The sequence below is a fragment of the Myotis nattereri genome (assembly GCF_964212035.1).
Source record: "Myotis nattereri genome assembly, chromosome: 7".
NCBI lineage: Eukaryota > Metazoa > Chordata > Mammalia > Chiroptera > Vespertilionidae > Myotis > Myotis nattereri.
This window is the reverse complement of record NC_138082.1, coordinates 49,348,691-49,925,406: the sequence shown is the minus strand read 5'-3', so window position 1 is coordinate 49,925,406 and position 576,716 is coordinate 49,348,691. Positions and strand designations below refer to the sequence as shown.

At 37.7% G+C, this 576,716-nt stretch overlaps 1 protein-coding gene and 1 pseudogene across 3 annotated transcripts; both read left to right on the top strand.

Annotated features, from left to right (window-relative positions):
• Positions 1-82,085: 82,085 nt before the first annotated feature.
• Positions 82,086-107,386, top strand: LOC308522008 (KATNB1-like protein 1; annotated as a pseudogene). Its single transcript has 3 exons — positions 82,086-82,860; positions 103,669-103,770; positions 107,288-107,386. The product of its transcript is annotated as a KATNB1-like protein 1 (transcript).
• A 128,296-nt stretch (positions 107,387-235,682) lies between these two features.
• On the top strand, positions 235,683-493,228 carry XIRP2 (xin actin binding repeat containing 2; the record flags this gene model as incomplete). 2 transcript variants are annotated; one of them, XM_081095194.1, is made up of 9 exons in its annotated part: positions 235,683-236,096; positions 391,325-391,478; positions 444,013-444,173; positions 449,098-449,235; positions 469,045-469,155; positions 469,539-469,611; positions 470,520-470,650; positions 483,277-483,410; positions 491,353-493,222. In XM_081095194.1, 9 exons carry the CDS (start codon positions 235,683-235,685, stop codon positions 492,842-492,844), a joined length of 2,808 nt encoding a protein of 935 aa, XP_080951320.1. In that variant the 3' UTR covers positions 492,845-493,222. The 2 variants fall into 2 exon arrangements, with proteins under 2 accessions (XP_080951320.1, XP_080951321.1); XM_081095195.1 differs by lacking the exon at positions 235,683-236,096 and adding an exon at positions 471,277-480,589 and having other exon boundaries at positions 391,343-391,478; positions 491,353-493,228.
• Positions 493,229-576,716: the final 83,488 nt, after the last annotated feature.

Genomic DNA, 576,716 nt, shown 5'->3' with positions numbered 1-576,716 from the left:
CTGTTTTATATAAAACCAAAAGAAAAAAACAAAAACTATGTGGTAATAGAGAAAACAATGTTAAAATAACATCTATTTATGTATATAAATATGAAGCATATAGTATATAAATGTATCCTGTACTTAATATATATTTAAATCCAGCAGTATTATCTAAACTAACTAAAAATCAACAAATGCTATAAAACAGAAACTAACTTAGCAAGAATTCACAATCTTTATTTTTAAAAGTTGTATGAAGTTTATTAAACAAATTTAAAGAAATAAAACGTTATATTACACTAATGGTGGCATTACATAACATAGTAAATGTGTCCAATATTATCCCTTTTATTTCAATTAGCTTATACATACAATGCATTTTCAAAAAAATTCTGCTATCTATTATATAGAAATAACTTAATCAAGGAAAAGACTAAAACTCCAATGGGGAAAAAATGGGTGAGTGAGTGAGACAAGCCACCATAGACCAGACTTCTTCACAGCTAATTAGTACACAGGGAAACTCTCAGACTCATTATCACACAAATGCAAATTAAAACAGTGAGAGACCACTTTACTTTTACCAGAAAGATATCATTAAGAAGGAGAAAAGCTTGAAGTGTTAGTGAATGTGTATAGAGTGCTAACTTTCACCGAAAAGTGATCTGGAAAGTATTTTTTCTAAATTAAATATTAATATGGTTATGATCTTATGGTCCTATATATAAATCATACAGAATTTTTCAGAAACATTGATACATAGATGAGGACAAGGATACTGACAGTGGCATTGATTGTTGTGACAGAGTTGGTGGAAACCTCAGTGTCCATCGCTAGTAGATGGATGTTTAAATGTGGTGGATGTTCACTAAGGTTCGTTATGAAATGTTAAGAATAAAAGAACAAGTTGCAGCAACATGAAAAACCTACAGTTAGAGGTTTGGATTAGAAAAGTAGCACACAGGATGAGGTTTACATCATATAGGTCAATTGGAAACATGCACAAAAGACCTTACACATTTTATGAAGTTATTTTTAAGGACATAGATCATGCACTTTAGCTATGGGATAAGGGGAATAGGAATAGTGATCATGAAAGAAAGGTAAAAATAAAATAGGACAGGTGACTGGCAGAGCTAGATGATAGCAATGTGCTTTTTAATTTAAAAGTGTGATTAACTCAGTTCTTTTAAACTGAGCTCCAATTAGGAAAAGTGGGGAGGGGAGAGAAAGGAATAAAAAACACCCTTAACATTGGCTGTTTGCTACTTGGAGTTTTGAATGTTTTATTTAATTCTTTATTTTAAAGAAACATATTGATCATTTTAGTTTATTGGGCCTTTAGGGAGAAGGGAGCACCTCCTGTTATATTTTTAAATGCAATATTCTTTTTTATTACTTAGTTTTATACTAATTATTTATTGTTACTGTTGTTTATGACTGCACTACTATCATTATGTCATCACAGTGCATTGATATCATGATTAATCCTTGTTTATACTGCTTGTTATTCTGTGTGTACTTTCCATCAAAAGATTCATGTCTTCCAATTGTACTTTAATATTCTCAGCCTTACCTCTTCAAAAAGTTTCTCCAATACTTCTTCACTTGTCTTTCTTCTGAATTCTTATCTTATATAATAAAAGCCTAATATGCTATGTGTCCAGTTGTCCGGCCAGCTGTTCAACCAATCAAAGCATAATGTGCTAAGGATATGCTAAGGCCACTCAACTTCTCGCTATGATGTGCACTGACCACCAGGGGGCAGATGCTCTGACCAGGAAGTTAGCTTGCTGCTGGGGTCTGGCCAATAGGGACTGAATGAGATGGGCCAGACACGCCCTGGAGCCCTCCCACAGTCCCTCCCCGGCCCCGATTGTGCACCAGTGGGTCCCTCGGCTTGGCCTGCACCCTCTCACAATCTGGGACCCCTTGGGGGATGTTGGAGAGCCAGTTTCAGCCTGATGGTGGAATGACTGGTCACTATGATGCTCACTGACCACCAGGGGGCAGACACTCAATGTAGGAGTTGTCCTCTGGTGGTCAGTGCACTCCCACGGGGGCATGCTGCTCAGCCAGAAGCTGCGCTCTTGGCTGGTAAGCATAGCTTGGTAGCGAGATCCTCTTCCACCCCCGCAGCAGTGCTAAGGATGTCCAACTGACGCCTTAGACTCACTCCCCATGGGCCTAAGCTGTCAGTCAGACATCTTCTGAGGGCTCCCAAACTGTGAGAGGGAGCAGGCCAGGCTGAAGGACACCGCCCCCCCCCCCCGCCCCCGCCCCCCAGTGCATGAATTTCGTGCATCAGGCCTCTAATTAGAGATAAATTAGAACATCTTAGTAAATGTGTCCCTTTACATATATCTCTGAACTTCCTTTTTTGGGTGATTTTACTATTTTACTAGCTTTTCTAAGTTTGGTGTGCATGTTTACAATAGTAAGCAAATAACTCTACTCCTTTCTTTGAATTTGCCCCTTTTCAACCTAAACAATCTCTTAATTTTTAAATTTTAATGATTACATTTTAATCCCTGATATTTCCAACTATTTGTTTTTTATATTGTCCTGCTTTGTGTTTCATGGTTTCCTTTCACCTATGTCTTTGAGAATCTGCAGCACACTTATTTTAATATTATCTTAGATTTATTATTTTGTACTATATCTGTAGTGATAATCTCTTGGATTTTGATTTTGTTAGTTGTTGTTCTCAGCATATTTTTTCTCATTTGCTATGGAATTTTGGGTTGCCTTTTACTCTCCTGGAAATGTTGGGGAAACCTAAGATGTAGTCATGGCCCAGCAAACAGCTTGGTACTTATCCTTAGTGGGAGCATTTTTCTATTTTTATTTATGTCCTTAGGTATGCCTCTTTATATACGTCATTTTTGGGGAAAAGTTAAAGATTTTCTTTGCCCCACTTCATAGGCTTGGGTACAAATAGCCTGAATTCAGTATCCACCTTTATGAGGCATTTTCAAATCTCTGCTGTTCCTTATCTGTCCTGCTTGCTGCCCAATAGAACTAAGTTTCAATGCCGCTTTCTGTTTTTCACATCCAATTCCATTTCTGGTGCCAGAGGTGTTTATGTTATTTTTGAGGACTGATATACTTTACATTTTTTTTTCTTTCCAGGTTTTCTCAATAATTGATATTTGTTTAAAGTGCATACAGAATGAACTGGTCTTTTGGTCTTCTATTTCATTAAAAACTAAACAAAAAAAATAAATAACTGTAAGATTTAAGAGATTCTCTTAAAGTCATTTAAAAGAAATAATTTTCTCAAAGTTTTCAAATGTATAACTATAGTCTAGTTTTCATATATCTTTCATCAAAGTGATGTTTCAAAAATTATTTTCCTACATTTATGTAAATTATTGTTAATCTGCTAGTTCCTAGTCAAGATTTTTAAAGTTTAAAGTGACATAATTATAGCTTTTAGGACTTGTCACCTTTTTTTAAATGAAATACTAGCAAAACATAATTGCAAATAATATTACTTGATAGATATTTTAGTAGTTTAGTCAAACTTATTTTTACGGCTTTATTTTATAAAAATATAACTTGGGGATTTAATGTACTTTATCTCTATTATTAATTTGGGTCAATCTCTTCATTGGAAAGTACAATTTTACACCACTTCTTGGCAAAATATAAATTCTGAAAATACATTAAAAAATGACATAATACTTATAACTTTGCATGAATATTTATATTACAGACATGAATCTGTTAGTAATAAGAAGAAAGAGCTACTCAAATGGGTAGTAGCTATTTGTAGTGTGTGTTTTTACAACAATGCTGTAGAAATACTCATTTCTGCGAATTATCTTTTCCAGATAATTGTCATAGAGGTACTTATTCATTTATTGTGTCTGACAGGTTTTGAGATTACTAAGTACATATTCATTTGTCAACAAAGAAGTTGCCAACTTTAACTTCATAAAAGATAATAATGTTGGAATTAAATACATTAAACATATATTATTTTACTCATTATAAGGCACAATTAAAATTAATTCCTATAATAAATTAAATTCCATGTGAACTATTTTTGTCCTCTTTTAGTCTTTAGCAATTAGCTATTTCTGACGTCATAGGTTCTTCAATTCTATATCCACTCATTATATTAACTGGACAAGTTTATAATTACAAATATTCTAAGCTACCCTCAGTAGTCTTTATCTTAGTGTTTTAATCTCCCATTATACTAGAAAAGAAGCTTAGTCACTAACTCAGTCCAGAAACAAACCTGACCAACTTTACATGAATTAAATATGAAAAGAACATGGAGTCTGGAGTTGGACAGACCTGAATTTGTATTCCAGCTTCACCACTTAATGCCTCTCTGACTTTAAGAAAGTTATTTAAGTCTCAGTTTCATCATCTGTGAAGTTCTGGAAATAGCACATAACTCCCAGGTTTGTTGGAGGATAAAATGAGATAATGTAAAACCATTGGCCCAATACCTATCCCATATTAAGGACTCTCTCTGTGATGATTCTGTCAGATACAACAGTGCTAAATTTGATTTACCTGATTCCTTGGAACCAAAGTAGCTAAAGCAAGCTAACATCTTTAAAATGTATATATTTTAATCAATCACTATTTTTTGAGTACTTACTCAGAGGCCTATATAGTCCTCGTTATTGGCTGTACAAACATGAATTTAAATTCTGCTCTAGGGAGGAAGAACATTTATAACTAGAACATTTACAGAATTTCCAGTAAAAGGGCAGATAGAATTTAGTCATGGAAATACGAACCAAGAACTATAAAATAATTAGATACTCTTATTCCTGCTTCTTGTTCTCTGTCTTTCTTCAGGGGTTCGTATTTTCACTCATCCCTGCTTCTTTTGTGGATCAGCCGCTTTCATCCTTTTTTGTGTGTGCATCAGATCTCCGTGGTTAAGTTGCTCATGGCGGCCCGGTGACAGCCATATAAAACTCTTTCGGCGCACAGACTGTGTCTTCTAAACTCTCTGGCTAATGACTCCACGTTTCTTGGAGACACATTACAATGGACCCAGTTTTGGTTGGTTGTCCACCTAATGCAATTGTCTGTGGCAGGTTGCAAGGTCATGGAGTTGTCTGCTTACTCAGAAGAAGCTGAGAGGATGTAAGGATCTAAAGATGTGGTCTGTGCAGGTCAGAATGGGTTAGTTTCTAACCACTAATAAATATTCTTAAAAAGGGAAAATATATTATTCAGAGAAAGGAACTTAAAAAAAAAAGCTAGCATAGGCTAATTGAAATAAGATCAACCATGTCATATCTGACTTCATCTACATTTTTCTATCTCAAAGTATCTTATTAAAATGTAGTTGACAAAAAAGGAAAAGTATTTATGGGACTTGATGAAACTGTTTCATGAAGCTTAGAATTCCCTGGCAAAGATTTTTGGTGTCTTGATAAAATGTTATTATTGTACAAAACCTTTTTTAGACACCTTTATAAACCACATTTATTTGTGAACTCATTTGTTTCAAACACCTTGCTGATGTGAACAAGACATGAACCATTTAGCTTTACTCTTTTCCAGTTGTACAAATTGTTCCCCAATCTGCAGCTAAATAGGATCTATTGGCCTGAAAAATGAACAGGTGTGACTCTTTATGTATGTATATTACAATATATGTTTACTCCATAATATAGGAGAAAGGATTTATGGTAGCTTGTTCAATACTGCATCAAAAACATTACTTTACTAGAAAAGTATTTCAAGCAGCATGTCCTACTAAAAGTGAATAAAGGGCATCACTCTACATTACACACACAAAAAAATCAATAGTATTATCTGGAATTTAGATCTAGGAATAAAGAAGTGGCATCCAAGGACAAAGAGTGAGTCAGACAGAAGTAGAAACATAATTTAGTTTCTTAACACCAACTAATTCTGTAAGGAGGACAGTGAAATTTAAAACAACTTAGAGAAAAGAGGTTATTTAAATTTAAAAATAAAACATTTCTCAGACTGTATGCCCATAAAGAGAATTAATAACATGATTTCCATGGCTGAAAATTACTTCTTTGTCTTGAACAAAATTACCTTTAGTTAAGTTTAGATCGACCAATACTGAATGCCCAGCATATACATGATTCCATACTAGGTTTTGAGGATAAAGAATTAACAAAAAGTTATGATGTCTTCCTTTATGGATTTAAAATGAGGATATTAGATGAGGACGATATGAATACACATAATTATTAACTCACTGTTACTTTCAGAAATACAGAAGCATGCATACAGCATAAAATATTATGAAGAAAGGTTGAAACTACCAATATGTAAGGCATGGTATGGTTCACCTATCTTATAGGTTCCAGCCTTATGAAGACTGAAGATTCACCATAAATCTTAATGTCACCTCGATGAGGTGAAAAGAATTGACAACAGATTTCTTTTCTATGAAGGGTCAAAACTTTAAACAAAATACTTGAGGTATTAAATATTAACGCAACGATCAGTTAAAGGATAAGGGAAGTTTTTTAAAATATAGGAAGAACTTCCCATGCATCTGAAATCAAACTTAGTAGACAATTACCTACTTCGTGCTTGTATTTGGAATGGGTTCCCTTTCCGCATAGCTCCACTTGGGACTCCTATTTGTGGCAGCTCCCGAACAGTTTTCCTGGCTTTCTTGTCTTTATTTTTCATTTTATAGCCCCAGTTTATTCATGCCTATGACCTTGTGTGGTCTTCTTCTTATGGCCTCCTGTTCTAGATATATTTGAAGGCTATCCCTCATTTGCCTACTCTAACTTGGCATCCATGATCTTTCCTTTGTTTTGTTCGGATGACCTAAAGTCTGCCTAAACTTTTTCCAGTAGATTAATGTCTGTCCACATTATTATGTATCGATTGCAACATATAATTTTTCATGCTTTGATTACCTGGCCCAGATTCTGTCCTGTTCTTGCAGCTTTCTCTAAAACATTGGAATTATATTAGGGATATATATATATATAATAGTTCTCCTGTATTACTTAAAATCTGATTTCTATTTGGTTATTATATCAGGGTTTTGCAAATTATTTTTAATGTCATTGTATCTGCAGATTCCATCAAGCCTACCGCCTTCTTTCTCCCAGTGCCACTGAAGCATCTTGGCTAAGTCCACTCCAAAAATACTCCCAACAGTCATGCAAGTGAATGGTTTAGTCATAGGGTGGATTTCTTAATACCAGGCTCATCCCATTGCAATGCTATTTTCAGTGTTTAGATATTTGACTTCAGCAAGCTCCATTAAGAATACTGGTATTATTTAGGAGAAAAATTCCTTAAGAATTATTTGACACAACCTCAACTATGATTATACATAATAGTAATATTTTATTGGAATTTCCATTGAGGGAAGATGTGGAATACAAGACAAAGACATGGAGAGATCGAGGCAGTGTTAGAGAAGTTTAAGAGAGAACTTTAATTATACCATATATACTAATTACTGGAACTGGCAATTAGGAAATCTCCATCCTAAATTTAAATATACCTGTTACTATAATTGGAAAACCATTGAATTACTATATTTTCAAAAATTTCTTCTGAAAATACGTGAAATTAAGTTTAATACTTGAAGGTGCAAAGTTTTGCATGGGTGTTAGAGCCTCATTCCATGCTTTAGATAAATTTTAATTGAAAATATAAATATTATGTTTTAAATTTATCTTTATTGCAAAGGTCCTCTTTTTTCCCCATTGACGCTTTCTAGCCTGAACCCCCCACCTTCCACCCCCGCTCCCCACCCCCAGGCCTTCACTACACTATTGTCTGTGTCCATGAGTTATGCATATATGTATATAAGTTATTTGGTTAATCTCTTCTCACCCATCCACCCACTCCTGCCTTCCCTCTGAGGTTCGACAGTCTATTCCATGTTTCTATGTCTCTGGATCTATTTTGTTGGTCAGTTTATTTTGTTCATTAGATTTCACACATATGAGTGAGATCATGTGATACTTGTCTTTCTCTGATTGGCTTATTTTGCTTAGCATAATACTCTCCAGGTCCCTTCATGCTGTCTCAAAGAGGAAGAGATCCTTCTTTTTTATTGCTGCATAGTATTCCATAGCATAAGTGTGCCACAGCTTTTTTATCCACTCATCTACTGATGGGCACTTGGGTTGGTTCCAAATCTTAGTTATTATACATCGTTCTGGTATTAACATAAGGGTGCATATATTCTTTTTGATTAGTGTTTCAGTTTCTTAGGCTATATTTCTAGAAGTGGAATCACTTGGTCAAATGGCAGTTTCATTTTTAATTTTTTGAGGAAACTCCATACTGTTTTCCAGAGTGGTTGCACCAGCAGTGTATTAAGGTTTCCTTTACTCCACATCCTCACTAGCACTTGTCATTTGTTGATTTGTTGATGGTAGCTATTCTGACAGGTGATATGTCATTATCATTTTAATTTGCATCTCTCAGATTATTAGTGACTTTGAGCATTTTTTAATATATCTCTTGGCCATCTGTATGTCTACTTTGCCCATTTGTCAATTGGATTGTGGGTCTTCCTTTGGTTAAATTGTATGAGTTCTTTATACATTTTGGAAATTAAACCATTATCATATGTATCATTGGCAAATATGTTCTCCCATTAAATGGGCTCCCTTTTCATTTTGTTGATGATTTCTTTTGCTGTGCAGAAGCTTTTTGTTTTGATGTGGTCCCATTTGTTTGTTTTCTCCTTAGTTTCCTTTGCCCTAGGAGACGTGTCAGCAAACATATTACTCTGAGAAATGTCTGAGATTTTTCTGCCTATGGTTCCTTTTCATATTTGTATGATTTCATGACTTGCATTTAAATCTTCTATCTATTTTAAGTTTATTCTTGTGTATGGTGAAGTTGGTGGTCTAGTTTCATTTTTTGTTTTTTGTTTTTTTGCATGTACCTGTCTAATCTTACCAACACCATTTTTTGAAGAGGCTGTCTTTATTCCATTACAGGACCATTTTATGTTTGTGTGATTTGAAAGTGGTATGAAAATCTGGGCCTGAAGAAATGGCCTTGCTGAAATGGTGTAAACACTATCCAGAAAGGCAGAAAGTGATGGAGTTTAACAGATCAACGGTTGCTGACCATTTTTAGTATCTTCATTGTAGATTTATTGGTCTTAGTTTCTGTGTTTTGGGAGACTTAATTTTATTGGTGTTTTTCTTTCTATTTCTAGTCTACTATTTATAAACAAGACCACAAGATAACAGTTTGCAAATAGGGTGTTAAAAAGCATAGAGAACTTAATTTGATTTGCCTTTGATGTTTATTACTTTGAAAAAAAGAGGCATAAGAGAGAATTTCAAGAACTTCATTGTACAACAAATTGAATAAGACTGAGAGTTGAGCTGTTCGAATACAAATTAATTGATTAATATGTAATTTTATAAAGAAACTTTATGATGCTAACCAAGTTCATCTCCCTTAAAATAGATCATTTCTGCTTGAGAAATATCTTACAAATTAAAAATATAGTAAAGGAATTATTCTATATTTTTATAATATGAATTCATTTTGTTCCTAATATTTAAAGGAATACTTCACTTATAAGGACTGGTCTGTGGGCCTCACAGGCAGTTGAATTAAATTATCACTGAGACAGAATTATTTTCCCATCCATTCCTAATTGTAACACTCAAATAATTATTCTATATAAAGTATGGACTTCAAACTCAGCTTTCTAGAAGACTGAATTGAATAAGATTTATGTTGGTTTATATATAACCTTGTATATTTCATTTAAAAATACATAAATTTGAAATTATCCAATACTCAAAACCTTAGGCGTAATTTGTAAGAATTACAACTTAAAATGATGCATGCAAAGAGCAATGCAAGTGAATTTTAAATTATTTTTTTAATTAGACTTAAACTAAAGCTCTCTGACCACACTTTAAGTGGTACTATATTATTATTTTAAAATAACCACTGGAATTTATTCTGTTTGAAAATATGAAGATTCTCTGCTAAAATGTGAAACCATTGAAAGTAACAAAGGCCACTCAGAAAAAAAAAAATTACTGCTGGATTGTTTTCTTACTTTAGGACTATTAATTTAAAATGGTTATGAAGCAGTATGAAAACTATTACATTTGAAAAATATCAAGCCTGATTTCTTTTTAAAAAGTCTCACAAGTTGCCTATTTTTGAGATATAAATATAAAAGATTCAACAGCTATTTTTGTATTTTTAAAGTGATTATTTGCTGTAAGTATGAGATGGTTTCCAACTAAAATATAAAATCACAGGGGACTATGTCTTCCAGCCCAGAAGGAATGGAATAGCAAGATTTACACTTTCATATGAAAACAAGTGTGTGTGTATGTGTGTGTGTGTGTGTGTGTGAGAGAGAGAGATTTTTTTCCAATTATGGAATATTAGGCAACACAGGACAGTGATCCCTAAGCTCCAAAAGGGGAAGGAAAATGAGGTGAATTCTGTAATTGCCTTACCTTACTGCCTATGACTTTCCAGGATGCAGCACATGAAGGGGGGACCCAGGGAGGATCCTAGTGACCTTCCTGAGTTGAGGAGATGGAGCTCAGAGCCAAGGGAGGCCAAGGTGTTCATATGACACAAAGTAGAGTTCTGGAGAGGCAGGAGGTACTCCAGAGAGATTACTCTGGAGATTTTGAGAGGGACTCATTTAAGTGTTCAGCTTAGTAGAAAAATGCCTGACATCAGGAAAATCACCATCTTAAACAGACAAAGGGAACAATCCAGAGAACTTGCACATGGTCTGGACAAGTTGGTCTTCTCATAATCCAAAAACCTTATATTTTTTTGGCCATTCATTGAGTATTGCCTCAGTAGTGCGGTATTGCTTCAATAGTAAGGAAAATTAACCCTAGATTAATTTGGTTCCAGATGATAAATTTTAAAAGCATGTTTTGAAAAGGTCGAAGTGTTTTTAAGAGTTTCCGGGGGGGGGGGGTGGAAAACCTCAAAAATACATAGGGGATAAGAGCACCCCAAAGGGTAAAAGTCACAATGTCTGACTTGTAGTAAAAAATTACCAGGCACACCAAAGAGCAAAAAAATATGACTCACAATGAAGACCCCCCCAAAAAGAGAGAGAGAAACATCCAGAACTGACTCCTGATATAATTTGTAACAAGCATATTAAAAAGGTTATTATAACTGTATTCCATATGGCTGAGAAGTTGAAAAATATAAAACTTGAACAAATTTAGAAGTGATATTGAATCTATAAAAAATGTTCCTATAAAAACCTCTAGAAATGAAAACTAAAAAAGTTCTTGGATAAAAAGTACAGTAGAAACGATCCAAAATGAAAACCAGAAAAAAATGACAAGAAATATGAATAAAGGAGCTAAGAACTAAGTGGCCTAATATATGTAACTGAATCTCAAAAGAGCAGAAGAGAATAGAAAAAAATATTTGAAGAGATAATAGTCAAAATTTTTCCAAGTTTGATGACAAGTTTAAACCAACAAATCCAAAAGCTCAATAAAATCCAAGCACAAGAATCTTAAGAAAACTACAGAAAGGCATATTATAATCTGTGTCCAATATTGATGAGATAGTTTAATGCCATCTAGGTCAAGGAAAAAGATAATTAGTTTAAAAATAATTCCTGCTTTAGTCCCTCATTTCAGTTCAGAAAGTTTTTTTAAAAAAGACTGTTGGATAGTGGCTAGTGCAAGAAAAAGGGTCAATGGAGGTACCACATTTTGGGACATGATGGGTGTTGAATCTTTTTCAAAGAACATTGTAGCCCTCTTAATAAAAATGACTCATTAATATCCTTTTTCTTTTCTTTTTTTAAATTAAATCTTTATTGTTCAGATTATTACAGTTGTTCCTCTTTTTCCCCCCATAACACCCCTCCTCCCAGTTCCCGCCCCACCATCCGCTCTCACTCCCCACCCACTGTCTTCATCCATAAGTGCATGATTTTTGTCCAGTCTCTTCCTGCATCCCCCACACCCCTTTACCGCCAAGAATAGTCAGTCCATTCCCTTTCTATGTCCCTGATTCTATTATAATCACCAGTTCATTCTGTTCATCAGATTATTTATTCACTTAATTCTTAGATTCACTTGTTGATAGATGTGTATTTGTTGTTCATAATTTGTATCTTTACCTTTTTATTCTTCCTCCTCTTAAAGGATACCTTTCAGCATTTCATATAATACTGGTTTGGTGGTGATGAACTCCTTTAGCTTTTCCTTATCTGTGAAGCTCTTTATCTGACCTTCAATTCTGAATGATAGCTTTGCTGGATAAAGTAATCTTGGTTGTAGGTTCTTGGTATTCATCACTTTGAATATTTCTTGCCACTCCCTTCTGGCCTGCAAAGTTTCTGTTGAGAAATCAGCTGACAGTCGTACGGGTACTCCCTTGTAGGTAACTGAGTTTCTTTCTCTTGCTGCTTTTAAGATTCTCTCTTTGTCTTTTGCTCTTGGCATTTTAATTATGATGTGTCTTGGTGTGGTCCTCTTTGGATTCCTTTTGTTTGGGGTTCTCTGCGCTTCCTGGACTTGTAAGTCTATTTCTTTCACCAGGTAGGGGAAGTTTTCTGTCATTATTTCTTCAAATAGGTTTTCAATATCTTGCTCTCTCTCATCTTCTGGCACCCCTATAATTCTGATGTTGGTACACTTGAAGCTGTCCCAGAGGCTCCTTATACTATCTTCATATTTTCAATTCTTTTTTCATTTTGCTTTTCCGGTTGGGTGTTTTTTGCCTCTTCGCATTTCAAATCTTTGACTTGATTCTTGCGCTCCTCTGGTCTGCTGTTGGGAGTCTGTATACTATTCTTTATTTCAGTCAGTGTATGCTTAATTTCTAGTTGGTTCTTTATCACAACATCGAGGGTCTCATTAGATTTCTTGAGGATCTCACTACATTTATCGGCAGTTTTTAGAAAATTATGGAAAGACCTTAAAAGTGTGGTTTTGAGGTCTATATCTTCCATTTCTGACATTTGTGTCCCGTTTCTTTGTCTCCGCATTTTTTCATCTTTTCTTGGTGCACCCCCTAGTGGTCTTTGTGCGCAGTCTTGTTGTAGTTAAGCCTTGATTGTTGTAGGTAATACTAGAGGGGATTTGACCTCCAGGCCAAGTGGCTGTGAGAATCAAGCCTTGATTGTTTTAGGTAATACTAGAGGGGATTTGACCTCCAGGCCAACTGGCTGTGAGAATCAGCTGTGTCTGCAGTAGGAGAACTTCTGTCTTCTAGGGAGATGCTAATCTAGCCTTTGCCTGAGGCTAACCAGCAAATGCCTCTGTGCAGGGCTTGGGCAGGGCGGGGCCCAGGGGATCAACAGGGTGGGCCATGGGAGCAGTTATGGCTGCTCTCAGTCCTGTCCCCAGAGGCTCTGCCTCTCAGTGTCTGAGCAACCGCTGCAAGTACCTTGGAGAGAAAGCTGCCCTCGAGTTCTGACTGATGCCAGACAGTCCCGCTTCTCCCGTTTGAGTCTGGGTCCCCAGAGACTCGCCTGGAACTGGAGCCCAGAGCCTGAGGTTCTCTCCCGATTGAAAAAGACAACCATGCCCTCAGCCGCCAGCCCGCTCCACATGCACCTCTGCACCTTTGTATTTTACTTCCGCACTGCGCCTCCTCTGAGTCTCGGTATGCTTTTCTCTTTCCTTCTAGTTGTAGAATTTCCACTCAGCCAGCCTTCCTGTGGTTCTGGGTGATGTCTGTTCCATCTTTTAGTTGTATTTTTGAAGTGGTTGTGCAAGGCAGCATTTTCCGGTGTTTACCTTTGCCGCCATCTTGGTTTTCCCCTAATTTCCTTTTTTAAGAACTCTCATCTACAAATTACTTTCCCATCCTAATCTCTTCTACCTTCCTCCAGCTCTGGACTTATTCTAAAATTTAAAACGGAAAAACTAATTCTGCAACACCTACTTCATCCGTCAGTCTTCCATAGCTGACAATCTATAAGACTATGAAAGAGCATAAGGGTAAGAAATTAATGGAGAAAAACATTAGACATTGAAGGTATGAATGTAACACCAGTGTTGGTAACCTTTTAGATATAATACACATTGGGCAATATACTGGAAGAATGAATATTGGTGAATATTGACATTGTTTTAAATAAAAAGAAAAAGTAGACTGAATTTAGGAATTTAATCCTTGTAAATATTACTAAGATGAATTAATTTAAGTTATTTAGAAAAAATCAACCTCTGGCTTTATTAAGAGCATTTCTCTGGAAGATATGTTTCCTTAAAATATTTTTTAGTTGGTTGTGACCACTGTAACAGTCAGTCAAAACATAATTTCTTGGTCTCCATTGCAGTAGACTATCCTTATCTAAATAAAAGTGTTTAAATAAAAATTTACTATGAGCCAAGATTTTAAATAAATGGAACGACAAATCAATGTTTCCCTCTTTCTCTCCTTCCCCCTCTTTCCACTCCTTTCTCTCTAAAAATATCAATTAAAAAAAAAGATGTAGTGTACAATGGAATATTACAATATTACTGGGCCACAAAAAAAAGGATGAAATCTTATCATTTGCAACAACATGCATGTACCTAGTGGGTATTATGCTAAGTGGAATAAGTCAGAGAGAGAAAGACAAATATCAAATGATTTCACTTATATGTGGAATCTAAAAAACAACAACAACCTCACACAGAATAAATAAACAAAACAGAACAAACTCATAGATACAGAGAACAAACTGATGAGTGCCATGTGGGAGGAAGGTTTGGGGGCTGGATGAAAAGGGTGAAGGGCTTAAGGAGTACAAATTGGGCCCTAGCAGGTTTGGCTCAGGGGATAGAGCATTGGCCTGTGGACTGAAGGGTCCCAGATTCCATTCCAATAGAGGGTGTATATCTTGGTTGCAGTCTCAATTCCTGTTATAAATTCTAAACGCATCCAGAGAAAAAAGTCATATTACAATAGGAAAACAAAGATTAATGTGGTGGCTGGCTTCTCATTATAAACAAGGCATGCCTGATATTATGGAATGATATCTTTAAAGTGGTTTAAAAAATGGAAACCATAAAAAAAAAGATTCCCAAAAAACAAAAGCAATAAGGGAACTATTTAAACTTAGATTTATATATACAGCATAAATATTCTTTCAAAGTAAAGGTTAAATAAAGACATATTCAGATAAACAGAAGTTATAGGACTTGAGGTCAACAGTTCTGTGCTATAAGAAATGCTTAAGGCAGACTTATAGTCTAAACAGGTTGGAAAGGTATACCAATAGGAATGGTTGAAGAACACTATAAATGGTAAATGAGTGTATCTATATATATAAAAGCCCAGCTCCCGGATAGGCAGAATGACCAGAATGACCAGTGGCTATGACACTCACTGTGGCAGCCAACCAGCCCCAATTGTCCCCAACACTCTGATCAGGGGCGGGGCTGGCCACCAACCATCCACAGACCCTCCCCTGCACAGGCCCAGCCCAATGGGCCTCCATTGGGTTAGGCCAGCGGACCTCACCTGTGCATGAATTCATGAACTGGGCCTCTAGTATAGAATAATTTTTCTAATTTCTTCAAAATATAATTGTCTGTTTGAAGCACAAACAATACCATTTTGTTATGAGTTTTTTAACATACTAATAAGTTGCACATACTAGCAAAAGGATAGCAAGGGAATAACAGGGACAATTGCTTTTCTAAGCATCTTATATTATACCTAAATTGGCTTAATATTAATTCAAGAAATGAAAAAAAAAGAATATACTCAAAACAAACAGGCAGAAAAAAAAAGGATCAAAAGAACAAAGAACAGAGGAGAAAATAGAAAAGATATCAATCAACATAACAAAATCAATCATATAATTGCATTAAATTTAACTAGATTAAACATGCCAATTTAAAAGTACAATTGACAGAATAGATTAAAACAAAATAAAAACAATTTTGATGTTCATATGAACTGCATATTATTTTTATATTTTATTTGCTTTTTTATTTAGAAATATTCTATAATATTCAGAATGTATGAGCATGATAATGACAATTCCCAAATATCCCTTGTCCAGATTCATTTATAGTTCACACTTTGCCACACAGCAATTCCATGAAGATATTTAAATCCTCTTAAGTGATCTAGGCTCTGAGAGATTTAAATTACTTTCCTAAGGCATTACAGCTAGTAAGCATTGGTGCTTTTTATTGCTAGTTATGTGTATAAATACAATTGGTAACTGCTGGTGTCAATATTCAAATGAAAGTCAGGCTGGCTTGATAATACCATTTCATATCTTAATGTAAAATAATTAGTTGTCTTAAATGGTTTGTCAAAAGTTCATTCTGAACTTTCATACTTTCTAGAGTACAGTAAGTAAGCTTATCACAGGGGTTGTTCAAGGTTACAGCTAAATGACAGTATTTCATAGAAATTACATAGAGAGATTCTGCCTTGGGTAAATGATCAAATTAAGTGGAAGAAAAGACCCTTTAGAATTCTAAGACTATTATATTATATGCTGTTTTATTGGAATACTCACAATTTCAGTTCCCTGATTTGCCCATTTCCTCAAGTCTAAAATGTATATTATATCTTTTAGAAGTCATCTTGATTTATCAATAGATTTTCATAATATTCATAATCACCTTAGGAATTAAGTTACTTTCCAGATATTAAGAAAAATCTTCATAATCTTAAATAGAAAGGGGATTTTATTAAAACTCAAACGTCATTAAAATTTTCAAGCTCCATTAAATTTAGGTAAGCCTCATTAAGTGAGGCTTAGTGTCTTTAGCCTTTTTAAACCAAGCTGAGAATATCTAAAATTTTAAAAATTCTTATGCTTTTAAGCTCAAAAGACTAGATAAGACTGGTTAAGCATCTAGTGTTAATTAACCTAGGATCATTTTACATCCTTTCTTCATGGTTGCAGAACACGTAGATTGTTAAATCTATTTGTGTTCCATTAAATAATTTTAAGTTTTATTAAAATTTGTTAAGCATCTCTAATCCAATTCATCACCATAAAGATAGTAAATACTTAACCTTTTGTTTAATTTTTAAGAAAAATTCTTGGACAAAAGTCATTAAATTCATGAGGAACACTAATAGCTCTTTTAAAATTATTAACTTAAGCTACCTCTATTTAGAGATGAAGAGACTGAAACAGTGAAATTTTAAGCATTTCCTTTATCAACCTACTAGAGGCCTGATGCATGAAATTTGTACAAGAGTAGGCCTTCCTTATCCCGGCTGCTAGCACCAGCTTCCCTCTGGCACCTGGACCCGGGCTTCCCTCTGGCTGCCGGCAGATACCCAGGACCCATGCAGCCCCGGCTTCGTCCGGAAGGTCGTCTGGAAGGATGTCCAGTCTAATTAGCATATTACACTTTTATTATTATAGATACATCCAGTGTTGTAGAAGCATTTAAAATCCACTGTTTATAATCCAGGCTCTCTATCTATCTATCTATATCTCAATAATGAATGAATGGAAAAATATGCCAGATATGGTAATTCTACATGCAACTACTTGTTGCTGAAAGAAAGAGAATGTATAGCAGAGGGTCCATGAAAGAAGCCAATTATTTTTTTTTTTTGATCACCATCTGCTATTTAGTGGACCCTTAGACTATTTCTTTCCTTTAGTACTATATGAATTAATACACTTTTCCTAAAATTAAGTGTTCTTAATGATTTCTTAATTGTTTCAAACATGACAGAAAGTAACTTTTATTCATTCTTTCAACATATATTTTCATTTAAGCTTGGGATGCTACTGCTCATATCAACTTTATCATTCAGGGATCAGATAATATCCAGGCCATGAAAAACAGTTAATGTGAATCCATCAATCATGCCCAGATCCGTCTCTACCAGGTTGCAGCAGCAATCTGAGAGCTGTGCAGCAGAAGGCCTGTCCTTAATCCAAAATCCTACCCTTTACTTCCCTATAGTTTGCAGATGCTTTATAGACCACCTTTTCTACTGATATTTCCATTTCTATACTTGTACTGTAGCCTGAGCTTTCTGTGGAGTCCTTTATTCAACAAATCCCATGCTAAACTGCCTGGTAAATGGGTGAGAAGCATAGTCCACAATGGTATGTGTTTTCTTCAGTTATCCTAAGAATCCAACGAAACATGTGCTTCTTTCTTCATAGGGCATGGTGTAAATTGCCTCTCACTTTAGAAGGAATATTCAAACATATCCCATTTTATTAGAAGCTGCACAGATGTATCAGGCTCCTTGACTTTTACAAGGCTCAACTCATATCCTCTTGCATTATGTGTCTTACTAAGTAAGGCAGCTAGTGAGTTTGTCATGTCCTGCTATCAGGCCAATCAGCATAACGTCATCATTATAATGAACCAGCTTGGTATTCTGAGGAATAACAAGATAGTCAAGGTCCCTCTCGATTACAGTACAACCAGGAGGAGAAGAATTGACATATCCTGATGTAAGAGTCAAGGTGTTCAGCTGTTTCTGAGCATGATTATCTTTGTTGACAGGAAGTCTAAAGAAAGCAACATAGATATGTCAAAGTATATTGGTTATATCCATAAATAATCCTATTTTTTCACCACAGCTGTGATTGGTTAATCTATCTGATTAAGCTTGCAATAATATCAAATCATTAAGCTTGCAATAATATCAAGGCCTGTCTGGCATTTTAGCCAAGAAGGGAAATTAATGGGCATGCAGTGGTAATCATCAGCACTAAATTTTCCAGATACTATTAGATAATAGCATTGATTTCTGCCAGTCTCCTGGAATAAAATATTGCTTGTAATTTAATACCTTGGTGCAGGTGTGATTTAATGGCTTCCTCTTGATACACTTATCATAATGACCCTCACTGCACAGGAACAAATGTATGTATCGTAGGACCAAGGAAAGAAGCACAACATGTGCCATGATTGCACTGGATGTCTTGTTAGATGGCTCAGACTACATCTTTATTTTTAAACTAACTCCCAATGCCACTTATTCTGACCAGCAAATCATAGTGGAGTTTGCATCTCCAGGAATTAGGTTTAGTTCAGAGACAACCTCCAATCATTCCTGTAAGGTTTGGGTATTTCCCTTTCCCCAGGCATGTTCACCTTGCTTATATTTACATTAACAAGTTTCTGCAGTCCTTTTGGGTGAATGCTATCTTTAGATCTCCATTTGGGCTATGATGGGATAAAGATCTCTTGGTATGGGCCTCCTGGCAATGAAAGGTGGTGAGGTTGGGTCTCTCTGAGAATCAGGCATCCTTGGGGCAAGTGCCTGAGGTGAACGATTGTATGGACAGTAATGTTGTTTTTCTCGGATATGGAGTGGCTGTTTCTATGAGGAGGGATTCAGATTTCTTGGTCTTACCTACTTTTACCAAAATCACCCTGTACCTTAGGTTCCAATGTCTTCCAGGCCATGTCTTAATGTCAGTGAAGAGACCTGCGGAAGTGCCACATTTAAATGACACCGCGACTTTGTAACCCTTACATCAGACTCAGTGTTATCTATGTTGTGGCTGTAGAAAACAAGGAACCTTTTAGAGATCTTATAGAGATTTTAAATTTGTCCCCCCTCCTCCCATGTTCTGACCCAGACACTCAAAAACTTGTAATTCTCATTTTCCCTGAGCCCCTTCTAGGGTTTTCAGAAGCAGCTGTTATGCTCAGATTTCAAGATCCCCCAAAGGATACCACCAGGGAGCGCTGAGTCCTATGCAAAAGCATAGAGTCTTTATTCAAGCTCGGGGCTTGGTCCCTCTGCCTCCCCTACCGACGCAGCGATAGGGTGCGAGAGAGCTCCAAGTCCCAAGAGAACAAAGAATTTATAGGGCTTGGGGTCGGGGGGTGGGGGCACACTCGGACCACTGATTTGGCCAATTCTGGTTGGTTGAGTGAGGGCCGGGGGCTAGTGATGCAAGGGCAGGGTGCAGCTAGGGTCTGGTTACACAAAGACAGGGGGGTGGCTAGCATACTTTTGGCTTTGGGCTAGTTTCCCCCGCTTTCCCATTGGCCGAGATAAGGGCAGGCTGAGTAACTGATACATTCTGCGGCTTTTGCTGGAAGAGGGGTTAGGGCAGGGGTGGGCAAACTTTTTGACTCGAGGGCCACAATGGGTTCTTAAACTGGACCGGAGGGCCGGAACAAAAGCATGGATGGAGTGTTTGTATGAACTAATATAAATTCAAAGTAAACATCATTACATAAAAGGGTACGGCCTTTTTTTCTTTTTTTAGTTTTATTCATTTCAAACTGGCCGGATACGGCCCGCAGGCCGTAGTTTGCCCACGGCTGGCTTAGGGACACAGCTATCAGTCCTGGTCTGTCCTTTCAGCAGCCATCCCATACCACAATCTTTGTAATATCTATATGACACAACCAAGGAACAGCCACTTGATATTAAAATATCAATATAAACACACCAAATAACATACCCCCCAACATATATAATAGTTCAATCTTTCAGGAGAACTGCTTTTATAAGTTAAAAGGATCATTTGGGGTCACAAAAACCTATGTTAAATCAAGTGTGGTCAACTAGCAATTATCTTTCTCTTTCTATGAGAGCTAACCCAAAGGTAAAACTCTCCTCACTAATTTTAAGCCTCAGTTTAAATGACAGCCTCATTTAATCAGAAGAGCTAAGTTTAAAGTACAGGTAACAGACATCAATGAACTTCTCGTTGTACAAGTCTGAGGAATTTGTGACATCATAAACATATAAAATGGATCTGGCATAATGGAGAGCATTATGCTAAGCGAAATAAGCCAGTCAGAGAAAGGTAAATATCACATGATCTCACTCTTTTGTGGGATATAATGAACAACATAAACTGAGGAATAAAAATACATCCAGAGACAGAGAAGCATCGAACAGGGAAGGCAGGGGAGGGTGGGGGGAGGGGGTAGAGATCAAGCAAAGGACTTGTATGCATGCATACAAGCATAACCAATGGACATAGACACAAGGTGGGTGGTGAGGGTATGTGCTGGGGGAGGGGCAATAGGGGAAAAAAGTAGACATATATAATACCTTAACCAATAAAGAATAAGAAAAAAGAAAAAAATGGATCGGACATAATCAGGCAAAGTGGACATTAAGATGACATGCTATCCATATCGATCTAGTATGCTGATGGTTGTCAGTATTTCTTCCAATTTCTTTGAAGTCTTTTAAGTCCCCTAAGGATCTTCAAGCTTGAAGCAGCTCATGCACAGGTGAGAGAGTAAGCAAGGGTGGGGTGAAATGGCAATCATGTGTTCAGTGGAACTTGTGTAAGCCTCAGGCCTGTGATCTGCTCTGCTTCTATGTGAAATGCCTGAACCACAAACTCAGCTTTCCTCCCAGCATTTTGGGGCATGAATTCTCTCCATTATTCTCAATAACCATCACTAGCTGTTTGACTCCTTGAGGACTCATGTCACAAAATTAGACTGTGTTAAAATTTCTGCTCTATAAATTTCTGTAATGGATTCAACCACATTTCCTTCATCTCCTAAGTCCTGCTGAGCAATGTTAGACACGCACATCTCCAGTACCCTATTTGTGCTAACAGAACCCAATCTGGTACAATTACCTGATTATTATCACATTAACAAATGAAGCTGTATTTTGTTCCACACTGTACAAGATAAATTCCTTGGTGTTCAGGTGTCATTTTCTACTCATTTATAGAAACCATCAACTTACTCAAATTTTGCTTTCTTTCTCAGAATGTGAAAAAATTATCAATCAGGAATAGCATCTAAAAAAGGAAGCGGTGTGTTGTAAGCTGTTTCATCTAAAATAGGAATAGGTTTATTTGACTAAGTTAAACTGTATTAAAAAGCTTTTCTTATATAGAAATGCCATTTTATGATACCATCTACCATACTATATTCAGCCTTGAACTAGACAGTTTCCTGTAGAAGTGGAACTTGGAAACTTAATTTAACTAACAGCTAAGAATGATTTATAATTAGCATATCAATTATTTATATGTAAATGTTTCCAGGCTACAAGGAATATGTATACAATTTGTCACATAAGCAGAGCAATTTCTTCAGAAGATAAATATGCTTAGCAAATTATTTTCTCATAAAGCAAAGGTGAAATTAAGCTGAACCCTTACTGAAATATCAAAAATATGAATTAGTCAGGCAGAAATTAGTTTTTCCTGTAGCCTTAAAAACAGCATCTAATAGCTTTACAATCATGTGATATTTAATATCCATATATTTGCATATAAATTACTCCTTAAGATATCTTTAATGTTTATATGGAAAGACTGCTGAAAATGTAGTGAATGCTAAAAGCAGCAATAAAATGCACCTATTGTTTGAAAAAGTGTTCCTCCTGAGCCTGCATCAATGATTTCCATATTAAATCTTCTTAGTTTATGTTTCGCAATAATATATTTTAAATGCTCTAACATCATAAGTATAGCAAGCCACCTACAAATCAAACTGTTTATTCTGCTTCTAGTCACTAACACTGAAACAAACATTTTGGAATTAGAAATTACCTGACAGATTTGCATATGATGATTGAGGCAGATTATTGCTCTTCTTTCAGTACAATACCGATCTAGCACACCTCTCTTAATTTTCCTTCAATAAGATTCTAATATTGACAGCAACAGCCATGCATGTCTACATTCAAACAAAAAGGATGTGAAAGAATAATCACTTTATAATATGAAAAGTGCAATTGATGGACAACTTAAACTGCATGCTTTCCAATGTTTGGGGCTGAACCTCTCTAACTATCTGGGAAGAACTTGAAGATTGCGGCACAGCACCTGTTATTGTGGGTTGAATTGTGTGCTCCCAAAAGATATGTTGAAATCCTAGCCCCTGGTATCTCTGACTGTGATCTTATTTGGGAATAGGATCATTGCAGATGTAAACAAGTTAAGAGAAGGTCGCATAGTGTTAGGGCGGACCTCCATCCTATGCGACTGGTGATCTTATAAGAAGAGGAGAAAAGACACAGGCAGAAAACACTCGGGGAGAATGCTTTGTGATGATGAAAGCAGAGCTTGGAACGATGCTTCAGTAAGCCGAGGAGGACAAAGAATGGCTGGCAACACCGGGAGCTAAGGAAAGGCCCTGAGAGAGCATGGTTCTCCTGGCATTGTCTAGCCTCCAGAGCTGAGGGAAATACACGTCTCTTCTAAGCCACCCAGTCAGTGGTCATTTCTTTCAGCAGCCCTAGGAAAGTAAAAAACCTGAATTTTTATGAGAGGCACTGCTTTTCATTAGACAAAGGAGGCCTTTATTAAAATGTGCTTTTTTTGAAAGGACAATGAATTAATGTATTAGCAAATTATTTACTCAGTAATATATTTTTTTAAATCAGTATCTGAAGAAATGAGAAAAAGTCAGACACATTTTTGATAAAGATTAGGAAAATTACAAAATATGGATTCTTTCCAAAATGGAGTGATGCTGCTGGGACCTGACAATTACATTCTCTACTTTCTCGCCAGGCACAGCTAGAGCCTATTAACTGGGGGGAAAAAGATGTGGATTGGGTGGTAGTTAGGGTGTTAGAAACCCACACCATTCTACATTTTCTACACTGTATTGAGGCCCCGGGCAAAAACATAAAAAAATGTCCCATGATGTTCACATTAAGACCAAGGATAAGAGGAAATTGGATGAAGATAAAGACATTCATTGCAGGGAATAGAAAGAGAGGTCTTTAAGCATTATAACAATATGCTTGAACTTTGTTCAATATTTGCTGGTGTTAGAATAAAATGTAGGCTAGAGAACATTAATGGAAGTAATTAATGTCCAATAAGTTGAACTAAATTATGACTTAAAATGTAATATAGTGATAATATCAATATAAATGATATGGTGATAAAGAAAGAATATTCATATGCTAAGAATTTGAAAACTATAATCATCTGGAATAATTTATTTTATTTTATTTTATCGAATTCTCACATAAAGCTTCATTGAGATTGTATGGTGGGTTTAGTCATTTAAGTAAAAGCCTTGAAGTTAGATTACTATATGAAAAAAGCTACTCTAGGAAAGATAGTTTATAATTTCAATTGCATAGAACTCATAACTATCATTTCATCCTACCTTGTGAAGGGATTTTTTTTAGCACAGTTACTTGTTTTGTTACTCAAATGATGACAGAGACAATGTGGGTAATTCAGACTAACTATTATGGCTTTCCAAAATACAAGCTTAACTGGCTTTAAAATCAATTTTTTGATGGTTTAACAAACTAAGTATATTATTTTTTTAAAAAAAATTGGTCTATTTCACTATTGTAGAGTTTTAATTATACTTTACCTCTTGGGGACATTTTTATTTTTATCTATAAGACCTTGGAATCCACAGTGTTAAGTAGGAGCTAAAGCTTTGTGAATGACAAACCAGAAGCAAATATAGACAGTTGAGGCTAATTGACTAAATGGAGGCTTGATAAAATATATAAGTGTATTATATATGGCTGTCAGAAAAATTACTTTACATTGAAATAGCCAAGAAAAATCATTCGTCTTTTTTCAGTTTAGTGCTGGTCTTGACTATTGACTAGGCAATTTTCAACTCTGAAGGGTTAAGAGGTTAGCTTGTGGATTTTTGTCTGGATGAGAAGCAAATCATGTCTGTCCAGAAGAATAAATAACACCAAAGATGATTATCTGTAGACCTGTTAGGTATAAGTAGTTTTACGTGTAATACAGAAATCTTATCCTAACATTTTAACCTTATATAGCTTTTTAAAGTATCTGTAACTCATAATTCCTTATTAGTTAATGATTTAAATAAAATTTTTGGCATGTATCCATTTTATATTGTATGAGAATCATGCCTCTTGAAATTTTGAAAATTATATCTCATTTGTTTTGGAGATCATCCACTGAGATGCCCAAGTGGACTCATGGGAGAGCCAAATAAATGGCCTTGAAGGAGATGTATATGACTTGGGCTGTTTCAATCCATGCATATTCTTTCTTGGTTCCTCAGGTGACTCTCCAGTGGCAATCAATTTTAACTATTCTGACCCTAGTTTTATTTCCTCCTTTGGTATTTGTTTTTGTTTCTGATTTGTGCATATTAATGTATTCCCCATTGGTGGTAACAATGGAGAGAAATTTGTTTTCGTGGCTTAACCATTTGGTAAGATCTCTGTTCTATGGATGATTATCTGGTTATCACAGAAAACTTGGCTGTTGGTCCTTTTTGTTAGTTTTGCTGTCTGCTTGTAAGTTCATACAATTAAAATTTCATTGCCCAAAAAGAAGGAGACCAACTCCTTGAATTTTTTACCAATGAGCTTGTGCTTCTCTTTTTACTTTTTTTAAAAAATATATATATATTTTTATTGATATCAGAGAGGAAGGGAGAGGGAGAGATAGAAACATCAATGATGAGAGAGAATCATTGATCGGCTGCCTCCTGCACGCCCCCTACTGGAGATCCAGGAGACCTGCTAGGGCCTCTGCTGCCTGACTTTGTCCCCAAGGCTGTTTGCCACCAGACCAGAAGCCTGCGGGTCTGATGGCGACAATGCTCTCTCCCCAGTGCTTACAGCGCTTGGGTCCCCGTTGGGGAGGTTGGGCATCTCTGACATGCATCGGTGAGAGTTGCACCACAGGGATGTGAAAACTTTCTCTGGTCTTGGGTTCAGAGGCCTGCTTTCCAGCTTGTGGTTTGTCTTTTCAGATTCTGCATTTTCCTCATTTTTGTTTTGGGCACAGGAAGAGCCAACTGTTGCCTGACTGGCTTCTGGCCCTGAGATCACACTTAGTATAACAGTCTCTACCCTGAGATAATGCATGCACTTATGAAAAGGGCTTTTTTTTTTTTTTTTCTTTACATCTCTTCTCTAATCTATCTGGGATTTCCCTTTCAAATAACAAAAATGCTATTTCGGATACAAACAAAAACATGTGAGCACATGCAAAAAGGCACTAATTGACAGATTCCGTTTACAGGGAACGTCTAGAACAGGTAAAGGAAACAAGACAGCAGATCGGGGGTTGCCAGGGGCAGGCGGAGGGGGCGTGAGGAATTTTGGTGCAGGGTTTCCTTTTGGGGATGATGGAATGTTCTGCAACCAGATAGTGGTGATGCTTGCACAACATCGTGAATGTACTTCATTCTTAGGAATGGTATAACTTAAAATACAAACAATAATTTTTATTTATTACTTAAAATGAATTACACAGTGAAAAAAATGAAGGCTAAAAAAGGAAAAAGAAAAGAAAAAAATCACGCCCCTCAACAAACCCAAATAATAAAAATAAAAAACTGAATTATGCCAGGGAGAAAAGAAAAACTTAACAAAGACAATAGAAGAAAAAGGTCAAGGAGGGAGTGTTAAACATATTCTTCTGATCGGAGAGGGCGAGCAGTCTCCATCCACCAGCAGCTCTAGAGCTGGGCTTGATGCATTCTTCAGAGGCAGCGCCTCTTCTGTGGCAGGAACCAGGGCAGGTTGGAGGGAGGGTTCTTCAGGCAGGAGAGGTGGGCCTCAGTTATGAGATGCCGTGCAGGCCAGCCCCAGCTCCCGAGCGGCAGTTGGAGCAGCTGCTGGAGGTGGCATGACCACTGGAGGTAGACACCCCTCTGGCGGTGCACCTGGCTCCTTGGGATGGACACAGGTGCTGGAGCAGGAGCTGCCCCTGCCTTCTGGAATGGTGCTGGAGTCGCAAGAGGAGAAAAGATCACCCATGTGCCTGCATTTCCATGTGTCCTCCAAAGACATAACACTAGCCAGAGCCTTCCAGAAAGCTGCATCCCAGGACCCACCACAGGACATTCTCCCTGCCAGTGGTCCAGCAGGTGGGTGGTCTGAGGCTGGTCTCCGCTCCTGGTCAGTCTCTAGGGTGCTCCCTGCGTGTGTGCACCAACCCCTCCCCATAAGCTGCATGCATCTCCACTCCCCACCCCACCCCCACTTTCCCCACCTTCTCACCCTTGGGCTCAGTCTCCTCGGGCTCCAGGTCCTCTGGCCAGGTTTGGGCACAGTGCTCCAGGTCAGAGTCAGAAATCGTGAGCTGCCTGTGGAGTCTGGGGGCCTGGGGGAGATTAGTCCTTCCAGCTGTCTATGGGCCCTGGTTGCCCAGACCCCCAGGGGGACACATTCACTTCAGCCCTGCTCTGGCCCTCTGTAGTATGACCCACCTGCCCTCACTGGTGGAGATGGTGCAGGGATCTTCTCAACCAGCTGCTGCTCCTCCATGTCCTGGTTTGAGCTCTGCAACGTCAGCTGGTCAGGAGGCCTCAAGCCCTTCCAGGTGCTAGCTGCTGCTGCTTCTGCCCACTGGACATTCTGCTCCTGGATCAGGCCCAGCCCTGTGCCTGCACAGACTCCACTCAGGGGAAATGAGATTCACCTCCGGGCTCAGGATAGACCTTGGGGAGAGGGCACCACCCACACTCCACATCCACCAGCCAGCCTCGACCTGAGGTGTGAACATGACAGGCCCACCAGGCTTCTGCCCCAACGCTTCCTTGGTCTGCTCAGGGCAGGTCCTCTCTATGTGCACGCCCTTACACACACAGGGGGATGGGACAAAGGACTGCTCAGGATGGATCAGAGTGGTGACCTGGCCCGGACAAAACCACCCTGGGTCTCCCTCTGTTAACTCTGGGCCCTGCCATGAAAAGGGCCACCGGTGTCTGGGCTGCATCCTAAACCAGTGGTGGCTGAAGCAGAATATACCCTCACTGCTGCCCTTTGTGAGGCCTTGGCCTCGGGACACAGCAGACAACAATCAAACATTCCATCCTTGTCAATGTCTATCGCCAAGTGAGCTGGGTAGGGGCTGTTTCAGCATGTGGCTGCCTGGTTACCAGGATTCCAAGTTCTGTTGGGCTCCATTGTCAGGGAGTGAGGTTACTGTTTGGCCCTGTACCCTGAGCATCTCCTCAGACAAAAGAAGTGACTTCACTTCCTGACAAGAGCAGTGACCTCACTTCTTGACTATGGGCAAAATTTAATGAAGCCCTTTTCTGTAATTATAAGGCAAAAATTATACCAACTAAAAATAATTTCAACATTTTCTATGTTTTTCTACACTTTTTCTGTACCTTAGACGTATTTGTATGTCAAAACTAGGACACTCCACTATTAAACATTCCAATGTGATATTAATTAAAATAAATATAATATATAGAAACATTTTTCTATTCAAAACTTAGATTCTAGCTGCTTCTGTACTGTTATCCAAAAAACAAATGAAAAATAAACTAAACGTGCACACACACACACACAAAGCCAGCTTTGTTTCTTATTTTATACTATTTGTTGTCCAAATTTTCTCCCCATCTTCACTAATTATCTCTTTTGTTGACAAGGTCTTTGTCGTATTCTCATCTCTTTATATGTGTCCCTTTGTATCAGCTTTATTATTCCCCAGTACATAGAAGAATATTTTACACTTAAATATTTCAATAAACAGATATTTTATTTTAAAATCCACACACAGATTTCTGTGGTGCATAGATTTGATATATGATGAAGCCAATAAAGGACTATCTCAGAAGGAACAATATATCAATAGCCTCATGACAGCAAGGTAGATTAATTCAAATTAATACCAAAATAGACCATGATATATTGGTTTTCCAATAGTACTTCATCTTCTCACAAATAGGAATTGCATTATGCAGTGTAGATAATATTTAGGACGCTTTGAGTTCTCAAATTCCAGTGACTTATACACATAAACTGTATGACAACACCTGGAAGAAAAAACAGAATATTACCATTTTTGTGACAAAAGGACCTGTTTAAGAGACATCACTGTAACTGATAAAAAGCTATTAGAAATTTTCTTAAGCTGAAGTGATAAAATTTCTACTTTCAAATTTTGAGATATGAAAGTCCAAAGTTCAATTTTCAGCAGAAATTAATTTTTCACATTCTGGCATCAAGAATACACAGAGTCTTGATATCTATCTGTGATAAGAGGAAAAGCTACAAGACCAAGGCAAGCTCTAGAATAATTTAAAAGACCCATTCTCTGATCTCTAAAATAGTGGAGAGAAAAAAAAAAAAAAAGAAAGAAAGAAATGCCATTTGGAAAACTCTGTTATTTTTAGAAAAATTACTTTCACTCTATCTTTTAGATGCCTTCAGGAACAATTAACATAAAACTCTTTACGTTATAAACTTGATATTAATTGTTGGCTGAGTAAACTCCGTCTTTCACTCTTTTCCTTAGTAAGTAACTCTTTGCCTCTGTCTCTTTACATTGTGTTGGTTTCATCATGAGATTGTTACTAAGACCACAGAATTAGTCCCAGACTTTAGATCAATTCATGGCAATAAAAGAGAATGGGCAAAAGTTGATTAAAGAATTATTTCCAGAAGATAAAGGAATTATTATGTCAGTCTCCCAGAAAATCTTTTCTCACATCCCATCGGTCTAAGCTGTGTCACATGTACATTCTTAAACCAATCATTGATGAGGAGGGTGGGCTGGGAGGGAGGGCCCAATTGAGCAGCTGGAAGTGAGGGCAGCTTCTCCCTACATACAGGGAATATATGAGGGAAAAACTGTTACCTATACAAAAAGAAAAGGAACTTTGCTAGAGATAAGATGAAATAGATACTAAACAAATGAATGATAATGTACACTATAACCATGTATATATATTCTTAACAATGTATAAAGAAAATATATCTTCACATTCTTGATGCAAATAAACAATGAAATCTAAGCTTTACTGATAAAGTATCAATTTACATCCAATACTGCATTGCTGTTATCAATACTTTTATTCCCATTACAGAATCAGATTGCTTTACAGGTCACAAAATTTCCTGTTATTCCAAACAAAAAGAAAAAAAAGGCTAAAAACAAAATTAAGTTAGCCTATAAAATAATTAATTGAAATCCTATTCTTTACTTATGTGTTCTTCATATATAATGAAGTTCAACCCAGCCACCCACCCCAATGATTAAATTTATGTCCATCCAGTTCTATTCCTAGCTAAGTTCTATTTTGCAATAAAGATTAAAGTCCTTTATCTGCAAATTATACTTTTTTTTCCTGTTCCAAGTCCATTAATAAATCACAAGCTCATATCTTCTAGCAAGTAAGATTTGGAATATTAAATGAATGTTTCATGTACAGTGTGTGCTGTATTTGGACTCACATGTGGTAGTGGTTGGAGACATATTTGGGCCCATAAACTCCAATTGCCCCCCAACTCCATCTCAGCACACCATACACTTTGTCTTTTGTTCTGAGGAGAACACAGGACTTCTGGCTGTGTGTTTTCAGTTAAGGTAAAAGATGGTGCTTTGTAATAAATACATGATATGGTGTGCCTTCTTTGCCCAGCTGACAATTAAGAATGTCGGTCAAACTGCAGACTATTGGTTAAAATGGAAAGATTTTAGAATAAGCCATCTGAGAGGGTGTGAAGGTTAAGTGCATATTTTTCCTCTTTTTAAAAAAATGTATGCTTTATGGAAATATCTAAAATTAGATTTTATAGAAATATCTAAAATTTTGTGGTTAAATTTCTTGAGAAATTACTTGGAAGAAATGGTGTATTCTGTGCTTTAGCTAATAAGGTAATGATGATAATTGATTAGTTGTTCAATCTGATTAGACTTAACTGCCTTTAGTAAAATCCATTAAGAAGTGCTCCTCTGATCTCAGCACAATACAGCAGTGTCCTTGAACATCAGCTAGTGTTGGGGTAGATATGGAAGTGGGAGTAGGGTGCAATCAGGTATTCTTATATCCATTACCCTTAATAGGTGAGGCTCCTATTTATTCTGCAGCATTTGAGTCTCCAGAGACCCTGAGGAAATTTCGCCCATGCAGCCGAGAAACTAAGGGGAAGAAACCTGATTGTCCACTCTTATGACTACACGTTTCGGGAGTATTTTCAGGAAGTGGAGTAAAACCTATTATATCTGATTTTACCCAAATGTGCCTTTCTCCTTTTATTTTCTCCTATTCAGATAGGAGGTTGGCCAGTCTGAATGGAAGTTGTCTTTTGTTCCATATAGCTATGTAAGTCACCTGATAAAACACTACACTTAAAAAATAACAGTTTTAGGATAAAACTATAACTAAAATTTTCTCTAACTTTAAACTTCTAATTCTTTTACTAATTTAGCAAATATCTTCACCTTTCTAAAAATATTGTTAGATGCTAAGAGGCTTTGTAACATTATGTAAGGTAAGTTCTATTTCAGAATAGAAAGAATATGTACACGGATTGAACAAATAAGTAAATGTAAGGTGGATGGTGACAGCCAACTTTCTCGCTCTTGGAAAAGGAAAGCTGTAGGCTAGAAGGAACAAATCTGTCCTACTAAAGATATTCCATGTTTTCCAAACTCCCCACCTAGCCAATGCATTTTCAGCTCAGTAACTCAGGCATTCATCCAGCAAATCTTTATTGAATGCTGGCCTTGTGATGAACAGTGGGAGTGACTAGGGATACTAAGATATGAGGAAGATGTGTATCAGCTTTTATGATATCTACTTGGTTGGAAAAGATACTAAATAAATGAGGATACATTTGTGTCAGTATAGTTGATAAATGGTGTAAATATAAAGAATGGCCATAAATGATGATAATCAATAAATAAAATAGTATTAACAAATACATTTACACATAAAATTCTGGATGGATTAAATAGCTCAAGAATGTAAATATATTGTTTTGAGAACAAACGATTTTCAAATATTTTGAAAAACAGACTACTTTTGAAACATAATGCAAACCAAGAGGCCATAAATTATCATTGTAAATTTGACTACAATTTTTTTTTAACTGAATGGCAAAACACCCTGAATGCAAAAGAAAACAACAGAGAAGACACATTGAGTAGAATTTGCAGGTCTGCTGACTGACCTTCCCCTCAGCACAGCCAACAGATATTTTGACCATCATTCTAGTTGGTGTGATGAATGAGAGTTGAGAGAAGTCCTATACACACAGCTGGTTTTACCCACAAAGTGTGGTGTGGGAGATTTTGAAGCTTCATGTAACAAGAACCTAAAAAGGTATGCTCAAAAACCCTGACATGCAGAACTGAACTGCTGTCTTTTAGGAATGAGGCAACAGAGACTTGCTAGGCTCTAAAATAAAAGATTGTGTTGGGGCGTATCAAAGGAATAAGGAAGAATTGGAAGTAGACTAAATCTAAAAATGCTCCCTGCTCCCCACCTAACTTAAACCCTAAGTGAACGGATGGAGTCAGCACTTCATTCTATTTGCCTGGCAAAGCCAAAAAGAGACCCTCCTGAGGGAAAAATAACGTCATCTACAACCTCCATAGCTTTTAAATGCACAATATTTAATATAAAATGTAAGCCACAAGTTATGCAATTTGGTAGAAAATATATGTTTAAAAATCTTGAGAAGAAATAGGCAGTAGAATTAGACCCACAGATAGCATATATCCATTGGACTTAGCAGGACAAAGACATTAAAACAACTGTAATAAATATGCTAATGAAACACAGTAAAATATGGAAGGTGGATTAAAAGAAGTTTAACTTAAGGAGAAAATTCAAATCTATACAAAAAAATAACATGGGCTTTCTGGACTTAAAAATATAATATTTGAATTGAATGATTCAACAAAGCAGAAGTCAGGGTTAATGCTCTGAAGACAAGTCAATAGAAAATGTGCCAATTAAATCTCAGAGAGGAAATTAAAGAATGGAAATAAGACCAATATAGAAATGGAAAGGTTCGGGGTGGGCCAGGGTAGCACACCTGTGACATAAAGCCATAATGTATCACAAGAGATTTTTATGCCAGGCACCTGGGTGCAGGTGGGCCGAGTCCGACGAAATGGAGTCAGTGAAAACAGAAGGGAGAAACAGGTTTTTATTAACTTCTGCTGGCTGCAAGCCGTTCTGCTGACGGAAGGGTCCTTCAGTCCTTGGTTCCTCCCAGTGTCAGGTGGCTAGTGGTTATCTGGGCTATAACGTGCTCAAAGTTGCAAGCTTTCTGCAAGATATCTGCTAAGCACAGTAAGTTTTTCTCTGCCCCGTTTTATTCTCTTTAATCCTTTCAGAAATGTGGGACATACTTGAATGGGAATGGAAAGCATTATATCATCTAGTGATTAAATATGAGGTGTTTTGTTTTGTTTTGTTTTGTTTTGTTTTGTTTTGTTTTGTGGTACTGAGTCCCTGTATTGTTATCTTCAAAAGCCTTTCTAAGACTATTTTCCTCTTCTGTTAATTAAATCAGGAAGGCTTAGAGGGGTATGAAGTTGTCTATATTGCCTTTCTCCCAGAACAGATAATTGCCTTTCTCCCAGAACAGATAAATCTCTGGTAGTTTTCCTTGATGAGTTTCTTGAAGGTAAAACCTATGTAAGTGTGTGTGTGTGTGTGTGTGTGTGTGTGTGTGTGTGTAGGGGGGATAGGGGGTGGCAGGGGGGGGCGGGGCGGGGAGGGAGGCTCATTTAAGACCAGGCCCCCAGGCCTTTTTAAATTCTCAAGTGAGTCCACATAGCCTCTAGGAATTAGTCAATTACCACTTAAATGTTCCCTTGAATTACTGGCTGCAGTTGGTTAACTGATCTCCGCTGTGATTCTTTATATTTACCTTGTTCTCCGGTTTTCAGGCAGCAGTTTGCTCTGTGACCTCAGCTCTCAGATGGATCTAGGAAGAGCTGGTGAAGTTAGACTGTTCGGCGATGACTTCCAAGCTCTTTACATGTCAACTGAAAGCGTAAGTCCTGAACCCTTCTCACTGGATGTTTTGCTCGGCAGTTTTCCTGACATTGTATATTCAAAATATAAATGTACTTGAACGAAGCCTATTCTCAGAAATTCCTGAGATTGTTTATTCACACTAAGTCCCAGATGAGAAACACAACCTTTTTTTGGGGGGGGGGAGGGGGGCAGCTGGGGGGGGGGCGGTGGCAGTGTCTCTCTTTTTTGGCTGTAACATATTTTCCAGTCTTTTGCTTCTCTTAGTGTGTTGCCTCTTTCAATCCTGTCTTATTCAGACTTCTCAATTCCAGTGTCTTATGTGTTCTGTGGCAAGGCCTCGTGCTTTATACTTATACTGTAAAAATGGCTGATTTCTGCCAAACCCTCCACTAGCAGCAGCTCGGAACCAATGTACCACGCCGGTTTCCTAACCAGTGCTTTACTCTTGGCCCTTCACATTGTTGCAAGTTCACATAATAACTTAAACATCGTTCCATTATTTTGAATTTGAAACATCCATGTATATTTCTGCACACGTTTCCACTTTCTTTTTGTTTGTTGACTTGTTTTCCATATCTAGTCTAAAAACTCTTTCCTTTATGGCTCACAACTGTATTGTGGGAAGTTCAGATCATACAGTAGGTGATCCTTGGAAGCAGTTATTCACCCTACAGGTACAGGCACGCATAGTGCAAGAATGAATGGGACATCATTTGATACATTCCATTTCCCCTAACACGTTTCTATCTAAAAAAAAGTGTTGGAGAGAAAAATTTTTTCTTCTCTTCTAGTTTTTTTTTTTTTTTTTTTGGGGGGGGGCTGGTTTAATAATTAAATTGACATACGGTTGATTAACAGGAAAAAAAAACAAAATTAATTTTGTATGTATGGGAGCCTCCATAAAAATATGAGATATAAAAACATGACTAAAGTGGGGAACTCTTATACCTTTTAGACAAAGACAGAATAAAATTGTAAAGCATTGACAAAACAGAGAGGTTGGGCTTGGGGTTGTAAATTAGTGAGGAAGTAACAAGGTTTATTTATACAGCCTTCTTGGCCCTAAGTTCCTTGTTTCTGGTGCTAAGAATACCTTCCACTCTCAGGGGGATACTTTTCACGTGGAATATTTATTTTCTACTTCCGGGGAGGGGGGACACAAGAGAGTCAGAATGTCCTTCTTGCACTGGCTGTTTCTCAAGTGATTTTAATACAAAAAGTCAAAATACAAAAATGGCATATCTTGCAATGGCATATTCTCCTCAAAAAAAAAAAAATGAATGCAGAAGGCAGTAACTGAGGGAAACTTGAAGAGGAAGTAGAAATTTTCTGGATCTAAAATAATATATAAGGTTTTCCAATAGTCAGAAATAACATATGCATAGGTAACAGGGGAAATAAATGAATTTCAGTGTGGCTAGCATGCTGTGTTTGGTGGAAGATTAGCGTATAGGAGCAACATATGAATCAGACCACATGATGGTTTTTATGTTAAAATAAAAGTCTGGATTGTATTTTGAAGATGAAATAGGAAAAGTTGAACCACTTTAAGCAGAGGAACAAAACCATGTTAATTTATGTGTAAAGCAGTGGTGTTTAAAACTCAGCATGTGTCAGAATCTCATAGAGAGCTTGTTGAAACAAAACCACTGGGTACGCCCTAACCGGTTTGCCTCAGTGGATAGAGCGTTGGCCTGCGGACTGAAAGGTCCCGGGTTCGATTCTGGTCAAGGGCATGTACCTTGGTTGCGGGCATATCCCCAGTGGGAGTGTGCAGGAGGCAGCTGATCGATGTTTCTCTCTCATCGATGTTTCTAACTCTCTATCTCTCTCCCTTCCTCTCTGTAAAAAATCAATAAAATATATTTAAAAAAAAACAAAAAAAAACAACCATTGGGTACAAAACCCTAAGATTGTTTGTTTCTGAGTCTGGGGTGGGGCCTGGGATTTGCATTTCTAACGTGTTCCTGGGTCATAGTGATACTGCTGGCCTGAGGATCGCACTTGGCAAATCACTGATGGTAGAGGACAGATCCAGTGGTCGGCAAACTCATTAGTCAACAGAGCCAAATATCAACAGTACAACGATTGAAATTTCTTTTGAGAGCCAAATTTTTTAAACTTAAACTACATAGGTAGGTACATTGTTATTAACTTAATTAGGGTCCTCCTAAGGCTTAGGAAGAGCCACACTCAAGGGGCCAAAGAGCCGCATGTGGCTCGCAAGCCACAGTTAGCTGACCACTGAGGAGACTAACCAAAGGGCAGATACTCTAACAAGGCAATTAGCTAACGTGAAAGCAATAAAGCCATCAATCAGGCTTAAACAAAATGAAACAAAAGCAGCAACAACAAGATAGACTCAATTTAGTTATATCTTAGTAAAGAGACAACTTTAAAATATCTTGCTATCACATATATTCCTAATTGATCACTGTGACCCCCTTTTCCTCTCTCCTTCCTCTCCTTTTCTTTTCCTTAATCCAGTCTCGTCCTCATTCCCTAACTAGTTTATCATGATCTGAAATTAAATACCTGGATAGAGGTCCAGGAAGAAGTATAGTTAAAACATACAAAAGAAATGGAACAAGAGCAATGGGATTGCTAAATAATTATTGGGTTTCAGTTTTAATGATTTTGTGTTTTATGGTACAATTGTTTTTACATTCTTGTGCGCCGCCATCATTTCAGTGCTAAGGCCTTTCAACATCTTCATCTGGCTTTGAGCAAATGATCTGAGAAAAGACAAAGAAAAAAAATAATCCAAGAACTTGGGAGGAGATAAAGCATACCAGGTCATGGAACATGAAAATGAAAAGGGCAAAAAATGAAAGCTGAAACAAACAAACAACAATTAGATACAATAATTTATCATTAGCTTAGAAAGTATGAATGACATTGAGGTTAAGGCATTTGATCTGAATAGGTTCCCTCCCAGTGAGTGGGGGGAGCTCTGCACCTGTAGTTAGGTTTTGACGTGTTTATAGGACTTGGGAAAGGCAAATGTACAAACTGAAAACTCCTTCTGGTATGTAAAGTCACTTTATTTTAGTTCAAGCAGAAGGCAAAACTAAAGCGGGCGGTGGGGGTGGGGTGTGGGGGAGTAGGGGAGGAGAGAGCCAACTGGTATTCCAGAGTCTGACTCCCAGGTCAGCAAGGGTATAGGTTTCTGTTAAAAGGATTTTTTAAAAATATTGCTCTTAAAAGGTGGTTGGGTCCTAAATCCTAGTCTTTTGGATACAAATGTTGTCCATTCTGTTTTTTTCTGAGGGTGAGACTGGGAAGTGTCCATTCTTTTCCATGAATGGATTCACTTGATTGTCATTTCGTGGCCTGCCTTTAGACTGGTGGGTGTGGGGTGGGTCTCCTTGGGGATTGCCACCCTGCATTTCAAGGGCACAATGTTATGAAATGTGGAGTCCAGTAGATAGCCCAACTTTTATGATTGTATGTGTGGCTCCCTGCGCTTTGTGGGATGAGGAATAAGGTACTACCTCTCTGTGAAACGTAACTTTTCCTTGGTTACTCAGAGCTCCTTCTTGAACTATCAGTTTGATTGCCTTTCACTTTGAAAATCTTGTCACTTTATCCTCCAGCCTTAAACTCTGTCTTGAACATTCTTAACTCCCCAGTTTTCCACAAAGATTTTCTTTCCTCACTCCACTCTATATAAAGTGCGTTACATAGTTACAGTACACTGCGGTGCTTTTTCCTTCCTGTTCCCACAGCGTCCTGAATATCTTATTGGTGAAGGGATTGTAAATTATTCCGAGGTTAAGAAATATTATTGTATACTTGTCTCTGTATCACTATTAATCTGAATATACTTATTTATGCAAAGTTTATTCCTCATCTCTTCTTTGACAAGGCTGTGTTTCTTCTAGTATGTCCTCTTTTACAACCCACTGAAAAACATGTGCTGCATATTCTAACACTGTCTTGGCACTGGTTTATAGAACTCTTGTCTGATCTGTAAATAATGTGTCCAAGATAAAATGGGCATCAAGAGAAGGTGATAGGATTGAAAGTAACTGCAAAAAAAATGCAATTGGTAAGATAGAAATCACAATTTATCATTATTAATACTAAAAAAAATGTAGAAATTATTTACCTCTTATTATATATAAAACTGTACAATAAATGAAAAAGCTCAATGTTCCATAATATTTGGCTAGACAAAAAATATTTCGAGAGGCATTTCTTAAACTTAATGCAATATTAGGATGTGACACACAAATGTATTTTATACCACTTATTCTATTTCCAAAATTCTCATTAAAATAAATTGACATCAGCTCCCCCTCCACACACACACACACCCTTCTGTCTACATTCTAAGTCACAAGAAATGATTAAAATTATTTTGCACACAATATAATCTGCTGTGCCTAACCTTTTCAGAACTTCACAGCTTGAGTGAGTGGCACATTCTCTTGTGCTCATCATTGGCTTGTTAGTCTAATAAAAATAATAATTGAACATGAAGTTTCTTAAAGATCTTTGTATCTACATCAAGGGTCTTAGCTTCTGGCTTGCACAGCTTGTCTCCTAGATTTATAATTCAATCTCCTATTTTTAGTGCTTGAATAATGTAAAAAGCAGGCGAGTTACTTTACAGAGTCTTGCAGTTTCCCCAGCAGCAGCTGCTGCTGCGACTGCTGGCATCATTGTTATTCATGTAGAAGAATATAGCTGAAAAGACCAATCCACGATCAAGCAAGAATAACTGTGAATCTCAAAGGTGTTATGGGGAAATTTAATCAGAAAATGTAAAAATAATTCTGTTTGAAAATCAGTGAAATCATTCTTTTCAACATTTATTCTAAAATGAGCATAACTGTACTGCATATTAAAGATACTGATTTTTACCTTGACATTTTCCCTTTCTTTGGCCATTACTTGTGATTTTGCTAAAATTAAATATGAGAACAAGGAAAATTGTATAGCTGATGAGTTGAAAATTCTGAGGCACTGAGAAAACTACAACCACATTCTCCTTGAAGCAGATAGCATAGCAGTGAGAGAACATTCCCCCATTAGCTGGATTCTCAATAATAGTACACCACAGACCTGCTGCTAGATGCTGGCAGATGTTTAACCTTTTGTGAAATGAAGCACGTTTGACAAATGCTATGTGGCTGAATTAAAATTCTGGGGTTACTTGGCCCATTTCCCAGGGTTTCTCCATTCTCTTAATGGAGAGATTCGTTTCAGTTAACTGGACTCGTCACAGAAGAAAGTAGCAAAACATTATGTGTGGTTCCCAAGCACAGGATCATGGCTACATAGAGGGAAAAACCTCTCTTGTGTTAAGCTTTTTATTTTTATCCCAAATTTAGGGGAGCATCATTGATACCTGGCACAGAATCTGTCTCATTTTTAGTCACCTGATGGTTTCACCTGGTGCTAGATCATTCCCAGTAGCAGTCACTTTCCACAGTGATTCAGAGGAGAACTTTACTGCTGAAGCTGTCAATTACATCTAATAAAAAGAAATCATAAGAAAATTAAGATATACTTTGTGAATAAATAATTTCAGTGTGTTTCAGAATAGAATGTTCTTGGATTTTTTTTTAAAATAAGTTTTGTAAGAAATATGTGTGGCCTTAAGCAGTAAAAATAAAGGAAAAAAACTGCAGCATTTTAGTAGGTAAATTTGACACATTGTGTAGTACACAATCTATATTTACTCCAGTCAAATTATCTGCAATTAAAACATAAAATAGCTAAAACTTTGAATATTTTCTGTAGTTATACTCACATGTTTTTACATGAAAGAAGGCATTTTAGATCTAATTTCATAAAATTCTATGTAGACTTTAAGATATTTTTAAGGGCATTTAAGTAGATACTTTGCTATTTCTTAGGAAGCATGGGAGAATGAGGCAATTAATAAACATAGTATCTGGTTAAGGTCTTTTAACCACTTAATTTTTTTAAAGAATATCACATATCATAAAAGTCTCCATTTACAGTGGGGCCTTGACTTACAAGTTTAATTCATTCCGAGACCGAGCTCGTTAAGGAGCTCGTTTACTCAAATTACACTATCAACTCAATGCAAAAAATCGGCGGAGAGACCGCTGGTATCTCAAAAAACTCATTAGTCGGGACACTCATAAGTCAGGGCCCCACTGTATTTTACTTACACTTCTGAATATATAGCTATATTCATATTTATAACTACTGACAATGTAAGATGGTGTATATTCACTCTTATATGCAATCTTAGAAGAATGGTGTTCCGAGTCCCAGAATTTGAGCATTGTTTATATCCTTAGAGTTCATGTTGTCCATCTTTCTCATTTTTCATATGAGATGGCAAAGCCGTATTTTAATGCAGAGTGTATACCTTGCTGCTGATAATAACAACAAGCCACCTTTTATTGAGCATGAATTATGTTTTAGTTACTTTACATTTAATTTTTTTATTTTTTTAGATGAGGAAACTGAAAAAAAAAATAAGGAAGTTCAGTAACTGCCCAAGTTCACGTAGCCATTTCAGGTCCGAGCTGGTATAGTTGAACCCAGGTGACTCAAATCAGCTCATTCAACCACACCGCAGTGACTTCTCATCTGGATGTCTTTACAGTGAAAACCAAAGAGTGGTCGGCCATCTTCCGCCCCAGGTGTTTTCTATTTTCCCACTTAGATAGCAGTGTTATCTAAAGGAGAATTTGAAAGTAAATAAAACTGAGAGGTAGGCATACGCCTACTTCCATATTTCTTATCTCTCCCTTTGTCAATGGCACATTTTCGGCACCTTTCTCCTCCTCTAGACATCCTGGGCCTGCCAGGGGCTCTGGGGACGCAGGCTCCTTGACTTCAGGGTACCATTATTGCGTCCTCTCTCGGCAATAATGCTGAGTGCTTCCCTTTTATCTCTCTCAAAGCCTGTTCTCTCTTCTGTGACGGAAGACAGGATTGCACTCTATTTTCAAAGGTGACAGTTGACAAATTGATCCTCATACCAGGGCTAATAACTGTTACCGATTAAGGGCTGTGTCCTTTCCACACGCATATGCATTTTGACAGGGTAATAGTAGTTATTTTTAAAATTATGTAACCCTTTAATGATGGGATATGTGAGAATAGCAAGGACTTAAGGGAGAGATTTTGGGTGAGAGGACACATTTGTCAGACATCTTAAATCTCACTGCACTTGCAAGTGAAGCTAACTCTAGTTTTTTGTGTCTCTTTGATGTTGTTAAAAAAGCTGATGGCCAATAAATCTAACATACAATATTTTTTCCAAAGCAAATGATGGGAAGAATCATTAAAATCACAGTACCTTAAAGAAAATAATAAACATAAGGTTAAACTTGCTGTTTCAATTTGTATTTGGAGTAGGAGTATGTTGAAAGATATAATCAATAAGAACATTAACCTGCAGGTGTACCTGACACATGAGCCAAAAGTTGAACATCAAAACAACACCATTTTCATTAGCATCAGTGAAGGAAGATAAGAAGTGATTGCATGGAAATAAGACTGTAGTTTAATTTTCAGAAAGTGGCTTCATGGAATGATAAGGGTGAAAATTCTTTTTCTTATAATTGATGTTTTTTTAATTGCATGAAGCAGTTTCATTATTGCTTTGTTTAACAATCTGTGGTTAGTGGCTCATACATAATTAATAAAAGAGATAAAAACAATGTCACTCTAAACCAATCGACTGGCATTATGCTGTAAATGTTAATATCCACCTAGAGGAAAAAAGTTCAGGAGTATTTTCCAGGAAAGTGATTCTCAGTCACAGGTGGTCTATTCAAGAAAAATTACCCCAAACTGGCCTGGCCAAGTGGCTCAGTTGGTTGGAGCATCATCCTGTACACCAAAAGGTTGTGGGTTGGATTCCCACATAGCTAGGTTGTGGGTATGTGGGAATCCCTATGTTGGGCACCTACCTAGGTTGTGGGTTCAATCCCTGGTCAGGTGGCATACAGGAGACAACTGATAGATGTATCTCTCTCTCACATCAATATCTCTCTCTCCCCTTCCCTCTCTCCCTCCTTCCTCTCTAAAAAAATCAGTAAAAACATACCCACAGGTAAGGATGAAAAAAAATTATATCAAACTCCCTGTGCATGGCTTCCTCCATACACCAATTTTTTTGAAGTCTCCCAAGTTGATTTTAATGTGATGTTAGAATTGACAAACTTCAGCCTAGGAGATATATATATATATATATTACAATAAGTTGAGAAGTAGAACTTACTAATTGTTTGGTAAATATTACTGGTGCTTGCCAGTATTTTTAGATTTCTTCATGTTTCAAATCATATAGTGCCTCAGCTTTCTTCTTTAATCAGGCTATTCACTCTATAGTCTATTTGCCTAGAGGCAATTACTCCAAAATTCATTTTTCCAGCTCATATCTCTCCATGGAACTTAATGCTTATTGAACTTTGACTATGTGACAGGCACTATTATAAGCACTGGGCACATGGAATTATGACTAGCCACAACACCTGGTACTTAGAGTATAGTGGAATAAACTCATTTGGGCTGTGACTGTTACATTTATGATGTGATTACTTGTGATATCCCTCATCCTTCACTTGAGTGTTAGTGCCTCAAAATCAGAGACAATATCTGATTTTCTCATCATATTTTCACTCCCAACACTGTGCCTAGTAGAAACTCAATAACTATTTGCTGAGTGAATGAATGAATGAGTGCATAAATACTTCATATCCATATTTTATGTGAGAGACTACTTTAGCTTCATTGTATCTATATATAAAAGCCAAGCGACCAGAATTCCAGAACGACCGGTTGCTATGACATGCACTGTGGCCGGCCAACGGACCCGACTGGGGGGGGGGGTCCCAATCAGGGGTGGGGCTGGCTAGCCAACTACCCATGGCCCCTCACCCCACTGGCCTCACTCCCAATCGGCTCCCATCGGGGTGGGTGGGCCGGACCCCACCTGTGCACGAATTTATGCACCAGGCCTGTAGTGTATATATATATATATATAAAGAGAGAGAGAGACATACACATAGACTCATTAGAAAAAGGACTCTTTCAATGAAATCTATTCACAACCTAAGTGATAAAATACTTATTTTAAATGAAATTTTCACTATGTTTGGTATTATTGGTTGACATGTGAATTTAAAAATGATTTCCAAAAAAACAAAATGGCCCTAGCCAGTTCGGCTCAGTGGATATAACATCAGACTGCCTGGGTTGTGGGATTGATCCCCAGTGGGGGGCATGAAGGAGGCAGTCGATCAATGATTCTTTCTCATCATTGATGTTTTTCTCTCTCTCTCCCTCTCCCTTCCTCTCTGAAATCAATAAAAATATATTTTAAAAACACAAATTGTTAAATTTATAGTTTTGTTTGCTTTGATCAAAATGTATTCTGAATATATTCCAACAATTGTGATGTCATCCAGGTTAATTTGCACTGAGGTAATAAATGTAGTCATTAGAAGGGCAATCAGAAAATGGGTGTTTCTAGAGAATTATGAGAAAAGAGGTGAAATTACAAGACACTGAGTACATTGTAAGCACTGATTTTGTCATGTCCACAAACTCTAATATGTAATGTTTATTGAATAGTTGTGGGCATTTTTGTGATACATTACCTGTATAAGTACTTTTAGAAATGTTCACACTATTTTCTTTTGCAATTCATTTATAAAATGTTGAACAGTTTAATTATAAAAATTGGAATTTTGCCTGACATATAAAATGGCAGTTTGGATTGCCTAGATATGCATTAAGAGCTCTATATTCTTAATGTACCAATTTTGTGAAAATTGACTTTTAAATAGTTTTTGTTCAGTCCTGAATGAAAGAGAACTTTTCAAGTACTGCATCAGCTATCACGGACAAACTTCACAGTAACTGAATGAGTTCTTAAATTATAAAACAACACGTGTGTAGTTCTAGCAGTGTATAAAAACAGCATACAGTGAATAATTCAGGACTATCAATAGCAAGATCTGATATATGAAGTGAAAGAAATAAAATAAGAGATATTGCCAGAGATAGAATTGTAAATGAGATGGAGAAGCTAAAAGTAGATGTGAAAAAGTCAAATTATTTCAGATGACAGAGGCTATAGAGAATAACAATCACATGAATTTATGAGAGGGCAGAGAAAAGACTGGTGTTATATAAACATTAGCTTAATTATAAACTCTTTAATGTATTAACCATACAGGCTGTTTATTAGCAATATTACTGCCTAGTTCTTGAAGGTGATGTTATCATTACTGAAAGAGCTATTAATATAGAAGAGGCTCACCATTGTTCTGCTTTTTATTGAAAGGGTCAAGCCTTTTCAAGAGGAACTCAAAGATATACTGAAATTCTAATGGTTTCGCCATATGTCTGAAACTTATATAAGCCAATATGTACACCTATCTACAGGTTAGCTGCCCCTTGACTAGAAAATACTAGTAATATCTGTCCATCAGTATAGTGAATGGTCATTATAAAGAATACTGAGGGAAAAGGCAGAATGTGCTTAATTATTACAACACGAAAGCAAGGAAGCCTGCTTTTGTCTGGGGGCCTTGAGTATAAGAAAACAAAGGATATATGTTAACTATATTTGTTTATGAATGATTGTGGAAAAAAAGATTATGAATATTTATCTTACCTTATGCATGATCCTACCATGCATACAAACTCACTTGTAGTTAGGACAATGGTAAACACTGCTGTCCAACATCCGGCAAAAGGCCGTAAAGTACTGCCTTGGTTTCTACCAGGGGAACCTTGTTCCTCAATGGCTTTTCCTTGCAGGAACTCACAGGAGGTCTTCACTTTATTTGATATGTTTCCTTGAATTTGCATTATGCTGCAGACCTCTCAAAATTGAACAGGCTTTTTATTTTTTTCTTTTAATCAACCAAGTGATCCATGGAATGTAAGATCATTGTGCAGGAGCTGAGTCAATGAGGATGCTGATGGGACAGCACCACTCACTTTTCATGGCTGTTTAAGCTAATTATGGTAATTAAGGTAACTGGTTTAACAGTTTATGCCTAAGCAATCTTCAGAGAATATCTACTTTGTTTCATCTTCTGGCTAAGACCGATGTGTTTGTATAGGCTCTTTACTATTAGAGGTAGAAGAGACCTTAGAGATCATTTAGATAAATCAATGCACAATTTGTAATAGGTAATACTTTTTAATAATTAATCGGGTATATGAATATGCAATAAATTAGTTTTATTAAATTTAATTATAGCTAATTCAAGGTTAATCTGGTGATGATGTAGTTCTCACTCATTTGCATATATTTGTTTGAATTATAGAGAACAGGGAGCAATTTATGGTTAACATTGGAAAGGTGAGTGGATATTATTCATAAGAAAATAAATAACACCTGTTGTGATGGGAAAACATTTGAGACCTGTAGATTTAGAACAACCTGTCCAGGGAAAATGCTCAATAAGAACATAACAGCAGAACTTCAAAATTCTGTTGATTTTTCTCCTACATCAATTTTTTTTCTCATATCTTTGGGATTCAGAAAATAAATGGTGGGGGACAGGAAGCATTTTAATAATTGTTCATTGTCGATCCCTCTGTTGGACATCTAAAGAAATGTATGGCAGCAGCAAAGCCAAGATGTGGCAGAAGATGAGCTGTTTCAAAGCTATTGCAAGCCCAGTGAACAGATGAACTAGCCTGTAATTTTACCATAAATAGTAGTGAGGAATAAAATAGTCCAACATGGTGTGCCATGCAAGGCTCAGAAATCTGTATATAAACAGAAATCTTGTTTCAGTTTACTGAAAATCAGATAGTTGCATCCAGAAAAAGAACCACAATTCAAAAACAACAGGATTGACAGAGAGACTATTCATTCGGAATGATATAAATTAAATCCCTGCCTCACACCATACACCAATACCAAATCAGGGAAAGAAAAAATGGATTAAAGATATAAATGTAAAAAATAGAACTATAAAAGAATTATAAGATATAGCTAATACTTTTTATTTTGCCTAGACTCCTGTATGACTGGATTACTTTCTAATAATAACTATCAGAAGTAATTAAAAACTCAATTTGAAAATAAGATAATGTGAATATAACAGCTAGTATCTAGATAAAGAATAGCATCTTACTTTCCAAGTGGGACACTGTGATATCTGTGGCAAGTATATAGTATTTGCTTTATGCATTTTAAAATCTTATATATAAACATATATATTTAAACCTTACCAAGAATCATAATTTCAAGTAATATACATTTAATTTAAATCACCATTTTATAAAGCTGCTTCAAACAAGATTGATCTATAATAATGCCAAGGATATAACCATTCAGAATAGAACAGAACCAAGATAACACTTAGAAGCATTTTCAAATAATGCAAAAGCAAAAGCTCTTGTTAACAGGGTGCTGTAATTACAAGATGACTTACAATGTAGATGAGGAGTAGACTAATTCTTTTAGGAGAGTAAGACTTAGCATGCGAATGACACCTGCATTCCCCTTAAATAACAATCTTATATAAATCAAGCAGTATTGTTGATATCAATGCTGCTGTTAAATGTTATCTTTTTTGTAGTTTTAAACTTGCAATATGGAGGTGTACATAAGATTAAATTTTGTAACATCAAGCATATCACAAAAGGGATTTTATAATTATATCAATTTAACCATTCCTAACTTAGAATAAAAGTAAATGCATTATCTCCAGTTCATTGTTAATGGAAAAGATCTGGCAAGAGAGGAAGTGGGAAGAAATTAAGAATTCTGTTTGAGTCATATTAAGATTGAGATATCTATTAGCTATCCAAGTGGTGATGTCTATTGGAAGTTATATACAAATGTGAAGCTCAGGGAAGTGTTCATCACTGAAAAACAATACTGGGGCTCATATAGGAATTAGGATACAGGAGAAGATACTATATAAATGTTTCTTAACTAAGTAGCTATTATTTCTGAAGGAAAGTAGATACATTCTATATTCTGTTGGGAAGTTGCTACTGCACATGTTTAAAAAGCTAATATTTTAAGTGCTTACTATGTGCCAGGCACGTTTTCATATATCTTATATTTGTTAAAATGATATTTAATTATATGAGTCTGATAATACTTATCAACATAGATCACAACATGGCTAAGGCTGGGTCACCCAAAGAGCCTAAGAAATTAAATTTGCCGGCAGTCTGAGAACAGTCTAAATGCTTCTGTCAAACTCCTGGGGAGTTCTCTGGCTCTGTCTTAAAGAGATGAGATCCTGAGGTTAGTGACCCCTTTTATTCACAGGTGGAGGGTCTGAGTTCCTCTTTCCCTGCTGGAGGCTGGTCACCCTCACAAAGGCGCCCGCAGGGCCAGGTACTACATGCATCTGGCTCCTGATGACTTTGCCTTATTTCCTGAGAGCACTGTCACGCACAGAGCTTTCCTGTTCATCCCCTTCTGTGTCTGAGAAGGATTTTAAAAAGCTTATTTTTTTAAAGGACATGAGCATTCATACTGATGAGTGGGTTTTTTCTTTTTATGATACCATTTGAGAAGACAACTCTTGTCCTGCTTTGGATTGTTCTGGTCATCAAAGGCCAAATGCTGGCCTTCATTGATCCCAGCTATGACCCAGCTTGGCAATGTTTAGGAAACCATGCCAATGTAAAGCAGATGAAACAGGTTTGCCTTGTTTCAAAATGACTTACATATAAATTAACCTAAGAGGCATTGGTTAGAGATTGGTTAAAAAATTTTTTTGCAGAAATTAAATTGACATATTAATACATTTACTTATGTTTTATTGTGAAAATATAAACAGCAATTTACCGTCAGACAGACAGAAAGACACACACACACACACACACACATACACAAACACACACATACATCCCAAGGTTTGCATTTGATACTACACATACACACACAGAATAAAAATTGTGTAGATATCTGGCTGATATTCTTTTTGTTGACAGTGTTGGCAATTTCCAAGCATAAATAACCCATAGAATATGAGATTCCTGAACTACACTGACAGAAGTGAATAATGATTGTGTAAAGTTTAAATATGACTTTCTGTGAAAGCCAGACCTGCTAGAAGGATGGGTAATTTTTAAAACCCATACTTTATGGGACATATTCTATTAGAAGTCATTATATTTGTAAAAAAAAAAATCATTTTTACAGAATGAGAAAAGATAGTGTTTTAGTTTATTTCTATTCATAAATGTTTCTCCAAACTGATTTCTGTTGTAGGCACCTAGGGATTCACTTTGAGCTCAGAAGTTGTACATGTTGTGTGTTGCATGCATGGAGTTACGGATATTTTCTTTTACGCCGTGTGAAATACAGAGCAAATGAGCAATTTGTAAGGAATTGCTTTAAAATGCTGTCAGGGGTAAGGCTATTTCCTGTGAGCCTGATTAGCTAAAAATGGGTTCTCTAATGAGGATATGATTACTAGCTTCAAGCTTCATAATTCTTTGCTGGAAATGTCATTGATTGTCTAAGAGCATTTTAAGAAATGGATTTGGAATGAAAGAACAAGCACTGCCCAGAAGCCATGTATATATAAAACTTCTATTCCTGGCTCACTCTTTTGTTTATTAAACTTTTAGCTTCAGCTTCCCTATGTGTAGACTAGGGATATGGTGGCTGTCCTCCCTGATGCAGTGTGATTGTGAGGATCAAGTGGCAAAATACATGGATAACATAGGAACACGAATATAGTATAGTTATACAATTTTATCTATAAATCACCTGGATTCACACAATCCAAATGAAATACTTTAATATTTAATAAAAAGCTAAGTGAATATTTAAAAAAGTGATAGATTTACAAGAAATACCTTTAACATTTATTTTTTAAAATTGTCCTATTTACAAAATATCGATAAGCGCTGGTTTCCCAGTAAGTTACATGTGCAAAGTCTTAATGCAGCCAAGTAATTCTCAGTAGAGAATATTTTAAAAACCAGATAATCTTCATAAGAAATAGAAAATATTTGTGAATTATTTCTGAGATTGTACATTTTAAAGCTCCTGGAGTATTTATTCAAATTTGCTCACATCTTCCCAGTTATTCTCAAGCACCATTATTCAACATGGTATGGAGAGTGTGGTTATCTTCAAGCAAAATGAAACCCAAACAAAGGCATATAATTCATTCATTCATTTGGTCAACAACATGAAATATTGGTTGAGCATTTACTATATGCCAGGGCAGTGGGGATAGAGCTATGATAAAAGCAGGCCACGTTTTTGTCTTAAGGGAGCTCACATTTTGTTGTTGAAGATAACCAATGAAGTAATGAATGAGCCATGTCAACATATGGAGTAAAGAGCTTTGTCAGCAGAGATAACAGCCATTGCAAAAACCTTAAAAGCATATTTGACATATTGGAAGAACAAAAGGAGGTCAGCATGGCTGGAGGAGAATGAGTTAGAGGAAGAGTGAGACAAATAAAGATGGAGCAGTAGGAAGGGCCAGATAATATGTAGGAATTGAGACCAAGAACATTGAATTTTATAGACTCGGTGCACATAAAACGGTTGGATTAACCACTTTTGGCCACTCATTTAACATATCAACTTTTCTCAAAACACTCTATTTAATAGATGGGACATGGAATGTTGCCGGGAGCCGGTCCATCCTTGCTGTTTCAAGGGACCTAGCATATATGGCATACGGTTCTTAATATGTTTGCTCACCTTCTTGGCGCTGTGTTTTAACCAAGGTCACCTCTCCGAGAAAGGTTGAATCCCCAGGTAGGGATTTTCCCCTGAAGTTAGGGAGGGAATAAAACCTCTTAACTAAGTGCCAGGCGGGTAATTAATCATTTTAACTACGAACAATCATGCTTAAGCTACATAATCTTTACTCCCTGGAATGGAGATAAGAAACGCCCTAACCTTTGGAATAGAGATTGATAGGATTGGAATCAACTGGTATAAATACAGATGCAACAAGACAGCAAGACACAGAACTTAGAACACAGAACTTAGAAGACAGAACTAAGAAGACAGAACCTACACACAGAACTTGGAAGACAGAACCTACACAGAACCTAGAGACAGAAGAACTTCGCTGGAGAGAACATGGCAAAAGATCCTGGACTGAACCTGACTACAGAAATTGGCAAGAGAACCTGACTAGAACCCGGTGACTGAACATGGCTGGAGAACCTAGCGAGGGAACATGGCTACAGAACCTGGCTGGAGAACCTGGAGAACCTGGCTGGAGAACCTAGTGAGAGAATTGAACCAGAACTTGGTTGGATATCCTAACCAGAACCTGGCTAGAGATCCTGGCTAGGCTGCTGATCAACTGAACGCTGCCTCTGTGTCGTTCCTTCTTCGCCGACTCCGTCCACACCTTTGGGGACCCCTGGACCCGCTGGGGTTGGACCCCAGCATCTGGCGCCAGAACAGGGACCCCTAGGTAAGCGCCCCACACTCGGGACGGATAGGACTCCACCGTAGGAAGAGGGTGGATAGTCTTCGCTGACTCCGTCCACACCTTTGGGAACTCCTGAAACAGGATTCCCCTAGGTAAGCCCCCCTCCCCATTGAGAACCCCACACTCGGGATGGATAGGACTCCACCAGGGTGCTACAGACCCCCCCACCCCCATAGAGGATAAGTAGGGTAAGAAGGTGGATAGTACAGAACTTAGATTGAGAAGATGTGCCATACTGAGTCCAAAGAAAGAAGACTCTGTATTGATTCTTAGATTGAGAAGATGTGCCATATTGAGTCCAAAGAAAGAAGATTCTGTATTGATCTTTAGATTAAAAAGATGTGCCATACTGAGTCTAAAGAAAAAAGACTCTGTATTGATCTTTTAACACATATGCTTGCTAGCAGAGGAATTAAGTTTACTCCCAGTCAGACAGAACGTTTTATACAAGAAGTATGTCCATGCTTTTCTGAGGAAGGAAAGGTAAATGTAAAGGCATGGGAGAAGGTAGGCCCAAGGAGCCTTATCCTTAACCCCACTGCAGCCTTTCCACCCTGGGAAAGTGCAGGATTGGCAAGCTCTCCCTGGGGTGATAGATCAGGACTCAGGTAATAGCGGAAAGCACCAATCCTACTCTTAAAATGGATACAAGAGAGCATTTCGGGTTTTTCTTTTTAATGCTTTTAAAAAATAAAAAAGGGGGAATTTGCCGGGAGCCGGTCCATCCTTGCTGTTTCAAGGGATCTGGCATATATGGCATACTGTTCTTAATATGTTTGCTCACCTTCTTGGCACTATGTGTTTTAACCAAGGTCTCTGAGAAAGGTTGTTTCCCCAGGTAGGGATTTTCCCCTGAAGTTAGGGAGGGAATAAAACCTCTTAACTAAGTGCCAGGCGGGTAATTAATCACTTTAACTACGAACAATCATGCTTAAGCTACATAATCTTTACTCCCTGGAATGGAGATAAGAAACGCCCTAACCTTTGGAATAGAGATTGATAGGATTGGAATCAACTAGTATAAATACAGATGTAACAACACAGAACTTAGAAGACAGAACTAAGAGAGACAGAACCTACACACAGAACTAAGAAGGCAGAACCTACACAGAACCTAGAGACAGAAGAACTTCGCTGGAGAGAACATGGCAAAAGATCCTGGACTGAACCTGACTACAGAAATTGGCAAGAGAACCTGACTAGAACCTGGTGACTGAACCTGGCTGGAGAACCTGGACAGAACCTGGCTGGAGAACCTAGTGAGGGAACATGGCTACAGAACCCGTCTGGAGAACCTAGCGACAGAACCTGATGACAGAACCTGACTGGAGATCCTAGATAGAACCAGGAGAGAGAACCCAACCATGCTGGTCAACTGAACGCTGTCCCTGTGTCATTCCTTCTTCGCCGACTCCGTCCACACCTTTGGGGACCCCTGGACCTGCTGGGATTGGACCCCAGCAGAATGTGATATTTTTATATCACAGTTTTGGTTGGATGCACTCACCAACTTATTTGGCACACGGGTTTTGTTCAGAGAATAACATAAAGAACAAATGTAAATTGTGCATCATTTTGGGATGGACCCACCCTGTGTGAATTTGTGTAACTACATGGAGCAAGAGGGATAGAAGGGAGCATCTTCTACAACTGTCTATTTGTTGAATGCACATGCTCTATTCATGTATTTGAAAGCACCTCCTTTGTTTAGCCTTAATTTGGCCCAAAAGTTGTTCTCTGTGTTATACCTTAATTTTTTAAAAAATATATTTTATTGATTTTTTTACAGAGAGGAAGGGAGAGAGATAGTTAGAAATATTGATGAGAGAGAAACATCAATCAGCTGCCTCCTGCACACCCCTTACTGGGGATGTGCCCACAACCAAGGTACATGCCCTTGACCGGAATCGAACTTGGGACCCTTGAGTCCACAGGCCGATGCTCTATCCACTGAGCTAAACCGGTCAGGGTTATACCTTAATTTTTAAGTAAAGCTTGAGTATAAAGTAACCACGAGTCCTTAAAAGTAAAAAAAAAAAAAAAAAGAAAAAGGTGAACAACATGGCACAGAAAGCATAATTCATCGACAAAAGATGTTTCCCTTTCAACCTCCTTTATCATCCACTATTAAGACTCTCTTCCTCCTTTGACAAGCACCTCACCAAAAACATATATATTGTATCACCTGACCTATGGGGCTCATTTGGTTGAGCATTATTACACGCACCACGAGGCTGCTGGTTCAAAACCTAGTCAGAGGCATGTAGAAGGCCTCTCTCTTCCCTCCACCCCCTCCCTCTCTTCCATTCTCTCTAAAAAACCAATGGAAAAAATATCCTTGGGTGAGGACTGACAACAACAACAACAAAATAAATAAACAAATAAATAAAATAAAAACATAAAAAAATATATTTTGTATTAAAATGTGCATATTTGTCTATTCACTTTCAGTTATTGTTTGTATTAATTTTTATCATTAAATATATTTTTTCTAACTGAATCTTATTTGGGTGTCTTGGTTTGAGATAGAATGCATCATAATAATTTCCATTAAAATTACTGAATTTTAAAAATGAATGTAAACACTTTTCACTTATTGCAGAGTGATGAGGGATAAATGAAACTCATTTGATGAGAGAAAGCTATGTTCTAAGATGGGAGGCCCTTGAAGAGCCCAATTAATGAAACACAGGTTGTCTATATCAAGTTGAATTGCTCTCTCTGGAACTCTAGAATGGCAACATTTAAATGGCTTTCTTTCTTTCTTTCTTTCTTTCTTTGTTTATATTTTTGCTAACAATAACCAGTGACAACAGCAAAAATAACAACAAAAGCTTGCCTTTAAGGACACAGCCTAATTTTTACTTAGCTAGACACAATTGCAAAAACACACACACAAAAAAATAGCAACCCCCCCCCCCCAAAAAAAAAAACCCCACTTAATTTTATATTTATCACATCCCAGAATAGAGATTGAATACCAAACATTTGAGAATTTGTTTTTGGTAAAAAAAAAAAAATATATATATATATAATTTTTAGAAATGGACTTTTCTTGTGAATCTTCATATAAATGCTCTTTTTCCTTTATATTACAACTAGAGGCCTAATGTATGAAATTCATGCATGGGGGGGAGGGGGTCCCCTCAGCCCAGCCTGTACCCTCTCCAATCTGGGAGATAAGGACTAAACTGGCAGTTGGACATCGCTCTCACAATCTGGGACTACTGCCTCCTAACTGCTCATCTGCGTACCTGCCTGATCACCCCTAACTGCCTCTGCCTGCCAGCCTGATCGCCCCTAACTGCCCTCCTTGCCAGCCTGGTTGCCCCCATCTTCCCCCCCCCCCGCTAGCCCAGTCGCACCCAACTGCCCCCCCTCCCCACCCGCCAGCCTGGTCACCCCATGCAGTCTGCTGTTCAGTCATTTGGTTGTCCCTCACTAACCCCCCTGCTGGCCTGGTCACCCCACACAGCCTGCTGTTCAGTCGTTTGGTCATCCCTCACTAACCCCCCTGCCGGCCTTGTCGCCCCCATGCAGTCTGTTGTTTGGTCATTACTGTTACTGTGACGGTGTCCCAGACAATTTGCATATTCCTCTATTATTAGTATAAATAATATTTTTATAGATTCTTAGTTTTCTACTTTCTGTTTCCTCATCTTTGAATGGTGCCTTGTGCATGGAATGTTCTTATTCGTTCTCACTGTTTTCCTTTCATATCTAAATTTGGAAAGCCACAATGTGGTTCCTAGCAGATATTTATGTAGAGCATATCTACTGGATGGAGCCAGGATTTTGTTGTCTTTTATTGTTCTGTCAGTGGTTGCCTGCATTTTTTCTTTAGAGAATGCAGCTCAGCCAGATACATGTTCCTCATGGAGAGGTAGAATGGCTTTGAGGGTTCAAGCAACTCTAGTGACGCAGTGGTCTTATTGACCCTTTAACGTTAGGGATCTTTTTCTAACACTACACTATACCAATAAAATTCTCCCTATCACTTATTTACCTTTTTCTGCCACAACAAAATAACACCCTTTCTCTTTTCCTCTCTGTTTCTACCCCATCTCTTATCTCTGTCTTCATCTCTTTATTTCAGTCTCTTATCTATACCTTTATCCCTTGCACTCCAAATCCCTAAGAGACTATCTTTCTGAGTTAGCCATAGACAGAGCTTTTCTACTGGTGACCCTGTGGATAATTTAGTTTATGTATGTTGTCCTTAATCTAATTCGTTGTACCAAGGGGACAGGATAAAAGCATTGCAACCTAGCCGAAACCAGTTTGGCTCAGTGGATAGAGCGTCGGCCTGCGGACTGAGAGGTCCCAGGTTCGATTCTGGTCAAGGGAATGTACCTGGGTTGCGGGCATATCCCCAGTGGGAGATGTGCAGGAGGCAGCTGATCGATGATTCTCTCTCATTGATGTTTCTAACTATCTCTCTCCCTTCCTCTCTGTAAAAAATCAATAAAATATATTTAAAAAAAAAAGCATTGCAACCTATATGTATAAAAATCAGACTCTTATTCAAAAGAAGACTGCTGCCATAGCAAGAACTTAAGGATTTTCTATCCAGAATAATTACACACACACATACACACACACACACTACCAGGATTGCACTGCTCATAGATAACTTATTTGTGCCATTTCTCAAAAAATAGCCAAATTGCTGAGGAAATCAATATAGCACTGTCCATCCCTATTTACTGTATGTTGGAGGCATATTCTCTGACTGGAAGTAGAAATCATTACATTGTTAGGATTGGGCATGACTCAGAAGATGATTCCCATGTAGTTGGGTTGTGGACATGTGATTTTAGATTTAAGTTGCTGTTGAATACCAAAGAAGGTTAAGATATTAAAATGATTCAAATATTTTTATTCATTGAAAAAAACAATGTTATTCTGGCTGCAAGGTAGATTATATACAATAATTAATCAATTACCAATAATGATGAAGGTAAATCCCTAAATGTTATATGAAATTTCTTCATTATTATTGTACATTGTATTTTTTAGCTAATTTTTTAATTTTGGAAATTTTTATAAGTGTGTAATTAATATACTAGTCATTATCCAAAAGTCCCCCAGCCTGTTTAGGCACCAAACAGGTAACATAAATGGATGGGAAAGGTAGGGAATAATATGATAGGGAATAGGAGGGATCATGGTCAAATCAAAATATGTGTCAGGTCTGAAATTGTCCAAGTACATTTTTCAAAACACAATTATGGCAAAATGAATACATCTGTGAGCACGTTGATATTATGGACTGCCAGATTGTAACATCTGCCGTTTGTTTGTTTGCTTGTTTTGTTTTTCCCAATAACTCACCTGGTAAGAGACGAAGAAATAACTAGATGTAGTCCAGGGTAAGAGAGAATTTCTTAATCTTTATTTAATGTAGAAAGGTCAGACTATGTTTATGGGGAGAAAATATTGTAAATTATGGGAGAGAAGAAGAAGAATGCATTGAACAGGTGCCAAACCTGGAGAATACCTGTAGAGATGGAGAATTCAACCTTATGTAAGATAAGTGAGTTCTCTTCTTTTGAGGCTGATGCCTCATTCTGAGATTCAGTGAACTGCTCATCTCAAGCTTTTGCTCAAAACTAATCTTAATGAGGCCTCCTGTGACCAGTACATTTAATATTGCAAGCACCCTGGCACTTCTAATCCCCTTAACCTGGCTCTACTTTTGCTTTTACTTATAACACTGACCCATAACACAAATATTATTAATGTTATTCCCATTTTTCTTACTAGGATGGAAGCTAGATGAGGGAAGACAACATTGCCATATTTATCCTCTGATGTATCCCAAGGTCCTAGAATAGAACTTGACATGTGGTAGGCTTTCAATAAATACTTGTTGAGGAATGGAAATCTGAGAGAACACATGTATGGATAATTACAGGTAGCAAAAAAAAAAAATACAGTTGAGTGATTTCATGTTCTTGTAAAATAGGAAGAAGGGTCATCTGCTTATAGATAAGGATTTGAAGGAGTAGCAGAGTCTTTGAGTAGAATGATAAAGTTAATAACTTAAGAACCTAAAGCCATGAGCAAAAAATCATCTGGCCTACTCAATTAAAACCCTATCTGAAACTGGATACTTTTTTAAAAAAATGTATTTTATTGATTTTTCACAGAGAGGAAGGGAGAGAGACAGAGAGCCAGAAACATCGATAAGAGAGAAACATCGATCAGCCGCCTCCTGCACACTCCCCACTGGGTATGTGCCCGCAACCAAGGCACAAGCCCTCGACCGGAATCGAACCCGGGACCCTTGAGTCTGCAGGCCGACGCTCCATCCACTGAGCCAAACCGGTCAGGTGAAACTGGACACTTTAATGTCACAATGGTAAGCTTGGTTCTGTGATTTTATCTAGCACGACTCTCACGCTTATAGCAAAGAAATCATGTGCCTAATAAAGTAGTGGATTGGAAGTGCCCAAAGATGGGGAACATTGGTAAAAATAAGATAATGATTAAAACCTTGATACAATATGGAGTTTGTAGAAAGAAGTAAAGCCATGATCAGGCTTTACCCTGGAGGAAAGTCAAGGATTATTAAGTATGCAGAGATATCAGAGAGGACAGTAAGAAGTACACTTGAAATAGGGAATAAGAACATTGTGGTTAGAGTAGCCCTTTGTTAAAGCAAGTCCCATTGCAGCATGGAGTTTGTCTGTCTGGATCAATGCTGTATACTCAGAAGTGCTTAGCATATAGTATCATTAATACATGTTTGGAGAGGTCCAAAGTGTGACTATGAGAGTAGGTTCCTATGGAGTGAGAGGTAAAGACTTTTGAGATGGGAGGGAGGAGAGTCCCTATGATTAAACGGCTGAATGACTATACCTTGCCTTAGAAGCTTCTGTGAAGACAGACAGAACAGGTGAAGGCCTGTTGTTAAAAACCTTAAATAACAAGGCCATGTGGCTAGGAGGTCTGCACATGGCAGGTTGGATAGAATGTAGAATGCCTGTCATGAACCTTGAAAAAAGAGGGCTTTTCTGTATCAAAGAGGAAGAATAATAGTCTTGAAGTGATAAATGGCTATTTGATCCAATGCCTGAAATACAGAAGAATGGCTGATAGAACAAAAGAAAGTTACAGCAGGAAAAAGCAAAATTTCATTTCAGGCAAAGGGGTATAAGTAGCATTCTGTGAGCACTTGGATGGATAGGAAGATTGATTTCCATTGGAAGGGTTTTACTAGAGGGGGCATGGGAAAGATCTAGAAAGAAGATTGGAGAGGGGACAAGGGGTAATTAAATGGGCAATGACAACTAATCAGTATTCCTGGAGAAGGATTGATAAACTATATCCTAGGGCAGTGGTCGGCAAACTGTGGCTCACGAGCCACACGCGGCTCTTTGGCCCATTGAGTGTGGCTCTTCCTAAGCCTTAGGAGTACCCTAATTAAGTTAATAACAATGTATCTACCTATATAGTTTAAGTTTAAAAAATTTAGCTCTCAAAAGAAATTTTAATCGTTGTACTGTTGATATTTGGCTCTGTTGACTAATGAGTTTGCCGACCACTGTCCTAGGGTAATTAATACCCAGTGTTTTCAGAGATTTCAAAATATATTTTACTGCATTTATTATTTATAAGTAAAACAAGGGTATTGTTATGCTCTGAGAGTGTCACTGTGATTATTTATTGAGCATTATGATAAGCATGCCATTGCATTCTCTTGTTTAATTCTTATCCTATTGAGGTAACTACTATCATTATCCATAACTGGGGCTCAGTGAGGAAGAGTAGTTTGCTGAAAGCTACACATAACAAGTGGAAGAGTTGAGAGCCCTCGTTCTTAACCACAAATAAATCTGCTATACATTAAATCCCAAACTCTTCTTATTTTAATATAAAATAGGTATCCCTTCTTAATTTACATTCCAGGTTTACAGTGCACTAGCATACACATTCCAAATGCACCTGACTCTACCAGCCTCACTCAGACACAGCTCCCTGCTATATAAACATGAACTGTAAGGTAACACTCAATTTTTAAGACATGTGTTGAGAGTACAAAATAAAGTGCTGTTTTTAAATACAAACTCTAAAACCTTTGAAGTTCTGGTGCCAATATTTATGGGAAAAAATTCACTGACACAGTAAACAAAATCTAATTTACTGGTTTCACTGGGAATTAGAAAAGGGAGCAAAAATAAGAAATGACCTTTCATTATCTGTACACCAAATATTTCAGACACATGATTTATATGCATAATGTGGTTAAATTCACTAACTGTGTGTGAGATATGTAAATAGATGAGAAAACTGAGTTTCATAAAGGTTAAGGTCATACAGCTATCAAGTTGCAGATCTGAGATTTTAAAAATCAAATGCAACATATTTCAAAACTTTGCATTTTCTTCCACTAGCTTATGCTTTCTGATGGAATTATGATCAAATTAGTATAATTTAGCTCTGTATACATGTTTTATGAAAAATTATATGTAAATGAAAGGGCATTTGATTAAATATTGGAGAGGCAGATTGTTTCAATACACATTGCAGACCAAAATTACTGAAATTGGCCTGCCTCCCCCCAAAATGAAAATATGCACCATATGAAAAATTTATTGATACAGTTCAACATATTCAATTTCACTTTATGTCATGGAGGTTTAATGAAAATATAAATTTTGATCTTAAATGAAAGCAACAATAATGAACATTAATTGAGCATTGAGAGTGTAGCCAAGCACTGTGCTAAGTACTTTCATATACATTAAATTAATCATCACAAGTCTACTGGGCCCTTCATATCCTGGGTTCTGCTGTGTCTTCAGCCTTGACAGCACTATTTATATCAGTGGCTTACTCAATGCTAATCCATAGGTTGGTGCTAGTCTGGCATCAAAGGATACACCTTAAATCTAAGAAAGTAAACATGCCAAGAGGAAAACCTAAAATATTCATCCTATCTAATAATAGACAAAGATGGTAATTGATTATACCTTCGCTATGCCTCTCATCGGCTAATCAGTGAGATATGCAAATTACCCACCAACAAAGATGGAGGCCAATTTGCTCCCAGACTGTGATGGGGGCAGGCTGGGTTGAGGGAACCCCACCCCTCAGAGCACAAATTTCGTGCACCGAGCCTCTAGTATTAAATAAGTGTTTATAATAAGTAAAAGCCTTTGATAACATGACAAAGTACATATTATTTTGTTTTAATATTCAGTTCACTTCATTAGTCGATAGATTACTCATGGGCTCTAATAATTAATCCCATACTAGTATATAACTCATAAGTTGGATCAAAATATTAAACATGTTTAATAAATCTGGTGTAGATTTTACTTTTCCAAAGTACTGATCTGATCATAGAAGTGAAGACTCTGTCCAGGGCATCCATCTTTCATAGAGTATGGACAGCTCTTTTTTCCTATAGGTGACAATATGCAAATCTGATTTATTTGATCAACTGAGGAGTTACCTTACTTAGTGAAATATAAGACACTCAGATCATTATATAGTGAATTATAGAAGAATCCCACTTCTCCAACAGAAGGATCCCATTCTAGGATCCCATTCTAGTATACACATTAGTGCTTCAGTAGTATGCAGGGTAGGCAGAAGTAGGTTTATAGTTGTGAGTACACAAAACAGTTTATTCTTATGGTAGTATTTATTAATATTTTCAATACAAACAATTGTATGGAAAATAATATAATAATGAATAAATAATATATATGTTTGTTTACTTATTCTCCTAAATATGCTTTATTTTCCAGAAAATATCTTTAAATAATTGCTTTATTTTCTCCTATATTACTTTGAATTCACTAAACTGTTTTGCAGAGTATAATAGTGAAGCGACTAGTATTTGTATGGAATGCATTAAAATGATTATTAGTTTTCCACTTAAACAAACAGTTGGTTTGTGTTCTCCATGGTGGGCGAAGCTACTGAAGAGCCCATACCTGGTGAAGGCTCCCAGTGAATGCCTGATTTGAACATTTTCATGTTCTATTATAGAATACTGTTATGCAGGATTAAAGAAGGAGTTGACTATAATTCTCTTATTATTTTCTGCATAGACTTTCCAAATGGCATTAAGTATTTTTTGTTTTCTAATAATATTTGGTGTTATCAATAGATACATGTTTTATGCATTGTTGAATGAGACCTACTATTCAGTAAACAAAGCATAATTAAAGTTTATATGTAGTTCCATATAAAGGGGAAGAGTTTATTGTACTATACTGTTGCAAGGAATATTTTATAGATAAAGAAGAAAGAGAAATATAGTAATTATATATTATGTGTCAGTCAAGGCAATGTTTTATTTTATATTCCTTTTGGTACTTATAAATAGTAATGTATACAATCATCATAAACTCTTGATCTAGTATCAGACTTGTTCATAGGTATTTTGTATTAAGGGAGGCACCATCTTAAAAAGGGATAAGTTAAGATTTTAATAGAATCTTCCTTTGCAGTTAGTTACTAATCTCATTTAAATGCTTCCTTTCTCCTTTTAAGAATGCCTTCATAAACTCTCATCGACCAAATGACTGTTCCTAGGCTGAGCAGAAAAAAAAAATGCTCATGCATCTATTCACTCTTTCATCTAGATTGTATTCATTGAATATCAGCTTTGTGCCAGATCGGAGAACACCACAATTAACAAGGCGTGTGTTTGCACTCAGAAGATCTCAGTCTGGTGCAAAGAGGCCAACAAGACAACAAAAATGACAATACAGAGTGATAAGCATAATAGAGACATGCACGATCTTGGCCTTCCTAATTGCCTTAAGAGATAGGATGGTAGATTTGGGACTGTGGTAAATATATTTCCAGAAAAGCTTTCAAGAGGCACTGAAGCATGGTAGTCCTGAAATATAAGTACAAGATGATCAGCAATATGCGGGATTAGTAAATTAAAACAAATGGTGCCACACACAGAAAAGCATAGTATATTCAGGGAACTGACATAATTGAGGATGGTTGAATTGAAATGGTTAGGGGAACATGGGTAGATACACAACTGAAGGCACGGTAGAGACCAGATCATGAAGAGGCCTATAGATTATGATGACTTTAAATATATAAAAAGCTACGAGGATCTGCTGAAAAATCTTGAGTGGAAAGGGTAGGAGGTGGATATTGGAAAACTTATTCTAGCATAAGAGAGGAGGGTGGAAAGGAGGACAGATTGGAGACAAAACTATTAGAAAGTTTTAAGAAATAGTGAGATTCTATTCTAGGGAAGGACAGTGGGCGTGCTGAAAAGGAGACAAAGTAGCTGAGATACTTAGGAGTTAAAATAAACAGGACCTTGCTACTAACTGATGTGGAGGCAAGCAGGGTGAGAATGTTTTGTAATTTCTGACCCTCTTTTTACTTTGGATTTTTTATTGGTAAGATAAAAATTGGCTGATTAAAGACCAAAGAGGATAGAGCTCATGTTGTACATATTGTCTCTGAGCTACCCTCAGGACATTCTGGCCAACAGTTACAACTATAGGAAGAGAGTCTAATGGGTACGCACACAAACTGAATTTTCTGGATCTGAGCCCTAGATCTACTGGTATTTACTAGCTAGGGGATATTTGAATATATATTTCACCCTGTATAGCCTCAACTTGTCTGTATATAAACAGTTGTTATAAACATTATATGAAATATTTCATAGAAAATGCATACCAGTGCATGGCAAAACAGGTGCTCAACAAAGTTTGCCGCTGTTCTTGTCATTATCAATATAAAAATAGGCAGTATGACTTATGAGTCTTATGTTCAAGAGAAAAGTGGCTTAGAGAGGTGGATTCAGAGCTATGGATTTGTATCATCAGCATATGGATGGTTCTTTCCTTTTTCACCCAGTTATCTACTGTCCCAGTTTTCTCTTGCTACAATAATCACTGCATAACAAACAAACCCTAAATTCTTGAGTGTTCAGATCAGCTGTGCACCACTTCTGGTTTTAGCTGGGCTCATTTATGTTTTTGTAGTTGCTGTGAAGTGCTGATTTGGTATGGGGTCTCTCATATGGCGGAAGGTTGGCTTGCTATTGACTGGTATATAAGGGCCTCGGTTATTTTTTATGCGACTGAAATTCCTCCAGTAGGGTTTAGTATGTGCTCAGGGAGAGGCAAGTATACAAAGCAGACAAGTACAACTGTGTATGAAAATAGGTACATATTCTTATCAAGCCTTTGGTTGAATGATGATTGATAACATCTCTTTGGCTATAGGAAGTCACATGGTTGATCTCAGAGTCAGACTGTGCGGAGATTACAATATTAGAGCACAAAAGGGTGTAGATACAGGGCAGAGGCATTAATTGAGACTATTAATACAGTCAATCAATTAATCTTTTGACCTAGAGCTATAAAATCATACTCTGATCATAAGACAAAATTATATTTCTTCTTCCTTTCATAAACTTGATTCTTTCTATTGCGTAATTTCTCCTCCCCTGATCTGTGTATGTGTCTGATCTCTGGGTCATTCTCCCTTGTGTGTGAGTATGGAAGGTTTTCTGTATCAGATTTCTAAATTAGAGCCACTTTAAGACTGTTTTTGTTAAAGGCAACATTCAAAATAGCATTTTGATAAATATTATTACAAGCCTTGAGTGGCTCATACCATCAATATTTATTGAACATTTTCAATCTTCTAGATCCTATTTTAGATGCTAGGAATAGTGGTGAACACAATAGGCATGTTGTTTTATCTCATAAATTTACATTCTAATAGGGGAGAGAATAAATAAGTAACCAAAATATACATAAGGTCTTTTTCTGAGCTTGATAGGGTGTATGAGAAAAATAAGGCAGGATGAGTTCATCAGGAATGATAGGGTAGTTAGGAAAGGCTTACTTACTTACTCAAATGGGTGTGTTTTGAGCTGAGACATCAAGGATGAAGTCTCAGTCATGGAGAGATTTGGAAAAAGAGGATTCTTAATGGAGGGAAAAGGCACTGAAGGCTTGAGGTGGAAAAAAGCTTAGTTCATCGGAATATCAGGAAGCGGATTAGATTGCTGAATGAGTATAAGATGAGAAGAGGTCAGACTTTTGGAGCCTTATATGCCATGGTAGCATTTAGAGTTTATTGAAAAAAAAAAAACCAAAACACTAATGCTCCAAAAAGTCTCTTTTCCCTTATAAAAATCCTCCCTATGTCCAAAATCTTTTTACTCATCTCCTCCTGCAGGTAGAAGAAGACAAAACATGTTTTGTTTTCTTTCCTGGTTTCATCATCTGCCTTTGTCTTACTCCAGGGAATATCTAAATCTAGTTCAACCATTCACATTATATGTTTTTTTTGTTTGTTTGTTTTTGTTTTTACTGAAATCTATACTAGGAATTGTCACAAAAAAGGAATGTAGATATCAACTTTTTGCTACAGACATACTTCATATGCTATACTACTGCATATGATTTTTAAATGATAGATTTTCATGCTGTGTAAATAGCTTATGGGGTGGTGACATGGGGTAGGGTGGAGGATAAGGCACATGTAGAAGCAAAGAAAGGGAGTAAGAGGCCATTATGGAAAATTGGATAAGAGAATAAATTAGACTAATCAAAATTATCTGATACTTTCTTCCATAGGGCATCTAATAGAGAGATAAGTTCATAATAGGCACAGAACATTTCTTCTTTGTTTACTTCTCACTTTTGAGGGAACATCTGACTCTTATCTAAGCTTTAGGAAAACCCTAAGAGCAAGGGACCTTATGCTGGAAAAAACTGCAGCATTTTAGAGGTATCTGGAGCATTAACTTTATTGCAGAGTTAGACAATCTAGTAAAAATATTAACAGGAAATGGTTTTCAGCAAATTGTTTCTCCACATGTCTTTGAAATTTCTGATTAGGCATTTATGGTTGTATTTTATTATCGGTTTAAGTAGGATATAAAGTCTAAGAGAAAAGTGAATCAATCTAAAATCTAAGATATAAATATATAAACAATCACTAGTTGGCAACTCTAAATGGAAGGACATCACAAACTTGAATACTCTGAAGAGTCTTTAAATTTTGATGGTATGTTCTTCAGAACAAACTATAGGGATATGTTCATTTAGGAATCTGAGTTGATTTTTCATTTTAAAAGAAAATATTTGAGTAAAAATGTATGGTCATAGTATTTCTATTTTAATAACCCCAAAAGATAGGTCATTTAAATCTAGGAGTCAGAGCCAGAGAATAATAAAATAGAAATGCTTTACCTTTATAAAATGGGTAGAAAATGTAATTATTATTTTTACTTGAACTGATGCATTATGTCAGTGCCCTAATACTTTTGGAATCAAATTCACCCAATAGTATTTGGTATCAAATTCATTTTTTGTGTTGTTACATGAGCAATGAATTTAAGGTCAAACCTCACTGCAATGAATATTGGTGTTCATGCAATTGCATACACATATACCCCTAACAGCCTAGGAAGGGCCTCTTAGGAACAGAGATTTATTGAACTTTTATGTGTATTTTCATACTATATATAATTCAATTTGACAAATTCTCTTCATTCTCCAATATCACTTTCTCTCTGTATCTTAGTATTTCCATATAATGTAAAAATACATCATAGTTTAGAATGGCACGGTTGCAGAGTAGAGCTGAATAGTCTGATGAATCATAGCTAGCTGAATTAAGAAGCTAGTATTCCAGAAATCTGCTTTGGTTAAAGTGGGGATGTGGATTTTAGTGCTTGATCCTCTTGTTCAGACTCTGTTGGGAGGCTGCCTGTCAAAGACTGTACATTTCCTGCAGGGCTCACCTGGTGAAGGAAGCGTAGAGGTGGCAATCGAGATTAATGTAGACTTGATGGATGAACATGTCTACATGCTTGTTGTACCTTAACCATGGTTAAAGTACTATTACACCCTCCCTCACATCAGCCTGCAATAAATACAGTCAAGAATTTAATATATATAGCTTAGAAAGACAATAAACCTGGTTGTTGTTCATATCAGTTGGTAGAAATAATACCTCTAGAACCTTTCAGTTTGAAGTGTCACCCATGGAAGGGCAGCATCAGTATTACCTGAGGGTATTTTATTAATTCAAAATCTCAGAAACTGTCTCGAACCTACAATCCAGTTTTAAAAATGGGGCAGAGGAACCAATAGACACTTCTCCAAAGAGGACATACAGATGGCCAATGGACATATGCTCAACATCACTAATCATCATGAAAAATGCAAATTAAAAAAACAATGAGATACCACCTCACATCTGTCAGAATGGCTATCATCAATAAATTAACAAACAACAAGTGTTGGCAAGGATGTAGAAAAAGGGAACCCTTGTGCACTATTGATGGGATTGTACAGCCACTATGGAAAGCATTATGGAGGTTCCTAAAAAAAAAGAGAAAACTACCATATAACCCAAAATATTCTACATTGTGGGTATAGTCCCCAAAGAATTGAAAGCAGGGTCTCAAAGAGGTATTAGTTAACTCGTGTTCATTGCAGCATTATTCATGATAGCTAAAATGTGGAAGAAACCAAGTGCCCATCAATGAATAAGTAAGCAAACTGTGGTACAGTGAGGCCTTGACTTACGAGTTTAATTCGTTCCGTGACGGAGCTCGTAACTGAAATTACTCATATGTCAAATCAAAAGTGAATGGGTGAGACACGTGATGCTGGGCTGATGTTGTGGCGTTCACTGTGACGTTCGCTGCGCCAACTAGCAATGGGGTATCTGAAGCTGGCTCGTAACCCGAATTTTAGCTCGCAACTCAAAGCAAAAAATCGGCCGAGAGACGGCTCATATCTCGAAAAACTTGTTAGTCAGGACACTCGTAAATCAAGGCCCCACTGTATTTATATATATAAAAGGCTAATAGGCTAGATGTCCCTCTGACTGGTCACTATGATGTGCACTGACTACCAGGGGGCAGATGCTCAATGCAGGAGCTGCTGTGATGCGCACTGACCTTTTACAAAGAAACAGCATCTTGGACCTGGCGCCCACAAAGCAACACTTGGCTTCCCCCAAGTGAGACACAGGTCCCGCCCCCACCCCAGAGCAACAGTCCACCAAATTGCAGCCAACACTGCTAAGACCTCCTGGCACAAAATGCAGCCCACAGCCCAGCCAGGCCCAGAAACGATGGCTGTGGGCACCGGGTAATGACATCACATAGAAATGCCCAGCTTCCTCTTCCTAGTGACTAGCCCTTTGCAGTTTTTTCAGTTCAGGAACATGACTTGCTTTATTGCCAGGTGCAAACATTTTACACTTTAACCATATGCCTGTGAAGCATTTTCATGTGCTTCATTTCATTTGATCCTCACAGAAGTCCTGGAGTAGGTAGATAGGAGACTTGGTAGAATCCTATTTTCTTTTCATTAGCCAGAAAATGGAGATTTAGAAAGTTTAGAAGCTTGACCCAACTGAAAAGAAGCAAAAAATGGTGGAACTTGAGAATGACTTCAGGTTTTGTCACTGCACAGAATATAGTCAAACACTGCTACAGTTAAATATTTTACCTTTTGTTCTCCCTGCGTGCTCTACAATAATAATCTGCTTCGTGTTGATATGTACTGCTGTTTTGCTGACAATTACCTGAAAGAGAATGTGGGGTGCTTCACTGGGCTGGAAAAAGTTTAGCTAAATCAGAAAGCAGGTCTAATTAAGCAAGTTTATTTATATACTAGGGGCCCGGTGCACGAAATTCCTGCACTGGGTGGGGGGGGGGGAGAGTGTCCCTCAGCCCAGCCTGCCCCCTCTCACATACTGGGAGCCCTCAGGCGTTGACCCCCATCACCCTCCAATCGCCTGATCGGCCCCTTGCCCAGGCCTGACGCCTCCGCCAGAGGTGTCAGGCTTGGACAGGGGACCCCCATCTCCCCCCGATCACTGGCTCTGGCCCCCGCCCAGGCCTGAGGCCTCTGGCCCAGGAATCATGCCTGGGCAGGGCACTCCCATCTCCCTCTGATCGCTTGTTCCACCCCCCGCCCAAGCCTGACGCCTCTGACCCAGGCTTCAGGCCTGGGCAAGGGGACCATCATAACCCCCCAATCCCCGGCTCCGCCCCCCACCCAGGCCTGATGCCTCAGCCAGAGGAGTTGACCCTCATCACCCTCCGATCACCAATCACCGGATCGGCCCCTTGACCAGGCCTGAGGCCTCTGGCAGAGGTGTCAGGCCTGGGCAGGGGACCCCCAGCTCCCCACGGTTGCAGGCTCCGCCCCTGCCCAGGCCTAACGCCTCTGGCCTAGGCGTCCGGCCCAGGCAGCGGGGATCTGCAGTGGCAGCGGGGGGGCGCCGCGATTGTGGGCTTCGCTTTGGGCCCAGGCAAGGGACCCCTAGCTCCTGGGACTGCCAGCTTCGACTGTGCCCAGCTCCCATCGCTGGCTCCACCCCTACTTCCTGCTATCACTGTCCAGGGCGGCAAAGGCGCCTGATTCTCCGATCATGGCTGGGGGATGATCCCCCAGCTCTTAGCTCCCCAGCTCTTAGCTCCCCAGCTCTTAGCTCCCCCCTGGGTTTCAGATCACTGTCAGTGGCAGGGGGCTTCTTCCTGCTTTCCCTTTCGCCTCCCTGCATTGTGCCTACATATGCAAATTAGCCACCATCTTGTTGGCAGTTAACTGCCAATCTTAGTTGGCAGTTAATTTGCATATAGCCCTGATTAGCCAATGAAAAAGGTATCGCCGTACGCCAATTACCATTTTTCTCTTTTATTAGTGTAGATATAAAGCTCTCGCTGGCACCAATCACACGTGTGTGTTTCCATCTGTCATTGTTGATTGTGAATTTGGTTGACACTTCTATTATAGAGAAAGGGCGAATAGCGATATTAAAATATTTATTCTAATTAATTTCCTTTTACTGTGCATGAATTTGTGCACCAGGCCTCTAGTATACATACAATAGTGTATTATTCAGTCTTATAAAGGAAGGCAATTCTAACATGGTATAGCATAGATAAACCTTGAGGACATAATACTAAACAAAATAATACAGTCACAAAAAGACAAATAATATATGTTTCCTTATATATGAGGTATTTAGGGTAGTCAACAATCATAGAGACAGAAAGTAGAATGCTGATATCCAAGGTCAGTGGAGTGGACAATGGGCAGTGATTATCCAATGTGTATAGAGTTTACTTTGCAAGATGATGAGTTACGGACTCGGATGGTGGTGATGGTGTCGCAATCTAATGAATGTATTTAATACCCATGAAGTGTAAAAGTAGTTAAGGTGGTAAATTTTATCTTACAGTATTATACAATTAAAAAATTAGAACAAAATTTTAAAATTATATTAGTCTTTGAATTAGTAACTAGCAACTGACTTTTTCCCCACTTAAACCAAATAAATGCTTTATTACATCATAATTTTTAGGTATACAGTGCTTTTCCTTCTCTTCACAAACAGAATGCCAAAGATGGTTAAAATAATTCCTAAAATGATTAAGATGTTGCCTGGCTGGTGTGGCTCAGTGGTTGAGCATTGACATAGGAACGAAGAGTTCAGGGTTTGATTATCAGTCAGGGCACATGCCCTGGTTGCAGGCTTGATCTCCAGTGTGGGGTGTGTAGGAGGCAGCCAATCAATGATTTTCTCTCATCATTGATGTTTCTATCTCTCTCTCCCTCTGTGGCCTCTCAAAAATCAATAAAAATCTATTTAAAAAATTCAGATGTTAAAGAATAAATTAAAAAAACCAAATTGAAAATTTCATAAGGGTATATAAAAGTTGCAAAAGACATATTTGGAAATATTGAATCAAAATTACTTGTTACTGAAAACCCATTTGACTAGAAATCTTTTATTTCTGGAGGAAAATTGTTCAATTTGATTTTGAATAAGCTTTTATACTTTATCCCTCACCAAGGAAGTAATTCTAAAGGTATACTTGGAACAAGGTAAAAATCACTAATTTCAGCTTCTAGATTTTGCTTAAATCAAGCCTATCTGCTTAAAAGAAAACGCATTGGAAACCACTTTAAATAAAAATGTTATTTTGATCCAAATCATCCTACTTCTCCCATGCCATTTAGAATGTGTAAAAAGAAGGTTAAAGGCTTGCGAAGTTTCTCATTGCTGGTACTTGCCATTACTTTCCATGATTCACAGATTGATTTTCCGGCTTTATAGCTGTGAGAGACAGTGGGCCTTTTTAATACTCTAATTTTTCATAAGCTGATGAGTACAGGGATGATGAATGAGTGTTCCTCCCAGAGTCACCTCCAAGTGGGTTCTTGAAAAGAATGTTGTTATTTTGAAGTTCTTTTATTTCATTTTGCTATCCACTGCTTTGCAGAGCCTCTGGAAATTACATTCCTTTTCTTATCAGTTAGTATTAAGACCTACAGATTTATTTGGTGCCTTTCAGGTATGGAGGTTATTTTTATCACATAGAGCTGGAGCATGAGACAGATGGGTACCTTGTGCTAGCCCACATCCACAGATAAGTCAGGCAGGTGGTATTAATATCAGGTTGTGGTTATAAATTATTGATTAGGAAGGTGGTTCTAAAAATATGGATGAATAGAAGCAGAAATGATATCCTCAGAAATAAAAGGCAGTAATACCTCAGCTTCCTTCTCTCTCTCCCCAGGATGCAGCTTCATGTAGGCACTTACGTTCCTTACAAAAAGCAAGTTTTCAGAGAGGGTTATAGTACAACCATGTGTGTCTTTTGTGTTTCTCCTCTCTATAGATTCCTCCCTTTTTTGATAGGAGAAAATGGAGACTAATAATTTACATTAATTTTCAAAATTAAACCAATAAGTACTGGACCTGGATTTAAATCTGAATCTCATACTCTGCCCTCTAAGTGGCCTTGCCTGCCCTCAAGGAATGGAGTAAATATGCAAGCAGGAAACTATTCTTACTACAGAGACTTAAAGTTTAAGCCTTACGCACAACAACAGCACTTCTTTGCTGTCTGTTATTTTGGGTTAAACAAGAGAGTTGAGTAGTTCAGGAAAAAGAGCAGTTAAGTCAAAGCTAGGAAATAAGAAATAGGTAGGTCTCAGGACATGAGAAGTAATGAAAATCTAGTCAAAGGGACTAATCTCTTCTAAGGAAAATCTGGGTTAGGCTTGCATTGGGTGGTTTGGGTTTATCTTGGATAGAGACAAACTCCACTTCTAAATGATAAAGCTGAAATGTGGGCTTCGGGGTGCGGATTCTTCCGTGGGTCCTTGTCCTACGAAGCTGAAGAATACATTTGCAGACTAAAAGATTTCTTTAATAAAAATGTGGTAGTTTATTGTAGCCGTATGCAAACTCTCCCTGGGGAGGGGGTCCCCAACTAGGAAAAACCTGTTCTCTCTCTCTTTTATGGGGAAAAAAAACCCTGTCTTGTGTCCTTTTGTCACTGGTTTATATAAGCTGCAGTTCTTTCTCTGAACATGACCCTTTCTAATTGGACCCTTCCTTAACTTAGGACCCCCACGCTTTCCTCACTGGTCACTCTTTTGCAGTGTATTAGTTTCAAAGTCCAGAACCCACGAGGCACCCCCCTACTTCTTTCTGCCTTATCTTGCAACATTCCTCTATCCTCTGTGAAAATAGGTTTCCCTCTTCCCAGTATCTTGTGGCTTTTCTCTGTCCTCTGTGAAAGCATTCTGGCTTCTTGGAGTTATTTCTGTCCTTCCCATATGCATCCCTCTCCCCAAAACCCTCTTTATTCACTGTTACTGCCTGTCCTGTCTTTAAAATCCCCCTCAAAGCTACTCTACAATCTCTTTTCCTTTTTTCCCTGCTCTTTGGTAAGATAACATTCAGATGAAAAGCAAACAGCAAAAACAATACAAAACTATACATTGTGCCTTTTGCCTTTCAGTCCTAAGCAAGAGACAGAATCAAAGGATTTAACTGAGAGCAAAATATTACCTGAAACTTTGATATTCCCATATCTTTAATATGGTTAAAATACCATTAGGATTCAAAATTGAATTTAAAAATTATGTTTCTCATTTATTTTGAGAATTAATCTAAGAACTTTTTTTCTGAATTACATCACCCCTTATTTATAGTCATTAAGAAAAAATTTTTTTTTTATTGCTATGTGCTGGATCTATGGTGTTATGTGAGTTTCTAGCCTCTTTCAAACCATGATATTATGTATTTGCCTTCCAAGTTCTAAAAATATATTCTTAATTAAAATGTCTTATTGTTAGAGTGAGTTACATATAATTTTGGCATCTTTCTTATAGTTTAGGGACATATTTGGAGGACATTTTCTGAACAAGTTCTCTAAATCTCCTTAGAGAAAAATATTATAATAATTTATAAAATATATTAGAGAAATTGTCACTATTCAATTTTTTTGCATGATAACTATTTTTTTCCCTATTTTGATGTTACCTTTCTTATTTTTCCTGTGCTTCCTTACATACAAGGGCATAGCAGATTCAGTGAACTGTGTTATTACAATGTTTCCAATGAAAATTTAAGTACATAAAAGGTAAAATACTCCTAGTTTTTTCTTTTATATATAACTATTTATGGTCCAAAGAAAATTGCAAGAGAATATGGAAGAAAAGAGGATGGTTCTGGTCTTAGACAATATGTTATTGTCTCCTTTTTATAGGTTAGTATTAACAATTTTTACTGCCAAGAGAGAAAATATAGATTTTCCAGTTCTTGCTTATTCCTTCATCCTACCTCTCTAAAAAAGATTTTTAAAAAATTTGTGTTAGGTTAGGTGGCTCAGGAGGCGGCGCAAGAAATAGAGTCCAGTGAATCAGAAAAGAAAGGAAAGGAAAAGGTTTATTCTGCGTCCCCGGGAGACCCACGTACCCCAAGGACAGGGCATGTGGATTCACGCCAACAGGGAGGGGGGCGCTTTTTTTATACTGCGGTTGGGTGAGGGGCGGGGACATGAGCTGAGGAATTCTCTGCTGCAGGGAATGGGCGGAATATTCAGGACGAAGTTCTTATCTGTGTGGGGGTATGTGAATTCAGGGAGAAGCTGGTATCTGTGTCTGGCACCTTGATCTGTGAGAAATTCCAGGGGAAGTCCATTATCTTGTCATGTCTGCATGTATCCGATCCTGGGCTCTCTCCGACCTAACAATTTGTACTTACTTTCAAAACATGAACAGTTAGTATAAATAACATTATTTGTGAAAATCACTGCCATTCCCAGTTTTTGTTTGTTTGTTTTGTTTTTTAGTTCTTTACACAGTAACCCCTCAGCCTCTTTGTCAGAATGTCTTCTTCCTTTGATATCTCTGAGTGGAATGATGGGTATTCAGATTATCTAATAATACCATATTACATTGACATAAAAATACTTTGTGTCTTAAAAAACTAAGAAAGTATTTTTCCTTAATTGTTTTATTTGCAAATTTGAATTCGTAATCATACAAATAAACAGTTATCTCTGATAGGCAAATCATTGAGAGTTCTGAAATTATCTTTTCTTAAGAGCTTTGTCAACAGGAGTTCTGAGTAATAACTGAGAATTTCTTCTTTTATTACTCAGAAAGAATTACCTGAAAAAGAATTCTGGTTTTTGCCTTGGGCTTCTGGAAGGTAATCTCTCACTAAGCCCTTAGAATGCCATGCCCGGTTGTCTGTTTGCCTTGGGTCACCGATGGCCACATCAGAAAGACCCACAAGACAAGTGCTTAATTTCTGTAAAAATTGAGTGCCGTGATGGCATCATTTTACTTACATAAACATGTGTGTGTGTGTGCATGTATGCACATAATGAGAAAAACTTACCTTTTAAATGAGTGTTTGATATCTATCTGCTGGTCCATGGAAATAGCTATTTAAAATGAAACGTGGAAAGTCAGATTACAGATAAAGTTACACAGTATACGGTGTGAGTCGATTCTGGAACAGACAACTGTGTGGGAGTGTGTATTTGGGTGTGTGTTCAGATGAGCAATGAGAACTTGTGAAAGTGCATATACCCAGATGCTAATAGGAGTTACCCGGCAAATAGGATTTTGTGGGTGGGTTGGGAAGAGATAAGGATCTCTTACACTACCTAATGCTGAGTTTTTTTTCATTTAAATTAATGTACACATTTCTTTTATAATTTGAAAAACATCAAGTTAGTTGTAGAGATATACATTGGTAGCATTTGTTAATATTTTCTTCTATGTATGAGGGACTGTACATTGATGAATCTGTGCTACTACATAATCTGTATTTAGCTTAATACTTAGTGTATCTTTATTTCATAAAACTTTGAAAATAATTTTCTTAAGCATTCAAGCCAGGTAGAATCTAATACATTAAATTTATTGAACTACTAAGGTTATAGTCCCATTGAGTATCTAAAACCTTTTAAACAGCAGGCATAACATACACAAATACAATAATTACCAAATATTAATGCATGTTAGTCTCCCCTTATCCACAGTGGATGCCTGAAACCAAAGATAGTACTGAACCCTATGTAATCTGTTTTTTCCTATACATACATACATACATACATAGCTTTTCACTTAAAGGAAGCACTTCATGGCTTCTCTTTGGCATATTCAAATTGCCAGTATCTGCATGTCTTTTAGTGTCTTCCTTCTAGAATGTACATTGTATATGATTGTCCAGCATTATATATCACATGGAATTATTGTATAATATTTGTCCACTCTCTTAGCATTATTATAAGATATTAGGATGCATTATTAGTGTCATTATAATTTGATAGTGATCTACATAATTAATGTCTTAGAAAATGAGGGAATAATTCTGAAAAGTTAACCTATCTCTTTAAAACATTTATCTAGTTCATATTTTAGAATCCAATACTGAGTGCTCTTTCTACCTGGTTACAATGAGAATCCATTGGTGATAACCGGTTCCTGTTTTTTCAGAATATCTTGCCTTACATGTAGTTTATTGTGTTAACTCTTATCTACTTATATACAGAGAAACAGTATACAACCTATACATTATTAAAAAAATACACTTAGTAGAAGGAAAATGCCTTTGTATTAATATTGATTAATGTTATCAATTAACATTATTAACTAAATCATGTTAACTATTATTGACTAATAATGTGTAGTAGCATTGACTGTTTATGAAGTGATTAAAATCTAAAACATCCTTTAATATACACCCATTTTTGCATTGTAAAAACCTCTTGTATGATTTATATTAGTTACTGTCTTTCAATATAATAATTAATGAATAGCATTTCACAAGCTCAATTTATTTCCATTATTCATAACTAGAGGCCCAGTGCATGACATTCGTGCACTTGGGGTGGGGGTGTGGGGGATCGCTCAGCCTGGCCTGTGCCCTCTCGCAGTCCGGGACCCCTTGGGGGATGTCCCTCTTTCAGAGGGATGTTTTCAGGGATGTTTTCTGTTTCTTTCTCACTATAAAAAAGAAAATGTATATTTATTTACACACACACAGAGATGAAAAGTAAAAAATACCACCAAAGAATCCCCAACTCTCCTCCGTGTCTGTAACCCCTTGATGTTCCTCACTCAGCTGCCTCGGTCTCTGCTGAGGTTTTGTTTCCTGAACCATTTGTACTCAGGCTCCCTGCTCTTCCTAGATCACTTGCAGTGTGTCTTCAGCTGCTTGGACAGCAGTGTGCAACCATCCTCTCCAGTTCTCTATTCCACCTGAGGGGGTTTCCTGCCGTTATTCTGTATTTGCCCACTTCCTGCAGAACAGCGTCTCAGGCAGTGATGAAGGGTTAGTTGCCTGTAGAGTTCAACATTTTATTATTCAGGTGAGACTTTGTCTTGATGAAGTAGTTCTATTTTCAAAATTTAAAGGAAGTTAAAGAAGATATTTGGCATAAATGCATCCATTAAATAATTAATGATACAAAATGTCCCCATTAATGTTTAAAGTTATTCTTGATCCCAGAATTCAAATGGCATCTTCTGTGTTTTAAAAGTAGTCGATGTGCCTCCTACATAGCAGTGTCTAAGAAATAGTTCTTATAAGACTAAATGTTTCCTTTCAGAAATACTAGTTTAAATAGATTTTGCAAAATAATGGATAATTATCTTTAGGAACTTTGAGTCACTAGGGATTTTACTTCCTTTTGTGTGTTCTCTTTAGTATTCTGATTCCAATAATACCAATACATATTTATAGTATATTTTTAATTGTCCATCATTACTGAAATGACTCCTTGGTTTAAAATTCTTTTTCTCTGCATATCCATAAAGCAAGTGGAGAGGCTGCGTCTGACAACATCCTGTGGAAAATAATCTGCAAAAATCAAAACAAAACAAACAAAACTAAAAAACCCCACAATGGCGGAGAATAAAATGAATGACTACAAGCCTGGCCCTGAGACACAAATGTTTTCATTTTATGTTTCATTTTCTGTTAGGTTGTAAACACAATGACTAAGTCTGTCAAGCAGGTTGCAATGTTAATTACATTTATCCGTGGATGATTGGCAGCAAACGCCTGATTAGGGTTGGCTTCATCTAAAACTGAACCCTTTGCAGAGGGCTTATTAATATGTGCTGTTTGCTGCTTGGAATGCATTCCGTTTGTCACCACCTGACGCCACAGAGGGCCCAGGGAGAACATTCTAATTAACCCTGGGTGAGTTGCAGTGGGGCAGGACGGTTTTGTGTTCTATTTTGTCTTTTTTTTTTTTCTCTTTCTTTTTAGTAAATGTAATAAAGCATATAACACGAATTTAAAAACCAAAGGCAGGGTTCCTCGGTAAGCTTTCATACCACAAGAGACTATTACTATGAGCAATTTACTAGCTTCAGACAATACAAATGCTATAATTTGTAATACAACTATCAGGATAGTTTGGGGGCTGGGCTGTCACATTTAAAGAAACGTGTATGGCTTTATGTCTCTGATGTGATGTTAGAAAAATATACATATGTATTTCAATAATTACTGGTTTAAGTGCAGTAAGCAACTTTTGAAAATATATACGGTGTCCCCCCCAGAATGTATCCATAATACATTTTTTATAGCTCAATTGATCTTTCTTCCTTTTCAGATTTAACCCTTTGGCATGAACAATTATTCAAAGTGTGTATACATTTTTGGGGGACACCTGCATTTTAGGAAGATGGCATTCTCTTCCTCAACTAGAAAAAAATGAAATATTCTTAAACTACTATAGAAGGAATTTAAAGGTTAGAAATGAATAACTTCTCTAAATGAGATTTGCTTATCATTTCTGAGATGTGTGTGTGTGTGTGTGTGTGTGTAGTAGTTAAAAGACATTTAAGCAAGTTAATGAAGTATAGGGTCGAATGTAGTATCTGCAACTTTAGCTCCCTTGTTTACAGGACTTCATGTAGTTTGATGCAATGCAGAGTCTGGATATCTGTCTGAAAGAAAGAAATGGTATTCCATCCCAATGTGGCTGCTGTCCCATTTGGGCATATCAAATTCACTTAGAGAGCTTTTTCAAAGCAGACTAGCTAGCGCTTCTTTATAATCCCCCCTGAAGATTCTGACAGGCTCTCTCCTCAGTGAATCTGATGGGAAAAGAAATACATCATGATTCTTCTCCAGAAAGCTAGCCTGAATCTTTTGATGACTTCTCTATTTTAAGTACCCTTTCTTTCTATGTCCCCACAATTCTTAGAACTCAGTTTGGAGCATGAGTGTGCCCAATTATTTTATGCCATAGTTAATTTTCTGTAAAGTGAGTGAATGATCCTCTCACACAAATATTTTTTAATGATGACTATTTAAATTTATCTTGGAGGAGAGAGTACAGGAAACTACACTTAAAGCTACTTTGCATAGCTACTTTGCTTTGTTTTGTTTCGTTCACATTTTTTTCTGGAACATTTGAGCAATTCACATTCTGACTTGGTCATCTTAATGAATATGTTTTGAGAGAACGTTCTAGGATAGGTGGGAAGGACGGTCTGGTTATTTGTATATTATAAATATGGAGGGTTTGGTGGTTGTGATGTTTAATTTTATGTGTCATCTTGACTGGGCTGAGGGATGCCCAGATAGAAACATTATTCCTGGATATGTTTGGGAGGGTGTCTCACGAAGAGATGGGCATTTGAATCGGTGGACTGAGTAAAGAAGATTGCTTTCATCAATGTGGGTGCCACCATCCTTTCTGCTGAGGGCTTGAGAGAACAGGAAGGTAAAGGGAGAACACATTTGCTCTCGGCTTGAGCTGAGACATTTCATCTCCTTTTGCCTTAGGTATGGGTATTCCGGCTCCTCTGGCCTTCTGACTGAACAATATTATTGAAATCCATATGTATATTTTCTAACATCACATCAGAGACATTGGCCCTCGATTTTTAGGCCTTTGAACTTGAACTCGTGCCCCAAGTTCTCAGGTCCTCAGTCTCAGACTGAGTTATAACCCTGGCCTTCCAGTTTGCAGTTGGCAATCTGGGACTTCTCCGTCTCTATAATCAGGTGTGCCAATTCCTTATATAAAGCTGCTCTTATCGACACCTATGTATCTATTTTATCTCTATTTACCATTGATTATGTTTCTCTGATAAATCCTTACTAATACAGTGGTAAATCAAAGATTGACTTAAACACATTACTATAAGACAAGTAGTGAAAAACTGCAATTATTGCTTGTTTTTCCTCTATAAAATGATTTCATCAATGTGAGCTATTCATGTCAAGCCTCAACCTAATCTATAAATGACAGAGTTGAAGAAAATGAACCTCTGTCTGTCTCAACTCTAAAAATCTGGGTTTTATTTACAAGCTTTGATTGTTAGGAATACTAAATACTTTCTGACCTCCTACATTGCTTCCAGTTGCCACATGTGTGTGTGTTTTATTCTCATCAAGTCTAACAATTGATTCTATTTTCTAAAATTCCTGTTAAGTAAGTAGGAGAGTGAGTAGTGGTTACGCAGATGAACTGCAAGTTTTCTGTTACTCATTTTTTTCTGTAGATCCAAACATCAGAGATGGAGTGTTTCTTCTCAAACTCTTGACTAAACTGCCTCAACATCTCTTATAATTGTAAAAAAGATGGTCGTGAGTTTTAATCTTTTCAGACTGTAGCAATTTCCAGATATTTATGAAAATTATTAGGAGACTATGGAACAGTTAAAACGGTTGTCAAATTTACTTACCTATTTGTTTGCCAGTATTTACTGAAAGTCTACTTGTGTCAAGTTTGCTAAATGATGGAAATGTCAACTTTTGTCTTAACCATTAATATTATATGGTAAGGGCCGATTTTGAATATATTTTTACCCACTATAATTTTAAAGTCTTGTGTCAACATTGAATTGTGTTTTTAATGATACATAAAGAATACTCAGTGTTTAGAAATGGTTTCTTAGGAAATAAAAAAATATCCTGTCATTTAAAAAATACTGAGTTATCAATGTTCTGTGTAGTTTGAAAAATCAACATTGAATAGCCCTGTGGGAGGGACCTATTGACATTCTAAAAGCTGGACTGCCTTTGGTTATGCTTTCTGATTGCTTCTCATTGATTATGGCATACCTGCCATGGTTAAAATTGTTAGATAAACACTTTTCTATCGATATAAACAGAGTATGGTGAATTTATTCTTTCAATTTAATGAATAAAAAATGTGTGTTTCTGGCACAAAGACATAAAAAGATCTATGTGCATTTGACGGTCTGTTTGTATGATGTAGACAATTTATACTATTGGATTATGACATGAAGAGGAAAGGATAATAGAATTTACCAATGTGCTCAGAGTCTGAAAAACCCACATTCCTGTCAGCTAGAACCTGTCTTTCAGAATCAAATTGCCTTGGCTAAATCTTGACTCCACTTCTTACTGACAATGTGATAATGGTCAGTTTACTTAAGTGGTTGAAATTGTTACATGACATGCATATCATTTCACTTAGATCTTAAACTGTTAGGTTATATACTGCTTTACTGATCCAGGAACCAGAGAGGAGTGTGCAGGAGCTAGAACCACATATGGTCTAAGCAGGAGGACTTGGTTTTCGTGTTTTCTTCTCTGTACTTGACACATACACTGTGAAGAAAGCCAGCTCTCCTGATGTAGGTTGATGTATGTAATAGTAATTTACCTATTCTTTCTCAGCTCCAATTCTACTCATCTATAATCTGGTCTGTGATGCTGGGGCTGAGATTTGCAAACTACATTTTTCACACTCCCTTGTTGACTGCTTTTCTGTTGGGTTAGGACACAGGAGAATTGGAGGGATATTGGAAGGAGAGAGGATGGAGGAACATACCTTCTTTTCAGTTGTACTGTCATTGCCCACATAGTTCCTGCTACCACGGTTGTCCTAGCCTCCAACTTCCTTCAGCCAGACCTGCAGGGTCCCATCAGAGGTACCAATCACAGCTCACAGGCTCTAGCTCTTGGTATCAGCTCTGTGGGCCTTCTTTTGATATCTTATAACTTCACCTTTCTTGTTTGTTCATCCTGGTTGTGACTGCTGCCTGGTGCTATTTTATCTGGCTTAACTCAGTTTAAACTTAGGAATAAAACCTTCCATAATAAGAAGCTTTAACAATGGAAAGGTCCACAATTAAAAAGCTTTTTGTTTATGGTGATGGAAGGAGACTTCACTTGGGGTGGTGAACATGCTACAATATACAGGTGATGTATTATAGAATTGTACACCTGAAACCTCTCTAATTTTATTAACCAATATCACTCCAATAACAGTAAATTCAATAAAAAATAATTGTAAAAAGCTTTCCTTTTGGAATGGCTGTACTTTCTTTGTGACTCTTTATGTAGCTGATTATGAAAGCTATGGTGGTAAAAATGCCTCGAAATAGAAAAACGGGTGTCCCTATGTTTCTCATGGCTTTTTCTTAACACTAAAATCTTACCTGTCCAAAGACAGTTACCTTGATTCTTTTGTACTGGAAGAACTACCTGTATTTATTTGCTCCTTCTTTCCATACTACCACATGAATAGCTCAATTGTAATATGACTGCTAATGTAATGACATCAATTACCTTACATAATTATAGTACAATGTTGTTGTCTTTATTCATTTACTGTGCAGTAAGTCTCTGGCTTATTTACTAGTCATTACAAGTTTGTACTCTTAAGTCCCATCACTCTTATCACACACACACCCTATCCTCTGCTAACATTTTACAGATCTCTGTTTTTATAGCTTTAACTTGTTTAGATTCCACATATAAGTGACATCATACAGTACTTGCTTTCTCTCTTATTTATCTCACATAACATAATGTGCTCAGGGTTCATCCATGTTGTGGCAAATGTGAGGATATCTTCCTTTGTCATGGCTAATTACTATTCCGTTCTGTGTATGTACCACATCTTCTTTACTCATTCCCCCATTGATAGGCATTTGGGTGATTTTCATATCTTGACTGTTGTAAATAATGCTGTGATAAACATGAGAGTTCATATATCTCGTCAAAATCCTGTTTTCATTTCCTTTGGGTGTCTACTCAGAAATTGAATTGCTGGATGGTATGATAAATCTTTTTACTTTTTTGAGGAAATTCCATATTGTTTCCCATAGTGGTCGGACCAATTTACATTCCCATTAACAGTGCATGAGTGTTTTCACCACATGCTCCCCATCATCTGGTTGTCTCTAGTCTTCCTGATGATAGTCATTTTAACAAGTGTGAGGTGCATCTCATTGTGGTTTTGATTCGAATTTCCCTGAGGATTCATGATGTTGAGCATCTTTTCATGTGTCTGTTGGACATTTTGATGTTCTCTTTGGAGAAATGTTGTATATGGCCTACAGAATAGGAAAAAAAAAATCTTTGCAAACGATATATTGGATCAGGGGTTAATATTAAAAATATATGAGGAACTCTGTCAACTCAGTAATAACAGCAACAGCAATAAAAATGTGGTTAAAATTGATAGGAAAGCTAAATAGAATTGAAACAGAGACAATGTTTGGGTGTGGGACTGATTTCTCATCTTAGAGAGAATTAGAAGATTAGATTCCCCGGAAAGGGATTTATGATGTGCCTTGTTTAAAATAATATTTCTGTGAGCTCCTGCAGGTCCCTACAGCTGGCTGCCCCAGGCCAGGCAGGGCAGACACTGGAGCCCACAGCTGGCCCCCATCTCTGCTGCTGCGCCCCTGCTACTGTGAAGGGCCACCTCCCCCCACAGCTCGCTGCCAGGGAGGCCTAGTTGAGGCCTGGGAGCATGCCTTTCGCCGCAGCCTCCATGTGCAGCTACCTGGACTTGCCTTCATTCGTCTCCACGGTTCAGGCTACAGGGCTCCCTCTCCACCTCCAGGCTGGGGGAGAGCCAGCAGCTGCCACTCTGAAGGGGCTCCAGCAGCACAACCCAGGTCTCCTCACAGGGCATCTCACAACCAGACAGATGGTCAGACAGGGTGCGGACCGAAGGCTCACACCCTCCTGGCCGTGGTTATGCACTGAGAGCAGCGGCCGTCTGGTGACTCTCCTAGCCAGGGTGATGGTGCAGAATCTTCACTGCGTTTCAGAAAGCATGTTCCAGGTCTCTCGTGCCTTGGCTTCCTGAGCCGGGGTTTGCAGGCGAGCAGAGCAAGGGTGGCCCTGTGTGTTTATGAAGCCCTGCTCCCACCGGGGACCTGAAGGGGAGGCTGGAAGCTCTCAGGGCTCCATGTGGTACCAGCCTCTGGGGACAGATGAGTCAGTCACTGCATCAAGCATCACACTTCAAGAGCAGGGTCAGGCCACAATGAAAAAGTCACCCATGCTCTTCAGATTTAAAGTCAGCCTCCCCTGTCTCCGCCCTGAAAGACACAGGGGTCACTGTAAATGTGCTTGGGAGAATAGGGAGCCTTATCTAGAGGAGAGAAAATAGTCACCAGGACCCAGCCATGGTTTCAAATGTTTATAAATTATTTTATCGGTGCATTTGCAAAGTTTCATAAAACACCCATAATATTTTGTCCTTAGATTCTAGTGTGACAGCTAATGCAATAATGATTTCAAATGCCAATGTTCAAAAGCTGATTTTGTACATTTTTCTTGTCAGCTGCATTGTAGTTAATGAAATTAAACACACCCATCACATTTGTCTTCAGGGGACAAGGAACTGAACACACCACTGGTTTATTTTTCTTTTACAATAAATTGAAGACAGTCACATCTGAATGATCCTGAGTGGGGTTCACCCAGGAGCCAAGGGACTCCCTGGGTACCAGGGTTGGGCTGAGGTGCCGGTATTCAAGAGATTATGACATCTGAAACCTACCTACAATGAAACTTTTGTAATAATATTGAGGGTCATTCCATTGTTCTTCCTAGAAAAAAGATCTTTAATTTCACTAATAAGAACATGGAGGATAAGAAATCTACAGAACAGTTGACTACTTACATGAATAGAACGGTTGGACACTGTGAAAAGCCCCAATAAACTATGCAAGGTGATCTACCACAGGAAGAGTTCATCATCCTTTTCCAAATCCTTGTTATAAAAAGAAATAGCCCCCCCTCCCCGAAGTTGGGGCTGTGACATAGCAAGTAAATAAACTGGCTTGTGCAGGCCACCTGCTGAGAAAGAACACCATGGTAATCACACATATTTGCTTAATTTCGATGATTTTGGCTCTTCACAGACAGAAAGCCAATCATCAAAATACAGTGGGGCTTTTTGTTTTGTTTTGTTGTTTTGCTTTCCTGAAGTTTCTCAGGACCATGAAACAATGGCACAAGTTTTGTTCAGCAGAATCTGAGGTTGAATGTAGCTTTAGCTTTCTGGAAAAAGAGAAGAAGTGAACTTGTAGCTCAGTAGGTGAGGACAGAAGACCTTGGAGTGGGGGCGGGTCGTCTTCTTGTACTCAGTAGTTTACAGGAGGAAAACTTGGCTGCTGTGTGGAATTGCTGTCCCTAGCAAAGTCACTACTTAAAAGTAAATTGGAAGAACATAAAATAGGTGGTTTAAACTGGCTTCAAGCATCATAACAAGGTGGTGGTCAGAACTATTATCTGAAATGGGAATTATATATATATTTTTTTATTTATTGCTTAAAGTATTACAAAGGGTATTACATATGTGTCCATTTTATCCCCCCGACCTAGACAGTCCCCTAGCCTCCCCTATCCCCCAATGTCTTATGTCCACTGGTTATGCTTATATGCATGGATACAAGTCCTTTAGTTGATCTCTTACCCCCCTACCTCCTGCCCCCCAACCCTCCCCGGCCTTCCCGCTGCAGTTTGACAATCTGTTTGAGGCAGCTCTGCCTCTGTATCTATTATTGTTCAAAAGTTTATAATGGTCTCTATTATCCATGAATGAGTGAGATCATGTGGTATTTTTCCTTCATTAACTGGCTTATTTCACTTAGCATAATGCTCTCCAGTTCCATCCATGACATTGCAAATGGTAAGAGTTCCTTCCTTTTTAGAGCAGCATAGTATTCCATCGTGTAGATGTACCACAGTTTTCTAATCCATTCATCTACTGATGGACACTTAGGCTGTTTCCAGATCTTAGCTATGGTGAATTGTGCTGCTATGAACATAGGGGTGCATATATCCTTTCTGATTGGTGTTTCTGGTTTCTTGGGATATATTCCTAGAAGTGGGATCACAGGGTCAAATGGGAGTTCCATTTTCAGTTTTTTAAGGAAACTCCATACTGTCTTCCATAGTGACTGCACCAGTCTGCATTCCCACCAGCAGTGCACAAGTGTTCCTTTTTCTCCACATCCTCTCCAGCACTTGTCATTTGTTGATTTGTTGATGATAGCCAGTCTGACAGGTGTGAGATGGTACCTCATTGTTGTTTTGATTTGCATCTCTCGGATGATTAGTGACTTTGAGCATGTTTTCATATGTCTCTTGGCTTTCTGAATGTCCTCTTTTGAAAGGTGTCTATTTAGGTCCTTTGCCCATTTTTTGATTGGATTGTTTATCTTCCTTTTGTTGAGTTGTATGAGTTCCCTATAAATTTTGGAGATTAGGCCCTTATCAGATATGACATTGGCAAATATGTTTTCCCACACAGTGGGTTTTCTCGTTGTTTTGTTGATGGTTTCTTTTGCTGTGCAGAAGCTTTTTATTTTGATGTAGTCCCATTTGTTCATTTTCTCTTTAGTTTCAAGTGCCCTAGGAGCTGTATCAGTGAAGAAATTGCTTCGGCATATGTCTGAGATTTTGTTGCCTTTGAATTCTTCTAGAATTTTTATGGTTTCCTGTCGTACATTTAAGTCCTTTATCCATTTTGAGTTTATTTTTGTGTATGGTGTAAGTTGGTGGTCTAGTTTCATTTTCTTGCATATATCTGTCCAATTTTCCCAACACCATTTATTGAAGAGACTATCTTGGCTCCATTGTATGTTCTTGCCTCCTTTGTCAAATATTAATTGAGCATATTGGTTCGGGTCGATTTCTGGGCTCTCTATTCTATTCCATTGATCTATATGCCTATTCTTGTGCCAGTACCAGGCAGTTTTGAGAACAGTGGCTTTGTAATACAACTTGATACCTGGTATTGAGATCCCACCTACTTTGGTCTTTTTCAGGATTGCTGTAGCTATTCGGGGTCTTTTTTTATGCCAGATGAATTTTTGGAGAGTTCGTTCTAGATCTCTGAAGTATGCCGTTGGTATTTTAATGGGAAGTGCGTTGAATTTATAGATTGCTTTGGGTAGTATGGACATTTTAATGATGTTGATTCTACCAATCCATGAACACGGTATGTTCTTCCATCTGTTTATGTCTTCCTCTATATCTTTTTTCAACGAGAAATGGGAATTATAAATAATGAAAATATTCACATAAAAAAACAATTAAGTGAATTAAGGGAACAAGAAAACCATCTTCACCTGGCCGGGGTGTGGCTCAGTGGTTGAGATTCGACCTATGAATCTGGAGGTAGCGGTTCCATTTCTGATCAGGGCACAAGCCTGGGTTGTGGGCTCAGTTCCCAGTGTGGGGCATGCAGGAGGCAGCCAATCAATGATGCTCTCTCTCATCATTGATGCTTCTATCTCTCTCTCCCTCTTCATTCCTCTCTGAAAGCATTAATATATATATTAATATTTATAATATATTAATTAATAATCATATATATATATATATATATATATATATATATACCATCTTTCTTTGGTTTCAGGATATATTGGTAATATAGCTATCCTTAGATGCTTATTATTACAGTTGCATTGAAAGACTTCATCTACTAAAGAACATTTGGTTGTTCAAAACATTCCAGAACTATTTGATTTCCAAAAACAATCTCACCAAACAACTGTGAACTGTGGAAGAAATAAAAATTGTTTTTTTAAAGCCCCATAATGAAAACACTGACAAAACCATAACAATCTGTTTTATATTGAAGTGGAAAAATATTCAAAAGGAGCAGCTCAACTTCAGTGAGGTGAAAGTGCACTGTGAAGACTGCTTATCTTCACTGCATTTGGTAATATTGTTTATAAACTACTGGATCTTAATGAAATCCTGCATAAGAATATACTTTATGCTATGTGAAAAAATAAGAAAACTTATCACTAGAAACCATAGAAACCACAAAGACCAATCATAATTACTTTTAAGATTTTATTTTATGAGAAAGCACTCAAAATGTTGCAGCTATTTTCTTATATTGAAAAGACTTTGAAAGTTTAAGACATCACAGCAAGTAATCAACACTAAAAGTTTTTGTCCACACTGAGATACTGTGTATACAAATAACTTAATTATTAAAAAGCCGATGTGAATGATACCAATTTTCAAATATTAAAACTGACCATGCTTTTGCCATGATAAAATTATGTCATTAAATCGGGTTTCTATTCATGTAGAATGTTGTTAACACTTATTCCAAACCATCTTTAAAATTTGAGATGATTTTTAATATCTCTGGCTTTATTTTGCCAGAATCATCATGTCAGGTATGTATAAAAGATATATGTATTTATATCCTTAGCTGGAAATATTCACATATGGTTGGATAATTTATATTCACTTTCTATTGCATATAGATTTCTAATATGTTCAGTTCTGCATCATTTGGCCTTCCTTCATTTGAATAAATTCACTAAATATTCCTAAAGAAAATAATATTCATGTGACAGTGACATGTTCTGGGCCCCTTCAAGTGTTATGAATTGAATTGTGTCCCCTACAGAAGATACGCTGAAATCCTAACTCTGCTGCTGGCGAATGTAACCTTATTGAGGAATATGGTCTTTTCAGTTGTGATGAAGTTAAGATCAGGAACACAATGAAGTTCAGGTCAAGATGGTGGTATAAGTAAATGCAGTATTCAAATCCTTCCACAACCACATCAAAATTACAACTAAACTACAGAACAACCATCATTCAGAACTGCCTGAAATCTAGCTGAACAGAAATCCTACACCTGAGGATATGGAGACTGGTAGAAAGGACACAGTAGGGAAACCGGCTGGTCCCACACTCAAAAGTGGTTGTTAAAAATCAGGAGGATATCTCAGCTGCAGAGGTCCCCCTGAGAAGTGAGGGTTCCCAGCACCGCACCAGGCCCCCAGCCCAGGGTTTCAGTGCTGGGGGGGGGGGGGGGGGGAAGAAGTTCCCATAAGTTCTGGCTATAGAAAACAGTGGGGATTGTGGCTGAGTGAGATGGAGAGCAGCTGGAATCCCAGGCAGTTCCTCTGGCCAGTGCATGGACTTACTCAGACTTTTTAAAACAACTACATAAAAATATAACTTCGAAACAAATGAAAGAAAAGCAACATGCACACACACACAAACAATCTAAACCGAACCCAGACCACTTCTATTGCTTGTAAATTGATTTACTCATCTTGAAAAGCAGGTTTGATGAGTCTCATAAACCAAGAAAAAGATTGAAATTTCTATAAGAAAAGTTCAAAAAAGAAAAGTTCAAGCAAAAGTTAGCCCAATCTAATGCTGTTTTGTGAGTAGTAAATTATTTTACATGATTCATGGGGAAAAAATGCTATTATTTATTCTTAAACAAATGATAAATACATTGTTCAAAATAGGGCAAGTGATAGATTATATATTTATCTCTGCATCTGATTATTACCACATATAAATCAATTCAAGATTCAATTGTTTAGAAGTGCCATAAACTAACAAGGTGGCACACTAAAATACTCGAGTGATATATTTTCCTACAAATACTTATTAAATTTTTCCTATGTGGAAGGCACTTTAGATATATAAATATGGGAAAGGTGTATTTTCGGGCAGCTTTCATCTAGAAGGCACAGGACCAAAAACAGCCTAAGTTAAGAGCTTAAACACACCAGTAGAAAAGCACAATAGGGTGTGTAGAGGAAATAAATATTGGCTCTGATGGGACGAAACAGAGAGATTATAAACAGGAAGAGTGAGCGACAAGGCTCGAAGGGTATGTTGGCGAAGGATCATGGGAGACTGTGAATAGCTATTAATAATACTAACATTAATTTAATATTTAACGTTTGTCCTATACTTGCTTTGTATGCATCAATTAATTAATCATTACAATAACACTCTGAAGTAGATACTAATATTATCACCACAATTATGTAGATCCAGGATATGGAGGCACAAGAGGTTAGGCAATTTACCCAAGGATAACAATTGGAATTCATAGGATTTGAATCTAGACAGTCTAGCTGCAAAGCTCTTAATTATTGTGCAATACAGGCATTAAAAAAGAACAGCTAAGTGGAGAGCAGAATAATTTGACACAGTTTTTGCAGGCAATGACATATAAAAATAGTTTATTATAATGGAATTCTTACTATGTGGTAGGCACTCCACTAAGCACTTTGCATTCATTGTCTAATTTTAGTCATCACATATTCCTGTGAGCTAGGGGACTGAAGATTTTAGAGGCAAAGTAATGAAATTTACCCAAAGATTAAAGTAATCTGGGGAAAGTTTCTGGAAAGTTGCATACTGGATCAATATGGAGATCTAAGAGGTGAGAAAGTCAGTTTTGAAAGTATTCAAATAACCCAGACAAGAGAAATAGAGGTTTAAAGTTAGAGTTTTCGAAGTGGGGGAAGAAAAACTAATATGAAATATTGTGGGAATAGAATAGATATAGTGTGGGCAACTAGTCATTATATAAGGAAAGAGTGAAAAATCACTTAAGAATCTCAGATTTGGAACCTGGGTATCGGAGAATTGTGGTGCAGTGAGAGCAGAGGGTCATAGTGAGAAAAGAAAGAAAGATGATGATGCCCTAGCATGGGGCCATTCAGTGGGCGTGGTTTCGGTCTTGAGAAATGTTGACAAGCAGATAATCTTAGGAATGATCTTCATAGAAAGCAAAGGTGTAAGATTAGAGAAAGCTAACCCAGAGAGAGAGAGACAGGGAGAGAGGGTCACTAAGGGATTGCTACAAGCTTCAGGATGATGAGGGAGTCTGGTCATTCCACTTCGTCCTCTTGTTCCTCTACCTCTTTGTTCCCTATCCCCTCCTCCTTCATTTCCCAGTACCTTGCTTGTAGTAGAAGCTCAGTATTGAATGAATAAATGATGGAACAAAGAAATGAATGAATGAGGGAAACTTAAGACTACCTATATTTGTCAAACCTAAGAAATAAAGTCAGAGAAAAAGAGAAATTAAAAATTGAGAAAGAATATAAAATACGATTATCTGGTCCATAAATTACTATGCTATATAGACCATAAATATAGATGTAAGTTTTCTTCTGAAAATCGTAAGTACATTTCTTATGAATTTAATCTTATAAATCAAATGTATTTGAAGACTTTTTAAACAGCAGGAATATTGTTATTATTCCTAGGCTAAATGGAAAAGTCATCTCATATTAATATCTTAAATAAATTTGGGTCCATCATATAGTAGTATTTACAGCGCAGTTTTATTTGTTTATAAATTAGCTTTCTTGCCCAGCCGGTGTGGCTCAGTGGTTGAGCATCGATCTATGAACCAGGAGGTCAGGGTTCAATTCCCGGTCAGGGCACATGCCTGGGTTGTGGGCTCGATCCCTAGTGTGGGGCGTGCAAGAGACAGCCGATCAATGATTATCTCTCATCATTGATGTTTCTATCTCTCTCTCCCTTTCCCTTCCTCTCTGAAATCAATAAAAATATGTTTAAAAAAGAAAAGAAATTAGCTTTCTTCCTAGGAGAAAGTTTCTTTTCTCTTGTAGCATATTTAACAGTCCTCAATATAAATACAAGGATAGAGAATTCAGTCTGTGAACTTATGTCTCTATTTTGGGGGGTTTTCTGATACATAGGAGAAAATTTTATTTTTCAGAATACATTAAAAAACTAAAAAATTTATGTTACATATTGAGTTATAGATTATATACAATTTATACTCATAGTCACACAAGCATAAATACATGTTTAATTATATTTTAGCTATAAATTCTGATATATATTTTTCATCTCATATATATCAATGTACATGACTATAAAATCCTATAAGCTATACATTATAAATATACAAATAACTTAATATATATCATATTATACATAATATACACATCTTTTCTTACATACATATTTTACTTTAATACAGTGGGGCCTTGACTTACGAGTTTAATTCGTTCCGTGACAGAGCACATAACTCAAAGTACTCGTATGTCAAATCAAAAAGTGAACGAGTGAGACAAGTGACGCTGGGCTGATGTTGTGGCGTTCACTGTGACGTTCGCTGCGCCAACTAGCGGTGGGGTATCTGAAGCTGGCTCATAACCCGAATTTTAGCTCGCAACTCAAAGCAAAAAATCGGCCGAGAGACGGCTCGTATCTCAAAAAACTCGTTAGTCAGGACACTCATAAGTCAAGGCCCAACTGTATATGATTTGCCCTATCATGTACCCATTTTGATACTACTTTCTGTATTTTTGTTCCTACAAACTAAAATCTCACACCTATGCATCTCTCAAAATCGAGTATTCTGAACACTGACTTGTGATTCTATTGTGCATTTCAGCATAATCATATTGTTGCCAAGGTCTTTTTCTATATTCAACATGTGAACCAGCATCGGTGGTTCATCACATGCCATGTGCAATGTTTTCTTTCTTCTCAGTCTGCGAGTGTCATCCCATGGGATGTAGGTGCTTGTCAGGGCTGCTTTTATGATGGGTACATTTGGAAATAAAATGATGTTTGATTTTGCTTTAAATACACATTGCCTTAATAAGTGGATTTTTTGAAAGCATCATAGGATTGATTAGGGTTATAGAATTTTTAGGATTACTTCATGAAGGGGAAAGTAAGTCTCAGAAAAGGCAAGTGACATATATTTTCCCAAATTTGCACAGCTGTTGGATGGCTAAAGTTGGAACTAGAATTGAATTTTCTTATTTCACTTTTGCTTTGTTGCCTCAGCGATATACATATTGAATGCTATTTTCCAATTACACCTAATCGCATGAGTTTCAGTCTAATGAGAAGCTTTTCTTTTTAACTTTGTATAGGAGCAATTCCTTACCTACCCATGGTTCCAGATGGCTCAGGCACATAAGCAGACATCAGCGATTTTCTCTGCAGCACCTTCCTTCCATCCGGTGTGCTCCATCTATTCATAGCTAAGCCCCGAGATTTCCATCATTCTTCTCACTCACAAGAGACTTGAAATTACTGTGAACATTTTATAAATGCCCATATTCTGTAAAAAAAGATCTGCAATCATATCATGGATGCCTAAGGCATTGGCGCTTAATTCTTTCATGGAATCCTGGAGAGACAGCTCAGATACCTCCCTAGAAAGACCAGAGTCCTGGTCATGCTTGGCTTGGTCTTTAGAAGGAGAGGGGTTGTTCAACTGCCCTAATTTTCTGTATGAAGAGAGACTCAAAGAGAGCCATGTGGATTAAAACAAGAGAGATTTGTGGATGCGAGAGTTCAATTTTTTTATATTTCACTAATAATTTAGTCTGATAAAGAAACAAAATTATTAAAGTGGAATCCTGCATACTTGTAACCTGGAGTGTGAACCTGCGGGGTCTATGCATCGATTACAAAATTACAACCATCAGATTCTGTCACGTTCTCTCCAAAACTTGGACTCTTTAGTTAAAATAATTTCCCTGAACACAAATTAGAATTTGCACCACACATTCTAGGGCCCATTTCAACAGCAGCAAGAATTTGGCCATTCTTTACCATCTTTGGAAGGCAGGACCATTCTACAATTCACTTCCCGACCGACCAAGTTGTCCAGCACCTGTGTTTAGGTGAATTGAAAATAACCACTGGATGACTGCTGACCTTTAGCAACACATTTGTCTGCTGAAGAGGTTTTGGCTTCCTATGCCCGGCAGAAGGTTGGAGCCTTTCTTGTAGGTCACCAGTACTCTCCTCAAGGATCCCTTGCTGGGCTTCCCTGTACACAGCTTGAGTGTGGACTTGTCTTCAGGTGGCCACAGCCCCTCAGTCTCCAGCTTCCTCGCTGCTCACTCTCAACACTCTCTCTTTTTGTTGGAATCTCCTCCCTGTCTTCTTGAGCCAGGAGTAAGCTCACTTCCGCTTGCTGTCCACATCTCTTCCGCGGACGCATTCGTGCACCCTTGATTCTGACAAATGCCTAGAGTTCACACTGAGCCCAGTGCAATGGCTTTTCTTCATATCGCAACTGTCTTTGTCTGGAAATACAGAGGCTCTCTGTGTAACCTCACTCAAGGCCCAGCCAACTAAGCTTAAGGCTACCCACCAGCTTCTCTGCTCCTCTTCTGAGGGTGAAGCTTGAGGGACTCCCATCACTGCCTTCTACAAAGAGATACTCCTCAGAAATGTTCTCTTTCTAGTCTTCTCTCTACTCGCAACGGAGACCTCTTCTGATAGTCCCCATCTCTGCAGAGTTCAAGAGCAGTAAGTCTGGTCTTGCACATTACTTTCTCTAATTTTCCATGTGAGAGATAGAGAAAAAGTCTTCACTGTGCAGCCACTGCAAATTGCCCTATTGTGAATGTGTATCATTGTTTGACAAAGGGAACTCACCCAAACAGATTCAGTTATGCCATGATCACAGAGTAAGCACTCTTTGTTATGCCAGCCATCGGAATAGATTAAATCACTTGTAATTGTTAGTTGTACTTATATTCAACTTAACATCAAAATGAGTAAGTTGAAAACATTGAAGAACTAATGTTAATGACTAATGAAATAAAATAGTCTTAATCTCACTAAGTAATTGGTATTCATTTATTTGCCCTTCTTCCTGAAAACCCCATATACGTTGTTATGTGGAATTATTGAACCAATAGCCCATATCTTCCACTATGAAATCCTTAGTGGGAGATCCTCCATCTCCCTCTTTTCTTTAAAACCAACATGCATATGATCTGTTTCAGTCAATCAGATGCTCCAATAAAAGACTTTGACACTTTAGGAAGTAATATGCAAGAGATGCAAGGCAAGGATCTTTAGAAACCATTTAAGTCTGAGTAGAAATGATAGGCTGTTTGAGGTCATAGCAAATGATTTATGCCACTTTTTAAAGTTGAAAGCTAATTAAGCAAATATGTTATTTTAAATCCAAAGTCAATAAATTCAGCCTACCTCCTTTACAATAGCAGTGAGCAGCGACCCAAACCTTCCTGATCATATCACTCTGTCCTCTTGGCTGGCATGGGGCCCACATTGAACCAATGGGGATTTCATGGGATTTTTAAACTTAAATCTCTCTGGTTACAAAGATGTAAGCTTTGGGGCCCAGAAGTTCTGAGGATCAACCCTACCTTATCAAAAAAATAGTCTCAGCAAGAGAAAGGAGATGACAGATGCTTAGAGGAAACTGGCCCTAGAGTTTACATTTCTGGTTGTCTTCTATGTCATTGCTGTCATTCCTTTGGCTTAGCTATACTTACCAATATATTTCCTTTTTCCTTAAGCCAGTTTGAAGTGGATTTCTATTGTTGGCTAACTAAATGACCTGAGCAGATTATGGTTCTTTACAGGTGAATTTACATCTATCACACTGTTGCTGCAGTTAGCTTTTAAAGTCAGATCGACAAATTAGAATATTTGAAATTTAAAACTGAATTATAGAAAATGTGGGATTTTATATTGAATGAAAGTGAACTACCGAAATCCTTCATTACACACACACACACACACACACACACACACACACACACCACACACACACACCACACACACACACACACACACACATATTCTAAATAAGACACTATTCCATCCCCTGAGAAAGCACAGCTACAGGGGAGAATTTATGATAATTGCAGAGGAATAGAGTGATTAAACTCCAGTTACCCAAATCAAACTCAAGACCTGGCATTGTCTGTTATTAGCCAGACAACTTAAAACACCTTACATAACTTTGTTCTTCGTAGTACAATCTTGTGAGTAATGTATCTGTGAATCTGTAGTGCTTAGCAAAGAACTTGTCTGAAAATATTGTAGTCATTGACTAAAAGTTAGGACTTATAAGGGTAGAGGTTATTTCTATTCAAGTCTTGTACGTTCTGAAGCAACACTTCCATTTTGTAGGTAAGAGTTACTGTCATCACTGTGTACCTTCCAAAAAGATACATTTCAGCCATCACTTTCTCCCTCAATGTGATTCATGACTTCAAAATGACATTTTTAAAAGTGATTAATAAGCAGAGGATAACCTTGATTAGCTGAAGATAATGGTGACATAGAAAAAATTTGCTTAATTACAGGCTGTGGGAAACTGGTAATAAGTTAGGTTAAACAGTGATGGAACAGATAGTAAAACACAATTTGTATGATGGATTGATTTAATCATAGTTGTATTGTTATTAAAAATAAATTACAATAAAACAGGATGGGAAAATGTTGCAGGTGAGGATGTGGCAGTGCTAAAAACAGTGACTTTCAATAGTCCACTGAAGCATTTATTCATGATGTGCTTTTCTTGACCCATTTTTTCCCCGTAGGATTGATTATCTCTGAAAGCTTTCCTGACATAAACTTTTGTACTCTGACACAAGGGAGGTGAAGCAAATTATGTTGATTAGTTACATTGTAGATCAATTTTTCTTAGAGCTCACCAGGGCAAAGCATGTACTTAGAGCAGCGATTTTCACACAGTGCATGCAATCCCCGACTATTTATTCAGTAGCACTGACCTCTGTTCCCTTAGATTGTCAAATAAAAACATGACAACAGCCACCACAACAATAGCTGTCCAGTCTGAAGGAATCAAAATGATACCTATTTTTTTTTGTTAGATCGGCAAAAAACTTATTTTTGGGTGGGCCGCAGAATTTTAGTGATTAATTTTTTGGTGTGCTCTGATCTGGGAAAGGCTGGAAATTGCTGACTTAGAGGATGCCTTCCAAGACAAGCTGAATGGAAAGCCCACTTTACTTTGCTTTTAATCATATGTTTAGATTTCATTTCTCACCAGAAGTTTTGGTGCCATCAAGTAACTTCCTTATCAATTGATTCTTTCCCTTGACATAGTTCACAAGGAACAGTGTTACTCTTTTTTTTTTCTCCCCCCAAAATCTCAGCGAACGTGGACTTTTACAGATTTGGGCTCCAGCCGATGCTTCTAATTATACTTTATGTGCTTGCTTATCATAAGAAAAATGCAAGAACTTATGTATATGATGTGGTTAAGTTTGTTTTGAATCCATACTTCAGGTTCCTGAAGTTTCTTCAAGACTGATTTCTGTTTACATAGAAGTAATAACCCCCAAAATGTGATGTTTAAGAATCAAAGATACTTGGAACTGAGTGGCTCAACTAAACAGAAGGATGGCTCTGGGTGCTCCTAAAGCAGCAAAAGGCTTCTCATAATTATTAGAGCTACTTGGTAAAGTGCCCAAGAATAATATAATTAAATTTAGTTATCAAACATGACCTTGTATGTGTTCACTCTTTAAGTTTTATATGCACTCATACACACACAAAGAAAAAAGGAGTATTTTTAAAGGTATTAATAATTAAACTTTTAAAATATATTTGATATTTTAAATATATAGAGCTATTACTTAATAAGAAAATCATGAACCTGGAGACAGTTTTGGGTTGGAAACTCTGCTTTGACTCTTGAGGTGTAGCCTATGGTATAACCTACATTTTCTTTCTTTCTTTTATTTTTTAACAATATTTATTGCTGAAAGTATTACATACATCCCCTTTTTTCTCCCAATTGAAACCTTATAGCCACCCTAACTCCCACCCCAGGTCTCCACCCCCTATTGTCTGTGTTAATGGGTTATGCTTGTATGCATACAAGTTCTTCAGTTGATCTCATCCCACCTACCCACCTACCCCCTACCTTCCCTCTGAGATTTCACAGTCTGTTCCATGCTTCTATGTCTCTGAATCTATTTTGTTCAACAGTTTATTTTATTTATTAGATTCCACATATGAGTGAAATCATGTGATATTTGTTTTTCTCTGACTGGCTTATTTCACTTAGCACAATATTCTCCAGGTCCCTCCACGCTGTCTCAAAGGGTAAGAGATCCTTCTTTTTTATTGCTGCATAGTACATTTTCTGAGCCATACATTTCTCATCTGTAAGGTAAAGATCATAATAACTACCTGATAGTGTTGTGAGAATTAAATGAAATTGTAAAAGTATAGCATTGAGTTCTCTATTTGATAATGTAGAATATGCTCAATAGATTGTGATTATATTGATGGTGGTGATAGTAATAATGATGTTCTCTTTCTATATCAGCCTCTTTAGCCTCTCTTAGTGAACGTGATCATGAACCTCACTCTTGCTTAGAATCATACTTCTGAGCTCATATACAGGACATACAAGCAACTGCTTCTGTGCATGTAGTATCTGTTACAACCTATTGGTCTTTTCTAAAAAATGGCTTTTACAGCCTGCACATGGTTAAAATAATGTTCTCTGGTTAGATAAATCAATCTGTTAGGATTTTATGACAATTTCTTATATCAAACAGTTTAGTATATTAAGGTGTGGGAGAGAAAAAAATTTACTTTTGTTTCTTTTGATTGGTCTAATACTTAAATCTATGTGAGAGAGATTAACCAGAGAAAACAGCCAAATTCAATTACTTATGTTCATATGGGAACCCTGTATACATAAGAGGTTCAGAGACAGAAAGCTAAAATGAGGTATACATGGCATCCTGAGCCAAGGAATGAGGTAAGGTTCCTTGAGGCTTCAGAGGGGAGGAGAGGATTTCACAGGACAATAGGAAGGCAGATGTTCAGTAGTTGGCCCTACCATATAGGTGTCTATTTCTGGCCATAACTCTTATTATGGGCAAGGCCCCCAATTTAGATTCTTTTAGGCACATCTTGGTGAGGCCTGTTCTAAACCCCTTCAAAGGTGACTTAAAAATCTACCTTTAAGAGACTACCAACTTTCTATCACTTCGTTTTCTTCATGTGAAAATGAGTAATTGTGATATATGTTCTAACTTAAGCACTTACGTAGCACAAAGTTTATGGAAATTCATCTAATGATATTTCATAATTGTGATTCTTAAACTTTAAGAAGAATGTTCTGGACAATAACAGAAGTATAGAATGAAAAATATTTTACCTTGTATATGTGAAAACTTGATATAAATGGAGACATTTTAAATAAGATCTAGGACACCAGAGGGTTTGCCTTGCACCTCTTACTTCAGAAAACATTTGGAATGTTTGAACTGGGAAAAATAACTTTTAGACTAGGCCAAACCAAGCTTGTATTTCAAACAACTATTTGCAAATCTAACAGGAAAGCAGATATCCTGACTATCAGGCTGAATAAAGGTATTCTTTAGAATTAGCACCATCATGTACAGCTAAAGAATTACTTAGCTTGTTTGCACCTATATGAAAGAGCAAGGGCTACGCCCTCCATCTTGCCCCGGATCCTCCATTTTTGGGCAGCAGCCATGCGCTCAGCAAGGAGCTTCTTTCTGGAAGCCCAAGCCTCTGCTAGCCACACCTAGGATTTCTTTAAACTAACCAATGATAATCAAGGGAAGTGCGAGCCATAGACACAACCACATCCTGTGTAACAAGATCCCGACTTGTGCCTGGCCAATCGGCAGGGCCCACAGTCCTCTCTCCTCCCCTTACTCCAACCCTCCTATAAAACCCCTCTCCCCACAGAGCTCTCTCTCTCTGCCCCCTGCCGCTGTGTTGGTGAGTGTGGTGGACGGAGAGCTCGAGCTAGCTTGAATAAAGACTCTTTCTGCTTTTGCATGGGACTTGGCTGGCTCCCTGGTGGTCTTTTGGGGATCCTGAAATCTGGGCATAACACTATAGAAATTCTTTCATTGACCTATTAACATTAACATAAATTTATTTCTTCTTTTCATGCAATTATTTCCCTTCCCTTTTTCATAAAATCCCAGTGACTTCCATGTCCTAATCAGAACTCTATTTGGGTTTGTGCCTGAATCAGTACTTCCCCAATAGCTATTCTTTTTTACTTAAATAAAAGCTTGATGCTGCTCACTTTGGCCTTTATGTTTTGGTTACCACATATATGTGGAATATCAAAACATTTTTGATTGCTTGCTTAAATTATATAGGGTTCCACAAGGATTCTAAACAACTTAATTGTAACAATTTTATTGCAGTGTTATGCTTAGAAATAAATGCACCATGCTCATCTATTTTTGAGATGTTAGAATGATAAAATATCTGTCCTGTCTTATGTTTCCAGAATTTAATAGTGTGAGGGGGTAAAAGTTTTTCATAAGTGGGAACAGAAAGGAATTTTTATATTTGCTCTAATATTTGAGAAACATGTTCATTGCCAACTGAATATTCATCTGTTAAAAAAGGCAGCAGGCTGTCCCTCTCTATTGCTATTGCAAACTACTGCACAGTATTTCAGGGAAATAAATTGTTATTAAATGCAGATTACAGAATTCCACTTACACTTACCGAAGAGTAAATTTTGTTTTGATTTTGTTTTATCCTTGTTTTAATAATTTGGGTTTTAATGTTTATTTTCAATATAGACTATGTGTAAACATTTTTCTTCCTTCGAACTGGAATCCAAGACCCAACAAGAGAATAACCATTTCATTTTTGTTTATAGAGTAGCTAGTTCCCAAGAGGCCAGCAGAGGGCAGCAAAGCCTAGACATTAACACTGATGCATGAAGGACAAGGATGGGAAAGGCAGGGAATCTGATTTGGCTTGAGTGAGATGTATGTAGCAGGTGACAGTTCTTTTTGCATTGGATGTTTAAGACTAAGTGGAGAGGGTCTTAGAACTTCAAGGCACCCTATAACTCCATTTACTCCACACAAATTGAAAGCTCCTGAGTTTATAAAGAATAAGGCCACTCAGGCTGTTCTTCCAGTGAACACCTAACCTATTCAGTAAATGATCAAAGATATAAATTGAGTAAATAGGTTAAGAAGGATCAGAAAGATAGAAACCCTGAGTGCAGTGAATGAGGCAATATGACCAGTGAGTAATCTTGACTTTTCCCTCTTTGCAAGATGTCTCTCCGCTTAATCAATGTCTTTTGCTGTCTGTCATCTGTCTCCCACTCACAGCAATATAATCTATTGCTTTTCATGTTGCCTTTTTTCTGTTGTTGTTAATTCTCACCTGAGGATATTTTATATTGATTTTTAGAAAGAGTGGAAAGGAGGGAGAGAGAGAGAGAAATATTGATGTGAGAGAGAAACATTGATTGGTTGCCTTCTGCAGTATCCTGACCAGGACTGGGGATCTAGCCTGCAACTCAGTTTCCTGCTCTTGACCAGGATTGAACCCAGGACCCTTCAGTCAGAGGGCCTACACTCTATCCACTGAACAATCATCCAGGGCTCATGTTGCCTTTTTAGCAAAGCTAAATTGGGAGAATCTCAAAACACTAGCGTTTTTCAGGGGAAAGTGTATACGTTTGCGCCACGTGAATGGGAGAGAATTGATCAGTAAACTATATTTGGCCAAGTTGGTATTGTTTTAATAGAAAAAAAAATCCATTTCCACATTGAATATTCTATACACTAAGTAGTGCACTCGCTATTCCTATGCCCCTAACTGGAAAAATGTTCATTATCTCAAGGAGGTTTATTTAACAGTTGAAATAAGAGCTGCAAATCTAATGGCCACACGAGATGGAACTATTTTTTTCTGCCATTGTTACCTATAGGGAGGGCCATGTGATTTTAGAGCCTAGAAGCAAATGAAAACTTATGCTGGGAGTGTTCTATCAGTCCATTCATCAAACCACTGGGGGGTAACAAAAAGTATGGTTATGTGATAATTGTTTTGCACATGGAGGCCTTCTTTTAAACTCCCCATCTAGTAGGAGGCCCTATGCCTGCTGGGAAATTGTGGAGATAAAGGATGACAGGATGTTTTTTCTCTCCAAAAACAGATTCTATTAGCCTCCTGGTGTTTGGCTCAGAGGGTTGTGATTATGATCCTGCTGCCATCAACTACCCATCTCAACTAAAGGAGCAATATTTTGGTGGCTCAAGCCCTGAGAGGATGAGTACTTGGAGTTTGCTGCCTGATCATGTAACTGTGTGAGAATTAAGTGTGAGGGAACATGTTGTGCTATCCTCCTAGCTGTCTAGTAGTGATATTACCCTATTACTCAACTCAACGAATACCGAAGGAGTTTCTACCGGGATCTTAGTGATGCCTTGGGTACTAGAGGGATACAGAGAAGTATTAGGCATGTCAGTTGCCCTTGGGGAGTTTACGGCTTTATTGTGGATATGAGGATTATATAAACACAAAAATGCCACATGACTTAACATGTTGGGTTGAAGGGATTTCTGTCAGAAAGAAAGTGTGATTTCGACATTAAATGAATCTGCTTGGTGTTTAAGGGAGGAAACAAAATTCCTCAGGCAAAGTTACATATTGGAAAGCAATATGTAACTTGCTGTCTGTTGTGATTTACATATTTCAAATTTAGTCATCACTCTATAAACATGCTGGCATTCTGATGAGTAAGCGCTTCTACTTTTCTCATTTTGTAAATAAGGCAATCAGGATGTTGGGAGATGAAGCAATTAGTCTAGGGCCAAAGTATTAGGAGCTAGGATTGTATTTGAATATATTTACCTTGAAGTTTTTGTCTCTTGCCCAACTTAGAGTTGCGAGAGCCATTAAGCAAACCTTTGATAGTAACTATAATAATGGATTTGTTAAATATCAACTAAAATATATTGGGGTTACTTAGGATAACTTAAAAAGTTTTCCTATTAAGTATGAATTGTTAAAGAAAATCCAGAGAATAACAAAAGCAGACTGGTTTCTTCAGGCATTGTGATCATGCTAAGCTGGAATGAAGTAACTATTCCATTTGAAACGGAGTGATTCTAAGCAGTGCCTCTCAGCAGTGAATATCCTTCACTGATGCTAAAACTATCTCAGTGCTGACAGGTCTCACCCTGTGGGTCTGCACACCTTTCTAGGACAGGGATAGTATCTTATAAAACCTGGAAGACCCTACATACTTTTATTGCCTGCCAGGAGGAAAGGGTTGACTTGTCCAACACGGATTATCTGCAGGCTGGCTTCCTGGAAAGCCCTGTGAAACTGGCAATGGCTGTGCTTAAGGCATTTAAGGTCAAGGACTAGACTTAACTTTACAGCAGTTTCTAGATGATGCCAAGAGGGAGGTGTTCCTTCACCACCTATGATTGGTGATGTGGCTAATTCTACTTCTACTTGCCACAGCATTAAACTGCAACCACAGAGTTTGGTCCTCAACCCCTTATTGCCTCAGAGCTGAGCTGGTAGAACTGAAGCCAAAGTTCTGTCTCATCATAGTGCTGTTTTATCAAAATCCTTAAGCACATCAGGAGAAGGGCCTTTACTTTTCCATACTTCCTGAAGTTGTTGGCAAATCTGAACAGCGCTTCTTACAAGTCCAAAGTCCATGTGCTCCACATTTCAAAGGGCCAATATTTAAAATGTCAGAGTTTGGGGTAAGGAAAGGTTTATTAATCAAGAAGGTGCCAGCTTCCCAGTTTATTAATCAAGGATAGTGTGGCTCAGTGGTTGAGTGTTAACCCATGAACCAGGAGGTCAGAGTCCGATCTTCCCGGAGGCGTGCAGGAGGCAGCCGATCGATGATTCTCTCTCATCATCGATGTTTCTATCTCTCTCTTCCTCTCCCTTCCTCTTCTTTGAAAATCAATGAAAACATTTAAAAGAAAAAAGGTACCAGCATGAGAAAATGGGGGCCTTCGAGGTTCCTCAAGTCCATCCTGAGAGAGTCCAGAATTGAGGCTTCTTTTATGAAAAGGAAGGAAGAATGTGCAGGGCAAGAGGTGATTGATGATTGTAGACACCTGGGCACCAACAGGAACCCAAGGAAGATTGGGAAATCTCTAAGTCTCTTTATCCCCAGGCGGTTGACTCTTGCTGACCTCAGTCTGGTCTTAAGACTCCTATAACTCTTTAATAAACAGTCAATATTTTTGTACATATTTTTCCACTTTCTCAGGAGAGACATCCTCTGGCAAGGGGACTCTTCTTAAAGAAAAAACAAACTCAAGCTGCAAGCAGAATTTTCTAATGATTATCAGGTCAATATTCAAGAACACAGCAGGCTTGACCAAGATAGGGTTAGAGAGGCCAAGTATTTCACTCTGTTCCACACCCTCTGCCAAGGACTGAGCAAAGACCAACCTGGAAACCATGGCTATTGATTAGATGGCTGTTTTAACCCCCTCACCGAAGGTTACACCCATTGTCTTGTATCCTGCTCATGATATAGCAGTTCCAAATCTAAACATTGTGTGTGGAGCATTTTATGCTGGCCATCTGCTGTGCACTCAACTGCCACAGAGTCATAGGTGTGCAATGTGTGGCAGTGATGGCTACAGATTAAAACCAGCAAACGTTGACGGTACATGAGGCGAAGTCCAAAAGAAATGAGGTGCAAGCTTCAGATATCTTCTTCCAGTTAAGTTACACAGGGACATGTTTAATCCTCTCAGCAACAATATGGTATGTGACAACACATTCAAAATGTTGCCACCAGGGAAGCTAAAGTCTTGGTGTTTAAGGTTTTTATTGGGAGTCAGTCATATGGGCTTGCCTCCCAGGAAAGGAGTCTGTCCCCTACTCAGAATCCAGCAGATAACACAACAGCCCAGAGCAAAAACAGGCATTTGCCAAAAAACATATTGTTAGGATAAACTTATCTGTTCACTGGTGCAGCATGGCCTCAAGGCCTCAGGCACAAATACAAAACCAGTTTTATCATGCAGAATATTCCCAGGAGCTGGCTGAGGGCCACCACTTGTCAGAGATGTATATATTGAATTCAGTGCAGTCCAGGTGACAGTTATCTCAGAAGAATTCTAGTGCAAGAAAATTTAGTATGCATTTCCTTCTTACCTCCCATCAACTTAGGTGTTGTTTGTTTTCTGGGCAGAAACACAGGCCTTGGTTTCTCAAATACTACAAAAAGAAGGGAAGGAAGGAAGGAAGGAAGGAAGGAAGGAAGGAAGGAAGGAAGGAGGGAGGGAGGGAAGGAAGGAAGGAGGGAAGGAAGGAAGGAGGGAGGGAAGGAAGGAAGGAAGGAAGGAAGGAAGGAAGGAAGGAAGGAAGGAAGGAAGGAAGAAAGAAAGAAAGGGCTGGGGCTGGGGCTGGGGCTTTAACAGCCAGGCAGTAGTTCATCATTCTTAAACTAGATTTACTAGATTTACTATTTTTTACTATTTTCTCCCTTGCCTATGATGGAAGCAAGTTTCAACCTCTTTAAATAATTATGGATGTTTGAAAAAGTGGTTAATAATACTTGGTTACTGGAGTCTTGGGACTGTTAATTGGTTTTTACATCATATTAGCAAAGCACTTAAGAGTGAATAGCATGAATAGGATAGTGAAAAGTATTGAACACATTGCTCCTAAAAATAAATGTTAGGAATCTATATTTCTTGCATTATCCTTTCAGACATTGTGCAAGCACACTAACTTGTCATTTTGTGTGTGTGTGCTCGCACGCGCATTTGTGTTCTTCAAAATCAGAAAGCAGAGTATAAAAACTCATGTGCCATAGTCAGTTTTCTAGGTAGTTGAAAAGTCTGAGAACTCACCTATGGTGTAAAGGACTTTGCTATATGATTTATGTGCTGGGTTACATTATTATGCACTGTTATGGAAAGACTATGAATATTATAGATCGGCAGCCATTTGCATTTGGGAGCCAAGTAGTTTGCATACTGATAGTGTGCTACTTTCTGAAAAGGGGGGGAGGGAGCCTCAGGACTCACTTGAGACAAAGGAGCAGGTTTGATATTCGGTGGTTTGGGGGATGAGACTTCAGGAACAGTTTTTATACAGTGTCATTTTTTGAGTCATACATCTGTTGCAAGAACTCACTCTATAAAACCTTATAAGCAATGAACTGTTTATTTCAAAATGAGGCTCTGGGGAATAATCCTATAAGAAACACATCTTGCGTTTGTAGAGAAACCCAAGGGGATAGTATTCATGAAGCATTATCCCAGTGCAGACAAAAAATGAAGACCATTGCAAACTCATCAAACATTTGAAAAGGAAATGCTTGATTACTGAATAATTTCTTGCTCCCCTGCCTCCTCTCCCAAGTGCAAAAATCCATCATTCTGTGTTATAGGCAGACTGATGGTTTTTTCTTTCTCATCCATTTCTTTCTCTGTTTCTATAAAATTGTTCTCTAGTTCCACCTACTACCCAACCAAAGCAAAAGCAAAATTTACTACAGACCTTGAAGGTTTTTTAAGTTATGAGTCAGGCCTCTTATGTCGTGCAATGTCTACCTCATGCTTTGTGAATAATAATTCTTGTTATAGGTTTAACTCGTAAGGTTATACTGTGGTATAGGAGCACATGGAAATTAGTTGTAAGGTGTCAGGTGTTCAAGTGTTTGAGAGATTAGCTGTCTTATAAATTATAGTGGAATCAGTGTTGTCCCTATAATAGTGTCATGTTCATGGTCTTGCTTTGTTTTTCAGAGTGAGGAAGAGCTGGAATTACAAGAAGGCGAAAGCATTGAGCTTAACTCCAAGCTTGTGCATGGCCTGGAGAGGATCATATATATGACCTTTACCCATGAGGTTGGTTAAAAAGGGGAAGCATTGTCTTGGAGAGCCTCATCTCTTGGTTTGATTGCCTAGAGGCTTACTTTCCTTAATCTAAGTCCAGGTTTCCTCCCTGCCTTCTCTAGATATCTTTTTAAATATATATTTCAGATCCCACTCTAAATGGGTAGCATAAAGATAGTAGAAGCATGGAGTTCTTTTTCTTTCTTGTTATTCTACTAACCAACCCAAGAGGCAGCTCAAGAAAGGCTTGACAGTAACCACAGTAGCCAGTGCAGGGTTAAGATTTCAAACAACTTTATGCAGAAGATAGTGAGGTTTGCAAAATAGTTTTGACAGAATTCAAATTGCAAGAGGTGCTTCTTACATGGAATGGTGTGTAAAGTAATGAAAACAATAATGAAAATGGTGAGCAGTAACTCTCAGAAAATAAATACATATTTCCTTTCACTGAAGAATGTAGACTTTCTTCAGTTTCAGAATAATGATAGAAAAGGTTAGAGGGACTATGGAAACATTGAAATAAAGCTACTGAATACCCAATATGATGTCATTGTATTGGTAACTCGGAAAGTTGGTCAGGTAGAGAAATGGTGATAGCCGTATTATATGTCCACAGAAGGCATTGCATTGCATCACAGAAGTATATTTTCGATGATATTTTTACTAAGATCATTTTTCTAGGCAATCTGAGAACTCAAATTTTTTAAGTAAATACACAGCAGGGCTTTGAGAGTTCTATTCCTCTGGCATCTTGTAAGTATTGAACCACTGCAGAAGTAGACAGTGGTGATCAAAAGAGTCATAAGAATTACAAATGAAAAGAGAATTCAAACAAATTATCAAAATGATTTACTGTGTTCAGAAGGCCCTCAGGAAAATCCTTTTATTGAATTCTATGATTGGGGGATTTCCTGTGGTATGTGAGATCTCCTATGTACATTCAATTTTTCCATGAAAAGGGGAAGAAAGAAAGAGCAATACTATATCTACTGCTTCTCAAATTTCCCCTATTGAATTGCCCTGAAGGGGTTTTATCTAGAAGCTGACCATGAAGCTGACCAAGGTCAAAGAAATTTGAATCTTTCATGTACCTGCATGTGTAGCACTACAGCAGAAAGACTGAGAGCCAAGTTAATTAGGAGTTTCTTATCATGAGCTAGAAATTGTGGTGCGTCTTCTGTTGATCTGTGCTACAGAAAATTGCATCCCCAAACCTGTCGGCTTCCATGATTAGAACTTTCCATTGCTCTCCTCTTTGTCTCCACTTTCCTTCACATCTCTTTTCTGCTGAGTTTCCATCTCAATGTAAAGACCTTTTTCTGACTCAACATGCTCATCATGTCCCACCTTTTTGAAGTGCTTTGTTTCAGAAGATGTGGGTTCTAGGCTTTCCCCCAAGAATTTAAAGGGAATGAAAGAGAATTGTTCTGTAAGAGTTTAACTTTAAAATCAGCGTTGAAAAGCAAAGCAATATTGTCACAGTATAAAGACCACAGGTCCTAGGATCTAAGATTTACTTGTACTCTGATTGAAGGTGTAATGTATGTTACTGAAGGATTGTAATAGACAGCAGAGAGGTGTGTCAGTCGTAAACTCAGAGAAAGGGGCAAACACTAGCTAAAGCCACCCATAGAGTAAGGGCACATCATCTGTCTGGTCCAGGTGGCAGCTAATGACTTTAGGACAGAGTGAAAAAGTATAAACTTTCTTTATATGGTTCAAAGGCTTAATGGCATTGGGTCACACAGTCCACCTATTCTGAACTCACACTAGGCAGTCTTCCAATCATAATTTAGCTTTCCATGAAGTTTGCTTACTGAGTGATAACATATTGACTGCAGAATTCCACCTGTCCAGTGCCTTTGGCAGGTATAGATTAAAGCTTTCATATTAAATTAACAAACTGATATCCAGATTTTAACTTGTTAGAACAGGTTAAAAAGAGGACCTAGGGGCTTTCATCTCGGCAAGAATAACTCTCCGAAACAAACAGTTGGTCTTCTGGATTTAAACTAAAATCTCTTGAGTTCAGTTAATGAGAGTCTGTTTCTAGAGATGGATTCAGGTCAGGAATAGATAGAATCAGGTTAGTTAGCCTTTGAGGCTAAGGTATCCCGACTTCAGACTACCAGTAACCTCATGTGACCTTGTCTACAGCTAATTTACCAAGCAATATGCTCTCTCTGGGATTACTCATATGCTGTTACTACTGTTACTCAGAAATACTGCTCAGAATTACTTAAAGTGAATCAATTTATTTCAATCATTCTAATTTTGTATTATTAAATTTTTTTATTACACCATATTCAATGATGCTATGAATAATGTTAATACTCAAGTTTTGCTTTCCAGTGAATCCATAAAAGGATTTTAAATTCCCAAAGCTCAATGAAAGGTACAGAGAAGTATTCTGTAATTCTAACATATTTGTTATCTGCAAGCTGCAAAGCAACCCTGTGAAAATATATAGATGATATTCTCAGCTAACTTTCAGAAACCTGAGGCTTACCCAAGTTAGATGATGCATCTGTGTGTTGAAGCTATGCCTTCTAATTTCAAGGCTTATGTTTATTTGTCTTTTGTTTGTTTGATTTATTTTAGGTCTAGATGGATTGATTCAGGAGTGTGTGTGTGTGTGTGTGTGTGTGTGTGTGTGTGTGTGTGTTTGATGGAGGTAGGTAAATTCAGGAGCAGAATAAAGCTAACGTTAACTAAACAAAACTTGTGATAATATAGTATCTATTGAGTGAATGGCTCAAGCATGTGATCTTAGTTAAGCACTCCTTCATTTTCTTCACGTTGTGGTAATGCTTATCTCAGAGCAACATAGTAAACATGCAACATACATGTTAGTGCTTAGTTTCCTATATAAAGTTCTATAGGGAAATGGGGGTGCACATTTAAACTGCAGATTTAATAGGTAATGTTTTTATTTAGCACAATGCTAGTAGTTGCCATATTTCAAAAACTACATATATTAACACTACAGACATCATTCTAAGGGGTCATAAACGTAGCATTAAGAAGACTCTATCTTCACCATTATAAAGTATTTGGATTGAAAATCCAATTGAATTGCAGAGATCAGAGAAGTGGTTATTTCTAAATTACTGCATTAGTTGAGTCTTAAATTACCTTAAGGTTGGTAGATTGTTTGGGTGTCTCACTGAAAGGAAAATAAGAGTTAGCTTTGGTATCATCTCTAAGAAAAGGGAGGTGAAGTTAAGTGCTACCTGGAGAGGTAGGGATTCACAAAACTGAAGTACAGGATTTGAAATAAATGTCTTCAAAGGTCAGTGAGCAACAATGAGCTGGAATAGGGTAACGGATAAAGTTAGGTAGGAGTGCTGATTATGGGATTCTTAAAAGCAAAATTTATATTCATATTAATTTGTTTATTATGTGTCTTTCCTTGGGTTCAATTTATCAGACAAGATCTGCTTGACACTTAACAAACCATCTCCATTAATAAACCCACAGACATGACTTCGACATTGTCATCTCTTCCTGTTTGCCTCTGTCATCTCAGGTAATTGATTTATCTGTATCTTGTCCTCCTTCAAAAGCAGAAAACTATCCTATTTCCATCATTCGAGTTGTGGGACCAATACACCAGCCTTTAGTCTAGGGCTCATTCCTCCACGAGGTCCTCATTCATCCACAAGAAATATACTTGGCTTTTTTATAAATTTAGATACAGTGCAGTCATCTTTACTAAGACATTTTGCATTAAATCATTTTGTGTATTAAAATATACTTTCGGAATTGATGATGGTAATAGATGAACATTTTTCTTTTTAATGAGTTTACTTGAAAAAATTAAAAGTACCATTCCATCTGGTACCATTTTATCACAATTTAAAAAAAATACTGGTTTGTAAATTCTAGGAATCTAGGGTTTTGTTTTGTTTTGTTTTGTTTTGGCCTTGAAACCTGAAAGTAAAGGAACCTTTTGAGAGAATATTTAGAATGTGGAGAGACAAGGGAGGAAAGCACAACCAGGCCAGCCCTTCCTCATCCACAGGCAGATCATCTGCAGTAATTTGACCAGGAATTGTGTTAAGGGGGTCCCCGTTATTTTTGGGTCTTAGGAATGTTTTCATTATTTCTCTTTCCTGACATGGAGCCTGATCTAGCTCTCAGACACCAACTGCCTTCTGTGTGGTTCCTCTCTGATAAGTATGCCTTTGCAGCCTTCCATCCTTAATTAGAAGTTAGAAAGCTCTCATTTCCCCCAATAAAGACAGGAGTTTTTACTAGAAAAGGATGTGCAGGTTGACAAGATTAAGTAGATTTATGAGCTGAGATTATATTTATTCACAAAATTAAAAGGATGCATTTTTATTCAAGAAGCACTTTTTAAATAGCAAAGCATTATCTTGCCTTTAGTGAAGCTTATGGTCCAAAAGTGAAATTAAACAGACATGAAAGTAGACTAAGCATTTTGATGCTGTGTGTGGAGATTTGTTCAGTTATTTAGTAGTGTTTGTTCAATTAATAGTTATTTAATTATTGTTTAATAATTCTCTGGTAACAGAATTATAAATAAGTACTACTTTATGTGTTACATTCTATTCTATTATTTATCAAAAATCCTGTTAATCAGAATATTTAACCAATGAGTATTTCATATTACATAGCCAGGCAAAACTCATCCATCCATTCATTCACTCGTTTATCTATCCATCAAACATTAATTAGGTACCAATTATGTGCTGCAGATGCAAAGATACATAGAACAAAGCGGGAGACAGACGCGAGAACATCTAATTACCACAATGTAGGATGTGATGAAGCGGCGGGAGGAGCATTTCATCAAGGGATCACAGGAGGGGTCTCTTGGGGTTATCAGGGAATGCTTCTGGAATAGGAATCATTCGGATTCTGTATTGAACAAAGAGTAAAGGCCCTTCATGATACGTAAGTGTGTGTCTGTGGGGATGCATTTACTGGCGAAGTGGGAAATGAGAGATAAGATAATCGAGGCAACAGAGAAGGGACAGCTAAAGATGAGAGGGAGAGAAAAAAAAGTGAAACATAAGAAAATGCAGAAAGGCATTTGTGCCTGGCATTCTTGGTGCATGTGGCAAGGTGGTGGCAGGAGAGGGAAGCTGGAAAGAAACCTGCTTGAACTTGACTGTCTAGGTCAGTGATGGCGAACCTATGACACGCGTGTCAGAGGTGACACGCGAACTCATTTTTCTGGTTGATTTTTCTTTGTTAAATGGCATTTAAACATGTAAAATAAATATCAAAAATATGTCTTTGTTTTACTATGGTTGCAAATATCAAAATATTTCTATATGTGACACGGCACCAGAGTTAAGTTAGGGTTTTTCAAAATGCTGACACGCCGAGCTCGAAAGGTTCGCCATCACTGGTCTAGGTAATGGCATACCATTAAGCTGAGAAATTAAATAATAGTTCCTGCTTTTAGAAATTTTGCTCTGGTTATGTTGTGGATGGGTTGAATGTAGGGAGCTAGAGAAAGTGGAACGATATTGAAGCACTCCTGTTGAGAAATAAGGGCACAGGCTCTGGCAATGGGGTGGAAGTTGAAACGAGAAGATTGGTTGAAAAGATTTCTAGGCATAATGCTCTCCAGATCCATCCATGCTGCAGTAGAATCAAGAGCATGAAGTTAATAATTGAAGATAAAAGGTGAGAGAGAGGAAAGTATAGAATTATTCTGAGTTTTTTAGCATGGTGGTACAGTGGGAAATGTGCTGATAACTAGAATAGGAGAAAATATGCAAAGTTTTGGAAAAGTCTGTGAATGATACAAATGTATGTTCTTAAGACTCATTTTGAAATGGTAACTGACACACATATAGTGTGTTCTGTGAACTAGTAATTCATTGACATGCACAATTTCTGCCACTTATGTTAGCCAGCTCTTGAAGGTAGAAACTGTGCAACAGGAAAATTGGATACACCCTTAAAGCAGAAAACACTCCCCATTAAGTTTTGAATATTAACTTTAAAAGCTTTCAGTTTGTAAGTATAGTCAGTCTTGAAGATGAATGACTGTATTTCAGCATTAACCAATTTCAAGCATTGGAGGGAAATAGATGTGTACATTCTTTGAAGATAACATTGGGAGAGCAGTTTAACCTAAACAGTTTCCACTCAGCACAGTGTGTTTGAGGCAAGGCCCAGCTGGGTGTTTCCTGTGGCTTTTTGTTCAGTTTATTTGGTGGTGTCAAGATGAGGCCATGAGCCACTGGCCAGAGTGGTGGACACTGCTGCAATTATAATCTCATGTTTACCTTTCTAAAATGCAAAGAGACTAGGAAATGCTTTGTTAAGTGAGTAATTGCCCAGGGATTACTGCTCACCTTCACCACTTATGTAGGGTGGGATTTCTTTCAGGCAAAGGAAGGAATGTCTGCAGGCCGATTGAGGCTGATGAAACAGGCCTTTGGTGATTGTCTGTTAACACCCCTCTCTACTCAGTGGAACACATGTGCCTTTTTATTTTTCCACTCTTCCATTAAGTTTTATTAGATCAGCTAAGACAAGCATGGAACACTTTTTGCCAAATTGCCTATATGGCATTTTCATACTAAAACCCACCCCTCAACTCCTCTTTAATCTCCCACCCCCAACCCCACTACAGCCAAGTATAGACATGCCAACAAGAGCATGGGATTTAAACTGAAGTGACAACAGCCATAGTAATTTTTGAAAGGATTGGCATTTTATCCTCATCCCCTTATTCTTTTGTATATTTCCTTCTCTCTTCTAAAGAGACATAGTCCTCTATCTTTAAATTGTGAACTGATTAATTGTATGGAAGTTCCCTTGTCTCACTCAATTGCACCTGGATGGGTCATTTTTTTTTTTTTATGTATGAAATCTTGTCAGGATTCATGACATTGAAATCTATACAATGCCCTTAAAGATGTGAAGACAGTCTTAAAGCTAATTAATATGCTTACAAAAATACAACAACAACAAAAAACAAACAAACAAACCCCTCCATAACTTAAAAACATGATTGGGAGGACCAAAGCAGAAGGGAACTTAAAGGTTAAACGTAAATCACAAATTTAAAATTGTCATTTGGTTGAGTAATGGTTTTTGTGACTGTTGAATAAATAGGAATAAAATTTTCAATTTTTGTAATTCTGTGGAAGAATGCCCAAAGCATAACATAGGATGAGAGCCTAAAACATTATGCATTTGTCATTAAGAGTAATGCATTTCCTGTTTCACCTGGTTAATAAGGACCTTAAAATCAATTTGCATCTCTTGGGATTAATGCATAACCTTAATTCTTGCTGAAGGTCTTGAGGTTGAGAAGTTGAGTTTTCTAATATCTTTTGCTGTTGAGTGAATATGAGTATTTGATAGGAGAAAGAGAAGCGAACATTCACTGCAACAACTAAGTTTAAAGAACATATGCAAATGAAATTTATTTTATTACACAATAAAAATGTAGTGCAAAAGCTAATGTACCTGACAAAATAGCTGAACCCAACTTGAAGCAAAGGGCTGAGTATAATAATAATTATTATACTGAATTTGTTTCTCTCCAGGCAGATATCTTGCAACTATTAGATTTTCTCACTTTGTGGAGTGAGAAACCCTTTTAGGCTGTTAGCCGCCATTTAATTTAATGGTTCTTTTGAACTAAAAGACAGTTGAAAACATTCACAAACATCACCAAAGTACTTTATGAGTTATTTTCTCCTACTTCACTACTTGGACTAATTGTCATAGTGGCTAATAAAACATTGCCTTATTGTAGTGCTCAAATTATTTGATGCAATAAAAGTCTTTTTTTAAGAACCACATTTATTATGCTTAAGAATTATGGGTTATTAGTGGGAGCTGTTTTCTAATCTCAGCTGTACTGAGTCTTTTCTAGTTAGAATCCTGCTCTGAAACACAGCTCCTGGTCTGTAAATGAGGGGTTCGCATTGTACAATTCATGCTTTGTTTTCCACTACAAATTATTTGAAACAGTTTTTCATTTAAAACTGTAGGTATTAAGGATAAAAATTTGCCCTATTTGCTTCTACAACAGATCTTGAACTATAAATATACATGTTGGAAACTAAGTGTTTGATATCCTCTGTCTTATGTGTGTAGCCCTTGATTTTGAGATAATGTCAAATGACATTTTGGAGCTTTGGATAGGACACTGGACATAATCAATTCTCCAAAGGATGTGGAGGTTGGAATAGATAAGAAAGGTAAAACAGTCGTTTTACAAAGGTTTGTGGAAAGATGGAGCACTCAACAGTGTGCATTAGGGTGCATACCAGATTATTACTGGAAGCTGATGGATGAGTAAATGTTGACATATTTCATAGAGAAATTGACCTGAAAATACAATATTTTTGAAGTATTTTGACATGTAAGGTCTTCTGTCCTTCTATAAAAATACTTAAAGGCCATAGTTGGTATATGTATGAATGTTTAAGAACTGTGATGGTGATCTTAATGTCCTGTCCCCTCCTCCTCCTCCTCCTCCTCCTCCTCCTCCTCCTCCTCCTCCTCCTCCTCCTCCTCCTCCTCCTTGCTTTTTCTACTATGAGCTAATATTACAAAACCCTGGAATCCAGTTTCCAACTTGTTTTGTACCTGTAAAGAATTTCAAAGAAAAGGAGATGCACATTTTCTAAGGTCTTTTCATTCCTCAAAGGAAAAGTTGTCTGAAAATGTTCCTCTCTCTCTTCTCACTTTTCCAGGTTAGCATTTTGTTTCACGAAAACCAGGACCCTAAGTAAACGTGGGAGAAGAGATAAATCTTCTTACAGAACAATTCCAGAAATGTATTTAATAATGTTCCTGTCCCTATTTAGATGTAAGCCACCCCCTGCCACCTTCAGTGTGGGCTGCAGTTGGTAGCTCACTTCTAAGAAACAGAGTACGGGAAGGAGGAGGACCATTACAGTGGAGAAACTGGCAAACACGATGTTAACAAAGTGGGCAGAGTTAACATGACCACTGATAACTCATGTTGATACCATGCACCACTGATGCGATGGGTTTAGAAGGGCGTTTTATCTCTATTATATTCTTGCTCAACACCCATAATGCCAATCTAATCGTGTGGAAACATCACACAACCCCAGACTGAGGGGCATTCTACAAAGTAATTGACTAGTGTTCCTTAAAACTGTCAATGTCATAAAAAAACAGAGGCCAAGAAACTGTCTCAAATGAGATGAGGCTAAGGTGACATGATGACTAAATAAAATGTAGTATTCCTGATGAGATCTTTGATATTAAATAGAATGTTAGAAAATAAAAGGGGACATTAGTTGAATTATTAGTGAAATCCAAATTATATTTGGAGTTTAGTAGAAAGTAAATTGCCTATACTGGTTTTTTGCTAATAGCAAATGTACTATGGTAATGTAAGATATTAACAATATTGAAAGTGGGTGAGGGGTATTTGGGAACTGTGGGCTATCTTTGCATTTTCATATAAATATAAAACAATTATAAAACTAAATGTTTAATTTAAAAATGAAAGCTCAATTTCTTAATTAATTTGATTAGTGTTACAAGTTTATACCTTATTTTATAATCAAATATCTTAAATAGCTTTCAATTTTTGCCATTAAAGAATCAATGGTTTGAAAGTTAGGAGGAACTATATAAAAAGAGATACTGGAATTAGAAATGATAAATTGTTATTTTTGACCCACAAAGAGTAAGGAGGAAAGGCTTTAAAAAATGTATTTATAGGAATAACCATTTGACAGTAAGGAAAAAAGTTTAAGAAGTAAAGTTTGTTTGTTTTTAAAAATATGTTTTTATTGATTTTTTTGTAGAGAGGAAGAGAGAGAGAAACACCTATCAGCTGCCTCCTGCAGGCTCCCTATTAGAGATGAAGCCCACAACCTGGGGATGTGCCCTGACCGGGAAGCAAATCAGCAACCTCTTGGTTTATGGGATGACCCTCAACCAACTGAACCACACAGGTCAGGGTAAGAAATAACATTCTGAGGGGAAATGTACAAGATCCTATTTGAATGACTTTTAAAAAAATCAGTTGATTCAACTCTTTCCAAAATGGGCTTTAATAAGATTTGAAATATGAAAGAGAATATTTTGTAGAAAGTCATACTCTGACATCATGAAGTCATGGTATTGAAGTCACTGAGTGTTGACTATGGTGCAATTTAATAGTATCAGCAGGTTAGAGAAGAGTTAAGAATTGAATATTCAGAAATGATAAGAAAAACTTTTAATGCAGAGCTTCTTTAAAAGTGGAGTTAGAGAACTACTTCCAAGCAAATTTTTTTTAGCTATTGCAAAATCTACTCAATAAATATACTGAATATTCCCCAGGTACTAGTATAAGGTATTGTGCTAATCTATATTTAAGAGTTATCATAACAAGCAGATCCGTTTTTAATTGAGTTTCAGATTATTTAGCTCAGCTTAAATGATATTGGAATTCTTCATCTGTAGCATATTTTATGTAAAACTTATTATCCCCACACCTTTTTTTTTTCTTATTGATTTATCTTGCTACTTAAGATATCACATTGAATCTCACTAGAGAACAGAGTATATTTTATGTCTTCCCAAATTCCAGGAATGTCTCCTTTGTATTGTTGCTGTACACTATTTAGCAAAGAGGTAATATTTACAGTTTTTATCACAGTTCAATACATTTATCTTATTGAAACACCGTTGTAAAACAATACTACCAAGAAATCAGATTATAAAATAAATTAACTTCCAAAAAAGCAAAATAATATAATTGCTATAATATACACATAAAATCAACTCTGAAACTTATTGTTCCCTACCCCAAAATGAAGACTTAGTATCTATATTATTTCCTAAGTCATAATTGGATGTAATGAAGAATTGAACAAATGTTAAAATTTCCCATGGAAGCTCAGGCTTATATAAAGATTTGAAAATAAACCTGAAATAGGACAAAGTCGTGAAATTTGGATTATGAAAGATATGACACAAAATTTATTTTGCATACTGATAAGTTATACTAAACACGGCAGAGATAAAACAGGAAGCCTTAGAAAAAAATGATTAAAAATAGAAACAATATCTAAAGCAAAGCAGCATGTTTAGATTTAATTTTTCATGAGACAATACATTTTGCTGGGCTTACAGGAAGAACCAAAATTCAAGAAAAATAGTTCCAGAAAAATAATATAATTCTAAAAGTATCTTATTGCAGTAAACTCTAATAGATGATATAGAAAGAGTACATGAGTTATTAGATGGCATTTGTTCATTATTGGAGTTAAAAATCAAACCCACTAGTCTTTGATTTTGGCCGGTTATAGTAAAGCTCTAAGAATGAGCAGCAGTAAATCATTCACGGTGCTTTGTTCGGGGTTTTCAAGGTGGCACGTTGTTCAATTTGTAAAAATATTATGTAGAGAGGCAAGATGAGACACATGATTCAGAGACCATTCCTAAAATGTGCTGAGGATTTATGGAAAGCAAATCAAGGTCATCTTTGTGTCTATGCAAAGCGGGAGGGGGATTTCTGCAAGGAGAAACAAAAAGCGAAAGTTTTAAATTATTCATAAAATTGAATCGCTTTACAAAATCTATTCCCAGAGAACAGTGCATGAGCATCTATTGTGTAACTAGAAATTGTGGGTCATGGCTCTCCAGAAAACATTTTCAAGCCATACCCCTCAATTCCAAAGCAATATCAAACGGAATTGTGTAAAGATGAATGCAAAAGCATAATTATTTAAGACCTTAATGAATAATATATTGGCTTGCCACCTGCCATCCTATATCACTGCAGTACATTCTGAAGATAACTTTATTTTGTCTAATGCTTTCAATCTCCGAGGCGGGGAGGATAAAGGAAATGGTGTGGTAAATGACAAGAACTGTATCCTAACTACCTTATTTTAAATATAAATTACAGTTAAATGATGCAAGATTCTGGTAATATATAATCTGCACAACTGAAATAGGATAATACTATATGGATTGTTTGTTCCTTAATTTTTCTGTGTTTTGGATATTAGCATTTTATAATTCATATAGAAATGAGACAAACACAATGTTAATAGCACTTATTTCAATCTTTCAGTGGTTTTCTCTTGTTCTAAAAGATAGGCCATGTATATTATGATTTTTTATTTTTTGCTAAAATGGAAGCATTCTGAATTTAGTAATATTGGCACTGGTTTATCAGGGTTCTGTTACTTCCCTTAATGCAGGGGTTCTCAACCTTCCTAATTCCGCGACCCTTTAATATAGTTCCTCATGTTGTGGTGACCCCCAATTTCATTGTTAGAAATTGAACATAATTAAAGCATAGTGATTAATCACAAAAACAATATGTAATTATATATGTGTTTTCCGATGGTCTTAGGCGACCCCTGTGAAAGGGTCGTTTGACCCCCAAAGGGGTTGCAACACACAGGTTGAGAACCGCTGCTTTAATGTATATTTATGTTTGTAGCTACTTTTACATTTTTCCTAGTTTGCCAGAAGGAAAGTGGGATACTTTGATATATTTAAAAGCAGAATAGATTAAAGCTGCTGGAGAATTGAAGAGAGGGAGGATTCATTGTGTAGTGGTTAAAAGGAGGGACTTTGGAGCTGAATTTCAAATCTGGCTCTTATGAGCTTTGTAAGCTGGCTTGAGGTAATACACATCACTAAGCTTCAGTTTTCTCTTTAAGATGAGACTTCTGACAATAATGTTAACAATAAAAGGACTCTCCTGACTTATAGGGTCATTGTAAGGAGTAAGGTAATGCAAAGAAATTGTTAGTAGGTCAGTGTCAAGGGTAGCAATGATTATTATGTGTGGATGGTAGGCTTAGAGAATCACAAAAAGTATGTATATTTGCACCTTGGTATATTGAACTTTACTATGGAGAAACAATAGTAATTGCATATTGCGTTATGTTAGTACACAAATTTATTTTCAGAATATACTAATGTGAAGGTAAAAAAATTTAAGGTATCCTAAGGGTAAATTATTCAATTATTTTTCCCTAAAAAATATTTTAAAATAGAATTTATAACCACAAATGATGAACATTAAATATATTACTATAGTATTGTCTAATATATGAAATAGATATAATATATGTAACCTAAGATTTACCATTGATTTATTTTTCTCCTTCTTAAATGAAGTTGGATTAAAACTTTTCTAATTTATTTCTGTGCTAAGATACTAGACCTATGCTATATGTTTCTTCAGAGAAGCCAGCACAATCATCACTTCGATGTCTACAACACTTGGTAGTTTATTACATCTCATTAGATTCTCACAACAACCTAATCAGGAAGCATCTGAATCCTGTTCTTCAAATTATAATGGAATAAAATAAAACACAAGAGCATCGAGGATCATAGCAAAAGACACGGGACTCATAACAAGCAGAGCAGGGATAGAAACTGGCCTCCTACCCGCAGCTTTTCCTTTAAGGTGTCGCTGCTTGTGAATCGGTGTATTTCTCTCAGTCCTATCTTTGAGGATCTAGAATAGGATCTTGAACGAAGTGGCTATTTAATCAATACTTGATTAATTGCTTAACCATAAAAAAAAAACAACACAAGCCAAGAACTAAGTAATTTCATTTTTCTAATGCAGTTTAATCTTAATTTCTGTTATGAGCTCTTCGTATTCCTCATAGCAGCAGAACACTTGAAACGTGCTTCCATGTGGTTTCTTTTGGGTAAATATTCAATCAAGTTCAAGTACTTTTGTGTACTCACCAATCACAATTCCTTTCTTGATTATATTTCTAATTTTATGCGTTGTTTCTTCCCCATGTCCTGGTCTCACTTCTTTTTTAGCAGGGTTCTCTTGCACTATTACTCAGAAATGACAAGGAAGGAATCGTTAAGAAGGTTAAATGTAAATTCAATTTACTTTCAGCATATAGATACATAGTTTATCCACTATTCATCACATTAAGCAGTTGGGCATGCTATATCAATTTTATTTCATTGGATTTTTAGATACATAAGTAACCAAGCTATAAGCAATAATAGAGACAAAAAATAAATGTATAGAAATTCAGACCTCGTTTCGCTATGAGCTATGCTACACTCTCCATGTCCCCTTCTTTTTGTCCATTTAGTATTTACCTTTCTATGGAGAAAAACTAGACTATGGAAAAAAAACCCGAGAGAGCTTTAGCTTTGCTTGCCCCTAGGTATTTGACGCTACCTAGAAAGTGGAGGTAAATTGTAAGCTAATATAATGCATTTCACTGATAGAGGTTTGGATTGTGCTAGCCATTCTAAATTGTGTGTGAGTGCCTATAAACAGTAATTATCCTGTATATAATGTACCTCATTGTATGCTCTACAAGGAGGTAGATAGCATACAGATGAATATAAGGAAAATGCTTTAAATTATCAAGTTATACTTGGGAGGAAAAAAGCCTTAACTATCCCTTCATCTTGTTGACATGGCAGAGAAATAAACCATATCCAATATCATCTTAAATAAGAAGTCAATATTTCCAGCCAATGATCCTTTGCAAAAATGCTGATTAAGAAATAAAGATAGCCTGGCTGGTGTGACCCAAGTGGTTGAGTGTCAAGCTATGAACCAGGAGTTCAGGGTTTGATTCCTGGTCAGGACACAAGCCCGGGTATTGGCTCCATCCCCAGTGGGGGGTGTACAGGAGGCAGCTGATCAATTATTCTCTTTCATCATTGATGTTTCTATCTCTCTTCCTCTCCCTTCTTCTCTGAAATCAATAAAAATGTTTTTAATTATAAAAAAGAAAGATAGTCTGTAGCTATATAATAACACTATCATATAAACTATGAAAACTATATTTTTATTTAATTATGGAATTGATAGGTATAACTATTTCTTTTAATGAGCAATAAACAGGGTACAATACAATTAATCCTTCCAGTACTATAAGCAATATGGCTGACATGTCTCCTAAAATGTTTAGTTGTGGGGATTTAAGTAACTAAATGGAACAAATGATTGTTAGTCATATTCTAGACCTGCTTGGAGAGATAATTTTCAATAAAAAGAAATATTATAGTGCTAGGGTGGTGCTCTCTATTTCTCTGTATTCTTCAGAACGTCTAATACAGTGCAAGCTGTTACTAGATGTTCACATCTGTTTCTTGACTTGTCAAAGCACTGGCTTGAGGGGCCTGCACAAAGTTATTCTGATTACATCTGAAAACGATTTTTCAGAGTAGTCCTTTAGAAGAAACTGTAGGATGTTGAATCATGAATAGAGATAACTTCAAAATGCTGCATTTTCTTTTTGAACTTTTTTCTTTTCTTTTTCTTTGGAAAAAGAGAAAACAGCAACCTTTAACACACATTTCACTGAATGCTTGTACATCTGCTGTTTTCATTAAAAGGTACCTGATACTCTGCTTTTAAAAAGACACTTTGTTATATTTTGTAAGAGAATATTTTAGCTCAATGAAAACAGTTCCCACTGAGGAAAGGTTAGAAGAGACGATGAAAAATGTTTGGGGCTGCACTGTACTCAGATGTAATTTATTATGCATGATTCGAGGGCGCCAAATCATCAGGTTTAGCACCAGGCCTCCTGGTTTCAGAGAACTTGGAAAGGACATGGTATCCTTCACATTTGTTTCTGCTGCTATTAAAATGAAACTAGTTGAGCTTCTCAAATTTCTTGCCAGAATGTGTTATGGATGAGGGTGAAACACATAGTGGCAAACAAGTTAGATAAATGGGTTCATATTCATAATCACCTAAGCATTTTATCATTTTGTCAAAGAATTTGAATTAACATTTTGTATTTGAAGTATGTTATTCTGTCTAAATGCAGGGGAAAAAAAACACACCTACAGACTTTACTTGCACCAGGTGACTTCCACCTCTCCTTGGTAGTAATCAAAATCCTAGTTAATACTCCCCCCCCCCCCCCCGAATAGCTATTTTATTAAAGATGCCAATTAATTTCAAGAACAAATATTATGTGTATAAACTAAATTGTTAAAATCTATTTTAAATCTCATCCACACAGCTATCTGTAATACAAAGTCTGAGCTACTAAAATGAAACATTGTTCCTACAGCTGCCAATAACACAACTTGCATTTGTAAGACTGGCATTGAACTAAAACATTAACAGTCTATTTTTGTTTGATGATTGAAGAGACCTGGTTATGTGTTAGCCCATTGTCAGAAATTGGTCAATAATTCCACTTATTTTTAAACTACATAATGTTAAAAAGAAAATAGTGAATGTTTTAATATAAGAAAGTCTCAGCATTCTACATTTGTCTTTTAATTTCAGGGTAGTCACTTATGGAACTAGATTGGTTATTGATTTTGAAAATTAGAAAGGGAATCATAAAAAATGCATTAAATTTGGGATACATATGTATTTTTGAAATATAAATGAAATAATTGGTTATACTATTGCATAATTGCTTATTTGTCTATTTGGAGAAACACTGCAGAAGTATTTTTAAGTTGATTTCATATGAAAAATGAACCTTCCCTATACTGGGGAAATGCATTATAATTTTAAGTCATAACATCAAAATCTAGAAAAAACTATGCAAAATGTCATAAACATAAGAAAGCACTCATGTCAAGATTATATTTTGATTTTTCTGTCTTTGAGTATATTTTGGTGTATTTTGAAAGCTAAATAATTCCAAAAAATAAGTAAATATAGCTGAGTTTTTACTGTTTACAAACTTCATTCCCTGGACCTCAAAGTAAGAGATTGATGCATTGTAAGTGATAATTCAGCACAGCTTTATTTTCCATAAATTAACATTTAAAAGGTAACTTTGAAGAACATAAGCATTTTAGACATTGCTGAGTATTTAAAGTCACATGGCCACAATTTCTAATATGGGGAGGGTTTATTAAGGTGAATGGGATATGGTAGAGGATTTATAGTCCTGGGCTCCATTGGTCTCCCTGGTCTCTAAACAAGCCTCACTGTGCCTTATTTACTGAATAAGTGAATAAATTAGAGCTTATCAGCAGATATAAAATACTGAGACCTTTGAACAGAAGTCAAATAGAAGGTTCCACAGGACAGAAAAGAATTATTATTTAGAGAAAATCTTATCTTTTTCACAGTGCCATTTATCTTTCCCTGCCTATCAATTGATAAGTAATAGAAAGAAGGGGAAATGTTGTTTTCAGCATACTGATGATTTAATTTTGTTGGAGTTAAATTTCTCCTGGCTGTTGGTCCTCTTAATCTTTTTTGATTTCCCTTCATCATCTTTCCCACCAAACAACCACAATGTAGGAAGCCACAGAGGACTACACTTACTATTTTAAAACTTTACAATATTGGTTATAGTAATAAATGTGTATGGGTGTGAATAAAAAGCCAGACCTATCTAGGAATTCCTCATAACAGTGAATCTGTAAAGACTATCAAGATTGTTCTTGCTCTGTAAATATGGCATTAACTATCTTTCTTTAAGAGATCACCTAACACATTTATGGGCCTTGGAAATGTGCAATTCCTATGCGCTCCACTACCACTCCCAGGAATCTGCTCTGGCATATATTTACCCATGTGCTGACACAGACAAATTCAAAGATGTTCATTTCAGACTGGTGAATGCCAGTGGAATATTAGAAACAAACAATACATATGCCCATTAATAGAAAAATAAATCAATAAAAATTATATGTACACAAATATTTTTAAGATTTACATATTCACAAAAATTATTTTAGAGATATACAAATCACTGTGAAAACATTTGAAACATTGTGGAGTGAAAAAAATGAAATTGTAGTAAAAGCATGTTATTCTTTATGTAAAATAAAGATACACAAAACCATACACTTATTCTGGATATATATGTACAGTTTTAAGAAAAGGAATAGAAGAATAAAATCATAAACACATCACAATTGAAAGTTTTAAACAGGGGTCAAGGAGATGGGAGTTGAAGTGAGCTTTACATTCTGTTGTCTGGTCACTTCTGTGGGCAATGTATTCATATAGTTCTTGCATAATTGTAATAGATACCATGTAGCGTTATATTCAACTGTGTGTGACATTTAAACACACACACAACAGAAATGATTGTGGTTTGTGGAAGGTAGAAGTTAATTTTTCTATCACATGAAAAAGGTAGGTTACCAGGGCTGGCATGGTGGCATCACGGTGTCACGAGGCACCCAGCCACCTAAATTCTTTGCCATTCTTAGAATTGTGCCAAATTATGATCCAAAGTGGTTGTTGGAGCTTTAGTTATAATTTTTGCATTATAAACTAGTACCAAGAGGTAGGATTTATGAAGGCATATATTCATCTATTTAGGGACACAGGCTTACCTTATTTCTATCTCATTAGCCAGATTTACTTGTGCAATACCCCTTGCATGCCAGGGATCACTGGGGCTTAGAGTAAGAAGCTGTCAGGGTGAATGCTGGCTACCAAGCAGTTATGGATGGCCACCAACAATGTATGCCACCAATGTCTTGAATTCCAAAAGATGCATCCAGATGAGTGTGTCCCTGTGGGTGTTTATTTGGTTTATACTCCTTTTGATGACAATGAGGTTAAGAAAGGTTACTGTTATTGGTGAGTAGATACTGGAAATTTAAGTTTTAATTAGAGTAGGTGTGATTTTACTCCAAATTAATCAACTCAAACTGGCTGAACAGCATATGGTAAAGGGAAAAACAAAAATTCCTAAATCTGTTATGCAAGTGTTTTTCACAGGGGAGCATTACCAAGGATGTTCTTTTGAGTGTTAGTGCTGGGGCACTGAGGTGGCAGAGCATCGCTGTGGATCTCAAAAGACATATGAAAAATATATTCTATATATTGTCCCCCATTTATACACAGGTGACTTCACCAATATGACACCCATGTCTGTAAGCATCTTTAAATTCAGAAGTTCAATTAAGAAATAAAAAAAAATGATTTAAAAATACACTTGTTTAAGCTATTCTAGGTTCTTTGGATTTTTATGTACGTTTTCAAATCAGCTTGGCAATTTGCACAAAATTGCCCAGTGGAATTTTGATTGGTATTGCAGTGAGTCTAAAGATCAATTTGGGGAGAGCTAATTTCTTAATAATATTGAATCTTCCAATCTATGAATGTGGTATAGCTATATATTTGTTTAAATTGTCCTTAATTTCTCTCTGTAATATTTCATGGTTTTTAGACTCAAGAGCTTGAATGTCTCTTATTAAATTTATTCCTAGAAATGTCATATTTTATGATGTTGTAAAGAGTATTATTTTAACATTTCAGTTTTCTAATATAAAGAAATGCAATTAATTATTGTCTATTGACTTTATGTCCTGGGATGATGCTAATTTTACTTATTAATTCTAGGATTGTGTTTTTTTGTAGAATCTTTAAGACTTTCTGTGTGAGCAAGCTTGTTCTCTGTGAAGAAGACAGATTTATTCCTTCTCTCCCAGTAGTATTGCTGTATTCACTGCCTAAAGCCCTTAGTACAGTATCTATAAGAATTGGAGTGGACAGCTTTGCATAGCTCCTGATTTTAGAGAATAATCAGTGTTTTACCAACAAGAATAGTATCAGCTGTAGGTTTTGTGTGGATGCCCTCTATCAAATTAAGAAACTTATTTTCTTGGTGTGCTGAGAACTTTTTGTAATACTGGTTGTTGAATTTTGTCAAGGTTTTTCACTGTATCTATTGAGCTGAAATGCGCTTTCCCCTTTATTCTGTTAATGTGTTGAATTACATTATTGATTTTCACTTATTGAACTAATTTTGCATTCCTGAACTAATTCCTAGTTGATCACAGTGCATTTTCCTTTTATACGGCTCTGTATCTGATTTTCTAATACTTTGCTAAGGATTTTTGTGTCTGTGTTTATGAGGGCCATTGGTCTGTCATTTTCTTGTAATGCCTTGATCAGATTTTGGAGTTAGGACTATGCTGGCATCATACAGTAAGCTGGGAAAGACCTTCTTGTCTGTTTTTCTAAAAGGGGTTTTATAAGATTGGAATATTTTCTTCCTTAAATGTCTGGCAAATTAACCAATGCAAGTCTCTGGAGCTGTTATTGCGGTTGGATTTTTAATTCTGAATTTGATGACTTTTATAGATAAAATGCTATTTTGACTCATTCTGAGTAGTTTTGATAACTTTTTTTCAAGAATTGTCCTTTTCATTTAACTTTTCAAGTGTTTTAGCATAATGCTATTTATAATATTCCCTTTTATTGACTGTAGGTTCTGTAGTGACATCACATTCTTCATTCCTGTTATTGGTATTTTGTGTTATTTATCTTATTTCTTAACATGCTTTGCTAGATGCTTATCAATTTTATTAATTTTCTCAGGGAACCAGATATTGACTTTGTTGGTTCTACTATTTGCTTTGCATTTCACTGATTTCTCCTACTTACTCTAGGTTTGTTTTCCTTAATCTTGCTTAGTTGTAAATTTTGATCATTTATTGTAAATATTTCTTTCCATTTAATATAGACATTGAAAGTTATAAATTTTTCTGTTTTAACTGCATCCCACACATTTTTCTATTTCTGTTTTTATTATTATTTTCTACAGAATATTTCCTGATTTCTTATGAATTTTTCATTGGCCAGCAGATTATTTTTCTTACTCCTTTAAGATCAATAATTTAGGTCAAGTATCAGCATGCCATTGGCAGAAATAACTCTTCTTGCTATATGAGAAAAGGTTGTTTGTTTGTATACAGGGTGTCCTCTAAAAATATATACATATTTAACATCTGATAGCTAAATTTTGAAAATGAAATGTATTTTAATAAACATTGCCTTTATTTAAAGTGTTTGTATACATTTTTTTGAGATACCCTATATTTTACCAAAATAGCTGAAAGAACTGATTAATAGGCATCAACAGGAATTGGGAAGTGCTAATCTAGTGTGCACTATTAAGAGTTGCAAAATCAAGGCTATATGAAAGAAAGTTTGTTGATACATGGAATTCTACCATGGCTCATGATTTAATAACCTAACAAAGATTCCTGTATCAAGTCCCAGTATGTTGCAGCTGAGAAGAAGCCCAGGTTTGGGGACCCATGCAGTGTGTCCATTCCTCCCCTTGATAATGCTCCGCTCATAGACCACTCACAGGCCCATCACAAACATCAGAGATGGAGGGCTGAGGGAGAGACTGGCTGCTCTCCAAGGGGCTTCTTTGTGATTGCCACATTTCCTTCCTCTGTGTTGGAAGGAGATGTCTCGGGTGGGCATGAAGGAGCAAAAAAGATTTGCACACTTTGTGCCCACCCTCATAAATCCCCCCAGATGCTTAGCTCCCATAACATTTTCTCTGGCTTTCCAATCTTACACTTCCCAGGCCCCTGACCAACTCACCAAGCTATTTAATTTTGCTCAGAATTTCAAGGCCATCCATATTTCCATCCTATCCTCCTGCTATACCGAGTCAACGGGTGTATAGCTCACTTATCTGACTAATGGGAGTACTGTTCTTAATTGTTTTATTTCAGGACTATTCCTGAATATAGCTGGAGTTCAACAGTATTTTTTATTCTCTCCAACATCAGAAGGCAACCCATCCTGAATAAGACCTGGGTAACTTTATTCTTTGGTCAGCTGGGTGTAAGGAATTCCCCAACAGGCCTTAGGTGTGGCCTGAAGGAGCTCTGTGGACACATGGTGCATAGACGTTTGTCACTTGGATTGCTTTTGCCACTTTGTTGCTGAGACTTACTTGTACGTTTTGTACCCTCTTGGGCCCAATCCCAAATAATTGCCATTATGTAATTTGAGTTTAAACCCATTGAAGAAACTCTGTGAGCCAGTGAAGGACACGTGTCTCAGAGATATACCATCCAGGGGATAGTCAAACTTATTTACAAACCAACCCCTGTCAGTCACTGTTTAGGGGCTGTTGCTACATGGCACTAATTGGCAGGTGCATCTGGGTTATCACACAGGCAGACAAAGCAGGCTGCAATATTCGGAGAAATTCTCAGGAAGTTCGAAGCTGGCATTTGGTCTGATGTGAATGAGAAACGGAGATGGTAAGTGATATTTTTGTGTCATTATATGATAGTGTTAGGCTTTCAATTAGATTGCAATTGGTCACAGAGTTTTAGAGTACTCTTTAATTTTAAAGTACTCTATTTTTTAAAGAGGAATAGATTATCACAGTTCAAATGACAAACAACACAAAAGGATTTGGAACTAAATATTTCCCAGTAGACATTCTACTCTCCTCTCTAGATATAATCATTATCAGTTTCTTAAGTGTTTTTTTCTGAGAGTTATTAATGATACTAGAGGCCTGGTGCACAAAAATTTGTACACTGGCGGGGAGGGGGGGGCGTGTCCCTCAGCCCGACCTGTGCTCTCTCACAGTCTGGGACCCCTCGGGAAATAACCACCTGCTGGCTTAGGCCCGCTCCCTGAGTTGCAGATGGCAGGCCCAGATGGAGGCTGTTGGTGGGGCGGGGCGGTGGATTGCGCTGTCCCACCCCGCCTGCAGTATGCAAATTTAACGGCCATCTTTGTTGGGTTAATTTGCATACTCTTCTGATTGGCTGATGGGTATAGCTAAGGTACAGTCCATTAGCATCTTTGTCTTTTATTAGTGTAGATATAGGCATAAATGCATACATGTGCATTTTATATTCAATTATTTTTTATTTGCCAATTTGAAAGGGAAAAATAGTATTCTAATTTTTATTTTCATTAATTTTTTTTGGATATTTTCAAGCTGATTTTATTTTATTTTTTTCGGGTTAGTCTCATGTCCTCCGTATTTTTCTTGGTCTGTTTTTTTTTTTATTGTTAGGAATATTTTCTATACTAAATAAATTAGTCTGTGGTTATATAATTACAAATACTTTCCTTTGTATGTGTGTTTTGCAATGTAGAAGGCTTGATTTATATTTTTTTGGATTTACTTATTTTTCATTTCTAGTCTTAGAAAAGATTTTTCATTTCATGGTTTAAAGAAGTTACTCCCATTTTTTAAAAATATATTTTATATTGATTTCAGAGAGGAAGGGAGAGGGAGAGAGAGACAAAAACATCAATGATGAGAGAGAATCGCAGCTCTTACTGGGGACCCTGTCAGCAATCCAGGCAAGTGCCTTGACCAGGAGTTGAACATGACCTCCTGGTTCATAGATCAGCCTCACCCACTGAGTCATGTCGGCCAGACTCCCATGTTTTCTTATGTTGTTTTTATATTTCTCCATATTTCTTATGTAATTTTTTCTTTTTTGTGTGTAAAATATGATGACTATTAAATTATCCTAATACCATTTATTAAAATTCATATTTGAGCCATGAGTTTAAAATATAATTTTTATTATATTATCAGTTTCTGAATATAGTTTTTGTTATTTTTGAATTTAAGAGTCTATTCCAATAGTCTGTCTATAAAATGCTATTTTTAACTTTAAAAAAGCTTAAATTTCCATTCATTATAGATCAAGTAACCTTAAGCATCTATGCACAAGTTTAAAGCCCATGTTAAAACAGCAATAACAACAACAACTTTATATTCATCTCATCATCTATAATTAAATTGGACTTTAAAATATCGGTGCAGACTTTTTAATAAAAGAAAAGCACTGGAGCACCAGGCCAGATAACGGGCTTCCTAGAAAGTAAAGATTTTTATTTTCTAAAAAGAAATTTGGTTATTAACATCTCATGTTTAAAGTCTGTAGTTTCTTTCATATAATTTATTTTGCGTTTTAATATATTTTTATCTAGAAATAAGTCAAGTTAACTCAGAAATTAAAGATAAAATGTATTGCCTAAGGCCCCGATTCATCTAATGGCATCTGGATTCACTTATTTTTTGCAGCTAATAATTTAATATGATAAAATAGAAAGTCATAATAAATTAGGATACTAACAGTTTCTTTGAATTTAAAATATGGAAGGTGAGGGAGACTTTCTATCATTGAGAACTTTGGTTGTAAGTATCATAGATTGTTCATTATATATCCAAAATCCTTTCCATTTATCTGCTAATACCTAATTTTTCTATAGATGGAGATACACTCCTATTTCTAGCCCTATGAGTCAAATCATGATCAATCTAAACATGTCAATGTCATCCCAGTGGCTTTCTTGGGCCTGGGGAGGACCATCCTATCTAATAATAGAGAAACATGGTAATTAGCCGTAACTTCGCTACCCTTCCCTGCCAGGAGCCGGTCCATCCTTGCTGTTTCAAGGGACCTGGCATATATGGCATACTCTTCTTGATATGTTTGCTCACCTTCTTTGCACTGTGTGTTTTAGCCAAGGTCTCCTCTCTGAGAAAGGTTGTTTCCCCAGGTAGGGGTTTTCCCATGAAGTTAGGGAGGGAATAAAACCCCTCAACTAAGTGCCAGGCGGGTAATTAATCACTTTAACTACGAACAATCATGCTTAAGCTACATAATCCTTACTCCCTGGAATGGAGATAAGAAACGCCCTAACTTTTGAAATAGAGATTGATAGGATTGGAATCAACTGGTATAAATACAGTTGAAACAAGACAACAGCAGACAGAACTTAGGAGACAGAGAGAGAGACAGAACCTAGGCACAGAACCTACACAGAACCTACAGACAGAAGAACTTCGCTGGAGAGAACATGGCAAAAGATCCTGGACTGAACCTGACTACAGAAATTGGCAAGAGAACCTGACTAGAACCTGGTGACTGAACCTGGCTGGAGAACCTGGACAGAACCTGGCTGGAGAACCTAGCAAGGGAACATGGCTACAGAACCTGGCTGGAGAACCTGGAGAACCTGGCTGGAGAACCTAGCAAGAGACCATGGACACAGAACCTGGCTGGAGATCCTAAACAGAACTTCGCTGGAGATCCAGACCAGAACTTGGCTGGAGATCCTGGCTAGGCTGCTGATCAACTGAACGCTGTCTCCGTGTCACTCCTTCTTAGCCGACTCCGTCCACACCTTTGGGGACCCCTGGACCTGCTGGGGTTGGACCCCGGCACTTCCCATTGGCTAATCAGTGAGATATGCAAATTAACTGCCAGCCAAGATGGCGGCCTGCAGCCAGGCAGCTGAAGCGAACATGAGGCTTGCTTGCTCCAGTGACGGAGGAAGCCAAGGTTCCCCGCCTGCCACTGCTGGGCTCTGAGCTCCGGATGCAACTATGTTGCAATTATAGAACCTAAACAAACCCCAGAAATCTGCTTTCAGCCAGTGCGGCCTCAGAGCTTAGAGCGGCCAGTGATGGCAACAGAGTTTCAATTATAGAATCTAAACAAACCCAGGTACCTGCTTTCAGCCAGCAACGGCCTCAGAGCTGGAGCCGGCTCTCAGCTCCAGTGACAGCTATAGAACATAAATAAATCCCAGAATAAAAAAAGAAAAAAGAAAAAAGGAGAGGCTGGGAGCTTTAGTCACCCACCAGCCTGAAAACAGCCCTCCGCCCCTCACCCAGACTGGCCAGGCACCCCAGTGGGGACCCCCACCCTGAAGGGGGTGAGACCAGCTGCAAACAGCCATCATCCCATCATCCAGGCTGGCCAGGCACCCCAGTGTGGACCCCCACCCTGAAGGGTGTGTGACCAGCTGCAAACAGCCATCATCCCATCATCCAGGCTGGCCAGGCACCCCAGTGTGGACCCCCACCCTGAAGGGGGTGTGACCAGCTGCAAACAGCCATCATCCCCTCATCCAAGCTTGCCAGGCACCCAAGCAGGACCCCCACCCTGATCCGGGACACCCTTCAGGGCAATCCAGCCGGCCCCCACCCATGCACCAGGCCTCTATCCTATATAGTAGACGAGTAATATGCAAACTGACCCTAACAGCAGAAGGACTGGGAATGACTGGTCACTATGACACTCAATGACAACCAGGAGGCAGACGCTCAATGCAGAAGCTGCCCTCTGGTGGTCAGGGTGCTCTCACATGGGAGGAGCTCTGCTCAGTCACAAGCCATGGTGATGGCTGCCAGTACAACGGTGGTGGTGGGAGCCTCTCCTTCCTCCTCAGCAGTGCTAAGGATGTCCGATTGCAGTTTACACCTGCTCCCCCTGGCAAGTGGACATCCCCCAAGGGCTGCCGGGCTGTCAGAGGGATGTCTGATTGCCAATCCCCCGGGGAGCGGGCCTAAGCCAGCAGGTGGTCATCCCCTGAGGGGTCCTAGACTGCGAGAGGGCACAGGCTGGGCTGAGGGCCCCCCCGCCTAAGTGCACAAATTTTTGTGCACCAGGCCTCTAGTCTTATATAATAAAAGGCTAATATGCAAATCAACTGATCAGCAGAACAACCGGTTGCTATGATGCACACTGACCACCAGGGGGCATACACTCAACACAGGAGCTGCCCCCTGGCAGTCAGTGTGCTCATACAGGGGGAGCACCACTCAGCCAGAAGCCCTGAGCTAAGCTCAAGGCTGGTGAGTGCAGCAGCAGTGGTGGGAGCCTCTCCCACCTCTGAGGCAGTGCTATGGATGTCCCACTGACTGCTCCCTGGGTAGCGGGCCTTAGCCATCAGTCAGACATCCCCTGAGGGCTCCTGAACTGCAAGAGAGTGCAGGCCAGGCTGAGTCTCCCCCCCACCCAACACCACCACACACACACAGAGTGCACCAATGTTGTGCACCGGGCCTCTAGGTATAATATTAATAGTTCCAGCTAGAGAACTTCTGAGATTTCCTGCTCTCAAGAATGAAGGTGCTTGCTAGTGCCATCTCTTCTTTCTTTCCACTTTGAACCAAAGTGTGATGCCTGGCAGTCAAATTGCACGCTAAATAAGAAGTCCTAAAGATCGCAAAATGGTCTTTATTATCACAGAGATAACATTACTGATTTACTGATTCAATCACTACATGTCTAGGAAACAATAGCTTTGGGGGGAAAATCATTATGGAACAGAAAATGACTTCTTCCTGATTTGATACATTACCTTATTTAAGCATGTAATACTGGCAGGCCTATTACAGAAATATTTCAAATAGTGGATTCCATGATCTTCAAAAATTTGATGCCAACCCTTTTTGTGAGATTCTATGGGAGCACAGAGCACAGACTACCCTGTTGTTTTCATTATTTAAGCATCTGTGGCAGCCCTCTATCATGGTCCCCAACGATCCCTGCCTTCTGATGTTTATGCCCATGTATAATTCCTTCCCCTTGAGTGTGGACTGGATTTAGTGACTTGCTTCTAAATAATGGAATGCGGTGGAGGTGATGGGCTATCATTTCTGAAATCAGGTGACAAAGACTGTGGCATGCGTCTTGGATTATCTCTGGCTCTTTTGCTCACTCCCTGTGCTATGCTGTGAGCTGCTATATAGGAGAAACACTCCCTGTGTGTTTCTTCTTAACGCTCATTCTACTACCTTATTTACACCATTTCTGACACCAGATTTGTTGGGGGAGGGGGCGTTTTTTGACACCAACAATTCTCTGTGACACCAGTTGGGTGTAAACAATTCAATTCAACTCTGACACTAACTGAAGTTAATGCAGACCCTACAGGTTAAGGACTCAGTTCCACAAGACTCCCCTCCTCACCCCCAACCACTCGCCAACTTCAGACACCAATCAAAAGTAATAGGGCCCGGGTAGACTTGGCTACAAATCAGAGGTTCCCATGACTCTCTATTTGGATTTGATCATTTGCTACAACAGTTCACAAAACTCAGGGAAACATTTACATTTAACAGATTGTTATATAACAAAGGTTAGGGTAAAGGATGCAGATGAACAGCCAGACCCAGAGATACATAGCACACACTCTGGAAGGGTCCCTAGTGCAGAACCTCTGCTCCTGTGGAGCTGTGGTCCATGAACTCCTAGTACCTGGATGGGTTCCCCAACCTGGAAGCTCCCTGAACCCCGTACTCTTGGAGCTTTTATGAGGCATTATCATGGAGGCATGACTAATCACTGACTCAGGTTTCTTATTATTTACAGCTGCCCTAAATAATGCCCGAGGAACCTGGAACTTGGGTTTCTGGCCAATAGCCACCAAGGAACTGAGCCCTCCCTAACACACGGCTAGGCTTGAAAAGAGATCCTACCAGCAGAGCCTTAGGATGACCGCACTGCAGACACCACCTTAACTGTAGTCAGGGAAAATCTGCTTCATGTACAAAACTAGGAAAATCATGAAAAATGTTACACAGCTGCCGCTCATTAGTGTCATCATTCACCACTTCATCTTCCCTACTCTTTCTCATTTGGTATGTAGTGGTTGTGCATTAGCACACATAGTCTCTAATTCCTTCTCATCTACGTTATCTGTTAAAATTTTGCTTGCACTAGACACAATTATAATGAAAGTAAAATATTTTCTTTCAGTGATAGACTTTAAATAGTGGTGATTATTATATTACATTCACTTAACTTTCAATATTTTTTTTCTTTCTTTATTTTTTTCCCACTGAGGGATGCACATTTAGAAATAACAAAAGCTAAAGGCAGTACAATAAAATTATGTGGGGGAGGATTTCAATTTCATAGTAAAATGGTAAATTTATTATGAAATGTTTACATATTTGTCCTCATTTTAAAACATAACTGTGTTGGTTATTAAGCTATTTTTTCTCAGCTACAAATTCACTCTCCATATTCAAAATTTTAAAAATATATTTTTATTGATGTTTAGAGAGTGAAGAAGGGAGAAGCACAGAGAGATAGAAACATCAATAAGAGAGAAACATAGTCAATTGGCTGCTCCTGTACACCTCCAACTGGGGGTCGAGCCCACAACTGGGCATGTGCTCTGGCCTGGAAGTGAAGCTATGACCTCTTGGTTCATGCGTCCATGCTCAACCACTGAGCAACACTGGCCGGGCCATACTCAGTTATTTTTTATGCCAGGGATGGTAGTCTGACAACCACATTTTTTCTTTGCCAACTGGCTCCTCATTAGGTTCTGCCAGTAGAGACATTAGAACAAGTGCCAAAGAAGGAGGGAGAGAAAGGGATCTCTCTTGCTGTTCTTATTGGCATTGCTCCAGCATTGGCCCTTCACCTTGGGCAGCAGCCATTGCATCTAGCTTCTAGCTTCGTCGCTACTCTCAGAAGCAGCCTTGGCAGCAATGCCAGCACCAACCAGCTGACATGCTCCATGACTGTCTAGGGCCTAGGCCCAGCTACCCAGGGATCCTCTTTCAGATTCCAAGATGTTAACATTAGCCCTACAGCGTCTACTCCTCAGAGTCCTTGGTTCTAGATCTGTAGGGTCCTTCCTCCAAACTGTGAGCTCTGATAACCTCAACTCTTGGTCCCCGAGTCTTAGGGGTATTAGTTACTTCTTATAATTATCTCTTTGTATCTCAATATTGCTGTTTGTTTGTTTTTTTTTTTCCTTGATTTTATAATATCAGCTTAACAAATTCCCTGTACATAATACTTTTAAAAATAATAACTTCTTTGGTTGCTATTTTCCCTGGAGGGGATTACAAATCCATAATAAAATATTACATCAGGCCAAAAGATAGGTTTGATTAACTTTTTTATAGGTTGTTTTGAAATGTGTTTTGATATTTACTGCTGCTCTTAGAACACAAATTTCCTTAATGGAATCCTCTTTTAAAGGAGACAAATAAATAAGATGGCAATGATCCATTCTTTACTGTCCTCCCAATTCAGAGAAGACTTCCAACCTTCAATCACCCCTTTCTCTGAATTTATATTTTCTTTACATACTCTGCTCCCCAATTTGATAGCTTATATACTGTATTATTTCTGATTTTTTACTTTTATCCTCCCAAATAAGATTAGAGGCTCCTTGTCGATAATTAATCATTTTCCTTCTCTCTTCTTTCACACTGTTCCTAACACCACTGTTTAAAAATATATATTATCCTATATAATAAAACCCTTGTATGCAAATCGACTGAACGGTGGAATGGCTGGTCACTGTGATGTGCACTGACCACCAGGGGGCAGATGCTCAGCGCAGAAGCTGCCCCCTGGTGGTCAGTGCGCTACCACAGCAGGAGCACCACTCAGCCAGAAGTTGGGCTCACAGCTGGCAAGTGCAGCAGCGGTGGCAGGAGCCTCTCCCACCTCCACGGCAGGCGGACATACCCTCAGGGGTCCTGGACTCCGAGAGGGTGCAGGCTGGGCTGAGGGACCCCCCATCCCAGTGCACAAATGTCATTCACTGGGCCCCTAGTTTATAAATAATTGTTGAACAAATTTTCCACAATGATCTACTTTTATATCAATAAAAATATTTATTTTAAAGAGGTCAGGGGAAAGAAATGTGGTAATGTCAGAGGAAAAAAAAAAAGGAGAGAAAAGGGTAATAAAGAATGATAGATTACAATTTGTTGCCCTGATTTAATAAAAACTATTTGCTGAATTTTGATTAAAATATATACGGCTAAATGTTTGAAAGTGACCAAATTTTATGTAAATATACTAAAAATGAATAGTTTTAATTTTCATATGATAAAATATGCTACTAGTCAACAGCAGAGCTGGAAAGTCAACTCATGAATTTTAAAATTTTCATGAATGGAATATCTACACCCAAATATCTGGAAAAAAATTAAAAGCTTATATCATAATTTTTACACTGAAAAAAGTTTAAGCCTTTAAAAATACATTTCTTACCTTCAGAAATTACTTAATTTCTTGGACATCATCCCATGCACCGAAAGGTTGCTGGTTTAAATCCTAGCCGGGCACATGCCCAGGGTTGCGGGCTCCATCTCCTCTAGGGGGCATGCAGGAGGCAGCTGGTTGATGTTCAGCTCTCACATTGATGTTTCTCTCTCTCTCCCCCTCTCCCTTCCTCTCTAAAAAATCAATGAAAAAAATCTTTTAAAAAAATTAAAATGAAATACTACAAAGTCAACAAAACAAATGCATGGAAATTATTGGATATATGCAGGACACTGATGCAAAGCACACTGCCAAAAACATAGTTGCCACTCAGAACTCTACACATTTTTGTTGAAGTGTATGTTTCCTTTTTTTAATTGAGGTATAATTGACATATAACATTATATTAGTTTCAGGAGTACAACATAATGAAACATAATGAATCTAAATACACACACACACACACACACACACAGTAGAGGCCTGGTGCATGAAATCCATGCACTGGTAGGGTTCCTAGGCCTGGCCAGTGATCAGGGCCTATCAGGGCTGTCTCGCCCAGTCCCGATTGGGGCTGGGCTTTCTGGGGTCTGGGCCTGGGCCTTGGCCTGAGGGCCTACCGGCTGCTGGCCAGAGCCGGCCAGCCAGGGCTTGCCAGCTGCCAGATGGAAGGAGGGACCGCGGGAGGTTTGCTGGCCAGGGGGAGGGACAGGGGGAGGTTGGCTGGCTGTAGGAGGTTGGCTATGGCAGTGCACTGACCACAAGGGGGCAGCTCCTGTGTTGAGTGCCTGCCCCCTGGTGGTCAGTGCATGTGATAGTGACTGGTCGACCGGTTGGTCTGGTCATTCAATTGTAATGGTCACTTAGGCTTTTATATATATATATATATATATATATATATATATATATATATATATATATATATATATACTAGAGGCCCGGTGCACAAAAATTTGTGCACTCGGGGGGGGAGGGAGGGTCCCTTAGCCCGGCCTGTGCCCTCTCGCAGTCTGGGACCCCTTGGGAGATAACAACCTGCTGGCTTAGGCCTGCTCCCAGGTGGCAGAGGGCAGGCCCAATCCCTAGGTGCAGCCCCTGGTCAGGCTCAGAGCAGAGCCAATTTGGGAGTAGGGGGCGCCGCCCCCTGTCATGCACAGAGCAGGGTGGATCGGGAGGTTGAGATGCCACCCTCAGTCACGCTCAGGGTAGGGCCAATTGGGGGGTTGGGGCACCGCCCCCTGTCACACTCAAGGCAGGGTTAATGGGGAGGTTTCGGCGCCACCCCCTGTCATGCACAGAGCAGGGCAGAGGCCAAGGTTGTGGTGCCACCTCTGTCACATACAGAGCAGGGACCATCAAGGGGGTTGGGGCTCTGTACCCTGTCACAAACAGAGCATGGCCGATCAGCGGGTTAGGGAGCTCCCCCGTGTCATGCACAGAGCAGGGCCAATGGGGGGGTTGGGGCGCTGCACCCTGTCACACACAGAGCAGGGCCGATCAGGGGGTTGGGGTGCTGCACCCTGTCACACACAAAGCCACAGGGCGATCATGGGGTTGGGGAGCTCCCCCCTATCAGGCACAGAGCAGGGCTGATCAGGGGGTTGGGGTCCCTTCCCCTGTCACGGACAGAGCAGGGCAGATAGGGAGGTTGTGGCCCCGCTCCCTGTCACACACAGAGCCGCAGGGCGATCAGAGTGTTTGGGCGCTGCTCCCTGTCATGCTGCTCCAGGGGCCAGGAGGCCTCGCTGCTCTGCTGATCCCGGTGCTGGGAGGCATATTACCCTTTTACTATATAGGATAGAGGCCTGGTGCACGGGTGTGGGCTGTCTGGTGTGACCTGAAGGCTGTCCTGGATCAGGGTGGGGGTCCCCACTGGCATGCCTGGCCAGCCTGGGTGTGGGGCTGAGGGCCGTTTTCAGGCTGGCGGGTGACTGAAGCTCCCAGCCTCTCCTTTTTTCTTTTTTTTTTTTTAATTCTTGGATTTATTTTCCTTCTATGGCTGTCACTGGAGCTGAGAGCCAGCTTTAGCTGTGAGACCTCGGCTGCTGAAAGCAGGTTTCTGGGCTTTGTTTACTTTCTGTATTTGAAACTTTGTTGCGACTCCAGCTTTGAGATCCCGGCCCGCTGAAAGTAGGTTTCTGGGGTTTTGTTTAGCTTCTATATTTGTAACAATGTTTCTTAGCAGCTCAGAGCCCAGCAGCAGCAGGCGGGGAAGGTTGGCTTCCTCTTCACTGAAGCAAGCAAGCCTCCTGTTCACTTCAAGCTGCCATGCTGCTGGCCACCATCTTGGTTGGCAGTTAATTTGCATATCGCCCTGATTAGCCAATGGGAAGGGTAGCGGAGGTACGGCTAATTACCATGTTTCTCTATTATTATATAGGACTAGTGGCCCGGTGCACGAAATTCGTGCATGGGGGAGGGTGTGTTCCTCAGCCCGGCCTGCACCCTCTCCAATTTGGGACCCCCTCAAAGGATGTCCTACTGCCAGTTTACAGGGATCAGGCCTAAACCAGCAGTCGAACATCCCTCTCACAATCCGGGATTCCTGGCTCCTAACCGCTCACCTGCCTGCCTGTCTGATTGCCTCTAACTGCTCTGACTGCCGGCCTGCTCGCCCCCAACTGCCCCCCCCCCCCCCAATGCCTGCCTGCTTGCCTCCAAATGCGCCCCCATCAGCCTGATCACCGCAAACTGCCCCCCCCCTGCTGGCCTGCTTGCCCCTACCTTCCCTCCCCACTGGCCTGCTCATCCCCAATTGTCCCCCTGCTGGCCTGCTTACTCCAAACTTCCCACTCCCCCCGTTGTCCTGATCACCTCCAACTGACCCCCACTGATGGCCTGCTTGCCCCCAACTGGCCCTCCTGCTGGTTTGCTTACCCCCAATGGCCCCACCCCCCACCAGCCTGATCACAACTGCCCTCCCCTCTTGGCCTCTAATCGCCTCTACCTCGGCCCGCCACCATGGCTTTATCCAGAAGAACATCTGGAAGGTCTCCTTGAAAGTCTCCCAGTCTAATTAGCATATTACTCTTTTATTAGTATAGATATATTTGTCTGTATATATGGTTATGATTGCAGATACGAGTAGGACCAGGTAAAATTTTATAGAATGGGCCTTTTATTACAGATGGTTTGCTGTGTATGCATTTTTTTCTAAAGAAGTAAAAATTACTTTAAAAAATGTTTCAGGAAGACTTTGAGAAATTTACAGTATCTGCTTTTCTTCCAAGAAAGTTGTCACTTTTATGCCAGGGTGAGAATTATTTATATGATTTGTATGTCAGCATTGGACCACTGTGACTGGGGGGCACTTAGCTTGACTTGAGAGTAATTATCTTGCTCACTGGCTGGGAAGGAGGGTGTGTGGCAAAGGAGATAAATACTGGGTTCTGGATTATTCATAGATTGCTGACTTTCTGGATTGATTGTGCAAGCCCCTCCTTTTACTGATGTCCACCTTCTGTTGACAGATATCTACCCTGGGGGAGAAATGAGATGAAACTCTTTTTGTTTTCATTGTAAAAAGCATTTGAATTCCTAAGGTGTGATAAGGCCCCCCAGCCATCCACAGTCAAGGTACACATTTTCATGGAGGATGTTCCCACTCTTGAATAAATTAAAACAATTTTTTTCTTTTAATTTAAACTTCTATAACTGTTTTTCTTGTTACTTAAAAGCTAGTTTTTTTGAAACTGCTTCCAAAGCTTTTCAAGCTGTATATGTCCTTGGAATGAATTTATAAATAAGAATTGAGCCTGGCCGGTGTGACTCAATGGCTTAGCATCGACCTATGAACCAGGAAGTCACAGTTTGATTCCAGGTCAGTCCACATGCCCGGATTGTGGGCTTGATCCCCAGTACAGGGCATGTAGGAGGCAGCCGATCAATGATTCTCTCTCATCATTGATGTTTCTATCTCTCTCCCTCTCCCTTCCTCTCTGAATCACTAAGATTATATTTTAGAGAACTAGAGAGAGAGAGAGAGAGAGAGAGAGAGAGAGAGAGAGAGAGAGAGAGGAGTATATATGTTTGTAAATAAGAAAACATGTATTTGATTCTCTTAGAAAGTCTTATTTTCTTTCATTAAAACTTGTGCAGTATAGGGAACTCCACAGATTCTCTTAATTTGAAGAAAGTTAGAGGGAAAGGTACTAATTCAGAGTTCCTTGGGAAAATGTGTCACTTATATATTTTTTTATGTTTATTTTTTTAAATCAAAAACTGAAATATTTTCTATTCAGAAAATATATTTGGATCTAAATATCTTCTATAATTTTAACCCCAGAATATCAATTTAAATATTTTAAAAATGGTTGGGATATTTGTTTGTTTTTAAATAAGTTAGGTTACTGGAGTTCTACATGTTACTGGATCACCTGGGATAATTTTCTGATTGGAAAATTAAGAATTATAATCAGAAGGGAGGACATGAGAATTTTTAAAGAACATATTCAATTTACTTTAGAAGCCGAACCTCTCTTATCATGTGACTTGTTTTGTATGTTTGTTAAACTATATTATCACATAAGCATTGCTGCTATTGGGACAAACAGTGACAGTTGATTCGGGTCATTTGAATGTCCACTGTCTTATTTTTTATTTTTTTAAAATATATTTTATTGATATTTTACAGAGAGGAAGGGAGAAGGATAGAGAGTCAAAAACATCGATGAGAGAAAAACATCGACCAGCTGCCTCCTGCACACTTCCTACTGGGGATGTGCCCGTAACCAAGGTACATGCCCTTGACCGGAATGGAACTTGGGACCCTTCAGTCCACAGGCTGATGCTCTATCCATTGAGCCAAACCGGTTTGGCCCACTGTCTGTTTTAATTTGTCTGTTCGTTTTGACTCTGTCATATGCTCAAACTTCAGTGGAAGTCATGAGAACCTATTATTTTTGCCTGCTCCCTCCTTTATTTTGGAAATATTCTTTTTTACTCAGAGGGACCTTAACTTTGATGTAAGAGATTGTTTCCGTTGCCAACTGTTTTCTTCCTTGCCAAGTAGGACAGTTGTTGTGAACTCTTCAGTGATGCCTTCCCCAGGATATTTGCAGATGTGGTTGGGAAAAGTCATTTAATCCCCGACCTTTGCATCTCAGGTGCTGAGGTGCCGGGGGTGCCATGGCGATCACGAGGAAGCAGGCCAGCTGGCACCCCCGGCCCCCCGGGGTGTTCCGGGGGTGCCGACTGGCCTGCACCCAGGCTCTCTCTCCCTTTGATCCACAATGCAATCACTGGCCGCAGGCAGCCCGCACCCCCGGCCTGGGGTTGTTGCCTCACCTGCCGCCAGACTTTCCAATGGTGATCACCTGCTGGGGGGTGGGCAAAGGTGGCCAGCAGGGCCGCCTTTGCCCTTTCCCATCCTTCCCCTTTCGCCTCCCATGATTGTGCCTATGTATGCAAATTAACTGCCATCTTTGTTGGCAGTTAATTTGCATATTACCCTGATTAGCCTATGGGAAGCGTCTCGGAGGTATGATTAATAATTGTCTTTTATTAGATTAGATAGATAGATAGATTGTGAAATGATCACCACAGTAAATCTAGTTAATATCTGTCACCATACATAGTCACAAACACTTTTTTCTTGTGATAAGGACATCTAAGATCAATCTTAGTAACTTTCAGATATGCAATACAGTGTCATTAACTATAGTTGTCATGCTGTACATTGCATTCCCATGACTTTAGCAAACACCTTTTATAAGACTAAGTTGCAGCCCATTATCTCTCTATTTAGAAGAAAACTCTTAAATCAGTTTAAGATAGAAATACATAAAAACTCTCTACTAGTCTAAATGCTTTGTAGAATCTTTTATCCTTTTGTCAGTTTTATTGCATATACACATAATTTTTATGATATGCAAAATGGTAGCCTTTGTTTGAAACAGCAGTTTTCTCATTAAACATTTTAGTGCAATCTTGAATCAAGGGAAAACTGAAAGTAGAGAATAATGTAGTGTAGATAAAAGGATTTGGATCGTCCTGACATGCTGGCAATAGAGTATTTGTGTGAGTGGGAGCGTGGGATGGTTTAGAGCACCAAAGTGATTGAAATCCTATATAGACATCTCTGCATTAACTAGAAAAAGATCTCTATCTTCACAGAGATTTTAAATCCTTGAAAAATATTTTACACGTCAATTGATGTAACAAAAAGTGGTGTACATAGAATAAAGGTGTATTTCTCTCTCATATAACAGTCTGCCTGGTCCTGGCCAACGGGGCAGCTCTGCTCCACAAGGTTGTTCAGGTAACCAAGCCCCTTCCATCTTAGTTGTTCTGATCTCTTCTAGATGCTTTCCTTGTCTGCAGCATGAAGGCTAGATGATGACTATCTGAAGTCTAGTTTACAGAACAAAAGAAAGCTAGCAACTTTAAGGCATAATTTAGACTTGTAACAAGTAATACAGAATTTGCACTCATCACTTACACTCCATTTGATTGGCAAGAAGTAAGTCACATAAATCAACAGGAGCTCCAAGAAAATTACATTTCATTTGGGTTACAGAATCTTTAACAATTTTCTTTTGAGAACTAGAAACTTAGAAAATTTTGTAAATGTTTGATGCTATACTCCACATGTTCTAAAATGTGTATATTATACTTTTTAGGACATAGGAATCTATAAATATATATAAGGGCATATATCACATACAGTCAATTCATGGTTGTTTGCATTTCTATTCATATTATGACAGTTTCTCAGTTTCCGATAAAAGTGTGTTATATTTGTCCACTATGAGAATAGTTTGTTTTTTTCTTTATTACTCCATCGTATAGGGTTTATCTCTTTCTAGGAAATTTATTAGTGCATATAAGTTCATAAATATTTTATCTTTTTCATGGCATGGCTTGGTTCTCTCTTTAGCTCTCCTAATATTTTGGCCAAAATAATACTGTTTTTTTTTTTTAATTAATATTACCCCTAACACTTTCTTTTAGTTGATGTTTACTTTCAGTATCTCTCTTTTAAACTGTAAATGTAGTCACAATATAAAGAGAGCAGAAATGGGAATCTCTTGCCTAAAAAGATGTGACTGCCTTTTCCTAGTTTTCATGGGTGATTTTGTTAGTATGGTTGTAGCTCATTCTTTGCATCTCCGTTGGTTGGTCTTTTCCAGCTAATATTAAGATCAAAGCTAGTTTCAAGAATGTTTTAGTGATTAATAGTAACATTTTATCCTTAAAGTTTGCTAAAGAATTTCATGAAAATAGAAGGATAGCTATAATTATATCTGGAATGGCAAATTCTACAGATTAAATGAATGTATGCAAATATTAAAGATAAGACTTTTCATATGCTGAGAATATTTTGAAAATCATTCACAAAGATAATGCCATCAGAGATAAACAATTGCCCTCTCCAGGATCTCCTATTTATCCTCATGATTTTAGCTATTATTCTCATCAGTTATTTTACAGATTTAATCTCTAGTCATAGCTTCTTTCCAAATTATGTATTCTTGAATTCCAACCAATGGCCCAACATTCCCACTGGCACTTGACACTCAACATCTGTTCCTTTCTTCCCTTTATTTTATTACTCATTAAGGTTAATTCTTCCCTAGAAATGTAAACTTTTAAAAGGCATGTGTACTCCAAATAAATATACTCTTTTTTATTATTAAAGGCTAAATATTAATTGCAGTTAAGTGTTTCTGAAAGGAAGATACTACGACTTTTTATTTTATGAAATAAAATACTGGCTTTGATCATAGTTTAATATGCATTTGACTCTTTGGCATGTAATACCTAGACTAAAGTCATTGAGAATAGTACTCAAATTATCCACTTCCTTTTGTTAATTTTCCTCTATTAAACTACAGCTGTTCCCAATGTGATCATTTATGATGTAACTATTAGAAGAGCAGAAGGTGACTGTGTCCTTAATGAGCTCGCTATTAGTTTCTTGAGAGAATATTTTTATCTACCTTTACAGCATCTGGTTGTAAATTTACAATTTATTTAGGATCACGGATATGTGTGTTGTGTCCCCTATTTAAAGGTGAGAACATATGCTTATGATTTTCACCCATTTGTTAGTGGTAGTTAACATATAAAAGCACCCTGCAATATTTGAGCAGTATTGCCTGGATGTCAAAAAGCTTTAAAAGTTGTTTAATATTTTTGAGGCAGCTCTTCTCACCTACTACATTTTCCCATACTGCCTATTAAATATACCAGCCATCTGGAATTCTATTGCTATTGAAGGATTCATTTAAATAAAACCCCACAACTTAGCTGGTTAATAATGCATTAAACATCATGATACTGAAAAAAATAATTTCACTGACTAACTTTTTAGAGAAGTAGGCCATATATAACAGTTATCTGTTGGCTATCTAGGCCCTAGATATATCAGAAAACAATTTAAGTGTCTGCACAAGTATGTAGATATATGCTTCTTATTAAAAGAGAGTCTACTCATAGACATAAAATGTGGCATGTCATAAGCACAGTTGAGAGAATCAGGAAAATAAAAAATTGTAAAAATTAGTGGTGTAAATCAAGTATTCAAAGAACTTTAGAATGTTCAGTAATTATTCTGCCAAGATATTTAAATGAATGAAAGTCATAAATTGTATACTTTAAAATAAAATGTATAAATCTTCTGTCTTGCAAATTGGGGTTTAGGAAATTTGTAAATTATTTTAGGAGTGGTAAAATATCCTTAGCTTTGAATATAAATCAAACGAAGATGGAATACATTAATAGAATTGGGTTGTAAGCTTAGCCAGGCAACTAAGAAGCTGCGTGATTTTCATGGGTCTTAGCTTCTTTCCTCATTCAGAAATAAGAGAGTTGGGTGAAGAAGAAGAGTTCACATAGTGGTCTCTGTCTTTCCACTATATAAATCCGAATGCCTCTCCATGCAGACACCACCACTCACTGCTTACCTTAGCTGATTACCCTGAAGATATTTGAGTTTGTCTCTTGTAAATAGCTCATTTCAATGGTCACTTTCTAAGCTAGAATTTTATCATTTTAAATGTCATACATACCTCAATGGGATTAAATAGAGCACACCAAGAAACATACAAGAAAGAAACAAGATTCTGGTTGCCTGAAACTTAACACTTGCCCTATCTGTATTACTAACGACCTACATCAGCCCCCTTCTTCCCCACCCAATCGTGGTCTTGAATGTAGTTTTTCCTGTAAATTTCTACATGATCATTCTTACGTAGGCTTTAGGCATTGCACAGGAAAAACTCTAGCTAATATAAATGTCCCTTTATCCTTGAATAAAGTAACTAATGGCAAGAAAATGTTAGTAGAACAGTGGAGGACTTTTGGCAGATAGCATACCACTTCCAAACATATGCTCTCTAGAATTTGGCAACCTGCAGATGTTTCAAGGGGAACCCATCAGCAGAGTTGTCTTTTTGATACACAGTAGTTCTAGGACATCCTGCATGTATTATCATATGACTTTAATCAAAGTCTGCAAATATTAGTAGGTGAAGAATAAACTTATGTATTATGCCTTTGGTGTCACTTTGATAAACATTGCTGGCTATGACAATCATTCTATCTTGGAGGACTAAATATAGGTGCTACAATTTAAGAATATCTTATTAATATCCATATTTTCAATCATTACAAGTCACCCATAACTGATTATGAGTCACTAAATTTATTTAAGATACCCATCAGAGTGTAAGCTTTGGAACAATTTTGATGAATTTACATTTTCTGAATCCTGAGTCACCTTTCTCATACCTACTTGATTTTATTCTATAATTATAATTTTCTAAAATATTCTTTTAATTTTTATATCAATAAAGTTGGAAAATATTTTCGTAGTTATTATAAAGATAGAATAAAACCTTTAGATCAAGTTTCCTGTTTGCAAGGGGTGGTGTCTCATTTTGCAAAGTGGTTTTTCTGAATTAATCCATCTCCTTTGATATTCACATCAGATCTAAGAAGTGACCTGAAATGTTATTTCGATTTTATAAATGAAGGTACCAGTGCTCAGAAGGAACAACAGCTCAGCCATCATCATCTCCTGACGGGCAGAGCAGCCTCTTCCTGATGTCCCGCCCTGCATTCTGTCACACAGCATTAACTCCTCCAGCAGAGCGTGTCAATAGACCCTCACACAAAACCAAGTACAGAGTGACTGGCTCTCAAATGTTAGAGTTCATTGAGATCACCTGGAGGGCTTATTAAAAATGTATCATATGTTCTCAGTCCCCATAGATAATGACTTGAATAGGAACTAGAATTGGCATTTTAAATCAACACTTCTGGGTATTCTGTTTCAAGTAGACAGAAAATCTTACTATGTGAAATTCTGATTTTTAAAAATCTACCCCAAATTTTTAGTGGCTTATAAAATATTAGACCTGAGTCTATGGTTTCTGAGTATAACAGAGACACATATTAGTAAATTTTATGCATATTCATCTAGTTTCTGTGTAAAACACAAGCTGATTTTGATAACGAAGAGTTCATGCTGATTGTATTACTTTATGCTCTAGGGTAGTAGAAGAAATATTCTTGTATGTAGCATATTCTTGAATGCATAAGAGTAGAAATAATTTATTTAAGCCATAATTTCTGTTCTCTCTCTCCCTTTTCTCCCCATTCTACCATGAATAAACAAGTGATATAAAGGAGATTTATGGTGGGATTAAAATGAAAAGCAATTAGAAGAGTAATTAAAAATGGGAACTGACATGTCTTGATATGCCTAATGTAAAAAAATATAAATATTTCAGGGAAATTTTATTTTGTTACTTAAAAAATTATGAAGCAAGGGGAAGCACAGTGTTGGTTCTCACTAGTTCCCTTAATCACCATTGCCTTATCAGCTGCGGCCCCAGCTAGAGCCAAGAAGGGGAATGCAAAGTGTATTTAGCTAGAGAAAGAACTGCTACTACAAGAAAATAACAACAAAAAATCTCCATTATATTGAAAATACTGAATCTTTAACTCCTTTGCTTGTGGTAAATGAAGAAATGACCTCCATAGTGTACTTTTTTTTTTTTTTTTGGCCTGAGTTAAACAGAGTTCATTGATAAATGGTAAAAATAAAGGGTATATAGTTTCACTACCAGCCTGACATTGAGGTGCTCCAAGGACTTGCTTCCAAATGAAACTGACCTAAAGAAAGAAGAAAAAGCGAAACTATTTAAAATCTCTGGAAATGACCTTAAGAGCACAAACCAATTGAGGATCTACTACAACACAGTAAGAATTGGGCGAGTCCATGGTATTTGAACCAAGCCTTCTCTCTCCCAGCATAGCTATCACTCCAGTTTTAACTGTATCATTGGTACAGTTAAAACATAGGACTCACTCTCCCACCAGCTTTCATTCAGAGGGCAATGTTCTCTCTCTTTCAAATACTCGGAGTTATCAAACACTATACGACAGGAGGTACAGAACATCAGTAGTTATCTTCCCAAGCTACCTGTTGCCGAGGCTAAGTTCCAGGTGAGTGCAGCTGGGAGATGGGGCTCCTTTTTGCTACACTAAAAAGACAGAGGGTGTACCTCAGACATGGCACCACTGAGAATACTGGGCCCCAATCACTGTGGCTCCAACTCATGGGGAGGATGTTCAATGCTGAGAGAAGCAAGCTGAGGAAGCCTGGGGTCCCCCCATCCACCAAGCATTCAGTTTCTAAAGGAGGCGGGCACTCAGAAGTATACCATTATTCCTTCCCCCAGCACAAAAGCCTTGGCTCAGAGATTTTGCTTGGGAAGAGAAGCACAGCATTGAATTAAGTACTCCAAATTCCTTCCCCAGGAAACTAACGGACTTCCTTTGCAGACAAGATCCGCAAGTGTGGACAAGGTCAAGCTCAAAGGCAGTCTCAAAAACATTAGAAACTGTGGTGGAAGGCTATTGATGTTGGAGCTATCAAATACTATAGGATAGGAAGTTTCCCAGAAAGAGAAAGAGAGACAGTTGAGAAGAACCCTTCAGGGGTCAGAACAAATCTCAGTCACTGATTTGGGGAACTATCCCATCAAAGGAGTATGAATTTGGTTGGATAAATCTGTAAAGCAATTTATGCCCTAGGGAATTTTTGAAAACAATAGAATAATCAACAATTAGTGGTGCTTAACAGTTGGGTGTGGTCAGGGAATTGAAACAGAGAGAGCTCTGCCATAGCTATTTTAATCCCAGGGTGACTGAATATACTGAAGGCTGCATTACCTGAGAAGTAACATTAGGGGCTTCACACTAGAGCCCACATCATGGGAGAAATAAACTATACTAAAGTAATCCAACTAGTCACTAAATAAATATACAAGTAAATTACAATAAATAATAAGTTTCAGAGTCAGGGGTGGGAAGGGGGGGTGACGGGCGGGGGGGGGGGGGACCAGGACCAGACTTGCAAAAAATGTGATTTACCATTCCAGTTTTCAACAAAATATTTAGAAAATATACAAATAAACAGGAGAGTATGACCCATACACTGAGGAAAAAGCAAGCAACAAAAACTTCCTATGAGAATAAATAGATGTTAAATCAATAGAAAAAGACTTAAAGACTTTAAAGAACTAAAGGAAACCATAATTAAGAAGTAAAGTATGATGACAATGCCATGTAAAGTAGAAAATATCAATAATAATATAGAAACTATTAAAAAAAAAACAAGAAATAAATGAAAATACTGACCTTAAAAAGTATAATAAGTTAAATGAAAAATTCACTAGAAGACCCCAATCATAGATTTGAATCAGCAGAAGAAAGATTTAGCAGACTTTGAAACTTGAGTCAGGCTGGTGTGGCTCAATTGGTTGATTGTCATCCCATTCATGAAGAGGTCAATGTTTTAATTCCTGATCAGGGCACATGCCAGGGGTTGCTTGCTTGTTCCCCAGTAGGGGGCCTGCAGGAAGCAGTTGATTGATGATTCTCTCTTATTAATGTTTCTCTCTCCTTCTCCCTTTTTCTCTAAAAAAAAGTCAATAAAAACATATTTATAAAAAAGAAAAAGAAAACTGAAAGAATGACAGAGCTGATGTATGGTGAAGAAAAGAAGAAAAAGAATGAAGATCAATGAAAATAGGCAGAGAGAAAGGTGAAACACTATTTGTATATATGTATATAATGCAAGTATCAGAAGGAGAGAGTGAAAGAACAGAAAAATATATTTGAAAAAATAAGGGCTGAAACCTTACCAAATATATTGAAAAACAATGATCTACATATTCAGGAAACTCAGTGACTCAAAGTACAATGAATTCAAAAAGATAAAAAAATAGACATATCATAGTCAAACTGCTGAAAGTCAAATTCAGGAAGAACTTGAAAGCAGCAAGAGAAAAACAACTCATCACTTAAAAGGGAGCTCTATACACTAGCAGCTGATGTCTACACAGAAACAATGGAAGCCAGAATGTAGTGGGCTAACACATTCAAAGATCTCAAAGGAAAAAACTAACAACAAAATACCCTAGTCCATCAAAGATATCCTTCAAATTGAAGGTAAACTAAAGATATTTTTAGATAAACAAAAGCTGAAATAATTGATTGGTTGGAGACTCACCATATAAAAATGAAGTTCTTCAGGCTAAAAGCAAGTGACCTCGGAGAGTAATTGGCATGGAGATGAAAATAAAAGAATACCGGTAATAGGCAGTCTAAATACATATATCTTCTCCTTTTCCTCCCTCTCCTGTTTTAAAAAGCAATATAAAACTATATATAGTTGGGCCTATAACATAGAAAAGTAATATAGTTGCCTATAAATAGCAAAAAGGAGGTGGCTGGGAGCAGTGCTGTCTTTGGCTCAGGAAATGACTCCAAAGTCCACAGCAACAAATGAAGAGCAATAGAATAATGCAGAACAAAGTTAGTATACTAGTCATCTTCTTTTAGCTTTTTAAAAGACACCAAACTTTAATTATCACACTGGATTTTTAGTTTTATAGCAGTTATAGATCTATATGTAATAATAACTCCAAAAATGGGGTAGGGAGGATAGAATAACATATATATCACTGAAATTAATAACATATATATCAATATGTTAAATAACATATATATCACTAATTAAGCTTAGTTCCTAATAAGTTAAGGTGTATATGGAAAGTCTTAGAATAAAAATTAAGGAAATAATTGAAAAAGATATAGTATAAAATCATTAAATAAATTAAAATGCTCCTATAGAAAAAATTGCAAAAGAAAAAATGGTGAAAAAAGGAATAGAGAAAAAAAAGACATGAGAAATATGGAAAAGAGAAAAAATGGTGCACAAATCCATCTATATCAATAATAACATTAAATATGAATGGATTTAATAAAGCTATCCCAGAGTAGAGATTGTCAAAATGGAGAAAATCAAGGTCTAACTATATGCTATCTACAGGAAACACACTTAGATTCAATGACACAGATTGAAAGCAAAATGATGGAAAAGATATGCAATCATTCTGTTCAATATCATACTAGAGGTTTTAGGCAATTAGGCAAGAAATAAAAATCATTCAGATTGGGAAGGATGAAGTAAAGCTATTTCTATTCATAATTGACATGATCTTGTAAATAAAAAATTCTATAGAATACACTAAAAGACTATTCAAATGAATACATTTATTCATCAAGGCTTCAGAGCACATGATCAAAATACAAAAGTTACTTGTATTTCAATACACAGGCAACAAATAATTTGAAAATGAAATTGTAAAATTTTTTATGATAGCATAAGAAAAAATATTTAGGAATAAGTTAACAAAATAAGTGTAAATCTTGTACTTTGAAAACTAAAAAAAAATGCTGAAACTAGAGAAGATCCACATAAAAAAAAAATTTATGTTCATGGACCAGAAGATTTACTATTGTTAAGATGGCAGTCTTCCCCAAAGTGATCTACAGGTTCAACATAATCTCTGTCAGACTCCTATGTAAAAATTGACAAGCTGAGCCTGAAAATCTTATGAAATAGTGGGGACCCAGAATAGTCAAAACAATCTGGAAAAAGGACTAACTTGGAGGACTCACCTTTGTCCACCTAAAAACTTCCTATATAATAAAAGGCTCATATGCAAATTGACCTAAGCCATCAGTCAGACACCCCCCAAGGGCTCCCGGACTGCAAGAAGGTGCAGGCCGGGCTGAGCAACACCCCTCCCCTGAGTGCACAAATTTTGTGCACCTGGCCTCTAGTATTATATAAAACAATAGTAATCAGAAAAGTGTAGTAGTAGCATAAGGATGCACATAAACAAATGAGATGTAATTGAGAGCTCAGCAGGGGAAAAAAAAACATGTGTCTATGGTCAACTGATTTTTGACAAATGTGCCAAGATCATTTAATGCGGGGTGTGGGGTTGCGGGGAAGGAGAGAGAGTCTTTTTAACAAACTTCTGGGGCAACTGAATACCACATGGAAAACAATGAAATTGGAACCATGACTTATAACATCTATAAAAATTCACTAGACATGGTCCAGAGATCTAAGTGTAAGTTATAAAACTGTAAAAATCCTGGAGAAAATCCTGGGTTAATCTATATCAATTCAGATGTAACAATCAATTCCTAGATATACTAACACCAAAAGCAGAAGCACCAAGAGAAAACATAAATTGGACTTCTTTGAAATAAAAACTGTTCCAAAGATACTATCAAGAAAATGAAAAGACAACTCACAAAATGAGAAAAATATTTGTAAATCATATTTCTGATAAGGAACTTCTCTATAGAATATGTGAAAAAGTTGTAATACTTAATAATAAAAGGACAGGTAACTCAACTATAAATGGACAAAGGCTTTGAATAGAAATTTCACCATAGAAGATATATAAATGGCCAATGAGCATGTGTAAAGATGTGCAGCAGCATCTTCACCAGGGGTAGACAAGTCAAAACCAGAATGTAATATTGCTTAACACACTCAGATGGCTAAAATTTAAAAAGTGGATGATTACAAGTGTTGATGAAGATAGTGAAAAATTAGAATACTCATATACTCCCAGTGTGAATTTAAAATGGTGCTGCCAACCTTGAAAAAAGTATTGAAATCCCTGAAATGTTTAAACATAGAATTTTCATATGACCCAGCAATTCCACTCCAAGGTATACACCCAAGAGACATACATCTATACACACAAAAAACTAGTGTACAAATGTTTATAACAGTTTGACTCATAATAGTCAAATGGAAGAAACTAGCCAAATGGAGAAAAAAACCCAAATGTCCATCAGCTAATGAATGAATGAATGAATGGTGATATATTCATGTAATGGAATATTATTGAGCCATACAAAGCAATGAAGTAGTGGTAAATGCTACAAAATTAGTGAACCTTGAAAACACTACTAAGTAAAAGAAGTCAGCCACAAAGGATCACATATTATGATTCCACTTACATGAAAGTCCAGGGAAGGCATATCAGAGACAGAAAGTGGAATAGTGATTGCTTAGGACGAGAGGGCGTGAGGGAGGGAGACTAAGGAAGTTATAGCTAAACTGTCCAGGATGAATATCTGGAGGTGAAGACCATCGGGGTCCATCTTAGAGATAGTTCATCACAAAGCATATCATTTTATAGTGGCTCCACTTCTATATAATTAGGAGAATCAAAGGAAAATTTATAAGCAGGCCTTTAAAAGTCATATCCACAGTTTGTGAGAACTGAGACCTTGCAGTTTCATCTAAGGTCCTTTGTGTGTTCATTTTCTTTGTTTACTTATTTTTTGGTTGTTTTTGTTTTCCCCCTTGATGCTTAAAAGAGCTAAAAAATAAGGAAGGTTCAATTTTTCGATCTTTATGTGGATATTTATCTTGACAATGTGCCAAAGAATTATCAGTAAAAAAAGAGCAGCCCTCATGGTAGCTATTATTTCCTTGGGATAAAAGCCAATGTAGTGATAGTCAGTTAATAATAATCTCATAGTACAAATAACAACAATAAAAAGCTTATAATTATCAGTGTCATGTACTGCTTTATGATACTATTAAATTGTAATCTGGCTTCTTATGTATGCTCTTCTTGTTTCCTTATCTAAGTTTATAGTATAATATCTAAAGTCTACTAGGCACTCTAATATTTATTAAATATTTTTCTGTGAATTAGTCCTATAAAATGCCCCATTTATTCCTCAGATTCCAAGCTGGGATCTTCATAAATCAGACTCCTAAAATACAGAAATATGTATATGAGAAGTATTGAAGCCATCCTTGAAAGTCAAGAGTATGGGTTTAAAACATGATTATGTTTCTCACTCAGAAACACAGTCTCTTGCTTTTGTCTGTTTTTTCATTTTAGCTTTTCCCTTGGGTTTGACCAAAGGAACTGAGTCCAGAGACCTCTTTCAGGGACACTCATGTGCCTCTTCCTCTTCCTCCCCTTGCTTCCAACAGGGGATTTAGTTTGTACTCTCCAAGTGATAATCCTTTCCCTACTTCCGTTTTGTTCTCTAAAATCTATTGCCTATGCTCTGAGTGCTTTTAACTTTAAGTTTTAGAATTTAAAATACAAAGTCTAATTCTTTAATTCTTTGTTTTTTCTCACATGCCTTCACAAAACAAGAAATATCCGGTTTTTCTGAATGAGATAACTGAAATATATATGTTTTTAAAAGCATGTATTCTAATATATAAGTATTAAAGAGTATATAAAAATTGACCATTTTTAAAAAAATATACTTTATTGATTTTTTACAGAGAGGAAGGGAGAGAGATAGAGAGTTAGAAACATCGATGAGAGAGAAACATCGATCAGCTGCCTCCTGCACATCTCCTACTGGGGATATGCCCGCAACCCAGGTACATGCCCTTGACCGGAATCGAACCTGGGATCTTTCAGCCTGCAGGCCGACGCTCTATCCACTGAGCCAAACCAATTTCGGCATAAATTGACCATTTTTAAAAAAACCATTCACAGGGAAGTTTTTACCTTTGCATTTTAAATTAAATGTTCCTGTGATCCTAGGTCAAATGATTCTCCATTGTTTATTTTCACATCTGTAAAATGTATGCACAGAACATAAATAGATGCCTGTTCTGAATAAAAGTAGTGAATTCATTTTTTAAATGGCCATCTGACCTTATTTCCCCCAGAACTTTTCTATTAAACTGAAAGCAGAGATGCATGGGAAGATAATCACAGCATGGGAGAATAAGCTCCTACCTCCAAACTGGGCTTGCCGAAGCCAGTCTTAGTGGTAGCATCAATGTTTTGACAGGGCAGGTTATCCTAAGTGGCCACCCAAGTGTTTCTTTGACAGATTTCAGGTCTGGGATGCTGAGTACCTTCTCTATTTAAATGTCTAGGGTACTCTCACAGGTTAGCGCCATGCACTACAAAGTGGTAAAATGGTATGGTAGAGATTACTAGATGTTTATTTATATTTACATATTAGTTGTATATTTATTTACACATGTATTTATCCAGTTATCCCTTCGATTTACACAACTCAGGACTGGGATGTAGGATGCCTTTTCTAAGTTATCCATGCAGATTAGTGTCATGTACCATGAAATAAAGACTAATAAATATTCACCAAAATTTGTTTTCTCTTCTCCTGAGCAAATAGTCAAGACTACATCCCCAAGCTTCTCTTTTAGTGAAGGGACTAAGTGCTAGAAAATGGGATGATATCAAAAGTAATGATTGTCATTTCTATCCCTGTCCCACAAAATTATCCTCCTACGTGTGCCTCGTGCTACCTTCCTCTTCCAGCCAATAGGGAGAGATGAACCCCTAAGGCAACTTTGGGAGGCATGCATTGAAGAGCCCCCAGAGTTGCAGGCAGCTTAAGTACCAGAATAATTTGTTAACCAGAGACCTCCCACTGTCAAGGTGTATCCCTGTTGCATGAGCCACAAGTGCACTTCTGTTGTATTTGTGCCTTTACATGTTTGAATCTTTTAAATCCAGCCATTGGCATTACCCTGACTCAGTGGTTCTCAACCTGTGGGTCGCGACCCTTTTGAGTGTCTAACGACCCTTTCACAGGGGTCGCCTAAGACCATCGGAAAACACATATATAATTACATATTGTTTTTGTGATTAATCACTGTGCTTTAATTATGTTCAATTTGTAACAATGAAATTGGGGGTCACCACAACATGAGGAACTGTATTAAAGGGTCGCGGCATTAGGAAGGTTGAGAACCACTGCCCTAACTAGTTTAATGCCGGGGTCCAACCCCAGCAGGTCCAGGGGTTCCCAAAGGCGTAGATGGAGTCAGCGAAGAAGGAAGGACAAGGAGACAGTGTTCAGTTGATCAGCAGCCTAGCCAGGATCTCCAGCCAGGATCTCTAGCCAAGTTCTGGTCTGGATCTCCAGCGAAGTTCTGGTTAGGATCTCCAGCCAGGTTCTGTGTCCATGTTCTCTTGCTAGGTTCTCCAGGTTCTCCAGCCAGGTTCTGTAGCCATGTTCCCTCGCTAGGTTCTCCAGCCAGGTTCTGTCCAGGTTCTCCAGCCAGGTTCAGTCACCAGGTTCTAGTCAGGTTCTCTTGCCAATTTCTGTAGTCAGGTTCAGTCCAGGATCTTTTGCCATGTTCTCTCCAGCGAAGTTCTTCTGTCTCTAGGTTCTGTGTAGGTTCTGTCTTCTAAGTTCTGTCTTCTAAGTTCTGTCTTGTTACATCTGTATTTATACTAGTTGATTCCAATCCTATCAATCTCTATTCCAAAGGTTAGGGCGCTTCTTATCTCCATTCCAGGGAGTAAAGATTATGTAGCTTAAGCATGATTGTTCATAGTTAAAGTGATTAATTACCCGCCTGGCACTTAGTTAAGAGGTTTTATTCCCTCCCTAACTTCAGGGGAAAGTCCCTACCTGGGGAAACAACCTTTCTCAGAGACCTTGGTTAAAACACATAGTGCCAAGAAGGTGAGCAAACATATTAAGAACAATATGCCATATATGCCAGGTCCCTTGAAACAGCAAGGATGGACCGGCTCCCGGCAGTTTAAGTGGAGAGAGTGATGGTGTAATGATTAGAAATTCTGTATGCTTAGCTAAGGTTTAACATCGACCACCTCTGAGTAACCATGGACAGGTCACATTACCACTTAGGATAGGAATTTCCTCATTATGCAATGAAGGTAATAGATCAGTTGACCTAGGCCAGTGATGGCGAACCTATGACACGCGTGTCAGAGGTGACACGCGAAATCATTTTTTTGGTTGATTTTTCTTTGTTAAATGGCATTTAAATATATAAAATAAATATAAAAAATGTAAGTCTTTGTTTTACTATGGTTGCAAATATCAAAAAATTTCTATATGTGACACGGCACCAGAATTAAGTTAGGGTTTTTCAAAATGCTGACACACCGAGCTCAAAAGGTTCGCCATCACTGACTAGGCCTTTCATTCCTGTTCCACATTATAGAATGGGATATTTTATTGCTTGTGTCAGCAATGTGTGTTTGTATTTTACTGCAAGGACACTACAGCTTTTACTGTTGGTATGCACCTACATGCCCATTTTTTATTTTTCAATCTGAAAGTATGTGTCCAATAACTTTCTAGGTTTGTCTGTTCATTGCTATTGGTTAAAATTGGTTAAAATTCCAAATTGAACTGCCTGGGATGCAAGTGTACTCATTTGAACTGGCTCCTTCTAAATGACTAATGTCTATCTATCTATAAAGTTTCTCTCAAAGCAGTAGGGAAGTAGTACTTGTTTATCCAAAAGATAGCATCAGGAAGTTATTACTACTACCGTTTCTACCCTGCACTATTAAAGAAAAATATTTTTGAGCAGAATCTTTCTATGCTGGGCATCTATGAAAAGGGTATTTTATTTGTTTTACAAGTTTAAGTAAAATTGACCACTTTTGAGTTATTTGAAGGTCCCGCAAATAAATTTTTTATCTAAAGGAGAAAATAAATTTGCTCAAATATATTTTAGCTTATGTCACAAGTAAAACCAGAAAGACATATGTTACTCTTTGAAGTGTGAGTTTTTTGCATGTAAGTAACAGCAATGCAGGCAAAAATGAATGTATGTCTAACAGCTGAATTGGCTCAACTTTCGACTTATTTCTTTTCTTTAAGAGGATATTCAAAACAGTTTGTTACTTTTGACACTCATGAACTGACACAGTTTCATATATTGTAATCCCCTCTACTTGGCTGATGGATAATTTTAAAGGATCAGCATTATCTAGAACACATTAATTATTTTTAAATGTTTAAGTATGTTCTTAAAAATAGTCCTTGATATAAGAAGAAAAAACTGACTCATATATGTTTTATAAATTATGATGCCTTTGATTTAAAAAACAACAACTACAAATCATAGAAGAACAGATGATTTTTATTGAAAGTACACATAGCTGATTGTTCAATGAGGTATCATTGCTGTTAAAGGAACTTTACTGATTACATTTGTCATTACTTTCCTTTTTCAGAATTAGTACATTTTTTTCTTCGAGTCAAACTTTGGGCATCTCAGTAATGACAACTGCCCATTTTTTATATAGACACCATTCAATCTTGTGGCATTTCAAAATGTTTTTAATCCTCTTCCCCTAACCCATCGCTGACAAAGGCAAAGCCTGACAAACAAGTGAAATCTGAAGATAAGAGTGATGCTGAATGTATGTAATAGAATAACTTACCCTGGTCCTCTATATAGTGTTAATTATTCCAACCAATAAGTAGAGGTAGGAGAATCACTTCCTTATATTTGCTCAACTCAGAATGACAGGATATGTATATAGCATATTTTTTTTTTTTATTTTGATCCCTTCTAATTAAGACAAGGAATTTAAATGTCTACAGGTCTGTCTTTATTTTGTAATGAAAACTGGGAAAAAATAATTCATACTTCTGAATAGTTTTTGCTGTTCTTGTATGTAAGGCCAACTGAAACTTATTATAAATAATTTGCATCATTCAGTTCAAATTTTACATTTTTAACTCTTCTCCTTGAGTTTGACATTAATGAAATAGGTCCCAATTTCTGGCTACTAATCAGTCCCATAAATGTATCACTTGCTCTGACCTCAGATATTCCCATTGCCCAATATGGCAGAGGAAGAAGATGAAAGGGATCCTTGAAAGCTCAGTAATAGTTATACGCTGAATATGCACCCAAATGCCTGTGCACGTTGTGTGGTCTCCAGATGACATATAGTATATAAATAGAATAGTCAGAGAGTTGAAGCCTTTTGTAGACTAGAATAGAAGAAATCAATGGACAATTTCTTGAATTCTCTGGCCAGTGGGGAAGACCTATCTTTAACTGTCAGACCTTTGTTACCGGTTGAAAGGTAGCAGTAAATTGCAGCATCATGTCGCTTTCTACTACTGTGCAAGTTATTAGAAAAGCTGCTTTAAAGAAATATAGACTGAATTTCTTTTAAAGGATGACAGCTTATTACTACTAATTCCTGTCAAACAGAGTATTTTCCCTTCCTTCTGCACTTTGAAACTCTCCATGAACTTCATAAACATTAAGAGAGAGCAAATAAGAATCATTCCTTTCTGCTGAAGTCTAGAAGTCGCATTTCCATCAGTCTCAGCCATGTGGCAAATGTTCCCAGAAATGGAGGAATTTAACAAGATGAGAAATACTCTCAACTAGATCATTTCAGAACTCTCACAACTAAGATCATTTTCAAATTGTACTGGAAATGAACCTAAAATGATTTCCACCAACACTTTAAATGTGCAACATGTGACCTTTAAAATCTGCATATTTTTGTTGTGCAAATGTTAGTTTCTAACTTTAAACTAAAAGTTTAATTATATTTCCTCAAAAAACTAAAAATGGAACTCCCATTTGACCCTGTGATCCCACTTCTAGGAATATATACCAAGAAACCAGAAACAACAATCAGAAAGGATATATGCACCCCTATGTTCATAGCAGCACAATTCACCATAGCTAGAATCTGGAAACAGCCTAAGTGCCCATCAGTAGATGAATGGATTAGAAAACTGTGGTACATCTACACAATGGAATACTATGCTGCTGTAAAAAAGAAGGAACTCTTACCATTTGCAACGGCATGGATGGAACTGGAGAGCATTATGCTAAGTGAAATAAGCCAGTCAATGAAGGAAAAATACCACATGATCTCACTCATTCATGGATAATAGAGACCATTATAAACTTTTGAACAATAATAGATACAGAGGCAGAGCAGCCTCAAACAGATTGTCAAACTGTAGCAGGAAGGCCGGGGAGGGTTGGGGGGGCAGGATGGAGGGGTGTAAGAGATCAACCAAAGGACTTGTATGCATGCATATAAGCATAACCAATGGACATAAGACACTGGGGGGTAGGGGAGGCCAGGGGATTGTCAAGGGCGGGGGAAAAAAGGGGACACATATGTAATACCCTTTGTAAGACTGTAAGCAATAAAATAAAATTAAAAAAAAATAAAAAAAATAAAAGTTTAATTATAAAAGCAATATATGAACATCCCAACAAAATAAAATAGCACAGAAGAGTATAGAATTGAAAACCTATCTGTCCCTGTGATTACTAGTTTCTCCAAAGATAATGGCTCTTTCAGAGTTTGGAATTTTCATTTTTTTTTGTATCTTTACTGAAATATGTTTATGTATATACAACATGTGTTTGTATAAAAAATTTAGATTGACACAGCCACACTATATGGACTCTACATTGCTTTTGTTAGTCATGCTCTAAGAACAACTTATGTCTGTGAGTATACTCAAATGAATTTCTCTCTTCTCTTTCATAGTCTGAAATGAACATCATGATATATTCAGACTTTTGTTAACTCAGTGTGCAATATTTTCCTACTAGAGGGATAATAACTTCAGAAAACATATTCATAGCAATGGTTTGTTAAATATTTCTAAGCACACTAGAAAGTTATAGTGAGAAGTTCACAGCATGCAGCTTTATAATGTTTTTCCTGAGAAAGCCTATGATTTGCATGTGCAGGATTTAAACAAAATTCTTCATACATTACTGTCTGGCCGGTGTTGAAGCTCAAAGCAAATGCCATCAGAACATCTTACACTATAGCATAGGCTTAAAAGATACTTCTCTTTCTCTTAAGTTCCCTCAATATAAGGCATTTCTTCTTTTAATGCTGAATAACGTTAATTGTCTAAGTAGTGTTTCTGTTTTTTCCTCTCTCCTAGCATCTGGTGGTTTTCTGGTAATCTTTGCAGTTTCTTCTTTTTTAAATTTATCTTTATTGTTGGAAGTATTACAGATGTCCCCTTCTTTATTCCCCATTGATACCTTTTACCCCTCGCCCCCACTCAGGCCTTCACTACACTATTGTCTGTGTCCATGGGTTACGCATATATGCATATAAGTTAATTAGTTAATCTCTCCCCACCCACCCATAATGAGAAATCAATACATTCCTCAGTAATAGTCATTCTTTTTAATATGATAGATGTGTCTGATTATGATATGTATGATAATTGTGCCTATAACTACCCATATCATAGGTTTATTAGGAAGATAAGATGAGTTAAATTTAAAATACTTTGAACAATAATTGGTAAAATCTCATTATGCAATGACAAGGGTGATTATGATGATGATGATGCTTTGAGATATAATTTTTAGTTGATTTGTAACATAGTTTGATTTTTTTCAAGATCAAATTCTACTCTATTAAAATGTGTAAGAAGCCAAAGTAATGGTCATTAGTTCATGATGTAAGAATATATTTAATCACTTTACATATCTAGTACAGCCCTACTGCTACTCTTCCCCAGTTTAGGGAATCTCTACTTGGTATAGGGTTGGCATGTTGTTATTTTCCACCAGAAGCTGTTCCCCATGTTCTGGAGGAGAACTATGACATGGTGGGAATTTCTAGGAATCTTGCTTCCTAGTCCAGAAAGCGTGATGTTTCTGAGGTCAGTGAGTTATTGCAGAGGCTCTGTTTTGGTGTGAAGATCAGGGTTCAAAGCAGATGTGTCATTGTGTTTTCTTTGTGTTTGTTTGTGGATCGGAGGCAAATGAAGCACATCTATAAAAGACATGTTATGTTTGGAAAGTAATGGCAACAGTAAAAATGGCACCACTTACAAGAAGTTCTGCCAGCAATTGATAGCTGCTTCCCTGCAAATAAGAACAATCCTGCCCCTCCGCTCACGTCCAAGTGCTTCTGGTGTTCAGTAGCAGTTTGGTATTCGGACCAGTAGGAACTGCACTACACATATAAGGGTCCTGTCTAGCTTTTTTCCCCATGTCTTTTTGAAACTTACAGCAGCTTAAACTTTAGAATGACACTATGTGACAGGAGGCTGACTCAAATTCATTAGGCTTTGAAAACATATCTTTTCTGATGATGTTTGATTCAGAAACAGCGAAGTGTAGGTCTGAAAATGTTCCATAAGTGTGAAGAGGGATATGAAGTTTAAAAAGTAGCTAAAAGAATATTACCTGCATGGAAAAGGGGTTTTGATTGACAAATGTCCTCTCCTAATAGAGATTGGTGTTATAATAACCTAGAAAATGCTTGGATGTAGAACAGGAAAACTTTAATTCACTTGAGCCTTAAAACTGAGGTTAAAAAAGTGAGAAAATTTCTATGTAGCTATTTTCCTAAGCAGAGTAATAGTTGATGATATTGTTGCTGCAGTTTTGATTGTTTTTGTTGTAATTGTTTATTAGTTTAATTTTTAATTTCTTTAAAGACAGGAACCAAGTGATCACTGGAAGCAGGGTTTCACAACCACCATGAACATCTGAATAGCAGATAAAACCGGTGCCCCTCAGTGGACTATTACTGTCCCACATAACTATAGAGAGTGACACTAAGCTTTTACAAATACTTATAGTGATTGAACATTGCCACAACATTTAAGTTTGTAATCAGTGGACGCATCATATTCTATTGCTAAATAACAAAATTACCACAAACTTGGCTGCTTTAAATGCCACATAAGTATATACTGTGGTTTTTATGGGTCAGGAGTCCTGGCATGACAGTGGGATCCTCTGCAGGGCTGAAATTAAGGTGCTGGCCGGGGCTGCGTTCTCATCTGGAGACTCAAATGGGGTCAGATCTGCTTCTAAGCTCTCTATAGTTGTTGATAGGTTTCATTTCCTTGAAGCCCTATAATTGTTTCTTCCAAGCTAGTAATGAAGAGAAAAACACTGATGAGACATATACAACACTGTTGTGCAGTCACACACATTTAATCACGTATACCCCTTTACCTTTCTGGATTCATTTGATTAGAAGCAAGTCACAGGTATTGCTCAGGCACACAGGGAGGGAATTACACCAAGTGTGGTCACAAGGAGTTGGGGACCCTTTAAAGTCTGTGTGTCACGAAAGGTATTGTTAAAAAAAAAGTTTGTTTGTCTTTGCTGTTGCTAATTTATTTTCAAATTAAACATTTTTATTATGAGATTAAAACTAGTTTCTTGTAAAAACAATTGTAGGGAGATTTTCTCAATTCTATTTCCTTCTCTTTAGGTCTCTGCAGTTGGATTATGTACCTCTGAATGAACCCAATTTCCTCTTTAGAGATGGCTCCCTTCTTCCACAAGAAAATACTGCTTGTGTTCCCGATGGGTATGACATATATTTCTTCCTGACTTAAGTCTTCAAAATGTTTTTTAATTTCTGTTAAACTTAGTCAGTTATCAAGTTGTTTGCTAAGCTGAACATTTAAAGCTGGTTGGCAGCTCCATGTGATTCGCATACATTTTCTTTTCACCTTAGTAGTTTTATTTTTCTCACATGTCTCTCATTGTTTCTAAAGATCTGGTAATAAGCTATCAGGCTCCTGTGTCTATCAAAAGGGAAAAATTTCAAATCTGCTCTGTCAGAGGTATACATTTTCCACATTTTGCACAACTAAACTTCTTCCATATCTGTAGAAAGAGTGTAAGTCCTCTTAAAACCTACTTTACTACCCCTTCAAAAATTAATTAGAATCATACCTATTCATTTATTTAGTAGAATGATAGATATTAGGGTAAAGAAAGGTCGAATGAATAATAGTTTTGGTTATTATATTAAGAAAAACAAATTCTTACTTCACTTTCTAGTAATATGCAGAAATTTTATTCAAACTGCTTGCATCTTTCCAATGGGCTTACTTTTTTATATTTATACTATAATTATGTGTATGTGTATATGCTGTAAATTTTTCCTTCTTCCCTAACTTATACTGGTTTCTCAAGCAATGGTGTGAATAGGATTTGTGGTTGTTATTACCAAGGTCATCATCAACACTGTAACCATAATTTTTAAAAGCAACTAGAAATTATTGCCAGTCCTACCCAAATTTCTAAAGTAAGTAAAATTTAAACATAAGACAATATAATATAGAAAGTAGAAAAATGATCAAACTTAAATGATTAAGTATGTTAATATTCTTTAATTTTATAAAAAGAAGGGAGAGATATTAATTTTAGACTGCATTAAGACAAGTGTGCATGGTAAAAATTTGAGGGTAATCAATAATAATTTCAACTATAGTTTAGTTTCTAAACAAGGAATGGGGAAAGGAAATAGAGAAAATTATTTTAAATCAATAAAATTTAGGCATGAAATATAGAAGAAAATATAAATTAAAAAGCAAAATGCCCTGGCAGGTGTGGCTCAGTTGGTTGGAGCATCCTCCCGTGCACTGAAGGATCACAGGTTTGATTCCCAGTCAGGGCATGTATCCAGGATTCACATTCCATCCCAGGTCAGAGCACATGCGGGAGGCAACCGATTGATGTTTCTCTCTTTCACACTGGTGTCTCGCTCTCTCTCCCTCTTTCTCTAAAATCAATAAAAACATATCCTTGTGAGAATTAAAAATAAATAAATAAATAACAAATTAAATTATAGAAATGTAGGCATATAGCTAAAATGAATATAATGTAAGTTGATTATTTTCATCCAATAAACTGGAGGCATTCTACAATTATCTATAAAAATAAAAGCATACTATGCTAATTAGACCGGATGTCCTTCTGGACTAGCTGGGGCTGCAGCCATGGGATCGAGGCAGCCGCCATGGCTGCGAGAGAGGGATCCAGGCAGTCCCCATGGCTGTGAGGGTGGGATCGAGGCAGCCGTTGTGGCTGCCAAGGCCTACTCTTGCATGAATTTTGTGCATCGGGCCTCTAGTATAAAATAAAACAAATCTACCTAAGTGTTATTTTCACTAGATATCCATCAAAGGTAAAACTTAAAAAATAGAAAATTAATGTTACCAATAAAATCCCATGCCTCTGTACCCTATCCACAAAAAAACCCAACTCAACTGGGATGAACAATTTTAATATCAAAATATTAATAAAATAGCATTTAAAGGCTCCTTGGTAATGGGGCAGGAAATATACAAGATGAACCTGGAGCATCATATAGTACTAGAAATTAAGGAAATGCTATAAACAAGGAAACAAAACAAAAACTTCCCCAAATAGCAAAATCGGCAAGGCAGTATTGAATTATTATCCACAGTATAAAATAAATATCCATGAGCACACACTAATATAAATAAATAATTGACAAATAGCTAAATGGGGGAGAAGAGACAAATATTCCATTTAGAAAATTCCAAAAATTTATGTAGATTCTCTCTCTACCTTGAAGGAGTGGGAGCGTAACTCCCATTCCTTACATGTGGACTGCACATTGTGACTTCTTTCCTAAGAGCACAGTGTGGAAAAGGGGGTAGAGAGTAATTTTACAGTGGAAGAATTGTAACAGACACTACCTTAGCCAAATGATCAAGGTCAATATCAGCAGTCCAATTTTATTGACAGTATGTGCCCTTGATATAATATCATGAGAATGGTACTTTGCTTCTGTGATTTTCATCTCTTAAACCCTAGTCTTATGAAAAGGAGTATATCTGACAAATTCCAGTATGGAAGCATTCTATTACATACCTGACCAGAACTCCTCAAAACTGTCAAGGTCAAAATTATGAAAAAATCTGAAAAATGTCACAACCAAAGGAGCCACTGTATTTCCAAGAATTGCTTGTAACTTTAATATGTCCTTAAAATTAGCACACCAATAGCATGGCCATCTATTTTGGTTAACCCAGTACCCTGTGTATTGGTCAGGGTTCTCCAGAGAAACAGAATCAGTAGAATTATATATAAAGGGAAAGAGATTTGTATATAAAGAGAAAGAGGATGACATGTCCCAAGATCTGCTATCAGCTCGCTGGAGATTCAGGAGTACTGATGGTGTAGTTCTCTAACCCAAAGGCCAGCAGGTTCGATACCCAGAAAGAGCCAACATTTCGCTTTGAGCGTGAAGGCAGAAAGGAACCATGTCCTAGCTTGAAGGCAGTCAGGCCTGAGGAAGTCTCTCTTATGTGGGGGAAGGTCAGCCTTTTTGTTCTATCTGGACTTTTTACTGATTGGATGGGGCCCACCCACATTAGGGAGAGCAATCTTCCTTTATTCAGTTTGTCAATTTAAATGCTAAACTAATAAAAAAAAAATACTCTCACAGAAACACCCAGAATAGTGCTTGACCAAATATCTGGGAATCCTGTGTCCCAGTCAAATGGACACATAAATTAAGCATCACACTGTGCTTTCTACAAAGCCTTCGTATATGCCACTAAGAGGGTACTGATTTTCAAGAAATTTAATACGTACCACCCTACTACTGGCACATTATAGGATAATTCACAATCATTAAGTTCTGTGGCATTGTACTCTAAATATCCAGAAATTCTACCTAAAGGAAAATCTATGTAAGTTTAGAACCCTATAACACATTTAAACTTTCTTTCATTATGACCTACTAGTATCTGGCTTACTCAGAACATGTTAACCTATGTTCTATTGACATCCACCTCCAACTAGACTAGCTATGATTTGGGACTAGCTTTAGCCAAGTGAGGTGTAAATATGAAGATCCTGAAAATGACCACTTGTCAGTGTGTGCTAGTGGTTGCTATTCTGTTACTGGTGCACTCCCTTGCAATTACTGTGCTTTCATTAATCTTAACCTCTTTCTTGAATATATACACCATTTTCACCACTTGCCTCTGTTAGTATTATCCTAGTTTACATCTATTATTCTGTCTCCTCTCTTTTCTTTCTAACTTATCTCAGTTAATTCTTGTTTACTCTCTAGTTTCTAAAACCTAATGATGAGAATAATTAGGAAATTAACCATAAGAGGAAAGCTAATAGGCCAGGAAAAACTAGAGCCTAATATATAATTGCCACTAGAAGACATTTTACAAGTCAGCCAAAAAATTTGAGTTTTTTGTTTCTTGTTCTTCCTCACCACCCCCAACCCCCAATAAGACAAAGAAACTTCCTTTGGAAGGCAATGCACTCTATATGTCTTGGATTATTACTTCTTTCTTATCAGTAAACTTCAAGTACACACCGAGTCCATGAAAGAATCATTTACAGTGCTTGGTATCTCAAAGGCAACATTCAAGATATGCAACTAGCAGAAGACACAGAAACACTTACGGTTGCGTTTCACATGGCTGGAATCATACCAACATCTGGCAGGATGAAGAAGATTGAAATTATATATCTGCCAGTTCTCATCAAACCCCTACACAATTATAGAAAGGAGAGACCCAATTCATTCACTTTGTCAAGACATTATCTAGTCTGTTCCACTAGTTTCTGGAGAGGCTGTGTCTAAGACATTCTAGATTGATAGTTTTCTATTTTTCAGCTGTGTCTTCTGACTGCTAGCAACTCATAAGTTCCAAATTGCTGACTCAATAAAAGGACTCCTTAGCTTCTACTGATAAAATGAATCATGTTGCTTATATATGTGGCCTTGAATTCAGTGTACTTTTCTTCGTAAGAGACCTATATATGTCTTCCTAGAAAGTGGGCATATGTGTTCTCTGTCAACTGTAGATATAGAGAAAAGTTGTCCGCATTGCTTTATATCATATGCCCTTAGGAATTTGAGTGAATTCTAATATTTCCCTGTCATTTGTTTATTTTGATTTAATCGTGTGTGTGTGTGGGGAAGAGGGGGTCTGATTTAATACTACAAAAATGTTGCTATAATATTTGCTATAAATTCTAAACCAGAAGGGACATGATATGTAAAAATAACCACCAAATATGGAATGAGTAATATAGGCCTATGAAATGTTAGAAGTGATCCTAGACATTTTCTAACGGTCCTTTGTCCATCATAGCACAAATGAATAAAGGGCGAAGTGGCTTACCCAAGGTCATAACACTAATTAGGAAGAAGTAGAATCCTGGCCTCTTGGTCCCTTTCACATACACTTTCTAGGACACTGTGCTGCCTCAAGCATTTATGCTTCAGGGGAAAAAAATGTTAGAAAAAGAGAGAAGCTTCTTAATAGATTTAGTATGAAGCAAATTTATTGAATGAGTTAGTGCTTTTTGTCAACGTCTTATTCCATTTCTTCAAATGAGCTAGAGATAATTAGTCTGATCATAGGATTACATTTTAATTAATAGCCAATAACAGAATTATCTGGATTGGCTGCCTATATGATGGCCACATTGCTTTGAGCTAAATAGACAAAACAATGTTGTTTGGTTTCCCTGACCCACTACAAAAACCCTTCCTCTCCACCTTGCCACCTGAGCCCAAGTTTGGCATAAGTTTCTCCCCTCCCCCCATGGGGTCTGCTATATTTAAAGTGTTATATTAGAAGTAACCCAATATCCAAAAATACTAAAAAGGGTGTCTGCACGGGAATGTATTCACAGTGGTCTGTGGGGCTATATTCAACTAAGTACACATAACATCTTTCCCTTTCCTGTAAATAGAATTAATTCATTTTGCCTTTTAAAAAAATTAGAATAGACGCAGAAACCGGTTTGGCTCAGTGGATGGAGCGTCGGCCTGCGGACTGAAGGGTCCCAGGTTCGATTCCAGTCGGGGGCATGTGCCTGGGTTGCGGGCATATCCCCGGTGGGAGATGTGCGGGAGGCAGCTGATCGATGTTTCTCTCTCATCGATGTTTCTGGCTCTCTGGCTCTCTCCCTTCCTCTCTGTGAAAAATCAATAAAATATATTTTAAAAAAAATTAGAATAGACACTTATTCTCTGACCTCCATTTGTCACCAAAACTCATTGGAGCTATAAATATATTTATTTTCCTTTCTTTGTAAGAGAACATTGATATCAGGTATATATAATCATATGTTGCTTTAGGAGAAGTTGATCAGTTATCACTGGGAAAAAAGAACATGTGAATGATGATAAGAGATGATATTAAATTATTTGTGATAATTTAATTAAAAAATATTTTGTGCAATGGTAACAATGAAGAATATTTTTCGTTTATATTTTAATTTTATTTTTTACTGTTCTCTTCCTGTGAATTTCCCCTATATATCCAAAATGGTTTTATGCTTCAATTTCTGATTGGTTCACCAGAGAATTTCAGAGCCTGGAAATCTTCCATTTTCCATCTTAAATTGAATCAGACTCTGTTGATTGACACTTAATTACATATTCATAGTTTCTTAACATAGACAATGTTCATGTTTTAGATATAAATTAATGTTTTAGTTATCGAATTGTTCACCACCAGCAGTGCAACATTAATCCTCTTTTCATGAGGGTGTCAGTAAATCATGGCAATTTTTTGAAACTTCTAAGGAAGACAACTTTTTCATTATTATACATCTAATATAGTGTAGGGATCAAATTTATAATCACATGGGACTCATAACTATGGGAATACTGTACTGTTAAATAATGTTATCCTCCTCATAAATTGCATATTTCCTAGCTGAATGCAACTCAGGAGAATTTGGTATTTATGATCTTCTAGGTTTGAAGTATAGATGGGCATTAAAGTTGTCAGGGAGCAAAAGAAATTAAGGTCTCCATGTAGTGTAGTTTCATGTTAACAAAATAATCACATGAAAAATAAATGGGTTCTAATTCAGTGTCAACAGAACAATAAGAAGTTGCACATAAGGAAGTAATTTATTCACTTCAATAGATATTCAAGAATAAAGGCCAACCCCCCAACCCTCACATTCAATAAAGAAATGTACAGATCGCTGGGAGAATTTGAACTTTTAATTCTGACATCCAGCGGAGAGAACTTTCTGCTTGCAACAAACAGCCAGCAGGCTACACAACACATTCGGTGACTTGGAAAAACAGAGTTCTAATTATGAATTCCTCTGGCATACATTATTTATATAACTTTGTTTATAGAATATAGACAAAATTCTAGAGGGAGTTTTATAGAGAGGTTTTCAGATAAATTCTAATAAAATTCATAATAGTCTATTTTGCTAAAATGATGACTTCCTTGAGGAAGTTCAAAGCATTTTGCCAATGTAGTTAAGAACATAACTACTACCAAATAAAATAGTAATAACATTAATGCAGCTTTGGATATCATATAGATATTAGTATGTCTTTTTTAATCTATCAAGAGCAGTAACATTGCAAAGCAATTTCTAACCAAGGAGGGTAAATAGAGTTATTTAATCATTTATTTATTTTGTGTGCATTCACTTACTCAACAAAAATGTATTGAGTGTTTACTCTGCTCCAAGAACCATAGTAGCTTTTCATGATTACAATCAAAACATGCTCAATGGTCTGTTCTACCCTGATCAGACACAAATCACTTCTTGGATTGTAATTGTGTCCACAGCCACAGAGGCTGGTATAGTCACACGCTGTCTCTTAGGTTCAAACATCTGCTTATAAGTTTTATTTCAGAAAAAGCACTTTGTTCTTATTTGCTGCTCAGTGGTACTTCAAAGTAAATGCAGGCCTATGTGAGAAGCAACATGAATAATAATTTAGAATTAATTTATTTTACATAACCTTCATTTTCCAAAACATGGCTTCCCCAAATGGTACACAATAAATAATTTACAGTTAAATAGAACATTGACTCTGCATAACATGATGATAAAGTTGGCTGTCTTGAGTAGATAGCTAAGAGATATCATGTGCTATCGATTGCTTCTAAAATATTAAAATAAATATTAAGGAACTCTATTGCCAGAATAAATGAATGGAACAAAGTGAGACAAAGGATACAGTCTTTTTTTTTTTCTGGCAAAGATGATAACTGTCTCCTAAGTAGTTGCATGTACTGTGGGAAAGACCTAAACCTTTCATGTGAATGGCATGATTTTTCAGTTGGTTCTTATTCTTGGGCATGTCTGCCCATCTGTGAAGAAAACTGCAATAGAAACAATGCATGAATGAAGAATGACATGGAAGAATTATTACTAAGGGACCATTTGTTTCTGTTCATTGATTATGTTGTCAGAATGAATAAAGTAAAAAAAATCAAACCTGATCATTGAATGCTAGTGCTGTAGGAAACATAAAATCACCTAGACCAATTCTCTGATAACAGGATTGAGTACACCAGAACTGAGGCTACTAAGATAAAATTACACTTACTTACTGACTAAGGACAACCAAGTAAATATTGACAAGGTCCGAACTGGGCTACATTATATTTCAAAATTCAATCAGGATTAGTAAAAACATAATATAATCTAGTCAATTGTATTTAGGGGTATGGTTTAAAAAAGAGTTCAATTTGGAATGCATGTTCATATATATCATCTGCTATATAAAAAGTGTAGTTTATTGATAGATGGTAAATGGATAGGTATATAGACAGACATATACATAGATATATACTTATCCACGTACATATATAGACAGAATTAAGTTAACACTAATGCCATGGATTTTATTTCTATTTAGGAATTAAATTCCTTGAAAATGAAATTAGTCTTCTGCTAGAATTAAGCAACTTACAACATTTAAAGTGGCATTTAGAAAATACCATCTGAAAATAAAATATTAATTATAAATTACTTAAAAATAAAACTTTATATTAGTGTCCTTCTGCCGGAAGCCGGTTGAACGCTGTCTCCGTGTCATTCCTTCTTCGCCGACTCCATCCACACCTTTGGGGACCCCTGGACCCGTTGGGGTTGGACCCCGGCATCCTTCTTATAAGTTTTTAGCTCAGAAGAAGAAAATTGACACATCTCTGTTGAAACTCTTTTTTTTTTTGTAGCTTATCCTGCTCATTTGATTTAAGCTTTAATGAACAGATTTAGCATGTAAAAGGGGCATAAAAGGCCAGGATCATATACTGAATTTATTATAAACATAAACATGAAGAAAGAATAACATTGACTACTATTCACCTTTTTATAGTAAAGTTGTAAATATTTGTTGCTCCAGTGTTGTGAAAGTCAGTGGTAAGTTCTCTTTAGAAATTGTTTTCATTATTTCTGTTCGCCAAGTAGGAAATCTCTTTGGAGAAAATCTATAATCTGTCACTACAGAGGAAACTTATGTAGCTCAAATCTGAGAACAGAAAGTTCTGCTGTTCTATTTTTGGCATAGATGACAATCCCTACTTCCTCTCCCCGCCCCCCTCCCCCCCCCCCCCCCCAACACACATACATACACACACTTAGATTGGGCTTAGTGAGCCATTTTTCTAGCCTCTCTCTCTTCTCCTAGAAAACTATTTCTCTTTCTTAAAATCTTTCTGAGGAGGGGCCACTTTACAAAATACAAAAATTCATTTTTCAGATAAAGATATTCTGTAATATCTAGAAGAAGAAATAAGATCTAAAAATTGGTGATTTGCTTCAGTTGAATAGAATGCCCAAGAGCCTGAGCTCAGGTAAAGGCTCTTTGACGTTTCCACACGTTGTATTTATGAACTCTCTGAGGCCTAGTAGTGAAGGGAGAGTTTGAGTGACTCAAGTCAACAAAGGTTTATTATCAAGACAAAGCAAGTAGAGTAAATCACTGGGGAATCACTATTGATTTTTTTTTTTTTGAAAGAGAGATAGGAAGGGAGGATGGGAGGGAGAGAGGGAGAGAGAGAGAGGGAGAGAGAGAGAGAGAGAGAGAGAGAGAGAGAGAGAGAGAGAGAGAGAGAGAGAGAGAAACATGAATGTAAGAGAGAAACATCTATTAGTTGCCTCCTGAACACACCTGGTCTGGGGTCAAACACACAACCTTTTAGTGTGTACTGCACGGCTCTCTGATCATCCCAGTCACTAGGCCAGGGTACAGCATTACTTTGATACATATAACACACAGCTTTCATACAAAATATGGTCGCAGGGTATCATCTCTCAACTCAGAAAATACAAGGGAAATTATTCCATTTGGATAAAATCACTAATGATTATTATTGATAATATACTTGTGCTGCTTTACAAATATCTTTGTGGCAGAACAAAATACACTAAACCCCTAATTTCAAGTAGGCTTCTAGCCTCAACGGGCCCCTGGATCTTGGTTTCTAATACCATGCTCCCAGAAAAGAAACCAGAGCTTCTTGGAGAACAGGCTGACTCAGGAATTGGGAAGGAAAATTATACGATGAACTTGTAGCATCTTACAAATCAACAAGAAGTGAGTATGTGCCAAAGAAAAAACAAAAACAAAACTCAATTCTCCAAGTATGTCAGAGAGCACAAGATCCACCTGAAAATGTTTTCAATGGCTACATCTGAATCAGTGTAAGCAACAAAATAATGTTGACATAATTCAAGGTATAGATTGAATATCCATGAGTTCATATGTAATAAATTATTGAATAAATTAACAAATGGAAGAGAAGAGACAAGTTACTCATGAAGAAGAATTTCAACAAATTTATGTAGAATTTGCCCTAAAAGAAGAGCATAACTCTCTACTTCTTAAGTTTGGGCTGGGCTTGTGACTTCCTTCCAAAAAGGATAGTAATTGAAAGGGGAGGGTAACTAATATCTTTACAAATGGAGAATAAGGATAAGCTCTACCTTAGCCAAGTAATAGGGTCAACACAAATAATCATAAATCATGCTGATAGCAAGTACTCGTGATAAAATGTGATGAAAATGTCATTTTACCTTTCTGATCGCTCACCTCCAAACCCATAACTCCAGTGGAATATTGGGAAAATCATCAGATGAATCCCAGTTGAGGGACATTCTGAAATACCTGACCAGTATGCCTAAAAAATGCCAAGGTCATTAAAAACAATATAGTGTGAGAAACTGCCACAGCCAATAAGAACCCAAGGAGACATGAATTTAATGTGGTGCCCTGAGTGGAACCCTGGACTAGAAAAAGGACATTGGTAAAAAACTAAGAAAATCTGAATAAAGTATGGACTTTTGTTAAAAATGTATCAATATTGGTTCATTAATTATAAGAAATGTAGCATAGTAATGTAACATGTCTAAAATAGGCAAACTAGGTGCCAGGGATCATCTCAATATTTTTTGCAAATGTAAAGCTGATCTTAAAAAAAAAAAAAAGTCTTATTTAAAAAAATAAGGCTTAGGGTTAGGGTTAGGGTTAGGGTAGTCTACAATAAAAAGAGATAAATGTGAGGCTAAGGATAAATAAAAAGAAAAAAAGCCACTTAGGCATTGCAGAAGATGCATGGAAGAAAAACGTTTATATTCAGAATAATACGTGTTGGGAAGATTTTATGTATTTATATTTACTCCTCACTTCTAATATACTTAAATGTAAATTATGAGGGAAAAACTGGCATTGGATTAAATCACGGTTTCAGTCCTGGACTAGCATAAACTTTTATAAGTTATTTAATTCATCTGCCCTCTATTTTATGAGAGAGTAGAATAGTTCACTTATGAAATAATCCAAAACTCTAATATTTTATATTCTAAACTAGAGGCCCGGTGCATGAATTCATGCACGGGTAGGGTCCCTCTTGGTGGCCTGCGGGGATCCTGCCGAAACCTGCAGTCCAAGGCTGCCTGCAGCTCCTACCCGCTGCTCCCACACATCCCGGCCTCCCTGTGCCTGCCGTGGGCTTGTACCCAATCAGTCCACATCAGGAGAGGTACATGCCTCCCTAGCAGTGTTCACCAGCAATGAGCCCTGTGTCTGGCGCCCTCCCGAGGGGAATGGCCTGTGGGATGGGGCCGAAACTGGCTCTTCGACATTCCCGGAGGGGTCCTGGATTGCGAGAGGGTGCAGACCAGGCCAAGGGACCCCACCAGTGCACAATCGGGGCCAGGGAGGGACTGTGGGTGGGCTTCAGGGCATGTATGGCCAGTCTTGCCCAGTCTCAATCGGGGCCGATTGGGGCCACTGGCTGGCAAGGGAAGGACAGTGGTAGGTTGGCCAGTCCTGATCCGCAGGACCCCAGCAGCAAGCTAACCTACTGGTTGGAGCATCTGCCCCCTGGTGGTCAGTTCACATTATAGCAAGCAGTTGAGTGGCCTTAGCATATCCTTAACATATTATGCTTTGCTTTGGTTGAACAGTAACTGGTCACTGGATGACTGGACACAGCATATTTGGCTTTTATTATTCAGGATTGCTTGATAGATGTTATTAATAGTCTGAGAAAAATTACCTTCTGATCTGAATCTGCTAATGTAATTTGGAAACATCATATATAAGCATGCCTTTTAATTCCTTTTCATGCTCTGGTGTTATTATAATTTTATAGGATACAATATTCCAACATAAAAATAAACAGTATAAAATATGATTCACAAAGTAGTAAAACTTCATGTGATGCTTTAGTAGAAAATAACTTTTTGTATAATGAAGAAATAAAGAAAACAATATACATTTTATAGGTATGTCAGTGAGAATTAAAAGTGACTGAATACAGAATCCATTTACATGTACTCAACCTCAAGTTATGGAAGCAAAAAGCAATGTTTGGTTAAATTTTTTCACTGAGATGAAACTCAAATCCAAAATATAACAGATCACCCATTATATTCACAAGGGATACATGCCATGGTCTTTGTGAATTCCCAAATCATTGACATTTTAACATACTTTTCCCATAATATTCAATAAAATATGCTTGACAATTTTAAGTGATGTTTTCTGCCTTCTATTTTTATGCATAGTAATAAATGCATTTATGAAGCTATTAAAATAATTTTTACTAAAATTTCACACTATATGACAATCATTTTTTCTTATTGACATTAACTCAGAGCTTAACTGAATCTGTCAAATTAAAGTGGTGATGATAACAAATGAAGCTACACTTTTTGGGTAATAAGATATACTCAATGTATGACAATGAGTGGTGTATGTATGAATACAGAACAATGAGGACATATTCTTTTCAGTAGGATGAGATCAATTTACAACAATTGGTAAAGTTCCTTCTACTATTTTTATGGACCCTCAGTAAAAACCTTACCAAATTCAGATGTTTAATAAGGGTACATTTGTCAATGACAGGCTCTTTCTTAAGCAACAGAATGAATTCAGTTCTTACAGGGTCATGTGTATTTCTGAATCTTTCTACTTAACCTTCTTTCCCTAACCTACTAGATGCTTATTCTGGATATAGATTTGCTTCTTATTCCCATAATGCTTCTACTAGCACCATGTTTATGGACTTCTTGAATGCCTGTCAATCATCATGTTGAATCATACCAACCCCAATATTGCTTGTGGTCAAGAACCACTTTTTTAAAATCAACTATATTGAGTTTCACTTTGTATACAATAAAATACACAGTTAAGTGCACAGTTGAATGCGTTTAGATAAATGCATATGACTTTGTAATCACAGTCAAAATTAACATATGCACCTCTCCATCACCCCCAAAACGCCCCTTTCCCATCCCTACCCTCTGCCCTGGCCTCAGGCAAACACGTCTCTACTTTCTGTGACTATATATGTTTTGCCTTTCTTAGAGTTTCATATAAATAGAATTACACACTAGTCTTTTGCTTCATGCTTTTTATATTTAGCATAATGGGTTTTTGGAGATTTATCCATGTTGTAAAATATCAGTAGTTCACTATTATTATTGTTATTATTATTATTTTGCTGAGTAGATATTCCTCCATGTGTTTAATTATTCTCCAACTGATGGATATTTTTGGTTGTTTTCAGTGTTTGGTTCTTCTGAGTAAAACTGCAATGAACATTTTTGTGCATTTTGTAGATATATGTTTTGATATATCTTGTGTTATAAATAGGCTTGGTATTGCTAAGTCAAAGATAAGAATACTTTTTTAAAAATTTGATTTCAGAAAGGAAGGGAGAGGGAGAAAGAGAAATAAAAACCTCATTGATGAGAGAGAATTATTGATTGGCTGCCTCCTGTACATCCCTCATGGGGACTGAGCCTGCAACCCAGGCATGTACCCTGACAGGAATTGAAACTTGATCTCCTGGTTCATAGGTCCATGCTCAACCACTGAACCATACCCACCTGGGTTGATAACCTTCTATTTTTAAATCTGGGCCCTGCCACATGGTTGTGCTTACACTAATAAAATTCATTGAGCTGCACAATTATATGTATATTTTATAGACACACATTATATTTCAATTTAAATTTTTAGTAACATTTTCTTCTCAAAAGATGTCGAATAGCTTCTGTTATTCTGGCTGATCCTGTCAGAGAGATAAATATAAATCAGTAATTGAGAGTTCTGTTATTGTTGCAAATCTCTTCAATTAACCTTTCCATATCAATTTAGCTATTTGCCACCTGTTGTCTATGAAACATAATAAGCTTCACTTTGTTTGCTGTGGAAATAAGTCATTTGAAGAAGATATGTACTTTCTCTTTCTTTAGTGCTCTTATGGAAGTATTTTCCATTTCTGACCCCCCCCCCTTATTCTCATATTTGTGTCATACAGACATCAAGGTTTTATGCTTTCCAGCATGAGATGACATCAGTGTTAAAGTCTATGTCCTGATTTTTCTGGTGGAGGTAAACATACAATCAATCTCATATACTATGAAGTTGTTTATAACACCATTACTAAAAAGATGAAAACTACAACAATATTTGAGGAAGGTATATAAAATAAATATTCAGATACATAAAAAGCAGACTTTATGCAAGGTCTAGGATGTTATTCATGATGATTCAAGTTTCTGGGAAAGAAGATATTTCTTCTTTTAAAGAAGTTCTTCAACTCCATAAAGTATAAACGTCCGGCCCGTGGGCTATATAAAGCCCACAGAATCATTTGATCTGGCCCTGTGAAGGCATTAGGGGTGAGTTAATTAAATGTTTGACCAAATATAGTAGGCTAATTTTTAAGTGGATAATTTTGTGTGGCCCTCGAATAATGTTATAAATATCCAAATGGCCTGTAGCAGAAAAAAGGTTCCCCACCCATGCAAGTTGAACCACGACTCAAACTTTGTACTGGATACTAACATATACCTCAGAGGCTCAGATTCTTGCTTCTTCCTGCTCTAGGGTTTATAAAATAGTAGAGCCAGCCTGGCTTAATCATTGACTGTAGAACAGTCTATCAGCTCCTGCTCACTAATCTTTCATATTGACTCCTCCTTGGGAAGTTATATTTATGAAGGCATTTTCTTCCATTATAAGACTGTTTTATCTGTCCTTTAGGAATCATCTAGCTCAGTGGTTCTCAACCTTTCTAATGCCGCGACCCTTTAATACAGTTCCTCATATTATGGTGACCCCCAACCATAAAATTATTTTCATTGCTACTTCATAACTATAATTTTGCTACTGTTATGAATCATAATGTAAATATCTGATATGCAGGATGTATTTTCATTGTTATAAATTGAACATAATTAAAGCATAGTGATTAATCACAAAAACTATATGTAATTATATATGTGTTTTCTGATGATCTTAGGCAACCCCTGTGAAAGGGTTGTTCGACCCCCAAAGAGGTCGTGACCCACAGGTTGAGAACCACTGATCTAGCTTATACATGCTCTCCTTCATATTCTTGTTTAGTTTAAGAGGAAAAGATTCTACAATAACATGGTCAGTAAAAGTGATTCAGTCTGTAACTTTATCTTATGAAAGAAAACTTGTTCTTAAAAATTTTCAGAGGAAACTTTACTTACCATAAAGGCAATCAGTTTTAAAACAACTGCCTTTTCTTGTGTTTCTTAGTGAAAATAAAAAAAAATGTGTGAAGCAATATTCAATTGAATCACTTTTTTTTTTTTTACAGTTCTTTATGAAAAAAGTTAATTGTCTTTCCCAATTTGACTAAACCTTTTGCTCTCCCCATTTGGAGCCATTGCTGAAATAGTTCTCTCTCTTACTTCTCCCATTTTTCCTAGAGAAAAGAGTTCATGGTAGAAGCCAGGCTACGAAGATCTATAGCCTGGCTCTGCCCTTTATTAGTTGTGTGATCTTGAGCAATTTGCTCAACACACTGCTCACTTTCTTCATCTGTAAAATGAATATGATGAAACACCTTACCTCAAGAAGTTGAAGAATGGTTAAATAAGTTAAAAATTTCAAGTTTTACAAAGTGTATGCCATGTAGTAAAAATTATATAGATGTTAGCTTGATAGAAGTAAGGAAATGCCCATACACATATAAACACACATCCTATATAATGAAAGGCTAATATGCAAATCGACCAAACGGTGGAACAACTGTTCGCTGTGACACGCACTGACAGTCAGGGTGCAGACCCTCAATGCAGGAGCTGCCCCCTGGTGGTCAGTGCGCTCCCATAGCGGGAGCACTGCTCAGCCAGAAGCCCTGAGCTGGGCTCAGCTGGCAAGCGCAGTGGTGGTGGCAGGAGCCTCTCTCGCCTCCGCAGCAGCACTAAAGGTGTCCAACTGACATTAGTCCCATGGGAGCAGGCCTAAGCCATCAGTCGGACAGTCCCTGAGGGCTCCTGGACTGGCAGAGGGCACAGGCCAGGCTGAGGGACCACCCCCCCTCCCCCACCCGAGTGCACAGATTTCGTGCACCGGGCCATATATATATATATATATATATATATATATATATATATATACACACACACATACACACACAAAAACATACATATATACATACAAAAATACATAACAGCTTAATCAAACAATTTATTGCTAGACTCTCTGCTCCCTGTGATGGCTTACTTGGCGTACACATCCATTTGGTCAGCATTCAATCTTTTATTTTAACAGTACCTGGCATGGAGTTACTGTTCAAGAAAAATTAAATAGATTGAATACATTTAAAGCCACAACTTTAGTATTATAATCTTAACTTCCTTCAAATTTTTATTTTCTGATTCAGAGCGAATACTACTTTAGGGCTCCTTACTTTCTCTTTATTTCCAACAGTAGCCCTACTAGCCAATTTCTCATAGGGACTATTTCTCTTGGGGAGACACAGACTTATTACTTCAAAAGAGTTCACAGGATATGCAACATCCAATATAAAGCAACAAAGGCCTGTTGAAATGGATATGCTATGAGGTCTGCTGGTGTCAGTTACCAGCTGAGACCTTCTTTTGCTCCCTGGCCTTAGTATATCCAATTCAAGTGCATGCTTCAAGCAATTGACCTGTTCATATATATCATCTTCAGAATCAGGCGTTAGTTGTTATAAACATAGTTAAAGTCATTTATTTTAAGTGTCTACTGTAATTCTAGATTTTAAAGCTAGTTTTGATTTTTCAACTTTCTGAAAGGAATATATTGCATGAAGATATTAATGTAGTTTTTAAAACAAAACAGAAAGCAACAAAAGGAAAAGTAAAAGATTGGAAATTCTTCCAAGAATTTTTTAAAAATATATTTTATTGATTTTTTACAGAGAGGAAGGAGAGAGAGATAGAGAGCTAGAAACATTGATGAGAGTGAAACATCGATCAGCTGCCTCCTGCACATACCCCACTGGGGATGTGCCCACAACCCAGGTACATGCCCTTGACCAGAATCGAACCTGGGACCCTTCAGTCTGCAGGCCAACGCTCTATCCACTGAGCCAAACCGGTTTCAGCCTTCCAAAATTTTTTTGGTAAATTATATTTTAATGTTATGTGTATATATTATATGCATTGTGTATAATAAGCAATATAAGGAAATAAGCAATATAAGGAATAAACAATATAAGGAAATAGGAAGAATGAACTTTTCATGAGATAATAGCTTCTTGAAAAAATACACAGACACCAAAGAAAGCTATAAAGGGTTATCTGGGAAAGCACCTAAAGAAAGAAATAATTTAATGAAATAGATGTAGAATACAATATAATATACAATTAAGAAAATATTTAGCATGGGTGGGATTATTGTCAACGAATCTATATTTCCACTTTCTCTTGATGTGCCAGGTATCTGGACAAGTGAGTCACCGTAATCCTCTATAACAGATGGTTCTCAGTATTCATTTAAAATATAACATTTCCTGCCTTGAAGTCAATTCAAAATAAAGGACTCAGTGATTTTTAAGCAAGATGGATGCTTTTTCTGGTTTTGTGGCTGACTCACTCAAATCTGGATTATATGGCCTATTCATGGTATTATGCGTGTCATTGATTTTAAAAACAAAAGCTCTCTTCAGCGGGGAATACCAATTCGCATTATGTTAAGAATGCATAGCCTACCTTCTGAACTCCACTTATTTGCTAGATTTAATTATTGCTAATTTTTGTCATGAAGACTGGATAAATTGTAGTTTTTCACATTTTGTTCTTATTCATGTTAGTGTTCTGTGTAGAAGTTCCAGTAGGCTATTTGGATATTCTGATTGAATCACTGAAGGGAGCTGTTTTAAATATGAGGGAGTAATCATTGCTTCAGAATGGCATAGCTGCCATACTTTTTAGAGGTGGAAAGCCTGGGTAGGATGCTTATTTATCTTTAAAAACGTCATGATATTACACACAAAAAAGTTCAAAAAATTTTTTAAAATATAGTTTTATTAATTTCAGAGAGAAAGGGAGAGGGAGAGAGAGAAAGAAACATGAATGATGAGAGAGAATCATTGATTGGCTGCCTCCTGCAGGCCTGACATAGGGGATTGAGCCAGCAACCCGGGCATGTGCCCAGATGGGGAATTGAACTGTGACCTTCTGATTCATAGGTTCACACTCAACCTCTAAGCCATGCTGGTTGGGCTAACATGTTTGTTGTTGTTGTTGTTGTTGTTTTACTTCTACATTATTAAGGCATACATAAAAGGATTGAAAGATATAAGGAATAGTTGGGGGGATAAAGACCTTGGTCTTAGTATCCTATCATATACTCAAAATATAACCTGGTGACAAAAGTTGGTATTGAGTAGGAATGTCTGGCTCTGGATCTTGGTTAGACAAAGGTAAAGGCAGTTGTGAAAAATTCAATAGGCCATGAACTTAAAAGGGTGGTTCATGTGACAGCCTTGTCTCAAATAGGTTTGAAAGTCCAAAGTAACAAGCTAAGAAGGGATGTCCTTTGGAACTGGGTTTAAGACACAAACCAAGGTGGGAGATTGGAAGTGATAGGTGCATGTTATTTAAAGATGAAAGTCACTCTTTTGGATGAGGACCAGACAGAATTGCCAAAAACAGAGCTTGATAAATAGCGCTAAAATAAACACTCTTTTTAGGTGCTAGAGAAGCATATCTATCTATTAATTTGCTCTCCATTTACTAATTTTGATAATATATACCATACCTTTCTGTGCACAGATCCCTAAAATACAAAGAGGGATAAAAACACGTATGCATTTACAGATAAACCATTAGAAATATGTAAATAATGATCTATTATTGTAATAGGAAAGAAAATAACTGTGTGGTCTGAGATACTTTAATACGGGGGAGGGAATTTCGATTAAGGTATCGGAGAGAAATTCTTTGAGGAAGTCTTGTGGAGATGGAATTATCCAGGCAATGAGTGGGGAGAAGCGCCTCCCAGGTAAAGAGAATAACAGGTTCAAAAGCCCCTGATTCAGGAAAAGGCTTGCAAGGTTGTCAGAAAGAAGGGAAATGCAGCAAGGCTTCAGTTCTGTGAAGAGAGAGTAATACAAGGTGAGGATGGTGCGGCAGGTCAGTCCTGAGGGCTTTCTAGATCACAGTAAAATGATGTTACATTTTGTCCTCCCTGAATGGAAAAACTATTAGATGTTTTGAGAGAGAAGGAATGTATGTTTCATTGATATCCTTCTGGTTGCTGTAAGGAAATGGATGGAAAAAATATTAAAAGGTCGAGAATAGAAATTCAATAGCATCTGTCTAAGCCAGTGGTAAAGATGAGGATAATGTCAATGAAAAATGTTGGCCAGTAGACAGATCCTGTGATTGATCATTATTCTAAAAGCATGAGGGAAGCCCTCGGACCTATGTGGCCAGGAATGACATGGGCCTGCGTGGCAGGCTGGACAGCTACAGCTTTTTGACGGTAAAAGAAGACATGTATAATTAATTTTAAATCCTGCTGAGATCTGAGAAATAATGGAAATTATTGCTAAATATACATGTGCCAAAAGAACAGCTGGGATCTGTCTAGGCCTTCAATTTATGAGTTCTAACCACAGTAAAGAGTTGAAATCATACAATTAGTAATCTAGTTAAGTCATTGAATCACTGGCAAATTATCATTCTCTAAGCCAATCTGGGAACCTAGCCACATTTATGAAGTTGCTTCTTAGTGGGAAAAATCATTATACATTAGAAGAAATAGGGAGCATGTAAAGTAGAAAGGTGTCAAGGAGAATCCATTCTATAGTTCCATAAATAGAAGGTCCAAATAGAGCTATTCTATCAAAGATAAGAAAGAATGACTTAGAGTTCTACAGTTCTACAAAAAAAAATTCTGTGTAAAATTTTTTTAAGATAATACATAGGATGTCCTTTTGATTTTCCAACAAAGAAATAAGAAATATTCTTGCAAAACTAGAACTAGATAGAAAACTCTGGTGTTTTTCTTTATTTTCTTTTAATCTCTCATGTCTAACCTTACTTATTTTAAAGCTGATTATGATCAAACTTGATATTATGAGAGACATTTTAAATGGAAAGATAAACAGATTAAAATTTAAAACTACAGTCTGGGATGGACAGAACTGCAGTGAAATTTGTTTACCCCATTCCTGACAGATGGTGGAGAATGTATGTAGTTAGTAACGTCATGAAAAGCACATCTCTCTTGAAAAGCAGTGGGGAGAGGAGATGACGGATACCCTGATGTCAATGTCAAAAAGGAGTGAGAAAAGAGGCTTGGAGAAGGAGCAAGTAGGAGCAGTAGAACAAGCAAGGAGCCAAGGAAAAGCAAGGTCTGCCTGACTCGGTCAGTGCAGCCTGAGCAGAGTAGAGGGAAGGGGAAGGTCAGGGAGGAGGAGAAGGCATAGAGGAGGGCATCGGGTAGCTCTTAAATTACCCTGGCTGCAGGGAGACCTGAACTCCAGCGGGAGAGCAGGTATATTTAAGGTAGTCCGGGCGCCATTAAAAAAAACCAAGAGTAATTGGATATCAGAAAACATTTTGTGATGATGTAATGAGATCTCTGTGTTGGTGGAATCATGCCCTAGGAATACAATGCAAGTCCTGTCATTTGAAACCTGTTGTATTAGAGAGGGAAACCTACTCGAATACTCTGTGAGGAATCGCTCTGATAACAGCACATCATTTATATTCGGGTTAAAAATGGCAGATTCGGTTTTGTGTTGTAACTCAGTAGCCCACTAAGTAGAGATATCGGAAGTTAATTCGTTAGGGGCATTATAATGTTTCTGTATGGAACTGCTGTTTGTTTTAAGACCTGATGACTCCACATTTCCTTTCCTATCTAAACCTAGCCAGCTGTGAACTCAGAATCCCTCAGATAACTGGGCCATCCAATCCGGGCAGCTTCGGAGCCCACATAAAGCACGTGGGTAATTGGCCCTTTACATTGGGCCACGTAAGGGAATGTAGTAGAAATAGGACATGGACACCCTTGGTTGCTTCTCATAGTCAGCTTGTCATTTTCGCAGTTCCCTGTGGGGCCGGCTGTTACTTTGTGTTAGCTGTCATACTAACTCAGGCAATGTTTGTCACTCACCACAGTGAAATATTTCCTCTTCCTCGGGATGCATATGTGTGCAGTTTTGCATTAACAAAATAAAACAGTGTTTGCAAATAGCCTAATATTTTTCAACCGAGTGACAGAAATAGAATAAAGCACCTAGGCAGCACTCAATTTCTCTTAGTGAACTGAAGCTACTGTTTTATTTTGATAAATGATGCTAACAAAGCTTGGGGACTTGTACAGTTGTGTAAGTCTTCTTTTCACTACACTTTTGTTTTCCATTATTTTCTGTTAAGGTACCTACATGCTTTTTAAAAAAATGTATTTTATTCGTTTTTTACAGAGAGGAAGGGAGAGGGATAGAGTCAGAAACATCGATGAGAGAGAAACATTGCTCAGCTGCCTCCTGCACACTCCCCACTGGGGATGTGCCCGCAACCGAGGTACATGCCCTTGACCGGAATCGAACCTGGGACCCTTCAGTCTACAGGCCGATGCTCTATCCACTGAGCCAAACCGGATAGAGTCCCACATGCTTTTAAACACAGTCTGTTAGACAACCAACTTTCCCAAAGCATTGTTTTGGGCATAATATATTTAGAAAATGAATAAACCATGATGAATCTACTCCGAATTTTCTTTCATCCCATAGTGCCTCTCACCCTCAATTTTTTTGTTGCAGATAGGTCACTGAAGCAGAAGCATTGTCCTTCCCCCAAATTACCCAAAGGACAATTGTGGACTCATTCCTTTTAGTATTAGAATCCACATTTGTGGGGTCAGATCAGGTTTACTGACTTACTGTAAAAAAAAAAAAAAGATTTGAAAAAATATACTATATCACAGGTAGGCATAGCCTACCAGTGCATTTTGGTTATGGAGAAGGCTACTTCTTGAAACTGTGGAGTTTACTACTTTGTAACGGAAACATTTCACGAGGTCCTACAATAAATCAATCTGTGGAGGTGGAATACACAGCGTCTGAGAGTATTGTCAACATGGTCTTGAAAGTTAGTTGCTATGTGGACTCGCAGCTTCCCTAAAATCTTTTCCTCTTAATCTTAAAGGGATGGAGAACATATATCAGAAAAGTCCAGCTTAAACAAGCACTCCATACTTAGCAATTGTTCTAAAAAGTAACCAAGAATATGAGGTGCGAGTAAAATAGGGGCCCCATCTTTTTTATTGCTTGCATCTCATAGACCCCAAGAATGAGTGTAAATGGTAAGGACTCCTCTTGGCTAACAGAGTTCAAATTTATAAACAAAGTATAGTTGTCATTTCTCAACAGGGGCCTCTTATACTCTCTTACTTCAGGGAAGTGCTGCACTGAGCTGCAAACCTCCTGCCTTGTGCTCCTGCTCTCTGAGCTGATCCTTATAAAAGAGTTCCTGGGATCATATTTGAACCAATAGGACTGAGACCTTCCCTGTTTAATTAGTGCAGCACAGCTATATGCTCATTTGCATAGTCACTGAGCAATCAGAGTTGATTGGTCAGGACAGTGCTTTTTGGACCAATCAAACTAGGCGGATTTGTAGTCCTTGTTTGCATGAGTTTGACCAATCAGGAACCAGGAGTGGAGAATCCTCTCTATATAAGCTAGTTTTACTTCTAAGTGGAGCACACTTTCTCTTTCCACCAATAACTATTTCCATGACAGGAGCTGAAACACCAAAGGTGTCCTGGTGGAGCGTGCAAAGAAGAGCCATCTGGGCAGAGCAGACTAGAGCAGAGCTACAACACCAGGCCAAGTTGCTTTGCCCAATAGCCACCTCACAGCCATGCTGTTTTAGTTTAATAATTGAGCTATAACACTATTCAGCTGTTCCACAGCTGTGCTGTTCCACAGTTGTGTTGTATCACAGTTGTGCTGTACTGGATCACAGTTGAGTTTTTTTGCAAAGAATAGTGTCTCCCCTTTTACTGTGCCCCAAATTGGGGATTCCTGTTGGCATTTAATTGATGCCAACAAACATCAGTTGATAATCTCTTGGTCAGATCAAGCATGTTTATTACAAATACTGATAAATTATGGCTACATATACGGGCCACAACTCACTTACTAAGTATGTATCTTTATGCTGTTTATGTGGAACTCTAGAAATATTACCTACTAATTTTTAAAATTCAAATAGTTAAAATATGTGAAAATCACCCATATCCTCTGTCTTACTCTCTATTCCCACAGGAAATTGTTTGGAATAGATCCTTTCAGAAATGTTTTAGGGTATACATAAACATTAAATTAGAAATAGCATCGTTGTGGCCATAGTTTAAGCCATATTTAGAGTAATAATGCTCTCAGCCTTTCCTTGACCTTCTAATAGATTTATGATTCTGTCAAGTTTTCTCATTCAAAATAGAAATAAGATGACCTTGTCAACCAATATGCAGCTCATGTTGGCAGCTGAACACTGAGTATCAAGTCTGTTATTTTTCAGTTACATTCTAGTTTAGCTTATATGCAATCTCAGGGCTGAGACTGAAAAAGTATGGTGATAGAATGTTGTCTCCATTATATTATCTCAACCAAGGCTTCTCTGGTTTATATGTACAAGTAAGAGGCAGTTTGAAATACTGAAGCTTCTCATTAGATCCTTTAGCATTTCACTAAATCATAGAACAAAAAGGAAGTGCAGCAATCACATAAAGCATCCTCCTACGAATGCAGGGACAGAACCGTCAGTAGACTTTCCTGCAGTTATACAGCTCACCAGTGGCGGGTGTAGCTCAAAACAGTCCCGTTTTATGTCCAATTATACATGATTTTCTGGATGAATTGATACTTTCAACTCTAAGATTCCAAGCTATAGTTTACCTGTATTACTTTTTAAAATCTGCATTTTATCTTTTTTCCATCCTAAAGGAAAACTCCATAAATTTACTCTGCTTCCACAGCAGCTCTCACAACTACTAGTATATGAAGTACCAAGTTCCTCCCACAGTAGATGTTTGATTGCTGATGGTAAAGGTTTTCTACAAATCCTATGAAATTGCATTTCTTCTGAGCTAATTCCCTGGTGGCAAACTGGCATTGGCTCATTCTAATCCTACACTTGTCTCCTTGTGCTATTATTCCAAGAACTCCCCTTTGTTTCGTTGCTAAAATGGTTTATAAATTTAGCCCACATTAGATAAAATTCATTTATTCACAAAGTAAAAGTATTTAACTTGCTTCAAAAGCTTTATTATCTAATATTTGCCAAGCTCCAAAACTGTTTTTATAGGAAATGTAACCCTACTTGGTATCAGTTTACTTAAGGTCTTCATGTGTTTCCAGCTCCAGACACTGGGTGGAATGGCTTTCTTTATATAAACAGTCTTCCATGCTTACATGGCAATGCTTGGTGTCTTCTGTTCAGGGGTCACAAGAAGGAAAACTTTCTAAGACCTCCTAAAAAGTTCCATAATACTTTAGAGGATTTAAAAATTATTAAAACTTTCCTCTCCAACAGTGGGACCTGGATGACATTATTGGGTAGAGGTCACTTTGAATCAACTATAAGAATGAACTTGGTAAACCATTGCTCTGTCAGGTACTATCCTAGCATTTTGTTTCTCAGAACGACTTTAAAGAGCCTGGATAGTAAGGCATCTATATTTTCTTATGGTCAAACAGAGACTTATTCTTCCATGCCCGGCTATATTTTTGCACTATGTGCTAACAAATGACCCAGGCCTAAAGAGAAATGAAGAATGAGAGATTGCAAATCCCTCTTTATCTTGTCTCTGGCTTTTGACTGTGAATGTTTTATTCACATATAATATCACAACTGACATACTCTTGGCAACTGTAGACACCAAACTATTTACAGGCAATTAGCCTAAATTCAGACTAACTTGATCCCAGTTGTTCTTGATCTTGTCCCTCCTGATTTTATTTTTCCACTTTGTATCCTGGTTCTCTGTAACTGCTTGCGATGCCTTTCATTTTGGCAGTTAGTTTGAATTCACCTTTTTGTTAATAAAAAGTATTCCCATTCAGCTCTCCTTTTTCATATACTTCTGATTTTGAACCTTAAAAACTTAGGAGAGAAATTTCCTTTTTAAGTAGCAAAATTGGTTGGTTTAGTGGCTCCTGGAGAAGGGGTTTGGTGATTTCCTCAGAAACTATTCCATCTCTGTCATCTCGGCTTCATCAGCACAGTTATCCCCAGCACATTCAAGCGGCTCACAATCAGGCCTAGAATGATCTGGATGAGGTTCACAAACCTCAACAATTTACTAAATAGCCTTCAAGTTACATTTTTTCTCATTTGTTGTACATTCAAGTAGTTCATACATTACTGGGACATAGTATGTTTAAGGGCGTCATTTACACAAAGATTATAATCATTTTGGAATCAAGTTTATGAACCCAATTTTACAACTTCCATTTCCTGGAAAGTTATCTATTTTAGCATAAAGCAACATCTGTAAACACTGCAGAAAAAGACATCTGGGGATTCATAAAAGTATAGAAGAGTTTATAGACAGTAGTGAAGTGCTCAGAAAGGTGAGGTCAGGTGAAAGGCGACGCCCAAGAGATCACGTGTACTTGAAATGAATATGGCTCCAGAAGAAGGGACACAAAGCCAGATAAGGAACCTGAGGGAGGAAAATACCCACGCTGTCACTGTTCTTCCCATGGGATTAATTTCTTCATAGGAATGGAAAGAACACAATATGAGAGGTCCAAGAAAGTTTCTGTCCATTCACATTATCCTTTAGTCTTTTCTTTCTGTGCTTCTTTTCTTCTTGAAATAGATTACAAGTTTGTTTTGAAGGTAATTTTCCCCCAAATCTGTTTGGAATAAGCATGAACATCGAAGCATATTAAAACTGGGGAGGGGTAGAAACTTATACTTAATGATTGGGAATGAAACCAGGAAATAAAAGGTAGGTGGGGGGAAAAATTAAAACCCTCACTTATTCATCCATTCAACAACTATTTTATTGAGGTCCCACTTGTGCTAGACTTTGCCTAGTGCCCTGAGCATCCCTAGGTAAGTAATACATTGTTCCTTGTTCCAGGGAATATGTAGACTAAAAGGAAAGAAGACTCATATAAGCAAGGTCTGTAATAGAGAGATGCACTGATTACAGTAATGGAAATGAGGAGAGAGGAACTTTTCTTAAGTGGATCAGGGAAATACAGTCTTATTAGAGGTCTCATGGTAGACATTATAGGGGTATGTGAAGGTAGAGAAAAAGGAAAAAAATTACAGAATGTCTCATTGCCGAAACACCTGCAAAAGGAACTAAGTCATGGACGGCTCATAACAATTTGAGTATTTTGGGTTTCTGGAGAATCAGAATAGGGTGTGAAGTGAGAAAAGAGTAAAGTATTGTCAGGGGCCAAGTAATAAAGGACCTCGTCAGTATACCAAAAATTGAGTAACAGGTTGAATTGATAATTTTAAACAAGCTGGACATCATTTTCTCAGAATACTCTCTGATTGTATTATGGAACACAGGTTGGCAGATATGAAATTAGATCTTATTGGTAGATAAAATATTAATCTTAAAATGATATAACAATTTCAAAGTGAAAGGAGATGGTGACTTTTAACTAGAGTAAAACTTTGAAGGTAGGGTATGGAACCAACACATAATTAGGAGTTAATATTGATAGGACTACTATTGGTTGGCCAAAAGTAGAAGGTTAAGGAAAGAGGCAATCAAATGTAATTGATAAGATTCTTGACTTGAAAGATTGGGTGGTTTGTGTTTTAATGACCTAAAATAGAAATAACAAGAGTAGGAGTAAGTTTGGTAGAGAAGATGTTGTGTTCAATTTTGGATCTGTGTTAAGGTCACGATAGGATAAATAAAGATGCCATATTTGCAGTTAATACTCAAAAGAGACGTCTAAGCTAGAGATTAAAAAAAAATTGGTAGTTATCAGCATATAGATAGCTCTGACGTACTAAGAGGAAAAGTGATTGTCGAGGAAGACAGTGTGGAATAAGAAAAGAACTGTGTACTTTAGATCAACTACAGGGAAGCAAGAGATGGGCCACTGGCAAATCTTCCTAGAGCTAATAATCATGTCAATCTGGAAGATGCCATTGCACATTATTTTATAGAGTTTTAATCTCCTTGCAGATAATTTTGAAAAGCCTTTTCATTTTTATCTACTCAATTAGAATGGATCTAGGACAGAAATAAGTACAAATTATAAGAAGACCTTGCACTTGAATATGATATTGGTATAGGATAAGTTATGCCTCTCTGAGCTTAAAGACTGCATTTGCTTACTTGTGAAACTTAGCCTGTAAATTGTTTTTGTCTTATTTTTTTTCTACCTTTCACTTAGAAAAAAATAACGTAGATTTTAGGAAAAATTAAAGATAATTTATGTAAGGAAAGCAGAGACTAAAAGGTTTACTCCTTTCTACTTGCTCTTCAAAACACTGATAAGAGCTGGTTATAAGAGTAGATTCAAAATCTTGAAAGAAAAAAGAAAAGCTCATAAGAAGAACAGTAGAATTTAAGTGTGTATTTGTATATGAGGGGCTCATCAGGAGTGCAAGTTGTACTCACACTAGGCGCCAGGTGTTTCTCTGGGGAGTATGAGGCCATCTAGGGCCTATTTCACATTGGAATGGAGAGGGTTGTGAGACAGAAATCCCAAGTGTAGAAGGAGTCAGACATACAGGCTTGGTGCAGTAATGGTGTCTCCATTTTGATACACAAAGCTTATCATTCTTGATCCTTCAATCCATCACCATGGAATTCTCTTTGTTTAATAGGGAAGAAGACTGTGAATAATAGAAGCCCCCCCCCAACCCCCCCCGCCTAAACTTTAGACTGCACAGATTTAGAATGCATAAAAAGAGCAACACAAACATAAATGGGAAATGCTACATGAAACTCTTATATTAAGAAACTAAAATAGTAAAACTCATAGAAGCAGAGAGTAGAATGGTAGTTGCCAGGGGCTGGGGAAGAGTGATATGGCAGGTATTAGTCAAAGGATACAGAGTTTTAGTTATACAAGATGAATAAGTCCTAGAGAGCTACTGTACAGCATAGTGCCTATAATTAATACTTACAAATCTGTATTGTATATTTTAAAATATTCTACATGTTCGTACTACAATATAATAATAATAATAATAATAATAATAATAATAACAATGACAGGAGGAAACTTTTGCAGGTAATGGATATGCTTATGGCATAGAGTGTTGATGGTTTCATATTGGTATACTTATCTCCAAGTTCATCAAATTGTATACATTACATATGTACAGCATTTTGTATGTCAATCAGACCTCAATAAAGTGTTTTTTAAAAAAGTAAAGAGACAGGAATTATCATTAACCAAGATAATAGTTCAAGGTTTCTGCAGAGAAGCGCTTTGTTGGGTAGCAACAGGCATCAGGATGGCAGGCACCATTCGTTACATCTATAGCCACCACCCCTCCCTGTAGTTGTCAGCAGCATGCCTGTGTATTTTTTATTGGAACTATGCCCAAGCTGGGATTGGCACACATCAGGATTGGCCTCAATCGATCATATTCTTTGTTAGCAAGTAGTCTAATGTGACTACGTGATCCAGTTCTAGTCCATGTGATGTAAAGAGAACTCTGCTTGGATTTATGCAAAAAAATTTCTCTTTAATAATATAAGGAGAAGTTCCTTTTTGTTTGAGTGCCTACTGCCTTTCCTTAGCACTTAGAATGTGGTTCTATGAAGTTTTCGGGCAGCCATTCGTAACCATGAGAAGCAATATTTTCAACACACTAAGTTGGGCAGAGCAGAAAAAATAAATAAAATGGAAGAGAGCTTTGAGCTAGTACACCAATTCTGCAATCACTGACTGCCAAATTTTTCATTATATCAGATATAACAATGCCTTTATTGTTACAGCCACTATGAAGCCACGTAGTCTACTACTTTCAATCCGAGTATTGCTAACTGGTACATGGTAGCAGAAATAAGCACCTTGAAGTGCCTTCATAGCCAGTCAGTAACCTAGACAACAGATGTTTCAAGAAGGTGTTTCAGGAAGCAAAGCTAGGGTACAGGGGGATATAAAATGATGGATGCTACATGGTAAAGTAGAGGACTCTATTTATAAAACCAATGAAGGCACCCCTCTCCTGATACTTTTGCTTTGGTGTAGGGATTTTCAAAAGAGAGATTTGGAAGTCTACCCAATAATCTGGCATAACAACAAAAGTCTATTGGCTGCTGCGATGTGATTTCTCTTACGACTGTTGAAACCTAGAGAAACAAAGATTATAAATTGAATGGATAAAAATCATAGCTAGATGTTAATGAAATTCAACTATAAGAAGAAAGTAACATGCTGATAGATCTAGTTAAATATCTGCCATATAGTAATAACCACTTCTTAAATGTCTGTTGAATCTAATTAAAGTTTAGGTTCTGTGTTTCTTGAAGCAGGTTCTCCTAATAAATGGATCTCATCAAGAAAAACAAAGGTAACCTATAATCATCTCCACATATTAGCAATACAATCATTTCTTCCTTGTTCACTATCTGACTTCTGTCCTGGGAACAGAATTGGAGACATGCATTTGAATGAACAATAAGCTAATTGGAGACATGCATTTGAGTGAAAACTAAACCAATTAGGAGGCAGGTCTGGAAGTGGCCCTGGGAAGGGAGGGCAGTCCATACAGTTACTCTATGGGGCCACCTGAGCTTAAGCTCATAGTGTGCTCTCTGAGCTTAAGTCCATGGGAAAATCCTGGGAAATATCCAAAACACTTGCCTCAAAATTATCCCTTCCAAGGAGCCAAGAAGTCATTGGTTGCAAAGTGTTAGGGAGTAGAGAGAGGAGTATTAATATTTGCAGTTTCGGGATGAAAAAACAACACTCTGGCACAAATTCAGATCCTTACAGTTGTCAATCAACTGGAAAGATCCGAGGGTTATGGGCAAGGCATGGTCAATCTTTGCTATCAATACCTTTTAATTATATCCTGCTCTATCAGCTCTTCATATTTTTCTTCTTTTTCTGGAAATATGTGATACATTTGGAAAGAGAAATTGTTGGGTGGAAAAGAGATGAGTCATAATGATCACATGCATTGGAAGATTGCTGACAAATGTTCCCATCTTACCTTCTTTTGTCTTCCTTCTTGGCAAACTCAAACTGAACCTAGTATGCGTCATTCACCTGGGACAGAATCTCTGCAGTCCCCTGGCAGATGCAGGGTGTGGTTTTACTGCTTTGTCATCTTCCTTTAGGTTTCTTCTTCTGCTGCTGGAGGCCTTGTTTACCTTTTTCCTGCATAGTTAACGTCTTTATACTGCTTTTTGGTTGCCATAAAGTCATTTCCGCCAACCTGAGATCTTAAACATTCCCAGTGTTCTAAAATTATGTTGTTTGATGCTTTCTTCCCTCTTCTCCATTCTCTTCTTCTATCGGTGTCCTCAGCTAAGAAACAATGAAACTGACAGTGGTACTAAAGTGCACATAAAGAAGCACCTTACTCTAAACATCTGCAAGTTAACTCCAAGCAATTCCCCTCTCAGATTGTATGAGCACAGTGTGATGAGCCAAGGGAGGAGATAATTAGAGGAACAGAAGCTGTTCCAGTATCTCTCACAACATCCTATGAAGCCATAACTCACTCAAATCTGATTCTATTTGGTCCCTTAGTCTAGTCTTTGAAAATTATCTAGGCTAGCATTTTAGAGAGGAAATAGCAAGCTGTGGAATAATTAGTTAAAGATCATTTTAGCTAATTTATGTTTTTGTAAAATATTAGTATATTTCAGTAGTACACTCTGGTGAAAATAGGCTTTTAAAATGTTGATTGTTCATTTAAAAATCTTTTCTGTGTCTCAGTTTGCCTGATAGTATAGCACTTAGAAGGAGTAACAAATTGTTTGCTTGAGTCTGGCCTACTCAGTATAGTGTGCATGATATGTTCAGTAATTTGACCCTTACTTTTGCATTCTCTTATGAAAAGGGAAAAAGAGACATAAATAGTTTTTTTTTCTTTTCAATTTGCACTTCTCTCAGTGAGGAAGGGCAACTGGAAGTACTTTGATTCAGTTTCTCTGACTTTTGTCATCTTCCTGTTTACCTTTTGTTTCTCCTCCAGAGACGATGTCATATCTTTTTATCTGGAATATTTCTCTATCAATTTTTCTTTTAAGAATTCATTAAAAAGAGATGAAAAGGTAGAGAATAGGGGATTTTTTATGGCAGTGAAAATATTATTGTAATGGTGGATGTGTGTTATTATACATTTGTCAAAACCTATAGAATGTACAATACAGGAAGTGACCACTAATGTAAACCATGGACATTAATTAACAATAATCCATTAATATTGACTCATCAACTGCAACACATGCACTACACTAACACCACATGCTAAAAATGGGGAAATTGGAGAAGCTGAATAATTAATCCACCACATTGCCGCTACATTTAGAGTTCTGTGGAGAAAAGAAATCAACCACGTAAGGGGAAGTTCAAAAAGAAGATACATTTTAAAACATAAGGAGCTTTTTTGTAGCACTATTTCTCAGTGTAATTCCTTATTGCATATCACTAAGATACCAGCAATACTGTCTGATCCTTTAGAAGTAAGACATAAAGTGTATAAGTTTTTCATTGAAATAATTCACATTACCTTGTAGAAAAAGACAGCATAAGCCCAGTCTCTTTCTGTACACTAAGGGAATAATTTTACTCTTCTTACTTTATTTTATTATTATTATTTTTCTCTTTTGAAGCAATCTATTTCTTTTAACATTACCCTTGAGAAATAATTTGCAGAATCTAACGCACTATGGAATTTTATGCTAGTTGGTAATGGTACAGTGTTAGCTAGGAGCCTTCCCTAGAGGCAGGCTGCCTGCATTGAAAGATCAGCCTGCCAGTCACCATCACTTTCATATCCTATGAAAGCTCTAGTGTCTTTATCTGAAAAATGAAGGAAATAATAGAACATATCATAAAAGCCTGGCATTTGCTGGATTAAGTGAGATCTGTTGAGCAAAGTTTCAGACACACCAGAGGCATAACATATATTTAGGTAATGTAATTATTACATTATCATAATGGCACATAACATTTGACTACTCATGCTTGAATTACCTAACAGAACTATTTCCTATGATAATGTGCTGATTAAAGGCATTCATCTCAGTTCTACAAATACTAAGCAGTAAATAACAACTGTCATCATTTCCCAAGAAGTTCAGATGAAATGTTAGTGACAACCAAACAGTGCAATCATAAACTGAGGGTTTATTGTGATCACACACATGCTTTTTTGCAAGGTCCAGTTTGTACAATTGTAACCTAGCATTATTTGGACTGTGAAAAGTATGATACATCGTAGGATATCTGCCCACTTATTAGAAACTTGCTGCATAATTATTCAATTTTTTTATTTAGCAAATATATTGAGGACTTACAGTACACCAAGCACTTTTCTACAAGCTGAAATACAGCAGCAGCAAGATGTATGCAGTTCTGCACTCATGAAATGTATAGTACAGCAAGAAAGGGAGACAATGGCAAGCAATTAATTACTACTCTGATGAGGCAATGGAGAAGTACAGAGTTATAAGAGGATAAATAATAAGGGCTTGCAACCTGGTCTGTGAGGGTGATGTGGTTAGGAAAAATTTGCCCCACAAAGTGTGTCTTGGAAACCTCATTAAATCATGTGTAAGATAACACTTCTTGAATTTGGCACTTATTAGCATTGTGATTTTCACTAAGTTACTTAAATACTCTAGACTTTAATTTCTTTTTTTTATTAGACAGAGATAACACTTATCTTAAAGGGATAATTTGGTGATTAGAAAAAAAAAGTAAAGTGTTGGCCAATACTAATTATTAAGTGTCTTGTTGTGCGTCAAAAGGGTAACTGTTGCCTACTCTTGGAATCAGAGAAATATTTAAATTTTAAAATATTGTAGGTTGTTATAATTTATCTACATTTTATATAAATAAATATTTATTAGATGGTTGTAATTTATACTTTTCAGAATGACTAGAGTAAGGTGCACCATTTGTGTGTGTGTGTGTGTGTGTGTGTGCATTCACATGGTTTCTGCGTCACTTAGTGTAGAAAAGAATTCTAAATGAGCCCTGGCCAGTGTTGCTCAGTGATTAGAGCACTGGCCCAAGGACTGAAGGATTATGGTTTTGATTCCTGGTCAAAGGCATGTTCCTGGGTTGCAGGTTCGATCCCAGTCCCCATCAGGGCATGTGTGGGAGGCAACCAATTGGTTTGTTTCTCTCACATCCATGTTTCTCTTTGTATCTCCCTCCCCTCTCCCCTGACTCCCTCTTTCGCTTCCACTCTCTCTAGAGATCAATGGAAAAATATCCTCTGACGAGGATTAACAAAAACAAAACAAAACAAAGAATTCTAAATGGAATCTTACAAAAGATACAAATTATATTTTAACTAAGAACATGATGCTGTTAGGGATTTTCTAGGAGGGCTGAATGAGTAACATCATTTGACTGTGTTGACATGTTATTTATAAATATTTTTTAAAAGCTTACTGTAAAATTATATACAGAAAAGACCACAATATTGTCAAACTTCAATTTGTTTAAATAGTGTACTTGAGGACCATTAGCCATTTCTTTGGAAGCTAGACACAATGAAATCACTAGATGAGCTTTAAATAGTCTCATCACAAGCCTGTCTAGACAGCTTATCTTGTAGTTATTTGAATCTACCACAATAACTTTATTTACTGCTTTATGTAATTAATTAGGACATTTGAGCACATACGAATGAGTCCAATTAAGATGGAATCAATTGCCATTTAAACATTTGCTAAATCTTAATTTAATTTCTAGCAGAAATTATTAGTATCAATATCTATCATAGCAACCATTTATAAATTACTTCACACTTGTTATTTTATTTAGTGATCCTAACAACTTGATGGGGTAATTCATTTTATCCCCATTGACCTGATGTGAAAATGGGCAATCATTCAGGTTAAAGGACTTTTCTAAGACAATGGGATGTTATCAAGTATCAGAGTCAAGATTCAAAATCGGGTCCAGCCAGCATGGCTCACTGGTTGAGCACAAACCTATGAACCAGGAGGTCATGGTTTGATTCCTGGTCAGGGCACACGCCTGGGTTGCAGGCTTGATTCCCAGTGGGGGGCGTGCAAGAGGCAGCCAGTCAGTTTCTCTCTTTCATCATTGATGTTTCTTTCTCTTTCTCCCTTTCCCTTCCTCTCTCTGAAATCAATTATATATATATATATATATATATATATATATATATATATATATTCTCAAATCTTCTGTTTCCATGGTTAGTGCTCCATCCAATACACCAGATCTGACTGGTGGATGAAGACAAGGTGATTTCTTGACAAATTCATAAAAGAAGAGGAGAAATGAGAAAATATTGGCTGCTATGGGGTTGAGAGAGTTGCCATGTCTTACATTTTAGACTAACAAGATATTTTTAAAAATTTTAGGTGGTTTTAACAAAAAGTCTATACAAAATATAAGTGTTTGAACATCTGCTGTAGAGAATGGTTGCATTAAACAGAGAATAATTATGCCGAAGGATGTGTGAAGTGTACTACAATTATCACCTGCAGAGCTATGAGCTGCCTTCACTTTGCTCCATTGGCAACCTCTACATCATAACCTTCCTTTCACCGGCATACATCTTTAAGATAGATTTTAAGATAGTGAAAGTAGCAGGTACTTCCTTGTGTCCCAGGATTTATGATTCACAGAAATCAGCACATGTGCCAAAGTGATGATAGAGTAGAATATATCAAAAAATGATTAAAGTGGTTGTAAAAAATGATCATTGAAACTGTTGAGAGGAAAGAAAAGTCTGGTTAAGAATATCACGAAAATTGAGATGCAGCTTCTTTGGTGGGGATATGGGAATGTGTGTGAAAATTGGAAATTATTCAATCAATGGACAATAACAAAAAAAAAATCTAGCATCTTTTTATTTCAGTTTAAAACCTTGAATACTTCATTGACATGGATCCTTCTTAGCTCCCTGCAGGGTTAGAGTATTTACATCCTTCTTCTCAGTGTCATTTGCCAACTAACCATTTCAAAATTACAGCTAAATTAGAGACACTGCCTGTTATTTGCTATGTACTGGAACTCAGAACTCCCCTTGGAGAGCTCTGAACTCATTCAATGAGGCATAGCACTTAATTTCATTTGCAGAGTTTCTGCTATCCAACTTTCCACAAATTAAATGAGAGCATGCATTGCTTCTCCCGTAGGCTAATGGAACTTATAATGTTTGTCCACATTTAATGTCCTAATATCTAGGTTTCATGGTTTAATGTTTAATAACAAATCAGTAATAGAATTGAATGTACTGTAAAAAAAATTCTTCAACTTAGTACTGTCCTATGGCTCTAAGGAACTTCAGACTTCTTCTAGGTCAGAATTGCAAACTTAGATGCCTACTGGTGCCAGGCAGGCTGTAAATGTGTGAACTAAACTTGGCGTAAGAGAACAGAGTATGTTAGGTCCTGTGATAACCTAAAGAAAACTATTTCCCTTTTTAAGCAGTGAATTCACATTGAGAACAAATAAACAAGGAACACAAACATATCAAGTGTCTGTGGATGGAATTTGCCCTAAACCTTCACCAGTTTTTCAACCCGAGATTGCCTATCTCTCCCATTTTAAAAATTAGAAAATAACCAATGGACAAAACAACTTAAATAAATAATTACCAAATCGATTCATGATTCCTAGTACAGTGCCTGAAAAACTATAGCAACAATCTCTGTACTTGAGAGGAATTGCCATATTCATAATTGTGATCTGAAAGAGGAAGAGAACATGCATGTTAGAGGAAGAAAAAAACTGGCATTGGATTAATATAAAGAAACAAATAGCAGGAATCAGAATGTGTAGTATATTAACAAACTAACTAAGCAGAAAGCAAATACGTTAATAAGGTTGAGAAGGATAGCAGTTGTGGTTTAGATGATTCAACTAATTAAAGTAGAAGCATCAACCATAGAAAGAGACCACACAAGCTACTAGGAACATTAGACGGACTAACAATTAGGATCCTTGTTTTTCTCTATCTTGGTTTTAAACCTAGTCTTAGGTTTAATAGTGGCATTTTCAAACCACCAAACTACAAATGAAACTGGCAAACAGTATATATCTATATTCTGCATGTGGTTTCAGTAATTAATAGCAGTATGTTTCTTTATGAATTTAAGATTTGGAAAAGAATCACAGGAAGCTCATATCAATTATTATAAATAGTGAAGATTACTTGGGGATACATTGGCAATCACATCATTTATATTTTCTATTTCCTAGGAAGAAAGAGAGGTTGCTAATCCAAGCATGCTAGCTCATGCAAGCAAGATTTGAAAAAAAAGAGCAGTGATCCTTGGAATCAATATATATTTATAGTCACACAGTTTTATACATGTTAGCTCTTCTGTTGTGAAGTTATATCAATTTCTGGTATTTTCTTTGCTGCTCTAGGAATAATTCACTCTTTTGGCCAGTGTAGTACTTCAGCAACTAAAAATGTGTCCAACATTTTGGACAGGTGACATTTGGCTGGAGTTTTCAAATTTGTGATTTTTAACTCTAGGAATTGTCCTGAATAATGTGTTTTTAGTTGTCCTATAAAAATAATTTTATTCACGAAAAAACAAAGTAAAAACTTTTAAATATGATGTTGTAAAAGGAAGATTTCTGGGGGAAGTTTCATTTTGCTTGAGTTTTCAAATTTGTGATTTTTAAATCTAGGAGATATTCTGAACAAATGTGTTTCTAGTTGCCCTGTAAAAATAACTTCATTGACTGAAAAAAGTAGGCAGGAAAAAGTCAATTCTAACATTACAAAAAAGAATCTTTCTGGAGGCAGACTATTTATGTATGAATGGAGAGATGTATTTAAAATTGGGAACTCTTGTTTTTTCAGTGTAAAATTGAAAAATATGGCCGGGACCGGTTTGGCTCAGTGGGTAGGGCGTCAGCCTGCAGACTGAAGGGTCCCAGGTTCGATTCCGGTCAAGGGCATGTACCAGGGTTGCTGGCACATCCCCAGTAGGAGATGTGCAGGAGGCAGCTGATCGATGTTTCTCTCTCATCGATGTTTCTAACTCTCTATCTCTCTCCCTTCCTCTCTGTAAAAAATCAATAAAATATATTTAAAAAAAAAGAAAAAGAAAAATATGAATGAAGTAGGTTTCTTTTGAAGCTGGATGAAGAGGATCAGAAGAGCAGGTGTAGTTTAATGATTCAATTAAAAAAGAAATGTTTCAGATAAAGAAAACACTTCAGGTTGAAGGAATTAGATGGAGCTGAGATTGTAAATTATATTGTCAGTATCTCCTTTAGAAGTTGTTCATAAGTGGGAAAGAGGCAAATAGATCTGGCTCAGAAGTAAACAGCCAGGGAGCTGACCTAAAGTGCAAAGATTTCAAGAGCATCCCAAGGCACTTGAAACTATGAATAATGGAGGGGGGAGGGGAGGGAAAGCAACTTTAATGTGTTCATTATCTATCCTTTAATATTTGAATATAATCAGAAAACGAACTATTTTTTAAATGACCTCAAGCAATGCAAAACTGGGAGAAAATTATGACTCTATAGAGAAATTCTGATGTGAGTTATGCCATTTGAAATCAGGCTTACGAGCGGTTTTGATTTCTGGTAAACTTGCCCGCCCAAGCGGATTTTCAAGGGCAACGCTTTGCTGTTAATATGATGAATCAGTTCCTTAATCTGATAATCCAAGTTCTCTCTCTTGCTCTTTAGTTGAACAAAATTACCTGATGGGGTAGCACACTGGAAAATGCCTGATCCAGTCTCACACACTCCCAAAGCACTTTCCTGAAGCAGGGGGTCCCTCAGGGGTGAGGACAACGGAGCCCCAATGCACTAGGGCGTCTGCATGCACAGCTCCGGAGACCAGGTTCGGTGATGCAGATCCCTTTTATTGTGGAACTGCAGGGGTATATATAACATGAGGGGACCAATCAGAGGGAGACATGTTGCTACAGGTGACCAATGGCTGAAAGGCTGGGGTACTGGTTCAGGCGGGCATTGCTACTTCCTGGTGTGCTGAGGAAGCATGTCATGGTGGAGTGTGCTCGCACCATTGCATCAGCCACAGCGCTGAGACATACTTCCCGAGCTCTACGTACACTTTCCCACACATCTTCTCTTTGCACATTTTTCACCTCTGAGAAATAATCACATTCTTTATTATGAAATTAGTTATCAGTGAATTTCAACTTTCTACAACGTATACTTTTAAATGTTATATTTAAGTCAATTGTCTTCTTAGTTATTAACATAAAAGCAAAAAAAGCCTCAAGAAAATGCATTTGTAAGGGAGAGTGGGCGTATTTGTTTGTTCTGACACACCATAGTTCATCAGAAAAATGCCAGACGAAATAGGGTTAGCAACTTGGCACAAGTAAGTAAAATACTCACAGATAGATTGTTTTGTATTTGTATTTTAAATTTATTATAAATCTATGTATAAATTTACAGTGAATCGTGAGCTCCTTGAAATCAGATTGTGTGCCTTATCTTTCATAGTAAACCCGTTTCTACACAGTACCTAGTAGCTTCCTAAATGAAATAATAATTATATTTTATAGGAAAAAATAAATTTTGGGTCAATTACATGTATGACTTTATAAATGACCAATTTCCAGATTCTATTATCTTAATTAGACATGAAAACGTATAGATTTGGCACATAAAGTAATTGACTGGCTTTTCTGGGGCATTTCCTAAAATTTCATTATAGTTCAAGTGACAGATACATCATACTTGGTAGAGAAAATCGCCTTAATTTTGTATAACCCCTGAGGAAAGGGTAAGATAAAAAATGAATATTCTTGGCCTCTTCAGTGCCCCTCATAATAATTTGAAATACCATATTTATAATTCAAGCACATACTTCCTTGAGTGATAACTGCTTAGAATGATGATGCTTGCTTTATGTTCTGAGAGACTTGGTTTCTTCCACATTTAATGGGACACTTTTTTTCTCTATGAAAGTAATCATAATAATTAAAATGCAACAAGTATTAATTGCAGCCCTATTCTAGGTGATCTGAGCCTACAGAAAAACCTTACGATTCTTTAGGATTCTGCAATATGATATACAACTAAGACATACCAATTTACATAGTTAATGGAAATACGTGGATATACAGGAAGTAATAAACAAAAGATCCATAAAAGAAGAAATCAGGTATAGCAAATATGACTCCTTAATTTAGGTAGCTTTTCTATTTTAAAGTTCAGGTAGAAACAACTCCCCCCATAATACTGGAATGGAATCTAAGATGTGTTCCTTGATTTTCAATAGACATCAATAGTCTTCAAAATATTTGAAGCAGGAAATATGGTTAGGAGGTAATAAAAACCTACTTAACTCAGCTCAAGATGAAGAGAGCTATTGTAAAAATGCATATTTTAAAAATTAGAAGGAAAACAGAAGAACTAAATTTCAGTAAAGCTGGAAAACATGAAGCTCCAGGGAAGTCAGCTGTAGGAGTTCATGGACCTTTACACTAATGATCTGCCATTACTTCAGCTAGCAAATTATTAGATTTCCACATATCTTAGTTCAAATTCTCAAAAGGGAATCTGAGTAATTCAGATTAGTTTATGGAGTTGTTCCTCTGGAGTTGGTACTCTTGGCTCAATCAGCCATATCAGGGGAATGACATTACTAATTAAAGATAAGCAAGAGGAAATGAGATCTTTCTGTAATAGAGATATTTGCAATGCCTATAAAATGTATTTATATGTAAATGCATAATAGAAAACAGACTATATGGATATTAATAAAATGCGAGTGTCTTACTTTAGAAAAGCATATTTATGGACAAATTATTGACAGTTCTTGTGCCTGTGTATTCAACATCAGTGAATGGCACACAAGCTGTACAATTGCTTAAGTTAAAACCCATGTGTCCTTCCTCACTGGCCCCCTTAATTTGCACCATACATTCAATCACCAGCTCGATCCTAGCTCTTCTATATCCTGAATAATGTATTATATTGAAATAATCGATCCATGAATGAACTTTCCCATTATATTTTATATTATATACTCAAATTTTATATTTCTATCTCTAGTAACTAGCAAAAGACTTGGTACCAGCAGCCCTGACTGATACATTTATTGTCACCTTGTGGGAACCAAGAGCAGTGGGCTCAGCTAACCTATGCCCACAGAAACTGGGAGATCATAAATGTGTGTTGTTTAAAATTGCTAAGTTTGTAGTTATATTGTTATGCAGCAATAGAGAATATATTCGGCTTTTTCTGCATTAAATTTTAAAAAGTAAGTAATGACAAACTCTCGTGTTAAATTCTGAATCTGTGGTTTTATTTTCTACAACAATAACAATTCAGTATTAACTTACCATGTAACTCAAAAATGGTGGGATGAATCAGCAAGATGAAGACCAGATGTGGGTAAAGTATTGATATTTAACTTTAGGTTCCTCCTTTTTGCCTCTCCTCCACTGTCTGGGAATGACATCTATAGGCCATGGCCCCAAAAGAGTTAAGTTCAAAAGGAGTTGTTTGAGTTAGGAATCATCACTGAATCTTTGCTTAGCTTCTCTGCCGTTCCTCTTTCCTATAAGATGCCCTGCAAATAGAAGGTGCCTTGTTTCGTCTCAAGTTTAGATCAATCTAACGTAAGTATTTCTCTGTTCCAAAAGCAAAAGGGGCATTCTACTCCTATTCAGAAAGTAGCAGATAGTTTGGTTCTCAGTCTGTAAAAGTTTTTAACCAAGATGGTTCCAAATTATCATTTCCTCTTGCTGGTTCCAAGGAACATGATATGCTAAGACATTTAAGAAATCCTGAGACCTGAGAGAAACCTATTCTAACCAGTTGGCTTAAGGGCATAGGTAGGGAAATAATTACCACTCAAAGACATTGCAAACTATATAACAGATGTTAAAATAAAATGAGAGGACTGGCACTTTATATTTGTGTAAGAAGCGTTCCTGATCCTTCATTACTGCTATATCTGAGTATGAGCTTCTAAAGTGATGTGTTGGCCTCTCCTCCTATCAGGAGACAATAATCTCCTAAATGGATGAGTTCCTCCTCTTTTTCTGTTTCTGGACTTACCAACTCCATATTTGTATCAGGTTTCTGCAAGCTTCTAGAATTCCTGCTTCTAAAAGTTTCAGGAACCCCTTAGATTGGCCTAGAATAAGACAAAACCATTGTGATATCATCTCCAAAGGCCTTGCGCTTTATGATAGACTGTCTCTAAAAATAAAGGACATAGAACACCAGGAGAATATTTAGCTGTTAATAACATATTTGAGTAATGGAAAATTGATAAAAATGAAATAATTATATGTTCAGAGTAAACCTAGACTGTACAAGAAGGCAGAGACATACTTTAAATTAGGAACCCTAGTCTAGCAAGAGATATTGAGTAAACACTAAAATTTCTATATGTGTACCTATAAACAATTCTGTTTTTACATGATAGAGAATTACTATATTCAGGATAAAAAATCTGTTCCCTTGAAAGGAGCTCTTGGTACCATGATTCATAAAAACCACACTATATAAGCTTATTGAATCTTGAAATGTCTTCAGATGTCTTAGCAACTCAAAAATGATTATTTGGGATGGGACTTGCAAACAAATAAAGCATAAAATACTTGATTGCAAGCACTGATTTTATTGTAAAGAGGTAAGAAAAAACTTTCCTTGAATAATTTACTTCAGTGTGTATTCCCAGCTACAACAGCAGAACAACTCTGAAAATATGTATATGTAACTACTAATACTGAGAATTACATACTTGCAAACCAATAATTATTTCTTTTTAGATAATGTCAAGTTCATAAAGGAAATAGCTTTTGTATTTATGATAGAACATGTATAAGAAACAAGAGTCTAAGTACCTAAGGCTAGATGTTGGAAAAAATATTTAGTAATTTTAATGTTTGTCAATTATTTTTTCTAAAAGTGTGGAGTTTTTTTTTAAAGATTTAAAGAGCAAAATTCAGAATTTTGAGCTGTGAGAGAATCTTAGATAATTTTTTTCACAACATTTTTGTATGTGTACTAACAACAATAATATAGCATTCCAGAATACCAGATATCTCCCTTAAAATGCCCCTCAGACAAGATAAAGAATCATATGGTTCTAAGTGATAATACTAACTGGGAATGGAATGTATGCAAGCCTTGATATGCTAGAGCATAGCAAAATATACTAAGGTTGAAAGGGGAACATTATTTTTATAAAAAGAAAGTGACCCTAAGCTTATTCAAGTGAGAAAGATAAATAATATATAAGAACAGGATTTTGTAAAGTTAAAGTTTAATTGAATATGAAACCATGTCGATTTTAATACTTTTTGAAACTGAGCATAGAAGACAGAATTGCTTTGCCCAACCTGTAGCCATGCATATGAATTTACACATATAACCATGCATTTAACCACGGAAGATAACCAGATGGTGGAAAATGAAAAAGTATATAGGGATTTGGAAATTAAATCGCTGAAAATTTCCCCCATATCTCATAAAGGGGACTGATAGTGGTGATTTCCACTGCTCTCTACCACTATCTAAATATCAACACCCACAAAAGACACTGTTGAAGAATGTAGAACTGTCGTCTGGTGGAATGATAGCATCTTGAATATGAAATAAACTGCAGCAAATCATATATCAAGTAGGTATTTCTGTAGCCATGCAGGGTGAGTTATGAATGGCTCTAAAACCAAGTAAATTGTATACATATGCCTATTAAAATTTACAGTGGAAGTAGAAAGATCTATATAGGAAACCTTGAACTTAAATCAGTAGTTTCATTTTTAATATTAACCTTTATTGTTATTTTTAATTTATATACAAAGAATACTTAAGTATATTTATTTGCTCAGAAATATTTTCACTATAATTAAAAATAACCAGGAGAATTATTGGATCACTTAAAGAAAATTAAATAGAAGCACCATAATGTTACAACTAAATGGAAAGATCAATATAAAGCACACATTTAAAGAAAAACAAGTGTTCATTTGGTACCTCTGTACATTGGAATGCTCTAGAAGTACTGTTACCCCAGTAGCATAAACCTAATATGCAACCAAAGCTCATGGATTATTATTTCCAAATAGAGATCCAATGCACGAAATTCTTGCAAGAGTAGGCCTTCCTTCCCCAGGCTGCCTGCACTGGCTTCCTCTGGAACCCTGGACCAGGGCTTCCCTCGCAGCCCCAGCTTAGTCCGGAAGGTCTTTTTGTCTAATTAGCATATTATGCTTTTATTATTATAGATATAGTTCTCAAATAAAAGAACACAGATGCTTTTGAGCAATGGAAACTTCATGGCTGGGTCAAGGAAAATACAAGATAGGTCTGGGATATCTTAGTGTGCCCAAAAGAAAGTAAGCTTTCATTGATTAGTAGAATGATTTCAAGAGGACGCAGGAGTCTTCTAAAGAGGTTCTTACTGGCCAATGTTTTAAAACTGTGGCTGACTGGAACATATTGAAGAAATGAAAATTAATCTATAAAGAAAGGATAAATATAATGAAATAAAATAACATGTATTTCTGTTTTCTTAAACAAACAAAAAACCTGTGGGAGCCTTGAGAAATAGGTTAAATCTGTATATTTTCTCTTTATGAATCTTTCTATTTTGGTTACAAATAAATTGGACTTTTTAATTTTAGTAACTCCATACGTGATGGTTTGGCATTTCCTTCTCTAAGCAAGGGTCTCTGGTGGGTTAGTCATTACTTTTGTTGCTAATAAACTTCAGGGCATGACTCACTCAAAAATGTTGTGGTTTCATGGTCCGAGTCTTATGTGTCTTGGGAGTTCAAAGGACTTAAGAATTTTGCCTGAAAACCTTTAGGTAGAGACTGCTATTAAGGTTAACTGTGTTGCTTCTCTCAATAGCTTTGTGTTTTGTTTTGGACCAGACTTAATTTTAGAATTCAGGCATTCCTATACAGGCTGTGAGGAAAGATTCAGTTTCCTTCATTTCCTCTTTCCGTTGTCTTCTTTTTTTTGTTTTCTGTCCTTTCTACTTAATGGAAGAAAAAAGTGCCAGACTCAACTTCGTCAGACACTCCAAGGTTGGCCAAATCAGATGGCTCCTGGTAAGGTTAATTTCACATCTAGAATCGACAGAAGATGGAGTGATGCTCTAGTGACCATCATCCCATCTATTGAAATAACAATTTCATCTTAATTGTGAAACTGCCAGTCTTGAGTAAGGTGCAAAATGAAACACCGTGTAGTTTAATGCATTTTTGCATTCTTTTGCTCAAGCAAAACCAGAACAACAGATGGTCATAAATTTAGGGAAGCTTAATGAATTGGCAAGTTATGACATACAGTTACTGGGAAGGGAGTAACTTAAATGAGTAGAAGCAAAGAAGGAAATATCTTCACATTATTTTGGAAAATAGAAATGTTGTAACTTAAGATTTCTGTTTTCTTTTAATTATTTCCTTGACATGATTAACTTAAAAATATCACATTCAGATGAGCATAACTCATTTTATTAAAAAAATTAAATGTGGTGACTTTTGGCAAAAATTGTTAGTGTTTGATTGTACCTGACCTAAAGATTACCCTTCAACTCTCCCATTTCACCTTCAAAAGGCACAGTGCCATGTGCTTTGGGCCAGACACCCTGAAAAGTTCAAAATTCTGTAATAAATTTAACACTGATGGGAGAGCCTCTGAGGCACAAAATTAATTCCTTAGGATAAGACTGAGTCATATATATTTCATATTGAAATTTGCTCTATATCCTAGACAGATTACAAAGCATGGTAATTTTATATGCAAATGCCAGGAACATAAGAAAGAAGATGAGTGAGCATTCTTGAAAGATGGGTGATTTGTGGGTAGTGGGTATTAATCTTTTATCATATATTTTATTAAAATTATATTTTCTCACATTCAGCATGTATTTATTGACAGACCATACCCAATGCATTGAGATAGTGGGAAAATATATGATTAAAAAATGAAAAATTTGTTCTGTAAAATATTTTAAGCAAAGCCTGTATCCTCCTCCACAGCCAATCAAAAGTAGACTTTTCACCACACTAAGATACCACCTCTCACAGGTCAGAATGGTTATCATCAAAAAATAAACAAACAACAAGTGTTAGCGAGGACATGGAGAAAAGGGAACCCTTCTGACTGTTGGTGGGAGTGCAGATTGGGGCAGCCTCTGGGGAAAGCAGTATGGAGTTACCTCAAAAAATTAAAAATGAGTCTGCCTTATGATCCAGTGATCCCACTTTTGGGTATATACCCAAAGAAAGCCAAGACAGTAATTAAAAAGAATATATGCACCCATGTTCAGTGTAGCATTATTTGCAATAGCCAAGATATGGAAGCAACCAAATTGTACATCAATAGACAAGTAGATAAAAAAAGCTGTGGTACATATATACAATGGACTACTCCTCAGCCATAAAAACTGAAACGTTACCTTTTTTTGACTGTATGGATAGACCTAGAGGGTATTACGCTAAGTGAAATGAGTTAGAGAAAGACAAATATCATGTGATTGACTTATGTGTGAAATCTAAAGAACAAAATAAACAAACAAAATAGAAACAGACTCATAGATAACAAAAAACTGATGTTTGCTAGGGGGGGAAGATTGAGGGGGCTATGTGAAAAATTGAAGGGATTAAGAAGCTCAAATTGGTAATTACAGAATAGTCCCAGGGATATAAAAATTACAGTACAGGGAATATAGTCAACAATACACACACACACACACACACACACACACACACACACACACACGTGTGTATATATATATATAAAGAGCCAAGGTCCGTAACATCCAAAATGACCAAATGGATGACTGAACGCCAGGCTGCGCTCACCACAGCAGGTTCTGGTGGGTGGGACTGGTGAGCTGGCTGAACTGCTGTCCTGGGTCCCAGCTGCCCATGGCGGAAGTCAGGACTAAGTCCTGGAGCAGTGGCGGGGTGAGGGCAATTTCACGGAGCATGGTGGGCAGGAGGAGCCTTGAGGAGCAGTGGCAAGGCTGGGGGAGCCTCTCAGTGCAGTCGAGGTGCCATGAGCATCGCGGAGCATCCCGGGGCAGGGAGCTTCACGTAGTGTTGGAGAGCCGCGGAGGCCATGCGATGTAGGCCAGGCTAGACCTAGGGACCCTAATCATGCACAATTTTGTGCGCTCTGGGCCTCTAGTATTGTAATAACTATGTATGGTATGAAACCAGGTGGATACTTGAAATATTCAGTGGGACCACTGTGTAAGGTATATGATTGTCTAACCACGATGCTGTACACCTAAAGCTAATAAAATTTAATGTAAACTGTAATTGAAAATTTTTTAAAAAGTTTTTTCAGAGTGAGGATTACAGTATGAATATAATAAAGAAGTAAATTTGAGCAAATTGCCAAAAATTTTCTGAAATGCTGATCTATCACAAAACAATGCCAATTAGATGTTAATCCTTCCAATGCAAAGATGTCACAAGGAAATCACTAATTACTATTCTGTTCTTCACATAAGGACTATATGTTATTGCTTCTATTTTAAGCATAGATACCTTGATTGCTTAGTAATTCATGTAAATAATTCAAATGCTTAGCAATATATGGGTCATTCTTCAGTATGATTTTCAAAATAAAAACAGCCCTGACCGGTTTGGCTCAGTGAATAGATAGAGTGTCGGCCTTCAGACTGAAGGGTCCCAGGTTCGATTCGGTCAAGGGCATGTACCTTGGTTGCAGGCACATCCCCAGTAAGGGGTGTGTAGGAGACAGCTGATTGATGTTTCTCTTTCATCGATGTTTCTAACTCTCTATCCCTCTCCCTTCCTCTCTGAAAAAAACTCAATAAAATATATTTTAAAAAAAACCCACAAAAAACAATTAGGTATTTTTTTCCTTTTCTAAATTAAATTTATTGGGGTGACATTGGTTAATAACATTATATGAGTTTTAAGAGTACAATGCTGTAATTCATCATCTGTATATTGCATTGTGTATTCACTACCCAAAGCTTAGTTTCCCTCCATCATTATATATTTGATCCCCTTTACGCTGTTTATCCTCCCCCTTAATTGCTTTTAGAAGACCTTAACTGGTAACCACCATACTGTTATCTCTGTCTGAGTCTGTTTCTTTGTTTTATTTGTGCTTTTATTGCTTTCTGTTTTATATCTCATATATGAGTGAAATCATGTGGTTCTTGTCCTTTTCCATCTGACTTATTTTGCTTAGCATGATACTCTCAAGATCCATCTATGTTGTCATAAGCTGCAGTATTTCTTATGACTAAGTAGTGTTTTTCTGTATATATAATATGCATTACATTTTCTTTATACAATCATCCATCCAAGGACACTTAGGTTGTTTCCATATCTTGGCTACTGTGAATTCTACTGCAATGAACATGGGGGTGGATACATTTTTATGAATAAACTAGAGGCCTGATGCACGAAATTTGTGCAAAAGTAGGATTCCTTCCCCCAGCTGCGGGCACCGGCTTCCCTCTGGCACTTGGGACCCAGGCTTCCCTAGTAGCCCCAGCTTCGTCTAGAAGGTCGTCTGCAAGGATGTCCGGCCTAATTAGCATATTATGCTTTTATTATAGACTAGAGGCCCGGTGCACAAAAATTTGTGCACTTGGGGGGTGGGGGGGGGTCCCTCAGCCCGGCCTGTGCCCTCTGGCAGTCTGAGACCGCTAGGGAGATAACAACCTGCTGGCTTAGGCCTGCTCCCGGGTGTCAGAGGGCAGGCCAATCCCTAGGTGCAGCCCTTGGTCGGGCTCAGAGCAGGGCCGATTGGGGAGTTGGGGCACCGCCCCTGGACATGCACAGAGCAGGACAGATTGGGAGGTTGTGATGCCACCCTCAGTCACGCTCAGGGTAGGGCCGATTGGGGTGTTGGGGCACCGCCCCCTGTCACACTCAAGGCAGGGTTGATGGGAGGTTGCAGCGCCACCCCCTGTCATGCACGGAGCAGGGCCAATCAGGGGGTTGGGCGCTGCCCCCTATCACGCACAGAGCAGGGTCAATCAGGGGTTGGAAGCTCCCCCCTGTCACTCACAGAGTAGGGCCGATAGGGGAGTTGGGGCACCGCCCCCTGTCACACTCAGGGCAGAGCAGATCAGGGGGTTGGGGCGCTGCCCTCTATCACCCACAGAGCAGGGCTGATCAGGGGGTTGGGGCGCCTTCCCCTGTCACGAACAGAGCAGGGTGGATAGGGAGGTTGTGGCCCCTCCCCCTGTCACACACAAAGCCCCAGGGCAGTCAGGGGGTTTGGGCGCTGCCCCCTGTCACGCTGATCCTGGTGCCAGGAGGCCTCATGGCTCTGCTGATCCTGGTGCTGGGAGGCATATTACCCTTTTACTATATAGGATAGAGGCCTGGTGCATGGGTGGGTGCAGGCTGGTTTGCCCTGAAGGGTGTCCTGGATCAGGGTGGGGGTCCCCATTGGGCTGCCTGGCCAGTCTGGGTGAGGGGCTGAGGGCTGTTTTCAAGCTGGCGGGTGACTGAAGCTTCCAACTGCTCCTTTTTTTCTTTTTTCTTTTTTTAATTCTGGGCCAGCTTTAGCTCTGACTTCAGCTCTGCAGCCTCTGCTGCTGAAAGCAGGTATCTGGTTTGTTTGGGTTCTATAATCAAAACACTGTTTCAACTCCAGCTCGAGATCCCGGCTGGCTGAAAGCATGTTTCTGGGGTTTTGTTTAGCTTCTATATTTGTAAGAATGTTTCAAACTGCAAGCTCAGAGGCCGGCAAGGCAGGCAGGCAACGTTGGTTTCCTCCATCACTGAAGCAAGCAAGCCTCATGTTAGCTTCCAGCTGCCTGGCTGCCGGTCACCATCTTGGCTGGCAGTTAATTTGCATATTGCCCTGATTAGCCAATGGGAAGGATAGCGGATGTATGCCAATTATCATGTTTCTCTTTTATTAGATAGAATTATTATAGATGATTTCAAAATTTTCAGGTCAATGCCCAGAATCCAGAACAGGGATTATTGGGTTATACAGTAACTCTATTCTTAATTTTTTGAAGAACCTCCATGCTGTTTTCCATAGTGTGTACCTGTTTACATTCTCACCAGCCGTGTATGAGGGTTTCTTTTTCTTCACATCCTAACACTTATTTCTTGTCTTATTAAGAATAGCCATTCTAACAGGTGCACGGTGGTATTTCATTGTAATTTTGATTTGCATTTTCCTTATAGCTAATGAAGTTGAGCATCTTCTCATATACCTGTTGTCCATTTGTATGTCTTCTTGGAAAAAGTATTTGTTAAGGTCCTCTAAAAGCTATAAGTTCTTAATAAAAAACACACACAAAAAAAAACCCAAAAAACAGTTCTCATAGTTCTAAGAGAAGCAAATAAATAGATTAAAACAAAGACTGTAAGCTTCAATATAGATACTGCAAAGCATCTATAGAATACTATAACATAAAGATTACTTTGAATTTGTGAGTTAATTTGGCAATATAGCAGGGCTAGAATCCAAATTATGGAGTGCTAAGGAGAAAATGGCAGTAAGTAATTGTAGTCAGTGTGCCACACTGCTTTTTCAATGAGCTTAACTAGAAATGTCAAGATAAGGAATATATGAAAATATATTTTTGGAATCAGACTGTAGCATATTTTTTGGCAGAATGAACATTAAAAGGAGGCAGATTACTAATAAAATAAGATCTCATTCTATATTATACTAGAGGCCCGGTACACGAAATTCGTGCACTGGGGGGTGGGGTTCCCTCAACCCAGCCTGCCCCTCAGTCTGGGAGCCCTCAGTGGATGTCCTACCGACAGCCATAGTCTGGCAGCAGAGGCTTGGAGCAGGTGTCGTGTGTGTGTGTGTCTGTGTGTATGTGTCTGCTGGGGCCGCCCTGAGCTGCACTACGTAGGCTCAGAGCAGTTGCCCCATATGTGTGTGTGTGTGTGTGTGTGTGTGTCCGCTGGGGGCCTGACCCCAGCCGCATCGGAGTCTTGGAGCAGGCACCCCATGTGTGTGTGTGTTGATCTCTCAGGCTCCTGGCCTCCACTGCATGTTGTTCTCTCCCTTGAGCTGTGGCCAGGATGGGGTGCTGCCTGCAGGCTGTGCTTTCCTGCTCATGGATCGCCACGGCGACCCGGGAGCAAGCCCTCCTGGGAGCTGCCTGCGGGTGCACTTTCCTGCTCCTGATCCCTGCAGCGGCCTGGAGCAGGCCCTGCTGGGTGCTGCCTGCTGGGGGCTGCCTGTGGGCCACACTTTCCTGCTCTTGGATCGCCATGGCACCCGGGGAGCAGGCCCTGCTGGGTGCTGCCTGCGGGCCGCATTTTCCTTCTCACGGATTGCCACAGCAACCGGGGAGCAGGCCCTGCTGGATGATGCCTGCAGCCACACTTTTCTGCTTGCAGATCACCATGGGGTCCCGACTGGCGGCAAGGCTTAGATGGCACACGGAGGCCCGGATGGCAGCTCGTGCTGGCCCGCCCTGCCTGCAGTATGCAAATCAGCCGCCATCTTTGTTGGTGGTTAATTTGCATATCACTCTTATTGGCTGATGGGCATAGCGAAGGTATGGTTAATTAGCATCTTTGTCTTCTATTAGATAGGATATGACTAAGATGCTGAGAAGACCATATTTGGCTATAATTTGGAAGAAATTTACCCCCTTCATACACAGACATTAGCAAAAGTAGTTTTATTGTTATAATACAAATAAATAATACAATAATTACAACATAAATAATAGAAGAATAAACTGTTTTTGCATACTCACACTGTAAACCTACTTTTGCCCACTTCTGTACAACTTTCATGTTTTTCTTGAGGCCTATCTTAACACTTATTTCAACAATGTTAGGTGTAATATCCTTGATAATTGTACAAAAAATATTTTATAAATAATGTAGCTACATTCAGAAGTGGATAGAAATGATATCCAAGCCTTTCACAAAATGTTCATGTTGGAATCTCAAAAATATATTTGTTCTCTCAAACAAGAGTTAACAATCAAAGTATCATATTAACTCCCAATATTCTTTCCCACACCATAATATGGAACTGCTTTATAGATCAAATTTAAGTGTCCAAACTTAAATTTTGTCAACACAATGAGATAGTTATTAGAAAATGGCATTGTTCAATATATTCATAGAGGGAAAAATCTCTAGTGGGTCTACAAAAACCAAAGGGAGTAATAAAGTGGAACTTGAGAGTTTCCAAAAATGTTTTAGCATCTTAATTAGAAAGTAGGTTCCTTCACTTTACTCAACCTGCAGGATCAGGTGGATTTAACAATGTGTTGTTGGGGTTTTTTAAGCCTTTTAACTTTTTCACAGTGCACAGGACAATGGAAAGTTATTTTTTGTCTATTTTTCTCTTTGGTGTTTGATTTAAAAAAATAAGGAAATACCAATAAAATTTAAGAAGGTGGGAATTGCTCAAACCCTTAGAGTATAGAAAGCTTAGAAAAACACACTAAGTAAATTTATTTTATTTAGGCAAAACTTTTTTTCCAAAGCATTTTAAATTTATAACATTCATTTAAAGATTAAGCTTACTATCCACTATAAAATATTTGGGTTCTCTAAGCTCTGAGTTCTCCTGTAATGCAACCTACTGTGTGCAGGTGTCCATTGAGGCTGATCCACATTGTTCTTGTGGGCAAAGAGAACGGATGTGGATGTGCTAATGCTCATGCTGTGCCATGGCTAGTAAAGTTCTTTGTGTCTGACCCCGGAGTCTTGTGCCTTGTGTCTTGTGATGCCATCCATGAAATTGTGACTGACTCATTTACTATCTCAAAAGGAAAATAAAATATCACGCCTTTTGCAGACAAAAATAAAGATGTAAAGTATTTCCTATTAATAAACCATCTGGAATATATTTTTAAAATATTCGTAGATCATTTAAAATAACGTAATGCATAATATAAAAATAGTTCTTTGACAAACTTTCTTTGTGACTTTATGCCAAAAGAAATGTGTACTATTTTTCTCTGTCATTTATTTGTATTATAATTCAAAATACCTAATTCTCTCTGAAACGCAAGGTTCTCATCTGCAAAATGGGGGGATCATGTTTCCTTCAAAGGATTACTGTGAGGATCCAATAAAAAAAGTGAGAGAAACTCATTTGCAAATTGTAATTGAAACATAAGATACTTATATGATGAGGGCACTTATTATCTCCCCCCCCCCCCCCCCCCCGCCAATAACAACTAATTTCTTGAAGCATTTACAAATTTGTGAAGCAGATTATTTATAAAATGCTGGTCCTAAGCACCAGATTTCCATGAAAGAAAATCATACTTATTGGAAGAGGTTAAAGCAAAAACATTGTCCTTTCAACAAGTGTTTATGAAATGCTAGCTCATGCTGAGGATAGAATGGTGAACAAGATAAAAATAACCCTTTCCTTTATCAAGCTTACAAGCTAAGCAGAATCTGTAAGACAGGGGTCATTTATGCATATTAAAATACATATATTAATTGCCCTACCTCAGCGTTATTGAATCATAATCTCTATTAGTAGAACTTGGAAATCTTCATTAAAAAACACCCTGAGAAATTCCTAGGTACACTAAAGTTTTACATCAATTCTCTACAATTTAAAAAGGAGTTTCCATGGAGTATAATTTGTATTATTAGTGGGCCATGAAAGTGGTGGCTTTCTTTCTTTCACCTGTTGTTTATGTGGTAACTCCAGTTACCAAGTGGAAAGAGTAAAGCATCATAGAAACTGATAAAAAATCTGAAGATATAGGTTCTGTCACAGAAATATTGTATTGGTAAATAATCAAGAAAAATTTGATTCAAGACTATTGCAGTAGTGGGAGGAGATTTGTCTAAACGCCACTGAAACAAAGGTAGAAGAGTTTTAGGCACTGGCATGAGCTAGTTGAAAACTTCTGGAAGACATTAGTGGAGAGGAAGGTCATGTGATTAGGCTACCTGTGTTTACTAATTGGTGATTATTGAATTTCCCTCCTATCCTCTATCTTTCTTAATGGTTACATTTCAAAGGCAGAGCTCCTGGTTCCTTGAGAAACATACATTCCTGCATTGTAACATTGGAACGAAGCTGAGAGAAGATTTACTTGTCAAAAGGTCAGAGGAAGAATTTACAATTTCAAGTTTTCCAAAGTAAATGCTCTAAAAAGGGAGCTCAGGGTCCTAGAGTCAGTAAGAAATCTGTCTAAAGTTTCGTCAAGCTGAGGGAAACGTTAAGGCTGTCCTTGGTCAGTTTCACAACTGTCTCTGTGACTGATTAGGTGAACTTGAACAGGACATCTCTCTTATGGCCAGGACAATAAAAGTGTTTGATTACAGGGCTTCTATTCAACATAATTTGAAAAGTCTGTGCTTCAAAGGCTGTTAGTTAGCCACTATGTACTGTTATTGCCTATTATTACTGATTTTTAAAAATATTGTAATAATATTGTAAACTTTTAAAATTATTTGTAAATAGCCTCTGGCCCTCAGGAACACTTCCAGGTCTTCCCAATATATAGTCAATGCTTCCAGAACCCTGCTTCAATACTATGGATGGTCATGTCCATCCAATGTTAATTGTCAAATCTTTCAATTTGACATTACAATCTACAGTTAGTCAGAAAATAACTCTAGTAAAAACCTGGCATTAGCAAAAAAAGAATCCCTAAGATTTCAATATGTCATGTTTCTCCAGTAACCTGTACGAGTCACTTTAATTGCAATATACTCTCAAAAAGTCTCTGATATTTGATAATATTTGTATGACAGACATTAAAAGAGTTTTTCCCTTTGTCTAGTAAAAAATCTATTGATTTTCATCCTTTGCAAAATGTGCAGGAGACCACAAATGGATTAAAATATTAACTTTATTATTCTACTATAGGGAGGATAAGTGACTTATCTATAAAGTGCTATGAGAATGCTTGATTAATTCAGATTGTAGGTGATGGATAGATTAGAGCTGAGATTTTTGAAGAAGTAAGACCATTTTTGGTAAGGTACATTTGAGGATGGTTTGCTTGCATTAGAAGGAGATGATAGAGGGGACCTATTAGAATTTTCTTCAAATATTTAAATGTTTTTCATGTGGGAGAAGAATTAGACTTGTTATGTATGGCCACAAGGCTTAGATAGGGATAGTTGAGGTTAATGCAAGAAATAATTCTTAAAATCAGAGCTAATGCAAATGTCCTGCTCTGTACGTCTCTAGCTCTGCTGCCAGAGCACTTACTTTCAACAGTGAATTAAGTCAGAGGTCAATTCATTGGAAACTCACACCAGACTGTAAGGTCCTGAACAAAGACAGTATGTTGGCTTTTTTCAACATGTATTTGATCTCAGTTAGTGTGTGTCAAGTGAATGAATTAATAAATAAAAATGAGTATTTAAAAAAAAAGTTCCAGCCCAGTCTGGAGGGCCCATGCCTGGATGTATTGTAGAAATCCGTGCATCAAATGACCCTTTAGATTAGATGAATTAGCACAACCAAACAGAAATAAACCTCCTTATAACACAATTCCCTGAAGGGTTTTGGGTGCTCATTCTACACCTGGACTTCAGCAACCAGGTAGCTTTACATAGCTCAGATATACGTAAGGACACCTAGGAAAAGGCTTTAATTAAAGTCCTAATGAAGACACCAGTGCCTAGTTGAGAATGAAAAAGTGGGTCTTTAAGAATGAATATATCCTCTGGGTTTACTGTACACAAATATAAGTACTTTAGTTAGGATCTAATATGAACTTGCTGTCTTTCTCTTTATGGAAAGAGGGGAAAGTCTTCCATTCCCACAACTGAATAGTCAGTGCACTTTTGGTTTACTTACTGAATATATCACACTTAAGAGTAAGCCTGGCTACTACAACTAGTCAGAGTACAAATATAAGATGAAAATTACTCAAGTCCTGGTCTAGGGAACATGTTTATTACACCAGTCTAGTGTGCGTTATTTCAAATTTTGCTGTGTTTATCTGTCTCCCACTCTTACAAGCTTAAAATCTCTAGGCTGGGATGATAATGTACTGAAATACAGTCTTCAACACCATTTCCAAATATCTGCTAATACAACTCCTCAAAATTCACTTTAGAATGGGTATTTATCCAAAATCATTCTATAATTAATAATTTTCTTTTGCCCAGTAGTGTAATATTTTAAAACAATCTCAGATTTCTGACTTTCTGCTTAGGAATTACTAATGTTTAACAAACATAGGACTCTTTCTCTGGTTTGAACATACTGTTTTCATTGTGTAATATGTCCTGTGTCATTGGAGATGAGAGGAACACATCAAACTCTTCTCATGGATAGAAGATATAAATGAAGGCAGGAGGGAGGGGCATGGTCCTTGCAATAGATATTATGACACCTATCTATCTATCTATCTATCTATCTATCTATCTATCTACCTATCTACTATCATCTATCTATTTATAGGTATGATGACACTTTAGAAAAAATCAGCAAAATGATGGTGATTCCTACTTGGTTTTAATTCTACCAATACTTTCTTTTTAAAAAAAAAAAAAAGAATGTTATTCAAATTGGTCCTGTCACAATTTGGTCTTGAACTTTATCACTTTAGATCTATCCAGTCTCCATACTTGTCCAGTATTCCAGTTGCCTGTCATTTTCAGATATATTAAGCAGTCATTAATAAGAGTTCTGAATAAAGATAAATGACAACCAAGCTGTATTTTTTCCTCTATATTATGAGGAACTGCCACTAAATCTTGAGCAAAGTCAGGATATACTATATTTTGTCTATCAAGTTCTCTGCTTCTATTGTTCTTGTCACAATGTCCTAGAAGGAAATTAAGTTGATTTGACAGGATTTGTTTTTCACAAGCAGATTTTACCCAGTACCCCATGATTTTCTAGTGCTTGCAAATTTATTTTTTTTGATAATATGTTTCAGTAAGTTTCCAACTAAGTAGTGATGATGACAGGTCTATAATTTTTACGGTTATCTTTTAATTTTTTTGTTAAATCTTACCAGGGCGGGAATAAGAAGCACACTGAGATAAGCATTGCATTTAGTCTTTCTATATAGCTGAATCACTAAGTCCCTTTTAAATCAAAAGATGTTGTGTTAATTGTTATCTATTGATTTTGGCAAGCTCCTATAAAAATGATATAAGTCACCAGAACTTGAAGATTAGAATGGAATTAGTTTATAAAATTAGTTTTACTATAGAATCTTTGTATCACACCTGTCTGTGCTTTTTCCAACTGTCATATTATAACTGTCCTACATTTTAAACTTTCAAATAAGACTTATGGAACTTATAATTTGAAGACTGATTAAACTCTGCAGCTCTTTGTATGACTTATAGTCCTTTTATGTAAGAAAATTCATTGGTTAAACATGTAAATTTAAGATAATATACTAAAATGTATTTCTACCATTGGACTCATTTATCCAAAAAAAAAAAGGCAACATTGTCCTGAATAATATACCACTGTAACAATTATATATGAAAACCTCCAGCCTGAAATACTATCTATTAGAAAGACCAGATAAAATCAGATGGTTAATTAGAATTTGTGATTGTAGTCTCTGAAGCTTTTAATAAACTCTATTGAAATAGTATATAGTTTAAAATACATAAAATAATCTCAAAAACTGGGTCTTGTATAGTTTTTACAAGATAACTAATATTTTAATGAGCTCATTGGGTTCTAATCACTTCCCTTAAATACTGCTAACAATTGTAGCCCTGGCTGGGTGGCTCAGTTTTTGTTGTTTTTTGTTTTGGTTTTTTTTTTGTGTGTGTGTGTGTGTGTGTGTGTGTTTGGAGTGTTGTCCCACAAACCGAAAGGTTTTGGGTTCGATTCCTGGTCAGGGCACATACCTAGGTTTTGGGTAGATCCCAAGTGTGGATGCTTATAAGAGGCAACCAATCATTTCTCTCTCTCTCTCTCTCTCTCTCTCTCTCTCTCTCTCTCTCTCTCAAAATCAATAAAAACATATCTTCAGGTGAGTATTTACAAAAATACGGCTAACAATTTTAATAATAGTTGATCTCCCAGACTCCATTGCAGATAGCACTGGCTACCTGGTGTAATTTTGGCCACTGAGCGGCAGTCAGGAGTTCCCGGGGCAGAAACGAACAGAAAACAGTCTCACCAAGAGAAAGCATGGGCCCCCTTCTTTTTTCTTAGAACATAAATGCCTTTTCAGGGGTGTGGCAGCTTTCTTGTAACTTTGAGGATGAAAGCCACATGCTCAGACTGATAAAGAGACTGATGGCATCACCTATCCTGACTGCTTCTGAATTCATGAATGCATGAGACTATCACGGTATGGTTTTCTGTTTAAGCCCTGGCAGGAATTTCTGTGATTTGTAGTCACATAAAATATTAATGGATTCCTAAATGTTAAGAAGTACATCGTTTTCCAAACATTATTTAATCATAATATGATTTCTTTAAATTACCTCATGTATATACACCTTAAGCAGAAAATGGTTAAAAGCATTGCTTCTAAGTTGAGGGTGGGGTTTTAAATGTGGGCTTTGGAAAAAAATATATGCACGAGAGATTCTTTTTTATTTTACCTCTGAATGCAGAGATACACTGTATTGTTGGAACCTGTCCAAACAGCAATGCCAAGGGATGGAGAAGGCAATGCAACATAAATCTAGTTACAGTACCTGAGTTATTTGTCATAAATGCCAAGGGTGTTATTGGGACTAATTGTAGTCTCTATAAGTCCCCAAAGAAGTTTCTCAAACAAACGTGGCTGGATTTTCTTATTTAGTAAAATAGGGCTTAGTTGTTTGCTAAGGTTTGGGTTGCAGGCCAGAAAGAGTGGCTGAAGACAACCACACTCCTAACATAACAAACTGTCTGCTTTTCTCTTATAAATAAAGATAATCCAAGAACCGCCCCCCCCCCCGCCCCCGCCCCCACCTCTGAAAATTGCCTGTGTTCCTCTTCAAACAACAAGTCTGGTAAAACTCATGTAGGAAGATGAGAGCTCAGGATACTTAGTACAAAAGGGGACTCTCTACCTTACAGTTCTAAGTTAGCAAACCTCAAAAGGGCTGAATGAGGTTCTAACAAAATATATTTGAAAAAGGTCTTTCTGTTTGTCCAGCCAAACATTAAGGGCTTATTTGCTAAAACTCCTTTCTTCTGGGCTAAGAGCTGTGTCTATAGAGAATTCAAGGTGAATTGTCTCATTTATATTTTTAAAAACTTTTAAAGAAAAACTGATACATTTCTAGATAGAGGGAGTCATTTTTGGGGAGAAAAACCAGTGTTTCCAAATCTCTGGGATAATTTTGCTGAAACCAGTCCTGACCCAGCACCAAAGGCTGGGTTTTGCCACAGGAAGTGGGTTTGCATGGGAATAAAGGTTTTCTGAGGACCCTGTTCTAATCAGAATAAGTCTGGGGAATGACTTTCCTCCAAACGTTGTCGTGAATGGACAAGAGCCTGGAGCCCTTGGACAGAGCAGAGGACTCTACTTGGACAGAGCAGAGGACTCTGTACTTGTCATTGAATTCTGGACAAAACCACGGTGGGCAGCTTTGCCCACAGGAACAGGTAGCATGCACTTTCCCAACAAGTGCATCTTGTCTGCGAGGACTCACCGCCTGACCCTGAGCAGCGTCAGGACTTCCCCCAGGCAAGCTGCCTGTGGACCCTCATCACCTGAATCAGTTCCCCTAAGTGGGACCTAGAGTGTTGGGACTCACCTCTCAGGCTGCGGGGTTCCTAATAATGTGAAAGTGAAGCCTTTAGAAATGTCTGCTATCACCATGGCATCCAGGAATGTGAACCCAAAACTATAAAGGACCACCTAACGTACATCAGTGCAAAGAGAGCAAGGCCCTGAGCAACCATGTGACTTGCCTGAATATCTTTAGGGGCACATTTCCCACTCTGCACAGGTGGCCCGCATCTCAGCATTTCTGGGAATTGTCTAAGAGCATAATTTAAGCATCTAATTCTATTTTAATCTTTTGACTTAGGTTGATTTTATTTTTGAAAATCAAATCCTCTTAGCAGATGATCTGTCTCACCAAAAATTCAAAATTAATTCAATTTTTGTAAATTCAAAATGAATTGATGATCTTTGGGGAAAGTTTTAAATATATTTTGATCGGTGTTAGTGTTATACTCAAAAGAAACGTTTCTGTTGAATGTTATTTCTGGGACCACATGAACAGACTCTTCTGATACTGTGAAACACTTTCAAGGTTTCATTCCCTCTAAGAAGGGACCTGTGCAGCTGTCTTAGGTCAGGGGCTTACAAATCCCATTTTATCCCTGAGGAAACTGAAGTTCAAGGCCATGTGGTGGCTGAATAAAAAAAATCCAGGGCAACAATCTCCATGAATGGAGTCCCGGTTCTGTGTTCCTCGTTACACTATAAGCAGCATGGCCATGTCTTTATCATCACATCCATCCTTACTGCACTGCGCTCACTCTTCACTGCATTCACCTACTGAATCCGAAGGTGAAAATCTGATGTTTTTGTTGTTCATTTGTCTCCTTACTTTCAGAATCTTAGCAATATCTGAATCTATCTTCAGGTTTAGGTGAGTTGATATCCATATTACATAATGGATTGCTGAGTTCCAATGTCCCCTTGATTTCGGTGTGCTTGGGTTGGGGGTGGGGGGGAGGGGAGATGCATAGAGGGTGGAAGCACTGGCGATTGGGTCTCTTTGCTTTCAATATCAGTATAAAAATTATCAACAGCAATACCATTTTAATTTATTTCATCACAATAATCATTTACCAGAGTACTTTCTACACTTCCTGATACCTGTTTGCAAGACTTTCCAATGACATGTTTCTCTGAATGTTTTTTTTCATTGTGGTGAAATATGCATGCAACTATTTTAACCGTTTTCAAGTGTATGGTTCAGTGGCATTAAGTACATTCACATTGGCGTGCAGTCGTCACCACCATCTATCACCAGAATGTTTCCTCATCCCAAACTTCCAAATGGAAACTCCGTACCCATTAAACTATATCTCTTCCTTTAGCGCCTAGAAACCACTATTCAATATTCTGTCTCTATACTTTTTTAAAATATATTTTATTGATTTTTTACAGAGAGAAAGGGAGAGGGATAGAGAGTTAGAAACATCAATGAGAGAGAAACATCCATCAGCTGCCTCCTGCACACCCTCCACTGGAGATGTGCCCACAACCAAGGTACATGCCCTTGACCGGAATCGAACCTGGGACCCTTCAATCTGCAGGTTGACACTCTATTCACTGAGCCAAACCGGTTAGGGCTGTCTCTATACTTTTTACTGTTATAGATACCTTGTTTAAGTGGAATAGTACAGTATTTGTCATTCTGTGACTGACTGCTTTAGTTTATCCCTGTAATAGCATGATCCTGAGTTGCCTTCATTTTTAAGACTAAATAATCCTTCGTTGTCTGTATATCCTACATTTTGTTTATCTATTTATTCATTGGTGAACATCTGGTTTATGTCCACCTTTTGACTATTGTGAATATGCTGCTCTGAACAAAGGTGGACACATATCTGTTTGAGTTCCTGCTTTCACTGCTTTCAGGTATATGCCCTGAAGTGGGGTTGCTGGGATCACATAGTTATTGTACATTTAATTTTTTGAGGAACCACCATACTGTCTTCCAGAGCAACTGCACCATTTTGCATAACCTTGAGCAGTGTACAAGGGTTTTGGTTTTTCTACACCCTCACTAACACTTGCTGTTTTCTGTTTTTATATGTTGTTTTATAAATGCTTTTATAAGTACTTAGCATAGTACCTTCCCCATAGTAAGTTATCACCCACATTTTTTGAATTAATGAATGCTATTGTATCTTCTTCAGTTCACTGATATTTCTGTTGATGTAGAAAAGTGATTTTTAAATTTAGGGTCCCTGGGATTCAAGCAGCAGGATGACTTGTGCTGGGTGCCTTGCATTAAAGCAGATTCCCAGCCCTGGCCAGGTAGCTCAGTTGGTTAGAGCATTGCCCCAACAGCCCAAGGTTGCAGGTTCAATCTCCCGTCGGGGTACATACAAGAATCAACCAATTACTACATAAACAAGTGGAACAAATTGATGTTTCTCTCCCCCCCCAACCCCCTTCCACTCTATAAAATCAATTCTTTTAAAAAGGCTACATTCCAAACATTGAATTTGGAGCTCTTTAATTGGGGTTTTAATATCTGCAGTGTTAACATCTCAGGTGATGTTGTTGCCTAAAGGTAAGCAGTGCATTTGACCAGACTGCAAACTCATGAAGGCAGGACTTATCATTTCCCATCCATGGCAGCTTCTCACAATAATTCTAAAACTTTGTGTGTGTGTTTTTTTTTTTTTTCAGTAACATTGATATTCATATTTTAAACCTTACAAGAACCCATGTTGGGTGGTTGTTTTCCTACAGATACATTCTGTATGAGAGAGTGGCAGAAGCTTTCTATGGGACAGAACATCAGCTTTGGGCTAAATAGCAGGTATTGTCTGGGACCCAGCCTGTGTGAAGTAATCCATAAAACATTTAATGAATATCTTCTTTTATTAAATACTAATTATCAACGTCCTGCAGACAGTTTCCTAGGATCCTTTGAGAATGAGTTTTTGTTCTATAGAATTTGGAAACAAAAGCTGCTTCAATCAGCCTTTACCTGGTAAACTTGTAAGCTGAGCACCCAGCACAAGTAGGGGTTATGGCCCAGAGTGCACCTCTCTCTTCCATGGCTTACTAAATAATGTAGCTCCCAGAGCTATGAGAGATTTGGTGTCTTGTGACCGCTATCTAGCGACGTGTGTCCATCATGCTTGATGTTCATTAGTTAGATGAGATCAGCGAGATAAAGAACTGTTAAATGTGTGTTTTCCTTTAATGGCGATGTAACTGTGGTAGCCGAGTCACGAGTCACAGAACAGGAACTTGACAGAAAAGGACATGGCGGTAAGATAAGCTTATTCCAAATATACAACTTCATAAAATTCTTTTAATATCTTGTCTTAGCAAGGTGCCTTGCAAGTTCACTTAATAAATGTGAATGAGGAGATATGAGAAAGAACAATAAATAAATGCATTACTCTTCTATTTTTCTTCATGTATATGAATTATGCATGCATCTTATTAGTGGCAAATTAAGTAATGTACTAATTTCAGGTAAATTTTCAGAAGGAAAACTAATTGAAAATCTGTTTTGATGAAGTTAGAATGGCAAGAAAAATTAATGGAATTGGTGGCATCTAATATTAAAAAGTGTCAGTTAGATTTTTTTTTTTAATATGGAAAATGCCATTTCTTTGAAACTCTTAACTCATTTCTTTCAACATTCTTCTCAGTAACTGTCAGCCAAAGCTAATTAAAATTTCCCTCCCCAAAAAGATCCATTAACTTTTTTGGACAAACATTTCTATTTATTGCCTTTAGGATTTTTTCCTCTGGCAGGGGGTTGGGAGCGGGGGAGGAGGGGAATGTTGAATGAGAATATTTTGAATCACAACAAAAATACTGATATTTAGTTTATAACCAAATTAGAAAAATAAAGTAAGTTGCACTAACTGTAATGTTATGAACCTAATAGTTTGGATTCTTACCTTTTTTGGAAGGTGCCAGTTGAACGTAGTTTCCTAACCTTAGCTCGCTTTCAACAGTTGCAAGGCTGAGGATTTCCTAGGCAGAGAACCTGGCTCCGTGACAACAGTAATTTGGCAGGTTCTTGGAAACCCTTTCGTTTTGTAGCTTGAAACTGCAGCTTGCTGATTCCGATATGCCTCACAATCTTCTTATGTTCTGTCATTTTGTTGGGATCATTAGCTACTGTTTTAAGGAGGCTAGCATTATACTGCAAACTTTTTCCCTTACAGGCATATAGTTATTGTTACTGATGATGAGACACCAAACCTAAAAAAAATGTCTATTCTATGATACATATTATTCCATGCTGATGTCTTTTTTTATTCTTTAATTAATAGAGTTTTCATTTGGATTAACAACAAAGTTTCCTAACATTAGTTGGTATGAAAATTGCTAAATTATATCTGAAAAAAAACAAGAGTATATTATAGTCCTGTTGAAAGGGCTTCAGGAAATGTTCTGATCTCTGAAATGCAATGATTCAGAGGAAAAGAGACAACATGTGGTAATCAGTAGAAATAATGAAAATGGAAGCAGGCATGTGGTGCCTTTCCCCCCAAAAGGTAAATGGACTTATTACTGAAATTATTGCACGAAGCAGCTTTGTCATGGAATCCGGGCCCGATGCTGCCTGCTGTGTTTTCTGAACTTCCAAAGAAAGGATTGAATAGGGGGAACCAGGAGTAAACAGCCCCCTGAAGAACTCCACCTGCCTGCATCTGGCAAAAGGCTCTCCAGGCAGGTCCCCACAGGAAATATTTTGCGGAGGCTCCTCGAGTTTCTGGAGCTGAGTTTGTGTTCTGTTCTGAAAGAACCTTTGGCTGGTTACTTGACAAAGACTGCCAGGACTTTCGAGCACGGGGAATGGCATCATTTGCAGTCCGGCCCAGGTGTCATTTCATAGAAGCAATGCAAATAGATATTTATATGAAACCACCAGAGGGAGGAAGGAGGGATCGCATGCGGATTCTGGGGAGGGTTTGGTAGTGCTGTAATTTAAAACAGAGATGACTGCAGTAAACTGACTCTTGGGTTTAAGTTACCTTCAGTGATAATTCTCTGCTTAGTGAAAACTGAGAATATTGGAATTTGATGCTATAAATATTAGAGTTAAGGGTAGGTGGGAAATTTTTAAAATAGTCCAGAAAAATTCATAATTGGTTTAAAAGGCTTTTTTTTCCTTCCATGTTAGGAGATAGACAGTTTAAACTAAGGCTATTAAAGATTAATGCTAAAAACTAATGCCGTTTTAGGGGGAAAAGCCAATTGCATCAACTCCCAATACCAGTTATTTTCATCTTTTTAAAATGCTTTCAGTTTTTGAGCATATATTTGTATTTTAAAATAATGAAATACATTCACTTCTGTGTATTTCTTTGCTTAATGTTATACTGTAAAGTTATTTCAATATTTCTATTTTTTTATATTTACCAGTTTCGATGACTACCTAATTTTATTTATGGCTAGCCTATAATTTATTAAAATATTCCTCTTGCTTTGAACTTTAGGATTTTTTTTAGATAACTCAAAATGCTGTCAGGAACATTTGCATATAAAGAATGATCTTCAATTAAATTTTTCTTTAGGATAAATTTTCCTCTGTGCAAATATAGGTTAAAAGCATCATCACTTTTGTCACTCTTGCCATGTATCAGGCTGCTTAAAACTTTTCACTTATGATCATCCTGTAATAATCATGTATTTCTTAGATTTGGAAATGTGTTTCAAGTTGATAAATAGTTCTGCTTTAAACTTGAAACACTTTTCTTAGAAAAGTATGCAAAATTCAAAGCGTGTCTTACAAGAAGTATGAGTTATGATTTACAAGAAGTCTTAGTAAATCAACCATATGAGACTATTTACAAAGCTTGTTTAAAATTTGACTTCAGGGAATTTCAGTGGAACGGGAAAGCATTTGGTAATTTTTCTTCTCACCAAGAGTTACTCAGACTTAATTTTTCTTTTAGCAGATTGGTGTGTTTGACAGGCAAAATCAACGTTCTTGTTGTTGAATGAAATGAGTCACAAACCTTATATTATTATTCTTGTTAGAAATAATTTTAATGTTATGATAATAGAGGCAGGAAACAATTCTTACAGTTATAGAGGCCACAATATATAAGGACACTTTTGTAAGAGTCCAGTTTTTAATACATTGAGAACTTAGTTTGAGATAAGACTTTTCTTGCTTCAAAGTCCTCCCTCCACACACCTGATACTCCTTCACATGAGATAGCAGATCATCTGGCAGCAGCATAAGCTACAAGTCTTCAGAGTGCTCGTGTGAATGTCAGCTTCTATGTGTATATTAGATCTTGGCAGATTATTAGTGTTTCTTAAGGTATGGACTTCAGTTCACATTCCTTAAAATCACTATGGAGGCTTATTAAATAACTAGAGGCCCGGTGCACAAAAATGTGTGCACTGGGGGCGGGTATGGGGGGGTCCCTCAGCCCGGCCTGTGCCCTCTCGCAGTCTGGGACCCCTCAGGGGATGACCACTTGCTGGCTTAGGCCCACTCCCCGGGGGATTGGACCTAAGATGGCAATCAGACATCCCTCTGGCAGCCCGGCAGCCCTTGGGGGATGTCCACTTGCCAGCGGGGAGCAGTCCTAAACTGCAGTCAGACATCCTTAGTGCTGCTGAGGAGGGAGGAGAGGCTCCCACCACCATCGCTATACTGGCAGCCATCAGCCTGGCTTGTGGCTGAACAGAGCTCCTCCCATGTGAGAGCACCCTGACCACCAGAGGGCAGCTTCTGCATTGAGCGTCTGCCCCCTGGTGGTCAGTGTGTGTCATAGTGATCAGTCATTCCCAGTCCTTCTGCTGTTAGGGTCAGTTTCCATATTACCCATTTACTATATAAGATAGAGACCTGGTGCATGGGTGGGGGCCGGCTGGATTGCCCTGAAGGGTGTCCCGGATCAGGGTGGGGGTCCCGCTTGGATGCCTGGCCAGCCTGGATGAGGGGATGATGGCTGTTTGCAGCTGGTCACACCCCCTTCAGGGTGGGGGTCCCCACTGGGGTGCCTGGACAGCCTGGATGATGGGATGATGGCTGTTTGCAGCTGGTCACACACCCTTCAGGGTGGGGGTCCTCACTGGGGTGCCTGGCCAGTCTGGGTGAGGGGCTGAGGGCTGTTTTCAGGCTGGTGGGCAACTAAAGCTCCCAGCCTCTCCTTTTTTCTTTTTTTTCTTTTTTTATTCTGGGATTAATTTACCTTCTATAGCTGTCACTGGAGCTGAGAGCCGGCTCCAGCTCTGAGGCCGTTGCCGGCTGAAAGCAGGTACCTGGGTTTGTTTAGATTCTATAATTGAAACTCTGTTGCCATCACTGGCCGCTCTAAACTCTGAGGCTGCGCTGGCTGAAAGCAGGTTTCTGGGGTTTGTTTAGGTTCTATAATTGCAACATTGTTTCATCCGGAGCTCAGAGCTGAGCTGCGGCAGGCGGGGAACATTGACTTCCTCCATCACTGGAGTAAGCAAGCCTCATGTTCATGTTCGCTTCAGCTGCCTGGCTGCCGGCCGCCATCTTGGCTGACAGTTAATTTGCATATCTCGATGATTAGCCAATGGGAAGGGTAGCGAAGTTATGGTTAATTACCATGTTTCTCTATTATTAGATAAGATGATCTATAATTTCTTTGATAAATCAGGAATGATTCTCTGAGGCATTCATGCCTGAAGTTGAGACTGGAAGCACAATTAAGAGATACCAGGGGAGCAGGAGAGGGAAGGGTACTGAAACAGAAGGAACAGCATTTGCAAAGGGCCTGTTGGAGGAGAGAAAACAGTTATACATGCAACAGTAAGGACAGAGATTAAATCCTAGAAAAGTGAGGAGGGTGGAGGGAAATCGAGGTTGAAAATCTCTTAAATGACCAAAATCATCCCCTAAACAAGGAAAAATGCAGAGTTCATTTACTTAGGTCAGACCCAATGTCATATACGACAGTGCAAAATAGCATGCATTTCTATGGAAATGCCATGATGAATTGTGTTATACACTGATACTTTTTTTTTTTTAGGTCATCTGTTAATCCTGTAGCTCCTATGGACATTTTTCTGAATGACTCAACGTAGTGATACTTAACTTAGTGAAGGCACACACTTGATAAAGAAACCAAAGTCCGAAATTCCTGAACCCAAGTTGTTCTTGAGCATTGCTCACCTGGGTGGCACATGAGATGGCAGGCAGGTCCCACCACACCCAGCAGCAGGCTTCTGGATATGAAAACAGAAGTAACACCTACTGGAATCTGTTTTTCTGAGTATGAAAAGAGGGATGCTCTAGCCATTTGTCAACCTTGCAGCATCGTCACAGGGAGAGCACCTTGGGTCTTCATTTCAGCTCAGATGGTTTTTCAATTAAATGACATTTGTCATTATAAAACATACAGTTACCTTCCTCAGTTCGTCCATATCCAGATTCTGACATTATGCAATTCCCTGAGTGCTGGGAAAGTCTTCTCATTTTATACACAAACGTTTCCGTTTCTTAAACACTGTCCAATGTCATGAGTGAGATGCATAATTAATTTATATTGCTATATATCGACTAAGATGGAATCTGAGGCTTGCATTTTATAATTAGTGATGCTTGCTTTGTGTCAATATTTACCGAAATGACTTTGATGGAAGACAACACCGGAGGATGTTATGAGAACGGTCTGATAAAAGAGTCTTCTCATTAAATAAGTTTTAGAGCAATGCTGAATTACCTGGGCTTTTTTATTGTCTAAAAGACTTTCCAACGCCTTCTAAATGGAAGTGCACATTATAGTTCTCTCAGAATGGGATGTGTCTTACCTTTCTTAAACTTGCTTAGATAATTCTTGCTATAGTGTTTACCGAAGAACACCTTAGAAGACTAGAGTTTAGTAGGGCTGTGACTGAACTCAGGGGCTTGCCGCTTGCAGTGCTCTATTCAAAAACCAGATGTGGTTGTTGCAGGTGGTTTTATTTACCTACAGCAAGTAAAGGAGACAGGGGCTTCGTATCCAAAGCTCTGTCTGCGGGAGGGAGCCTTAGCCATTGCTTATGTGCACTATTGGGTCAATTACATGTGCGTTTCTTGGCCGCATTTATCTGACTGACTTCCTGTCAGTTTATCCTGTTTAAGGCTGCCTCTGCAAAACACTGTGCAACATTTTAACATGAGGGAGAAGTAACATTTAGAACTGCCCAGACCTTGAGACCCATGTCCTCGCTAACAGGACATTCAAAGAAATGCTGTTCTCTGCCATGTGGGCTGTCATTCCCTGACGGGGGAGCGTAGAAGACTTGTTCCCAACCACATGCCACACCCAGGACAGTTGATAATAAGGGGAACAATGACATACATCCTCATGACTATACTGAAAATATGTGTCAGCGTGACTTACTGTTGGAATTAGCTAGTAAATATTTAAAAGTATTACCATAGTCTGGGTCCAATCAGGAAATAGAAACCACACAGTAAGTTAAACAGGAGAAGTTTAATATAAAGAATTAACAACAACAATAAAAGTGTAATCATAATGTATAAGGAAACACTGCCTGGTCTCCTGGGGCTGAGGGAGAGTCGCCAAGGAAGGACAAACCTGCAAAGGGTACAGGCCTCCTTGGAGGAGGTGTGCAGAGAAGCCTGCTGGTTTGGCCAGGCTGGAGCCAGTCTGGAGTTTCCAGGCAAGCGATAGGCCATCCTCTGGGGTGTAGGGTGAGAAGTGATGAGCAACTGGTGACAAAGCCATGCATTGAGACTCAGAGCCCCTGTCCCGGCAAGAGGCCTTTAGAGCACGTGGCTGTGCAGCGGCTGGCAGAGGGAGGGGCAGATCAGTGTTTGTCCCCTGGGCCACGGGCGGGTTGCATGCAGGCTGCTCAGAGGCCAGCCTGCAGAATTAATAACTGCTCCCTGCGTGACCCTCCAGGCCATAGGCAGCTATTGGATTTGTTTCCATGTTGAAAGGTCTGTGGAAAGATTATCCCCAGGCAAAGCTATGAGGTCATAGAGAGGTGGCATTCAGTGACTGTGGTGGGCAGGCTCCGCTGTGTGTCCTCACATCCATAACCCGGGGACACCCTGCCCACACAGGTCATTTCAGGAAGCCTCTCCCTCCTGCAGTGATCCTCCAGTGCCCCCTACTGAGAAAGCTAAACATCGTGCTCACTTTAAAGGAGACGTCTTAAAGGGATTCAGTTGTTTATCATGGACCATCTTTGAAGGATGCACTTGGAGTTGAGAGGCAGTAAACTGACAAAGTATGTCTCATATAATTTCTAATGTGGCCTATGTAGCAGTGTGCCTTATCACCTTATGTCACTACACAGTGTGAATGCTGGTCCTACTCTCTGTTTCTCACCCTCCCCTCCCTGTGCAATATCTGGAGGAGTCACTACCCAATCACTTATTTGTTTGGTTTTTAACATTTTATTTTGAAAGAATTGTAGATTTGGAGGAGGTTGCAAACATAGTGCAGAGAAATCTTGTGTACCCTTTATCTAGTTCCTTCAATAGTTACATATACATAATATATTTCATCATTAAAACCAGGAAATTGACATTGATATATAAATATGTATGTAGTCGTGTGCCATTTTATCACATGGACATTTTTACGGTTTTATGTAGTTATTTCTCCATAACAATAGAAATTGTGACACAGAACTTTTCCATCACTCATAGATCTCCCTTGTTCTACCCCTTTTTGGTCTTTATTCATTCAGCATTAAACCCTTTCATATTTATGTTAGGTAATGGTTTTTATCTGCTCTGAAATCTGTCTGTTCATTGTTTTCAGGTCATTTACATTTCATGTAATAATTGGTATTACAGTCATGCACTGCTTACTGACAGGATACATTCTGAGAAATATGTTGATAGGCAATGTTGTAGCAGTGTGAATATCATAGAGTGTACTCACACAAACCTAGATGGTATGGCCTGGCATGACCTAGGCTATATAGGATAGCATATTGCTCACAGGCTACATGCCTGTACAGCATGTTACCTCACAGAACAACACAAGATTCAATCAAGCAAAAGAGGAAATGATGCAATCAAGAGATGTATGAGGCTGCTGCTGGCGAAACAAAGCATACATTTTTATGGAAAATTTTTTTATAAATAGGAAGAATACCCTTCAAAATAATGATAAAAAGTATAGTACATAGTAAATACATAAACCAGTGACATAGTTATTATTATTATGTACTGTTCATAATTGTACGCGCTATATTTTTATGTGATTGGTAGCACAGTAGGTTTACATCAACATATCCACAAACATGTGAGTAATGTGTTGCACCACGACATTGCTATCATTAGGCAACAGGAATTTTTCAGCTCCGTTATGATCTACAGGACCACCATCAATGTGGTATCTGTCCTTGACCAAACTGTCATTATGCAGTACATTACTGTATAGGGCTTAGGCCTGTTATTTTGGTTTTATTTTTCCCCTCTATTTTTAGTTTCTCTCTTTCCTTTCCCATGCCTTCTGTGAGTTACTTGAATATTTATTAGAATCCATTTTGGTTTATCTGTAGTGTTTTTTTAACATATCTCATGTGAATTTTTTTAGTGGTTTCTCTAGGTATCACGTACATAATTTATCACAGCTTGTTGGTGTCAGCACATTTGAGTGAAGTGTAGAAACTACCTGCTTTATCCTTCTACCCTCCCTAGATTATAATATAACCATCTTAAGTAAGTCTTCTACATATATTGGGAACCATATATTAGACAATGTTACACTTTTTGCTTCAAACATCAACCATAATTTTAAAAATTCAGGAGGAGAAAGTCTAGTGCATTTATACATGATTTTGCTCTGTCTTTTGCTCTTCATTCCTGATGTTCTAAGATTTCTTTTTTGTAATTTCCTTTGTATTTCAAGGGCTCCCTCGTTCTTTTAGGGTAATTTTGATAGCCAAGAGTTTTCTTAGTTTTTCTTTGAGAATGTCATTATTTTTATTTCATTTCTGAAAGATAATTCTGGTAGAAATGACATTTGGGGTTTGGCTGTCATTTTCTTTTAGCACCTGAAAAATATTGTGTCACTTCCTCCTGGCCTCCATGGTTTCTGATGAGATATCTACTGTCATTCAAATTGTTTTTCCTCTACAGATAGTTTTCATTTCTTTCTAACTGCCTTCAAGAGTTTTTTTTAAAATTTTGTGTTCTGAAATTCTATTTTGATGTATCTTGAGAGTTATCTCAGCTTTTTTTTTTTTTTTTTTTTTTTACCAGATAGGTTTATGACTTTTGCCAAATTTGGGAAATATTCAGCCACAATTTCTTGGAATGCTTTTTCAGTACTAATATCTTTCTCCTCTTCCTCTGGGAGTCCAATGGCATAAATGTTAGATCTTTTGTTATCATTTCACTGGTTCCTGAGGTTCTCTTCCTTTATTTTTTTCTCTGCATATGCTCCATTGTTTATATTGGGCAATTTCTCTAATTTTATCTTCAAGTTTATTTGTCCTTTTCTTTTGTTCTTTTCATTCTGCTGATGCCATCCAGTGAGGTTTTTTGTTGCTGTTGTTATCTAAATTCTAAAAATGTCCTTTGGTTCTTCTTTTTATCTTCGGTTTGCTAAGCGTTTTCCATTTTAAAAAAAAATTGTAATCATGTCTGTAATTACACATTGAAGCAATTTTATGATGACTCCTTTAAAATTCTTGTCAGGTAATCCCAAATGTCTGAGTCATCTCAGGGTTGGTTTCTGTTCATTGCTTTTCTCTTTCAAGTTAGGTTTTCCTGGCTCTTGATGTGACTGATTTTCAATTGTGTTTGTGCAATTGCGTTATGAACTTTGGATCTTAAATCTGTTTCTGAAGGTAGAGTAAGTTGTCCTACTATTGCCTAATGGGGGTGCAAGTCTGCTTTCCCCAGTTAGCCTTCTTTCACTCCCTTGAGAGGTGCTTTTATTACTGTTTGGTGGAGATGGGAGTCAATGATAACCACCCTGGCTGCCTGTGAAGGGGAGAATCCCTCCCACCCCTCAGCTTTGCTCACCATGTGGCTTCCAGTGACACCACTGGTTCAAAGAGATGCCTCACCAACAGTGGATGACTGATGGTAACAGTTCTAGCTGCCAACTAGGTGTCCTGAGTGCAAGCGAGGAAGGGGAGAAATGTCTAAAACTTCTTGAGATCTCTGGAGTGATAAGAGAGTCTTTTGTTTGCTAGTGGTATGATTGGTGTCTGGGGGTCCTAGACAACTTCATCATGGGGGTTGATCACCAGAAAGACCAAAGCAGAATTAGAGGGTTTGGACTTTTAATCTACTCTCTGATCTCCTAGGAAGGGAGAGGGGCTGTAGATTGAGTTAATCACCCAATGTCAGTGATTTGATCAATAAAACCTATCTAATGGACCTTCTGTAAAACTCCCTAGAAGATGGGGTTTGGAGAGCTTCTGGTTTGGTGCCTACATCAAGGAGCTGAGAGGGTGGCACACCTGACGAGGGCATGGGAGCTCTGCTACCTCCCCTCCCTCACCCTTTGCCCTCTGCATCTCTTCCATTTGGCTGTCCTTAATTGCATCCTTTATAATAAACAGGTAATTGTAAATAACATGCCTTCCTCAGTACTGTGAGTCATTCCAGAAAAGTATCAAAACTGAGTAGGGGAATCATGGGAACCTCTAATTTATAGCCATTTGGCTAGAAGTATACCTCACAATTTAGGATTTGTGACTGTCTTTTGAAGGGGTGGGGGACAATCTTGTGGAACTGTGAAATCTATGCTAATGCCAAGTTGTTAGTGGCATAATTAAATTGAATTATGGGACAACTAGTTGGTCCAGAGAGTTGGAGAACTGGTTGATGTGGGGAAAAACCCACACATATCATGGGTATATTTTAATATTTGCCTGGGGAATGGCATTTATGGTCTAAGAACTTCTGTCTTGCTAAGCTGCCCCTTTCCCACTTCTTTAATTAAAGAAAGCAGGCTTTTCTTGGGGAATTTTCTTTGTTCCCATTGGAGTCTGTGAGTTATTGGCTCTTCCAACAAGTTCTGAATTTACTGCCATATTGTTACTCAAGTCCAAAGTCCATAAGCAGTCTGCTTTCCCTCTACCTTTTGAAGTCTCTCTCTCTCTCTCTCTCTCTCTCTCTCTCTCTCTCTATATATATATATATATATATATATATATATATAATAAAGAACGTTATGTTTATTCCACCTTTATCTAGAACCAGAAGTTCCAAATAAGCTTAAATATTAGGATCTCCTTCTCTATAGCAGAAAAATGATTTTCCTGTTCCACTTGCCAATTTTTCTCCCTCTTAGCTTTTCATTCCTAGCTATGCAAAGTTGAATCAGAAAAAAAATTTTCATTAAATAACCTTATTAGGTCATTATTACCAGCTGTGAAAATGTCTCAATCATTTCCTTGTTAATAAGATCTTTTCCAAAGTCCATTTACTCATGAGACACAGACATTTCCAGCATATGCTGGTTAAATTCTCAACATATGCTGATCAGTTTCCCAAACAGATATTTAGGAGTCGTTTGGTTTTACTGTATTATTGAGACACTCTATAGTAAGTGACTAATCCAAACTTATTAATTAGCAATGTTATTAAAGCCAAATATTTCAGTTTGTTCAGCCTGAATTTGTGGCTTAAAACAACCTCTTTCTTCTCCTAAGCACTCCTATATGAGACTCATGTGTAGCATAAATATTTGAGTGATTAAAATGATGTTGCTTTAGTCAGCAATGGGGCTGGGAGTGCAATTAACAGCTCTTAGGGGAGGTGAGCTCTAATACATATGAAGTTTTATATGCATTATCTAATGTATTTCTCAAAATAAAGCCATGATATATATATATGGCTTTTACCAATGAAGCTTTTACAAGGTCACACAGTTAGTAAAATCCAACCTGTGATTGAACTCCTGCTGTAAGTATAGAGTTAGCCAGCAGTTCATGAACCATTAGTAGACCATTAAATCAACTTAGTGGATAGCAAACACTTTTTTAAAAAACTAAAGCATATCAGAGTAGAAAATATCACCAGATATTTCACATAGTAAGGGAAAGTATTGTTTAAAAAACAACAACAGTTTGCTTCTTTTATATATATATATTAATGTTATATGTGCACTGACTCCCATGCAGAAATTGTTTGTCATAGCACACCCTGTGGTTTGCACAGAAGTCTGGAGATACTGTGTTAGGTGACCTTTGAGAAACTTCCAGGTCTTAATCTAAGTGGCATTATTTACTGTACTCACTGGGTGGATACTTTTCCAGGAAAATGCATCATCTCTCAAGAACAAAATTTATTTTTAAATCCCCAAATTTACTGTGTATAATTTCTGGGTTAGAACAGAAAGTAGCCCTTTCTGCAGCAAAATTTCATGCTAGTGTATGATTTGCTGTCAATGATATGTGTGTGTGTATGTATGTGTTTCTGTTCATAGTACATTTTGCCATTTGACTTTTTCCTACTAACCTCAAAATTCACAAAAGGTAAAATTCTAATCAGTTTTCACAATGAGAAGTGAATTGGACACTTAAAGTGCAAAAGGGACATTGTCCTCCAGCGGTTAAGTGAGCAGATTGTAGAGATACACAGAGGTTTTTTAAATCCAGGCTCTGTCATTCAGATCCCTGGGCAAATGACTTCTCAATCCCCTTACCTATAAAATAGTAATAATAGTAGCAACGAACTCATTGTGGTACTCTTGGAATTAAAATGAGAGATATACAGAAAGAGGCAGACCACTCCAGGTTGGTAGCTGGTGGTTTCAGTGAGCAAGAGAACCTACACACAAGACTTGTCTTGGGTGGCCACAAAACAAATATTTCTCGGCACCTGCTTGCCAGGTAGATGTATGTACAGAGCTCAGAGCTCATAATGGGATTCAGTCATGTATACAGTCCGAAAGGTCTCAACAACACATTACTCTCTTAAGGTCACTTCCTTGAAATGGCTCCCAGTGCACACGGTGAGCAGAACATACATTCCAAGCGCAGGGGCGGGAGTGAGCAGCCTCTGATGGCTCAGGTCCAGCTTGAAGGGCAACCAGTGGTCATGGTCTCTCACTGACCTCCTCCAACCCTATGGGAGTACAAAGCCGTCCTCCCAGTCGTCTCCTTCTGGACTGACCTAACGTTGTAGGGTCAAGTCAAGAGCCAGAAACGATTTAGCAAAGCTGCATTTCTACACGGAAGCACACATTCCAGGAGCTGGCCCTCCTACACGATGTTTTGAAAATGGCTCACACACCTGAGCGTATTACTGATGAAAGGACTTTTGGTGTTTCAGGACAACCTGGAGCCACCCATGTTTCCGATGCAGAAAGGCTCCCTGAACCTCCTGAGACAGAAATGGGAATCCAGCGACTACCAGAGAAGTGAGTGTTGTCCTGGGGGCAGTCGTTGCAAGCTCTTCCAGCCTCGAGAAAGCAACGTGCTTGAACCTGAGAGAGAGGTCGTGTCAGCACCTGGGCCTGCAGGTGCCCACGGTCTGCCGGGCAATGCAGAAGAGCTATTGAGCTCAGAGCCTGAAGAGAAGGGCCCTGAGGATGAGAGTGACAATGTCAGGGAATGCAGCCGGCCCCACGTGCTGAAGGAGGATTCCGTGGGTGGTCGGCGCAGGATAGAGCGTTTCTCCATCGCCCTTGACGAGCTGAGGAGTGTGTTCGAGGCTCCGAGGAGTGGAAACAGACCAGCCGGACCAGCTGAGCATGGCAGAAAGGTAAGGAGCCACGGATTAAGAGTCAAAGTTTACAGTTGACAAGCTAGACACCTTGTCTAGCCTGCCATTTATTTCTAAGTGTGTATTTTTCCCCCCTCACCTGTACTCTAGACAGATGTCCTGAAGCAACCGCATAATATGGTGTGAAATGTGGCAGCCTCTATTATTAATTTCCTCTGTGGTCTTTTCCAATGGGGACTCGACCTCCTTCACCCCCACAAAACAGCTCTGATAGGTCCTCATCTGCTGATGTTTCTTTGTGTATGTGCCTTGTTTGCACAACTAGGTTGTAAGTTCCTTAGAGGCAAGGACAGTTTCTTACCACTCTTTGTACTGCAAATAGCAAACAAATGGTGCTGCACGTAGCCAGAGCTCAGTGAGAATTTATCAGTAATGATGGTGAAATGGAACAAGTGAAGGCTTCAGAACCACAGTGACCTAGTTTTTAATCCTAAAACCTGCCATTTACTTCTCTAGCTGCATGACACTTAACCTTGTGAATACAAATGTCTTAATCTGCTACTTTACAGGGATCCTGTGAGGATTATTGATTATTTAAACCACTACACAGAGAGTCTGGAATCTTTTGCAGTACATGACGATCACGCCTCAGCGATTATGGTGGACTTTAATGTCTCGTATAAAATATGTCTATTAGCTAAAGGGGTGATTCAATGAAATGCAGAAAGCAGGATTAGCAGCATCGTTAGTGGAAGCCACATTTATACTTCTGTTGTCAATTAAGAGCAACCACTGTTTAAACTGAAACTGCTTGAATTTATCACCTTCATTAGACTCCCTCCATAAGAGATTATATTTGAATTTCATAAATAATTAATAAATGATCTCAGGTTTTCCACTGGGAAGCAAACTCCATGTTCTGTTAATGTTTTACCTGGTGACAGTTATTAGAAAGGTACAGTCCTACTCATACTAATGGATAATTAGCCTTCAGAGAAGGCTTCACAGAAATAGAAAATTGTTCCAAATAAATTATTTTGCTAATACTTGCTTTCAGTTTTCCTATTGGGACATATATTGTAGTTACAATGAGGCCATTTTTGTATATCAAATAACTTGATTTGGTTTAATGAGAAAATAGGATATGAAGTTATATTTATAGTTTTTATTGAAACTAAGGGATTTCTCAAAAATGCAACCACTTGCCAATCCTTAATTTGATAATTTTCCCCCTCCTTTTCATGCCATAGGTTCAGTTCTTTTTGTGTATAACTTTATAATATCTTTTAGCTGGATGCTAGGGGTTGGGGTACACTTAACATAGATATTTATAGTTTTATTTCTTTCTATCTGAACAAATTAAGTAAAGTCACAGAACAGTTTCCTTTCAATCTCTGCTGACTTAGTGTAACACGTTTGGATATTTACCAGTGATAATTGACAAAAGAAATAGTCAAAGGTAGAAAAATTCATCCTTATAAATTCTGTAACATAACCTATTCTCACCTGGAGCATGTGTAGCTGCTTAAATGTAATCGTAAGAAAATGAGACATTAATAAGTGTTTCTAGTTAAAAGGATAAATTACTACTATTGGTATTACATGTGATCTTGGGATCTGGTGCCCATTAAAGTAATTATGGAAAGAAGCAGATATATGAAAACCACCAGCTGGTTTACAAAAATGGAACTTACTATACTTGGTTCTAAGGTATAGTAAGTTGGCATTTCCCTACATAAATGAAACATGGGTTGTGAATTTAGAAATGTCTCGTGCACAGCAGGGACCCTTGATTTTTTAGAGCCATTTTACATAAATAGATATTAGGAAAGTTTGCACAACTCTCTTTATAAATTCCTTATGACTTCTAGAACAAGCAGAAAAAAAAGGAAAGAAAAAATAAGAAGCCTATGAAGACTTAAATTTCTTCCTTACAATTAATCATTTTTTTTGTATTATTAGGCATGTGAAAGGAATCCTAGCTCAACTTAATTCAAAATTATATATTTCACACCAAAGCATAGTAATTATAAATAACATGACCCTGTTTTTATAGATCCTTTTCTTCTTTCTGTTATCAAAACTTCATTATTATAGAGTAATGTGATAATGTTTACTTGCAAAAATCATACAACAATATTCAAACAGAACAAGACAGTGTGAATTTCTTCTTCTTTTAAGCTCCCAATTGCTATCTATAGAGCTTGAATAGTGAGGCCACTGCGACGTGCCCTCAAAGTATCCCTTCAGCCTTTACTATGATCCCAGTGTAAATGATGGGTTTCTTGGTTCAATTAATTAATTTTGCCTTTATTCTAGTCATGTCTCCAAATGGTAACTTATCTGATCTTCACAGTAGAATACTTAATGACTTCCAGTTATAATCTTTCCCTCACACCCCCACCACTTATGCGGTCAGGTTGAATTTACCTAATGCCCCAACAGAGATTGTTTCTATCATTACTCAGGCCATAGGTTGACAAAGACCATTCAAACATAAGCTGAACTTGATCAAATAAAGGCAGCTCGATATCACATCCTAGTCATGCTGCCTCAGAATGCATTGATTCCATCTCTTGTGTAATTGTTGACTTGAAGAGTATGCCTATACAGGGCTGGGGACTATGGAAATGTATGTGCATCAATGATGAAACAGCATATAAGTAATCAAATATGGTATAGTTTCCAGAATACATTATTTTCATTTCCTCCAATAATCAAAGCCTCTAGTTTTTTTATTTAGTGACCAAATTGTCATCGCCTACTTTTTAGTTCTGCATAAAATCAGGCCGTTAAAAGCACAGGTGAATCCTGGCTTGCAGTTTGGCTTCCTCAACAAAATCACTTCATTAGATGCTTGACATTATGTTTGCTCCTTAAAACCCAGGCATGTGGGGACTTGGGGATTAATTTATTTCTCATCTCAGAGCAGGAAGCACCACTTCTCTGTCACAGCATTCAGACTCCCCCATCTCCCACCCTCCTCTCAACAATGTTCCTGAGCTAATTTGTCCAGCGTGATTTATATTATAAAACCATTTGACAGGACAGAGGCGATTATAATCACCAAACTCTCAAAAATATAAATATTTTTTCCTATGTGAAGACTTTAAAAGATTTTTGACGAAATAAATTATTTTTTCTTTGCTTAAAAATAGGCAAGTAGTGATTTGTAGAGTTGAAGTTTACTGAGAAAGATCACCATATTTTTATGTGATAGGACATATTACATAGAATCATAATTTTCATTTTATAATAGCATAATATTTGATGACTAAGGGTCAATTGGAAACCTTGGGTCAGCTACTTCCTCATTGCATAAATTTGAATGAGTTATTTCACCTCATTAATCCTTAATTTTTATGTATATAAAATGAGGAAATTAATACAGCACAGGATTTTTTGTGCACATAAAAATTATATAACCCCTGACGGAGAAGTGGTATTTAAGAGGTAGCACTAAGTGAAACTTAAGAAATAGTACCAACATAGCACCAAATGAATATTTCTTCTATTCTGTCTTCTCTGATATCATTTCTGTAATTTAGTACATATCCTTGGGGAAATATTTAATCTCAATGGCCTTCTGTTTTCTTACCTATAAAGGCAGAGGCTTACAGGATGGTTTCTAAAAATGGAAAGGCATTTTCAGCAAATAAATTCTTATTTCACATCTAACAACACCTTAGTTCAGCGGTTCTCAACCTGTGGGTCGCGACCCCTTTGGGGGTCGAACAACCCTTTCACAGGGGTCACCTAAGACCATCCTGATGTCAGATATTTACATTACAATTCATAACAGTAGCAACATTACAGTTATGAAATAGCAACGAAAATAATTTTATGGTTGGGTCACAACATGAGGAACTGCATTTAAAGGGCCAGAAGGTTGAGAACCACTGCCTTAGTCTTTTGCAAATGCCCCACTTACGGGGAATCTTATTGACTATTCCGTGGAGCAAATGCTAATGAAACTTTCCAACAGAAAATAATTTGTTAAATTATACTTTTCAAAGCTTTATTAAAACCTAGAGCGAGAGATGCTTGCCACCTTCATTGTCCTTTCCAATTAATATAAAAAGTCACTGGCATTTGGGGACTGAAAATCTAAATTCAAAAGAGGTGTAAACAGGGTATAAAAGTGTTTATCGTATTTTTACACACACACACTGACAGAACAATTAAACTTAGACTCAAATACACCATAAGGATGGGCCATAATGTTTTGTTTCATTTTATGCAAGTTTTTCTCAGTGGAGTAATTTGTTGTTGTTTTTCAACTGTTAGTACTCTTCGGTTGTTCATTTCATTCGTTTGTATGTTTGTTATTTTACTGTCTCCTGTCCAGAGTTTTATGTTATTTGAGGGGGGTAGGGGTGGCAGTGGCGGGTGAGGGAGGAAATAGCTCTGTGATCTGATGCTAAAATTCCCAACTGCACACATTTGCATGGCTTTAGAGACTTTAAGAGGAAACTGCTATCTCGTCTCATTAGTGTCTCAGGGTGACATATGTACTCACAATATGACGTTGTTAAAAATGTAGTGCCAATAGCCACAGAGAGATGTTAAGCAATGCTGACTCAATCTTCAGCTGGGAAAACTGCTGTCAATTCATGTATTGGCATTCTTTAACAGTTTACTTGGAAGACGAGGGAGGGTTTCCATCACGGTGTTATAAGAATCCTGACCAGCTCTGCTGCCTCTGTTGTGAACCCGCTTTCTTTTAATCATTCCATAGATGTTTATCCAACATTTCTTCTTACTGACCAAATTCGTACAATGAGTTTCATACACCACTCTTTTTCCACTGATTTTCATACTCTACCAGGTTCTCTAGGAGAATCCTCTCACCACCCAGATCCGCTAAAGGGGATAATTTTTTAAAAATTGGTAAATTACATTGAAAAGGATGATTTTGAAGAACTTTGGTCTCTATTCAGGGCCTTTGACTAACCAAGGGCCATGGAGATGATGTTTCAATCACCAAAAGTTCCCCAGCAAACCAAAGGCCATCTTGAGAGAAGTCAACATAGGCATTCCTTCAATAACTCCCAAACAGATAAACTTCCATTTACTGTGGAGAAACCTGGAAGAAACCAGCTTAGCTAAATGATCAAAGTTAGTATCACTGATGTCACAGCAGCCTCAATCTCTGTAATACATTGCCAGCCCTCCAAAATGCTCACCCTCTTTTGGGTGGGATAAGATATATTGTCTTTGGATGGATTTCCCAATTGCTCCTACAGTTTTTCCTTCTGTTTTGAGGTAGGTCCTCTGCTTCTGTCTGGTCTTTCTCACTGCAGACCAAGCCCCATGGTTGATACAGTAAAACCTTTTCTAATGTAGTAGCTATTTAAATAAAAAATTCAAACAGTCCTTTATCCTAACTTAAAAGTCTAGCATCTTTTGTCAGGGTTGAAAATTTTAAAATATTCAGTATGGAGTGCTGTGCAGGCCCTGATAATTCAGAATGGGTGTGGCTATAACAGTAGGCGCAGCAGTCTTGGTACCCTCTTTCTGGACATGAACCAATGTTTTAGACACCAAACTGTATTCTTATTTTAGCATTTGTTTAGCACTCACTATATTTTGCATGGAAAACAAATAGTTAATACATTTTCTTACTTGGAAATATATTTCTTTGTCTGTTTAATGTGTAGTGCAGAATGAATGCAATGAGTTCCAAACACCTGAAACAAATTCAAGCTCCATTAATGTTTCATATCTATACCAACTACAAAATATGATGATTTATGATACTTAATAGTATACTAACTTGCTTTATGTCAGTGTAAGTCATTTACTGGATGCTGCGAGACAAATTGCTCTTAAGCATAGTAATGTATCATAATGCACACAGTTCTCTTTCCCACCCCCACGCATGGAAGCATGTCAGGAGTATACATTAAATTAATCAAAATGTTCGTATTTCAACCTTAAAATCATAATTTTATTAATAAAAATGATATAAAATATTTGAATGTCTGACTATAATGATTTAATATTTTAAAATCTAATCTCTTTCCCATTTAACTTTATTTTTATTTGTTAGGGGCAATTTTTTCTTTGTTTGAAATATGTTTGAAATTCTCATAGGACAGGAAATTCAAGCTATGAAACAACAACAATCAAAACCAGGAGTTCCACAGACAAATTTCTCTCTCTCTCTCTCTCTTTCTCTCTCTCTCTTTTTCTCTCCCTCTCTCCCACACACGCGTGCGTGCACGTACACACACACACACACTAATACATAGGCTTTTAAAAATATCTCATATATGAAATCTGAAGAAAAAAATAAACTGATGAACAAAATAGGTCCAGACACATAGAAACATAGAACAGACTAGGAATCTCAGAGGGAAGGCAGGGGTCAGGGGGTGGATACGGAGAGATTAACAAGAGAATTTATGAGCATACTAGAGGCTTGGTGCCCAAAAATTCATGCACTTGGGAGGGGGGGGAGTCCCTCAGCCCAGCCTGCGGGAATCAGGCCTAAGCTGGCAGTCAGATATCCCTCTGGCAGCATGGGAGCCCACGGGGAGCGGGCCTAAGCTGTCAGTTAGACATCCTTAGTGCTAAGGAGGAGGTGGGAGAGGCTCCTGCCACCACCGCTGTGCTCGCAGCCATCAGCCCAGTTTGTGGCTGAGCGGAGCTCCCCCTGTGGAAGCACACTGACCACCTGGGGGCAGCTCCTGCATTGAATGTCTACCCCCTGGTGGTCAATGTGCATCATAGTGACCGGTCATTCCTGGTTGTTCTGCCATTAGGGTCAATTTGCATATTACCCTTTTATTATATAGAATATGCATAACCCATACTGTGGTGAAGGCTTGGAGGTGGGCAGGTGTGGTGTGGAGAGGGTCAATGGGAAAAAAGGGACACATGTCATACTTTCAATAATAAAGATAAATTATATATATATATATATATATATATATATATATATATATATATATACAAACACACATACATATATATATGTATATGTGTGTATATATATATGTAAAATTCATATCTAAAAGTAAAATTGAGAAGTTGAGGCACATGTGTCAGTATCTCTAAGACTTACTCATCCAGAACCAGCAATTGTGTTTTCACTGAGACCTGGGGTTCTGGGGTGCTGTTTGGCTTACAGCTATGGCGCTGTGCTGCTGCAAAGGGCCTGCAAGTAGAAACTGCTGAGCACTGGTATTTGCCAGGCATTCTGAGGGCTTCATGGACATTGCTGCCACTGAGTACGGCCTCTTAAGAGTAAGAATTATCATGATTCCCATGTTACAGCTACAGGGCGCAGAAGCTAAACTTCTCCAAGGGCACACCATTGGTAAATAATAGAGCAGGGATTTATTCAGAGCCCACAGTATTAAAAATACTACTCTGATGCTCTCTGGACCCATGCTGTCCACTTTCATACACGATCTCACAGCTGTGTTTCTGGTATGAATGGATCCCAGTCAGTCATGGAAATCATCATAACTTTTACGTGTTCAGTGCCACAAATGTTGCCGAATATCCTTGAATCTGAGCTACATGTCTTTTAACGTGTGAACATCTTTGAAATTGGCATACTTCTTATAGTCAATGGTATTTCATAGTTTGTCAGGATTTTCCCCCTTCTTAGAGGTACATAAAATAATGATGTCATTTTACTTTTTTATATTCTAAATACATATAACCTAATTAAAAAGTCATTGAACATACTAGTGGCTCAGTGCATGGATTTGTGCACATTGTAAGGAAATGAATTAGAAGAAATATTTTAGTGTCGCTATTCACCCTTTCTCTATAATAGAAGTGTCAACCAAATTCACAATCGACAATGACAGATCGAAACACACATGTGCTATTGGCACCAGTGAGAGCTTTATATGTATTGCATATGCGTGAGTCAACTTAGCCTTTTATATATATACAATAAACTTGCTTAATTAGACCTGCTTTCTCATTCAGCTAAACTTTTTCCAGCCCAGTGAAGCACCCCACCTTCTCTTTCAGGTAATTGTCAGCAACACAGCAGTAAATATCAACACAAACCAGATTATTATTGTAGATCATGCAGGGAGAACAAAGGGTAAAATATTTAACTGCAGCAGTGTTTGACTATATTCTGCGCAGTGAGAAAACCTGAAGTCATTCTCAAGATCCACAATTTCTTACTTTTCAGTCGGGTCAAGTTTCTAAACTTTCTAAATCTCCATTTTCTGGCTAATGAAAAGAAAATAGGATTCCATCGAGTCTTCTATCTACCCACTCCAGGACTTCTGTGAGGATCAAATGAGATGAGGCACGGGAAAACGCTTCACAGGTATTTGGTTAAAGTATAAAATGTTTGAACCTGGCTATAAAGCAAGTCTTGTTTCTGGGCTGAAGAAACTCCAAGGAGGCTAGTCACTAGGGAGAGGAAACCGGGTGTTGCTACGTGACATCATTACCTGATGCCCACAGCGACCGTTTCTGGGTTGGGCTGTGCTATGGGCTGCATTTTGCGTCATGTGGTCTTGGCAGTCTTGGCTGTGATTTGGTGGGCTGTTGCTCAGGGGTCGTGGGGCCTGTGTCCCACTTCGGGGAAGCCGAGTGTTGCTTTGTCGGTGCCAGGTTTCCAGTGCCGAATGGCCAGTGCGCGTCACGTCCCCTCCTGGTGTTCAGTGCATGTCATAGCGACCGTTCGGATGGACACTTAGCATATTAGCCTTTATATAGATAGATATTGTGTGCCAAGATATACTAAGCACTTTACATATATTTTTTATCTGTGAAAGCATAGCTACCCTATGTGTTATATCCTACCTCTGTGAAGAAGTGGTTGAAAGAGTAGTCTATTCCATACAGCCTGAGTCCAGTGGTCTTATTTTTAAATGCTGAAGAAGCTAGTTTTTGTATTTACCTATCTGGCTAGTGGAGTTTAAAGTGAGCTGAAATTTCCCAGTCTAATACACAAGTAACTTTGTACAAAATAACTTTCAAGCACACAAGGAGCTTTATAAAGAGGTGAAAGCAATCAACAATGGCTTTTTGGTAGGAAGAATAAACATTATGTGCATTTCTATCTTCTTTCAGGGACTGGGAGTGGAAGCAGAAATAAATTTAGTGTAACCTGACCTGAAGAAAGATATTTAGAGATATTTAAAGGAAAAGAAAAAAGAGAGGTTTGGGTGGGAAAAAAGAAAATGAAGTTTAATACTTATTAAAAGGCAGGGTTAATTCTCTAATTGATAAAACCAAAACCTAGAGAAAACGTCTAATTTTAGGAAACCTAAGAGCTGCTGAAAAAGGCAACCAGAGACAAAGGAGAGAAATAGAATGTTAAGACCACAAATAATAGGTTAAAATTTAATAAATAGGAAAGTAGTCTGCTTTTTCTGTTCTGGGCGCATCTTTTTTTTTTTTTAAATATATTTTATTGATTTTTTACAGAGAGGAAGGGAGAGAGATAGAGAGTTAGAAACATCGATGAGAGAGAAACATCGATCAGCTGCCTCCTGCACATCTCCCACTGGGGATGTGCCTGCAACCCAGGTACATGCCTGTGACCGGAATCGAACCTGGGACCCTTCAGTCCGCAGGTCGACGCTCTATCCACTGAGCCAAACCGGTTTCGGCAAGGGCGCATCTTTTTAATTCTCTGAATTTCTTATTGTGGACAGTCAGTCATTCACATTCAGTCTTTTAAATTTCAATTTTGACTCTATGTAGACCATTCAAACCTATTTATCTCAAATTTTACCCCTTTACCTAAGTTGTGTCCCCAAATTTTCAACTAAAAACTTTTACCTAGATTTTTTAAAAACAAAACAAAAAAAAAAAAACTTCCACTGGGTTTTTGTCAGGTACCTCACAATGCCCAGATCTGAGCTCACCCTCCAAGTAAATCAACTTTTTGCACAAAGCCCATACATTTTTAGTAACAATACCCTGTGTGCCATGACTGAGTCCTCTCTGTAGTGATACAGCCACAGCTCATCTAGCTTCCGCAGCTGTGGACTTTGTGTACCATATCAGATACTTGCATATATATCAGGTGCATGCATTCTATTTTATAGTGCTGCATTGTCAATTATGGAGTAAGTAGCCACATATAGCTTAATTAAAATTAAATTAAAAATTTGTTTCCTTATTCACACTGGCCATATGTCAAACTCCCTGTGGCTAGTGGGTGCTATATTTGACAGCATGGATATAAAACATTTCCATCATCACAGAAAGTTTTATGGGGTATTGTGCTCTAGTGGGTTCCAGGTGATCTGCAGTTCTTCTGATTTATTCCAGTCTAAATCTCTGCCTTTTCACTTAATAATAACTCTTCAGGTGGATTTTCAATAACTTCCTCTTTTTTATTTTGCCTCTGAATGCAGAGATACACTGTATTGTTGGAACCTGTCCAAACAGCAATGCCAAGAGATGGAGAAGGCAATGCAACATGAATCTAGTTACAGTAACTTACTTATATGTCATAAATGCCAAGCATGTTATTGCGACTAATTGTAGCCTCTATAAAACTTTTAAAAAATCTACTTTCTTCTGGCCAGCATGGCTTAGTGGTTAAAGTGTCAGCCAGCACACCAGCGAGTTTCAGGGTTCAATTCCCGGTTAAGGGCACCTACCATTCCCCAACCCAGGAGGCAACCAATCGATGTGTCTCCCTCACATAGATGTTTCTCTCTTTTTCTCCCCCGCCTCCACCCTCCCTTTCTCTCCCTAAAAAATCAATAGGGAATAAACTACTTTCTTCCTTCCAGCTCTTTTTTTTTTAATATATTTTATTGATTTTTTACAGAGAGGAAGGGAGAGAGATAGAGAGTCAGAAACATCGATGAGAGAGAAACATCGATCAGCCGCCTCCTGCACATCCCCCACTGGGGATGTGCCCGCAACCCAGGTACATGCCCTTGACCGGAATCGAACCTGGGACCTTTCAGTTCACAGGCCGACGCTCTATCCACTGAGCCAAACCGGTTTCGGCTCCTTCCAGCTCTTGATTCCATGAATACACCTGTCCAGTGGTGCTGCCTTGGGACCCTTGAGGCCTGGAGGCAGGTTCTTTGGTTTCCTCCCACTATCATGCATGATAATATTTCAAAACTTGATATCCCCTTTCTAAAATTAATAGATTTCCTTATAGAGCAGTTCCAGATTTAGAAAAAATGTGATTGGAAAGTACATAGTTCTCATATGCCCTCTCCCTCTAACCCCCAGTGTCTCCTGTTATTAACATCTTGCATAGTGTGGTACATCTGTCAGAGTTGATGAGCCATTATTGACACATTATTTTTAATTATGGCTCATAGTCTACATTAGGGTTCACTCTTTGTGTTGTGTGTTCTATGGGTTTTAATAAATGTATAGTTACATGTATCCATCATTATAGTATCATACAGAATTGGTTCATTGCCCTAAAAATCCTCTATGTTCTGCCTATTCATCCCTCCTCCCTCTCCCTTGGGCCCCTGGCAACCACTGATATTTTGAGTTTTGCCTTTTCCAGAATGTCATATAGTTGGAATCATACAGCATATAGCCTTTTCAGATTGGCTTTTTTTCACTTAGTAATATACATGTCTTTTTGTTACTTGCTAGCTCATTTCTTTTTATTGCTGAATAATATTCCATAGTATGAATGCACCACAGTTTGCTTACCCATTTAGCTACTGAAGGACATCTTGGTTGTTTGCTTGTGTTGTTTTTTTTTCAGTTATGAACAAAGCTGCTGTAAACATTTGTGCATAGGATTTCATGTGGACATAAGTTTTCAATCCATTTGGGCATATATACTAAGAAGCATAATTGCTGGATTATATGGTAAAAAAAAAATATGTTTAGCTTTTTAAGACACTAGCAAACTGTCTTCCAAAGTGTTTGTTCCATTTTGCATTCCCACAAGCCATGAATGAGCGTTCTCGTGCCTCCACATACTCTTCAGCATTTGGAGTCCCTGGTGTTTTGAATTTTGGCCATTCTTATAAATGTACAGTGGTTTCATGTTTCCTTTCTATGGATTATGTCTAGCTGTGCCAGTTGGTGCTAAAGTGACTTGTTTAATTTTTCACTACTCTTGAGTTTTTCTAATTTAGGGGCATAAGCTTATTTGGACAATAGGCTCTTTTAGTCCTGTTTTATTTATTTATTTTTTGCTCTATTATTTCAGATATATAATTCCCCAGATGTTTTATTATTTAAGCACGGATTATGCATATCCGATTTATATGTCACCCATATGGCAATCACCCTGTTTTGTAGATATAGTCCTGCTTTACACGTGTTGCCCCAGAATAATTATTTTAATCCTTACCTGAGGGTATGTTTATTTTTGAAGAGAGAGAGGAAGGGAGAGAGAAACATCAATTTGAAAGAGAAACATCAAACTGTTGCCTCCCATATGCTCCATGACCAGAGATTGAATCCACAACCGAGGTATGTGTCCTGGAATCAAACTTGTCCTTTTTTTTGGTGTATGGGATATCGCTTCAACCAATTGAACCACCCAGCCAGGGCAAACCCAGAATGATTATTAATGGTATCCTTTCCACTCACAAAAGTGTCCTGGTTTGAATTAAAATTATTTCATTATTCTGCTTGAATATCACCTGGATTATAGGGCAGAAACACATCTTCTCTTTCTCTTTCCCTCCGTTGTCTTTGACAGGGTGCTAAGATGTGGGGAATGTGCTTTAAGTACCTTGGAAATGGGTGAATGGAAGGCCCTTGTTAAAATGAGCTGGATCTTCCGTGTCTGCTTTCTAGGTCATGTGTTTTAGCATTCCATCCTTAGGACTCAGCTTTAAGGTAACTTTGTAGCAATTCTTCAGGCTGCATTGCCTATAGTTGCACTACTTCTGCTCATTTGACAGCAGGTGTTTGATAACCTGATATAATTTGTCTCTTGCATATGGTCAAGCCAGTATAAGCAATCTTTTTGGTGGCTGTGTGCCAGCTTCTCTGGGTTACACACGCTGTCTTTCCACTCTGTATGCTTTATGATGACCCCGGTGAAATTGTGCAAAATAGACCTGAAGGAATTATTGCTCCTTTTGTTGCCTTTTTTATGTCTGAAGTCTAATGTTACTTTGACATCAAGCTCTGCCTACCAGCCTCCCAAAAGGATAGACTGCCTTCATGATTCATATGTATTCCAATTTCCCCAGTGCCTTATTCAACTATGGTCTGGTTATGCAGCCAATTTCAGAAAGAGCTTCCATCTGTGTGTTGCACAGACTGTCTTGGTAGAGTCTACCTCGTGAGTTGCCGACCTACAACCAACCCACCACGGCTGCCCTCAAGAAGTTCCTTAATAACATACTGAGATACTGTTTGGTCTGCTTTTCCTACTCTAGAAATTAAGTAATGATTATTACCTACTCTTTTTAAAATTATGAAACATGTAAGTCATAGAGAACTATATGAAAATGTATTCTATATCTCCTTCAAGCTCTGTATCAAAGATGCAGGGATGAGCATACAAGGCTCTCAGGGAGTGAGGTTTTCTTTTCTTTAATGTATATACTACCATAGCTTGAAAGATAATTTTGGCTAGCAAAAGCTTTATCTTATGCAAACTTACAGATTTCCCTTTTTCATAATATTTGAAGATTTCCACATAAAAGAAGAGAAAGTAAACTCAGCCAGATATGCAGGACTCAGAATAAATAATAAATATATACTATCCCCCACACGTACATATACATACAGAACATTGAAAATAGGCCAACTAGAAAACCAGTTTATTTTATTTTTATTTTTTTTGAAGAAAGTTAACCAAGGGTCTATAGCATTATAGGGTGGAGCAAAAGTAGTGAGTCTGAGAAACACAGGGTCTCTTCTTTTTTTAAAATTGAATTTATTTGGGTGACATTGGTTAATAAAATTATATAGGTTTCAAGTGTATAATTCTATAATACATGTTTACACGGTTTTATTCTTATATTATTATTTACTAGCGATTGTGTTATTTTCCATACAAACATCTGTAAACGTATTTTGCCCCACCCTGTATACCTAAGTGAAATGATTTCTAATACTCAGAGAAATGTTCATAAACATAGTTGTAATGAATCATCATATTTTCTTTCTTATTCTTCATCAGTGAATAAAAACAAGGTTTTTGTCCCTAAGGCTGTTCAGCATCTGAGTTTCTTTGCTGTTAAAAGAAAAAACAATGTGCGTGACGTTTCTATAATTTCAAAGAGAATGAGGGAGTGGAAATGAAGGGAGGATTCATTGCTAAGAAGCACAGGTCCTATTTTCTTGTAATGTCACTAATAATAACTTAGAAGTGGTAGCTAGAGTACAGATGCTGTATAAACAAAAATAAATCTATACTAAATGATTTTTCATGTTTGAAAGGTAAAAGTAACTGCAAAGTAAAAATCAGTTTACGATAAACACCTTCCCCATAGCAATGTATTTTGCCAGAGTCCTCCCTGGAGTTTTTGGCATATTGCTCAGAGATGCCACAATAGAATATATTTAATGAGATATTTTCCATTCATTATTTTCTACTGAGAGATGCTTTTCCAAGTGTAGAAATTAAAAACTATAAATTCTTCCAAAGAAATGACTTCAATTTCAGTGTAAACATTCCAAATAAGTCTTCTCCCAGCATGCGGTTATACTGCTTTTAAACTAGCAAACGCAGTTTCAGAATAGATAATCATAAAACCGAGACGCAATCCAGTTTCCATAAATATATGACAATTAAAGCGACTGCAGAGAATGATAAGGATCTTAAAGGAGAGAATTTGCCCTCAGATGACATTGAGTCAAACTCCCTGCCAAGGTTGAAATCCCTATTATATTCCAGACAGATGGCAGCCCAGCTTCCCTGTCAATACTTCCAGTTTCAAGGAGTTCATGCTTTCCCAAAGCAGTTCTATCGTCAGAAGGCTCTCTTTCTTAGAAGGTTAATCCTCACGATGAGTAAAATGTGTTTCCTGGAATATTCACATTTTTGACTGAATCCTCCTTCCCCTCCCCCGCTCCCCGGCTCCTCCCAGTCCCTACTCACCTCCCCCATCTTCACTACCCTATTGCCCGTGTCCCTGGCTATGCACATACGTATGTAAGTTATTTTGTTTTTCTCTTCTCACCCCCCAACCCCATATCGAGGTATGTCAGTCTGTTCCATGCCTCCACGCTTCAGGTCTTATTTTGTTGGTCCGTTCATTTTGTTCATTAGATTCCACAAGTGAAGAGATCATGTGATATCTGTCTTTCGCAGTTTGGCTTATTTCATTCACTTAGCATAATATTTTCCAGGTCCATCCGGGCTGCCCCAAAGGGTAAGGAACACAAAACATTCTCCCTTTGTCACTGCGGGAATGTCAGGCCGTGTCTAACCTTGAGGCTCAGGACACAGGCCAGCAGTAGGAGGTGAGGTTGAGATATCCTGACTGCCTTCGAAAGAGTGAGGGCCAAACGTGACATATTTCCCTATACATGACAAGGGAAAAATATGACTCAGCAGGTTCAGACTAAGGAAAGACAGATGCCCTAAAATCAACACAAACCAAAACAGAAGGTAGGGAATTAACTAAGGAATCCGACCGGCGAGGTCAGCCCCATATATGAGAGTATCTTCTTTTGCAGATGTTTAAAAAATCTTTGTTCGGGGGCTTTGTGCTTTATTTGGGGGTGGGAGGGGGAATAGCTATATCAGGAATACGTTAGTAGACCCACTCCAGAGTGCCAGCAACTAAGACAGGGACAGGTGTCATTGACTGTTCTTTTCCAAGTGGTACAATCAGCACTTGGGTTAGGACGGTAGATTATTTGACGAGGGTGGGCTGCATCCAGGATTTTTATTATGTTTCTGCGTGCAGTTCCGGCTCTTCAGAACTGTTAGCGCCCTGCGGTGCTGACATAATATGTCCCTTTTGAGGCTTTGCTTTTTCTGGCTAGGCTTCAACCTAAGGACTTATAACAGCTTTATTTGCATAAATAGATACCAAATGTGTCATTTTTGTCTTTTTACTGCTCTCTTTTAAAGAAAATGTCTTCAATTATAACTCTAGTCAGAGACACATGTATACTAATTTTTTCACTGATTATGCTTGCACACAGCCTCTTCCTCCTGTGAATATGATCCCCTCTGTCATTACACGCAGTTTAAGGACCAGAGTTGAAAGAGAAGAGGCTTTCTAAGTGCTTCCACTGCTAGAACCCTCTTTTGTTGTTGTTATTGTTAATCCTCACTGGAGGATATTTTTCCCTTTGATTTTAGAGAGAGTGGGAGGGAGAGGGTAGGAGGAGAGAGGTGAAAGAGAGAAACATCCATGTGAGAGAGCCACATCAATTGGTTGCCTCCTTAATGGGCCCAAATCTGAGCGGGGAACCTGCAACCCAGGTGTGTGCCCTTCACCAGAATCAAACCTTAGACCCTTAGGTTTGTGGTCAGATGCTCCAACTACTGAGCAATGCTGACCAGGGCTGGAACCCTCTTTTGTAGAATGCCAAATAATGGAACATAATCTTTCTCGAACCCACCCACACATACCCAACTCTGTCTCTCAGCATTCAGTTCTATGACACTTTTCCCCGGTTTTATTGAGGCACACTTGAAAAATAAAATTGTAAGCTATTTAAAGTATAAAATGTGATGGTTTGATGTATTTACATTGTGAAAGGATTACCCTCATCCAGTTAATTAACATAGTCATCATTTCATATACGTATCCTGCTTCCTACACACACACACACACACACACACACACACACTATAACACTTAAGTTCTACTCTGGTAGCAAGTTTCGAGTTTATAACAAAAAGTTTGTTCCCTTTTACTGGTCTCTTCCTACTTTCTATATCCCTCAGCCCCTGGCAACTATATTTCTACTGTTTATTTCTGAGTTTGACTTTTTTTAGATTATACATATAAGTTATACCATACAGCATTTGTCTTTGTCTGGCTTATTTCACTTAGCATAATACCCTCCAGATTCATCTATGTTGTGATAAATGACAGGATTTACTTCTTATTTAAAGCTGAATAGTTTTCCATCACATATATCACATTTTCATACACACACACACACACACACACACACACATCTATAATAATAAAAGTGTAATATGCTAATTAAACCAGACGTCCTTTTGGACGACCTTCTGGACTAAGCCAAGGCTTCGAGGAAAGCCAGGGTCCCAGGTGCCAGAGGGAAGCAGACACCGGCAGCCAGGGGAAGGAAGGCCTACTCTTGCATGAAATTTGCGCAAGGGACTCAGCCCTGGCAGCCCGGCTGCCGTGTGGTCCCGGCTGCCTTGTGGCCCCATGGCCCTTCCCACTGGTTGTCCTGAAAGGTTGTTCCAGAAGGTTGATCTGCCATTTGGTCTAATTAGCATATTATTATATAGGATAATCTCACATGTATATTTCACATTTGCTTGATTCATTCACCATTGATGGATAGATTGTTTCCATACCTTGGCTATTGTGATAATGCTGACGTAGACATGGGGGTACAGATACCTCTTCAAGATAATGGTTTCATTTCCTATGGTATATACATAGAGGTTGGATCATATGGTAGCTCCATTTTTAATTTCTTGAGGAACTTCCATAATGTTTTCCATAGTAGCTGTACTAATTTACATTCCCACCAACAGTGTACAGGGGTTTCCTTTTCTCTACATCCTCTCCAACATTTGTTTTCTCTTTTTTATACTAGAGGCCTGGTGTATGAAAATTCATGCACTGGGGAGGGGGGGGTCCCTCAGCCCAGCCTACCCGCTCTCACAGTCTGGAAGCCCTCAGGGGATGTCCTACTGACGGCTTAGGCCTGCTCCCCATAGGAGCCATAGTCTGGCCTCCCTCACAGAAGGTGACCAGGCTGATCAGGGTAAGGCACCACCCCCATCACCCCGCTGCTGCTGCCACTGCCGGCCATGGCAGCTGGGAGGCCTGAGTTTCAGGCCTTGCAGCCATCGGGGCTCAAGGCTGCCTGAGCCCACGGCTGCTTGAGCCCTGGGCCTCGCAGCTGCTGTGGCTTTGTCTGGATGGACGTCTGAAAGATGTCCATCCTAATTAGCATATTACCCTTTTATTAGTATAGATAGCCATTCTAATATGTGTGAATAATATCTTGTAATTTTGATTTGCAATTCTTTAATGATTAGTGATATTAAACAACTTTTCATGTACCTGTTGTCCATATGTATGTCTTCTTTGAAAAAATGTCTATTTAGGTCCTTTGTCCATTTTTAATTTTGTTATTTGCTTTTTGCTACTGAGTTGTATGAGTTTATTGTAGGATATTAACTTTTTATCAGATATTTTCTCTCATTCCATAGGTTGACATTTCATTTTGTTGGAAGAAGCTTTTTTTTTTATGTAGTCGCACTTGTTTATTTTTGTTTTTGTTGCCTTTACTTATGATGTCAAAATCAAAAACTCATTGCCAAGGCCAATCTCAAGGTGTTTACTCTCTAGGTTTTCTTCAAGGAGTTTTATGGTTTCAGGTTTTACATTCTTTAATTCATTATTTTTTTTTTTTGTATGGTGTAAGAGAGGGGCCTAGTTTCATTGTTTTGCATGTAGCAATCTTATTTTCCTAACACCATTTATTGAAGAAACTGTTCTTTCCCCATTATATATTCTAGGTTCATTTGACAAAAATCAATTGACTGTATATAACTTAGATGAGATCTGGGCTCTCTAATATGTACCATTGATGTATGTGTCTTCTTTTATGCCAGTGTCATACTAATTTGATTACTATAACATTGTAATATAGTTAAAATCAAGAAGTGTTATGTCTTCAGTTTTATTCTTCCTCAAGATTACTTTAGCTATTTGGGATATTTTGTGTTTTCATACAAATTTTGGGATTGTTTCCTATTTCTGTGGAAAATGCCATTGGAATTTTGATAGGCATTGCATTGAAGCTGTGGGTCACTTTTTCTCTTAATTGTGGTTTATGATGTCAAGTTTAAGAATGATGGGAGAATTGCCGGGGCCAGTGTGGCTCAGTTGGTTGAGTGTTGTCCATGCACGCAAAGGTTGCTGGTTCAATTCCCAGGAAGGGCACATGACCAAGTGTCCGGTTCAGTCCCCAGTTTTGTGCGTATAGGAAGCAGCCAACCAATGTTTCTCTCTCACATTTATGATTCTCTCTGTCTTTTTCTCTTCTTCGTCTCTCTCAAAAAAAATCAATAAAAACATTTTTAAAAAGAATGATGGGACAATAATATTGCTGCAAGATTAAAATGAACCATTTAAATTAGAAAAAAATATTGAGGGTTCCATATAGCTAATATTTAAATGCTGATTTTTTAATCTGAATGAAAAAACAAGAGAGTTTACATTTTGTTCTTGATCAGAAAATGAATCTTTTGTCTGTTGTTTAATATTAAAAATTGCTACAACTTTAAAAACATATAAGCTTTTCTCTCCTCTTTCCCATTCCCAATACTTTGTGCCAAGCCTGCCCTATTACAGGTTTTTTCTCTGTATTAAAAGGATTACAGGCTATACTTTTAAAATAATAGTAGCTATATTTATCAAAAATCTTTTCAAATCTGAAGTTAGACATCTGTCAGCCTACAATTTGGCATTGTTCTCTGAAACATCTGAGGAAGAGCTCAACATTAGGCATTTGATACTTAGTATAAAAGATTTATGCAGTTTTTATTGAGCCATATAATTCAGTCCCTGATTTAGAATTTCAAACTTTTTAGATCACAAATTCTTCAAGCTCCTATAATTACTGAATGAATGGACGTGTATTCAGGTATATTATCTTGATCATTGCTAAGCATGATTTGGGAGCTGCGATCCAAAAGGACACTAAATTTATATTACTTTTTAGTCTATAGTGTAATTTAAATTTCTTATTTAATCTAATAGGTTCTCCAAATGCCATAATCAACTCAACACATTTGCTGCGACTGACCTTTAAATAAATGCATATTTGAATATTCACACTAAAATATATCTATGTATATGTCTGCTTCCTTCCCACTGTTCTCATGGGGAAAGGCTATGTCAGAATTCATCCTGGTGTCCCCATTGCCCAGCAAGATGATAATCATAGGGCAACATGCAGTCTAGTTCATTGAATAACTAAATCCATAGCAATCCTATGTCTTTGACAATTACATATATAATATTCTAAGTACCTGAACTTACTTGATTTTTCAAAGCACTCTTCTATGATACCAAATAGTTGCGGGGGCGGGGGGCAGGCAGGTTATATATTTGCTCATTGTATGCTGAAACTCAATTCTCAAATTTCTTTGTAAAATGTTTTCCTGTCTACCCATCTCACATCAGTATTACAACTTTATGTAATCTATGTTTGTTGAAATCTGGCCAGAACAATAATCTATACATCTATTCCCTCCTAACATGTAGAAAGCCATCTGTCTTGATTTAAAATAGCTATCATTTCAATCTGTTGTCACTTGTCATTTCATCGTTGCTATTTAAGAGAATCTTCAAGCACTAGTGTCTATTTTATTGGGGTATTCAAAAGGACAAGAGGCCAACCCTAATAATCTCTTGCTCTGATAACAAATAGCCAGATGGGTCTGTTTTGCGTAATAAAATCCTCCTCCTCAGTGCCCACCGTTTGTCTTCAGATCCACATTAACACTAGTGTTGTGTTTAATAGGACAGAGTCGCATTTTCAGGTGGCATCATTTTACTGTTCAAGTTTTGTGCAGAATTTTTCCTGACATGAGCTATCTTGAATGTTTACTTCCTGCCAAAGAAATACAGTCTCATTGTCTAAGAATTTACTCTGTGGGCAGACTATAGAGCAAAGGAAACATCAGCCCTGCATAATATTTTTCAGGCATAAGATGTAGTCCGGGAGCCTACAAATAAATAAAACAACAGCTGTCTACTGACCCAGCAGGCACAGTGCAGCAGTCATAACATAGTCAGCGATAGCTCAAACCCTGAGAACATTGTTTATTTTAAAGAGTCAAGTCTCAGTTGTTCCTGGAAAAGGGAGGCAAAGATGAGCATGGCTCATTGAGTTGAGAATATAGTTTTAAAAGACTCATGTTTCCATTAGTTTGAAATAATGTTTTTTTCTACTCAATACTGTTTTTCTGGAGTTATTTTCAAATAGGAAAACTAATATTTTAGTCATTGTGTTCCTTTATACTGGTGTGGATTTCAAATCTAGGGCTTACAATGACTAATTAAAGAAATGATCAGTGTAGAAACAACATGGGCAAAAAAAGTAGAGTGGTAGATGAGCATTACCTTAGGTTTACCAATTTAAGTCATGGTATTAGTTTCCTATTGGTGGTATAATAAATTACCTCAAACTCAGTTGCTCAAACAACATGAATGTATTAGCTTACAGGTCTAGAGCTCAGAAGTCTTACGTGAGTCTCATTCAGATAAACACAAAATGTTGGGAGTTCTACATTTCATAATGAGGCTCTAAGGGAGAGTCTGTTTCTTTTTCTTTTCCAGCCTCTAGAGGTAGCCCAGATACCTTTGCTCATGGCCCTTTCTCCATCTTTAAAGCTAGAAATAGTGGGTTGAGTTCTTCTCACATAGCATCACTGTGACCCCTTCTTCTACTCCCCTTTTCCAATTTTAAGACCTATTGGCAAGAGTGCCCAGGGCATGCTGTGCCTAAGAATTCTATTTTTTAAAATATATTTTTATTGATTTCAGAGCAGAAGGGAGAGGGGGAGGGAGAGGGAGATAGAAACATCAATGATGAGAGAGAATCATTGCACAGCTGCCTCCTGCATGCCCCCCACTGGGGATCAAACATGCAACCTGGGTATATGCCCTTGACCAGAATCGAACCCAGGGCCCTTCAATCTGCAGGCCAATGCTCTATCCACTGAGCAATACTGGCTAGGGCCCTAACAATTCTGTTCTGATTGGAAACTTTGTAAGACATATCCTTCTCTGTAGTATTAATACCATCAAAGTGGAAGAGACTAATGGAAGAGGAGGCCAAAAGAGACTAATCATTTTATCCAAAAGAAACGAAGCATTACACAAAAGGGTTCATTGGATTGTCATAATAGACTATTTTTTAAATTAAACCCTGCTAAAGAGCATGTGGGGCTTGTCACAAAACATGAAATTAGTTAGGGACAAAACAACAAGACAATGTCTGGTCCCACTACATTCAGATATACATAGAAAAGTATATATCCTTTGATTGTCTATAACTGATGTAATCTTCATAGCATGCTCTTACCTACTGGTCATTAGGAAAAGAAGTAGAGAGAGGAGAGGAAAATTTAATTTTAGACCTATTTGTTAAAACCTCTACTGCTCTGATAATGTAAGCAATAGCTCTCCCTTGAGAATAAAATTCAGCCTCTCTGGGTTCTTATTTTATAATCTTCCAATTTCCTTCTTGACTTATTTTTTAAGAGTATGTCTATATTAGGGGCAGAGGAACAACTTACCATGCTTGCTCCTCTGTTTTCCAGAAAAACAGCCCATATGCCCTGATTACAGGGTGCCCTGCTGGATTCTGATACCATAGTCTATGCTTGGTTACTTCACAGTCCATCCTTTGGCTAAAATAATACCTAAGGGAAGCAATGGACGTATCTCTCTTTTTCAGTCCTTATTCCCCTCAGATTCTACTGAGCCTATCCCTATCTACCATTACAGGCTCTGTGGCCAGAACCCCAGTTTCTATGACAGGGTTGTTTTTCTCATTATAGTAGGTCCATGGCAAGTTCCATGCCTTTCAAATAATGGCAATGATCTTGGGTTCACTTGTCTCATAGTTATTTACCCTTCTCCAGGACTGGCTGGAACTAAGGGCATTTTAAGAATGCCAGCTAAAGCCTTTCTGTCTCTGGTCGCACTGTTCTACTTCCTAACTAATTTGATATGTACCAAGTTGGTGCTCAATGCACTACACAGAAGTCTTCTCCAAATGCTTAAATATGGAGCAGAAAAGGGCCCTCTGCCCTTAAGTTTTTCCCTCACTCACCCATAGGCTTTATCCTAGATGGAGGAAAATGGAAACACAAATCTCCATTTCCTCTTTCTGTTACCTTTCTTCTTTTCCCCACTGTCTCACAGAGCTTTAACTTAAATGGCTTTCTTTTTTTCAAGTAGCATTCTCTTGACTTACATTTAATAACAGGAAGATGCTCTTGAATTAAGTTGCAGGTAATAGCAACCAATTCAAAAACCTAAGCAAATTCGTTGTTCAGAGAAGGGTTAAATCATTAGCTAATAGGTTGGGAAAGTATGCAATTGAACATCATGAACTACTCTAAATAGATCACTGAACTCTGTGGGGTCTTCTTTTCTCTCATTTCTTCTCCCTCCCTCCGCATATGCATTCCCTTCCCAATAATTCAATTCAGTTATTTATCAGTGTGAGCCATTTCCTACCACATGCTGGGGGATATGACATCTATTCTGTTCATCATGAACACTATGGTAGGGAAATACAACCTCCTTCACTTGACATGTTACCACACCTTTCACCAGGAAATACTGACTCACAGTTCCATTTTAAAATTTAGAAAATATTTACTGGTCTGACTTTGATTCAATATCCATGGCAGGACTTAATCAAGTGTGGCTAGGAGACGGGTCACATAAGAGCATGGCTGCCAGGGATCAATCTTCTTTACTGTGAAGCCACTCCCAGAGATGGCGATATCACTGTGAGAGAAGTTAGCCCAAGATCATTGCCATTCTTCAGAACATAGTTTTAGAGCTATTGTATCAGATCCTATTTTTGTGTGTATTACTAATGGAAAATTTCCAGTGCTGGTGGGACATTAGCAATATGGGTAATATCTAGATTATGTATAACATAAGGTGCCTTCATTATTTTAAATTTTATGCCTAATGGCACTTGTCAATTTCTCATAAGGGATATTTCAAAAGTCGGGCAATCTGACTGTAATATCAAATACCATATACCACCAGTCTTAAATCTGCTGATTAGCTGGCTAGATTCCCTTCCTCCCTCACTGTTCTTTTTAAAAATATATATTTTATTGATTTTTTTACAGAGAGGAAGGGAGAGGGATAAATAGTCAGAAACATTGATGAGAGAGAAGTATCGATCAGCTGCCTCCTGCATACCCCCCACTGGGGATGTGCCCGCAACCAAGGTACATGCCCTTGACCGGAATCAAACCTGGGACCCTTTAGTCCGCAGGCCGATGCTCTATCCACTGAGCCAATCCAGTTAGGGCTCCCTCACTGTTCTGATCACAGAATATGTTTTTCTGTTTTGGTCATAATTGCTAATGTTGTATTATATCTACTACTGAGAATGGAAGGCAACTGCACACATTTTGGATTTTTATTTATAGCTTATACTTCAATAAGTTAATGGAAGACATAGTGAACTATAAATTGTTGAATGAATAGTTTAATGATTGACATATGTCAATATTGAAATTATTTTTAAACAAAGAAATTTAATTGCATGAAAATAATTTTGTGTATATTGTTTTGTTGTTTGGAATGATCTATTTGAATTAGAAACATGAAGTACATTTTTGACTGACATAAACATAATTTACTGATGATGTTAGTAATCCATTTTAACTTCTAAATGCCAGATTTCATATCTCTAAAATAATTATCCCCCAAAATTGCACTAGAAGCTGTTCTGCTTTTTTTGTACTATTGCTGCTCTCTTATCTTCTGCTACATATTTTATAAACACAATTGTATTATCTCAGAACTTTCCTGTTGGAAAGAGAAGTGAGAAGGAGTTGTGCATATTAGTATATACATTTCAAGGGTAGTTAGCTATATTACTTTGTACTGGTTTCCTAAGATTTTAGACTTCAGTTTCCTTAGTTGTTAAATAGAAATAATGAATAAGATATTGCTAATTCTAGAAGCCAGAATAGATTTGGGTAGAAGGGGCAGCCAGGATCAAAATACAATTCGGTGTTTCTTTGAAAGGGAGGGAAAGGTAATCACAGTATCTTGTCATAAAGCCAGCGAAACTAAAAATTCAGAAACTGTCATATAGTAAAAGAAGATTTTAAACAAGAAATAGAACTAGTATAGATCAAATAATATTAAATACTAATATTAAGATTAAACAAAGGCCCTGGTACTTGTGAGTGTAATGCAGTGAGATCTGGGGGCAGATGTGAATGGAAAAGCTTCTGCCCTAGGTGTGCCTCATATTTTGATGTGGTTAATTTGCATGCAGTAAAGTGTACACATTTCAGGTATAGCTTGGTTCACTTTTAAAAGTATATGTTTCCATTCACCCATTTAAACTTCACTTAGCCCAAGATTTTACCACAAGAGCTTTTCTCATTCTCTGTAGCAGTCAATATTAGACCCTGCCCAGAGTCGGTGGCTATTCTGACTTCCACCATATATTAATTAACTTTATGTACATGAAATCATATGGTATGCATTCTTTTGTATCTGGCTTTTTTTCATCCATATAATTTTTCTGTGCTGTGTTCGTGTTGCTGTGTATAATGGTAGTTTGTGTGTTTTCATTGCTGAGTTGTATTTGTTGTATAAGCATTCTGCAATTCGGTTATCTATTCTCCTATTTGTGTAGATTTAAGTTGTTTTCATTTTTGACTAAGTTTTCAATAAAAGTGCTATGAATATTTTAATGATTTTTCATAGACATATGCATTATTTCTCTTGGATAGGAATGGAAATATTGGCACAATTGCTGGCTTATGTTTAGCTTTAGTAGATTCAGCCAAATCATTTTTTGAAGTGATTTGAACTAATTTACATTTCCACTATCAATGTATGAGAGTTCTAGTTATTCAGTATCCTTGCCATTATTTATGTTTTTCATATTTTTAATAATAGCAATTCTAGTGGATGTGTAGTGCTTTAATTATGATTTTTATTAGCATTTCCCTGGTGACTAATGATGTTGACCACCTTGCCAAAGTTTACAGGCCATAGTAATTTTTTATTTTTGTGTATTTTCAGTTCAGATCTTCTTCCCATCATTTTAAATTTTTTTGTGTGTTTTTCTTGATTTGTAGGGGTTTTTTTCATATATGCTAGATAGAAATCATTTGTCAGATTACCATCTCCCTTTTTGTGTCTTGCATATTTTCATTCTTAATGATATTTTTTGCTCATCAGATGTGCTTTATTTTAACGAAATCTAATCTATGAATTCTTCCCCTACTGTTCTGTTTCAGAAATATTTGTCTATCTCAATATTCTAATATTCCTATGTTTTACTCTATAAGCTTTATTATTTTCACCTTTAGATCCATGGTTCAATTTGACTTAATGTTTGTGCGTGGTATGTGGTAGAAGTCAAGACGTTTGTTTTCCAATATGGATATCCATTTGCTCCAGCGCTATTGCTTGAAAAGATTATTCCTGCGCCTGACCCACACTGAAGTGTTGTGGTACATTGATAAGACAACAAGTTATCTTCTACATAAAAATACATTTATTCTCTCAATTGTCTGGAGGCACTACCACCCTCAGCTTGCTGTAACTATGTCAGCAAATGGGGGACCAACATTGCTACGAAACTTCACAAGCACCCATGCTCTAGCCAAGACTCCAAACCTGCCAGAAAGCCCTCTTCATATTCTGTTCTACAAGAACCTTCCCTAAGTTCAGGCTTTAAAAACCCATAGACCCTGTGGGCATTTAGGAATTCAAGAACAAAGAAAACAGTAGGGGTTATGCAAAGACTCCAGCTACAAAATTGTCTTAAATTTGTATAGCCTTTTAAAAAATACAGACTATGTTCACAGATATTAACAGGTTTTATTTTTATGAATAACTTTAAAAGACACACAAAAGAATTGCCCAATATTATTCTTTTCCTCTTAGTTGTAAGCAAAATGAAGTCCTTTAGAACTATGGTCCATCCAAGGACACATACCCTAGTAAGTAGTAGAACCAAAACTCAAGTAAGCTGTCAAGTTCAAGAGTGTTCATTATGCTCGTTCCATAAAAATATTGTACAGTCTAGCCACAAGCATCAAATTTTATGTATTATTTAAAGACCATTTTGTTATACATATTTCATAAACTGGTACTGATAAACAAATCCTAAAAGGAAGCAGGACATTATTAAATCATTACTTTCAAAATATAAAAGGGTAATAAATGGTGTTAGAAGGAGACAACTTTGGGTGGTGAACACAATACAATATACAGATGATGTATTATAGAATTATGCACCAGAAATCTATCTCATTTTATTATCAATGTCACCCCAATAAATTCACTAAAAATTTAAAAAGTAAATAAATGCACTTAAAATCTAAAAGAAAAATATTATATTTTCATTGAAAAGTTCAGTTTTTTACTTGTATTAGAAAAGCTACACCAGTGTCAGGTATTTTTAAAATGCAAAATAAATTCCTTTAAGAGGGATTAGTTTGAATGTTAGGCTCTGCAGCATTAACCAAATTACATAAGTGTTAAAAATAATTAACATCATCAAAATATTACCAATTAAATTGAAATTCTCAAATGACATCTCTTGTGTTAGTAATGAAAATATCAAAATATAGATGACTCATCAGGAATGATATCTACGGAAAACACAATGAAATTAAATCATGCTTTCCTTAAATTTGAATTCAATACCATTAAATACAAAGAAATAGCTATTCTAATTGAAATATTCTATAAGAAACTTTGTTCCTTTTGTTATTCAAACTAAAAATATGTTTTCTTCCAGGATTCACCTGAGAAAAGTAACAAAAACTTACCAACTACAGGTCTTTCCCTTGAGACTAATAATATAATTTAGATATATTTGTATCATTTTCTCTTAATTTATTTTAAAAATTAAAGATATATAATTCAGAAGATACATAATTCATAAATATAACTCAATACGTAAAAAATTTAAAAGACAGCCAAAGCATTCAATGTGAAACACTTTTTAAAGACTGTCATAAAATGGTTCTGCTTTCTCTTCACTCTGTCCTTGTTCTGATCAGATTTTTTTTGGTCTCCGTTATAGAGCCTATTTGGCAATATCACTGCTTTCCTAGGATTGGGCAATATATTGATTCTTTCTTTTTGGTGTTAGATACATTTGTTTTTTAAAATTTATCTTTATTGTTGAAAGTATTACAGATATCCCCTTTTGTGGTGTGTTTCCCCCCCCCATTGACCCTTGTCTTCCCATACCCACCCCTCCCAAGCCTTAACCACACTGTTGTCTGTGTTCCTGGGCCATGCAGATATGCATATAAATTCCCCAGTTAATCTCTCTCCCTGAAATTCATCACTCTGTCCATGGCTCTACGTCTCTGGACCTATTTTGTTTCTCAGTTTATTTTGTTCATTAGATTCCACATATCAGTGAGATAATGTGATACTTAACTTTCTCTGACTGGCTTATTTCAATCAGCATAATACTCTCCAGGTCCATCCATGCCATTGCAAATGGTAAGAGTTTCTTCTTTTGTTATCTCAGCATAGTATTCCGTTGTGTAAACTGAACTTTTGGAGGCTTGGCTAATCATGTAACTACTTTCCCTTCTATACACTTGATTTCTTATGGCAAACAATACCCTTTTACTTCAGTTCATGTTAAGTAGAACAGGTAGATGGCTCAGGCTGGTCAAAAAGAGCATGGTTCTCCTATGTCATAGTGACTGGCTAGTGGTAGGCTTATGACTGGCCCTCATCAGGCCAATCAGGACCATATAAATCCTACATGGAAGCAAAATTTAGAATTTTTGGAAGCCTTTCATTTGAGTCTTTTTCTTCTTTTGTCTTTTATCCAGCTGCTACTCCAAGGGACGAACTGGGTCATTGGCGTGACCTGTAGCAGGGACTTTTCTATCGAGATGGTTTTCCTCTGGAGTAAAGACTCCTGCTCCATAGTGGCTTTGATTTCATGTCCAATTCAATTATTTCCACTTTAGAAATATCCCTCAGCAGGAATTCTCACACACTAAATTTCCTGATGCCTAAAATTGAGTAAAATGGCAAATAATGAGAAGTGAAATATAGATGGTGGCAGCCTTTTCATTTTGACTCTGATTTTTTTCCAACCAAAAAACGAATAATTGGTACATTTCAGGTTGCCATGAAACTTACTGATTTTTAAACCACATTTTGCTGTAATCTTTCTTTATGGGCCTCTTTCAGTTACTGATTTTAATGTATTTTTTATTTTCTCTTTTAGTTTAAATTAATGTGTACTATTGTCTATTTTTTCAAAGTTTATGTAATTTTAAAAACTGTCATTTGTCAATATTTTCTTTAAAAAAGAAGGAACAGTTACGGTTTTATGCATTCGGTCAGTTCTCAAAGCAAATCATTGTACTTTCTGCCCAGAAAGTTACCTGAGAGGAGTCCATGTGAAGTGGCCATCTGGGAATCTAAAAATACAATACTTCCTGTCTGGGCCAATGATAAGAGCTTCTAGCAATTATGAAATCTGGGATGGTCACTAGGTTGCATTCCTTCTCAGAAACAGATGGCTTTCAGGAGAGGTAGTGGGAATTAATATTGATGTCATAGAAGAGGGAGCAAGAGGTCATGTCAATTGCAAGTTACAGAAGCCTAACGAAAACTAGCTTAAGAAAAACAAAGAGTATTTGTTCATGTAGTTGCGATAAAAGAAATATATTAACACATATCATTCAATATATGCTAGGCACGGTTCCAAGTGTTTTAACTCATTTTATCTTCACAAAATGCCCTATGATCTAGGTTTTAGTACTGTTATCATCATCTTCCTGCTTTTCGTTTTCAAGAAATCAAGCCAAGGCGACATTAGGTCATGGGAATGGGGCACAACCGGTTCATGGTTCATAAGCGGCAGAGCTGCGGTTTCTATGCAGGCAACATGGCTGCAGAGACCATGTATTGAATCATCAGGCTAAAGTGCCTCAAGTGCTGCTGGTACTGGAGGTAGCTCCACAGGGAGCTATGGGAGCTGCAACTCAAGACTTGACCTCAGGACTCTCGGGGTTCATCTCAACAACTGTGCCTGGTTCTGCTTCTCTCCCTGCGGATCATGTTCTCTTACAATTAGACTGGCTTTTCAATCGAGCAAAGACCCTGTCTCCTAGCAGATGTGGGTTACTGACCCCAAGCAGTGAAAGACTGGATCTTGGTCACCTGCCCACTTCTATAGCTTGGAGTAAAGTTCCTGAGGAAGGAGTATTGGGAAGCCTGCTGGACAGACAAAAACAAACAGCTCCACATTTCCCTGTCATTCCCACCTGCAAAAGTGAAGAGGTTTTGCTCTGTTTTGACTCAGTGAATGTTGTCATTCTAAGAAAGTTAGAAATAGGACTGTCTTTTAAAGTTTATAATAGGACATTTAAAAAATTACCAATTACTCTAGGATTTGGTATAGGATCTAAGCTTTTCAAGACCCATGGAGAAAGTTCTGAGAGCTTGGGGGGAAAAAAAGTGGTTCAAAAAAAAACACTTAAAAATATATATCTATATGTGAATAGCTAATTAAAATTTTATAAAATTATCATATTGGAAATATAACTGTAATCTAACTCAACTCATATACAAATGGATTTTAATAGATTTGGTATGAAGAGGACTCAGTTCTCCAGAAGTATGTGGATCTAGATCCTTGGAGGGTTTAAGATGGCGCTGCTCCAATGTAACTCTTGGGGGACCAGAGCACCCAAAGGGATCTGAAAAAAGAGAATGCTGTGACCATCATATGAGTTTCATTTGCCACCTTGGTCCATGTCACCTCAAAACAAATGGAGCTATTTAAGCTTTGATGATCCTTTCTGAGTTTTCTGCCAAAGTTCTCACAAATGAGAAAGTCTTCATCCTGTCTTTACTAACAGAGTTATACAAATGATTATTATAGTTTCTAGAGCTATCCTATCTAATAAAAGAGAAACATGGTAATTAGCATACGACCACTACCCTTCCCATTGGCTAATCAGGGCAATATGCAAATTAACTGCCAGCCAAGATGGCGGCCAGCAGCCAGGCAGCTTGAAACTAACATGAGGCTTGCTTGCTTCAGTGACGGAGGACTCCAATGTTCCCCGCCTGCCACTGCAGGCCTCTGATCTGCAACTCTAAGCAACTATGTAACAAATATAGAAGCTAAACAAAACCCAGAAACCTGCTTTTGTCCGCCGGGCTTCAGCCAGCAGGACTGCAACACTGTAAGCAAAGGCAAGAAACCTACTTACAGCAGTGGAGGCCTAAGAGCTGGAGCCAATCCTCAAAGCTAAAGCTGTCCCAGAATTAAAAAAAAAAAAAAAAAAAAAAAAGGAGTGGTTGGGAGCTTCAGTCACACCCAGCCTGAAAACAGCCCTCAGCCCCTCACCCAGACTGGCCAGGCACCCCAGTGGGGACCCCCACCCTGAAGGGTGTGTGACCAGCTGCAAACAGCCATCATCCCCTCACCCAGGCTGGCCAGGCACCCCAGTGCGGACCCCCACCCTGATCCAGGACACCCTTCAGGGCAAACCAGCCTGCACCCACCCATGCACCAGGCCTCTACCCTATATAGTAAAAGGGTAATATGCCTCCCAGCACCGGGATCAGCGTGACAGGGGGCAGCGCCCAAACCCCCTGATCGCCCTGCGGCTCTGTGTGTGAAAGGGGGTGGGGCCACAACCTCCCTATCCACTCTGCTCTGTTCGTGACAGGGGAAGGCGCCCCAACCCCCTGATCAGCCCTGCTCTGTGCCTGATAGGGGGGAGCTCCCCAACCCCCTGATTGCCCTGCGGCTCTGTGTGTGACAGGGTGCGGCGCCCCAACCCGCTGATTGGCCCTGCTCTGTGCGTGACAGGGGGTGGCGCCGCAACCTCCCCATAGACCCTGCCTTGAGTGTGACAGGGGGCGGTGCCCCAACCCCCCAATCAGCCCGACCCTGAGCGTGACTGAAGGTGGCATCACAACCTCCCGATTGCCCTGCTCTGTGCATGACAGGGGGCAGCGTCCCAACTCCCCAATCGGCCCTGCTCTGAGTCCGACCAGGGCCTGCCCTCTGCCACCCGGGAGCAGGCCTAAGACAGCAGGTCGTTATCTCCCGAGGGGTCCCAGACTGCGAGAAGGCACAGGCCAGGCTGAGGGACCCCCCTTCCCCCCGAGTGCACAAATTTTTGTGCACCGGGCCTCTAGTTAAATATATTTATGTATTTTAAATGAAAGGTCTAGAACTAAAAATGGTGTATCCTGATTATTGTGGTTAAACTCAGACTTATAAATGATCAGCACTGCTGAAGTAAAATCTAATATTGAAAATGACTTATCTTTAGTTGTTGGATATGTTATTTGATAAGAACATTTTTTCCTTAGGCCGGTAACCATCCATTTGCTTGTCCTTTGCCAAGGACAAGGACAAGGAAAATCTCCATTTCCTTTTATTGTGATGCTTTATTTTATTACTCCATTGCAGAGGGGTTTTTTTGTGGCCTGGATAGCTCCTATTCTGACTTAGGCATCTACTTCTGAATGCAGTTATGAATATAGCCAGATATGCAGCATGGTCCACTTTCCAACATGTTACCCAAAGATTTGGGGAGATCTTATAAATATACAAACTCCTAAATATTTATGGAGATAGATTGATAGATAATGGATACTTTACTTTAAATGGTAAAATCATAATATTCATACAAATTTTAAAAAGAGGAAAATGTGCCAAATATTTTATTTCAGTCATTAATTGGTGAGGGAATCACTAAGATATTATAACCAGTTCAAAGAAGACTTCAAAGTATCATGTGCTGATAGATAAAAAGTGCTTAAATTACTTTATGAATACATAGGAATTGGTAAATATTCAAGGGGCAATAACCAGATTCCATTGTATATAATTCCATTGAAGGAAATAAGAAAATATTTCAGTGCTATCATCTAAAATGTACAGAGTTGTGAAGTCTCTCAAATTCAATGACAGGCCAGGTACCCCCATGGAATCTGCTAACATTGGAAGGTTTCCTGGATACCTTGTTTTCATGGGTCCATTTCAAATCTTTTATAATTTTCATCGAAAAAATTTAGAAATAAATAGACAGATATAGACAATGGAATCTATATTTTAAAGTAAAATGTCAAATGCCAATATCACATTAATTTTAATTATAAGGTAGGTGACATCTAAAGTATTTCTGCTTTTGGGCCTTGATTATGACCTCTTATTTTATAATTCCTTTAAAACAGAGGGTTCTTAATCTGATAGAGATTAATTTTCCATAGGAAGAAATGATTTGCTTTCATCAAAGTCAAAAAGTGTTGGATACACAGTGGTTAAAAACCAATCCTTTAAGGAGCACTTTGGAAGAAAATTTTGAGATACAAAATCATTTATCCAAGTATTTTCTCAAATACAGAGTTCTACTCCCTTGTTCTCAAATTTCTTCATAACACTTGAAAACTGAATCTTATTTTCTAAAAGAAAGAAAAAGGAGCCGAAACCGGTTTGGCTCAGTGGATAGAGCGTCGGCCTTCGGACTGAAAGGTCCCAGGTTCGATTCCGGTCAAGGGCATGTACCTGGGTTGCGGGCATATCCCCAGTGGGAGATGTGCAGGAGGCAGCTGATCGATGTTTCTCTCTCATCGATGTTTCTAACTCTCTATCTCTCTCCCTTCCTCTCTGTAAAAAATCAATAAAATACATTAAAAAAAAAAAGAAAGAAAAAGGAGAATTTCTTTTCATATTCTTCCACACTATTCAGTTTTGACATTTGTGTTGTTCATTTGGTGACCTTTCTGTTATTTTTAGTTTTTTTCAAATCTGCCTCCACCTGGACACTTGCCTAAGTGTGCTGTTCGAAAGTCCATTGAATGTTGGCAGAACATTGACTATCTCAGCATTTAAAGGATGAGAGGACAGGAGATAAGGATTTTAGAGGGGATGTGTCAAGCCCAGTTTAGTGATCTCAGGAATGTTAGCTTTTATAATCCTTTTACCAGGCCTTATGTGCTAAGAATTGTTATCCTTGTTTTATAGAGAATAATACTGTGGCTCAGAGGGGTTACAGATATGCTTGTATGCATGCTTGTTCGCAGGTTTCTCTAACTCCGTTATCTGTACACTTTTAGTACTACACCTCTTTTTTCCAGCTTTTTCGTACTAATCGGCCAAGAGAAAGCAGTAAAAAAAAAAATAAAAAAACATAAAAATGGATAGTGGCCACATGTCAAAGATTCAGTTAATTAATTAGGAAACCAGCAAAAAGGCAAGATAGATGGTTCCAAGAGTATTTGATAACCACAGTCTTGTGTTTTCAGTAAGGAAATGCCAATGTAAAATTGTTAAATTAAATACAAAACTGGTTGTGTTCTACTAGAGAATAAAATGATAACTTTTGGGGTTATGTCTTTTTTACCAGTCCTCTACCTCAAAAGTCATGTGTAATCAGTTTTGCTTGTTTTAACTGCAGATTAACCTGGAACTGTACGTGCATGTGGAACAGCTGGGCCCTTGTTGGCAAAATAGAATTACATTCTACAGGAGAGTGAAATGGGTTTATTAGCAAGTGCTCTAGCATGATATTAAAAAATTTAAAGATTTATCATTTGCTTCATTTCCAATTTTGAACTAAATGAGTATTTTACAGAATAATAGAGTGACTTGGGAGTATGGGCTCTAGAGCAAACTGATTTCGTTCATATGCTGTCTCTTACTAGCTTTGTGTCCTCAGTTAAATTCTCTGTGCCTTCATTTGTTATTTTTTTTTTAAATTTCTTTTATTGCTTAAAGTATTACAAAGAGTATTACATATGTCTCCTCCCCCCCTGCCCCCTTGACCTTCCCCTGGCCTCCCCTACCCCCCAGTGTCTTGTGTCCATTGGTTATACAAGTCCTTCAGTTAATTTTTAAAATGAGGACAATGATAATGGAATTTACCTTGTAAGGTGTTATAGGCATTAGAAGAGCCTTGCATTTGGCAAATAACCCCACACGGTTGATAATTCACTGCTGACTTCACTTTGGTCTTTTTCGTTGCTGCCACAAGATGGGGCTTCAGCAATTACAACTTTGGGGATTTTGCTTTGTTTCGTTTCTCACTAGACATTCTTTCATTACCTTGTTTTTATTTCTCTGCGCCAATACCACATTGTGTTTAATGCTACTGAATTTTTTAAACCACATTTCCAGTTAGTTAAATCCTTAAATAATTGTGTTCATGTCAGGTTGTCTATCAGAAGTGGGATTAATTTAATATCACTACAATTAGGATAAGCATATTTATGCCTCCAGGACTAGTTCATCAATCAAGGATTATATAAGATTGGGTCCAGAAAAAATACTCTAACATAATATAAAATTTGTTGAATTTCGTATAAAAACATGCCATGCATTGTGTTTATAACTATGGTATTTTCTATAGTTTCTTTATTGACCTTAAGAGTAGAAAATTACTTCATCTGAAGTGTGTACTTTAAAAATCTAAATAACTCAATCTCAAAGGCATGCTTTTTCCTTTTTAATTTTACTCACCTTTCCCATCTTGCTGTCTTTTAAGGAGTAAAAACTGAACAGCAGACTTCACATTTGGACATAAAATGATATGTCATCTGTACACATTATCATTAATTACATACAAATAGTTTTACAAATGTGATAGATAGCAGTCCCTTAAAATTCCAAGATATTACTGCATGCTGAATAATTTAAATTGGAAATGCAAACCAAATGCTAGCATTTGGGAATGTTCTTGATTAGAATATCTGCATGTAGTATTTGTTTATGCAGCAACTGAAGTGCCCTCCCTGGTTGTTTTGCTATTTGAAGATTCTTCATAGAATCTCAAGTACTTGTTGTCACTGAGGCAAAAAGTAATTTGCTTCTCATTATAATATCTGCCTCTCCGTTTGTGTATTTAATTGCGGTGAGGTCTTGGGAGTGGTTTCTGACTTTTATACAAGGGAAAATGAGAGTAGAGTTGTTACTTTTGACAGTTCACAGATTATAAAACAAACAGAAAATAGGTTGAAGGCTGAATTAAACCCTAACTATTAAAAGCCTTAATTAGTGAAAGCATAGTTGCAGAGAGCTATGGTAAAATAAAATACAAGTTGTACTAAAATATTTTTCAACTGATTTGAAGATAAAAAAGCATGTTTTATACTACAAGCAATTTCTGTAAATTACTGCCTATCATCGAATTTCATAAATTAAAACTGAGTGCCAAAATGAAAGCTTGTTGCTTCTATTATTTTTGTTTAGTTCAGTTTGGAATAATATCCTAAGGTATTTTTAGAACAGTAATATTGCTTCTTCCTATTTTATATTGTGAAAGCTGTTCAATCATTTTCAAGATCAGGGATATCAGTGATTATTAAAATGCATAGATAATACAAAACTCCCTTTCTAAAAGGTCATTCAATCATTTGGTCAATGAATGAGCAATCATTGTATACATTCACAGCACGAAGTAGGCTCTCAACATCACTCTTGGTACAACCAGGGATGCTAGGAAGAGCTAAAAATTATGCGTAGGTTTTTGTTTTGTTTTTTCGTCTCTTCTTTCTTTGGTCCCAAACACTCTCTAAGGAGGCAAGAATAAACAGGGATATGACAATAAAGGAAAGAGTGGTGGTTCAAAGACAACTAAAAATAATTAGTTATTAGTACTACTATTACTACTACATCCACTATTTTAAACACAAATACCCATTTATTTGAGAATTTACAATGTCATGATTAAGCTTAATTCTCTTGAAAAAATATATTAACTTTCAGAGGTCCTAGTCTGTAGTTGCTCCTAGATTTATATATATACTAGAGGCCCAGGGCAGGGTCCCTTGGCCTGGCCTGCCAGGATCTGGCCAAAACCAGCTCTCCAACATCCCCCAAGGGTCCTGGATTGAAAGAGGGCACTTCTTGGGTGATGCACCTCGGAATTGGGCTCCCGCCTCTCTGGTTCTGGGTACTTCACCCAAGAACCTCAGCTGCCAAGTCTCCGCAGTTCAGCAGCTCATGCATTGAGTGTCTGCCCCTTGGTGGTCAGTGCATGTCATAGCTACCAGTCAGCCGGTCACTTAGCCATTTATATATATAGATATAGCAAGTCCTCCAATAACTTCATTTTGTTCAAAGTCATTTTGTTATAACATTTATGAGAAAAAAATTGATTCTGTTGGGGCCACACACATAGCATGGGGTTATGCACTTCTCCCCATGTCTATGTGAGTTTTCTCCAGGGACCCCAGTTTCCTCCCACATCCAAAACTGGCAGGTCTAAATCATCCATCCCAGTCTGAGGGAGTATGAGTGAGTGAGTGTGTGTGTGTGTGTGTGTGTGTGTGTGTGTGTGTGTCCTACAATGGAAGGGCGTCCTGCTTTCACCCTGAGCTGCTGAGAGAGGCTCTGCCACCTGAGACCCGAAAAAGAAATAAGTGTGTTGGAAAATTATTATCTTATGTGTCTTTATTAATCTTACTTAAATGTATAGCTCACATGTACTTTGACGTTTAATATTAGAAGTATTTTGTGTCTTTATTTAGAAGTTTGGTGATGTTTTTGTGACAAGAAATAGGCCATCGGAACTGAACTCTTGTTTATATCAATTAACCTAGTATCTATATTATTTTACTAAATAGTAACAGTAAGAAAACAATTATAACTCTGTTCTCTCCATTATTTTGTGAAATAAAGTGTATTTTTTAAGTTTAAGAAGGATATTATTGCAAGTGAAAGCAGAGTCTTTTCAAGAGGAAAAACGAATTGGCAATCTGAACATGTCATGTACTGATATATTATACTTTTTTATTTTGTTTGTCATTTGTCATGGATTGATCCAAATTCCATTACTGACTAAGGTATCAGAATCAATGGACCAGAGGTGAAAAGGTATGATGTATGGGCCTTTCACAAGGTAGCTCCAACCTGCCTTCCTACTCTCATCTTCTATGACGTTTACCCATGAATTCTAAGCTTCAGCTAAACTGAATGAACCAGTAGTCACAGCACAAAACAGCACAGGCTTTGGAATGCACAGACTTGCAGTCTGATCTGACTCTCAGTCACTTCACTTTCCCTGAGCCTCCGTGCTCCCATCTGAGGGGCAGACGTGATCATAAGGTCATGCTTGTACTCATGCTCCACCACTTACTAGTGTGACTAAGAACTTCACTTAACCTCTGGGTACTTCAGTTTCCTTATCAATAATATGACCTGCCCCGTTGAGGTGTGTGGATTAAGTGAGTCAATACAAGAAACTTTATCAGTTTTCTGTTGCTGTGTAACAAACAAGCCCAAAATTTAATGGCTTAAAACAACAAGTTAGCATTTTTCACTATCGCTCGGTTCTTCTCCACATGGGTCACCTGGGGTCTCAGATGCAGCTTAATTCAGCTAGTGCATGGGCTGGGCTGAAAGGTTCCAGATGCCCTCCTTTACAGTCTAGAGTCCAGCAGTTCTCAACCTGTGGGTCGCGACCCCTTTGGTGGTCGAACGACCCTTTCACACGGGTCGCCTAAGACCATCCTGCATATCAGATATTTACATTATGATTCATAACAGTAGCAACATTACAGTTATGAAGTAGCAACAAAAATAATTTCATGGTTGGGTCACAACATGAGGAATTGTATTTAAAGGTCCAGAAGGTTGAAAACCACTGGCTCTAGACCAGGGGTGGGCAAACTTTTTGACTCGAGGGCCACAATGGGTTCTTAAACTGGACCGGAGGGCCGGAACAAAAGCATGGATGGAGTGTTTGTGTGAACTAATATAAATTCAAAGTAAACATCATTACATAAAAGGATACGGTCTTTTTTTTTTTTTTTAGTTTTATTCATTTCAAACGGGCCAGATCCGGCCCGCGGGCCGTAGTTTGCCCAAGGCTGCTCTAGACCATGCAGCGGTTCTCAACCTGTGGGTCACGACCAATGAAAATACATCCTGCATATTAGATATTTACATTATGATTCATAACAGTAGCAAAATTACAGTTATGAAGTAGCAACGATAATAATTTTATGGTTGGGAGTCACCACAACAGGAGGAACTGTATTAAAGGGTCACGGCATTAGGAAAGTTGAGAACCACTGGTTCTAGAGTGTTGTTACTGACAATCAAATGGCTTGCCAGACATTTCTCCATATTGCCTCTCCTTCATGAGATGTCTAATCCTGCATTACTTTCCCACATGACCTCTCTCTCTCTCTTGCAAAATATCCTGGATTTCCAAACAGCATGATGGCTGCATTTCAAGAGAGTGAAAGCAGAAATATCCAGATATTATAAGGACTAAACCTGAAATGGCACAGCTGTGTTTCTTTGCTGCATTCAGTCAATCAATTTAAGTCTCATGAGGGAAAGGGAAATAGACTTGGCTTCTTGCTAAGGGGAATGTCTTGCTCCTTCAAGAATGGCAGTTATATATACAGACAAAATAGCACAGAACATAATAAAGTTTAGTTATTATTATTTATAAAATGGAGTTAAAGCTTTCTACCCACTCAGATAACTGTGAGGATTAAATGAAAAACAAACAAACAAACAAACAAAAATGTTGTAAGCCTGGTAGGTTTGGTTCAGTGGTCAGAGTGTCAGCCCAGGGAATGAAGGGTTGTGGGTTTGATTTGCTCAGTTGCTCAGCCCTGGTTGGAGGGCCAGTGGGAGGCAACCAATATTTCTCTCTCTCTTTCTCTCTTCACCCCTATTCTCTCCCACTCTCTCTAAAAATAATGGAAAAAATATTCTTCTGGGAGGATTAAAAAAAAGAAAAGATGTAAAGCATGCCATTGTTATTGACATCATTAATCATGATTTTCACTTGTAAAAGAGTCTCACTTCAGCTGTATATTTGGAAGCTATCATAGCTGGGATTCTGCTGCATCTGAATCATCCCAGGCCATGATTCTCAGGCCTTGGGCCTTGAAGCAATAAGAGACCACATCTCTACGACTTTCATACCTGGGCCCTCAGAATGTTCCAAGCTGCAGGGGTCCTGAGTCTTTCTGCCAGTTCATAGAGAGAGGGATGTAGGAGGGGACTTCTATCTAGAAAAGTAGTCTTATGAAACTGTGTCTGCCATAGAAACAAAAAAGGTGATAGAAACCAAGATGGCAGCATAGGAAAACACCGGAGAATGCTGCCTTACACAACCACTTCAAAAATACAACTAAAAGATGGAACGGACATCACCCAGAACCACAGGAAAGCTGACTGGGGGGAAATTCTACAACTAGAAGGAAAGAGAAAAGCATACCGAGACTCAGAGGAGGCGCAGTATAGAAGTAAAATACTAAGGTGTGGAGGTGCATGTGTAGCGGGCTGGCGGCTGAGGGTGCGGTTGTCATTTTCAATTGGGAGATAGTATCAGGCTCTGAGCTCCAGTTCCAGGTGAGTCTCTGAGGACCAAGACTCAAACAGGAGAAGCGGGACTCTCTGGCATCAGTTGGAACTCGAAGGCAGCTTTCTCTCCGAGGTACTTGCAGCGGTTGCTGGGACACTGAGAGGCAGAGCCTCTGGGGACGGGACTGAGAGCAGCCATAACTGCTTGCTCGGCCTGACCTGTTGACCCCCTGGGACCCGCGCTGCCCAAGCCCTGCACAAAGGCATTTGCTGGTTAGCCTCAGGCAAAGGCTAGATTAGCACCTCCCTAGAGGACAGAAGTTCTCCCACTGCAGACACAGCTGATTCTCACAGCCAATTGGCCTGGAGGTCAAACACCCCCAGTGTTACCTACAACAATCAAGGCTTACCTACAACAAGACGGCGCACAAAGACCACTAGGGGTGCACCAAGAAAGCATAAAAAATGCGGAGACAAAGAAACAGGACAGAAATGGAGGAAGGCAAAATGCTGGATATAGAGCTCAAACCCACACTTTTAAGGTCTCTCAAGAACTGTCTAGAGGCTGCCGATAAATTTAGTAAGGCCCTTGAAAAGACTGGTGAGACCGCCGATAAATTTAGTAAGGCCCTCGAAGACTGGTGAGACCGCCGATAAATATAGTGAGATCCTCAAGAAATTTAATGAGATCCTCGATGTTGTGATAAAGGACCAACTAGAAATTAAGCATACACTGAATGAAATAAAGAATAGTATACAGACTCCCAAACAGCAGACCAGAGGAGCGCAAGAATCAAGTCAAAGATTTGAAATGCGAAGAAGCAAAAAACACCCAACCGGAAAAGCAAAATGAAAAAAGAATCCGAAAATACGAAGATAGTGTAAGGAGCCTCTGGGACAGCTTCAAGCATACCAACATCCGAATTATAGGGGTGCCAGAAGATGTGAGAGAGCAAGATATTGAAAACCTATTTGAAGAAATCATGACAGAAAACTTCTCCTACCTGGTGAAAGAAATAGACTTACAAGTCCAGGAAGCACAGAGAACCCAAAACAAGAGGAATCCAAAGAGGACCACACCAAGACACATCATAATTAAAATGCCAAGAGCAAAAGACAAAGAGAGAATCTTAAAAGCAGCAAGAGAAAGAAACTCAGTTACCTACAAGGGAATACCCAAATGACTGTCAGCTGATTTCTCAACAGAAACTTTGCAGGCCAGAAGAGAGTGGCAAGAAATATTCAAAGTGATGAATAGAAAGAACCTACAACCAAGATTACTTTATCCAGCAAAGCTATCATTCAGAATTGAAGGTCAGATAAAGAGCTTCACAGATAAGGAAAAGCTAAAGGAGTTCATCGCCACCAAACCAGTATTTTATGAAATGCTGAAAGGTATCCTTTAAGAAGAGGAAGAAGAAGAAAAAGATAAAGATACAAATTATGAACAACAAATATCCATCTATCAACATGTGAATCTAAGAATCAAGTGAATAAATAATCTGATGAACAGAATGAACTGGTCATTATAATAGAATCAGGGACATAGAAAGGGAATGGACTGACTATTTTTGGGGGGAGGGAAAGGGGTGTGGGGGATGCGGGAAGAGACTGGACAAAAATCGTGCACCTATGGATGAGGACAGTGGTGGGGAGTGAGGGCAGAGGGTGGGGTGATAACTGGGAGGAGGGGAGTTATGGGGGGAAAAAAGAGGAACAAATGTAATAATCTGAACAATAAAGATTTAATAAAAAAAAAGATACAAAAAATGTTGATGATGTTCTCTAGAACATAACATTTAGACATGTTTTTGGTATTTTCGGGCTGATTTGATAGATTAAATTTTCCAATTTTGTGTTTGTTTTTTCTGACTTGGCTAAATGACATTTTGAACCAAGGCTATTTCTGAACTGAGACCTACAATGTCAAATAGGTAGAATTCAGACCTAATTTTTATCAAGACCTAATTTTAAGAAATAGTTAAGTATCATTTGCAGTTTATAATTCACTGTTTTTAAAAAACACTAAACCATTTACAAAATCTTCATTCTCTGCCAATCCCTTCTCTTTTTATCCTCTTATCTTCTGTACCAAACCTTTTTTACACTATTAAAGTTCACTTAGTTTAAAATGAACAACATTCAAATCATAACACATTTTAATTTAGGCGATATCTGAACTTCTGAGGTTTTCACATGCCAGTATTAGACTTCCTAAAGTAATAGATTTAAGAAACACCCTGCGGAGACATGAGAAAAGCCATTCTTCTGGGATTTTTGCAATTAGGACAAGCATGTCTAGAATTATACATATTTCACACCTCTCCACATCCAGAGAATATGTTTTTATCACCGTGAACACCAATTATCTTTGGTGATTAATATTAATATGCCCACATGAATCCTGAAATAATGAATTGGTATTAGTCTTCCAAAGGTTTAGTGTCTGAATATAGCAATTTTGATCAGTTCATCATGTTTTAAAATGTATAAGAATAATTTATATGTTCAACTTTACTCTGTATTTTTCTTATTCAGACTATCCCTGACTTTGGCTCTAGGAGGCTCATTTCAAATAAAACTGGAATTTTAGACAGTAGTAGTGTTTCAACCAATGTTATAATGGACTATTATTGTGTACTGTCAACTATCTTCATGGCCAATATAGATTATAGTAAAACAAATGATTAAGAAAGTACTCAATTTCATTATGGGTACTTCAAGTATATGATAATGTATAATTCTATTTTAAAATTAAGTATTTTTATAAATAGTTATTTCAGATTTTGATAGTGATATGTCAAGCAACACCTACTTGATTTTAAAGGAACTAACTTTTTTGTTCCTTAAAATATCCTACTGCTTCTGGAACCAGCTATGGAACCTCTATCTCATACTGCAAAGTTCCTGTCTTGTCTTGCAAATGTAGCATGTATTACATGCTCTTAATGGTAAATGCAGCTTTCCACTTGAAGAACCAAGCCTAACACTATTGCCTCTTCAGAGAAAAATTTGATACCACATCAGCATGAATCTAAATGTTCTCTTGAGATATAGGATTCCTACAATATTATCAGCTACATAAACATGCCAAAATTTTGGGACTTGATCAAATTAAAGCTCTGAAACCAATATAAGTTCTGAGGGTGAGGATTCAGGATCACTGCTTCTGGTGTATTACCTCCTCAAAATACCCTTATTCACACACAGTTTGGATCTACTACAGAACATTCTTATGGCATTTTTATAATCTCCTTAACAATCATTCACTTTCCTTCCTTCCTTCCTCTGTTCTAATTCTTATAAAGCGACTATTAAATCAGTCTGTCCTCTCTTAGCTTACCTTCATTTTATCAAAGATAAAACATTAGGGTGATGGGTTTATAAAGCACGTGTGTGTGTGTGTGTGTGTGTGTGTGTGTGTGTGTGTTTACAGGCAGACCTCACTTTGCACCATAGTATCCTATCTAATAAAAGAGTAATATGTAAATTAACTGTCACTCTGCGACAAAGATGGTGGCACCCATAGTGGCGCCAGGAAAGCCCAGCATCTGCGCCCTGGCCATGCGGAGGGAGGGGAAGGGAGAGGTCTCAGGCCGGAAGCAGAAGCCAAGAGCATGGGGAGCACAAGGAATGCTGGGAATCGTGGTTCTGGTGGTGGACACATTGCGCGAACTGTTAGACCAGTGGTTCTCAACCTTCCTAATGCCATGACCCTTGAATACAGTTCCTCATGTTGTGGTGACCCCCAACCATAAAATTATTTTCGTTGCTACTTCATAACTGTAATTTTGCTACTATTATGAATCGTAATGTAAGTATCTGATATGCAGGATGTATTTTCATTGTTACAAATTGAACATAATTAAATCATAGTGATTAATCACAAAATCAATATGTAATTATATATTTGTTTTCCAATGGTCTAGGCGACCCTTGTGAAAGGGTTGTTCAACCCCCAAAGGGGTCGCAACCCACAGGTTGAGAACCGCTGTCTTAGATACTCGACTGACGTGAGCCTGGAGCAAGTTACTGTTGCGGGTGGGGGATGGAGGGAAAGCAAAGGTGAGAGACATAAGTCAGAGTGTTGAGGAAAAATTAAAAGAAAGATATCCTGCAACTTCTAGGAAGTCTCCACCAATGGAGCAAAGAAAAAAAAAAAGAGCTCTATTATTCTGTGAGCACCAAACCAAACTGGGCTGGGGTCTCACACAATTCACTCATATGATTGCAAAGACAGGCAGAAACTTCACTTTTTCATGTACTCAGGCAGATACAGTGCATGATATGCACGTTTTCACGGAAGAGGACTTAACAGCACCGTTTGCTATACACCCTTTGGTAAGTCACCTTTCTGGTGGCCATCTGTGTTAGTTAGTTGCCATAATCAAGAGTAAAAATTAAAACTTTTCTATCTCTATGACAAGCAGGTCCTTACAACTTGGAGCAGACGTGGGCAAACTACGGCCCGCGGGCCGGATCCGGCCCGTTTGAAATGAATAAAACTAAAAAAAAAAAAGACCGTACCCTTTTATGTAATGATGTTTACTTTGAATTTATATTAGTTCACACAAACACTCCATCCATGCTTTTGTTCCGGCCCTCCGGTCCAGTTTAAGAACCCATTCTGGCCCTCGAGTCAAAAAGTTTGCCCACCCCTGATCTATAATAATAAAAGTGTAATATCGGGGGCAATGAGGCAGGCAGGCAGAGGCAGTTAGGGGTGATCAGGCAGGCAGGTGAGCAGTTGGGGCGATCAGGCAGGCAGTGGTTAGGGGCAATTAGGCAGGCAGGTGAGTGGTTAGGGGAGATCAGGCAGGCAGGCAGAAGCAGTTAGGGGCGATGAGGCAGGCAAGCAGAGTGGTTAGGGACAATCAAGCAGGCTGGCAGGAAAGCGGTTAGGAGCCAGTGGTCCCGGATTGTTAGAGGATGCAAGCAGGGCTGAAGGGCTGCACACCCCCCCTCCCCCGCCATGCATGAATTTTGTGCACCAGGCCTCTATTGAGACTATAAAACAGGACCATGCAAGCTAAACCATACAAAGTGATCTTAATGGTCAATGGGTAAAATTACAAATGTTCCACAATCTATAAAATTTTTTGTAAAAATATTAAAAACTCTCCTACTGTTATAAATATATATGGAAATTAAAAATTAATAAAATGTATTAGTAAACTAATTTCAAACATTAAAATATTGAGAATTAAAGTGTTTATTTCTTTATAAACACAAATATGTTTTTCAAATATTTTTTTTATCAAAATACACAAATGTTCTTTTTTTGTTATTAAGCCTCACCCAAGAATATTTTTTTCTATTGATTTTTAGTGAGAGTGGAAGGGAAGGGGAGAGAAACAGAGCGAAAAACAAAAATGTACATCAATTGGTACATGCTTTTGACTGGAATGGAACCCATGACCCTTCAGTCTGTGGGCTGATGCTCTAACCACTTAGCGAACCGGCTCAGACCACAAATGTTCTCAATGGTATTATTCATAAGAGCCAAAAATAGGACACAAGCTAATGTTGATCAACTAGTCAATGGATAGACAAATGTGTGTGATACATCCACACAATCAGATATTATTCAGGAGTAAAAAAGAATGATACAAGCTATAGTGTGGATAAACCTTAAAACCATTATGCTAAGTGAAAGAAGGCAAACAAAAGAGATGACATACTATATGATTACGTTTACCTAAAATGTCCAGAAAAAGAAACTCTATTGAGATAAAGAGTAGATTATTGGTTACCTAAGGTAGAAGTTGAGGGGAACAGGATTAGCAGTAAAGCAACATGAAAGATTTTATTGGAATGAAGGAAATATTCTTGAAATTCTGAATGGTTATGGTTGCACAGCTTGGTAAATTTACCAAAAAACAAAATCAATGAATTATACCCTAAAAATGAGGGTACCAATTGATTGTAAAATGTGCCTACATAAAGCTACCTATTTTTAGTCCTACCTGGTTTGGCTCAGTAAAAATAGAGCATCCACCTGTGGACTGAAGAATTCCGAGTTCTATTCCGGCCAAGGGTACATGCCCAGGTTGCAGGCTCTATCACCAGTAGGGGGCATGCAGGAGGCAGCCAATCAATGATTCTCTCATCATTGATGTTTCTATCTCTCCCTCTCCCATCCTCTCTGAAATCAATAAAAAAATAATAAATAAAGCTACATATTTTTACAAACCCTTGTCAAGAGTGATTTGAACAGTGATTGCCTTCTCTCATCCATGTAACTTGTGATATGAAATAATCCTCTTTTCTATGCCTTGGTAAAATATTATTTTCCTTTCCAAGTCTGAATCAATTTTTAGTATTTTGTACTTTACATGATTAATATTGTGAAATATTTCTGAGCATTTATTTAATATGAAGATTTTTATTTTGGTTTTGGCTTTTTGTTTGTTTGTTTGCTAGCATTGTTTCCTCTGAGACATCTTTATCCTTTTCATCATGGCCACTTTCCTCATTTATGTCAGTAAATTTCTCTTCACTAAGTTCCTCTGGCACATAGAGAGTCTCTCAAATGGCTGCCAGCATTTCTTACTTACATAATTTACTGCCAGCATTCTCTCTCTCCATAGCTGTCCTGCACTTCCATATTTGTTGCCCAAGTCCCTCTTTTCATTGCCTGTTTTTGAAAAGTGTCCAGTGGATTTATCACTGGAAGACAACAGTCATACAACTTGCTGTCAGTGTGTAAAATGAACAACAGATGTGTACTGACCAATCACCAACAGACTTTCGAAGTGATCTGATTGATCCTTGATCAAAATGAGCATCTGTTTTTTGTGTGTAGTAATTTGTAAACTGAACAGCTAGAAATGGAGTTTTTACTTAATGCCATAACTCACTGCTAATATTCTATAGTGACTGAAATTAGTTCTGTGGTTTTTGGAGAACTGTTGTGATTTAACTAAATTACAGTGACTGAAATATATTCATAGTGAGGCTGTGCAAAGTTAGGACTGCCTGCATTGTGTATGAATGTGACTGTTTGCAATCATTGTTTCATATAATTTGTTATATTGGTTGTAGGTTGCATTCAGATCTAAGAAACAAATCCTGAGAAAGAGTGATTTCAACATATTAACTGTACAGTTTTCTTCACATAAAGAATTGCAGAGTAGATAGTTGTCAGGTACCCTGGCTCCTTCGCTTTACAGTCATATGTCCTTACTAGGTAGCTTTTATTCTCATAGATTGTCTCATGGTTTCAAGATGGCTGCTCTATGTGTACCATAACAGTGGAGTATTAGGCAGGAAGAAGAGGAATGACCAATGGTATCTATATGTATAAAAGCCAAGCGACCAGAATGATAGAATGACCGGTCACTATGACGCTCACTGCGCTGGCCAACTGATCAGCACCCCCAATCTTCTATGTACCTTCCCCCCGGCCAACCCTGTCCCCAATCATCCCCCCCACCCCGATCGGCCCCCTCCATTGGGGGCAGGGCCAGGTGACCTCCTGCAGCCCACCCCCCAGCTGGCCCAACCCCAATTGGGCCCAATCAGGGGTGAGGCCAGCTGGCCAACCTCCTGCATCCCCTCTCCCCCACTGACCCAGCCACCATCAGCCCCCATCGGCCCCCATCGGCCCCCATCGGGGCGGGCCGGCTGGATCCCACCCATGCACAAATTTGTGCACCAGGCCTCTAGTAATATATAAAAACAGATAATGTCCTTTTGTAAAAGAGCTACCCTAGAAGATCCTCCCATTGACTTCCACTTACATCTCAATGGCCAGGAATGTGTCACATGACCAGCTCTGGCTGCAAGGCAGTCTAGCAAATGTTAATTATTTTACTCTTTAGAAATTAGAGTTCCATTAATTAAGGAAAGAAGATTAAAATGGATATTGAATAGATAACTAACAATATGTTACACATTAAATATTTTAAAATTTCACTTTATTATATCACTAGAGGACCAGCGCATGAAATTCGTGCATGGGTATGGTCCCTAGGCCTAGCCTGCAATCATGGCCATCTTCCCCAGCAGCCAGCCCCACCCCCCACCGCCACCTTCTGTGTCGCCTTCTGTGTGTGGAGTGACCAGTGGGGTGGGGGCCATGGCCAGCTTCTGCTCACACCTGCCAACACCCACCCCAGGTTCCCCGTTTGCCATCAGGTGATTGGAGCCTGCCTGCTGGGGAAGGAAATAAGAGGTTGGCCCGCAGTGCGATCAGGGCTTGCGGACTGGGGGCAGCTCCTGCATTGAGCATCTGCCCCCTGGTGGTCAGTGCGCATCATAGCAACCAGTCATTCTGACATTCGGTCAATTTGCATATTACCCTTTTATTATAGAAGATTAGAGGCCCGGTGCACAAAAATTTGTGCACTCGGGGGGAGGGGGGGTTCCTCAGCCCGGCCTGTGCCCTCTTGCAGTCTGGGACCTCTCGGGAGATAACGATCTGCTGGCTTAGGCCTGTTCCCGGGTGGCAGAGGGCAGGCCCAATCCCTAGGTGCAGCCCCTGGTCAGACTCAGAGCAGGGCCGAATGGGGAGTTGGGACGCCGCCCCCTGTCATGCACAGAGCAGGGCAGACCAGTAAGTTGTGATGCCACCCTCAGTCACGCTTAGGGTAGGTCCAATTGGGGGGTTGGGGCACTGCCCCCTGTCACACTCAAGGCAGGGTCGATGGGGAGGCTGCGGCGCCACCCCATGTCACGCACAGAGCAGGGCCCATTAGGGGGTTTGGGGATCTGTACCCTGTCATGCACAGAGCAGGGCCAATCAGGGTGTTGGGGCGCTTCCCTCTGTCATGCACAGAGCAGGGCCCATCAAGGGGGTTGGGGCTCCGTACCCTGTCACGCACAGAGCAGGGCTCATTAGGGGGTTGGGGAGTTCCCCCCTGTCACGCACAGAGCAGGGCGGATCAGGGGGTTGGGGCGCTGCCACTCTCACACTCAGGGTAGGGCCGATGGGGAGGTTGTGGATCTACCCCGTCACACACAGAGCAGGGCCCGTGGAGGGGGGGGTGGGGGGCGCACCGCACCCTGTCACACACAGAGCAGGGCCAATCAGGGGGTTGGGGCACCACACCCTGTCACACACAGAGCCGCAGGGTGATCAGGGGGTTGGGGAGCTCCCCCCTATCAGGCACAGAGCTGGGCTGATCAGGGGGTTGGGGCACCTTCCCCTGTCACGAACAGAGCAGGGTGGATAGGGAGGTTGTGGCCCCACCCCCTGTCACACACAGAGCCGTGGGGCGATCAGGGGGTTTGGGCGCTGCCCCCTGTCACACTGATCCTGGTGCCGGGAAGCCTCTCAGCTCCACTGATCCTGCTGCTGGGAGGCCTCGCGGCTCCGCTGATCCCGGTGCTGGGAGGCACATTACCCTTTTACTATATATGATAGAGGCCTGGTGCATGGGTGGGGGCTGGCTGGTTTGCCCTGAAGGGTTTCCTGGATCAGGGTGGGCGTCCCCACTGGGGTGCCTGGCCAGCCGGGGTGAGGGGATGATGGCTGTTTGCAGCTGGTCACACACCCTTCAGGGTGGGGGTCCCCACTGGGGTGCCTGGCCAGTCTGGGTGAGGGGCTGAGGGCTGTTTTCAGGCTGGCGGGTGACTGAAGCTCCCAACTGCTCCTTTTTTTGTTTTTTTTTTCTTTTTTATTCTGGGCCAGCTTTAGCTCTGGCTCCCGCTCTGAGGCCTCTGCTGCTGAAAGCAGGTATCTGGTTTGTTTGGGTTCTATAATCGAAACACTGTATCAACTCCAGCTCTGAGATCCCGGCTGGCTGAAAGCAGGTTTCTGGGGTTTTGTTTAGCTTCTATATTTGTAAGAATGTTTCAAACTGCAAGCTCAGAGGCCGGCAGCGGCAGGCGGGGAACGTTGGAGTCCTCCGTCACTGAAGCAAGCAAGCCTCATATTAACTTCAAGCTAGCCTGGCTGCCTGCCGCCATCTTGGCTGGCAGTTAATTTGCATATCTCGCTGATTAGCCAATGGGAAGGGTAGCAGATGTTCGCTAATTACCATTTTTCTCTTTTATTAGATAGGATAAGCATTTCATACATGTTACCCACTGTTAAGAATATCTTTCGTGTTGGAATATTGTATATATTCCTTCACAGGTAGGTATCATTAATAACAACTATTTTTATTTTGTTGTGTGCCCCTTATTTATTCTTTTTTTTAAAATATATTTTTAATGATTTTTTACAGAGAGGAAGGTAGAGGGATAGAGAGTTAGAAACATCGTTGAGAGAGGAACACTGATTAGCTGCCTCCTTCACACCCCCTACCGGGGATGTGCCCACAACCAAGGTACACGCCCTTGGTCGGAATTGAATCTGGGACCATTCAGTCCGCAGGCGACACTCTATCCACTGAGCTAAACCAGTCAGGGCCCCCTTATTTATTCTTGAGTTTCCACATATTTGTATATTTTTCTTAATTAATGGTCAAAGAATATTAAAATTTTACATTCTTTTTAAAATTGTTAATTTAGAAGAGTCATTCTTTATTAAAATTAAATTCTACCAGGGAAAGAGATGAAGGAAAATGCCCCTCCCAAAATTCATAGCTACCTTTCCTTCCACCTTTCATTAAAACAATTTTCTTCAAACGTCAATATTCAAAATAAAAATATCATTTTATTTCATTTTTGGTTGTTTTTTATTTGCCAGAATTTGGAAATATTTTATACTATTTTTCTAAGCAAATATACATTAATTTACATTTATGAGTCAGTACATAGATTAACTTAGGGCTTAAAAGTAATAATTATATTTGTTTCTTTGAATTTTATGGATGCTGCATAAAATGCACATTTTGTGTATACACATTTAACTATACACAGTTTCCAAGGGAGGGGTGGGGATCTTTTACACAATATGGCCCCTAAATGTAAGCCACATGTTATATCTCATGCTCAGCCGAGGAAACTGTGATCTATTCCTGCATGGAGGGAACACTAAGCATGTAGAGACCCTAGTAAGAGTCAACTCCGTTTAAAACAAAACCATGTAGACAAGCACACATGTCTGATTTAGGGTCTCTTCTGGGATAGTTTCCTTGACTAGCTGATATTCACATTAATCATTGACTTTATAACCTAACCCCATCTAAGATATGATTCCACAGAAAAAAAAATATTCTGCATTATATAGAGCTGATTTCCTTTTTTAAATGTGTCAGGAATGCCTTCTGTTATCTTAAATCCTTCTCTTAATGTGATTTCTGGCTACTTGCTGTGTGTTGATGATAGTTGAATATAATTACAAACTAATGAAGAGAGAAAATCTTAAGAATCCAATATAATAAGTGATCTTGTGTCTAAGAGTTGATAATATTTGCCCTTGAAATATGAGAAACTTTGCTAGTTGTGTTTTTCTTAGATTTAGAGAATGATGAATTGAATTTCAGTGTGCTGCCTGGGCATTCACCAGAAATGCACCAACAGACAAGACCAGATGATAGTGGGTATGGTGACTAGAGGCATGCTATACAGTGGTGGCAGGTGGACATTAAAAATGCTTGAGAAGTTGTATGATATATATATCTCAATAATTGGGCTGACTCAATTGCACAGGGAAAGCAGTTGGATTTAATAGAAAGAGAAAGTGAGGACAGGCTTTATTTTTCATTGTGAATAGATTTTGAGCTATTTACTGAAGGGCATTTAAGAGTTTTTCCATGTGAACACAATCAGACTGGTGATTGTCAAGAAAATATTTTCATTTATGCACAGTAGTCAACAGCTGGACTTTGAAGCAATATTGCCTACATTCTAGTCTTGGCCTCAGCACTGCATGGGTGACCTTGGTGAATTACTAAACCACCTTATGCCTTAGTTTCTCTCTGTGGAAAAAAAAGATTAATAATAGGGCTGCCTCAGAGGGTTGTGAGAGTAATGAAAATACAATACGTAGAAAATACAGCAGTGCCATAGAATTGGAAGTGCTCAATTATATCATTATTATTATTGAGTTTTATTTTATTAGACAAAAGAGCATCAAAAGTATGTCATCCATCTTTCTATGGTGCAATTGCTTCTTTCCTTGTCTTTCTCTTTCAATGTATAATGAGTATCTTCTTGTCCTGGTATCTTAAAAAGTAAATTATCTGTACCATGACTGTACCAGCCTGTCATTCACATCATATGCTCATGAAATTTCAATGGCAAAGGGGATTTTCATGGACATCTATTCCAATCCCTCTTTGTCACAGAGGGTCAGGTGGACTCCAGGACAGCCTTCTCCTTCTTATACAGTGATGCCCCCACTTCCCATAATGCTTTGGCAAGGACATCTCTGTATCTTCCAGCTTCTTAAGATAGAAACATTCCTGAAAGAAAATGAGGAGTCTCTGTGGTGATTGCCATCCCTCTGGATTCAGGAGAATCTATTTTTAATGTAGTTTTATCTAGTTGTATCCCTGTTTCTTTTCTTGCTTTCGTCTTTAACATATATCAAAAACAATTTAAAAGCAAGAAAGTGCAAATGTCCCTGTTGTAAGAAATAAATCTGAGCCATTTATCTGATCAAATCATGAAAAGTTGCCCGTAGAGAGAGCCAGATAAAACAAGGGCTATGGAGACCTTCCATGGACTAGTGTAATAACTCATTTTTGTGCATTTGCAATGCTGGGCTTTACCAGCCAAGAGCAGTAGTGTGATTAGATTTTTAATCCCATTAACTCTAATTGCTTCTCAGAAGCTGTGTACTTACAGTATGTGTCTGGTTTTGGAAATGCAGGGGAAAGGGAAGGTGATGAAATGTTTCCTTCATTCTGGATAGAAAATGGAAAAGTGAGGAAAACAGTGCATAGGCAACCAGTTGTGGGGAAATGCTGGCAGAGTTTTTACAGACTCTATTACGGTGATTAGATTTGCTTTTGGACATAGAAATCCTCCTGACTGCTCTGAAATGTCAGTGTAGGAGGGCTCATTTCCCTGCTGCTCAGTCCTTGAGGTTGGACTTTGACATCCTTATTGTTCTTTTGATAGTTCGCCCACAAATTATTGCTCTAGAGAAAATGGGGCTCCAAGGTTAAACATCTTCTATTTGAGAGGATATAATCCCAGCAACATCCTTGTGATTCCAAACAAGCTCTATTAAACACAAAGCTGACCTAGTGGAACTGATCAACACCATTGCTTTAAGGAAATGGAGATGAATTGCAGCTGAGGTTTAGGAAAATAGGAAAGCATAATTGAGTAAATTAAAAATAATTTAAAATCACAGTTATAGTAGTGCTTCATTTATTTTCGCCCTGCCAGTTTCCTGTCGCATGGTCTGTAATTTGAGATGTTTCAGTGTAGCTAAACTTACTGTTTAAAAAATGAGGTTATTAACAAGAAAATCCATTTTGTTTTGCAGAATATCTATTCATTGGAGAATGCTGGGCTAAAAGTGGGTGTTTTTTATTTCTTTACTAAGAAAATAAAAACTTTGGAGTGTTCAGCAGTTGGTGAAAAGGGTTCATTGAATGATTAGAGAAAAGAAATGAAAAAAAAATGAGTGGAAAAGAAGATGCCAACAATAAAATCCATCCTATCTAGGGCCTCTAGGGTGAGAAAAAGAGGGGAGGGAAGGAAGAAAAGATCAAATATATGAATGTGTCCATTTAGCTAGAACAGTTATACATATGAAAAGGACTCATGAATGTTTCAAAAATAAGGAACCTAGGTCTTCCCCCAAGATCAGGTGGGACCACTTCTGCACCCCCTGTACCACTCTTGAGAGGCCAAATGTACAAGGATTCACTTCCAGCATTCTTATGAGTCTCAGATGAAATACAGCATGTGTGATTCGGGGTAAGATGTTTTAACTTCCTTTGGAACGAAGGTAGCTTTTTGTACACATATGAATCAGAGAATTGGGATTAATATATTTTACCTCAATGTAAGCAGACATGAGCATAATTAATATTTACAAAGTACTTGGTAGTGAAAGTCAAGTCAGGAGTTTTTTTTAAGGACTTTGTTAGAGAGTCTAGAATAGGGTTGTGGTTCCCCCCCCCCCGCCCCCCCCCCGCCCCCCCCCACACACACACCAAACAAACCTTCTACTTTGAAGCTCTTACTGGCATATTGCAACCATTCCTGACTTTTCTCTTCTCCAGGCATGGACTAAGCTCATTGGGAGGACACTGACTTGTGCTGTTTGAAACACATGATTGCCATTAGATAGATAATTCAGTTTAAGTACCATTCTTGCATCAGGTTGCTATACTTGATTAATTAACATAACATGAATATGAAGAGTGCTGTTAATGTGAAGTGCCAATGCACCCTCCCCCCTCTGGGACTCTGTGTGGTTTTCCATGGATTTACTTGTAGCTAAGAAGAGAATACTTTGCAGAGAGCAGCGTTAACCCTCCCTTCTGGGTTACAGGATCAGAGTCATTATCAACAATGATTGAGTCATTTTGTATTAATTACCATTTAGAGCTTGTTTATCCTCTTGGACAGAAAATGACCTGCCCAGCATCTAAAGGAGCTATGTCAGAGAGCATTGAAACATGCCTCATCTAAATTCATCAGAATAGCATCAAACTAAAGCCTCAGAATATTTATTTGAGACTTCAGAATTGACATCCAATACATTTCAGGGCCATGGGGTTGCTTTAAATTGACTTAATCACTCTGAGTTTGCAATATTAGTTACTTAAAAAAGGAAAAAAAAACAAATAAGAATAACTTCAAATCTGACAGCTGAATTAACCTTCAAACAGCTAATATAGTTCGTTATTTATTTTGTATTCTATTTAGAAAACAAAGAAATGAAGTGGGTTATATGCAGGAAGAGAAGGCAATAATAATCTTGATCAAATATGCTTCCTTTTTTCCTATTTTTGTAAGGAATAGGTATGAAAAGTTTACTGTCCAAGTAAAAAAAGAAAGGGCCTGGGAAAAGGACATTACAGCTACCTAGAGATTTCTTTATTTATAATTGCACCAGAGGGTCATCTTTACTGCCCATTTCCCTAAAAATATCTTCTCTACTTTTCTCCTATGGAACAGAACTCTAATTCAGCCTACCTGAAATTTCTACCATTAGCTTTACTATTTTCTGGGTTAGCTAATAAATTTAAATGTGCTATGGCTAATGGAACACGTTAAATATATATAATAATTTACTTTGAAAAAAAAAACTCCATACATTGAACACTTGCTTGGTAGGGAAGATAAGGATGACTCTAGCATAAATCCAAGCATCAGTCAAGGAATCTATAATATAGTGAAAGGATTGTAATATGCACCTGAAGGGTGACTGGACCTTCAAAGGGGTCAATGGAGGGAAATAGGAATTTAAAAGAAAATGAGATCATTTTTAGTTGTCTCAAAGGTGATGCTATCAGCATCTTGGGCAGAATCCCTTGCTCCTGTCACCCACCAGTCTTATAACAACTTAAAAAGTAAAAATACCCACATATTTCCAAAAGCTATCAAACGAGCCTGATTTTCCATTGTTGAAAGTCAAATATTCCTAGAGAATTCAAAGGAGATTTGGGGAAGAGATAATCTTGGACTGTGCTTGTAACATTAAAGATGTTCTAAGTGTGCAAAAATGGGATGAAAAATTCATCTAGGGAATAAAGCTAAGGAAGAGCATAAGCAAAACGACAAAGGCTGTATGTATGGTTCACACAAAAGTTTGTAGACTGTTAACAGTTTATCACTATAAGATACGTTGAAGGCAAATTCACGTTATTATTAGGAGAGGCAGAAATAAATGCCTCATACGTCTATAACAGGAAATTTTGCATGCAATTGATTATAATCATATGTTCAAAATTTATTTCAAACTTGCTTCTAAAGCTAAAAATAATCTAGGAAAAAGCAATCGAAAGATTTTTCTCAGACAAGATGAAAAAGGTGACATAATAAAGAATGCCTTGTTTAAGTTTATTAAATTGTCACAGGGATGATCCAAGATCAGTAATTTATGGGAGGCGGGTGTTACTCTAACTCCCCAAATGGAATTCTTAAGCTCATTAAATTCTACTAAATGTTGCTTAAAAATTTATCTGGAATATTTGTTACTTTCTAGAAGGTGTTATAAATTAGAAGAACTCCCAAATTTCTGTCTCACAATCAGTGTAGGCCAATTTTCTTTCTCACATCTTAATATCCTAATACAGTGCTAACCACTCCGAAATAAAAATGTATAAAGAATAAATAAAATATGTTGAGTAACTTATAAGCAACAAAGTTCTAAACTAGCATTAAATAACTTCAGTTATTTATATTTCAATTTGAAAAATTTTTTTATTCATCCTCTCAGTCATTCATTCATTCATTCATTCAAGCTACTGGAGATTCACAGAGGACGAGTCTATCACATATACAGAGTTATATGTTCAGGGAAAGGTAGACTAAGACAAGTAAATAACTAAGATAATTTTAAATAGGTAGTCATGAGTGTTAATGAAGGCAATAAAAAAGTGGCAATGAAGAATAAAGACATAGGGTGGAGAGAAAGTTTTACAAGGGATGGTCAGGCATTATAAGTCAGTTGAAAATAAGTTTGGTGATGATCTCCTTTTACCATTTGTCCATCTAAGTGGCTGCATACCTGTGGCTCTAGAACTATCAGCCTTCTGCTCACATGTCCACCTTCATTAGTTAATTGGACAGAGTGAATCTTTTGGTCACCTCTGACTTAGCTGTGCTTATATATATAGTTAAGTTAGGATTTCTAGAAAATATCAACATCATATACATTTCAGAACATTGGACAATATTTTGAAGTAAGATGTTTGTGAGGCAGCCATCATGAACTCACTCTGCTCTACATCTTGCCCACTTAAGTCACTCAGATTAGATTTAATTATGCCACAGAAACAAACAAATGTATAAAATACCTAGAGATATTCTGTTCATTGCAGTCATTGAGATACATGGTCTGTCAGCAGAATAATGACCCTGGACATTGCCAATTGACCACCTGAGGGAAAGAACAAGAACAGTTCTATACAAGGCACCAGTAATTGCAACACAAAGGTGATGCTTGTCACTTACACTTACAACTCAGTAAACAGAACTAATCATGGGGACCAATCCAATCATAACAGGCAATTATAACATGTGCTTAGAAGGCAGCATCAGTAATATTTGGTGGACAACTAACACACCTCCTGACTAGCATCACCAATATCATTAAAATCACTTATCTTCCTCTCCCCCTCTCTCTTTCTCCAAACATATATATAACTAGAGGCCCAGTGCATGACATTCATGCACTTGGGTAGGGGGGGCGGGGCTCCCTCAGCCCTGCCTGTGTCCTCTTGTAGTCTGGGAGCCCTTGGGGGATGTCCCAGGAAGCGGGCCTAAGCCAGCAGTCAGACATCCTTAGTGCTGCCATGGAGGAGGGAGAGGCTCCTGCCACTGCCACTATGCTCGCCAACCATGAGCCTGGCTTCTGGCTGAGTGGCACTCCCCCTGTGGGAGTGCACTGACCAAATGGGAGCAGCTCCTGTGTTAAGCGCTTGCCCCCTAGTGGTCAGTGCATGTCATAGCGACTGGTTGTTCCACTGTTCGGTCCATTTGCATATTACCCTTTTATTAGATAGGATGTTGGTATGCAGATCATATCACTTTCTCTAGCACGTTGGGCTTCATGATCAGGCAACCGATGTGAAGGAATACATGGTAAAGGGACCCCTTTATTCTATGCAAGGAGAACAAATGCCTTGTGCTCATGCATAACCATGTACTAGTATACTAGTAAACATGCAGTTGTCCACTATATTACATACTGTTATGATGATTGTAACTGTAATTAGTAGAACATTTCATTTCCAATAAGAATAGTTTTACCATTTTAATCATGCCCCACATAACTATATAATAATACATTTAAAACAATTTTATTTGTGTGACCCTAAAAGATAACAGTGGCATTTTTGAAGTCATTGAATACCATTGAAATACTTATTTTGTCATAAACCATTATACATCTATAGAAATGAGTATGTGTTTTAAGAAAATCTGACAGAAATAAGCACAATCTAATTAAGTATAGCAGAGTTCTCCAAAAGAATATATTTAGCTACAGATGACTTTCTAGAACTTCAAGGAATATCTGAAGACCAGGTTTATAGAACTGTATGACAGTGGAATGAGCTTCTTAGGCGCTAATGAGTCCTTCACCAACAACAGAATTCTGAAATAGCCTCAGTGATGTGCCGATAAGCTTTAAGATCTTCCCAACATGAGGAAAACTTTCTAGTTCTGAAACTTCACATTTCAAGTTTTTAAATCTTTATAATCAAATTGATGTTCTTTCATGTTTATAATTGGGTATGTAGTAAAACTTAATGAAGAATATCTGATAACGGAAAATTTAAATATTATCAAAGTATCTTGACAAAATCCATGCAGAGAACAGACGGAAAAGATGTCCTTTAAGAACTTAAAGAAACAAAAATCAATGAGCTTATTTATAAAGGACAAGGATTCTGGCTTTCCCAAATATCTCCATGTGCGCATGCCACAGCCACCTTCCCCTGCAACCTCTAATGCAAGGGTACTCAAACTACGGCCTGTGGGCCACATGCAAATACAAATATTGTATTTGTTCCCATTTTGTTTTTTTACTTCAAAATAAGATAATTGCAGTGTGCATAGGAATTTGTTCATAGTTTTTTTTTTAAACTATAGTCTGTCCCTCCAACCGTCTGAGGGACAGTGAACTGGCCCCCTGTTTAAAAAGTTTGAGGACCCCTGCTCTAATGTTTCATTTGTCATAGAATCATAGGATATTAAAGCTGGATGGAAACTTATAAATCATTTGTTGCAAACATTTTTTTACCTATGAGGTAATATCACAAACCTGGTCTATTGCTACAGTGTTCCTTTATATTGAACTAAAGGCCCGGTGCACCAATTCATGCACCTGTGGGGTCCCTCAGCTACGCCAGACGTCCCCTGAGGGAGGCAGTAGTGTGTGAAGTGGTGGGTAGCAGGGAAGGGGCCCAAGCCCAGGCTGGATGCCGCGCTGGTCCACTCATCCCAGTCCCTGCTGCGCCTGCCTCCACTGCTGCTTGCTGCTTGGTAGCACTGCTGCGGAGGCAGGAGAGGCTTACGCCACAGCAGCTGCCCTCATCAGCCGTGAGCCCAATATCTGGCGCTCCCGCTGTGGGAGCGCACTGACCACCAGGGGGCAACTCCTGCATTGAGCATCTGCCCCCTGGTGGTCAGTGCATGTCATAGCAACCAATCAAATGGTCGACTGGTCAAACGGTCAACTAGATGTTCTCTGTTTTTAAAAATATGTGAAACATCATGCTAGACAGTCAACTCTTAAAGTTACAAAATGTGATTAATATTTTCTATTTTTTCTACAACAGCTGTATAATATAGCATGTATGAATATTTTTGACTGACAGAAACAAAGCACCCAAGGTGTTGTAATAATACTATTTACAAGACTGATCAACATCCTACTGTGAGTTGTTCACAAGGTGGCTTAATATTTAAAATGCCAGCTTTAAGGGTCTGAGCTAAATGAATAGTTCATTTGAATCTAACAAAGGCAATGAAACAATTTATTCTTTCAAAAGGCTAAATGGTTTCAAAATTAGGGCAATGATATTTGCAAGAGAAGGTTCATGGCAACCTTTGATTCCATATTCTTGGTTCCAAAGGCGCTTAAACAATAAAGAGAATTTATTTCCTCGCATAACAGAAAAGCCCAAGGCCAAGGCAAATGTCGGGAAGAGTTTTATCAAGTTTTGGTTCTTCTCTGCAGTTCTCACAGCTACACCCTGCTCCATGTGTCCACTTTATCCTTAGGCCTATGGTGACATAATGGTTTCCAGAAGTTCCTAGGCCTACACTTTTCCAAATTCCCATCCAGGAAGTGAATAAAATCATAGAACAGAAGTCTTAAACATCATTTTGATGAGAACAAATTAATATATATCAACTTCTGAAACAATCACAGTAGCAAGGAGATGGGCTCAATTCTACCCAACTTCAAGCCTATGACACCTTGAGCAGGAATTCATAGGGGCTGGGGGGACACCACAATGTTTCCTATATAATGTAAATTTATTTCTATGTAGTCAGTATTCACCAGTTACAGAGGATACCTTTCCATGTGTGCGAGTTGTGTATAATAGCTGCAGCTTTTAAATGTGGTAAACAACTGCTTATTAATATGAAATGCGATAATCCATTAAAATAATTCAACAGTCCTGCTGGGATTTGTACCATCTTTTGCAATGTGTGTGAAAATAAATCACATTGCATGCAATAAAAAAACTTCTTTTTAATCATTATTCCTTTAAAAATGGTTAGAATTTTAAAAGCTTTATCTATGAATTTTCTAAAAATATTTTAAAGCATCCCAACTGGGAAAGCAATTTCATGCTTGCTTTTTAAAGAAGCCGTTCAAAGAATTCATTAAAACCATTCATTTAAATACTCTTGTGTATGTTCATTACGCTATGTCCTCTGGGAGGAAAAAAAAAAAAAAAGTATGAAGTGCTGCCAGGAAGCAAATGAAGGGAACAAATGTTAAATGTAAAAGGTTAGCCCCTCATTAAAATTGTTTAAATAAGCAGCAACTCCCCTTGTCCCCTTAAAAACCTTTACAAGAAACATTTGTACACATTTAAGACAGCAAATTAAAAGCAGAGACAATGAAAAAATCTATAGGTCAGTTTCATGAACTGTTAGCATTTGGATCCTTTTTGCTTTTCACTTTGGTTCTAGGTAACTGAAAGGCACACCATCGGCTTACATAATGTGAAATGTTCATGAGCAACATGAACCTGAATATTATGAGGTCCCTGTAAATGGCAGATTTCAGAAACTTCAATTTTGAAAAACATCTGTATTTTACTTAAAATAATTTGCTTCTGTATGTACTTCAGGCTTAACATTTTTCACCCTTACTCCTTGATAACAGTCTTTAGGATCTGAAATGGTCTTGATGAGGGAGACATGAATAATCTAAAACAATTGGACTTGCCTTTTAGTGTTATAGCATAGCATTTATAAAACCTTTACTTCTTGCCTAAGTATGGAAATCACTATAATTTTACCTGATTGCTGCATATGTCTTAAATGATGTGAGTTCTTGGCAAGAAAATTTCTTTTTACATTTTGGGTTTTATTATTGTTGTCTTACATTTTTTTTCCCCAGTTCAGTTCCCTTGAATGTTGATAATCAATAGAATAATAACATAACAGGCTAGACTTAGTATCTGATTCTCTTGTCAGTTCCCCAATTCATGTGGTGAACCGCTCTCACATCTAGATTTTTTTTTTTTAATCCTCATCCGAGGATATTTTTCCATTAATTTTTAGAGAGAGTGGAAGATAGAGAGAAAGACAGAGAGAAATATTGATGTGAGAGAAACACATTGATTGGTTGCTTCCTGCATGAGTCCCGACCAGGGCTCAGGCCTGCAACCAAGGTACAAGCCCTCGTCCAGAATTGAACCCAGGACCCTTCGGTCCACAGGCCAAAGCTCTGTCCACTGAACGAAACCGGCAAGGGCTATTTTTTTTTTTAACTTAAAGGAGAACACAATGGTTACATTCTGAATGAATGGATATGTACTTGAGAAATTCATAGAAGACACAAATAAATGAAAAGACATGTGATCATAAAATATTTAACTTTAGGAGATGTCAGTTCTTCTAATGGGCATTTAAATCTAGTGATCCCAATAAAAAAATCAACAATATATGTTCTTTGATAGCATAAAAAACTAATTCAAAAGTTCATATTTTAAAATAAATATGTAATTATACATACCATTAAATTATTACAAGACTATAATGAAAACAGTTTATACATAGAGAAATGAAAACAAATACAAAGTCTAGAAACAGAACCAAATACATATACCAAGTATATGGTAAGGTGTCATCCATATTTTTAAGGGAAGATAGATCATTTAATATAAATGTTGAGACTATGCAATGGCTATTGAAAAAATTCAGTAGCCTGAATGAGCAATGAACTAAGAGGAACATTAAGGATAGTATGTCTATTATTTTCCTACATTACATACTTTCTTAATAGCAAATCTCTCCCTCTTAGCATTTAAGGCAATTATAATTTTACTTTAATTTTTTTACAGTTCTCTTGTACTCTCTCTTTTCCTGGAATATATGCAACATCAGGGCAGGAACTGTGTCTGATTTGGCTCCTTCTGTTTTAGAACCTAATACACTGCCTGATTCAGTCATTACAGGAGCTCACTAAGTGTTGGTTGACTAAATAAAAACTAATATAAAAAACCCAATTGCTTCTAGGAGATAGCTGAAGAGAGGGAAAAGTAAAGTGTGTAAATTTAAGTAATTTATTTGGCTCTGATGATATTAATTTGGGAAGATTTTTAAAACTTAAATATTTTGGCCCTAGCGGGCTTGCCTCAGTGGATGGAGCGTCAGCCTGTGGACTGAAGGGTCCCAGGTTCGATTCCGGCCAGGGGCACATGCCTGGGTTGCGGGCTCGTTTCCCAGTAGGGGGTGTGCAGGAGGCAGCCTGTCAATGATTCTCTCTCATCATTGATGTTTCTATCTCTCTCTCTCCTTCTCCCTTCCTCTCTGAAATCAATAAAGAAATATATTTTTTAAAAAAACTTAAATATTTTGGTTCATTAGAGCAAAACATGGATTAATTACTTCTGATATTTTGAACTCCCTGCTCAGCCACTCTCTTCCATAAGTTTGTGATTTCTGAGGTAATAAAAATGTTTTACTTACTAGACATAATTAGTTCTCTTTAAAGGTACAACATTATATTGATATCATGACTTTTTACCCAAGTGGCCATTTTGCAGTGGCTTCTCTAGGTCCTTCTACAAAACCAGACATGGACCTACAAGATTGAATGTAGAACTATGGCAGGAAAGCTAATGAAAAATATGTTGTCAGTATCTTATATTTATCCTTAGAAAATTATTTTAATGGTCAAACTCTGAGGGAGGGTATTTGAACAACGTCGCATACATACATGGTATTGGAAAAGGAGTTAACATCCTGGGGGAAGGGCATTGCTTTTATACAAAGTAGTGCCCACAATTAGTGTAACACTTGCATGCTGCTTTCAAATACAAGTAACAGAAAAATACATCATGTAAATGGAACATAAAGAACACTTGTTATGAACTGAATGTGTTCTCCAAAAATTCATATGTCAAAACTCTACTTCCCAATGTGATGTTATGTAGATGTGGGTCCTTCAAGAGGTAAATAGGTTTCGATGAGCTCATGAGAATGGAGCTCTTCCTTTTGCAAGAGGAAGAATCAGAGCCTGTGTATCTCTGCCACATGAGGACACAGCAAGAAACCAGGAAGAAGGTTCTCATCAGACACTAAATTTGCCAGCATCTTGATCTTGTACTTTCCCGCCTACAGACTATGAGAAATACACGTTTGCTGTTTAAGCCAACCAGTCTATGGTGTTTTGTTACAGCTTCTCAAAATGCCTCATACAACTATTTTCTTAGTATTACATGGCAGGCAGAATAACCTTCATATGCATATAAATAATCAGCAGTTCAATATCATCAACAGAAAAGCAGCTACCAGCTACTAATTGGCTTAAACTAATCAGGATCTATACCTGTTATTGGATCGCCTTCCCAGATCTCCTGGGGGAAAACATTCTATTAGGAAAGAAGAGGGACAAAGTAGATTATGGACACTGGTGAGTGTGTACTAAAACATGCTTCATATTCTGCAACCCCCACCCATAAAATATTTCTTTGAATAAAAAATATACTTATAGATTGTAATAAAATGAAGGCATTTCAAAACATTATTCAATGATTAGAAAACAGTTATTCCCTGACAGAGAACATAAGTTATACAGTAAGAAGAAGTTTTCCCATATACAATTCTGGCAACCTCATTGGGTGTGGGAAGCATAGGAACAGCTGTCTCCAGGGGACTGTTTTAATCTCTTTTCCACTATGTTGTCATTCAGACTTCAGGTGTAGCTGAATAAAGGGGAGGGATAAATTCCTGGTTAAAAGGGGACTTGTCAAAAGAAGAGTGGTAATTTTTATAATTAAAAATTTAATGTTCCAGATATCTTAATAATGCTTTCTAAATTTACCATCACTTATCTGATATAATTTGAATTTTGTAAGTACATTTCATGTTTCAAAAAGATTTGGCATAATTTTATTTTAGCCTAGCATTTTCTAGCAAATTCTTTAACCCACTGTATACCATAAGCATCTGTAGACGCAAGCGGCAGACCTTCCCTACACTCCATGCACATCTATAAAAAAATAATGTTTCCCCTAAGGGGCAGCCCTGACCAATTTTGAAATCATTTTTTGTGAGAATTTTCAGCTGGAAATATTCAAGAACACCCAAATTGTGAGTAATATATTTATTTTTATAATATCCATTGCAAATGGATTTTTAAAATTAAATTCAAAATACTGTGGCTTGTGGGGATGGTTTCCATTTTGGATGCGTGGCAACTAACTGGTTAAAGGGATAAGTCAGTCTGGCTTGAATTATTACTTCATATCACACCATTTACATTTCATTGGCTATTTTCCTTTTGTACAAGTTTACCATATTTTAGCAAATAAAATTTTTTAAAGGTAGAAGTTATTATAAATGTGTCAGGGAATATAGCATTATAAGAAAGAAGAATTAAGTCAAAATTAACTGCTTATGTGGAAATTTTATGTTCCTGTATTAGGAGATTTCAGAAAATGTATTTTTTTCTAAGCATAACAAGATTTTCTGTTCAAGTAATTAGAACTTCAATTATTATCTTTTAACGTTAGGCCTTGTTCCAAGCGCCTTAAAAACATTAAAGATATGAGTGTGGCAACAGTTTTGTCAGGTGGTATAACTAATCATTCCCACTTCCCAGATATTTGGCCAAGATATTAACTAAAATCACTGACCATGATTATTTACCAAAAATCATGCAGCTACAAAGTCACAGATCAGGTTGCCAAACCCAGGCCTGCCTGGCTACAAGATTCAAAATCTATGGGAGAGGAGAAATTTCCCCCTCTCCTTCTTGATTCTTCTGGCTAGTCAAAGAATTAAAATGACATAAGGCAGATTAACAGGGGGGAAAAAATCAAGCTTTAAAAGGTACACATGAGGAATTCACATAAGCATGAAAATTCCAAAGACAAAATCCGGTATATAACTCATCCTGGACTAAGGAGGAGGAGGTAGGGGGTCTGAGACTTCAAAGAGACGTAAGCAACTCATAGAGTGATGAAAAGGATTAATGTTTAGTAAACAAATGTCTGCTGGGGCATCTAGAGACAGTGGGACACAGGGAAGACATTGACCAAAAGAGTCTTTCTAGATTCCTCCCTGTCTAGTCCTCCTACTTGAGGTTAAACTATATTTATCTATGGTGCTAGCTCCTTCCTGGAAGAACTTTCTATCTTAAGTTCTTTTAGCTTTCTGGATTTGAAAACTAATCAGATTAACAAATTAATTTCCCAAAGAGGCGTATTTGGGGGTAGCAAACTCTGCTACTGGAGGTTCTCACCAAGCGTGTTCCATATCCCAGGAGTTTCAGTATCACAGGGCACTTGAGAGCACTGTAGAATCTCAATTCCCACCTGAGAAAACTAAACAGAACCTGGATTCTAGAAGTTTCCATTATAGTGCTTTAGGTTATTTGTGTCATTGAAGACACATCTCGGCCCAATAATGCAGTGCCTCATTTATTTTCCATACTAGAGGCCCAGTGCGCAATATTGCACGAGACCCAGACTGACTCCCGCTGTGCCGGGTCGGGGGGTGGGGCACGGGACCCAGACTGACTCCTGCTGGGCTGGCGGGACTGGGGACCCAGAGTCGAGTCCCCGCCCACCCGCGCGCGCCTTACTGTGCCTCCTAGTGACCGGTTGTTTGGTTGTTCTGCCGTTACAGCATCACGGCCAAGGGGTTTTTATAATAGAGATGGATTAGAAAATAAATGTGAAAATCCCACTATTTGCTTAACCTGATATTTAGATTGTTAGACATGAAGTCATTTGGTAAATCCCTTATTTTACAGAGAAGAAACAAAAATTAAGAGAAAAAAAATTATTTGTCCTATAATCCATAGACATTTAACCAAAAATGAATCACATAGCTACATGTTTTCTCAACAAATACTCTTGAAAATGTATTTCTATATACAGATGGATGATTCCATTAATTTCCCATTAAGTTGTGGATATATTTATTCCTAATGGTGATTTATACTAGGGAAGCCTATAATATTATAAAACTGAAATTTAAAATTGAGGAAATAAAGGGACCTAGTGTCAGTAATGGCAGAGCCTCAGAACAGAGGAACCTAACAGAGATAAAACTATGACTTAAAGTAAATTACAAAAGACAGCTATGTAAAGGATCACTAGAGCAAGCAAATGTAGGCAAAAACTGGAAGGTATTTTTCCACTGGAAAAAGGTCTATGTGCTGTGTACAATATGCCTTGATATGGGTTTTCCCCTGAGATCACTCAGTCTGCTCAATGCAAGTTGGCTAGATGCAAGCAAAACTCTGCAACCTTATTGGCTTGAGGTTTCAGAGATTAGAGTTCATACTACAAAAAGTAATGAAGGCAAACCTTCAGGATACTCTGCTCAAGAGTAAGGAAAAAAGACAACCAGAAATGAGAATGTGTGGATGAAATATAGGACACCATCATTTCATATTTTTATTTTCTTTTCTTTAAAAGATAATAAACTAAGCAAAAATAAGAACTCATATTGTAGGGATATATATATATATATATATATATATATATATAATTAAATACATATATATGTAGTTATGCTGTTCAGGTTTCCTGCATTTTACATGAAGTGGTATAATATTAACTCTAAAGAGACTGTGATAAGGATAAATATTATTAACAGTAGCACTCCTATTAAGTAGAAAGTAATAATTCAAGAGGAAAAGCTAAAATGAATTAAAACATACTACCTTTCATTGATTATATCAAGAGAAAGCAGGATAGGAAGAACAGAGGACCAGTTCAGGCAACTATCAAAACATTGCCAATATGATACACCTAAATCCAAACATCAATAATAACATCAAATGTAAATGAAATAAACATTCCAAAGTCAGTGAATCAAAACAGATAAAAAAATAAATTCCAACATATACTGTCCAATTGAATTTACATTAAAAAATAGATGGATAAAGTGTTAAAAAGATTCACCATACAAACATTAGATACAAGAAAGCTGGTATAATTATATTATCAGACAAGACTTCGCAGCAAGAAGTGCTTCTGTTATAGGCATCTCTCACCAACATCAGGTGTTATTGGAGAGCCAGTGGGAGAGGGCTGTCCCCAATCTCAATCCTTGACTTCTCATATAAATGAATTAATATAAGAGACCTTAACTGCACTGTGAAAAGCCAGTTTATTAAAGCAATTACAGCATGCTCTTTATTGAAAATAAAAAAAAAAGCAAGGCAAGCAAACCTGTATGTTCAGCTTATGAAGCACAGATGGGCTCTCGGCTAATGTGAAGAACGAGTTGGGTAGGGGTCCAAGGTGTTCTATGTCTATAGCTTCAAAATTCTTCTGCTGACTATTTTAATACAGATTAATTCTCAAAGTCCCTTTTTTTACTTTGTTGTGGCTTTCCCAGAATTCATGAAAAGCACCTGGCAACTTTATTTTGCCAGGCATGGAGATTGCTGGCTTCTCGCAGAGGTTCTCAACCTGTGGGTCGCGACCCCTTTGGCGGTCAAATGACCCTTTCACAGGGTTCCCCTAAGACCAACCTGCATATCAGATATTTACATTACGATTCATAACAGTAGCAACATTACAGTTATGAAGTAGCAACGAAAATAATTTTATGGTTGGGTCACAACATGAAGAACTGTATTTAAAGGGCCGGAAGGTTGAGAACCACTGGCTTAGGGAGTAAAACTGCCCTTCTTTTCTTTCCCCTTCCCCCTCCCTTTCTGCATTTTCTCATTAGGGAAGTTTTGTTTTTTTTAACCATTTGCTCTGTGTCCTTGGCTGGGGAAGATAATGGTTCCTTAGTTACAAGCTAGCTGCTGATTGCCCACATTGTTGGATCTTGTTTTAACTTTCCTGTCTCAGTTTCCCTATTTCTCCTGCCCTGGAATCCTGTAACAGTTTTAGCGGGCTCCAATGGTCACATCCATTATTCCTCCTTCCTTTCACCCTTTGCTCTGTCTACCTAATTCTGTTTCTAACTCCTCTCACTTCCAGAGATCAAAAGTATAATTTCATAATGATAAAAGATCAATACATAAGTGAGACATAAATCGTTATGAATATATATGTATCTAACAAAAGAGCTTCAAACTGCATGAAGCAAAGACCAACAGGATTAAAGGAAAAAATAGATCCACATAGCAGATTTTAACAGATTTTTTTCTCAGAAATTGATTTTTAAAATGCTAGAAAAATATTAGAAGATTAAACAACACTGCCGATCAACTTAATTGACATTTGTGGAACAATACATAAAACAAGTACGGTATAAGCACTCCTGTGGAGTGCATGTGGTATGTTATCCAAGTTATACCATATAGTGAGGCAAAATGTAAATCTAAATAAATTTCAAACATGAAATCTACTAGAATATAGTCTGTGACCCCAGCTGATTTGAGTTGGAAAACAATGCAAAAGTGGAATTCCAACACAATGCCAAGCATTTTGAAATTAAACCACATACCTCTGAATTACAGATGTATGAAAGAAGAAATCACAAGAGAAAATAGAAATTATTTCAAACAGAATGAAAATGGAAACATATTCTGAAAAATTGTGAGATATAGATGATATAGTTTTTAGAGGAAATTTTATAGCTTTAAATTTATATATTAGAAAAGAAACATTTAAAATTAATTATGAAATATTCCATCCTAAAAAGTTAGAAAGGGATTAACAAAATAAAAACAAAAGTGGGAAATTCTAAAGCTAGAACAGATGTCAATGAAAGAGAAATCACACAAAGAAAACAAAAAGCAAAAGTATTGTTTTGAAAATATTACTAAAGTTGATGGCACTTTAAGGGAACTAATCAAGAAAAGAGGGGAGCATTCAAAAGACCAAGAATGACAGAATAGATATTATCACAGTTCCAACAATATTGAAAATATAATAACAGTATATCACAGGAAATCTTTTATCAATAAATTTGATAAATTTGATGACAAATTTCTTACTAAAACTCATTCAGAAGAATAAGAAAATATGAATCGCCCTAGGCCTATTATACACATAAACTTTTGTTCATATTAAAAATCCTTTCCATAAATTAAACTTTAAACTAAGATATTTTCATTTCTGTGCTTTTGACTTTGTGACTTGTCTGTGGAAATCCTAAAGTGTGTACTATCTCCATGAACTTGATTTCATTTACTCCAAATTCTGTCTTCTCTGGAGAACCTTGTACATTTTTTTCCAAGACAAAGAGCCAGGTTAGACAAGGGACTCTTCTCATGAACTTCCTTCTCAGAGTTTTGCCATATGTTGTAGGATGCCTAGCATTGATTGTCTCATATATTTTGTACATGTTTCTAATTGTATGTGTAATTCCCTATACTCTATCTATACCAGTTCCTTTTGTGAATATTTCAATATTGTCATATCTCTTCCAAAAAGAAAATAACAAACACAGTCCTTAAAATCACATGTTTCTTTCCATCTATCACTTTATTTCTCCACTTTCCTGCATGGCCAATCTTATTAAAGTATTATCCAATATGGTCCTCTAAACTCAACGCCCATTCATTATCATACTGTAATCTGCCTTCCAGCTTCATCAGAAGGCTGCAAGGGGACATTTTATGGTTATAAATTATTTCTTTGTTAGAGGAAAATAAATAAGGAATATTATATTAGAAATTATCCCCCAAAATCTTTAGAAAGAGAGATTTTACTTATATATGAATCTTTACAAAGTCTCTCATATTGGGGAATTCTCTGATTTATTTATTTATTTATTTTATTATTATTTTTTTCCATTCTGGAAGAATATTTATTTATTTATTTAAAATTCTTTACTGTTTAAAGTATTACATATGATTCCTTTCTCCCCCACTGACCTCTCCTGGCTCATTCCCACCCCCACCCCCCTGGCATATGCCCTCACCCCCCCCTAGTGATTGTGTCCATGGGTTATGCTTATATGCATGCATACAAGCCCTTTGGTTGATCTCTTCCCCGACCCCACCACTTCTCCCCCAACTTGCTCTCCTTCACCCCCACTCCCCACCCTTCCGCCTGAGGTTGGATGGTCTGTTCGATGCTTCTATGTCTCTGGATCTATTTTAGCTCATCAGTTTATGTTGTTCATTATATTCCACATATGAGTGAGATTATGTGATACTTATATTTCTATGACTGGCTTATTTTGCTTAACATAATGTTCTCCAGTTCCATCCATGCTGTTAACAAATGCTAAGAGTTCCTTCTTTTTTACAGCAGCATAGTATTCTATTGTGTAGATGTACCGCAGTTTTCTAATCCACTCACCTGCTGAAGGGCATTTAGGCTATTTCCAAATCCTAGCTGTGGTAAATTTTGCTGCTGTGAGCATAGCGGTGCACATGTCCTTTCTGAATGGTATTTCTGGTTTCTTGGGATATATTCCTAGAAGTGGGATTACTGGGTCAAATGGGAGTTCCATTTTTAACTTTTTGAGGAAACTCCATACTGTCTTCCACAGTGGCTGCACCAGTCTGCATTCCCACCAGCAGTGCAAGAGGGTTCCCTTTTCTCCATATCCTCTCCAGCACTTGTCGCTTGTTCATTTGTTGATGATAGCCATTCTGACAGGTGTGAGATGGTACCTCATTGTCATTTTGATTTGCATCTCTCAGATGATTAGTGACTTTGACATTTTAAATTTGTTTCTTGGCCTTCTGTATGTCCTCTTTCGTAAGGGGTCTATTTAGGACCTGGAGGTCATGGTTTGATCCCCAGTCAAGGCACATGCCCAGGTTGTGGTTTTCAATCTCCAGTAGGGGGAGTGCAAGAGGAAGCCAATTAATGATTCTCCCATCATTGATGTTTCTCTCTCTCTCTCCCTCTCCCTTCCCCTCTGAAATCAATACAAATATACTAGTATTTAAAAGAAAAAATATTTAATCTCTAAAGTATTTTTAAAGTATGCATTTAACTAACATCTAGGTCTTGATTTCTAAAACCCATTTTCTAATTAGAGGAACCAGGGCTTCTTGTAGGAATGTTTGGTTCCAGGTTTTGGGAGAGGATAACGCAAGATGTACCTGGAACATTTTGATGTGTTAGAAAGTAAGGAAGTGTTCAAAAAGTGATGAGGATGTTGGGTCCTATTTGAAGGCGTTTCCAATGTCCAATATAAGATAACTTGAACAACAAAATAAGTAACAATAGTAACAGATTATAGCCAATAGAATAAAGTGAATATCCATGCATGAGTCTATATCAGTGATGGCCAACCTATGACACGCGAACTCATTTTTTTGGTTGATTTTTCTTTGTTAAATGGCATTTAAATATATAAAATAAATATCGAAAATATAAATCGTTGTTTTACTAAGGTTGCAAATATCAAAAAATTTCTATATGTGACACGGCACCAGAGTTAAGTTAGGGTTTTTCAAAATGCTGTCACACCGAGCTCAAAAGGTTCGCCATCACTGGTCTATATTAATATAAATGAAGGATTGAATACATAAAATGGGTAGGAATATATTCTTCCATGCAATAGATTCTAATTAATATAGACTATATGGAAGAAGTAGAAACAACCATTAGGCAAATTCCATAGCAATTGTGGCATGCAAGAAACATTGATGAATTCTTACGTCAGTGAGCAAAAGTATGATGAGAAATACTAGATTTACTTAGTCTCAAAGCATTTTCCCACAATCTAGTCTTTAATTACAAAGGGAAGAAAGAATAACTTTGCATCAGCAGTAAGAACACACATGAACATCATGTGCTTCCTGCTATGATTCACCGAAAGGGACATCGCATCACCTCTGTCGTATTCTTGCCAAATATATATATAAATCCAATCTAATAACAGAAAACATCAGACAAACCCAGTTTGGGGTACATTTTACAAAATAACTGCCAGTGCTCTTCAAAAGTGTCAAGGCCCTAAAGACAAGGAAAGACAGGAACTGTCGCAGGCTGAAAGAGACAACAGAGGTGTGACAATAAAGTACAATGTGGGATCCTAGATTGGATCCTGGACCAGAAACAGATAATTACTGGGAAACTGTTAAATTTTGAGTAAGAGCTGTAGATTGGTTACTACTACTGTGTCAGTGTTAATTTTTTTTTATTTTAATCTGTATACCATGGTTATGTAAACGATGCTGTCATTCGGGGACACTGATTGAAGAGTTTATAGAAAATTTGTACTAGAGTTGCATCTTTTCTCTAAGTCTGTAAATATTAAAAAGTGTAAGTTAAGAATGAGAAAAATGTGTGCTTTGATTTTTTTAAATTAACTTTTAACATATAACTTCAACTTTCATACTTTTAACGTTTAAACATTTTTTTTAGCTTCCTAGAACTTATTGGTTCTAGAAAATAGCTAGTGTATTCCAATGGTAGACATGACCATCTGCTATTTGGGTGTATGGCTTATTGTGTGGTTAAATTTTGTTTAATATTTATGGAAAAAAACATTAGTGACCTCCTCTCGCTAAGTGATGCCTTACCACAAGTGCCGCCTCTCTGCGTGGCTGGCTTTACTCTCAGGAACTCTTGGGCAGATCAATTAGGGTTGATAGTTGTGATGTAGCTATAAAGATGCATGATCAATAAGAACCTTTTACTGTAAAATTTGTCACAACATCTATCAGATTTCTGATAATATCTGTCTTCTATTGCTATAAATCTTAAAGAGATTGACAAAAGGTCTCTTTTGAATCAACTATAAAATTAAAGAGACACTCAGTTTCCCCGGAGATAGAAGAAGAAATAAAAACAATTCCCATAGGGCAGTTTTGTTGTGAAAGGAATTTTCAAGTTTAAATTTCTTAGCTGATGTAGCATATTACTACCAATCTTTTAGTCTGGTATGAAATTTGTAGCATATTGAAAATTTAGGGAAATCCCTTCCCTTGGCTGTTTCCTTGAAAATAGTCAACATTAGTCCTCATGCCAAGCAATCAGATGCCTCTATCTCAGAACCTATGCTTAGTGTCTTGATGTTTGCTTCGCTGTGTTTTCACTAGACAAGTTGTATCGTCCTTTACTTTTCAATTTGTCACCTTCATTAATTCTCCTTGATATCTCTTCTCTTTGATATCTCCCCTCCTCTTCTCCCTCCTGTATTCCCTTTGAATAATATGATCAAGGGACCAGTCACAGTGATTTATAATTGCTTCATGTTTCAAACTCCCTCACTAAATTGTAAGCTCCTTGAGTCTTATTCCAGGGCAGAGTCTTAATATTTTGATATTCCTAGTCCTTAGAAGAGTGCCTGGTACATAGTAGATTTGCAGGAATTATGAATGAATGAGTGAATGTCCTGGGAGAAAAGAGGACAATTGGTTACTGTAAGATGATGGCTGTGTTAATTAGCTTAATTGTGCTAACCATTTTACAGTGTATACGTATATCAAAGTTATATTACACACCTTAAATGTATGCAAATTTTGTCAATTGTACCTCAATATAGCTGGAAAAAATAAAATCTATTCTGCTCTATAAAAACAACTCAAAATAAAATGATTCAACTCAGAAAAGAGTAAAACAAGCCTGAATTTCAAGCTCATGAAATTTGTCAACCTAAGCAAAATTCTAAGATTTCTTCTTAGACTATTTTTTAGTGTATTTTAGAATTCTAGTTATCTAATGTAATTAGGTAAAATTATAGTTAGCCTAAACCAAAATGATGCATTGTTCTCAGTTTGGCACTCCTTTTCACCACCACCCCAATTCTCAGGAAGGTTCCATATACATATACATACCAGTTTACAAGAAGGTACGTGCGCACACACACACAAACTCAGCTCTCAAATTTAGGAACTTATCAAATCTGACCACTCCCATCTCCATTTCTACCAGTAAATTAACCTTACCTGCTCCCATTTCAAAAATACTAAATCACTTCAATATGGAGTAATATTTGTCCTTTCTAGATGACATTTACATTTAAATAGAGAAGCCTTAAATAATATATAAAAATGAAATACCTAGATATGACAGAAAAATGAATGAAGGTAAGTTTGTTTGCTTTCCCTTGCTTATGCTAGGGAGGAGGATGTCCACTTAACCTAAATATAGAGTCATCTCTACATCTTTGGGGATAACCAGAACACATTTAATCCTGATATATTTCAAGAACATGAAAAGCTATTTTCACATAACTTTTGAATAATTTCTGGTTTTTCTAAATGCCTTTTATTCTTTACCACATTCTTAACCTTATGCCATCATAATTCTTTGAACTGAGCCTTGCATCTTATATGCATTGTTTGTTTGTTTTACTTAAAGATTCTCAGCTTATAATTATGTGAAATTTTTCAGGTCCCAACTTGTTTCTTGAGAGTAAATTAATAACTCATGCAGCTTTATAAAGCTACACACACACACACACAAAGAAGTTTAAATCAGGAAGTAGGTTAGTTGCTAAGAAAATCTGGTTCAAAGTGTCATTTGCATAGGGAATGGGTTCCATTTAACTACTCATTTCTTTTCCAGTATTTGTTGCTCCATAAATAGAAATTACTCAACAATGACATTTTGAGGTCACTTTTGCAGAAAATGTATCCTCTGACTTTGCACAAAATAAATTTCTGTATGTAGTTCAGCTGACTGAAGATTACTGGGAAACACTTTGGTTTGGATGTTGATTTCTGTAGGTCACATAAAAGAGTTTCAACTTGAGAAATAGGAAGAGATAAAATATATTTCATTAAGAAGTTCATAAGTGGCTTCATGCTTTCCTTAAAATTTCTTTGTCAAATACATCAAATGCATGTTACTCTGAGCTCTATCCTCTAGAATTAACTCAAACTTAAATTATCTTCATAGCTAACTTCAAAAACAAACTTAAAAATATCTAATTTTTTTATTATATTTGATAATTTAATTTTTTTTTTTTACCTTTCAATAAATTTTTGAGAAAATGGGCATCTATTGCAGATGTTAAGTGAAATATTAATTTTTAACTGATGTCATGGTATAAATAAATGTATACATACACACCAAAAATATTAAAGCATGGTTATTTTTTATTATTAACTCAAAGTATATATCTATGGATTATTTAACTCAACTCTGGACTTAGCAGATTTATAATACCTACACTAAATATATTTGAATCCACCTAAGTGCAATGTTTGCTTGGTCAGGCAAAGTTATATGCTCTTTAGAATTGGAAGAAGACACAGAAAAGTGTTTAAAATATCCTATCTAATAATAGACAAACATGGTAATTGGCCGTACCTTCGCTATGCCTCCCATTGGCTAATCAGCATGATATGCAAATTAACTGCCAACAAATATGGCGGCTAATTTGCATACTGCAGGCAGGGCAGGACAACGTGAGCCGCTAGCTCACCGCCATCCAGGGCAGGCCCAGGCAGCCCCGCCCCAGAAGCCCCAGGAGCCAGCCCCGCCTTGCCACCCCAGAAGCCCCCAGGAGCCGGCCCCATCTTGCTGCCCTGGGACCCAATCGGCGGGTCCCAGGGTGGCAAGGCAGCCCCGCCCCAGAAGCCCCCAGAAGCCAGCTGTGCCTTGCTGCCCCAGGAAACAAAACCCACTTTAAATATAAAGACACATAAATCAAAATTAAATGAATTAAGCTGCAGCCTGTTTTGCTCAGTGGATAGAGCATTTGCCCATGGACTGAAGGGTCCCAGGTTCAATTCCAGTCAAGGGCATGTACCTCAGTTGCTGGCTTGATCCCCAGTCCCTATCAAAGCATGTGCAGGAGGCAACCAATCAATGTGTCTCTCCCTTTCCCTTCACTTTCTCTAAAATTCAATGGAAAAATATCCTTTGGTGAAGATTAACAAAAACAAAGTAAATGGATTAAGTAACATTAAAGAGATTATAAGAAAAATATTATAAATTTTTTTAGTTGTATAATGGTTATGTTTAAATTATTAACACCTAAAAAATTGGGTGAAGGGTACATATAATATGCTGTAGTATTTTATAGTTTTTTTTACATGTATGAGATTCTTTCAAATTAAAATATTGAAAAATTAAAAATTAATAAAATATTAATTGAAATGTGTATGCATTACATGAAAAATCTCCTAATTGATTCTAGCATAATTTATTAAATTGTGCTAAAATTTACAAGGGTTCAATTAAAAGATGTCTTAATTCTAAATGATATAATAGAAAATATATAATAGTGCAGTTATAAGCATTTTAAATAGAAAATACAAATTTAAAGAAGTGAATTTAAAAAAGGGATTAGCCAAAGAAAATATATGCACAACCCATGGACACAGACAACAGTATGGTGATGGCCAGAGAGAAGTGGGGGGCAAGAGCTGGGTAGAGGGTGCAAAGGGGTGAAAGAGGGACATCCTATATAATAATAATAAAAGGCTAATATGCACATTGACTGGACGGCAGAATGACCGGTTGCTATGATGCACACTGGCCACCAGGGGGCAGACGCTCAATGCAGGAGCTGCCCCCTGGTGGTCAATGCACTTCCATATGGGGAGTGCCACTCAGCAAGAAGCTGGCTCATGACTGGCCAGCGCAGTGGTGGTGGCAAGAGCCTCTCCCACCTCCGTGGCAGCTCTAAGAATGTCCAACTAACGGTTTAGAACTGATCCCTTGGGGGCCTAAGCCTTTAATTGGACATCCTCCAAGGGCTTCCTGGCTGCCAGAAGGATGTCTGACTGCAGACTTAGGCCTGATCCCCTGGGGAATGGGCCTAAGTTGACAGGTGGACATCCCCCAAGGGGTCCTGGACTGCGAATGGGCGCAGGCCGGGCTGAGGGACCCCCCCCCCCTCAAGTGCACAAATTTTTATGCACCAGGCCTCTAGTCCTATATAATAAAAGCCTAATATGCAAGCCAACAAAAAGGTGAAAAAACGGGTTGGTGGGGGCAGGGCCAATGAGTGGGCGGCACTAGGCCAGCCAAGGCAGGTGCCAGTGGGCAAGAAAGGGGACAGTGATTGGGGGGTGATGGTGACAGGCGGCAGAGGAGGGGTGATTGGGGGGCAGGGCCGGCTGCTCGCCTCCCGGCACCATACCCTGATCGGCCTGCTGCTCACGTCCTGCAGAAGGTGGCCAGACTGTGGCTTAGGCCCACTTTCTGTGGGAAGCGGGGTGAGCTATCAGTCAGACATCCCCCGAGGGCTCCTGGACTTCAAGAGGGCCAGGCTGAGGGATCCTCCTGAGTGCATAAATTTTTGTGCACCGGGCCTCTAGTTTGATTATAAATTTTAGAAATTTAAAATACCTTAAAGTTAATGTGGTAGGCAAACACATTGCTTTCAAAACGCAAGTTTCTCCTATCTCCCTCACCTTCACTATTACAATAGAACTAATCCAAAATAGGTATATAGAGGGGAAAATTTCAATCTTCTCCTTAAATTAGAGAAGATGGCCATAACATTATCCACAAGTTTCTGGGATTTCTTTTTGACACACTGTAAATTACACTAGATTATAGAAAGTCATGGTCAATTTATAAATCACCCATTAGACCACTGTTACATCAGAAAAAAAAAAAAAATCAGTAAAATCATGCACTCCTTGAACAACACTGAACTTGAGGTATCAATAGCTAGAGTTGTGGTGGGAGGTGGTTGATGAGGTCAGCTGGAAAAAAATCTCAATTTAAATCATTTTCTTAACAGTAAATCTTTTGAGTCACGGGACAAAAGCAGAGTCAGGAACCAGAATACACCATGAACAAAAATCTAGAGGCCATTATAGTGGTTTTTGATGGATTTTTATCCCTGAAAGGTGATAATTTTTGAAAATTCAATGTAGTGATTAATTAAAAAGTTCCAGTTGTCCAGAAAGTAATACTGATTGCAGAACTATATACTGAGGACAGTATCTGTGGCAATGGGGGGTTTTGCTGGCTGCCATGATGGCAGAAGCTCCAGAGGAACGCTGTTGCAATGAATTGCTCACCTTTGGCAATATTGTTAATTGACTGCCTTCTGAAAGTGGACTTGGACACTGTGTGTGCAGGCCCTGTACCTATTGGATTGTCTAAAGCTGGGAACTGTTGAGAGTAAAAGTGAGTGCTGTTAACATCAATAAGGATAGTAGGCATAAACAAAACTCCTGGGCAGCCCACATTTTATTGTCTCCCTATCACATCTGCCCGTGGGCCCGGGACTTTGTGTAGGTCAAGACCAAGCAGCTGCTCTCTCGGTGAGCATTCTGAAGCACTGAAGTTATTTGTTGCTTTGATTCTGGCTATATTGGACAAAATATGGAAAACTTATTTTCCAAACATGAAAAATGTGGCACTTTGGAGATGGCTTCACCTAAAGAAGAAACTGCAAAGATAAATGTACTCCTAAGGATTACTCATGACCTGCCTAGTGCATACTACATTTTGAAAACCTGACCTCAGAATTATCAAGTGTCCATGAGTCTTAAATACTAAAAGAACCAGTTTAAACAAAAGAGGAGTGGGGATGGCCCGATTTCTGTATTATAGCTATACCTTTACAAATCTCCTTATAGGATAAGGTATCAAGAAACAAAAATAAATAGATGGTGGATAGATAATCTAACACAGAAATATATATAAAAAGGAAATTTATATATACATATATATTCAACACAGAAATATGCAGGGTAAGGCAAAAGTAGATTTACACTTGTGAGTGCACATAATAGAGTTTAGTCTTGTATTTTTATTGATTATTGTATTCTTTTCCATACATACAACTGTACCACTACTTTTGCCACCCCATATATAAAAAGGAAAAGGGCCCTAGCCGGTTTGGCTCAGTGGATAGAGTGTCAGCCTGCGGACCAAGGGTCCTGGGTTCGATTCCCTCCAAGGGCACTTACCTCAGTTCCAGGCTCCTCCCCAGCCCAGGCACATGCAGGAGGCAACCAATCAATGCGTTTCTCTCATATCGATATTTCTCTGTCTTTCCCTCTCTCTTCCTCTCTCTCTAAAAAAAATCAATGGAAAAATATTATTGGGTGAGAATTAAAATAATAAAATAAAAGGAAAAGGAACAAATTATTGGTGTGTCAGTCTCCTAATTTTATGGAACAAACTCTCTCTGGCTGAGAGAAGAAAAAGTGTAGGGATTTGGAGGCTCTCATGTAGTTTATACAGCTTGTAAAAATGCTGCAGAATTAGTCTTGAAAAATAAGCAGCGGTTCTCCCTTACGAAGAGAAGTGAGAGAGATCTGGATGTGCATCCCTAGATGGAGAGATGGAGGCTTATCTCCTACTAAGACCCATCAAAGGTGCATTTTTCCCAATTAAGAAGAATGTTGGAAGTTACAGAGATCCCAGACTACAAGGTCTCAATAGCATCCACACAGGGATAAAAAACAGGCATAAAAAACAGGGATACTGGGGGTGGGGGGGTGGGGTGGGTTAAATCAAGTTGGCCAAATATGAAGATGGAAAATTATAAAGCTTTGGGGTGAAAAGCTTGAGATCCAAAATTTTGTTACTCTGCCAAGTTATCATTCCTGGAAGACAGCAAAAATACATTTTAAAGTACAAACCTATCTAAAAACTACATAACTCTGCATCCTTCATGGAGAAACCACTTAAGGAAATACACTAGCCTGGCAGGAGATTGACATAATGAATTGGTGCCAGTACTGAAACTTATATTAAGCATGGACTTACCTTCCTAAATATAAATATAACTTCAGAACATAGTTAAACTGATAGTTAAGTAAAGATAACATAATGTAAAATGATAAAAATCATTTTAAATATATCATATTATAAAAAGAATAAAATTTGGAAAGCAAGAAAGAAGATGTATACTAATTAGTATAAATGTATAATAATTTGTTATCAGATAAGAAATGGAATTGGTTAGTTTTGAAGAAGAATATAGAAAAATATCTTATTGAATATATAACATAGATCTATATATAAAGGTATTTATTGAGAAAAAAAAAGAAGTTAATAGCTAGAATAAAAACCCTGGGCTAAGGTTTAGGGATTATATTAAGTAACTAGTTATGTTATTTGACTCAGTGATATCTATAATAAATAATATTCTCAATACATCTTTTCTTATCAAGTTTGTATTCACAGTAAATCTTAAGCTCTGAACATAAAATTATCATTTGTATAAAATAAATTATAAAACTAGAAAAAATATGCTATTGGAAAAAACACCATCACCCAGTGATTACCTAATTATTACTATCAATGATATCTTTATTAATATAAGCTTTTCTTTTTCAAAGTAGTCTGTGACTAGCATAGAAAATATGGTCAATACTATTGTCATAACTATGTATGGTGTACTACAAGTTTTAGGTGATCACTTTATAAATTATATAGATGTCTCATCATTATGTTGTACACCTGAAACTAATATAACATAGTATGTCAAGTTTAATTGAAAATGTTTTTAAATGTTTAAAAAATATTTAAAAATATATAGCCTGTTGTTATTTAACTGTTTATATGCATCCTTCCAAACCTAGGATTTTCTAAGTACCCCTAGTATGGAAACATATGTTTTGTCTTTCAGATATCTATGTGCTTACTCAGCTTTGATTTATTATTTGTGATAATTATCTTCTGGAAACTTCATAATTTCTCAAATGTAATCATAGCTAAAAGAATCATAAATGAGAGATCAATGGAGAACGTGTCCATTCTTTTTGATATTTCTAAAATGTTATGCAACACTTAAGTTGATGTTCTAATTTTATTCATTTTACATTTTATGTCAGCCATAGTAAAAATTATTATTTAATTCCAACTATTTTGTTTGAAATATTGTATTTTTACTTAGAATAAAATAATAGTTGAAAAATTATTACTTAACTTGCACACTAAAGTAATATTCTAATTCTCTTCAAAATGACATGATCTCTTAGAGAGCAATACAAATAATTGTCAAAGGATTTCCTAGTTTACATGGCTTGTTTCAGGTTGAATGTAGTCCAAATATAGTTGGATGACTATCTGACAGTAGTATTTGTATGGGATTTTTATTAGATACCAGTTATCTAAAACATCAAAACAAAAATAACTGAATAGTCCCAATTAGAGAGAGGGTCAGTCATAAGCCTGAAAAAAATCTGATAAAAATATAGTTTTTATACTCCATCATTCGACAAATCAATTAGACTCCAACTCAACATCTAGTATACAGTTGTTATCATGATGTGAGTCATAATGTTGTTTTTACTGTAATTTAAGAATGCCTAAATGTACTATGATAGGTTTTTAAGATGTTTGCACTTTTCTTCTCCAAGAATAAAAAAAGAACAAATATTGAAATGTTTAAAGGTTTGTAATTTTTTATTATCACATATCAAGAGATTATTAATGTCTTAAGGCAGTGATTTTCAACCTTTGTTATCTTATGGCACCCATAAACTAATTACTAAATCCTATAGCACAGCAAAAATATATTATGGGTTTTTTTTGCCAATCTGAAAAAAAAATTGGAAGGATTTTGATTCATTCACACCAGATGGCTATTGTTGGGCTGGCTGTTGTCATTTGTGTTTTGTTTTAACAATCTAAGGAAAAAGAGGTCAGTGCTCCTGATGAATTAGTCAGGTACTGCATGTTTTAAAAATTCTTGCTGCACAATGGTTGAAAATCACTGTCTTAAGGTATAATAAAAGTTTCTCCTCTATTTCTAAAAGGGAATTATCTTTCCTTACTTTAAACTATGATTGTATTTCAATATTACCTCAGGTCATTTATCAATATTTGGTTTATTCATATTCATGCCTTATCTCACCTCCTAGAATTTAAATTCTTTGAGAATAAGAAATATTTTCCAGAGCATCAGGTCTAGTTTCTTGCACATAAATTTTCACTAAATATTTGTTGAATGAATGAAAAATTAATTAATGGAATTTTATCAGTAAAACAAAACATGATGTTATCTTTGTCTGGTAAACAACTCTTTAGTCAAAAGCAGTCAGTGTGGCATTCATGTATTTCAATACATATGGTGCATCCCATTTGATGCTTGGATTGTCAGATGCTCATGGCTTATAAAACTTGAAAAAGAGAAGTCACTAGTCTGTTGGCGTATTTTTTAAAACCATTATTTCTTATGTTTCTCCTATTGAGTAATTCATAAAATAAACAAATAGTTTTAAGTACAGATACCAAGAGAAAAATAAAATATGTCTATATTAGAAAGAAAAGAAAATACAGATATAATTTGACAATTAAAAAAAAAACACGTAATATTCATTAGTTTCAGGTGAACATTGCATACAAACGAGTTTCATTTATTCAGTCAATAAACACTTGTGTAGGACTGACATAGAAAGAAATGAGGGGAAAAAAGAGAACACCTTTTTTCTTTTATATATATTTTTTACTTTTATTAATTTCATTTTTTATCACCATTTATCCCCTTTATGCCCTCTTTTACCTTCTTCCAGCCTCCTCCTCCCTGCAATTACCATACTGTTGTCCATGTTCATGAATTCTTTTTTTTTTCTTTTTTGCTCAATTCCGCCCCCCTCCCCCGCCACAAACCCATCGCCACCACCAGAGCTGTCAGCCTGCTCTCTCTCTCTCTGTGAGTCTGGCTCTATTTTGCTTGGTAGTTCAGTTTGCTCATTAAATTCCACATATGAGTGAAATCTATGGTACTTGTCTTTCTCTGACTGGCTTATTTCACTTAGCATGAGGAAGAGAATACTTCTTTTAAAGAATTCTCATCATTAAGCTAGAAGGTAGAAATTAAAAACCCTACATACAAAAGGATGAATTAAATAAGCTCTGTAAAAAGATGACTAAAATGTGCAAAGGGGATACTTAGAAGGACGGAGGCTACTGAAATCATTTGGGGGTGCTCATGAAACTTCAAAGTAGGGGTGGCATTTGAGCTGACAAAGAACACATTACATTTCATCCATTGAGTATTTTGTGGAGAGAGGCAGTGAGAAGTATTCCACATACAGACAGCAGAAGTGCAGATTTGTGGAAGGATGAAGAAGTATGAAATATGAAGGGAATAGGACATACTAAATGATGATGGGCTCTGCCTTATGTTGTTGACTATGCTCATAGTAGTAGATAACAAGAATTTTTGTTTTCCTTGTAATGCTCTACAAACTTTTAACTGTAGCATCAATTGGTGTTATTAGTTTAAATACAAATTTAATTGTTATTTATCACCTTAAAACCTCCAAAACTTTCCATTGCCTCGAGAATAAAGACTTACATTTAGAAACTCTTTTAAAGTCTTGTTTTTCTATGCCATTCTAAGTCACTTTCTTGAGGAGTGAACTCCCCAGCTACTCCAAAATATTCATTTGTAATAGATACCCCAACCATCCGAAATTATGTCCTATTCCCTAAATCTTTCATACTTTTTCGTCCTTCCTGCAAATAATAAAACTCTAAGAGGAAAACTCTTAGCTCCATATGGCTTATCTTAGTGAACTCATTTTTATTTTCAGTAATCTTTTTTCAGGTGCTTACAAAGCATATATATATATATATATATGCCTAATATGCAAAGTGTCCCCTCGGGAGTTCGACAGACCGGGAGTTCGATCGCTCACTATGACGTGTGCTGACCACCAGGGGCAGTGCAGAACGAAGGGAGTCCCTGGCTGGCAGCCGGCAGCCGGCAGTTGATAGGGACCCTACCCATGCACGAATTTTGTGCACTGGGCCTCTAATAGTTTAATAATACAATATGTAATTCTATCTAGGAATGACATTGTTAATGAATTTTAGGACATTTAGTAGAATTTTCTTCCTCATATTTTGAATATCAAAATGACATTTTGGGGAAACACTTCTTGGATCTTTCCTGCTCCTACACATCTTGCTGAGGGTGAATATGTAAGAATGTAAGGTCCTAACTTCTCCTTACTCAAATTACTTCATAAGATTGTATTTACAGCAAGCAACTTTCAGGATAAAGTAAATGATTATCAGACAAAGAGCTGGCTTGCTCGCTGATGTTATAAATTGGTGCATTTCTTAGACTCAGTGTTCTTCTCATGTAACATTACATGCTGAGTGCACTGATATTCATCTAGGCCCATCGGCATCACCCCTGTTGGAAATGCAGTTTGGGAAACCGACACAAACACACATCTGGATAAGCTTTCCACTGTAAGAAAATCTTTTGTCTCTGACTTAGGCAACTCTTGTGTGCTGGGACCATGCATGACACTATGACAGGTTAACAGTTTCTAAATAGGCCGAATCGCAGGCTCTTTTGAATTTGTGACAGACATCCATGGGTGGGCAAATATAGGTTTACAGTTGTGAGTATGCAAAACACATAGTTTATTCTTGTATTATTTATTTATTAATTATAGTGTTATATATTTGAATTATTTGTCTTCTTATATCATGGTTATTATTTTGTATCCTTTCTTACGATTTAGATGATGATGGCTTTTAGATAATGATGGTTGGTAATTTAACCCACTTTTGCCCACCCCTGTGCTTCTTTATGTTCTTTTTCTCTTTATCCTCCTTTCTCAATTTCTCAAAGAGGTTAATAATAGCAATTGATAGGCTTCTGGAATAAAATGTCTATTAGCCAATACTTTCTGGGTTTTTTTGGAAATCATCCAAATGCAACATGAAAAAAAATAAAGCTTTTAATTTTCACTTTTGATAAAAGTGGGAAAAACGCATAATTGCAGCTTCTAAAGTACATGTAAAAACTGCCCAACTCAGCCAAGCCTGAGCAGGAGTCCCGCGGGAAGAAATGAAGTCATGGAGAGTGGGGAGGGAGCCAGCAGCAGTGCGTCTGAGATACTCCTGAAAGGGAACTGTGAGGCACAGTTAGTATAAGTTATACATTTTATTTTTATTCTTTGAAACTAGTGCAGGAATGTGAGGATGAGTTAGTATGGTGACAGAAGTCTCTGTGAACCAAGTTTGGTTTTGAGAAGGTAGAGATACCCCCCAAAAGGCAGTATACTCAGGAAGCTCTCTGTCTATATCTAGGTCAGAAATAACCGAGATGCCCATCAGTACAGGACTACTTAAATAAATTATGGTGCATCCATACAATAGAATGATATGCATCCATTTTTAAAAAAGGCCATGTAGTTGAATGATGACATACAGGGCAATTAAAACTTCGATTCAGATATCATTACATCAAATTTAAGTATATAAAAATTCATGAATTCAAAATGACAAAAAAATATCCCATCAGTCACTCTTGCAGGATGCTGGAACACCAATTCATTATTTTTAAAAAATGATAAATATCCTGTGTTTTCTGTATGTATTTCACAATGAAAAGTTGGTGAGGAAACACTCTTTATCAAAGAATTATAGCAAGTTAAAGCTAGAGGGATTACAGGATTATGAAAATCATCACTTTGCAACTCCTTATGAAATAATGGATCTAGGCAATAATCACCTATGGCTTCCTAAGGCATCAGGGGCGTGTTGAAGGGGAATTTACGGAATGAACCAGGCTGCTACTACCTGATTCCACTGATTAATCACTCCAAGTGTAACTACCTCATGATGTGCGCATCCTGCTGAGATGCATCAGGAAGAAGATGGAATCACTTATGAAGGATGCTTATAAATAATTACACCTGAATCTAATAAAGCACCTAACTCTAATGAAGCCTCTAGTTCTAACTACCCCTTTATAGGAAGCAGAGTGGGAAGAGGACCATGTTAAATACCAGGAGGACACATTCAATCAAATCTTGATTTGGAAACAGCTAAATGTGAATGTGGGAAATTCTCTAAGACAAAATGATTCTTAGTTTAAAAAAAAAAAGTCCAGGGAAAAAGGAGAAATGTTATAGATTAAAGGAGACTTAAGAGACATATCAACCAAATGCAACGTGTAGGCTTGTTTAAATAGGAATTCAAATAAACCAATTATAAAAATTAATTTTGAGCAAAGATGGGAGGACTTGAACATGATCTGAATTTTAGATTATATAAGTGAGTTATTAATTTAGCTGGGTGTGATGGTGGCATTGTGGTTATACAAATAAACACTTATCTATTAGAGATATATACCAAAGTATTCATTGATGAAATAAAATATGAGCTTAAAAAACTCTAAGAAAAAAATAGAAATAAGGAACAGATGAAGCAGGAGTGGCAGAATATTAATAATTATTTCTGAATTTAATTATACTATTCTTTCTACTTTTATATATTTTGAAAGTTTCCATAATAAAAAATGAAAACAGAAAAGAAGAAGTCTCTTTAATTATGTATGTCTGCATGTGGAAAGATTACCAAAACACAGTGGAGTTGGAAGAGATTGTGTACACTATGTTTCCATTTGTATAAAAAATGCGGGGGAGAGGGAGAAAAGGAATAGAAAGGCATATTTGTACCTGTGTAGAAATAGAGAAGTGATAGAAGGTTACATAAGGAACAAATAGAAATAGTTAGCTATTGAAGAGAGTAAGGTAGGAATTTTACTTGCATCACACTAATAAGCAAAAAGTAAACAATATATTGTTAGCATATTCAATTGTGAAAACTCAAAACTAAACATAATCATTAACATGGAATTTCATGAGAACAGACTTAGTTATGCACGTTTGTAAAACCTAATATTTTAACTGTGTTTAAGTAATATTTATTCAAATGTAAGCAAAATGTATAGAAAAATGGAAAACTGGAGTTTTATTCATGTTTTTAATCACTTGTATCCACGTAATCAAATCCAGGGTTCTGTACTTACTGTCTCTCTTCTCTGAGCTCAGTAGATGTCCTTTTCACCTAATTTTGAATGTTATAAAATTGTAAAAATATTATTTAGTCATTATAATAATACTTTTAAATATATATTATAGTTTTAAGAGATAACTGTCCTTTTATAATAGCAGGTGCTGCAATTCTCTATTGCTAATATTGATTCTTTATTCATTCAACAGTTGAATGATTTTCTACTTTAATTTCAGAAATTTCTACTTTAATTTAATGAGTTTATACTATACTCTGGTAATATCAAAATAAATCAAACTAAATTTCTCTCCTGGAGTTAGTAAGGAAGACTAACTAACTAAGATGTGCCAAATAATTGTAATATAAATAAAAAGAAAGAAGCAAAGTAAGAGTTGGGTAATTCAGCTTTTTTTTTTTTTAACTCATGCCTATTAAGATTACACCACAATCTTCACATAATAATCTACATGTGTGGTCTATGTTTATTTGAACTTCGTTGTTATTATTTTGACATAATTAAGCCATATGTTTATTCTTTATGTCTCCTCATCTCTGTCTTTTTTAAAAAATGTATTTTATTGTTTTTTTACAGAGAGGAAGGGAGAGGGATAGAGAGTTAGAAACATCAATGAGAGAGAAACATCAATCAGCCACCTCCTGCACACCCCCTCCTGGGGATATGCCCTCAACCAAGGTACATGCCCTTGACTGGAATCGACCCTAGGACCCTTGAGTCTGCAGGCCGATGCTCTATCCACTGAGCCAAACCGGTTAGGGCTCATCTCTGTCTTTTTACATCCTTGTAAAGCTTACTGGTCAGTGCCAATTGTTCCAAGGGCTACTACAGGTCTCTTCTTTCTTCATTGTAATTATAACTGACAATTTTTTTTAATGCCTCTTCTTTGACCACTGTTCTTTTAGAGTCTCAGGCTAAGGGATCATATCCCACATTATTTCATTTTTTTGAAATTTACGACCCATAATCTAGCCTGTCAGTCTAATTATGCCTAGATTTCCCTCATTATCACAGACACTGAAACAGCTAACCATAATTCTCCAATGTCCTATTATTTCCAATTCATCAACTGGCTTTTCCATGATGGTAGAATAGGACAATAGTAGTAAAACTTCTTGTCAGTTATTCTTCCTTCTCAGTGGTAAAATCAACATTATGTCATCAATTAAAGTAAAAGATATATTAGCCATCCTACTTTTGCACTGAATCATCCAGATACTGTCTACCACAGTGGTTCTCAACCTGTGGGTCGCGACCCCTTTGGCAGTTGAACGACCCTTTCACAGGGGTCGCCTAAGACCATCCTGCATATCAGATATTTACATTACGATTCATAACTGTAGCAACATTACAGTTATGAAGTAGCAACGAAAATAATTTTATGGTTGGGTCACAGCATGACTAACTGTATTAAAGGGCCAGAAGGTTGAGAACCACTGGTCTACCAAGTTCAAATGTCCACCATTACTATGTCTTACCTCGGATTCCATTTTGTTATTTCCAATATGATCATGCCAGGTATTTTCTGTTTGCCTATGTTTTCACCAGAATTTTTCAGTGCAATTCTGTTCCCAAGTACATGGAGTTTTGTGCATATATGTGACATGAAATACTAATCATTGTTCTCTAAACTTTTGTTTTCTTCTGAATATATTATACCAAAGCCTCCAGGAGTTTGAAGTATGATTTTCAACATAAAACATAAGGTAAAACCAGTTCTAGAATAAAGAATAATGACTCTCAATTTGTTCTTTGCTAGGCTTTAATAAGCATAAAAATCAGCTGGGAGCCTTGTTAAGATGCAGATTCTGATTCAGAAGGTCTGGGAGGAACTGAGATTCCAAATCTCTAACAAGCTCCCAGATGATAATGATTAATTCTGGTTAGTTTTGTATAAGAAAGCTCTTCCTTGTATAAAAAATTATATATTAAATACATTGATTATACAAGGAGTGATAAATTAATATAAAGACTACACATCTGAAAATAAGGATATACTAACTACAACATTATTGTTTTTTATATTTGGTAAAGACAAATTTGTCTGCCAAGTACAAGTTGTCTCGGGTATGAAATGCATAGACACCTCTGATTTAATTCATGAGTCACATCCCAAATCATCATTTAAAGATAGAGTAATATCTCTAAGCTGTTGCTTCACCTGTCCATTTAAAAGACCATTATGTGGTTTATAAGTCCCATTGATTCTTGAACTGAGCAGGCAGGTACTGTGTTATTTTCTTGGGAGTGTCCACTCTTAACCTTGTGTTGCCTTTTTCTTTTTCTTTTTTTAAAATTAAATCTTTATTGTTCAGATTATTATATTTGTTCCTCTTTTTCCCCCCCATAATTCCTCTCCTCCCAGTTCCCGCCCCACCCTCCGCCCTCACTCCCCACCCACTGTCCTCATCCATAAGTGCACGATTTTTGTCCAGTCTCTTCCCGCATCCCCCACACCCCTTTACCCCTCATGAATAGTCAGTCCATTCCCTTTCTATGTCCCTGATTCTATTATAATCACCAGTTCATTCTGTTCATCAGATTATTTATTCACTTGATTCTTAGATTCACTTGTTGATAGATGCGTATTTGTTGTTCATAATTTGTATCTTTACCTTCTTCTTCTTCTTCCTCTTCTTAAAGGATACCTTTCAGCATTTCATATAATAACTGGTTTGGTGGTGATGAACTCCTTTAGCTTTTCCTTATCTGTGAAGCTCTTTATCTGACCTTCCATTCTGAATGATAGCTTTGCTGGGTAAAGTAATCTTGGTTGCAGGTTCTTGCTATTCATCTCTTTGAATATTTCTTGCCACTCTCTTCTGGCCTGCATGGTTTCTGTTGAGAAATCAGCTGACAGTCGGATGGGTACTCCCTTGTAGGTAACTGACTGTCTTTCTCTTGCTGCTTTTAAGATTCTCTCTTTATCTTTTGCTCTTGGCATTTTAATTATGATGTGTCTTGGTGTGGTCCTCTTTGGATTCCTTTTGGTTGGGGTTCTCTGCGCTTCTTGGACCTGTAAGTCTATTTCTTTCACCAGGTAGGGGAAGTTTTCTGTTATTATTTCTTCAAATAGGTTTTCAATATCTTGCTCTCTCTCATCTTCTGGCACCCCTATAATTCGGATGTTGGTACGCTTGAAGCTGTCCCAGAGGCTCCTTACACTATCTTCGTATTTTCGGATTCTTTTTTCATTTTGCTTTTCCAGTTGGGTGTTTTATGCTTCTTCGCATTTCAAATCTTTGACTTGATTCTGGCACTCCTCTGGTCTGCTGTTGGGAGTCTGTATAATATTCTTTATTTCAGTCAGTGTATGCTTAATTTCTAGTTGGTTCTTTATCACAACCTCAAGGGTCTCATTAGATTTCTTGTAGCTCTCATTAAGTTTATCGGCAGTTTCTAGAAAATTATTGAAAGACCTTAAAAGTGTGGTTTTGAGCCGAAACCGGTTTGGCTCAGTGGATAGAGCGTCGGCCTGCAGACTGAAAGGTCCCAGGTTCGATTCCGAGCAAGGGCATGTACCTTGGTTGCGGGCACATCTCCCAGTAGGAGATGTGCAGAAGGCGGCTGATCGATGTTTCTCTCTCATCGATGTTTCTAACTCTCTATCTCTCTCCCTTCCTCTCTGTAAAAAATCAATAAAATATATTTAAAAAAAAAGTGTGGTTTTGAGCTCTATATCCTCCAATTCTGACATTTGCGTCCTCTTTCTTTGTCTCCGCATTTTTTATGCTTTCTTGGTGCAACCCCTAGTGGTCTTTGTGCACAATCTTGTTGTAGTTAAGCCTTGATTGTTGTAGGTAATACTTGTGGGGATTTGACCTCCAGGCCACGTGGCTGCGAGAATCAGCTTTGTCTGCAGTGAGAGAACTTCTGTCCTCTGGGGAGGTGCTAATCTAGCCTTTTCCTGAGGCTATCCGGCAAATGCCTCTGTGCAGGGCTTGGTGGTGGGGGGGGGGGGGTCGCAAGGGATCAACAGGGTGGGCAGAGCGAGCAGTTATGGCTGCTCTCAGTCCCGTCCCCAGGGACTCTGCCTCTCAGAGTCCCAGCAACTTCTGCAAACCTCGGAGAGAAAGCTTCCCTCGAGTTCTGACTGAAGCCAGACAGTCCCGCTTCTCCCATTTGAGTCTGGGTCCCTAGAGACTCGCCCGGATCTGGAGCTCAAAGTCTGAGACTCCCTCCCGATTGAAACAGACAACCGCGCCCTCAGTCGCCAGCCTGCTTCGCATGCACTCTGCACCTTAGTATTTGACTTCAGCACTGCGCCTCCTCTGAGTCTCGGTTTGCTATTCTCTTTCCTCCTAGTTGTAGAATTTCCACTCAGCCAGCCTTCCTGTGGTTCTGGATGATGTCCGTTCCGTCTTTTAGTTGTATTTTTGAAGTGGTTGTTTGAGGCAGCAAACGCCTGCATTAACCTATGCCGCCATCTTGGTTTCCTGGGTCAGCTTTTTCTTACTGTATGTGCTCAGCATCCCTTTTACCTGCCCTTTTAGTTGCCCCAAAGACCACTTGCTCTTTAAATACCTCCATGACTGCCTTTGAGTCAAGCCTCCTGGTTGTCTGTTTGACTTTTTCAATTATTACATTAATTGCAGTCTCTTAAGTTCTGGCAGCTAAGCATGGCCACCTTGCCCCTAACACTGGGAGAGAAGAGTTATCCTCGTGGATATTAATGAGCCCAGCTCTGACTGCCTCTCCTAGCACTATCCCCAATATGCTGAAGACAGTTACCACTAAACTACTTGGTCATGCTGGTGTCTCTCTCCCAGGTAAATTCCCAAGCCGTGGTCGGAAAACTGTGGCTCGCGAGCCACATGCGGCTCTTTGGCCCCTTGAGTGTGGCTCTTCCTAAGCCTTAGGAGTACCCTAATTAAGTTAATAACAATGTAGCTACCTATATAGTTTAAGTTTAAAAAATTTGGCTCTCAAAAGAAATTTCAATCGTTGTACTGTTGATATCTGGCTCTGTTGACTAATGAGTTTGCCGACCACTGCCCAATGGTCTTGATGAACACTGTGTCCTATGGAACATAATCCCCTGTTGGGTCTTCTGGCATCGCATAATGTAGCTATTCCTTCAGCTCTTTATTTACTTCTCTCCCATCTGCCAATAAAACTTCAGTATTTCCACTTTGCTCAGCATAGGGCATAGGATCTTTAGGTCTATAAGAACCACCCTAGCAGCAAGTTTGCCTCATACCTAGGGTAAGACCAGGGTGTTAAATCCTGTGCACCCCCCCCCAAAAAAAGTGCCCCAAGTGAATGAATTCTTGATCACCTATTTTACATCTCAATCCATTGATTAGACATGTTCAAAATTCAATCCCAGATTTACTCCTTCTGCTTCTTTTACTAACTAATGCTCACACCTCCTTTGGTGTATTCTCTTTCCTCCCTTAAGCATGTCCTCACCTGGAGGGTGTTGGAATTTAATGCTAGTTACCAGCCTGGCAGCCAGGGGAAGATATTGGCACAATTCCTGAAGGATGCACTTGTTGCCTTGAAGGGAAGAAACCTCTACAGCATCTCCTAGCACAGCAGCTATCTTACCTCTTACTGGGAAGAGCAGAGCCTCCTCTGCAAGCTCTGATGGTTCAGGTGGTTTAACCAGAGCCTTGAACTCAGCTTAAATGACCTGCCTTGACTAAAATTTGACATATCTGGAGGTCTACGAATATAAATATCAAGTCCTGAGCTGGGTTCACAGTTTCACTGTTGGAGACAAAGCATTCTGTAAACTACCAAGGAGAATCTCTAGCTCTCACATGTAGCCCTTCACTGCTTGCTAACATCCCTTAGTTTCTCATCATCCCTTGCAAAAAGTTGATTCAATATAGCAATAACAAGCCATTTCTGACATCTTTGTAGGAATTGTTGCCTCCATATTTTTTAAAATGCCTGAATCTTTGCACCTGCGTGGGCTTCCCCTATACCAGGACATTTTCCCAGGTTACCTCCAGTGAATTCTTCAGCAATTTGACCACCACCTTTGCCAGACACTAGCCATACCCACAAACCTTCCAGAATGGTGTCCTTTTTACTAACTGGGAATAAGTGAATCTGTCCCTAAGCCCCATTTTCCTTGGACCACTCATGGTACTACCTGGGTTAACTCAGGTTTTTTAAGAAGCAGCCTCCAAAACAGGTTTAGTCATGAAAGAGATGTTTTGTGAACCAAATATGAATGATAAAGGAGAGGAAAAAGGAATAGTGAGAAATTATTTAGCCCATGATAAGAGGTCTGAAACCTAATGAAAGAGAGGGAAAGGGAAGGAAAGTTTGGAAGAAAGATTCTCAGACTGGAGGACAATCCTAAGAAAGCTTTAAGTCAAGAATAGTGGAGCCAAAGTCATCCATTAGAAGCAACTACATCCCACAGGAAGGGGCCCGAACACGTACCCCACAGCTCTCAGAGTTTGGCTCAGAGCAGGCCAAGAGAAGCATGGCTTCTACAGGAATAGAGTGATGAGTCTAGCGAGGCTGTCAGTGAACTATGATCCCTGTGGCAGGAGACCTGACGATCTTGTCTGGCAGAAAGCTGAAGCCTCATTCCTCACACTTGCTGACATTTACCCATAACTCAAAATTTAGCTTAGTGTTTATTTTCGCTACAAAAACTTCCCTTCCCACATCCCTTTACTTTCTCTGTGTCCTTATAACATGCAAAACTATAATCCATCCCCCAGGCTCCCAGGGTACACCAAATGCCTACCAGCTTTGGTCTTTGATGTTGAGCACCTGAAAGGTGGGGATTTTTATTTTCTTCTTTTTTTTAGTTTTTGAGTTCTTACTGCCTAGCACAGTTCCTAGGATGTGGTAAATGCTGAACAAGTGTTTGCTGAACGAATAGATGCATGCACAAGGGAAGAAAGGCCTGCTTGGGTTAGACATTAAAATGCCTGTGTACCACAGCAGTGAAAACAAGTGCTAAGAGAACTCCATCTCTCAGTAAAGAGTGAAATACCTTCAACTTCCTGGATGGTTTAGAGAATTAAAACTTTGAAGTGACTTAAGAAGTAAATTACTCCTCAGGGTGGCATTCAGTCCATGCTCCCATCAAAATCTGAGAATCACCTTATTTTAAAAAGCAGTTATATTTTAATCTAATAACAAAATGTATACTCTGACTATGAAAAAAAAAATAGTGATCCCCTCATAATAACGCCATAAATAAAAAAGGTTAGCAGATGAAATATGTTACCACAGAGAGGGTGAGGAATGGATAATGTTATTTATTAAAAGGATGAGAATTTAGGAGAAATATAAATATAAAGGGACTTGACCTCTTTGCTACAAATCAAATCTCTGGGGCAGTATGTTTGTCAAGAACTTTTGTATTCATTAAAGAAAAAACTCTAAGTGAAAAAGAACAAGGCAATAAAGCAAATGTCAACTTTCAGTCTTGAATTTAAACTCAGATTTGCAGGGTTTGTCTTCATTTTTTTACTCAGAGTGGCAATGTGGTCAAAAGATTTTCCCATTGATTAGAGCAAATTTAATTTTTAACATATTTTTATAACCTTGAAGTTTTATTAAGACATTTAACAAAAATATCAGGGAATGAGTTATATACTCCAGGGATGGTGAATTTTTAAAGTTATTACAGTTCTCCATTTGAGAAAAATATCACATTTTTATTAATACATTAAAACTTGGATACATTTTATAGCAGTCATTTGTCTAAGTGCTTCTATTTGTACCAAGATGACTTTTAAAAAGCTTGTATTTTTATTTTGTAGTTTGCAATAAACTTAGCTTTTAGGGGATGGATGTTAATATTACACATTCTTTTAGGCATAATCAAAACCATAATAAAAATGTGCACAGATCAACTTGTTTCCATCTATGTTAGAGCAATTTTCATGTAGACTGTATACAACCAAAATTGAAATAGAAAAGAGAAACCCAGTGTGAAGGAATAGGCGGTGATCCTAACAATTAGTACTAAAACCTTCCTTTTCATCTCATATCTCTGGGTTTTTCAGGGAAAAGTTTATTAATGGGTTTTTTTAGTTACTTAAATATTAGCTAAAATATGTTTACATAATATTTAAACATGATATTCAAATATGAGGAAACATAAATAATAACCAAACAAAAGATTTAAAAGTTCTAAATCTACATTCTTCTCTACCATCATCAAAGACCACAGATCATTAGTTAATCTTTTTTTAAATATATATAGTTATTAATCTCAGAGAGGAAGAGAGAGAGAAAAAAAGAGATAGAAGCATGAATGATGAAAGAGAATCATTGATGGGCTGCCTCCTGCATGCCCCACACTGGGGATCAAGCCTGTATCTTGGCATATGCCCTGACCAGACATCTAACCGTGACCTCCTGGTTCAGAGGTCAGTGCTCAATCACTGAGCCATGTGGGTCAGGTTCATTAGTTAATCTTTTAATAATGAACTTATGTGTGTGTATACGTATGAGTGTTGAGTGAATTATATATGCTACTATATGCACAATACATTATATATAATATGTAACACAATGTGTTACATAAATCATGCATGTGTATTCTAACTGGAAAGTTCTTTCTAATTGTGATTTCTTGAGAGTAGGAATCAAGTCTATTCGGAAATGTTTAGCTCCCAGTGTCTCATACTGGACAATACATGTTGTTAATTCATTGGCTGATGCTTTATTTTTATCCCTTTCTAAAGGACTCAACTGAAGGAATTTTTCTCAATATCAGGTGGCTTTCTTTTCTATTTCATAATTATTTTTTTATTCCTGTTTGTTCTCTTTAATGTGAACACACCTTACTCTGCTCAAAGGACTAAGTAGCATTTATCATTTTTTATTGTTGAGCTTACTCTTATAAAAATCTCATTTTAAAATATAATTAATTAATTAATTGTCAATTAGAGACAGCCTTTCCAGTGGCCTTCAAAATCTATTTCGTAAATTCTTACATTGACAGGAATAATCCAAGTGAGTGGGTCCTCAGGTCACTCTCTAATCTTCTGGAGGCCCTGGTCCTCACCCCCGCCTGCCTGTTAGAATTACCTGGGAGGATTATTATTTTTAACTAGCGGCCTGGTGCATGGGATTCGTGCACTGGTGGGGGGGGCGTGGCTTGCGGGAATCAGCCAGCCTGCAGCTGCTCATCCCAGTCAGCTGAGTGGCGCTCCCACTGTGGGAGCGCACTGACCACCAGGGAGCAGCTCCTGCGTTGAGTGTCTGCCCCCTGGTGGTCAGTGCGTGTCATAGCGACTGGTCAACCTGTCATTCTGGTCATTCTGCCCTTCGGTCACTGGGCTTTTATTATATAGGATTTTTTGTGAGGCAGATTAATTTTCATGCTTTTAAAAATTTCTAAATGAACTCATAAAAAATCATTTTGGCACCCATTGTTCTAGAGAAGTTATGCTTTCAGATGTGTCTCATAGTGTGATTGCTTGTAAGATTTTGTTTGAATATATTGAAGATTCTCCTTTATTGCTCTATTTGCAATATAGTCATTTTGTCAATAACTCCAATAATTTTTTAAGGAAGAGTTTTATGGTGATGTAACTATTAATTATATTCCGATATCTCTGGCTCTGCAGTATACTATTTTAATTATATTATTGTACTGAAAAAATGTATTAGTAGTAATATTGAACTCTCTTAAACCTTTTACTTTTGAAATACTACCTCCAAGCTCTATTTCCCTTTTTTATAAATGGATAATTTCTAAAGTTTGTTAGAAATTTTTAAAAAGTTGGCATTATATGTGAAGATGATGTGTTATTGAGTTGTGTACACCTGAAACCTGTATGGTTTTGTGAACCAATGACACCCTAATAAATTCAATAAAAAATTATTATTTAATTAATGAATAAATCTGTAAAATTATTATCAACTTTCTTAATTAGTTTTTAGATTTAGCTTTTATATTTACTCATATTAATGCCTTTAATTTTGAAAGCTGTACTATAGAAGTAAAGATCCAAAATATAGGATTAAAATGAATGTTAATAACTTTTTCACATATAATATATTAATGACCACTGTAGTAGTTTTCAATACTTGAAGAACTTTTCAAAGCAGCTTTAAAATTCTATAGCCAATATTTTAATATAACCCTTTAAATTTTTATTCTAGAGAAACATGCACACATATAAATATTAAGATAGAATATACTTATACATAATAGAATAGTAATAGATGAAACTAAAGATAGCAGTATTTTGGGTTCCTGAGACATCAAAACTTTTCAATTAGAATGATTAATCAACACCATAAAAATTTACAGGCAAATAAAATAACCTGATAATAATTTTTATAATATATATAAATTATTTAACCAATACTACCATGTATTTATTGAGTGCATGTTGCTGGGTATTTTCCTGATTAGTAATTCATTTAATTTCCCTACAACATCTTTTTTAAAAAATATATATTTTATTGATTGTTTACAGAGAGGAAGGGAGAGGGATAGAGAGTTAGAAATATCGATGAGAGAGAAACATCAATCAGCTGCCTCCTGCACACCTCCTCCTGGGGATGTGCCCACAACTAAGGTACATGCCCTTGACCGGAATTGAACCTGGGACCTTTCAGTCTGCAGGCCGATGCTCTATCCACTAAGCCAAACCGGTTAGGGCTCCCTACAACATCTTGATTACATAATATTATGTATCAACTAGAGGCCCAATGCACGAAATTCATGCACAGGAGGGGGGTCCCTCAGCCTGGCCTGCACCCTCTCACAATCCAGGACCACTGGCTCCTAACCGCTTGCTTGCCTGCCTGCCTGATCACCCCTAACCTTCACTGTCTGCTGGCCTGATTGCCCCTAACCACCTCTGCCTTGGCCCCCACCACTGTGGCTTTGTTTGGAAGGAGGACCGGATGACTGGAAGATGTCTGGTCTATTTAGTCTAATTAGCATATTACCCTTTTATTAGTATAGATTCTTACAGGTAAAAAAACTGAGTTCTGAAAATGTTAAAAAATAGTAATAAATGAAAAAACAGAATGATGCAGCTAATAAGTGATGGCGCTGGAGTTTGAACCAACATGTATTGATTTCAGCCTACAGGATCTTAATCATACCACAACCCCACCACTCAGATATCACAGATAATCTTCCAAAAATAAGCATAAGCCATAAACAGATATTTATTGTGATCAATATGTCTCATAACTTTTTCTATACTTTGGTTATTTTAATTTATGTACTCCATTCACATTATATTCTACTAGAGGCCCGGTGCATGAATTCATGCACAGGTGGGGTCCAGCCGGCCTGCCCAATAGGGCTGGCCTGAGGGAGGGGATGTGGGAGGTTGGCTGGCTGGCCCCGCCCCCTGGTTGAACTCATAGTGGAACTTCCAGTTAGGGGACAATTTGCATATTAGCCTTTTATTATATAGGATTTCTCTATATTGATGCAAAAACTAGAAAAGAGTCTTATTTATGTGTGCCTCTCTTATCTCTTTTTTTCCCCATGATTTTGACATGAAATTCTGGCTGCTTTCATATCCCTGAATGCCTTCCCCTGCCCCCCTGCCCCCCCCCCCCAGTAGAATTGTGAGATTGCTAAAAGGCCTATTGGTCTCTCATCTTCTTAGCTGTTTCCATCTGTCCAGCTTCTTGGCTTCCTGTCCTGAACTAAGTGTAGGTCAATGCCTGGAAAGAAAAGTAGTATGCAAAGTTTTGAGCTTACCTCAGTGAGTTATTCTTTTTTTTCTCTCTGTCTTTGAGGTTTTTCTTTTCTATTTAGATTGCTTCTAAATCTTAGTTATTGTAAATAATGTTGCAATGAGCATAGGGGTACATATGTCTTTTCAAATTAGTGTTTTGGATATCTTCAGATAGATACCCAAAAGTAGGATTGCCATGTCGTATGGTAGTTCTATTTTTAATGTTTTGAGGAACTTTCATACTGCATTCCATAGTGGGTGCACCAATTTATAATCCTTTTTGACATATTCTCACCAACACTAATTTGTTGATTTATTGATTCCAGCTATTCTGGCATATTTGAGGTGATATCTCATTTTGTTGTAATTTGCATTTCCCTGATGAATAGTGGTGTTGATCATCTTTTCAGATGTCTGTTGCCATCTATATGTCGTCTTTGGAGAAATGTCTGTTCATGTCTTCTGCCCATTTTTTAAAAATATTTATTATTGAAGGTATTACATATATCCCATTTTTCTCCCACTGACCCGTTCTAGCCCACCCCCACTGCCCAGGCCTTCACCCTTATTGTCTGTGTCCATGGGTTATACACATATGGATACAAGTTCTTTGGTTGATATCTTTCTACCCACCCACCCCCGCATTCCCTCTGAGATTCAGTAATCTGTTCCTTGCTTCTCAGTCTCTGGATCTATTTTGTTCATCAGTTTATTTTGTTCATTAGATTCTACATATGAGTGAAATCATGTGATATTTTGCTCATTTTTTAATTGGATTGTTTTTTGGTGTAATGATCTATGGCTTCTTTATATATTTTGTATATTACACCCTTATCAGATGTATCATTAGTGACTATCTTTTCCCATTTAGTAGATTGTCTTTTCATTGTGTTTATAGTTTTCTTCACTGTGCAAAACTCTTTAGTTTGATTTAGTCCCACTTGTTTATTTTTTTCTCTTGTTTCTCCCAAATGCATATAATTAATATAACTTACTTTACTCTTTCCTTAGTTCACAATCTATTAAAATGCTTTCATGAAACCTAAATGTATTACCTCTGTTCATCTATTGAAAATACTTCACACAGGAATTATCTTTTCACATCCATAGTAAAGAAAATTAGGATGTTTAAATTGGTTTTTCCTTTTTTATCTGGCATTTCTGCTGGACATTTTCTTTCATTCTTTCTTTTTTTGGGAAACATTCTTTTTAATATACCAATTCATTTTTAAAGAAGAGAGAATGAGAATTAAAAAGACAAATGGAAAGGGATAGTCGATAGTGTGATATAAAGTAAAAGTAGCAGTGGAAATTTTATGCTAGAAAGCTCCCTGCTGGAATCCCCTAATGAACATAGTAGTCTTCGTTTTGCTTCAGCTACAGCTGCTATTTACAAGATGAAGGATTTAAGATTTCACATTCCCTCAGGCTTTGATTTGGAGGAAACTAACTCAAAAGTGAAGTTTGGATGCTGGCTGAGTTGCCACACACATTAGGTTATATGTAACATTTCTTCAACTTCAATACTTGAAATTTTAACAGCATCTGTCTTCTCTAGTACTGTTCACTTTGAAAGCCAGTTGCCAATTTACTTGATTTTTTTTTTGCTCTCATTTACTTCCTAATGTGACTAGTGATGGAGTAATAGCCACAAATCTAGACTGTTGTTTTGAGGTAGAAGCTGCCTTTTAGCTTTTACATATGGCAAAGCATACATCAATGACATAAATGGGGTTTCAGCTGTGATTCGATCTAAAGCTGCAAGTGTCTCCAGACTACATGGTTATCACAGATTTACATGTGCTCATATAGAATCTGTGAACACAGGGGCTCTGATTAATACACAGTTGAAAAATTTAAGCAATATCAACACATTGCTTATCTATTTGGTTATCTAAGAGAAACCAAAGTGATAAATTTAGAGTATACAACATGGATTGTATATCTGAGAAATCACTATAAGGTAAAAATGTAAATCAAATGATATTTTGGTGTAGAATTACTGAAATGAGGCTACACACAGGATCTGATGGCACCAAGCAGGGAGTGCTAGAGAGAGCAGTCTAAAGGAAGAGGAGTCTTAGGACTGCCTTCTACAGATTGATCATATTACCAACGAGAAAATATTGGGAAACTGAGAGAATTGAACCACAGATAAGAATCTGGTAAAAGCAAGTTATTAGTAGAACCAGAGGATTATGCAAAGGATGAAAGAGAAAAAGAAGGAAATAGCAACAAACAGATGTAAGTGGAAAAAGTAGAATGGGCCAACTCATGCTGTGAATATAGAGCATCTTCCTGTACATTTCTTATATAATTGCTTGGCTTATTGCTAGACAGAGGGGAAGATGCTTGAAGGAGATGCACAGGGCCATTGAAATGACACTCTGTTGTCTACCATAATGAGTTCAAACATTCTATCCTGGAATTCCAACAACCCCAGTGTATACATGTGGGAACCATGCCAGAGGCTCCTGGTAGTCAAGGCCAATTCAAGCACAGATGCCTTGTTGTCAATAAGCCAGACTGTTCAAGGCCACTCTGCACCTAGGCTAAGATACCAGAACAGTACTCTGTGCCTTGCTGTAGCCAATGTGATTGTCACTGTTGGCAACTAGCCTTCCTTGTCTCTGGGGTAATATACGGTTACTGACCCGCTAGTATGAAGAAGGAGAGGCAGTAGGCACAGAGAATGTAGCTCATATGTGTGCAGGAGGGAGAAGAGCTAAGATACAAGGCTAAGAGCTCATAGAGAGCTCAGATACAGCCAGGGTGCTGAGAGAGAAGTTAGGAGGTAGTTGCTATGTGAGGCTACAAAGCTCAGCCAGTGTTCTGGGCAGGGGAGAGAGGAGAAGCTACTGAGCAAAAGAGGCTAGAGAAGCTGCTGAAGCAGAGAGCTTAGTTACTGCTACGATGTGAGGTGGTAAGTTAGGGGACAGTGTGAGGCTGCTCAGATAATAACTTCTACTATTGTGTAGAAGACTTCTACTACTGTGTAGGAAAGACAAGTATTTACCAGCCAGTGTACGGCTGCCTGACTATATGGACTTTGCTTTAAAGAACTGTTTTGTCTGATGGCAATATGGCCATGGGTTTCTGCAATAAAGACTTCTTCTTCTATACCCTCTCATGGCTTCTCTAAGACCTGGCATCCAAGGAGACCCAGCCCTAGGCAGAGGGTCTAGGATCCAACACTTCTAAGTAGTGAGCAGAGGATAAAGGAGGAACTTGGACTAAGTTCCCAACAGTTGTACAGTGGGCAGGGTTCGAGAAGGACCTGCCCTGACGTAGTTGGGAAGAATTTAGAAGAATATATGGACTCAGAGCAGCTCAGAGCAGCAATGCTGCGCAGTGCTCCTTCTGGCTCTGACAATACACAAAGCTCTTGTTTTTCTAAATTCTCACAGTTCCTCCTCAGGCAATCTAAGCATCAACTAAACTGCACCACTGGGTTCAGGGAAAACACCCAGTGTCTTCTCTTAGAGGCCCTTCATCTTCACATGTGCAGGACCCAGACCTCTTATAAATCCCAATCCTGCATCTCTTCTACCAGCTGGTATGAGAACTTCATGAAGCCTCCTGTATCTCACACTAACCAGAAACAATCCATTAGGCCCTAGTACTTATAAGACACTTGTGTTTTTGCACACTTGTTCTTTTCTAAATTGCCTTACCATTAATAATATGTTACTTCCCTTAACTCATTGTAAGTTCTTTGATAACAGACACTGTGGATTATACATTTTGCAGTGTGCACAATACTTATAAAAATAATGTGATATAGTAGACTAAAAAAATCAATTTTTAACAAATGAATAAATGGAAAGTTAAACCAAGTAAAAATGATAAAATATTTTATTATTGGTTTTAAAAGTGTATATATATATATATATATAATGTCATGCTTTACATTCACGCCTACAATTTTCTTCTTTCACATAACATTTTTAAAATGTATCCATTTTTAAAAGAAAGCTTACATCAAAAATACCATATGATTTTACTTACATGTGAAATCTAAAGAATAATATAACAAAAAAACAAAACAGGAACAGACCCATAGATACAGAGAATCAACTAATGGTTGCCAAATGGGAGGAGCATTTGGGGGACTAGGTGAAAAAGGTGAAGGGATTAAGAAATACAAACTGATAGTCACAAAATGTCATAGGGATATAAAGTACCACATAGGGAATGTAGTCAATAGTGTTATAATAACTATGTATGTTGCCAGGTGGGTACTAGAAATGTTGGGGGAATAGTTGGTAAAGTATATGATTGTCTAACCACTATGTTGTAAACCTTAAACTAATCCTATATAATAAAAGGCTAATATGCTAAGAGTCAGGTCATCAAGTCAGCCATTCAACCAATCAAAGCGTAATATGCTAATGATATGCTAAGGCTGCTCAACCGCTCACTATGACATGCACTGACCACCAGGAGACAGATGTTCCAACCTGTAGGTAGCTTGCTGCTGGGGTCCGGCTGATCAGGACTGAGCAAGACGAGCTGGACATGCCCTGGAGCCCTCCTGCAGTCCCCTCCCTGGCTGGCCACCACCCGCGTCCCTCCCCAACCTTGATTGTGCACTGGTGGAGTCCCTCGGCCTGGCCTGCACCCTCTTGCAATCCTGGCTGAGGGACTCCCCCCATTAGTGCACGAATTTCATGCACCAGGCCTCTAGTACAAAGTAATATTGAATGTAATCTATAATAAAAAATGAAATTAAATTTTTTTTAAAAAAAGAAAGAAAACAGCCCTAACCTGTTCAGCTCAGTAGATAGAGCATGGGCCTGCAGACTGAAGGGTCCCAGGTTCAATTCCAGTCAAGGGTACATGCCTGAGTTGCAGACTCGATCCCCAGTGAGGGACGTGCAGGAGGCAGCCAATCAATGATTCTCTCTCATCATTGATGTTTCTATCTCTCTCTCCCTCTCCCTTCCTCTCTGAAATTACTAAAAATATATTTTTAAAAAGTTAAAAAAAGTCAATATAGCAAAATGTTAATCCAAATAAATTATGGTGGTATTTAGTATGTTATATTATGATTTATATTTACCTTTTGGTCAAAATACTTCATGATGAAATATTTTTAAATACACATAAAGTTGGTCTACTTAAGAAGCTTTGGCAAGCACCCTTGAAGAAATTTTTAGGGATGGCCATCTGAATCATTGAGTAAATTATATAGTCCTTATCTAACTATAAACTTGCCTTTAGTAAGCAAATGGTGACATTAAATATGAAGCTGAACTATTCAGTTACAATTCATTTCTTGAAAAGTTGCCATTGTAACATCACTATGAAGGGACTTTATCAATTTCTCTTCTTTTTGAGATAAAAACTTTGGGGTTGTTATTTTACTACTCAGAAATGAAAACTTGAATGACTACTATAAGCTAAGATTATAAAAGCACTTCAGAAAAAAGGTAACTAATACATACACTCCACCATCAAGGACATTACTTTCTAGTAGGGATGAAAAAATAAATTGCAGCATATTGTGATAAAGTTCATCTCAAAATAGACTTGGAGAGTAAATGCTCTAGTTCTTCTTTCATATAAATGAGAACATTAAAGCCTAAGGGACTGCTATTTATACTCTACAACAAAATTACTAATATTTAGAGTTTTTTTATATTACTAAATTATACTTACTATATAGAAATTTATATGGGCAATTTTTAAACACAGCAGGGCTAGTAACTATAAAATCTGTCTAATCCAATTAAAATCTACTAGTTTCTGATGTTTCATTTTATTTAATGTATTGCCCTTGCCTTAAAAGCATGGTACACATGATGGAGTAGAAATGAATATAGCTTTTATACCATTGATTTACTGTGTTATATAGTGGTGTACTCTACATCTGATCCTATCCAAATATACAAGAAAAGATCATATTTGGTATAAAATATCTATGGTTTTCTTCTATGAAGCTACATAATAATACTTTTTTTAATTCATAGAAAGATGATTCATTTATTTATAGCTTGTAGGACCAGACAGGAAATTATAATATACTAGAGGCCCAGCGCGTACAAAATCGTGTACGAGTAGCTCACTTCTGCTTGCCTCAGCTGGCTGCCCCGCCCATCACTGCTTGTAGCTTTCCACTGCTAGTAACTCGTGCCCCACCCTATCTGCAGTGAGAGCCACTGCTCATTTAGTCATGATGGCATTATGGCATGACGACCACAGGCCTTTCATGTAAGAGATTGGGACAGATGCAAATGAGTCATATATACCATTACAGAATAAAATAAATACTCAGATAAAAAAGCCATTCTTAAATAATTGATAGTAAAACACTAAGCATTGTTTTGTGAGGTCTGAATGTCAAAATCATTATTTCTACTCTGACACCCAAATAACCTGACTACCAGAGGTAAAATATTATGTAGAGATAGTCTTCTTAAAAGACCTGATCTAAATTTTTATTTTTTATTTTGATCCCAGTTTATTAAATTACATCTAAGTGTCCCAAAATAAGACCAAGCTTTCTTTTGGTACTACATTGGTCCTTATATTTAAACACTGAGATCCTGTGTAGAACTTCCAGACCAAGCAGGGTAGTTAATGAGTGGTTCAGAAAGATGCTGCTCATGATGTTTCTACTCTAATGGCATACTCCCTCACCTGTTCCTCTAGCTCCTGTCTTCATCAATCATTATTCTCTTTATATTTTCAGAATTTTTTCATGCAAATGCATGAATTCTCTCTTTCATTTTCTAATTTTTTCCAAAACTTGCCCCCTACTCTGTAGACATAACTGACAGAATCCATGCCTACAATGTGATACACGGCACATGGAAAGATTAGAAACACTGGTGGTTATTTTACTTTTATGACTATATTTACATGTGTGTTCATGTATATGTGTACAATGTATATTTAATATAACTCATTTTTCTTCATTTGACACACTATGATGTTCAATTGTGTTTTAATATCATTTAACATTTGAGTCTTATTGGTATGATTTAAACTAGCCAGTCCATAGGTGGACAGGGCCAAATAGACTGTTTTATTAATCTCTCTATATTAGCATCTTACACAGAGCTAACTATGTAATAAAAAGTGACATGACGCTCTGGCCGGGTGACTCAGTTGGTTGGAGCATTGTCCCCTACACCAAAAAGGCTGCAGATTCAATCCCAGGTCAGGGTACATATGGGAAGCATAAGTTTGATGTTTCTTTCTCACATCAATGCTTCTCTCCTTCCCTCTCTCTCTAAAATCAATAAACATATCTGCTGGTGATGATAAAATAGAGTGAGATGATGTGTCAGAAAACCAAGTCCTAAATTCTGTTCTTAGATATAAATATGACTATTACATGCAATGGGAAGAAAAGAAACTCATTCTGTGCCCAAACACTTTCTTCCTTCATTATATAGTGGTAGTTCATACCAGTTCTGATAATTTATCTAAGTAATTCTGTATGGTAATAGGATCATTAAATATTTAATTCAAAACTTCCAATTACTGACCTTTGACATCTTACATTCCTCTTTGTTCTCAATATATCAAACAAAAAAAAGTACATTGCTTGACATGTTCATTATAATAACAATTTGAGAAAGTCAAATGTTCTTGGTAGGGAGTGGGCTGAGCAAAGAGACGCTTAAAGTTGTTACTTTTTTAATAGTTTACTGAAATCATATTTTAGGGAAATTATCTATGTTACGGCTTAAGAGTTGCCTTGTTTTTGCCCTTGAAATTTCCCTGCACATATTGAGAATATAATTGCAGTAGTTTTCATAATTAAAGTTAACAAACTAAGATTTATTAATCATATGACCTCTTAATATTTGATCTGATAGCTAGCATTGACTGCCTTAACAACGTTACTAGTATATCTTTATCACAATTTTAACTTAAAAAATGTAAAATATTTTCAGGCCAATGGAAAGGAGAAAAAAAGCTGGGTTGCAATACTTATATCTGAAAAAATAGAACTCAAAGTAAAGGCCATAATAAGAGATAAGAAAGGCCACTACATAATACTAAAGGGAGCAATTCAACAAGAAGATATAACATTGGTAAACATATATGCACCCAATACAGGAACACCCAAATACATAAAAAAAACTTCTGGAAGATATCAAGGGAGAGATCAATAGCAATATAGTCATAGTAGGGGACTTTAATACTCCACTGACACCACTGGATAAATCCTCTAAACAAAAAATCAGCAAAGAAACAGCAATCCTAAAAGACTCACTAGATCAGATGGACTTAATTGACATCTTCAGAATATCTCACCCCAAAGCTAAAGAATATACATTCTTCTCCAGTGCACATGGGACATTTTCAAAGATAGACCACATATTAGGACACAGGCAAAGTCTCTTCAAATTCAAGATAGAAATCATAACAAGCATCTTCTCAGATCACAATGGCATAAAACTAGAAATCAACTACAATAAAAACTAAAAAAAAATAAAAAAATCAAACACTTGGAGGCTAAGTAGCATGCCATTAAACAATGATTGGGTTAGAGATCAAAGAAAAAATAAAAACCATCCTGGAAACAAATGACAATGAAAACACAACAATCCAAAATCTATGGGACACAATGAAAGCAGTCCTGAGAGGGAAGTTCATAGCTCTACAGGCCTACATCAAAAAACAAGAAAAACTGGTAATAAATTATCTAACCTTGCAAGTTAAAGAATTAGAAAGAGCGCAACAAGAAAAGCCCACAGAATCCAGAAGGAAGGAAATAATAAAGATCAGAGCAGAAATAAATGACATAGAGACAAAAAATAAATAAATAAAAAAGATCAATGAAACCAAGAGCTGGTTCTTTGAAAGGATAAACACGATTGATGAACCTCTAGCCAGGCTCACCAAGAAGCAAAGAGAGAGGACCCAAATAAACAAAATCAGAAACAAAAGAGGTGAGCCCACAGAAATACAAAGGATTGTTAAAAAATACTATGAACATTCTATTCCAGCAAACTAGACAACCTAGAGGAAATGGACATATTCCTAGAAAAATATAACCTTCCAAAACTCAATCAGGAAGAATCTAAAAACCTGAATTGGCCGATAACTATGGAAGAAATTGAAGCAGTCATCAAAAAGCTTCCAGGAAACAAAAGTCCAGGGCCAGACAGCTTCCCAGGGGTGTTTTACCAAACATTCAAGGAAGAACTAAAACCTATCCTCCTAAGACTTTTACAAAAAATTCAAAAGGAAGGAACACTTCCAAGCTCATTTTATGAAGCCAGCATCACGCTAATGCCAAAACCAGATAAAGACAACACAATGAAAGAGAATTACAGGCCAATATCCCTCATGAACATAGATGCCAAAATCTGCAACAAAATTCTAGCAAATCGGATCCAGCAATACATCAGAAAGATCATACACCATGGTGAAGTAGGTTTTATACTGGGGATGCAAGGATGGTACAATATCTGCAAATCAATAAACATGATACATCACATAAACAAATTGAGAGACAAAAATCACATAGTTGTATCAATTGATGCAGAAAAAGCATTTGACAAAATCCAGCACCCTTTCTTGATAAAAACTCTCAGCAAGGTGGGAATAGAAGGATCATACCTCAACATAATAAAAGCCATATATGACAACTCCACAGCCAACATCATACTCAATGGGCAAAAACTAAAACCATTTTCCCTAAGAACAGGAACAATACAGGGATGCCCACTCTCACCACTCCTGTTTGACATAGTACTAGAGTTACTATAAATATATGCCTTGTCTTAACCAGTCCGGGTTGCTATAACAATGTATCAACTGGGTGTCTTACAAGCAACCGAAATCGATTGGAGGCTGAAAGTCTCAGATCAGGGTGTTAGCAGTCAAGTTCTGATGAGAGTCCTCTTCAGGTTTCAAATTGCCAACATTTCCTGGTATCCTCACATGGCAGAAATATGACAAGAGAGCTCTTTGGAGTCCCTTTTATAAAAGCACTAGTCCCAATCAATAGGGCTCAGCATTCCTGAGCAAACCACATCCTAACCACCACCCAACACCATCACATTGGAGGATAGGATTTCTACTAATTAGTTCAGTCTATTGCACCCCTCCTAATTGAAAATAAGGAATGACAATATAGCATCATCTATGAATATGCTTATTTTTTATTGTTTAAAGTATTATATATGTCTCCTTTCCCCCCGATTGATCCCACACCCACCACTTCCTCCCCCCAGGACAAGCCCCCATCACCCCAGTGTCTGTGTCCATTGGTTATGCTAATATGCATGCATACAAGTCCTTTGATTGATCTCTTACCCCCCCGCCCCCACCTTCCCTGCCTGCCTTCTTTCTAAGGTTGGACTGTCTGTTCAGTGTTTCTTAGTCTTTGGATCTATTTTTGTTCATCAGTTTATGTTGTTCATTGTATCCCACATATGAGTGAGATCATGTGATATTTATCTTTCTCCAACTGGCTTATTTCACTTAGCATAATACTCTCCAGGTCTATCCATGCTGTTGCAATATGCTATTTAATCTAATATCCAAAAATCCAGATTAAAGAACAGATTTATAATACTAGCCTAATATGGTAAAGAAAATATATTGGGAGAAGAAGGAATGTTTTCAAAAAAATAAACAGTCCCAGCCAGTTCTGCTCAGTGGATAGAACATCAGCTTACAGACTGGAGTGTCTCTGGTTCAATTCAGGTCAAGGTCACATGCCTGGGTTGCAGGCTCTATTCCCAGCAGGGGACATGCAAGAGGCAGCCAATCAGTGATTCTCTCTCATCAATAATTCTCTCTCATCATTGATGTTTCTATCTCTCTCTTCTACTCCCTTCCTCTCTAAAATCAATAAAAATGTGTTAAAAATAAATACATAAATAAACAAAAAAATGATTAATTGATATAAAATTTACAACCTGACCTCAGAGTAGATTATTTTCTTCATGTATCTATTTTCAGTGTGATAGAATAAAGTTTTATCTGGCATCTTAGACTATAAGCTCTAGCACTCAATTTTATATGAAGTTCATTAATATATTAAAATTTTCAAAGTTAAATAAGAACCAATTTCATAAGTATGTGGTGTACCACAAGCCTTTCATCCTTAGTACACCATGTTCATTGAATACCTTCTATTTCATCTTAATTTATTTCCTTCCTTACTAATTTTCATTTTGAAAAGTTAATATGTTCTTTGATAAGAATATAATGAAAATTAAGCCAGTTCTCCTTAGAGAGAGCACAAACTTTACCTGGATTAGAGCATTTTAATATGAAAAGCAAACAACAGCTAAGGTAGCATTTACTGAGGAAATTGAGTACATACAGGATTTTTGCTGGGCATGAACTTCTAAGTCTTTGGGGAAAAATAAAGTTGGGTATTCCTCTCCTCTCCTGCTAGAAGCCTGAAGTTATAAAATCAATTTTGGCACATAAATGTGGAATTATATTTTTATGGATACATTTCTGCTGATTGATTTAAGTGGTTATTTGTTTGTTTCTGCATGCTATCTCTATGTATTGAAAGTCTCAACACATTCCTCTAGTTATTGAAAGCCCCTCTGTTCAAATTGATAGCAAGAAATGTGCAGTTTCCTTCTAAATAAATATTAGAAATTCCCAGTTTATGTAAGCTCTGTTTTATTTATATTTTTATATCCTTTAGGCCTTCACCAGGAGGTATGATGGACTAATTATTAACGTAGACTCCAGTCCTAATCACTCTGCTCATAATCACATGATACCTTTGTGAGCTTGGGAAAATGACTTACCTTTGCTGAGTGTTTGTTTCCTCAGCTATAAAATAGGAACAAGGCTAACCTTCATATATATTTTATTTCTTTAGTACAGCAAAATAATGTAGGTGTAAAGGGCCCCTGTTGGCTAATTGAACTAGATACACTGGTTAATGCAGACAGCTCCTTCACATCCTTCTTTCCTCCAGGTCTGTTTACATTCTCTTACTAGATTAATTCTCTTAATTAATTCTCTTACTAGAATTAATTCTTGTTTAATTCTCTTACTAGAATTTTGGTTGCAAAATTGAGAAAGTGGGATTGGGGATGGCTTGATAGTACTTATGGCAATTACACCTGGGTGAACAAATAAAATGGGATATGACACCAACCAAGCTCCTTGAAGTGGATTTGTCCTCCTATAATTAGAGGGATGAATGATAGAAATTGGTGTAATTTCTTGGAAACTTGCTTAACTTTGTGCAGTTTAACCTCTCTGTCGGCATTCCTATTTGTGAAATGGTGATGATAACAGTACTTTTTCATAGAGGTGCTGGTGTATCAAATAAAATTGTGAACAAAAAATAAAGTGCTTGATCAATGACTTATTTATTATTATTATTATTATCTATCAGATGCTGTACAAGCTGACCTGTTTCAAGACCCAAATAACAAACTTGGAAAATAATTTGGTAGGAGGCCATTTTTCCAATCCATGTTCTTACATCCCAGGAGCCCCAACTTTTGGAAACAGGGAGATGATATTCTTAGTGTGGATTGACATTTTCATGATGGGAAATCACAACTATGAGATTTTAGCAAGTGAATTTTTGAGCAGAGACATAAGTGGAGCCAGACCAGGAGAAGGATAGCATGGAAGCTTCTAGATGATGACCTTCTTTGGTAAGCACAGAATGCTGCGTCTGGCACCCCTAGATGGCATATGCAAAGCCCTTAACGCAGTGCAGCAAGCATTCAAAACACAACTGCTGTAATTATTATCATTTGGATCCATTTTCCACTTATTGCAAGAGCCAGAGAGCTGAGGAAGAAAATGAACTCCTGAAACAGCTTTAATCATCTACAGTAGCATTTTTCTTGTCATGTTGACAGTCTATGATCACTTGGGTTTAAAATCATGTTACAGTATTATAGTTCCAGCTGGTTAATGAAAATAAAGACAGCCATAAATCCTGGGGAGTTTTATGCTTGCTGAGAAGTAAAGAAATATAAGCCAAAACATGTTAGATGTACAGGATACCTTTATCACTTTGCTCAATACTTAATATCTCAACATCTTGAAGGATATGTAGGATCACAATAGGCAGAGAGTCATACATATTCTAGGACGTGAAATCATTAGAAAACCACAGGGAAAGCACAATGAGAGAGAATTATTGGAAAATGCTAGTAGTCCAATGTGTCTGGGAGCAAGGCTTTACTTTTTGCATAGTTCAGGTATTTATTGCTGTAAAACAAAACACTCCAAAACTTAGTGGCTTAAAACAGATCTTTGTTATTTTTTGTGATTCTGGGGTTGACTGGTCAGATCTTCTGACTCATGGTCTTGGCTGGGGCCATTCACATGGCTATATCAACAGGACAGTCCGGCTGGAGTGCCTCAGTTCCCCTCGACATGCCCTTTCTCCCAGTACATCCCCCAGGGCTTCTCCGTGTTGCCTCTCTCCAGTAGAAGTGACTGGATTACTTCATAGGATGCTGGCTTCCATGAAGGAGTATTTCAATAGGATAAATCCCAATGTGAAAAAAAAACACCTATATGACTGTTTGAATCATGGTTGCTAATACCCAGTGGAGTCACTGTGAGTACTGGTGGGGTATGACTTGTAGGTATATTGTGCATGGGGGATGGTGGCAGTTCTAATAGGAAGGATTCAAAGGCAGAACCAACTGGAGTCATTTATCTCATCGCCACAGAACCTTATGATAGACAGAGTCTGTGTGTCAACTTGACTTTCAACCATAAATCCCAGACCAAAAATGGAAGCGACATTTGAAATGAAGTAACAATAGCCCCGGCCTTGGCTGTGTGACTTTCTTTTGTCAGTGAGACATCAGCAAGCATGATATCCCCAGCGGCTTTACAACAGCTTACCTAATGAGGTGTATCCACATTGGAAGCTTTTGTTAGCCCCCAGCTGCCTTATAAAAACTGGGACCCTAAGTAGCAAATGATAAGAGAAGACATGCAGAAAAGCCTCGAAGAAAGAGTGGACATTTCCAGCCCCCCTCAGCTGCCAGCAGAATATGCATACACAAGGGGTCTCATCTGATGTCACAAGAAGTTAAGACAATCCATTCACACCAAATTGTACTCAAATTGCTGATTTTTGAATAAATAGATACTTGATTTATTAACCACTAAATTTTTAAAAAATACATCTGTATTGATTTCAGAGATGAAGGGAGAGGAAGAGAGATAGAAGCATCATGATGAGAAAGAATTATTGATAGGCTACCTCCAGCACGCCCCACACTGAGGACTGAGCCTGTAACCTGGGCAGGTGCCCTGACCAGGAATCTAACCGTGACCTCCTGGTACATAGATTGATGCTTAACCACTGAGCCATGCTGGCCGGGCTCTTCTTTTTCTTTTTGGTGACAACCCTTTATAATGAAAAACATTTTAGTTTGTAAGCTATAAAAAAAAAGTCTACAGCAAATTTGTCTCAGTGTCCATAGTTTGCCGAGCCCAAGGTGATTGGTACTATATCAGTAATTACTTCAGTACTGTGAAATATTGAAAGGCTGGACTTAGGAGATGGAAATTAACTGTGAACTGGGGAAATAGACTGAAATGGGATGTTCTCAGATGTAGATACCTTTCTGAGAACAGAGTTAAAGTGGAGGCAGGAAGTGAGGTGGCAATTAAGTAATCAACTTGTCAAATATAGAGGTTTTTTTCAAGAAGATAGTCTAGGGCAGTGGTCGGCAAACTGCGGCTCGGCAAACTGAAGCTCATGAGCCACATGCGGCTCTTTGGCCCCTTCAGTGTGGCTCTTCCACAAAATACCGGCTCTTCCACAAAATACCGACTTCTGCGCATGGGCCACGAAGTTTCAATTGCACTGTACGTGAGCACCCGCATGTGGTATTTTGTGGAAGACCCACACTGAAGGGACCAAAGAGCCGCATGTGGCTCGCGAGCCACGGTTTGCTGACCATGCGTCTAGGGCAATGGTCGGCAAACTCATTAGTCAACAGAGCCAAATATCAACAGTACAACGATTGAAATTTCTTTTGAGAGCCAAATTTTTAAACTTAAACTATATAGGTAGCTACATTGTTATTAACATATTAGGGTACTGCTAAGGCTTAGGAAGAGCCACACTCAAGGGGCCTAAGAGCCTCATGTGGCTCGCGAGCCGCAGTTTGCCGACCACGGTCTAGGGCAGTGATGGCGAACCTTTTGAGCTCGGCGTATCAGCATTTTGAAAAACCCTAACTTAACTCTGGTGCTGTGTCACATACAGAAATTTTTTGATATTTGCAACCATAGTAAAACAAAGACTTATACTTTTGATGTTTATTTTATATATTTAAATGTCATTTAACAAAGAAAAATCAACCAAAGAAATGAGTTCACATGTCACCTCTGACACGCGTGTCATAAGTTCATCATCACTGGTCTAGGGCAAGGTTAAAGGTAGGGTTGATCAAATTAAGAATTAGCTTTTTTTAATTACCTAAATAAATATATCTGAAAAACTTCTATGGAGTTTTTACTGGGGCAGCAAAGCATATTTTGTAAACACATTTTTCACATCTCATACTAATAAGTAATATGTTTGAGACTCACTTGTGAATACGCAGAAGGGCTCCAGAATAATACTGAGAGAACAACACCTCTTTCTCCATGCGTTGATACAAAGTCAACTACATGACAGTATTCATTTTTTGAAATGACTAAGTGCATACTTACATAGCTGACTATTCAGAGTCATTATATAACAGTAAGCAAGTAATAACAATTTTAAAGTCCATAACTACCCATTCATGTAGTACACAGCTGTCACTTGAATAGAGCAAATAATCTACTTATCAACCATGGTTCTTGAACCACCATCTGTGACAACTTAAATAGATATTTTTAAACCTAATCTTGAATATATTTATAGAAAAAAATTTACCTTTCTCTTGTAGAAGGTGTTGTGATTACTATTTAGCTATTGTTGGTAAAACATGTTAGTGTTGAATACTGTTGTAAAATATTCTTTTGTCGCCTTGCTCTAGAGAGTCTTATCTTCTGTTACAGAGGATTTACCCTCCTTCTGGTTGGCAGATAGAGGATGGTTGATCTCCTTAATAAAAGTAGAGACTGTGCAGAGTTGAGGCTGCGTGGAAGTGTGATAATGTCTATCTATCTCTGCTATACCCATGGCCCTCCAGCATTTTAAATTAAGAACATGGTGTGATCTGCAGATTCTTCCCTCTTGTGTGTCCTACATTTTAATCCCTGTCTTGTCAGAATCCCAACATTTCCACTCTACTTTCCAGAGGCTTTCTGAAATCACCCATATTCTAATATTTCAGCTACAGTCTTGAGTGTGCATTAGTGAGTCGGTCCTAACTTGCTGAATGCTCCAAATATTCTATAACCTCCTTGAACCGAGTATTGCTTATTTTAGGATTCCCTGATGTCTCATAGCAGAACCCAATAAATATTTGATGATCTTAATTAACTAGCTTTTATTTAGTGCTATGACACCTTTGCCCTTTCTTTCTATGACTCTTAATCTATGAAAGTTCAGTTCCAGGAAGGACTTTCAAAATATTTTTTAATATGTTTTTATTGATTTTAGAGAGAAAGGAAGGGAGAGGGAGAGAGAGATAGAAACATTGATCAGCTGCCTCCTGCAAGCCCCCTCCTGGAACCTGGGCATGTGCCCTGGCGGAAATCAAATCAATGACCTCTTGGTGCATGGGATAATGCTCAACCTACAGAGCCACTCTGGCCAGGCCAGAAAAGATTTTTATTAGCTAGGGTTTTGGGGTTTTATTCCTGGTGAAAACATCAAATTTTGAGCTCACTGACCTTTAGGTTGGCCACTAAAGAAACAGAAAATGCAATGTCTAAATGAAATTAAGTAACTAAACAGTCTAGTCAAATCAAAATCTGTATCTTTGACATATTTCAAATTTAATGACTGAATGAATATACTTTGGAATTTAAATTTAAATACATCATTCTTTAAAATGTTCATAGGACCCCTAAATGGCTATATATTACCAGTCAATAAAAATAGCCTTTCTTATCATCATTTTAAACTATTCATTCCTTTTATGAAATTTTTATTATAGGGACAAGCAATTTATTTCCTGGTGGAAACTCTGAGATTAAGGCTTTTAAAAATGTAACAGCCCTAGCCAATGTGGTTCAGTTGGTTAAAATGTTGTCCCATATGCCAAAATGGTAGCAGGTTCAATTCTGGTCAGGGAATATACCCAGGTCTCCTGTTGAATCCCCTGGGGAAATGTATGGGAGGCAACCCATTGATGTTTCTCTCTCTCTCTCTCTCTCTCTCTCTCTCTCTCTCTCTCTCTCTCTCCCCCTCTCTCTCTCTCTCTCTCCTTTCCTTCTTCTCCCTAAAATCAATTTTAAAAAAAGATTTTAGTTGGAGCAAACTGGTTCACAGAAAGAGTTTCTTTGTTTGTTTGTTTGGTTGATTGGTTGGTTTTTATCCATACCATGATTTTGGTATTTTCCTTTAAAGAACAAGTTTTGTTAAATTAAATTAGAAAGAAAAAAATCATAAGTAAATGGCAATATATAATAACAACAACGACTGCTTCTTTAAAGTTTCTTATGCTGGCATTGCTATATTAAGTATTTGTCCACATAATATCTCATTTAAAATTCACAGCAACATTATGAGTTGGGTACCTTTATCACCCTCATTTTGTAACCGAGGTTTGGAAAACTTAAGTAGTTTGCCTAAGATCAAACATGTAGCTAGTGCCAGGATGAGGGTTTTACCCAATTTTGTCTGAATTCCAAAGCCTGTGCACTGAACATTATGAACAAAATTAACTCTCTACCAAGATATGGAAAGTCACCAACAATGACTTTTTAGAGAAGAAGTCATATTAAAGGAATAGATCATGAACATGTGTAGTTGACCTGGATTGGGTTAACAAAATATACATTAATTTTATAAATTGATGCAAATGGCAACATTTTTACCTAGAAGAGTTTACGAATTAATAAAATTGAAACATTTTCCTGATACTATCTCCACCAAAAAAAATCCCATTATTAGGGAATAACATGTCACAAATTAAAGAATTCCAAGAGAAGCCTCAGGTATACCTACTATTGGTCCAACATTTCTGAGTAAAGGTGCCTCACGAACTGGAGAGGATAGTCTTCAGAGTCTATTTTACTTAGGAGCTAATATATTTCTGGGAGCAACTTATAAGAAAGCTTGGTCTCATGTTAAAGACATTATTTGAAGAGAAAGTGGGATTCTGAATATAGGGTAGGGGCTTGTCACTCAGATTCAGCTCCTGGCTCATTTCTTAAGCTATTCTTACCTGTAAGAAAAAACTTAAATAGCTATTACATTGTGTAAGGCAGAGGAACAAACACGTAAGATATAAAAAGGGGGGGAGAGTGTTCTTAACCACAGTTCTGCTGGGAGCCAGTAGGCCTTTTGTAGGGGCAGCTCCTGAGAGTGAGGCTGGCTGGTGATAGCGTCTGACAGGTGGAGCATCTCCTGTGAAAGAATGAAGCACCAGCCATTCTCGGTGGAAATGGCACATGGGTGGGGAATCAAGAACTTTGATGGGGAACCCATCCAGCCACTATCAACACCGCATTTGTTGAGAGACTTTGCTTATAAATATATGTGAGGCATGATGCTCAGAAATGATGAACAGGAACTTAGCAGTGAACGACTGTATGCCATGCATAGACTACAGAGTTTAAAGTAATGGTCATATAATACAGCAGCACAATGGAGTAAATATTTTTAAAATATATAATATGTATATATGTGAATGTATAAAAATACATATGCCTACATAGGGACCCATATATAAGCATATCTATAAAGGTGTGTGTGAGAATATGTGTAGTAAAGGTGTCTCTGTGTATGTGTGAATATGTGCATATATACATACATACATACATACATACATGCATAGTATCCTGTTTATAGAAACTAACATTCTACCTCTCAGAGACTATTTTATGTATGGGTTATTTTGTGGGACAATATATAGAAAAAGCAGTGATTTATATGTCATATGGTTGCATACTACCAGGTAAAAAAATGACAGTAATTAAATTAGTAAATATGTATTCCTGGACTAGACTGCTCCTTCCCCAACTTTCTGCTGAGGGTACTGTACTTTTTCTTCAGATAATAAGGTGGCCTCCACTCCTCAGACTAGGTCAGATCCCTCTGCTACGGGATCCTCTGGGACTCTGAATTTCTTTGTCATACTCCTTTTTAATATGAGAATACTGTGTCATATATTCAGCACATATGTATTAATTATATATATTCTATACCCTTAACCCACATAGAGTGTTAGGTACCTGATAAATATTTCTTTTGAACTGTATGTTCTTTCAACTAAAAAGCTTTTCTCAATGGAGTATTTAGCAGTGACTTATAGACTAACCTGGCTTATTATTGGGTCACTATTTAATCATAATTACATTGTAAACTTCATTATTTATATTAAAAACACTCTGCTAAGAGAGCCCTCCCTAATCTCCTAAATAAAATAATGTAGAAAAACATATACTCTGCATAAATTTTATAAAGCACATTTTATAGCATAATTTTAAGTATGAATTCTTTGAAACATTATGCATTTTCCAGTTTAGTCTTATTCTAGTGGTTAACAACAACAACAACAATACCATGATTCATTCAATAGCCAAAATAATGATTTTGAAGATAAATTGAAGATCATTACAACAATTCATTTTAAACACATTTCAAATGATTAATTGACCCTCCCAGATTTGAATTATTATTTCAAAAATGGTTTACTTTGTTTCTGAATCATCTTTAATTAGATGAAATAAGATACCCATTAAAAAATATGAACAAGTTCCCTTAAAATGTAAGTAACATTTATCTTATCCTTTATTAAATAGTTAAGACACTATTAAATAAACAATTTTTTAATCCATGAAAAATCCATGTTTCTGTATTGTAAGATCATCATCTACAGTCAGTTCTTGGTAAGTCTAATAACCTATTGTATTCTTTCAACCTACTTTACTAGCTCCGTCACTAACTTTATTTCAGTCTTTGTCTTGAGTTTTCAAGTCATCATATTCATCATCTAGTACCTCATTTAGATTCAGTTTCTTTTGTAGCAAATGTCTACCTATCTAAACCTATTGGTGAAATTACAGGATTGAGTAAAGAACAAATAGGGAAATTAAATTTAGAAAATAGTTTCCTTGAATGTATTAGTCCAAAGCTCTCTACTTTCATAAATATGGAACACTTTGCTGTTTATGTGGCCCTAATTAGAGGGGGCCCAGTTTTCCATATACCATTTCTGAAACTAAATAATGGCCATTATGTTAAACAGGAAAAAGCGTACATGTTTAAATAGTAAACATTTTAGATTTGAACTTCACCTTTGAATGTCAAAACAACTTTAGTATTTTAATCGTATAGTTCAGCTTAGAATTTTTAAGATTTTTCCTTCACTTTACACTTACATTTGGCTATGTAGTTAAAAGCTTAGTTCTCACTGAATGACAATATGCTTTAGGGAAAAAATAAGTTTGTAGTACTACATTTTTATCATTTAATTAAAGGAGTGGTCTCAGATATCTAATTATAAGAGGTTCAAAATCATCAACCGTAAAATGAGGATTGGATGAATTGTCTTCATGTTTGCTTCTAGGTTTAACATCTACAATTTGTTTGGTTTTGTGTGTGTGTGTGTGTGTGTGTGTATGTGTGTGTTTATTCAACCTAAATCTTGGTAGTCATTTTTATATCCTTAGCTCCTAGAACACTGTTTGGTCCCCAGTGGTACTGTGCCTTTGTTTGTTTGCCTTTTTCTAAAAGAAGGAAGGAGAAAAGGCAGAGTAAAGGTGAGAAACAAGGGAGGGAAGTAAGGAGGGAGAAAGAGAAATAGAGAGGGAGGGAGGGAAGAAGAAGTATTTAGAAGTAATGGTATAAAAAAGACTATTGTCAATTTAGTAGACCTTTCAACCTAGATATGCAAGGTCAAAGAAAGGTTGGAGACCTATTTACTATTTACAATCTAGCCCTTTCCCCCCACATCAAGAACAATTCACTCACATTGAGGCTCCTTGTTTCTAAAAGTTTCACAGCTGCTGCTCTATCTAAATATTGTCATCATTTCTTAGCAATAGGCAATTTTATTATATTGCTAAAGGTTTTGCTTCTTTTTGTCTCTGGTTTTTATTTTCTTTGTTCACTTTTTAAACATTATCATTTACATCCAGGGCCAGTGTTTTAAAAGAGATTTATGTATACTCTGGTTTCTTTTAGTAAGACTTGTCTTTCAACAAGGTCTAATGATTATTCACTTTGCCAGTCCAGCAGAACAGGCGGTTCTTCAGTGGAGTCCTCCTTGAAAGAGTGCAACCTCTATGATATGGTACCCCGAAAGTGGGAGGCAGGTGTTTACTAATTATGATTTTAAAAAGGTGGCACTTCTCCAGCTCTAATTTTCCTGAAAAGTAAATGATCTAAAATTATTAGGTTTTCCAAAGATAGGTAGAAGTTGCGGTCACACTTTCAAAGGAACTCAGAAGCCATTTACATGGCAGCCAGGCAATTTCTGCCTTAGAGTATGCTCAATCTTTTATTTTAACGCTGACACCTCAAACTGAAAGTCTTTCCGTTACTATTGAAGTTAAAACAACACAACAGAGGGAAGTGAATAAGCTATTATGAAATACATGATGAATGTTCAGAAAACATTGTCTGTTATATGCAACAGAAAACCCACAGCAGAGAAAAAAATGAACTTGCAAAATGAATCAAGAAATGAAAGACAGCTAATATACAGAAAAATGAATGCAGACTGGAGAGGGAAGAGATTTTACTAAAAAAAAAAAAAAAAAAAAAAAACAACCAAGAACAGTATCTCCTTTAATTATAGTTTATACGCTTTAGAATTATTTCTTTGTAGCTTTTTAGCATCATTGTGTTAGACTTCAGATTGACTGGTCTGGGTGCATTGATTATGTGTTCAAATTGTGAAAATTATTTTTTAAATGAAAGATCTCTGTGCTCATGAGCATTGAAGATACATTCATTTTGCCAGGAAGTGGAGTGCTAAGAAAATATTTCTCTATTTTAAATTTACAGATGCTATGATTGTTTATTTGTTTTTGCCTTGTTTTTCTAAATTATTTTGGAGGGAAAGTAAAACAATTATTCAACGAAAGAAAACCTTTGTGAGAGTGAATGGAGTCGGTAGGTGAGCTTTGTCTGATTGCATTTAAAAGCTGGTAATACAGTCATTTTAATGGAAGTGTGGCTCCTCTGCTATTACACTAATCGTCACTCTTCCTTGGTGTCTATATTGAATCATTTATTCAGCAAATAATTATTGTGTATGGAAGGTGCTAATCAAGACACTGAAAATGGAGCAGTTAATAAAAAGACAAAATTCTCTCCATTTATCAGTTAATTTTCAGGTGAGGAGACATAAAATAAATAAATACATACACACTATGCTCTCATGTATAGAGAAAAAATAACAAATGTTAATGCCATGGGATCTACAGAGATGGGTAAAATGTTGTGATTTTAAATAGTGTGAGCCAGGAAAGTCACTGAAATACCTCTGCGTAAGTATCTGAAAGCCATAAAGAAGCAGGCCAGAAGGATACCCGGAGAGAGAGTGGTGCAGCCACGCAGAACATCCAGTTCTAAGGCCCAAAGGCCAGAGCATGTCTGGAATGTCAGAGAAAAGACCTATGGACTGCTTTTAAGGGTCTGGCTGCTACCCAGAGTGAAATGGGAACTGTGGAAGGTTTTGAACAGAGAAACAGCACAATCTGTTTTGTTTCTGCAGGATTATTTTGGTTATCCTCTTGGAAATAGACTGTTGGTGTCCAAGGGCAATGAAAACAGTGACCAGTTAGGAGGCAGTGCAGTATTCCAACAAAGATCTAATGGTGGCGTAAACCAAAGTGGTAGTGTGGGGGGGAAAACGGCAAAAAGTGATTCGATGTTGGCAGTGGTGGCATTGTTGTAATGATGACCTTGGCTACTTAAACCAACTCTGAAATAAAGATGCGGGAGGCAAAAGTAAAAATAGTTTTGTGAAAGATTCAAGGAACTGACCAGATAGCAATGAATTTCAGAATAAAACCTCTGAGAATTCTAAATCCCAGAGAGATAAAAACAGGACATATAAATTGCATTGGCCCAGAATGCACTTGCTGATACTGCTCTCATAGCTGAAATTGTGATGGATCTCAAAGAAAGGGAGCAGAAATTTATGCCAAGGGAGCCAAAGGGCAGAATCCAGTGGGTTAGCACAGGAAGGTAGAACCTGAAGGAAAGAGCCTTAGTATGGCAGGGAAGGACCAGAAGCTGTTAATCCCCTTCACTCCCTGGGAGGTTAAGCACAGTAAAAAGATGGAAAGAAAGAATCTCATTTGAGGGGCTGAAAAACAAATATGTACTTTTTACTAAATGAATTAACACATGGATTTGTTTACTATATGAATATTAGTTTATGCTTTGGAGTCCTGGAATAAAAGATTTTTCTAAGTTATGATTTCAATGGTATCACATTTTCCTATGAAATTGATATTTCAATTTCCCTGCATGAAAGAACAATTTTTTGGAGAGAAATGTAGCCATTTCATAGATCACAGTTTTTTTATTTTACCTCAGTTTATATAAAAGTTTAATAAACATGACATTTAAGATTGCATTAAGTAAATATTTTATGATTTCCAAAATGTTAAATGTGAAAGTCTTGAAAAAACATAATGTAATAACTTTTTTGACCTGAGTAAATAATACTCAATTAATTACTATTTTTTCAAATAAAGTGAAGTGATTTGACCAAAAAATAATGTAGGATTTCCTGTGCATCTACTTTTTAAATCTGCACAAATGTTTAAATTTGAAAAATAAAATAGCACATGTACTTTAGATCATTTAATACTGTTATAGCTTCAGAGAGGATCCAAAGATGCTGTATTTCTTTCAGTTAAAGGTAATTGAAATGTATATAACATGGTTCCTTTCAGTAAAAATTATCTTCTATTAGTAAAATAGTTTGATGATGTGAAGACTGTTCTTGCATAAAGTGCTCTTAGTTTCTGAGAATGTATTATATTTTGTTATTTATCTAAGATGAATAAAATGAGCAATGTCTAAGTACTGGGACAGAAGTCAGAGATTATTTAAATATAGATCCTTTAACTTATGGGAATAAAGCTACTCAAGAACCAACAAAAACCAGTACACAAAAATGTATAGTTGTCTTTGATGTATGATTTGCTTTTAATTTCTTAACAATATTTAAGGGATATTATTTAGTACCTTATGGTGAGAAAGCAAGCAAATCTAGGGGTAGTAGATCATACAATTATACCAATTAACCATGTATTTTAACCAGATGAATATAATCACATAAGATATTATAAGTTTGTAAATCATGTGTCCTATGAAAATATTTCATTGAGTACTATTATGTTTCTGGCAATATAAATATTAAAACTTTTCCTTTGGGAATAATAGAAATTATAGATAGGCAAAACCTAGGATGTATACAAATATCAAACATTTAATAAAATTAGATAAAAAGTACAGAAATTTTTATCTGGAACTTGTTCAACATTTTACATGTCCTCACTCCCTGCCCCAACCCCCAAAAGCAAGTTTGTCAAAAATTCCCCGTCCTTTCTCCTAAGCAACTCTGAGGCGCCCACCAGGTACCTGTTCAAACTTCTCCATTGCACCTCTTACTAGGTTGTATTTCCATGTTTCAATGTCACTGTCACCTCCCCACTGCAAACCACTTCATCTCCCTCTTACACGGCTGTGTGCCTCTTTACTGAGGTCTTGGCTTCCAGCTTAGTCTCAATCTAATCCATTTCCACATTACAGCCAGAATAATCTTTTTTTAAATGTTAATCTGAATATGTCCAGGACCAGCTCTAAAATCTCAATAAGATTGTGTGTCTTTTAGGATAAAGCTTAAAGTCTCTAATTAGGCCCATAACATTCTAAAATTGCAGGGCAACCAATGACTGCTCCAGCCTCTATGACTGCCACCCCTTCTTTGTGCTCCAAGCACACTGACCTCCTTAACTTCCTAGCATGTGTTTCCTACTCTCTGATACACTAAGTACGTCGATTTCCTTTCTGGAAACTCTTTCCTATCCTTTATTATAGCCAACTCGTTCTCATCCTTCAGGTTTAGTTTATGCTTTTTATTCTTTCAGAAAAGCATTCATTGCACCCAAGATCAGGTCACATTTCCATTACACTCTGAATTCTCCTTGTGCACCTAATTACAAGTTTATTCTCTATCTTCTCTGTTAGAATTCTGTTGCTAGGAGGTGGTGAACTCTGCCATTTTCCCTTGTACCTGGCATACAATTAACATTCAACAAATGTTTGGTAGGAAAATAGATAAACTAATGACCTGATAAAAGTGGAATAGCAATCCTTGTATCACAGTACTGCCAACTCAATATAAAGTGTGTCACTTAGGATGTTGTTGGCTTTGTCCTTGGGTGAGCCACTTTCTACCTTAGGAGATGGTTGTCACAGTTCTGAGCATCACATACACAGAGGATAATGTCCAGGGAGGAAGAGCAGCTATTAAGGTGCTTTTGTTTTCTAAATCCTCACCCAAGGTTGAGGGTTTTTCCTCCCATTGATTTTAGAGAGAGTGGAAGTGAAGGAGGAGAGGAAGGTAGGGAGACAGAGAGAGAAAGAGAGAGAGAGAGAGAGAGAGAGAGAGAGAGAGAGAGAAAGAAAGGAAGAGACAAGCAAACACATCCATGAGAGAGAGACATCTCAACTGGTTGCCTCCCACATGCGCCCCCAATGGGGGCTGGGATTGAACCGCAACCCATGTACCTGCCTTTGACCAGGGATGGAACCCATGACCCTCCAGTGCTCAGGCCTATGCTCTAACCACTAAGCATGCCAGCCAGGACTAAGGAGTCTTCTAATCTCAAAGAAAAAGTTTTCCAAAAGCCCTTAGAAGAGTTCTCTTCACATTTCATCAACTAGTCTACCAAATTTCACAATTTAAATAACTGTAGTCATCTGTTAATTGTTCTTTCAAGTAGCAATGTTGTTCCATAAAGAAACAATTAGCTCAGCTCACAAATGATACAATCACATAAGTGCATTCCCTCAAGACAAACATCATATTTTAGCATGCAGACAAACTGCTTTATGTTTACTTCCCATTATGTCACAAAGATTACTGAAAAGATGTGTATGCAAGAATAAAGCTTAAATAAAAATAATTTCTGCTTCAGCAAAGGCATTCTTAAGTTAAGGGTGTGTGTGTGTGTGTGTGTGTGTGTGTGTGTGTTACTTGTTTTTACTGTAAATGTATTTCATAGGACAGAGGTCATCAAACTGTGGCCCACAGGTCAAACCTTACCCATAGCTACTTTTAAAAAAATAACATTTTATTGACATACAGCCATACCCATTTATTAACATGTTGTCTATAGATGTGTTTGCATTATAACTGCACAGTTCAGTAATTGAAACAGAGACTGTAAGGCCTGTAGCATCTAAAACATCTCCTATCTAGATCTTTACAGGAAAGAAATGCTGGCCCTTAGCATAGAAAAGTACAATGAAAACTGGTAAAGATTAGTGTCACTGCCTTGATTTGGGCTAAGAACCCATCAGTTTTCATACCATGCCTACTGTACAATCAGATCAAATGCCAACTCAGTGAAAAGGATAAATAATATATTATTATGAAAATAATGTTGTCTTTGTGGGCTCACTGAAATGGTTTGGGGGACTCCTGAGACTTGTGGACCATTCTTTGAGAATAGATCTTCAGATTACAACATCAAAATCAAATATAAATTAGTAGTTTTGCCTCTTCTCAGACAATACAAGCATATTAGAGTACTTTAACTTCATTTGTTCTATTTATAATTGATATGCTATTGTTTGATATTAACTCTATATATTTTTCATTAATGCTTTTATTTAGTCACTTAAAATTACTCAGATATATTTTCAAAAATTACTTCCTGAATCTCCAAACTTCTGTTGGGGAACCCTTGACATCCGTCTTTAGAAAAACTTAAGATTGTTTGATCTGCAGCTGGTGGTGATATATGTTCTCTATTTTTATTTATTTGAAAATATCTCTATTTCACTTTCCTGTTGAAATGATATTTTGCTGGAAAAGGCATATTTTCAGTATGATGAAATGAGATAACTGTTAACTCTACATGTCATTCCATTATTAATTTGTTGACATGGTTTCTGATGAAGTTTGAGTGATCATCTTGCTGTTACTTCTTTGTGATCCAGACTACTTTTTCTTTGTCTTTGGCTTCCTTCCTTCCTTCCTTCCTTCCTTCCTTCCTTCCTTCCTTCCTTCCTTCCTTCCTTCCTTCCTTTCTCTCTCTCTCTCTCTCTCTCTCTCTCTCTCTCTCTCTCTCTCTCCCTCCCTCCCTCCCTCCCTCCCTCCCTCCCTCCCTCCGTTCCTTTCTTCCTTCCTTTCTTTTTTTTTTTAAACCGAGGATATTTTTCCATTGATTTTTTAGAGAGAGTGGAAGAGAGAGGGAAAGACAGAGGGAAATATTGATGTGAGAGAAACACATCGATTGGTTGCCTCCTGCATGAGCCCTGACCAGGGCCCAGGCTGGGAAGGAGCCTGCAACCAAGGTATGTGCCCTTGAACAGAATTAAACCCCGGACCCTTCTGTCCTCAGGCCAACACTCAATCAACTGAGCCAAACTAGCTAGGGCCTTTTGTTTTTCTATGATGTTTCTCTAGTGTCATTCTCCTTATATCTGTAAACCTTGGCTTCATGGAAATTGTTGTACCTGTCTTTATCAGTTTGGTGATATTTTCAGTCAATTACAAGTGGTTCTCAACCTGTGGGTCGCGACCCCTTTGGCGGTCGAACAACCCTTTCACAGGGGGCGCCTAAGACCATCCTGCATATCAGATATTTACATTACAATTCATAACAGTAGCAACATTACAGTTATGAAGTAGCAACGAAAATAATTTTATGGTTGGGTCACAACATGAGGAACTGTATTTAAAGGGCCAGAAGGTTGAGAACCATTGCTTTAAACAGTCACATTCCCTCTCACAGCCCCTTCTGAGACCTCTTCACAGTATCCCCTATTTCTCTTATGCTCTTATCTGTACTTTACATCCTTACTTTTTAAACTTTCAGTTTTTATATTTTTCTGACTTATTGGAATTTGTCTAATATCATTTAAATCATTATATTAAATTCTTAATGGTAGATACTATATTTTCTATTTTCTAGAATTTCCATTAAGCTATTTATAAACATATATCTCTCTCTTGAAATTCTTAAACTTGTCTATTTTCTTGACCATATTAAATCATATTTTAAACTCTGTATCTGATCATCTAAGTTTTCTATTGTTTCTATTGTCTGTTGCTCTTTTGGTCTTGTGGCTTTGTATTCTCGTGTTCCTAGTTATTTCTGAATTAGTCTAGACATTACAAATGAAATCTTGTAGACTATAATTATTGAGGTTTGTCTTCTTCTAGAAAAAAATTAATAATTACATCTGGAAGACTATTGTGGATACTAGACATCCCAGATCATAATAACTACATCAGGGATTGAGATAATTTGAAACTAATTCTCATTTTTTAGTGCTAGTCAATTGTCACTGCATCCTTTCTTTCACTAGTAGTTTGTAGTCCTCAGGATTTAATCTAAAAGCCTGGAATTTTTACCACATCATTCCTCCTTGAGGGGACTCTGAATTCTAATTATTTATTATACTAGCCTCCATATTTGTCAACAGCCCTATTAACTTATTAACTTCTCTGCCACTTTTTATGGTATCAGCAGCCAACTTTAGGAACACGTTTCTGAGTTCTTTTCTTCTCCTGAATCCTTACTCTATAAATCTCTATAACATTTTACATGCCTTCAAATAACTCTTAAATATTTTGTTTATCTTTTTGGCTAATTGCTATTGTTTGGAAGATTGAACCAAATTACCTAGTCTACTATTATTGAAAGTAAATTCTGGATTGGTACATCTCTGTCCTAGCCCATTCTGCGTAACACAATTCATTAGCTCACTTTGTGCATTCTTTGCCTTTGAGTACTACATAGTTCATATCCCATAACATTTTAATGCTTACTTTTTATTATCATGGATATCAATAACATTACCAAAGTTTCTCAATCTCTCCATTTGCAAGAGTTATTTTTTATGTTTGAATTAGAAAGACCTTATCAACTACACTTTTATGTCTCAAACATACTCTGATTTTACTTGCACAGAACTGCACAATATGAACACTAAAAACAATATACTTTTAAGCAAAAAGGTATTTTTCCCTATGTGGCATTGCAGTTGTCTGTCCCTGGTTTGCATTCTGAATTTAGTTTCCATGTTGATTCTAAAAACCATTTCCAAAGGCAGCATTCCTTGAACACTACAATAATTCTTGCCAATTATCTTTAATGACTTTCTTGATTTCTTGACTACATCATGTACAGATTACATAATTAAACATGCCAATGCCATGGGTCCTCTGTGGTTTACCCAGGGATTGGCTTTAAGAAAGATATAGTGGTAAAAACTGATATTATATGTGATGGTATAGAGAGATTTAAGCAAATTATAAACCAGATACCAATCAGATCTAGAAAGAGAAGACCCATTGAAGAATGGTAAACTTTAAGTGTGGTATAAATAGCAAATTTTTTAAAAAGCTATTTTTATGTATAGTGCTGGGAAAGTAATCAGAATTGAATGCCTTTTTAATCTTTTATAATAATATGACAACGTCATTAAATATATTGTGTGAATAGTTGTAAAAGTGAAAATTATTTTCTTATTCTACCTACAACTTGTACCAGATTTTTAATCTTGAACTTTTGGAAGTAATAATGAATATATAATTACATATATTAATTAATATAATAATGTTATAATGTAAATTAATATATTAAATAATATTTAAAATATTAAATAGCCCTGACTGGTTTGGCTCAGTAGATAGAGTGTCGGCCCACTGAAGGGTCCTACGTTTGATTCTGGTGATGGGTATATACCTCAGTTGCAGGCTCAATCCCCAGACCTGGTCAGGATGTGTGTGGGAGGCAATTTATGTCTCTCTCAGACATTGATGTTTCTCTCTCTGTGTCTCTCCCCCTCCCTTCCATTCTCACTAAAAATCAATGGAAAAATATCCTCGGGTGATTATTAACTACATATATACATATATATATTTGTATAAATATCACTATATAAGTTTTCCTTTTTACTTTTTTAACTCAACAAAACTCTTGTACTTATGACCTCATTTACTTCTCACAGCACACTGAGAACAGAGGCCAGAAGAAACTTTGCAGAAATTACTATACCAGTAGTTTAATTGATAAATGAACTCAAACCATGCTCTTCCTACTATACTATATTGTACAAGAGGAGAAAAAAATGCATACTAGTGTTTACAAACATATATAATTTCCTATATAATTTATGAAATATTGTGCAAAGACTTCTGGTTATGGCTAGGATGGTTAATTAGTAGAAAGTTCTTTGAGAAATGTTTAGTTCTTTGAAATTATTTCAAATTTCTTATTTTATTAAGTTGTGTAAAATCTCTAAATACCAGGATTTATATGAATAATAAATAGTGTAACAGTTGCATGGAAATTATTGAACAATATGTGACATAGTAGCCTGTCCTCATTATTATCCTGAGGAGATACTCCAATTTAGTAGCACCAAATTCTCCCCCAGTGAGGAGGACCACTAAGAAACACAGTACTTCCCCTTGGCCTGAGAAGGAAGCTACGTGTAGTGTCATTGTTTTCAACAGACTCCTTTAGCAATTACAGTCTATCATCGCTCACCTGGGAGTGAGCATATGTTGTGCTGAATTGTCATTTGTCTTTCTAGATTAAAAGCAAATAAGTATCTTGCCTACAGTAATCACTCAGGAAATACGAGGTGACATAAAATCAAAAGGCTCCCTCTTGTCAGGTCTGTGGATGCTACATTGATCTTTAGATTTCTACCTCCCCCCTTGCTCCTTCCATTGTTAGTAATTACCTGCTCCCAAGTCCCGGAGAGATACAGCCAAGTTTTAATGCATTTTTCTCATTTCTTGCCAGCAAAATAAGTTATAGAGAAGACAAAGCAGAAGTTTATTTCATAGAGATTCAGATAAAAAAAGGATTTTTTTCCTACTTTCTTTTTATTTTTATTGCTGTTCTTTAATCTATTTTTCTAATATCTTTTTTCAAATGTCCAAGGTCACTTGAAAACTAAGGAAAAAAATTATTGAACACTTTGACTTGGTAATTTTACAAAATTGAGATTTACCTTACTGATTTCTTCCTGTATTCTAATTTTAAAAGTTCAATTCAAAGAACTATTAAATATCTTATACACTGGAATCTAGTTTTGAAACAGAATGATGAAGGTCTATATGTGCTGATGTAAATAATTGACAAGATTTATTGTTAATTTAAAATTATGGCATAGGACTGTGTATAGGGTAGAATCTCATTTGTAAATAATGGTGAAGTTATTTGATTATGAGTAGAAAGATATGTAACAGTAATTTCTGAGTTCTGTGGTAGGAAAGAGACACTTTTTTTACTTATACATCCTGTACCATTCAAATTAATAATGAAATACTTAAGGTAAGTTCAATTTAAAAAGTTAATAAAGTGATACAATTCAAGATTTCTTAAAATGTGATTAATTAGGATATAGTGCTTCCATTCATTCATTCTCCCATCCATTCATCCAAAAACCATTTATTAAAACTCCATGGTGTGCTACCTATTGAACTTGAGTTATTGTCAGAGAAGAGGAAGGGGAGTAGATAATTCAGTGTGCTCTCACAGCACAACAAATAGAGGGGGTACCATCAACATTTCTGAAAGTTAGAAATGAATGCTTATCTGGCCAAGATGAATTGCACACTTATGTCGAGGTTGCCCTAGTGTACATTAGTGGTCTCCACTGAAGAGTTTAGTTGCCCATGTAGGGAAGTAAGTAGTTGCCCCTGGAGAGCTTGTTGATCCCCAGTAATAACCACTTAATGTGTTTTTTGTTTTGTTTTGTTTTGCTTTGCTTTTAAATATATTTATTTATTTCAGAGAGGAAGGAAGATAGAGATAGAAATAGCAATGATGAGAGAGAATCATTGATCAGCTGCCTCCTGCATGATCCACAACTGGGGATCGAGCCCGCAACCCAGTCGTGTGCCCTGACCAGGAGTTGAACCAGTGGTTTCTTGGTTCCTGGGTCAATGCTCAACCGCTGACTACACCAGCTGGGCAATAACTGCTTCATGTGGATTAGCTGGGAAACCAGTACATAGGGAGCCAACTGGAGGTTGTAGAAACAGATTTTCAGAATCAGAGACGTGGAGGGGCACTGCAAAGTAGGTGCTAGAATGAAATAACCAGAATCCTACAGAAAAAGAATTGTCTGGAATTGTGGCTTGTTAAGCTCATCCTTTCTCACTGGTCATCTTCATATACCTCAACGTGGTCACGTGTGAATCACTTTCTGTCAAAAATAACTGCAAAAGTATGCATATTGGTTTTCATATAAACAAGCCAACATTGTAGAGAAGCAATTAGCTTTAAGACATCTGAGAATTATGGCTACAGTTTGAAAACATGCTGTGTGTGAAAACTATGTTCACTTATTAATGTAGATATATTGCTGTGAGAGTTTCATTGTAAATCTAGCATTTAAGATGGTGATGATGCCATTGTTTTTAGATGGAATAGAAATTATAATAAATGCTCTCCTTTCATCTCCATAAAAGAAGCACCTTCAGAAAGATAAAAAAGCTAGAGACCATCAAGTCAGTTTTTATTACATACCTCCTCTGCATCTGAACATAGTTTGATCAGTCCATAGTGTCACATTTATTCCCCCAATTTCCTATTTCTCTACAGGATATACACTTTGTTGATAGCACATTGTTTGCTCTAACACTGTTTGGTTTTCAAATGAATGATATTTTCCCTTTGAGATTAGGATCTTTTTCTTTATCTCTTGGGCCTTTTTATTAAAATATAATTTTTCTATAACTGGCCTGTCAGACAAAAGATTAATTCCTGAAGATAAAATAATGAAACCCTTTGGACTTTGCCTGCTACAATCTACCACAGATTAAATGTTTTTTTTTATTATTACTTTCACAAAAAGAATTTTATCCTATTTTGGCACAGTTTTTGAAGAAATGGCTTTTTTCTTTTCCAAATTAAAAATCATTAGCAATGATATTTGAAAAGCATAATGGTCTATCCCAGACAAAACTTGCTTTAGTTTCTTTTTTCCTTGTTGCTCTTGGGGATTGGCCTCTTCCGGCTTTGCACAGTAAAATCTTTCTCTATTTCTTACCCAAACAGGCATTTCCAACAAATCTCAAGATTTAAGGGAGTTACCATTGCTTCCAGGAATTTATCGTGTCCAGAGTCAGCAAACAGACTTAACCAATATTACAGCAATGCTCTAGGCTACAGGAAAAGTGTTATTTGACCAGATGTTATTACAGAAAAGAAAAATAGATTACTCTTTATATTTTGGTTCTACAGAAATCTTTCATAAAGTAGTTATATCTAAGGAAATAAAGAAATTTACTTGTCAGAAAACACTTTAGCTGAATGGAGTAAAAACTAGTTATGTTCTTGCCCAGCTTTGGAAAAACTTATGTTTATGACCTCACTTTATGGGGGAGGGGAGGAGATAGTAAAATGTCAAGGCCAAACTGCAGCTAATTTTAAATGTAGGGACTGTTATCATTAGACTATTAAGTTACTGCGTTATTACCAGCTCCGGTGATTGTTTTTCTGCCCCATCCTGTATTTCCCCTGTTGGAAAGAGGAGACAGCTGACACTCCTAGTGAAGCCTTGCACACCGTAGTTAGAATTTCTCTACAAAGTGTTCACTTGGGTTTTGTATGAGAACTAAAAATTAAGCTGCCGGTACACCGGTTGACATGAACTGATGCTCTACTATGATTAAGTCCCCTTAATAAGAATTGTCTTTTATTCTATTGGATTTTTAGTATTATTACTTGGTTGAAATAATCTTACTTTTTGCAATAGGATTTTTCTGAGTATTTTTCAAGTTTCATTTTTATTTTTCAATTTATTCTTCTTAAATTTAGTAATAAAAATGGATACTGGTTAAAATTTCAAAAATACCATCTCAGATAGAATAAAAATTATGTTTCCCTTTACACTTTTATTAGCCCTACATAACAATTTCATTCCTTCTCCCCAGATAACCACTATCCTTGTAGAATATTCTCAATTTGCATTTACATACACTCACAGATTCTAATTTTCTACTTCCAAAACATCAAATGACCAAGCTATTTAAATTTTTTTTTCCGAAGTAAAATTAAGTGAATAAAGTAATCACCTAAACCAAATGTTTGTGCTTTATTGCATGAACTTACTGACATTTATTGGCTTCTTAGAAATATTTACTTGTTTTTAATGTGCCTTTCTGAATTCTTAATAGTTGAATCTGTCAAATAAGTAACCTCTGGATAAATATTGTGTTTTAGTAACTTTATTTTAATTTTTCTTATTTTATTTCTTCCCACATGAAATTGAGTTTTTGCCATAATTAATGTTACATACATGGATGAATCAAATCAGTTGACCCCCAGCCATAGTCATGATGGATTTATATAATCAAAACTACTTTTAATTTGCTTTTTTTGATCACTCATATTACCCACTTATAGTAATACTTAATTATCCTTATTCTTCACATAACTTTTAGCTCATTTGAGCCACTAGTCCAGAAGATGAAATCAACTAGTATAAATGTTTGATAAAAATAAACCAAGGTCCTCAAGAACATTTTTCTGCTAAATTGATCTAGAAATTAAGTGTTAATATATTGAATAGCAAAATCTACTTGTGATTAATAACTAACACCAAATGAGTTAGTTTTTTAATCAAGCTTTATTTTGAGATAATTATAGATTCACACAGTTGTAAGAAATATCAGAGATCCTGTCCACCCTTAACCCAGTTTCCCACATGGTAACATCTTACAGAACTCTAGTACAATATCACAAATAGGATATTCACATTGAATAAGGTATGAATATTTTCATCAGCATATGGAGCCTTCCTGATTCTTTTTAGAGTCACTCCCACTTCAATCCCAGGCCCTTAACCCTTGGTTATCACTGATCTGTCTTCCATTTTTACAATTTTGTCATTTCAAGAATATTCTGCAAATGGAATCATACAGTTTGCGATTTTTTAGAATTTCTTTTTTCATTCAGCTTAATTTTCTGGTGATCCATCCAAGTTGTTTGTTTCTTTTAATGCTGAAAACTATTTCATTATAGTTTTTTAACCATTCACTCATTAAAGAACTTGTGTTTTCATTGCAGTTTGGGCTATTCCAAATACAGCTGCTATGAACATTCATCTACAGGTTTTTGTATAAACATATGTTTTCATTTTTCTATGATAAATTATAAAAGTTCAATTGCTGAGTTGTATAATAGTTTCATGTATAGCTTTTTAAAAAACTCCCGAACTGTTTTCAGGAGTGGCGATGCCATTTCACATTCCCACCAACAATGTATAAATGATCCAGTATCTCCACATCTTTTTTGTCACTATTATTATTTTAACCAGTCTGATAGGTGTGTTGTGATATCTTACTAGTTTCGGTTTGCATTTCCTTGATGGCTAATGATGTTGAACATCTTTTCATGTGCTTACCACCATCTGTATATCTTCTTATGGGAAATGTCTCTTCCTGACTTCTTCCCATTTTCTTATGGATTTTTTATTTGTGTTTTGCTGTGCATTCTGAAAGTTCTCTAAATATTCTAGATACCAGTCACTTGACCTATATGTGATTTACAAACACTTCAGATTGTTGCTCATCTTTTCACCCTCTTAACAAGATCTTTGCTGAGGAAAAGTTTCTTAAATTGATATAATCTAATTTAGAGATATTCCTTTTATGCATCTTTATTTTGATGTGAAGTCTAAGAACTCTTCAAATAGTTACTGAAGAATTTCCCCCTATGTTTATTTTTAAAAATTTATAGTTTTACATTGAATTCCATAATCCATTTTCCTTTAAAATTTAGGTATGTTCTGAGGCTTACCTTAAGTTTTACATTGATTGATTATTTTTGCCTACGGATATCTAGCAAATTATTGAAAAAGCTAAAAGGCTGTATTTCCATCCTTAAATTGCCTTTGTACCTTTGTCAAAATCAGCTGGATGTATTTGTGTGGGTATTTTTCTAGGTTTTATGTTCTGTTCCATAAATCTGCTAATATAGCACAGTCTTGATTACTGTACCTATGCAGTAATTCATAAAATCAGGTTGATTACTTGCTCCCATTGTGTTTATTTTTTTACATAGTTCTTTTACTTATTTCTAGCTCCTTTGATTTCCATATAAATTTTAGAATAACCTTGTTTATGTCTACAAAAAAATTGCTGTTGTTTTAAAGGAATTTGTTAAACCTGTATATTATTTTGAATAAAATTGGCATCTTTGCTGTCTTCTAATCCCTAAACACAATATGTATCTCTATTTCTTTAGATCTTCTTTTATTTCTTTCATGAGTGTCTTGTAGTTTTTAACATCTAAATTCTGTTTATGTTTTAGTACACAGGGTGTCCAAAAATATGTATACAGACTTTAACAGCTGATTCCATTACATTGTGAAATTGAAATGTATTTTAATAAACACCGCTTTTATAATTATTTAAAGTGTGTATACATTTTTGGGACACACCTTATATTTATACCTAAATATTTCATTTTTGAGCAGTTATAAGTCTTATTGTATATTTAATTTTAAACTCCAAGTGTTCATTGCTAGTATAAAGAAATACAATATTTTTGTTTGTATATCTTGTATCATGTGGTTGTACAGACATGTTAACTCGGAAATTTTTTGTAGAGTACTTGGAAATTTCTTTGCAGATAATTATGACATCTGCAAATAGGAACAGTTTTAATTTGTCTTTTTCAATCTGTAGGCTTTTATTTTCTTTATTTGCTTTATTGTTCTGGTTTTAATTTCCAGTACTATATTGAATCAGGCTAGTGATATCTTGTTTTGATCCCAACCTCAGGGGAAAGACATTCAGTCTTTACTATTAATTATAATGTTTTTTAAAAATATATTTTATTGATTTTTTACAGAGAGGAAGGGAGAGGGATAGAGGGTTAGAAACATCAATGAGAGAGAAACATCGATCAGCTGCCTCCTGCACTTCCCCTACTTGGGATGTGCCCACAAGCAAGGTACATGCCCTTGACCGGAATTGAACCTGGGACCCTTCAGTTCTCAGGCCAACGCTCTATCCACTGAATCAAATCAGTCAGTGCTATAATTGTTTTGCTGTTTTGTTTTGGTGCTATCTTTATCTACTTTTGGTATCAGTCTAATATTAACTTCATAAAGTAACTTAGGAGTTATTCTCCCAGCTTCTATTTTCTATACTCCAAATGAAAGGGTGGAAAATGATTCTCCAAAGGAAAAAAAAAAAAGCAACCACAAAAAATAAGAGGTGAAGGCATACTTATAACTGACAAAGTAGATTTTAAGAAAACAAAGGTAACAAGAGACAAAAATGGACATTTTATAGTAATAAAGGGGACATTGTATCAAGAAGACATAACACTTCTTAATATATATGTACCAAATCAGGGAGCACAAAAATATGTAAAGAAACTACTAACAGTACTAAAGGTAGAAACAGACAAAAACATATCATAGCTGGACACATTAATAGTCCATTGAAAACTCTAAGTAGATCATCCAAACATAAAAGTAATAAAGAAATATGGGTCCATTAGACCAAATGGACATAATTAACATTTATAGAGGCTTTCCTCTCAGTACATCAGATTATACATTCTTCTCCAATGCACATGGAACATTCCCAAGGTTAAACTAAATGTTGGGTCACAAAACTAGACTCAATAAATTCAAGAAGATTGAAATCATACCAACCATATTCTCTGACCACGATGCCTTGAAATTATAAATCAACTGCAAAAAGGAAGTAAAGAAACCCACAAATATGTGGAGATTAAAACAACATAGTACTAAAAAATGACTGAGGCAAAGAAGAAATAACATAAGAGATCAAGGGATATGTAGAGACAAATAAAAATGGCAATATGACATATCAAAATTTCTGGGATGCAGCAAAAGCAGTAATAAGAGGGATGTTTATATCATTACACACCTATCTCAAGAAATAAGAGAAATGCCAAAAAAGAACCTAATATTACATCTTAGAGAACTATAATAAAAGAACAAAAGCAACACAAAGTGAGCAGAATAAAAAAATATAGAGTAGAATTGAATGAAATAGAGAACAAAAAGGCTATGTAAAACTTATTACAACAAAGAGCTGGTTCTTTGAAAACATTAATAACATTGACAAACCCCTGGCTAGACTCACTAAGGAAAAGAAGAGAAAAGACTCATGTAAACAAAATACCATAGTCATGGGGGAAGGTCAAGGGGGAAAAAAGAAAGGAGACATATGTACTATTCTTTGTAATACTTTAACCAATAAAACAAAATTTAAAAAAAAATACCGTAGTCATCACAGATATACAAAGGATCATACTAGAATACTATGAAAGACCATATGCCACCAAATTCAATAACCTAGAAGAAGTGGAAAAGTTCCTGGAAAAATCTAACCTTCCTAGACTGAATCATGAAGAATTGGAAATTTTAAGTAGGTTGATCAACACTGAGGACATTAAAAAACCATTAAAAATCTCCCAAAAAATAAAAGTCCAGGACAAGATTGCTTCCCTAGTGAATTCTACCAAAGGTTCAAAGAAGATTTGATACCTATTCCTCTCAAACTCTTCCAAAAAAATTGAATAAGTGACAATACTTTCTAACATATTTTATAAGGCCAACATAACCTTGATACCAATGCTGGCAAGGATAACACACACACAAAAGAAAACTACAGACCAATATCTCTGATGAATACAGATGCAAAAATCCTAAACAAAATGCTAGCAAATTGAATGCAGCAATACATTAAAACAATAGTACATCACAATCAAGTGGGGTTCATTCCAGAGGCACAAGAATGGTTCAACATATGCAAATTGATCAGTGTAATATACCACATTGACAAAACAAAAGATAAAAATCATATGACCTTATCAATAAATGCTTAAAAAGCATTTGATAAGATATAACACCCATTTATGATGAAAACACTCAATAAAATGGGTATAGAAGGAAAGCATATCAACATAATAATGACCATATGTGACAAACCCTCAGCTAATGCCATACTCAATGGTGAAAAACTGAAAGCTTTTCCAGTAAAATTAGGAACAAGACAAGGATGCCCCCCTTACCACTCTTATTCAGCATAGTTCTGGGAGTTCTTTTTTTTTCAAAGCACTCAAAGCTTGGCCCCCACACTGAGCTATTCCTACTTACCTAGTGTGGAGTGGGACCCCAGCAATTGTCAGAGGTGAAAATCCTGGCAAAAGCTGGGGTAATAGGGGCACGGTGAGACCATTAGCTTTAGAAAGAAATGAGGATACATGTTGGCCTGTAGGAAAGGAGCAAGAGTGGACTGTAAATGCAAGCTGAGAGAGTGAGAAACAAATGCCTTCCTGCTTTATTTGATCTTATTAAGAAAACTAGCCAGAAAGCAGATACAATTTCTTTGAAATGGAATAATATTTTGATTTGTTTGAACAGATTCACTTCTCTTTTTGTAGTTTCTCTGTGTGTGTGGACAAAAACAATATTTTAAAGTGAATTTAATGTTCATAATATTTTAGTTGTTAAATTTACCCTCTTTAATTTAGCTTCTTAGGTGTTTTCCATTTACAAATGTGATTTCTGAAACAATAGTCAGTTGTTGTTGTTGTTGTTATTTTTTATATTTATTGATTTTTTACAGAGAGGAAGGGAGAGGGATAGAGAGTTAGAAACATCGATGAGAGAGAAACATCGATCAGTTGCCTCTTGCACACCCCCAACTGGGGATGTGCCCGCAACCAAGGTACATGCCCTTGGCCGGAATCGAATCCGGGACCCTTGAGTCCGCAGGCCAACGCTCTATCCACTGAGCCAAACCAGTCAGGGCAAGTTGTTGTTTTCTTAGATATATTTTTTTTATTGGTTTCAGTGAGGAAGGGAGAAGGAGAGAGAGATAGAAACCTCAATGATGCGAGAGAATCATTGATTGGCTGCCTCCTGCACAACCCCCTCAGGGGATCGAGCCCACAACCTGGGCATGTATTCCTGACTGGAATTGAACCCAGGACCCTTCGGTCCACAGGCTGACGCTCTATCCACTGAGCCAAACTGGCGAGGGCAACAGCCAGTTTTGAAAGCCAAATGTCTACTGACAAATGACAGTTTCCACTCTGATCTGAGACTGAATAATCCCTGTGGCCTACTTTCTGAATGCATGTGATAGATGGTAGTCATAGGAATGGCACATTCTCCTAAGTAAACTCGTGGTTTTCTGCTGCAGTGATTAGATTTGCACCCCTTTCTCCATTAAGGGAATACTTTGAGTTGCAGAGAAACAAAAATAAAATACTATGGGTATCACCATGAAACAGAGTGAAGAGGGAGTTTTTGTGACTCACTTGCAATGTTCAATACTTTAGCACAGTCATATGACTCACCACCTCTCAGAATCATTGCACCAGCTTGCAGGTGCTTCAACCAGACTGAGTGCTCTGGATAAGTTCTTGACTGTTCATCTTTTTAAAATGTTAGTACTTCTACTTGACAAAGTTTTTGGCATTCTATAGGTGCTCAGTAATGTTTGCTGAATGAATGAATGGATTATGCTTATGATACCCACAATTACTCCAAAAGCCACAGAAATAACAATTCAAAACACACAAATTCAGAGTTAAGAAGATTGAATATGTCTGATTATGGCACATGCTAAATTTCAGCAGTTTATTTATAGGACAATTTTGTTTCTGCTGCTCTCCCTCATTGCTGCAAATTTTAAACATCAGTCTGTCGCATGCTAAGCGCTGATCTAATTGGTCCATATGAGCCCTCTTTTCCCTTTCAGCATCGTAAAGATGTCATATGGATAATCCACTTAGAGCCTCCCTTCTGTGTTACTATATTTAAAATAGCTTGTTGTGTTGTTCATGTGGGTTTATAAAATGAGTTTCTGAGATATGAGAATCACAGAGTGCTAGTATGCTTTCCACTTTCCACTGAGCCTTTGAAAGGATTTACATCAGTCACAAAGGGGCTGATTTGCCTTGACATTTTGTGACCATCTGTGTACCAGTAACAGAGAAATGGGAACTCCTTCAGGAAAAGCTTTAGAAAAGATGAGGTCCGTCCTCTGCTCCTTCAGTGCTACGCCATGGACTTCTCCTCTCAGGGGCCATGTCTGGCTTCCTAGAGCCACAGTGTTGTTTCTGGCAGAGAGCACAGTTCCCAAGGGGGGGATGGACGTGAGCAAGCTTTCTTTGCCATCTGTTCCTCCATGGCACTGTTATATTCCCTAGGAAGAGCAAATAACTGTGGTGGAGTGAGCGATACCTTTACAAGTCACAATATCTCTACTTCTGGATTCAGAACAGGTCTAACTTGGAATGAGAGTACTCTGCCTCCGAGACATTTAAGGCATTTCTATAGTCATTGTTTTAAATAATTATTCTCATTATCACTAAAGCCGGTCTGCATTATCATTGACCTCAATTATGGTAAAGAAAAAGATATATCATGATATATCAAAGTTCCCAAAGCTCATAAGAGATGAAAGTAGATAAAAGCCGTTTTGGGTGTGAGGAGTATAATTAGAAGACCATCTCCATAATGGAATGTATCTCAGGACCTTTTGTTAAAATCTCAACATGTTGGAAGCAGCCCATGAATATAAATATTTATACCTTACAAAGATTACATTTTCCTGAATATTAAATTTAGTGTCTATAAGGGTGTTCACAACAAGAAATCAAATATACTCATCTGGAAATCTTAAGTGTCTCCTTGCATTTGGAAATCTCAGTTTCCTTCTTAGCATTTCATGGATGATTGTTAAAATTGTGTATTGAAATATCTATGGAGTAGCTACCAGCATTGAATGGCTGCTCTTCCTACACAATGCCATATTTCATATTCACCTCAAAGTGAGTCATATCATCATTTTACAGATAAAGAAATAAAAGCTTATAAAGATGAAATAATTTTCCCAAGTTCACTAAGCTGGAAAGTAGTGAAGTTGGGTTTTAACCTCAAGTCGACTAGCGTCCAGCCATTTTCCACCAGGTCACCCCAAATCAACCCAGTTAAGTTACTGTTCTATCTGTCAAGAACCTTGTGCCCCTTAAGTAAGCATAATTGATTCATCCTGAGCATTGTTAGCTCACTCACACAAATATACATTTTTTTCACTCTATACTTTTACGTATTTTTAGTATCCAAATACAGAATATAGTTTGAATACAGAAATTTGGTTTTAATTTACTCATGAAACTCTAGGGAACATCATTGGCTTATCTCATTCTCAAAAAGTTAAGGAGAAATGGAATAACAAGTGAATATAAGAATAGGAAAAGAAAACACTTTGCATGCTAACGCCGAGATCTCAAAGGGCACATCAGTTTTAAAATGTGTTAAAGCAGATTAGCTTTAAAAGGTTTAGCCATTAGGGATTTTTTCCATTGCCAGTAATACACTCAATTGAAACTAGTTAGAATATTTTAATAGAAGTTTTCTTTTCGTTAGAATTATTTCAAGCCTGAATATAGTTTCAAACTAATAAAGATAATCATGAAATACTTTAGAACCCTATTTAAGAATATGATAGTGACTGGGGCAAAATGCAGAATTGTATTCTTGATTGAGAAGGGAAATAAGGCAATGCTTCTACTTTTTATGGAAAATTAACTGCCTAAGTGTGAAGCCAGTATGAAAATAAGGGTACACAGAACACACAAAAATCTGCATCTCATGGGGAATTTTATTCAGTTCTGCCTGAGCATAGAATGCCACAGGCTTTCTTAGGCACACAAGCAAGTTAAATGAACACAGTCTCTAAAGGAGTGAAGAACAAAGGAATATAATTAAGTGCACTGCCACTCAAAGCTCAAATAGAGATATGTTTTGTTTCTTAAGTGGAGTTTTTGTTTGTTTGTTTATTGTGTTTGTTCTTTATCTTGCACACGGGGAACTACGGTGAACAAAGCATACCTGGTTCAATTTTGTAGCATGCTTTGTTATGTCAGTAGCAAATAGCATAATAATCATGAACTGAACATGCCCAGCTTCTAATTGAGATGTTAATCTAAAGAAATTAGGAAACATGCACACAAGACCTGAATCAACATTTCCCCTCCATGAAGAATCTATTTTCCAAGAATATTATTTAACAGTGCATACATATGTAGAATACTTTCTTTAAAAAGTTGGGACATAGGAGTTTTAATTTTGGACCCAACCACAACTGGGTATGATCCAGGCCTATAATTGTAATGTCTCTATGCTTAGTTTCCTACACCTTGAAATGGGGATAATAACATCGAACTACTCATGCAGTGCACGGTACAAGGTCTTGTACCCACAAGGTGCGGTATATGCTTAATTGTTTTATACCCATTTCCACAATCAAGGAGAGACAAGTAGGACAGTTTCACTCTGCAGAGAAATAACATATTAGGCATTGGAAATGCTGAAAGTCGTAGTTGATAGCAACATTGCTTATGGCCCCAGAAGTGAAGTACATGAGGCATGTTGACTTGAATGAATAGGCTCACCAGCCTCTAACAGAGCACAGGCGCCAAAGAGGACCTGATTCTGTCTTGTGGAGACCTGAGGTCCCTGTGGCTGAGCTCTCCTGAGTCTCAGCCATGTGACTGCCCATTAGTTGCATCTGTAAGTAAAAGCCCCATTTTGAATGAATCAAATTATTTGACAATAGAGTAAGGATTGATAGGTACATGAAGTTAGACAATATATCTACGGAAATTGAAGAGACTATCTTTTATGTTGAGATCATTTCTTAAGGCATGCCTTCTCCATTCCCAGCCCTGTTGGGGCAGTAGGCGGGAAAGATGAAAGGCAGAGGAGGCATGTTCCCAAGGGTTGGAGCATCCCTTTCTGGAATCCCAAAGAAGAAATGTTGGGGAGATTTTAGTGTGCATCTCAGGTTTAGGGATAATAGGCTAGAGTGGTAAAATGCAAGATGTCTTTCAATCATTCCAGAACTAAAGCCAAGGTGAAGAATGTCCTTAAGTAGTAAATCGAGAATTTAAGAAAAGAATTTAAATGTAACATAAAATAAAACAGTGAGAATAACCTTAAGGGTCAATGCCATTTATGTATTCATAGTTTTTTGCTTTAGATCTTCACTCCAGAGCATTCTATGGGATTTTGTGCCTTAATTTGTGTTGGCTTATCAAGTGGCAGATAGGACTTGCATTCATTTTATCTGAGGTCCTAAAAATCTGTCCGAATTTAATTAAATTGACTGGAATACAGGCTGCATCTCAGTGGAAGTATATTGGAAAAATTCAGCATTTCAAGAATGTTTATCTCACTTTGATCAGGAGGTAATAAAATAGCTGGGAACCCTTTTGCCTGTGGTTTATCTTAGATTCTAGGGCCTGCATACTTTACATCACATATGAGAATTACACCCAATGCAGAGTAAATGTGATGAGATAAACGTGCATTCAAAAATTGTGAGTGCACAATTACTTTGATAGTTGTTAAATTCATCCAGTAAGGGTGTCTCAGGATCAGTAGGCATTAGTAAGGAGTGTTTGTCTAGTTGTAGACAGTCAGTTAAATAAATCTATTGTTTTTAAAGATACTGAGGAGCTTACTCACTTTAATAGGTACGTTCAATGTCCAGTTATATCCTATTCCCCTAGGTCCAAGCAGAGTACATTAGTTTTCTAAGGTTGCCATAAAAATACACAGCCTGAGTGGCTTAATCCATAGAATTTTATTTTCTCACAGTCCCGAAGAATGCATACCCGTGGTATCTCTCTGTGTGTCCAAATTTCCTCGTATTATAAGGACACCAGTCAGGTTGGATTAAAGCCCACCCTAATGGGCTCATCACTCCTTCAAAGGCCCTATCTCCAAATATAGTCACATTCTGATTACTGGGCATTAGGGCTCTCACATACAAATTGGGAGCGGGGGTGGGGGTGGGGGTGCACAAATAAAGCCCATGACAGTAGGTAACTGAAATGATCTAGTTAACATTTCTACATGTGCTGTCTGAGGGCATGGGAGTAGAACAGGAGACTGTAGTACTCAGGAAAAGAGTGCCTATAGAAATGGCATGGATGGCATTGATTTTATGGCTGTATAGTCAATAAAGATTGATCAAAATAATTTGAAAATCATAAAAATTATTGATTCATTTTCTTTCCTGGAAAATTGTAGCTTTTATTTTATTATTTAACACATAAACCCATTCTGGAAGGAGTAATAGAAATACCACAAGAACTGATGATCTATTTTTAGAAAGGGAAATTGTTTTGTTGTACTTTTTAAAAATGCGTAATGTCTTGCTTATAGACAATAATTTTAACACTTTAATTTTTCTCTAATGTATAATGGATTTTTTAAACTTAAAGTTATTAAAATTATGATAAAGTAATTTTGCTTTAGACTACTAGGGAAATTTAGGAGTTGAGTTCTATCCAAAGGAACATTTAAAAAATATTGTAGGGCCCTAACAGGTTTGGCTCCGTGGATAGAGCGTCAGCTTGCGGACTCAAGGGTCCCAGGTTTGATTCCGGTCAAGGGCATGTACCTTGGTTGTGGGCACATCCCCAGTGGGGAGTGTGCAGGAGGCAGCTGATCAATGTTTCTCTCTCATTGATGCTTCTAACTCTCTATCCCTCTCCCTGCCTCTCTGTAAAAAATCAATAAAATATATTTTAAAAAAATATTGTAAGGAGTTAGCCTGTTGTCTTTATGTCCTCTCCTTTCACTCTATGCAACACGTTTTTGCCATCTTTGGCCATTTCTGGGATTGCATTTTCTTCTGAATGCTTTATGTGAATATAAAACTTAAAAATTATTAGAGTCTATTCAACAAACATTTAGTAAGTATCTGCAATGTTCAAGGAAAGCTATGTTAGACTCTATGTGAGCTATAAAGATGAATAAAGCAGGTACTTAATGAGCTGACAGTGCAACGGGGGAAACATGATGTGTCGAAAATGACTAGAGTACAAAGCAGGATGAAAATGCACTAAGGAGACGTTCTGATATGGGGAGGATTGCTTCATGCTGTGGCTTTAGGGTAAAACTTCCTAAAGCAAGTGCCACTTAAACCTCCTGTGAAAAGAGAACTGGAGTTTCTATAGAAAACTATGAAAGTGTATGAATACAGGTTTAGAGACAGAAAGTCCAAAGATGATTCAGGATACACCAAGTCCTGTCTCTTAAAGAACAACCAGAAAGATAGAATGTCTAGCATAGGCTGGTGAGACCCAGTGGGACTATGTTAAAAGGTTCTAAATGCCAAGTTACTGAGAAGTTACTGGAAAGACATGCAACCCAGTTTACCCAACTGATAAACCCAACATCAAAATTCTTTATCAAGTATGCTTAAATGGGAGAGCAGCCACCTGGTTTCTTTTGACCTTCTTAAGTGATACATGCAATAGAGTGACAATCTTTAAGCTTTCCCCAACTAATTATTGTATTTGCATATATATATATATATATATATATATATATATATATATATATATATATATCTTCTGGTCCTGGATGCTAAATGAATATAAAATGTCATGAATTTTGAAAATTCAGCTCAACATTTATTAAATGCCTGCAGTATATAATGCAATGAGAGGTTTGAGGAGGAATAAGATATGATTATAGCTGTTAAGGACTTGACATTTTACCTGTCATCCCATTCTAATACATATTATTTCAGTTTCTGAGATTGGTAAATAAATTATACAAGGAAGACAGGCTCATGTATCAATTAAAAAATATCGACTTAGCATCAGATAGATCGGCATTTGAGGCTAGGTCTAGCACTTTCTACCATATGGTCTTGGGTACACTAACTAGGCTCTCTAATCTTAGTTTCTTCCTTGTGAAACAGAGGTAACTACCTTATAGTACTGTTAAAAGTATTAAATAAAAAGAATGCATGTAGAGCAGAACACTTGCACAAAGTAATATTAAGAAATGCTGGTCTTTATGATTTTTTTAAAGACTATTTCTTTTCTCCAGTTTTCTTTATTACTTAGAAAAATGAGGTGTGCAGAAGCTGAACCACAGGGTACATCATATGTGAAGATAATGTTTTATTTATTACTGCATAGCAAACCACTCCCAAAATGTGGTGACTGTACAATTTACTTTTATCTCTCATGGTTCTATGCATTGCCTTGACTCAACTGGGCAGTACTTACTTAGAATCTTTCATGAAGTTTCAATCAAAGGGCTACAGTTTTCTGAAGACTCTTTAAGACTGGCCAACCCAGATGCTTCACACACACTGCAGTCACCTGGGAAATCAGTTGGGCTGTAGAATGGAGCACCTACAAATGATTTCTCCAAGCAGTTTGAGCTTCTCAAAGTATAGTGTTGGCTTCTGAAAGGGAGCATCCAAAGTGAGCTGCAAGGCTTCTGCTGTTGAATATCTGATACCCTGTGCTGCAAGTTCTCTCTCTCTCTATTTCTTCTCCCTTCTCCTTCTCCTTCTCCTTCTCCTTCTCCTTCTCCTTCTCCTTCTCCTTCTCCTTCTCCTTCTCCTTCTCCTTCTCCTTCTCCTTCTCCTTCTCCTTCTCCTTCTCCTTCTCCTTCTCCTTCTCCTTCTCCTTCTCCTTCCTTCCTTCCTTCCTTCCTTCCTTCCTTCCTTCCTTCCTTCCTTCCTTCCTTCTTTCTTTCTTTCTTTCTTTCTTTCTTTCTTTCTTTCTTTCTTTCTTTCTCTCTCTCTCTTTCTTTCTTTCTTTTCTTCTTCTTCTTCTTCTTCTTCTTCTTCTTCTTCTTCTTCTTCTTCTTCTTCTTCTTCTTCTTCTCTCTCTCTCTCTCTCTCTCTCTCTCTCTCTCTCTCTCTCTCTCTCTCTCTCCCTCCCTCCCTCCCTCCCTCCCTCCCTCCGTCCCTCCTCATTCTCCAGGGCCCTTTATCCAATGCTAGCCTCATTAGTAGGCACACTTGCTATATTCACTGGGTAAAGCTGCCCAGACTCAGAGAGGTGGAGAAACAGACATTACTTCTTGACAAAGGAGTGGAAGGTGACATTGCACATGAGCATGTGGATGAGAGATACTGTTGGCACTTTGTGGCCGTCATTTTAAAAGTGCCATAAAAATAATTATGGTAGACAGTAGTTGTCTTCATTTTTCTGATGAGAAAACTGTGGGTCAGGGATGTGAAGAATTAGCCAAGGTAACTTCATTGTTAAATGGGAGAGCTTGACACTGAACACTGGCCTTTTGAATCCAAATTGGGTCTTCTGGGAAAGTTACCCCCAGCCTGTCCCTTCAGAAATGGGAAAGACCATAAATGTTAAAAGCAGTGATCTTCTAGATCCGTACTCATCCAGGTGCCACTCTCACTTTCTCTATCTGTGCCTTTGGCCATCTCCTATGAGCCCTCAGTTTCATCATCTCTAAAATAGAGATAATAGCACCTTCTCATAGAGTTGAAATAATAATTACTTGAGTGTAATACATGTAAAGGGCTTAAAACAGTGCCAAATATGTTATGTGTATTCAGTATTTTCTAGTTGTTGTTACTATTATTATTACAATTCAAATTCTTTAGGATTAAGATAGGTATGTATATCATTGTCTCTTTCTTCCCATTATTAGTCCTTCCTAAATCAATTCTCTTCCTCAGAGACAATTTTTAACCAAGATTACCTCATAATTGCCCAAACCAGGGGATTTTTTTCATCATGATTTTTCTGTAAACTCCTTGCTGCATTTAAAATGTCCTACTTCTTTGATGTTCTCAGATTTCACTCTTCCTTGTCTGATTCAGGCAGCCACATATAGTTGTGCAGGTTGTAAGCTGTTCAAGGTCACACATCTAAGGGAAAGCAGTGCACGTAAAAATTAAGTTGGGTATTATATTTATTAAGACAATTTTCCAGCAGATGGCAGTAACATTTTCTGGTCTAACAAAAGCAGTATATTGTGGCAACTTTTTGATAGATGGAGTACAGTGTTATGAAGGAGAGGCCTTTTTTCTAATTCACAGGAAGACACCAGATGGACTGGGAGTAACCCTACTCTGACTATTCCTCAATTCTACTGCCTTCAGCAGATAATCTTCCTTTGCCTGTCTCTTAAATGTCACTGAGGTTCTTTTCTCCCAATCTGACTTATTCTACATACTCTAATTGGGTAACTTAATAGACTCTCACTGTTATAACTATTACCTTCTTGATAATGAGTCCTAAATCTTTCACTCAAGCACAGACTTCTCCTTTGAGTCTAGAAATCTAGCTACCTCCTGAATATCTTCATATATCCACATGAAAAATTACTATTCAATATGTCAAAAACTTAATTCATAACCAGACCCTCAAAAATGAAACCTAGGCATCATTTTTTAAAGCAAGACAACCATGTTGTTCTTTATAAATATTTCCATGGAAAAGTTCAGTTTCACTTTCATGGATGAAACATAAGATCCCATAAAAGGGAATATTGCCTCAAAACTGAGGGTGTGGCGTATGCTTGAGCCCCCAGAATCTCTTCTAGATTACCTTGCTTTCTGTGGTGGGTCCAGAAGAGAGCACAACATTGGTCTTTACCTCTTTGAGGCACTGATTGGTTTGGTGAAGAACTCATCCTGTTTTGCTAATTCCATAGATCCATCCAAATTAGAATATCTATGAGTTATGCTAGACTTTGTTTGCTCCTCCAATACCTTTATCCTTCAAATTAGTAAATCAATGCCTAAATATTTTTATATTTGCTCTCCTCTTTCTACTACCCTTCTGATTATCTATGGTAGGCTTGTTCTGTCCCTCAGTTGGAAATTTACATTAAGTTCTTGATATGCTTACTATATAAGATGTTGCCATTTTATCTCATTATTATATATTTTCATATAGCTAATGTATGTATTCTCTCTAAAGTACAACTCCAACATTATCATCCCCATTTAATTCATGTTTAAGGATTCCTGTTATCTACAGGATGAGTTCAACTCCAGCCTCCTCTGACCACACCTTATAGTAATCCTCCTTCTCTATGTCTAGGATGCCTACATTTGCTTATTACTACACACATACTTTGTGTTATAAAGCTCAATTGATGTCTCTTTCTCTGCAGCTAGACTATGAGATTTTTGAGGACCCAGTCTTCCTTCTTTATATTCAGTGACTAGAACAGTGCTTGACACATATTAAGTGTTCAAAAAATGTTTTGAATGAATGAAAGATGAGTGTCAATCAGAATGATTAAAGAAGTTTTATAAAGGAGTTTTCACTGAAGTCAGTTATGAGGGAAGAGATACTTTAATACACAGGGGGAGGAGGTAAAGCCTTTTAGGAAAGGGATTTAGACAAATCTTATATAATAAAAGGGTGATAGGCAAATTGACCCTAAAGGCAGAATGACCAGAACGACCGCTGGACCAGTCACTATATGGCGCACTGACCACCTTCTGGGTCCCATTCCCCAGCCGGCAGGCTCCGATGGCCTGATGGTGAACGGGGAACCAGGGGTGGATGGCAGCAGAGGGCAGGGGGGCAGGGCCGGCTGAGGCAGCCAGGGAAGATGCTCCTGATCGCAGGACAGGCCTAGGGACTCTACCTGCTCATGAATTTCACGTGCTGGGCCTCTAGTGGATTATAAAACTTTAAAGAATGAACAATTCCCAAGAATTCACTGAGTCTGGGAATGTACATGAACTAGTTCAGCATTTTAAATATAGACAAGTCCAAACATTTTTATTTTATTATTTTGTGCTCATCTTCTACACCCTCCCCCTCATGACTTCTTCACTCATGGATCCACACTGAAAGGAAAATATATGAGGTAACCAGGCAAACCACTTTATTTTGAAATGCCTGGTAAGAGATTTCTGACCATTTTAGGTGGTCTTAAGTTCCATGGTCTCTTGTGAAGTAGAACATGATTAAAGGTTGACATTTTTCATTCTTATATTTTTAAATATATATATATATAGTGTATCTTCTACGTTTATAATTATACATTGTTAAATAAAAATGTACATAAATAACAAGGAAATTTTTCTCTTTTAATCTTAAATTCCCCCCCCCCCTTCCTTTGCTTTCATGGTTTTAAGGTGACAAATTGTAGACATTGTTGGAAATTTTTATTTATTTAGATATTATTCAAGTCGGAGTTTTCTGGAACTACCTCTCCATTACCAGCAGCCTTCTCTGTACCCTCAACCTCTTCTCCAAATGCTTCCTATGCCTTTTTGTCTTAATAGAGCATGATTCTTCCCTGAAAACCACCATCCCTGAATTCTGCTCTTGTACTTTGAGGCCACCGTTCTTTCTGACCACTCCTCTCCCACTTTCTGGTTAAAACTCTGCTCATTGGAGGCTCATTACAATCAGGTATATCCACCTTGTCCCCCTTTGTCACTGTTATTTATTAAATTTACCTGGAATGTTGACAATTAGTTTACAATTTTAATCATTCTTCCAAGCCCTCCATTGTGCTGAGGCATCATGATAGTCCCTGAGCGCCTAGCTTTCCTCCTATTTAACACTTTCTCCTCTACTTCACTAAGTTTCCATTTTCATGGTCACAACTGGATCTTAGCAACTCTAACTGTTCTACTTCCCAGATCACTCAAGCAAACATCTTGGTCTGCTTTCTTTCCAATTTTCTTTCCCAAGTATTCAGTTACAGGATTCTTTAACTCATCAAGATTTCCATCTGTTGATTCTTTTTCTATCTTCTAATTCACCCTTCTTTTACTTTATTCCCTTTTAATCTATTTTGGATTCTTAGTTATCTTCATGGCAACCTAAATTTCCTTGTACCTGTCCCCTCCCATACCTTAGTCTGCAACTCACATTTTATCTTATTTTTTGTCCTCAGAAAGCCTTTTCCTGGCTAAAGTCAGCTATCTGCTTTCTCACTGCCTGGAGTAGAATTGTGGAGAATTTTCAGTCATAGTCACCTGACAGGGTCTAACAGTAGCCCTGGAAATGGGATCCCAATGCAGCATTCCCCATGGTCATCTCTGTCTGCTCATCTCACTTACTTCCCCACAGCAATGAGATTAAACTTTCTTCTAAGTCTTCAAATGTTCCTCCCACTTTCATCACACTTCACATCCTAACAGAAAAAAACAACTGATGGTATCGTACTGGAATGTTCTTATCTTCAAGCTACCAAGCACATAAATCATATATATCTACATTAATTTTACTTCCCTTCCCCTCTGTGACAACAGGACTGCTTTATGTTTACCAATCTTTGGGCTATATTTCCTTCTGTGCTTTTCACTCTACCTTCTTGCCCCTCTCATGGATTTTACACCATTGATATTTCCTGCCCTCTTCTGTATAGCCAACTAAATCCTTCCAAATGTCTTTTCAACAGATGCAAGTCCCGCCCTCTAAAACAAAACATGTCTCTCAAGTTACTGCCCTATTTCCCCCTCTACTTTAATGCTAAACTAGTCAAGAAGTTACCTGTACTTACCAACTCCCAGTAAATCCTTTACCCATTTTAATCTGCCTTTCCACCTGTTTACTTCCACCAAAACAGTTTTACTCAACATTTTATATTTATGTTGCTAAACTCAAAAGATATATTTAAATCCTTGCCTAATTTATGCTTTTAATAAGAGTGCAATATCATTACAGATATTACTTTCTTCTGATTTTCTTCCTTTTTCTTGTCTGCTGTTGTTCCTCTGCCATAATATTAAATGTCAACATTTTTTAAGGCTTAGTTTTTTTTCTTATTCCTCCTCATACTGGAGGCAAGTTCATTGACATCCATTGTTTCAATTGCCACTAAAAGGCAGGTGAGTCACAAACTGTTTATATTTAGAACCTCTCCTCTAAGCTATAGGGCTACATATCCCACTGCCTTTGGGCATCTTGGTACCCAGCTGATAATCTATCTTCTCTCCCAACTAGATTTCCTTGGTTGCTCTGACATTATTTAATGGTACCATAATCCATTTAGTTGTGTACACCAGGAAGAAAATGAAATTCTCTTTCTCACATACATACAAACCTCAGATTCAATCAATTACCTAGTCTTGTCAGTTTTACATCCTAATTCGCTTTCAACTTAGTTCACTTCTATTTTCATCATCATCCTTTGCCCAAGATGGCTATCACTTGCCTGGAGTACTACCACAAGCTCCTAACTGGTGTTCCCACATATATTTTTACTTTCTTTCAGTCTAACCTACTCTAGAGCAGTAGCTCTCAACCAGGGGTGACTTAGTTCCCCACAGGAAATTTGGCAATGTCTGAACACATTTTTGATTGTCACAACCGGGGAGCAGTGCTACTGGCATCTCGTGGGGAGAGACAGGGAATACTGCTAAACATACTATTGTGCACAGTCCCCGCCCCCCAACAAAGAATTATCTGGTTCAAAATGTCAACGGGTGCCACGGTTGAGAAAACCTACTTTATAGGTAGGCTGAGCTTGTCACACTGAAGAATGATTCTGTGCTGTGTGCACATGTACACACACACACACACACACACACACACACATGCATGCACACATTACTAAATTCGTTAGTAACTCCCATACAGCTAAGACCAGAATAGTAAATATGGCCCTCAAGGTCCTTTGTGACCCAGCCTGTGTATCTACCTTGGCCAGTCGTCCAGCACCACACTCTGTCTCAGACGCCCTGCTCCAACGGCATTTCTATCCAATGTGCTTCCTGTCAGCCCTGGGCATTTGCACATGTTCTCTCCACCTGGAAAGTTCTTCGCTCGGCTAAGCCCCATTTTATCCTTCAAATATCAGCTGTAGTTCCTTTCCGAGGGGAGCTTCATGTGACCTTCCTCACTAGGTTAATTTCCCCATTTCAAACACTCAGAGATTATGTACCTCCCCTTGTGATCTGCACATAGTTGCATATATACATTGATTTATGTGCTTCATTACTCTGTGTTTCCCTTACTAGATTGGAAGGTACAAAAGATGAACAATATTTCTTTATTTCAATTAAAATTTCACTACAAATGCTTGGTTATTGAATGTTAGATGTTTGGTGACTAAATCTCTTCACATAACAAATAAGAAAACTTGGTCCCAGACAGGTCAAGTAACCCGAACTAATAAGTAGCAAAGGGGGGAGAAGGAGGCTTCAGTTCGTTTTTCATCATTAAGTGCTGCACCGTTTTCCTCTAAACTGGTGTTTTGTGCATTTATTTAAGCCAGTAGATTTTTTTACTCAAAGTAAATCTCTTGTAGAAGCACAGTGCATAAAACAGATTAAGTGATTAAAGCAGTTTCCTGGTTTGATTAGAAGCAACTCAATTCAAACTCATCTGAGAAGTTCTTTTAGGTCTCTACATGGGCGCCTCCTTACACCTTGCCAGGGCAGTAAGGAACTTGCCTAAGAATGACTTGGACCTGATGATTGAGACTTGGAAACAGGTCTGCCAACTACATTTGTATGTGGACTGTCTGTGGGTCCCCGACGGCCTCAGTATATGATGCTCTCTTTTTTTTTAGTTGAGTTGAACTTTTTTTCCCCTTATTGATTAAGCTAGTACATATGTGTCCTTATCCGCCCATTGCCTCCCCCACCCTCCAGCTTGTACACTCACTCCCCCTAGTGTCTGAGTCCATGGTTAAGCTTATATGCATGCATATGAGTCCTTTGGTTGATATTTATGAATTCAAAATTGAGAATACCAATATAATGTAAGTTAATATCATCACTGCCTGGAATATTTGCTTAAACAATTTCACCAAATCACATTTCCATGTTTCTATATGAAACAGAGAGTCCTTTCACATCATCAGTCGATTCCATGGATCATGTTCAGCATTCCAACTGTTGTCAAAACAAAAATTTTCTGAAGGGAATCGCTACTGTTTATGCACCTTTATTTTCTCTTTATCTTATTTTATTTTTGCCAGTGTTAGGAGTTGGATTAAATTGCTGAGCCCTAGCCGGCTTGGCTCAGTGGATAGGGTGTTGGCCTGTGGACCAAAGGGTACTGGGTTCAATTCCGGTCAAGCACACATACCTTGGTTTCAGGCTCCTCCCTGGCCCGGGCCCTGGTCGGGGCACATGCAGGAGGCAACCAATCAAAGTGTTTCTATCACATCGATGTTTCTCTCTGTCTTTCCTTCTCTCTTCCACTCTCTCTCTCTAAAAAATAAAAATTGCTGAAACAAAACGAACATACTGCATTCGTTTCATAGCCGTCACTTTCCATGACAGCGGAAGAGGACACCAGACTACAGTGAGGTAAGGATGCCCCGCTCCTTCACCAGCTGGGAAGCGCACACCCGCATGCCACAGCATGGCTGACGCGGTCTCACCAGCGAATGCATCACTACTGCGATGAACCCTTGGGTATTTGATAATAGCTGGAAACACAAATGTTAAAGGCAATGCACTGAAAAAAGTACAGACATTTTCCTGTGGTTTTCTCCTAAAATGTTTTCAGTTCCAGTTAAAAGTCACAGTAAGGAATATAGTATACATTATATATTTGGGGAATATTTTAAGACCAGGTTATTAAACACATACCAATATTTTAAAATTAATCTGTATAATTACATAAAATTATAAATGAACATGAACATTAAAAAAACATGCCAAGAGATTATTTCTCTAAGAGCCTTGCTTTTTGCAACCATATTATAGATAGAGAAAATGTATCTACTCTAAGAAATGTTTTAGAATTTTTAGCTATCTCTCAAACGTTTACTCACTCATGTCAGTGTATTTCAAATGTAAGAAAAGTGAAGAGTAATTCATCACGTCATTGTTTGAATGGCTGCTGTTCAGAAAACACAACCTCATGTATAAAACTCCAAACCTTATGAGTAGCTATTGAAAATATTCTAACATATTACTTTACTTTTAAATTAAATTGCTTCTCAACATGTCAGCTTCTTTACTTAATTTTTATAATTTTTTTAATTTAAAATAGTCTGATTGGCTTGGTTTATAGTATTAGCATATATTATTCATTCTGTAAAATAAGGAACATTAGATTCCCTGTATTTGGAATATCCTTTATACTTTTTTTTTCCTATGGGAAACTTTATCTCTCCAATTTTTGAATTAGGTTCTCAAAGAAGTAATTTCACAATCTGTATGAATTGCCAAAATGTACTTACTATATGGTGGCTGAATGCTTTGTAATTTGGGAACTCTATAATTACTAAGATTATCATTATATGGTGAACAGGACATTAAAAAAAACTAATTTCCTCTCTCTTAAGCACATAATGTTGATATATTGCTAATTTTTGAAATCCCTGATGGATATTTCTCAGGCCTCAGGAAGTTGCACGTATTAACATATTAGATTGTATTGTGACCTTATTTCCATTTTCTCCCTTTTACAAGAGAAATAGTAAGTCACATGAAAGAAAAACTAATTTAGAAGTGGAACTAGTGGCAGGAAAGTACACTAAGGGCCAGACGTGTGTTTGCAGTTCTGGCTAAGTTACCAGAATTTCCCCCAAAGCATACTGGAAAGCATCACTCCTAGAAACCCCTTCCCTCTCTCACTGCTGCTGTCTAAGCCCCCTGACAGCCACATCTGTTTCAGCTGATAGCTTTTATCATGCATCCCTTTCATGTCTTCTAACAGGAAGAGGAAATAGAGAGAAGTTTGTATTCACCAACATTTAAGAGTCGCCCTGGGAGCCAGCCCGAAGATTCTGTGAAAGATTCCGACAAGAAAAGTGAGGAAACATCTTTTGACAAGATGTCATCTGAAAGTGGTCACAGCCACACCTATGAAGGTTAGCATAATATTTTGATTTGATTTCTTGGGATCATACATTGTATAACATGAATGGCTAACAAATAAAATATATGAGGGTTTTATTTAAAAATTAGTAAGAAGAAAGATGACAAGATAGCTCAATGAACACAATTCAAGAAAAATAGAGGTATATTTAAATACTTTTATCTCTATTATATTTGACTTAAACTTTTAAAACTCAATAAAATATATTTTAAGTGATTATAAACCAGAACAACAAGCATTTTCAATATTAGACTTTTGGAACAATGCAATTGACCATCATCTGCAAGCAGAAAGGAAACATATTTGTCTTCCTTTCTGTGGGGTAAAAAGGGTAAAATATAAGTAACTGTCAGGCAAAATATAAAAAAATTAAAAATACCTTCCGCAGCTCTTTTCAGACAATTAAACAAAATGTGCTTAATGAATGTGGAATAAAAAATAACGATAGTGTCATAATTGAAGGTAAAAACCTCATAAACTTGATTAATGTTTTACAATGTCATTAAAAAGTTAGTACCTCATATGTTAGAAATTACACTATTAATATAATTGTCAATTATGAAAAAAGTGCAAAATATAAATAATTTATTGGAAAACACAGATATCATTTATCACTTCTGATTAGTCATATTCTGGATTTTTCCATTTTAGACAAGTAATGCATATTTTAGTGTTTGTGATGTCTGTTAATGATCATAATTAGTACAACTTTTAGAATATAATTCTCTCTCTCTCTCTCTCTCTCTCTCTCTCTCTATATATATATATATATATATATATATATATATATATACATACTGTCAAGTTGCCAGTCAGCAGAGCAATGTGACATAGTCTATGGAAAATGACAGACAGTTGACAATTTGGGAAAGCAAATGTTACTCTACTTTAAAACTTTGCTATTTCAAGTTTCATCTGTAAGTCAGAGCATGAGCATCACCTGGAGGCGCATTAGAAATGCAGCACCTTGGGCCCCACACTCTTCCTAATGAACCGGGACCTGCATTTTAACAAGCTCCTCAGCTGACTCGGGTGCACATTAAAGTGTGAGAAACTCTAGTGTTCAGACTGAACCTCAGCATCACTTACATATGCTCCCAGCTGGTTTCTGTATGTAATTTGGAGTGGGCGGTAGGTGTGGGAAGAATAAAGGAGAGTTTGATAATGATGAACTGGGCATGGATTTCTAACGACATGTAAACTGCCATCTCAGTCTCTATCTTTCATTTTTAATTCATTTTTGTATGCTCAGTTGATATCCTAATATGATTAGTATTAGTCTTGAGGAATTTACTCCACATATTTCTGGCCTGTGATTAAACTCTATGTGCACTTGGCTAAATGCAAAAGAATTAGATTACCAGCGGTCTAAAAAGGGAAGTTGTAGGGAATGATTTATGTTCTGATGACACTGGCCCATGGAGATCTTCACATAGGAAAGCAAATATGAGATTGGCAAACTGATCAAAATTACATGAAATGACAACTCCACTCATGTCACCTTACTTCTCGCCTGTGTTTTCTTTGGTTTCCACGCCAAGGCTTTCAAAAGCCCTTTGTGTTACAAGCTTAGAAAAGGTATTCTGAAAGGTACCCATTGTTTAGTATCAAGATCTGACTTAAATGTAAGAATGACCTCAGAGTTAAATTTACAGGTATTTTGAAAATTTCCAGGTATTTTAAAAACACAGGATGGGCATATTGCATTAAGGATGAACATAGTAAGTAGTGTGATAAATGACAGAAATGGAACCATTTTAAAAAGGGGCTGGAGCTGATATTCCAGAGGAACTACAATGCTTGTCTTGGTCCCTGGACCTTTGGGCTGGGCCAAAGCACAATTGTTTTACACACAATTGTTCGTAAAGACAGCAGGAAAGTAGACATGCTGGTCCCCAGGACTGATGATTACGGAGCTCCTGTCTGAAGCTAGAATCAGTAACAGATCGCATATAGACAAGAGTCAGCTTGTCAGCACCAATCGGGTTTTTTTTCTTCTTTTCATGTAATTATTCCTATGCTCTTTCTTATTAAAACCTCTTGCTTTCACTCTGCAATCAGGACACCAGGGGTTTTCTGCCTGAATCTATGCTTCCAGAATTGATAGCTTCACTTACTAGTTAAACATTCTAACTACCCTCAACAGTTTCATACTTGAAGGTACTATGTATTCTTTCATAGGCAGTAGAAATTTTTAAAAAGTAAACTTACAATAGATCTTTTAAAAAATAAACTTAGAATAGATCATTAAAATATAGCTACCTAATTTTCTGCATTTTTAGAATTTAGTCAAATCAATGTAAATCGATGATTCCATCTCAAAACTCAGGAACAGAGGTGGTTGTGGGATTAGTTCCCGCCCCTTTATCCTCAACTCCATGGTCAGGACAGCAGCACAAGAAAGGCCAGCATCCCCCCGCTCTCCTTCCTATGCTTGCTGACCCGCTCCTAGGTTGTGTTTAATTGCTCTCACCACCCACCCGGATTAGCTCTGTTCAATTTTCCTCATCGATGTATTGGTGTCAAGTAAATCATGGTGCTTCCTGTACATGCTGGTGTATTCTATTCACAATTTCTTTGGGATATACTGTAACCGCTCTTTCAGTGATTCCAGGAAGATGTGGCTCACTGGAAATTAAATGCCAGCCATGGCAAATCCACAATTAGATAAATTTGGGTGACGTGATAGTTATGAAAGAAAAATAAATCCATATAAATGGTTTTGACTAACTGTATTGTAGGTATATAAAAATCTGATCTATGGAATTTCCTTCAGCTATTTCAAGACCGATAAATTGTAAAGGGAATATTCAGAGTCTTAGATACTGATTTGCATAGTTTGCTTCACCTGTATGGAGAGTAAAAATCTATTCTTTTCTGCTGAAAAATTCTGTATCCAACGATGCTTCAAATAGCATAGGTGATTTGGGTAATGTTTTTCAAGTTTAAACTACTTGGCATTTTTTAAATATGACAATTACCTGCTTTTCACTTTTATTCTCCAAACCATAATTTTAATATTAATATTCTAAATTATCAAAGTATAAAATACTACAAGTAAACTATACATTCAAAGTTGCTCTTTTAAGACTTTTGTAATAAACCTTAGGAATTACCTGCTGTATTTCTCTTTTTACTCTGCTCCATTAAAGCTAAATTTATTCTTATAATGGCTATTCATCTTCTCTGGCAGGTTTTACAAAACAACCTGAGGGTTCTTTTCTTTTTCATTTTCCACTTCTGCTTAAGTGGTGAGATCCATTCAATTATTAATGTTGCTGAAGTAATTGATGTATGTGCAGTATATGTATTTGTGTGTGAGTGGTTGCTATTCACATATCTGATTTTTCACTTAAAATCAGACATTTTAGAGCAATGCTTTCTGTGATAGAAGTGTTCCATATGTGTGCTGCTCAAGGTGGTAACCACTAGTGGCTATTAAGCCCTCAAAAAGTTGCTAATGTAACACAGCAACTTAATTGATACTTCTATTGAATTTTAATTAATTTAACTTTAAATAGTCACTGTTTTGGATAACACAGTTTTAGCAAATGTCATTTCTCCAAGGGGCTCCTCATTCACCCTTCTCATAGGAAGGGATCTAGAAGCTTCTTACTCATTTTATGTTATCTTTTCTCTGAAAATTTGCCTTTATTAAAATGCATATGAATAAGTGAACAGAGAATTCATTTCAGCAAAATAATTAAACTGTGTAGTAGTAATCCACACATTAAAAAAAAAAAGATTGCCTTCAAGAGCTAGTGATGGTCTCTTCTCTAGTATTTCCTAGTGATAAAATTAAGAAAAAATAGTTTTATTCATGTCCCTTTCACGTGCTAAAAATCAATGATTTTATCACAGGCATACAAATATCTACTATGAGGCTATGAGTTTTCCATATCATCTTTTCTAGCGCTAATTGTCTTAGGAATATGAATCCTCTCAGGTCAGGAGCACACCATTCCCTAAATATTTAAGGAAGGTCAACAAATTTCAGTGAAATGCAGTAACAGGATATTTTAAAATTAATAGAAATGTTCATTTAATTTTTTTAAATGCTTCATTTGGAAACATAAATAAATCAGGCATTTAGTCACAGCAGCTCTAGCCACCGGCCCGATTGTTTCTGCTCTGACTGATTTGTTCTCTCTAATGAGACTCAGAGGACAGCCTTCAGACCTAATCCCTGGACATGATACACCACGCTGGACCTACGACTCCAACACTGGCTTCTGCTTCCAGACTTGCTTTCTCACCCACTGCACCTTCTCTCATGCCTTCAACAATCTCCTGTGGAACCGCCATGTTATTTTAATTCCCATGGGAGACATTTCATTAGTAAATATATTTTAAATAATTTTATATGTTTTTTTAAAAGTATTTTAAATGTTTCTGAGGTGACAATCTACGAAGTGAAGAATCCTTTTGTTATATCAAAATTGTCTGATCTGTTTGATCTGTTCTTAAAGTGGGTTTTACCTGCACTATTTCAATGACTCCCGCATGTTCCTTCAGTCACTTTTATAGTCAGTGAGTCAAACCGAATTGCAGAGTTAAATCATGGGCTCTGGTGGAAGGGGCAGCTGGGAGTTTCCTATTCTGAGGAAATTGTAATGGAAGGTCTATTCATGAGATCTTTCACATGGTTGCTAAAAATCAGCCCCTTGGAATCCTGGAAAATGTCCACTGATTAATATTCAAAATCCCAGGAACTCATTTTGATTTTGTTCATGGTCATACTTAATTTTAAAACGTGATGCCATCAAAGAAAGAGAAAAACAAATATAAATATCCCTCTTGAAAATAATTCATTCATTTTACCTCCTCTCAGTTGGAAAGAAATAAATATTGTTTTTAAACATTCTGACTATAGAATCAGAAATGTATATCTAGTTCTAGAGAATATTTTTGACGTGCTGTTTTCATTAGTCCATTCATTCATTCAGCAAGAATTTATTTATTTTTAGTATTTTAATATATTTTTATTAATTTCAGAGAGGATTGGAGAGGGAGAGAGAGAGACAGATACATCAACAATGAGAGATAATCATTTGATCAGCTGCCTCCTGCATGCCCCACACTGAGGATTGGGCCCGCAACACAGGTATGTGCCCTGACTGGGAATTGAACTGTGACCTCCTCATTCATAGGGCGACGCTCAACCACCGAGCCACATGGGCTGGGTGGCAACTATTTATGGAGTGCCTATATGTGCCAGGTACAATTCTCCATGCTTGGGGACATCGATGAGTAAAAGATGAAAGAGAAAAAAGAAAACCCCTGTCCTCATGCAGCTTGAATTCTAAAAGGAAGAAACACACCATGAACAATAAAAATAGTGAAGAAGTAAATGACATTTCAGAAGGTAATAGGTGATATAAAAACTATAGACTAGGATAGAGGGGATGAGGCCTGGTGGAGGTTTACAGTTTTAATTAGGATGGTCATGGTCAGCCACAACAGAAAGATGGCATTTAAGCAAAGACTTGAATAAAATATTTTCTCTTTATCTTTATTCTTCAAAGCATACAAAGTCATATCTTTAATGTGTTCAATACAAATATATCCAGGGAGATTTAAGGCAGAATCCTTCCTGGGTGATTCCAGGCCGCATGGTTGAAGCAATTATATTGCTAGTTTCTCTGCAATTCTAGCAGCGGAGGAAAGAAATACGTTATCAAAACCCTTATATCTTACCACTGTCACCAATGCCAAGTGTATAGAACTCCATCTCCCTTTGTTTCTCAATATGCGTCCTATACATTTGGGTTATTTATCACTCTAGTATGGTCTTTATAAGATAGGCCCAGACAGGAGGAAAGGTGTGTAGGCAGAATCACAGGGCTGGTTGAAGACTTGGAGCCCATACATGGGAACCAAACCAGGATTTGGTTATTCCAGGAAAAGGGACATGAGAATTGTTACCTAATAGGTTTGAAATTAGAATGTCAGTACACAGATGAAACACAAGAACCCCAATCTTAAATTGAGTTCATGATTCCATGTGTTTATCCAGGTTGGCAAAGTTCACATAACCGTCAGTGTTCCAAAATAAAGGCAGCGTTAGAGGTTCACAAATGTGGTAGGTCCCCACTGGGCAAGTTTGTTAACAGGTGTTGTGTGAAGTAATCCTAGCTGGGCTTAAGGATTAAAAATGCAGTCACTACGGATTAGTGCATGACTAAGAAAACTTATTACTTTGAAGCAGTGATTTTGAATGAAAGGGGAGGTAAAAAGAAGAGAGAGGCAGAGAGGGAGAGAGAGGGAGGAAGAGAAAAGAAGGGAAAGAAACTAAAACAGGAATGGAGGAAGAAAGGCAGGAAGAAAAATGAAAAAGAAAACATTAAAGCAGTTCTATGGAGCTTTTGAGAAGCAGCTAGAATGCAATTATTAAAGAACTTCTTTGGTGTCAAAGATTAACACAACGGGGAAGCAGTAGCAACCCTGTACACTCAGTAAATGTTTACTGAACACGTACTATGCGCCTGCCTCTGCGCTTGATATTGGGGAGCAGATAAAGATACAGACCCTGCTCCTGAGTAGCTCACAGTGTAAGAAAGGAGGCAGAGTCATAAACACATCAGTATTGGAAGATGGAAGTGCTACAGTAGAAAGACACGTAGGAAGCACCTGGGCCCAGAGATGCTTCATAGAAGTGCTGAGTTTCCTCTCTTTTTACTTTAAGTTTTCCCCCCAGTGATTTTGAAGCATGATCTGAAGTTCAGCTAGAACAGAAAGACGGGGTGTCTGAGAAGGGGAATAGGAGAAAGGGTGACCACTCCAGGTACATTCTGTAAAATCATGAAGGGGCATTAAAAGTAAGGAATTTGGGGAATAGGGATACTTCCATATGCTTGATGCTTAGGGGTTCATTTCAATAAATGTCCTTGTATCCCCATAAGCTGCAGCCATAATGGGTGATAAATTCTGAGTTGGGGTAGGTGGGGGGTGGTGAAAAATTCAGGTTAATTAGGCTCAGCTACCAGGTTATAAAAGATGGTTTGAATAAAAAAGGAAGACTTGATTTTTGTGCTTTCAGTGTTAATTAACATGTTCATTGGCATATTTGAACAATGCTTACAAAATTAAGAGAGTGGAGTTTGGGCTATTTTTCACCAGGATAAAAGCTAAGATTCTAGGGACAATACTAAGCTCTAGATAGTCCCAGATATGGGGAGAAAAATGAAAAACATGGTGTGTATTAGTTAATTATCAATTTTAAAAATCAAGTTTTCAAGGTGTATGAAGTTTTAAATTGTATATTCAGATTTTGAGCCAAATAATCTTATTTAAAATGGGTACTTTATCCATAACAATTTGTTATGGACATTTAATATTAGAAATATCTTACATAAACGTTTAACTTTTAAACATAATTTCTTATTTTTGGTTACTATAGCTTCACATGCCCTTTAAAATATATAGTGTCCATGGTGAATTATACAAATAATAACGTATTAATAATAAATGTGAAAACCCAAGTAGTAACAGCACATGACTTTTTCTTTGTAGAGTTACATTTACAAAGAGCTACATGTTTCTATATTTGGCTCTTTTTTTCCACAGCTATAAATACGGGGACGGGGCTAAAATAATGTTCTATGAATAAATTCTGCATGTCCCAGTTAGGATTCTTTATTTGCAACTTCCAAACTGATGAAATAGTATATGAGACCTCAGTTAGAAGGTACATACAGTTCTAGCCAAAGGGTCTCAGGAATTCTTGAAGAATACCACATAACTTTATATTGCCTAAGACAAAAGGCCACTTGTTCCATTTTTAAAGATCACGTATTTACAAAAACAAAACAAAACATATCAGTTCTTGCCAAACATAATAGGAAACTCATTCTGTTTAACAGTTTATTTGCTCTAATATTTCAGCGCTTAACATCCTAGGTAGTTCCAGATTTATTACTGGAGACGTAATCATTCTCTAGTGACTTGGTGAGACCATTGCTTTTCATAAACATCAGGGAAGGATTTAATACACCACCTCCAAACCTATTTTATATCATCCTGTCACAATACTTTGACTCATTGCTTAAGTTTCTTCACTCTCCATCCCTAACAATGACATATTGCCTTATGGGAAGATGGTGTCAGAGTTCTTGGCCCATCACTTTTCGTTATATTATAAACCAAAAACTATTAAGAATTTTTCATATTAATTTATAATGGATTTAAGTTGATAAATAGCTAGTAAAAGCAAAATATAAATCCTCTCTAGAGGAATGCACTTTTTTTAACATGTTAGAAGTTATTTAATCTCAGTCAGCAGGGAAATAAAATTTAAAATCATAATGAGATACCAGTATACAAACAGAATGTCTAAAATGAATAAAACTGATCATACCAAGTGCTGAGGAGGATATGGAGCAACTAAAACTCTCATGCATTGCTCAGAGTGCAAATCAGTATAACCACTCTTGAAAGATGATTGCCATTATCTGTTAATGCTGAACATACATATATCCTATAACTTAATAATTGCATCCTAGATATGTACTCAACACAAATGTGTATATATGTGAGCCAAAGACATATAGAAAAACCTTCATAATAGCATTTATTTATAATAGCTAAACACAGGAAACAGTACAAATGTTCATCAATAATAGTTAACATGTAGAGGAATGCACTTTCAATCAGGGCCTCAAAAAAGTCCCAAAGATAAATTTCCAATAAACAGGAGCTCACCATCAAAAATCACAATGTAGACGAGAAACAAGGCTATGTATAAGTCAATATAACAGAGCAGAACTACATTTACATAGGCATCAGGTATAAATTAGAGATTCTGGAAAGATAAATTTGTATATTATAGAATTTAGTTTGTAAAACATCTAATATTCAAGTCAGTTGGAAGTAGATATACTAGAACTTGAATAATTGCCTGCCACTAACAAAAAGATCCTGTCTTTCATTATACACCAAATTTCTTCTGGTTGGTTTAAAGAGCTAAACATAAGACTCAAAACCTATCAAATATTATAATAATTCTAGAGATATATTTATGATTTTAAAGCAAAAAGGAATTAACAAGAAACACTAAAAACAGAAAGAGAAAATATGAGATCAATTATTATAACAATAAAATATAAACTTCTAGTCTATGAACACTATATTAACTAATTAAAGGCCTAGAAAAATAGAAAGAAACTATTACAGCATAAGTAACCAAGAAAAATTCATATCCAGGATACATGGAAAGTATCTACCAAAGAAGAGACAGTAAAATTTAAAATTGGACAAAGTAAATGAAACAAAGAAAAACTATAATTGGATAATAATAATAATAATATGAAAATGTGAAGACCACTACTATGAATTAGGAAAATAAAAATTAATGTGATTAAGCATTATTCTATCAGAATAAAAAAAGTTGTATGACAGTTTGCATTTTCAGGATATATAAAGAAACAGACTCTTTTATACATTGTTGATGGTAGTATAGAAATGGTATGGTCTCTGAGAGAGACAATTTAACAGTGTTAATTAAAATTCAAAATGTCATACCAAATATTCTACATCAAGGTTTATCTATTTATATAAGTGTAATACTGCGAGTACGGTGTTCAATGATGAAGGATATTTATTGCAGTATTTATTTTATGAGAGAAAAATTAAATACTATTTATATGTCTATCAATCAAGGAATGGTTAAATAAATTATGGTTCACCTATACCATGAAATATTACATAGAATAATATAGTTCAAATAGTATTGACATAGAAAATATTCTAACATGTATTGGCAGGTTGTTGTACTACTTTAATGTTTTACAGCAAGAAATCATGTGTGTATTATTAATTTAAAATAGAACATTTTAAATTTAATTTTAAAAATAAAGTAATTTAAAAATAGAATAATTTAAAAAATTAAATAGAGTAACTTTAAAAAATAGAAAAATTCCTAAGCATGTGCCAACTTTTTGATTAAATAAAAATATTAAAATTTCCATTGTACTATAAGTGGCATAACTGTGCTTAAAAATTGTAAAAAGCTGTAAAAAGTTAAGTTTAAATTTTATAATAGCAATACAAAGAAAAAATAATATTAAAATGTGTGGTCATTTGGGCAGTGAAACTGACTTTTTTATTGATTTGATTCCACATTTTTTAGACACCACTGTTGTTTCAATTTCTTTTCAATCTGATGGTAGATTTTTAAGTTTTAAATGTCAATAAAGAAAGTATTTTAGGAGAGGTTAATATAAAATCATGTAACTTGAAATAAAATCTGTTTTCAGGCATAGTTCATTTTATGAAAGTTCATTGTCTGATGAACAAGGTCTAGATTCTTTTATAGGTTTGCAAAGGAGTGAATTCAATTTTTATTCACTTATTACAAAGCAATCTGGACTGGGTTTCAGTGGCTCTAGGGCTGTGCTAAAATTGTTTGCATTTCAACTGGCTCTTAATAAACAATTTAGATATCTTAAGTGACTTGGGGCATTGCGAATGGTATAAAAAAGGCTGTCATTAAATATAAGTCAATTGGCTGAATTCCTATTGAGGTTAGTACATAGCACCAGATAAGAAATAATAGGAAATGAATTTGGGGGCAGAAAAAGGTTAAAAAAAAAAAGGCAGTTCATGAGAAAACAGTTTTCAAGGAAGTATAGACATCTATATTTTAAGACAATGTTAACACCAATTAGGTGTTAGGCGTCGGCACTGACAACCCAAGGATGCATGAAACATCCTCTCTGAACTCTCAGGTTTTACCATCTGGACCTGCATGTCTGAAAACACTTCCCTGCATGGTTGTTAAAATGCAGATTTCTCAGTGCAGGCTACAGTTTAAAGCAAAATGTAGCCTAATCTCATGTATTTAGAACCTCTGAGTATCAGTGCATTTTAATAAACTCCCCAAGTGCTTTGTGTCTGTGTGTGTGCACTCTAGTCTAGTCTGGTAAACTATGTTACCTTGGACTTTTGTTTACTGAGGGAAATTCCACTATATCCTAGCCGTTCATCTGTACCAAGATCTAGCCTGTGTTCGGAGAGAGGTTGGAATTGGGCTGGAATGGGATCAAAATTTTAAAGTTTGAGGATGGGCCAGTAAATATGGAAGCAGCTAACAATATAAGCATAAGAACACAACAAAAGGTACAGTAAAAGTTCAGATTGGCTAAAAATCCTTTAGACAGAGAAACAAATCTATTCCCAGGTGGATCCTGGGATCCTCCCTCTCTCTTCACATAGTCATTCAAGGAAATTATGTGTTGGAGTTTTTTGTGTGAATGAAGCAATGTTGTAACATCTGGGTTGAATTATTTCATTTAACAAGCAATGATTGATCATCTCTTATACACTAGACTCAGAAGACACAAATATGAGTTAAGACTAATCTTGCTTTCAAGGAACTCAGTTTAGTGCAGAAGACTGCTAGACATATAAAAATACTAAGTGCTAATAGAATTATAGAAATCACTATTCATTTATTCAAGCAACAAATTAATTATATGCCTATGGGTACCAGGCACCAGATATACCATGGTGAATAAAAATGTTGTTCCTGCTCAAATGAGGCTTTCGTTCTGGTGGGGAAAGCAGACATTAAGTACATAAACCCATTACAAAATAGGCCATTACAAATTGTGAGAGAAATAGAAGAAAACTGGGAGCATGAGGTTGCTATGGCATTATTCAGAATGAAGGAACCATTTAAACAAAATTTTAAAAAATCAGTTTCTAACTAGATTTCAAAACAATTAGCTCTTAAGTCTGACAAGATATTTTTTGAATATCTTGACAAGATATTTTGTTCATTTTGACAAGATATTTAGTTCATGTGTTAGTAGGCTGACAAATGATTGTAGAGTGAATCAACTCTGTTTGCTTGTTGTCATATTTTTAAATTAATTTTTAGCGACTCCTGCAGTAAACTCCTTGTGGCTGACTGTTCTTTCTGTGAGAGGAATGTTCCAGATATTCAGCTCCAGCTTACTTTTGAGACCAGCTGGATATTGTCACTTCTTTTTTAAGGTTTCAATTTTACATATATAATCTTTTACTTCCTCACAGCAGTAGGTTTGATACGTGTTCTAGGCCCAATGTGAATTGGAACTGAAGAGCAAAGACAAGTTGAATCAAAGTTAATCAGGACTAGAACAACAGTATAATGGAAACCTCAGCCCTAGAGATGTGAATAGCTATTTTAGTAAGAGAAAATGGGCCATAGAGAATTACTCACCACTTTAATACCCTCCCCCTCCTCCCCATGTAATCACTTTGAGAAGTACAAGATTCTACACGACGGAAAATGCTTAGATGGCTTATAGGGAGGTTGATATTCTGAGCTACTGGCATTAGAGTAACAAAGTGATTCCAGGTTGTCTTCTACAGATGCTCCCTCAAGTGCAACCCCTCCTCCAACTGCAAGGCAACCTCTGCAGAGATCTATATGATGTTCTGGCATGTTCTACACTGTTAGGATTTATCTCTTATGCATAACTACATACCAATACGTGCCCTGTGTGGAGCATATGTTCAAAATGCTTATTGAATAAATAAATGAACTGCCCAGCTGGCATGGCTCAGTGGTTGAGCTTCAACCTATGAACCAGGAGGTTGCGGTTCCATTCCAGGTCATGGCACACACCAGGGTTATGGGCCGATCCCCAGCGTGGGACATGCAGGAGGCAGCTAATCAACGATTCTCTCTCATCATTGATGTTTCCATCTCCCTCTTCCTCTCTCTTCCTTTCTGAAATCAACAAAAAGGACTAGAATCATTGAACATGGTTGTAATTTATGAACATATCAGAATATGCTCTTTCATATAAAGACTCATGGATAAAATAGTTAAACATGACCTTTAGTGGTAGGCAAGCCCAGGTTAAATCCTGCATTTGGCATGTACAAATTGTGTGACCTTGAGCAGGTTACTTAACCACTGTAAGCTTTAGATTCCTACTCTTTAAAATAGTAAAGCTAATAATAACATTCTCTAAGGTAGAGATTGCCTGAAATGTTATGTGGAAATAACATAGTATACCTCTAAATGGCACTATGTTTAATATAAATTTATAACACAGATTTAGTTTGCCAGCTAGGGGTAGTGCATTCTATAAAACTTCTTTATAGGAAATAATTAGAATGAACAATTTTGAAGCATCTTTCTAAGATGCTTCCAACTTCTTTGAGTTGATAAATATCTAAGTTCATTAAGTGCAAGACAGGTGGCACTTGCATTCTCAGTGCCTGGTAGACATTCAATGAATATTGTTTGGGTGAATACATGACATACTAGTTTTTGATAAGGTGATCAGTTATGGGTTATGCTTTTGAAGCACAAACTTAAATGGTAAATGCTGCAACAACATTGTATCAAATAAAGTCTGCCATATCCATATTTTTATGTGAACAGAATTTCTTTTAAATGACTGAGGCTTGCAGAGTAAGAGAAACTTACCTGTTAACCTACAATGACAATTGAAGTAAAATATGAATAGCTTTTTGGTCAGTCAATAAAAATGGGTGAGAAACAGGCCCTTCTCTGCTAAAACTTCAAAGATAGTGAAACTGACGTTCCTTAGTCTCCCTCTTCCAAGCACCATTGCATTTTTTAGAACTTTTTTTTTCAATTCACAGTCTAAATATGCCCACAAAAACCTTTCTCACACATATCCCCAATTCCCAACATAAATAAATCAAGTGTTGCTTTAAAATTTTACTATGCTTTTTTACTTACAACAATTCATCAAGTGCAATAAAGGCATGAAAATAAGCATTCTCGATAGGGACAGACACAAAGCAATTTGAGACATTCACATGACGTTCTTGGAAAAAAATGAGGGACTCATGAGAGAGCCCAGTGTCCCTAGTCATGTACTGCTGACCTGTTTCTCATATCCTCTGAACTCTCATTCACTCACTCATTCACATACTTATTTATATATCTTTTTTTTGTTATTTAGTATTTCATAAAATAAATATATGTTTTGGTTGTCTAGCTTGGTATAGCTTTTGATCCTTGCATGTTCTCTGGGATGTCTCTGTATCTCAAAGTCTGTATCCATTTTTTAGAGATGTCATTCTTCATTTATATGAAGCGAAGGGAGGAAGCCCGCACTGTATAAACATACATGAATAATAGCTGGAGGCTACCCTTTGTCTTCATTTTTTTTAGAAGCATGAGGGAGGGAGGGAGGGAGGGAGGGAGGGAGGGAGGGAGGGAGGGAGGGAGGGAGGGAGTTAAAATTAAGAGATACTTCACTACTTTTAAAAAAGCAAAAGTATTGGGAATTCAGAATCCTTGCCTTTCTTTCCCCCTACAATCAACATAACTTGTGTAGTGCTATTAATTCCATGCTCTTAGAAAGAAAATAATGAAATTCCTTGACAAGGCTGCTGGGGAACATCATGGAAAATGTTGCCCTGGGAGGAACAAGCAGTATATGAGTATACAAGCCCACACTCTGTTGTAAGAAAAAAGAATTGTACTGCTTTGTCTGGCCATGATATCTGTCAAGGACTTTTGATGAAAATATTGTAGAAGAGGCTATTTAGAGTGAAAAAAAATATATTAAAACTCTTTCTCTTCTCCCTGAAAATAAAGGGCATCAAATGTGAAGTTACTTCTCCACTTAATAAATGATTTAAAACCGTGTTATTGTTACGCTGTGAGAAACAACTTGCCACCAGAACCTACAAGGCACATAAAGATAACAATGGGAAAATTGTAATCAATTCTATGTCTTATTAGGTTACAAAGTAAGTATTCTTACAAATGATCCTGGAAATAGCTAATTAACAGTGTGCCAAAGTTTTCGTTCTGAGACTACATAGCTGTTTCCATATTTCTGTCCTTGTTTATAACTCTAGTGTTGCTTGCAGCAAGATTCTGGAATATTTTGGGATGCAGTTGAAGGATACTAAGTATATTTTATCATATGATATTTACCTTTTGCAAAATTGCAAGCACTGGGTTTACTTACATGACATTTTGAAATTTAATTCAAATGGACATGACAAGCATGAAGTGGAGCAATATCAGTGTGTTCACGCATCTGTTCAACCAACATTTAATGAGCACCCACTGTATACCAGGTCCTGTGAGAGGCCCTGGGTATCCAACAATGGCAGGACAGAAATGGGCCCACACTCCCAGTGTACCATCTAGTAATAATAACTTACATTTCTATTGGGTATTCACAATATGCAAAGCTTTTTCACAAACATTGCATTGTCTACTCCTTAGTTTTTGAGGTAGGTGTTATTATTTCCAGATATGAATGAGATTATTGAAACTTGGTAATTTTAAGACTGAGGTGTTGGGAGGTAACAATAAATACCTGTATGGGATATTCAGCCACAAAAACGGCCATTTATATTTCATTGCACTTAATAGTTTGGTCAGTTATATTCCAATCAGGAGATAAGAACCATACAGTAATTTGAACAGGGAAGGTTTAAAATAAAGAATTATTAACTATACAGGAGATTGGAGTGGTGGGATTGGGTACCAAGGAGTACAGATATAGGAAACAGTCTTTACCTCTGGAGTAACATAGAGCATGCAAGAAGAAAACAAGTCAGTCACACCTATTAGAATGGCTGTCATCAAGAAAACAAGAAACAACTGGTGGTGCAGAGGTAGAGAAAAGGCAACTCTTGTACACTGTTGGTGGGAATGTAAACTGGTAAAACCACTATGGAAAGCAATATAGAGGTTCCGCAACAAATTTACAATAGAACTACCATATGACCCAGAAATTCCACTTCTGGGGATGAAAACGGGATACTGAAGAGACATATGCCCTCCCATGTATATTGCAGAATAATTCACAATAGCCAAGATAATAAGGAAACAACCTAAGTGTCTATCAATGGATGGATGGATAAGGAAGCTGTGGTGTACAGATACAATGGAATATTATTCAGGCATGAGAAAGAAAGAAATCCTGCCATTTGTGACAACATGGATGGGCCTTGGGGACATATGCTAAGTGAGATGTCAGACAGGGAAAGACAAATACTGTATAACTCATATGTGGAATCTAAATAAAAAGGACTTGTAAAAACAAGATTAAAATGGTGGTTACCAGGGGCTGGGGATGGAGTAGTAGGAAAGGCATTTAAGCGTACAAACTTGCAACTGGAACATAAATAAGTCCTGGAGATCTAATGCATAGTATAGCGACTATACACGACAATATTGTATTGTTTGCTAAGAGACCCGATCTTAATTATTCCCACCACAAAAATAAATGATCATTATTACAGTACTTGAGAGAGCTGCTAGCAATGGTGCTAGCAATGATTACAATGGCAATCATATTGCATACATATGCATCAAATCAGCATGTTATACACCTGAAACTTCCCCACTGTTATGTGTCAAATATATTTCCATTTTTAAATGATCTGGAAATGGTCCCCTGCCCTGCAAGACTGAGATCAACACCTGTCTGGAGAGGGCATTGCTGGTGCCCAGTGGTTGACAGAGAAGTTCACTGGGGATGCACTGGGAAATCGCCTTTTGAGGTGCTGGGGGAGGTACCACGGGAAGGTGCCATATGCTGCTGGCCACAAAGCACTAAGGAGCCTGCCAGGAGATAGAATGCAAACAACCAAGGACTGTTTCTCTTCAGGATCCCTCCAGGGCCCTCTACTGAGGAAGCTTACTATTTTGCCAGCTGGCAGGGGAGGAGCATTCCAGCATTGCTAGGGGGGCCACAGAGAGCAAATTTGGAACTTGGAGGAACAGAATCATCCATAGCACATTGTGTTATCAAGAACATTTAGATAAATTATATCATATCATTTACTTTTCACAACCACACAGTTGGGGGGGAGGGGGTAACACATTTTATTCTTACATCATGAATTAAGTCATTTAAAATATATATATTATGTAATTACTTCTAAAAGATAAAGAATTTTGAGATTAAGTGTTTTGTTCATGATTTTATATAAAGAGTAAAATTTACAACCTGGTAATCGAAAGCATTGAATTTTCAACCAGACTGTTTGGATCCATTTCCTGACTGTTAGACTTTGAGTAAAATATGTTGGGGGAAAATATTTAACCTCCCTGTTTCTCTGTTTCTTCATTAAAAACAAACAAAAACCAGGACTTACCTCATAATTCTTATGAAGATCATATTGGATGGTGTTTGCAATGTGCTTGGAATGTAACTGGCCCATACATAATGCTCCTTTTTAGACTACACTGCTGTTATTATCATATTTTACTAAGTTACTTCTCTCATTAAAAATCTTAAACACCTAGGGTAAAGAATAAAATTCTACAGCATCCTGGGAAGAAAATCAGTCACATACAAAACAACAAATGTCAGGTTGCATGGAATATTTAATGCATGCAATCCTAGAAAACAGGAGAATGACATGCAGGTTTGGGGGAAGGAGATTATTAATAAACTAGAACCCAGGTGCATGGATTTGTGCACCGGTGGGGGGTCCCTCGGCCTGGCCTGAACCCTCTCACAATCGAGGACACCTTGGGGAATGTCAGAGAGCCAGTTTTGGCCCGATCCCTGCAGGCCAGGCCAACGGCCCCACCAGTGCATGGGCCTCTAGTATGCATACAAGATCTTTGGTTAATCTCTTCCCAACCTCCATCCTTCCATCTGAGATTCATCATCTGTTCCATGTTTCCATGCCTGTGCATTGAGCATCTGCCCCCTGGTGGTCAGTGCACATCATAGCTGTCAGTCAAATGGTTGAATGGTTGCTTAGGCTTTTATATATATAGACAATCCTATAAGCAATCTAGTGGTTTCTTATTTATGTATATAGGCAATAGAAAAATAAGACATAAAATATAGCTGGCCCTCAAAAGTTTATCTATTTGTAAATGTAAATTGTCCAATGGCAAATGACATCATGGTTCTTATTTGAAAAAAATTTAAGGGAGGTTTATTGTTTTGCTCTTGTTATTAATCTAATATGTGATTTTATATTAGGAAATAGGGAAAGTTTAAGTAACATAAAAATCACTGATATTCCTACTCAGAGAGAAACAGGTGTATTTCCTTTTAGATTTTTTCTCTATGCATATTTATGCATATAAACATATGTAAATATATACATTTTAAAAAATTTATGTTCTACTAGATGTGCAGTGGTATTCTACATTCTACTAGATGTGGGTTGGTATTTGATTATAGTTTTATGAGTTATAGGAATATTGGAGGTTTTCAAATATGTAGTCATGCTATCTATGAATAATGTTAGTTGTACTTTTTCTTTTCTAATCATTATGCCTCATATTTCTTTTCCTTGCCCTATTACATTGTCAAGGCACTCTAGTATCAGAAAAGTAGACATCTTTGTCTCATTCTTGAAAAATACAAAATATTTATTATCATTAAGTATGGTGTTAGCTTTAGGATTTTCTGTACATACAGAGTATGAAGTTTAAAAAATTTATCTTTGCCCTAGCTAGTTTGGCTCAGTGGATAGAGCGTCGGCCTGCAGACTGAAGGGTCCTGGGTTTGATTCTGGTCAAGGGCATGTACCTTGGTTGTGGGCACATCCCCAGTGGGGGGTGTGCAGGAGGCAGCTGATCGGTTTCTCTCTCATCGATGTTTCTAACTCTCTATCCCTCTACCTTCCTCTCTGTAAAAAATAAATAAATAAATAAAATAAAGTTATCTTTTATTTTTAGTCTGTTGACAATTTTTAATCATGACTGGGTATTTCATGTTGTCAAGTATGTTCTTTCAGTTAATAGTTATGATAAATGACTATATCTTTTGGAGAAGCAAGTAAATTTTTAACATTGTTCAGTGTGTTGTTTTTTTGTTTTATTTTTTAAAAGCAAATTTGTAGAACCACTGGTTATATAAATCTTCCATTTGTATAAAAATGAAAAGTATAATTTCATATATACATATATGTATACATGAGTTTTATGCATACACAAACCCATATATGTGCTTTTAGATAGAGAGAACATTTCAGGATATGTGAAAAACTTAACAGCAATCTGTTGCCTGTATGAAAAAGGACTGGCTGTCTGGGCTGGCAGAAAGGTTTTATTTATACATACTCTTGTGCTGTGTGAAATATTGGCTATATAAAACTTTGACAAATACATATCTCTATTTTCATAGTTATTGCATATAGACTTAAGTATTTTACTAGTTTGGGATATATTTTGAAGTGAACTATAAATTGAGCCTTTGAAATAAATTTTCCCAATTATTTACTTGAGTTTCTAAATTTTGGGAAATTTTTTCTACTTGTTACATTTTCTAAGCACTGCTGTTTGAGTTAAAGTGATTATTATTATTGCACTTAGAGAAATGTTGATTTTAATGCCAGATTCATAGCCTTTGAATTTATGTAGCTTTTTCAATTATAATTTTTTGTTGGAGCTAGTGTACTATATTTGTTTTTCAAGTTTTCACCTCCTTTTTTTTTCTTTTTGTATTTCATTTTTGTATTCTTCTGATGAAGTTTAAATTTGGTCACAACATTAGGTTGCTTACCTTTACCACTCAAATTATGCTGTTTACTTTTCTTCTTCACAACATTAATTCCTACTCCTTCATAAACTTACCCAACTTTATATATATATATCAGTGTTTTGGTTATCCTAAAACATTATGCACAGCACTTGACATACAGATGCTCCATAAATATTTGATGACTTGTTCACTCGATGGCGAATACATCAATGAGTGATTGAGTAAATTCATCAAACTTCAAAAATATCCCAACTTCAAAAAAATCTCCAGTCTTCTTTTTTTAATTCTTTATTGTTGAAAGTATTACATATGTCCTCTTTTCCCCCCATTGTCCTCTCCCAGCCAGCCCCAGCCCTGGTCTTCACCACCACCCCCATTGTTGGTGTCCATTGGTTATGCTTATATGCATACAATTTCTTTGATCTCTAAACCCACCCCACCCTGCCCCACTCCCTTGCCTTCCCTCTGAGGTTTGACAGTCTGTTCGATGATTCTGTGTCTCTGGATCTATTATTCATCAGTTTATGTTGTTTATTCTATTCCACAAATGAGTGAGATCATGTGATATTTATCTTTCTCTGAGTGGCTTATTTTGCTTATTATAGTGCTCTCCAGATCCATCCATGCTGTTTCAAACAGTAAGAGTTCTTTTTTTTTTTACAACAGTATAGTGTTTCATTGTGTAGATGTACCACAGATCTTTAATCTGCTCATCTGCTTAGGGCACTTAGGCTGTTTCCAAATCTTAGTAATTGTAAATTGTGCTGCTTTGTACATAGGGATGCATATATTCTTTCTGCTTGGTGTTTCTGACTTTTTGGGATATATTCCTAGGAGTGGGATCACTGGATTAAATGGGAGTTCCATTTTTAACTTTTTGAGGAAACTCCATACTGTTTTCCATGGTGGCTGCACCAGTCTGCATTCCCACCAGCAGTGCACTAGGGTTCCCTTTTCTCCACATCCTCTCCAGCACTTGTCTTTTGTTGATAGCCAAAAAAAATTCCATTTGTTGACATTTATTGCCACAGAGTTTATTTTAATTTGTAACTAGAGCTCTGAACCATTACATTATAAAAATGAGGTAAGATAAGATGAGTGCTAAAGTGTATTACTTTCTATATACATTTTTTCAAAGATTTTTTTGCATTTACATTCACTTTTGTAACTGCAATTACAACATTTGTTTAGTTTTAATTAAAATAATGAATATTTTTATACAATACATTTCCAATCCTTTTATCATGAATATTAAACCATCTTTTGTGGGTTTGCAAATATATTTCAGTTGCTTCCTCAGTGAGTATATATTGATCATTTTCTTTATCTGAGAAAATGTTTGCATATTGAGAATATGTCTCTATGTCCTGCATATATAAATAACAGAAGCTTGTCTATAAAGAGAATTTTTCATTCAAAGTTATGTCTATCAAAAAAACAAACAAAAGCAAAACACCTTATGCACAATGTTCCACTCAATCAGAGTTCATGATGGCTTAGTGAAGACCTTCAAGGCCAGCTTGTCTTTTTCTTCATTCATTGTATTTTATCTTTAAAGTTCAAAAATGTAAAGGGCCTATCCAGGTGTCTTGATGAGCCTTAGGTTTCCTAGGCTCAGATCTTTCTTTACCTCAAAAACATTTTCTTTTCTGTAAAATTTAATTATTTATGTCCTTGCTATTTTTCTTTCTCCTTCTGAAACAGTATATTTCTTTGATCATATCTCTGTCCTTCATATTTATCATTATCTAGGTCATTTTATTTTATTTTTTCTTTTTTTTTAAATTTATTGCTTAAAGTATTACAAAGGGCATTACATATGTGTCCATTTTATCCCCCCGCCCTAGACAGGGGGGTAAGAGATCAACTATAGGTCATTTTATATTTTTGATTTTGCTCAGGCACTACAGGAAAATTTGCTCAAAATTTTTCCCACTTCATTGAAAAATTTTTATCTGTTTTTTTCATATGTGCTCTTTACTATCTCAGATGCTATTTTAATTTTTTATTGGTGTTTGCATTTTCTTCTAACTTACTTTAGCTTTCATTTTTTTCCATTCTTTCATTTGATCCTATTCTCTCTTTAATAACACTTATTACAGTTCTGTAGAAGTTTCTCCTCCTGAATCTTTTTGGATTTATCAGGAATATAACTTGTAACTTTTTCAGCTATTTCAGAAGTAAACTAATTTTAAAAGCTATGTTATCATTTTGCTTCATCAAGTCAGTGCTCCTTACCATCTTCCAGCGGTGCCTCTTTATGACATATTGACTTACTTATTTTATTAGAATTGTGTTGAAGTTGATTCAGGGTTGGCATTTCGTTAGATAGGTGGGTCAATTTTTCTTATTCTGCCATCACTGAATACTTGGCTCTTATAATTTCTCCCATAATTTTTTTTCTCTCTGAAATCTTTATTTTTTGGTCCTATCCGAATTTGCTGAATATAGATTGAAATTTCTACCCAATTCCTATAATATTAACTTAGGTTGTCAGACACAATATGTAAACATTCCTTTGTATGATGCAAGGCATGGAAAATTATACGAAGTTCCACCATTCATCCTCTAAAGTGTTTCCTTAGAAATCTAATAACCCATCACATCTCCTCCTTTCTGTTCTGAGAGATGTGGTGTATGGATAGATAATGTACTAAGAGGGGTAGGGATGGACATGAGCCAGGACTGTGGCTTGGGTTGGTCCAAAAGGTATTTCACATGGTATTGGGAGAACACCTCTGGGGTTTTGGTCATAGCAACCTGATAATGTGGAGTCAATCAAAGTATTTCCCTTGTTATTTGAGGAAAGGATGTGTTTCTGTCTGATTCAGAGGGTGCTCACTACGATGTCATCCCAAACTATTACTCATGTTTGTTGTTCTCAATGATAACTACTATTGGAAATTCTGTACAAACCTCAGCATATTTTCTCCTCTTCCTCTTCCTCCTCCTTTTCTCTTTTTCCTTTTCTCTTCCTCACCTTTGTCTATGTGTTCTTCATCTTTTTCTCTCTCACACAAACACACACACACATACACACACATGCTCTCAATATTACCAATGTTTGCTATTTTGTGTTCTTTTTTTACTATTTTAATTAAAGGTTAACAAGAAACCTATCAGGAACACCAAGTCCTCTGTCATTTTTTTTAACTAGGTAGCTCCCTAATTTTAACTTACCTCTTTTCTTCTGGATCTAATATCATAGCTTCCCTAGAGTTATTTATTCCAGGTCATTTTTATAAGGGACATGAGAGGATCAGGTTGACTCACATGCTGAAGTACCTAGTGAAGAACTTTTTTCTCTTTATTCTTTATATTGGGAGCCAGGTCACTAGAACTCCCTGAGTGTGGACTCCACTGAAAGTCGGGAGGGTTTTCATTTGGCTTATAATCAGGTGATTATACATCCCTCTCCGCTTTGGACTATCCCAGATTGCTCTATTGTGTTGGCATAGTTATAAATAGCGTTCCTTTCACTCCCAAAGCACCCTGGTTAACATGATAAATTACATGATCAGTCTACATAAGACTGTGAGAGATGATTTAACTGTGAGTCATATATGCCTAAATACCTTATTCATACCTTCCTAACATCTTGATGTAATTTTAATGGAATTAAACTTGAATAGGTGAAAATTATAGTTAAGTTCAGCTGCAATTCAGTTATTAATACCCTAATCCTGCTCACATGACAGCTAAGTAGTTCATGCCACCAACATTGTTCTCAGCAGATTGCTAAACCCTAAGTTGTTGGGTTTTATGTCTGCTGGATAATAATTTAGAATTTGAATATGCATATATTCAAGTTCTTTTAAATCTAAAAATCCTAGAATTTTTGTTTCTCCTTTCTAAAAATTGTAGATTAAGCCCCATTTGTCTAGGGATTATACATCAGATAACTAAAATATAGTTTTTCCAGCTTTAAAGTCCTCAGTCATCCATTTTTCTTGACTTTGAGGTGTCCACTGATAGTTCACTTTGCTACCATGAATGAGGAGGGCCCTGCCAGAGCCTACCTACTGCAGGCCTACACTATGCCTTAACCACAGCATTCATTATTAGGTGAAAGAGGTGATTCTTCTAAAGGCATTTCATCTTGCATACTAAATAGTGATTGAATGGAAACTTTAGATTGAGGACGGGATAAATAACATCCAGAATAATCCGAAAGTAAGAAAAAATTTATTCAACAGAATTGACTGAACAGAATGGAGTCAAATTCCCACTTTTCTGATTATTAATTTTTGCCTTTGGAGTAGTCACTTAACTTCACTCATCTTCAGTTTCCTTCTCTGAAATGGTGATAACAATACAATCTTTGGGTTGCCGTGAGAATAAGAAAAAAAAAAGAAGTAAATCACATAGTTAAATCCTCGGTACACTTCCTTTATAAATTATAGATATTGTTAAGGAAAAAGTGAAGAAAGAATAAAGATTTACTGCTCTTCTTGGAAACTTTTAATATTACCAAACAAGGAAAAAAGAAAATGAACCAAATGAATTCCCAGATATGTCTATCTTTTGTTGTTGTTCTTGTTCTTACTCCTCACCTAAGTGATTTTTCCATTGACTTTCAGAAAGACTGGAAGGGAGAGAGTGAGGGGAGAATAGAGAGAGAGAAAAATCAATCTGAGACACATCGATGGGTTGCCTCTCATACATACCCCAACCGGAGCCAGGCATGGATCCTGCAATCTAGGTATGTGCCCTGGATCAGGAATCAAACTTGCAACCCTTTGGTGCATGGGCCAACAATGTAACTACCTAGCTACACTGGCCAGGGCCTAGCTATGTCTGTCTTTCATGTCAAGAGTAGACTTCAGCCACCAAATGGTAGCACCAGTAAAAGCAGAAAAGAAAAAATTCAAGATAACTGATGACCTAGAACAGAAATATAGAATTTTGAAAGCCCCTCTCCATTTTATTTCAGATTATCAAGAACACTTAGAAATGTAAATTCATCAGTGGATCTAAATTCAAATATTAGTTTCACCTAAGACAGAGATGTTTATCTAGAGCAGTGGTTCTCAACCTTGGCTGCACATTCGAATCACCTGGGAATCTTTTTAAAATCCTGATTTCTGGGCCTCATCTTCTGGAAATTCTGTTTCTTTGTTATGGGTTGGGATCATAACATTAGTAACAAAGAAACAGAATTTTTAGAGGGTGAGGCCCAGAAATCAGGATTTAAAAAGATTCCCAGGTGATCCTAATGTGCAGCCAGGTTGAGAACCACTGATCTAGAGTATGACTTAATATGTTAATGGCTCTGCTTTGTTCAATGTTCTGTATTATGATAGACCTAGATAAGTCATGGATTTCAGTATGTGAAGAAAACAACTCTACTAGATAGCAGAAGCAAGCTGGGGTAATAGGGTGGCACCATGCCATCCACTTAAGCATAAACTGAACAAATGTAGGAGAATGTAGGCATGGCTTGTCAGTTGCATTTGCAAAAGACACAAGTTTTAATGTTCTATACTAGTAGCTATAAGCTTTAAGAGTGTCATATTGCCGCAGAAAATCCAGTGAGGACTTTTTTTATATTTAATTTAAAATATTTAAACCAAAGCTTTCTACTTCTTATCCACCTCTCTTCTGCTGTCTCCAATCTATTGTTACACCTTCCATTGAGTTCTTAATTTCTGATATTGTATTTTTCAATTTTGGAATGTCCATTTAGTTCTTATTTTGCAATTTTAATTTACTTGTGAACATACCCATATTTTATATATTTAGTTACTTCCTATACTTTCATAAATATATCAGTTTTAATTATTTTAAATTTATTGACTGTATTTAAAATAATTACGTCTGCTGCTTTCCTGTTTTTTCCTCTTGGTTGTCAGTGAAAACGTTCTGTCTCTTTGCATGCTTAGTCATTTTTCATTGGAAGTCAAACATTATGTTTTTGAAAACAAAGGTGGAAAAACTCCAGATGATATTACTTTCTTCAGAGAGGTTCCGGCTTTTCTCTGTGAGGCAGACAGTGGAGGAAGCAAAGTGGCCTACCACCTTTATTTAGGTTTTTACTCAGAATCTCTCAAACCTTTTCTCCTCAGCACTGAGACTATAAGAATTTCTGCTCTACTTTTCAGAGGTCTTCAGATTGGATATTTAGCCTTATACCCTGTGAAGCTTCAGAATTTAGCAAATAGCTTGAGGGGAGACAGGCTGTGTTTGAGTACCCTTAAAGTCACCAATGTTATCATCCTGGGCTGGATCAAGTGCCAGAATCTCTGCTGGTTCCTCTGTCTCCCATCTTCCAGAGGCCATTGCAGGAGCCGTATTCAGCCTCCAGCCAGCTCTCTACTCTCAAGCCCTTCCAGCACAAGGAAGTTGTTGCAAATTATGTTCCAGTCAATTCTCCTTTCCTTTGAGGACTATTAACTGTTACCTGTCTTCCTTGTGGATCCTTGTCTGTTATGTATCATGAAAAATTGGGCCTTTTCCCTGTTTGGGCTCATGATTGTTGCCTGCACTCCTGTGAAATTTGGGAATTTAGCAAATATCAAAAGGAGGAAATTTGAGGTCCTGCCACTCTCCAGCTTTGTCACTCCTGTTCCATGTAGCTGTCTTTCTGTCCCCCAGCAGCATATTCTCCGCCCTGCTGCATCCAGCATTGACAGGAAGCCTGCAGGGACAGCCTTAAGGCCTCAACTCACATTTGAAAGCGTCATGCCTTTCTGAAGTTACACTCCCTTCGGTCCTTATTATTTGGCTGATCTCTGATGCCTTACATGTATTATTTCTGTAATAAATCCAACTTTTCTAAATGTTCTGAGTGGGAGCTTTGGTCTGATGCTGATTACCCTATCCCACCTTTAGAAGCAACAACTTATGTACGTTTCATTGAGTATGGCATAGGTTTTAACATGTAGAGGTATCTTGGTGCTGTGAAAATAATTTAAAGTATGCTTATGGGTTGGATAGGGAACAAAATTTTCCATTTAAACTTTCTAAGAAATTTTTTATCTTGTGGATCTGTCTATCTAACTATCTAATATCCATCTACCTCTTCATCGATCCACCCATCCATCCATTGCTTTCATAGTAATTTCATAGTAATGTATTATATTGCTTTTAAATGAAGAATGAAAATCAGTGTCTGAAACAACTGAAATAATGAATGGTAAGTATCTAGGTGCCAATGTTTTTATTGTTTTCATGATTTAGATAAATTACTTTGTACAATGACTATTCTACAACTGAAATATTTTATTTGATCTTATATTAGTCAATTTATGCATGTCACAATAGATTTAACACTTGTTGCTCTTATCAACCATTTTATAATGTTCTACCAAGTTTCTTCTTTCAATTATTTTTTCTTTTAACAATGTGTAATCATTGAGTCTTGAGACTATTATAAACATGAGAAAATTGATAATGTGAAAAATATGAAAAAACAATTCATGTATACTTATTTAAATCAAATCTATTTTTTTCCTGAAATGGCAAAAATAAAAAATAAAAATTGAAATAAGGTTCTCTTGAGCTAAACTTTAAAAAAAAAAGCATGTGAGCCCAGACAGCACGGCTCAGTGGTTGCGCATTGACCTATGAACCAGGAGGTCACGGTTCAATTCCTAGTCAGGGTACATGCCCGGGTTATGGGCTCGATCCCCAGTGCGGGACTTGCAGGAGGCAGCCAATCAATGATTATCTCTCATCATTGATGTTTCTATGCCTCTCTCCCTTTCCCTTCCTCTCTGAAATTAATAAAATTATATTTTTTAAAAAAGTGAAGAAATCTATCACTACAATGAAATGAGAATCAGGTAGTTTTGAATAAGGAGAGAAAAATGAATAAGCCAGAAGTCAGATCATTGAGTAATTAACTATATTTAACCATTATAAACATCATTAACATCTATATGCAAATATAAGAATAAAATGACTGCATTTACATTGTAGGATCAATCTCCTCATAACTTAAATTTAACTATTACTATTTTAGATCTAGTGCCATTTTCTTAAGTATATAGTGAGATAAAGTAATAATGTTTAAACAATTTTTTTTTACATTTAGACTATAATTGGTGTTTTTTATATATTATGTAAATCTTCACAACAACCACTTAAAATAGATAAACTTAGTCCTGTTTAGTCACAGAAAAGTAAAGTGATAGACAACCTGTGAAATTTTCCAGGTCACAGATTTTACTTAGTGTTAAAGCTGTGCTGAAATCCTGTGCTATAAATCATCATTTTCTTGTACAATTTTCTGCAACAATGGAAGTGTTCTATGTCTGCACTGTCTAATACATAGCTACGAGCCACAAGTGGAGACTGAGTACTTAAAATGTGGTTAGTGCAATTGATTACCTGGATTTTTAATTTTATTTAATTTTAATCAATTAAAATTTAAATAGTCATTTGTGTCTAGTAGCTGCCACTGGATAGCACAACTCTAAAATAATTAACTCTACTATCTTCTGGTCCTAAAAATCTTGTGTAGTGAGTATAAGGAACACCATTTGAGAAACTTTTTCTTTATCAACTGGAATATCACTCCTAGATAGAAATCAATATCATACATGGAAAAGAATGCAATGTATTCTTATTGATAAATAATATAGTAAATAGCTCATTTGTAAGCATTTTCTATGAAATAAATAGTACATAAGCCAGTGCTTTCCTTAAATCAGAGGGCAATTTCCTCTTTATTTGGATTTGTTGTGAGACCATTTGGAGGCACACTTAACACCAAACTAGGAAAGTAATAGAAGAGAGGAAAGTTGGGGAAGCTGCCTGTTTTATATTTCTTTAGCATGAGTTAGATGTCGGTATGATGGAGCTAAATGGCAATTCCAGGTAAATCCCGTCTTTTCCTTCCAAGTCAGGTGGGCAGGGTGTGCTGAGTAAGTAAAGTCGCAGCATCGCGGGAAAGGACATTTAATATGACTCTCTCAGGAGCATGTGAGGTGACTCCTTCCCCTGCCTGCTCTTCCTCATGCCACCTGCTTTAAACAATGTTAATTAAATCACAGGCCAAGTGTGCCCTCTTTTCTCTCTAGAGTTCCTTCTCACCCTTTCTTCCCTCACTTTTTAAACCAAAGAGCAATTCTTTAACTCAATAAACACTACCATAGTGTTTTTGCTTTATATGGGAAGCCTCAAAAAGCAAACTAATGTTTTCCATGCCTAAGAACATGCTGTAAATGAAAACTATGTTTTGGAGAACCCAAATTCCACCAACTTCAATTGGAACTTTTTCTACATATTTTATTTTCATATTTTGACTCTTAGGAGATTGGAATTCTTAAGACAAATGCAAGCAATTTGAGTGCTTTAATCCTTCCCTTTCCTCATCAGGGCTAGTTATTTTGGGGGCTTTGTTCGGAAGTTGAGAGTTGGCTTGATGGCCGAGGATGAGAAGAGAGTTTGATTGACGGCACATGTGTTCGAGCCATGCTTACATGCACACCGAGGACACTGTGAGGCAGAGTTCCCTCCGAGACTCACTTCTGAAAAGAGTGGTTGACTCAGGCCCCACCTATACTCAGCTCAGTTCCTAAAAATAGGTGCCAACTTGCATCCTTTAGACACAGGGCGAAAATAAATTCAGCGTCCCATCTACTCCCCATCTACTTGCATGTCAGACCCTTCAGTGGAGCAGGCCTCCACTCACCGATTCTTTCAGGGGACTGGGAAATTTGCTGTACAGGAAACAAGGGAGGAAACTAGTCTGTGAAGAACTGTATATATAATTTCCACGAACTTGGTGAAGTCTAAATATTACCAAAGGTATGTGTAATATAGTCAGATATGTGTCTCCTTCCAGGATTGTAAAATATTCTTGCTGATTGCTTTAGATCAATGAAAATCATGGGTCCAGTTGTACTAGTTAAAAAAGGAAATATTCAGTTTGGGTTTTGTTTCTATGACAATATTTAGCATTACTCTGTATTATTGAATTTAGGTCTTCATGTGTTCATCTCTGCAAAATTAGCATATTTCATATTTAGTGTTGAGGAACAATAAGCCAAACTTGATAAACAGTCATGAGTGAAAATTATACTTCAACTTGCAGCTAAAGGGGAAAACTGAAAAGAAGAGTTTCTCTTTTCTGAGCATAAATTGATAATATATGCAATGAATATATTTAAAAATATAAACTGTATTTCTTAGAACTTGGTGAGGGAACGGAAGAGTTTTAAATATTTTCAACTGTTGCATCTGGCTCAGAGCAATGTATGAAAATTATTCCTTCACCAGCTGTGGTTCGGTTTTGTACTTATTGCTCCAGCCACAGTCTCATCTCCTCTGGGAGTCTCCCTGGAGTAAGGATTAAAGAATCAGGTTCTTACATGTTTTGCGGAATTAAGAAAAGCACTGCCAGTTGGATCTGCCAGCCCTAATTATAGTAACTACAAACTTAAAGAGAGGAGGCTGAGATTTTACTTTAAAGGTATCATGACCTACATACTATTTCAAATGGATTTTTTTCTGTCTCCGATTGCCTGTGAACACCTTAATTTGGTCTTGTGCTGTAAGTGTTTAGATGGTAGAGACTGAAGTGATTTGGGAGAGACACTATAACAGAATCTCTTAACACACCAACTAAAAGCAAGGACACTTTAAGATTACATAATCCAGGGTTTAAATTTAGCCAGTTGGTGCTGAACAAAAAGATATTTTATTTTTACCAGAGCTCTTTTTGGTCACTGATGAGCTGTAGGTTGTTTGAATTATTTTAAAATTTTATGTTCAGGGTGCCAAAGGACGAGTAAAATATTTACCTCTGCTACATTGAGAACCATGAATTTTCACATGAAGGAGCACCTGTTTTGAGTTTTAAAAATATGACCATTGAGCGGAAAGAAATATTGGATGAGAAATGAGAAAGCCTTGCATCCTATCCTTAAATATTTCTCTACATGCCTGCTAATATACAGATATTTTTACCTTCTTACTGTTAACATGTAAATGAACAACTAAAGGCATTTTTTAAAGTCAGTCAGCACTGCAGATGTCTGCAAGATGGCGAAGTGCCAGCTGCTTGGGGAAAGTGTAGTTTGGAGTTCGGAGTAAATGTTTCTGCTTTCATCCAGTGTTGGGCATCTTTAAGATACAGCTTCCCTCAACCACCTGGAAAATAAAAGCAGACATTTCTTAATGCTCATGGAGAGTTTTACTTCAGAAAGTGGTCATGTGAACATATCAGCATGGGTCTCATGTCTCCCGTGATTACAGAGGAAGAGAGGGTGGGTTGCCTTTCCTCTGATTTACTTTTGGGTAAAAGGCCCAGAGAGTTTATGGATCATTTACTGATGTTTACCATCGAGAGCTGTCTGCTATTCAATAGTTCCAGCATTCTTCCTCTCACTTATACTTACCACAATGGAAAGGCTTCAGCACATTAATAATCCTTTTACTTGTTTGGTAAAATATTACGTATGATGAGGCAATTTGGGGTTGGACTCCCCTGGTAACCTTGGTACTGGAAAATGATATTTCCTCTCTTCTCTCTTTGTCTGTCTGTCTGTCGTTTGTCTGTGTGTGTGTCTCTCTCTGTGTGTCACACACACACACACACACACACACACACACACATATCTGAGCATTAAGAGACCATTTTGTAAGACCTGTTTGATAGCTGGGGTTCATGTCTAAATTCAGTGACTTATAGAGCAGGGAAGACAATAAATGTCTGGCAGTGTAATTCCAGAATTTTTGATTGGACAGAATTTAATTGACATTACATTGTCCATTTTATTTGCTTCCCACCTTCTTTTTTGAAAGCATTCAAATTACACTTTGAAACTTAATTAAATTGTAATTTGTTTTTCCTGCCTCTGAAACAAACACTTGCTCATTCAAATGACAGGTTCATCCCTTGCAGAATGGTGGGTAACTTAAGACTTTTCTGATTCAGAAATGACTCTTTTAGAACTCTGATTTATTCCATATAGGTTCTTGGTCTTTATGCAACTATGTGGTATGTCTGTTCTTTTTCCTGACATCACTTCTAATTCTCCAATTCTCTGACACTAACTAGGTGTACAACAATTCAATTCTCACACCAGCTCCCGTGGTTAGAGCAGACCCCACAGATGCTCTCACTTCAGCCTCCAATTTAGAGTATAACTCAGGAGCAGCCAAATTTGGGGTGAGACGGGGGAAGCCCAGAGCTTCCATACCCTCTCTGAGCAATACATTCACCAACCTGGAAGTTCACCAAACAGTTTTGGATTTTTAATCAAGGTTTCATTACCTAGGATGGTTGACTAAATCACTGGTCTTTGGTGACTGGATTCAGTTGTTAGCCCTGTCCTCTTCTCAGAGGTAGGAAATGGGGTTGAATGTTTTAACCCTCTAATCATTTGATTGGTTTCCTGGCCACAGGGGCTCATCCTGTAGCCATCTCTGTTGCTCAACCTGCTCCCCCACAAGAGGCAAGAGTCATTCATTAGCATCTCAGGACACTAGCACTTAAGAGATTTCAAGGGTTTTAGGAGCTCTGTGCCAGGAACAGAGGTAAATACCAAATATTTATTTATTCTTATACCACATATGTCCATAATGTCTCTTCTCCTTCTTTTAAATGCTACCTATAAACTCCATAGTAAAAATTTCATACTATTCATTTTCCTAATCATTGGAATCCATCTCTTACAAATTTAACTTACCTGAGTATTTTTTCATTGATACAATATGTTCAGTAAAAGCACAGAGAACAATGACAATAGGCAATGGACAGAGCAAAGGTTTTGTTTTCTTAAAAAAGTTGAAAATCGGCGAATTTGATGCATCATTTATATCAGTTTTGACACAAGTGACAATGAGGCTATATTTGATGACATCTTGGGACTTTATGGGCCTAAATAATGTCTGTCAGTGAGCGGCACAATTGGAAATCCAAACTCCTGGAAGAGTAGCTGGGCTTCTCAAACTGTCACCAAGGCTAAAAGGAATGTATTGCATAGATAACCCAAAGAAACTCAGTGATGATTTGGTTCAACAATTTAATTTCTAGATAAGAAAACTGAGTCATGGAAACATTAAATAGTAGCTCATAATATTTAAGCAAAAAGAATTAGAAACCAGCTCTGCTGACTTATATTTGAGTGGTATATGTTATTCTGCAAATCTCTGTACCATAACATCAACTCAACCTCACTTTACCCCCATGACGGGGTACATTTCGAAGTACACCTTGATAAAACCTGCTTGTTTTTCATTGGTAGCTTTTGTTGCTTTTTATTTTCCATTTCATGTTTTTCTTAAAATCAGGGTAAATTGTGGAAAAGGAGACCTGATCCACATATTCAGTTAAAACTTTTTAAAATGTTGGTTGGTTTATTTGTTAATTTTACTAAGTATTTAAGTTGCTTATCTTCTCTGTTAGATGAGCTCTTCTCCCAACCCCCACTATGTGTTGGACACATTTTTCACTTTTCTTTTGGGCAAACTCTCAAGTAGCTTTTTGTCTTTCACATTTTTTTCTAACTGTATGCATGATATACCTTGTTGCCTGGTGAACTGAATGCTTTAGATGTGTTTGACTGTTCAAAAGTAAATAATTGCCAAATTGCTCCAGGCATACATGAGTTCAAATAAATACAATACTAAAAGAATTTATTTGGGGAAGTTACTCTGTTAGTCAAAGACTTAATAGCAAAAATATGAATATATCAGCATGTGTATTTTTAAATATGTTAACTTGGTTGTTACTAACACAAGAAAGCTTGGGGGGGGGGGGTGCACATCACCATTAATTTTAAAAGCAAAACCCAGCATTTTAAATGGCTATAAAACATGTTCTCAATGTTGATTTAAAGTTTAATAAACGCAGACTGAAGAAAAATAATGTTCAAATAACAATTATTCTTTTGTTTTGTAATTCATAGGAACTTAATATCATTGAAATAAAATATAGATAGACCTCATATTAGAAAGTAGCTGTCTTTTTTTAAAACAACATATATTAAATATCTATAAATAAAGTCACATTTCCCCATTGAAATGCATTTTAACTTGGGAGATACTTTATCAATATCTCTGTTTTTGTTGATTATTTTGTTTTTTAATAACCACTGCCCTTATAAGAACTCAGCTTCATTCTATCTAACCAGTAATCTTTTTTGTCAAATAATTAAAAGGTATTTTTTAGTAAGTGCTTCAGGGAAACAGTGAAACATCTTTTTGTAAAGGTATAGATTACCTTTTTTAACTGGTCTGTTTTGTAAGTTAGAATTTTTGACTGTGGACACAAGGATCATATTGTCAAGTCAGAATATTCTGGGGAAGGGACAAGCATAAAGAGTGTTTATTTGATATTCTTAAAGGGTTATCAGTCCCAGCTAGGAGCATTAGTTAACATTTACAGTCTCTATGTCTGTGAAGCCCGAGCCATCCTCCTGAGTACTGGGTGAGGTGGAAAGCGGGTGTTGGCGAAGTAGGAGGGTGAAGCCCTGTGGCAGTTTGCAGTTGGAACGCAGGCTAGAGCTGGGGTGCCAAAGGCAGAGCAGCTGATGCAATCAGCGGCTCGCTTCGGTCCGCAGTGCCACCCAGGTAATCAGAGTGGGAACAGAAACTCATTACAGTCTAACTTCTTCAGCAGAAAGTATGCGTGCCCCCTCAGTCCCCAAAGACTCAAAAGCATTTATTTTTAGGAATGTAACTATTAGTGCATGTCTGCTTCGGTTACTGACTCATTCTGGAATGGGAATAATTTCAGGATTCGTCATCCATCCGTCATCTGGAGCTGGACAACAGCCCCAGCTTTTATGCTGTCAAATATCAGACAAATGAAAGTTGAAAAGAAGGCATGTGTTTGTGTTTAAGTTTCAATCTTTTTTTCCTGAAAAAATCGAGTCCAGCTACTGTAATTGTCAACTCAAAACAATATTTATAGTTTTTAATACCCTACCCTTTACACATAAGCAATAAATGATCTCAGACTTCAGTTTTCCTCTTTTCATTTACTTCATGTAAAGCAACTGGCCTCAGCTTCTTGACCATGTCATTATGTTATAGAACCATTTCTTTCCATTATGTTGCATTGTGCTTATGTGTATACATATATATGCATAGTGTCTGTATATATGTATATGTACATATTCTTTCCTGTAAATTGTGGTTTACTTGTGTCTCCATATTATTCTCTACTTCATATTTTCAGTCACTTGGATATTCAAAGAAAGGTTAGTAGTCCTCAAACAACAACCAATAACCACAATATTATCTATAAATACAGCTCTTTTTACCCTTGTGTAACATTGTATAGAAAGCCTAACAGAATTTTGTGAACATTTGTACTGATAAAATGTCAAACTACATCTATTTACACTACTGTTACTACTAATAATAATAATGATCAACATTTTCTACAGAATTATTCTCCTATGGATAGATATATAAAAGGAGTTCCAGGAGTTGATATATAAAATTTCATTATTGATGCCATCTTTATATTTCTTTATATTTTGATTAATCTGAATAATTCTTGAAATTAGAAAGATTTCACAAATGATGAGCTGCTCTTTCTCCCTCTCCACCCCCCATTTTTTTAAGTCTCATTTCTATTAAAGACTCTGTAATATATTTCTTAACCCCAGAACTATAACTGTCCTTAAGATGTATGAAGTGGCCTCAGTTGACCAGAATCACAAAAACATCATCTCCTAGGGCCAGAATCAGTTCCAAATGAACCCCATGTAACACTTTGGTGCTGGAAGGTAAATCTAATTAGTTGAACATACATTTTGGAACAAGTCTGGGTTTGAATTCTGTCTACAACATTTACATACTATTTGACCTTGGGAAAATTACTCAACATCACTGTGCTTATTTCCTCATCTGAAAATGAACATACTTATAGTATCCATTCTATAGAGTTGTTTTGAGTTTGAATACATTCATATTTGTAAAATGATGAAAACAATGGTGCCAGGTATGTAGTAAGTGCTTTATAAGCATTTGCTGTTATTGTCATCATTATTATTATTTAACATTTGAGGCTAGAATAATATAATAACCATGATCTCTTTTCCAGAGAGCAATAAAATAATATAAAGTACAAAGCTATCCTGGATAATATAAAGCTCCAAATTATTCTAGATGTTGAACATTCAAAATAACGGCACTAAAAAAATTGTTTAAGAGAGAAAATCGTCTACCTGATTTAATAGGTTATTCTGTGTTGTTAAAGGATACCTCAAGTTCAAATTAAATTTCTGTCCTCTCTAGAGTTAGAAAGCTATTAAGTACCCTCTTTCTATTATAATCATTTCAACACTTGAAACTAATAACCTTCCTGTTATCCTAGTGATATCAACATCATATTACTTGAAGAAACTGAATTCTTCAACCCTCTCAACCCTAATGACTGCCTCCTTACTGATAGAGCTGCTCATAGCCACATATTAGACCATGTCATTACTTTGACTTAGTTCTTGGACTCTCAAAATGTTCTCTCAGAGCATAGTTTTCTTTCTTTTCAACTAAAACTGGTCTTGACCTTCAGCATAATCTCCCCATTCTCAACACATCCTGCACATCAGCCCCTTTGCTTTATCTGCCTCCTCTCTCTGTATCTTGGATTCATCCACAATGTCTGAGCAAAAGTGGAAGGAGAGCTCTCACTCAGAAGTGAGGCACTGAAAGATGGGGCTTTGGGTACCAGACTGTTTATCAAGGGAATCTACATCAGCAAAGGTAAAGAAGAATCCAGTAGTTGAAGAGAAAGCAAAAGATCATGAGCCCATGAAATGGTGCAGTGCATCAGTTTGAGCTATGAAGCTCAGCTCTGAGCAGGAAAATAAAACAAAGATCAGAAGTAAGGCGGACTTGGGACAAGACAGGATGAAGCCTGTGATGGACTAGGCCAGGTATTTCAAAACTAAGGCCAAGAACAATTTAGGAGCATTGGAGACCTAGTTTTAAGGGCTCCTGACTCCAGGATTCAGGGATAGGTCTAAAAGCTTAAAGGAACCAGGCTACACCTAATGCCACTCAGTCTGGGTTCACTGTCAGCTGCAACAGCTGCAATAAAACTTCCATTGACCCCCTGTTTCATTTGTTCCCACATGCTTGAGCTAAATCCACCTCACCAAAAGCCAATTCAGGCCCTGGCCAGCCAGCTCAGTTGGTTAGAGCATCATCCCAATATGCCAAGGTTGTGGGTTAGATCCCTAGTCAAGGCACATACAAGAAGCAACCAATGGATGCATAAATATGTGGAACAACAAATTCATCTCTCTCTCTCTCTCTGTCTCAAATAGAGATACCAATAGAGATAGATAGATGATGATGATAGATAGATGATAGATAGATGATAGATAGATAGATAGATAGATAGATAGATGATAGATAGATATGCTAATACTCAACAATCTTTTTATTCACTTTTAATTGACTCCTTATCACATTTACCATTATTCCTGACAAGCTCAGATGTTTCCTATTCTAATATATGACTTACAATTTTGAGAGTGGAAACAAGTTTGTGGATAATGTTAAAGAATTAAAAGCCATGTTGAATTGTAAAAGTTTTGACAATATAAGGCTAGGGATTAAATAGTTACTTGAGATATATTTTGGGTGTAATATGGATGAAGCTAAGAGCTGATGGACTGTGTGTGGTAATACAAAAACAGAAGACTAGGGATGGAGCCCTTGAGACTTTACATGGTTGGGTGTTAGACATTGCATGTGTGTGCATGTGTGTTTCAAGAGACTGGTCGTGACAGATGAGTGGTGTTTGTGTCTGTTCTAAGCCACATAGCAACTCCACACTCAAATTTGATATTTTATAAAGAACAATGCAGAAAGTGCTTTAAAGCATCAGCACTTTCAATTTCTCCTGTTAAGATATTTCTGTAATAGCAAGTGTCAGGCTTGGTGAAGTTTATGACATTTTCCTCAGGCCCTGTACTGCTGGAGAATAGGACCTGGGGCTTTTTGCCACACCTGTTTTCCATGGTCGGCTTCCAACACAAGAGTGCACTGGGACACCATGAAAACCTACTGAGGTCTTCCTCCTAGATCTTGCAAATCAAGTAGAATACTACTTATAATTAAATGGTCCTCCATGGAAGAGTGTGTGTGCCTGTGAGTGTATGTGTGTGTGTGTGTGTTGGTGTTTAGATGTTATGCCTAGACTTGGCCCACTAAGCTAAAGAGGCTTTTCTTTTGGACTGAACTGTGATGGAGACATGAATGTACTTGGATTTATTTTTTTAGCTAACACTTTTCTAATTGCTTATTGCAGATATGTAGAAACAGGAGAATTTCTGGCAGAAGTTAAGTTTGGTGGAAAGCCCAAAGTTGACTGGTTTCACTTTCCAAGCAAGCATTTTTGTTCAGTTCTAATTTTCGCCTGCTCATGTGGTGTCCTGCTGAGCATTTTTGGTGATGAGCTGGATTCGTTGTGGGAGACTCACAGGTTCACAGGCAAGAAATTTATTTCTTGCTCCCTCCTAGAAGATCTAATCCCAAACCCCACATAACTTCTCTGTACTGTTTAAATAACTTCTGTTGCAGAATTTGGAACTTATTTTCTACTCTCTAAAAAGAAGTAGGAGAGAGAAGGTAACAATATATGTCAGCAGGAACCATAAAAAGATGGGCATTGGGGTTTTGCAATTTTATTTCAAGACAAATTCATTCAATAAATGCTTAATGGGCATGTGCCGTGTATAAGTCGTGATGTGAAATCTTAAATTCTTAGGAAGTTGGCCATTTCAATCTCAACTGTCAGTGTGCTCCTTGGTAGGCAATCTAGGAATTTCAGTTCCAGGTAATAATGAAAATTTAATAGTCAGTTCTGCAAAGATGTTAGAAAGGCTCTGCCTCTTGTTAGAGAAAGTGCATACATATCATTCTTAGAAATGCTTTATGCAAATGTATTTTCCTACTCCCCACGTAAGGGCCTGTACACAGCATTTCTGAACACTGTGTGGTGGCTATCCTCCCATATTCACAATCTCTGTGTTGCCATTTTGCAAACTGATGAAGCTAAGAGATTACTTGACTGAAATCATGGTAGAGTATGATTATGCAGGAAGACTTAAGAAATGAAAACTGCGGTTGAGTCCTTGCTAGTGGTTGATAACTTCTAGTTGTAGTTAAGTGTCCACAATTTTAATGATAATCTTTAAAGACAAATGAGGAGATGCTTCACTTTGGGGTCCAAGTTCTCTTTCGGGTGAGTTGTCCTAACACAGTGGGAGGTCACACTTAGTTGAAGTGATTTCTCCATCTATCCAAAGTTTTGGTACCTACAAGGAATAGTCTAAGAAAGTGATTCTATTTTTTAAATATATATATATATATATATATATATATATATATATATATATATATATAATATATATATTTTATTTCAGAGAGGAAGGGAGAATGAGAGATAGAAACATCAATGATAAGAGAGAATCATCAATTGGCTGCCTCCTGCATGCTCCCTACCAGGGATCAAGCCCACAACCCGGACATGTGCCCTGACCAGGAATCAAACCATGACCTCCTGGTTCATAGGTTGATGCTCAACCACTGAGCAACACCAGTCCAACAAAGTGATTCTATTTTAAAGCTGTGAAAGCATAGCTTCAAATGGAATTTACAAAGAAGCCCAATGTGTGTGTATATATATATACAGGGTGGGGTAAAAGTAGGTTTACATTTGTTTGTATGGAAAATAATACAATGATTCATAAATAATAATACAAGAACAAACTCTGTTTTGTGTGCTCACAACTATAACCTAATTTTGCCCCATCCTGTGTATATATATTTTGTAATTGTTTTTTATGTTTCACCACCCCACTTCCCTCCTCTCACCTTCTACTATACTTGTGCTTAAATAAAATTGGTCTAGGACAACTGTAGTTTGCAAGTTTTCATTAAATTCTTTGTTGTTCACATATTTACTATTTTAATGTGCCGGGAAAAGAGCAAGTTTCCATCTGAATAACATTTCAAGGATGATTTTTCCACTTCGCCCTTTAAAAACAGGAGTGAGATAAGCAGCATGAACTGAGTGTCTCCACTTAGGCTGCACTTACAGGATTAGGTTTTGAGTCTGAAGTAAAAGAAACAAGTGCCAATGCCAAATTTTTAAAAGATAAATAACTATAAATAAATTAAGGGATGATGAAACTGACTAACCATGTAGTCCATGTGTTTCTTAAGCAGAGGGGACGATTAAATTACTTCCACTCTTTGGACTGTTCCTGGTATCATTAGGAATCTGACATCATCTCTTTCTTTTGAAATTACAGGCTGCTTTTGGCTGCAAAAGGTATTTAGGGCATGTTAATGGTGATAGGGAGAATAAGCCAGGACCTGACCTGATTTGGAGTTTTGATCCTTTAAAATTATGATAGCTTTAATTTATAAACATTCTGTTCTAAATTTAAAAGACTACGAAATGTATACAGCATTAGCATGTCCTCTACAATTATAGGGACAGAAATCAGAGAGAAGTTCTTAAACATTTTAATAAGATGCCAATTACCTTTCATTTTAGAGCACTTTATAAGAACCTATAGCTTTGGTTACAAAAAACAACAACAAAAAACAGTATATCTTACGTGAATTCTTAACATTTTTGCTTAACTTAGCAGTTTTATATTTCTACCCAAGATTAAATGATTAAAGACCACAAAGTTTTGAAAGCATTCAGTTCTTTAGGTAGAATGTTTCTAAGTGCATCATGTTCTGAAAGTGACTTGACTCCCAGAGGAGTCAGTATTCACCAGGCAACATGTTGCAATATTTAAGCATTTTCACTTTACTCCTTGATTGCTTAGCTTTTCCAAATAATGTTCAGTAAAGAAAATATGTAGGATTAATGTGGTTTCCCTTCTTTGATCAAGTTTATCAGCCACTAAGTTCAAAAGAAAAACATATCTCAGTATGCCGCTGCTTGAGGACTTAGGCAGAAAAGCATTTTAAACAAAGACTTACTTAAGGTCATTTGTAAAACTGAAAACTAAATTCAGAGACTGAATTTCTCTAAGACAAAAGACAGATTCAATGAAGTACATTTTATTATTCAAAGGAAAAGAATGATGAGTAGAAGAAAAGCTGCCACAGTAACAATTGTCTAAGTTGGAGTCAGAATTTGATGACTTGGCTTTTCCCTTAATATCTGTCAGAATACATTTCAGATGCTAACCTTGGTAGAGAGGCAAAAGCTGGAAAGACGGTGAAGAATTGAGGAATTCCAAAAAACAGACCTAAAAACCAGAATGCAACTAGTACACACTTATTTAAAGTAATAGTCAGGAAGTCATTAACTTCCTTACTTCTGCCTACATAAAGGTGGGCATGCCAGGGAGATGTTTTACAAAGCCGCACATTATTAAAGCAAATTATTACATTACTGTTGTTTATTTTTGATCTGTTCATTGCCAAAGGCATACTTGGAACCAAACAAAACAATTCAGTAAACCTGAACCAGCTTCCTATGGAGTTTCACAAAGCTGGTGAGAGATAGAAATGCATCATTTTAAGGAAAGACAGATTCGGAGCTAGTATGCATGAGTCATCTCCATCTATCAGCAAATTGCTCTGACCCCAGAATGAAATCACTTTCTGTGTTTCCGAGGCCCTGATGGTTTTAGAGGGGCTCATGGATGTTTTAACCTGTCTGCTCCTGCCAGGCCTTTCAGAGGCATGACCGTTTGCTGCCAATCACAGACTGCATTTGAGGACTTTCTGGCTGAAGGAATGAGCACATTTGCTTGCCATTTCTCCAGTTCCAGCCTAGAAAAACAGAAAGAGGATAATATTACCTCACAAATGCACTTCCCACAAATCACTGAGCCACATGCGAAGGAGGATTTGGAGAGGTGGCAATCACAGGGGAAGTTGGGAAAAAAGGAAACACAGAAATGAAGCAGTAGAAGTAAAAAAGGAATATGGTAGGAAATAATAGGTGAGAAAAAGAAGTTATATCGAAGAGGTAGCAACTCAGGGAGAGGAGGAATCAGGTAAAATGATATAAAATTTGGGGGTTTTCTAGAACAGAGACTTTAGGAAGAAAGGAATGACAATTTAAACAATATTCAAATTAAATTGAACGTATACCTATATTCAAACTAATCAAATATAAAAACACCTCTTAATTTCAGGGTGTTCCTCATAATGTACTTTTTTAATGTTTTATTAAATTTATTGAAGTGACATTGGTTAATGAGATTGTATAAGATTCACGTGTACAGTATTATAATACATCATCTGTATATTGCATTGTGTGCTCATCACCCCAAGTTTACTTTCTTTCTGTCATCATATATTTGACTTCCTTTACCTTCTTCTACCTCCCCCACCTTATTCCCCTCTGGTAACTACCACCCTGTTGTCTGTATCAATGAGTTTTTTTGTTTGTTTATTCTTTTGTTCATTTGTGGCTCTCAGTTTCATATCCCATATATGAGTGCAATCATATAAATTTTGTCCTTTTCAGTCTGACCTATTTTACTCAGCATGATATTCTCAAGATCCATCCATGTTGTTGCAAATGGCAGTATTTCATTTTTCCTTATGACTGAGTAGTATTCCATTATGTATATGCACCACATCCTCACAGTGTGGTTTTATACAGCAACAGTGGAATGGATCAAAAATTTTGAGTCCAAGACCCTTCTCTTTGCCTCCCGTAGGCAGCTACAAGGCCAGCAGACCTGGGGAGTGGCCTCCTCATCACCACCTGGCTGGTCCAGGCCAGGATTCACTGTGCCAAACTCACTGCTCAGAGGCCCCATAGGGAAATGGAAAATGTAAATGACTTTGATTGATGGTTTCATGATTTAACCTAAAATATATAGTGTAGGAGAAAATGTCAGGAACTGCTTGGGGGACAGAAGAGCAGATCAGCCCCTAATGCATGATACATTAGGGTGATTTTTAATGAATTTTATATTTTCAAAGCATTTCCATGTTGCTACAGTGTCCAAAACACAGACAAACCAACTCTTTGAATGTCATATACATTGAGTTAGTAATTTCTTCTCTTTTATATATTTTCTCCATCCTGGTGGCTGTATGAGTAGGACTATGCCATTTTCTTTGCCCCATTCTCAATGTGTAATTATCTATTCTTTTATGATTTATTGTGTTCTCCTTGTTCCAGAGAACATGGTATATACTTGACTTATAAAGAGGGATGGAATGTCCTTATAAAAGGCTTTAGATCCAGACGGACCTGAGTCATGTCCTATCCTTGCTACTTAGTAACTTTGAGTTTTGGAAAATTCTTGTAACTTTTCTACTTCTCAGACTTTTATCATCTCATATTACCTGGATGACAATACCTACAGTATATAATAACCTAAGTGAGCATTTATTATTTCCTATGTGCAAGGTGCTATGTAAAATTCTTTATTTTTGTGAGATCTCCTTCAGGCCTCACAGGCAATCATAGGTTCTCTTATCATTCTCATTATATAGGATAAGAAGGAGGCTTATAGAAGCTCTGTGTCCAGATGTGATGGTTAATCTCCCTGCGGGTCTGCCTCCTCCAGGATAAAGTGCCCAAGACAGAGCCTAGTGTAAAGCAGGTTTACAAAATTAGTTTCTTTCTGGCCAGTGTTGGAGGAGCTTGCATGTTGGTGGAAGGTGAGAGAATTTGGGAAGGCAGAGGGACTCAGAGATATACTAAAAAGTATCCTATATAATAAAGAGCTAATATGCTAATTAGAACTGACTGTGGAATGACCTTCTGGAACGACCTTCTGGAATGACCTTCTGGAATGACCTTCCGGAATGACCAGTGGGCAGGGCCGTGGGGCCACAGGGCCATGAGGCAGCCACACCGTGAGGCAGCCGGGGCTGCAAGGGCCAAGCCCCTTGCATGAATTTCGTGCATCGGGCCTCTAGTTAAATAATACAAATGGAAGTATAATTTTTTTAAAATTGGAAGAGCATAGCCAAGGGAGCTACTCACTGGCTGGATTAAGTGGGAACAATCTGAAAAGAAATTGACTCATTATGAAGCTACATGTAAGTGACTTTTCAACTCATTGAATCTGATTGGGCTTTATCCATTTTAATCTGATTTCACCTCTATATAAATAAATGTGGTTTTGGGGGCAGGGAGAGGGATTATGAGCCACCAAGTCCCTCAAGATTTGTCTCTTGATGAGAGCTCCATTTTGGTGATTCTTCAGACAAGTCAACTTCCTTAGCAGGGCCAGCCACCTGTAAACTTGTTCTATTCAGAAGTCAGCTTGGTGAAATGATGCAACATGTGTACTTTTGTTTTTAGAGATAAGGCCAGTCAATATTCCTTAGAATACCATATTTATTGAAGATCTCTCTGGCGTTTTTCTTTTCTTCTCTTTTCAAGTAGAGTATAATGGAATATAATGGTGATTAATTAATACTCCTGAGCACTCTGCTTGGCCAATAGTTGATGGACAGTAGATTTTTATTGAATGTATGACTAAAGCCTTTAGAAGACAGATTATCAAATACCCTCATTGTATACCTGGAATGCAAATTTAAACAATAGAACACTTTGATGGAAGCATGACACCATCTCCCATGCCCTGGGGCAGAACAGAGCAATAGAAAATGAGAGCGCTGGTCCTAGTTTTGCCTTTTCTGTCCTTTATAGTGAAGTTCCTCCCCATGCCTGTCATTTGTATTAAGGCCTAACTCTGTTTCAAGTTTGATCTCCACAGTGACCAAAAAAAATAACTACAAATTTTGCTTTGATTTCTAATTCAAAACTTAAGTTGCTAAGGACCAAAAAAAAAAGGAGCTACTTAGAGCCATAAAAATTCAGCTTATTAGTTTCCCTTTGATTTGTCCCTAGATATTTGAAATAAATAATATCTAGAAAGAATCTGTGTATAGATGTCCATGAAGCAGAAAAGATACCTTTAAAATTTACTTTGTAATAAAATGTTATATTTTAATGAATATATACTTACATAAAGTGCCTATGAAGAGTTGAAGAGTCTTATATTTAGAAATTCCTGAACTCAATTCCAGGTTTAGCCACTTACTATATGAGTTTTTTCTTTGGAATGTTTCTTTCCTCTTCAGTAAAATGGAAATACCACTACCTATCAGTAGGTTGTTATAAGAATTAGTGGGATAATACATGTAAAATGATTAACACATAATTGACATTCATTAACAGACAGTTATCATTATTATAATGCACTCTAAGTCTGATTGTACTAGGGAAATATCCAACAAGAGACTTATGCTGTAAAAATATGCATCATCTACAAGCATTTAATGGTTCTAATTTATTTGACCATTTCAAAGAAATTGAAGTCATTTCTTTTTCAATTATTGATTTCTTTAACTGGCCAATTCTTTAAACTGAACAATTCATTTAAAAATATTTAATAGTAATATGATTAAATTTTCAAATGCCCAAACTAGCAATGTTAACGTACTAATGATTACATAATTTCTGACTAAATTATGTTCATTTACATAACAAGTCTTATTACAATTAGAAATGGCATTTCTGTTACTCAGATTGATTAGAACCATGGACATTTAAATTGCATTTTATTTATAGGTAGGTGGACATTTCTTCTTTGGGACATGAAGAATAACTTCAAAGATGTTTCCATCACTGAGTAGTTTGTATGTATAAATCTGTGAGATTTGAGGGAGCTGGAACTAAAATATGCCATAAAAAGAATTTACTGTATAGTGATTTCTGACTTGGACAGGTGTAGGTATGTGTACAGTGGATGTCTGTGTTAGTTTCCTTTTGCTGCTGTAATAAATTAATAGCTACAAACAGTAATAGCTACAACAGCACAAACCTATTATATTATAGTTCTGGAGGTCCAAAGTCCAAAATTAGTTTCACTGGGCCAAAATCAAGGTGCTGGCTGGGCTAAGGTCCTTCCAGGAGTTGGGGGGTTGGGAGGTCTGGGGTTTGTTGTCTTGTCTTTTTCAGCTTCTAGACAGTGGTTCTCAACCTGTGGGTTGCGACCCCTTTGGCGGTCGAACGACCCTTTCACAGGGGTCGCCTAAGACCATCCTGCATATCAGATACTTACATTACGATTCATAACAGTAGCAACATTACAGTTATGAAGTAGCAACGAAAATAATTTTATGGTTGGGTCACAACATGAGGAACGGTATTTTAAAGGGCCAGAAGGTTGTGAACCACTGTTCTAGAAGAACTTTTCCTTGAAAGCCAGCAAGGTAGAACCTGCATCTCTCTCTCTCTCTCTCTCTCTCTCTCTCTCTCTCTCTCTCTCTCTCTCCCCCCCCCCCCCTTGCCCTCCCTCCCTCTCCTCCTTTCTGACTCTGGCTCTCCTGCCTCTCTCATTCACTTATGAGGACCCTTGGGACTACATTGAACCGACCTGGATAACCCAAGACACCTCCACATCTCAATATCCTTAACTTAATCACATTTGCCATGTACACTGACATGTTTACAGATACTGGGGATAAGAATGTAAACATTGGAAAACCAATATTTTGTCTACCACATGCTGAATCTTGACTTCTTCCTCTTAAAGACAACCAGATGTGCAGGATCACCTCTGGTATCCAGTTAACTAGGAGAATCCTGGTTAAGGAAGGGTCACTAAGGAAGCAAGACTAATCTTTTTTATTACCCTCAGAGGTCTGTTTTGATTAATGTATAAAGTATGGTGATCAGATGAAGAGATGGATTTTTGGGAAGGTGACAAGTATACACTCAGTAACACAATGCATATGGGGACAATAGGACCATAGGGAAGCTAGCTTAATAAGCGGAATATGATTCACTGTGTTTATATGCTGGATGGATGCCACAATATAATTTTTATGCTGTCATGGCATACATACTTCCATTCATTTTACTCTTTGCCCTTCCTCTCCATGTTTTTTTTTTAAAGAACTGTAAATCAATGCATAAGATTGCACTATACAACTTGCTCTTTCATTTTATTCTCCATCCATTTCTTGGTTTTATAGTATTCAAATGAGGATAAAATATATAAAACTCAAATTGATTACAAATTTGAATTGGCAGCAGCATTTTTAATGTTTAAAAGGGATGAATTTTATTATTAGCTAAGGGATGCAAATATTAAAGAATTATAGGATATGTATTCATGCTTATGGCTCTGAGCCTAAGATATGTCCTTTAGAATGATATCCTGTGCACAAATCTGAGCTGGGTTATAGCTCATAGATTTAGATTTGATGGAATTTAGTTCACCACTCTCCCAATTTAGTTCTAAATCAATTTCCCGAGTACGAAGCAGTTGGCTTCTTCATAATGCATCCAGAATATCATAGTGAGGCTATCGATGTGTCATGGAAAGTGAGCTTACATTCTTGAAGCCACTATTCTTGAAGTGTCCATATTCACCTCAGCTTTGTGAGCTTCCAGTTGCACACCGGCTCACTCTGCTTTGCTCTTAGTTCTGATTAAATAAAGGCTTCTTGAATCAATTTTAGAAATTTTCAAAAGAAAAACAATCATAAAATTCTTGTTTTTCTGCTCAGGAGTTCATATTACTATTCAACCTTAGAATTTCTTGAGACATAATCACACTAGAGAGCTACCTGGGACTACTTTATATGTTTTATTGTATATTCAATATAAATCAATTCACAACAGAAAAGACCATCCCTATGTTGCTTGAATTTTCCTTCATTTATTTATGGGGAAAGGTGATTGTTTGGGTTTGTTGGCTTTTTGGACACTTGAGAAGTAGCATAGAATTGTTGTAAAGTCACAGAACTTGAAGCCTGTGCTTCCCTGTCGAGCTCTGAAGCTCACCAGCCACCTGACCTTGAGTAAGTTTTATAACCTTTCTGTGCCTCTGTTTCCTTATTGGTAAAATGGAGATAAAAAATAAAAGCTGTCTCCATCTTATAGGATGGTTGAGAGCATTCAATGGTTGATCTCTGACCAATAGAAAACACTTGATACATAGTTGCTGTGTTTTTTTAACGTGACTCATTCTTTTGAGTCATTTATCCATTTTCAATGCTAGCAGTTTTTTTCTGGCCTGTTGTCAGTTCTTTATTGAAAATTAACACTTTAGCCTATTTATCATAATTGTCCCTCCTCAGTTTTCCTTTTGTCTTATAAATATTAAGATATTTTTTACTTTAAATTATTTTTGTGTTTAGAAAGTCCAACTGAAATCATTTATGAATTACTTACATTTCTCTGAAGAATATTTTATCATTTAAAAATACGTTGAGTCCCTCCAATACTCCACTGTAATATGCAATATGGTCAGAGTTCAATGTTTTCCTCAAAAACATTGCCCCATTTTCCCAAAATGATTTGTTGGTAATGCTGCTACCTCATCGCCATACTACATCTTTCTTTCTTTCACATATTCACACGTCCAACTCCTTCATGTTTCAGTGCAGATGTTCCCCTTCTCAGGGAGCCTTCGCTGCCACCTGCTCATTCACACACCCAGGTGGTTATGTTCTCTCTGTAGGCTCCCAATTCACGTGGTGTAAACCCATTAATTCTTGGGAAATAACTGCCTCTCTGTCTTTCCAACTAGACTGAAATCTCTGAAGCATAGTGGCAAGGTTTTATGCTTATTCTAGATAATCAATATTTATTTAATGACAAAAATAAATTAACCCTATTGATTATACAATTCAAATCATTTACTTTTGAAATTTTCTAAGACAAAGATGGAGGGAGATACGTTAGCATCACCCACAACAACTATATTCCTATTAAAGTTCTCCTTTTTTTTGGTTACTAATGGTCTTTATGTGTTTCTGTACTGGGCTAGTCAACATGCAGTGATGTACAGTGTTATAGCTTCATAGTGGGATGGTATTTTCTATCTACAGAATAGCCTGCTTTGTCTTTAATACTACTTGCATGAAAGGAATATAGTCATAATGACTTTTACTCACATATTTTTGCCCAATATTTTCTCTTTAAATTGTTTGGTTTATTTAGGTTTATTTCTTGCTGGTAGCATTTAGTTGGATTTATTTGTCTTTGACTTTCAGTGTGAAGTTTGACCTGTGTTTATTTTCATGACTATTATATTTGATTTTATTTCTACCTTATCTTTTAGGTATATTATTTTGAGGCCTTTTGTTTTATTTTTTTGGCTACCTTTTGCTACATAGACTGTGTTTGACTTCTGTTTAGTTTCATGAAAGTTTTATTTGTCTAGTTCACAAAACTAAAATTCCAGTAACCAATTTTCTAATAAATTTTAGTTTTCAGTGTTATAAAGAAGATACATGGCCCTGGCCAGTGTGGCTCAGTTGGTTGAGTATCATCCCGTGCACCCAAAGGTCACCAGTGCAAGTCGGGTACATACCCAGGTTGTGAGTTCCATTCCTGGTAGGGGTGTAATAGGGGTGCAGGAGGCAGCCAATCAATGCTTCTCTCTCAAATCAATGTTTCCCTCTCCCTTTCTCTCTCTCTAAAAAAATCAATAAAAACATATTTTAAAAAGAAGATAGATGGATGTCTGAATTTTGTTTATCACAGAACTTTTTCATGTGTCAGCATAATTTAGAATTTTTCTTTTTCCTTGAACATGAAAAGTTTTACCATAACCTTCTCAGTTAAGAATCCATGATCAGATCACCCTATTGAGGTTACTTACTGTAGAACCCCCTTTTTTATGTCCATAATAGGGTTTATTCCATTATACAAAGAATTAATAGTTTCTATGGATTAGGAATTTTCTTATTGTCAAGTAAAAGAGAACATTTACTATTTAGGGTGCAATGGATTCTAGGCCCAGCTTTGCCATTAGCTCTGGAGACTTGGGAGAATTCACCAAACTTCTTTGGATTTTCATTTATTCATCTGAAAAATAAATTACCTCTAAATTTCAGAGACGAGTAATTTATAGTACAATCATTTTGTAATACTACTATTTATAATGCTTTCTAACAGAAATGGTCATCTTAAATTTTATTTTCCCTTCCCTTTTTCACTTTAGCCTTATAGCATGTTCCTCCACTGTCTGATTTGCATAATTACAGGTTCATCGTTCCCTATTTTTCCAGACATTTTATCATAGTAGCATCTTTATTTGTTCTTCTACATCTCCTTTCTCTGAAGATAGCCTGAACTCATTTCACACTGTTCTCCAATCTCAGTTGCATTCAAGCCTTCTGAAATAGTGCATTATGAGGTCAGGTAACAATGTTCCTATCTCTTCCCCACACATCCCTCAGAATGGGGCTGTCTTAACAATCTTAAAAATGGCATCATGTGTTAGCAGCACCAAGTAGGAGCAGATAGGTGCACTGCATTACAGTACACTGGGCAGGTAGCATCACCCTGGTTTTCAGATGAAGAAATCAATAAGACATCCACTTAAAGGGTTAGGGAACAATATGGGCACAAATTGTTAGCTCAAGAAAAGTTTTCTACTCTGAGTAGGCAAAGTTACTAATGTGGAAAAAGAAAGCCAGAGATAGAAAGAGAGAGAGAGAGAGAGAGAAATGGGTGCCTTTACTGTGATCAGAATAAAAGGCCACAAGGCCATGGAACCAAATCTCTTGATACGTAGGCTACTGAATTTCTGACCATTAACCTTGGACATTTCTCAGGAAAATAAAAAAGGTAAGAATTTGGTATTTTAAAAGTAAATACTAACTGTACATTTTAGCAATTACAAACTTATTAAGGTTAATAAAAGAATGACATCTTTTTATGAATAATATACAAAATAAAATTTATTTATATTTTAACATGGAAAACTTTAGGGAGTCCTGTTCAATAAAATCTATAGAATGATTACTCACAGCAAAGTAAAAGGAGTACAGATGAATACAAACTAAACTCATATGTGCAAGACAGATAATATGCAGGGGTAATGAAGATATATTTCTTCAGCATGTGAAAAACTTTCAGTGGTTTGTGGGAGTCTCTTTTATCAGAATCAATTCAGAGTATATTTTTGTATGGAAATGAGGTTTTGGATGACAGGTGAACTTCAAAAATGACTGACACTTGTGAACATATCAGTTTGTACAATCTCAAGGTTCATATAACTCCTTATTCCTTTATATTTTTTGTTTCTTTTAGAAAGCATGGTAAATAAAATATATTTACAATTTTAATTAAAATACAGAAAATATGTATTTTAATAAGAAGTCCCTATGGAAAATCAAATAATCAAGAAGTCAAAACAGAAGTGATTTTTATTTTTTCTGGGTCACATTCATTCTCAACTGCTCAAAGAAACTAATAGAAAATGCAAACAAATAAGATGGTTTAATGTGGAAACTGTAGGAGGAGGTAGAGAAAACAGCTTGGCTATCTGTTACCTTGTGTTCTTTCATCACAATCCTATATAATAAAGAGGTAATATGCAAATTGATCCTCACGCCCTTGCACAAGATGGCTGCCCCCATGTGGTCAAAAGATGGTTGCCACAAGATGACCTGCAGGGGAGGGCAGTTAGGGGTGACCAGGCCAGCAGGGGAGGGCAGTTGGGGGTGACCAGGCCAGCAGGGGAGGGCAGTTGGGGGTGACCAGGACAGCAGGGAATGGCAGTTAGGGGTGACCAGGCCAGCAGGGGAGGGCAGGTGGGGAAGACCAGGCCTCCAGGGGAGGGCAGTTGTGGGGGACTGGGCCAGCAGGGGAGGGCAGTTAGGGGAAACCAGGTTGGCAGGGGAGGGCAATTAGGGGCAACCAGGCCGGCAGGGGAGGGCAGTTGGGGGTGACCAGGCCTGCAGGGGAGGGCAGTTGGGAAGGGCCAGGCCAGCAGGGGAGGGCAGTTAGGGGCAATCGGGCTGGCAGGGGAGCAGTAAGCATTGATCAGGCTGGCAGGGGAGTGGTTAGGGGTGATCAGGCTAGCAGTCAGGCGAGCGGTTGGGATTGTGAGAGGGATGTCCCAGATTGGAGAGGGTGCAGGCTGGGCTGAGGGACACCCCCTCCTCCCAGTGCACAAATTCCGTGCACCGGGCCTCTAGTGATTAAATAAAACCAATCCAAATAACAAAGGACACCAAAGAGCTCTGCTCCACGAGTCCCAGAAACTGTCATTCTTAAGGTGAAAGGCAGGGCATGAATGAGTGATGAAAAGTCATAAATATACATATACATTTCATACTCTGATTGGTCCCACACAAAGATCTGATTGAAATAATTTTAGAATTACAATATTCTTTAAGTGTAAGTAGTAAACTGTCAAGCAGAGTGATAACAAAAAACACCCGATTAAATACGAACAACTAGTTTTGAGACCAGCTCTGGCACACACAACTAAATAACCATGGAGAATCATACGCAGGGTCCTTGTGTTTATTTTAGACACTGAGACATATTTCCTTATGTGTAAAAGGAGCTAGTTAGACCAGGTGAGACCCTGTGACCTCTAAGACCTGTCTGTTTCCACTAACTATGAGTCTTCTGCTCTTTTTCCAAGTGTGTGATTTCTGCTACCCTCTATTTCTGTCAGGCAGAAGGTGGCTTCAGTGGGCAAATCGTCTCTCTGAAATGGGTGGCTAACAAGCTTTTTCCAATAGTACTATTATTTCTTTCTTATATGCCATCTCTATGAACAAAAGAAAAAACAGTCCATAATTCTCAAAGCATTCACATATTTTAGCTAAATCTATCTTCCTGAGGGTTGAGGGGTGGGGAGAGAAGGGAAGAACAATTTTTAGACTTGCCAAAGAGTACGGTCAACTGTCATATCTGCCACTTGTTAGTTGTGTGATCATAGCCATGTATTTTTTTTTTTTATTTTGAGTCTCTGTGTTCTTACCTATGAATTTTAGAAAATAATAGCACCCACTTTATGAGGTTGTTAGAGAAGTAAATGATATAATGCTCTTAAAACATTGAGCATAAATCCAACACATAGTACTTCAGAAATGTTTATAATTAACATTATGTATGTCTTAATAAATATTTCTCATCAGAATAGTTGCAGGAGGAAGAGCGGGAACAGCATTTTCTTTTCATGTTTGTATAAGCATATGCTTCTATACAGGCATCTTGTAGCTTTGCTTGACACTTGAAGAAAAGAGGTGACAGTGAAACATCGAAAATACTGTGAAATGTCGCAGTCTGTTTTATGACCAGATATTTTAAATGCCTTCGCTGTTCAGAAGGTGATGCTATTTTCTTTGCAAACCCTGACACGTATCTGAACATTCTGCATTTCCTTTCAGTGACTGTTGGCCCTGATAAGCCTGCACCTGAATTTTCAGAAGACAGCACTGCCTGGACTGAAGGTGTGTCAGACCTCCAGGAGTTGGTGCCATTGAAGGAACGGATGGCGAGGTACCAAGCAGCTATTTCCAAGGGTGACCGCCACAGCTTCTCCGCCAATGTAAGCTGCTCCTGCTGGTTTTGTATTAGGCAATGTGCTTGTTGTCTGCTCTTCACACACCCTCCCTCTATCGCAATATAAGAATACTATTGGACAAAGGGATAAAGTAGAAAAAGCACAGAAATCGTGCGAATCAAATTCAGAGGATCCAAATTGAAGCGTCAGCTCTGCTACTTGTTAACTGTGTGATTTGGGCTACTCTCTTAACTCCTCTCAGAGCTTCAGTTTCCGTAACTGAAAAATGGGAATAACCTTCCACCACAGAAGGCCTTAGGGAGGAGTCAGAGATAATTTATGTATAAGCCATAAGGCACTGTATAAATGTGTTCTTATTGCCATCATTATCATTTAACCTATAGCTATTCTCCTCAGGAAAGTTGGGAATTAATTTCAAATTTTAATAATGTAGGCCTGCATGCCTCCCTCTTTGGTCTCATGTATAGTTCATTTAAAATCACTGGCAGTATAATTTCTTTTGCATTTCTCATTTCTCTGTATGTACTAAATCCATTAGGTATAGGTTAATCAACATAGAAGTGAGGGAATTAGCAATGTAGGCACTCTGCTAAACCAATTATGATTATAGGAAACAGCAGGATTCAGTACAACCACCAATTTTTAGAGGCAAATATAACTTTGAATATAAAATTATATTCAAAAGAATTTGTGTTCCATATTCTGTGGCCTTCGATCCACAGGATTTGATGAGTCATTTTATGAGTAGCAGCTTTATAGCTTAATGGAGTATAAAAACATTATTTTATAATTATAATCACCAAATTAGTAAAATTATTCATTTAACCAAAAGAGAAAGAGAGCGAGAATAGCCCCAAAGGGTAGTATTCTAAAATAGCTATTCTTAACATTCTTTTTTGCAAATTATTTAGAGACAAGGCTGACTGCCAAACTCATTAACAATGTTGCAATTCTAGATGACATTTAAGTTTTTACATAGTCATTAAAAATCCATTTTAGATGCAGAATAGATTTTGAATGAATGTAAAGAAATGACATAAGTCCCTAGATCACTTCCAAAACAAATAGTATCACTCTAGCACTTCCCAAAAGTCTTCTTAGATAGCACCCCCTGCTGGATCATTAAGGAACTTCACTACAAATTAGCATTCTAAATTGGAGAAATGATTCTTGGGGAAACAAGTTGATTTTGAAAATACCTAATTAAAGACTGGCTATTTAGTAAACCATATTTTATCATATACCATAAAACCATAAAAAACTTCTGTAGGGCATAACATGTATTTATGATGTGCAAAAAAAGAGACTATTTAAATTGGGCACATAAGGAAACTAAATTATCACAATTTAATACAAAAAAATTTAATGTAATTCTATTCTGGAGATAACTTACATATAAGAAATTAAATAACCCTTCCTTTTCCTGCCAATTTACAAAAAAAAGAAAACAAAACTGAGGGAAAGTGATTTATGGAGATCATGTAATTTGTGGCAAAGGCATGCTAAATCTCTAGTTTCTTGACTTCAGTACTCTTTCAACTACATTCAACTGCCTCCTCTCATATATGAAAGCAGTTTTGGCCCAACAACTGTCCTATTATTTGGTTTGGCCCTAAGTAAATATTTTGAGAGGAAATAAAGTACACATTGCTGGTATCTCAGAGAAATCCTGGTAAATACCTAAAGAAATGAAAAAAAGCATACAACAACAAAAAAATCTGCCTTATTGGTCAGCTGCATCAAATGTGTGTTCAGGTTTTTTTTTAATAATGGAAACTGCTTGTGACTATATTTCTGTCTACACAAATAATCCAAATATTAAATGTGCAAAATCTGGACGTCACCGATTCAGTCCCAGACTGTACCCATTATATTTCAATCACGTTGCGATAGCTGACAATGATGGGTTGCTCATTGTCCTAGCCTCAGCCAGATGGCATTTGGTTGAACCTAAATGAAAGCCATGCTCTTGAAAAGGCAGCAGACTGCAGCAGCCTCCAGAAGAGAAGGGGGAAATAACATTTTTCAAGAAAAAATTAAAATGCCAGATTCTGTGCTCTGCAATTTTATTTCCTTTATCCTTTTTAAGACTCACAAGAAATCTTTGAGAAACATATTATTATTCCCAGTTTATGAGAAATAAAACTGAGGTTCAGGAACTCTGGTCCAATGTTTTAAGTGTCAGAACTGGGATTAGAATCACTCCACAAATTATGGTATTTCTAATTTGCTCTCGAACCCAAGGACAGTTCTGGTAAGGGAAATTGGTGATTATGTAATATATTTACCTAGATTTAGGTGTAGGATATTTAAATTATTATTAAACTAACAGTTTTAGGTAGGTTCTGTGTTAGGTATTTAAATTAACATATTAAGATAACTTTACTATTGGCACATCCATTAGATGCTAAGTCTTGTTTCCTACTCCAAGAATAAGAAACCTAGAATAAGGATACACATAAAAAGGTTCAAAACAAAACAAGCTAAGTTATGTGCTCATTTACAAGAACATGGATTAGTTGGGATGTGTAGTACATGGTGCTAAACAAGGCAAAATCATGGGAGGGGATCTCAGTCTGAGCCAGCTTAGGCTACTGACTGCCCCTTGAGTAAATCCTCCATCTACATATGTAAACCTTCATTTACAATCTGAGCTGAACAAGGAAAGTTTATCACCACCGCTAAACTGCAGCTTAAAAACTTGCCCCACTTGGGTGGGTAACAGCAGCTGCAGTGCAGCAGTACCAGGGATGTTAGGGATCTCGATGGTATTAGTAAAAATAATCAACTGTCTGCATTTTGCATGTACAATTTGCTCTATTCCAAAGCACAGTGCTAGAGGAAAGGAATGGGCATATCTGTTTTTTATATCTGTTTTTTAATCTATTTGGTAGAAGACAGGCAACCTGTTTGGTATAGGAATTGATATTTTTGAGAAAATGCCCATACTAGGAAAGTATCCATTTATTAGGATAATTGCTGGGGTTTACCAGATTAACTTACATATGATTTGGACATTGTTTATACTTGTTGGCAAGAGTAAGGTTTTTCTTAATAATAATTACTTTAATTTCTATAATTTAATATTTATATACAGGGTATGGCAAAAGTAGATTTACAGTTATAGTACAAATAAATAATAAAATAATTAATACATAACAATATAAGCATAAACTCTGTGTTTCTTGTACTGACAACTGTAAACCTACTTTTGTCCCACCCTGTATCTTCTATAGATGCTCAATTGAGAAAGGCCACTTGTGCAAATTAAATGGTAGGGGTTAAAAAAAGAAAAAAAAGACAGTAGCCTTAATTCACCCTTCCCCTTCATTATCTCAAATTTCAAAATGGTCACCATACTTTCTCAGACTTTACCATGTATCAGATGGCAGTAACTGACCAGCACTTGCATTTAACTTTGTTGCAGAATCTGATAGAATATCTGTCTAGCACATATAAGTGTACAATCATCCCTTTTTTCCATAGAGTGCATATTCTTAACTATTTAAGAGTCCATGTGCCTGGGGAAAGGTTGTGAACTTCATAAAGCGACCACTTGAATATTTGCTAGAATTCAGATAATCTTGAGTATCCATTTAGTCTCCCATATTATGGAATATGGGAAACCCCAAGACAGTAGTTGTGTTTTTGGTATCTGTTTGAGAGAGAGAATATGTGTTGGGGTAATGATCCCAGGTCCACAGGAGTCCACAGTCCATGGCATGCAAACCTCAGCTCAGCGGCATCCAGGGCATTCAGTTACTTCCATGTCTCAAGGCTTCCAAGGTTATGTCAGGGCTGAGCCAGACCTCAGGAGACCTGCTGTGGTTAGAAGTGTTGCTGAGTCTGCTCCCAGTTCTAAGGAGACCTGGGGGAGGGGGGCTGGCAGGAGGTCTGTTTGCTTTAGAGTTGTCTTTCCCATCTGGGCTTGAGTGCCTGCTGGGCTGGGGAGAGTGCTTGAGTTATAGAGCACTTCCCACTGGGGCGGAGGATCTGACAAGACGCCTCAGTGTTTTTCAAGTTGTTCCAAACATTGCCTGTTGAAATAGATTCTCTCATCTGTAAAATGCCGGTGACAAGCTAGAATCCTTATCATCTGAGCCCCCACCCCACCCCACCCCCACCGGTCCTCACACACCAACACTAGGAGCGGAGTCCTGGGGTGGTGTTAGCTGCTGTTTGTCTGCCTGTCCTTTAAGGCTAACAAGGATTCAGACAAACAGCTGTGATTAAGACAGACCCAGGTGAGTTCCAACTCCAGCTCCAACACTCACACCCGAGCTGTGAGAATTTACAAGCTGCCTTACTTTTCCAAACCTCAATTTCCTGACTTAAAAATCAAGGTAATAAGTATCCGTATTTCAAAGAAAATGGAGAAGCATCAAATGACAAGATATTTGTAAGTACATAGCAGCTCACAGTGTACTGTGTACTCAGTAGTTGTTATTGCTGACATTAATATTTTTGCCTCAGATATACTCCGAGGTTATTTTGTTCATCCTTAATGATTTAAATCCATTTTGGAGTGAGTCAAATGTTTTTAATATTCTTAATGTGTTGCCTATAACATGTTTGGATTTTAATGACAATATTATTGGGTTAAAATTGAATCTAGTATTTTAATTTCTACTTGTCTATGTATTATTAGAGAAATACATTCTAATAGTTCTAATCTCCAGACATCAAGATCTGAAAGGAGAATTAACTTAATATTTTTAATATTCTTCTAACTTATATCAAAAAGCAGATAAATGAGAAAATAACATGGAGAGATTATTTTTACTAAGGGTTTCTGTAAGAGTATACTGAAATAATTACATATATTAATGTCCTTTTTAATATATCACCCACCCATAATTGTCAACTATTTTTTTAAATAGCTTGAGAATCCTATCCTGAAAAAATATAAAGCTGAATTTTCCTTTTCTTTTTTTTTTAATGGTCCTAGATGATGGAGGAAGCAGACATGTGCACAGTGCCTGGTGGTTTGGCCAGAGTGAAGAAACAATTTGAGAAGGACAAAATTGCTTCTTCCTATAATACCTTTTCTCAGCACCAGTACCAGCATCAGACCAGATCTGAGCAGGTAATACTGCTATAGTTCATGGATAAATCAAGTAAGGTTGAAATGCTCTCATTTCACCGCCCCTACTAACCCCACACCTTTAGTGGTACATTTCTTTTCATTCCTCATTAACAAAAATGATAAAACATAAATGTTTTAGAAAACCATTTTTAAAGCATATCAATGTACCAGTTTACTGTCCTGGAGAATTTTGCCACATTTCTTGGGAACCATGCTGGAATATTTTTCCTCTCAGCATACAATGTTTCAAACATAAATGAAAATTAAATAGCTTAGGTTAGTCAACAGGTAAATAGAAACAATGAGTACAGTTTTTATATTGAGCCTCTTCTTCTAGGTTACAATTCCTAGTAAGCTATCTGCTTGTTGTTGGCACAAATTAAATCTGAAGCATTATTTAGCTGTTTTATTGCGGTGAGTTTTCTGTTTTCTTTAAAAATCATCAAAAATTGGCCAGCGGAACCCAGATGTTATGTAAAACTATATAATGATACCTTATATAAAAGAATTTCCCCACTTCATTCTTTCATTATCATATATCACTAAATATAATCATGGGGTATAATGATATTTGAATGTAAGAATCTAAGTAATAAAACTCATTAGACTGAGCTTGGTACTTTGAAAATAAGGAATTGCATTGTAAACAGCTGCACTTAGGCCCATGTTTTCCATGAGGAAGAAAGTAACTGGGGTATTTCTCAAATTTTGTAGTAAGAGATAAAAGGGGTTTTTGTTTTTTTAATCTCTACAATATTTAGAATTGCCTAAGTTTTAAAAATAAGGCAATCAATATGTTTGGTGGGGGAGAGTATATCAGATAGAATAATTAAAAATCTGATATGTGAAGGAGTATTTGTTTTCTTTTTCTAGCATTGTCTAAAAACTAAAAAACATGCAATATAGACAGCTTAATACATTTATGTTAGATTTATTTTAATTTTACCAAAGGAAACATAATGTAAATAAGAAATTAAGAAAGGATATAGTTGTAATCTAATATATAGCTGTTGCAACATATAAGTGAGTCAATTGTCTGTGTTTACTTGAAATTGGTCAACAAGACAAAATACAGCTATATCATTAATAATTTAAGTAACAACTTCTACATAGAAATGTAGGCAATGCATTTGCAGAGCCTCTGTTTTGCAGGAAGCACTACAGTAGAGTGTAAGGGCTATGTGATTTGTGGATCCGAGTTCACAGGCCACCTCTGTCCGCAGCTGAGTGGCAGGCACAGGGTACCTTCATGGGCGTAGGGCTGGGCATTTGCACAGAGCCCCATTCCTAGAAGGGCCCTGCATTTAGCTTAATGCTCTACTTCCATCTTCTTGAAGTTCTGAATAGTTCCTTAACAAGGGACCCCTTACTTTCATTTTGCACCGTGTCTGGCAATTCTGTGGCCGATACCACATAAACCAAATCCATAACCCACGTAAGCCTCCGTTTCTGATAAGTAAGATGTAAAACCTGTTGAGTGATTTGTTTATTCATGAGGTTATTATAGAGTTCTAAAATAATAACAAAAGGACTATTTTTGTGAAAGTATTTCATTATCCATGAAACTTGGACTCAGTGAGGACTCTAATATTATAAGACAGAAAACCCAACCCAGAGTGGCTGAAACCCAAAGCAACTGATAGATTCACCAAAAGGCAGTCTTATGGAAGGGAGGTTGTTGTAAACTCCAGTGGTATACCAGAGCAGCTGGCTTATGCCAGCTCTTTGATTATTTAATTTTTAGGAATCTTGTTAGCCAGATGATGTCATGTTAACAGCTTGAAATTAGCCATAGTGAGAATGTTTATATCAGGAAAAATGCCAAATGCAACAAATCAAGGATTTCTTTCTTTTCTTCTTTTTTTTTAGAACCCATTTTTAAGTATGTAAGAATCTTCATTGATATAAGGGCTCAAAACATGTGCCTAGCATGGGGGCTAAGCACAGAAACTGAAGTCAGATCACTTGGGTCCAAATTCCTGCTCCATCACTATTAGATGTGTGACATTAGGGGTGTTCCTAATTTCTCTATGTCTCAATTTCCTCAATTATAAAGTCAAAGTCAAGGTTACAATAGTACTTCCGCAATAGGTTTAAGAGGATGATTAGTTATATTTGTAAAGTGCTTAAAATTGTGCCTGGCCCATTTTAAGCACCGCACAAGTGTTTGTTTAAAAAAGTTAAGTATTATCTTCATTGTATTTCTTCTTTTCTACCTCTCAGCCTCGCTTCCTCTGAACTGACCCCATTCTCACCCAGGTTGCCCCCAGATAATTGTAAAAAAATTTTTTGCAGAGAAAGGGTAAGAATCCTTTTGCAGAAGTCCCAGGAAAAGGCCTTACCCATCTAACTGGCTCTAAATGAAACAAACAAGCCCTGTTAGCACTAATTGCTATAGCCAGAGATGCTGGTTGACTTAGGCCTCTGTACCTGTTTACCTAAATTTTCAGGATATACAGTTATCAATAAGGAATAAGTGAATAGCAGGTAAAAACAAAGGCAACCAACAAACTATATACTTTCACAATAAGCTCCTTGCAAATATAGTTTATTATGAAAAGAAGTAGATGCTATTCTATGACTATGAAATACTGTGTTTGGGAGTAGGAAAAAACCAACCAAGCACTAGAAGTCAAATCTGCATGACTCTGGTCCTGTAGTGACCTCTCAATTTCATTATCTACATTTAAACATGCCAATAATGCCCAGTAATTCCATGAGGAATGACTAAACCTCTTCATAATGCAATGCACTATAAACAAAATATAAAGAGGATATATGCAAAAACAAACTATTAAAGATAATTTATTGAACTGTATGCTAAAGTCTGTAGGAAAAGAGAGAAAAAAGTTACCTTCACTTTAGAAAATGAATAACTTTAATTTATAATGCTTATTGGAAATTTAAAATACATGTTCAATTTAGTAATCGAGTGGAAAATGTAGAAAAATTCTGTCTTAGATATTAACTTAAACTTTCAAAGCTATCAAATGCATTCTAAAAATTACTTTCTTTATCAGCAGAGATTGAGGACAAGATGCTTGCTGTTCAGAACAGACAGTTATTTCTCTCTTACCTAAGCTGTTGTTGGTTCTAAGGGTATTTCCAGACTTTTTTCTTGTTAAATGTCCTTGAGATTTATCTCTCTACTAAGTCTTCCCTTGGTCAAAAATTTATATATTTTTATCTTGTCAATATAAAATTAATATTAATTTGGAAATCAAGTTTCATTAGAGTTAAGAGAAAGAACATTTCTTTTGGGTTTCTGACAATATTTAATGTTGCCATTAGTAATAATTTCATAAAGTATAATCATTAAGTCCAATCTGCTTCTTTTCTTCCTAATGTATTGAAGTCAGATGTTTCAGGATAATTAGCTGATGATTTGGTAACAGTTTGTGTGGGAAATTAGCAATGGGGCTAAACAAGTTTTTTGTTGTTGTTGTTTTTTAATATATTTTCATTGATTTCAGAGAGGAAGGGAGAAAGAGAAGGAGAGAGAGAGAGAGAGAGAGAGAGAGAGAGAGAGAGAGAGAGAGAGAGAGAGAGAGACATCAGTGGTGAGAAAGAATCATTGATTGCCTGCCTCCTGCCCACCCCGCACTGGGGATCAAGTCTGCAGCTTGGACATGTGCCCTTGACCATTAATGGACCGTGACCTTTGGTTCCATAGGTTTATGCTCAACCACTAAGACACACCCTCCAGGCACTAAACAAGTTTTGAAAATTAAACTATCTTTGAGGTTAAAGATCCCTTTTGTTTGCTGATTGATCAGACTCTTTTATAACTATTGAAAAGGGGTTTTGAAATAGAAAAAATAATGTGGTACAAGATAGAGGAACACTCATTTATGCCAGACATTTCAAACTTGGGATAATATCCACCATTTTAAACATCACCCATTTAGATTCCGCTTTTCAAAACAGTCATTCCTGATTCCAATATCTATGAATGAAACCCAACCCTGCTAAGGGATTATAAATCACTCAGTTGGTCTCCAGTTGATATTTAGGCTAGAAATATCTCAGCAGCTATTGTTTCTGGCCTTGCCTTAGGATGGAGTTCTTAGCATTCCATGCCAGCGAAAATATTTGTTACCCTTAATGCTAGAATGGAAAGGACCGCTTAAGAGGGATGTTTTTAATCCATGTATTAAAACAGGCTCAACTTGGAAGAGCATTCTGAAGATTCCATCCCCTCTTTCTTAAAAGGGTGTCTTAAAATATGCTGGGGCAGATTAGAATAGATGTGTTATTGGCATGAAAAGCCATTGTCTTTTTTCTGAGTTCATTTTCACTTGCCCATTCTAGGGTTTCTTTTTTTATTTTTTTTTTATTTTTATTTTTTTAAAATATTTTTTATTGATTAAGATATTACAAATGTGTACCCTCTACCCCCCCTCTCCCCGCTCACCCCCTCACCCCCCCGTTGTCCGTGTCCATTGGTTAGGCCTATATGCTTGCATATAAGTCCTTTGGTTGATCTTTCCCCCTTGCCCCCACCCTCCCCTACCTTCCCTCCAAGGCCCGACAGTCCAATCAATGCCTCTCCGTCTCTGGATCAGTCCTTGTTCATCAGTTTATGTTGTTCATTATATTCCACAAATAAGTGAGATCTTGTGGTATTTATCCGCTCTCCAGTTCCATCCATGCTGTGGCAAATGGTAAGAGTTCCTTTTTCTTCTTTCTCTTCTTAAAGAATACCTTTCAGCTTTTCATATAATGCTGGTTTGGTGGTGATGAACTCCTTTAGCTTATTCTTATCCGTGAAGCTCTTTATCTGACCTTCCATTCTGAATGATAGCTTTGCTGGATAAAGTAATCTTGGTTGCAGGTTCTTGCTATTCATCTCTTTGAATATTTCTTGCCACTCTCTTCTGGCCTGCATGGTTTCTGTTGAGAAATCAGCTGACAGTCGGATGGGTACTCCCTTGTAGGTAACTGACTGTCTTTCTCTTGCTGCTTTTAAGATTCTCTCTTTATCTTTTGCTCTTGGCATTTTAATTATGATGTGTCTTGGTGTGGTCCTCTTTGGATTCCTTTTGTTTGGGGTTCTCTGCGCTTCCTGGACTTGTAAGTCCATTTCTTTCACCAGGTGGGGGAAGTTTTCTGTCATTATTTCTTCAAAAAGGTTTTCAATATCTTGCCCTCTCTCTCCTTCTGGTACCCCTATAATTCTGATGTTGGTACGCTTGAAGTTGTCCCAGAGGTTCCTTACACTATCTTCATATTTTTTGAATCTCTTTTCTTTTTTCTTTTTCGGTTGGGTATTTTTTGTTTCTTTGCATTTCAAATCTTTGACTTGATTCTTGGGATCCTCTTGTCTGCTGTTGGAGCTCTGTAAAGTATTCTTTATTTCAGTCAGTGTATGCATAATTTCTAATTGGTCCTTTTTCATGACCTCCATGGTCTCACCATACTCCTTGAGGGATTCATTAAATTTATCGACGGTTTCCATAAAATTCTTGACAAACCTTATAAACGTGGCCTTGAACTCTATATCCAGTCGTCTGGCCTCCTCCGTTTCTGACAATTGTGACCTGTTTCTTTGTCTCCGCATTTTGGCTGCTTCCCTGTGTTGATAGAGTGGCCTGCGCGCCAGGTGTCCTGTAGGGCCCAGTGGCTCAGCCTCCCCAGTTACCCGGGGTGGACACTCTTGGTGCACTCTTGGTGCCTCGCTTGTTGTAGGATCACTGGGAGGAATTGACCTCCAGGCCAATTGGCTGTGGGAAGCAGCTGTGTCTGAAGTGGGAGAATGGTCCCCCTCTGACCACTGGGTACAGTGGCTCCTGGATCTAAGGAGGTGCTAATTCAGCCCCTGCCTGAGGCCACACAGCAGGAACTACGAAGAGGCTCAGCTGTGAAGCAATGCAAGCCGCTGCGGGGCCTTGGGCCTTCTCTTGGAAGTTCAGGGTCTGGCTGGCCTGGCTGCAGTTAGGTAATTATCAGGTTGCAAAGTTCTGGGGCATTCACATGCAAAAGCCTCTGCCACAGCCCGGGTGGGGCGGGGTCTCAGGGAGTCAAAGGGCCTAGAAAGAAGCAATGGCTGATTCTCCGCGCCCGGAGTCGCGCGTCTCAGTGTCCCGGCAATGGCTGCAAGCACCTCCGAGGGAAATCTGCCCCCAAGTTCGCCCGCTGCCGCCTGAGAGAGCAGCCTCTCCCCGTATGAGACCTGGGTCCCCAGAGACTTCCCGGAACCGGAGATCAGAGCAGTCGGGAGCTTGTGATTCAAAAAGACAGCCGCGTCCTCAGGTGCCACCCCCTTTCCGCGCGCGCGAGCCGCCGCGTACCTCTGCACTCAGCCTCCGCAGCTCCTCTGGCTCTCAGCGTGCTTTTCTTTTCTTCTAGTTGTAGAAATTACACTCAGCCAGCCTTCCTGTTGTTTTGGACGATGTTTGCTCCGTCCTTTGGGCTAATTTTCAATTGTTGTGGGAGGCGACTATTTCCCGGTGTTTATCTATGCCGCCATCTTAGTTTCTCCTCCTAGGGTTTCTTTTTTTTAAAAAAGACATTCCTCTTCTTTTTCTTTTTCTTTTTTTAACAGCTTTATTGAGATATGCTTTACATACCATAAATTTCACCCTACAATTCAATGACTAGAATATTTATAGAGTTGCAGTGTCCCCACAATCTAATTTTCAAACATTCCCATTCCCCCCAGAATAAACCATGGACCCCTGAGCAGACTGAGACGTTCATCCCTTGTGCCACAGTCTCACACATAGGGTTTGATGCTCATCTTTTCCTGCAAATTTCATCTTCATTTTCTTTCCCCATATTTATGCAGTACTGAGCAGCTCTTTGCTTGTGAACTGTGAAGTCCTAGAAGGCTCTTCTTTTCTGGAGTTGCTTTTTTATTATTTTTAAGTGTCTTAAGTAGAGGAGAACAGATGGTGCCCCCAAACCTTTGGAAGTAATCAGTGCAATGCAGAGCTTAGGTAATTGCTTTCATGTGAAAATGGTTGCACCAAATCCATGTCAAGAGTCTGAAATATTCCTGACCTTCACTTCCTGTTGCCAAGTCTGATGTAGTCCAGGAGGAGCTGCAAGACAGTGTGTTTCTTTCCACATACATCTGTGTCGCAAAAATCCTAATGTCAACATTAGCACTCTGTAAGATTATTTGTATTTGGAACAATCCCTAGAGAATTTTGGGTTGCTAGAAATCATTTTTGACAGCTTGTGACAGATATAATCTGACATCTATGTGTTCTGGACTCTTAAAAGGTGACCCACGATGATTTTCTAGCAAACATATTTTTACCAGCTAAGTGTCCACATTGCAAATCATTTCTCATAAAAGTGCTTTAAACCAGCCTTTAACTTTCTGCCAAATGCATAATTTTTCAAGGTCATAGATTGCTATGAACAGCCTCAACCTGAACCTAGATCTCTATCAACACGTAAGGTTGTGACCACAAGCATGCCTTGAGTTGTCTTTTAATTGTGTGCACCAATTTTAAATGACTCTTACCATTGAAGGTAATCTAACTCAAAATGAGGCAGTTTGGAGTAATGGTGAGGCCTGCTGGCTCCAGAGTCAGACATCTCAAGTTAAAATCCTTGAGTTGGCCACCTAGTCCCTTCTGTAAAACAATGAAGAAATAGCAGGCATGTTTTAAGAATGAAACGAGATGGCCCCTAGAAAACTCTGACTGTAATGCCTGGCATATATGACTTGTTCAATAAACACCAGCTATGTTCATCGGTAGTATTGCACGATGGCCAGGAGAGCATTATCAAGTGGTAATTATTTTCAAGGTAGAATATGACTCATAAACATTTTATGTTTATGTAAAAAGGCAAGGAAGGATGATATTGTTCTGTGCCTCACACCTTAGCTTTCTTTTCAGTTCTTTGGCCTTGGGAAACAATCATTTCCCAAGAGCTCATTGGGTAATTAAAGATTAGTTTAAAATTAACACGCCTGTATATGCTTTGGGCATGTGTTGCTCTGGAGTAATCAGTAACTTTAGTACATAGTTTAAAAGTTGTCATAACGGGTCTTCTTTTGAGGAAAACATGCTTAACCTCGGCTCTAGGAAATGACCAGATGAGGGGGATCTCTCCGAAGAGAGGAATAGCCATAAAGTGTGCACAGGTTTCCTGTAGCCCTGGGATGCCATTAGGAATCGAAGTTTGTTTTTTAAGTGGGAGCAAATGAATAACATAGTTTTTCCTTTGAAGACTGCTTTAGTCACAGTATTGTGACAAGATGTACTGAGAGGAAAATAATATAATTAATATATGGATTGAATCAGGCAGGAGAAAAAAGGCTACTACACTGCTTGAATAAATGAGGAAAAGAGGAAGAGTTGAGAGAGTATTGATTTTTTTCCCGTTTCTACAAGGGTTGTGGTTTCTCAGCATGTTTTAGCTGATGAATGGCAGGGAAGGAAAAGTCATTGTGAGGGATAAAATTCACCTCATGGCATTTTCTGGTTTGTGCAGTTGAAACCATGAAGATAAATATATTCCTACAACTGTCTTAATAAAATATAGCAAGTATATTTCAACATGCAATGTTAATATGTACAAATACCAAGAAATAAGGTCCCTGGTTGCTGGGGAATTGTGCTTTCCCTAGGGCACAGGCCAGGGTGTCATCCTGAGCTTTTTCCAGACAGGCTGGCAGACACATGAACCTTACACAGGCTGAGTGAGCAGAGCAGGCTCCCTGTGCATGTTTCCTTGGTCTCAAGGAAACACAAAACCAAAAGGACATAAGCCATGTCTTCGAGAGGCTCAAAGGCTAATAGGTAGATTAGACATAATAGTTTTACTCTGTTAAAAATTAAAACTCTGCCTGATCAGTGTGGCTCAGTAGTTGAGAGTCAACCTATGAACTAGGAGGTTATGATTTGATTCCTGGTCAGGGCACATGCCTGGGTTGCGGGCTTAATCCCCAACATGGAGCATGCAGGAACCAGCTGATCAATGATTCTCTCTCATCATTGATATTTCTCTCTCTCTCTCTCTCTCTCTCTTCCTCTCCTTTCCTCTATGAAATCAATCCATTTATATAAAAGCCTAAGCAACTGTTACAACTGGTCAACCAGTTGCTATGACATGCACTGACCACCAGGGGGCAGACACTCAACATAGGAGCTGTCCCTGGCAGTCAGTGTGCTCCTACAGCCAACCTCCCACTGCTGGCCAACCTCCAGCGGTCCCTCCCCCGGATTGGGCGAGATGGCCCCCAATCGGTATGATCACCGGCCAGGCTGAGGGACCCCACCCATGCACAAATTTGTGCACTGGGCCTCTAGTAAAAATATATTTAAAAAAATAAAAACTCTAACAAAAAAATCTTTTACCTCTTTTCCCTTCCAAGTCCAGACCCATTAAGCAATTTACCTTCTACCACTCTCTCAGTGCCTGTTTCTAAGTGGTTTTTGGTGATGAAAAGAACATAAAATCAACTTTTGCATGCTGGCTCAGAATCAGAAGACCAACTCTTTTCTAAATAAATCAAATAATAAAATAATGGCCTCTACCAATTAAGGTCTATGATCCACCTGAGGCCATAGCTGCACAAGCAGAATTCAGTTGATTGGTAATATCTATTAACCAAAACATCCCAGTTCCTAACTGTGCCATACAGCAGACCAGCTATGCTTTACACTAGCAACTCAGGTGTTTGTTTTTTTAAATTCAACAAGAATTAGGAATACAAACTCTAATCCAGCTGTGGGTTTCTAGATGCCTATTTAACAGATTGATTCATTTTGCCTCCACTCTTGCACTCAAACCTATCACTTTATGCTTACCATTGCCCATTCTATTACTGCTTTTCACACCTGTGTCCTAGCCACTGCTGCCTGGCCACTTTGCAGCTGGCGACCTCCTACAGCTGTTTCTATCTGTGTCTCCTCTCTTCTTACACATGTCCACCTTCCTGTGGTTCTGTAGGTCAGGGTGGAATCCTGTACCTTCTTTGTACAGAAATCGATTAGTAAAGAATTATATTTTGGGAACAATTTGTTGCTCAAGTTGTCAAATAAATTAACTGCATGTAGTACTGCTTGTACCAATATGAGAAAAACAAAGGCAAAACACAAACTAAACTCCATGACAACTTGTACTTCTCAAGATGAAAGGAAGAGAGGTTTCTCTACAAGCCCCAACGAAACACTAATTGTTCCCCTGTGTCCATTAAGGCTTGCATGAGTCTGGTCTGTCTAGAAAGGCATCCACAATCTTTAAAAAGCCCCTACTATGTGCCACTGCCCCAAGGTCCCCTGGGTTGGGGTACAGGAATGTAGTGGTAGTAGGTTTCAACGAGGCCTCTGTCTGCTGGTTTCTATATCAATCTGGATATAGAACCAGGACATCTTTCAGAGTCCCTGACACACCACCTCCTACATCTCCCCTGACTGGATAAGGAATCAGAATCAAAGCACTCTCCCTGTTAGGCTGGGACATGGAATCAGTGGGAGCTCTGGTCACCTATGCCCTCAGGGAGGTGGTCCTTAACACTGGTGATACACAGAACTCCCCCAGAAAGCCCAGGTAATTCTGATTCACTAGTTCTGGCATGTAATCAGAGACCAGGGGATTTTATAGCTCTCCAGGTGGTTCTAATGTGCAGTAATGAGCATGACAATTCAAACCTGAGCCAAGATTTGTTATCCCAGAGATGACCATGCCCCTCAGTCAACTCAACCCATCCTTGGGCAAATATCAGAGCCTTCTAAAGACATCATCCTACTATGGCATTTTAAATTCATTTATTTTGTACAGAGGACAAATTATAATAATTTGAATACTATAAATCATCATTTGCACAGTGTTCAGAAATATTTGGGGGAGCTTTCAGAGACTTTGATGAAGTCCACTTTAGGCTGGGGTTCAGTTTGTGAGCCTAACATAGACAGTTGTACCACTATTCCAAAAATATCAGCAAAGTTTCCCCAAATCACATTTTCGTTGTTGGTGGTATTGGTTGTTTTTTTTCTTTTGGAGGATCAAAAAAGTTTTCCTTTTGTCCTCAACTCCTTTTCTTTCTGTCTTTATTTTTTCTAGGCCTTTCATAACAACATAGATATTATAATAATGAGAAAGTATAACATCAAGTCTGGGTACAGAAAATAGAGGGGAAAAATCAATAATTTGTAGGAAGTAGGGAGTGTGAAAATGTATGGATGAGAGAATTATATAAAATTAATTTTTCTGTATCAAAATCAAACTCAAATATGTTGATTTCCTCCTATAAAAACAGTGGTGAGACAGACAATAGCATTTTGCACAAAATGCAGGTTAAATTACTTAAATAAAATGATCATGAGTGCTGTATTTGGCTCCTATGCTCATTATAGTATCTATTTTTATAATTTTGAGATATGTGATCAAATTTATCTTTTAGTATTTCACAGATCACACTGCTTGAAATAAGTGTTAAAAACCTGTCATTCCTTCGAAGCCTTTTTGAATCTCATCTGCTCTGACCCATCCTTATAGAACAAACTGGGGCTCTGGTCATGTGTTCCCAGCAAGTGTGTAGGTGTTCTGTCCTTTACAATGCACTAGTATTGGTAAGCTTAGTTGGGACAAAATCCAGTACAGGTCAAAGAGTATGTCCTTAAATTTCATCTGATTTATTTCTATAAATCTATAGGAGTTAAATGGCTCAATTTTTATTACTTGCTGGTGTATATTTTTATGTAAAATATGTAAGCAACTACTTAAAGCAAATAATTCTTCATCCTTTTTGTAAGAACCTCTTTGCAATTTTGAGACCACTTTAACTTCTGCGATTGATTTTTCTGTTTGTTGAATCTTTGCACTTGATGACCAATATTATATTTCTAGAAATGATGTGTCTCTGAACCACCAACTCTTAAAAAAAGAAAGCAAAATGTGTAGTTATCTGATATAATAGTGAAAGGATATTATGATGAAAGATCCAGTGATATTTTAAGAATTAATATATAGTAAAAATTTCTGCACATGCATATTAATTTTTGGATTCTTTAAAGACATTTTGTAACTGTGCAGTTCTTTGCAATATTTAGTTACTTAAGAATAATGGCTCTCCTTCTTTCTTGTCCCTATTCTATTTCATTTTTTAATTAAATTTATTGGAAACATTGGTTATATAAGTTTCAGGTGTACAATTTTATAATACATCATCTGTATATTTCATCATGTGTTCACCACCCAAAGTCTAGCATCTTTTCATCACCATATATTTGACCCCTGTGACCCTCTTCATCCCCCCTGCACCTCACTTCCCCCCTGGTAACCATCATACTGTTGTCTGTGTCCATGATTTATACTCCCCACCCAAGCAGACCAACATATTTTTACAAAATTATCTATCCTGTTTAAATCAGTCAGACTCTGATGCTTGAAATTGAAAGCTAACAGTAGATTAAATCACTGTGAAGTGTGGTATCAGTTCATGAAAGATGTACCATAGAAAAACTGGATTAGATGATCACAAAGCCACTCTTCAGCCATGTAAAGCATTTCCATGTCCCAGGAACCAGAGGATTGGGAAGAGTTATAAAATGCACAGGCACCTCTTTGCTTATTTCTCTCTGAATAACACACACACACACACACACACACACACACACACACACCAAATCCATTAATTCCCTAGTGGGGGGAAATGTTTATGTATTGGAACTGCTTCTTTTTAGTTTCTGGGTTTAATTCTATAATGAAAAATTCATGGTTAAATTCATTGACATAGCCACAGACCATGTACTTTCATTCACTTTTTTTTTTGGGGGGGGGGGGAGCTTGTTTAGTATGTATACAGAGTAACTGGGAAAATAGCTCACACAAAGTAGGTGTGCAATGAATATTTGTTACGTAAAGAAAGCAAACATTAAAATAGCACTTGAAATAAATTTTCACATATATTAACTTACTTCCTCCTCACAATAACCTTCTGAACTAGGTACTATTATTATTACTTTTTTTTTTTTTTGTACAAGAAATGGGCTCAGGGAAGGTCTAAGTAACATTCTAAGAAAATGAGCAAATGTGATCCTAACCAGGAAGACTAACTCCAGAGTGTGTGTCTTCGTTTTTTTATTCAGCTGATAATCATTAAGCATCTACCATATGTCAAGGACAAAATATGTAATGATGAGTATGATATTAATTTGCCCTCAAGGAGCTCACTCTATCAGAGACAGCCATACAACAAATAATCACAACTACAATATAGGAGATTCGATGAGAAAAATATAAATGAAGTTTGTTGGAACACAAGAGGTTGTGATATACTTAATTTAGATAAAGGATTGTCATAAAGGACATCTGGGGACAGAGAATGCTTCAGCTTAGAATGAAAATAATTTTCATGAATTTGCATTATAGGCTAAAGAAACAACATATGTTCCTTTATATTTGTGAATAATATATTTGTGAATATGACAAGGCATAACTGAGGCATGAAGCTTGAGATGTAGGCAAAGGTCAGTTAATAGAGAATATTATATGCTATGTTAAAGAACTGTTACTTTTTTCTATGGCAATCAAGAACCATTAAAGAAAATTACACAGGGGAATAATATGAATAGATATGTACGTAAGAAAGACTTTCATGGCTGTATAGGATTGATATTAAGGGGGTCAGGGTTGGACAGAAGAATAAATGTTAGGCGACTACTGAAATAGAAGATTAAACCTATGAGGACTTAAATGGTTCAGAAGGTTTAGAGTAAAGAGGTCATAGGCTCAAGAGATAATTAAAGATAGAAATTTGCAAGGCTTGAAAATCAATTGAATATTGGTGATGGAGAGTTAATAGTGAAGGGTATAATAATTATGTTTCTCTATTAAGATACATGTTACCTCTGCTTTTTCTTGAGAGTATTTTCAGTCATTTTGCAAGCTTTTTCTATGCAGTTTCACTGCTTCTTAATACTCTTGTTATCCTCTTTCATTGTATTTTTATGTTGATTTATATCCTAGTGTTTCTTTGGTTTTAAGATGCTTTATGTCTATATTGGATTGAAATACTGTGTAACATACATCAACATAAAACTTCTGGAAGGCATCCTTAACTGCAAATTGAATGTTTTTATACATCCTGTTTTTTAGTTTGTAAAATAAATATTACTTATATAACTAATATGTTTGATGGCCCTTTGAGAGTGAACTTCTATATACTCTTGTTATGAATCTTCAGCATTTTTGACACTAGAATGTGGCTCTATAATTAACACTTTTTGGAAAGAAGAGGACATTCAGAATTCTAGGGGTTAAAGCTGACACTGCTTATTCAGAAACCTCTTTTTCAAAGTCAAATATTTCTACTTTTAAATTAAGTATTTTTCAAATGATAGGTTTTGCTTTTTATGGTTAAATATGACCAAAGAATAATTGTTTTGAGTCAAGAAAAAGTTGAAATTAATTGAATAATGATACTTTTCTCATAGATTTATATAATAACCTCTGTAATTCATGCATCTATAGGTATAATAAATATTGTCTCAAGAAAATTTCCAGCTAACTGAGCCTTTTTATTCTCTTAAATATATGTGTATATATTTTTTCTATTTCATGCAGACATAGAGATAGATAAATAAATGACTGATAAATAATATATAGATATATAACTTTGCAGGCCAGAAGGGATTGGCATGAAATATTCAAAGTAATGAAAAGCAAGAACCTACAACCAACATTACTTTACCCAGCAAAGCTATCTAGAATTGGACAGATTAAGAACTTCCCAGACAAGATAAAGCTTAAGGAGTTCATTATCACCAAACCACTATTACCAGAAATGTTAAAGGGTCTTCTTCAAGAAGAAGAATGAGGAGGAGAAGGAGGAGGAGAGAGAAAAAATATGAATAATAAAAGGCAATTAATACATATCTATCATTCATCCACATGTTCATTGCAACATTATTTACAATAGCCAAGATATGGAAACAATCTAAGTGTCCCTATTTGTGTACATTGAAAATAAGGATTAAATATTGTTTTTCATTGTCACCATAAATATCTCAACTTAATTTTTTATGTAATAGTAATTCTGCCCAATTCACTCGAATACTGTTTTGAAAATGTGCTGTCCTGTTTTGAAAGGTTCTTTACCTTTGTGTATGTGATTGTTGCCTTAATGTATACTTTGGTTTCTTGGTACAGGCTTCTCCTCCCTCTCGTGATGCCAGCTCCTCTATACAGCATCACAGCACTCCCCATATTTTTCCATAGATGCTCTGATTACTTGCAATTTTATCAAGAGGCCTTTTTCTAACTACACTTTGTAAAGTGATTGTCATGTTATTGTTATACACATTAGTTTCAGTAATGCCATCTACCAATTATGTAATGTTCAAAGATTCTCACTTGAAATACCAAAAAATAAAATCCTAGGATTATGTGGAAACATTTTAGAGTCTCAATTTTTAAACTAGATTTTGATAAAATCATAAAATTTTCCTACTCCTAGAAAAAAGATGTGACTATTTGCCGATGCATTCAATCCTCCTATCTACCAGGAAGCTAAACATTGGGATTTGAGGATCCATGAGTAACGTTAAAGGAGATTTTCCTATTAGAAAATAATGACCGTGCAGTGCGATAGAGATGTATACTGAAAGTACAGAAATACGAACAGAAAAGGAGGCCCAGCCGGTGTGGCTCAGTGGCTGAGTGTCGACCTATGATCCAGGAGGTCACAGTTCAATTCCTAGTCACAGCACAAGCTTGGGTTGCAGGCTTGATCCCCTGTACGGGGTATGCAGAAGGCAGCCGATCAGTGATTCTCTGTCATCACTGATGTTTCTATCTCTCCCTCTCACCTTCCTCTCTGAAATTAATTTTTTTTAAAAAGAAGCTGAAATAGGTAATTCTGTCTAGAAAAGTCAAGAAAGGTTTCAAAGCAAAAATAATATTTGAGCCAAGACTTTAAAAGCGTATAAGTGATTGTGGAAAAACCTTAACTTAAGCTCAAACCCCAGGGGTGTAAAATGTTATGCTGTGAATTTTTAAAGTAAATTTTTTAAAAATAGAGAAAACTCAGGGGGGAAAAAAAGGGGGAATTTGAATATATCAAAATCTAGACAAACACAATATATCAATCACATAGTTTTATGCTCATCACTTATAAAAGAACTGATTATTCCTTCAAACCTTGAATCCATTGACATTTTTGCTAACATAAATAGCACATTTTGTTATTGTTACTGTCTGACAAAGAAGAGAATAACATTAATATATCGTAACTCTCTAGTTTTATTAAAAATGAGATTAGTGATGGGTAAAATTGCTTAATTACTGGCATTGAATATAAAATGTTTTTCCACTCTATTGAGACAGTTATCATTAACTATTCTGCCAGTCTTTCATCACATATTTTTTTTCTATTGGCTATAGTTCTAGGAGTCAAAAATAATAGTGAGTCACCATTAAAAAAAAAGTCTGTCCTTCTCTTTCCTTGTTCATTATACTAGAATGAGTTTGTAATTTTGGGGGGTAGAAATGTACAAAGTCTTTTTCTACAATGATAATAACAATGACAAGATGGATAGGCAGAATGTGAATTCTTTCCTGTATGTCAAAATCTCCTTAGAAGAAGTGTATAGATTTTTGTAATGTGCTTGGCTAATACATGAGCTGATATCAGATGGATACATAGTGGAGGAGGGAGTTAGTACTAACCCCCCATTTCTAACTCCTGGTTAGTTTACCTGTGACAAAAATGGCATTTTGTCTCTTGCAGTCTTGTCTACATTTGAATTTAATTTAAGGAAGCAATTTCATGAATTATTTTTTGTGAATTTATATGGTGTTCTGGCCAGAATTCTTTATTATATGTTATTTGATTAATTTTATTTCTTCCTGAGCATTAAAATGTTTCATCCTCTTACCTAATCCTATACTCTAGAGATACCTGCAATTGGGAAGAATGAAAGTCAGATTTAAAATCCAAACAAAATAGTTGCAAAATGATGGAAACAAAATCTTGCAATATTTTTAAGAGAGACATTATTTAAGTTACATTAACCAGGGGGCAGTAAAATTGATGCATTGAAACAAATATATCAAATTTATGTAGCAATTACAGTTCTATTTAGCAATAGCACATAAGTGCTGAAGTAGAGACTTATAACTCTTAACTTGTACTGTATTTGTGTCATCTCTTACAAGAAAATATATTTAAAGATGATAGGATGGAGTGTTTTTACTCAAGTAAATATATCTATCTAATCTAATAATAGACAAACAGGGTAATTGACTGTACCTTCGCTACACCTCCCATTGGCTAATCAGCGAGATATGCAAATTAACCGCCAATAAAGATGGCAGTTAATTTGCATACATAAGCGCGAAACGGCGGAGTGAAGACTGAAGGCGGCTCTGGCCAGAGTAGCAAAGGCGCTAGAGGCGGTTCCAGTCGGAGCAGCGAAGGCGCTGAAGGCGGCTCTGGCCGGAGCAGTGAAGGCCTGGGTGCCAGGTTCCGGAGGAGAACTGGTACCGGCAGCCAGGGGAAGGGAAAGCCTATTGCATGAATCTTTTCATGCAATAGGCCTCTAGTATATATATAAAAGTCTAAGCAACTGAAAAACCAAACAACTGGTCACTGTGATGCACACTGACCACCAGGGGGCAGATGCTCAATGCAGGAGTTGCCCCCTGGTGGTCAGTGTGCTCCCACAGCAGGAGCTCCACTCAGCTGACCAAAGGGCACCAGACACAGGGCTCATGGCTGGCGAGCATCGCTGCAGCAGTGTGAGTCTGCAGCAGGCACGGTGGGGCTGGGATGAGCAGGAGTGGCAGGCAGGAGTGGCAGGTGGCATTGAACTGCCTATTTCAGCCCAATCCCCGCAGGTACATGCCAAGGGACCCCATTGGTGCACGAATCTGTAGAGGCATAAGTATTAAGTATAAAATGTTTGCCATGGAAAATGATAATTTTTAAAATGTATCGAAGATACATTTATTTACTCCTAACATTTTGCATTTGTCTTTCTAAACACTCAGATCACAATACTGACTTTATTCTTTCAGCCTAATTATTGGCAACAAGTATCAGAATCTAAAATTTCTGTGGGTTTCAGGCAAGTTTTTTAAAAATGTCAGCTTGGTGCTAAATATGAGTGAGTGATGGGAATGCTGACTAACTGAGAAGTACATGCCCCAACTAAAAAGGTTGGCTGCCAGTTTGGAATGTGAACCCAGTATTGCCAGATCTATAACATTTTAAAAAGCAGGCAGAAATCTTGATTTTTGTCTGTGTTAACTAATTCAAAACTTTTTGCAAACTTTGAGTGGGCCAAATAAGCATGCCTCTGGGCCAGAGCTTGTCCCCTCGGCAGGATTCTATAGCAATGACCATGGTGCCCTTCAAGAAGAATCTTGGTATTGGTCAGATTCCCACTGTCCTCGGCTCTTTCACTTTCTGTAAATGTCTGACTGCTGGCTGGTTAATCATAACTTTAACCCTTATACCAAATACTCTGGGGAGGGAGGGAGAGCCATCCACTACAAGTCCACTAGCAAAAACAAAAACAAACAAACAAACAAAAAACAACCCATAAGTCAAGATCTCATGATCTGATTTTAAACTTATTCTTGGCTTAAAGGATTCTAATCTGATAGTTTAAAACTATTCAACTCCACGTAAAACATAAACAAAACTTTAGTGTTCCTATTTGAGTAGTAGTAATGCATCTTTGCTCACTTGATTATTCCCTATTGAGTCAAATTTTTCAAAATCAGTATTTGTTAGTCATGCAGATGTCAAGATAAAAATGAACTCCCAACTTCAAAGGACTTAATATACATGTGCTCCTGGAGAGTCTTTTGTCCTAAGATTTTTAGCAGTATGTCAACTGCTTCATCATATCAGTCAATCTGCAGTCGTATACTTGTGTCAGACCACATTCTGTAGGAACAGCAGGACTGGATCAACAAAATTAACAGGACCTTTAAGCTTCCAGTTCTGCCAGGGTCATCTGTGCTAACCAAAATCAAAAGTATGCCTATGTGTAAAGAGAGAGAGAATGTGGTCTGTTTATCCTGCTTATATTTAATGGTTATATTCATCAATTGAACTCTGGATGTGTCATCTAACTAGATGGCCAACTTAAAATCCAGATGTCTTTCTGTAACATGAAAATTAGGCTTATAAACAACAAAATATATTTATTTTTCAACAAGAATTTGCATTTTCTTTTTGAGGTGTATATTTCTCATATTGTGTACAAGATGCTTCATTAGTATTTTTTTTTTTTTTCCTACTATGGGTGGCTCTCAAAGATCTATGTCCTAATCCCCAGAATTTGTGGAAATGTTAAATTACATGACAAAGAATAGTTAAGATTTCAGGTGTAACTAGGGCTGCTAATCAGTTGACTTTTTGACAGGGAGATAATCCCAGATTATTCAAATTATTACAAGGTCCTTAAAGTGGAAAGGGGGCGGGGGCAGTTCAGAGGAGAGAATCAGAGAAATGGCAGTGTATGAAACTCTCAGCTTTATAGAGAAGGGGGCCATAAACCAAGGAAAATGGGTACCTTCTTGAATTACAAAAGGATTCTCCCCTAGAGCTACAGGAAGGAATGCATACCTTCTGACATCTGCCAGTACCCAGTGAGACCCATTTAGGGCTTCTGACTTGCAGAACTGTAAGATACTAAGTTTGTGTAATTTTAAGCCACTAAATTTGTGGTAATTTGTTACAGCAGCCAAGCAAACTAAATTTTTTCAGATGCCTCTATCACTGAAATTGCATTAATAAAAAAAGTTAAAATTTTCAGACTTTTCTTAAGGTCTGTTTATGCATCCATTCACCCATCCATCCATCCATCCATCCATTCATTCATTCATTTTCAGGAGGTAATCCGCAGCAGTCAGCTTGACACTTCAAGAAGCAGCCAGGAAATGGGAAGAAATGAACAGGAAGCTTCCAAAGCACACAAAACGGATGTTCTTGGAACAGAAACGGTAACTACTTAGAAAGACATCACTTTCCAAACAGTTTTCAGAACGGTGTGGAAATTTTTACCTTGCTATAAGCAATTGCTTTACTTGTCCTTTACATATTTAATATCAATTCACATCAGTGTTTCCTTTCCCATTTTGGAGTTGACAATCTTTGAAAAAATGAAACAAGCACCCGAAATATATGAGTGCACTTTATGTGTCAATCCATACATGTTCTGTTATAGCCTGAGCCCATGCATTAAAATATGAGGTAAAAGCATTTAACATCTCTCAATGTGCACTAAAGTCTTGGATGGAAATCACTGTGAAATAATAAATACATGTACAGTACTGAAATCATTGACTTCCTTAAAATAATTATTTAAAATTTTCTTTAAACACAGGTCTCTCATCTTGAAAAGCACACTGAGGAAATAAACCAAGCTTCCCAGTTACATCAATATGTCCAAGAAACAGGTCAGAGTCTGGTATTATTTGACCCAAATATTCCTTTCTTCTATTCATATGTCTGTGTTTGAATGGAGGACTTCCAAAGCACAATCCTCTCACTATGCAAAGTTGACAACTGTGACTCATCATCCCAAAGGGAACAGGGTAGTATTTCTGTGTATAATTACGTTCTACCTGTGGTGATAGATGCAATAAGCTTCTAAAATAGTTCATTGCTCATCAATCTATGATGTATTCCTCCTAAAAGCCAGGTGATAATCTAACCACCTCTGTATTGCTTTTTTGCCTTAGGGAACTACAATAAAACTTGATGTTCATCAAGTTCCTTGAGAACAGCTATGTTATCTAGATTGTATTACTTTTAATAACAGATTTAAGCATGTTTAAGGCCACTTCTCCAACCTACAGATATGAGATTAAACTAAAGACAAATCTGTGCAAGTTTGCATAAAATGTGTACTGTTTGTCTTGCCTATACAAGGGGAATGAGGAGTTTTGTTGTCCTGAAGAGCTAAAAGGGAAGATTTAAGCCAACTGTTACTGAAATGTTATTTGACTATATCTGTATTTTGGTTTTTCTTAGGGAAATTGGTCTTCCTTTTGTGTTCTACTCCTGCTCTTTTCTTGGTTTATAACTTTTACATTTTTTCTTGAATATAAAAGTAAAACATACTTGCAGAAAATTTAGAAAAAATATATATATACATATATAATTAAAATAAATAACAGTTTCATCACTTGTGACTTCCCATTCAGAGAAAACCACCACTATTTTTTGTCTATTTCGTGACCTATGAACCTGGAATCTTTTTACTTAACTTATATGGTGAGAAGTTTCCCATAGAACTATAATTTCTTCTCAAATATCATGTTTATAGTTACATAATATCTTTGATGCTCTTTCCTACTTGTAGTCATAGATACACCTGAGGATGAAGACATTCCAAAGGTTTCAACTAAGTTTTTAAAAGAGCAATTTGAAAAGTCTGCCCAGGAAAAGGTCCTTTGTTCTGACAAAGAAGCAACCCCAGCCAAGCAAATTAAGGTAAGATAATTTTTCTACATATTAAGTATGAAACTAGATGTAAATGCATAGCCTATTCAAATTATTGAATGTTTGAGATGGTTTTTCAACAACAAAAATATTCTGAACATTGCTTGTTCTGTCTCATAGAAGAATATTCCACTACTTGAGGAAAGCAGTAGAGTTAGAACTTTTCTCACTAGAGAAGATCGGGGAGGAAAAAATCATGTATGCTCTAAACTTTAATAACTAATATTAGATAAAATAATAAAGTCACGTTTAAATGCCAGATACCTAAACAAATAAAACAACCAACAAAAAAAAAGTACTTTAAGACTTTTTTGTTTCCTTCTAGATTACTCTGCATAGCACATTAAGTAAAGGAGGAAAAATAACCAAGGTTATATGTATATGTTAAACTGAGTCACTGATGTATCAAATGGGAAATATAATTCAAATGTGCAAATAGAGTATAGGAAAGGCAGTAATGAATACTGAATATTGCTCCTAAGTAGGTTTCTAAATGGAGTGTGTCCCCTGTTGTTCCCAATGGAAGTTTCAAAGCAGATGGACAGGTGAAGAGCAGTGCCTAGGCAGTCTCCCCCTTCTACCCATATTTATAAGATTTGATTTTCTCTCCCTTAAAGATTGAAAGTGAATATGAAGAGATTTTAAAGCCATCATCAACTGTGGGTACCTCTTCCACTTTTTGCACTTCAACCAGCCAGAGGAAGGAAACATTAGCCACAAGATATAGTGACCACAGTGCCACTTGCTCAACTCTGGCACAAGTTCATGCCAGTTCTTCAGAAAAGACAGAAGAATTTCCTCCTCCCCCACCTGATATACTTCAAACACCATTAGAGGTGACAGCATTTTCCCAGTCCCCTGAATTGCCCAGTCCTCCTAAAATACCACCAGTCCCCAAAGAATTATATTCCAAGCAAAGAAATTTGTATGAATTAAACCGTTTATATAAACACATCCATCCTGAGTTAAGAAAAAACTTAGAAAAAGATTATATCAGTGAAGTTTCTGAAATTGTTTCTAGTCAAGTGAACACAGGGAGCTCAGTTTCAGCGGATGTACAACAAGCCCGGTATGTTTTTGAAAATACAAATGACAGTTCTCAAAACACTCTTAACTCAGAAAGAGAGCACGTGGAGTGGGATGAAATTCTGAAAGGAGAGGTGCAGTCCATAAGATGGGTCTTTGAGAATCAGCCATTAGACTCTATCAACACTGGCTCTCCAGTTGAAGATAACGTCTCCAAGGGCATTGCTGATCAAGAAATCATTGCTGGTGGTGATGTGAAATATACCACATGGATGTTTGAAACCCAACCCATAGATACACTGGGGGATCATTCTTCTAGCATTGAAGAAGATGCTGAAAAAATTCCCGAGCTAGCCAGAGGAGACGTCCGCACAGCCCGGTGGATGTTTGAAACAAAGCCGTTAGACTCAATGAATAAAATGCATCAAAGTCCAGAGGAATCAGTGATGACTGCCGTAACAGACATAACTGGGGGAGATGTCAAGACTGTGAGATACATGTTTGAAACTCAACATCTGGATCAACTTGGGCAGCTTCATTCAATGGATGAGGTTCACCTCCTACAACTCAGGTCTGAGCTCAAAGAAATTAAGGGAAATGTTAAGAGAAGTATAAAATGTTTTGAAACTCAACCATTATATGTTATTAGAGATGGTTTAGGTAAAATGCTAGAAATTAAAACTGTTCACAGAGAAGATGTTGAAAAGGGTGATGTGAGAACAGCACGTTGGATGTTTGAAACACAGCCCTTGGACACAATTAACAAGGATATCACTGAAATTAAAGTCGTCAGAGGAATATCCATGGAAGAAAATGTCAAAGGTGGGGTGAGTAGAGCAAAGTGGTTATTTGAGACTCAACCTTTGGAGAAAATCAAAGAAGAGTCAGAAGAGGTCACCACTGAAAAGGAAACAATAATAGGTACAGATGTCTCCAGAAAGTGTTGGATGTTTGAAACACAGCCATTAGACATTTTAAATGAAGTTCCTGATGCAGGTCCTCTAAGCTCTGAAGAGAAAATAGGGGGTGATGTACAAACTACTAAGCACCTATTTGAAACACTTCCAATAGAGGCTTTAAAAGATAGCCCTGATGTAGGAAAATTTCAAAAAATCAGTGCCTCTGAAGAAGAAAAGGGGGATGTTAGGCACCAAAAATGGATTTTTGAAACCCAACCTCTGGAAGAAATTAGAGAAGATAAAAAAGAATACATACAAACAGTGAAACTTGAAGAAGTTGAAAGAGGAGATGTAAGAAATTACACACATATCTTTGAATCAAACAATTTAATTAAATTTGATGCATCCCATAAAATAGAGGTGGAGGGAGTCACAAGAGGTGCTGTAGAGTTAAATAAATCACTCTTTGAAACAACACCCCTTTACGCCATTCAAGATCACCTTGGCAAATATCATCAGGTAAAGACAGTCCAGCAAGAAGAAATCCTAAGAGGTGATGTAAGAAGCTGCAGGTGGCTTTTTGAAACACGGCCCATTGACCAATTTGATGAAAGCATTCACAAATTTCAGATAATTAGAGGAATATCTGCTCAAGAAATACAAAATGGAAATGTGAAATCTGCTAAATGGCTGTTTGAAACCCAACCTCTTGATTCAATTAAATATTTTAGTAATATGGAAGAATTAGAAAGTAAAACTGAGCAAGCTACAGATATTGTTAAAGGGGATGTCAAAACCTGTAAATGGCTTTTTGAAACCCAGCCAATGGAGTCTCTTTATGAAAAAGTTTCATTAATGACTGGCAGTGAAGAAATTCTTAAGGGAGATGTCAAAGCCTGCACTTGGCTCTTTGAAACCCAGCCACTTGATACCATAAAAGATGACTCTGAAGCAACAGCCAAATTGCAAACTATAAAACAGGAGGAGATCCAAGGTGGGGATGTTCATACAGCACGTTTTCTTTTTGAGACAGAAAATTTGGACAGCATACAAGGAGAAGAAGGAAAGGAAATCAAGGCTGTGCAACTGGACATCCAAGCTGGGGATGTCTCTAGCATGCGGCATAAATTTGAAAATCAGTCCTTAGATTCTATAAGTTCCAGTTCAGAGGAAGTTTTGAAAAAGATCAAAATGCTAAAGACTGAAGATATTCAGAAAGGCAATGTTTTAAATTGTAGGTGGCTTTTTGAAAACCAACCCATTGATAGGATCAAAGAAGGCCAAGAAGATGAGGAATTAGTTAAGACAGTGACAGACATACAAGGTGGGGATGTAAGAAAGGGGTGCTTTATCTTTGAGACTTTTTCTTTAGATGAGATTAAAGAAGAATCTGACTCTATCAGCACCAAAGAATCAATTACTGAAGAAGTAATAAAAGGTGATGTAAAAAGCTACAGAATGCTCTTTGAAACCCAGCCACTCTATGCAATTCAAGACCAGGAAGGGCATTATCATGAAGTGACAACAGTTAAAAAGGAAGAGGTAATCCACGGAGATGTACGAGGGACAAGGTGGCTTTTTGAAACAAAACCATTAGACTCCATTAATGAATCAGAGACTGTGTATCTTATTAAATCTGTCACACAAGAAGATATTCAGAAAGGAGAGGTTAGTTCTGTCAGATATAGATTTGAAACACGGCCACTAGATCAGATTTCAGCAGAACCACGTGATATTGTGCCCACTGTAGACCATATTCAAGGTGGGGATGTAAAGACAGGTAAACAATTTTTTGAGTCTGAAAATTTTAATAAGAAGGCTTATATAAGAACAGTAAGTGTCAATGAAATACAAAAGGGCAATGTTAAAACATCTACTTGGCTATTTGAAACCCACACTATAGATGAGCTGAGAGGAGAAGGGTCAGAATATGAAAATATCAAAACAGTCACTCAGCAAGACGTGCAGAGAGGTGATGTTAAGCAGGCAGTGTGGCTTTTTGAGAACCAGACTTTGGATTCTATTAAGGAAACAGATGAAAGTGTCACAAAAATCACCAAGGAAGAAATCCCTCCTTCTGACGTCAAGACAACTACATGGCTGTTTGAAACCACACCCCTTCATGAATTTAATGAAAATGGGGTACAAAAGGTGGAAATTATTGGCAAAAGCATTAAAGAAACCTTAGAAGAACTCTACTCTCAAAAAGTTATAGAGGCTCCTGGAATAATCATTGAAGCTGATGAAGTTGGAGATGTTCGAATGGCGAAATATAAGCTGATGAATCAAACATCTCCTGAGATACAGAAAGAAGAAGTTATCAGGGTTGATCTTAGAAAAATAATGCTGGGCCTACTTTCCAAAAGAGACGATACGCAAAGAGAGATTGTGGTTAGTGAAGAAGAGAAGGGAAATGTTAATTTGACCAAAACTCAGTTATTAAACAGGTCAACAGAATGTCATGCTGAAAAAGAAGAGATAGTGAGTGGTGATGTGCAACAAGCGATAAAAAACCTATTCTCTGAGGAAAGATCTGTAAAGAAAGGCATTTTAATTCAGGAGGATGAAAGAGGAGATATTAATATGACCATCTATTGTCTTCTTCATGAAAATGCTGGTGATACAATTGAGCGTGAAGAGGTAATAGGGGGTGATGTAAAACGTACCATTCATAATTTGCTGTCTTCCATATCAAACTATAAAACATCTGAAAGGGCGAAAATCGATGCCTCTGAGAGGGGAAATGTTCAGTTTTTCACAACATGCATAGAAACTGGTGCTTTGGATTATCTCAAACAACTCCATCTAGGGTCAGATGAAACAGTAACAGCTGGGACACAAGAGACAGAGGAAGAAATAATTGGTGGTGATGTAGAGGGCACAAAACTGTTACTAAATAAAAGGCAGTCTCAGGTTGAACGTACTGTTAATGAAACTGATATCGTTCCAGGAGATGTGCAAAATACAGTGAAAGTTTTCATGACAGAGCCTCCTAGTACAGCTTGTAAAGCACCCAAAGAAGAAATTGTAAAAGGTGATTTGAAATCAACCCTAAATTCCCTCAGCCAGGCCATAAATCAGAAAACAGTGGCTAAAACAGAAGAGATTATAAAAGGTGGCATGCTGGCCACACTCAAGTCACTTAAGGAATTAAGCCAACCATATAAGGCATCTGACCAGGCCAATGCCATCCCTGATGATTTTGAGAAAGCTATGGAATGCCTTGAAAAGACTGCAAACACAAGGACAGAAATCCTGAAAAAGGAGCTTCTCCGAGATGACCTTGAAAGCTCATTAAGAAATCTGAAAGAAGCACAAAGAGCTTTCAAAGAGGTAAATAAAAAAGGTGCAGTCAAAGAAGGTGTGCAAGCTGCGATGGGAGAGTCCTCACAAGAGCAGAACACAGAGATGGCTGTCCAGACAGACAGAAAATATGTTCTTCAGCCGAGACCGGGACCATTGGAGCCAGTAGCCAGGTGGCCAGGGGGTACAGACAGTCTCAGCCACACTACAGGTAAATCTTGTCACGGGAATTTAATAGAAGAAAGAACTGAGGTTGATCTTCCAAAAGCCCCTAAAGGCACTGTAAAGATTGTCGTAGATCGTGAACAAAACAATGATGCTCTTGAGAAAAGCCTTAGGAAACTATCTAATTCACACCACAAGGCTATTAAAAATGTATTGGAATCAGGTGACAAAATGGGTAGATGGACTGATACGACAACAGAGCGGCATCTTAGAGATGAACATATAAGTAGACAATTGACTTCAACTGTGTCAGTTAAGGAAAATCTAAAAACTAAGGAATCAGAGACAGTGAACAAGCAGAAGAAGGATGCTGTCTTTAACTCTACCCAATCTATTGCTAAAGCAGTTGGAAAGCAACAGGCTCAAACTTGCAAACTGAGGAATGGGCACCAGAAGACTGAGTCTTTCCCTGTAAAGAGCTCTAAAAATATAGAAAACAGTAAAATATCTATAAATACACAAAGCTCTACTCGTAGTCCAACCCAGGGTCCAGTCAACAAGATGGTTGGAGAAACTGGTGAAGTTTCAGGGGACTTTCAGAAGCAAACCTTATTACGTCAAGAGATGAAATATTGTAACAAAGATATAAAGAAAAAGGATGTGAACCCTCAGCCAATGTGGCAGACTTTGCCTGTAGATCAAGACATATCAAATATAACAGAAGTCAAAGTCTTCCCAAAAAGCCACAATAAATTTAAGGCAACTGACAAAGAGCAGAAGACTGATGTTTATCTGAACAGCCAGGACTTTCTAATGAAGACAAATACTTCCACAGACTTAAAAAAGGCAATGGAAATGTCCTTTAATCAAATCAACTTGAACCCTGAAAATAATGTAAAAGAAAGTGAGTGCCCTCTTCCACCTCCTTCTCCACCTCCTCCTCCACCTTCCAATGCATCATCTGAAATAGAATTTCCTCTTCCTCCTCCACCGCCTTTAATGATGTTGCCTGAAAAAAATGGGTTTCCTCCCTCACTGTCCACAGAGAAATTAAAGGCTGAATTTGAAAATTTCCCAGGCCTCCCTCTCCCTCCACCACCAGAAGATGAGAAAGCTGAAAGAGAATATCAGTCAATGTTTCTACCACCTCCCCCTCCTCCAACTCCATCTCTAAACCCAGCACATCTCCTTTCCTCCTCTGTTCAAGAGGAGCACAGCGGCGCATTCGTACAGTATTCCCAAGAAGAAGCCTCAAGGGCTCAGCAAACTCATTCTCAAGCTAAAATCACAACAGGAAAATCAGGAAAACGTCTGCCACCTCCCACATTACCAAAACCCAAACTCCCCAAGCACTTAGAAGACAAAAGGTTTCATGGTTCCCCAAGAACTGAACTGAAAAATTCCCTGACAGATATGGAATGTAAAATCACTCCCTCAAAGGATCAGAAAAGAGTAATAACAGTGACTAGCAATGAACAAACAGAGACGAAGCAGAACATATCCAGGAAAAGTCTTTCTGAAAGAAAACAATTATCTATGGACTCTACAAGGTCTCTCTCACAGACAATTTCAGAAACTTTACCACCCAAGGAAAAACAAGGAAAAACACCTCTCGTCAAATCTCATTCATTTCCTGCGGGTTCAGGACAACAAAGTCCAAAACCTTATATGAGAAAATTTAAGACACCTTTAATGGTTGCTGAAGAAAAATATAGACAACAAAGGGAAGAGCTTGAAAAACAGAAACAGGAGAGTTTTTGCTACAACATAGTCAAACCAGAATGCCCAAGCCAAAACATATCAGAGTTGGAAAACCAAGTGCTGTTACAAAAAACGCATGAGGCAGTTCCCCTCCCTGGAATGGATTCGGGGGTCACTGTGGCCCAACCCCATCCCGACTCTCAAGTACGAGGAGTGTGTACTGATAACAAGCTTCCCACACCAGCAGTACCAGTTGCCGCCGAGAGGCCCCAATATGTTCTAGCAGCCTCCGAAGACAAAGATGCCATGAAAAAGGAGGTTGTACAGAGCTCCAGGGACGTGAGACTATCTACGTCAGCTGGTGACATTCAACAGAGTCGCCAAGAATGTAGTACACAACAAACACAGCAGAAGTATCTGGGGCAGTTGCACTTGCCCCAAAGCAAACCAGCTTCCCCAGGTTTCAAAGTTAGAACCATCAAGCTCCCAACTCCAGATCAGAAATTACATGAGACAGACCACAGCTACGAAAGCCATAAAAAGCATTCTGAAGTTGATGTGCAAACCATTACCAAACAACAGCATCAGGAAACCGAGGAAACAGAAGCAAGCACTGAATATAGTAATAAGCAACCCGTGGCTGAAAAATATCAGCAATTGCCTAAGAAGGAAAGAAGAGTAACAATACAATTGCCTGTAGAACTCTCAGGGAAAAGCCGTGAAAGTAAGCGCACCATCGTTCATGAGAAGCAAAGAGAATTTAGAGAATCTGAGAGGGGAACACTTCTAGAAAGTGAAGGAACCATTCAGGGCCCACCGGCCATTAGTCCAAAAGAAGAGAGACTAATAGTTGAAAGCAAACAAGAACATTTAAATAAGTCGGCACAGAAGGTAGTCAAGCAAAAGGTTACAGAGGCACATATTGATTCACAGACTGAGAATTTTCAGCAAACACAAATACAGAGCTCTGAAAGTCAAGTTGAACATAAAAAATTGCCCCAGCCCTACAGTAATCTTCAGGAAGAAAAATGGCTTGGAGTCAAGGGCATACAACAGAAACAAGTCTTTTCTAATACTAAAGATTCAAAGCGAGAGATTACACAAAACAAATCTTTATTTTCCTCTGGGAAAGAATCCCAGAAGGATAATGGAAAATGTGCTATAAATATATTGGAATTTTTGAGAAAACGTGAAGAACTACAACAGATTTTGTCTAGGATAAAACAGTTTGAAGCAGAACCAGATACAAATGGCCTTAAAACATTTCAGACACTGTTAAATATTATTCCAGTATGGCTATTAAGTGAAGAAAAAAGAGAGTACGGAGCTCGCATTACTGTGGAGAATAACATAGAGAAAATCAAAGAAGAAATAACGCATATTAAAACTCAAGCAGAGGACATGCTTGTGTCTTGCGAAAATATAATTCAAACAGCCATGACATCCTCTAAAGCAGGAAAGCAGAGAAATAAACCCACTGAGCTTAATGAAACATTATCCAAAGTGCCTCATGTTAATGTCAACTCTGATAAAAACACTGAGCAGGAAGAAAATGCCATTGTCGAAAAAACACAGCACCACCAAATAGAAACCCACTCTGCAGCGACTACTCATAATCACATGAAGACCCATCAGAAAATCAAATTGGAGAATAGCAAGATTCCCCCTCCCTCCTTAAAAACACGCGCACCATCGCCAACTTTTATCACCATCGAGTCCACCGCCCGACGAAGAGAAACCTCTACTAAGGAAGAGCTTTCTCAGGCCCCTGAAAAGGAGAGTTTTGCTGAACCATCGCCAAGAACGCCTGTGTCACACACATCCAGCATTCACAGCGCGACTACCTCCCCTTCTCCACCCAGGAGTCGCTCCGAACAACTTGTCAAACTCAAAGACACCACTGCCAAGTTAGCCAGGGGGGCCATCCCCTGCTCCCCAGGAACCCCGGTTCCGATTGTAGAGAAGAGGTCCGAGGTCATCCCCTCGCCTGCAACCCTTCGCCGGCAGATTAAGATAGAAACTCGTGGGAGGGACTCTCCTACGATAACCATACCGATCAGTGTGAATCCTGTGGAGAGGGGCTCCTTCCGAGAAGCGCAAGAGGAAGTGAGGAAAGTAGAGGAAAGGGCGACTTACCTTCTCCAAGAGGGAGTGGATGCCGCCCAAGGCCTGGTGCCGGACACGGAGAGTTTCGACTCGGTGGAAATCATCCGCAGGGTGGAGGGGCCTCGCCGGGCGGAGCACACGCAGAGGTACGAGGCGGCCAAGCGGACCGTGCCAAGCGCTGGGCCGTTTGTGCATGACCCCGACGGTGACATCAGCAGATGGTTCCGGGGACTGGAGGATGGCCCAGTCTTTGAGGCAAAGTCAAATACCAGAGTTTATGTCAATGGAGAAGCAAACCGTAATGAAAAGCAAGAAAGCCGTACGTTTCGGAAGGAGGAATTCGGATTGACATCTTTAGAAAACTCGAGATTCACAGGCTTTTCCATTCCTGGGGGGCCGCCCAGGGCCCACGCTGAAGCGAGGCCTCCAGGGGAGCTCTTCTCCGGGGTGGAAGCCTTCGAGAGTCGAGTTGTTGGGTCCAAGAGGACAGTGTCTCCATCGCTCACCTCCGAAGCTGGCAAGTCGGGCTTTAACTTCAAGCACGCTCCGCCCACCTATGAGGATGTCATCGCTGGCCATATTTTGGACATTTCTGATTCGCCTACCGATTTAAGGCGGAATTTTCAACAGACGTGGCAGGAGAGTGAAAGAGTCTTTGAAAGCGTGGGATATGCGACCTCGGATGCTGAGACGAGAACCGCCTTCCAGGAGGACTCTGCCTTCCTAAGTGGTAAATGAGCTTGCAGAACGTGAAGTAAGATTAACCCGTTTAAAGGCACGTGCCCCAGAGCTAAAGTGATTTGCAGCTAAAAGAGTGCGTGGAAGTAACCAAATTATATAACCTAAGACTAACAGCTCTCCCTTGTCGCCAATGTCCTCTTTACAATGCTTGCTTTACTACTTTCTCCTTACAAAAGCATCTACTATGATTCGTCTGCACTGTGTGAAAATAACAAATACTATCACCTATAGAGATTATTGAGACTTATATTTGTCACGGTAAATAAGGGTTTGGATAAAGCAGCAGATATAATAATTGTAATTGTGATAGTATAAATGATTATATATAACTATATACTCATTAATAATTGTTCACCAATGTGACATTGCTAATATTCCTTATTAAAAGTTATTATTTTATCCACTTATTTAAGATAATAGTAGGTAATATCCCTTGACCTACTATTGATATATTTTTAACTGCCAGACTTTAAGTGGTGTTTGCGTTTGAATTCAATACAGCCTGGTGATAATCCAAGAAACACTTTATACTCATCATATGCGCTTTAAGGATTTTATTGATTGGTATTTTGAAAAAAGGTGTAGGTATGGAATTAGAACTTTTATATTATTTAATCATTGTTATTGAGTTGAAAGGAGTTAACTTTCTCTAATACCGCTGGGTGTGTGTTTTTAACCTATACGGTATTTTTTCCACCTTTTGTAAACCCCAAATGATAGCTCAGTTGGCCTCACTCACAAATGGGCCTGGACAATATATTTTTAAAATTTGATTATATTTGGAAGGAAGAAGATTTAAAACATAAGAACTTAGTACATTTTTTAAAAAATTGATTTTAGAAAAAAAGGAAGAGAGAGAGAAATCAATGTGAGAAATATCAATAGGTTGCCTCCGCACACATCCCAACTGATGATCAGAACCCGCAACCTAGGTATATGCCCTGATGGGAATCGAACTACAACTTTTTGGTGTATGTGATGATGCTCCAATCAAGTGAGCCATCTGGACAGGGCAGAACTTAGAACATTTTTTAACATCAGAGGACAGCTCATTTATTCATATTTCCCTATATTTTACAATTAATGAGGCTTCACAAGAAAAGGATTTGACATAATTAATGTGCATCGTTAGTGTAGCCCATTCTTTTAGACAGATTGAAAGAAATAGCAAGCTTAAAAATAAAAATTGCTGAAACTAATAATTATGCCTCTATCTTATTTGCAACATATGTGTCTAGTGTATCAGGTTAATATGATTGTGTAATATGCTTGCTTCTGGCATAATTAAGCAATTAATTTCAAATTCTCAGTTTATTAGGAAGGTAAAAGCATAGAAAATGCACACACACACAAATGATATTAAATATAGAATTGTGTCCCCCTACTGCAACCAAATAAACAAATGAGAACTTTCAGTAGCCCAAAATTGAGCCTCAAAGCCATAAAGCATATATAGGGTATCCCCCAAAAATGTACACACATGTTAACAGCTGACAGCTGTTAAATGAAAATGAAGTGTATTTTAATAAGCACTTCCTTTATAATTATCCAAAGGGTGTAATTTTGGGGGACACCCTGTGTATTTATTTGCATTAAAAAAAACTTGAGCATATGTGCTTTTACATACAACTAATATGAAAGCTTAGTTATTCTCACTGGATCATTGTGAGGATCAAAGCGATGCCAAGGTGAGAGTTCTGTGTCAGTGCTGAACCACTAGGCAAACACAGGTTAGTAATATAACTACTGTTATTCATAGGCGCTAGCAAGCACATGAGGGCAGCAGCATGGGACTACAGATACTTCCAAGCAAGGGAAGAGGTGGGGAGACTATAGCAGGCAGCCATGCAAATGCAAAAAGCCCTAAAATATAAAGCCATTTAGCTTGAGTACAAATGGCCTCAAACATTTCAATGTAAGCAGGAATCTCATTGGATTAAAGTTAAGAATTGCTGTGATAGAGTCAACACTAAGCCATCAAGAAAATATTTAAACAAATACAATGCCCTCAGCTTAAAAAAAAAAAGATAAGTACATATTTTTGAAAAATCTCTGCAGAATGCTTTAAAAAATAAAGCTTTGAACCAAGTGAGAGGTAAACCTTTATATATGTGGAAAGTTTAGTTATCTAGAAGGATAAGTGCTCTCGGGACTTCCCATGGCTGAGTTGACTATATATTCTTTTTAATGTATTACAGTTAGTGAACATGTTTTGCTCATCTATTCATCCTTAAATAATAAAAGTCAACTTGTACAATGTATAAAATAGTAGAGACACTAGAGCAGGGGTGGGCAAACTTTTTGACTCGAGGGCCAAAATGGGTTCTTAAACTGGACCGGAGGACCGGAACAAAAGCATGGATGGAGTGTTTGTGTGAACTAATATAAATTCAAAGTAAACATCATTACATAAAAGGGCACGGTCTTTTTTTTTTTTTAGTTTTATTCATTTCAAACGGGCCGGATCCGGCCAGCGGGCCGTTGTTTCCCCATGCCTGCACTAGAGTAAGGTTGTAACCGAGTCTCAGACCCAATGTTAGATGGGCTTGTGTCCAGAGAGGCAAGATCAGGACAATAGAGCTTTCTACTTTAACTGCATGGCCAGTTAGTATGCTGCTGCTGTTTTTTGTTTTGTTTTTACAGTGTGAATAAGCTTTTGTAAATTTTTATTTTCAGAAACTGCTACTCCAAGACAAGGAAACATGTATACTTTGTCAAAAGACAGTTTATCCAATGGAGTGCCTCACAGCAGACAAGCAGAGTTTTCATAAGTCCTGCTTCCGATGCCACCACTGCAACAGTAAACTGAGGTAAACGTTGTGTGGTCTGTGGTACAAATATCCAGCAGCCTGCAGTGTACTTACAACATCACGTCCCTAGGAAAATGTAAATTTTTCCAGATCTTGCTGTCATTAGTTATCACACAACCGCAAAGGGGATGTGTCATGTTCCTTTATGCTTTGCTCAGGTTGGCTGTGACCATCTTCCTTTTGAAATTTTGCTTTCCCAGTTAAATAAAGAAGGGTTCATTTTGTGTGGACATGGAGATCATATAGATAAGGAAAATTAAGAGTTACTGTGCAGCCCTGACCCGTTTGGCTCAGTGGATAGAGTGTCGGCCTGTGGACTGAGGGTCCCAGGTTTGATTCCAGTCAAGGGCATGTACCTTGGTTGCGGTCACATCCCCAGTAGCGGGTGTGCAGGAGGCAGCTGATTGATGTTTCTCTCTCATTGATGTTTCTAACTCTCTATCCCTCTCCCTTCCTCTCTGTAAAAAATCAATAAAATATATTTAAAAAAAGAGTTACTGTGCAAATCAGGACTTTTAAGTTACTACTTTAGTCTAAAGTCTAGAGACGCTAGATCAGGAATCAGCAAACTTTTCCTGTAAAGGGCTAGATAGCAGATATTTTCAACCGTCCAGGTCATGCTGTTTATGTTGTTACTCAACTTCCGATGGAGTGGGAAAGCAGCCACAGGTAACTAAACAAACAGGTGTGTCTATAAACTAGTGGACCTAGCTGTATTCCAGTAGAACTTCATATACTGAAACAGGTGGTGGGAGCTGGAGTTTACCTATGCCTGGGCTATTCCATGTAAGGGGAAAGAAAATAATTTAGAATAATATCAATGTAAAGTCAGATAAATACTCTGTGTATTCTCTGGTGAAACAGAAGACATTACCAGCACAGTTATAAATGTACTCGTTTTCCAAAACTCTTGAAGTAAGTGCATTGAAATGAATGTGGCATTTGGTGTGGCAATAGTCTGAAATACTGAAATGTAATTATTTTCTCAATACAATGTGCATCTTTCAGACTATATCTTTGCTGACTTTAATCAACAATGCCAAACACTCCTCTTTGCAACATCTTTCCCCTTTGTTTCCATGACACCAGAGTATAATGGTTTTCCTCTTAACTTTGAGTGTTCCTTCTCAGAATCCTATGTGGGTGAGTCTTTCTTTGTCCATTCTCCAGATATTAGAGTTTCTTCAAATTCTGTTATAGGCATTTATTCTTTCTCACTATTTATATTCTTTCTTGTTTATCACATCCACATTCATAATTTAAATCATCATCCATGTGGCAATAACTCTGAAATCTGTGCCACTAGCTTAGCACTCTCTTCTGTGTATCAGACATTTATATCTAAATAACTAGTATATCGCTCTAATTAGATTTCTCATAAGTATAGCAAATTCAATATGCCCCAATTATCTTCTCTCTACCAAAATTGTTTCCTTGACTTCATGGTCTGTATGCTACTCTCTCAATAAATAGCATTAATATTAACTCAATGGCTGAAAAATGAAGTTACATTTGACTCCTTTCTCTCCTTCATTCCCTACACCCAAGCAATGACCAAGTCCTATAATTTCTGTCCTTCTTGAGCTCTATACACTTTGCTCCATCTCCCCGGACCAGGTATCTTTCAAGCAAGTATCATCTCTCACCTGTACTAATGTAACAGCCTTTATAGCAAGTCTGCCACCCTGCCTCCATAATATCTCACTACAATCACCACCACCACCAACCTACACAATGCCATGCTTAATGCAAACGATCGTTCTAAAATGTAAATCTGAGGTCATTTTTATGAAGTTCTCCATTTAAAACATAAAATGGCTTCCTCTATAAAAAAGTTAACATCTTAATGTGAATTAAAAGGCACTTAAGGATCATGCCCCTGCTGACCTCCCAGCACCCCTTCCTACCATTGCATGTTACTTTTCATGAGACTGATTTCTTTTTTAGTTCCACAAAATGATTACTTTACTCTCTCATATCTATCTGGTTCCAAATATCATTTCCACTCCTTGTAGGGGTTTTCAAATGCCTCCCCTCCAGCTCTCCACCAGGCTAATACCCAGTAATTCTTTATATTTCAACTGAGACTGCATGTCTTTGACAAAGCCTGCTTTGACCCCCATATATGAAGCAGGTGTCCTTCCTCTGTGCTTGCTCCATCCTTCACACAGTCTAATATAATTGTCCCCAATGTAGGGAATGTGTTAATGTTTGTCTTTCCAACATCTAGTAAAGGCTGACATAAGAGTTCAAAAATTTATTCAATAACTGATATTTATAAAAATCATTGTACAAAGAACCACAAATGCAGAAAGCCAATCAAAGCAAGTATATGGTTCAATAATTATTATAAAGTGGCCCTGGCCAGGTGCTCAGTCAGGTAAAGTGTTGTCCTGATATGCCAAGGTTGTGGGTTTGATCACATACAAAAATCAACCAATGAATGCATAAATAAGTGGAACATACTGTCTCTCTCTCTCTCTCCCTTTCTCACCCTCCCTAAAAAAAATAAAGATTAAAAAAAAACTTTAAAAAGTTATGATATAGTGAACATTTTTTAGCCACTACTAAGGTAAAAAAATACAAAATTAAAAGACATTGCAAAAGGTCCTTCCATGTTCCCCACCCAAACATAATCCACTCTTTCTCTCCTGTGAGTAAATGGTATCCTTTTCAGTATCCTTGCATTTTTATAGTTTTTTACCCAGATGTCCTTTCCTAGATACTATACTTTAGTTTATTCCATGTTTAAAAACTTTGATTATATGGCTTTTAATTTTTTTTAAGCTATAGGTTTTCCATCCATTCCCTTCATGCCTTATAATTAATCTGTGAAGAATCCAGGACATTTGACCTGTAGTTTTCCACATGCTCCTTTCTCCTCTGTATTTCTGACAAATTGTCACCTGAATCTAGATTTTGGTTTTTGTAAAGTAAGGTGTGATGCCTTTCACAAGAATATAGGAAGTGTTGGCAAGAGTACAGTAATCACATATGCCTGTCTGTCTCTTGTTTTGTGATCATAGCAGATATTGAAGCTATATTCATTAAGTGATGTTTGCAAAATGTTGATATTCTATTTTTGTTCTTTCTTTTTCATTACTAATTAGAATATTTGTATAGGAGATGCTTCCCCTCATCTATTATTTGGTTACATGGTGGTAGAGTTAGTGGAGAAAAGGCAGAAAAAAATGTATAGATTTTTCTTTTACTTACTAGTTTTGCCAATGTATCAATTATTTAGTCAACAATATAATGAAATGGTCCCTTATCCTCCTTTAGAAGTAATCAATGTTAAAATGTTTTTAATATCTTTATAAACTCACATTTACATATATTTGATCAGGTTCAATCAGATGCAATTTTTATTATTACGATGCTCAAATTATCCTATCCCTGGAATGTGGATGTCCCTTCAAGTTCTATTCTCAGTCTTTTTGACAAAACCTTAGTAGTCTTTGCTAGTTTCCGTTATCTGATAGGACTAGTTTCATGCTCATCTACTGCCCCAGGCCTGGAATCAGTCATTTCTCCAAGCTCTGGTTTCTTTCAGTGAGAAATGGCATATCAAGACAATAATTTCAATGCTCTTTTTACTGGGTTGGCCACTATTTCTAAAATTTTTAGCATTTAGAGCTAATACAATGATTTTCAACCAGTGTGCTGCAAAAAATTTTAAAACATATAATACCTGACTAGTCAGGGACCCTGATCTCTTTTCCCTTAGATTGTCAAATGAAAAATGACAACAGCCAACACAATAACTGTCTGGTGTGAATTCCTTGTCTTAAACCATTAATATATAAGCCATATAATAGAGTTTCCTCTTTTTGGTCACATAGCGTAATAAGGTTGCATTTGACAGAAATCCTTATATACAAATACTAGATGCCCGATGCATGAAATTCATGCAAGAGTAGACCTTTGCAGTCATGGGCAGCTTCCTGGATCCCTCCCTCACAGCCATGGCAGCTGCAGCTTAGTCGAGTCTAATTAGTACATTACACTTTTATTATTATAGATAGGCACCTGATTTTTTAAAAAGTCATTTGAAGCAAAAAAGGTAGTAATTGATATTACTATTGTTTTTGTAAACCAATCAAAATTATACCAATTTTTTGTCAGATCAGCAAAAATATATTTTTTGGTGTTCTGCAGAATTTTAGTAATTAGTTTATGTATATCATGAGATGAAAAAGTTTGAAAATTGATGAGCTAGTACTATAAATAAAACATCTATATCTATCTATATAAAAGCCTAAGTGACCAACAGGCTGGTAGCTATGACACTCACTGACCACCAGAGGGCAGACACTCAACACAGGAGCTGCTGAGCAACAGCAGCTTTGCAGAGTGCCCTCTTGCACTCCGGGACCCCTTGGGGGATGTCAGACTGCAGGTTTCAACCCAATCCCCATAGGCCAGACTGAGGGACGCCATCTATTGGAGGGACCCCACTCACTCCTCAGATGCACTTAGAGCACAGGTGTGGCTGGCTGGGGAGGGACTGCAGGAGGTTGGTTCTAGTCTAGGGCATATCCGGCCCATCTCGCCCAGTCTTCCCCGCTGGCCACCTTCTAATTAACTTCCTTTCAATGTTCACGAGTCTGTGCACTGGACCTCTAGTGTATCATGATTTTGTAGTGATGTTTCTAAATTGAATTCAAAACTATACTGCTTTTGCTTAGCTTCTTTATGAATCTATACCTCTTCCACTTCATTACTTCTGTTTCTCAAAGACAAGAAGATAACAGAATTAGAATATCCCATATTCATGTGGACAGTAGTTTGGAATAGCAAAACTATCAGCACCACTAATTTGATTATTGAAACATTAAAAAATTGCATTTGCTCTCCAGTCACACCTCATTTTAAAAAAATTGATGTATTATATCTTCCGTGTCATATTACACATCCATTCCATATCATATTATTTCCTTCATTTCTTCTTAGTTTATTGGTAACAGTATAATACATCTTACTACCTATCAGTCCTTATGTTGATGTTTCTGTAGTCATTCTGATTGTTCAAGCTTATTTTTTGTAGATTCCTCAGAAACAGCTCATGGAAACAATATTCCTTGAGTTATTTTTTATTTCTGGAATGTAAGGCTTTTTTAAATTAAAGTATAGTGGACATACAATATTATATTTGTTCCTGGTGTACAACATAGTGAATTGACATTTATGGACCTTAAAAAGTGGTCACCGCAAGAAGTCTAGTAACCATATAAAGTTACTTCAATATTATTGACTGTATTCCCTATGCTGTACATTACATTCCTGTGGCTTATTTACAAGTTTTTATATCCTAATAGCAATTTATCTGTGATCTATATAAGGGAAAGTCAGTTTTGCTGAAAGTAAAATACTTGGTTTACACTTCATTTCATTGAGTATTTTAAGTGCATTATTCTATTTTCTTCTGGTATAATATGTTGTAAATTCTATATAATAAAAGCCTAATATGCAAGTCAACTGAATGACAGAATGACCAGTGGACCAACCAGTCGCTATGACATGTACCGACCACCAGGGGGCAGATGCTCAACACAAGAGCTGCCCCCAGCCGGCAGACCCCAGGCCAGCTAAGCCATGTTCCCTCGGGGGGCCCCCCATTCTTCCCGCCAGTCGCCCTGCAGAGAAAAGCAACTAGCAGCGACAGAGGAAGGCAACCTGAAGTGGCAGCAGGGTCGGGGCCAGCGAGTGGGTGGCCCCAGGCCAGCCAAGGCAGGTGCCAGCAGGGGCCCCCTGATCACCCTGCTGGTCACCCCACAGATCTGCCCTGAGCACCGGCCAGGCCTAGGGACCCTACCCGTGCACAAATTCCTTACACCAGGCCTCTAGTATCTAATAATACTCTAACTTATCTCCTTTGTAAGTCAATGCTCTTTTTTTCTTTCTTTTTAGATATACAAAAGGTTTTTTCATTTTTATTTAAAAGGCTGGTATTTTTATTAGAAAAGTTCTTAACTTTGGTCACTCTGGGTCAATAGTGTCTATTATCTAGTGTGCATATTCAGTTTGTAGTTTCATACATTTTTATATCAGGGAAGTTTCCTTAAATTATAGCTTTTTAGTATTTAGCCTGTTTGGTTGCTTTATTTTCTTCTTTTGGAACTCCTATTATCTGCACATGGATATTTTGTGCCTATCTTTATATTTGTCTTTCAAATCCTTATGTGTTTTTTTCATTTCTGATTGTAATTTTTTATCTTTTTTTCTCTTATTTCTCTTAAAACACTTTCTATTGTGTTTATTTGCTCTTATGGTTCTTTTTAAAAAAAATATATATCTTTATTGATTTCAGAGAGGAAGGGAGAGGGAAAGAGAGATAGAAACATCAATGATGAAAATCATTGACTGGCTGCCTCCTGCACATCCCCCACTGCGGATAAAGCCCGCAGCCCAGGCACATGCTAAGGCTGGAATGGAACCTGGGACCCTTCAATTGCAGTCCGATGCTCTAGCCATTGAGCCAAACCAGTGAGAGCTCTTATGGTTCTTTTAGTTTACTTTTTATTGCTGACATTTTTCTCTTTTATTTCTTCTTATTCCTGACACCTCACTTAAGACTTTTTCTAATTACAATTCTTACATTCTTTCAGGTCTTTTATCATTTTCTCAATGTCTTCAAGCTCATTTTGACATAGTTACAATTTTCACACTTTGAGAACATGTTATTTTAGCGCGGATATTATAATGATCCTACTCTTTTATTTCTTATAACAACTTTGTGTAATATTTGGCTTTGATGCTTTTCTGTTGCTCATTTTTATATGGAATTAGTTTTCCAAAATCTTATAAGGAGGCAAATCCCGGATGGTTTTCCCAACTTCACAAAGCTGCCTCTTCTGGTATTCATATTCTGCGATGGCTTGACTTCTGGGATTTCCTGCCTTGGTTCCTCTCCTCCATGTTAGTCAGGAATTTCTTTTTTAAATTCTGTCATCATTATCCAACTCAATTTTGATTCCGTATCTTTTTTTTCTTCATTGTGGAGTCTTGTTTTAAAAGGATATTCTATGTGTTATTTCTTAGTGTTTGACTTCTGCCACCTCTTCAGTCTTTTCTAGCACAGACCCTGTACTCACTGGCTATTGGAGAGGGCAAAACCCCTCCTGGTTTCAGCTGCTGTGCTCTGATTGGCATGTGATACTTTCCAGGAAATACTGCCTGGCTCTTTTGTGGTCTTATATTTTCCGGTCCATCTGACACCTTCCTTGTTCCCTCTGCTATTACCCATACAGATGCAATTATCATGCTAGTCTCATAGTTGCTGTTGGTTCGTCCTTGATTCCTTGCATCTGGGGGCTGGTGAAGATATCTTGTCACTTAGTTTTGTTACAAATTTTATCCAGGGGTTTTGAGTTTTACTGTCTAGTTGATTTACCTGTTTTTATATGGAGATTCAGAAATATTAAAAAATTATGCTGCTGCTTTGGATTAAATTTGATTTTAATTTTAACAGGTACTCTGTTGATCTCCCCCAAAAGGCCAGATAAATGAGTGCATAGGCAAGCTTTCCAATTCATTCAAAATCCAATTACCAAGGAAATTCAAATAGTTGAAGTTTGTGTGTGCTGTTTAGGATTTATTGAAAATTGCAACTCCTCACATAAATCACTGAGTTCGCAAAGATTAGTCCTATCGTTTTACACCAGCTATAACTACATATGCATTGCACTATAATACCTATTATGCCAATACCTAACATACATACAGCATGACATTCTAAATACTACTAGACATGCATCATGTAGAGTATTAGTGGTAACTATTATCTAACAGGAATGCTCAATTAATAAGCACATTTCTATTGCCAGTAAGGTAATTGGACTGACTCTCTGACTCATTCTTGAAATAAATAATTTCCAAATCCCCTATGAATTTGCCGGGTATATATGGAATACTAAATTTTTTCTTTTGTTCTTTTTGGCAGTTTGGGAAATTATGCATCACTTCATGGACAAATATATTGTAAACCTCACTTTAAACAACTTTTCAAAGCTAAGGGAAATTATGATGAAGGTTTTGGACACAAACAGCATAAAGATCGATGGAATTGCAAAAATCAAAGCAGCTCAATGGACTTTATTCCTAACGAAGAATCAAATATTTGTAAAAGCAGTGGAGCACACCCCCTGATACTTGGAGATCTTAAACATTTAGATGCAGATGACAATGAAAGGCAAAGGGATGATTTGAGAAAATTCAGGGAAAGGGGAAAATTAAAAATTATTTGGCCCCCTTCTAGAGAGATGCCTAAGAAAACCTTCCCCCTTGAGGAGGAACTCAAAGTGACTAAAGCTAAATGGCCTCCTGAAATGACAACCCCTACACCCACTGAATGGAAAAGCGAATCACTGATGGAGCACATGAAAACTCTGGAAAATAAAGGACAAGAGCAGGATAACATTTCTTTCCTGCAGTCCTATCTGCAGTCCATCCATATGTGTCAGAAAGAGGCTGTTATAGGAATCAAAGAAAAGGAAATGTACAAAGCAAGAAAAGATGAGAAGGATGGAAATAAGAATGTGCAAGATAAGCTGAATGAGGCTGAAGAGACAAAGAACCAGAGGAAAAGTGAGATGGATCTTAATGCCAACAGTAATGTGGTTGTGCAGAGTGCTGAGAGGGAGAAAAATGAAAAAACTAATGAACCTGAGGGTGCGGAATTTTTCCAGGTTACTAACACTGATGGTGAGGTGGTGCCACAAAATCACAAAGAGAATTTGAATAAGAATAATAATAACAATTATGTAGCAGTCTCGTCTCTGAATAATTGCAGGCAGAAGACAGCTACTTTAGCATTTCCTAATCTATTACCACGGTCAGGTGAAGCAAACTGCACTGCAAGTGAAGACCAAGCTGAAAATTTAGAAAATGCATCTAGAATCTCAGAGTTACTTGGTATATTTGAATCCAAAAAGACTTACTCGAGGAATGTACTAGCTCTGGCTCTCAGTAAACAGGCAGCCAAGGCCACTGCGCAGTCTGGCCCCAAATCAGGCCTCACTGGTGGGTTAATAGTAGAGGCAGAAAGTTCAATAGCCTCTTCTGACACAAACATTTTAAACATCAAAGGAAACCGTTCAAATAACAAAAGCCTACACTTCTTCTTTTCTAACACTGTGAAAATTGCTGCTTTTTCCAAGAAGAATGAGAACATTTTTGAGCCTGATTTAATAGATTCTGTAGATCAAATAAAAAATATGCCATGTTTGTACCTAAGAGAATTTGAGAAGGACGTCAAACATTGGCAGCATGACGACACAATAGGCGCAAGCCACATCAGTGGAAACACAAGTTTCCATGCTCTGAGAAGGGGATGTGCAGCTCAGCCTATGTTTCCCAAAGTGGAGGTCCAGTCTGAACAGCTCAGCGTGGAAGAGCAAATTAAAAGGAATAGGTGCTACAGCGACACTGAGTAGAACAACTCTGGCCACTTTCGGTCCACACTCAGGCACTGAGACATAGCCTTGTCCTGATATAAGACTTTTGGGATTTTGATAAACTTTTGTTGAACTTGTAAATGTAATGTTCAGAAATCTCGTATCTACCACGATGGGATATTCATTGTATGACATTATATACTATTTTCCATAATCGGTTGGAATCTACTTTTATTCTGAATAGAATGAAGAGATGAAACACTATGGCTACGTTTTCCTGTCAAATGGCACTTAAGCATATCGCTCTGTTTTTGAACATGCCAGATAACATCATTGGTGTGATTCTATACTGCTGATATTTATTACAATACTTATACTGCCTTTATAATTTCTGCTGAAATAAAATTAAATTACCTGAGCTGCAAACAAAACCTCTTCTGTTACTTTTTTCCACATATGTTGTCATTCTAAGTATATACATTTTCCGTGATTTAGGAAGTATTTGTCTTGTGGCATTTATTTAATACACACATGCACGTGTACACATACACACACACACACACACACACACATAATCCTGGAAAAAATAAAATACTGAACCAAAGCCACAGTATTATTAGAAAACATAAAATTTTCTTTCTCATTTTAAAAACAGAAGGATTATCATAGTTCTTTAAATAATTGCCTATGTTAAGTTATCATGGAACATGTCTATAGCCTTTAATGAAAAATATCAGTGTTCCTCTAGAATAATGTAGAGTCTGTACTCAGAAATTAACTGAACTGAAAAGGTCTCAGGCTTTATTTAAATAAATTATGCACATTGCACATTTTATTACTTACTATATGCAATAGACAAATATACAAACCATACAATATGCCCTGTCAGGCTAGATGCATCACTTTCCTTGGATGACATATAGGAGTTTAAGAAAACTCAAATATGCTTAAGAAATTCAATACTGTTTTATTTAGGAATGGGTATTGCTTCACCCTAATTATGACAAATTTTCCAGCAAAATAAATAGCATTTTTAAGGACCTAAAGTATAGCTAAATACACAAATCAAAACTAAGTACATTTTCTTATTGTTGCAGACAGTTTGCTAAGGCTGCCATAACAAAGTCCCACCGACTGAATGGCTTAAAAAAAACCATCAACTTATTTTTTCTCAATTCTGGAGCCTATAACTCTGTGATCAAGTTGAGAGGTTAGTTTCTTCTTCTGAGGCATTTCTACTCGGCTGGTAGATGGCCATCTTCTCTCTGTACATGGTCTTCCTTTCACATGGCCTATGTCTAGGTTTCTTTCTCTTATAATGACACCAGTTGGATTAGATTAGGGCCCACTTTAATGACCTCATTTTACCTTAATTAACCCTTTATTAACTATCTCCAAATATAGTCATGTTCTGAGATACTAAAAGGTTAGGACTTGAATATATCAATTTTAGGTGGACACAATTTAGCCCCTTAACAGTAGTAATCACATTTTACCTTTAGGTGTGGTTTAAAATACATGTTTATTAATATTATAAAACAACTTTCCAATCATTTTTTCACTTTGGATTTATATCACAGAACTATGTCATATATAGATAATATACATATAGAATCTATATATATAATATGCAAAGTGTCCCTACAGGAGTTTGACCGGGAGGCTAGGAGTTTGATTGCTCGCTATGACATGTGCTGACCATCAGAGGGCGGTGCTAAATGAAGGAAGGCCGCGGCCAGCAGCTGGTAGCTGGGGAAGGAAGGCCCCAGCCGGAAGCTGGAAGGCCCCGATCAGCCCTGATAGCTGGCCAAGCCTAGGGACCCTACCTGTGCACTAATTTTGTGCTCTGGGACTCTAGTTAGGCTATAAACACTAATATTTCCAGGAAAAAAATTCTGTTTCAAAAGAATCAAGATAAGCCTATGGTAGATCATATGCTTTGCCAGAGGAGGCTGTGTAATGGCAGAGCTTGGCACATAAGGAGTTTTGCATTATTTATTCATGACTAGGACTTCCAATGAATCTTACAAAAATGTTCTATTCCCCAGAAAATAGTGCTGAATTGCCTTTTACAGCTTTCACACAATCAATCCCTGTTGCAGATTTGGGGCTTTGGGCAGTGCCTTCTTTGGATGGAGACAATGGTTTTCCCATAGTGCAATGAAACTGCAGAATGCAAACCTGCCACCAGTTTTCTAGTGGTAATGTGCACCTGGCATCTTTCCACCCAAACTAACAATTTTCTATAAACATCTCTAGAGTAATTTCTAAGGGCACATTAATTTTTTAAAGAACTGGAAGATAGAAAAAGAGTACTTTTTCTGCTGTGTTTTGCTAGTTCCTAAACGACTGGCTACTATCCAATTGAGTAGAAAAGTTTTCCCATTGCTAAGAAAATGAGCTTATAGAAAGACAATCACAGATGTTGAAATGAAAGAGAAGTGCAATACTTTTTTTCCTCTCTCTCTGGAAATGTTATTAAGAACTAAGGGCAATTTCCAAATCTAATGTAAAAGTTTTGAAATATGCAGGTACTAAGGGTAATGTGAAATCTTATTTTAGAAAAATTGAATTGACGCGGAGATCACAAATGGGCCAGGAACATGACGCTCAGATTCTAAGTAAGAACCATGAGAACCTATGAGAGGTGCTGAAGAGTGCAGAGTCTCACCCACCCGGAACCTAACTCGAATAGAACACAAAAAATAGTTTTGGATAAGCATAATCTAAAAGTAATTTAATCTCACCTTTGGTGGAGTCCCTCAGAAAGGCTACTTTAAGCTACCTAAAAAGATCAATTTACTGTGGAGTTTTCCCCCTGAATTGTTATGATGAATTTTAAAACTTTAGGTATTTGTATGCAAATGAAATAATAGAGAGAAATAATAGTATTAGTATATCTACAATGTTGTCTTTATCATTTAATATAATACATTTTTGTAGGAAGTAAACTGATCTATAGAAAGCCTGACAAATAAACATTATGGTGTCACCCAGACAACAGCCATTTCATAAACATTAGGGAGCCCTTGGTATGTGCTGGCAGAATGATTGTTTTTAAAAAGGATAAATCATGCTTTCATACAACTTCTTATACTGGAAAGAGAGCCATTCAAAAAAAATTACAGTTGATGCTTATGGATATGAAAGAAACCAACCCAGGAAAATTTATAACCACAAAGAGTTCTCTTAAATTGGAAGACGTCAGAATAACAGTAAATAAGATGGAAAATGTTCAGGCTTGAAAGCTGTCTTCATTTTGCCACAGTTATAATTTACAGATGTAATTCTGTGGTTGTGGACTCTATATTGCACAGCCAAGATCCCCCTTCAGGAATGAAGGCTTTACTTTCCCAGGTGCTGGAGTGCTGCCCACAGAAAGCGCTGAACTTCCAGCCTGAAGACAGCCACCTCCCCCAACTTGGACTGTATTCAATGAGCGATCAATGAGAGGACAACTTCGCACAACTCTGAAAAGTCACTGTAGTGTCAGTCTCCCTGTTGGGTTGGCTTAGGCCTCCACTGGATCACAACTCATCTACTCCTTCTATGCAGTCCTGCTTCTTCCCTACCCCTTCACTTCCCTGGATACCAAGAGCACATTCTGATAAACCTCCTACACTTTAATCTCTGTCTCAGAATCTACTTCTTTAAGAACCCAACTTGGACCAGCTGGTGCTAGGAGAGGCCCAAGAAAGCAGACACTGGAATGATATTTTGGCGCTGAATTATTTGCAGCCTGGCTGACAGTGGGCTCAAAATGGCAATTGTTAAAATTCCCGGCAGTAGTGAACTAGGACGGCTGTACTGGTTGAAGCAAATGCATCGCTGGTACCATGTACCAAATATCTGAAACATGTAGGAGTAATATCAATTACAATGAAAATGGAATTGAAGGACCATTGCTAAACACTATCACTCTGGGGCCGGGGGGGTGGGGGGGGGGGCGCGGAATTAACAAAACTCTGAAAGTATTAACAATCAAAGTTTAAATCTAATTTATTTGTAAGAATATCTGAGGCCCATGAAAGGTTAAAGTTTTTGCAAAGGTCAGGGACTTGTTTGGAAAAGAATGGGATCCAAAACATGGATGGAGATAAATTGGTTGATACAATAAAAAATGTTGAAACTCCATATTTCTTTGAAACTACTGAGCCTATAGAAGTGGCCCATTCCTCCCTATTAAGGCTTAGGGTTGGGGTTAGATAACCTGTGGAGCCCATTGGTCTGGGAAGATTTTTAACAAGAATTAAATATAAAAATAAGCTCTGGGTTAACCATTATTTAACTAGAAATTATAGATAAAAGGGGAAGCAATTGCTGTTAATTAGAGAATGGCTATGCATACCCATCCAAAATCATATCAACTAGTAGAAGGTAGCGTTTATCTTTTTCTGTATTCCACGCTCACAGCACGGTAAGCACTGTGGTCTTGATCTCATTTAATTTTCACAAATATTTCATGGGAATGATATAAGATAAGGTTTTATTATTGCTGAAGAGTCTGCAGAGTAGGAAAGTTAAGTTACTTGACCAAGTTACCCAGGTTTTAAGTGCTAAGACATGGAATGAAATTAGTCCTGATCAAAAAATCCATCAAATATGGCTTTTGTGTAAAAACATATACATAGCACATTCACATATGTACATGTAAATTTGAGCATGCATCAGCAATATTCCTCTGACTGTTATATTGAAGACACATATGTATATGCACATTGAATTTTGTGTGTGTATCTATATGCATATATGTGTTTTATACACACAGGTATATTATATCATAAGTACAGCCAGGTACCTATGCCTGTACATTCAAACACATTTATAATGCAAAATAGAGGAACAAAAAATAAGATTACTTATTGAAAATGTCATCAACTTCAGGGAATGGAAGTGAAGGAAACACATAAATCTTTGTGCCTACCTTAAAGACAAGCAGAAAGCAGAACTGCTCTTTTTAAATCGATGAAATTAACAAGAGCAATTGAATGTGGCAAAGAGTTGTCAGATAGGAATGAGCGCATGTGGGCCCGAAGGTTGTGAATAACTTAGAGAAAGACGTCAATGCCTCTATTGCTAGTGGTGACCTCACTCCCGTGTGGCTGTAAAACATGGCACCTGTCCCTGTGCCAGGAAATGTCAGGATGGTAAAGGTTCCACCCTGACTATGTGAAACAGGACAGGAGCTCTTTGCCCTAAACACTAAACCTCTTCATTTTCAAAGTTCTGAGGTATTTAAGCTAGAAATACTTCCAACACTGGAAGATGTTTAAATGGCTGCTTTATAAAGAAGAAAGGAAAGGCATATGCCAATTTTTAATTCATAAGAAAATTATTAGCTCACTAGCATTTCAAAGAGCCCCATTTTAATCACAGTTGAAGAGACTGCCTACAGAAAATGTTAAATTCCAGGCGGGCGTCTCCAACCTACCCAGACCACTGCCTCCCTTCCACCTTCATCTGTTTCCTCGGGGAATAAGAAGGAACTTCAATATCAGCAGAAGTAAAGCATAATGGTCACATTTACAGAATAATTTACTATGATATTTTTATTCCAAGGTAAAAGGATAGAAATTATGAACATAAATGGCATACCTTGGATTTCTGCTGCTTCTGCTTTCAATGACAATATTCTATATGACCCAGCTAAAGACCTTCCCTGCAGTCCTCTTTTTCATCTTTCTCCTAGCCTCAGGATATGCAGCCACTTACTCCCAAACCAACTTTTCCAGCTTTTTTCATTAGTTATGGCATCCTGTCTCTATCCCTCTTAACACTAGCTATGATGAGCACCCAATGACTATTTGATAAATGAATGAATGAATGAATGAATGTTATAGGTTCCTGTGCACAGCAAACAGCAGCACTTTGCAGAAGCATATTTAGTCCTTTGTCCCCCAAACATAGCTAAGAATAGAGGGTACAGGGATTAGGAATGGGAAGGAGCTTCTATGGAATGCCTACATTTTGCCAAAGTTCACGTTTTACAAAATAAAGATCTATTAATATCCAGTTGATATTTACATTAAAGTACATGGCATACACTTTATAATCATGCATATATATATTTTATATATATATATATATTATATATATATATATATATATATATATATATATATTATTGATTTCAGAAAGGAAGGGAGAGGGAGAGATAGAAAAATTGATGACAAGAGAAAATTGATTGGCTGCCTCCTGCACGCCCCACACTGGGGATTAAGCCGGCAACCCAGGCATGTGTCCTGACCAGAAATGGAACCATGACCTCCTGCCTGGTTCATAGGTCAACACTTAACCACTGAGCCATGCTGGCTGGGCTATAATCATGCTTTTTAATTAAAGTAACTAATATTCATTTAATTGTGACAGCATACTTCTGAGATATTACCTTTGTAGAGAATTTAAGTCATGAAAAGATTAAACTACTTTCCCAAGGTCACCCATCTAGAAAGTGGCAGACCATAGTAAATTGTAAGAGACCATGGGAAAACTAGCCAAAAATTAGTATTCCTAAATTACTCTGGGAGGCAGTGATAGGTGGGAAGTAGTAAGAGAGAAAATTATATAGGGAAACAGCTTTAAAGGATGCTTTTTATGTTTGCTTTTGTTTTTCATTTAAATGAAGTTGGTACTGAACAGATGAAGAAAAGTGAAGGGTATAGCAGTGTAACTGGAGCTCCATCAGTGAGGACAGGTAAAAACAGGTGGGTTCAAATCCTATGATTGAAACCCCAGAGACAAAGAAGGCAGTTAGATGTAATGGATTGGTTATGGTCAGCAACTCCAGTTGTAACAGATACGCCCTGAAAACTCAGTGGCTTAAGACAAGAAAATGTTCATTCTTGTTCATATCCCCATGCACTGTGGTGAGGCAGTGACTCTGCCTCATAAAGTCCTTCAGGAGCTCAGTCCTTCCATGCATGGCTCTGCCCTCCTCTGAGACCAGAAGTCCCCTCAATTGCAGGCAGAAGAGAATGCGGCTCACCAGTGGGCGGTTTCTGTGGGCCAGGCCTGGGAGTGAGGAACATCACTTCTGCCTATATTTAATTGTCCAGAACTCAGTGCCACGGCCACACCTACCTGTACGGGAGCCTGAGGAATGTAGTTAATGGCATGCCTGGGAAGAAAATGAAAACACATACGTAACTGAACCTCCACCACGTAAAATAAAAGGACATCCAGACTTTCAGATGCCCAATCACCTCTATTTTTTATACCTTATTACTTGCATATTTTTCTTTAAAATTTGTACTTGTGTGGTACATAGTGTTTCATTTAAAAGCTTCCATAGGTATCTTCTATATGTGTGAATGAGTCTAAGTCAAAGCAGATAGGAGACAACATCAGGGAGGTTGAGCACTAGGCGGAGAGATATCCCTTCTTTGCCTGTTGCTAACTTTTAAATCTGGTGCTCCTGGCCATTTGACAGAGACAGAATTCCTGGGAAATCCACAGGAATGTGGAAAGTCGAAAGATGATGAGCACAGAGATTATGGATGGGTTGGCAAAGATAAGGCTCCAGCTTCAAATTCTGAGGGAAAAGGGGACAAGTTCCAAGTTGATCACTAGTCGTTTTCAAATAAATGTGCTGAGGGAAAAGCCCTCTAAATCCAAACGCGAATCTGTTTGGCATTGGCATGATCCCCTGCTTTGCTGGAGTGGGTTATGAAAAATTCCTCAGTTTGGGGGAAGGTGCTGGCATATGACAGACCCATGGAGCACATGACATGTGATTGCCATTGTCACCAACTGCTGCGGCTCTGCCCTCTCCTTTTGCAGGGATACTTCTTGGTAAATGGCCCACACAGACAATTTAATTCAGGCCTGTGGTTTTTCTCTGTGTGTTTTGTGTGTTCCCTCATGTTTTCCGCTGCCCACCCCCCACCCCCCACCCCCCACCCCCCCCGCAATTGTTCAAATTGGGTGCTTATTTAAGCTCCTGGATGCAAAATTCTGGGACTACTTTGGCAAGTATGATATTTATTTTCAATCTAGGTCTTCATATATGTCAAAAAATGATTCATATCCTGTTCTTGTTAAGAGAATAAGAAAGTGGTCTTTCAGAGCCTGGGTGCATGGAGCAGACTGTACTAGTAGATATTTAATACATAAATGAGTAAATAATTGTTCCTTTCAAGTATTAAAAGGCAGTTGTATTTATAGAGATGCCTGGCTTAGATGTCTAATCAGATACAGGTGTTTTCTAAAGCCTACTTGAATTCTAATTGTTGAAGTACACTTTGAACATATTAACTAACAAGTTAATTCAATTATATTGGATATAAAATGACTAGCGTCTACTATGAGTAACAGATTGAAAGAATTTAGTGAAAACAAAGGAATAAATCTGCCCGTGAAAGAGGAATTATTGTCCCCCATCAAATAAATGAGTGAATTATGATGCACTAAATGGGATATAATTAATAGATTCAGGTGTCACCTTATTATTCAGTTGATTTTGCAATGCTGTTTTTAAAAATACACCGTTGAACACTCATATAAATGTGCTCAGTTCTTTTGGGAAAATGTGTTGCACTGTATCCACAGTTATAAATGTGTTGTGCTTAAACTTCTCTAAATGGTGCAGCCAGGCTCAGATACTGGGCTTCTAAATTTTACTTAATTTCAACATTATTATGGACAAAATTAGAGAAATTAAAGTTTCCCCTTTTCTCTTTTTCCCTCATATAAAAAGTCTCATAAGCCAAATATGGCTAAACTTTCCTTCCCTCTTCTGGCTTTCCTCCTCCTGCCTGTTCAGAGCTCTTGTTCCATCCGTTACACTTCCTGTCTCCCAGGACGGTCACCTGACCTTCTTCCATGTTCTGATCACTTCCATTTTAAAGAAAAGCAGCACTTTCTAGATTATGATCCTCGTCTAGCTACACGGTGTCTCCTTCCCAGCGATGCTAGGTGAAAATATATTGTTTTTAGTTGCAGTTGATTCTTCCTCATTTTTCATATACAGCTCCACCAACCATTACTGGAATCACCCAGCTCTTCCTAGTGGCATCCTGATTAGGGAACCTAGTGGCCACTATTCAAACTGCATGACCCTGGCCCTTCAAAACCACTCTGTTTCGGGGTCCTGTTGGTGCTTTCTTCCTGACTCAATAACTGTATTTTCATACACGCCATTAACCTCCCTGGACCTGGGAATATTTTTCTTCTTCTCTGGACATTTGGAAACTTTGTGTTGTACGTTGTCTATACCTCTTTTTCTGTGTTGGAGATCTTTTCTTCATGCAGGGATCACTGACCTGGTTCCTCAAACTGCAGAAACTCTTCCCAAAGCTGGTATTTGGAAGTAGCCCCTGAAAAGGAAGGACTGGTTCAATTCAATTCAATTTCCTGCAATTCCTGACACTGTTGACTACTCCCTCAGGAAAACCATCTTCTACCTTTGCTCCTCTGATACACATCCCTGCTGCTCTATGCAAACTCTCTGGTTCTTCATTCTCTGCCTTTTTCATGTGCAGTTTCTTCTCTGTCTCTCCCTGGAATGTGTATTCTGGGACTTTCAAGCTCTTTCCTCTTCTGTAGTTATACACTGGGCCTAGGCAATCTAACCCACAGTCACCTTGTATGAATAAATGTCACTGCTGTGTCTCTAGCTCTAGAGACCAGACCTTCCTCCTTGAGCTCTGGCTCTTGGTTACTAACGGTTTGCTCTTCCTCATAGACTTTAGACACAGCAGGTTTCAGTGTTCTCCACAAGCATTTCCCTTTTGTGTATGTGTTTTTGTGTTGGGGTGTGTTGATTGAGTGGGATATCCATAGACAGCACTCAGTTCAGTAAGCTGGAGACCATCCTTGACTTCCTTTTCTCTCTCCTTGTCTTTCTGTCTTCTCTAACTCTCTCCTCTCTCTATTTTCCTCAGGCTGTCCTTTCGTCCTGGAGGTCCTTCCTCTTTCTTTGACTGGGTTAACTCATATCTCACATGTGTCTTTAAAGATCAATTCAAGCATCACTTCATTTTGAAAATACTTTTACCACCCTAGACTGATTTCGTTGCCTATCCTCTACACTTTCTATTGTCTTAGTGCATGGAATTATAACATTGTTAAACATCTTGAGGTTGAAAATGTATATATTCATCATGTCTGTATTCTCAATTACAGGAGACAAGCAAGTCAAGGCTAGAAAACTAGAGGCCTCAACTTGGAATTCATCCATACAAAATGGATATAGGTATGGATGAGATTGCCTAGGCAAAACGTATAAGGACTGAGGAAGCGAACATATCAGAGTTGTGCATGAGCATTACAATATGTCTAGTTTGCAAAATAAATGATTGAACTTTGTATGTAATACTTATGAGCTCAGGATTTAAGACAAATAACATTTGATACAGTAACAAATAAACAACTATAATCAAGTAAAACAGAAGCATGAAATTACATGCTCAGGGAGTAACATGAGCCAAAAAGAATAAGAAAAACCTGAAGGCTTTTGGAGGTAACCACTCTGATTTCACTCTGACAACAAGAAGCAAGATTTGAGGCAGTATTTGGTAAACCAAGAAGAGGAGAGTTGCATAAAATACTGGAGAGGAGAAATAATGCCAGGAACAGAATATTGATTATGAATATTGGAGTAGAACAATCAGATAAGGAATAAATATACTGAAGTAAATGCACCTGAGGCATATGGGACTAGGGCTAAGAGAACAGTAATCAAATTTTCAAGTAATACAGGAAAGATTTTGCTTATGATGTGATCCCTTTCATTTTCAATGTTTAGACTCTGAATGCTATAAAGATGTATTAGTTTCCTATTGCTGCTATAACAAATAACCACAAATTTAGTGGCTTAACACACTTATAATCTTACACTTATGGAAGGCAGAAGTCCCACAATCAAGCTATCCGCGGGATTGTGTTCCTTCCAGTGTTTCTGAGTGAGGCCCAGTTTCTTTGCTTTTTCTAACTTCTTAGAGGCCTCTTGCAATCCTTAGCTCATGTGTGCCAGGATAGTAGCAATCCAGGAAAATCATATCGGCTCAATATCTTTAAGTTGATCACATCTCCTAAGTCCCTTTAGTTATGTAACATATTCCCAGGGTCTTAAGCAGGTATGTGTCTCCAGAGGTTGGGGGGTGGTACATTAATTATTCTGGCTAACACAGATAGTCAAAAAAATATGAAATTAAACAAATATTAGAATTTCAGTTTTTAAAATTTTTATTGAATTTATTGGGGTGACATTGGTTAATTAAATTATATAGGTTTCAAGTATACAATTCTATAATACATCATCTGTATATCGTATTGTGTGTTCACCACCCAAAGTCAAGTTTCCTTCCATCATAACTTAACTCTCCTTTACCCCCTCTTCTACCTTGCTCCAGCCCCCTTTCCATCTGTTAATCACCATACTGTTGTCTGTGTCTGAGGTTGTTTTGTTGTTTTTTGCTTAAGCCTTTCACCTTTTTCACCCAGCTCCCTACCCCAACACCCCTCCCCTCTGGCAACCATCAGCCTATTCTGTGTATCTATGAGTCTGTTTTGTTTGTTTGTCTATTTCATTAATTAGATTTTATGTATAAATGAAATCATGTGGTACTTGTCTTTCTCTAACTGGCTTATTTCATTTACCATGATACTCTCCAGGTCCATCCATGCTGTCCCAAAGGTAAGATTTTCTTCTTTTTTATAGCCAAGTAATAGTTCATTGTAAAGGGTGTCCCAAAATTCACGCAAGAAGTAATTTTGATAGAAAACACAGGTTTATAATTAAAAATTTGTAAATTTTTTATTGATTCATAAAGTATACAGTATAGGGTTATGTATGGAATAGCATATCAGGTAAATGGCCTCCATGGCTTTGCTAGAACATATGCACTCTTTTGTTGAAATTTTCCATGACTGTTTTGCATAAATGTGGCTGAATTTTGACGAGGCTCATTTTCATCTTGATGGCTTGGTTAATCGACAAAATTGTCACATTTGGGGTTCAGAAAATCCACAAGTGATTGTTGAGAAACAAATGCATCCACAACGTGTCACTGTTTGGTGCAAATTTTGGGCTGGAGGCATCATTGGACCATTCTTCTTTGAAAATGCGGCTGCTCAGGCAATAACAAAAGAGTACGTATGTGCCAGCAAAGCCGTGGAGGCCATTTACCCGATATCCTATTCCATACATGACCTTATACTGTATACTTTATGAATCCATAAAAAATTTACAATTTTTAATTATAAATCTGTGTTTTCTATCAAAATTACTTCTTGCGTGAATTTTGGGACACCCTTTATACAAGTACCACAGCTTTTTTATTAACTCATCTAATGATGGGCACTTGGGCTGCTTCCAAATCTTGGCTGTTGTAAATAATGTGACAATGAACATAGGGCTTGATATATTCTTTTGAATCAGTGTTTCCAATTTCTTTGGATATATTCTCAGCGTTAGAATCGCTGGGTCATAAGGCAGTTCCATTTTTAATTTTTTGTGGAAACTCTATAGGGTTTTCCACAGTGACTCACCAGTCTGTCTTCCCACCAACAGTGCATGCAGGTTACCTTTTCTCCACATCCTTGCCAACACTTGTTTTTGATTTACTGTTGATAACTGTTCTGAAAGGTGTGAGGTGATATGTCATTATGGGTTTTGAATTTCATTTCTTCATTAACATCTGAGAGGCAATTTTCTATTTAAAAACAACCCCTTACATTAAGAGCTTCATGCTTTTTAAGGCATTTTCACCTTTATAATCATACTTGAGCCTTAAGACAATCCTGTGAAAGAAAAAAGGTAGGTTGTGGGTTTGATCTCTGGTTGGTGGGTGTACTGGGGGCAACCAATTGGTATTTCTCTTTCCCTTGCTGTCTCTCTCTCCCCCTCCCTCTCTAAAAAACATATCCTCACCCTAGCTGGTTTGGCTCAGTAGATAGAGCATCGGCCTGTGGACTGAAGGGTTCCAGGTTCAATTGCAGTCAAGGGCATGTACTTCAGTCTTGATCCCAGGCCCTGGTTGGGGTGCTGCCGGGAGGCAACAACCGCATCAATGTTTCTCTCTCTCTCTCTCTCTCTCTCTCTCTGTCTTGCCCCCTTCCTTCCACTCTCTCTAAAAATCAATGGAAAAATGTCCTTCGGTGAGGATGAACAAAAAAATAAAAACAAAACAACAAAAAACATATCCTTGGGTAAGGATTAAAAAATAAGGGATAAGCCAGAAATTTAAATTTTTATATTAAGTCTCCCAAATTTTAACAGTTAGCATTTTAAATTGTATAAAGACACTAAATAGCTGGAGAAAACATGTATAAAGACTAGAAAGAGTCTACAGTGGATTGCCAGTTTATAATTTCTCACCTAAGGATAGCCATAGTACTAGACTTATCTGTCCAAAAAAAAATCTTTGGAAACAAAGGGATGAGAAGTTGTTAAGAGGTAGCCAAAAAGAGATAAAATATGGAATACTGTCTACCAGTGGTTCTCAACCTTCTGGCCCTTTAAATACAGTTCCTCTTGTTGTGACCCAACCATAAAATTATTTTCGTTGCTACTTCATAACTGTAATGTTGCTACTGTTATGAATCGTAATGTAAATATCTGATATGCAGGATGGCTTAGGTAACCCCTGTGAAAGGGTCGTTCGACCGCCAAAGAGGTCGCGACCCACAGGTTGAGAACCGCTGGAGACTGTCCTTTTCACATTTCAAAAAAAAAAAAAGAATGACATTTACTCCTCGTATCTCCTTTTTAAAAATGTATTGATGGAAATCCTGGTGATAGCACTAATAATTATTTCATAACAAAACAAACAAAGAAAGAGGATGTGGGTGCAGCAATAAGACAAATTTTTTCTACACTCACAAAAAAAAAAAAAAAAAATGACTGAATCACCATAAAACATTTTTAGTCTTAAAGATGTGATGAGTAATTCCGGAGCAACAGATCCTTCAGTTTAAAGGGTCTGTATCCTAACATTCCAAACTCCAAATCTTTATCATGTTTAAGAGGTAAGAGTAAAATAGAAAAAAAAATCAAGTGAATAGTATACATTGTAAGTTAAGAGAATATTCAGGATCAAGAGAGGATTCTCTTTGCCAAAAGCTGCTGGGCAGTCAGGACAGATCAGAGCAGGGAAACATCTGGCAGCTCAGGTGCCAGGGAAGCGTGGTGACCTTGGCAACAGCTGCTTGCTGTTGCGCAGCAGGTGCAGGCTGGGAGCAAAGTAAGAACTTACTTGGTAAGTAAGGGACAACCTCCCGGTTTGTGATTTTTGAAGATGTGGACAGAATTGAATGGAGTGTACAATGGCTCTGATTGTGGAAACTCAGTTTGAGTCCCTTGGTCTTCTTGCTGAGGAAGTTGTTAAAGGTATTATTCTTGAACTAGTAGCCCGGTGCACGAAATTCGTACACGTTAAAAGGAAATTAATTGCTCTAACCGGTTTGGCTCAGTGGTTAGAGCATCGGCCTGCGGACTCAAGGGTCCCAAGTTCGATTCCGGTCAAGGGCATGTACCTTGGTTGCGGGCACATCTCCAGTGGGGAGTGTGCAGGAGGCAGCTGATTGATGTTTCTCTCTCATCGATGTTTCTAACTCTCTATCCCTCTCCCTTCCTCTCTGTAAAATATCAATAAAATATATTTTTTTAAAAAAAGGGAATTAATTAGCAGAGATATTTTAATATTGCTATTTGCCCTTTCTCTATAATAGAAGTGTGAGAGATGAAAGGAAATTAGTAAAATATATATGAAAATGATATATAAACTTATTAATAAATAAACAGTAACAAAAGGATATAACAACAGAAGCATGATATAAAAATGACAAAAACATGATATGAAAACAACAAAAACATGATATAAAAACAACAGTGATGCAAACAATGACTGATAAAGTGATTAAACTTATTCTAATATCTCCCTGTACACCACATTAAGAGTGAAAACACTTTCAGAGTGCTTGACTAATTTCCCTTGTGATGAAGTATTTAGAACTTTAACTGTAACGTCACATTCTCTTCAAACTTGAGAGAAAGCAACACATAACTGACCATGTGTGAAAACGGGTTCAGGTAGGAATATTCCTACTCTGTCTAGAGTTTGTCCTTGTGATTTATTAATAGTCATCACAAGTGCTGGCATCACGGGAAACCGTCATCGAATCAATTTAAATGGAGGCCAGTGTCAGATGGGGACAAATTAATTCTTGGAATCAGAACAACCTCTCCCTCTGCAGATCCTGTTAATACTTCAGCTTCTATAATGTTAGGTTGTAATCTTTTGATAATAAATTTGGTACCATTACAAAGACCCCATTTACTATTGAGATTTCTCAATAGCATGATGATTGCACTCACTTTCAATTTTAATTTATGACACCACATTCCTGAAGGAGTAATACTATTAAGAAATTTGATGGGAAAATTTTCCTTTTCAGCATCATCTGTGGATGATGGAATCATCACTCAAATATGTGTAAAAATCTCCATCGAGTATATCCAAATTTTCTTCATTTAATTTTTGAACATGCTCATTTTTGGACAAAGAATTGCACATTTAGATATATTTTTAATATTATCTATAGCAGTGTTTCTCAACCTTGGCTGCACATTAGAATCACCTGGGAATTTTTTTAAAATCCTGACTCCTGAGACTCATCCTCTGGAAATTGTCTCTTTGTTATGGGGTGGGGCCACAACATTAGTAACAAAGAAACAGAATTTCTGGAGGATGAGGCCCAGAAATCAGGATTTTAAAAAGATTCCCAGGTGATTCTAATGTGCAGCCAAGGTTGAGAACCACTGATCTATATAGTATTTCCAAAGGTAGCTTCAATAATAGATCCATTACAAATCATTTCACTTACATGCTCTGCTCCGAGGGCAGGTTCCTACCTGAAACCTCACCCTCCAGGAAACAGCTGGGAGAGGGCGCAGCTGTTTCCAAGACGACCCCTGCAGGACTGACTTCCTTCTGGTTGGTCACGCTTCTGGCGGTGATGTTACATCCAGGGTTTTTATATAAGTAGATGTTCATGGGGTTGAGTGGTGGAAGTTGTGTAAGCCAAGAAATGCCTCGAGCAAGATATGAAATTTTTATCATTCCTCCCCATTTTGATGTAATTAAAATAACTTTTAACAAAAATCTATGTAATTTCATAACTAAGAGATAATCATTGATATTTCCAGGTATATATTTATTTATAGACCTTTCTTTGTGGGATTCATTGACCTCCTAAATAATTCCTTTTTAGCTTAGTTTTATATATCATGGTGCATTCTCTCTGCTATAAGTTCTATGACTTTTGAAGATCGCATCATGTATGCATGTACCCGCCATTGTAGTGTCCCACAGAACAGTTTTACCACTTTAAAAAATCCTGTGCTCCATCTATTCAGCATCTCCAATTTAAATCCCTGGCAACCACTGACCTATCTGTTTAATATCTCTGTAGTTTTGCCTTTTCTAGAATATCACACAAATGGAATGGCAAAGTAGGTAACCTTTGCCAACTGGCTTCTTTCACTTAACACTATGCATTGAAGATTCATCCATGACTTTATGTATCTTGATAGCTCATTATTTTTACTTTTCCTCTCTGAATAACAACCCATACAATGGGTTACTACTATTGAAGGCCATCTTGGTTACTTCACTATTTGTAATTATGAATAAAGTTACTTTCAACATTTGTGTGTGGGCATAAACATTTTGTGTGGGTGTAACTTTTCAAATTAGTTAGGTAGATTCATGGAACATAATTGCTAGATGCTATGGTTTACCATACCATCTAACAAAGCATAGCAATGTATAGTTCGGTAAGAAACTGCCAAATTGTCTTTCAAAGTGGCTATACCAATTCACATTCACACCAGTAATGAATGAGAGTTTCTGTTGCATCACATCTTTAACAGCAATCTTTTGTAAAAGCCATTTTAATATGTGTGTAGTGGCATCTCGTTATTTTAATTTATAATTCCCTAATGACATATGATTCGAGAATATTTTCATATGCTTGCTTGCCATCTGAATATCTTCATCAGTTGAGTTGTCCACATTTCTTGTCCACTTTTATTTAAATCTTTATTGTTGAAAGTATTTTATAGGTCCCCTTCTTTCCCCCATTACCCCTTCTAACCTACCCCTACCCCTACCCCTAGCCCCAGGCCTTCACCACCCTATTGTTTGTGTCCATGGGTTATGCATATATGCATATAAATTCTTTGGTTAATTTCTTCCGCTCTTCTCCCCGCCCCCCCCCTCCCCTTGCCTTCCCTATGAGATTCAACAGTCTGTTCCATGCTTCTATGTCTCTGGATCTATTTTGTTCATCAGTTTATTTACATTGAAGTTGTTTATTTATTTACTGTTGAATTTTGAAAGTCCTTTGTATATTTTGCATACAAAAGCACTGTGATACTACCATAGTGGACCTGATAACCAGGATGGCTACTAAATGACTAACATTTGGGAAGTGTAGATAGCATGGATATGTTGGATGCTGGACAAAGCAATGATTCATGTTCCAGGCAAAAAGGAGAAGAATGATGCAGTATTTCATCACACTATTGAGAACTGCACACAGTTTAAAATAAGAATTGTTTATTTCTTGAAATTTCCATTTAATATTTTCAGACTGCAGTTGACTGTAGGTAACTGAAACCATGGAAAGCAAAATCACAGATACATGGGGATTATTGTAGGGTCTTGAATACATTCCTTGCTAATAAATATGCATTTATAGTTTCAAAAACCAGAAAAATGTTTCAGATAGAAGAAACAAGTAGAAAGGAATATTTTCTGAGTTCATTAAGCATAAAATGAGTGCAAAATACTGATTTTGGTGTTATGAATAAGAAACACAACTTCCATTATACTCTCTGTATTTTTCTGATTATCTCTTCTTAATTTAATTTCTGTTCTGCTGCTATCACTGTTGCACGGTCAAGGTGGATGCCTTCAGATAATCAAACTGTCAACATCTTCGGTTATGCTACTTAAGATATAAGCTAGTTCTTTGTGATATAAAATAAAAATAAAAAGCTTTAAATTCTAAGAATGGAGTTTCAGAGAGGAAAGACTTAATTGGAAATGAATTTGAATTATAGAATCACTAACTGTAAAGATGAAATTTATAAGATTATGGGTCCTTTGATTGATAGTAATCAGGACAAGGAGACATTATGAATTAAAGGCTTGCATTTAATGTTTCATTCTAGAATGTGTACACAAATTGTCTTTCACTTCTGGTAATGTTAATCAAGTAAATTAGTATGGAATATGTATCTGGGAAAACAGATACCTTACCTTATGCCATGATATCCTTTAATCAACACAATTTCTCTGCAAAGGAGCTATTATTATTCCCATTTTATAATAAATGAGATTTATTTGTTGAACTAGTGTGGACTAGTAAGCAATTCAACAAACCCATTTCCCTTTTCTTCTGGACAATAGACTGTATTTCTCAACCTCTCTTACAGTTAGTCTGGCCATAACCGTATATCACTTCTAGGCCTGGCCCATAAAAATCACCTATATAATCTTCCTCTCTTTCTTTCCGTGGGCTTCTATCAGCCTGAATGGCTGAGTGTAGTCAGTACTGACTACCCCTGATAGGACTTTATGAGAGTAAGTAATAAACTTACAGTAATTTAAGCCAGTGATATTTCTAGATTTATTAGTCATAGCATCTAGTGTTACCTTAGCTAGCACATACATTGGTACCAGAACTGAGATGCAACAAAACAAAACCTAAAATACATAGCACCAGCTTAGTAATTGGGCAGTAGGCTGCAAGACAATTAATATTATGAGTTTGAAAGATGTAGAGTGACACTATGTACAGGGAAATATTTGAAAAATTTGTTGGCATTAGTGAATAATACCAGATATCTACTGAGCCTTTAGAACTAGAGGAAGAAATTGGAAAATGCATTTGTAACATTTGCAAATAGCTAAATTTAACAAGGTATTTTTTTAAAGATGAAGATAGTCAAAAGTTGACCAGTTTGCAAGCAGAAAGGAAAGGAAATAGTGGGGGGAAATGGGAATTTAAAGTGTTGGCAAATTTGGCTGATGCTGGCCCTCACGTATGGGGGAATATAACTTAAAAAAATACATTGAGCTACTTGATCCATTAAGTTGGTTTAAAATGTACTAGTACTCAACCCACCCATTTCTGTTTATTTCAAAAAAGTTTCCTTTGGGTTGAAGGGTAAAGGATGGAGGAGCAAGAATAAAAGCAAATAAATTAAGCTTACGAATTATCCTAAGAAAGAACTTCAAGTGTGAATAGTAACATACAGGATTGTTTGGAAACAATAGGACCCGAAGCCCAATAAAAAAAAAGGAAAAAAAAATTTTTTTTGCGAGAGAGAGAGAGAGAGACATTGATTGGCTGGCCCTGACCAGGAATTGAGCCTATACCTTTCGTTGTGTGGAATGATACTCCAACCAACTGAGCCACACTGGCCAGGGCCCATTAACTTTTGATGAATTGTATTGTCAAAGAAATCAGAAGTTCAGACTTTAAAAACAACTACAACAATAACAATGACAGCAACAATAAATCTTGGATTCTTTAGGATTTGAAACAACCATCAAGTTTCCAAACTTGCACCAGCAAGAGGTAGGCTGCAAAAGGAGGGCGTATTCCCCATCACCAGCTTCACATGGGATCATGAAGAATAACTTAAATGGGAAAATTCTTCTTATAGGTGGAAGCATGGAGAAATATGCACAAACAGTTCTTCCCAGAAATTAGAATAGAGGCCTCATTAAGTAACTTCTGCTCATCCAGACTGGGTGTTGTCATAAGGCACACAATAAGGTTCTCTTGATTGCTGTAGACCAGTGACTTCTTAGTGTCTCCTATTAGTCTCATCTCTGAAAAGACTAGAGGCCCAGTGCACAAAATTCGTGCACAGGTAGGGTCCCTAGGCCTGACCGGCGATCAAGGCCAGCAAGGGCCTCCCTTCTCCTGGCTGCCGGCTGCGCGCTGGGGCCTTCCTTCGTTCCACACCTCCCCCTGATGGTCAGCACATGTCATAGCAAGCGGTCAAACTCCCAGTTGGTTGAACTCTAAAGGGGACAATTTGCATGTTAGCCTTTTACTATATACAATAGTTTAATTGTACCATCATTCATTGGGAATGGGGCGTATAGATAACTAATCTTTTAGTTTACGGTTTATAAGGAAGCAGGTCAAATTCTGAGGAGAAGAATGTGTAGCATACTAATATCTTGATTTTGAGCCGGATGCAGTATTAGGTTGGGAACTGGTTTATCTTTCTGACTAGTATATGTGTTGGGGTGGGGGTGGTGGTTAGGGGGTGGAGAAGAGTGAAATTAAAAAAGGAAAGCCTGTGACAGAAATGGACAAGCTGTTCATTAAAAGCATTTTGAGAACACTATTAGTTAAACTGCCATTCCCAGACTTCCTTGCAGTTGATGTGGCCATGTCATTGAGTTTGGGCCAATAAAATGTCAGTGGAAATGATGCATGTCACTCCTGAGCAACCCTTGTTGCTCCTATATTCCATCTTTCATTTAGATGTGGATTCCCAGAGTCATCCTGAAAGCATGTGTTGAAGATGAAAGAGCCTGAATGACTGTGTGGAGTAAATTCCCATTTCTCCTCTCACAACACCAATAAAACAAGAATGAGTGAGAAATAACTTCCTATTTAGTTAAACCATTGATATATTGGGGTTTATCTGTTGCAGGGTAACTATCCTAACAAATACATAAGGAAAGACTTTTCAGAAAAAAAGAGACAGCAAAATGGCCCCTGAAATTCACTTGCAATGAAAAAAAACAAACAAAACATATCTGCTTCAGTGGGAAAAGCATGAGCAAAAAGTTAAGACTGGATTGAGTTTGAAAAGAATGAATGAGGCAAGTCAACTATTTCACTTTATGATTACTTCTGCTGTAATATTGATTAATAATAATCCTATAAAATGAAAGGCTAATATGCAAATAGACCAAACAGCAGAACAACCAAACAACCGAACAACCAATTGCTATGATATGCACTGACCACCAGGGAGCGAGTGTGGACCATGGCAGGCATCGGCAGCAGGTGGCAGAGGTGGAACATGGTAGACATCGGCTGCAGCAGGATGGTGGAGCAGGTGAGCGGGGGCACCAGACCAAGGCGGGGCGCCAGTCACTGTTTTCAGGGCATGCCTCTGGTGGTTACTGAAAATTTTTTGCTCCCAAGCACCATGGTCCCGCCAGGCGCTCGCACCTGCTGCCGGCACCCAGTGCTAGCCCCGATAATTAGGCATCACCATCAGCATGTGCAAGCAGTGGCTGCTGGCCCTGATCGTCCCTCAGGGCTTTTCCACCTCCCTCTGCTCCTGAGGGGTGATCAGGGCTAGCAGCCACCTCTTGCACCTGCTGCTGGTGACAGTCCCGCTTATACCTGCTGCCAGTCCTGACCCTGCTCACACCCGAAGCCAGCGTTGGCCCCAATTGCTCTGCACCGTCAGCGGGTGTGAGCAGGGCTGGTGCCATCAGCGCATGGGAGCAGTAGGGGCAGGAGTGGGGCTGCTGGCAGACAGGGGACACAGGGGAGAGGCTGGGTGAGAGGGGCTATTGTGGGGGGGGGCTGGTCGGGGGCACAGAGGATGGGCTGAGACCTGCCCTGTGCCCACCACAGCCTGGCAGCCCACAGTTCCTTTTAAGGTGCACAAATTCATGCACTGGGCTACTAGTAATTATTGTAATTATCTATATAGATAATATATGTTGAGCTATTATATTCCAGATACTAAACACTTTAAATATATTATCTCATTTAAATGTCAAGGTCCCTCTAAAAACTAAACATTTTTATTATCATTTTACACAAACGAAGATACTGAGGCACAGAGATATAAGTGACTTGACTAGGTCATATATATCACATAACAGGTAGACCTAGAATTTTAACTGAGATTATTCGGTCTCCAGATTCCCATTCTTAATTACTTCATTCTATTGCTTAGAAAGCAAAACACTTTTTAAAAAAATTCAAGCATTTTGAGAACACCATTCCTGCCATTAACCACTCAATAGAAATGAAAATGTGCATAGGATGGTTGAGATTTCATTGTGGAGTTTTCCAAAATGATCCAAAAGATGCTTCTGTTAAAACATTTTTAGTTGATCACTAAAACCAGTACTCATCTTATTATACCACTATCACTCAGTAATTGTCCAGAAAACCCATAGGATGTATATCTCGCTTGTGTTCATGTCATTGTATATTAGCTATTCCATTCTAGTGAATATAGACATGATACATTAATGACTTAGTGGTTAATTTTCATTAGTTTCTCATTAAAAATCAAGCAAAAAAGGATACTTGCATAATTTTTGGTCTTTTATTTTCTTCCTTTTGGCTGATATGAAATTGTGTGCTTCGTGCCATTATCCTATTGCTCTTCAGAAACTGTGATGCTCCTTCCCCAAGAGTCTAAAGCCTAAAGAACCCTAGTGCCAATAGGAGCTGTTGGAAATTATCTTCCAGTTCAAATTTGATCTGTTGCTTTTAGATTCCGAGGTCTCCTGCTCAATTCTCAGAAATAACAACTTTTTCAAAGGTAAAAGGGCACTTATTGTTACATTAAAGTACCTGATTTAGATGTTCTGGTAAGGAATTTCCAGGTTGCTAATGTGTTGTCCTGTTACAGATTTGGTAACTGGAGTAGGGGGTCATGTACCCCCGGGGCTCTGTTAGAAGGGCTGAGAGGACCTGTGGCTTAGCACCGGATTTATTCAGGGAGATTTTCACTAAAGACTTAAAACAAACTATGGCTTTATGGGACTTGACCATCCAGGAAGCACTTAAAATATGTTGTCACCTACCTTTCTTATACATATTAACATTAATTTTAATATAACATATTTCTAGAACACAAGCCTAATAGAGATATTATAAATGTATCATGTTGAGAATCTGACTCATTTTACCCTATGAAGCCACATTTGGCAATGTCCTTGTTATAAATATTTATAATTAACATCTCATTTGAAAAGTGCTTGATAATCAGAATTGCTTTTTAAAAATGAAGTACTCAAGTCAAGTACTATATAGGTCTAACTTGTGAGTATAATTAAGGGGAAAAAACCTGAATGCAGTGTACACACATAAAATCTCAATCAAAACACTGAAGGATACAACAATAGAAGCCATTGTTATTACAAGTTCTTAAGATGAAATGAAATAATGAGTTCATATGTTTATTTTTTTTGTTAATCCTCACCCAAGGATTTTTCCCCCTTGGTTTTTAGAGAGAATAGAAGGGAGGAGGAGAGACACAGAGAAAGAAACATAGATGTGAGGGAGACACATTGATCAATTTGTTGCCTCCTGCACACACTCTGATGAGGGCCAGGGATGGAGCCTGCAAGCGAGGTATGTGCCTTTGACCTGAACCAAACTTGCGGCCCTTCAGTCCTCAGGCCCTAAAGGTTGAGCGAAACTGGGTAGGGTGAAATAATGAGTTTTTAATTTGCAGACATTCACAACAACTGTTAAGAATTCACATCTTTTGGGAGAGAAAAATCATCTACAGAAGAATAGAATTGTAAGTATTTTAGAAAGGTTTGTAAGCCTGGAACCTAGAGATTAGACTATAAGATTTCTAGTATTCTACTTTACATAAGCTAGATTTTAAGAAAATTCTGAAAATATGAAACCAGATTTTAATGTTATGATTACATGAATGCTAATAAGAAAATTAGGTTTTTCTGCCTCTGTTGAAGAATTGAATTCCACTTTCTCTTTCTAATCACATCTAAAAATCCTTTCTGCTAGCAGTTAAAGGCTAATGGGTATGACTGACGCTATGTGCAAAGTAACTTACATTCTATGGTATTAAGTTCATAAATAAATGCTCTTGACTCCCTGGTTTATTTTAAAGCCTCAAAAATTCTTGACTTAGTGAGGGTATAAAATATTTCATTGGGTATTTTTATTTAAGGTTTTTCACACGGAGATGTGCAAGTCTATTATATTTTCTCTTAATTTGCTCTTAGCATCCCAGCCCCTCCCTCGGTCAGGCTTTTAACTAATTCTCCAGGTGATTTAAGGAGATTAGGAAGTGTGCCTGGAGAATGATCCTACCTGCTTGGGAGAAAAGTGCTAATGAAAGGTCACACGAATTTTCTCACACGAATGTAGTGTTCCATGTGCTCACTGAGTCTCTGTGGAGTCGACATGCAATACAAAGAGAAACAGCAACGGCTTGCATGCTTCATTTACCAACTAAACAACATAGCCCAATTCCTCCTGGCATGGCCAGGTCAACATCAGATTGCAAGCAAAGTACTGCAATATGCTTGTGACTTCCCGTTATAGACATTCAGAGAAGTGGATTTAAAATATCAATCCTATTACAACATACCAGGCCATTGTTAAATAGAAACCAATGTATCTATATAAGCTATGTAGGTGTCCCACCTCCACAGTAACATAACAACAACAACAAAAACATTGCTAAAGGGCAACACTGGAGATGCAAAGACTAAGGCAGGCTTTCAGAACAGAGAATATTTTTAAGGAACTAAAAAGCTCTACAAGCTTAATTTTCAGAAAGTAATTATCAAGTTCCATGGTAGCATAAAGTCGTATTGATCCAAATTTCTCTTTCTGTATGAACTTCACAGAGTTGCATGACTTGGCATCAGTAAAGTTAATGATGACTCATGCTATTAGCTTCAGTGGTCTCGGTCCCTGGGAACTCGGCTGTGACCTTTCATTAGCACTTTTCTCCCAAGCAGGTAGGATCATTCTCCAGGCACACTTCCTAATCTCCTTAAATCACCTGGAGAATTAGTTAAAAGCCTGACCGAGGGAGGGGCTGGGATGCTAAGAGCAAATTAAGATGCAGTCTAAGGAGAGAATGCATTTGATGGTGCAATCTGACCACCAATCCTGGGAAAGCCTGGAAAATAAAATTACATGTTAAGATTTCATTTATGTAAGCTTAAAATAGTCATAATTACAAGAAGCATGGTATTGTTATCAGCTGACTTCAACTGTCACCAGCAGCCCCCTTTCCTCCCCTCAACCCCTCTTGCAACATTTATACATTTATTTATTTTTTTCTTGACCAAACATTTATTGAGCTCCTAGCACTATGCTAGGCACATAAATAGCATTCTGTTGTGGTAATATAGAAGTCATTTTTTAAAAATTAATTTTTAGTGCCTTCTGCTTTAAGTGGCTTCTCAAATAAGTATTGATTAATGAAGCCATGGAGAACTGCTACACAGATACCTTGAAAATGCTGCTCCTTCTCTCCTTCTTACTCTTCCCACCTCCCACTGCTCCTCCTTCACCCGCCTACCCCCCCCCCCCGCCCACTCCAAAGTACACACACACACACACACACACACACACACATGCTCATGTCTCCTTTCCACTTTTCTACTTGATGCTGGACCAGTGTAATATACAGCTTCTCTTTAGTGCTAAGGCTAAAGGAAAAAGAACTTCATTATTAAAAGAGGTTGGATTCTCTTATTGAAGCAAATAACCTAATTCTAGGCTATAAAAATTGCAGATGGAATCTATAAGGTAGATTAAGAAATACCTTTTTGCCTGACCAGCGTGGCTAAGTGGTTGAGCATCGACCTATAAACCAGAAGGTCGTGGTTAGATTCCCGGTCAAGGCATATGCCCCGGCTGTGAGCTCAGTCCCCATTGGGGTGGGGGGCGGGGGGGGGATGGGGGGGGGTGGGCCACAGGAGGTAACCAATCAATGATTCTCTCTCATCATTGATGTTTCTATCTCGCTTCCTCTCTGACATCAATAAAAATATAATTTTTTAAAAAAGAAATACATTTTATTCAATTTTGGCAGTAGTTTGATTTCTATAGCATACACATCGATTGAAGGATTGCATATCTTTGCAAGTAATTTTGTTGTAATAATAGCAATGATACTATCAATAATTTAAGACATGAGATTTTATGTTGATTGAAGTTCTTTATACAGCCTTCTCTATACAGTCATAAATCATGACTCCACCTCCATTTCAAAATATTTAACTTAGATTAACATAACTCTTTTCTATTATAATAGAAACTTACCCACTTGTACTATCTTTTCCCCATTCTGTGTGGATCAAATTATTTTCACACCAATCACCCTACCATAACTGTCCTTTCAGAAGAAACCAGAGATCCACTTACTCCATGATCTCTTGTCAATACTTATTGTTAAGAGCTTATATAGTTCACTTTCCAGTCCTTTAAAAACCTCTCTTTCCTTGGATTCCACATTACTTTTATTGCCTTTCTAGATTTCAGATTAAATTTTGCCCCTTTGCACAAAAAGTATCTCCTATCTTTACTTTCTCTTAATTTTAAGTTGTCTCCTAGGTGTGTTGCTCTGTCTATACTTTGACCCTGGATATCTTTGACATTCTCTTGGTTTCAGTGATTCCATCTATATCGATAATTTCCAAATCTCAGGAGAAAATGATATGTGGTGGGAAAACTACATGGCTAAGTGCCTGAACATTTGCTTGGGTTGGAGCCCTGCTACCTATAAAATGTTGATGCGTGACTTTATTACATTCACTCCTGAGCGTGTGGGGGAGAATACCGGGCCTGGTTATATAGCATAAGAAAATCCTAGTTGTGATGAACTGAATAGAATCCAATCCCACTCTGGTGGTTTTCATGGTTGTTTTCTTTTCTAGATTTTGCTCCAATCTTTTAATATAAAAGGCTTGTTAGTAACCTTTCAACATGAGCATGAGTAATCTTCATTATTGTAGATGTTTTAGAGTTTTAAACATGAGAACAGAGGCTTTATGTATTTGAAGTTATCTAATTAATCATATTATTTGGGGAAATACCGCTAATAAAGGTGCAATTGACAGCCAATATGAAACAAAATGGATTACCCTTCATTTAAATTACAGTGCTTTAAACTTGCATAATTCAATCATGTTGGGAGTGGCATAATAAATAAACGATGGGAAAAACATTCTTGCTGAACAACATCGACAAATAGTGGATCTGGTCAATTCATTATAAAATTAGTAAAAAAAAACCCACCTTCTTTGGAATTGAATAGGTTCATCTGTAGAAATGGGTGTTATGTAAGACCTATTGTGAGAATTAAAGTCAGTCACATTCAAGAGAGGGTAATGTTATCATTACATTTCAGTGCTCTACCTTTTGGGAAGGGCTGTTCTGCAAACGGCCCATGGTGTCATGCAGTGCTAATTATTAGTTAATCCTCACATCTTAGAAAGGCAGCTAGAGGTTTGATTTTGTTTTTATTCTCTATTTTACAGATAAGAAATGCTGGGAAAGATGAACTGACCTCCAATTACTCACCTAGTTATAAGCAGAGCTAGAACTTGACTGATTTCTTTCCATTGAATTCAGTTTTTTTTTGTCTGCTACATATAGCTTTTGTCAGAACTAACTTCAGTGATATATGCAGTTTGTTATGGATAAATATAGGTTTTTCTTGCATCAATTAATATTAAATTATTTTATGAATTTCCCAGATTACGCTAGTGTTTATTGATTTAAGTAATGCCTACGAAAATTTCTCCCTTCACTGACAAGTTCTCTCAGTGCATGGGGAGAAAAATGGACATATCTAAGTAGCTTTTAAAAACACACCACATCACCCAGCAGTGGGGCTCAGTGGTTGAGTGTTGAACCCTGAACCAGGATGTCAAGGTTCCAGTCCCTGTCAGGCACGTGGTTGCCGGCTTGATCCCCAATAGGGGGCGTGCCGGAGGCAGCCGATCCACAATTCTCTCTCACCACATCACACCACAAGCAAAAACTATTGTGTTCTTCAGAAGTGATTCTCCAAAGAAAAAGAAGAAAAGAAAGCAAACCAGCTAGGTTGCCTGCTTCAGCCTTCTCCATTGCTTCTCGAGGTGTTTTGTTTTGTTGGGGGGGTGGGGGGGTGTGTGAAGATGGGGGAGTTTATTTGGAAGGAAAGTCCACTCCACCTACAACTTTGAGAACCTTTCCCCATTTGCCCCTGTCATAGCTTTGGCACACTTCTGGGGGGACCACCACAAGGAGTGGTTCTGAGGCTCCCAAGTACCACTCTTTGCCGCTGCCAAAGCTGCCAAAAGGAGAGGACGGGGGCGCTGTCTGGTGACGGTTCGCAAGATTCCTTCAAGGCGGCGACCGCCTCCAGGGAATCCTTCTCCAGCAGCGCCGTTGGCCTCGGGTGCCAGGACCGCTGCGAAGGGGTGCCACCACGCTAACCGGGCCCAGGCTCTGGGGACAGAGTCACCCCTGTGCGCCCTCTTTGGCCCAGCCCTGGGCTCCGGGCAGTTTGAAAGCGCCCCAGGCCCACCTTGGTGGCCCGGGCGGTCCCGCCCCGCCTCAGGCTCGGGAACCAGGAGCCCCCAGCCCACGCCCCTCCCGCGCCTCCCCCATCCCAAAGCCGGCAGCATCCCCGCCTCTCCCGGAAACAAGCCTGCCGAGCAAAGGCGGAGGAAAACCTTGGGCCTGACGCTCTGATTGGCCTCCCCTCGCGCGCGGGGCGAGGCAGCGATTGGCTGAACCGCCTTGTCAGTCGCGGAGGCCGGAGCCTTCGCCGGGGAAGCGCTGCGGGGCTCGGTGCTCGGGCTGCCGCCGCTGCTCCGGCTGGTGCCGCCGGACGAGCTTGCGCCGCCGCTGCCCAGCCCGCCGCGCCGCCCGCGCCGCCGGTCGTGCAGGCGGCTGCCGGGGAGGGGCGGCCGAGAGAACGGAGCACGAGGAGGCGGAGGCGGCGGCGAAGTGATGCTGGCGCCGGGCATCCGGGCAGCGGCAGCGGAGCAGCAGCATCCCCGGGACCCCAGCTGCAGCCTCCCTGTGGCCCGCGGGCCAGCCGAGCGGCGGGAGACCACGCGCCCCACGGGTAAGGTTCGGCCCGGCTGCGCCCGTGCGGCCCCCGGTATTCTCTTCGGGGGCGAGGAGGCTCGTGGTGCCCGGGGCATCCTGACCAGGGTGCTGGGGACTCGGACTGCGAGTCCGGGCGCACGGTCCGCGCCGGTGCCACTCCTGCCCCCGAGTCCTCCCCTCCTCGCCGACACTTGGGTGGCGCGGGGCTGGCATGGTGTGTGTGGATGCCCGTGGGGGCGCGCGGTTTGGGGCACTTTGCAGGGGCCGCGGCGGGGTGCCTGCCGCGTGAGCCGACGTCCTTCAGGGATCCGGGCTGGGACGGAGTGGATCGCGTGCTCCGGTCAGCGGGACGGAGAGCACACGCGGCGCTCGGGAAAGTCCGCCGCGGCTCCTAACGAGCTGGGCAGATGGAACTTTATTGCCTTCGTGAAAACAGGGACCCAGCGCGTCAGGGACGGGCGCATTCAGCGCGGCTCCCCAAAGTCCCACTTTGCGCGGGGGGCTTCGGGGGGCATGGCCAGGGAGGGGAAAGTAACCGTCAGCCTCGCTGAAGGGAAGGAGGGCAGAGTAGGGGAGTGGAACTCGGCGTGGGGGGCGGCGACTTTTTGTGTCCGAGGCCCCTGCTGGGAAGCTCACTGCACTTTTCGGGAGCGCGGTTTTGGGGATGGAGAGAGTCCCGCTTTGAGGGGCGAGCTGAGCTGCCGGTGGCCCGCCCCGGCGCGGGGCGCGGGTGTCAGGGACCCACTGCGCCACCGAAGCGGGGCGGGCCTCGCGTGCGCGTCCAGGTGCAGCCACTTCCCCGGGGTCGGATCCCGCTCGGCGGGCCCCGGGCAGCTGCGAACTGCCCCCGGGCTCCGCCCTGCGAGAAAGTTCCGGCCCAAGCGAGTGCGGACCTGCGGACCTAGAGCAGGTGACCGCCAGCTGTAACCAGGTTTTCGTGCCCGTCTTCCCCCGGTGCCTGCACTGTTTTTATTTGATATGGAATTATTTTGTAAAGCCATGGGGAGTCCCACGGTGCTGCGAGCCTTTCCGCGGAAGGTGGATTTTACGCGCTGCTTCACATGATGGTGCGGCCAGGCTATGCCCGAATATCCGTAGCTCAGTGCAGTGGTTTCTGGGTCCCTCTTCAAGACACGCAGACTTACTCTTGGTGGTGGTTTTGTTGGTGGCCATTGTCGCCTTGGGAGTCTCTGCCTGGGAAAGTTCTTGAAATCCTAGGCATTAAGGAACTGCCCCCACTCCCACCTGGCCGAGAGGGGAGAGGCCGAGGTCCTTGACAGAGGCGATGGGATTGCCATGGGGCATGGACCTGGAGAGGGCCGCTCCCTGTTTGCCAGCTAGAATCATTGGAAAAAATAAAAATGGGCTCAGGATAGGGAGCACTTTACCTGTTATGTAGCTCCTTAATCTCTTTCACCGGAGGAATATTTTGGCCCAGAACACACCACAAGGAGCATCAAACCCAAACCAAACTGCTTTGGTTAAGCTCATTTCTGATTTGGTAAAGCAGAAAAAAAAACGAAAGTAAGACACTTAATAGAAATACTGTAGAAAAATCAGAAGGGAGCTGTCCAAAACGTCAGCACTTTCCGACAGTTTAAACAATTTTTTTTTTATTGTGAAGTTTCCATTTTCTCCCAATTTAGTAATGCACATTATTCTGAAGCAGATGGATGACTTACTGTTAAACTAGCAGTGATGTTAGTTTTGTGTCTGAATATAGCTGAACATTCTTTTCATCACTTAATTCGTGAACTGTAAATAGAGTGTTTAGCACTATTTTAGTTGAACACTTGTACATTGCAGTTGGGTTAGTAGAAAATTGGTAGTAAATATATTCTTCTTAGCAGTCATCACATCTGGTTTAAAAGTCTAGTTTTCTGAAATGCATTCGCATTCTCTCTGACTCCCTTTCCCCTCCTCTTCTCTTCTCTCTTCTTCTTCTTCTTCTTCTTCTTCTTCTTCTTCTTCTTCTTCTTCTTCTTCTTCTTCTTCTCTCTCTCTCTCTCTCTCTCTCTCTCTCTCTCTCTCTCTCTCTCACACACACACACACACACACACACACACACGTTGTTAACATTCCCATAGAAAGTCTACCTGCTGCCAGGTGGCTGTTTTAATGTTGCATTAATTTAGTTGTGACTTTCAGGACTTTATTAAGATTGTTAAGCACATCAAGCAGTTTTTAGTTTTGAGTTTCACTTACGCAGTGCTATGAGCCAGTAAAAAAAACTGTTTTCCCCAGTGGATTAATATGGGGGATATGGGATTAAAATGTGTTATGCATTATTAACCAATACCTTTAAAATACGTTTAAGTTAACACCAAGTTACCAGTAACAGCCAATAATAAAAGTGGAACTTTTAAGGAGAAATTTTTAACTACTTGGCTAAGAGTGTGGTTTTTCACATTGCTATTAAGTAACAATCTTGTAAATCCACTGCATTATGTATTGAGGTAAGCCACAAGTCTTTAAACAGAAACAGAGTCTTTTTACTCATTTATAGATTTTTTTGGAGGGGCTACTTTTATGTTGGGAATTTTTTTTCCAGATAATTAAATATATGTTCAAAACCACCGGGACGAAATGGAATCAAGTGCAGAGAAATGTGTAGATGAGCATCAATATTATAGAGCAGCCAGGTCTACATTTGACTAAAAGGGGAAAATATGCAGAGTGGATGTGCGTGTGGGGGGTTGGTGGGCACAGTCTTAGGCTAGTAATAGAAGTGCTAGCCACTTAGTTTATGAAAGCAATTCAAGTCCTGCCAGTTCTGCAAATTCACTTCAGTTTTGACTTGTTTTTCTGCAGGGCAGCCCATGAGCTCGGACTGCCATATTTTCTAGATGGATTTTAGTAACTCAAGTAAATGTCAACTTGTCAAGACTCTAGGCCACTGAATTCACTTTTGGACCTATACCAGATTTTCATTTCAATCCAGCATGACTTTTTAAAAATATCACATTTACTGCAAATAGCAATATAATATATACCATGATTTTATTAAATAAAACATTTATTTTGTCAAGTAGGCATGATCCGGATTTTTACATTGTTAAGTAAGGTGGTGAGTTTTATTTTATCTTACTTGATAGTAATTTATTTTCATTTAATTAATGATGAATTCATTGTGTGTGTGTGTGTGTGTGTACGTATGTGAAAACTAACACATTTAAGGGAATTAAAAACCTCAACCACCTCAATAACTCAAATTCATTCCCATTCTCGCTCTCTCTGTCTCCCCTCCTACCCTCCCCCCCCCCCCCCGCCTCTTTCTCTGGCACCCTCGCACTCATGCATGCATGAAATGCTATCAGAAAGTAATGTGACCACCTTGCATTTGAAACAAATTCACCAACCCACCTTGAATGATGAATGTACTTTTATAAGGCACAATACTCATCTTAATCAATCTACTACTAAATAATAATGGCTTATTCAAGTAAAATTTAACGAATTATACTTTCTTCCTATTATGTGCAAGAGGCTGTTCTAGTTGCTTTGACTATATCAGAGAATAAATCAAAGACCCCACCCTCATGAAGCTTATATTTTATGGGGGTGGAACATATCATAAATAAAAAGCATAAGTAAAGAAATTATCTAGAATATGTATCTCCTACTAACCTGTTTTTTTTTAAACACCACCACCCCATTCCACGGTCCCTTTCCATCTCATTTTCTCTCCAATCAATATACACCTACCCACACCCACACAAATATACTCAAATTAAGAATGGAAGGTAATCATGGTGATAATCTAATATATGTTAGTCCTGAAGCTATAGATCCAAATAACACTGTGTATGATGAGAGTAAAGGTAAGGGAGGGATTCAAAGATGCTTAAGTAATGAAGTGACAGTATATTGCCCTTAAAAAATATCTTTAAAATTAAATTATATTTTTCAGAGGAACCAAAATGGAAAACATTTATACTTCAATGCATTCGTTTCAAATTAACAGCATTTTAAAAGGCATTTATGACGATCTGAGGTTAAATCTACATAACCTCATTTAAATGGGGTGAGTGAATTAGGAGTAATAAGGAAGGGAAAACATAACTTAAATGAGAAATATTCTGCTTGTTTCACATCTAGAGAAACATGTTCATGTACCTCTATGAAAGCTGATCAGAAACTCTAGAGTCCAAAGTATAATTTCTCTAAAGTTTTCAGATATGATCTTCTAATAAAAAGATGCCAAAACAGTTCCAAAATTTCAAAATGTATGTATTTATTTAAAAATCTACTTGGCTAGCCAATCAGCCCAGTGGTGGATGAAAACTTGTGATATTTTCCAAGGTTCTATTCTCTTATGCTTAAAACAGAGTGCAATTATGATTCCAGTTTCATTTTCTGTGTTTCCCATTTCATTATTTTCTTTAAGGTCTTTAGCTTACAACTCAAAAGAATTGCTGTTTTTTTACCCTCATCTGAGGAATGGAACCTAGCTTGACTTTCAGAAATTGGTTTGTGAAATACATTTTCATATTTGACGAAATTGTACTCCCAAAAAGCCATACCACATAATGCATTAATGCCAACTTAGTCACAAATTCTCTTATGACAAGATGTTAGTGCAGGCACACAATGTTAATAGTCATTTCTGAATGGATTTCCATCATTCAAGAAAAATCTTCAAGATTGCTATTATACATTACAGCTTTAGGAGATGGGAAATGAGTCTGGTAATGCCATCTCAATGTTTTATTTATCCAGATTCAAGAATGCATATTCCACCCACTTAAGCCTTGACCTTTTTCTGCCTGGTTTTTCTCTTTTCTACTCTAAATACAAAACTTTAGGATAACTGTGTTTTTCAAAAGCAAGTTAACCACTGTTAACCATATCCAGTACACAAAATCAACTCTGGCTGGTTATGAAACTTTTTTTAAATATTTTTTTTATTGATTTCAGGAAGGAAGGAAGAGGGAGAAAGAGATTGAAACACCAATGATAAGAATCATTGATCAGCTGCCTCCTCTACGCCCCCTACTGGACACTGAGCCTGCAACCCAGGCATGTGCCCTTGACTGAAATCAAACCCAGGACCCTTTAGTCCCCAGACCGACACACTATCCATTGAGCCAAACCAGGCAGGGCTAGTTATGAAACTCGTATGAGAGCTAAGCTGGAATCAGATATTTGGAGCTGAGAAGAACCCAGGTCATTTGTCCAGTCTATTTGTATAAGGAAGAATTTCATTTCAGAAAGTTGATATTAATTATGCAAAGTCAGTTGAAAGGAGAGCCAGGTTTAGAAACATTGTTATCTACTACTGTAGTATATAAGTTAGCCCCATGAAATAGCTATGCATTTTATAAAATAAAAATGTAAGAAGAAATGACCGTATCTACTAATTTGTTCATGTACCTGTTTTAATATCTAACATAATATTTCATTGTATTAATATTATGGTTAGATCAAGAAAATGATAAATTGAGATGCATTTAGAGATGTCATCTAAGATTTATAGGGCTAGAGATAAGTTTGTACATAATATATTTGTACTAAGTCACGATGTCCATAGAATTTCTTTTAAATATTTCACTAGTGTCTCTAAAACAGGATTTCTTATTTCCAGGGGTCTTTGAGGTTTAGAGGAAAAATTGTATAAAAAGTTGAAGAGCTACAGCTCTAAGTTAGCTTAAAACAAAACCAAAATGAAACAACAACAAAAAAAATGGGCAGAGAGAGGGAAACTGCATTGATAGGGAAAGGAATTTAAAGAATTAGTACCTCTCTCATTGCTAAAGGAAACAAAACAAAACAAAACTACTTTTGTTGGATTCCCTTTGAAAACAACACCACAGTCGTTTGAAGAGTCACTTCATTACCCTAAAATGTAAATTTGCAACTGAAGAAATGGTATACAACCAACAAACAGCACTTGGTTATGAGTTACTACAATTAGCACAGTTTTGGTCTTTGCCTGTGAAATGTTTTCATGACATATACGGATGACATCAGGGCTGAGGCAGTTCCACACTTTGCGGGTGACTTCTCCATGGCCCTTGCACTCAGTCTAAGAATTGCCAGGGGTAGAAGTTGGTTGTGTACAATTAGTAGCAAATTTAAATGCTGCTATACAAGAAGAATTGCCATAAGTGCACACAGGTGCACTATGCTTTGTGAATAAGGCATATGAACGGATAGATTTCTCATGGTGCGTCTGTCTGTGCCAGTCAGAGTGCTGGTGAGTTCCCACCATAGCCCATCACTGCCTTAGCTCCTATGGCTATAAAATTATGATAGGATCTCTGATTTCTTAAATTCTAATTTTTGAGGAGTTAGATGATTTGAATATAAGTAATACATGTTGATTTCTTGGAATGAATACAGCTATCTAATTTCAGACATGAGAGGTGCTATATTTTATAAGCAAAATCTAACAAGTAATGGATTGCAATGATATTTTAGTGATAATTTTGTCCTAATTCTATTTATTCAAAGAGATAAAGATAATCTTCAGTTTCTAATCTTGCTGTCTAAAGTACCAAATAGGCTGATCCTGAAATTTCTTCATGGCAGCCAAAAATAGTCATTTCCCCCCCTCTTTGTTGGTCCCTTCTTCAACTGTGTGTAATCCTTTCTCTCTCTTTATCTATCTATCTGTCTACCTAGCTACCTACCTACCTACCAATCTCTATATGTCTACATGTATATGGATATATACATATATAAATACATATATATATTAATTTCAACTTTATATTTTAAATGTTATAAGGACTTACTTTATTTCTGACTGAAATTTTCTTCTGACCTGTTGTAATTATAAGCCAGAATCAAAATGATATTACTCAAGCTTCACTAACAGATATTTGCAATAAATGTAAAAAAGTAGAGAAATTTCCAAAATAGAAACACTGAATGTGTATGTATATGTGTATACACACATACAATATGCACTGAGTGGCCAGATTATTATGACCACCTGACGTTTGTAGGCAAATTAGCTATAATTTTGCGCTGAAGTTGCTAGCGGGCCAGACCATTATAAATAAGGAAGCAGGTTGTTTACCACGACAGTAGAAGAGATTTTTATTTTTCTGAAGACATGGGTAAACAGTGCAATTTAATAGCCTTTGAATGTGGGATATATATTATTATGAGTGGCCAGATTATTATGACCACCTGACGTTTGTAGGCAAATTAGCCGTAGACTGCATCGTATGGGATATGGAAGCCGAAGCCCTGTTCGAACACCTTTGCTGTCTGCAGTTACCAAAATAAAACATCTCCAATTCGCACAGGAACACAAGGATTGGACAGTCGAGCATTGGAAAAAAGTCATGTGGTCCGATAAATCACATTTCCAGTTGCATCATGCAGATGGCAGAGTGAGAATTTGGCAGAAACAGCATGAAAGCATGCACTCCACATGCATGAGTACAACCCTTCAAGCTGGTGGGGGCAGTGTTATGGTTTGGGGCATGTTTTCCTGGCATGATTTGGGCCCTTTAATTCGTGTGGAACAACGTCTGAATAGCACAACATACCTAAGTATCGTTGCTGACCAAGTTCATCCTATCATGTTGATCGCATATCCCAATGGAGATGGCTTCTTCCAACGAGACAATGCGCCATGCCACGGTGCTCGTATTGTGCTGGAATTGTTTCAAGAACATGAGGGAGACTTTACCTTGCTTAGGTGGCCCCCACAATCACCAGATCTCAATCCAATTGAGCATTTGTGGACGAAGTTAAAAGAGCCATCAGGCAGCTGGTTCCACCAACCATCAAATCTCACAGAACTGGACAGTGCTATTCATCAGGCATGGTGTCAGATTCCTCGCATCACCTTTCAACATCTCGTGGAGTCAATGCCAAGAAGAATCGCCACAGTATTGAAGGCAAATGTGGCCCAACGAAGTACTGATGGGGTGGACATAATAATCTGGCCACTCATAATAATATATATCCCACGTTCAAAGGTTGTTAAATCGCATTGTTTACCCATATCTTCAGAAAAAAAATCACTTCTACTGTTGTGGTAAACAACCTGCTTCCCTATTTATAATGGTTTGGCTCTCTAGCAACTTCAATGCAAAATTATAGCTAATTTGCCTACAAATGTCAAGTGGTCATAATAATCTGGCCCAGTGTGTAAAGATACATATGTATAGATAATCCACATTAAATTCCAAAGATGTAAAATTTAGAGATTCTAAAGTTCATATGAAATAGCAAAAAGGTAATAAGAGCTAAATTTTTTCAATAAAAAAAGCATTAAGAGAAAGTTGCACTGTCAATTGTTAAAAATATTAGAAGTGGCTGTAATCAATACAGTATATTAACATACAGATAAACATGCATAAGAAAGTAAAAGAACCTCACATTCAAACTTGAAAGTATTTGAAAATAAAGCATAATATGCAATAATCACAAATATGTGGGACATCTTTAAAATTTGATATATATTGCTGGGAAAGTTAAGTAATTGTGAAAAATATGCACTCCCTAGCTCACATTGCATTCCAAAGTAAATGTCAGATAAAGCAAAGAATTGATATAAAGAAACTCTAAATCAAGTTAGAAGAAAATAGAGACTTTCTAAACACAAACATAATGGGAAAAATATAAAAATTTTACATAAACAATTTCATTTTAAGTAAAAAATGTCATAAGTAGATTATGGAAATAATTTCAACACAAATTACTAATAAGTTTATTACTCTTACAAAAGCCTTTCATTGTTTTCTCCTGTTTATAGGACTTATCTCAACATATTTTGATTCCCAGCTTTTTTATCTCCTTCACTAGACTGGAAATTTCTTGAAGAGAGAAACTCATATTCATCATCTTGTCTCTAGTTTCTTGAACTTAATTGGGATGCCATAGGCTTTATTTAGCTACTAGAAAATTATAAGTATACCAGCAGAAAAATAGATGAAGAAATAAATGGAAAATCAATGAAAATGAAAACTATATAAGGACAACAAGCATCTAAAATTTTAAATTAATGATATAGAATAAAGGAAAAAATGTTTAAGCATTTTAGAGTTTATTAAAATAACAAAGATTATAAATGAAGGTTGATTCATGTACAGAAATTGATGGAGCTGATGATGTGAACTACAGTGGGGCCTTGACTTACGAGTGTCCTGACTAACGAGTTTTTCGAGATAAGAGCTGTCTCTCGGCCGATTTTTTGCTTTGAGTTGCGAGCTAAAATTCGGGTTACGAGCCAGCTTCAGATACCCCACTGCTAGTTGGCGCAGCGAACTTCACAGTGAACGCCACAACATCAGCCCAGCATCACTTGTCTCACTCGTTCACTTTTGATTTGACATACGAGTAATTTGAGTTAAAAGCTCCGTCACGGAATGAATTAAACTCATAAGTCAAGGCCCCACTGTATAGATTCTTCTAAACTTCTGAAAAGGCTGTTCATTGCTGTTTACAGAATTCTTTTGTTAATTAATTATGACTAACTTAAAGAGTAAGACCTGCAACAAAAGGGAGGTATTTGCAGCTTACAGAATCAAAAGAAAAGGAGAGGAAACAGAATAGCTACAGAGATCATGGGAGAAATTGATTAAGTTTTTGCCAGGTACCATCACTGGGATGAATCAGCATTGGTCCCTTTCTGTCCATATGCCGATTTGTTTCAGACCCAAATTTCTAGAATGGGAACTGTGACTAAGCTAGACAGGTTTCATGCATGTGCTTTTACTCAGTGGGTCACCGTGACACCTTGAGTGCCACTCCTACCAAGACCATATTCAAAGGAAAATCCAGGACTGTTACCAGCAGAAGGGAAAATGGATGCTGGACAGGTGAAAACAGCATATATCCACTGTCTTAGTAATGTTCCATTTGTTTCAGTAACACCACTTCTAGAAATTAATTTCATGTAATTAATCAGAAATGTACACAGTTTTATTAAAATGTCATTTGTAGTACCTTGATAGTAAAAACAATCTATTTGGCTAATAATAGGGAAATAATTACATTATGATATATACTACAGAACCATGATTTTGAAAGGTTGGTAATAACTTTATAAAATGCTGATGAAATAATAGTGAATAAAGCAGAACATAAGATTTAATATGAGGGAGGAACTTACATTCACATGTAGAAAAGGCTTTGATAAAATATTAACATTTAGGGGAAGATAGTAGGATTATGGAGATTTTTTTTAAAGTATATAAAATAGTTTTTGCTAGGAGCCAGTACTACTACAATCATATAAAATTGTATACTAAAACAAACAAAATAATCTTCTATATATATAAAAGGCTGACTGACCATCCATCTGACTGTCTGACCAGCTGGCCAGTACATAGGGTGTGCACTGGCAATTTAAAAGTAAACGTTGACTCATGCATGTGTGATACATATAAAGCTCTCACTGGCGCCAATCGCATGCGTGTGTTTAGATCTGTCATTGTTGATCGTGAATTTGGTTGACACTTCTATTATAGAGAAAGGGTGAATAGTGATATTAAAATATTTTTTCTAATTTCCTTTCAATGTGCACAAATCCGTGCACCAGGCCACTAGTAATTGGATAAATGATAGTGCCTTTGGTATGCAGAAAACGGTATTAGAAGCAAAACATTGGACTGATATACTTAATTTTGGAAGAAAAGAAGCTAACTACAATATTTCTTTTTCTACATTAAGTTACTACATATCAAGCAAAATTTGCCAGTTTCCTACTTAGAATACTTTTCAGGAGTCATTTTGGATTTTGTTTTTAAAATCTTTATCTCAATGTAGTAGAATTTAAAATGTATTTGAATTTCATGGTTCAACTAAAGGATTATTGTTGGCATAAAAAAGAATAAAAATAATTACATGTATTGATATATATGTGTATCTCATCAGTTACCCTGCTAATTCTCATTAGCTCAGGATGAAATTGAGACAACATGAGTTATTATATCTTAAGAAGATAAACTGTAGTCTGGCCCAGTTATTTATTAAACCAAATGAAAGATTCTCTAAATGTGATTGTAATAAAGCAGAAAATCATGCTTCCTTATGTAAATCAAAAAGCAAATATAGCTGAATATTTTGATTATTTTTTTCATCTTGGTTCATACTTACAGCTCAGAAATAACTTCCAGAGAACAGTGATCTGGATATAGGAATGGGTGGAATTTTCCTGAAAGCATAAATGCATTGTTATTGTAACACATTTTTGAGAGCAGCTTACTCTGGCATATTGACTGACAGGAATGATTTTGAAGATCTCATAAATTATATTTGAAGAATAATGCATTTATTAGAAAAGAGCAGAAGAGGAGAAAGAAAATTGGTTGATCATTGGTTCCCTCTAATTCCCATTGCCTTCTTGTAGCTCCTGGGGATGTGCAATCTGACATACAGTCAATGCACTAAACTTTTAAACTTCTATTTCTCTTTGTCTCAAATTTTTATACAAATGGTAATTTTTAAATTTTATTTATTTATTTTTAAAATTTATCTATATTGTTTAAAGTATTACAGATGTCCCCTTTGTTGTTGTTTTTTTCCTTATTATCCCCCTCCACCCTGCACCCGCCCCTCCCAGGCCTTCACCACACTATTGTCTGTGTCCATGGGCTATGCACATATGCATACAAGTATCCTGGTTAATCACTCCCCCCAACCCCCCGCCTTTCCTCTGAGTATTATGCTAATAGAAATAAGCCAGTCAGAGAAAGATAAGTATCACATGATCTCATTCATATGTGGACTCTAATGAACAAAATAAACTGATGAACAAAATAGATTCAGAAGATATAGAAGCATGGAATTACAAATGGTAATATTTTATGTACATGTTTCTCCTACTCTTTTTAAAACCCAGCAGTCTTGGAGGACTGTCAAAGTTGATACATAAAGATTGCCCTCATTCATTTTTACAATTCCATGGTATTACATTTGTTGAAAATACCATAACTTTTTACTTGACAGCCCCTTTTCATGGACAGTTAAAAATATACTAGAGGCCCAATGCACGAAATTCTTGCCTCTGGCACCTGGGACCCATTCCCTCCCAGCCTGGCTTCATCTGGAAGGTCATCCGGAAGGACGTCTGGTCTAATTAGCATATTATGTTTTTATTATTACAGATTTTTCAATAGGCTATCACAGCCAATGTTGTCATGACTGTTCTGTTACACATTATTTTATTTGTGCAAGAATCTGTAGTACCTAGAAGTAGAGTTGCTGGAGTACACTGAAAGTGTATGTGTATTTGTTTATTTTCACATTTGAGTATCTTGCTTTCCTTGTCTTCAGTTGAATGATTAATAGTGCTGAGTTGCACTGGATTAGGCTTGGATTTGTGACTTTTCCCTGGAGACCCCTGCCCAGGTTCACACTTATCTATCAGCATATTTTGTGTGTATAAATTTATTGCGAATTCAACTTATTTGGTCATCTTCCATCATCTACTTAACCTTTTTGACCACAAAGATAGCCACTAGAATAGGAACTTTTGTGAAATTGTTCCTTACTTTCAGATATTATCCTTTCCTTTTCTGTGGTCTACTAGACTAAAAATTATATGAACAACATGAGGACTTGTTATCCACCTCCTAAATGACAATATTAAAAATAATCATGTCCCATGTTGGCAAGGATGCAGTGGGTGTGGAACTTTCAGAAACTGTTTGTCGCAATTAAAATTGGCACAGCCCTTTTGAAAAGCAATTTGGCAATATATAGGTAGAAACTATAAAAATATCCACACTGTCTGATCCATTAATATTCCTTCTGGGAATGTATCCTAAGGAAATAGTACAAAATATGGAAAAGGTCATATGTTTAAAGATATTGACCTTTATGTGTAATAAAAAAATCAGAAGCAACTCTAATGGTCAGTAATGCTCTTAGACACATACATTTGAGAATAATACACAACCACTAAAAGTAAATATGAGGGCCTGGTTGGTGTGGCTCAGTGGCTGAATGTTGACCCATGAACCAGGACGTCACCAATTGGATTCCAGGTCAGGGCACATGTCTGAGTTACAGGCTCAATCCCTAGTAAGGGGTGTGCGGAAGGCAGCTGATTGATGTTTCTCTCTTATTTATGTTTCTATCTCTATTCCTTTCCCTTTCTCTCTCTCTAAAATCAATAAAAACATTTTTAAAAAGTAAATGTGAGGATTATAATAAAATAAAGATATTTAAGCTATAATGTCTCTTGGGGGAAACATGGTACAAAATTATATACAAGCCCTACTATAGCTAGGCAAAACCTACTCATATGAACACTGAAGTTATAAGTGTGTTGTAAAATGGTGGGAAAATAGGTGATTCTTTCCCTATCTTTTTATCTCTAGTTTTTTTTAAAAATGATATTTAAAATTTTTTAAATGAAAAAACAACTATATTTTCCTTTTTTGTATTTAATATTTTGGACTGAATATAAGTAATAGATTTTGGTGGTTCTAACTTCTTTGCTACTCTTTAGTGATGTGAGATTTTTCATCCCTTTTTGTATAGGTGAGTTCATCCTAGTTTGCGATGCAGTACACATGGCTTCAAAAGTGTTCTCTCACTCTTCTATATAGAACTTAATCCTGCACTTTCTTTTAATCTCATTCCTCTTAATAGATATTCTTTCTCTTTTGGAAGAACAAGTTCTAATGTTTTGAACCATCATAAACTTACCTGTTGCCTACTTCTTTGACTTAATCTTTTATCACTGTCCCCTTTGCTCACTAAGTTCCTATCATAATGATCTTTCTGTATCTCAAAAACACTAAGCTCAGTCAGACTGCTTCCCATTTCTTCATTCAACTCTACAAATTTATAAAAATATACTCAGGGAAAGTGAGTACCAATGACAAAAATCTAAGGGTTTGGGGTTGGGCTGATAAATATACTAACCCTATGGAATAGACACTAGATAAGATTGCCTGTAAGAGTTGTTAACCTTTAAGAAGCAGCAAATAACTAAATAAAATGAGAAAAAATGCCTTTTTAAAGAAACATGAGAGTTAATTTGCTAACGTGAAGTAAAAAAAGAAGGAACAACGTGAAGTGTGTTTTCCCCACTAATTCTTTAGAAAATGAATGCAGTGCCATTATCTCTCTTTATTGAAATGCATTTCATATCAAAGACTATCTTGTTATCTTTGCCCGGTTGATTTTCACTTTATCTTCAAAGTATTAAGTTCAGGTTAATTTCAAAGAGACTGAAGCCAGAAGGGTGTCATCGCATGTTTGAAGCACTGTTTTACAGGTTCTGTCTGCTTATCTTTCCAGTCAAGTGAACTGATTGTGAATTTCTCCGCAATGAAGGTGTTATTTTCTGAGACAGTGCATCGATGATTAGACAGGATCATTTTGAAGTCACCATGGAGACTATGGTGTAGCTGTGTAAGGACTTGTTTTGGACAGTGCCCTGTCCATGGTCTGCCGGGACTATCCCTGAGACTGGGCCATAGTTTAAAGAATCTGTCCATTTTGCTTATGTAGTGCTAAAATGGCTTCTCCTCTCTCCACTGTATACTTTAGGGATGTCACTGCGAGAATCATGCCATTCCTTATCTTTTCCAAGTCAAACTCAAATATTTCACACAGCTATTCCAAAGTTCCCATGACCACCAGTTGGTAGTTGAAAAATCTGTATCTTCATTAAAAAGACCGTCAACAGCCTCTCACACTCTAAAAACATATTCATTTAAAATTGCATTTATAGCTCAGCTAGCATGGCTCGGTAGTTGAGCATCAACCTATGAATGAGGAGGTCACGGTTTGATTCCCCATCAGGTCACATTCCCTGGCTGCTGGTTCAATCCCCAGGATAAGCCAATCAATGATTCTCTCTCATCATTGGTGTTTCTATCTTTCTCTCCCTCTTCATTCCTCTCTGAAATCAATAAAAATATATTTTAAAAAATATATTGCATTTATAGTTAAATTTTTAGTTCATGATTAGGAGTAAATTTTGACATAACAAAATTTGAATGAAGTTAAAATAGCATTTTAGTAAATGGGACAATAGTTCCTATCTCATTAAACTTTTCACTGATAATAATAACAGTAAGTAATTTTTGGAGTGTTAGATATAACACTGCTAATAATTTTATGGGAATTATATGATGTGATACTTAGCGAAACCTTATTGAGGGATGTATTATTAATATCTTCATTTTATAGACATTTGAGAACTGAGAACAAGACATATGTTAGATAACATTTCCAAGGTTCAAAAATGAGATTTTGATGGAGCCAAGACTTTAGCACCAGAGCCTCAACCAAAAAGTGAACTATTTTTGTTTATTGGCTTTTGGTGTAAAGTGATTGAATTTTCAACTTTTTCCCATCTGCTGAATTAACTCGATAAAGCCAGTGAAATTTCAAATGCACACATGTACAAGAAAATCAATCAATCAATCTATCTATCTATCTATCTATCTGTAATCCATATCACTGGAAAGGAGATTTCAAGTGAACAGACCCAGGATGATTTAATAACTAGAAAATAGTTCCATCTTCCTCAGTCATTGGCTATAATTTCTGTCTATATTATTCATATTCTCTGTCATATAGTTTACTATGCTGTTTCGTTATTTCACTTTTCAATTTAAAATTGGGAAGTGAAGTAAGCGGTGTTTTAAAATCAAATTTGAAAACACTTTTATTTAGATTCCCTCCATGTAGTCTATTTACTAGTGAAATGAAATAAAGAGATTTGGCTGCTAACCAAAGCTTTCTTGGGGGTGGGGAGATGGGACTTAGGAGTTAAATATATTTCTATTATTAAATTTCTTTCTTTAAGGCTCACTTTAAAGTGATAGTTTATTTCCCCTTTTCAGTTGTTGATGGGAAATTGATATCCTGTACTTAATTTCCCCTATAACTCAGATAGGATGTAAGAACTATATTATGCCATCAGTGGCATCACAAAGATTTATAATGGCTGATTGTTATCTATATAACATTTAAAAAATAATAAAATGTATCTAAGGCAATGATTAGTATTGAGAAACTCAATGATTGAGTTACTTACTCAATGAATAACTCCTGTTTGAACTGGGGACACAAACCTGAAGCCTTGTTTCCTAGATATTTTAAAGTCCTCATTTTCATACTTATATCTACAACTTTACCAGTTGCAAAAGTAATTTATCCAGCACAATCTGGCTTATCATCCAAGGTACCATGAATTACAATCATTCAGTTATTTTTTTACTAAATATATTAATGTTGTAATTTTAAGAAACTGACTTCGTATAGCTTCAGATTGAAGAAGACTATTAAATGTAGCATGGCTTATATTTGGTGCTAGATGCTCCAGAGCAGAAAGGAGAGATCTGACATTAATTATTATTATTGAGTTTTTCTTTCCTCACATTTGCTTTGCTTTCTTTTCTGTTACTTTTTATATATCCAGTGTTAGTTCAAAACGAAATTAATATACTTTAAAATCCCAAATAAATAGCAAGATTTCAGAATATCTGGGAATGAAGGAATAGATCATACATGAACACATGAATGATGAAAACTTACAATTGGTGTACTTTACAATTGTATACGCATTCTTTGGTATTTTATATTTATGAACAATTTTTTTGTGTGTGGCAGAATTGCACATGATTATATGATCTAGTAGAACTACATAGCTATGTTGATCTGTGTCTTAAAAATTATTGAGGCTGTTTCCTAATCTCAGTCATCTAATGACTTAGAAAATATTTAGTATCTATATTCTTTTATGTCTGTCAAATACATTGTAATTCCAGGAGCCCAATTTATTAACAATAAAAGATGCAATGATAATCCTAGCTAGTAAAAGAGAAACATAGTAATTAGCTGTACCTCCGCTACCCTTCCCATTGGCTAATCAGGGTGATATGCAAATTAACTGCCAGCCAAGATGGCGGCGGGCAGCCAGGCAGCTTGAAGCGAACATGAGGCTTGCTTGCTTCAGTGACGGAGGACTCCCAACGTTCCCCGCCTGCCGCTGCCGGCCTCTGAGCTTGCAGTTTGAAACATTGTTACAAATATAGAAGCTAAACAAACTCCAGAAACCTGCTTTCAGCCAGCCAGGATCTCAGAGCTGGAGTTGAAGAGGTGTTTCGATTATAGAACCCAAACAAACCAGATACCTGCTTTCAGCAGCCGAGGCCTAAGAGCAAGAGCCAAGCCTCAGAGGAAAAGCTGGCCCAGAATAAAAAAAAAAGAAAAAAAGGAGCAGTTGGGAGCTTCCGTCACCCGCCAGCCTGAAAACAGCCCTCAGCCCCTCACCCAGACTGGCCAGGCACCCCAGTGGGGACCCCCACCCTGAAGGGTGTGTGACCAGCTGCAAACAGCCATCAGCCCCTCACCCAGGCTGGCCAGGCACCCAAGAGGGACCCCCACCGTGATCCAGGACACCCTTCAGGGCAAACCAGCCGGCCCCCACCTGTGCACCAGGCCTCTATCCTATATAGTAAAAGGGTAATATGCCTCCCAGCACTGGGATCAGCAGAGCCACGAGGCCTCCTGGCACCGGGATCAGCATGACAGGGGGCAGCGCCCAAACCCCCTGATCACCCTGCGGCTCTGTTCGTGACAGGGGAAGACGCCCCAACCTCCCTATCCGCCCTGCTCTGTTCGTGACAGGAGAAGGTGCCCCTACCCCCTGATCAGCCCTGCTCTGTGTCTGATACAGGGGAGCTCCCCAACCCCCTCTTCTCCCTGCGGCTCTGTGTGTGACAAAATGCGGCGCCCCAACCCCCTGATCAGCCCTGCTCTGTGGGTGATAGAGGGCAGCGCCCCAACTGCCCCCTACGGGCCCTGCTCTGTGTGTGATGGGGTAGAGCCATAACCACCCCATCGGCCCTGCCCTGAGTGTGACAGTGGCAGCGCCCCAAGCCCCTGATTGGCCCTGCTATGTGCATGACAGGGGGGAGCTCCGCAACCCCCGGTGGGCCCTGCTCTGTGCGTGACAGAGGGGAGCTCCTCAACCCCCTGATCGATCCTGCTCTGTGTGTGACAGGGGGGAGCTCCTCAACCCCCTGATCGGCCCTGCTCTGTGCATGACAGGGGGGAGCTCCGCAACCCCCGATGAGCCCTGCTCTGTGCGTGACAGAGGGGAGCTCCTCAACCCCCTGATCGACCCTGCTCTGTGTGTGACGGGCTGGGGGTGGGGCCTGGGGCTGGGGGCAGGGCGGGTACAGTTTCCCTGGCATGATCATGGCTGTGCTTCAGGCGTTTCCAGGGGACAACCCCCCTGATTGGCCCTGCTCTGTGCGTGACAGGGTATGGAGCCGCAACCCCCCTGATGGGCCCTGCTCTGTGAGTGACAGGGGGCAGCGCCCCAACCTCCTGATTGGCCCTGCTCTGTGCGTGACGGGGTGGCACTGCAACCTCCCCATCGACCCTGCCTTGAGTGTGACAGGGGGCGGCGCCCCAAACCCCCAATCGGCCCTACCCTGAGCGTGACTGAGGGTGGCATTGCAACCTCCCAATCCGCCCTGTTCTCTGCATGACAGGGGTGGTGCCACAACTCCCCAATCAACCCTGCTGTGAGCCTGACCAGGGGCTGCACCTAGGGATTGGGCCTGCCCTCTGCCACCCGGGAGCAGGCCTAAGACAGCAGGTCGTTATCTCCCGAGGGGTCCCAGACTGCGAGAGGGCACAGGCTGGGCTGAGGACCCCCCCCCCCCAGTGCACAAATTTTTGTGCACCTGGCCTCTAGTAATTTATAACAGATTTAAGTAGGTAATTTTGAAAACCTTAATTAGAAAATACATTTTAAAAAATATGTTTTTATTGAATTTAGAGATAGAGGAAGGCGGAGAGAGATAGAAACATTGATGAGAGGGAAATATTGATCAGCTGGGGATTGAGCCCACAACCTGGGCATGTACCCTGACTGGGAATTGAACCAGTGACCTCCTGGTATAAGGGACGATGCTCAACCAACTGAGTCACACTGCCTGGGCAGAATACATATTTTGCAAAGTTAATATTATGCTTTTATTTTTATTTTTCAAATAGATATTCCACAATTAGAAGAAGTATATAGAAAGTTCTTACTTATATGTTTTATAGCAAATGATGTCCAAAACAGGCAAAATCTGCAACTCAACTAAACTAATATCTAACAGGATAAATGGATATTTGGATATTGTACACATACAGTACATATTACTTTTAGCAGAAATATTATGTACATACCACAAAACCAGCAAAGAATATATAAAAGTTTATCTGGGTAGGCATTAAAAGCAAACTGTTTTAGCAATGTACAGTATTGTTTGTGATTTAACTTTTTTTCAGTGGGATGCATTATTTTCACTAAGCAACTTATATTTGCACTTGTGAGCCAGTATATTTAGCCTCAATTACAGTTATCTGCTCAATTATTGTTTAGTGCCTTTGATACTATCCTAGAGACTGGGAATACAGCAGTGAATAAAATAAAGCCCCTTTTCTCATGGAACTTACATTTTAGTAGGACTGGGGGGTGAGGGGGGAAGGGGATGGAGAGAGAGGAGAATGGGTAATAGGAAAGGAGGAGGGGGTTGGGGTAGTGGGGAAGAATCCTCCAGTTAGAGGTGCTGCGAAAGGAATGAACCCGGCATGTCGGACTGCTCGGTGCTACTGGAAGGAATGAGTGAGGAAGAGGAGATGCAGTTGGAGAGGTAGCCAGGGCCCACCAATGATCCCCTTTCAGGCTGCAGAAGGCATTGTGGAGTTTGTTTGAAGTCAGGGTTGAATGGTTTTGATTGGCAAGGTGGGTGAAGTGTTTGCTGGTTGCCATGTGTATAATTGACAGCAAAAAATAAAGAGGAAATGAGTTAGAGGTTATTTCAGAGAACCAGCTGAGAGAATGGTGGCCTTGGAGGCATGGAACAGAACTCCTCAGCTGCGTTCGAGCACTTGTGAAAATGATTGATCATGCTTGCAGATCCCTCACATTTGATTCCATATGTTATATAAGGACAATGGGAGAAACCAAGGTTCTGTGAACTCATTGGGAGTTAAGTAGGTAATTTTGAAAAATTTAATTAGAAAATACGTTTTTAAAAATACGTTTTTATTGAATTTAGAGATTCAGTACTTATCATGTATGTACATTTTATGTTTCCCAAGGCAATTTATCAATAATAAACATACTAAAAGATTTGACAACATGAAAATTAAGTGTTCAGTAGCATTTCCATCTTGTCTCCTCTTCAGATTTAATTCCTATTACAGTATTCCCGTTTTATATGCTTCTCCTTCTCATTTGGTTATTGCTCACTAACCTCCAAGTCTTTAGAGGAGAGTTACTCTAGAGTTATACACAGAATTTTATTGTATACATAAAGTTTAAAACTTTTTAATCAGTCCAGACTCTGAGTTACAAGAGATAGAAATCCAATTCAAAATAGCTTAGGAGAACTGAGCGATCCAGGGGGTAAATACAAGTATCTCAGTATCAAAGATTGCAACCAGTGATATGAGGATATTCTCTAACCCTGTTTCCTTATATTCTGGCTAGCTTCTTTGTGGCTTCATCCTCAGGCAGTTTTTCCTCTCTCTCTTTCTCCCATTTCACCCTCCCTCCCACCCTTCCCTTCTACCAGGCAATCTCCAAATTAAAGATGCCAGAAAGTGAGTGAAGTTCTTTACGGATAACTCTGGGAAAGGTCAAAATTTGAGTCATGTAACCTAATCAATGTGACCAGGAGAATGAGAGTGCTGACTCATATGTCTATACATTTCTGGAGCTCCATATAAGGGCTGATTATGACCTTGAGGAAAGTTAATGGGGAGTAAAAAAGAAATTATGTCCACTTCAATTGATTTACTTGAAATAAATTTCAGGCTTTTTGGATTTCTTGGAAGCTGCCACTCTACATCTGTGGGTTAACTTATGTAAGAAAAGGTTTTTAGAGTCTGAGGTATGACTCTAAAAGGGTTTTTAGAGTCATTTGGATGAAAACAGAAATTGTTCAGTGGTCATTGCCTAACAATGGATACTCATCTTCTGTTCAGCGTTGCTTCCAACAAAGATACACACATTTGTTTGAATCATGCTTTCCACCAAGAGCATCAAGAAAAGTTGGATGCAATTTAAGGAAAAATAAAACTTCTTAAAAGCAACAAAGGAAAAAATAAAGCAACAATGGTCATGAAAATTACAGTGCTGAAATATGAAAGAAGACAAAACCCAGAGATTAGACCAGCATTTAAGGATATTTTTTTAAAAACATATTTTTATTGATGTCAGAAAGGATAGGAGAGAGAGAGATAGAAATATCAATGATGAGAGAGAATCATGGATCAGCTGCCCCCTGCATCTCCACGCTGGGGATCCAGCCCACAACCCAGGCATATGCTCTCACTGGGAATCAAACCGTGACCTTCTGGTCAACAAACTGTGACCTCATAGGTCAACATTCAACCACTGAGCCATGCCAGCCAGGCTTAAGGACATTTTTATTGTCAAGAAGAAATAACTGAGAAGCTGCGCTTTTGGTGGTCTTGTGTGTCTGGGTGCAATCCAAGAACACTGTAGGGCATTTGCTTGCTAACCATCCGCTATATAGGACTGGACTTCTAAAGACTTGCACCTTGGGAGTAAGTGTGTTAGAAGCAAACCAGTCTTTGCATGGACTTGCATCCCAGCTCCATGTCAGATGGGCTGCCTGGAAACCACAAGCTTAGAAATCAGATTAAGGTGGTTCAAGCCAGCTAGTACCTTGAATATCTGAAAGAAGAAAATGAAAAGCCCCTGGGGCGGGATATGCATCATCCTAGGTTTGAAAGGCTTTCACAAATAGTTTTTTTAATGTGTGATATCCAGTATACACTCAAACCAGGCATACATTGACCAAGTGATCAACATTAACATTATCAGGGAAGGGCAGAGAATAATTATATGCCTCCAGAAGTAATGCCCTGAGAGGAAGACAATACCATTTATGTAGCATTATGGTTGAGAGTATATAATTTAAATCTAATAATTGGGAAACGAGAGACAAACCTTAATGAGGTATTCTATTTAAAAGAGGGAGAGCAAGACTATGTTCAAATATGTCAATGTCATAAAATACAAAGAAAGCATGTAGAAATGTTCCAAATTAAAGGCGACAGAAGGCTCATGACAACTAAATGCCAAACAAGGTCCTAAACGATTCTGTACTGGAGTGAAAAATATACTAAAAATGACATTATCGGTTCAGTTCACAAAACAGTACACTGGATGGAGGACTACATTATTTTTCTTAGTTTGGGATGCTGCAATAAAGTACCATAGACCAGGTGGCTTTAGACAACAGACCTTCACTTCTCACAGTTCTGGAGGCTGGAAGTCTGAGATCAGAGTAGTGCTGGCAGGGTCAGGTTTTGGTGAGAGACCTCCTCTGAATTGCAGACTATGGACTTCGCATTCTATCATCGCATGATGCAAGAGCTGGCTGGTTCTCTGGCCTCTTCTTTTAAAGGCACCAATCTCATTCATGAGGGCTCTACCCTCATGACCTAATTATCTCGCAAAGGCCTCACCTCCAAATGCCATCACTTTGGGATTATGTTTTCAACATATGAATTCTGGGGGGACACACATACCCAATCCTTTGCAGTATTATAGCAGAGTTAAATTAACTGAAGTTACTAGCTGTCTTGTGGTCATATAAGGTAATATCTTTATCTTAGAAACTAAACACTAAAGATTTTGTGGGTAAAGAATCATATCTACAACGTATTCTAAAAGTATTCAGAGAATAATTATATATAATATTTCTATAGAGGTAATTATGTATTCTATATATTTATAGATACGATGATAAAGCAAAGGGGCAAAGTGTTAACAATGTTGAATAGGGAAAGGTTATAGGAGTGTTCTGTTTACTCCTTTTATTCCTACAAATTACCTTTAATTTTGAAATTTCCAAATGAAAAGTTAAAAAGAAAAATTAGGCCAAAATGCAAGCCATAGTACCTCTAAATTAATACATAAATTTTTTCATTGACATAAAAAGTCTAAATTTGAAATTTTATATAAAGGTGACAGCAGATTTGAAAAAGTCATATTGTAATTATGAATTGAAATACAATAATTGTAACTAAGAATTCATTGAGTAAATTTAGACACAAAAGAAAAGGGATTTAACGAGCTGCATGGGGCAGAAGAAACAATTATGATTGTAAGATGAAGATATAAAAGGAAGGTAAGAGAAGAAATAGTGGGGGATCTTACATGCATCAAATTGGAGTTCCAGAAGGAAAGGAAAGATATAGGCAGAAATTAATGATACCAGAAGCCCGGTGCATGAAATTCATGCACGGGTACGGTCCCTAGGCCTGGCCGGCAATCAGGGCCGATTGGGGCCTTCCTTCCCTGGCTGCTGGTTGCCAGCTGGGGCCTTCCTTCATTCCATGCCAGCCCCTGTTGGTCAGCACATGTCATAGCGAGTGATCAAACTTCCGGTCTCCTGGTCGAATTCCTGTGGGGACAATTTACATATTAGTCTTTTACATATATGGATAATTCCTGAAAAATTTTCAGAACTGCTTAAAACTTTTTTCCAAATATTTAAGGAGTCTCAAGTAAGTAAGTAAATAAATCATACTTGGGCACATCACAGTGAAATTGCAAAAACAGAAATAAAGATTTCCGTTGGTAGATTTAAGCATCATCCAGAAAGCCAGTGGGAGCCAGAAGACAGTGAAGTGTTATATTCAGTGTACTGAGTGAAAATAACTGCTTATCTATAAATTTATATTCAGTAGAGTAACCTTACAACAAGCATAAAGGTATAAAACTAGTGTTTTGTTTTTAAAGCCAAACAGAAACAATTTCTCACCAGCAAACCTGCATTAGAAGAATTACTTTGTATAAGAGGAACAAGTGCAGGAACCAATAAAGAGTAAATAAGATGATAAATATGTAGATGAATCTAAATGATATTCTGTTTATAAAATATTAGTGAGATTGAATAAATTGAGTTGAATTAAAATACACAGCCAAAAAAATCATGAGTCAAGGGGAAGTTAAATGAAGTTAAATTGGGTGTTCATTCCTTGAATTAACTGAGGAGAGACATAAGACTTTGATAAGTTGGAGGATCTAACTAAAAAAAGCTAAACTTATAAAAAGGGAAAGTAGAATAATGGCTGCCAGGGGAAGTGGAATGAGGGAAACGGAGATGTTGGTCAAAGAATATAAACTTAAAAAAAAAAATGGGTATAAACTTCCAGTTATAACATGGATAAGTTCCGGGGATGTAAAGTCTAGCATTGTTCACAATACTGTATTTTAAAAATAAATGTTTTATTGATTTTTAGATAGGTAGGGAGAGAGAGACAGAAACATCCATAGGCTGCCTCCATGCATGCCACCTACTGGGATCCAGTAACCAGGAATTGAACTGGGGACCTCTCAGTGCAGTGCATGGGAAGATGCTCAGCCAACTGAGCCACACTGGCCAGAGCAACAATATACTGTATTTTTAAATTTTACTATATATTACTCAATTTACTTAAATGAAAAATAATAACCAGTTTACCCATTCACCTCCCCCCCCCCCCCCCCGGCAACCATCAATCTCTTTTGTATCTATGAGCTTGACTTTTTTGTTTTTGCTTTTTATTTTTTAGATTCTACATGTAAGAATGATCATAGGATATTTTTCTTTCTCTATCTGACTTATTTAACTTAGCATAATGCCCTCCCACTTCATCCAAGTTATATCAAATGGCAAATTTTCAATCATTTTATGGCTGAATCATACGAAGAATATTCTAGTGTGTGTGTATAACATATATTTCACAATTTCTTTGTCCATTTATGCACTGATGGACACTTAGGTAGTTTCCATATCTTAGTTATTGTATAATACTTCAATGAACATATGAACATAGGAGTGCATATCATTTTTGTTGTTGTTCAATGCTCACTTGATTTTTAGGGAGAGAGGAAGGGAGAGACAGAGAGACACACAGAGATAGAGAGAGACAGAGAGAGAGATAGAAACTTCAATGTGAGAGAGAAACATCAATTGGTTGCCTGTTTTATGTGCCCCAAACAGATTTCGAACCCACTACCTAGATTTATGCACTGACCGGGAATCGAATCCACAGCCTTTTGGTGTACAGGATGATGCTCCCACCACCCGAGCCACCAGGCATATCTTTTTGAGTTAGTATTTTTATTTTCTTTGGATAAAGAGCTAGAAGTGGAATTTCTGGGTCATATGATAGTTATATTGTAAAATTTTTGAGAAACCTCTATTCTGTTTTTCAATGTGGCTGCACCAATTTACCTTCCCACCCAGGAGGGATTTCCTTTTCCCCATATCCTCGCCAACACTTGTTATTACTTGTTATTTTTAGTATTTGCCATTCTGACAAGTGTGAGGTGATATCTCGTAGTTTTGATTTGCAATTCCTTGATGATTAATGATGTTGAGCACTTTTCATTATCCTGTTGGCCATCTGCATGTCTTCTTTGGGAAAGTGTTGATTCAGATCTGCTGCCCATTTTTAATCAGGTCATTTATGTTTTGTTGTTGCATTTTATGAGTTATTTTTGTATTTTGGATATTAGCCTCTTATCAGACATTTGATGTGCAAATATTTTCTCCCATTCAGTAGGTTGCCTTTTCATTTTGTTGATGGTTTCCTTTGTGTGCAAAATATTTTTAATTTTTAAAATTAAAATGTAGTTGACATAAATATGTATTATGTTCAGGTGAACAACGTAGTGATTTAACATTCTAAACCTTACAATGACATCCCCATGATATCTAGTAACCAACCATCTGTCACAGTACAAAATTATTATGATGTTATTGACTATATTCCCTGTGCTGTACATTACACCTCCATGACTTACTAATTTTATAACCAGAAGTTTATACCACTTATTTCCCTTTCATTTTTTTCACCACCACCCCCCCTCCCCCTTACCTCTCTAGGAAATCATAACATATTTGTCTATCTCTGACATTTCACTTGGTATAATACCCTCTACTTCCATCCATGTTGTGGTAGATGGCAAGATTTCATTTTTTTATTGCTGCGTAATATTCCATTGTGTGTATATAGCATGTCTTCGTTATCCATTCGTTTATCCATGAACAAGTGATGCTTCCATTTTTGCCTATTGTAAATAATGCTGCAGTGCACCCAGGGGTGCAAATATCTTTTTGAATTAGCATGCTGTTTTTGTCCTTTGGCTAAACACACAGAAGTGGAATTGCTGGGTTGTATGGTAGTTCTTTCTTTAATTTTTTGTTCGACGTAATCCCACTTGTTTATTTTTTTCTTTTGTTGCTTTTGCTTTTGTTGTCAAGTTTAAAAAGTTCATTGCCATGGCCTATATCGAGGAGCTTACTGCCTATGTTTTCTTGCTGGAGTTTCATGGTTTCAGGTCTTATGTTCAAGTGCTTAATCCATTTTGAATTAATTTTTGGGTATTGTGTAAAATAATGGTCCATTGTCTTTTTTGATTGTTTGTTTGTAAGACTAATTTTCCGAACATTATGATTGAAAAGACTGTCCCCTCTCCGTTGAATATTCTTGGCTTTTTTATTGTTAAATTAATTGACCGTATATGCATGGGTTTATTTCTGGGTTCCTTATCCTGTCCATTGATCTATGTGTTTGTTTTTATGGCAACACCACACTGCTTTAATTACTATAAATTTGTAATATAGTTGGAAATCATGGAACATGATGCTTCCAGCTTTGTTCTTCTTTTCTAAGATTGCTTTGGATATTTGGGGTCTTTTGTGGTTCCATACACATTTTAGGATTATTTGTTCTATTTCTGTGAAAAATGGCCTTGGATATTTTTTTCAGTTGGAATTTTGATAAGAATTGCATGGAATCTGCTTATTGCTTTGGGTAATATGGACATTTTTAACAATATTAATTCTTCTAATCCATGAGTATGGAATATCTTTCTATTTATCTGTGTCTTCAATTCATTTCATTAATGTCATGTAGTTTTCAATATACAGGTGTTTCACATCTTTGGTTAAATTTATTTGTAGGTATTTTATTCTTACTGATGCAATTAAAATGGGATTCTTTTCTTAATTTCTCTTTTTTATAGTTTATTATTAGTATATAGAAATGCAGTGGATTTTTATGTGTTGGTATTACAATCCGCAACTTTACTGAAATTATGATGAATGAGTTCTGGGAATGTAAAGTACAGTATGGTGACTATAGTTAACAATATCATTTCTTACCACACACACACACACGAAATTATGTGAAATGATGTAGGTACTAACTAGTATTACACTACTGTGGTAATTATTTTACAATATGTACATGTATAAAACCATCACATTGTATACCTTAAGTTTACACAATGGCTATGTCAATTATACCTCAATAAAGCTATAAAAAAGGTGATAAAACATTAGACTTCATTCACATAATATACATAAATAGATGAATTTAAAAATACTATAAAGGAGAGAATAAAAATGTACCATTAAACTATAACTACAGTTCTACTGTAGTTTTATTCTATTTGGCAGTTTTATTTTCTTTCTCCTTCACTTCCTCAAAGTATGCTCAATTACTTTAAGCAATGTCTCAATATAATAATCTGGTAGAGTAATTAGCTTGCAAGATGCTGCAGTGTCTTGGCTTTACCATGGCCTTATTTTCTTCTTCATTCATGGAAAAGCCAGTGGGCCATCACTTTTTCCATTTTCTATGGATATGTTACTACACTACCTCTCCCCTCAGGATAATTTGCTATACATTTTCACCTGCCTGTTCTCTACTTTTTGTGGAAAATGGCATAGGGTATATGTTGAAGTCCATATCCAAATCCCTAAACTATCTTTAAGTAAATGACTCTAATTTACATAACCTTACCTAAAAAATTGACTAACCATTCTTGACTATGATCAATGTTAAGTGGCTTGATGTAACCATTTTAATTTAAACATAAGTAGATACTTGTATTTAGAAAGATTGATGACATTTTTAAGATCTGAATTTAGACTGGATCTCTCAGTCCAATGGGACTCGAGGGACTCTGGTTCTTTGATGATTCTAGTGTAAGAGCCAGTCCAGTTAACATTCCCTCCAATGAGAAGCATTCAATTTGTTTGTGTATTTTTTTTTTTTAACCTGGTTAAGTCAGAAAGAGGAAACAGTTCTCTGTGAGGCTGATTTGGATGCCATCATTTGGAATTTCCTGATTTGGGACAGTCACTTAGAGCAGCGGTTCTCAGCCTGTGGGTCGCGACCCCTTTGGCGGTCCAACGACCCTTTCACAGGGGTCGCCTAAGACCATCCTGCATATCAGATATTTACATGACGATTCATAACAGTAGCAACATGACAGTTATGAAATAGCAACGAAAATAATTTTATGGTTGGGTCCCCACATGAGGAACTGTATTTATAGGGCCGGAAGGTTGAGAACCACTGACTTAGTGGAAGGCCATCTCTAATACTACTTCTGTCAATCAGTTGAGAAGCTATTTGGTTTACTGATAATTATCAGGTGACAGTTGAAATACTTGTGCATCTGATGAATGCACAGCAAGTTAGTCTACCTAGCAAAAAGTATCCTTTCATTGTAGACTTGTCAAAGCCTAGGTTAGGTTTTCTTTATCATTGTTTCTCTGTGGCCAAAGAAAAGTGAGTGCCCTGTGTCTTTTGATTGCATTTCTTAAGTCTTGAAGTATGTTAACACATTGCAGACCAGTAGTTTTATTGATAGCTTTACCCAGTGGCCAAATAAGTTTCTATTGAACAAGTACAAAAAACATTTTACATAAGTGTTAAAGGCACACTTTAAAATTAAATTAAATACCCATTGCATTTTGAAGTTACTTATTACATGTTCTTACAAGCTAATATCTTTTAAAAATATATTTTATTGATTTTTTTACAGAGAGGAAGGGAGAGGGATAGTTAGAAATATCGATGAGAGAGAAACATCGATCAGCTGCCTCCTACACACTCCCTACTGGGTATGTGCCTGCAACCAAAGTACATGCCCTTGGCCGGAAACGAACCTGGGACCCTTGAGTCTCCAGGCTGACGCTCTATCCACTGAGCAAACCAGTTAGGGCTCTAATATATTTTTAGAGTATGATACTCTGGCCACAAACCTTAGAATAGGAAACACGAGAATTCTTGTGATCCGCCTGCAGTATGTTAAGAGTATCTCTTCTCAAGCTGCACCGACTAAGAGTAACATGGCTTTGTCATAAGGTTAAAATGCTCACTAAGATCATATCAACAACAAAATTATATTGTCAGGTGTTCTCTGGACTGAACTTAATAGTGCACATTTAAAAAACACTCCCTACTCATCTACACTAATAAAAGAGAAAAATGGTAATTGGCGTAGGGCGATACCCTTTTCATTGGCTAATCAGGGCTATATGCAAATTAACTGCCAACTAAGATTGGCAGTTAACTGCCAACAAGATGGCGGCTAATTTGCATATGTAGGCACAATGCAGGGAGGCGAAAGGGAAAGCAGGAAGAAGCCCCCTGCCACTGACAGTGATCTGAAACCCAGGGGGGAGCTAAGAGCTGGGGCCGCCTTTGCCCTGCCCCCCAGCCATGATCAGAGAATCAGGCGCCTTTGCCACCCTGGCCAGTGATAGCAGGAAGTAGGGGTGGAGCCAGCGATGGGAGCTGGGCACGGTCGAAGCTGGCAGTCCCAGGAGCTAGGGGTCCCTTGCCTGGGCCTAAAGTGAAGCCCACGATCGCGGCGCCCCCCGCTGCCACTGCAGGTCCCCGCAGCCTGGGCCGGACGCCTAGGCCAGAGGCGTTAGGCCTGGGCAGGGGCGGAGCCTGCAACCGCGGGGAGCTAGGGGTCCCCTGCCCAGGCCTAACACCTCTGCCGGAGGCCTCAGGCCTGGTCAAGGGGCCGATCCGGTGATTGGTGATTGGAGGGTGATGAGGGTCAACTCCTCTGGCTGAGGCATCAGGCCTGGGTGGGGGGCGGAGCCAGGGATTGGGGGGATATGATGGTCCCCTTGCCCAGGCCTGAAGCCTGGGTCAGAGGCGTCAGGCTTGGGCGGGGGGTGGAGCAAGCGATCAGAGGGAGATGGGGGTCCCCTGCCCAGGCATGATTCCTGGGCCAGAGGCCTCAGGCCTGGGCGGGGGCCAGAGCCAGTGATCGGGGGGAGATGGGGGTCCCCTGTCCAAGCCTGACACCTCTGGCGGAGGCGTCAGGCCTGGGCAAGGGGCCAATCAGGCGATCGGAGGGTGATGGGGGTCAATGCCTGAGGGCTCCCAGTATGTGAGAGGGGGCAGGCTGGGCTGAGGGACACTCTCCCCCCCTCCCCCACACACACTCAGTGCACGAATTTCATGCACCGGGCCCCTAGTATATGTATAAATGCTGTTTGGCATTGGTTTTCAGTTTTAAAATGTGGAAGAATAAACTTAAAAAAAAATGGGGAAAATTAGCATAGATGCTGAGGAATCTAAGAGTCTCTTGAGAAGAGAGAAAATTGGTGAAACGAAGCCTTTGCCCTGTAATAATATTACCTGGCTTCCTACCGCGCCAGACTCAGTCTGTCACCATGAATAGCAAAACAATTTTACTTTCAATTGTGTGAACATTATAAGCTAATTGGTATGTTGCCAATGTGTTCTTTAACAAGTGTTCTGGGTTCTCACAAGCTCCTCCAGTAAAGACATAAATTGTGCCAGGAGTTGATGTGTCAGTTGTGGTTTTACCAAATTCATTGCTTGTGTATAATCAAACTGGAGATTTATTTTGCTGTTCTTATATGCCCAAATATTTAAACTACTAATAGTGATTTGTTTACCCTTTTAAGGTGTCATTTTTATTAAGAATCCATATTTTGTCTTGACTTGAATGCAAGTATGATACATTTTTATATGGACACTATTTTTTGAGTATGATTATGCTGTTAATTTGGGTTGCTGAAATGTTTTGGCACAATAATAATGTCTAAATTAATGCTTCTATTTTGTATTCTAAAGCTCTTTAAGATTCTGGACCTCACTTTTCTCACAAATAAAAGTCATGGGATATTTTACATAAATAACATGGATGTGTAATCTCATATCTTAATAAAACTCTTAAATTTACATAAATGGATTGCTATATATTGATTATCCATACCTAATTAGAGAGCTATTTCATAGCTTAATTGATATTGCAAAATATCTCCAGAACAGGAATACTTCATAAATTATCTCTTAAATATTATTAAAATAAATCATACATATTTAGTAAGAACTCTGTTATAGTGGTCATAGTGATATACATCCATTGATTCTTGAAATTTAATTGAAATAGTAGTTAAACCTTTAAAAAATGAAAAGCTTGTTGTATATAATAAAAGTCAGAAAATAAACTGTTTTTTGTTCCATATCAACCCATATTTAAAAAGCCCTCTTTAATATCGTAGTATAAATCTACCTACTCTGAAGAGGCTCCTGAAATCATAGCTAATCTAGATACAAAATGAAGGGAGAATTTCCTTTATATAGGCTTGTTATATTTATACTAGTGCTCCAGTGCACAAATTCGTGCACATTGATAGGAAATAAATTAGAGGCTGGCCAGCAGGGCGGGACTGGTCGAGATGGGCCATACATGCCCTGGAGCCAACCTCCTGCTGTCCCTCCCCGGCTGGCCACATCTGGGACAGCCCCGTTGCTCAAAGGGCATCTGCAGAGTGAGCGGGGTCCCTCTGGAAGGTGGGGTCCCTCAGCCTGGCTTATGGGGATCAGCCGAAACCTACTCTCTGACATCCACTGAGGGGTCCCAGATTGCCAGAGGGCAGTTCTTGGGTGATGCACCCTGGAATCAGGCTCCCTCCTATCTGGTTCCAAGATGTGTCACCTGAGAACCACTGCTGCCACGTTACTGCAGCTTGGCAGCTCCTGCATTGAGCATCTGCCCCCTGGTGGTCAGTGCACATCTTACCTACCAGACGGTCGGACAGTTGCTTAGCCTTTTATATATATAGATGTCAGCAGGAATCTTTGAGCTTTTTCAGTTGTGGTAGGATTCTTTCAAAGTGTATCACCCAGTGGCCAATGGCATGATGTTTCTGTGGCAAAGGTAGGATGAGTGATAGCAGCTACTACCAACTTCATCATCTCCTACCTTCTGGTTCCTTTTTTTTTTTTTTTTTTTCAGGAATTCCAGGGGCATTTTCACTGTCCCTCATATTTCCCATCTGGAAAACAGGGTAAGAAGCATCTTACCTGTCTCTTAAAAGTGTCTCGAAAGCTTAGACTGACATAATACTTTACAATTACTGTGAAATTAAAAATGTATCTCCTCCCCTCTCTTATCGGTCCATTGGCCAACATAATCCTATTGTAGCTCTGTAGGTTGAGCAGAATTAACTCCTCCCTGCAGACCTGACTTCCCAGTCTTCCTGTTTACTTCTAAGGCAACAGGTGTATGCTGAGAGGTCTTTGGAAAATGTAATGATGGTTTGGTTTTGCACAGGTAGAGAAAATATTCCATTGGCTTGGCATGATGGGCTATATTTTGAAGCATTTCTATCATATCATATTTAAAAGTCCTTTTATATATTTTGTCTATTATATAAAATGCAAGTGTTTTTCAACACCTAGTCCTTTGCCTATATACATAGTCCCTTATAGCACAAGAAAAAATATAAGACAGTTGACCAGAATTTATTTTTTACATTTAACCAGGCCCTGGTTAAAATAGATAAAATTTTAAAACTGCTGCTGCATTTCTAGCAAGGCTGTGTTTTACCAAGATTATGAGAACTGGCAGAGATGGTTGGGAAGGTGGGAAAGCAAGAGTATTTGATCCAAAAGATGTCATACCAACCGCTTTAGAACTTTTTTATTTCTTGGGAGGAAATGGAAAGGAATGCTTTATTCACACCTAAAGTATCAAAATGCATGTATAACAAGAGCAACAAAAACTAACTGGGGATGTGCATTTCATTTTACCATAAGATTCTAGCTTAGCGCTGAACTCCCTGGCCCTTCGTAGGCAAATGAAAAGTAATTACTGCGTAAATAGCAGCCTTGCTATTATCACTTGAAGTGTGACTTAAAATATTTTGGCATCACATTTGCTATATAAAGAAAAGTAGTAGCCACCTTTTATTTTATCTCTGCCCATACCCGCTTAGCCATACTGGCACATGTCATTGCTTCAAGTCTGTCACTCTCCAACTGAGGGCTTTCAGACCCCATGCAGGGCAGGTTGGACATGCCCAGAGGTTGCTGGCCCCAGAAACATCCTTTGCTAATAACACATTCAAGTTGGAGGTAAATACCCACCTTCTTTGCTCCCCAGGTGGGATAAATCCAAGCTATATTCTATGTTATCTCCCAGCATTCCCTAATAAGATAGTTGCCTAAAGGAGCAACACACCCTTTATCGGCTTCCACCCTTTATCTCCTTTCTGCATCCTCTTATCTATGCTTCCTGAGATCAGCTCCCATGTACTCTTAAACTACATGCTCTCAAGTCCTGCTTATTGGGTCTGATTCGAGGGGAATCAAAACTAACATAAGCACCTTCCACAGAATTCCGAGGACACTCACAAGGGAAAAGTAATAGCACAGTTATTGAAGGGGTCTGCTAGTCAAATTTTATGTTTATTTGTTTTGCCAATTTTCAGTTTGTGTCAGTCTTCTGAGACTCCGTAATGTAACCGATCCATTTTCCCAGACCACAAGGATTGAGTGGGGTGGATATTTTAGGATGAGAGAAATAAACAAATAGAACAGCTTCAATTATTTCACTGTGAAGCACTATAGGCATTTAGAGGGCTACATAAATAATGTGTGTTTGTGTCAGAAAATAGACGGAAACATGTGGGTTGTTCCAGCATTGATCAAAACATAAAGGAACATTGCAGGCAGTGTCAGAGTCTGGATAATCAGCTGAGCTACCTGGTTTGGCACACAGACAAATAAGTGGATAAATCAAGCCTTAAAGGGAAGTGTGTGCTAATGGGAACCAGCCGGCTTCCAGTGCCCTGCAGGTGTGAAGGAAAAAGCCCAGGTGATTAACTCTTCCAACACATTACAGTCACATTGTTCCCGGCGATTTGAGATTGCGTTTAAAAGACTGTGAACCTCCTGAGCATCAGACCAAGATGGTCTTGTTACCAGAGATGGACTGGTCTAGAAATAGGTTCTTGTGGTGTCACAAGAAAAGCATTTCAGAGTCACTGGTGAAGGAGGATTTGAGTGATAGTGGCAAGATTTATTAGAAGGCAAAAGTATGCCCAGAGAAGAAAGGGCACGTAGGGCACAGATGCCCTTCAGTAGAATGCTGCACTCACGGAGGCCCTTCCCAGCGTGTCCAGCAGCAGAAGCTGGTCGATGTTGGTGGTTTACCCCCAGATACAGCACGCCGACTGCCTCAGCCATGACCAGGTGGCTCAGCTCCGTCTCACTGGGGAAGAAGTCAAGCTTCCAGGGGCTGCAGACCTGTACCTGTGCCCACCAGGCCCAGGAGGGCCAAGACCCAGAGCTGCAGCGCCGTCACCCCAGCACCCTGGCTCCAGTAGCCCAGCTCAGTTTCTGCTCCCTTCCGGCCCCACGTGGCTGCCCCCAGAGAAGGCCCTTTGTGTCTCACTACATTTCCTTGGGCTTGGGGAAAAAGGGCAGGTTTTGTTTTTTTTCCAAACCACTCAGTCTCTTTACTGACTTCTCCTGTGCCTGTGCCTGTCCCTCCCTCTATCCAGTCTATTCCCTGGATTTGCCTAGGCTAGCTCCCTCCCCCTTTTATGGTAACCACCTTGGCTCTTGCCACACATGGGTCATAGTCCTGCTTGTCATTTGGCTTCAACTGCCCATGCACCCAGTGGAAGGTCTTCCTCGTGTGGTCTTCTGCCTCCTCACTAACTGAAAACCTTCACCAGGCTTAAGCAGATATCTGGTTCTGCTTGCTCCTGCCCCTGTTTGGTTAATAGCTAACTAACTGCCTCCTGTAGTAGTCTGGTGCACTTCTTACAACTGCAATAAAAAAGCCTACCCTCTTACCTGAGATTCCAAAAGAAACTTGTATGTTAGTCTTCAGAAACGTCATGATAACATTGGGAGGATATACTAGTATGTTTCATATTTCCAAACCAGCATACATAAATTCCTTTAAAAAAATCGAAAGTCACGTATTCAAAGATAACTTTTGTCATAGCAATTATAGTAAAATATATCAATGCACTATCTGATTTTTATGCAAAATGTTGCTGCCTCTTGTGCATAAAGAAAATAACAGGGTTTTTTTGGTGTTTTTTTTTTTCAAAGTACAGAATTTAAATTCTGAGATTATTTCTTTTAAAAGTGGGAACACTTATTTTCAGAATTCCTGGAAGCTGAATTTTCACATTGCAAAGAGATTCAATCCCAACATAATGACTTAAAATTTATGATTAGATACTGAATAAACTTAATAGAAGTTTTGTGAGTAAACTCAAAATCAGTTGATTAGTTATACTAAGTGCCTAAACCAGGGGTGGGCAAACTTTTTGACTCGAGGGCCACAATGGGTTCTTAAACTGGACCGGAGGGCCGGAACAAAAGCATGGATGGAGTGTTTGTGTGAACTAATATAAATTCAAAGTAAACATCTACACTAATAAAAGAGAAACATGGTAATTGGCGTACGACCGCTACCCTTTTCATTGGCTAATCAGTGAGATATGCAAATTAACTGTCAGCCAAGATGGCGGCCGGCAGCCAGGCAGCTTGAAACTAACATGAGGCTTGCTTGCCTCAGTGACGGAGGATTGTTGGAGGAAACCTACTTTCCCCGCCTGCAGCTGCAGGCCTCTGAGCGGGCAGTTTAAGAAACATTGTAACAAATACCACCAGGCTTCAGCCAGCAGATTCGCAACATTGTAAGCAAAAGCCAGAAACCTACTTTCAAGAGCGACAGCCTAAGAGCTGGAGCCAAGCCTCAAGGTAAAGCTGGCCCAGAATAAAAAAAGAAAAAGAAAAAAAGGAGCGGTTGGGAACTTCAGTCACTCCCAGCCTGAAAACAGCCCTCAGCCCCTCACCCAGACTGGCCAGGCACTCCAGTGGGGACCCCCACCCTGATCCAGGACACCATTCAGGGCAAACCAGCTGGCCCCCACCCATGCACCAGGCCTCTACCTTATATAGTAAAAGGGTAATATGCCTCCCGGCACCAGGATCAGTGTGACAGGGGGCAGCACCCAAACCCCCTGATCGCCCTGCAGCTCTGTGTGTGACAGGGGGTGGGGCCCCAAACCCCTGAGCAGCCCTGCTCTGTGCCTGATAGGGGGGAGCTCCCCAACCCCTCCCCCCACGGGCCCTGCTCTGTGTGTGATGGGGTAGAGCCATAACCTCCCCATTGGCCCTGCCCTGAGTGTGAGAGTGGCGGCGCCCCAACCCCCTGATCGGCCCTGCTCTGTGGGTGATAGAGGGCGGTGCCCCAACCCCCTGATGGGCCCTGCTCTGTGTGTGACGGGGGCAGCGCCCCAACCCCCTGATTGGCCCTGCTCTGTGCGTGACAGGGGGTGGCACCGCAACCTCCCCATCGACCCTGCCTTGAGTGTGACAGGGGACGGTGCCCCAGCCCCCCAATTGGCCCTACCCTGAGCGTGACTGAGGGTGGCATCACAACCTCCCGATCTGCCCTGCTCTGTGCATGACGGGGCAGCGCCCCAACTCCCCAATCGGCCCTGCTCTGAGCCCGACCAGGGGCTGCACCTAGGGATTGGGCCTGCCCTCTGCCACCCGGGAGCAGGCCTAAGACAGCAGGTCGTTATCTCCCGAGGGGTCCCAGACTGCGAGAAGGCACAGGCCGGGCTGAGGGACCCCCTTCCCCCCTGAGTACACAAATTTTTGTGCACCGGGCCTCTAGTCATTACATAAAAGTGTAAGGTCTTTTTTTCTTTTTTAGTTTTATTCATTTCAAACGGGCCGGATCCGGCCCGCAGGCCGTAGTTTGCCCACGGCTGGCCTAAACCATTATGAGATGTGTTTGATATTTTTGCAGCTTTAATATTCTGATGTTTACATTAAGGAAAAGATACCACTGAAAATCACATAGTAGCAGACATTTACCAAAGTTTCATTGTCTAAGCAAGTCTAAATATAAAATAGGTTTTTTTTTTCTTGCTGTTTTTTAAAAATATATTTTTATTGATTTCAGAGTGGAAGGGAGTGGGGGAGAGAGAGAAACATCAATGATGATAGAGAGTCATTGATTGGCTGCCTCCTGCATGCCCCCTACTGGGGATCCAGCCTACAACCTGGGCATGTGCTCTTGACCAGAATCAAACCTGGGATCCTACAGTCCACAGGCTGATGCTCTATCCACTGAGCCAAACCAACTAGGGCTCTTCTTACTTTTGTGAGGCCACTGAGGCAGGTTTCTATCATTAGTTCTGCTCTCCAATTAGGCCTTTATCCTGTTAGAAATTTTGATGTTTAGGAAGGGTAAAAGAAATCTCAACTTACGTTTCTCCAGTTATTTTCTACAAAAGATCTTTTTTAAAGTTCATTCAGATTCCATAATTATTTGAGTTTAACATTTGTTGATTTTAATTATCCAATTTAGGTTCAGATATGCAAGGCAGCAGCAGTCCTTGGCTAAGAAGAGGAAACATTTCTTTCTCCAGCCTCCTGGATTCCCTGAGGTGCCCGGGCTTGCTGCCAGCCTCCCTGGGAGACGCGCTCAGCTGGATAGACTCCTGTCCACACACAGGCTGAGAAAAGTCTGACAAGCTGAAAATCAGCCCAGAAAGCCAGTTCTCTGGGGAGCTGGGAGGGTCTAGCCTGTTGGAGCCTGCAGGGGGCCATTTCCTGTCAGGGATACCTTTTTTTTCGTCACCTTTGCTCTGAAAGGAGCTTCAGCCCCTTCTTAAGGCTGTGAAGAAGGATGGCTTCCCGAGGTGCCACAGATAGGTCAGACAGGCAAGAGAGAGCTCAGCATCAGACACCATTGCCTTGCTTTGTGATGGGTTTTAGGCATCTTTGTGAGAAATAATAATGGTCGGAGCAAACTGAAAGGTTGACCTTCTTTTGCTTATGTTGTCTGTTTGGAGCACATTGAGGATGAAGCTGCCATTAATCTCCATGCTCTTGATCCCATTTCTGCAATAGATAGGGCCGCATGCAAACATTTCTAAAGAAGTCTTTTGACCTAATAATGGTCTGGACATGGTACTCATGCACAAATGCAGCAAAAGCTTGCAGTGGCTTTCAGTTATCAAATACCTGTGAAAAGATACAAGGATCATAATATTTCTCTATGCAGTGGTCACTGTAATTAGAAAATAGAAGAGCATAGAAAAATCTCTATGTCACACATTGGACTTTCTAAGAATTCTCTTATCACCACTGGCTTAATTACTTTTTGACATGAAGGACCAAAAAAAAAAAAAAAAAAAAGCACATTCTCCTTATTTAGAACTCAACTTAAGAAACTTACCTGCCTATCCTTTAAAAGAGGAGCATAAAAAGACATAATGTATATGATGTTTGTAATTCCTCAGATATAGGTACTTAATCACACACAAAGAAAAGTCTATTAATGATTAATAATGCTGGCTTATGCCACCAAGGGTTTACTGCGGGCCAGGGCCCCATGCTCAGCCCTTTGAATGGTTATCTGTTTGATCGCAACAGGCTACAATATAGATGCTTAGCTCCATTTTCAGATGAAAACACTTCGGCTCAATAGTAAGTGACTTGGTTACCTGCATACCTTAGGTTCTATGCCTTAGAAATGATCAAATTATGATTTGAACCCAGATCTATTAGAATCCTATGTTGGCATGATTAATCACTATCTTATATTGCTGTCTTCACCTTATTTTTACAGGTGTACAACATGATTTAATATGTCTACACTGTGTGAAATGATTACCACAATCAAATTAATTAACACACCAACCACATCACATTGAAACCATGGTTTTTTTGTATGTGTTTGCTGAGAACACTTAAGATCTATGAAATTTCCAGTATGCAATGTAGTATTATTAACTATAGTCAGCAGGCTGTATATTACATCCCCATAACTTATTCATCTTATAACTGAACTAGAGGTCCGGTGCACGAATTTGTGCATGGGTGGGGTCCCTTGGCCTGGCCAGCAGTCAGGGCCAGCAGGGCCAATGGGGGCCAGATGGCCAGGGAGGGGCCCCGGGAGGGCTCCAGGGCATGTCGAGCCCTCTCGGCCAGTCCTGGTCGGCTGGACCCCAGCAGCAAGCTAACCTACCGGTCAGAGCATCTGCCCCCTGGTGGTCAGTGCACATCAGAGCACCTGGTTGAGCGGTCCACCAATCGGTCGGACACTTATCATATTATCCTTTTATTATATAGGATGTTTAGAGCCTTTGATTGTCTTCTTTTTGAAATACAATAATACCTGCCTTTCCCATTAGGGTGAGTGTTCTGATATTATGAATTTTTTAAGTGTTTCTTAATTTATGCAATTTAACTACCTGGGCTACTTTCTAAGATAGCCTTGGTGTTCTAGATCTAGGCTCCACACTTTCCACTCTTATCTCTGCTCTTCCTCTCTTCCATATGTCCTCACCTCGGTACACATGAACTTAAAGACATTTTCATGGCACTTTAAGTATGTTTCCTGTATAGATTATAAGCTGATGCTATTTGACTGTACTTTTAGAAAACATCATATTTTTAAAAAATCAGTTAAAAACATTTATATGAGAATCAAGCAATTCAGGAGTATGTCTGTATAATGGCTCTGGAAGAAAAAATGTTCACCTAAGGTTTGCTTTTCATGTTAAAAGGCAGATTTCTAAATCTAAATGCATCAATCACCATAAAACGTAATCCTTTCAAATATCTTAAACAATGAAAAATATGAAGTCACATCTTTTTAAGAAATGTTGGTAATTGGTATAGAAAGGAAATCATTACAAAGATCTAAAAGAAAAATGAATCCAGGTCAAAAAGCTAATGTGAATTAAAAATATAAAAAGAAACCCTAACTGGTTTGGCTTAGTGGATAGAGCATGGGCCTGCGGACTGAAGGGTCCCAGGTTCGATTCTGGTCAAGGGCATGTACCTTGGTTGTGGGCACATCCCCAGTAGGGGGTGTGCAGGAGGCAGCTGATCAATGTTTCTCTCTCATTGATGTTTCTAACTCTGTCCCTCTCCCTTCCTCTCTGTAAAAAATCAAAAATAAAATATATTTTAAAAAATATAAAAAGAAGCTAAAATGTACGAATAAGATTAAGCCAAAGCCTCCATGTTACTTTTTTAAAAAAAGACGTTATTTTTTTAGAGGAGTTTTAAGTTTACAACAAAGTTGAGAGGATGGTAAAGAGATTTCTCATATACCCTCTGTCTCCACAATGCACAGCCTCCCCCATTAGCAACATCACTCACCAGAATGGTGTATAGGGTTACCTAGGATGAATTTGTATTGAGACATCACAGTCATCTGTAGTCCATAGTTTAGCTTACAATTCACTCTTGGTATTGTACAATCTATGGATTTGGACAAATGTATGACATATATCTATCATTGGAATCTCATACAGAATACTGTGATCTGCCCATTCATCTCTTATCACCTCGCTCTTCCCCAACCACTGATCTTGTTAGAGTCTCCATAGATTTACCTTTTCCAGAATGGAGTACAGTTGAAATCATACACTATGAAGCCTTTTTTAGATTGTTTCTTTTAATTGGTGATATGCATTTAAGGTTCCTTCGTGTCTTTTCATGTTTCATACTCACTTCTTTTTAAAACTTAATACTCCATTTTAGGGATGTACCACAATTTATCCATTTATCTGCTGAAGGACATCTTGGTTTGCTTCCAAGTTTTGGCATTTATGAATACGTTGCTATAAACACGATGTGTAGGTGTTTGTGTGGACATACGTTTTCAGTGCCTTTGGGTAACTACCAAGGAACATGATTATTGGATCATATGGCAAGAGAATGTTTAGTTTTGTACAAAAGTGCCAACTGTTTTCCAAAGTGGCTGTACTATTTTCATTTCCCACCAGCAGTGAATGAGAGCTCCTGTTGCTCCACATCCTTGCCAGCATTTGGTGGTGTCAGTGTTCTGGAGTTTGGCCATTCTGATACGTGTGTAGTGATATCTCCTTGTTTCAGTTTGCGTTTCCCTGATGACATATGATGCAAAGCATCTTTTCATATGCTTCCTTGCCATCTGTAGATCTTCTTTGGTGAAGTGTCTTTGGCCTATTTTTAAATCGGGATGTTTGTTTTCTTATTGTTAAGTTAGAAGAGATTTTTGTATATTTTGGATAACCATGCTTTATCCTATGTGTCTTTTGCAAATATTTTCTCCAAGTCTATGGCTTGTCTTCTAATTCACTTGATTTTCCTTCCTTTTTTTTCATTCCAACTTTGAAATATAATTGACATGTGATACTGCATAACTTTCAGATATTCACCCTATTGATGTGACACACTTATCTATTGCAATGTGATTACCGCCAGAATGTTAGCCAACACCTGCATCATATACATAACTCCCACTTCTCTTTTGTAGTGAGGCCATTTAAGATCTGCTCACTTAGCAGTTCTTAAGTACATAGCACAGTGTTTTCATCTATAATCACAATGCTGTGCATCAAAAGTCAATTCATCTTCCAACTGGATGTGTGTACGCTTTGACCAACATCACCCCAGTTCCCCCAAGCCCGAGCCCTGGTAACTACCGTTTTACTCCCTGTTTCTATGAATTCAGCTTTTTTAGATTCCACATGTAAGTGAGGTAATGCAGTATTTGTCTTTCTCTGTCTCACTCATTTCACTTAGTATAATGTTATCATGGACCATTCATATAATAAAAAATGGCAATAGTTCATTCTTTCTCATAATGGAGCCTGTCTATTGTCTTTTTGCATCTAGGTGAACACACCTTTGGATGTCAGGGTAATCTCCTTTTTCCAGATCCCTCAGGGCACAGCCTCCCACCAGAGCAGAGAGAAACCACAGATCCCCTCATTGTTATTGTTATTATGTTAATTGTTAACTGTTAACTGTCCTATACCCACCAATGTAGATGAAGTATGTGTCTACCCCTTTTACTGTTTACCCAATCTCAGAGATTTCCCCTCTTTGCTTTCTCCTGCCTCCCAAATCTATCACCAATGGGTGTTATGCAGCCCTTTATACCTTCCCCCTTGATTCTGATGTAAAATAAATGGCGAGACTGCCACTTTCCTGAGCATTTTCTCATTTGTTGAGATGTTTGCTTCCCAGCAATTGTCATTTGGTTTGGCTTAAATAAACTCATATGAATTCTCTACAGGTTTGGACGTTTCTTACATTGACACTTATTAATATTTAAGTATCTACCTCATAACCAGGCACTTTTTCATGGCTATGTGGTCTGTAAATTCCTTGAAGTGTCAGGACAATATCCTTTTCCTTTTTTTGGCAATGTCTTACCTAGAGCACTGCCTCAAAATCTGTCATTCAAAATTCATTTGTGGTTAATCCTCACCCGAGGACATTTTTTCCATTGATTTTTAGAGAGTAGAATGGAGGGTGGGAAGGGTGGGGAGAAAGAGAGATATGTGAGAGAGACACATCTATTAGTTGCCTCCACATGTGTCCCAACCACTGGGAATTGAACCTGTAACCCCTAAGCACACTGGCCAGGGCTCAAAATTATTTAAAGGCATCAATGTGCTATATTTTCCCATAATATGACAGATAATTTACAGCTGTTACATAAACACTAGTGGCCCAGTGCAGGAAAATTTGTGCCCTGGGGTGGAGGTGGGGGTGAGGGTGAGGGTTCCCTCAGCCCGGCCTGCCCCCTCTCACAGTCCGGGAGCCCTCAGGGCATGTCCTACTGAGGGAGGCGACCGGGCCAATCAGGGGAAGGTGCTGCCCCCACCATCCCACCTCTGCTGCTGCTGCCAGCTGCTACAGCTGCCTGCCCTCAGCCCTTGCAGCCACTGCGGCTTTGTCCAGAAGGATGTTTGGCTGTCCGGTCTAATTAGCATATTATGCTTCTATTATTATAGACTAGAGTGCTGGTGCACAAAATCTGTGCACTGGTGTGTGTGTGGGGGGTCCCTCAACCCGGCCTGCTCCCTCTTGCATCTGGGACCACTTGCTCCTTACCACCTGCCTGCCTGCTGCTCCTTACTGCTTGGCTCGCTGCTCGTTGGAGGCGGGAGAGGCTCCCGACACTGCCACTGAGTTCATCAGCCGTGAGCCTGGCTTCTGGCTGAGCGGCGCTCCCCCTGTGGTAGCGCACTGACCACCAGGGGGCAGCTCCTGCATTGAGTGTCTGCCCCCTGGTGGTCAGTGCCCATCATAGCGACCGGTCATTCGTCCTTTGGTCGATTTGCATATTAGGGTTTTATTATATAGGATTAACATTGACTAGGTGGCAGAAGGTTAAAGAAATACACTAAAAGTAGAAAAACTAAAGTTGCATCCTTATGCTTCTAAGGACATGGTGATTTTTTTCTCCTTTCATATTTTTATGGCAAGCATCTACATTGTTAATGGTTGATAAAATGCCATTTTATAGGATTGCATTCTTTGCAAGAGGAGCTATTTTATTGTAATAGACTTGAAGGCAATAAAAGAAACACAATAAAAATCAGGGAACTGTTCTATCTTTTTTTAAAAAAATTAAATTGTTTCAGACTTATTTTTGTATCTACTAAAAGTGCTCTAAGTCTGATTATTAACTATCTTTTCACCCCATCCATGAGCAGAAGTATACTGTATCCAGAGATATTTGTTCTTAAAGAGAAATGGTTACATAAAACAATCCATAAAGCATTGGGCTTCTCTTCAAAGACTCCAATGTAACAAAACCTTAGAGTAAATTCCACTAGATTGAGTTATCTCAGGACAACTAAATGTTTTTGTAAGTTCAAAAATATATGCTATTTATTATTTACAAGCTTTTTAATAAAATAAAACACTAATATTGAGTGACAAATTATAGGGATAGTTTGAGAAATGTAGTATTTCTAAGGCAGTGAAACCTAATTTTTTAAATATTAAAATTTAATAGCTCCAAGAATCCAGCCAGTGACCCAGCTGATCCCGGTGAGGTAGTGTAGTAAAAGGTGAGACTTTCTCCTCTTGTGAATAACCTATCTGAAATAAAGATGCATATTCTCAGAAAAGTTAGAATCTGGTTATTTGAACATCTAAACAAATTAATTTAATAATTAAATCCATTGCCTAATTTCTATGAATATAAACACTTCTTATAATTAAATTATTACCTAATTCCTTTGGCCCTCTCCCAATTCAAGGGCTCTAATTAGGGCAATTAGTACAGCCTTTTGGGCCGAAGTTCCCAGAGGCAGAGGATGGGTTTCTAATAATAGCATGTTCAGCCTTTCTAGTTCCCATAACTATGAAGCTACTCCCATCTGTGAACTATATTTTATCAGGATTTTCTAAAGGAGTATCTTAGAGGTCAGGTCTCAAGGAATAGATTTCATTGATTATTTCTAAAAAGTGATGTTCTAATACAGGCTTGGGGGCCAAGGAAGTAGGGAGTAAGGTAGCTGGAATGAGGGTTTGATAAATTTTGATGGTTATTTCAGGGGTGTCCAGCAGTAGTAGGCTTGGTGTTGTAATATTCCTCCTGCAGTTAACCATTTATCTTCTTTTATTTCTAATACAGACTGTACTTGGGGAGGGGTATGGACTTCCATAGGTTGGCCTATGGTTAATTCCGAGGCTTCCTTGACATGTAGGGCAGTAGCGGCTGCTGCTTGTAGACATGCAGGCCATCCGTTAGCTATGGAGTCAAGTTGTTTTGGAAAAGTAGGTGACTGGTTGGAATACTGATCCTGATTTCTGTCCTAGAACTCCCAGAGTATTCCTCACTTTTCTGTTATGTATAGGAGGAACAATTTATCTAGGTTTGGCAATCTAGGAGCAGGGATGGCGGCAGTAGCCTTTTTAGTTTAAATCCTGGAACTGAGTCTTAGGTCCGCTGTACAGAATTAGGACTGTTGTTTAAGATCCTCATTTAGGGTTTAGCAAAAACTCCGTAATTAGGAATCCAAATGGGAAAAAATCCAGCTAGTCCAGGAATTCTCTGAGTTGCTTTTTTGTTTATACTACACCAAATTTAGTATAGTTTATTTACTTTTTGGGTCTAACCTTTTTCCCTCAGAACTCAGAAGCTCTAAATTATTTAACAGTGGTTTGGAGGATCTGAGCCTTTTTAGGTGAGACTCGATATCTCCTCTTGCCAAGGAACTGTAAGATCTTGAGAGTGTCCGTCTGTGAAGCTTTCAATGTAGGGCTGGCTATGAATAAGTTATCTGCATATTGAAGAAAAGTGCTTTGAGTAAGGTGTATTTCCCTTAGTTATGTTTCTAATGCCTTTCCAAACATATGGGGATCATTGATAAAGCTTCAAGGCAATCTAATCCAACTTAATTGGGTGTTTTTGTTTGTTTGTTCGTTTTGTTTTTGGTATCAGGACCCCTCCATTCAAAGGCAAAAAGAAACTGAAAAGAGGGTTGTAATGGTTTGTAGAAGAATTCCTCTTTTAAATCTAGTGCTGAAAAGGAGGCTTCCCTGGGTACATGGGTAAGGAGGGTGTAAGGTTTGGGCACAATGGGATTTGTAGTCCTGAGATCTTGGACAAATGGATAAGTTCCGCCAGGCATTTTGATAAGAGACAAAATGCTGTTACAAGGGGACTGGCAAGGAACAAGGATTTTTGCTGTTATGAGCTTTTGTAATATGGACCGGAGCCCTTCAAAAACCTCTCTCTTTAATAGGGTATTGTTTCTGGTAAGGAGACTTTTTATCTGGCTTTAAGTCAATGTTTATGGGCTCAATATTTACAGTTAATCCAGGTTTTTCAGTCCCAAACAATGGGGTCTAAATCTGAGCTGAATGGGAGGGACTCAGTGTTAATTTTTACAATTGGCTGATCTTTAATTATTGCCAGAAAAGGGAGTTGGGAGTCTAATTGTGTTTCTTTAGAATCAATGAGAACTTGAGTTCCTAGCTGGTGGAGGATTTCTCTCCCCAGTAAGGGAGCAGGGCAATTTTTAACAAATAAAAAGGAATGGAGTCCTTGCCAATTGCCTATTCGACAAATTAAATGATTGGTTAAGTATTCTAATTTAGGTACTTATTCACACTGACAATAGAGTGGCAATTAGGAGAGAGCTTCCCTATTTGGAAAGGGAGGACAGGGAAAGCAGCTCCTGTGCCTAAAAGAAATGAAATATTCTTACCTTCTACCTCCATTAGTACCCATAGATCAAGATGACTTACAGTCATTCCAGTCTCGGCTCCTGGGTCCATTGAGCACTGTCATTCTGAAGGGCTCACAAAGTGGTCTCCTGCTTCTCTGTTTGTTCAAGAAGCTGGGACAATAACCTTTCCAGTTTGCAGTAAGCACCTTCTTCTTTGCAGTAAGCATCGTGATTAGCCCCAGGCTTCAGGTGGGCCCCACCAGGAGCCTTGTGAGTGGTGGGTGCAGTGATGCTCCACCAAGATGAGCTTGTTGGATGGGAGGGGGTAATGGTCTTAATCAGCTTGGATTGCTGAGCAAGTAAAATATGAGTCTTTTTCTCAATTTTCTTGTCCTTTCAGGCTTCCTTTTCCTCTCTTTTAGCCTCTTCTAGATCTCAATTATGAAAAACCCTGTCAGGCTCCTTTATCCACTTAGGAACAGGAGGTTTGTCTCCAGCTTCCAGTATTTGTATTTTTCTCATAATGTGCAAAGCAGCTTGTGCGGTGAAAGCATGAGCTATACATGACCCTCCAGGGACTCAATATCTGCATTGGTATATTTTCTTACGGCCTCAGTTAATCTTCCTAAAAATGCAGCTGGGTTCTCCTCTGGACTCTATATTATTTCTCAAATTTTATTATAGATAACTGGCTTTAAAAAAAATTTAACCATGCCTCTAGACATACAGAAAATCATATGGGCAATTGCTTCCTTTTCTGCTTGCCTATTAGGGCCCCAGTCATGATCTATCTGAGGGGCTGCGTCTTCCCCTCAAGGTTTGTTTGTATTAGCAACATTTTCCTCATCAGCTATTTCTCGTGCTGTTTTCAAAATTCTGCTATTTTCATCATAATTACAACATCTAGTAAGAATAACCATTATCGCTCTCCAAGTTAATAAGAAATAGACTGTTAGTCTAAGACATTCATCTTCACATTGTTGGGCTCTTTTAAATAAGACCCTAAGTAAGCTTTGCATTGTACTAAGTCTTGGAGTGAGAATGGAACATAGACCCTCATAGTTCCCCCCTCCCCCATCAGGTACCTCTTGCAAGGGTGAGATGAATGAAGTTCCTTATACCTATGGGTGAAGGCATACCAGGCAAGGGCACAGCAGGCATATGTGAGGGAGCACAGGGATTTGGGGCTGAGGCTCCAGAAGATACAGATCCCTCTTTCACTTGGGAGAAGGAGCCAGCCTCAGATTGCTCTCTTGCCTCTCCTGGGCCCCTTTGAGGAGGCGGAGAGGTGGGTATTAAGGGTACATCAAGTAGATCATCTAAATTTTCTGCAGCCCTGGTGACTGTAACCTTAACATGGCATGCATTAGGGAGATGGCATTCTTCATAAGCTTCTTGATACAGGGACATAAGTGCCTGAACATAGGGGACTCATCATATTTCTTTACCCTTCAGCAAAACAGACTGAGCCATAAGGTGGTGTTATAAGAAAGGGAACCATCACGTGGCCATTTTTCTTGGTCTCGAAGAGGATAAGTAAGCCAATCTTGAGTGCAGTATTTTTATGAGCTTTTTCTATTTAAGACCATCTAATTGGAAGGGAGCCCAATTTTTTAAGAGGCATCTCAGAGGAGTGGTACTAGGGCTACTAGTTCCTGACCCCATGGCTTCCTATTCAGAGAAGGAGTAATTCTCTAGGGCAGTGGTTCTCAATCTTCCTATTGCTGCGACCCTTGAATACAGTTCCTAATGTTGTGGTGACCCCAACCATAAAATTATTTTTGTTGTTACTTCATAACTGTAATGTTGCTACTGTTATGAATCATAATGTAAATATCTGATATGCAGGATGTATTTTCATTGTTACAAATTGAACATAATTAAAGCATAGTGATTAATCACAAAAACAATATGTAATTATATATGTGTTTTCCGATGGTCTTAGGCGAGCCCTGTGAAAGGGTCATTCGACCCCCAAAGGGGTCTCGACCCCCAGGTTGAGAACCGCTGCTCTAGGGCCAGGCAAAATATTGTTCAGAATAGTAAAAGAGGCCAACTCTTGTAGGGGATAGGTCTTAGGTTCCCCTTACTAGTGAAAATTCCCAGACAAGTTTTACGTCTGTATAATTAATCCTCTTCTAAGAATTGGGTAGAAATTCTGTACCCTAGATTATATTGAGGGTGGTATAAATGTCTGCTAACACAACAGAGATTTAAAAAGAAAGAACCGCGCCCTAACCAGTTTGGCTCACTGGATGGACTGGACGGCCTGTGGACTGAAGGGTCCCAGGTTCGATTCCGGTCAAGGGCATATACCTTGGTTGCGGACACATCCCCAGTAGCGGGTGTGCAGTGGGCAGCGGATCGATGTTTCTCGCTCATTGATGTTTCTAACTCTCTGTCCCTCTCCCTTCTTCTCTGTAAAAAATCAATAAAATGTATTTAAAAAAATAAAATAAAAAGAAAGAATCCTGATTTTCATTGTGGTCCAACTAATAAACATGGTTACAGAAACAACAGTTGTGACACCAAGTGGAACTAAGTCTAAAGAGTTCTAGTGTTCTCGTAAGAACGAGGTGGCGAAGAAGGATGGGGAAGAAAGAAGGAGAAGAAAACGATGGAAGCAGGGAAGAAGTAGACCAGGTGCTGCCTGCCAGGGCAGTCAATTCCTGAAAGTGACTTTAAGACGTTAGATGGCAGAGCCACTGCAGTGGCCACCAAACACCAAGAAACAAATCAAAAACCAAACTGCCGAAAAAGATAAAGTCAGAGCAAGTCCCAAAACCATGTTAAGAAAATTTAATAGATCTTGCCTAGGACTCTCCAATCCCAAGGTACAAGTGTCTGTTCACCCCAAGGGAGTGGTAGAAACTTCCCCCTGTGGCTGCCCAGCCTAATCCTGAGGAGAAATATCAACTCTTGCCTTTGCTTCCTCAAGTCCCATCTTACCAGCAACAAAACTGCTGTCCTTTCTGGGTCGCCAAATGCCACTGACAAAAATTGGGTTCTTGTCACCTGATGTAAAAGATTTTAGACCAGGGACACTGAGAAAAGCAAAGGCAGATTTATTAAGGCTCTGAAGAGGGCAAAAACATTGAGACAGGGCCCCAGATTCTGTGCACCCGATGTGGGGCTTAGGGTTTTCTGTTTGTTTGTTTGTTTGTTTGTTTGTTTAGAAACATGGAAGTTGCTGGGGTTAACCAATCAGGCCATAGGATAGCAAGCTTTTTCTGTTTTGGAGCACGGATGTCTATGTTTACATCAGAGAAATGAGGTGTCTGGGATTGTGCAGCACTTATGGGATGCAGGAAGGGACTTTCCCAATCAAGTATTGAATTTGTCTCTGTGGTTTGTGGCTGGGCATTTATTCTGAAAAAAGAAAAAAAAAAGAAAAAGAAAAACAACAAAAAAACAAACAAAAACTTAAAAGAAGTCAGGTTAGTTCTGAACCTTTTTTTTTTTTTTTAAGTACCTATTGATAATTGCCATAGTTCTGGCAGGGACTAACTCAATGGAGCAATTTGTTCTGGTAGGGCTTGACTTGATAGAGCAATTTTTGGGAACTTTTTATTCTATGTGTTTCACTCTCTAAATCCAAATCACTAGCAAGCTCTTGAACCTTGATTTTTAAAATTATAATTTTAGATGTTTATTTATTTTATCTGTTGCTGAATAGAGGCTTTCACACAAAATCTCTGGTGCTAAAAATCTGGTGGTTCTTTTTTGTGATTTTGAATTGTGTATTTTTTCTTGCAATTGAAGACAGAGCTAATCAGTTTAGGATTAATTACTTTTGGCATGGCTAACGATTTCCATGTACTCAACTGTATTATTTCCAAAACAATGGCTTCATTTTTTATTTTCTGGATTTTTTTTATGAAAGAAAAACAAAGAGCCATAAACCATTATTATAATTGCTCAAACAATCACTGCTGCATAGACAAAAGTGTATTTCTTATGCGAGCACAGCCATGCAAACAGGCAGACAAGTAGTTCAATATCTTGAAATATTTGTTCACCAGGTGATATTTAGAAAGGTCATAATTTAACAAAGGAAAGAAAATGTAAGAGTATGAGTATATAAGAAATAAAACTGTATGTGGCATGCATGTTGGATATGTAAAAGATTCCCTTTAGATGATAGAATAATATATCCTAACTGCAAATTGACTTGTATTCTAAAAAGCTCTTGGTCAAGGCCTCCGTATTCTCATTTGTCTATACAACTGCATTTTTCCTATCACTTTGAATTGGTTGGTGCTCAGAAAGTATATATGTAATGTATGTGTGATTGAATGAATAGATGAATGAATGAATGAATGAATGAATGGCTACTTTGTTGAAATGCCAGGTCTTAGGAAACTCAATAATTGAGCAAGATTGGCAGCAACATTAGAGTTAGAAAATGCAGAGGGGATGTTGATAGTGAGCCTGTACTTACATAGTATGAAAGAGTAATAGATTTCTTTTATTAGGAGAGAAGTGATGCCGGAGAAAGAGCTCATTGCACTGATGCACACGTCTTCATATTCCGCTCATGGCATTTCAAGCATTACAATCTGTTTTCTCATTCATAAAATGGGAACAATTGTATTTTTCGAATCAGGTTTTGTGTATAAAACACTTAGCTCAGTGCTTCACATTTTGTAGACCTTCGTAAGTTTTTCTTTTCTTTATTTGAGAAGTTGTACATGTCCTTTGCCTATGGCATCTGGAGCCTAGTGCTCCTTCGTTACACTTTGAGTCCAAAATTTAACATTGACTCAATTGCCTGTTTCCTTTTTGACATATGGCCAATGATACTGTCTTGCCAGTGGGAACTTGATAGAAGTCATCCAGGCCACCAACATTCTCCAGAGTGGCTTGTTTCTTCATGGCTCACATGTAATTGTGATTGATGAGTGGCGTTCCAGCAGGTGCAAGATTTGGCTATACTATTCTGGCTGGAAACGCCCTAGTACTCTGCTTCAGAGTAACCCTAATGCAGATTAACAATTAAATTCAAATTATCACAATAGGTTTTCAAATGGATATGGATATGGGGGAATTACCACACCTGTGATTCTTTTTCCTGTATATGAGCCAACAGCTAAAATTAACAATAGTAGTTCGGTGAAACTTCCAGGAATGTAGTTGGAAAATCTATGTCTATGGAAATCTCTGTTCTTACTGCTTTAGTTCATGACATTAAGTTCACAGTACAAGGCACATTACTTTATGGTAGATGATGTAATGGCAGGATAATTATTACAAGAAATAATTATCTATAGCTTGTTCACATGGCACCAAAATATGTGCTAAACTTTGCTGCCCTGTGCTGGCTTGTATTTGTTATTGTTTCTAAGTTTCTTGGTGGTCATGGTTTTGTTGTTGTTGCTTTTTTGTTTGTTTGTTTAGATTAACAGATGGCATACTTTTATTTAATGATACCTGAGGTTTTTATTTTATTAGGACCTGAAACCAGTAAGAATGATTTTATTTAGTAAACATGATACTGATTTGTTGTGCAGAAATTCCTGAAGCAACATTAAGAAAATGTAAATTTATATGGTTATTGATTGCACTAACGGGGCAGTTAAATAGCATTAAATTGCTAGAGAAGAGTCCAAAATGATACAAATCTACATGAAAATGATGAAATGCAGTAACAGCATTGAATTAAATATATGCATCACATCCAAAGGCTGTTTCACAGCAAAGGCTCAGCAAAGGGCAAATGCCACCTCCCATTGCTCTCCTTAATAAAGATTGTACATACTAGATACACTGTCTCCCTTGTTGGTTCCCAACCCTAGGAGCTCCCTGGGTGAAGTCTGAAACTGCCCTCTCCCACCCCATACACAGAGGGCACAGAGTGGCCAAAGCAGAATACAGACCACTCTAGATCTGTAGATGACAGTTTTAATAAGAAAACTTACGAATGAGGCTTGTCTTGGGCGCTGCAAGGCAGTAGATCTCCTCACTCACTCTCCAGAATCGTAAGTTTTCACAGAGAGCTTAACTGGGTTCAGTCACATATACTGTCCAGATGGTGTCAACAACACATTGCTCTCTCAAGGTTGGGTCCTGGAAACTGGCTCCTAATGCTGAATGGTGGCCCAAACATTCATTCCAAGGACAGAGGAGGTGGGGAAGAGACTCTGATTGCCCTAATCCAGCTCACAGGTCAACTCCTTCCACATCTCTCAGATCAAAATACCTTAGAACCTTAGAGCCCAACATGGAGTCTCAGTCCAGATGGCACCCTACTGGTCATGTAGGCAGATTTTTGCCACATAACCAGCCCCACCTGCAGGCCCTCTGAAGATCTCTTGGGGACCAAATGACAATCATTAATCTCACTGTTACCAACAGGAAATTCTGACGAGCTGGTGCAGACCTCCCTCAAACTCTTTAGATCTATTGTTCTAAAATAACACTATTCAGTATATTTCATGCCTCAAACAGGTGTCAGTCTTGTGCAAATACATTTCTTATTTTAGTAATATAGTGAAGGGCAGTTTCAGGTTCGCTGGAATTAGCACTCACAGCATACCTTTTCTGAAACAATTTTAAGAAAATTTAATTTGAGGTAGCGATGGCAAGTTGGACACGAGCATTTACTTTCACTCTTTTCTGAAATCCTGTTAAAATAATAGTAAGGTTAACTTTTAAAAAGGCATGAACCCACAAGGACAAAAACCAGAAGTGGAGTCAACAGTAACACAATTTTAGAAACCAAAAAGTAGATGGCCAAGTGGTAGCTAACCTAGCAGTCCTAAATAAGTTAACTCCTAAGGTAATGGCACAGAAAGCCAAAAAGTTACGTAGCTCACTTCATAGCTCTCAGAAAGGCTTCAGTTGGTGGTAAGAGATACCTCTGGAAGTGTAAGATGGCTAAAATCAGTAGAATTGGTCAAAATTCTGTTTAAAAGTAAGTTGAATCATCAGAGCTTCCGTTTTCTGCCTGCCAAGGTGCAATACAGATGTAGAATTTATCATCTAAAAGTCAGTGTCAGATTGATATTTGAGTCATGAGCCTAAGGTGCTTTCCTCAAGCTCAGTTAGCTCATGAATTAGAGGCTTCATTAGAACTGGCTTCTGAATTTCTATGCACATCGAAACCACTTGATAACCCATGATGATTTGGAAAGGAAATGCTTTGGACCTATAATGGGACATGCAACTCAAGATTTGGAGCTGGACAAAGCCACGAGAAATGATTGGTTAGTGTTTTATAGAATGGGATTTAGATTGTAAGAAGAGAAATTATTTAAGTTATTGCAATATTTCAGGAAGGAAGTAAACTAGGTTAGCAACCAAACGCTGGTGAAGTTACCAGAAATGGAAGGATAGGGATATATTTAAAACTTAAAAGCAGCCTCTTTTCTCAGAGTTGTGTTTGGTAACACCGAGAAACCTTTCAACTTGGGTTTAAAGAGCTTTTCAAAATAAAAATCTTTGTAGGGTTGAGAGCATTGCATATTTGTCTCATTATTTTCTTATTGCAGATAATAGCTTACTAAAACTTTTATTTGGGTGCTTATTTTTAATTTATTATTTATGTCAATTATCATTATTATTATCATTATTACAATTACAGTTTAGCACATGACTATTTATTTTAGATAATAAATATAATACAATATAAAACAAGGGTTTTAGCTACTTGCTAACTAATGACCCTCAAAATACCTTATACACTGTACACAAGAGAATTTAATGATAGTATGGATCATTTGATATTTGGCTGCCTTTAAGTTTAGTATGGATGGATGCTAACCATCTGGTATCTCCTCTTAATCTTCCTCATAGAGGAATAATAACTTGGAAAGTAAAGAGACTTTATTCACTTTTAAATAGTCCCTGCAAGGTGATTTAACCATGCCTTTTAATTCATGATGTTAAAACAGCTGATGAAGCATGAAGCAGTCATTTCTGAAGTTAGTTTTAAAGGAGGTCATGAGCTGATTCATTCAGGTGTATAATTCCCTTTGAAACTAGCTTTGAACCAAAAATATTTGGGGAGAATACACACACACACACACACACACACACACACACACTAATAGTAAATACACATTCTCTTCTGTTACTTGGACAATTATTGAAGGAAGAGGAATGTGAAATAGGCAATAAAAGGACGTTTGCAATCCTTACATGAAAGATGACAGTATAGGACAGTATTTTAGGATGCCATTCTCTATGATGAATTTAAAATTGTATTTACAAAACAGATACAATATGGTGAATAAGGTGAATGCATATATATTTTGGAATTGAGAATATTTTAACACAATTAAAAGTTTATTTGTGCTAACTGATTCTGGAATCATCTCTTAAGAATTGTATGTCATAAACATGGGCATGCTTTACTTTGACTGTGGCAAAATAATTTTCTAAGGTCTATTTCTCTTTTTCCAAGTAATGATAATTTATAGTTTTATTTTTAATTCTTTAGTATTTGTTCTTAGTTCATATTCTTGCTTAATTTCTCAGATGTTCTGTGAATCTCTACTGCTGTTGCTCTCTTGCTAGTATCTGCAAGCTTTTCATTTCCTCCTTTATATTTTAACTTTAGGTGTTATTTGTAGCTTTGCTTACGTGGCTGGTTCTCTAGATGAAGCTCCATTCTTTTTAAAAGCTAAAATATTTATCTTTACCTTTAGTTCTTGGTCTGTTTTCTCCAAAACTTTCTCAAAAGGAAAATAAAACAAAATGTAACACAACAAAAATGGCAGCACAGCTTATTTCAGTCTAAAAAGTGAACTGGCTTATCTTTCTTATGACCACAGGTATATTTTTGGCTATCTGTTAATTTAATGTATAAATCTTATCTATAATAATAAAGCGTAATATGCAAATCGACTGAATGACCAAACAGCAGAATGACCGTCCAGATGACATTCCGGACGACCTAGCTATGACATGCACTGGCTCCAGGCCAGCCAAGGCAGGTGGGATATGATTGGTTGGGGGCCCTGCCATCGCCCCACAATCGCCCCGCAGAGGAAGGCCCAGGACCCCCTCTGCAGGTGATTGA